Source organism: Topomyia yanbarensis, chromosome 3 (genome assembly GCF_030247195.1).
Source record: "Topomyia yanbarensis strain Yona2022 chromosome 3, ASM3024719v1, whole genome shotgun sequence".
Lineage (NCBI taxonomy): Eukaryota > Metazoa > Arthropoda > Insecta > Diptera > Culicidae > Topomyia > Topomyia yanbarensis.
The window spans coordinates 2,508,196-3,074,090 of NC_080672.1; the positions used below are offsets into that span (position 1 = coordinate 2,508,196).

The following is a 565,895-nucleotide window of genomic DNA, read 5'->3' on the forward strand; positions in this document are numbered from 1 at the left end:
GATACATTTTTTGGTGGAATTGAAGATATCACTGCATTTGGCTCACTTTTTGAAACCCCTGGGTTATAATGGGTTAATGGTGTAAGCAATGGGAAATTTGTGGCGCAATGTATGGTAAAACTATGGGGCAAATTATGGATTACTCATGGTAGAAGTTGTGGTAGTTCAGTGGGGTAAACCATGGTCTAGTGATAGGGTAATGTATGGTCTAGTAATGGTACAATGTATGGTTTAATAATAGGGCAATACACGGTATATTTAAGGACTATCTGTGGTCCTACTATAGAGGAATTTATGGTCGTTCAATGGTTTAAACAATGGTCCATTAATGGTAGTTCACATGGTCTATCGTTACAAACCACTATACTGAATCATAGTGTTTTGATGGGTTCAATGGACCATGCCCATGGTCCTCGTCCTTGGAAGCTATGGTTATTGTATGGGATATTTCATGGGTGGATCCCATTTCCAGCAGCCATGCTAGTGGGGGTAGTTTTTGGGGTATTGTAGGGGGAAAAACCCATCTTTTTTCGGACCATGTGATGGTGTTTCCGAGGGTTTTCCATTTGCTCGGGATACGTGCTCGCAAAATAATTAAGGATACATAAAATATTATTTATAGATTCGTGACTATTTTATGATTCCTAACACATAATTTACGATCTATCTTGCGTACTTGGGATATTTAAAGATATCCCTAATCATTTTCAATTTCATACAACTCTGCACATGGTTATGAAATTTTCACGTGAACTATTTCACAAAATTTGAAATATTATACATGGAATCATTTTTGTTGTGTCCAGCTCCTAGCGACTAGTAATAGATACGAGCAGCAGATATAAGAAAACTGATAGGGCCTCGAACATCATAATTTATTTGATAAGGTTCAGTGTAATGTCCGGATCGTTAAGATTTTACAAAGTTATAGAATGTTAAATTTGACGTCTTTGGAAGCAAAACTTAATTCTTCACTTCTTGCACATATTGGTGCTCATAGAACTTTTTTTAATTTTTTCATGAAAATTATTTTATAAAGTATTTTCAGTAAAAGATTTAACATTTATTTATCAAAAAAATTAATTCTACGAGGGTGCTCTTGGTTTCTTGTAGGAATAGTTGTTGGAACACTGAAATACATGATTACTAATAAACGCTTAATATTTCAAAGATCGATGAGATGATATCTCATGAATCAAAATTTCATGGTTTTGAAACAGATATCGATGCAGATTTTTTGGAAAGTAAATACAGAAGGAAAAAAATTGTTTGGACAAAATAACAAAATTTACTTATAAGAGTTACTGGTTGGGCAACGTTTCTTTATTTGTTTTGGTACTATCTTCGATACTACCGCGCGGGGATTTCTAAAGCTTGCCGATTGTTTACAGTACTGATACGTGAAAATCTGATTGTTATAAGTACACAGCGTGGTCTGAGAATAGGCAGTTTCAGGTTCCAAGATAACGAAGAAAGGAATAGGGTATTTTATCAGCATTCTCACCGCTCGAACACCGTTCAGAATACCTGAGAATAAATGCTACAAATGTTACATGATGTGGGAAACTATCAATTCTTATCATTACTATTGCTACTTGGTGCATATCGAATATGTTGAAGAAGAATTATATGGACATTATATTTGCCGTTAGACATTTTAACCATTAGCAAGCACTCCAATCCTCGAATGGAGGGTCATATTTTATGCCCCTGAAGTCCTCAACGGTCGTACAGGTATGCCGACGAGAAAACTCTTGACTATCAAGGTCGAAATGTGATCTCGGATTTTTTGTAGTAAGCGCAAAGAATTTTCGTACAAACACTCTAGGCGGAAATGGCGACACGGGAAGAGATATTATCAGCGGAACATAGGGTTTGGTGGACGAACTGCGTTGTCTCACCAGATGAGACTGGAAGACTTCACTTTCGATCGCTTACTTCCAAAGCTAATGTCCCTTTCCTACAGGGACAGACGATTCCCAGACTGAAACTTTGCGCCAAGCTCTTAGGAAACCAAAAGATTCACAATCATCCCAGAACAACCTAGGATTAGAATCCAGTCACCTACGGGACAGATTCTATTATCGTGCTGCACTGGATCAAATCGTTATCCAGCACAACTTCTTGTAAAAACATTGGCATGGACCGAGCTAAATCACGACCCTCGTAGAGCAATAGCTACCACGTGTGACGTCGCAGCTCTCTAGACAGACAATCAAAGACGAATATCGCATTGTCGTCAGGCTGACACAGCATTATTCGAAAGCTTTTCTGATCCCACTAAATTGATTAAGATTGTTTCATTTTGTTATCGCATCTATAACGACTGCAATTAACGTCCATTAACCATACTGTCCGTTTCTACAATTCATAAACTGAAAGTTGTAAATAAGCCGTTACAACAAAGCTCAGAGTGGGAGCAAGCGACTATGGATGTTCGGATCGCCCAACTGATACTACTGAAGTACGACAACACACCACCTCTTCAGTAGTATTTGGAGGCGGATTGTCGAAACGATTCGGGGTGAGACAAAAGAATCTAAGGGCTCCCCATCTATCCAGAAGACGAAGAGAGCTAGCAGCTCATCGTAGAAACAATCCCAAAGCTCGTCAGCAAGTATCTAAATAGCACTCGAAACGAACAGTTTCGACGGATGCCGGTATGTTTGGAGTTTGAAAATGCAACCTAGATTAGATTTAAAATAAACAACCGACATGTCGTAACACTTTTGTCGTTTTTTTGCAATAAACGGATATTTTACTTCAAAGTTTCAAAGTGCTATGAAAAATTCAAAAATTTAAAAAAATGTTCCAGCTGCTAGTTGGTGAATTATGTGGGCAGATACCGTGCATCCAATGTTGCGGTTGGTTCTTTGTTCTAGGTACTGACAAATTCCAAAAATTACTAAAAATAATCAAAATTCTCGAATCTATCAATATAAACAGCACACTTCATTCAAGACCTATCTTGTATGAGAGGAGGAATATCAAATCTCAAGTATTTGATGCCGTGGCCCGTGATTTACTTTAGCTATTGTCGTCTGTAAATTGAGCAATTGAATTCGACAAGGCTAAACTGCTTAATAGCATATTCAAGTAGGAAACTTCTAAAAGTTTAATATACAAACCTCGAATTAAAAACTTCAAAAAATGCATGTGCGCGATTTAATCGATTATAATGTTTGTGTACTGAATGGAATCACTCTATTTCTGCACAAGCTAGTCGAAAATTTTGTCACCTTAATGACATTAATAACGAAAATATTAAATTGAAGGCAATCGAAAAGTAGGAACTCCGAACCTATCTCGGACAGAGCTGTCAATATTAAACACTAACTCTTAACCTTTCGACATTTGTGTCATTATGTACATTTTGGAGACCCTATGCTTTACTTCTCCCAAAGGAGAAAAGTTTGGGTGGAAACCAATTTTTCTCTTAAAAAGAAGAAGAGTCGGCCAAACCCTCAACCCGACGCTAATTTAGTCCTGTCAATAAGTTAGATTTTGATGAAACGATGTCGAAGCGCGAATCCCCATAACTAATTTAGTAGACCACATGAAACACTAAATATTCACCGTTAACCTACCATGTTCCACTGAATGACAGTAATATTATGAATTTGGTCACTCCATGCAATCAACTTAATCTCGGGATATAGTAGGTGTTAGCTCTATCAATTTTTCAGTGACAAATTTTAAAATGACAGAGGTACATTCTGAGGCTAATTAATATACCGCTATCAACTACATACCAGTACCATAAACAAATTTTATTCTTCATTGACATTCGTCAACAATCTCCGTTCATTAAGGCGTTACATGAGTGTGGAACATAAAAAATAGGCTTATTTCGGTATTTTTTCTTGACGCAATTAAGAGATGACGAGAAATTTTATAAAATGGGATTTCTAATACTGCCGTTATAAGCATATTTGTCCCATGTTCTATGGGATTCCCTATATACATGGGACAATTATGCTTTGAACGGCAGAATACTAGTTATCAAATATAAAAACAAACATTTTTTTTCGTGTAATTTTATCTCAAAATGGCAACGTTGGTGCGTTTTTTGGAACGGGATAACGAAGGGAAATCAATCTATCTCGTAACTTTCGACCTAGAACTTAAAACTAAAGTGATTTTGATATAACAATAGCAAGTGATGTGCGTAGGACTTTTTCAATATTTTGATTTTATATGAAATGGCACCCTCACAAAACTGATTATTAACATCATTCAAAAAATTAAATTCTGCACATGTCGTTGGAGAAATTAATTTTGAATTGCAGAAAATCAGAACAATCAAAAATCATTTGTTTGAGTTACGTTTCCAGTCAGCTCAAAAAAGTGTTCGAGAAGAACGCGTTCAGTACGCTGGGGTATACAGAAGAAGCGTTGTGGCAAAATTGAAAATCTGTACGTTGATCTATTATTATCGCCTTCCCTTTTTGGTGTATCATTTTCAACGCGATTAAGCATTATCTTACTATCTCTGAAACATTTACCACTTTTTCCGTCAGGAAGCCACATTAGACCTCTCTTATTCTTGATTAACATCAATGACATTAATCTCACCTTGAAGTATAAACCTTTCCTACGCAAATAACTTCAAAATTTATAGCCAAAGTGACGCCCAGTTTTTGCAATAGCAGCGAGATATTTTCGCTAACTGTTCTCACTAGTTTTTGCGAACAATACTTGCATAAATAAAAAGAAATTGCTGTTTATATGCATGTAACACATATAAAAATCCAAAACCAATCCCGAAGAGATTTTCCCTACTTCCGAGTCTTCTCGTATAAAATAAACCTAGACCCAAATGACAGGAAGGAAGCTAAAAATACCTACTTCAAAACGATATTCATGCTTATGCACACAACCCAAAAAAAGTTTGTTATTCCCGTCTCAATTTACAGCTGTTTAACCAATAAGTATTATAGTAATGATTGTTATGCTTGTACACATATTTATGTTTATTAACTGCATACTGTGAGTGACGACTGCCGGTGGTTTCTCCTCTCCTGCCTGCTGGCCGGTTCTGTTATGCTTTCTTCGCTTCTTCCATTCCAAATTTGTTGCCGCAAACATTCCTTTGCATCGCGCATTCGTAGATCCTCTCCGCCGCAAAACATCGACTATGACTACATACCTACTCACACAGTACTGGCACGCGCTCGTCTGAAATAGCCTTGTCGTGCAAATGTGGATTGAAAAAAAAACAGGCCGGACGATTAAGATTATCAGTTGATTACAATGTTTGATGATTAATAACCTGTATTTGCGTCGTTTTTTAATTAATTGAAAAATTGATCTGTATTTGCTGTACAAAATGGACTTGAATTTTCCCGTAAAAAAATCAAAATATTTTCACAACGTTGCTCGTCCAGGGCGGCGATAAGAGTAAGCGCAAATGCGTTCATTCCATTCATTTCTCAGCTTCCCCGCACCCTTCTTCGTCAGCAGTATTGCACCGGAGGATTACACCCCTCCGAATTGTCTCCAGCCACACCGGGGTACACGGCGAAAGCTACCTGAGATCATCCTTTCCTCGGTCGGTCGGTCGGTCGGAGATTTGGTCCGCGGGATCTTCTTATACGAACTGCTGCTGGTGAAACAAGGTAAATTGAACCGGGGCGACCTTTGTGAGTGTTGAAAAGAACAAGCCAGGAAGTGAAGAGAGAGAGAGAGAGGGAGAAAAAAAAGAAGGTACAACGCACGAAGCAACTAGTGGTAGGTGCCGACCTACCGACCGACCGGCCATAAATGGAAGCGAGTACAAATATGCGCTCTACTACAGTGCACGGTGATCATGGTGCGGCCCGTGAAGCGATACCTCCTAACGATCGCTCGGCAGACTGGTCGCATGGTGGTCGATTTGTTGTGATTTGAATTTTTCCTTTGCTCAAACCGGAAACGGTATAATCGGTGCCGTACGTCTCCCCCTTTCGTCTGGCGGGTGCTGGTGGTGGAGTGGTACGGGCATACGAACACGACTCACAAATGCCTATACTCGCTCGGTACTTTGGCCCAGATGATAAGTTTCCCCAGCCGTGGATGGGTGAAAGACCTTTTTGCACTTTGGGTTAGATGAATTCCCGGTTTGATTGTACTAGAGGTTTTCATATATCTCTTAATAAATCTGTTCGACATACGTCATATTTACTTCGGACTTCGTTACATATAAAAATAAAGGACTATGCTTTAAAACATTTTACGAGGGTGACTACATAAGTAAGAAGTTTTTAGATGCTGTATTGATTCGAATGATGCACAAAATTTACTGAAAATGTCGTATTTGTATACTTTCATTAATCTTATTGAATGATTTCATTCGCATACGCTAATACATACCACAAATTTTATAATGAGCTAGAAAAGTGGCCCCTTTAATGATTTTCAGGGTTAAGCTTCCGTTTTTATATATACAATACAATACAAAATGTATCGTAAATAATTTATCCGCCTACTTTTCTACCAAATCATACAAAAACAGAAATTTTATTCAAAACGAATGTTAGTCAAATTATAATTATTCAAGAATTTCCGAATTTTTTTACCAAACACTTTTCATCTACTTCCGGACAAGCGTTTCATCATATTCTTGGCCCAATTTTTTCAACTCCAGCATATTCCCTTTGCTGTATGAAAATGCCAATAACGTTCGATTATCCGAAATTGAGGGCAATTTGGTGGGTTGATATATTTCTCAGTGAAATCTATAACCTTTTCCATAAGCTAAGCGGGCTGACTCTAAAAGCAACCAAAATACTGAATAACTGTTACGATTCTCCTGTAAAGTCAGCAACGTCTTTTGCAGCACTCATATGGCTAGATTTTCGCATTTATAGTTCCAATAGTGTAAAAAATTCAGTATTCAAACGGTAGGAACACATTGCTTGCCATACAAGCACTTTTTGACCAGAGTGGTTCACTTGAATGGACCTGTTTGCAGGTTATATCTTCTCCTACGACGGCAATATAATATTGTGGACTTATCAGGGTTTCACATAGATCTCGCCATCCACAAAAATACATGCATTCAGTCGCAGAAAAATGCTGTTCTGATTATCTGCTCTTATAGGTCTCCGTGATGATTTGTTCCTTGGTATGTAGGAGCATTCCAGTTTTATTTATCAAATCGACATATTCTTCCCGATTAGAGATACAACTCTGGTTCATTTCTGAGTTGGAAGATCCGATTATTCTGCCTCTTCCGGACAGTTTATGCAAAGAACATCCCCATACTTGTTTGAAATGGAATTATAAATGAGGAATTCCAAAATGGTTCGTCAAGTTTTGCACAGTTATGTCTTTTTCACTTTCCCAAGCGTTCAAAACCACGCACAGCATGCTAAGATGAGGATATTTATTTGACATCTCAGAGCCCCCCTCCCTTTCATATAGGGTCAAATGTCAAAGTAAAATCAGATGTTAACTTTCACATCATTTGGACAATTTTAGACCCCCGCCCACTTCTCTTGAAATTTTTTCATTGGTACTAAAGGAAAATATATATTAAATGTTATAACTTTTTTAGCATTTTTTAGTATTCGAAAAATGTAATTCTACACCTTTTTTTCACGAATCATTCTTAGCATTTCAATAAAAATATTTTCGTTACTCGAAAAATAAAGGTAGTTGGTCATTTGGAATATTTTGTATAAAAAATCTCGTATTCCTTATAGCTATTCCCAAGTAACATTTAAAGTTTTATGGCATGCTACAAGAGCATTCTAAGTTTTAAGAAGCACTGTAAGAGTGCCTTAAAACCACAATCGTTACATGGGTTCTGCACTATGCTGTAAATCATACATGTATTGCAATTTTTCTAATGTGAAGCCTCAGAAATCGAACGGAACTTTTGCAGCCTTTGTCAGATTACGAGAAGTTGGGTTCTAGAGCATATCGTCATTTAATGCAGATAAGTCGCTTTTTATAAAAATTCTATCGATCTAATACAACCGGCCCCCGAATGGTATACCTCCTGACCGAAAATAAGCCATTTAACATCATCGATCTAACTACACTCGCCTGTGTACAATGAAATATTTTGTTTACGTACCCGTTCGGGAAGTAGAGATTGACGGTGTAGTTTCCGACAGGAGACTTAATGGCGAATTATGTGGTTGGTTCCTTCAAAAACCAGTCAGTAAAAATTCTAGTTTGGACAATACAGCTATTCATTAGAAATACTATAGAGGGATACGCTACCGGCCGCTCTCTATGCTTTCTTGTTCACTAAAGAGAGAGAGAGAGAGAGAGAGAGAGAGAGAGAGAGAGACTGACAATCCCATTGAACGAACATCTTCCAATGTACCTGTAAATTTTCGAAAGAGGAAAATCGTTTCCTCTTTTAAGCTTCTTCGTACAGGCCTGAGAGTGTCCCTTTGCAAAGTAATAGATATTGAAGTTGTTGCTCCAAATCAAAGGTAAAGACTTATCCACATTGTTTCCATATACATCGCACCTAACTGGTTCTAGAAGACTTCAACTCCCATGGTATGATATGGGGTTGTCTTCACGATGATAACCGATCTATCTTATTGCGTGATATTTGCGACAAATTTCAATCTTGAATACGGTGGAAATGACACGAACTCCTAATCCACCAGCGCGCCCAAGGGCGTGTGATTTATTATTACACTCGACTACAATCAGTGTGCCCATTAGACTGCCCAGAAAAATAATGAATTTTTGAAAACTCAACCGCGCCCACCCCTGAGTCGATTCCTAGTCCCACCAGGAGTACTTGCTCCAAATTTGAAACGAATCGGACAAGTCTAGCTACCGGACCAATGTGCATGGAATTTTTTGACAATTTAAATGGATAAAACCCGCTAGCTCGTATTTTCGCCGCTAGGTGGCACTGTATGCATCGTATGATCACTGTAAGTGAAAATAAGGAAGATAATTTTATTGTCTACGACTTTGTCGGAGACTGCTTTGTTGAAAGAAGTTATCAAACTTTTAGCAAAGTGTTGTCTGCGTCAGTTTTACATGGGGCCTAGTAGTACATGGTTGTGTATCAGTGGGTGTACCCCATTAGGCATAAATACGTTAGGCATACGGACGTTTGGCATACGTACGTTAGGAATAATGGACATTTGGCATAATGGACGTTAGGCATAAAGTACGTTAGGCATAATGGACATTAGGCATAATGGACGATAGGCATAATAGACGTTAGGTATAAATTATCATATTGAAGTATCCTTTAAGGAAATACCTTTTTGGTGGTGACAGCCTCTGGTGGGAAGAGCAAAAATGTTTGAAATTTGAATCTGATAAAACTCGATCAACATTTTATTCTATTGTATATACCTTAAGAAATCTTCACTCAAATAAAAGATGCATAACGAATGCACATCGAATGAACGAATGAACAAACTGCACATCTCTAAAATATGCTAATTATTGTTTAAAATCAGTCTATTTTGTATTAAGGTATGAATAAAGCATTCAACCCCTTCATGCCCATGTTGTTTATACAACGTTTTTAAACTGCTAAAAATTGTCCAAGAAGAAAATATAGAAACTTGAAGAACAGCTCATGAAAGAAAGAATGATGCATTTTATTATTGACTCAACGAATATACGAATATTACTGGTTATATATTGATTATCTCCCATATTCTTAAGCACAATGATTGCACAGTGGTCGGAAACGCCAAAAACGTGAACTTAATTCACTAGAGGCCAAACCATCGAATATATTCACAGGGTGTCTTTGGAGGAATTGTTCATATGAATATTCCCCACAATCAGAAAACAATTGAAATTAGGCATGGCTTACTATGATCGAACTAAAAAAATTAACTTTTTATACTGACAAGATAGAAAATTGGTGTCTTCGACAAAGTTTTAGGAATGCTCATAGTCAAGAATTTTGTTGAAAAACTTGAGCTTGTAGGAGTAAAGGTTATCGATTTATAAGGCGTTTTCTATGGCAACCCCCTCAAATCTAGTTTTCTTAATATAACTTTTTTCATTGTGGCTTTTCGTGCAAACTATGTTCTAGACAAATGTGCAGGTAACAAAACTACATAATATTGTCGAAGACTGTATGTAAAAATACTCATTTGTTTCAAAGTTATTGAAGATTTTTACATTTTTTTACACCAACTTCAACTACGTATAAGAAAGAAAGATGCAAACCAAAATTCACGAACAGGCACTTTTTTAACTTTCTGAACTATGCACAACAATGCTAAGAAGGTTTGGTGCGTGGCACTTTAGAACCCTATGAATAGGGTAAGCTTACTTTATCATGTTTTTTACCTTTTTCCATACAAAAATCAGCAAAAAAATTTTTTTTGATTTTTTTTGCCCCCCATTTTTGAAATTCTTGGTTCAATGTTCAATTACAAGTATTATTTTCACTTATACCTGAATATTTCAGATTCTATAAATATGGGAGCAAAAATGTAAAGTTTTTAATATTATTGGAGATTCCAAGCTAATATATACTCAAATAAACATGTCATAATGAATTTAACGCTTACAAAAGAATGCCATACCATTATTTATTAAATTTTACGAAAAAAAGCGAAAAATTTTTTTTTTTGCTGATTTTTGTATGGAAAAAGTCAAAAAACATAATAAAGAAAGCTTACCCTATTCATAGGGTTCTAAAGTGCCACGCACCAAACCTTCTTAGCTTTATTGTGCATAGTTCAGAAAGTTAAAAAAGTGCCTGTTCGTGAATTTTGGTTTGCACCTTTCTTTCTTATACGTAGTTAAAGTTGGTGTAAAAAAATGTAAAAATCTTCAATAACTTTGAAACAAATGAGTATTTTTACATATATTCTTCGACAATATTATGTAGTTTTGTTACCTACACATTTGTCTAGAACATAGTTTGCACGAAAAGCCACAATGAAAAAAGTTATATTAAGAAAACTAGATTTGAGGGGGTTGCCATAGAAAACGCCTTATAAATCGATAACCTTTACTCCTACAAGCTCAAGTTTTTCAACAAAATTCTTCACTATGAGCATTCCTAAAACTTTGTCGAAGACACCAACTTTCTATCTTGTCAGTATAAAAAGTTAATTTTTTTAGTTCGATCATAGTAAGCCATGCCTAATTTCAATTATTTTCAGATTGTGGGGAATATTCATACGAACAATTCCTCCAAAGACACCCTGTGAATATATTCGATGGTTTGGCCTCTAGTGAATTAAGTTCACGTTTTTGGCGTTTCCGACCACTGTGGATTGTAGTCTCGAAGCTATCACAAATAGAACTACGGAAGCTCTTTGATGTGTGAGAGAGAAAGTTTATTCCTGTACTGTGATGAGTTTCCGAAACGAAAAAGGTATCGTCACAAACGTAGAATCCGTAGCCTAATGTTGATCCTGTACATAACACTGCCGGTTTCCATTGGATCCAAAACTTAATGTTTGTTCATTATTTTGCTTTTTTTTAATATTTGGATGCAAGTGTATTGGCAATACATCTAAAAGGTTGTATAAAACTGTAGGGATATTTTCTTCATCTCGTCTACAGAAAAAATAGAAAAAACTCAACACTTGCAAGGGTTAAATATCTCGCATGGTATTTTTCATTTTGGGGTCTCTCGCTAAAGTTATGGTATAGCAAGCGTCATTTTTTCTTAACCTGAAAAACAAGCGAAATCTCTAACGAAAGCGTTGCGATTATTTTTATATTTTTGTGAATTATGCCAATCATCCATTATGCCTAACGTATATTATGCCCAACGTCAATCATGCCTATCGTACTTATGCCTAACGTACTTATGCCTAACGTATTTATGCCAAACGTCGCGCACCCGTGTATCAGTACTCGATTCGCACGAACTAAATTTTTTTATGAATTAACAGTTAGATTTAGCTCACGTCCACCGGTGGAAGCGTACAAGGTTTTGGTTGGCTTGTTTTTCGACACTGCGATTAAGGGTCAGACGCAACGAGTACCCGGTGCGATCATCCGTGGACGGTACAGTGCTCAGAATTGTACGCGAAAAGGTCCTATAAGGACTTTTTGGACGTTGGATCGCCCGATTTTTTTCAATATATGCGACATTATAGACGCAAATGTGAAACTTGGTGAAAACTGAAAAAACGCAATTATTGGCACCGGTTTGACGACGAATTAACGCGGAAAACATTGCTTCGTCCAGTGGCTAGGCCCCACTTTGTGTATTCGATTCTACCTTTGATCGGAATACACGGAACCAAGAATCCTTTTTTGGCGACAGCAGCTTTCCATGTATATCCAATTTTCAAACAATAGACGTTTCGCGACGAAATGATAATACTGTATACAAATTTGGTGATTGTTCTTTTTAATACACAAATTATCTGACAGCAAAGATGCTCGTGCTATGCATTGTGGTGCGCATATCAGCGTTCGGCAGATGATGACAACTATGCATCGCTTCTATGCTAATTATTATGAGAGTAGTGGCGATCATTAAAAAGCCGTGCTGAAAACATTCTGTCAGCAAAACTGCACGATGGAGGGGGGGGGGAGCATCCCTGTATTTTCTGAGGAAACCTATGAGTTCCTGAGTGTTTCGAGTGGTTAGAGTTTTTTCGTATTGTTCCAATCAGGGTAATGAGAACGCGGTCACTTAGACGTTAGAAAGTGATATTTATGGAAAATCACGTAGCTTCAATGAGTTTTTCACTATTTCTTGACAGAGGACGCTCGAAAATTGGCAAATTTCGTGGAACAGTAGAAGGTATCAAAAAACTTTGGTTCAAAGGAACGGATGACTTCATTCGTGTGACATCTCGGGTCATGTCCACTCATTATACATTTAATGCGCATCTCTGGTGTATTGGGGTCGTGGAGAGTGGTCGCTACACATGTGGTTGCGATTATCGCGACATCAAACATGTTGTCTGGTCGTGCGCTTAGTTCTCTTGCGCCTGATCTCCATTCAACGGATCCCTTCTGTCTCGTTCCTATCCGAGATATTCTGGCTATCCTCGATCTCATAGTTTTAAACACGATAAATATCCAAATGTAGTTATATCTAATCTCTTTTGGTGTGCCAAAAATTTGCAAGTATAATTTCTTCCTTAGCACTGCCATTGTTATCCACCCCCATTTCACTTTGACTTTTGCGTTCCTTATAAAAAACCTAACAGTGTTTCTACTTGTGTCAATTGTTAGTCAAATAAAAAAAAATGTTAAAAATTACAAATTGTAAATCTAGTCTTTAAAAGTATTTCTAACGGCATGCTTTAGTCTGCATTCCTTGTTTTAAAATGTAGATGTGTTAAAATGCATTCCGCTTTGTGTTAATATAAAAACTACTTCAAATTTCAAACAAATCCTAACTATTACTCCATATTTTTAAATAATTTAAACCGCAATATAAAAAAATTGTATCTGAATAAAAAAATTAAATCGTTGTAGATCGAGAGTTTCAGGCGCATGCATGATTAACCTCAGGTTTTGGTTTGTTTCCAACTTTCGAGTGGGTAATCACCCCCACGGTTATTATCTGGGGGGATAGTACTACTTATACTAGCCGAGCGATCCACCGGTCCTGTCCTTACCCCACCTTGTACCATGATTTGTATTTTCATCATTTACCTGATGGGAAGAATTGGGGAAGTGGTAAGGTTATGGATAAGGAAAATAACGACACAGAGAATATAGACAATATTCTTCAACCCCGGAGGGATTTAGAATTTTTTTAAGCAGTGAGCGGATACATCAATACCCCAGAGGGAATATTAAGAAAATAGAACGATAATACGGATATTATCACTCAAATACGGCTAAAACTATAGCTCTTTATAACACTGGGTTAGGAACAATAGCATATTCTTCACTTTCAGCTCCCTGTATATAGGTTCATCTATGTATGGAGAACTAAAAATCCGGATAAGTAATTACATTACTACAGGGCAGTTGCATATCAAATGATATGATGTTCCGTAAACGGATTCACAAAGATCATGTGAATAATACTCAGCATGCTGATTAGTAGCCATGTGATAATTGAGTTTGCAATGTCCAGTCAGGGCCGTGACTAAAAAACTGCAGTTGTGCTTGGAAAAATGCAACAAACTCATTGACATTTTCGGACTCACATCCGTCAGAAAAGTCTTTGATTGAACGCAAGTTTGCAAGCTACGCCAATGGTTGGCTGGTTCGGATGCAGCCCAAGAGCGAATCTTGTGCTTTATCCAACTTACCGACAGTGGCAGAACTGGTGCTGGACCAACAAAGTCAGTCGAAGCGCCTGCTCTAGCCAATTCGTCCGCCCACTTCCATTCACGAACTAAGTGCATTTAGGGCAGCCTGACTGTCAGAGCAAAAAAAAAGATTATTTAACCGAAAATTCCCTGTTGATGTATCGATTGAACGCCACACCACCACGCTAATGAGATTGGTTTAATCTCATTTCACGACAATAGAGACCAACACCGGCTCGGCCCTCTAACAAAGAATTGTCAGTATAACAAACTACGTATTCTTCAAGATGTCGCTCCATCCAGCCAGACAGCCATTCTTCGCTAGGAGGAATTCTCACATTGAAAGTTTAAGTGTTACATATATACTCATGCCAAGTAATAATTTGGGGCCAAAATCTTGTGTTGCTAGGTGCATGATATATTCGGTTACTGTTCCAGAGCCCTGTAATCTTACGACGGCTTCTTGTTTCAGAAACACATTTACTTTCCTTGATGCCTTGTTGGCTACAACGTCATCTCGCCAATACCGAGCGAATTGTAGAGCTCCATCTTATGCTTATGCTTATGCTTATGCTTATGCTTATGCTTATGCTTATACTTATGCTTATGCTTATGCTTATGCTTATGCTTATGCTTATGCTTGTGCTTATGCTTATGCTTATGCTTATGCTTATGCTTATGCTTATGCTTATGCTTATGATTATGCTTATGCTTATGCTTATGCTTATGCTTATGCTTATGCTTATGCTTATGCTTATGCTTATGCTTATGCTTATGCTTATGCTTATGCTTATGCTTATGCTTATGCTTATGCTTATGCTTATGCTTATGCTTATGATTATGCTTATGCTTATGCTTATGCTTATGCTTATGCTTATGCTTATGCTTATGCTTATGCTTATGCTTATGCTTATGCTTATGCTTATGCTTATGCTTATGCTTATGCTTATGCTTATGCTTATGCTTATGCTTATGCTTATGCTTATGCTTATGCTTATGCTTATGCTTATGCTTATGCTTATGCTTATGCTTATGCTTGGGCGGCGTCCTTCCAGTTCTCTCGCACGTTCAGGGATCTCGGGTCCTCTTTCACTGCGTATATCCAACGTGTTCGTGGCCTCCCACAAAGTCGGTGTAATTTTTCCTGCAGAATATTATTTTTGTAATTCTTTCTTCCGACATTCGTACCAGATGATCATTGCAGTCTGCCGTATTTTATCTGTTTAATAATATCAACAGAATTGTATACCTTGTGCAACTCTTGATTCATGCGCCTGCGCCACACTCATTTCGCATATCCCACCGAGTATTGTCCGTAGCACTTTACGCTCGAAGACTCGGAATGTTCTCCTATCTGATTCCCTCAACGTCCACGCTCCGTGGCCATGAAGAGCGACAGGGAGGATCAGTGTCTTGCATAGGGCGAAGTTTGTTAACGTTTGCAGGTTGCGAGACCTATGCTGACTACGTAGACCGTAAAAAGCCCTGTTGGCAGCTGTGATACGTCACACAAACACTATCTCGGAGCTAACACCACTAGATCTGCACCATGCACTTTGTTAGGCTTGAGTTGACGCTTATCCTCGCTGTCTCCCTCTTAAATGGCACTAGGGCCTCTTCCACTGCTCTGCGATCGATTCCAATTACATCAATATCGCCCGCAAAATCATGGAGCATATGCGACCTACAGAAGCCTGCTGCTAGCAAAAAACGGTCGGTCAGCTGCTGATGATACGAAGTCGAAAAACAAAAGTGTGTGTGTGTGTGTGTGTGATTTTGATATACAGCAAACATAATAGAAAGAGCCTGTATAATTCCATTGGACATGACAATTGTCAACCTGTCGAATGAACTGTGAAGAAACCTCAAACCTATGCTATTTGCTCCAGAGTTATTAGATTAAAAGAATTCTATTAAGGAGAAAATTGTTTAAAAACCATATTTACGCGTGAAGAGTCCCAAACTAATAACTAAATTAGTGACGGAATTGGCCTTTCGACTTCGTCTCATCAGAATCCGACACTACCTTAGTGACAAGACTAAGCTAGCATAGTGCATATTTTATTGGCTTGCTAAGCCAAATCAAGTTTCGATTTTATTAATTCATAATAAAAAGCCTAATAGTGCTTCTCTTTGTTTCAATTGTTAATCACACAATAATCCTTGTTTAAAAATTACAAATTGAACATCTAGTCTTTAAAGTTGTACAAAGCTGCTTTTCTTGTGGGACATCACGCAGAACGAGGGGTTTTACTCAAGAACACAAATTGTGTCTCCGTTTTTTGGAGCTAGATTAGTCTTCTCACTAAGTTAGTGTCGGATTCGATGACGAGACGAAATCAAAATGCAAATTCCATCACTAATTTAACCTCCAACCGTAATCTATTTCTGCATTGGTACAATCAAAAAGTAAATGCATATTGTAGTATACCATCGTATCGATAAAATATTGTATTCGAATGGACCAATTACGCTATTGAGTCGATTGTGGCACTCTGTGTACAAACCAAACCATTTTCCCAAAACTCGCGATCAACCAGGAAACATCTTTCTCCCAAACGCCACGTGGCACCGAAAAGCCACATCATAATCAATTACCCGTTCCCGAATATGTAAACTATGTGAAGAATGCGACCCGTCGTCGAAAAACCAATAAAAATCGGGATCTCTCACCATGGCACATTTTTCGGTGTCAAAACGTCGAAAACCCCATAACGATCCACCCCACTCACACGGGTCACAAACCGTAATCCGGCCGGCCACGTTCAAACAGGTCCAGACCCCGACAGCCGCAGACAGTAAAAACTCCCGACAGATGATAAATAGCATAGAATAAAGCGTATAGATCGTCGAGACCTCCATCAGCTCCGTATGAGGCGAAGCAACAACGCGCAGTCGGTGTGGCAGTTAGCGAAGCGGCGGAGGGCTAAGCGGATCTTCTCTTTTGTACTCCAACGCGGCCCGCGTCAGCCAAAGCAAAATAATCGATCTATCCTCATTCTGATGGTCGTACGCGGTGAGCTGCTGCGCGCCCGCAAGAAACCGGGAACCAAAACGAGGTCTTTAGCCAGACAGCAGGGTCGGCATCCGTAGTGTTATTGTTGCTTTCACACAAACTTATTTATTGAAATAAATCTTCGAATAGTTGAAAAACTGATTCGAATTTTGCAACAATTGGCATTGGATGGGATTTGCAAAAAAAATAATTCAATCAAGTAGTTCATCTCTGGCCGTACTACCGATGCACCGAATCCCGTGAAAAACTAGCGAGTAATGTGAGGTGAAATGCTGCGGCTATTCCCATTGTACGCTTATTAGAACTAACAGGTACCAACTCATTTGACGACGATTTTTACTATCCCTTGGTTTGTCTGGCGGCGCGCTGATTGTGCTCTTGAGCCGAGCCGGGGATATTCGATCATCTTTCCTGATCTCTTGAGTGTGTCCGTGTCGGGTTTGGGTCATCCCATTCATGGCCTCCGTGTGCCGCCGTGGGTTAGCTCCGCGATCGTGATGGAAGCTGAGATATATGCCTGTTCAGCGCGATCGATCTCTTCCTCGTATGTATGTATGTATATATGTACATGAGTGAATGCTCACGTCTTCTTCCTGATCTTCCCGCCGTCGCATTCTGGTGGCCCGAAGACCTAGGAACCAACGCGCGGGAAGGTTGGTCCGAGATTGATTTCACAGTTCGTGGTCGGCTGAAGAAATTAGATGTACCGTTTTATGTTTGTTCCATAACCTTGATGGGATTAGAATGTGTTAAGTCGAAACGCGTTTTCGTCTAGCTGTTCCAAGCTTTTTTTTATTTCTTTTCTTGCTGGAAAGTCTCCCACTTTGCTGCTGGGCTGCTTTACGGACGGTCACTCATCTTCCGTCCATGTGGCTTGTGCTGATGATGATAATAATAATGATGACGATGTTGATGTTGGGAAATGGTTGCGCGAGTTGAATGATTTGAAAGTGCGTAAGAAAGAGGCACCTATTAGGCATTTCTGTTGGGGAGTCCATCTCACTTGCCTGATCTTGGACAGTAACTGAATACGAATGTTTGCACGATCGACTCCCGATGCGGACGTGCAGGGGCGATGTAGGACAATTGTGTGAGCGGAAGATGTCAGATGGTCGGCCGCGATGGAAATCAAGTTGTTTTGATGCTGGGTTTTTAAAACGCCGACTATCTGGGACAATGGCCCTTCGCGAGCAGAGAAATTGATTTTGATAAAATCGCCGCTACAACCCGAGAATTAATGATTGCTACCGTTAGTTTGTTTATTTGGCTAACTTGATCGTGGCGTAGAGATGTTAAACTGAGATCAAATCATATTTGTTTTTTATCCACAGCTGTTTGGTTTATGGCTTAAACATGATAACAACTTTTAAGAGTTCTACTTTAGTCTATTTCAGGTGTATTGATATTGAGCCATTTTGACATTTCAATTTGGGGAAAATCAAATCGTTTACACACGGACAATTTAGCCGAAAACAAACTAATTACAGGCTTCATGGGAGAGTGGATAAATATAAATAAATAAATAAATAAATGTTCATAAAAGTACCAGAAATGTTCATAAAAGTACCAGAAAAAAATGTGACTCACCCAATAAATTTGAATTCAACACAATAACAAATTTTCAATGACTTTCAAAAAACGTTCTTCCATAAATTGAAGCCTGCATTAATTGCAATCGATTTATGTATGAATACGTATATTTTATTGCTTTGATCTCATAGTTATAGACTGAATAAATCTTTTCTACGCTTGCTTACCGCGCGCTTCCATTCATTATCGTTTGACAATTCGACCAAATCTGCAACAGGCATGTTGGTACCTGCAGGGTCGAGGATACGCAATTTGTGTACGCCATCAATCCGTTGTTAAAAAACCGTGCCCGGCGACGTTCGGCGAGGAATAACTTAGTTATAATTAACGGGTCATTTTTATTCTCATTTAAAGCGCATTTTGCACTAGAGTAGTAAAAAACGTTTTTTGTATGATAATCCCCTTAACTGTGTTTCTCCCTCCCCGAGGTTTAGGGGTTTGACGGTATTGCAAACATCATCAAGCATCAATTGCTTTAAGATGGGTATTGCATTACGCCTCGATAGTGGTGCATCGAGGAGACCGAGAGGGCTTATGCGCCTTTTTTATGTTATATGTTTTTTCATACTCTGCACCTGCGCATACCAATGCTAAACCACTGGTCTATGCGCGGTGTCGTGGCCGACTGGCGGATCGACGTAGATTGACTTTTGCTGTGTGCCATGTTTGCAAATATTGTTCTATTGGTGGTATTCGTGGACGGGGCTCACGGAGGGAGTCATTGTGTGTCCATTTATCGGTCGACTTCGTCATCGTGCATATACCAATTAAATTAATTTAAAAATTAAATTAATTTAATAAAATAGAATAAATAGAAACCTATTAGTTGTCGCTTTGTAATAATCGTAATTTTTCGTACTAGTGTACAACTGTTATGTGCTAGTCGTATGTCTATCTATGTATGTATTCGTCTGAGTATTTGTGACAGTTGGGTCAGGGAATGGATGCAGAACTGACGTATATGATAGAATAGTGGCTGATACTTCTGGTGATCAATCTGAGCATTTGGTTCTATTCATTCGGAAAAGTTGGGTTGGATAAATTAGGGTAAAATAAATTTACCGACGCACGTGAGTCATCCATTCCCGGCCAGCATAGCATGATGAAAGTATAACAGCATGCAATTGTCGTTAATGATAAATATACAACATTTGCTGCATTTAGACGAGTTTTATTGCATGTTACATGTGTTTTTCTATTCTTTTTAATTTGTCTGTTTCTTTTATACATCTATTAGTTTGATTTTCCATTATTTATGTATACCAAAATAGTATTGTTCAATTTATACACTTCTAATCAAGCTCTTTGCATCTGTTTTTCTTTATTCGGCATGTTTTGATTCCTTTTATAAGTATATCTCTACTATACGCTATCTATACTCATATAGGTACAAACGCTCGTGCCCTTCGCGATAACACAAACCTGGCCACAAACGCGACCATGCAATTGCAATAATCCACATATACTTACGCCCGCGATTTCGCCTACATGAAAACACCCCGGTAGTTAAGTAAACGTGGCATCTTTAAACTTCCAAACGCGGTCTCAAACATTAACCCACCACTCGCGCGATCAGGAAACGGTCATGTCCGAAAGTTTTACCAGTCTGGACTAATGCCTTCAGTTGAACCAATCAAAAAAGTGACGCTCATATTCACTAAACAACACGTTCCATGGTGACATGACCTGGAACTCAAGTTTCTCCATAGGGAAACGGACTACCATCTGTACCATACACTAAAATTTAAGCATCAGATTCACGGTCCGCGCACGATCAAACAAGAATCCACGCTACATCATTATAAAATCAAAATTATACACGCAAAGTCACATATACATGACAAACACGTTAATATACAAATGCTTGAGCCCTTCGCGACCATCCCCGGCACCTACACCCGCGATCTCCTAAACTTGATAACATCCCGGTGATAAAGTGAATGTCTCAGCTCCTATAAATTTTCAAACGCAGTCTCAAGCGTGAACCTAAAAACTCCCGCACTCGCACGATCATGAATCGGTCACTTCCGGATGTTTCTATCCTTGATATCAGCAGACTAGGTCCTTGCCTTCAATTTGATCAATTAAAAAAAGAAAGCTCTCATATCCACTGGACACCACGTTACATGATGACATGACCGAGGATTCTAGTGATATGGGATAACTTACTCCCTGTCAGAATGTGAATTGTACACCAAAAACTAACTATCAGAATGAAGGTCCGCGTGACCATCCAAGAACGCACGCGTATATAGGAAATGCCACGGTTACAAAATTCAGTCTTGTACACGCGAAGTCACATGAACGCGAGCACACGTCACAAACACGTTAACGTACGAACGCTTAAGCCCTTCGCGATTAACAACGCACACCTACGTTCGCGATCGCGCAAACCTAATAACATCCCGGTAGTAAGGAAAACGTTTTAGTACTCACGAAGTTTCAAACGCTGTCTCAAACACGAACCTACAAACGTCCGTTTTCGCGCGCTCATGAATCGGTCACGTCCGGAAACCATTACTCTCTGTCCTAATAACTTAGGTTCATACATTCAGTAGGACCAATAAAAAAATAAAGCACATATCCACTAGACAACACGTTCCATGGCGACATCACCGGGTACTCTAGTGATATGGAAGATCTCTCACTATTTTAGCATCGTAGCAGTATACCAACAAATAAAGTATTAGACTCACGGTCCGCGCGCGATTATCCAAGAACACACGCGAATATGCGAAAGGCACACGGTTATAAAATAGAATTTATACACACGAAGTTACATATACGTTGGCACACGCGACATACAAACGCACACGCGATCGAACACGTTAACGTACAAATGCTCGAGCTCTTCGCGATCCCTACGCCCGCACATACCTGAACCGTACAATGAATATCACATTCAGAATCGTGGCCCGCTACAATTGGCCCAAAGCAGTGTTTTGGTGGGCGACATTGCCTGTCTCGTCTGCAAATTGAAGTATGTGATTCTGACGGGGAGCCCTTCCGAGAACCTAGCTCTACAGCTCCAGTAGGACAATTCTCGAAAAAAAGATAATCCCCTTAACTGTGTTTCTTTCACTAATATTCCAACCGAAACAACAGGCACAAGTTGCTTGAAAAGATTGCAATCTTCACAACTTCTTAGTTTGTGGCAAAATCATGATAATAACTCTTACACGTTTTACTATTGTCTTATCCAATTGCGTTCGTGGTGAGCCGTTCCGACGTATTAATTTGCGAAAAATAACAAATCGTTTTCATGAATTTCAAAGAAAACCTATCATTCCCGGGGTAAAGAGGAAAGCGGTAGTCTAGAATATAGAAATTTTCAATTTACGATGCTTTATCTCGGCAGGTTTTGTTAGGATTTGCCAACGAAGATGATGAAGTGCAAAGCCTATGGACCTGCGTTGGACGGCTTGGATTCTGTTAACGCCGTTTTGGTAGTGCAGATTCCAATCAAAAGAGTAACATTCTAGTGTTGAGCGAACCAACACGCAATAGAGTGATTTTAAACAGTATACGTCCATAAAGTTTTTCGCTATTCGGAAGATGAACCCAAGCTGTCTTGATGTCTTATCCACGATGTACGAAGTATGTGGTTTTAATGTTAGTGCCAAATCCACGATGACTCCGAGATCCTTGACGTGAGAGTGTCTTGGAATGCTCGAGTGGAAGAAATTGTAGTTAAACTGAGTGGGATGGCGTTTCCGCGTGAATGTAACGATTGAGCATTTAGTCGAGTTTAAAGCGGTTCTGTTTTGATCACACCCCGTGCTAAATCATCGGTTTTATCCCTGTTTGTCGAAAAAAAAAATCATGTCGTCGGCGAAAGAAAGGCGGAGCTTGTGATGTCATATTGATGTTATTAAAGTAGGGGAGGAATATTACTGGACCGAGATGGTTTCCTTGTGGGAAGCCGGATGTAGCGAAGAATAATGCAAATAGACAGTCTTTAATGCTGATTTGGAGTTGCCTTCCATCGAGGATAAGAACAAAAGCAGCGCAGGAGTTCTCTACGAATACCGAGTTTGTCCATCTTCGCTATTGCGATATAATGGTTGGTTTTGTCAAAGACCGCCGATAGATCCATGTACATAGTATCAGTTTACAATCCGTCAGCGAATCCATCGAGTATATATGTAGTGAACGAGAGCAGGTTGGTCGTTGTCGATCTTTTATGCATAAAACCGTGTTGGTCGTCAGCAATGTAGTGTTTACAGTAAAAGAAAATAGGGTCTAAAACAACGAGCTAGAATAGTTTTGATACAGCACTTAAACATGAGATTCCCCGATAATTGTTAATGTTTGACGATTTGTTTCCTTTTTTATGAACTGGAAACATGTGCGCTGCTTTCCACCAGGAAGGGAATGTTCCAGTAGTGAGTGATAGCACGAAGACTCGCAGAAGCGGTTCAAAAAGCCCTCTGATGCACTTTTTAACTAAAGTCGAGGGAACGCCATCTGGGCCCGGGAAACTAAACGCTTTCAGCTTGGAATTTTCTGAAACAATAGCAGAATTATCGACGCAAATTCGGTTAATGGTTCGTCCTAGAGAAGGAGTTTGAAGGATTTCCAAACTTTGTAACCAACTTCATGCAATTAGTCTTGGCAAAAATTCACAGAATCCGCGTAAAATATTTTTTTTTGATATGGACGCTGTAAGAATGTAAGCAAAAATGCTTCTACGTAATTTTGGTTCATTTGAGAAAGACAAAAAACGTTCTCCAATTTTTTAATATATTATAGATACAAGTACGACCTTTCAAAAGCAATCAAAATTACCAATTTTCGTTTTCCCCCTTTTGAGCAATCGACATTTGAAAAAGGGTATTTTTCAGTGAAAATTATGTATAACTTTTGAACCAGACAGGATAAAATTTTTCTTCTTTCAGTAAAAGTTGCCCCTAATCATGCTTTAAAAGTGCACAGAAAAGTACTTTTGTGAGCAAAATCACACTAAAAAACTGTACGGAGAAAACTGTTCTTGAGAGACACCCTAAGCTATGACATGGAACTCACTATAAAATGAAAACTGTTTGAGCTACAAGGTTAAAATCTTCAACATAGCTGCTCAGAATTGATTGTTCTAAAATATTGTAGAAGAAAGTATCATTCTTTCTCAACTAAAATTTGAAATAATTTCTACAACTTTGACGTTTTAAGGACCACCCTACAACCGTTTCAGCCAAAAGATGCTGTTTGTCACGCACAATAAATGTTTCTCAGACATCAAATCTCGAAATCCAAAGATGAAGGCGTAATCAATTGTTTCCCGCTAATTTCGCTTTCTGGACCATTGTGTATTGTATTGTATATTTGTTGGAGCTTTAACCTGGATGATCATTCGTTCTCGATTCAAGCCAACATCTCCCTTTGTTAAAATTAAAACAACCCAATGCAAGAGCATGGGAGGAATGGACCTAGAAGTGGCTGAGCCCACCTGTACATCAACATAGGGATGCCACCCCCTGGTCAGGAATATTCGACTACGCGCGAAATTTAAATTTTGAAAATTGTTTCTCGCATCAATTATATAAGCAATTTCATATTAATTTTAATGGCTTTAAAATAATTTATTTAAGGAAAAAAGCGAAACAAATGAAAAATTTCAATAAAATTGTCTTTAGTTCACTTCAATCCATTTTCGGGTCCATTAATTTTTCTTGTATCGGCTTCAAATTTTACAGATGTTTTTGTTAATTTTAAAGGAAACTTTTTCAGCCCGGTGCTCGGTGATATGGCTATCTTGAATTTTTTTCCAACAAATCGCGGCCAGGCTAATAATTATGTTCAATTTCCCTTCAGTAACGCCCGCAAAAAGATGTGAACTTCACTTACGGTTTCCTCCATGTCACTACCAAATGGATTTTCGTGTACGTGAACTAGTTCTCAACTCTATGAACATTATTCAAAAAAGACAAAGGAAGTCTCGTGCTTTTATTCACAGATTTAGGATTTTCGATCATGAATTGGTTTTCGTAGATGTGAATTAGCTCACAAAATCAAAACAGTCTAAACAATTTCTCGTGAACTAATTCACGAATCTCCGAATTTCATTTACTAATCTTTTCATTCCTCGTTGATTAACTCATGATTCTTAATATGTATGTCACAATTCAATATCCGTGCTAGTGAAACAGTTCACAAAATCATGGAATATTATTCATGTTTTCGTGAATTGGTTCATGAATCCTAGAATAATAACTAAAATGGCATAACGAATCCACGTGAAATGCCTCGTGCATGTATACTTGCGAATTGTGCTATTAACGCATGTTTTATATCCGATATCAGAACTCGTGATATAGGTGCTACCAAAATTAAGATAAACAAGAAATACGTCTATTGTCCGGCATATTTGCCGCATAAAGAACCAGCACCTTCGGATGATTTCAAAAGGGTTGTATCATAATGCAGTTGAAATGGCAGTGATGCAAATACTCACCACATAATATTTATGTAGTATACACTGTTTAGACTTAATGTAGGAAATCGCCTAGCATTTGCACGATCTGACAAACAAGAGGTGTTAGTTGTAGCTCTGACGATATTACACATGAGTTGGCAAACTGGCTCGTACCCAACGAGCTCGAACCGTCGTTATCTGACATTGTCTTTGATCATTTACCCGTCTCGCTAGATATCGTCATATATCGTAATCCAAAATCCACGAACTGAGACCTCTACGAAGAGGGCGTGGCGACTAGGTTCCTTTCAGCCGTTTTGAGTAATGCGATCGTCTAGAGGAATACCAGGGTGGAATGCCTCCAAGTTTTTTACAGGTAGTTCTGATTCTTAGACATTTGCTCTTAGAATTGTGACAACCGAATCGATCAAATGGGTGACTGAAAGTTTTGCTCCGTATAAGTCTTCGGGCAATGTGGAATCCTTCCAATTTTACTTCGGAGGATATGAACACTTCAAGCATATTTTGAAAAAGGTTCTTACTTGTAGTTTTGCAACAGGTCACATTCCATTAGCGTGACGGGAAAGAATTATAAAATTCATTCTCAAAGCTGACCACGCTACTTACGAGGAGACAAACAGCTTTTGACCTGCTTCCTACTCAAATCATAGGAACATTCAATCGACAAATACATTCGGGATGTTAGCTTGGGTGAGCATCTACTGCGTGCAATGCGACATGCATATCAGCGGTAAAGTCTACTACCACTCTGTTACACAATGTTGTCTATAACATTGAAAAAGCTGTTTTGTAAAAGTAATCAAGCTTAGAAGTTTTTCTGGATATTCAAGGCGCTTTTGATAACGTGTCTTTCGAATACATTTTGGAAGCAGCATAAGGTCAAGGAGTACCTCCATATATCACGAACTGGGTACATGCATTAGAGTCTAAGGCCTTGTAGTCCTTTCCTGTATCAGGAAGTCGTCTATAGTTCACTCGGTCCATGGCTGTTTGTCGCCAGCCTCGCAAGGCACGAAAACTCCTCAGGTCTCTTTCAAGTTCGTCGATCTACCTTGCTCATGAGTCATGATACACCTCTCCTCCTTGTATCTGCCGGATGAGCTGATGTCCCGGGAAGCAAAAACAGAAGCTCCTGACGAGAAAGCGAAAACGAACTCTTGTCTTATGGCTAGGGAGCCAAACGCCTGGCATCATGCAATATTAATTTCACAGGGACATCACCCAGAATAAGTCAGTTGCTTAGACGTTCAAATATGTCGTGTGAACTGTTTGGATTTTTTTGTGTCTAGCTAGTGCTCATTTTGGCACTGGTTTAGATACATCGTCTAACTAGACACTCAGTTGGTGCTAGTTACTGACGAGATGAATTCGAAACACAATAAAACATCAAACTTAATTTCTGGGTGTGTTATTTTCTGTATAAAAGTTGTAGGTTGTTTTGTATTTCACCAACATCACCGCACCTTGGGCTGGTTTCAGCACAAGAACTAAAATTTAAAACAAAAAAAAATCTGAACCACTATAAAGAAACAAGAAGCAGCAACCCGTGCAGAGGGGCGGCTTCCGCGGCACCACCACCATCTGTATAAATAAAATCAAATCAATCTTTAACGAGTCAAACAAAGAGCCACCCAAGGTTTCCAGCGATTTTTTTTCCGATCGCCAAGTTTGTCTACGTGGCCGGCTTCCCCTTTTTACTAAACTCCGAAGGACCGCCAAAAACCCACCGCTTCTGGAGGCTGCTGATCGTTTTATTGTCTCCTGCGCATCTCGCTTCTGCTCCCGTATTTTTTTTTGCTCACTTACTTTTTATTTTCGAAACAAATTACGTTAGCATATTTAAGCCCAGCAGTCTCTTATCGTTAACGGGTTGATGTTCGATTTTCGAGTTCTGCCTTTTACACGCTTCCCGATATCGGTAGACCGCGATCTTGTGTGCCCCTTTACTGGCGGTCACTGATGTTCTGTTGTTCGCAATTTTGGCGGTTCGCACGCCACAGAAGAATGACGCAGCCTCCAACCAACTGGCCACCGTACCAACCACCAGAAAGCACTGTTTCTTCGGGATGGTAATAAAATGACAAAATAGTGAGAGGCGATTCTGCGGTGCACAGCAACAATCCCCACAGCTTAGTATAGAAACAAACAATCAGAAAAAAAGCGCGCCTTCTGTTATGCCCACCACGGTTTGAGGAGCCGAGTTAAGGAGATGAGAAAAGATCGACATTCAAATTTAGCTGTTGCCGAGGTACAATTTCCTAATTCAAACACCGCACGCGGCTAACTAGCAGAGGGTAGGTAAGAGTGGGCCGTCTGTGGTTGGGAAAGGATGGGGTGGCTGGAAAGCCGAGCCGTTACCTTGGTCTGGTAGCCTGAAGCAATGTGGTGCGGTGCTTTTTGTTTTTATTGTTTTTTTTTGGTTCAGTGTATGAACATTCTCTTTTTTTGAAGGTAGTTTTTTTTTATATTCTGCGTGTGAATGATGTCCCAATATTTTCGAAAATCAATCAGATCATGATTAAAATTTTATGTTTGAAGTCACTTGAGTCGAGCATATTTGAAGACAACAAATATTTTAATATTAATATTAATCTTTTTTTTATCGAGAAACTGAACCCACATTTACCATGTTATCAATGTCGAATGGTAAAAAAATGTTCAACCGAAGGCAAACAAAATCCTCTTTTCAATGTTGAGATACATAAGTGGCTGTAGTTATTTTTTCTTTGCTGGATGTCTGAAACGCGTCATGCGAGGCAAGAAGAACAGAAACGAGAAGTGGTCTCACAAATTAAGAAGACAAAATCCAAAAGGATGGAACGTTTGAAAGTGCACCGACAGAATGATGAGGATTCGTATAGAATGAGAACATCCGGCCTACCAAAAATAAGGAACCGCAACAAGCTGTTTTGCTGTACCAAATTCTGAGAAACGACAGTTAGTCTTCTGTTGGGTTATGATCAAAACATTCCACGTGAGTAGAAGATGTTGAAGGAAAATGTCAATTTCTAACGGATATTTTCTAGTTCACGAAGGCCATCGACCTAGTACATCACCATCTCCCGGAAGAAAAATCGGAGCATACACAAATCGCCTAAGCATCTCAATGCTCACGAGCGTATGTAGGTTTTATAATTTAAATTAATTTACAGTTTCTTCAACTTTGGCTCGTCTGTTTTCTCCACACCACAAAGTTTGCCTTTGTGTCTATTACGACCTACCTGCCTCCGCCACCGCCGCCGTGCCATCTTCGCCATTAAAATCTTTAACCATTTCAAAATTCCACCGCATCAACGCTTCTCTTCCCTTTCCATTTATCCATTACACTCGTTTTCGCCAAATCTTATTTGATTCACACTTTTCCCCCTCTGTTTCTGTTTCATCGTCTAACCGCCTGCCTGGCTAAAATTAGGTTCATACCTCTATCTTCCCAAAGTCCGGCCGCGCGAGTTTGTTTTTGTTTCCACCGTTTTTTTTCCTCAGTCCGGTGTCTACCTCTTATTCATTTGCAACTTTGGACCCTTCACCAAGCGGCATATCGAGGGGCTCAAAATGACCTCTGCCTGAGAGCGTGGCCGTCCGCCTCGAGGTGGTTTCATTTAGATTATGCCACAAAATAAACACAGTAAAAGCTACCGACGACGCGCACGTAATCGATTGTTTCAACGAAAAAGAAATTGCTTCCAAGTGATCGATTCGTTGGTCATGTTTCATCACTTAATGATTGAACTTCAAACTGAACTCCAGGATCATCTCACTGATTACGTAAATCATCACGGCTCAACAATCGGCCTGTGAGCTGATGACTTAATTTTGACTTCCCTGAAGAAGCATTAAAGCTAATCCCCTTGCCTTGATGATCGATCAAATCGGCGTTTCTGATGACAACCTGCCAACCCAAACCCAATCTAACTCTATTAGGAACCCCGATTATGGTACATGGTAATCCGTCAGCTCCGACAACGCTAGAACGCTAGATCGTCATGTCACGCGTGGTGTGGTGCTGAAAGCTGAAAATATCAGTTTAGCGGTTGTTGCCGAAGAAGCGGGCAAACGTGTCATCAGTCTGCACCGTTTAACTTGCTGTTGTGTTGATTAGGGCACAGTGAAGCTGATGCTCGTAAAATATATACCGAACCGAAAAACTGTGATGCTGAGGTTTACGGTTGTGTGACAAGGGAACGTGCCCTCAACGATGGTCGGCGTGGTGGTGATGAGCTTGAAGGCCTTTCGGTTGGTGTTCTGGTCTTCCAGCTGCACCAGAGGTAGTCAGACGGGAAACCAAAATAATTTCGCCTGAAGAAACAAAAATATTATAATATTCTTTCATCAGTGTTACATGATCATTACCTCGAGAACATATTATGTTAAGCATTGTAACGATTGTTGGCCTTGAAAATGTTCTCAGAATTCCCACGGTTTTCAGCACAAATTTTAAAAATGTACAATGTTTGAACAGGTTGATTATCTATTTAACGAAAAAATGCTCAACGATAAATTTCTTAAATAAATTATTTATGGAATTTGCGTTTCGACTTCATTTCATCAGAATCCGACATTCACTTAGTGACAGGACCAAGCTAGCGACAGTTTGACACTAGCTCCAAAAATGGAGACATGAATTGTGTTTTTGAGCAAACCCTTAGTCAAGCGTGATGTCCCAAAAAAGGAGAAAAAGGAGTTCATTTTAAGCCGATCAGCACTACTAAAATCTTAACATTTGGTTCGGTTTAGCAAGCCAATATTTCACCCTAAGAAGAATACTAAATTTATGCCGGATTCTAATAAGACAAAGTCGAAACGCAAATTCCATAACTAATTTATAATAGTTATTGGTTTTGTACCCTTGAACACGAGCTGTACAATGAGATGACAAGTCCGTTGATTTCCTGTTTAGATTCGAGCGTGTAGCTGGATTAAGTAATCCTAAAGCCAGTGAAAAATATAGCATCCTCGAAAGCGACAGTAAAGGAGCTCCAGAGCGTAAGAAATTGGATAAATTCGGCGTTCTGCACATCTTTTAAATCATTCCTTGTTATTAATCGATATTTTATGTAAGCATTATTCATATTGTTTTGGAATGTGTCGTTGGATATACGGTAGAGCTAACACCTTCCATCTTCACAGCTTAAAATGTTTACGTCTATGGACGTAATATTTTATATATAAATAGATACAGGCACTAAAAATTGATTCATTAAAACAAAAGCCAAAGTTTTGGTTGTACCTGTACGGGGTAATGTCACAGGTACCAGATGATACGGTAACATAAATGGTCAAGTCAAGACTGGACACCAACAACGTCGAAGTACACAAGCTGGTTCCTAAAGGACGAGATGTGCACACTTTAACATTTGTTTCCTTCAAAGTTGGATTGCCTGTTGATAGAAAAGACAAAGCGATGACTGCTTCCACATGGCCCGTTGGTATCCGATTCTGCAAGTTCGAAGATAACACGATCAATGGGTTTTGGAATCCCACCCCTCCTCAACCGATAGCAGAAACACCGAAGGCAGCAAAGTAAAGCCTGCTCCGCCACATGCTGCCAGTGTCCAAATAAGCCAAGCTCCAAACCGACACTTCATCGACACAACTTTGCCTCGCCTGCCCACTCAAGCCGTCAATTCCAATCCTAAGTTGGCCGCCAATTCTAAGTCGGACGGTTTCTTGTCCGTCTACTATCAAAATGTTCGAGGAATTAAAACAAAAACTCAGGACTTCTTGCTGGCGCTTTCCTCTTGCGATTATGATGTTATTGTTCTCACAGAAACCTGGCTGCGTGCTGACATACATAACTCGGAACTCTCAATGAACTACACAATCTATCGTTGCGATCGCAACTCTTCCTTTAGTCAACTACGTCGCGGAGGTGGCGTTCTTATTGCGCTAAAAAATAATCTCACCGGCACTGTAATAAAAATGCCTGGTTTTGAATGCTTGGAACAAGTTATTGTGCGCATTTCACTATCAAAAAGCGCTCTATATATTTGTTGTATATATCTGCGGCCGAACAACAGTCCAGACCTGTACAATGCCCACTCCTCTGCAGTTCAACAAATTCTGGATAAAGCTAGTAGCTCAGACAATGTACTTATTGTAGGTGATTACAACCTTCCCCATCTCAGATGGACATTCGACGATGATCTCAAATGTTACCTGCCTGAAAATGCCACAACCGAACAAGAGATAGCTATCACGGAAACGATAGTCGCTGGGGGATTGTGTCAAATAAACTCGCTCACTAACGCAAATGGACGGACGCTCGATCTGGCATTCGTGCACTACGACGATTTAGTCGAACTTCTCGAGCCTCCGACCTCTATACTCAAAGTGGACGCTCACCATAAACCCTTCGTGCTGAGGTTTAACATGCAAGTTGAAACAGAACACGCTTTTGCCGAATCCGTCGACGGTCTCAATTTTGACTTCAATCGCTGCAATTTTGAAGAAGTGTCTGCGGCCTTCGATGCTTTTGACTGGTTCGATCTGTTAAGTGGAAACGATCTGGATCATGCTGTCGCGGTGTTCTACGCAACTCTATACGAGATACTACGCCGCATAGTTCCTAAGAAACATGTCAACAGAAAGACGGACTACTAGTATCCGTGGTGGAATTCCGAGCTTCGTCGTCTACGCAACGTTCTCTGAAAACATCGCAAGCGTCACTTCCGTCATAAGACCGACGAAAACAAAGCTGTTCTTTGCCGAACCGAACTTAAATACGAAACAGCCCGGAATAGTGCATTCGGCGAGTATATAAGTCACGTCCAAAGCAACCTCCCGAACAACCCCTCGACGTTCTGGAAGTTTGTGAACAACAGAAAACGCGCTGGTGGCATTCCCGTAAATGTTTATCTTGGAGATGCCAGTGCGCAATCCACAGCCGAATCCGTAGACCTTTTCGCAGAACATTTTCGTGGGGTATTCACCAACCCAGCTATCTCTCCGTCACAAGAGTATATAGACACATTACCATCATACAATATCAGTCTCCCTAGCTTGAATATGACTGAAGCAGACGTGTTGAAAGCTCTATCCAGTGTGGATCCATCGAAAGGACCAGGCCCGGATTGTTTGCCTCCGATATTCATAAAAGGATGTGCACGATCATTGTCATTGCCGGTCAGCATTATTTTTAACCGCTCAATCACTGAAAGCGTCTTCCCGAGTGCATGGAAACAAGCGGCTATATTTCTAATTCACAAGGCTGGAGACATTCATAATGTTGAAAATTACAGAGGAATCTCACTTTTGAACTGTTTTGTTAAAGTCCTTGAAAAATTTGTTTACAATGAGATGTATGCTGCTGCTTCTCACATCATCGACGAATGTCAGCATGGATTTGTGAAGCAACGTTCTACAACTTCAAATTTGATGATCTTGGTCCCCTCTGTCGAGAAGCGTCAACAAACCGATGCAATATATTTCGACTTCTCGAAAGCAGTCTAGCTTGCTCGACATGCCAACCGGAGTCCCTCAAGGAAGTCACCTATGGCCGCTAATTTTTATTTTATTTATAAATGACATTTGTGTTCGTATCAAATCTGGAAAACTATTCTTCGCCGACGATTTGAAGATTTTTCGTTCCATTGCTTCTGGACTTGACTCTGCTGCACTTCAAGATGATGTACTTAATATTGAACAATGGTGCCTGTTGAATGGTATGCAGATAAACGTTGACAAATGTAAAATGATAAGTTTCAGGCGATCATCCTCTCTATCTCATTATGAGTACTTGCTCCAAGGCCGCGTCATCGAAAGAGTGGACTCCATTCGTGACTTGGGAGTGCTTTTTGATAGCAAGCTTCGCTTCTCGGATCATATCACCGCAACGACGGCGAAGGCATTCGCAATACTTGGTTTCCTGAAGCGAAATACCGCTGGCTTTAACGATTTCTACCCGCTAAAATCTCTATATTGCGGATTGGTGCGAAGCATTTTCGAGTATGCTGTGCAAGTGTGGGCTCCACATGACAACGTCCAAATAAACCGATTAGAACGCGTACAAAGATGTTTCGTGCGATACGCTCTAAGAAATTTTCTGTGGAACGACCCTGCCCATCTACCACCTTACAACGATAGATGCATGCTGCTTGATTTACCGACGTTAGAATTCCGCCGCAAATTCTTGCAAAGAATGTTTATATTTGATATGTTGTGTAATAACATTGACTGCCCAGATATTCTTGCACGGATTAATGTGTTTGTACCTCCTCGCGCTCTAAGGAATCGTCCTCTTTGTTGATTCCTAGACATCGTACTGTTTACGGTCAAAACAATCCTGTGCATAGATGTTGCTACAAATTCAACGAAACTTCACATCTGTTCGACTTTAATGTCGCCAAATCTAGTTATAAGTTAGCTATTACAAATTTTAAATTAATTTAGATAGTATGTTCTATTTTTTAATAATCTGTACGGTATCTACCGAAGATCGAACAAATAAATAAAATAAAAATTAAATTAAATGCTCTCCTGGTCGGATCGTATGCACACGTGTATCAGTGAAGATGTTAACATCACACGTCCTTATTAAACATTTTGGAGCGAAGACTATAGCAGTCTTAACGAAAGCTTATTTAACAGGAAGCTGAAAACATTCATTCAGCTCAAACGCATCCAAATTTCTATCCCTAACATATGGTTTCTCATATGAGTGATTACAATTGCGTTTCGATGCTGAATCAAACACAACTAAACAGGGGGTGAATATAGCGTAGTTGGTAAATCGATTGGCTTGTACGCTCGCTTCCCAATCCCGCAATTATTCCATGGAGATTTTTCGATCCGAAAACAGAGGCGAATGATTTTAAGGTTAAAACCTCTAAAATCTAAATAAAAAAAACAATATTGAACGGATAGTAAGACACAATGGCTTTTCAGAACGTCGTCTCCACAATCAATGCACAGATAGTGATGCATCTAGTTTTTTTTAATTGAATGAAAATTGTATTTAAATTTGAGGATAAACTTAACTTCATCTTCGTTGATGGTCTAGCTATTATAATAAAAACCTGTTTTAATCCACCTAGAGGTGCAATTGTGCCTTTCTCATTTCTCCAAACTATGATTTAATAGTTTGTTCGTACAATATAACATTATGGAAATGTATTTCATTCTTATTACACTTAGTAAGTATATATAAGAGCACGTTTTTGTATTCATCGCGGTATCGGTTTGAATCGGAGTTTTCTATGTGATCGCACTCCACAACCCGTAACTCCGGCGCCGGAAGTCGGATGGAGATGGAATTTAATATCAGTTTCCGGGGACGCAACACCTTTCATTTGAGACTAAGTTGATCAAATCGGTCTAGCCATTTTCAAGAAACCAATATAACCGTTATTCTGACTTTGGATGCTTCCGGATCCGTCGATGGTGGCCAGTGTGGCCAAAGAGACTTTGAATGACTGTTGGGGACCTAGATCTACAAATTCAACAGTTGTGTTTACATTTTGGAAAAAAATTCACCTTTTTACATTCATCGCAGAATTCGTTAGAATCGGGATTTGCTGCGTGATCGTACGTATCACCCTGTAATTCAGGAACCAGATCTCGGATCCACACATAATTCAACAGCAGCTGATGGACCTTTCATTTAAAATTAAGTTTGTCAAAATCGGTTCAGAAAATTCCGAGCAACCGATGTGGACTAATCAACAAATTTTGTTTTGTAACCATACTCTTCAACTCGTAATCCGGAACAAGAAATCGGTTTAAAATGAAATTCAATAGCAACCTATGGGAATATTATACCTTTCATTTGAATCTTAGTTTATAAAAATCGGTTCAGCCATCTCCGAGTAACCGATGTGGACATTTTGTTAACAAATCCGCACATACACACACATACATACATACATACGTACATACATACATACATACATACATACATACATACATACATACATACATACACACATACATACACACAGATATTTTGCGATTTCGGCGAACTGAGTCGAATGTTATGAGACTCGGCCCTCCGGGCCTCGGTTAGGAAGTCGGTTTTTGGAGCAATTGCATAACTTTTCTATATAAGAAAGGCAAAAGAATAATATTTAATTAGCTTAATAAGCATGAGTTCAATGTTATCTTCATGTGATTATAATTTGGAAAGGTTGGTGGAATGGGTTTGAACGTGTAGGGAATGGGGGGTTAGTAGAGTGGGTGTGGAGGATGCGTCAGAAATCCTTCATCTTATTTCGGTATACGGGGTGGATGAAGGAAATGCGGGCGTGAGGGTGGTCCAAGAGGAGGGGAGTGATGAAGGAGGGAGGTGTAAGGGCAAGGCGGGGGAGGGGGGGGAGGTGCGGCGACGCAATACTCAACTGCATATTTCGCCTTCCATTTGAGACTTGGTTTGAGAAAATCGGTTCAGTCATCACCGATGAACCGATGTGACTTTAATTGTGGAATATGCCCGGAATTCCGGACTTCCGGAATCGTCGATAGTGGACAATGTATTCAAAGAATGTTTGATTGGCAATCAGTGATCTAGATCTGCGATTAGAAGTAATTTGGTGACCATTTCAATAGTTTTTAGCCTTTGAGTTATTACGATTGTACCGATTTATATGGGAAATTCCAGTGTATCCTTACTAACACCCCTGTAACTCCGGAAGCAAGAGTCAGAACCGAATGAAATTCAGCAGCAGTCAATGGCATTAATGTATCTTTCATTTGAAATCAAGTTTGTAAAAATCGGTAGAGAATTCGTTGTGGAATGGGTGTGACATTAGCTTAGGAACTTGGCGGGTTTCCCGGGGGCGTCATGAACCGTCATAGGTGGCCAATGTGGTCAAAACTGCTTGGATTGATCATTAGTGATCCAGACCCGCAAACTAGAGTAATGTTACATCAATTTTAATATGTTTTACATCATTTGAACATCATGGTGGTACCAGTTTATATGGGAATTTGCTGTGTGACCGCACTCTTCAACCCGTAACTCCGGAACCGGAAGTCTGATCAACCAAAAATTCAATAGCAGCTTATGGGAGCGTTATACCTTTCAGATGAAACTAAGTTTGCGAAAATCGGTTCAGCCATCTCTGAGAAAATTGTGTGAGTTTAAATGACACACACACATACACACACATACATACACACACACAGACATTTGTCGATCTCGACGAACTGAATCGAATGGTGTATGACACTCGGCCTTCCGGGCCTCGGTTAAAAAGTCGATTTTTACAGTGATTGCATAGCCTTTCTTTATATGAGAAAGGCAAAAAGATCATCAGATAGTTTGTCTATCCAAATATTTGCTATTGAAGCACATGCGTCTTTTTGAAAAATGGATGGATGGAAACTCTAGTTTATTTGGGTAAATTTTGAGTTTCTAATCAATGATATTCCAATGTTATTTCCCTAACAAGACATTAATTTTCCCATTAGGAATATGGTGAAAAAACCACTTTGTGCATAAGGACACAAAGCTTACTTTGAAATTGTTTTTAACGATTTGCTTTCCGCTCTTCAGCACATGACAGCCGTCGTGACCGCCATGCAGACGTTAAGTCCAACAAAGCAAACATTACTTATGATCGCATAAAACGACTGGTAACGGTTGTGTCCTTATGCATGAAGTGGTTTTTTCACCATATTCCTTAGGGAAAACTACACTTGCACTGGCTTGCTAAGTTAATACAAAGTTTGGATTCCATTAAAAGCTCTCAGAATCGAAACTTCTATTCTAACGTTGTTCATATCAATTGAATCGCAGCAATGTGGGTGTCAAAATTTGGAATTGCCTTAGAGAACTACATCACATCGTTATGCGACCGTTGGATGACTTATCCCCGGAACGGTGATTCCGGAATAGGTTCCCAGTGCAGGAGCCTTTGTTCCGATTACCAGTACTGAAACATGTGTCCCGAAATTCGGATTACTTTATTCATAAATTTAGGAACATTATTCAGAGTCCGACTATACGACGTGAACTGATTCATGAATTATTGCATCTTGAACATGACCTGATTTTCGTGGCTGCAAATTAGTCATATTTTCTCGTGAACTTTTTCACGAAACTCAATATTTTATACATGAAACCCTTCAATCATCATGAACTAGTTCATGATTCCTAATACATTCATCACGATTCAATATCCGTGCTTGACTCACCATTTGCGCTCGTTCACTAAATCGTAAAATATTATTCAGGTATTCGTGAATTGGTTCATGTTTCCTAATAGGGGAGCGCGGGGCCAGTTGGCGGTTGGGGTAAGTTGGCGTAATCCTTTTTTCTCTGTTTCTATGTGAAACCCGTTATCCAATGTGGTTTTGTTGCAAAACGATTTGTTTGGTGGAAGTTATGGGTGATATTGTGTTTTCGAGCATACCAAGTAAGTCTAAATTTTAAATGCTTTGCGGTGATTCTCAATCTATTTCCCGAATGATTATATTTTTCGATAGCGCGTGAAGAAAGCTTTCAGCATCCGTAAAGATATTTTATCTATCCACAAACAAAAGTTATTTTTTAAATAATTTTTAATAAAATTTACGGTTGGGGAAAGTTAGCGTTGCTGCACGCGGGGCAACTTGGCGGTGCTATTTACAGTGCAAAAAAGTCATCAAAAAATTTTATTTCTCAAATTCACTCCAAAGTAAGAAAATATTTTTCTAGTGGACCTCGCCAATGTAGGAGACAGAGTCAAAATGCCGGGGTATTGAAACTGAAATATAATAGCAAATGTCGGTTAATATACAGTTTTCTCGATAAGACATTCAGCACGTTTCAAAAGGACCCTTGATGTAATTGAATCTCCATTTGATTGCTTAGTTTTTGGCGTACACTCACATACCGCCAACTTACCCCGGGGCCGGGGTAAGTTGGCGGGTTATCCGCGTCACATATTTTTGTCTCTATAAATGGTGACAATGAATCAAACACTTTAAAAAAATCATAGATGTTTCTAACAGTCTGCTCTTTCTTGCCGCGTGTTCTATTTTGCAAGATTTACCTTACATCAAAGCGATAAAAATTGTAAACTGAAAACACCGCCAACTAGCCCCGGTCTCCCCTATATTAGTAGCAACTCATCATTCGTGCCCATGAATTCCTAGTATAATCGTTACGGCTTATCATTCGGGCTCGTGAAAAAGTTCACAAAATCGGAAAGTATTATTCATGTATACGTGAACTGAGTCATCATTCCTAGCGAATTAGTCAAGACTGACTATTCGTATTAGTTCACAAAATCATAAAATATTATTTATTATGAATGGTTCATGATTTCTAGTATATTAGTCATTACTCTTCATTCATGCTCGTGGAATAGGTCACAAAATCGTGAAATCTTATTTATATGAAAAGGTTCAAGATTTTGTAGAATAATAGACACGTCTGATTATGCGTGCCCATGGAAAATAATTCAGAATCATAAAATATTTTTCATGTATTCGTTAACTGGTTCATGACTTCTAGTACATGATTCACTATCAGTTTTGAGTGCATGTTATATTTAGAAGATATCTCTAATCATTTTCTATATTCCATGTAACTCTGCACATACTCTGTTGCGTTTCGGCTTCGCCTCATCAGAAACCGACACTAACTTATTGTCGGAATAGATTAGTGCCGGCTTGACGCAAATCCCTTAAAACTAGTCAAGTCGGCGCTAATCTATTCCGACAATAAGTTAGTGTCGGTTTCTGATGAGGCGAAGCCGAAACGCAACAGAGTATGAAATAAGGATTTGTGCCCTCCTGTACAAAGACTGGTTTTTACCAACAAATTTTCACCCTAGTGAGAAATTTTGGTTTTTACCAAATTTTCCTCCTTAGGATGAAATATAGCATAGAACTCTGCACATGGTAAAGAAATTTTCACTTAAACTATTTCACAAATTAGGGTGTTTTCATGAAATATCACACAGTTATGTCCAGCTTCTGGCGACTAATAATAATATATGCGAGTGGCAGATATAAGAATACTATTAGGAACTTGAACGTCGTCATTTGATAAGGCTCAATGTGATGTCCGGACAGAAAACGAAAACTTAGTTGAGCACCAAAAATACATTTTACAACCACAAATCGCGAATTAGTCACATTTTTATGATCCAGTTCATATTATCACGTCACGAGAAAAAAATCCGTTAGTAATTCAACATGAACATCAGTCGCATTACTCCACGTGTCAAATTCGAAAGTGAGCTCAAGAATAACATAACACGAAGACTGCATAAAATTTACGGAAATTGTGACTAAAATCCTAAAATCATAAACATTCATCGTGCTACTCTGCCAGAAAAAATCGATAGTAAACTCATGAATTAAATATCACGGTAGCATGATGAGCAATTACGAAAATCGTTGCAAAGCTCCTAAAATCATGAACATCTTTTAAATGTCGCTTCTTTTCGTTGATATAGTTTATACACACCAGTGTATTCCCAAATTGTGAACAAGAATCGTGAAAAAACTACACATATCCAGGGAACAACCACAGTAACCTAACCAAACATTGGAATGTGACGTTTTTGTATATTTTTGGTTTTTTGAAAACACAAATAGTATCATGAACATGAGATTTATTATCCATAATTTCAAGAACTTGGTCACGATTTTCGTTAAACTTTTAGTTCACGAAATCGTGATTTTTTATTCATGAATTTATGAACGGATTTTTTTTTTCGTATATATTCATTCAACTTCCACATATTAATGCCACAATTGAACAATATTTTCTAAAATTTGTATTGCAAAATATTGAAAATTGAGCGAATGACAGCGAATCTCCGGAGGAGCCTCGCCGAAAACTTGTACTGCGGTGTGCATCATAACTCATAATCTACTGCACCAATTGATTTGAAATTTTACACAATACTTCTTTTGATCACGTCTTTTATCTTTTTTCTCGATTTTTTAATTTTTCGCAGTACTTTGAAGCCAAAAACCCGATTTTCGCAGAAAACAAATCGGGTAACATAGTATTGTAATAATAATAATAATAAAAATAATAATTTCGTAAGCGCTGCTGAAATAACCTTAGCCATGGTATGAAGAAGTGTGTGAAATTTGAAAAACGATTGGTCCAGAAGATTTTGAGTTATGATATATACTAGAGTGACAAGAAAAAAATGAATTTAGTTGTACAATTCACCGCAAAGAGGGCGTCAACACAAAATTCTCAACGAAGAAAGATAGAAATTAGTTTTTTTTTTTTTTTTTATTCATTTCGTTTATTTGATAGGCACAAAGGCGTTAGCTTGGCGGTGCCGAATTCTTTTGTTTTTACATTTTGAATATCTTAAAACTAGGAGGTTACAATGTTGAAATATTTTTTTTATAAAAGAGAAAAAATTTACAGCTATCTTAAGACTAGAAAAAAAAAAATTCTATATATAAGAGAGGGGGCAAAAGATTTTTTTTTATGAAAAATTTTAAAACAAGGAATTCAATAGAAATTACAACTATCTTAAAACTAGGAATACGGAATACTAATTTGATTTTTTATCGGTTACTTATGCTTGGTCATTTCCAAAATCGGTGTAGAAGTAGTTGTATCAAGGACAGGGGAGAGAAGGCGTAGATGGTGACCGGCAGAGAAGAGCAAAACTTGCAACTTTCGGGCAAACGGGAGATCAGCGAAACAAATTTGCGCCTCAGTCTAGTAGGTCGGATTGGCGGATGGTATTCTTCGGACCCGCGGGGAATCCTTCAAAGGGAATCCTTCGGACCTCGAGTCGCTCTCGTTTCAGATTCCGTAGTGATAAGGGCGACGGCGGTTACATAGTGGCAGTCTGAAGCTTATCGGTTCCACACGGCAAGAGGAAACTTCTAAAAACGAGAAATAAAAAGAGAGGGGCTAAATTGGGATATTTATCGTTTTTATGAAAGTATAAATAAGGGACATATAGGGGAAATCACGATTTGCCAGCATATCTCGGACTGGGACATTGGGTGGTCTACCTCGGGCCCGAAGGGAATCCTTTAACTGAGACCTGGCGTCCAAATACCCGGCGCATACCCAGACAACGTGCTCGATGTCATGATAGCCCTCGTCACAAGCGCACAGACTACTCTCCGCAAGCCCAATACGCCGCAAATGTGCATCTAAGGTGTAGTGGTTGGACATAAGTCGGGACATTACACGAATAAAATCCCGACCCACATCCATCCCCCTGAACCAAGGCTTCGTTGATACCTTTGGGATAATCGAATGTAGCCATCGTCCAAGTTCCCCATTGCTCCACGCGGTTTGCCAACTGTTGAGCGTCCTCTGATGACAAATACTAAAAAATTCGTTGAAGCAGATTGGTCTTTCGTATATGTCACCATTTAATGCGCCCACCTTTGCTAATGAGTCGGCCTTTTCATTGCCCGGGATAGAGCAATGAGAGGGGACCCAAACAAAGGTAATTTGATAAGATTTTTCAGATAACGTACACAAGGACTCCCGTATCTTCCCCAGGAAATATGGGAATTGCTTTTTGGGCTTCATCGCACGAAGAGCCTCGATGGAGCTGAGGCTGTCCGAAATGATGAAATAGTGATCTGTGGGCAGAGTGTCGATGATCCCAAGGGTGTACTGAATTGCAGCTAACTCTGCGACGTAAACTGAAGCGGGATCATTGAGCTTGAATGAAGCGGTGATAGTATTGTTGAAGATACCGAAGCCAGTGGACCCATCGAGATTTGATCCGTCAGTGTAGAACATTTTGTCGCAGTCGACTTCTCGGAATTTATTATAAAATATATTGGGGATCACTTGAGGGCGTATATGGTCCGGGATTCCACGAATCTCTTCCTTCATGGATGTGTCGAAGAATACAGTAGAATCAGAAGTATCTAGGAAACGAACACGGTTGGGAGTATACGTAGAAGGATTAATGCTCTGTGCCATGTAGTCGAAGTACAAGGACATAAATCGGGTTTGAGAATTAAGCTCGACGAGCCTCTCGAAGTTTTCAATCACCAACGGGTTCAGAATGTCGCATCGGATGAGCAATCGATATGAGAGTTCTCAAAGTCGATTTTTTAGCGGAAGAACGCCCGCCAGCACTTCGAGACTCATCGTATGGGTCGAATGCATGCAACCCAAGGCAATGCGCAAGCAACGATACTGGATTCTCTCCAGTTTGATGAAGTGTATGTTCGCAGCGGAGCGGAAACAGAAACACCCGTACTCCATCACCGACAATATCGTTGTTTTGTACAACCTGATCAGGTCTCCTGGGTGAGCACCCCACCATGTTCCAGTTATTGTTCGGAGAAAATTGATCCTTTGTTGGCATTTCTGTTTCAGATACCTAATGTGACATCCCCAGGTACCTTTAGAGTCGAACCAGACCCCGAGATATTTAAATGTGAAAACCTGGTTGATCGTTGCACCCATTAATAGAAGCTGGAGTTGCGCCGGCTCACGCTTCCTAGAAAAAACAACCAACTCAGTTTTCTCCGTGGAGAACTCAATACCCAGCTGAAGAGCCCAAGCAGACAAATTGTCCAAGGTATTTTGTAATGGTCCTTGCAAGTCAGCAGCTTTGGGCCCTGTAACAGAGACCACCCCGTCGTCTGCAAGTTGCCTTAGCGTGCATGAATTGGCAAGACAATCGTCAATGTCATTCACGTAAAAATTGTAGAGCAGGGGACTTAGACATGAGCCCTGGGGAAGACCCATGTAGCTAAATCGCGATGTTGTTAAATCGCCATGCGAAAAGTGCATGTGCTTTTCAGACAACAGGTTTAGCAAAAAGTTATTTAAAATTGGTGAAAGACCATGCTGGTGCAGCTTCTCTGACAGAATGTTGATAGAAACTGAGTCAAAAGCCCCCTTAATATCCAAGAAGACGGATGCCATCTGCTCTTTGTTAGCATAGGCCATTTGGATTTCTGTAGAAAGCAACGCAAGGCAATCGTTCGTCCCTTTGCCTTTGCGGAAGCCAAATTGTGTATCTGACAGTAAGCCATTTGCTTCAACCCAATTGTCGAGGCGAAACAAGATCATTTTCTCGAACAACTTCCGAATACAGGACAGCATTGCAATCGGCCGATACGAGTTGTGGTCGGAGGCTGGTTTTCCTGGTTTTTGAATGGCGATGACCTTCACTTGCCTCCAGTCATGAGGGACAATGTTACCCTCAAGAAACTTGTTAAATAAGTTCAGCAAGCGCCTTTTTGCAGTGTCAGGCAGATTCTTCAGCAAGTTGAATTTGATTCTGTCTAACCCTGGGGCGTTATTGTTGCATGATAAGAGAGCAAGTGAAAACTCCACCATCGAAAACGGTGTTTCGTTCGCGGTATCGGGAGGAGACGCGGCGCGGCACGTTTTCTGTACCGGGACAGAGTCCGGGCAGATCTTCTTGGCGAAAGCGAATATCCAACGGTTTGAATATTCCACGTTCTCGTTGGTACTATTACGGTTACGCATATGTCGAGCCGTACCCCAAAGAGTGCTCATCGCTGTTTCTCTCGTTAACCCGTCGACGAACCGGCGCCAATAGCTGCGTTTTTTGGCTTTCATTAGACTCTTCATTCGCCTTTCTAACGACGCGTACTGTTGATAGCTAGCGGGTAACCCGTCTTCCCGGAAGGCCTTATATGCAGTGGACTTCTCCGCGTACAGCTCTGAGCACTCTTTATCCCACCACAGGGTGGGAGACCGTCCATGGGTATTCGCGCTGGGTACTGGTTTAGTCTGAGCTTGATTCGCACTGTCGAGAATCAAGCCAGCCAAAAACCTGTACTCTTCCTCCGGAGGAAGTTCTTGAGTGGATTCGATTTTAACGGATATCGCGGTCGCGTAACTCTTCCAATCAATGTTCCGTGTGAGGTCATACGAGACATCATTGTTTCCGATGGTTTTGAACCGTCTTATCATTGTTTCCGATGGTTTTGAACCGTTAGCAATTGAAATCACGATAGGCAAATGATCGCTACCGTGGGGATCAGGGATCACCTTCCACATGCAATCTAACTGTAGCGATGTCGAGCAAAGCGATAAATCCAACGCGCTTGCGCGTGCTGGAGGTGTAGGAATCCGCGTCATTTCTCCCGTGTTTAAGATGGTCATGTTGAAATTGTCGCAAAGATCTAGGATTAATGTTGATCTATTATCATCATGAAGACAACCCCATACCGTACCGTGCGAGTTAAAGTCTCCCAGAACTAGCCGCGGTGCCGGTAAGGATTCCGTGATATTACAAAGCGTTCGGTGCCCTACCGAGGCTCTAGGAGGAATGTAGATGGAAGCAATGCAAAGGTCTTTACCTTTGATTAAAACTTGACAAGCGACAATTTCAATGCCTGGTGTTGAAGGGAGGTTAATTCGGTTGAAAGAATAGCACTTTTTGATCCCCAAAAGTACTCCTCCATAGGGGTTTTCTCGATCCAGACGAATTATATTAAAGTCGTGGAAGTTGAGATTTATATCGGAAGTTAACCAAGTTTCACATAATGCGAAAGCATCACATTTTAAACTATTTAGTAAAAAATTAAAGGAATCGATTTTCGGGAGGATACTTCTGCTGTTCCACTGTAGAACAGTGATCGAATCGGTGACCTCGTTCGATGACTTAGCCATCGAAGGATACGATCGCTGCAAGGAGGGGCCATTTAGTAGTCAACTGTTTCAAAAATGTTTGCACCATAGGGAGAAAATGTATCAGAATGCTTTTAAGAGGATCAGTAACATTGAAAGCTGTGAAAATTAAGTCCACTATGTCAGAAAATTTCATTAGTCCGTTACTGGACTGAGTATCTGTTTGAAAAACGGGGACACTTGGGGTTTTTGGTGTCCCTGGAAGTGGTGGGTACTCCTTGTTAGAATTAATATTTCCAAGTCCTGGAGCAAATTGCTTCGGCTTTTGTGCATCACTTCCGTTGGATTTATTGGTTGTAGATGGCGCACTCTGAGTGGACGACACCTTGGCACCCTTACGAGGCAATGTAGGGGAGGCTAGATTTCTCCTCTTCCTGGATTCCCCTGGGTTAACCAATGATGTTCCCTCTTGTGGGTCGTCAGATTCTTGCTCAACGCCAGCCAAAAGAGCAAAGGAATTTTCGGAAGGGACAGATGGCGAAGCATTCTTTAGCATTTCTGCATAAGAGTGCCTCGAGCGATCCTTAAGGGAGCGCTTAATTTTATCCCCGCGCTGCTTGTACGCCGGGCATGACTTAAGAGCATGCGGAGGGCCCCCGCAGTAAATACACTTCTCAGTTTCTCCACCGCAAGCGTCATCCTCATGCTCTCCCTCGCATTTGCCGCACCGTTTTTTATTGCCACAATAAGTGGCTGTGTGGCCCAGTTGCTTGCAATTGCTGCAGTTCATTACCCGCGGTACAAACAGGCGAACGGGTAAGCGAACCCTATCCAGGAGGACATAGTTGGGAAGAGCAGACCCGGAGAAAGTCACCCGAATCGAGTCTGACGGAGAATAAGTTGTCTTATCATTTTCTGTTTTTGCGGAATACAATTGCTTGCATTCCAGAATCTTCACCTTTTGAAGTGAAGGGTCCTTAAAGCAGCCAACCCCGTACTTCAACAGGTCTTCGCACTTTAGACCCGGTTCGGCGACTATTCCATCGATCTCCACTGCCCTACAAGGCACATACACTCTGAATTGTTTCGTAAAACGCTCGCTGCGAGCAATCTGGTTTGCCTGATCGAGGTCATTTACTATAACGCGTATCTTATTAGCTCGAACACGTGTTATCTGAGCTACGGCCGGGTAGTTAGCAGTCAGCTCCCGTGATATTTCTAGAATATTGGGCGATTTCGTGTTGGGCCGGAAATACACCACCCAGGGTCCATTTGAACTGGCTGGGTATGTTTTAATACGGGGAGGACTGGGGGAATCAGGGGAGGGAGTAATATCGGGTTTATCCGGTAAATCCATGGGAATATCATTCCCATCCAATGTTCCTTCGCCCTCGGCCATTAAGGCACGAGGATAGCACGTGGTGTAAACGAGAGATGAAACTTGTATTCAGGGGAAAGGGAAATGAAAGAAAGAGAAATAATACTTAGCTTATATAGCGGCGTGTCCGGCTATTCTGGTATTCACTTCACCAGCCTGGGCACCGGCGAACAAAGACTGCCTCAAACAATGGTTGACCTTCACTGACAATATATATTCTTGTTCACTTTATGCACAGCACCAGAAAACGAACTGCTTCGATCGAGAGCTCGGAGAGTTATGATAGAAATTAGTTGTCTTCTACAAAGTTGTATAACAAGCCTTTCCCAGTAATTCTTGTGAACATGTCCATATTCTAAGTCTCTTCTCTTAAAAGTTGGTGTTGGTGTCCTCTATACGGTGAAATCTGGAACTAAAATTTTGTATTCAAAAATGACTCATATCATGTACTAAAAATTTTCCAAATATACTTTTCAACCAAATTCCACCACTATCTCGCGAAAAAATTAAGATTGTGCCCCATGCAAAACTGATTCAGACATTACTTCATTAAAAGTTTTATGGCTTTTCCTGAGGAAATTGGATTGATTTACAGTCTTCGACAAAGTTGTAGGCAGTTAAATTACACTAGTTTACAAGAAAAATGAAGCTTCAAGAAAAAGTATTTTTAGTCTAATTTTGGGTCGCTGAACACAAAAACAATATTCATTTTTTTGTTCAAAGAAGCGATTTTGTGATTTTCTCAAAAAACTCGTTTTTGAACACTTTTTGTAGTTTTTAGTTAATATTTCGTGTCAAATTCATTCAACTAATTTAGTCAATATGCAGGTTGAAAGGTGCTGAGATGTGCTTTCCAAAAACATATAATATGTGTCGATCATATGTAAAATTTTTGTGCTGCTAGCAACCAAAGTTTAAAAAAGTGCATTTTTGACCATTTTTAAATGATTTTTTTTTTACTGAAGAACAAATTTTGTTTTCGAACTTTTTAGAATCTAAGATGACAAATAATATGTTTACGTTAATTTTAAGCCTAATATCACTAAAATCGGATGGAAAATGTTGATGCTATGGCACATTGAGCGAAATGGAAATTTTATGATTTTAGCGGACCCTGCCCTGGTGCGGCGGTTTAGAGGGTGTAGCACTGGTCTCATAAGCCAGTCGTCAAATATTCGAGTCCCTATCGGGAAGGAGTCTTAGTGGGATCGTAGCACTAGCCACGTAATATTCTGTGAACTGAGAATCTGCTATGAAGCCTGTTGAAGCAGAAAGCTAAAGTTCCTTTAATTTGTAAAATATGTACTCACCACAGACAAAACAAAACTTTTCCAATGATATTTCCACATTTTAAAAAAAGCACTCAGTTGTACAATGAAATATCCAAAACCATTCAAATGCCGCAGGATGGATGAATGCAAGCTCGAGAAGACAGTACCCAACACAAACAATAACTATCAAGTATAGAGGATCATTTCAGCCGAAAGTATGGTTGTGCGAAAAATAAAAAGTTACAATTTTCACTCAGTGCTTCATACCACCATACCTTCATATCTACATTTTTCATCCGAGTTTTATGACCATTGGATTAAAATTTATGCAAAAAGATTATTTATCTCATTAGATTCTAAAAGAATTTTCTTCTGTTCTTGATTTATTATAAAAAAATTACTAGAAATATACATTTTTTTAAAAAAAGGTCGAACATTAGACTTTTTTTTACTTTTGTCGATTGTAATCATAATGAATGTACATTTCTCGACAAACATACGATTACGGCTTACGAGCCAACTGTCAAGATTCTCTTTGAAAGGTAATTCCGGACAAACCGTTACTGGCTAAACGCAGTTCATAGCAGTTAATGCAAGAGAAAACTGTTTTCTTTTGTTTACTATAAACATCTGTGATTGGCGGGTAACAGTTTGTCTGAAATTTCCTTTCAAAGAGAATTTTGACAGTTGGCTTTCAAGCCGTAATCATATGTTTGTCGAGATTTGATCTACGCATATTATACATTTTCAGAAAGGGCACATCAATACCTTTCGAACTGTTTCGAAAAAAGGTGTTTTGAAAGAGAAAGAGAGTATTACTTTCGTATTCAGCGACCCAAAATTAAAGTAGAAAACACTTTTTCTCGTAGCTTTATTTTTCTTGTAAACTAGTGTAATCTTATTTAACCTTTACAGTACCAAGCTAAAATTTTTCTGAAAATTTTGTTTAAATTTTGCTCTCATTTCGTCAATTTTTGACCGAATTGGATGGAACCGGCTTTAAAAGATCTAAAATTTAGTCCAGTTTCTATATACCGAGTAGTGTTCAAATCCGTGGACCGGTTCCGGAATTAATCCGAATTCCCTTGGGGTATATCCGGCATCCCAGTGGGGTGACGGACGAGTTTTGAAGAAACATCCCATAAATTTAAGTAATTGTATTTTGAAATGTGCTACATATGACTATTTCCCATTGATCCTTCACAATAGACATGAATTGGACCAATCTTGGCCACCGGAGAACTGTTCCGGAAGAACCTAAGAAAATGTATATATTTTTCTATCATTCCAGCGATTTGGGTTCATAGCTTTATACGAAATGCGAAGTTCCTCCAATCATACGGTTCTACAGCTCCCTCAAGGCCATTCCGGCACCGGTTCCGTACGGATGGACATTTGACGCCATTTTGAAAACCAAGATGGCAGCTTCCGGTTACCACAAAATAGTGAAAACCACCATCAATATGGGTGTTATTTGAAAGAGAACGGCCAGCAAAAGCCGGAAATTGATAATGACGCCATTTTGAAAAGCAAAATGGCGATTTCCGGTTACCACAAAACAGTGAAAAGCATCATCAATATGGGTGTCATTCGAAAGGGAGTGGTCAATAGAAGACAGAAATTGATTTTTGACGCATTTTCAAAACCAAGATGGCGGTTTCCGGTTATCACAGTGCAGTGCAAACCGCCACCAATAATGGCGTCATTGTAAAGCGCTAGCGATCAGCAAAAGCCGGAAATTGGTTTTTGACGCCAATTCGAAAACCAAAATGGCGGGTTCATGTTCCAAAGAAACAGTGAAAACCTTCATCAATTTGAATTTGAAAGGGGTGTGTCAGCAGGAGACGGAAATTGATGATTGACGCCATTTTGAAAACCAAGATGGCGGCTGCCGGTTTCCAAAAAGCAGTGAAAACTACCATCAATATAGGTGTTATTTGAAAGGGATTGGTGAGAAGAAGTACGAAATTGATTGTTTATGCAGTTTTGAAAACCAAGTTTGCGGTTTCCTGTTACTGCAAAACAGCGAAAACTATCATCAGTATAGGTATCAGAAAGGGGTAGTCATAAAGTGATTTTTGACGCCATTTTCGAAAACCAATATGGTGGCTTCCGGTTACTACAAACAACAGTGAAAACCATAAGTATGGGTGTCATTTGAAAGGGGTGGTCAGTAGATGTAGTGGTGGCGGTGGTACTACCACCTTTGTAACAGGAACACTCTCCATAGCACTGAGCAATCTTTACACGACAAGCATGACGTGTTCAAGCATTACTCTCTGACCATACTCAGCATGCTACTGTACGAAGGGCCAAAAAGGATTTGCGTGGTCGGAAAGAGACTTCGCTTACATGTACTACGGAAGCTTTTGCTTCTAATAACAAGACCATATAAGCCAATTACAATGTAAGGCATTGTTATAAAAAGTAGCCTCAATAGGTGGGGAGAAAATCCTGCGCAATGTTCACGAAATGTTAGCAACAAGAATCTGGCTAATCCACTCTTCCTGCCCAAATCGTTTCAATCAGGTGGCTTGATGCTCCCTCTCAATTCCTATGTATTCTATGTAAGGGTCATTCCACGCGCAGTGATAAAGGCACGTGCAATCGACCTTCACGGATTTGAATCAAATTTGGAGGAATTGCTCATCTAGGGCCAATATATAAAAACCCAAATTTTTGTGTCTATTCAATCACCGCTCGGGCAATGGGAGCAACCCCCCCCCCCCCCCCCCGTTTTGGCAAATTGTCAAAACCCTTGATTTCCTTTTGAACATATTTCCGGTTCTATTTACTCTAGAACCAAACCGTAAGATGGGTTTTGAAGAAAATTGGTCAAGGAGTTTAGAAAATATATTAGTTATTGGCGGCAGTGCTGCCAACTATCCGATTTTTTCAGCCAAATAGCAAATCAGCGATATTTTGAAGCAAAAAAAACGCTATTTCCCATATAAAATCGCAGGTGCACAACAATAAAAAAAACTAACTTGAGTATTCTAAGTTCACACATAATTTATCGTGAAGAAGACGAGAAATTATGAAAAATTACGTTTTTGGTTGCTTTTTAGCAGATCAGGGTCAATTTTTATGACTGTTTGAAGATTTTCTCAATTTTGGCCAATAAAAATGGATTTTTATATGAGAAAATTCGAGTTCTTCCCTTCAAAACAGTGCATCTCAGGATGCGCTCAAATTATATTGAGATTATAAGTGCTTTTTATGTAAAAATATCTACAGAACACGATGGCATTAGAATCTTCAAAATTAAAATGTTTGTAATAAGAAAAAAAAACTTTTAATATTTAAGACCAAAAGAGATATGTGAAAAACAGAGAAATTTTCATTCGGTGCCTAATAACATCTCCAGTTTTTGTTGGATTTTCGTGATCTTAGGCTTTAAATTCACTTGAAAAATTTGCCTGTCATATAAGATTTTAAAAGATTTTTTTGCTGATTTATTTTTTATGAAAAATCAACTAAAAATTAGTAATTTAACCAAACACTACTTTTTTTGACTTTGGTTGCTCTTAACCCTAAATTGTTGATATTTTATCCTAATATGTTATACATTTTTGGAATGAGCACATAAATACCTTTCGAAAGGTGAGTCGTGTGTGTTAATCGGAAGATTTGTTCCTGAGATATTGACCAAAAACTGCGAAAAGTGCTCAAAAACACCTTTTTTTTAAAAATCACGGTTCTTTGAAAAAGAAAATGGATATGATTTTCGTGCTCAGCGACCCAAAATTGATTTAAACACCTTTTTTATTAACTTCATACAATTAACCCAAAATTTGTAGTGTACTAGTGTCATCATTCTTATTTTCACATACAGTGATAATTTGATGCAAACAGTGCCACCTAGCGGTGAAAATGCAAATTTCTTCATGTAAATTGACGAAAATCCCACATAAACTTCGAGCACGTTGCGTTGGTCCGGAAACTAGACTTGTTCAATTTGGCTCAAATGTGAAGGTGACACTCCTGGTGGGACTAGGAATCGACTCAGTGGTGGCCCGATGGGGATCATTTTTTGTCACTTTACACACAAAACAATTGTAATAAATGAAGTGAGAAAATCGTGATATAATTGTAGTTGAGTGACACGAAAAATGGAGTCAAGCGTTCCGATTTTTATCCTACGATTTAAGCTAATACGTTGTACAAAGAAGGCAAATTCTGTCCTATCCAACGCCTTCCGTTGAATATGGTGCCAATAGAAAAATGAAAAGTAGCTCAACACCCTCTCCTTAGGTTATGGTATGAATGTTTGCAACAATTAATTCCAGTATATATAACTCGACAGTCTTAATATAGTTTAGAATTGTACTTCATAAAGATCGGATAGGTTTTTTTTAAATTCGATGTTAAAGCCGTTAAACTTTCTTTAACCCAAAAATTATTTTCTGCCCCTCTCTTAGCGTTTATTGCCCAAATAGATCTCCCTTGTTTATTGATAAGCAAGGGTCCACAACAACAAAAAGAAGCAAAACTTATTGTCAATACAAACTATACGTACTGCAGTCCAGCTTCTTTAAAAAACGGATATAATTTCTCATACACACCAAAAACCCTCCCAGCAGTCATTTATCCGTAATAAATTTGTTTTGATCGTTGCTAATGTAAACCCGTGAATTTGTTTCGCCTGATCGCTCCCCGGCCACTTTAAGTCTTTCACTGGCAGGCCAAACAACACGTTTGGGAGGTGACCGCAAAGCAGATCAACGAATTCAAACATTCCCGTGGCGCGACGATGGCTGATGTATTCCTTTCTTGCCGTTCCTTTCCCCGACCTTGGTTGTCCAAATTCTAACCCGTGACTTCTTCGGTGTGTTGATTATGATGCTCTTCTCTCCTACGAGATGATGTTTTACTTTTGTTCGTTTTCTTCCCCCCCCCCCCCCCCCCCTCATAGCCGAAAAAATGATCGATCCTCGTGGGTTTGACCGAACGAGATGGCAGTGACCATTTTTGAAGAGTGACCACATTCATTCCACCGGTTGTTTTTGGAGGTTGTCCAGCTCACGCGAGTAAACTCAGTAAGAGGCCTCCGATGTCTTCCTGCGTCAAAACGAGATTTGCCATATCGCGAGGAGTGCGACATTTAAATTGTTCACTGGAAGGTTAGCCGCCTGATGCCAGCTCCCGCAGTAGATGCTGTAGATGCTTGCCTCTCCATAAGTAGCGATGTTCTTCAACCAGTTTTTAAGGCCCACATGTGCTGCTCGCGGATGCTTTTTTTTTCTTTCGGGCAAAGAAATATTAATAATTAATCTATTAGGCTCAGCGAGGATGATGTCACCCGTCATACATTACCGGACGCACTTTGGCACCTGTCTTTGGGTGCTGAAAAGAGGTTTTATTTTCGTTTTTTTAGATTTATGGAATTTAAATGACAGCTAGTGTGTATTGATGAAATGGTGTGAAATAGATAAATTTAGCCCCGGTGTAGGTCAAACTACTCTTCGTTTGGTATTTCGTTGAATGTCAGCTCGTTAGGTCAAAAGCGGGGTCAAACTGCTAATCGTTTCTGAGGAAAAGATCCGTCAAACCAAACGATCGAGAGATTTTAACGAACGCAACTTCCGATCAGTTTGACTTCGTTTGACCCCGATTTGTCAATTGAACACTGTCTCCCTTGGGTGTATTGGCAGTGACTCATGGCGTATGAACTTTCTTCCCAAAAATAGACCCGTGACCCCTCACGAACTGGTTGTTCTCTTGAGGCATCCGCTTCTTGCCAGATAATCAGAAATATCTCCATATTTGTATAATTTTAGAACAATTCCAGTTTACCCATCCCAGCGAATGCTCCTTCCCGGTTCAACTGCCGGCATCGGATTCCGACCATGAACAGTCTGGAGCACAGACAGTAGCATCAGCAGGAAGAAAGCAAGGGAAAAAAATTGGTCGAGGGTGGAAGTGCATCTGCGCCGAGTCGAGTTGGTGGAATGTTGGGTGCAAGATGAAAATGACTATTTGTTTCGAGTGACAGCGGAAGATTTTCCCCCTCCTCGACTGTTTACACTGATGCACTTTCTTCGAGGTTTTGTCCTCTTAATTAATTTTTGTTACTCAGCGCGCTGGTGTAACTATACGAGCTGACAGCAGACTGTGTTTTCCTTCCTTGTCTCCAACCCCTCCGAAACCGTGGCATCGACTGTGGCAAAGACGAACAAGAATTTGTCTCAATTTTGGATCTATTTATTTTTAGCCGACCGACGACATTTGGAAAACTGAACAACGCCTATGGGTCTGCGGTTGGTTCTATCAGGACAGCTGATCAAATATTGGGAAAATATGTGGATAGTTGAAACGAGAAGATGTACCTACTTGCACACGAACCGTTTCGAAGTGCTTCGATCACAAAATATTTAATGTGGGTATATGAAAACTGTTTTCTGTTCAATTGGAAACTTTAGATATGGCAACTCGTAGAAATACGAGAAAGCTTAGAAAGGATCGGGATTTAATCCAGTAGGGACAGTTGGTCAAATGCTGACTAGGACAGGAAAAAATCTGGTGTTCCCCTGTTCCTCATTTTCAAAGCTGGTTGTCACGAATTATTCTTCAGGTTGTGAGCGGCTTCAATCAGCGTCCTATTCGGAGTATGCGGCTATCGAAAAATTTAAATTCAATTTTTCCACCAAAATACAACAGTGTTTTTACGTTAAACTGATTGGAATTCCGTATTTGGAACCTCAGGGACTTTCCATTTGCTTTTTCGAACGCTCCAGATGATGAAGCCCTCAAGTAATGCCGAACGAGAATTTTGGGCAGTGGATTCAACTATGGCCATCTCGAGTATCATTTCTACTACAAAGAAAGCCCACAACACGACGTGAAATGCATCAACAATAATTCAAAATTTTTAGTTTTCAGCTGGATAAATCTATTCTCTCCTATTACACCAACCTAAGAAGTATTCATCAATTACAGTAAAACCGAACACAAAGTCATCGACATTTTCTGTATAGTCGCGAATGGCTATTCAATAATGACAGCAGCCAGTACCTCAAAATCAACAGCCATTACTGTCAGAGAAAAAGCTAGCGATAACACCCGATACGCAATCACGACCTGCAAGGACAAAAAGATTTCTATGCCGTTATTTGTTTTGGTATTTTCAATATATGATTGGAAGTAGAATATGTTGGTTCGGTTGGCACGCTCCCCCATTTTAGGTTTTATGGCAGACTACAAGTGCAATCTAAGTTTTAAGAGCGACTTTAAGAGTACCATAAAACCTAAATTGTTACTTGTTATTCGAAGATTTGACCCTTGTGATATTGCCTCACCACTTTCATGATGGGAAGGAAAAAGAAGGTGAAATAAAAAAGCCAGGGAAACGTAAAATGAAATAATACAATCACAACACAAAACAATAAACAGTCTTAATTCTTCATTTTCGAAGCGATAACGAACCCTACTGTTAAAGCCTATAGTTCAATACCAAACTGGGTTAGAAACTAAAGCATATCCTTAAGTTTCAGCACAACCAGAACCAAAAATCCAGATACACAATTGCATTACTGCAGGACAGTTACATATCAAATCGTATGAAGTTCTGTAATCGGATTCACAAAGATCACACGAGTAACACTCACCACGCTGAATTGTAGCCATGTGGCAATTGTGTTTGAAATGTCCAGTCAATGTTCTGACTACAATACTGCAACTGTGCTAAGAAAAAGCAACGAATTCTTTGGTATTTTCGGACTCCCAAAAAAAATTCTGGTTAAAAGCAAATGTACAAGCTCGCCAATGGTTGGCATGGTCGGATGCAACCCAAGAGCGAATCTTGCACTTAATCTAGATCTTCCGTTGACTTCTACAGAGCAAAACTTTGAAACGCCCATGTGATCGATTCGGTTGTCATAGCTCTACAAGCAAATTCTCAAAATTCGAAACTGCTTGAAAAGAATTCGGGGGCAGTCGTCGGTGATAGCTCCGTAAGGCTGGAAAGTGTGTGGCGAAAAGACAATTGAGTACCACTTCTTCGTCAGACGAGCATCCACATAACTTTTTGAGTCGAGGAATTTCGGTATTTCGCCAATGGAAGCATTTTGGAATCGGAATTTTCTTGAAGCACACAAAACTCTATGAGAGCTACTAGGATTGAGTTTGTTTTATCAAGGACCGCATCCAACACGTTTGGAGCTTCAATCGTTTGAAAGACCTGTAGAATCTAGCCTTTGCAGAAGTCCCAGTTCCTAGATTTGGGATTACGATATGTGACTACGTCTAGGAAAACGTTCAAATAACAACAAAAAAGAAGTATTTATGATCTAATAATCACGGTTCCAACCTGTTCAGACAAGCCAGTTTGCCAACTCATGCGCAATACTGTCAGAGCATAGAGTTATATCTAACGCCTCTTTCCTGCTAAACCGTTCAAATGTTGAACGATTTCCTCTTTCGAGCATATCTGGATTCGTACTGCTTAAATTTTCCCTAAATTCAGCGCCTCTTAACGTAATATCCGAGCTGCCCCAAATTATGTGGTGAGCATTTGCATCACTGCCGCTTTTGGGGCTAGCTTCAATCCGGCGCTAGCATAATCCAATCACTAAGTCAGTGTCGGATTCTGATGAGACGAAGTCGAAACGCAAATTTCATAACTAATTTAGTTTATAAATTCGTAAGTGCTTAAATATTGATCATCGGAGCATTGCTGTTTCTGTATATGCGAGATTGCGGGCGTAGCAAAGTGGGACGGAATAAAAAAAAAGCCGGACATTGATATTTGCGACGAAACTATTGGTTATGGCACTTTGATGTCTTCGGAAAGGTTTCTTTATTTTTTAAGAAGTTTAATATAATGTTGGAAAATTTTGATTTAAGGGGATATACACGCAGATAAAAAAATAACTTTGCAAGTTGTTGCCAAAATTGATAGTCATGTATGGAAAGTTTGTAGACAAAATGTTCGGCTTTTTTGATTCCGTCCCACTGTGCGTAGGTACGTAGAGATGCTCGCAATAACATGATCACATGCGTGACTAGAGTTGTATTATCGCCAAGAAACGAGCGTTTGTATGTTACCAGCTTACTAGCCTGTACCATTTCCCATACACCATTTGATAGGTGTGGTTAGCTCGAACCAAACACTATTTTCCCGAGTGGGTACAAAGATTCGAAGTGATTTCTACCCATGGTGACGAAAGTTCAGACATGGCGTGTGTAAGTGAACATGAAAATTCCCGGATAATATCTTGTGGCTATTCGGAAACACCCTTCGTTAACAGGCTGTATGGCCGACGGCTTAGCGAAAATGTGTTCGTTGATTGCTGATACTTCAAATGTTGCCCAGCTAACTACCAATTACTCCATTCTTTTAAATTTCGATGCATTAATTTTCCATTCCCATCGATAAAACCTTTCACAGGTACTGAAGCCTGCATGATAGTGTTCGCTAACGGCAAGGTATCTCCAACGACCAACATCCTCTCAGGCTCAATGGAGGTCGATTTGGATATATCTGCGGTAGTACAAATAATGCCGATAAGTCCACTTTCGATACAAATTATATCCATCTAATACAACTGGCACCAGGAATGTCTTCTTCCGGATCAAATATAAACCATTTAACATCATCGATGTAAGCGGAATCTAACTAAACACTCGGCCATGTACGAAGAAGCCTTATCTATGTACCCGCCTGGGAAGTAGAGATTGATGGTGTAGTCTTCTACGGGGGCCCTAATTGCGAAGTATAAGGTTAGATTCTTTAAAAACCCTTTGCTTTAGTCAGTGAACATTCTGGTTTGCAAATAATTGCGCCCATATCGAGCCTTTCGCAGGGTCTGCTCTTCTACACTTTGTTTTTTTTTTTGAACGGGGCTCGTCTACCTATTTATCTTTTTGTGCCGCGAGGCATGAACTGCCTTCGTCGCAAACCATTGGGCCTACAGCTGCCTATTGTAGAAACAAGGCACGGTGTGGAAAATGCGGAGAGAACTATTTAAAGCTTTCCTACTGTGGAGACTCCGCACGACCTCTCAAAATAAGTGGTTCCTGGTCTCGGGAATCCTAGAAAAGTGCAGGAATTTTCACATAGGACATCAAAAACGCCAAGTTTCCCTACATTTCAGTTCCTACATTTTTTCCCAGGTTTTACATCATTGCATTGTGTAAAACCTGGTTAACTTCCAATGTAGATCTTTCACAATTTTAACATTATTCGCCAGGGCCAGGAAAACACTTTTGGGGATCAAAATGTGCTGTTCTTTCAATCGGATTAACCTTTGCTCGGTACCAGGTATTGAAGTTGTCGCTTGTCAAGTCCAAATCAAAGGCAAAGACTTATTGGTATTGTTTCCAAATACATCGCACCTCAGCTGGTTTAAGAAGACTTCAATTATCACGGTATGCCATGGGATTGTCTTCACGATGATAACCGATCTATCTAACTGGGTGATATTTGCGACAACTTCAGTATGAATACGGTGGAAATGACATAAATTCCTACTGCACCTGCAGGGCCAAACGCTTTAGATTTATTATTGTACTCGACCTCGCTACAATTAGTGAGCCCATTGATTGAAAGAGCTACGCGTCCACTATATCCGAAACAATCAAATTAAAACAAGAAATTCTTGCGGTGGAAGCGTGGACTGGTTTGATTCTATACGCTGCGATTAAATGTCAGACGAAACGAGTACCCAGTTCGAGCAACAGTGGACGGTCTCCCACTCGGTGGTGAGCAGAGAGCGTTCAGAATTGTACGCGAAAAGGTCTTATAAGGACTTTTTGAATGTCGAATCGCCCGAATTATTCCGAATATACGCGACGTTAGAAACACAAAGTGACTTGACGAAAGCTGAAAAACGCGGTTATTGGCACCGGTTCGTTGACGGATTAACGGGAGAAAAAATGTTTCAACTGGTGGCTAGGCCCTACGTTGTGTACTCGATTCAACCTTTGATTGAAATACACGCAACCAATAATCTTTCGGTGACAACAGCATTCCATGTAGATACACATTCAAATCGACGTTTCACGATGAAATGATAATGCTGTATATAAACGAAATGATTATTTTTTAATCGCACATTTTTATCTGACAGCATACATGCTCGCGCTAAGCATTGCAGTATATTACCATAACGTTCATCAGAAGATGACAGCTATGCATAGCTTCTATTCTATTTATTATGACAGTAGTGGAGTGGCTTGGGCGACCACTTCGTTACAGTTTCTGAGGAAAATATGCGAGTTCCTGAGTGCTTTATCTGAAAAATCATGCCAGATTACCGGATACAAATATTAGTTTGAGTTCCTTCGCACTGCTCTATTGCGGGTAATGAGAAGGCGGACACTTAGGCATTAGAATGTCATTTTTATGAAATATAGCGTAATTTCAACGAGTTTTTCAATATTTTTTAGAAAATTGTCAAATTTCATGGAACCATGGAAGCTTAGAGATCCCAAAGGTATCAACAAACCTTGGTTAAAGAGGATTGATGAGGGTCGTGACTTTCTTCGAGTGATATCTCGGGTCATGTCCAATAATTATACGTTGAATGCGCATCTCCGAGATATTGGGGTCGTGGAGAGAAGTTTTCACGGCATTAAATATGTTATCTGGTCGTGCGCCTAGTGTTGTAGCGTCAGATCTATGCTAACCAACCTCATTCCACTGCAAGATGCGCTGGATATCCTCGATCTCCCCTATATATCTCTCATATACATATTTTTAACCACCATAGATATCCAAATTTAGTTATCTCTTCTGTCTACCTGGCAATCAGGTCCCAAAAGAGCTCCCAGCGGATCCAAGGAGGTCAGTCGGCGGTCCGGTTCATGATGTCCTAACAGTGATCTTCCGTTTGCCAAAATGCTGGAAGTTAAAATTTCTTCTTCTCCCTGCCATTGTTGTCCGCCCTCTTTTCACTTCCCCTGACACGGTCTTTGCTACTCTGATGTTGAAACCAATCTCTCGTGTGTATGTCTTTTGCCTTCTTTATAAAAGTGTTTCTCTTTGTTTCAATTTTAAATCAAATAATATTTCTTTATGAAAAATTGCGAATTATATATTTAGTCATTTAGCATATTTCTAACAGCATCCTCTATTCTGAATAAAATGGCGTTAATATTTTTTTTGTGAATCGATTAGTATTCCTCGTTTTAAAAAATAAAAAATAATTTCAAATTTCAATGGATTCCTCATTATTATCCCTCATTTTGAAGAAATTGAAATTGTAAAGCACAGAAATTTGTAGCTGAATTAAAATATAAAATTATTGTATATCGAGAGTTCGGACGCATTCATTTTGTGCGCGAGACTTTCGAGTGGGTAATTCTCCCCTCGGTTATTTTCGAGTGGGTAGTACTACCCATACTACCCGCGTATTCTTCCGGCCCTGCATATTACTACGCTAATAGCGATCCTTTTTATGTATTATATGACTTAGTCTGCACTAATGTACGATAATCGTAAGGGAGGCAACACAATAGTTGTGATAAATTTTGTATAATGTGCATACACACGGTGTACCATTACACGATTGTGATAAAAATTCTATGCTTATACGATTTTTGTTGGTCATCCTTATACGACACCTGGTTAACTGGGTTAAAATCTTACGGACTAATCTTTTATCTTCTGCTGGCAGGAGCCAACCTTAGGTAGTGCTACTACGAATCGCTCATGTCTACCAACATGTCTCACGGCGGCAAAGACAGACTTGTACAGTTCAGGAAATAAATAATGGACTCCTGGTTTAGTCCACTTTCACGTCAATAATCAAGCTATAATATTTTAATACTCATGAAAAATGTTAAACATACCAATCAACAATATAGTGCATGTACTACTCCAAGGTATATGAAAGTACTCAATACAATGAGAACAATTATTATAATTGATTGATGATTTAATGGACTAAACAAACCAATGAAAATGACAATAATACGTTTGTTCTGAATTGACTGTCGCAAATTGATAACTGGTTTTCGATTCTTCTCGCGAAATGTCCATTCTCAATCCTTATACATGATTTAACAGTCATCATTTCACTCAGACAAGACCATGCGTATTACCTACGCACACAAAATGTCCAGTGGATTAGTTCCCTAGTTGATCAAATAAACACTAAAAAACAAAGAAATTAGTTTGCTCAATTCAAAGAAATGTCCGCTGAATTGGTATCACCCGGCGGATACGTGTTCCCTTACAATGCCATCAAATCAAACAACATTTAATATTACATACGACCAAATATGCGCAAATCTTAATATAATCAAATAAAGACAACTTATCTATTTTCAATAAAATAAGATTGGAAAAAAATAGATAACAGGGTGTTCATTTTGAAAGATAGCGCTGTTGATGAATCACCCAATAAAATTGTAAAAATTATCTAAAATATTCTACACAGCTAGTTTCTGTCTATAGCGATTATTTAGGTAGTAAATAGTCGGTTTGTTTGATATACGTATTGTTTTCCAATGATGGAATAACTGATACTTCAATCCATTTTGCATCGCGGCGTACACAACAGCTAATGTCGTGATGTACATATTTAAAAGTTGCTATAAATTTCCAATTTCCAAATTTTCCCAATCCTGCCAATCTTTGATATTTGTGCAAACTAGCTTATACTTACGCTAAACACTAAATTTTGGACTAAATTGAATCAAAATAATATTGCATTTTTTACTTGAAAATGATTGGCGCAAATTTATCTCCAGTTAAAAAATAAGCATGGATTAATCATGTAGCAACTGATGAAAATTTGAGAGGAAATGGTATGCATTGTATGCAACAGTTAGAAAGAGCATAGTATACGTAGTATTCCATAGCCTGCTATGATAATTGATTTTGTAGATTGAAATTGTGATTACAGAATTTATTTAAGTATTGAATGAAGTGACTTACTTTACTTGTGTCTCTACCTTAGCTATAAAGAATGTAAATCGAACAAAAATTTGATGGAAAATGCGGCACTTCCCACGTCACGCTTTGAAAAAAATCCGAAAATCCCGAATCTAACTGTCTCCAGAGCACTAAGAAGGTTCAATTGACACTAGAAAATCATGTCAAAATTTTCATCCAAATACCTTATTTGGCAAGCATTCTGTAGTTGTGGAAACCGGAATAAACAGGTACCATCAATGGTCAAATTTACCTAACTGAATTCCATCAGTGCGTCATTTGCCATTTTTGGAGTAGCAAAATGAAAAACCTCTGTGTTGGCCGGATTTAGTTTCAATGCACTATTCATAAAGCTTGATGTCGATACACTTTCACCCACAGGACATAACGACACAACACCTAATTTACAAAAGAAAGATTTTGTGTTACAAATTCAACTCGTCAGTAATTTTCTGTTATTTTAACAACTGAGGACACCAGCTTTATAACACAGCTTACTATGAAAATTGCATTATAGTCTAGTCTAGTCTACAGATATACAGTCCATACATGTCCTGGAAAATTGCAGACGTTCGCCTACAATTTTTCTTGTCAATGTTAATGTTTGTGGTAAATGTGATATGTGACACAATCATTAAAGCGGCCAGGCCAACTGTACAGCGTACAAAGTAAAGATGATTCAAAATTATACGGAAATTAAATTATTCATTTAATGAAGAATTTAATCAACGAACTATTTCAAACTTCGAATAAGGAAGAAACGCGGACAACCGTACCGATCGTTTCAATTTGATGGGGATTTGATAAATCAATGGGAGTGACTTGGCTAAGAGCTTACTATGAAAGTTGCATTTTTTTATAAACTTGTTATTGCATTCTGATCGGCACAAAAAGGGATGCCTTGGCATTACAATCCCTTTGTGGAATTTTCGTTTTTTTCAACAGACTCTGCAGCCATTTTGTAACCTTCAGAAACATTTCGTGGCTAGTAGTACGATCCTACTGACTTCGAGAATCCTTTCTGGTTGGTGCTCGAACATGTGACGACTGGTTTATGAGATCAGCACGCGAACCCCCTCAGAACTGCCGCACCAAGAGCACTGCAACAGTTAATAACTCAATCCAAACAGCCCCACAACGTATTAGAGCGTCTTTCCGAGACATCACTGTTTGTGACTTTTTGGATTCCGTGTCAAAGTGGTAAAAATTTGGTGTTAGTCTAACTGGTTCCAAGTTGGTGCTAGTGACTGATGTGATGAATTTCAAACAGGAAAGGGTTTATTTAAATACTTAGGAAGTGGATAAAAAATGAGATCCGGATTTGACTGTACATGTTTCTACGGCTGGCGTCTGAAGAATCGTACCTAGTAGCATCAAGCAGGTAAAAATTGTCAATTACATTCATAAAACTGTCAACTAATTTAGTTGTTATTACTTGAACACATGAGGTTTGATAATAAATTCAACGCAAATGGAATAATTTCGTGCTCAACCTTTACCACACTAGAAAATAAGACGAACGGCTAAATCGATTCGAAGTAACAGAAAGCTATACACGAGACAAATTAGTCTAGGAGCCGAATGCTTGCAGTGACTGCACGTTATAATAAAACAGCGTATATGTTGAGTAGCCGAGATAAGACTTCATCGGAGTTAGAGGCGTAGGTGTGATTACTAATTTTGTGTCTATGTGATGTATGAACGGCACCAATTTGAATCTATATATCGGGTGCCTGGCAACAATGAGGCTCGAGCTTAATTAGTAAGAAACCATCAGATGGCGTGATTCCTAAACGGTTATTCCGGCCTGGGCGGTTGCGAGGCCGTGAGGATCCATAAGCTCAACCTCCATCAATATGATTTAACCCTGGTCATAATATCGGTCATTTCGACCGAATTTTAGAAAGTTATTGGAAATCAGAGTAGAGTTTTAGGAAGCAGGATCTTTTTACTTCCGAGCGGAAATTCTGCTCCTTTCTAGATATTTTAGAATAATTTGCAGAATCTGCTCCTGGTACACTTAAGGCTTGATGAACAAACTTTAAAATATGCTTTAATTTCAAGACGACTATGCTTCCTGATGACTAATTACCGGGTTCCTCAACGATTCAGGCCTTGACTTTCTGTCAAATAGTATTCCAAGAATCTTTTGTATATTCCGAGGTCCACAAACAGAGACCGCGTTTGTTTAGAATACCATTATTTTGTCATTTCCCATCGTTCATTACAATCAGCCAGTGCGCACCAAATACCCAAACAACATACATTACGTAGGAGCATCAAGGCAATACAATCGGCCCTCTTGGAAGTTCTTGAGTCATTAACTCAAACCGTTCCAAAATTCTCATAGATGCAAAATAGTACGCTTGTTCTCAGAAACTTTGTAACATTTCCATTTTCGACATGCAAAACAAAGTTTAAATTTCTAATTGAAACCAAATACAATTCATCATCCGTGCGGTTGAGCAATGCACAGTCAGGTAACATGTCGAACGACGCATTTCCTCGGAAAATTTTCCTCGAAATTGTTTAATTAAATTACTAATCCACAAAATTGATCCGCTTTCCGCCCATTATTGGTTCCAAGCACAAAAGAATCAAGTCCACTTGAGGTAGCAACGGATCATAGCCGTGAAACGAGGCAGCAAAATCTTAGAATTCCAAACACTGAAACAAACCCAGTACCACGAAGCGATCTGAAGAACAAATAACACCAATAGCAGCAGCATCACAATCATCAACATCATTCGCATCATCACCGTCATCACCATCACCATCAGCGTCTCCGTCTCCGGTTGTGTCGCCATTACCGTGCGATCGGTCGTCCAACATCGGAGCGATAAATAATAAGACGAAACAGCACCAGAAGAACAGAATCTGGCGAGAAACAGTAAAAAAATGTAAAAATCGCGTTCACACCGATATTGATTCAGAGGCTGACACGGAGCTCTTGGTAAGATTTTTTTTTCTTCTGCCATTCTTCTCAGCGCTTTGAATAATCTAAAATCACAAGAAGACAATAAAAAGAGATTTAACGCGAGAAAACAGAACAAGTTGTGCTCGATGGACCTGGCTTGGTTGGTGAGTTGCGGGAATACCCAGGATGGGATATGGGATGGGGGAGGGGAAGGGCAGGCAAGAACGAGACCAACAAAATATTGCGGATGATCCAAAACTCCAAAAGTGTCGACGGAGTGCGCCTGAATATGTGTACAATCGCCAAAAAGGGTGGATGGAGAGGAGCACCAAACAAGCGGAAAAACAAGAATTGAGAACACGAAGAAAAGAAAAACTCACTGTACGAACTCAAATATAGCAAAATAAGCAGCAGTGAGAGAAAGAGTCATTTCAAGTAAAGGGGGTGGTAAATGGGTGGAGAGGAGTCAGTGGAAAAAATATAAACAGTGTAAAACAGGGCTTTTCTCCCACCCAACGCTACCAAATCGACCTGCCAACTTCACCTCCTCCCGGACGCTTTACTTTTCCCCCACGCCACACCACCCCATCGTCCGGACCATGCCTCGGGAACACCGAAAAGGCAGCGAGACGAACAAACGACGACGATGACGACTTCGTCCAAAGGAGCCACTTTATACTGATTTTCTTATATTTTGATTATTTTTATCCATATTCATCTCGGTACTCTTGACTCTTCTTGGTCTTATTCCGGTGTGTTTGACGGCCTGGTTGGTCTCTCTATCTGCTCTGGTTCATTCTCACGGTTACCAACACAGCTGGAACGAAAACCAAGAGTTACCAACACCACCCAAAACTGTGCACATCACATAGTAGGTACAGCGAAACAGAAACACTAGCAGAAACTTGGAAAGAAAAATGAACTAAAAAACAATCGATCGTCGTAGCAGTAGCATTCAGAGGGCTTGCGGGCAAAAAGACAAGGCAAGAATACGAGCGAGAGAGAGAGTTCCTCCAGAAGGCAAGTAGCACCAAAGCGAACCGAAACCGACCATCAACAAGAGCGCACCACACCGATATGAGACACAAACAGTTAGCCCGTAACCGTGCTGTTAAAGCTAAGTGGAGAATAAACACGACTCTAGTGTGGGGGCAGCCCCCGCCTGGTCCACGCCGGTCACCTAGCAGGGTCGACGGTGAGGGCTTTATGCGCAATGTTAGACTTTCAGAATTAGATACTCAGGACTGTAAAGTTATCAATTCTTAATTAGTCATACTGAATGTAACTGTTCGTAGGTTTCTGAATGTTAATCAATTTGTTCGGACAACTTTAGATTCTATTTACTAGATCTGTGTTTAACTCTGCAGTCTAATTAACCTTAGGAAATTATTTACTGAAACGTAATCTTCATCATGAAAAAGAATTCCAGAATTTGCTTGTTATAACAATAATTTATAATAAAACGCCATCAGAAACTGTAATCAAAATAAACTGGCTCAAATGGCTTGCAAATTTTTGCAACTAATGTCGTTTTTCAGTGAGAAAAACTGTGGCAGTAGATTGCACTGGTTTTGCACTTTCTAGCAGAAGTGGGAATGAAACACGTCTAGTAGCATGCTCTTCTGCTAGAAAATGCAACACCACCACCCCGGGTTTTTTCAATGAAAAAGCCCATAAGATAGTCACATTCATGCACTTGGAAATGCTCTTATGGAGACGCCATGTAGTTCATAAATATTTGTACAAATATGGAACAATTCAACTTTGTAGAAACTCGACAAAAATAATTCAAAAGTAAAAACTGTATTTTGAAATTAGTCACGAAAAATGTTCCATATTTCAATAGAGAGAAAAAATAGACACCTAACGATTCAGCGAAGTATGTGGGAACGATTTTTTTCTACAATTTTGCCAAAGACCCCGATCCTGAATATGAACATGAGTAGATTTCAGATCACACTACTCGATTGCATAGAGAATCAACAAATGGGGCCTGGGAGTAGCTATCTATCCACAATGTAAACGTTTCGAGAGTTCTATACTTTGAAATGTCAATAGCGGCGCCGGCCACTTCCATACAGCCATCGTGGAAGGGAAGGAATGTTAGTGTAACAAACATTGTTATGAAGACCGTGTATACCTATGCATCTCCACGTTTGTCACGGGAAGGAGTTTGTAGGATGAGGTAAAGAGTTACACAAGTTTGGATTCACCTTGATGAGTGGTACGTTATATGCAACTCATGTTATCATGTGTTTATTGCTTTCAAAAATTTATGATAAATTTAGTGTCTGGACTAAGTTTGTGCCGGATTGACGCTAGCTCCAAAAAAACACTTTGGAGTTTTTGAGCAAATCCCTAGCCCTGCGCGATGTCTCGCAAGAAGATGAAGCGTCGGATTCTGTTGTTGTTCGGCCAATAAACAAAACCTGTGATATTTTAGATATTGTCTAACTAGCGCCAATTCGACATTTTGACATTTTGACATTTTGACATTTTGACATTTTGACATTTTGACATTTTGACATTTTGACATTTTGACATTTTGACATTTTGACATTTTGACATTTTGACATTTTGACATTTTGACATTTTGACATTTTGACATTTTGACATTTTGACATTTTGACATTTTGACATTTTGACATTTTGACATTTTGACATTTTGACATTTTGACATTTTGACATTTTGACATTTTGACATTTTGACATTTTGACATTTTGACATTTTGACATTTTGACATTTTGACATTTTGACATTTTGACATTTTGACATTTTGACATTTTGACATTTTGACATTTTGACATTTTGACATTTTGACATTTTGACATTTTGACATTTTGACATTTTGACATTTTGACATTTTGACATTTTGACATTTTGACATTTTGACATTTTGACATTTTGACATTTTGACATTTTGACATTTTGACATTTTGACATTTTGACATTTTGACATTTTGACATTTTGACGTCAATATTCAAGCTACAATATTTTATACTCATGAAGAAATATGGTAAACGTGATAGTAATATAGTGCATTTACTACTCCAAAGCATATGCAAGTACTCAATTCAATAAGAACAACATAATTTATTGTTTATTTAATGGACTAAAAGCGAACTGATGAATATGACAATTAAACTTTTGTGCTGACATGACTGCCGAAAATTGGAATTGGTTTTGAAGTCCTCTTGCGAATAGTCAATTCTTAACCCTCATACATAATTCAAAAGTCTCAATTCACTCAGACAGGATCATGCATATTACCCACGCACATTAAAGACCGAGTGGATTAGTTTCCTAATTGGTCAAATAAACACTAAACAAACAAAGAAACTAGTTTGCTCAGACTAAAGAAATGTCAGTTCGATTGGCATCAACCAACGGATATGTGTTCCCTTACAATCCCACATACTACAAAATATGTGCAATTCAGAATACAACGAAATAAAGACTGCTTACTTATTTGTATTAAAATAAGATCGGAAAAACTTAGTTGCAGGTGGTTCATTTTCAAAGATAGCACTGCTGATGAGACACTTTGTAAACATTTGTGATAATCATGGTTTATTGAAATTCAAATATAAATAATTGGGGCAAACGATATTTCTTGTTCAACTACATACAAGGTCAATAATCGAGGTATACTTGGACAAAAATGACAATAAGGATTGAAGAGAAACAGAGAAAGAGTGGCTAACGCTTAAATGGTCGGTGCTACCAGGCATCCGTTCACTACAAGCATGTGCGTCGGTCGCTACTCATATGATCTATAGTCAATATTATATAACCATGTCATCACTACAATCAAATACCGATCGAGGGTAAAAAATCGTATCTCGGTCGAAAGCTTGTTCGGAAATAGGTAAATGATCAGTCTCAAATAAATTGTGAATCACATCAGATGCGTCAATTTATACACCATTCGTTTATATTCAATAGTGCAATAAATTACGGAAAGTTTCTGCCAAATCTATAAGTGATATCGAGCCGATTTGAGGTATTGCACCGAAAACCCAGAAGTGTTCGTTTCTCAGATCCGGGCCAAGGTTGAGTGGTGAACAAGGATATTTTTTTGGAAAAGAAACGCCTGAGTTTTGATATGTTAGAAGAAAATTTTCGTCTTCTAAGTTAGTAAAAAATGAAAAAGTTATATTAAAAAATTGGATTTTGATTAATTTGACTTTTCACTAAGGGTCATAATATGTTTCAACTACTTTTACGGTGGGCAATATAAATAATATAGTTTCATTCCCACGATCAATTTATAAACTCTAAAAGACATTTCTATCTTTTAAATAGTGGGTAGGGTTGCTCTTAATTCATTAAAATCTGAAAATTAACTTTTTAATGGTTCGAGATAGTTTCGTAGTGTTTCAGAAAATTGAATCAAATCAATTATTAAAAAACTTTGTCGAAGACACTGGAGCTCTATGTCGTACACTGCTTATTTTACAAAAACATTACCAAAAAAATTAGGGTGTTTCTAAAAAAATTGTTTTATTTATGTAACTTTTTCGGTTTTGATTTTTCGTTTAAATTACTTTAGAAATACTTTCAGAAATTTTAACGTAGAACGGTTTGTTTCAATATACTGAACCTCTAACTTTTTTCGTTAGAAAGTAATATATATTTTTACTAAAATCAAACTATTTCCGAGTATTTGCATGTATTTACCATTTTTGGTGATGAATACTATAAAGAATGATAGTTTATATGACAGCAACGGCGTTTAATATTAACTGCCCTAAACGAAAATAATGATATGATAAAACATACAGTTATATTTTTTATATAAAACTTCTCATAACTTTTAAAAAGAAAATAGTACAGTAGCTGATACATATGAACAGATTATGCGCCCTAAAATAATCTTCAAGTTGTTCAAAGGTTACATTAGTGTAAAATAAAAACTACAAATGTTATATAAATAAAACCGTGTTTTAAGCATCACCTAAATGTTTACACTTGGATTTCTCATACAATGGAAATTACGCAAGATAGAGCTTGGGTGTCTTCAACAAATTTGTCTAAAATATGTTGTTCTACAACTTCATTGCAGACAGCCAAGCTCTATCTCGCACCGTTAAAAATTTCAATTTTAGAATTATAAAATTGATAAAATTAGAACCACCCTAACTGCTATTCAAAAGAAAAGAAGGGCTTTATGAAATACAACAACTTTGCTAAACATATTATAAGGCTAAAGTATTCAATTTTATCAAAAAGAAGTTATAAATGATTGGTCATGTTTTTGCAAAAAATTACAGAAAAGGCATCCTGAAAATTCTACTAACATAAAAACACGATTTCCAACATTGTTTACCTTTTTTTTTAAATTTTACCATAACTTTGTACGGAGAGGTGCCACTGTTTAGCAGTCCAAAATAATGTACCGATATTTTAATGATTTTGGATGTGACATTCCTTCTTGCAAATTTGTACACACATGTTATCGAAAGTAAAAAACCGATGGGATGTCTAGTCTAGTATAGACTACACATACACAGCCAATACATGTAGAGATCCTGGAAAATTGCAGACGTTCGCCCACAATTTTTCATGTCATTATTAATGTTTGTGGCACATATTGAATATGACACAAGCATTAAAGCGACCAGGCCAACTATGCAGCGTACAAAATAAAGATTCTAAATTAAATTAAACGGCAATCAAATTATTCATTTAATGAATAATTTAATCAACGGATTATTTTGAATCTTGAATAAGGAAGAAACGTGGACAACCGTACACAACCGTTTCAATTTGATGGGCGTTTGATAAATCGTTGGGAGTGACTTTGCTAAGAGGGTTAATGTCACTCCTTTGGTTCCTGGGATGGGACAACGGTATTAAGACCTGTCCTGGCCTATGAGCCTAGGTTATTGCGCCTTTATTCGCTCTCTCTAAAATAAAGAAAGTAAGGTACAAGAAAATGATAGCCGAGACCTCGGGAGCCGTCGATGATGGAGCATGTGTGCCACTATGGACCTATCTGTGAATATCTTTCGTGGCATGTTGCTTTCAAAACAAAATAAGTACATACAAGAACAAGATAAATTGGGTTAATCTCACCAAAGGGTATTCCACTGGTACCGTTGACCGCTTCGTCGTAGACCGAAAAAGCAACTCATTTTGCAATGCATTCGAGGACAGTGGAATTTGAACCAATTTATGTATCCATCTTGATGTTGGTATCCGAAATGCGTTAAAAGAAATTCTGTGTAAGCCTTTCCGAGCCCCTGGGAACTCCTTGCTCGCCAATTCTCATTGCCCGATTTTCGCCACGTCTCCGAAAGTGTGCCAGAGTAGCTGGGCTTGATGCACTATACTTCATTTTCCATACTTTATTGATACAATGTCACGCTCCAAGACGGAATTCGACGAAAAACTTAATCACAAAAATTTGACGGCAGTCACTTCTTTTTGTGTCCCGCACGCATGGCTAATACGATTCCGAAAGTAAAAAACCGATGGGATGTGTATCAAAATGACCACGTTGATATTGAAAAAGAAATCTTTAACTGTACAGCAAAATCAGTATTTAATTGAATGAAAGAAATTGAAGCTTAAACCAAATAAAAGTTTCGATGGTGAATTATAGCTCCTTTTGAATATGAAATAAAAATTCACTGACCTCAAAATTTCTTCTTACACTGCAAAGAAAATGAACAATAAATCTCAGTATCATTTTAGCTTATTAGGAAAAGTGTCAACCCATTTTTTCTAAACTATTTGATTATTCTGAAAAGAGATTCGCAGAGTAGGATTCAAATTGAGTCTTTCTTTATTTCTCTTGGCAGCAAATACTCGCCCGCACTCACTCTTACCGATGGTAATCTTCGGATAATGATGCGGTGTGAGCTTTTTATACGGTCTAACGACGTTCCTTGCCATCTCCGGCTCTAAACCCACGTTTACTTTATTTGGTGTGCAATACCCACCAGGAGCTTCGAACTGGAAATAATGTTACTCATTTTATCTACGGCTATCCAATACGATACAAAGAGTGTAATACCATCGTTTGAACCAAAAATGGTTGTTAAATTTATGGCTGTGCCCGGTACCTCCAAATAAACAGCCAGCACAACTGGTAAAACAGCTAATTTAACAGTCCGTAATTGTGACCCGTAAGTGGAAGAAGCAAGGAAAAACACACAAATACCATACAAGCATTATTACTATAACGGCAACGAGTGGGAAGTGAATGATCTCAAACATACACTCGACGAGGAAGCACATGTTTCTCCGAGGCGAAAGTCTGATATGCTGAACATTCGTTTTTCATTTACGATTACTAACTCTACTACTTAGGACCTAGGCGTCATTAAAATTTGAGGAATCTTCTATGGAATGCCACAGTTAATAATTTGCACCGTTAGAACTTAACAATTTATCGATGGATTCTATTCTTTTATGCATCAACCAATTCTGAAATATCCGACTTGAATATTGTTAACAATAGTTCATGTACTATAGCAGTACACATCGGTGATATTTAGACTTTGGCGGATTATTATTAATTACTTTAGCTGTCCCTTGTTCAAGATTTAACGATGATGATGATTTGCCTAGTTGGATCGCCAAAACAACAAATATAGGAGTAGAACATATGACTGAAAACTACGAGATCATTAGGGTAGCCTTGATTCTTCGGACGTGATTTGGTCAAAAGGTTTACTGCAGTGCACAGTACTGGTTAGCGTATCTGTGCGTGAGTAGGTTTACAACAGGACACTGAAATAAAATCTGATTGCCGAAAATGAAAATTACATGAAAGTGGATCATCCCGTGTCTAAAATATTACCTCACTAAACAATGTTTTCTGCACGTTTAGTGAGGTAAAACTTGCTTACAAGTTGATGATTTGGCAAAGCATCTGTAGTTGTGAAAGAAAAACTAACTTTCATCACTGGAGCGACTATGAATGCCCAACTTTTCAAGAAGTAGTGGTTCCAGACGCACATTTTGCAACTCATTTAAACACATAGAGGGTCCGTGAAGTTTTGGATTAACTTAACTTTTGGCGATACTTCTGTGCAAGAAATAAAGGGAAATATTCATTCGAAAGCATGCCAAACTTTGAAGAAAAATCTGATTTTATGCGGCCAAATCCTGTTCCTGCAGAGTTCGACATTTAGTTTTTTCGTACATGATCTGGAATTCCTAACTCCGACTTGACCACCGAAATGATCATGTATATGGAGTGAACAGTTGTTTTTGACCCAAGTTCTGCCATCCATTATGATAAAAGTCGATTTTCAGAGTAACTACGTAAAGTTTCCGCACACGAGTTTGTGCGATGCCAAATCGTTTTTTTCTCTTCTGCCCCTTGTAAACTTGAGTCGATCGTGTTGACAAAACCGACGGGCATATATTTCAATGTTTTTCTTTGTCGCTGTTTCAGAATAGATTCCACTAAGGGAGCTTTTGAAAATATTTCATCAATTTTAAGGTACTACTTGGTCGGTTATCTCAAGTCATGAAAACTATTCAGATTACATATTTCATTTTAAAGTTTGTGTCAATAAATTAAATACATGATTTGGCAAGCGATCTGCTCATATGGCAAACAGAGTGCGCCGTTCGTGACTGTCGAGACTGTAAACGGGGAGATCTACCTCAAGGAGTGTCTACAGAAGCATCTACTTCTTCTGTTGAAGCAACACGAGCACCCCACGATCTTCTGGCCGGATCTAGCTTCGTGCCACTATTCAAATGTTGTCCTGGAGTGGTACGAAGGTCATTTTCGTTACGTTGCGTTGCGTTGCGTTGCGTAAGCACGGTATACTTCGTAGATTGCAGACTGATGACTCTCATTTCCAGCCAGACTACTTGAGGAGCATTGTTTGGGAATAACAATTGATCCAGTCCAAGCGAGAATTTCGCCTGAGAACCACCATTGCGGGCCACGACCATCTTTACCGTAGCTTGGGATATGAGAAAGGAAGTGTTGATGTGGTACTTACTTAACGGAAGGCCCCGACTGAGTGACACTCCCATAAGTACCACGGATTGGGTAGTGGGTGGGTTGATAGTCAGGATTCGCCTCAAGCAAGCGATGCGACTGAGAATTTATTTTCGTTTCGTTAAGAAGTTTGAATAGTTTATTGACTAGGATACGTAAATGTTCGCGATGCGAAGGTGTTTAACCTCTGGATAACCGTTTATCGAGAGCTTGTTTCATCGAAAACAACTTGAATTCCAGACAGCCGGCTGTCGGGAGTGTTGTCGACAATATAAAATGGACCATAAATTATTGATTTAATTTAATTGATTTATTGGTCTAAAAGTGAGCCAATGAATATGACAATAAAACGTATGTTCTTCGTGCTGGTATGACTGCTGCGAATTGATAGATGGCTTCTGATTCTTCTCGAGAAATTATCAATTCCCACTTTTTCACTCAGACAATACCATGCGTATTCCTCACGCACATTAAATGTCTAGAGGATTAGTTCCCTATTTGGTCAAATAAACACTAAACAAACAAATAAATTAGTTTGCTCAGTCCAAAGAGATGTCACCTAGATTGGCATCAACCGGCAGATACGCGTTCCCTTGCAATGCCATCAAATCAAAGAACATTAAAAATTACATACGACACACTATGTGCAATTCTGAATATAATGAATAATAATAATATAATTATTTGCAATAAAATAAGATGGAAAAATTAGTTGAATAACCAAGGTAGTTCATTTTCAAAGATAGCACTGTTGATTAATCACCTTACAAAATAGGTGATAAGGTGATAGGGACGCGGACGAAAATAGCTGACCACTGCCCTGGAGTGGTACGAAGGTCACTTTTGTTCCCAAAGACATAAACCCCCTCCTCTCTCCTCCCACCGCACCGGAACTAAGGTCCACCGGAAAATACTCAGCAATTAAGAAGCAGGCACTACAGAAGCATCCCAAGGAAGTCAAATCTGAGGAAGATATGAAGAAAAAGTGAGTTTTCGTACAGAAGAATCTGCAGCCAGATGTTGTACAAAACCTAATGAATGGAGTGTAAGGGTCGAGCGTACGGTTATAGTATTGAAGATGAATGAAATAAGTATGCCAAAAACTTACTAATGGATTATATTTTATTGTGTGAAAATTTAAAAAGGATCGACCCGCTAGGAAATTTTCTACAGCGTTTTTTCCTTGATTTTTGTCCACGCGTAGTAAAAATAAATTGACACAAAGCTCAATCAAGCTAATCCATTGAACCGTATCAGATTTACGAATACAAAGCCTACCCACATGGAATCACTACAAGACCGCTGAAATATTCACCTGAAGAGTGAAATTTTAATATTTTCTTTAAAAAAACTGTTAGGTGCAAATAGACTAGTAATGTTGGGTACCAACCGATTCCAGTTATGTGAAAAATATTCAAATATCGTTTTAATTTTTTTCTCTGATTTGAATGCAAATTGCCTGAAAATTCCTGGTTTTTCGGGTCAAAATTAATATCCTGAATTTGACTGGTTTTACAGTTTTTATTTCATAAATTGATATTCTGGGAATGGGTTCACAAACACTACAATTCCCCTTGTTCGATAAAATTGGCGGAAGCCAAAAAGAACTTGAAACAGTTTGTTCAACTTCAACGGAAGCGTTCTAACTATATCTACTAAAAATCTACAGATAAATCAAACGATAAACAACCACGCTGCTCCTTATTTTCGAACGAACAAATGGATACATATCCAACCCGAGTCTGATGTCGTTCGCTGCAAACTGCACCGAAACCGTTCATCCCGTTTCCGATAAGAACGGTAACCACCAAACAACTTGCGGTGGAGTTTATTACGAAAGGCAAAGCCAGAGCAAACAAGAGCGAGCGAGCAAGCAAGCAAGCATGCATGCATACTAAAACTGCTCGTTTCTCATAGCATCATAGCAGTCCGTGGCCCGAGAGCCGGGTGGATCTTGGGGGAGTTTGTGAGTGAATTTCGAGTCAAGCGCCTTGGACTGTGGTGTGTGGAATGGAATTGGGTGGCGATTTGACGGGTGAACGGTTGGCGGTGGTATTAAGCGGGGGAAGGGAATGTAAGAAAATCGAACGACTCGGTCCCGAATGGCAGAGAAAACCGACCCGAGACGTTTGGGCTTGTACGCGGAGTGAGTGAGCGAGTGAGTGAGTATATACCACACACCGGGGCAAGTATGTATCAGAAATTGAATAATCTGAAGGGCATACACTTAGCACACGGTTTGTCGCTGTCGACACACAGAAGAGCCAACAGTGCGCCGGCGGTGGTCGGCGGGTTGCGCGGCGGCGGCGGCGGAAAGAAGTGGTGGTGGCCTGGTCTGGCTGGCTGGCTGACTGGCTGGCTCTGCTGACTGGCAATAGCATGGCATATAGAAGAGGAGAGCCACTGCCTTGACGGCAGAGGAGTAAAGACATAGGCAGAGAGGTCACCACGCAGAAGGGTGGGTGAACTGAACCGAGGATGGATGGTCGAAGAGGGTGCGCTGGACACGAGAGGCTAGCAGCACGATGGGTGCACAAGACGACGGACGGGGCGGGCGACATGGTGGCAGCAGCAACAGCAGCAGTCGAACCGAATCGAGAAATCAAATAATGAAAAAGAAAGGAAATCGGTAGCTGTTGGTGAAATGTTCCGTGAAATAAATGATATTAATATTTAATATCTTATAATACCCTTCTTGGAATGATTCATTGAACTGTTTTGAGGTTTTTATATCATTCACGGGAAACCTGAAATAAGTGTTCATTTTACGAGGTTATATTATATTAGTTATATTATTCGATACATTTTAAAAATGATGTTGAAGGAATCGCCTTGTATTCAGGAGACTACGAAGAACCATGCGTCTCCAGAAATTGTCCATTTTGTATTGAGATTATATTTTACATAAATATCTTGATATCCTGCATACATAGAGGTATCATGTCTTCAACAAGGTTTTTCTAATCATATTTTACTTTACTGAAGACACTAAGTCTCTAAATATTGTTTTTCGAAGAGTTGATTCTCCATAATGGCTCCTAAAGGGGTGAATTATTTTTTTCAAGAAAGGTACAGCATTCTGTTATAAAACATCTTAAAAGGTCATACTTAGTTGCGTTTCGGCTTCGCCTCATCAGAAACCGACACTAACTTATTGTCGGAATATTTTCACCCTAGTGAGAAATTTTGGTTTTTACCAAATTTTCCCCACATAGGGTGAAATATAGCATAATCCTAAAAGGTGCTGAACCACCAAAATGGACGGTTTCGAAATTGTATGAATTTTTTAGCAAAAACCGTGTTTGAGCATATATTACAGTATTCTTGACTTTAAGAGAGCATAACTTAATTCTTGTGAATTTAGCGGAAATTTTAACTTTTAACGAGCTTTTTTTAATCTTATAATATTTTTCGGAAATTTGTAGTTTGAAACAGTCTTTGTTGCTTTGCTTAAATTATATTGTGAGACCCTTCGATTTGCTTAAATAATATTTCAAGTGTTTCTAATTTTACCAATATCTAAAATTTAACTTTTCAACAGTTCTAGATCGAGCTCGACTGTCTTCAATAAAGTTGTAGAACACCACAATTCAGACAATTTGACTGAATACATGCAAGCTCTATTCCTCATACTTTCCATTGCACGAGAAATCCATAAGTGAGCTTTTGGGTATTCCATAAAAAACGGTTTTATTCGAATAACTGATGTAGTCTTTACTTTACACTATAGTAACCCTCAGGCAACTCAAAAAAAAAATTGGGGCGCATAACTTCCATTACACCAACTACTAAACTATTTTCCTTTCAAAATTATGAGAACTTATTGGTAAAAAAATTTCTCAAATATTATAAATCATCAAAAACGGCAACGACGATATTTTTATATCTTCTAATATTTATTAAAAAATAGGCAATTTTTGAAAAATGTGCTAATAACTTTCTAACAAAAGAATCTAGAGGTTTGGTATTCTGAGACAAACTATTCTTCATCAAAATATCTGAAAATTTTTCTAAAGCCATCCAAAAACACACAAAACAAAAAATCAAAACTACGAAAGTTATAAAAATAAAATTATTTTTTTAAGAAACCCCCTCAATTGTCTTGGCAAATTTCTTGTATTACGAAAAGTACGAGATATGAGCTCCAGCGTCTTCGACAAATTTTTTTATACGATTTTCTTCAATTTTCCGTCCGCTAAACTTTATTTCGAACAGTCTGCTTCCGTCCAGAAAAGATATCACTCATGAATATTGCATCTGTGCCATAGAAGTTCAAATACCGTTATTCCCGTTTCTGTGCTATAGAAGTCAAGTACCACAATTCTCTTTTCGACAGTAAGGATTGTTTTAATTGAGACAACGTTCAGTGATGGTGAGAAGAGATTTTTGCGGCGTATTTGCATTTTCCCGTATTAAGTTTGCGTGGGTCCAAAGTTAGACCACCTATACGAGACGTGGAGCGCGTGCTGAAAGAAAATGTGTTTGAAGCAAACTGCTGTTATGTATATTCGGTTTCACCATGTACGTGTCGTTGTACTTATAGAATTCAAAAGTCATCTCTTCTTAGTAGAGACGGTCGGGTTCGGGTTTTTGGACCCGAAACCCGGACCCGACCCGAACCCGACGGGTTTCGGGTCGGGTTCGGGTACTATAAATTTAAACTTCTCGGGTTCGGGTCGGGTTGTCAAATTTGAATTTCTCGGGTTCGGGTCGGGTCCAGATTTTTAAATTTTCGGATCGGGTTCGGGTTATTCGAATTTGAAATATTTGGATTCGGGTCGGGTACGGGTTTTGATCAGATCACATTTCTTGACAATGTTTATGTCTATACACAACACCCTGTCTCTTTTTCTAGTAACTAATTGTCATATTTTCTGATGCTCAAATATTATATGTTTGATTAATGTACAAAATTTCTTCTCTTTAGATTCGTAAACTGCGCGACTTATTTTATTTTTTAAGCGTGCACTCATGAGAAAGCATTCAACAATAAGTGTTTCGCATCCAATATCTATTTGCGATTTATTTTTCATGATAATCATCAATAAACCAAGTCAAAGGAAATTTGTCAGAAAATATTGGTTCAACTTTCCACTACGGGATATAAATTTCGACATACTTTGAATGCCGTTGCAGCCCGGGGACAAACCAGTAACGAGAATGACGTCGTATAAACTGTCGAATACGAAGTGCCAATTGGGTCATAAAGCTGTTTTTGGTTTGTTCCGATGCATTTGACGTTAATGATACGTACTCGATTTTTTTCACATAGGCAAAATTACAAACCCATTGAACTACCATGATCCCCTATCCTTTTGCTAGAATGACTGTTAAAAGTTCTAACCCGTGTCGCTAAATCCACTGTCAAGGAAGACCGAAAGTGTCATACGAGGACATTTTTGTAAAAAAAAATATTCAGAAGTTTTACGGGTTTAGCATACATAATGCTATATTTAGTAAATCGGTTTATGTAATAAAAGGAGAAATTTATTATTCATTTAATGACCCAATTGCCAAGGCTTATTTAATATATGCAATAAATTATACAAAACTACTCTTGCAGGAATAGTTTTCGATAACAAATTAGAAATTTTGGTTAAGTACGACGGGCAAGGTTGTTTGAAACTGTCATCAATAAGCGTTTTGTTTCCCCATGAGTTAGCCGCCGTTTTTCCTACTTTCCGGTTAAGATATCGACGATTTATAAATTTCTTAGAACATTACAAATTCGAAGTTGGTTTATAGTTTTGCCATAGACAGATATAACTATCGTGTAAGGTGCTACTTCAAGTTCAAGTGATTCTATAATTATTAGATGAGCCTAGGATCCAACTCGAGTGCTTAAAATTTAAAATATTTGGGTTCATTGATTGATTCTTCGTATTAATAAGATGGGTTCGGATCCGATTTCTTCAAATTATAAATTTTCTGGTTCGGGTCGGGCTCGGGTTTTTCGAATTTTGAAATTCTCGGATTCGGGTCGGGTTCGGGTTTTTCGAATTTTGAAATTCTCGGGTTCAGGTCGGGTTCGGTTTTTTAAAATTTTAGAATTTCGGGCTCGGGCCGGGTTCGGGTTTTTTAATTTTCAAGCTCTCGGGTACGGGTCGGATTCGGGTTCAAAAAAATTAAAAGCCGACCATCTCTATCTCTTAGCTAACGACATGTTGAGTGTGACAATGGAATCGAGGTACGACCAGGCCCGTAGCGTGCGGTAGGCCGGGTTGGCCCCCGCCAAGAACGCGAGCCTTAGGGCGGGTGTTGGAATCTTGATCTACTTTGTAAAATAAGTGAAACAAGTGGAATAATATAAATTAAGTCAGAATAAGGGTGTCATTTTCAGGTAAACACTAAATCCACACATGAAAAACTAGAATCGGCAACCACACCGTCAAACTCAACTTCGTGGGCGGGCATGTAGGTATAAAATATTTGTCTCCAGTAATGTCAATTGCTTTCTTTACACAGGTTATCTCCAATCTGAGAATATCTGTGCGAACGTTCAAGATACTTAGCGGAAGATCTTTGATCCCAAAGTAAATCAGATATGGTCCGATGGAGTTTAATGTGTATGATTTTGAACGATAAGTCAGATTCATCGATGACGAACCTTGTTCGCCATCCGAGAAGATGCGAATTGTTTTTCCCTGTAAATCGTCTGCTTAGTAAATTGATCTAAACTTACCGTTTCCGGAAAAATACCATCGCCTTCAAACACCGCAATAATGATATTACAGCTTAATTTGCAGTGAACTTTTATATAACAATTCACAACACTTTAGTGGACTGTTGGTGATCTATATTGATGGCTTTACCCGAAATTGGCTGGAAAATTTCGGTTTCTTGCATCCTTTTTAAAATTATCGTTATTTTCTTTTTCGAAATTGAATAAAAATCGATTAAACTTCGACCAATGTGTTAATTCTGCTTAATGAGGTTCGTCCTCTGCGCACTTTATGTGAAGAAATAACAATCCTGGGAGTCCTAGGATTTTTTCGACTGATTTTTCGCGAAATGGCGCACTTATGAGTGAAAAATATTCTATATTTCATGCAGACCATGTAGGTCAGATGAAAAATAAATAAATAAATAAATAAATAAATAAATAAATAAATAAATAAATAAATAAATAAATAAATAAATAAATAAATAAATAAATAAATAAATAAATAAATAAATAAATAAATAAATAAATAAATAAATGAATAAATAAATAAATAAATAAATGAATAAATAAAAACGATGTTAATCTCATAAAAACCGACACAAAATTGTCGATTAAAAATTTAACCAATAAAAAATTAAAAGCCTACGTACGTCGCTTGAGAAACCAATTTCGAACATACTGTGAACATTTCAAAACGATCAAAAGTCATTTGTTTGAGTTACGTTTCCGGTTAGTTAAAAAAATATGCTTTCGGAAAAAACGCGGACAGACCTGTCCCTCCCCGCGACGCCAAAGAGGTTACTCCACAACCAGATATCGGTTCATCAACACATGAATCAGGGCCAACGGTTCTACTTCTCAACGAACGCGGCTGTGATTGAACCCAGACCTAGGGGCAGATCACTCTAGGAATGTATAACAAATTTGCATCAAATTAGAAAAAAAAATGCATTCAATTTCCATTTTTGCATCAACTTTGCACTCCCTCGCAGAGAAGATTGTTTAACAATCGTCCAACGGTGATCCACTTTGTTCGATATTTTGTTGAATGTAGGGCTGGTTTGCATTACGAATTTCTATTTTGATGGAAAGAAATGCATTTAATTTCGTTGATTTTTAAAAATGCATCGCAAGTGATCTGCCCCTAGACCCAGACTCGCTGGGCTGAGTGGCGGTCATGCTTACCACTCAACGACAGGCGCCGCCTTTGATCAAAATTTGGTCAAGCAAGAATTATTTATCAAAAAAATATTTTTCGCGAGTTCCATTAGCATAAAATACAGAATAGTATTCAGCTAAGCTTTCGGTTGAGCGTTTTTTACTACTGCCATCAAATTTTGTCCATACACCCCGTCCACTTTGTTCGCCACAGCCAGTTTAATTAAACAGTTTTGGTCTTCTCCATGTCCTTTTTTCCGGAATGGCAGGATTCAAAATCCGGCCAAAATATCAAAGCTGTTCAAAACCACAGGTACAGAAATGCTGCCAAACCAGATGTTTCTATGTGAACCTCAATAGCTTCATATGCGTGAAAATATCGGTCACTATTCTCATCCAGTTGGCATTACGCTGGTAACAATTAGTTTGGCCACTTCTAACGATTTCGCTAAATCGGCGTGCAAGTAGTTCGGATTCAGGCGATATGCGAGCAAAATTTCGCTGTGTTAGCATCTGTCGGCACGCAGCAAATGTTCCACAGATTTTTGGAACATCGTCCAAAGAAATGCATCAAATCGACCAAATTTTGATGGCGAAACCTACGAAATTTTTAGTTGCTTTGAAAGGAACCAATTTATCGATAATTCATGCAGGTGTCGGAATTGCATGGATGATTTCGGATAGTTTCGGATTCAAATTCGTTGAAAAACAACATTAAAATCCGATAGAGGGACAATTTAAAGAGAGAAAAACAAAATATAAGGAACAAACCAGGGAAAATTACTAAATGGGTCATTCCATGCGAAGTGATCAAGGCACGTGTAATCGACCTCCACGGATTTGAACAAAATTTAGAGGAATTGTTCATCTAGGGCCAATATATAAAAACCTGTTTTAATCCACCTAGAGGTGCAATTGTGCCATTCTCATTTCTCCAAACTATGATTTAATAGCTGGTTCGTACAATATAACATTATGGAAATGTCTTTCATTCTTATTACACTTGGTAAGTATATATAAGAGCACCTTTTTGCATTCATCGCGGTATCGGTTTGAATCGGAGTTTTCTATGTGATCGCGCTCCACAACCCGTAACTCCGGAACCGGAAGTCGGATAGAGATGGAATTTAATATCAGTTTCCGGGGACGCATCACCTTTCATTTGAGACTAAGTTGATCAAATCGGTCTAGCCATTTTCGAGAAACCAATATAACCGTTATTCTGAATTTGGATACTTCAGGATCCATCGATGGTGGCCAGTGTGGCCAAACAGACTTTGAATGACTGTTGGGGACCTAGATCTACAAATTCAACAGTTGTGTTTACATTTTGGAAAAAATTTCACCTTTTTACATTCATCGCAGAATTCGTTAGAATCGGGATTTGCTGCGTGATCATCGTATCACCCTGTATTTCAGGAACCAAAACTCGGATCCACACAAAATTCAACAGCAGCTGATGCACCTTTCATTTAAACTTAAGTTTGTCAAAATCGGTTCAGAAAATTCCGAGAAACCGATGTGGACAAATCAACATTTTTTTTTGTAACCATACTCTTCAACTCGTAATCCGGAACAAGATGTCGGTTGAAAATGAAATTCAATAGCAACCTCTGGGAATATTTTACCTTTCATTTGAATCTTAGTTTGTAAAAATCGGTTCAGCCATCTCCGAGAAACCGATGTGTTCATTTTGTTAACAAATCCGCACATTGTTAACAAATCCGCACGCACATACATACATACATACATACACACATACATACACACAGATATTTTGCGATCTCGGCGAACTGAGTCGAATGTTATATGAGAATCGGCCCTTCGGGACTCGGTTAGAAAGTCGGTTTTTGGAGCAATTGCATAACCTTTCTATATAAGAAAGGCAAAAGAATAATATTTAATTAGCTTAATAAGCATGAGTTCAATGTTATCTTCATGTTATTATAATTTGGAAAGGTTGGTGGAATGGGTTTGAACTTGTAGGGAATGGGGGGTTAGTAGAGTGGAAGTGGAGGATGCGCCAGAAATCCTTCATCTTATTTCGGTATACGGGGTGGATGAAGGAAATGCGGGCGTGAGGGTGGTCCAAGGGGAGGGGAGTGATGAAGGAGGGAGGTGTAAGGGCAAGGCGGGGAGGGGAGGGGCGGCGACGCAATACTCAACTGCATATTTTGCCTTCCATTTGAGACTTGGTTTGAGAAAATCGGTTCAGTCATCACCGATGAACCGATGGGACTTTAATTGTGGAATATGCCCGGAATTCCGGACTTCCGGAATCGTCGATAGTGGACAATATATTCAAAGAATGTTTGATTGGCAATCAGTGATCTAGATCTGCGATTAGAAGTAATTTGATGATCATTTCAATAGTTTTTAGCCTCTGAGGTATTACGATTGTACGGATTTATATGGGAAATTGCAGTGTATCCTTACTAACACCCCTGTAACTCCGGAAGCAAGAGTCAGAACCGAATGAAATTCAGCAGCAGTCAATGACATTACTGTATCTTTAATTTGAAATCAAGTTTGTAAAAATCGGTAGAGAATTCGTTGTGGAATGGGTGTGATATTAGCTTAGGAACTTGGCGGGTTCCCCGGGGGCGTCATGAACCGTCATAGGTGGCCAATGTGGTCAAAGCTGCTTTGATTGATCATTAGTGATCCAGACCCGCAAACTAGAGTAATATTACATCCATTTTAATATGTTTTACATCATTTGAACATCATGGTGGTACCAGTTTATATGGGAATTTTCTGTGTGACCGCACTCTTCAACCCGTAACTCCGGAACCGGAAGTCGGATCAACTAAAAATTCAATAGCAGCTTATGGGAGCATTATACCTTTCAGATGAAACTAAGTTTGCGAAAATCGGTTCAGCCATCTCTGAGAAAATTGTGTGAGTTTAAATGACACACACATACACACACACACACACATACACACACACATACATACACACACAGACATTTGCCGATCTCGACGAACCGAATCGAATGGTGTATGACACTCGGCCCTCCGGGCCTCGGTTAAAAAGTCGATTTTTACAGTGATTGCATAGCCTTTCTTTATATGAGAAAGGCAAAACCCAAATTTTTGTAACAATTGAACCACCCCTCGGGTCATGGGAGCACCCCCCGTTTTGGCAAATTGCCAAAACCCTTGATTTTCTTTTGATCATATCTCAAGTTCTATTCACTCTAGAATCAAACCACAAGATGACTTTTGAAGAAAATTAGTCTATAAAAAATATTATTTTTTGCCGACAGTGTTGCCAACTATGCAATTTTTTCAATAAATGGATCTTTATATGAGAAAATCGTAGTTTTTCTCTTCAAAGCGGTACAGGTATACCTCGATTTAACATACTCACGATTTAACATACCCTCGATTTAACATATTTCGATTTAACGTAATTTTTACCTCGATTTAACATACATGCAAAAAAATTTTAATGTCAATGTTACTAAAACGAAATGTTAAGAATCAATATCAATTTTATTCTATGATCCTCTTCCAATGCTTAAAGAAACATAATTTATTTTCGTTTTTTCGCTAGATTATGTTTAAGATTCTGAGATACAAAAACATTCTTATTTTGATACCGCACAGCAAAATCAATACACGAATTTGTGGTTCGAGTTATTTCCTGGTAATGGTTTTATGTGTAAGTTAAAAATAGATAACTGGAAAGATATGGTTGATGGAAGGTATAGTCCAAACAGAAGAAGCACACAAAAGCAATGTTAGTCCGACACTGATTGTGATTATATTATTCATATATTACTACGTATTCTGTATATCTGGATATATTACTCTTAACAACTGCAACGGGTAGAGAATGGTCGTTAGTAGAGATTGGGATTCGAATAAACTGTACTGGCATTTGCGTACGATTTAATATGATCGAGAACTCTGGATGCTTGGCCCCCAGGAGTACCATAATAAATGTTCACGTTTAAATAGAAATCTAGGATATAGATCCAATAAATAATAAGCTAATAAAATATGTAAAAAAGAGATAGATCCAAAAAAATGAAAAGATTTCCGTCTTTGTCGTCTGTTACAACGTGGGAGCAGGAAACCAGTGGATCAATTCTTGCCTTTAGACATCACATGCTACGCGGATATTTTGGAGATCGATAATAGTGACATCAACATTCCAGTGAATTCCACCTCCTCGTCGTACATAAAGATTAAACAATTTTTATAAAAAAATATTGTTGTATTGTAATTAAAATGTCATATTCATTCTGTTGAGTTCGACTTTTAAACTGAGGTATTGTATCTGTCGTGCACAAAATGATTTAATCCAACTTTTTCTTAGGGAGAACTATAGCGCTACAATGGCTCGATTTGGTTGTTTTTTTCTGCAAGTAGAACACCTGTGCTTACAAAACTTCGTGACTAGTCGTTTGCTCGTGAACTCAAGTAGTGATTTCTTTTTGAATTCTGCGATTATCTGACGGACAAGTTGGTCTACCAAGATAAAGATGCGACAAAATAGAAACACAAATTTTCTTACTTACTAAAATTAGGCATTGTGCTCTTCATGTACACAATGGTTAATCCAAATTTCTTGACTATTCTTATAAGTTATCCTGAATTCTGAGAAAATGTTGCGACGAAATTTATGAAATGAATATCTGTTAGAATTGGCGAATACTTGGCAAGGTTAAGATAAATATGTTGTTTATGTTCAGAAGAACAATCTAATTGTTTAATTGTAAATATGTGGTTTCTATGTCACTGTTAGGTGGATACAATCAGTAATATCCTCGTAAATATTTCGTGTGATGAATAAAAAAAGAATTCTATTCGAAAACAAATATTTCTTTCGTGTTTCGATTTTACATAAAATTCGATTTAACGTACATGATTGAATCGGAAAATGTATGTTAAATCGAGGTATACCTGTATATCTCAGGATGCGCTCATATTATATTGAGATGAAAAGTGTTTTTTATGTTAAAATGTCTGAGGAACACGATGGCATTAGAATTTTAAAAATTAAAATATATGTATTGAGAGAAACATTAACTTTAAATATTTAGCTGAAAAAATCGCATAGTTGGCAGCACTGCCGCCAAAAATTAATATTTTTTCTAGACTCCTTGAACAATTTTCTTCAAAAGCCATCTTGCGGTTTGATTCTAGAGTAAATATAACCGGAGATATGATCAAAAGAAAATCAAGGGTGTTGGCAATTTGTCAAAACGGGGGGTGCTCCCATGGCCCAAGGGGTGGTTCAATTGACACAAAAATTTGGGTTTTTATATATCGGTCCTAAATGAACAATTCCTCTAAATTTGGTTCAAATCCGTGGAGGTCGATTTCAAGTTTGCATTTTTTTTATCACTTCGCGTGGAATGACCCAAATAGATCAAAATGAAACATAACGAGAAAGCTGATGATATCTAAAATAATGAAAAATTCAAAGATGCAAATAGTCAAAAACCTACCAATAACGAAAATAGAGAAAAAATAACTCAAAAAATGAAACGCAACAGAAAATCTACAAAATAATATATTGGAAAGGAAAATTTAAAAGTATGTAAACAATGTGAAGAAATAGAAAGGAAAACAAACAAATTAAGCGAAGGAAATAAAACGGGCAATTCGAAAAAAATTAGATAAACGAATAAACGGCAAAATGAAAAATAAAATATCGTAAGAATGAAATATCGGAAAAGGAAGAAAAATGAACCTCTTAAAATAACTATTTTTCATTTGTCACTTCATACATTGATTTATCGTAAATAGTTTGTTTGCAGCACTTTTAGAACTTTGCATGGCGAAGATTTTTGCTGAAGTAACAAAGTTATTATCTCGTCTATTTGAAAAGTTATGAACGATTTTTGTTGAAAAATACACCATTTTCAAAAATTAATTATTTATTTTACAGAAATAATGCTCCCGCAGTTTTTTCACCAAAAACTAAAAAAGTTTTGATCTTTCAAATGAAATTAAAAGATTGAAAATCCATTTGCAATGTTGGAAGATATATAGCTTTGAAAAAAACCATATTTGTTTTGAAAATCGCCTGTAACTAGGCAAACAAAAGAGATAGAAACTTAATTGTTTCGGGAAACATGTGTATTTACAAAAGTTCTAAAAACTTCTAGAACAAAGTATTAGCGAGAAATTAACACATAAAAAGATATTAATAGAAAACCAATTTTTAAAGAGTCACCCCACCTTAAATATTGCAAAAAGCATAGCACATGGACCATTAGAGATAGCCACATAGTTTCTTAAGAAAAGTTGCTTCAATTTTATTGATTTATAACTTTGTAGAACACTATGTAGCTGAATTTTACATATCTAAGAAGTTGATACTTTGAACACCCTAACCACAAGGACCACCCTAATTTAACTAATATAAAAAAATTGGCAAGAAAGTACTAACAAAGTTTACCGAAGATACTATATATCTAAAACCAACGGTTTTGGCGCAAACAGTTTTGTCTTCCTAAATACAGCTTTGGGGCCATAGTGCAGTGTTCTCTAATTTTTTGTGGAACCACACAAAAGTTAAATCATAGAAAATATGTAAAATGAAAATGGATAAAATGGGTAAAAATAAAAATGGTAGACGAAATGGGAAAAATTAGGAATATTACAACAAAAAAACTAAAAGAAATTTTTAAAAAGAAATAAGATAAATAATAAAATAAAATAAGTGAAAGCAAATTAAAAAACACAAAAAGATCAAAATAAAATTCTGGGAAAAAGAGAAAATTAACAAAATCCAAAATTGTTTAAATGGGTAAAAAAGTTAAATTCTAAAGGTAATGAAATATATCAATAAAGAAAAAATAGAGAAAAATTCACAACACCACAAAAATTAAAACAAAAAATGTTTTTTAAGAAAAAAAGAGGAAGCTAAAAATGAAAACTATGGAGAAAGAGTGGATAGAGAAACTACCAAAATAGATTGATTGGAAAATAAAAAAACAAGAAGATAATATAGAATAAAAGATTAATGGAATAAATTTAATGAAATCAATTGAGCAAACGAATGCAAAAGAAACCAATCAAACGATAGATAGAATGACAACACGAAAAGATTAAACAAATTGAAAAATTGGACCAATTTTAAGAAGGCAAAAATGAAAAAAATGCTACTTCATATAATTGCATACTGGCATTCTAAATGCGAATCTGAGGATGACAAGTTCCGCAAAAAAAAAACAAATGATGCTATCACAATGTTGCATTGTACATTATTTTACAATTTTGATGTAAAATCATTTAGAAAAAAAAAACTTTTCGCGCTGATTCTTTTTAATTTTATCCTAAAAAAAACCTCAAAGCAAATTAGTATGTTTCGGAAAGATCCATAACCTGGCATTATCTAAAACCAACTAAAATAAACCTAAGAGATTAAAATTCATTATAAGGAAATGGCGTCAAAGCTATTTAATTAAATATAGAGGTAAAAAGTGTCATCGGCTAAGTCACTCTACATTAACTTTTATATAAGGTCACAGAATTTAAATCTTGATAAGGCATCGAAATCGGGTAGCACCTTAACTTTTCTTAAGAGAGGACAATGTACAACCAAAATAAAATATGTGATATTGGAACGGATAATACAAAGATCAAAATTACGTCTTTGCACACTGATGATCTTTCATTTCGAAAACTTGTAAGCTTTGTAAAATTTGCATTTCCCCCGTTTTTAAATTTTCTCTGCAATCGCCTGCCTACTTAGTTTAAAATTGAAACCAACAAACCAACCCGCTTTCAAAAACCATCCATAATAAATCCGCACGGGGCGAACAGAAAAAAACGATTCCAAAAAGGCAAGAAAAGGAGCGACGGGACTCCGTGTGTAATAAAATCAAATAAATATACATAAAAGCAAATTCATAGCATAAAGATGTTTCTTGGTTACACTCTCATTTCAATTGCTCGCGCACACGAGAATCCGCACCCGGCAGCGCCACTGAAACACCACTTCTCGGAACACTCACACATATAGCCAAAAACCCGTGCTCGCGTGTGGACTCACTCGTCTGTGTCTAGTCTGGGGCGATGAGCAGCGACACCGATATGACGATTGAGCATAAATATAACAATAATAATAATAATAATAATAACAGCGAATAAGGAGATAAGGAGTTTTCCCTGTCACTTTGGTCACACTCCCTCCGCGAGTGGCCCGAAGTGATGGTGTGAAGGTGCAACGAAAGAGAAAAAGAGAGAATGAGTTATCACCCAAGAGCGCGCACACTCAGACCTCCTATTATATTTTGTGGGCTAATTGTGTGTGCGTTAAATGATCATGATTGCTCTACGGTAGTAAATATTTTCCGAATACGACCTCGCACCGCTCACCTTGCGAGTGCCCCGTAAAAACCGCGTCACGTACGCCGTTCGAACACTCAAATCGAGTGTTTGGCCAATATAGGGGGAACTCGCACGCGAGCCTGTTTGCCATTGTCATCTCGATCGGTTTATGGATTTGTTTTTGTTTTTTCATCGTTTCAACATCTGCTCTCCGTCACATTCCTATTTTCGTTTTCGCTCTCCTTGTTTGCTTGCTTGCTTGCTTGCGTACACCAATTTTCCCGAACAGGCCAGTGGGCGCTCACTCTCGTGACTTGCTCTGTGTGTGATCGCACGGCGTATGTAGAGTAGTTAACAAATTACAAATATTTCAAATTGAATTCTCAAATCAAACTCGCTCATCGTTTTCCGTTCCTCCTCCTCCTCACACGTCTTGCCCGTGGCACACTCATTTCCGTTCGATCGCACGTAGTTGGTACATTGATGTCACAAACCGAACGAGTAGCCAGATCCAGAACCGGGAGCGTGAGGAGTCCAGCAGTACCGCACAAAAGAGTGAGTGGGAAAATCGTGAGCGTTTTGGAGAATGAATGAATTTGTTCGACCTCGACTCTGCCTCGGGTAGGTAGGTAGGTATAATGATGTTGAAGGCATGCTTATGCTTGTTGTTGGCAGCAGCAGAAGCAAACAAGCGAAACGCTCTGCCACCAAGCGATACATTGCCGCCCCTGCTTGCTAGCAGCGAGTGACCTGCGATATTATTCCACTCACGCATGTATTTCACGCTATCTCGTTCTCGGTTTTCAAGTGGAGGTTCTTTTTTCGATATCGGGCCTTCTTTGCGCTTTGCGCTTATAGAGGACGATGGGTAAATGGTGACAGCGATCTCCCTACCAGGGCAGCACTGACTCGTTTGGTTTGGGTGTTTGGTGTGGATACAGATTTTTCCGCCTATTTAAATGATGTTGAGACCGGGATATTTAAACATTGAATGACGGACACAAGGAGATTTTGTGAAATAGTTCCCGTGAAAATTTCATGACCATGTTGCATAAAATTGAAAATGATTAGGATATCTTCTAAACATCACAAGCACGCAAGATAGATCCTAGGTTAAATACTAGGAATCATGAACTAGTTCACGAACTCATGAATATTTCTTGATTTTGCGAAATATATTACGTGCACGAATAGTCACTCGTGAATAATTTTTGATGATTTCGTGAACTTTTTTACGAGTACGAATGGTATGTCGTGACTATTATACTAGAGATCATGAACCAGTTCGCGAATGCATGAAAAATATTTAATGATTTCGCAAACTATTTCACGAGCACGAATGGTAAGTCGTGACTTTCAGTTAAAAAAATAATAAATAATATTCTATGATTTCGTGAACTATTTCCGAACACGAATGGTAAATGGTAATTAGTATAGTAGGGATCATGAATCAGTGCACGAATTACATATTTGATGATTTTGTGAACTACTTCTCGAGCACGGATATTGGATCGTAACTAATATATTAAGAATCATGAATTAGTTTACGAGGATGGTATGGATTCATGAATAAAAATCCAAGTTTCGTTAAATAGTTCACGAGAAAGTATAGACTCTTTTGATTTTATGATCTAATGTTCCTAAATCTATGAATAACATCATAAGTCAACCTTTGGTTTTATGAATAATGTTCTTAAAGTTGTGTACTAGTTCACGTACACAAAAACCGATTTGGTAATAGTATGTCTTAAGGGGCAAAAAGTACCTAATGTTTAATATTTTTGTTTGAAGCAGTAAATTGACTTAGACATGTGCGCTTTTCTACAAAATGTTTATTAAGGTTTCATCTAAAAAATAAAAATTTTCGAGTGCAAGGTGTCAAAAATGGCGTCCAAAACGGCAGCTTTCTCGGAACAACATTTTTCGAATCTGCGGGCATTCTCGTTTTTGAATCATTCAACCAATCAACTTTTGCCCGCCTAAAAGAAGACAACATTCTTGCTGTAACCTACAAAATCGCAATATTTTGATCATTTTCAGCCGGCCAAAGTGGAAAAATTATGCGAAAAAATGATACTTTATTTTCAAGTGGCCGACATTTTGTTTCTATATCGAATTTTTCATGTTATTTTGGTTGGGGCGCCTCTACGGAATGTAATCTTCAAGATCGTTTTGGTTTGCTGCTTGTAGACGACGAATTGCGACCTGTATCGGGCCGATGATGAGGTCGGTTTTCAAAACACCTTTTGCTAAAACCGCCATTTTGGACGCCATTTTTGACACCTTACACTCGAAGCTTTTTGTTTTAACCTTAATAAACATTTTGCAGAATAGCGCACATGTCTGTCATTTTACTTCTTCAAAAATAAACTATCAAACATTTGGTACTTTTTGCACAATTATGTAAGAGGACCCCCTTAAATTCACAAAACAAAAACTGAAGCGAAATTAAATATAATTTTAAAAGCCATAATTTTTGTTCGTGGTCTTGTTTTCGTAACATAAAAACATATTCACGGCATCTAATTCACGATTTTGGAAACAATTTTTTCCGTGTTGTAACAATGGTTTAAGGAGATATACTGATTCTTTAAGTGTACGATCGTCCATCAAGGATATTCACAACCATGATTGAGTAGTATAATGTTATGCGTTTATAAAATTATGGCGTACAGTGATGTGATGGGAAGTTTGTGTTTTTTGAAGTTTTTGATGTCTTAATAATTGAAAATTAATGTATTGTTACCTAAACATTTTTTTTTTGATTTATGAGCATTATTGTCATTAAGATTAAGGTTTGAATCTGAAAATTTTGATATAATCATTGTCTGATCGCTGATCCTACATTTCTTTACCAATTTTGTATTTAAGCAGCTTTCCAACACAAGCTGAGCTAAGTCGATTGCGTTTCTTACTGCGAATCCACCACCAGCCGAAAGAATTCGAATTACAATTTGTGAGAGTTCTGATTGCGGTGCAGTTTTTTTTGTGCATATTACTCATTTTTACTTTTCACCGAATTAAGTAGGTATTTAGTAAATTTTGAGTGAAAAATTATCTAATTTCGATAAAAGTGAATCAACTTCTAAAATGAGTCACAAGCAGGGTAAAAGTGGCTTGGGCATCACATGATTATTCTGATTTTTATTAGGGTAACTATTGCTCGATGTATTATATAAAACGAGCTGAAATTTTTAGCTGCGGACTAAATAAGTGACTGAAAATAAATGTCGTAAGAACAGAACATGCATCATAAAACCCGTTTTGAATATATTAAAATGTAAAAATCGGAAAGAAGCTCTTCCATGTAACAGTCGATTAAAAAAAACCTTCGGTATAAAAGCCGTAATAAATATATTGGGTTTTTACAAAGGAATCTTCTTCAGCCGGCTTTCAATCTTGAATCTAACATTACACGGTTTTAGCTGCGAGCCAATTATGCTGGAGGTTCCTTGCCGAATTTTTCGGGTGAAAAATTTCTAAGCGATTCTCATGCTGAAGGATCTCTGTCCGCTTTTTATGCTTGATGTTTATATTCGATTTTCACATTTAAAGATATTTGAAGTGGGTTTTACAAAGCATGTTCTATCCTTGCGGCTTTAATTTTTGGTCGCTCAAATCTAAATGCAAGATTCTTAAAAAACGCTGAACAAACATTCTAAAGTCGATCAAACGAAAAAAAAACAGTTTTCGGCCGGGTTAAAATGATTTTGGAAAAAACCCGATTAAAACTCAAAAATAGAAACCCAGGCAGATGGATTTGTTCCCAGCGGTACATAATAAAATAGCGGCATAATAGAAATTCTGTTATATATCAGGCTCGTTTGTATCAAAAACGTCCATATTTATCGCTGTAAGGTGTAGTAATGAGATTTTTTACTTCTATTTCAGTTATTGGGGTGATTTTATATTACGTGGATGCATCTTTGCCCATAACCGGAAACTCTAGTGATATGGGAGAACTCACTCTCTTCTAGGATCTGAACCATACATTGCAAATTAAGTATCGAATTCAGGATCCGCGCGCGAGCATTCAAGAATACACGCAAATATGCGACTAGCCACACGGTTATAAAACCGAATTTATATACGAGAAGTTACATACACGCTAGCACACGCGACAAACACATCCTCATACAAACGCTTGAGCATACGTACGCAGAGTTAAAAATATTCAAATTCATTGAATGAAAATTGATCATATTCAGCAGCATTCATTTTCAATATTCAGCGACGCAGCTGAAAACGTCAAACGAACAAACCGCCCATTCATCTATGCAGATTTTCATTCGTTTCCGATTATTACACGAAGCGACCGTGCAGTAACGAATCAAACGCATCAAAGTAGGCCCTGGCACAATGTAAGCGATGATGATTGTTGTTTCAGTTGCTTTACCGGCATTTGAAAACATTTTCCTAGATAATTAGTGAATGAATATATTGTACGATATTCAACTGAATGATTAACATGGATATTTGAATGAATATTTTTTCTATTCACCGCGAGTCGCATCAGGTTCATTTTCAGTCGTCAAAAAACAGATTCGATTATTTTCGATTATTTTTTAACTCTGTACGTACGCTTACGATCTTGCAAACAGGATAAAACTCCGGTGACTAAATGAATGTTCTAGCACTTAAAAATTTACATACGCGGTCTCAAGACTGAGCCTACATACGCTTGTGTTCGCGCGATCATGAATTGGTTACGTCCGGAAATTCTTCCTCTCGGCCCTAGCCGCATAGGTCCATGCTCTCAGCTGGACTAATCAGAACAAATGACGCTCATATCTACTAGACAATACGTTCCATGGCGACATGACCGGGAGCTCTAGTGATAGAGATGATAGTGATAGAGAACTCTCTATTTTCTAGCATCTGAACCATACACTGAAAATTACGGATTATATTCACGGTCCGTGCGATCATCCAAGAATACACGCGAATATGCAAATAGACACCCGGTTTTAAAATCAAATTTAAGCATGCGAAGTGACACGCTAGCACACGCGACATACAAACGTTTACGCGACAAACAAAAGCCCACGCAATCGAACACAATAACATCCAAACGCCCGAGTCCTTCTCGATGATACAAAAAATATAAACATACAATCGCGATCATCCACGCACAACTACATCCAAGATTTCGTAAACACAAAAACGCCCCCAATGATTTAGTGACCCGTACAGCACTTCCAATCCGATTAACGCGGTCTCAAGCGCACACAAATAAACGCTTATTCCAACGCGATCGTAAAGTCCATACGCCTGCACAACTGAACCGTACAGTCGATATCACAATCAGAATCATGGCCTTTTGGACTGAATTATTTCCAAACATGGGAGTCATATTAACCTTCAAAGGTGCAAATCTTTTTTTTATTTTTTAAAATTTTGTTACAATTGTCTTATAGTTTCAATACATTACTCTGATAATTTTGAAATGTTTTTCGCAATGTTGTTTTAAAACAGCGTTATGCATTTAAGGGTTAACTATATTTTACACTATACGTGTAGTAACTAATAATTACAATATGTAAAGAAATATATTATTTATGTATAATATAACTGGTAACAGTGTAACTAGTGTCTGCCGGAATCAAATTTTATAGTAAGACCCTAAGACAAGACATGACAATTAGGGCATTGCAAAAAAATTTTTTTTTTGAATTCTCAAAGGCCCCCCCTCTCATATTGTGACAAATGTCAAAGCAAGCTCAGATGCCAAATTTCGCATCATTTGGACAATTTTAGACCCCCGCCCACTTCGCTTGAAATTTTTGAAATTGGTAATATGGGAAAATATGGAGGAAAAATATATTAAATGCTATAACTTTTGAAGTAGCAATCAGAAAATTAAAATTTATACCTCTTTTTAAAGTAAATAACCTTAGTATTTGAAGGAAGACATTCCTGTTTCTAGACGAATAGGGAAAAGTGGGGTACTGGGTCATTTTGGCCTAAAAATTCCCTATTTTTAATAATTTTTCTGCTCCGTGATGCAAATCATACATATTTTGGAGTTTTTCTAATGTAAAAAAATCTCAGAAATCGAACGGAACCTTTTTGACCTTTGTCTGAATACGGGAAGTTGGGGTTATAGGGCCTTTTGTCATTAATATTAAATTTTATCATTTTCTCGTGCATATATCTTTATTATTCTTCAATCAATTCTCATAAAATATACCTTGTTAAACGTGAAAAATCCTTAGGAATACAATAAAAATTGATTCGTTATCGGTAAAATTCAGAAACATCAAATTATCTTATATATATAGTCTCGATTTCACATTTTTATCATAAAATTGCACATATTAACTCCATTTAACAACAAAATTATTATTAAATTTACTACTTTTAGTGTAAAATGCGCTTGAGGATCGCATGAGGAAAGTTTCCATCCTGGAAAAATAGGGGAAGTTGAGGTATTAGGACATTTAACGAAAAAAATGTGATTTGTAAAGTTAATGTTCAAAAATTTGATGTTTCTGAATTTTGCCGCTAACGAATTTATTTTCGTTGTATTCATAAGAATTTTTCGCGTTCAACAAGCTACATTTCATGAAAATTGATTGAAGAATAATAGAGATATATGCACGAGAAAATTATAAAATTTAATATTAAAGACAAAAGGTCCTATAACCCCAACTTCCCGTATTCGGACAAGGGTCAAAAAGGTTCCGTTCGATTTCTGAGATTTGCTCACATTAGAAAAACTCCAAAATATGTATGATTTGCATCACAAAGCAGAAAAATTATGAAAAATAGGAGATTTTAGGGTCAAATGGCCCAGTACCCCACTTTCCCCTATTTTTCTAGAAAGAGGAATATCTCCCTTCAAAGACTTAGGTCATTTCCTTTAAAAAGAGGTATAAATTGTAATTTTCTGGTAGCTACTTCAAAAATTATAGCATTTAGTATATTTTTCGTCTTTATTTTCCCATAGTACCAATTTCATAAATTTCAAGCGAAGTGGGCGGGGGTCTAAAATTGTCCAAATGATCTGAAATTTGGCATCTAAGCTTACTTTGACATTTGTCACAATATGGGAGGGGGGGCCTTAGAGAATTAAAAAAAAAAAGTTTTTTTGCAATGCCCTAATGACAATAGAGGGGATCGTTTTTGTTCCAATTTTACGTCAGAATGTTCCAGCTCCTGATTGGTTGATTCTGCCTTTTTCACCGTACACAATGTTACTGCAGGGATAGCGAAATGATGTTTGGCAGTGTTGCTATATTTATAAGAAAATAATGTAATTACTTTTGACAAATGATATTATTATCGTCAAAAGAGTAAAAATGAATAAAATATGCAGAAACAACCTTAGTAACATTGCAAGCCTCTTTCTCTTTCGATTATTACGACGTCACTACAAAACTTGGCACTAAATTTTCAGTACATATCGAAAGCCCGTATTTAGGAATACAGAACTGATAGCTCCCAAATAGTTTGTTTTAGCTTTATGGTGTCTTTGGCAAATTTGTTAGTTTTTTTGGCGATTTCAAATGAATAGAGTTAGGGTGGTCCTTGTGGTTAAGGTGTTCAAAGTATCGACTGTTTAGATTTAGATTAGATTTGGGATAGGGTGGCTCTTGAAAAAATGTTCAATAATTTTCAGAAAGAAGAGATAACAGCCCCAGTAGCGAAATCAAGGTAATTTTTCATAATATGTCTGAAGAAGACGCATGGTAATGTTTGATTACCCAGGGTTCGCAATATAATTTATAAATGTCTCTTAGCATTGTAAACAATTGAAAAAATGTGTATTCTGCAAAAAATTCCCTGAACCAATTTTTTTTAAATGAATTTTCAGATATAGTGCACTTTATATTCGTAAATGTTGAATTTTCAAACCACCTCACACTGGTCGGAAACACCAAAAACGTGAACTTAATTCACTAGAGGCCAAACCATCGAATATATTCACAGCGTATCTTTAGAGGAATTGTTCGTATTAATATTCCCCACAATCTAATAAAAAATTAAATTAGGCATGGCTTACTATGATCGAACTAAAAAAAATTATACTAATGAGGTAAAAAGTTGCTGTTTTCAGCAAAGTTTTAGATATGCTCGTAGGGAAGAATTTTGTTGAAGAACTTGAGCTTGTAGGACCAAAGGTTATCGATTTATAAGGGGTTTTCTATGGCATCCCCCATAAATCTAGTTTTTTTTTTTCAATATAACATTTTTCGTTGTGACTTTTCGTGCAAATGTGTAGGTATCAAAACTACTTAATAATGTCGAAGACTGTTTGTAAAAATATTCATTCATTTTAAATTTATTAAAGATTTTTACATTTTTTTGCAGCGACTTCAACTACATATAAGAAAGAAAGGTGCAAACCAAAATGCACGAACAGGCAGTTTTTTCACCGTCTAAACTATGCACAATAAAGATTAGAAGGTTTGGTGCGTGGCACTCTAGAACCGTATGAATCTTACTGTTTCATGTTTTTGACACTTTTTATACAAATATAGGCAAAAAATGTTTAGGTTCTTTGCGAAAATTTTAGTAATTTTTCGCGCCAAAATTTCGAGGTAAAACATAAAAAATTAGCACCAAATATGAATTCAGCGACGAAAAATTACCCCAATGTGAAGTTTTCATCAAATTCGGACCCCTTTTGAGGTTTTGTCCGACTTTTGTATGGAAGGTGATCACTGTGCGACAACTGAATTTGATAAAAACATGAATAAAATGGAATTTTCTTATTTTTTTTTTCATCTCATGATTAAAAATCCTTGAAACATTTTTGAAATCGTAAATTGAAAATCCAAACTTCAACAATAGGGTTCCATTTTTGGCACGGTTCCGGTTTTGGCAACTGAAAAAAAAAATTGTTGCCAAAAACGGAATCCTACTGTACTAGATTGGAATGATTCCTGAACCGAAAGAATTTAGATTAAAATTTGATCTCTGGGCATCAATTAACTTACGCAATTACACATGTTCCGCTGGATGCATACGACTTGCACTTCTCAATGTTATGCGATTATTTGAGCAATTTCTCCAATCAAAAGATGCGATTATCAAAAAGTTTTAGCAACGACAAATATTTGGTACGATACTATTTGTTATTATATTTGGGAAACATATAAATCTGATTTGGTATTTTTCATAGTGAGCACAGTTTTTACTAAATTTCGCAAACTACACAGTGCTCGCTTCCTAATAATTATTACATTTTAGTGTTATAAGAAAGGTCTTATCACAATGCTAGGTGGATTTAATGCGTTTTGCCTTTCTCATATAAAGAAAGGCTATGCAATCACTGTAAAAATCGACTTTTTAACCGAGGCCCGGAGGGCCGAGTGTCATACACCATTCGATTCAGTTCGTCGAGATCGGCAAATGTCTGTGTGTGTGTATGTATGTGTGTGTGTATGTGTGTGTGTGTGTATGTGTGTGTGTCATTTAAACTCACACAATTTTCTCAGAGATGGCTGAACCGATTTTCGCAAACTTAGTTGCATCTGAAAGGTATAACGCTCCCATAAGCTGCTATTGAATTTTTAGTTGATCCGACTTCCGGTTCCGGAGTTACGGGTTGAAGAGTGCGGTCACACAGCAAATTCCCATATAAACTGGTACCACCATGATGTTCAAATGATGTAAAACATATTAAAATTGATGTAACATTACTCTAGTTTGCGGGTCTGGATCACTAATGATCAATCAAAGCAGCTTTGACCACATTGGCCACCTATGACAGGTCATGACGCCCCCGGGGAACTCGCCAAGTTCCTAAGCTAATGTCACACCCATTCCCCAACGAATTCTCTACCGATTTTTACAAACTTGATTTCAAATGAAAGATACAGTAATGCCATTGACTGCTGCTGAATTTCATTCGGTTCTGACTCTTGCTTCCGGAGTTACAGGGGTGTTAGTAAGGATACACTGGAATTTCCCATATAAATCGGTACAATCGTAATACCTCAGAGGCTAAAAACTATTGAAATGGTCACCAAATAACTTCTAATCGCAGATCTAGATCACTGATTGCCAATCAAACATTCTTTGTATATATTGCCTACTATCGACGATTCCGGAAGTCCGGAATTCCGGGCATATTCCACAATTAAAGTCAAATCGGTTCTTCGGTGATGACTGAACCGATTTTCTCAAAGTCAAGTCTCAAATGGAAGACAAAATATGCAGTTGAGTATTGCGTCGCCGCCCCCTTCCCTCCCTCCGTCTTGCCCTTACACCTCCATCCTTCATCACTCCCCTCCCCTTGGACCACCCTCACGCCCGCATTTCCTGCATCCATCCCGTATACCGAAATAAGATGAAGGATTTCTGACGTATCCTCCACTCCCACTCTACTAACCCCCCATTCCCTCCAATTTCAAACCCATTCCACCATCATTTCAAAATATAATCACATGAAAATACTATTGAACTCATGCTGATTAAGCTAAATATTATTCTTTTGCCTTTCTCATATAGAAAGGTTATGCAATTGCTCCAAAAACCGACTTTCTAACCGACTCATAACATTCGACTCAGTTCGCCGAGAACGCAAAATATCTGTGTGTATGTATGTGTGTATGTATGTGTGTATGTATGTATGTATGTATGTATGTATGTATGTATGTATGTATGTATGTATGTGTGTGTGTATGTGCGGATTTGTTAACAAAATGTCCACATCGGTTTCTCGGAGATGACTGAACCGATTTTTACAAACTAAGATTCAAATGAAAGGTATAATATTCCCATAGGTTGCTATTGAATTTCATTTTCAACCGACATCTTGTTCCGGATTACGAGTTGAAGAGTATGGTTACAAAACAAAATTTGTTGATTTGTCCACATCGGTTTCTCGGAATTTTCTGAACCGATTTTGACAAACTTGATTTTAAATGAAAGGTCCATCAGCTGCTGTTGAATTTTGTGTGGATACGAGTTCTGGTTCCTGAATTACAGGGTGATACGTACGATCACGCAGCAAATCCCGATTCTAACGAATTCTGCGATGAATGTAAAAAGGTGAATTTTTTTCCAAAATGTAAACACATTTATTGAATTTGTAGATCTAGGTCACCAACAGTCATTCAAAGTCTCTTTGGCCACACTGGCCACCATCGACGGATCCGGAAGCATCCAAATTCAGAATAACGGTTATATTGGTTTCTCGAAAATGGCTAGACCGATTTGATCAACTTAGTCTCAAATGAAAGGTGTTGCGTCCCCGGAAACCGATATTAAATTCCATCTCCATCCGACTTCCGGAGTTACGGGTTGTGGAGTGCGATCACATAGAAAACGCCGATTCAAACCGATACCGCGATGAATGCAAAAAGGTGCTCTTATATATACTTACCAAGTGTAATAAGAATGAAAAACATTACCATAATGTTATATTGTACGAACCAGCTACTAAATCATAGTTTGGAGAAATGAGAAAGGCACAATTGCACCTCTAGGTGGATTAAAACAGGTTTTTTATTTAAATTCTAACCGGAACCACACGCACAAGCAACTTGATTTTTTTTGTTTTCGCAGTTCCAGTGAATTAAAAAAAGTTACTTTCGATAAAGTATTCCAGGAAAAGAAAATAGCGATGTATTTCTGCTTAGTTTGTAGCAAAAACGGCTGTTAAAATCGATTAAAAACGACAATTTTGAATTCTTTCCAAAAAAATCTGATATGAAAAGCAATATGTAGCATAAAAACCTGAAATTAACATGGACTGCTATAGATATTATGCAATTCTATGCAAAAGATAAAGAAAGAAACGCATTTTGATGACCATAATTAAAGAAAATTTATCTATATTTAATATAGATAGGCAATGTATGCATTCCTTGTGGCTTAGTATTTCTCATTAAATTTTGTGACCATCATTGTTTATCGCATTATACCAAAAACATCACTCGACACTAATAAGAACAGTAATCGCATCTCCAATTTCTTCTCCCTTTTTAGTCGCTTTATTCCTGCGAAGTATGAGTTAATTTTCGCTTCTCTCAATTTATCGCATTGCTCGCACGCTTGCTCTCCTGTCTTGCTCGACCGGCGATAAATGGAGTATTTTTCCAGAGGTTTTTCGCATTTTGTTCAGTGTTCACACGTCGCCACACAGTCAATGCCATATTTGCACTCACTCTCTCGCTCTCTCTTTCATCAATCGGTTTCATCGTTTCAAACCGGGTCACTCACTTAGCCGAACAGGGAACGAAGCGAACCGAACCGTCTGCTGCTGTTGCTATTATTCCCTCCGGTGGTGAGTGCTTTCAGATATTGTATGTGTCGTTCGCTGTGACCGAGGAAAATATCAGACGGCCTGTTTAGTCTATCGTTTACCTCTCGACTTGACGCGCGACCTCTGAGAGAAGTCCTATAGGCAGTGTGTGTGTGTGGTGTGGAAACCTCAGATGGCTGCTGAGAAACATCCTGTGGACAGCCGTGATCCGTTTGTGTAAGGAGTGTGTTAGTTTTTAGGTGAACCCTTCAAGGCAAAAACCACAGAAAGCAAGCGCAACAGGACGACGGGCGCGAAACAGTGGGAAGTGGAATAAAGAGAAAGCCGATAAAAGGAAGCAGGAAACTCGAAACTCGGGGAAGTCTCCTCCGGGTTGGACAAAAATTGCATCTGTCAGGATCGGTTCAGAAACAACTGTCCTGCAGGCTGACGGTTTTTGGCTGGTGTTCTGTGTGTGTTTTGAAACGGTGCAATCCTGCGAGTGGAAAAAAAGGAAAATACACAACAAACGGAAAATAAACGGCTGCAAAGAAAGGGAAGGATAGTGGAAGAAGTGCGGGAAAAAATGTGCAGCATGTTGTAATGTTTCGGGGGTTAGAAATTGATGAAAATAATAAAAGGTATCGTGTATTAATAGGGGATGATTAAGTGTGGCGGTTGAACCTGGATGGCAGTTGTTGAAGACACTGTCCGGCCAGCAAAGTGGTGAATGATCTTGCAAACGGATTAATTGTGCGATACTAGCAGAAAACTCTGCGACATTGATTGAAGGTACAAGGGAAAAAAACCGAAATCTGTTATGCGCTATCAGTGATTTGACACATTTTGGTGCGAGTGAAATAATTATCTGCGTGATACAACGAAGAAATCAAAGCAACACACGAAAAAAATAAAACGTACGCATGTGAAGTGTCAACTAATAACATATTCAAAGGAAAATAGATACAACATAAGCGAAAGAGATAAGCGGAAAGAGTGTGTGTTTATGTATTACTTGTGAGGCAAAAAAAAGAAAGGCAAATAACAGGAAAAAAATGCAATCATCGAAACAGCAGCGAAGAGTGTCGTGAAAGGTGTGTGTAAGTACAAGAAATAATAATAACACAGTGGACAGTGAAAACGTAGCGGCAAAAGTTCAACAACAAAAGTAAAGGAGGCAAAAGAAAACAAACTTTCAGAATACTGATTCTGGAATGAAAAGGCTTTTAAAACAAAAGTGACCGTTTGATTTGATGGAGTTTCAACAGATTCAAAAGTGTAGAGAAACGAAAATATACCAGTGATCATTTACTAAACAGGAGGAAGTGTCACTGCGAGCCGCCGTGTGAAACGTGAAACCAAAACTCGTGCCTGAGTGAGAATCATCGTTGAAAACGAGAACGAGACGAGTGTCATAATTCCAGCTGTTGTTTACCTGCAAGCCACCCCTCTCCCCGCTAGTAGAACACGAACAAAAAAGGACTAGAAGCGGCCAACCAGAGGCTATCTTGATATCCCGATTATTGAAGAAAATTGTTACGATTTGGATTACCTGTCGACGACTGAAGCTAGCTGCAGATCAGTTGAATGGATTACCAACGAAGCGGACACTAATTTCTAAACAGGTAGGTCATGAGGGGAACCTGTTACGCAACTGTCCAGATCGACTAGAAACGGTGTTGGTAGGCAGGCGGGCAGGCAGGTGAACTGTAGTTGTAGTCCAGCACGCGACTCGCTGCTTGGCAGCTGATAGAGGCAAGCTGTTGATCGAAGATATGAAGTAGAAAGAATAAATATAAGCGAGAATGAGAGCAGGGCGAGGGAGAAATTACGGAGAGTCGCCCGAAAGGTGTGCACGTACGTACCATCGTACCGCCGTTGGGACACCTGTTCCATTCGGAGATGACGTCTGGCTTTCCAGCTCGTACCGCATCGCGAGCTCTGCGGACAGAGCTACAAGGATCGAATTACCCTGCCTGTCGGTATTAATCAGCAATCCTCTTAAGGGATATGTTTTGAAATTAACCGGTTGCTGTAGTGACGCCAGTAGTCGAAAGGATTGATCGATCGATCGGTTTTGGTTTTGCTCAAACATGATTGGGTCAGCGAACCACGTTCAGTTGCTTTGTTTTTGGCGGGATCCACACATTATGAACACGAGTTACAGATCAACATGGCCTACTTAAAAGTTGATTTGCAATCGTCAGATGCGGTAGGATATAACTCAATGTAACTGAACAAATGAAAAACCTCTTTCTCAGAGCCTACTGATGTCATTTACATCAATTCACGAGCTGATTCGAAATTTATTCAAACATAGGGAAAAAAGCTGTTACGTCCTATTTTCGACTCGAATCAAAGCAAAAAAATTGTGTTAAAATCGCCACAACTCACAACGCCTTGCGAATGCGTATTGTATATACAACGTAAGATCAATCCCCAATTGAATCGATTATCCTCCCAATCCATGATGGGGACAGCATTCAATCCATCACATAATAGCTGGCCCGTCCAAATATTTGCCTGCCCAACAATTTCACCTCGTCACATTTTCCCACGCAACCCATACCCGAACGCGTAAGTCACTCTCGAATTACCACCTCCTCCTCCTCCTCCGCCTTCTCTCTGACGTGGGGCTCGGATCTCGCCGGCCTCGGTCAGTTTGTTATTATTTACCACCATCAACGCCAACGTCGTCGTCATCACCATCATCGGGCGTCCAACCGAGCCGAAATGTTGTAGTTGGCCAGTTCGGTTAACTACAGACACTCTACAAGCTCGTGATCTAATGGGCTTTGGCTAGACACTGCAATTTATACCACATTTTCCCCACCACTTCAACGACGCGATGCTGACCAATTACATCGTCACATTTTTAGTATTTTCGGCCATGCCTAATTAACTCCCATCGATCGACCCTCTCTTGTGCGTCAGTAATATCCACGGCGCTGGTATGTAACTAGATAGTTTTATCATCGGGTGTTTTGCTGATGTGGCAGCAAATCGAAGATCACAGAAAATAACTTATTTATGAAATCGTTTGCCCTAAGTAGATGAAAGCGACCGTTCAATTCGCAACAAACTCAAACTCTTCGGTCGCTCCTCATTACCTCCCTATTCGAATAGGGGAATTTTAACTCCCAGTCCTCCGGATGCTCACAGTCGTGTACACAGAGTCACACTCATCGGCAAGCTGTAAGCTGTAGGCAACCACAGTTGTTGTTGGCCCCGCTGAAAACCGCACTCCGGTACCACCACCACCACCACCATCACCAACAGCAGCAGCCTCATCACCCAGCCAAGCGCCTCGAATGATTTATGAATGTTCGTAGCCCTGCAGGCCCCACCACCCCCATTCTTTCACCGGCACACGGGGGTATGATATGGTATGGTTCTGTATCGGCTGCAATCTGTGCTCGAGCAAGGCGCGAGCGCAATCATCTGTACCTTTTGTATGTGCGATGAAGAAAAAGTGTATGGAAAATGTGCGCCTCGCCAGTTTGCCTATGCAGTTTGTCAGCCTAGCGCAGGCAAGTGCAGTCAGTCAGTCAGCCGGTGGTGGTTGAGTTTGACGATTTCTTTCTTTGGTCAACCATTCGTGATCTTATTGCATATCGATTCGATTTTGCAATTATAACGAGGGCTGGTTTTACATACATACACTGTCTTCTCCGGTGCATGGAAATCGGAAAAAAATGCTGTCATGGAACAAAGTAGGCACAGGTTTACCTCGTGTTCTTTGGGTTCTGATGGCATGAAGTTGGGACAACTTGGGGACTCAAACCCATTTAAATTTTGAGGAAAAAAATTCAAAAATAATTTTTATATCTCTGTCGGAACTGGAATTTAGTAAAAATATTCAGAGCCAAAACTTCTCTTTATATAAGTATTGTTTTGCTACAAATTAAACTTGATGGATTAACACGTTCTTACAATACTAAGACGTAGTGTGATCAAATTTGGTCATTTGGGCACAGGTTCTATTGGACAACTTAACAAATTACAACACATTTCACTTGACAGAGCTCGGTCCCTCGAGAGTCGGTTTATGGTTACCACTGATGGAATCTCACCAAACTCAAAAATCCGTTCATAAGTTCATGAGCGATTTACGAAAATCGTGACTTCATGAATTAGACATTTTGTATTCATGAAACTATTTGTGTTCTATTCTATTCTAACCCTTACACAGCCAGTATTGAAAAGCATCCTGGAAAACACTACAGTTAGTCTGTATTGTTTTTCTTGTCAATATTAATATTTGAAGCATATTTTCATATGTCGCAAATATTAAAACGGCCAGGCCTATTGTGCAGAGTTGGGTTTGAAGATGTTTCAAAATTAGACGGCAATTGAATTATTCATTTAGTGAATAATTTAATTAACGAATTGTTTTGAATCATAAAGGAGGAAGAAACGAGGACAACCGTACCGACCGTTTCAGTTTAAAGGGAATATAATAAATCGTTGGGAGTGACTTGGCTAAGAAGGTTAATGTCACTCCTTTGGTCCTTTGGGATGGGACAAAGGTATTTACACCTTGTCCTGGCTAATGAGCCTAGGTTAAAGCGCCCTTACTCGCTCTCAAACTTACTGTGCCGTGTCAGATAATAATATTAACAATAACTACATAATTCTAAAGAATTAGGAAGTAAGTGCACACATTATTATCTTTTAACTAGAGAAAGGCGATCTACGTACCCTAATCCATGACACAGTTCGTTTAATACCCTGATGCACCCTCCCTACCCAAATATTGAAATAAATAAATATTATGGATTAATTGCATATAACGAACCTTATGGATATACTTCAGATAGTAAAAATAAAAAGCAATCCAATAAAATAAAATCACTACCACTACAGAAAAATTACATAATCATTTGAAAGTATAAACAATATAATCAGAATGCTCTCACCGGTAATCGCAGATACATGACACTGCATTGTGGCCCTGTCGGCGTAGGTTGTGGATTGATGTTTCGTTTTATTCACGAAACTATTTGTGTTTCTAAAAAACTAATTCGCGCCAAAAATACACATCGCGTTACACTTGGATGTTTGGTTGGTTGATTGGCTCCCTGGACATGTTTAGTTTTTGGTATGGATCTCATTCATAACTTCGGGATACACTGGTTTTTATAAACTATATCAACTAAAAGAGCCCAAACTTAAACGATCTTCATGATTTCAGCAGCTTAGTCGTGATTTTCGTATTTTTTATCATGTTATCGTGATATTTTGTTCATGAATTTACTATCGAATGTTTCTAGCAGAGAATCATGATTTATGTTCATAATTTCAGGATCTTAGTCACGGTTTTCGTAATCTACTATCGAATTTGACACGTGGAGTAATGTGACCCATTTTCATTTCATTCATACATTTTCATTTCTCTTCGCTTTATTGTCTTATCTTCTTAATATCCCAAGCACGCTAGATGGATCGAGAATCATGTACTGGGACCCACGAAACAGTTTACGGATCCATGAATAATATTTTACGATTTCGTAAAATTTTTCGCGAGCACGAAATGGCCAGTCGTGACTTTATACTGGGAATCGTGGTTTTACTACATCATATACACAGATATTAAACCGTGACTGATATGTTAGAAATCATGAATCATTTCACGAGGATTGTAAGGATTCATGAATAATATACTGAGTTTCGTGAAATTGTTGAGCGACCTGGCTGCTACTCCGTTATCGATCTGGGCTAGCTGAAGTTGCACAGGGAATCAGTAGATAATTATTCTTTGGAGTAATGAAACATCTTTCAATGTGCAACTTCTGGTAGTCCTGTTTATTGATCAATACGGGAGTAGGATTATTGTGTATAGAAGTTGGATTCTACTTCTTCGTTACCGACGCCAGAGAGGTGACTCCACTATCTGGACTAAATATCGATCCATCAGCTCATGGACCGGGGACCAACGACTTTACTTCCCTTCCGAAGGAAGACGTGACCACAGATTTTTTCACCTCAGGAAAATCTCAACGACCTCGGTTGGGATTGAACCCAGACCAACTGGAATGAGTGGCGATCACGCTTATCACTCAACCACCGGCGCCATCTATACTGAGTTTCGTGAAATTGTTCACGAGAAAATGTCAAATTGATTTTGTGAACTATATCACAACCACGAAAACCAGTTCATGATCAAGATGTATTAAGCTCACGTCGTATAGTCGGACTTTGAATAATGTTTTAGGAATAAAATCACGAATCAATCTTTGGTCTATGAATAACGTTCATAAAGTTGTGAACTAGTTCACTAAACAAAAAATTGATCAAATATCTTGACTAATAAAAGCGTTATGCAGGTGTGATTGTTCCAGAATTCATGGCACGTTTTTCTGAACAATTTGTTTCTTTTGTTAAGATTATGACGAATTTCGGTATAGCAATCTGACAGGATCCTGTTCTAAATTCTGGCTTAGGACTGTGGGGGAAAGTTGCTCATGTTTCTAATATAATCGCATTCAGGAATTCGATATGTCGTAGCCCTTCTCAGAATGTCGATGGAATCCTATTATTTTGACGTTGCCCTACACCATCAGAATCGAGATAAAGATGCCATCAGAATTATTATCAGGATTCCATTGACATCATGGATAAACTTCAACATTATGAGAAGAGTTCACACATCATTGAGCATTATCAAAGATTGCGTAAGCATTTTGAATAAGATTCCGCCAAAACTCTGAGCTGGATTTTCATCAGAATATTTGGCAAGATTTCATTAGAAATATGCGCAAGTTTCCTCAGAATCCGGAATAAATCATAATCATCAACAGAATTACACCTTCAGCGAGCTTCCATCAGAAGATAAGCTTAGAAGCATGCAAATGTGACGTATGCCGCCAATGTGGTCCAATTTCGTTTTTCCATATTTATAAGTTATCTACAAAAATGCACTTCTTTAAGTGTAAACGATTTAAGAAAAATTAAAAAAAAAACCTTTTAAACTCAAAAAACGGCGTCGAGATGATAAAACTTTGTAGTTTCTTTGATGCCAAGAATAATTTCCCAATATCACAAACAACCAAGCCAGTAGATCTACGCATTACAAATTTGTATCGGTGACTACACCGTCGATTTCAACTTTGTGAGCGGGCATGTAAACGTGGGTCATAAAAGGCTTGTCGCCATTAACGTAATTTGCTTGCTTTAGACCGAATATCACAGTTTTGAGTATGATTGCAGACGATGCATCTATGGTGAGAGTTAGAGATCCTTATGTTGCTGGTGTTTGCTTGTTTTGAGCTAACGAACTTTGATGAAAAAATCAGTACACCATACAGCCTGTGTGTTTGATCGTAGTGAACGAATGTTTTATCAGAGATAGTCAGTTCAGCATGGATGGACTGGAATCGATGTAAAAGTGTCCTGATTATGTTGGATTATCCAATCGCATATAGGTCAAATATATAACAATAGATTCGGATTTCAGAATCTTTGTTCAGTGAATTACCCGAAAAATCTTGTTGTGGTGCGTGATGTGGAAGAACCTGTAATCTTATATTGGAGTTTCCTCAAGTTCAGTGCACATCAAACTCGAACGAATTTAAAAAGTATTTGATACAATACTCGTGAATCAGCACAGCATTCTCGAGAATCAAACAAAAATTATGCACAACATGGCAACTATTCAGAAAAAAACGTATAGCTATTTTCGACGGAAATTTCCCAGGATCTTCTCGTACTGAATGTGCTGAAATGTTGGCAAAGCCAACCAGTTCAGCAGATGAGCTTAACAAATTGGAGGATTTGAAATATTCAACAGTTTTACTGCAACATATATCCGATGTATCCTGCATCGGTGAAACTAACGGCAAAGCAAACGTTTTCTACAAGTTTATCGATTTTTGATGACACGCGAGATCCTAACTATATATTCGTGAACCGGGAATTGACTGGTTGAAGATGGTAACAAACTAAATAACGCGATTACGATATTGAAAGTTCTAAGATCAACAGTAAGGTTACCTTAAAATGTTTAAGGCAGTTTGTACTCTTTTCTTGAAACTAGTTCTATTGGTGGAAAATGATTTCATTGAGATTCAGTGCGAAAATTTTCTCAAACGTGTAATGAAAAACAGCAAGTAAAGACTCGGAGTCAAGATTCTGTCCCAACACAAGAATGGACCGATGAACCTGAAAGCTCTTTTACTATAATCCCGTTACTGTATACGTTTCACATATCATCCACAAATGGTGTCAAAACGAAACAACATTTCCAGGTTTTTGTTTTCCGCAGTATATTACGATGATCAGTGGTTTATCAATCTGTATTCATGGATATCGAAAAAAATGGTCTCGAGAACTTCCAAACATTGGTAAACCTTCAATATTTAAACTGATCGAAATGCTTAGAGGTGCATCCATTTAACATCTTCAACACATATTTCAAATCCATAATAGCAGTATTGAACACCTTCAATTTGCTGGATTGAAACTTCTTTTGGAGTCTTGAGTAGTTGAAATGTTGTTGTTTTTGAAACTAGTATTTCCTGTTCTAAACTTTACTCTGATAACTTGACTGGATCATGATATGCTGACCGACATCAGCAAGGTCCGGTAACGGCTTGCGCGTTGTGGTTGGTAATCTTAAGCAAGCGAACGGTCGATAGTCGCTTTATGTAGCACAGTGTCTATGTCCCAGTCCGTAACGTGGAGATAGATGGTGTAGTTACCGAGACGGGTTTCATTTGCGAAAATATGCTGAGGGATTGACCGGTGCAAAATCCCTTGCTTCACTCACTGCAAGCAATCACTTTTTGCCGTGGTGAAAGATTGGCAAAAAAGATTCTACTATGTCAGGCTCGATTCGAGTAACCTTCGCTGGGTCAGCTGTACAGAACCACGTCGTTCAGGAAAAGGAGAAATATTTCCTCTCCTGGACTATCATGATATGGCCTAAAGGTGCCCCACTTCTGTGATCGGGCCAACTATTTTAGATAAAGCGATGGAAAATTATACTTTAAACCCGAAGCAAGTTTCTCCTGGACTTCGAAATTTAAATACCCACAAGGAGTTGCACCTCCAGTGACATCAAAAACCCATGTTCCCGTGTTACAAAAGGAGCAGTTCAGTACCGGTTTAATGATTTTTTTTTATGATATCGTAGACTTGATTTTTACAGCTTTCGACGCTACTGATCCTCTTGGATGTATTCTGAAAACTTTTCTCCCTATAATGAGAACATTGTTGAAGCAACTGACTGCTGAATGAGCTCTCCGTGCAGCGAGGGCACGCGCCTGATCACTATTCTACAGAGGAATCGAACATCGATTCTTTCAATCTTTCAATAAATAATTTGAAATGTGACGCAATTACTTTATGCGAAACGTGGTTCAGAAACTGATCTTAATTTATTTATTTATTTATTTTCGTCAAACAAGAGTAGACCGTTTTGTTACAACGATAAAATATAGTATACACTTAAAATATAAAATACTGATAACTAAACTAAACACTATCTGGTTTACATTGCACTTCTTTTGGATGTTCTTTATTAGCGAATAGAATCGAAATGTTTTTTTTTAAATTGCCACGATTTAAATGTTATTTGCTTGGATCTACTATTCTACCTTTGGGGATCAACCTCCCCCCGACACTTGTTCATGTCAAAAATCCAAATCGAATAGAAATACTGTTGCATTGTTGTATCTACATACCTTCTAAAGGCTTGGTTGGATACCGAACTATTCATGCCGCAGCCAGTTTTAGCAGACCTCAATTCCCACAGTTCAGTATGAGGTTGTCTTCGCCTTGATAATAGATCTACATTAATCCTAGATCTTTGCGTCAACTTGATTATAACCAGTATAACACTGGTGATCACTTATCAGTCCTGAATTTCGTACATGATGGAACTGTATAAAGTGGCAATATTTCCACAGCCAATGTGTTGAACCGATGTATATTCCTACTTTAGTGCTGAGTCTCTCTTATCTCGACTAATAAACAGTAAAACAGACAAACGATCACCAGAACAACAATGAAAGTAACAATATCTTATCTATCTCATCAAATTGGGGCGATTATTATTAGTGCATATTGGAAGCTCTTACATGTAAATGCTTTTTAAGAGACAGACTTGCGGAAGACGCTATTTTCAGGTAAACGGGAAACCGTTTAAATTTTATTTGGCTCCAATAAACTGACCATCAAATCGTCAAATTCTTTGGAAACATTGTATGTAAAGTTTCTCGCGTTTTTCTGTCAGTATTACAATCATAATACTTGGATAAAGTTCTGTCATAAATTCTACTATACTAATCGTTCAGGATTCTGATGAAATTCTGCGCAGAATTTTGACGATCGTTTTCAGGATTTGCATGGAATTCAGCTGTTTTGGCGTTGTCCTACTCCATAGGAACCAAAAGTGCAAAAGTGACATGAACATTCGTTCAAATTTCTGTTTGCCATATTTTTAAGAGCAACACAAAAATCCACTTCTTTCAATGAAGGTGATTTTAAATAAAAATAAACAATGGCCTTTCAAAACGCAAAAAAGCAATGTGATGTAAGCGCCATTTTTAGCAAAGTTCAGTTCCGGTTCTATATGGTTTGATACTCATTTTAGCTAGATTTAAATGTAGCACCATTTCCTCTTTACTAGCTCCAGCCCATTTATTTTTCTGTTGTCGTCCCTTTTGCCTTTGCCAAAGCCAAATTATGTATCTGACAGTAAGCCAATTGTCGAGGCGGAATAGGATATTTTTTTCGAACAACTTCTGGATGCAGCACAACATTACAATCGACCGATACGAGTTGTGGTCGGAGGTTGGTTCTCTCGTTTCATATTGGTGGTGACTTTCACTTGCCTTCAATCATGGGAAGAATGTTACCGTCAACTTTGTTTAGTTAAGAATTCTGCGCGCCTCGATTGATGCAAAGGTTTGACTTGAAAGATTTTCCTCTTGGGCGATTTTCAGCAATTTGATGAGATTCTGTTTAAATTCTGGTGCAAGCTAGCTTAGGATTCAGAATAAATGCTGGTTATGTTTCTAATGAATCCTACTCAGGAATTTGATAAAGTTGTGACAAGAATTCTGTAGGAAAATTCGTTCAAGTTGTTCAGAATGTTTTTATCATCTTTTTCTGAATTGTGATGGAATCCTGATATTTGACCTTGTTCTACTCCCCAGAATCCAGTTAAAGATGTCATCCATGCGTTGCATTTATCAGTCATATTTTGACATGAAAAATTCTTACCACTCACACAACTCCAATGAAGAACAGGATCGATTGGACTAACTGCCTTACTGGCGATCGTAATATTCATTATTAAACAAGTTTACTCTACTTTGTTTTCCGTGTTATTGCTAATTAGGGGGATGCCAACAGAATTATTAACAATTTTTCGCTGGGCAACTTCACTATTCCGAGAAGGGTTCACAGAATGTTGAGGGGGTATTATAAATATCATGAGCAATGCAAAAAATATATACGAAACTCAAGGAATTATCAAAAATTCCTGGAAGTCCAACACCTTTCGGGGAATACATGATCTGAACTGTTCCCTTCAAGAATTCATAACGCAATTCAGACAAATGGAATGAATTACGAAGGACACACGAAGAAAATACTTCTCACGCATTTCAAATGTTATTTTTGTGTTGAGAATGCGGATGGATCGACCCATTCACTCCTACCTGACCGTTCAAAACACGAAGCGGAGTACCATTACTCAAGGAACTCTTCGTTCATATCAAGAACAAATTAACACGTGCCAGTTCAGCAAACAGACAGCACATTACGGATAATTCTGTTCGGAAACCGCTGAGGAAAGCTCATTTATGGAAATAAATTCCAACACACACCACCACCAATAGGCGTCAAATTTATGGCTGCTGTTTAGACAATAATGACAACTTCAAAAGCTGCATCAAGTTCCTCCAATTCAGCCAGTTAATATTGTCAGTGATGAAGCTATTTCCAAGAACGACGAGTTCACACTTATGATCCATAAGGGCAACCAACAAGCAAAAATATCTGATCGCGAATATCAAGGCAGAAATCACGATGATGACAGAGCACTTTTTGATAAATTTGTAATTATACATTTCATAAAGTCACTCAAAATAGTTGAAAAAATTCTACTTTCTTTTATTTCACCATTCACCACTTTATTGTTACTGGTACCGCTATCAGGCATGCTTCACTTTAGTTGAATGTTCAGGTTGCTTGTTCAGCTTATCCCCCACAGCGAGAATGGCTGGTGCTGTTGGATTCTCGAATGTTAACACCATTCCTATCCAAGATATTCAATTGTTTAACTCAAATGTAGATACTCAAATAGAAGTTATTATCTTAGAATCTGTTAGCAGCTAACTAACGCATATTTGCTTGCAGAAACTAGGCCGAAACTTTTACACGGTGCTTAAAATGATTGCTTCACTCGACATTGCTGGTTTGCGTTCCGTAAGTCCCAATTCTCTCGAAACGGCAGAACGGAATCGCTGTTTCTGTTCTAATTTTTGCTAAATTGACGTTCACTAAAATATTTAAGAGTTGCGGTAAAAAATGTAAATTGGGGCTATGGTGGTGGATTGCACACATTTTCCAAATTGTTACGGCTCTAGCAATGATCATGGAACACGAAATTTGATTCCTTTAAAAATGTTTTCGATGGTATTTTCGTCATATATACCGAAAAAGGCAGAACCCCGAGGGTACTATCGGAAACAGAATCCCGAATAGGATCCCATAAGACTTAGATGAATTTCTGATCCCTGAAAATAATCCCATCAAAATCGTAGAAATACAGATAGGATTTCATCGGAGTTCTAAGAAGAATTACACTAGAATCCCGAAAAAGATTCAAACAGATTTCGTAGAACTAGTATATCAGAATCCTAAACAGAATGTCCTCAAAATCATAAGAAGGATGCCATCAAAAATCTATGAGGGTATCAGAAACCGACTGCACAGTGAACATTCTGGGTGAGAAATATAAATTGTTCTTATTAGGGAGTAACTTTTCAATAGTGGTTCAAAATGCATCTACATTTGCACGATCTGGAAGGGAAGAGTTGTTAGTTGTAACTCTCTGCTCTGACAGTATTACGCATGAATTGCATGGCTCGTGCCGAACGAGTTCGAATCGTCATTATTTTATCCTTTTAAACGTCTCACTAGCTATTGTCACATACTGTATACATTGTATTACCGTGCTTGCTTCTCGTGATATCGCTCGGTACCAGACACTTGCTTCAGGCGTTCATATTTGTGTAACTGTTTGAATTTAATGTCCAACTGGTGCGAAGTTTGTGCTAGTTACTGATGCGATTAATTTGAAACACAAAAATACAACTTTACATCTATGCCCTTTTTGCACAAATTGGTTTATTCCTTTAGAGATAAATTTAATTTTCTTTGAAGCGAATTAAATGCATTAGAATGATGAAACAATACTTTTACCAGGTAAGGTAGATCAAGTTAATTTCAAGAAAATTTTAGCAACGCTATTTCGATGCAAACATGTTATGTTGACAAAAACATCAGATTGTCGCCGGTAAACTGTTTACCACTCTTAATATATTTCAAACAGCTTTCTAGGCTTTTTTGCTTTCCAAACGAAACACACGTGAGACCATTCAAAACAAATACCTCAACGGGTCGTTGGAATCGTCAGATGTTCGTTCGGGTTGGAATGAACAATAAAAGATAATAGTGGGTCTTGTTGTTGATCCTCACCCTGTCGTCATAGAAAAATGTTACCGCACTGTTCATTTGACTGTCAAAAATGTTTGTAGTATTTCCTCGGACAAATCCGGATGCAATTATCAATTCCGAATATTGCACCCCATTAAAATTCCGCCAAACCTTTTGGACGAAAGCCGCCCAACCACAGGTCGGTAATTCGACAAACAAATTACCTCACCTCGCTCTCTCTCTCGTCATCGACTGACTGACTGACTGATGATGCGACTGTGACCGACACTCGTAGCTCCACGTAAATCAAGATTAGATCGTTTACACGATATGTTCGAGCCAAAATAAGCTCGACCGCCATTAACCCCGTGCACGGCGCATCTAAGCAAAACAATGGAATCATTCAACTTCTCCCCGATCCCGGTGTCTCGTACCGCTCCATCCATCACCCTAGGCGCCGAAAGGAAGGGACAAATTTTCATCCATTCTCATCACTCAGCCGGTCGATTTTCGTATTGTTGTTTTATTTTTCGCTCATTTCACCTCTCGTCACGATCAAAGAGCCCCCTCGGCCCCCTTTCGCGGAACGCGAAAAAACACTCTGACTGGCGATCAGATGGGCGGTTGATCAAACACTGTACCGAATCCCGGCAGGTCATCGGTGGCATTCAACGTTCTCCCGGCACTTGACGAGCGGAAGAAAAATGTTTTAATTCAGTCGAAAATTATCCCCTTTCGCCCTCGCACCGCACGACCGCCGACAAGGCAAAACCGGCGGGATGAACGGGTATCTTGATCATCTCTGGGTGCTAGTAATAACCGTAATAATTTGACGTTTCGGTCACTTACCACCCTCGGGCCCTCTCCGGTCAGCGGGCAGATGATCGCAGGCAAAAGGAAAGGGTCTTAAAACAAATGACGATCATCGTTTGGTGCGACGAAATGTATGAAAGAGAGAGGGAGAAAGAAAAAGAACAGTTTGTGGAAGGTGGAAAAACACGGAGCCGAAAGAAGATTACATTCCTTACGGTTTGGTTGGATGACACGCCAACGTGGACACCGACTACCGCCGCCAGCTGGCTGGTTTGTGCAACCCAAACGTGGAACAAGTGTGAGAATTCCTGACCTCGGCGCGGCGGTAAACGCGGCGCGGTTGATGATGAGGGAACGTGAAGGAAGTTGTAAAGATCTAGGTGGCTCGAGTTGGGTACTTAATAGCGATAAGCTGAGTAGGCAACAGTCTATTCTTTCTGCTTGCTTCGATCGGGAACGTTGGACTGAGGAGGTGGGGGGTTAGAATAAACGTAGTGGTTGGGTAAAAGTAAATAAAAACTAAACTGTGAATGGGGATCACCGCACAGTGGCACGACTTAGAACAAAAGGTGGACTAAAGTCCAAACTTTTCCATATCGGTTCATATAGGACGGTTTTATGTACTTTTGGTACGCTGAATTCGTTTTCGATAATAAAACATTTCAAAAATGAACATTTACTATTCATTAGGGTGTCTCAAAAATATTTTTTTTTCTGAATCGTTCTTAAAATTTGTGTATATTAATTTTCGTGTGCTAAATCGTTTTTGATATTAACATTTAAAAAAAAAAATCATTATGCATTAGGGTGGTTCAAAAATAATTATTTTGTTGCGAAGGTTCAAATTTTTTTTAAAGACATTTTTGTGCACTGCATTCCTATGTTGGTTATAGAAAATAGAAATTAACTTTACTGCTTATTAAAGTGGCTCAAAAGTAAATATTTTGTCTTTTATAAAGATTTCTTTCAATTGTAATTTTGAAATTTATTTTCCGTATTGAAACGAATTAATTGACATCTCATTATGGGGCTTTAGAAATGATTATATTATTTTTAAGGATCAAATAAGATGTGATTGTCTAATTTTGGAACGTTTAATTCATTAGTGGGTTACTTGGTATGAAAACTACATTTTTTTCATTTTCAAAACAAACATTTTGAGCGTCTTAGTGGAATATTGATTTACATTCACTAATCAACAAGATGGTTAACGATTTTGTTTTCGCAGGTGTGTTTTAAGTTGCTTAGATTGCTTATTTCATACCTTAAATTAAAATAAATCCAAAATACTTTTTTCGCGTATATGGTTCATTTAAAAATGGTCTTATTTTATTTGGATAATATCGCATACCCTTAAGCTATATCAGTGCTATGCAAACTCGGAAAAAATAGTCTCACCAAATGACTAGAACTCAACTGTGTTCACTCAATTTGACAGTTATGGCGTAAGTTAGCAAAAATAGTTCATGAAACATTTTATGACACATTTCAGATGGTTGAAAATATTTACTGAATTTTAAACATTCTTAATTCCTTTACCACTTAAAAACCATACTTCCCACTCGGCTCCTTACTCTTGATCACTAGTAAAATCCTTGTAGATCATGCTCTAAATGCTATTTGAAAGTTGTGCATAAATTAGTGTCATTATTCTAGTCATAAAGTGAATATTCAAATTAAATATCAGTATTAACCATGCGTCTCCATTCACAGTTTTTTCAAATTTTGACTGCTTATCGCAAGTTTTCGCAAAACTAGAATAGGCTCATTTGAAAGAGAAAATGAAAAGCTTTCGAATGAGTATAGTGTGATCGCGGGCATTCACGGGCGTCGTTGTTGTTATCGCTTTAGTAGTTCGAATTCAATAAAAATGCATGACAAACAGTTATCTAAACACTAGCTAAACCAACTAGTGACTTATTTTTGGCGATTTTACGTTGTAATTTTATCACACGGATAATTTTGGTGAAGTAATGCAATTCATAAAATCAACCGTTTCTTTGAAAAACGAGAATAACCGTATATAGTTTCTATAGTCAAATAATGCAAAAAACACTTGAGTGATGCCCTTCAAAAAGCTGTCAAAAATTCATTTTGCATTCAAATCACCTAAAATTTCGTAAAAATGTCTCTGATGGCTCAGCTGATACGAGAAAAATACTAGTGAGAATATCGCATAACCTTCATATATGGACTTAAGTCCGGGCTCGTCCCACTGTGCACCGACCGGAAAGGTCAAGGTAGGCTATGGCGGAACGTTAGGTCTTGTGAGAAGTAAAGAGATTTGAGCGGGGCTAAAGATAAATCGGAAGCGTCCATGCTTTGGAGAAGTATTTTTACTTTTTGGTTCTAAATACACGCTTAAAAAATTCTCCTCGAAAAAGTCCCATATAATATTAGATGTAATATTAAACATCGCCTATGATAATTACTCTGTAAAAACCGACTAGTTTTGTCTGGATTTCAGGTGGCAGAAAAATCCAGCGCTAGCTTAGTCCTTTCATTAAGTTAGTGTTGGATACTGATGAAACGAAGTCGAAACGAAAATTCCATAACTAATTTGGATAGGTCATTGGTTAATTAGAATCTTCAAGCCTACAAATCAAGTAGTATCTAACATGCTATTTAATAATGTCGATCAGTTTAATTTCAGTTCTATCATTTTATTTCTTCACTTTTTAAATGATTTTTACATTTTGTACTTATTTTAATAATGCCGACAGCTCGTCTGTTGAAGCTTTAGTTGAAAAATACAAGAAACTGCTCTAATCAGCGACTAACAGTTCATTTGCTCTCCTACGATCGTTAAATGCGCAAACAACACTTGTAAGCACCCTCCCTTTTTTTGCTTGCCCGACGCGCGGAGCCGCGTGTGGTCGTCGATCATTAGATCGCTCTGCTTGCGGAAAATTGCATCTGTTTCACGTGGCAGCCCTTAACGACACCCTCTTGCGGTCCCGGGTGTGCCCGAGCAGAAGCGCAAGCAAGTGACCGTACGAACGAACGAGCGAGCGAATTGTAGGTATGTAGGTACTTGTAAGCTTAATTGGCTGACCGTTGCTATTGCTGCTGCTGCTGCGGCGGCGGCCCGCGAATGATGATCGCACATTCTCTCAGCTCTCTCTCCGTTCATCGAGCGCAGCCGCTTGGCGCAACTGCTGCTAGCCTACTGATGTCTCGGAATATCGCCTACCGCGTCGTCGCTGTCGCCGTCGCCGAGGCATAAATTGGATGACATTGCGCAAATTGGCGCGTGTGACGTTTCGCTTGCTGTTAAACGGAACGAATGCGGAACTAAAGGTGGGGATTTATTTTTTTTCTAATCTCAATGCACCGGTATATATTTTTTTTCTGTCGAAGGTAGTTTTAATAACTTTTACTAAAATGTAATCGATAAACATTTAAGTAAATTTATTTGAGTGAATTTCATTCCTGTTGTTTTCTTAGTACCAACCGACAAGCTGAGCATCGCAATGAAACGTGGCTGACATTATTTATTTATTTATTTACTTATTCATTTATTTATTTATTTATTTATTTATTTATGTATTTATTTATTTACTTATTCGTTTATTCATTTATTTTCGTGATTAAAAAGGGCATGGGATATTAGCATTTAACCCATCCTAAAAAAATCGAAAACGGGCAAGTTTTTGGCATATCACAAAACACATTTTTGTACTGAAAAAGAAATTTTCTTAAAAATAACGCGAATCAGTTACACTTGTATGATCTAGTTCATATTGTCACGTTACTCCGAGTAAAAAAAACTTGATAGTAATTACAAAATAGCATATAATGAAAAGCGAAGAGAAATCACGAATATTATGATAAAACTGCTGATAACATGAACATATAAATTACGAAAATCGTAAGCTCCTAAAATCATGAACATCGTTTAACTATCGGTTCTTTTAGTTGATATACTTTATACAAGCCAAGGTATACTCAAATTATGAACAAGAATTATAACAAAAACTAAACATTCCCAGAGCACACTCAAACAAAAAATTTGCATGCAACGTCATATATATTTTTGGCGCGAGTTAGTTTTTTGAAAACACAAATTGCTTCATGAATACGAGGTTTATTATTCATAGTTTCAGGAACTTGGATACGACTTGCGTAAATCATTCAGTTCACGAACTCGTAATTTTTTCATGAATTTATAAACGGATTTTTTCGTTTGGAGATGGTCGGCATTAAATTTTTTTTGAACCCGATATTATAACCCGAACCAGAAATTGTTAATATGGAGAACCCATCAAAACAAATTACTGGGAAGTGGAATCAGCATTCGTATTTACCATCATTGAACGTTGATTTATTATGTTCTGAGAAACACATAAATTTTCGAGGGTATATCGGTTGTGTGGAAACGGAATGCTGAATGATCAACCTCATACGTCACACTTACACCAAATTCCTTTATCTTTTATCGAAACCTTTTATGCGAGAGCAATTTTATTAAATTTAGCACATTAATTGTTCAACCTCTGCTTTTGAACGTGCCCATTTAGAGCTGTAAGCTGTTCTTATCTCTTATTTTATTTAACAGTTTTCACGACACCACCCGCGTTAAATTGTACGGCCAAACTGGCGAGTAACCGATTCCATTGACCGTAAAAAGTGAAATACATCCTGACATCCTGGCTTTCTGTTCGCGACATTATTAAAAAAAAATATGAACATTAAAGGCATATTGGGAAATATTGAAAAGAGGAACTACATTAAGGCTTACAGAGTCCCATAAAGAAAAACAGAAGACTACTTGAAAATACGACACCAATGCACAGTGGTCGGAAACGCCAAAAACGTGAACTTAATTCACTAAAGGCCAAACCATCGAATATATATGCACAGGGTGTCTTTGGAGGAATTGTTCGTAGGAATATTCCCCACAATCTGGTAACAATTGAAATTAGGCATGGCTTACTACGATCGAACTAAAAAATTAACTTTTTATCCTGACGAGGTAGAAAGTTGATGTTTTCGACAAAGTTTTAGAAATGCTCATAGTGAAGAATTTTGTTGAAGAACTTGAGCTTGTAGGACTAAAGGTTATCGATTTATAAGGCGTTTTCTATGGCAACCCACTTAAATCTAGTTTTTTTTAATATAACTTTTTTCATTGTGACTTTTCGTGCAAACTATGTTCTAGACAAATATGTAGGTATCAAAACTACCTAATATTGCCGAAGACTGCATGTAAAAATACTCATTCGATTAAAAGTTATTGAAGACTTTTACATTTTTTTACACCAACTTCAACTACGTATAAGAAAGAAAGGTGCAAACCAAAATGCACGAACAGGCACTTTTTTCACTATCTAAACTATGCACAATAAAGGTAAGAAGGTTTGGTGCGTGGCACTCTAGAACCCTATGAATAGGGTACGTTTACTTTATCATGTTTTTTTTACCTTTTCCATACAAAAATCAGCTCAGCAGACTTGTCAGAGAGCAGAAACAATGTGTTTCAATGAACGATGAGACCTATGTTAAATTGAATACCAGTTCGATTAAAAGAATTTGATGTGGCAAGCGATCTGTTCGTGTGGCACCGAAAGTGAATTGTTCTTCACAATGGTCATAAAAGTAAAGATTTTACGAACGAAAGCACCCGAAAACTACTTTTAACATGATGTATACAAGATCTGTTATTTTGATAATATGAGTAAATCTAAATAGTGTTTTCTCGTAGTATAGGCACTGTTATTTTCTATGGCTCACTTATTTGACTGTGTAGCCGGAGACAACGATGCTGTATTGTTTGTGCAGTGGATAAGCAACAAAGTGATCGGTGGAATCGATTGCTTACTTTGCTGATTGCTTTTCGCACAGTGCCAGATGAGAAGATAGACCGACTTACACGGTTTTTTACTGGCTTTGGATATTCTTCCCGGAGGCAGGGTTACTGCACAGTACTGCCTCAAATAGTGAATTGTAGCATATGAGTTAGAGACAACGGCATTAATAACAGTAGACAGAGAGCGCATGGGTCATTGCAAATACCTCAAGGTTCCATTGAATATTAAAAGAAAACTACATAGCATGATATGACCCTTTACCACCTGTCGTCAATTGTCAATTTTCGTCGTAAAATTCAAAACTCGCTCCTCTCTAATGCTACATTATTTACGAATGGACCTCTAGGCGAAGGCAAACAACTGAAATTTTGTCAATTTCTTGAATATACGAATATTTCAGAATATACGAAACGAAATCTTAGTGCCCCCTTAAAGACCAGGGTTGTTAATCGATAATTAATCGTCATCGTCGATAACGTTAACCACCCGTCAACGTCATCGGAAACTCCGTTAACGATAATTTATCGTCGGATTCATCGTCATCGTCGATAATTCATCGGTGATTATCGCGATACATTTTGCGTTACTTTCCCGTTTATTAGAGTTGAAGTTGATGCGGTCAACTTTCAATTGTTTTGAAATAAATAACTATTGGAAGACATGTTGTTGGCAGTTGAAAATCAATAGTTTTGGACATTTTCTATGCACAGGGGGGTCCGACGATGAGTCAAAATGGAATTTTTTGTCAACTTTTCGGGAGAGTTTTATATTGAAGGGAAAGTTATTGGCAGTTGACAATCAATAGTATTGGACATTTTCAATACACAGGGGGTTCGACGATGTGTCAAAATGGATTTTTTCAACTTTTAGGGAAAGTTTATTATATTGAAGAAGTGAAAATCAATAGTTTTAGGCATTTTCAATGTACCGTCAAAATACAAATTTTTCAACTTTTCGCGAACTTTTTATATTGAATGGCAGGTTGCTGGCAGTTGAAAATCGATAGTTTTGGACATTTTCAATTCACAGGAGGATCCACCAGTGCACTGTGTTTCCAAAGTGGCAAAAAGGTGAAATAAATTCTTTGAACCACGAAAAACATTTTTTAGCTATAGTGTCTTCAGCAAAGTTTATTTATATTTTTTTTTTCATTTAAAAAGTATTAGTTGGGTGATTAATCCCTCTAAAGCTGAGCAGCAAGTTTTTGTTTGGTCATTTATGAAAATAAAAAAAAAACTTTCTTTGGCAAAGTTGTTGAGAATATCTTAAGTATTAACTTCGCTGAAGAGACTATGTGTCTATCTGTCGATTTTAAATTACATTTGTGGAGATTTCTTTTATATACCCCTGAAAATTGCTTTTTTAAAAATACTTTTCCTGGTAATTTTGTAGAATGTTCCAAGATTTTGTTCAGCATAAGAAAATACAGAATTGTAATAATCTAAGTTTATTTGTATATCTTACAACGTAGAAGTTATCGAATGTTGTGTCCAAAAAGCAAAACAAACACTATCAAAATCGTTTGGTGGGCTCCAACCTACGTTCGAGTCAAATTCGAGTAAATTCCTTCTTTAGCATATTTTTCTTATCTTAGAGATGCAAAATATACAAAAATAATAATACTGTACTGTAAGACCTCCTTAAGGGAAATTTTTACTAAATGATCAGAACGGGTTATGAGGCTTTGTCGAGGGACTAAAAAAGAATATTTTAACCGCTCCGATTTATTAAAAAGAAAGAAAAAATATGTTAGTCCAGGTGTTTGCGTTTCGACTTCGTCTCTTCAGAACCAGAAAAAATATGTGCCGATTTTGCCAATGTCATCGTTTTATCAGCCTAAAATTCGACAAGGGGCTGATAAAAACGGGTCTTCACTGTATTCAAAAAACCGACTAAAACTCCATTATGAGGCCGTTCATAAATTACACTACATATTTAAGGGTAAAAGAAGGAACAATGAAGCATCTTGTTACATAGTGTAGAGAAGAAACGGAGGAGGGGGCTAAAAGCTTCCTAACTAGAAAATGTAATCAAACATTGGAAATGTGTATGTATATTCTCTGTTTTTGAATCCGGAATCTTCTAGTTTAAATTAAAATTATAATAAAATCTGTTAATCACCACACCACTAAAATGTGTAGTGTAATTTGTAAATGGCCTAATAATAGTGGTTTAGAAGTTTTTTTCAATACACTACAATTTTGCGTGCTATAAATTACTAATTACACAATAGCTCAAAATTTGTTTTCTTCATGGTCAAAACAATTTTGATCACCTTTTTGCCGCTTGGAAACACTGTGCACCTGGGACTCTTCTGTGCACAAACTTACTCGAAAAGTTGAAAAATTCAATTTTGACACATCGTCGGACCCTTCTGCGTATTGAAATGTCTAAAATTATTGATTTCCAATTGCCAACAACTTTCCCTTCAATATAATACACTTTCCCGAAAAGTTTAAATTATTTCATTTTGACGCATCGTTGGACCCCCCTGTGCATAGAAAATGTCCAAAACTATTGATTTTCAACTACCAACTACATGTCCTTCAATAGGTATTTATTTCTAAACAATTGAAAGTTAACCGGATCAACTTCAACTCCAATAAATGGGAAAGTAACGCAAAATGTATCGCGATAACCGATGAACCGACGATGACGATGAAAACGACGATACAATTATCGACGATGACGATGAAGGCGACGATACATTATCGTTAACGGAGTTTCCGATGACGATACATTATCGTTAACGAGTAACGCCGATATATTATCGTGAAAAATGTATCGTATTAACAACCCTGTTAAAGACCCTAAGCACTTTATTTGATGCATATACAAAGTTAAAACTAACACTAAATCAATTAACTAGTCGAAGTATAAAATAGAATGAAATCTCATTAGAATGTGGATGAGCCGCTTTACCTCTCGCTCTTCCCTATATAAGTGAACCAAAATTACTCAAAGGCAAAGCAACTTCTACCTCTAACAATATTTCGACGTGTTTATGAATATTAATGCTGATCTCAATTTTAAATCTCAAAGAGAAATTCAATGCACAAAAAGAACTTGAAACTGCGTTATTTGAACCGTTTTCACAACTTTAATGCAATCTTTGTTCAAAATCGAATAATTGTACAATATAGAAAGTGAAGCAAAACGAACTCGAAAAAGGAAAATGAAGAATTATTTATCGAATTACCCGGATGTTTTGCTATGTAAAGAACCATTTCGGGTTGATTTTTTTTAAATTTTTTTTCAAGGTCATAAAAGTTATTTTAAAAAAGTCCTACTAAGCTACGTAAATATCACTGTTGTACGAGTTTGGTTCGTTGAACATTTGCCAGTGAAGCATCACTTTATTTAGTTCAATTTGTGCGGTTGGTATTAGAATTATCGTTTTTTTATAGTACGGGCACGTGGTAATCCGACTTTGATACATCCGCTACGTGGTCTGAGCAGTGATAGTAGTTTGAAATCATTAGAACAGACAAGAATGGATTGGTCGGGTCTATCGCATAGCCATCACAGGAGCTTAATTGAAACCACTTTATTGTGACATGCAATGTTGTAGATTACGTTCTAGTGGATGATGATGGTGCTTGATCGGGTAGTCATATCTCGATTTTGTCATCGTCCCCAGGGATATAGATCGTCATACATTCATCGTCAAATTCACCGACGCGAACAGGATACACATAGTAAGGCTTTCTTCACCATACTTTTAAAAACGTTCTCAATACTAAATTGCTTGTATAATGATACAAAATTAAAGGAATTATAAGCCGGGAGTAGTAAATAGTATGAACACAGTGACTCTTGTCATCGGCAGTTGGAAGCAAGAAATTAATTTATTGAATTTTAATGGATATCCAGCTTTTATAACATAAAAGATCTTCTGTGGATGTTTATAATTGGGGCTGTCGAGCCATGAAACAGTTTTCATTATTTTTCCATGCTTAAAACTAATGTTAATTTAAAAGAATGTATAATAGAATGTGGATAAGCCGCTCTTCCCTATATAAGTGAACCAAACTTACCCTAAGGCAAAGCAACTTCTACCTCTAACAATATTTCGACGTGTTTATGAATATTAATGCTGATCTCAATTTTAAATCTCAAAGAGAAATTCAATGCACAAAAAGAACTTGAAACTATGTTATTTGAACCGTTTTCACAACTTTAATGCAATCTTTGTGCAAAACCGAATAATTGTTTAATATAGAAAGTGAAGCAAAACGAACTAAAAAGAGTAAAATAAAATTTTTATCGAACTACCCGGATGTTTTGCTATGTAAAGAACTACTTCGGGTTGATTTTTTTTCAATTTTTTTTCAAAGTCATAAAAGTTATTTTTAAAAAGTCCTACTAAGCTACGTAAATATCACTGTTGTACATAAGATCGAAATTGGTTCGTTGAACATTTTCCAGTCAAGCATCACTTTATTTAGTTCAATTTGTGCAGTTGGTATTAGAATTATCGTTTTTTTTATAGTACGGGCACGTGGTAATCTGACTTTGATACATCCGCTACGTGGTCTGAGCAGCGATAATAGTTTGAAATCATTAGAACAGACAAGAATGGATTGGTCGGGTCTATCGCATAGCCATCACAAGAGCTTAATTGAAACCACTTTATTATGCCACAGCTAGATCGGGTAGTCATACCTCAATTTTGTCATCGTACATCTTCCCAGGGATATTGCTCGTCATACATTCATCGTTAAATTCACCGACGCAAACAGAATACACATAGCAAAACTTTCTTCACCATAATTTTAAAAACCTTCTCAATACTAAATTGCTTGTATAATAGTACAAGATTAAAGTAATTATAAGCCAGAAGTAGAAAATAGTATGAACACAGTGACTCTTGCCATCTGTAGCTGGAAGCAAGAAAATAACTTACTGGATTTTTAATGGATATCCAGCTCTGTTATAAAAGATCTTCTGTGGATGTTTATAATTGGGGCTGTCGAGCCATGAAATGGTTTAAATTATTTTTCTTAGCCTAAAACTAATGGCTAATTGCTTTATAGTTGTGAGATTGCTAGGAAACACAATCAAGGATTGATCAATTGCAATATTTCAAATCGTCGCTACTCGACGGATTGTTCACTACTCTACATAGGTAGACGTCAACCTGAGATTTAGAGAAGATTTTTATTGGTACCATGCCAACAAAGTGATAATCCACGCAATAAAATAAAATTATCCATGAACTGAAATAGGCGTAAATAAAACTCAAGATTGTTTTTAACAAATTTCAGCCGGAAACCGTCCAACCGTTTACCATTCAGAAGATCATAACTAATTCAGAATCACAATATATTGGTTCAAATGGCACGTTTCCCGTATGTCTATGCTTTACCGTGGCTTTTCATTATTTCCCTGATCGGAAAGAAAGGAGAAAAAGGAGAGAGAAAGTTGAATTAAAAGGGTGGGAAAAGTTACAGCACAAAAACAGTGGCAGATACATAAGTTAAACTCACAAGTAGTTCAAATCGCTTGCGAGAAAGCCTAAAACTCTTTATCGCACTGAATTAGAAATTTTTAGTATAGTTTAGTTAAGTTATCATGTATAAAAAAGCCGCGCTTCTATACCAATCAGTTGTTTCAAAAGTATACATAAGTTGTGTTTCTCTTTCGTATCCAGTTTGCCAAATCATGCGTAATACTGTCAGAGCAGAAAGTTGCACCTAACACCTTTTCCCACACAGATTGCGCAAATATTGAGCGATTGATTTACTGCATTAAATATGTACGCATTCGTGATAGTATTTAATGAATTTTTGACAATTTTTTTTATTTCACCGTATGCGTTAGTTGAACTGTTCCGTGAGTATATATTTACTGTTTGTAAATATCAAAAATTTAAAATATAATTAGATTGTATTTGAGGGATGCGCAGTGTACGTAGTTTTTCACTGTGCGCAGTGATCCATTTTATCGACGGACGATCATTTTCTACATTGGTAGTTAAAAAATTAGATAACCATTTCCTTCTTTATAGTGAATGTACATTAGACCGGCACCAAAAATGATTATTTTTTCGGAAGACCGCTCAATCGAAAGGGTATTGGTATCATAAGTCGGATATTCAAATATGAGCTTGGACGCAAGCCAGTTCATTAAATCTTGTACTTTCAGAGGTATTGGTTATATTTTGCCCTAAATAATACTTTTTAAGAACACTACAGAATTTAAAAGAAATGATTTGTCTTCTAACGACTATTTACGTTAGAAATTAAATAAAAAACTGATTTTTAAAGAGTGCCCCTCAACTTATCACGGCATTTTAAGAATTATCCTAGCCATCGGCATGGATCTTGATTTAGGGGATCCTGTTTTCAGTCGTTTCTTACGATATTGGAGGAGGAACCCAGTGGATGGAATCTTTCCTTGTGGAATATCTGATGCAATAGATACAGATATCAGAGTAGGCATAATTTTCGTTCCTACCGAGTAGGCGGCCGTTTCAATACAAGTTGTAAGCTTAATCTTAACAATACAGTCTACCTTCTCATCTCTCACAGACGATAATTTAAAATTCGAACTGCTATAGCAGTACAACAAACAATCACATAGTTTGCATAGTGCACGAATTTTTTCGGCAGAGTTGGTCAGCTTAATCATAACCATTTTTTTTTAAATATTTTTATTAACAAGTAGAATTTATTTTTTTCATTCTCACCCACGTCACTCGAACCGCTTTCACGACCAATTGAATTCCACCTTCAACCAATCACCAATCGCTGCTTATCAAACGCGCTCGTTCGAGGGAAAATTCTATCTCGAGAAAAAAAAACCCAACTCGCGCATTCCATCCCAATGACAAATCAGCTGTCCACCAAAACTTGAAAACCGACCCCGGGGAGCCGCTATCGCGCAACCTGTTCGTTCGTTCGCCGTTGCCTCACGTCAGTGTAATTGATTACCACGTGCCGGCAAGTGCTGTGTTATCACTAACCAAACAGTATTGCGCATTTCACCTTCCGTGGATGGTACCGCGAGACCCCTCATTCGGGAACGGGTTGCCTACCTTAGCCCACCTGAGCGCAAAGTAGAGGAGTCGGGTCCGATTTTTAGCTTTTTATTTTCGACCTAGAGACGACGACGTGTCCAAACTTTGCATCATTCGGTTTTGTTTACTAAAGCTCAAAGTCGTTATCGGCGGTGTGGCTTTCTGTGGAAAACCTCACATTCTGTGAGTGAGTTTTTAAGTGCATTGCTGGGGGTAGGGAACGTATGGTACAAGAGGAGGTAACTTCAATCGGTGTGGAAGGTGACGAGTCGTAGAAGAAGGGGAAAAACAAAGACTCGAATGACTTTACAAGGTTCTGTGGCAAATGTATGATGTTTACGTTGGCTAATTAAGCATACCCTTCGAACAGAGGGCGAGGGGGAGTGAGAGCTTCTGAACACCGGAGAGTACATCCGGGCTTTCGGGTGCCGCAGCAGGAACTACCGATAAGCAGCTTCTCTTTTGTTTTTCATCTTCGGGAGGCTGGTAAAACACTACCCACAAATGAGCACATGTTGCTTGGGTGTAAATTCTATTCTTTTGTTTATGGGAGGTTTTCCCTCCCGCCTGAAGTTCTGGAATGGTTACATTGATCGATCTTTGTGGTCCAATTAGTATTATTCAAATGTTTCAATATGACTGTCCAGTGTGACAAATTCCGATCATCCTTCCTGTAATGGAATATTTTGCCTCCAAGCTTCTGACCAGAAAAAAAAACATAAAAAATCCCGCTAGTCGTATATAGCCAGTGACCACTTTTACCACATCAATCTATCCGTGAAACTTCCCAGAGTTCATTTCTCCCTAGGTTTTGACCCATCAGCCCCGCATGGTACCAGATGACAGTTTGTTTTTATGTTTCGCTACACGTCCGACCTCTTCGTTCGCTACATTCATATTCACATCTAACTGTCCTCATCTCCCTACTCGGCCCGGAATATTGTAGGTACAATATATCGACAGCTCCACATCTCAGGGTGGCTCTAGCGGACCATATTCCACTCTGTATAGCCTGGTGCGTGTTTGAATCTTGCCACTCTGCCCGTCACTCTGCTGGGAGTCTAAACCAATACTCATCGGATTTATGTGTTCCATTCCTTCTATGGAGGATGTTTATTCCCATCAATATGCCCTATCGTGTATGCATGCGCGTGTATGCGAGATTCTGTTTGGCCCTCGATCTGCACGGTGCCCCTTCTACTTCACTGCCAGCAGCAGCATTGAGCATCGCAGTTGGCTGTCATTCCAGCAGCAGCATAGCGAGTAGGTAGGTAGGTATAGCATCTTGCTCATGCTCTCTGTGTCTCTATCTCCGTTCGTTCGACCCTGCCTGCTTCGATTCTGTTGTTTATGTTGATGCGAAACCATACATCACCATAGCCAGAATCAGAGTCATTGTCGTTTTCGTCATCGACTGCTCTGCTCGACCGACCGGGCGGGGATGGGAGAGTTTTTCGGGAAGTTCAATCCGCTGAGGGTTGTCGGCTGGTGGCAGGATGTGCGACGGCTGGAAGGGTGTAGCATGGAATGATTTTTTTTCCGTTTTCATACGTCGTCGTCGTCGTCGTCGTTAGGAGGAGGATGAGGTATGGGATAAAAATATGTTGGACCTACGAACGAGGGCATGACGGAGAGAGAGAGGGGTCACGCGGGATGGAGTAAGTACATATTAAGGGCAGAATGGTTGATTATGAGCTGCGCGGACGGTTCGCTTGTTTTGATATGTTTTTGTGAATATTTTGGAGTTTTTGTTTAAGAATTGTTCATTCATGTTTGAATTTAGTTTCACCCTTAGAAACCAGTCGTGGACTACTTTGTTAAACCAACAAATGAATCATAATAAAATTAATTTTTTTTTGGAATTTGCGTTTCGACTTCGTCTCATCAGAATCCGACACTAACTTAGTGACTGGAGTAAGCTAGCGCCGGATTGACGCTAGCTCCAAAAAACGAAAACACTATTCAGCTTAGTCCTGAACTCAAAAATATACGAAAACTTTTTTCGGTGAACGAAAATGAAATCGTACGACTAACGAAATATTCGCGCTTTACACAAACTTTTAGTGCAATAACGAAACATAAAAGTTCATGATCGTTTATACGTTGAATGATACAACACAAGTTTGAGTCACCGGCATTAAAACCTCTGTACAATGGTGGACATCGTTAAGATAAAGTTGGAAAATAAATGGTCCAAGAAGACTTCCCTGTGCCACGCCGGAAGTAGCAGAAAAAAAAAACGAAAACGTTGAATCACTTTTTTCATTTTATTTTATATTATTTTCCTTTATTTATTTAGACCGATTAGGTAACACTAAAAATGATTCCAGATCAGAACTCGAACAAAGAACGGCTTATTTATAAGACCTGTATCGCAATGGCGTCGCAACTGATTGAGGAAATGCAAATAACACATTAACAGAATGGTTAGATCTCACTGTTAGTTGCATTAAAATAGTTTTGCGAAAAATTCCTGTATCTCGTGGCAGCCTGAAGTTATACGAAATCTGCCATCTACTATTAACAAAAATTGGACGACTTGGTATAGTTTCTAATTATGTAGATGGGTTGCAGTCGTATCTAAAATCCCACCTCTCTATCTGTGAAATTGGGAATCAATGAATCCTACTACTTCGTCAATACGTTCGGTGCACCACAAGGTAGCCACTTCGGCGTGCTGCTTTTTTCCATGTCCGGTGAAATGCGGTGGAGAACGTGGAAGACCTGGAAATGCTACTCGATTCAAAAATATCTCTTAGAGACAATTACTCCAGTGTCGTTTCAAAGGCCAACGGGAACCTTGGGTTAGAGTTGCCAACGAATTTCGTGATCCGCATTGCTTGAGGACACTTAATTATTCACTCGTATGGTCTATTCTTGAAACAACGGCTGTACTTTGGAGTTCCCACACTAAAATCTGTAGAATAGCAGCATCTGCTGCAAATTCGACATTTGCAGCAGATGGTGCTATTTTGCTGCTACAGATTAAATTAAAGCTGCTACAAACAAATTTTCCTTGGAGATTGTCAGATTAACTTCATAGTTCACATCCTTGAAATAGAGAGTGAATATGACTGGACAGCGATGACTTCCTTGCGTAATACCAGATGTAGCGGAGAATAATTTGGAGTAGACATCACCTATGTTCACAGTGAGTTGATGGCCAACGAGACAGGATTGGGACCATCGGAAAAGTGATCCGCCAAAACAAAATATTGTCAATTTAGCGAGGGCGATAGTGTGATTGATTCTTTCAGTGTTGCAGATTAGTCAGTATATATAGCATCAGTTTGTTGACTCGCGTCAGACCTTTCAGAAACAAAATAGGTTATGGATAGAAAATTCGTCGTAGTTGACAAATGAAAATTAATTTAAATAAATTTTAAAGAAATAAATAGATCAATATCTCTTCAGTTAAGGCTCAAGTCCTCGTTCCTTACAGTTTAAGAAAACTTTCTCTATCACGACTAACTCGAAGAGTTTAGAAACGGCGCAGAGGATAGAAATGCCTCGGTAATTATCGATGTTCTTCTTATCACCTTTCTGTGGACTGGAATATACGTACTGAAAATCGTAACTTAGAGAAAATCGCGATTGTCAATGACATTTTAAAAACACCATCTGGCCCCGCAGATGACACTACTTTAAGTTTGGATACTGCTGATGTAATATCAGAGTGCTCCACGCGAGCTTCATGGATTGTCTATCTGCTGTGAGGGCAGAGAATCACCGATGAATATATTTGAAATCTTACAAGCGAACAATTAGCAAACTTAGCTTGTATATATTTCCCACATTGACCATTCAAAACATTACAAATTACAAATTACAAATTACAAATTACAAATTACAAATTACAAATTACAAATTACAAATTACAAATTACAAATTACAAATTACAAATTACAAATTACAAATTACAAATTACAAATTACAAATTACAAATTACAAATTACAAATTACAAATTACAAATTACAAATTACAAATTACAAATTACAAATTACAAATTACAAATTACAAATTACAAATTACAAATTACAAATTACAAATTACAAATTACAAATTACAAATTACAAATTACAAATTACAAATTACAAATTACAAATTACAAATTACAAATTACAAATTACAAATTACAAATTACAAATTACAAATTACAAATTACAAATTACAAATTACAAATTACAAATTACAAATTACAAATTACAAATTACAAATTACAAATTACAAATTACAAATTACAAATTACAAATTACAAATTACAAATTACAAATTACAAATTACAAATTACAAATTACAAATTACAAATTACAAATTACAAATTACAAATTACAAATTACAAATTACAAATTACAAATTACAAATTACAAATTACAAATTACAAATTACAAATTACAAATTACAAATTACAAATTACAAATTACAAATTACAAATTACAAATTACAAATTACAAATTACAAATTACAAATTACAAATTACAAATTACAAATTACAAATTACAAATTACAAATTACAAATTACAAATTACAAATTACAAATTACAAATTACAAATTACAAATTACAAATTACAAATTACAAATTACAAATTACAAATTACAAATTACAAATTACAAATTACAAATTACAAATTACAAATTACAAATTACAAATTACAAATTACAAATTACAAATTACAAATTACAAATTACAAATTACAAATTACAAATTACAAATTACAAATTACAAATTACAAATTACAAATTACAAATTACAAATTACAAATTACAAATTACAAATTACAAATTACAAATTACAAATTACAAATTACAAATTACAAATTACAAATTACAAATTACAAATTACAAATTACAAATTACAAATTACAAATTACAAATTACAAATTACAAATTACAAATTACAAATTACAAATTACAAATTACAAATTACAAATTACAAATTACAAATTACAAATTACAAATTACAAATTACAAATTACAAATTACAAATTACAAATTACAAATTACAAATTACAAATTACAAATTGCAAATTACAAACTACAAACTACAAACTACAAACTACAAACTACAAACTACAAACTACAAATTACAAATTACAAATTACAAATTACAAATTACAAATTACAAATTACAAATTACAAATTACAAATTACAAATTACAAATTACAAATTACAAATTACAAATTACAAATTACAAATTACAAATTACAAATTACAAATTACAAATTACAAATTACAAATTACAAATTACAAATTACAAATTACAAATTACAAATTACAAATTACAAATTACAAATTACAAATTACAAATTACAAATTACAAATTACAAATTACAAATTACAAATTACAAATTACAAATTACAAATTACAAATTACAAATTACAAATTACAAATTACAAATTACAAATTACAAATTACAAATTACAAATTACAAATTACAAATTACAAATTACAAATTACAAATTACAAATTACAAATTACAAATTACAAATTACAAATTACAAATTACAAATTACAAATTACAAATTACAAATTACAAATTACAAATTACAAATTACAAATTACAAATTACAAATTACAAATTACAAATTACAAATTACAAATTACAAATTACAAATTACAAATTACAAATTACAAATTACAAATTACAAATTACAAATTACAAATTACAAATTACAAATTACAAATTACAAATTACAAATTACAAATTACAAATTACAAATTACAAATTACAAATTACAAATTACAAATTACAAATTACAAATTACAAATTACAAATTACAAATTACAAATTACAAATTACAAATTACAAATTACAAATTACAAATTACAAATTACAAATTACAAATTACAAATTACAAATTACAAATTACAAATTACAAATTACAAATTACAAATTACAAATTACAAATTACAAATTACAAATTACAAATTACAAATTACAAATTACAAATTACAAATTACAAATTACAAATTACAAATTACAAATTACAAATTACAAATTACAAATTACAAATTACAAATTACAAATTACAAATTACAAATTACAAATTACAAATTACAAATTACAAATTACAAATTACAAATTACAAATTACAAATTACAAATTACAAATTACAAATTACAAATTACAAATTACAAATTACAAATTACAAATTACAAATTACAAATTACAAATTACAAATTACAAATTACAAATTACAAATTACAAATTACAAATTACAAATTACAAATTACAAATTACAAATTACAAATTACAAATTACAAATTACAAATTACAAATTACAAATTACAAATTACAAATTACAAATTACAAATTACAAATTACAAATTACAAATTACAAATTACAAATTACAAATTACAAATTACAAATTACAAATTACAAATTACAAATTACAAATTACAAATTACAAATTACAAATTACAAATTACAAATTACAAATTACAAATTACAAATTACAAATTACAAATTACAAATTACAAATTACAAATTACAAATTACAAATTACAAATTACAAATTACAAATTACAAATTACAAATTACAAATTACAAATTACAAATTACAAATTACAAATTACAAATTACAAATTACAAATTACAAATTACAAATTACAAATTACAAATTACAAATTACAAATTACAAATTACAAATTACAAATTACAAATTACAAATTACAAATTACAAATTACAAATTACAAATTACAAATTACAAATTACAAATTACAAATTACAAATTACAAATTACAAATTACAAATTACAAATTACAAATTACAAATTACAAATTACAAATTACAAATTACAAATTACAAATTACAAATTACAAATTACAAATTACAAATTACAAATTACAAATTACAAATTACAAATTACAAATTACAAATTACAAATTACAAATTACAAATTACAAATTACAAATTACAAATTACAAATTACAAATTACAAATTACAAATTACAAATTACAAATTACAAATTACAAATTACAAATTACAAATTACAAATTACAAATTACAAATTACAAATTACAAATTACAAATTACAAAAATCTGAAATCTGAAATCTGAAATCTGAAATCTGAAATCTGAAATCTGAAATCTGAAATCTGAAATCTGAAATCTGAAATCTGAAATCTGAAATCTGAAATCTGAAATCTGAAATTTTAAATTTAAAATTTGAAACTTCGAACTTTGAATTTCGAACCTCGAACTACGAATTACGAACTAATAACTACTAACTACGAACATCGAACTTCGCAATTGGAAACTGGAAATTAGAAATTGCAAATGGGAATTTAAAATTTGAAAGTGGAAATTAGAAATATGAAATTTAAAATGTGAAAGTTGATATTTGAAATTGAAATTTGAAATTTGAAAGTTAAAAGTTGAAAGGTGAAATTTGAAATTTAAAAATTGAAAATTGAAGATTGAAAGTCAAAGTTTTAAATTAGAAATTGAAAATATGATTTTTTTGCTAAATATTAGTTGGATTTTACTGAATAGTATGTTTGGAATTATTTGCATACATGATATACGTCATCTTTTGACTAGAAAATTTTAGTTCCCTATTTCACCGCATAGAGGGCGCCAACACTATTTTTTAAAGAAAGAAAGATAGAATACGGACATGTTCACAAGAATTACTGGAAAAGGCTTGTTCTGTAACTTTGTAGAAGACACCCAATTTCTGTCTCTTTCCATTGAGCAGTTGGTGTTGGAGCACTCCATGTGGTGAAATGTAGAACTAAAATTTTCTAGTTAAAAATGACTCATAGAATGGTCTCAAATTCTGCAAAACTGACTAAGACATCACTTCCTTGAAAGTTTAATAACTTCTTCCTAGGAATTTTGAATAATTTTCACTCATCGACGAAGTTATAAACAATAAAATTATCTTTCTTATTTTCAGTGACAGTGATAAACTGATGCATACAGTGCTATCTATCGGTGAAAATTCAAGTTATACTACGTGCACACTACGAGTTAAAACGTGTTTTAACGCTGTCTTGATGACATTTTTCTTGTTGCTAATTATTATAACATGTTTTAACTCTGTAGTGTGAAGATAGTATTAGTGTGCTTTCTCTATGTAAATTGTCGAAAAATCCCATGCAAACTTCAGGTACGATTTGGCTCAACTGGTGTCGGCTGAGGGCTGGCTCAACGAACTATGACTTTTCACTTAAAAGAAATTCTAACTGAATCATCTGCTCATCTTAATTCCGATCTTGTGTCTTACCCTCTAACCCAATTCGAGTGCGGAATTCGTTGGCTTGAATCGACAGTCTGTGGTCGGATGACATCCTTGCATTGACCTTTCACTATACGTTCAAGTTAAATAATTTTGGATTTTTGTGTTTCAAACTCATCTCATCAGTAACTAGCACAAACTTGCGGCAGTTAGACGATTAATCCAACCACAACTTATGTGAATGCAATAGCAACTAGTTGGCCCACCCCGAGTGATGTCTCGGGAAGCAAACACAGAAGCTCTGGTACACTGATGAACAAATTGGATCAATGCAATTTGCATACATGCAAGTTGATTGTTGTGTTGAATTTTTTGTCACTTTAATCGCTTTTTATTACTACGTTTAACGTAAAGCTGTAAATTTTTGACGTTTGAGAACGGTTTTTTTGTAGTATTTCACTTCCCCGACTAAGTGCCAAGAATACAAAAGCACCAGCTACTCTCACTGTGGAGGTCGAACGAGCATTGCACAGTGGCACGACTTAGAACAAAACGTGGACTAAAGTCCAAACTTTGCCGTATCGGTTCAAATAGGACGATTTTATGTAATTTTGGTACGCTGAATTCGTTTTTGATATTAAAACATTTAAAAAATAAACGTTTACTAATCATTAGGGCGTCTCAAAACTTTTTTTTCGAAATCGTTCTTAAAATTTGTGTAAATTAATTTTCGTGTGCTAAATCGTTTTTGATATTAACACATGCAAAAAAAATTCATTATACGTTAGGGTGGCTCAAAAATTATTTTGTTGTGAAGGTTCAAAAATTTGTTTTTCACGCTTGATCGGATCGGTATTGATTCACAAACAATAATCAGTACAGAATAATTCACATCGACAACCATTTAAAACACCTTCAATAGCCGATAATAGCTCAACCTACCCTAAAACACACACACACACACAACCGCGTAGTCATCGCACTCCATCTGACCCCGTATGAGCCATGGTACAAATATAACACATTTTGATGTACACACTTTTCTCACACTGACACGATCTCTGAGAACTGTTCCGCTGCTGTTACAAAACCGGCTGAGTTGGACCTGGATATGTGTACAACGAAACGCGCATATTTAGGACACCAGAAACAGCAGCAGCAGCAGCACCCGTGCTGTGTGTGGCGTGGAAAGTATCGAAAATGTGGGAAATGATTCTGTTTTTTTTTTTCTTTCGCTGCTGCCGCCGCCTTTTATATGCTCTCACTCCCTATAGTCCTCCCCATCCTATGCCCTCTCGTTCGCGCGGCCTTCGTCAGGCAGGGTATGTATTGCTTTCCGCCAAACTCAACTATTAGTCGGGTTGACGTCGAAGGTTCTCATTTTTTTTTCTTCTAGCCTAGACGCTGGTGTAAATAGGTCCGCTTCGTGTGTGGAAAGTCCCCTGGGAAATCTACGCTGAAATATTTTGGACACTTTTTTTGTTTGCTATTCTTATTCATACGCTGGCAAGCGACACTGGAATCGTTCCTTATGAGTGGGTGTCGTTGGATCGGTTTCGGAAAAAAATGATCATGATATCGATCGCTACGTTAGCTCTTCTAACTGTAGCAAAACAAGATCACTTCATGCCACTGGCACATCGAAAAATTTGAGAAAATCTTTCCCTCATCCCTCTCGAAATCCATTCGCCCTTTTCTCAAGGGACCTGTGGGAACAATACATTTCTCTAGCTCTCACAGCATCCTTCGCAGGATCTCGTTAAAGAAAAATGTGAACACTTCGCTACTACTGTTTCACAAACTCCCGCACTTTGGAGTGCACATCAGAAAGGTCGTAATCCGATTTTTTTCCTTCTTCTTGTTTTCTATTTATGTAGCCCTCATGTTGTCCCTTCATCAGCGTACCGTGACTTATTCTGTCATTGCCTTTCTGATATTGCTGTATCATATAATATATGTACGTTAAATGTTGTGCCGACATAAATTCCAAGAAAAAGTTCAATACAATCATTTGTTCTTTCTTCTCTTTCCGTTCATTTCCAGGTACGTGTGGCAAATCCGCCCTAGAAGAAGAGCCGTCGAAGGTAAACCAGAACGCACAGGGGCATAAATAATAAGTAAGTCATCGCATATCATTTACCTAATTGAAGCTGCTCTCTGCTGTTTGCTGCTGATGTCGCTTCGTTCCTCCCGAATGACGCGAACTAGCTCTCCCGGCAGGCTAATCTCAGATGGTTGCAATTGGCATGGCTGTGTGACGGTGAGGTGAACAACGGTACATACCGTTCGATTCTGTCATCCATAGGCGGCCATGGGTGGGGCCGTTTTAGCTAGGTTGTGAGAAGATCTTGCAAGCGAACGAATGGTCCAAGCAGGCGTTGAAACAATACGTACAACAGTATAGTACAGAAATTGTCACCAGATGGTGTTCCCCGAGTAAACACTATCGATCCTTTGATTTTCTTATTTACAACGAAATATTTCGTACTTTTACAACAAAATGCTTTTCATTTAGTGAATTGTTGTTCGAATTATCTTCGATCAATCCACGAAAAATTAAATTCTTACAACCTATTGTAGCAAACAAAACCTTATTATTGCAATGACATTACGCCTTGTTCAATGTTCAATCTTTACCGATTGAACATAATCGGCTAAACACTGTATGAAAGACCAAAAATTAGAAATGGTACGGCATGGCATTTCGCTTACTTGGGAGTAATGACACAGCTCCTTTTCATGGGCAGCTCTCTTTCTCCATGAAATGCTAGTAACAGGAAGTTGGCATTTCCACTCTCCCTGTTCAAATCGTTTCAGTCGATGGTCCCTTCCAATTGCTGAACTTTATTTGTTAATATACTTAATGCGATATGAAATAAACATTATCGTAATTGGAATGTTGATGATGATGACAGTATCCCCTAAAATGCATCTTCAATAGTGATCGAGAATCATATGATTCAGTCGCAGTAGTATAAAGTGAATTAGAGCACACCTTTTGTCCAAGAAATAGTTATGTTTCTTGTGGATTCCGAAAACAAAGAATGAAAAGGCGTCCCATGAAATGTCAAATTACATTTCACGAGATTTTCAAAATGCCGATGAAGATCACAATTTCACAGTGATGGAATTGATTCTTTTTGTCTGAAAAGAGAACCGTGTTCCTATCACCAGTCCAAGAAATATACTTTTTTGTTATTAAATTGAAGCTAGTGCCGTTCGGTCAGGTTAGTCTTTTTCAGTCTCTTGCGCCATTTCCAGTTTTCACTGCTTGATAACATTTGTTAAGTTTTCACTGCTTGATAACATAGGTGGCTCCGGTCCGCTGGGTAAGGACCCCCTGATATATCTTATTCACGATTTAGAAAACAAAATTTCGTATTTTACGAACTCCTTCCCTTGCCCGATTCACATTGATAAAATAAAATTCGTAAATAGAACGAAAATAAACACACAATACACGAGTTCATTCGTCGTTTTCGGCAACGAAGTATTTTCGTGAATTGTAAATAGTTGGTTTCGTTTACTTCACGAACTGAAAATATGGCGACTTGATAAACGTAAATTTACATGGCAGTCTGAGAGCAAGTGTGGGGTTTAATTTTGTTCAGAGCAAAAGTGGGTTCAAATATTCTGTTAGAAGGGTATATTTATCACGACCTCAGGTAAAAGTGGGTCACAATTAATTATTGCAAATGACCTGCGTTAAGCCAAAGCGAACTGAGCGCCATAATTTTTTCCTGGTATTTTTGATGAAAAAAATAATTTTTCGATTATTTACCATAATCATAGGAAGTTTAAGGGTACATATTTGCTATCGATTACTATTTGAGTTTTCAGAAATAAATTGATGTAGGTGTTTATAGTGCTACATTAGCTGCGATAGCGATTTTTAGGAAGGTACTTCCAAATGGCGCTTGGTCCTCTTTGGCTTAACACAGGCCAAATATGGTTCGATAAAATTTTTAGGGCAAGAACGGTATATAATATTAACCCATTTTTGCGCTCAGAAAACAACACATAGGTTTATAACTGACTTAGGAATATTTCTTATTCGGACCTGTGGACGATGAAATTTCAGTAAATTTTTCAACGCCTTAGAAATCGTGAGATATTGGCTCAGTACAGATGTCAGAAATCGTTTATTAACACCACAGTGAAAGCCAAGATGGTGACTTCCGGTTATCACGAAACAGTGAAAACCATCATCAAGAGGAGTAGTCAGTGAATATCGGAAATCGATGATCAACGAAATTTTGAAATCCCAGACGGCGACTTCTCACTACCAGAAAACAAAAAGAAGCAGCATCAATATGGGAGTCATCGACGATGGTTTTCACTGGTTTGTGGTAACCGGTAGCCGCCAACTTGGATTTGAAAGTGGCGTTCATCATCTATTTCTGGTGTCTACCGACTAACCCCTTTCAAGTGATGCTTATATTAGTGATGGTTCTCTCTAGTTTTTTGTAACAGGAGGTCGCATTGGATTGGATATTAGATTTCAGAATGGCGTTAATCATCAATTACCGTTATCTACAGACCAGCCCCTTTCAAATGGCCCTTATATTGATAATGGTTTTCCCTGATATGCGATAATAAATCCTGAAACCTTTCTTAGGATAAAAATGGAATATTTCTCTTCTCTATTCCATTTCTGATCTTACTGTGGTACTTAAACCGGTTTTGCTCTTAATAAAACGTATACCGTTTTTACTCGCAGCCCACTCTTGCTCTTAACTTCTAAAATAGTAAGTGTATGTTGCTCGAAAGTTACCATCTATGACGAATCTATTTTTAGTGAGTGAACCAAATTGTTTCGTTCTATTACTAAATATTTGTATATAGTAGGAACATTTTATTATTCGCACGATTACATTTTCATTCATCGAAGTTTTCATATTTTTACATTTAGGATCGATGTTTGGTAGCATCGATTTTTGTTAATTGAAAATATCCATCGGGCTAAAACGATTTTATTTCGACGTGCACTGCACTGAGAAACAAAAATATGCAGAGGTGTAACACCCATCCGGTTGTGGTTCAAAAAACTGCTTATTGCGACTCTCATACCCTAATCAATGTCCTTGTTGATTCTTCGTAAAAAAGATCATTCATATTACGATAGGTGTTCGTCAATATTAGAAAAACTTTCGTATAATTCATCGAACAATTCGTAATAAGCCTACAAAAGTCGTTTAGTTAATTTCACGAGAAACTCATAATAAAAATAAAAGTGACTACGAATGATTCATCATATTAACGCATCATGTCGAGGCTTTTACCCCTTAATGAGAACCGAAATTTCGTATATTATAAGTATCTTATAACTAAATACGCTATATAATACAATCTTAAAACTTATTTTTCCTGACCGCGCTAGCTCAGTCTAATATGGTTACTACAATTGTTCAATCTATGTTGACTAGACTGCCCAGAAAAATGATGAATTTTTGAAAACTCAATCGGTCCACCCCTGAGTCGATTCCTAGCCCCACCAGGAGTATTTGCACCAAATTTGAAGCAAATCGGACAAGTCTTACTACCGGACCAACGTGCCTGAAGTTTGTATGGGAATTTTCAACAATTTACATAGAGAAAACCCACCAGCTCGCATTTTCGCCGCTAGGTGGCACTGTATGCATCGTATTATCACTGTAAGTGAAAATAAGAGAGATGATTTAATTGTCTACAACTTTGTGGGAGACTGCTAGTAAATTCGGCTTTGTTTAAAGAAGTTATTAAACTTTTAATGAAGTGATGTCTGAGTCAGTTTTGCATGGGGCCTAGCAGTGCATGGTTGTGTATCAGTACTCGAGTCCCGCGAACTATAAATTTTTGTGAAATAATGGTTAGATTTAGCTGAATAGTATGTTTACAAGAATTGTAGCAAATAATTCTAGCTATGTTTTGGTAAGAAAATTTTAGTTTCACCTGTGACCGCATAGAAGGCGCCACATCTAACTTTTCATAGAAGAGAGATAGAGTATCAAGATGTTCGGATGAAATACTGAAAAATGCCTACTCTATAACTTTGTAGAAGACACCAAATTTCTATCTCTCTCCGTTGAAAAGTTAGTGTTGGCGCCCTCTATGCGGTAACATGAGGAACTAAAATTTTCTAACCAAAGCATGACTCGTATTATTTATTATAATTCTTGTAAACATACCATTGAGCTAAACCTAACGATTATTTCGCAAAAATGTTTAGTTCGTGTGAATCGAGTACTGATACACAACCATGCACTGCTAGGCCCCATGCAAAACTGACTCAGACATCACTTCATTAAAAGTTTAATAACTTCTTTAAACAAAGCCGAATTTACTAGCAGTCTCCCACAAAGTTGTAGACAATTAAATTATCTTTCTTATTTTCACTAACAGTGATAATACGATGCATACAGTGCCACCTAGCGGCGAAAATGCGAGCTGGTGGGTTTTCTCTATGTAAATTGTTGAAAATTCCCATACAAATTTCAGGCACGTTGGTCCAGTAGTTAGACTTGTCCGATTTGCTTCAAATTTGGTGCAAGTACTCCTGGTGGGACTAGGAATCGAATCAGATAGGGGTAATTTTTTTCCTGTCACTCTAATGTTGACGCCTGAAGTATGCAAAAAACCGCGATCCCTATTCCTACTGTGTAAATCGTATATGTATACACTCAAGTTTTTTTTACGCGGTTTTTTTTTGCGCGGTATTTTTTACGCGGTTTTCATTTACGCGGATTTTGAAATTTACGCGGTTTTCATTTACGCGGATTTTGAAATTTACGCGGTTTTCATTTACGCGGCTCGTATCCCCCGCGTAAAAAAAACCTGAGTGTATCAAAATAAAACGCGATTCTATTTCTTTATTTCTTTTATTCTATAGCCTCGTGGCGGGTTAACTCTGATTATTGTCAGTCTACTTATCTGTTTGTAAGATGGAACATTTGTTGAAGGTGAAAATGGCACTTTGTCTTATTTTCACGTTTATCTGGTTCTATCATATAAGGAATTTAGCGATCGTTTGAAAGTAAGTTCAGGAATTTGATTTCCAAGATATTTCTGTGAATCTTTTGGCTTTTTGTTGGCTTCTGCCTTTTTCGATGACGATATTCGCTGCTATTCATGTATCTGTTAAATCCAAAATGAAGAGCTAGAAATTCTGTTATACATAAAAATGTAACAGAATGGAAATTTAAGACACTAAAAAGCTTTTCTGGTTCAATCCCATCGGTACTGCTAAATACTTGCTCAAATAATCTTCTGGTTCTGTTATTAATTATGTTCAATAGCTTTCTGTATTCCGAATGTTTCCCAGGTGTTTTATAAAATTATAAATCTTCCAGTATCGAAAAAAAAAACAAATACCGAATGTCAAGCAGGCTCGAATTTACCGACTCGTTCCTGAATTGGGTGAAGATTACAAACAGTATGACTACTCAATATTCTGTCAGCTCTAGAGTTCCTCATGGTAGTCACCTTGAACCGTTTATATTTCTAATTTACCTAAATGGCATGAACGATTAGCTAAATTATGTGAATCTTTTGTATGAAGACGACTCCAAATTATTTCATCACAGCAATGAAACCAAAGACACTGCATTTTGGCAGTCACAGTTGTTTAGATTTGCAAATTGGCGCAAAGTTAAAAAAATAAGTATGCAAAATTAAATGATGAGTATAAATTGTATTAATAAATGTTGGAATGTATCATATGGATGTTTGTAATCGTTTGGTACAAAACATGAGAAGGTTATATGCCTTCTGGAATTGAACTATTGATTAACGAAAACCAATCAGAATGTTACTTTTAAGAGTTTTCAATTAAAAATTTTGTTATCCGTTATTTATGCAAGTTGCGCATGCTTCCAAATTTAACACAAGATTGCTGTAATTATTTTTGACCGAACAGTGCAACAAACAGCAATATACAGTTCAGTACAATGGAATTTATTAACGTTAAACTTCTTAGGCTGCCTTGCTGACTAACGTTTTGAAATAGGGCACAGGGTGCTACGATAGAAAATTGATCAAACAAGAATGTGTGTAAATCGGTCAATTTTTTTTGAAGATTGAATAGTGTTTCTTTTTTAATTTCAATCCAAACAGAAGATAGCAAAAATATTGACTCAAGCTTCCTTTTCAAAGAATTTGAATGTCTAAACTTTTCGTTTGACTTCTTCGCTTGATCACTTTCCGGTATAACATCTAGTCGCTCCAAAGCAACGACCTGCACCACTAACAAAAAAGCAAATACTGAAGGCTTCGGATACACAATAACGAGCTGTAAAAAGAGGAAATAGACAAAAGCATGCTGACTGAATTACTCCTTAATTGCAATAGACAACGTAGTTAATGCTTCGCAGCCAAGAAAAATGACTTAAACACGCAGTAGCAAACTGCGTCAATAAATCACGATACACAGGCACTAAATTTAGTGTTTTTACTTATAATTAGATATTGTAAAAAATTTAAATTTTCGTATTTTTTAATGCTGCACACGTCGTCGCGTGTCCCGATTACTTGTTTATTACCAGTAAATAAAATTTGTTATGACACTTTATACGATCAATGATATTTGCGAGATTCTGATCCATGATTCATTGCTATGCCATCTTATATTATATTTAGACACACTGTCCCAATGATTTTGCCGATTCACAATATATTCCAACCTAGTCCTAGTGCAACTGATGCTGCATCGGATCGGAACTTGCTTTGCATTTGATGAGCCATCCCCGCCGTTAGCACAGACTAGTTCAATGACATTCCATTGAGTGCAACCGGCGCGCGGTGATCGGAGAGCTGGAGCACAGTTGACAAACAAGATCGCGCTGATCACGCACAATTCAACTGGAACTCCCACGCTTCTGCCTGCATTCTGGTCCCGACTCGAGCAGGACCCAATTGGTTTCGATGTGACTTTGTGTGTGTGTATGAATCTTTCCGCCGTGCCCATCTCAAAATGTGTAAAGACTTGTGCCTTGCGAGAGCTGCCGAGAATATATATTTCTTTATCTGTGCACCGTGTCTGGCGGACGACAACTGAAGGGGGCCGTTCGGTCGCTCGCGTACATTGGGCATACCGTAAATGGATGTCGCAGTTTTTTATTATTCTTCTTGAATGGGACTTTGCTCATCCAGCGCGCGCGAAGTACGCAGAGTGAATAATAGCAGATAACCTTGATTTGGCGGGAGCAAGTTCTGTCTCCAAGTATGTTGAACCGTGGTTGGCAGCACGGCGACGATCTCCCCGGAATGAGACAAGCAATTCAAAAAAGAATCGCTTGAAAAGAAGTTGTTCAACTTTGCATGTGATCCAGCGGGAAGATCCAGGCCAGGTCATAGCATTCCCTCCGATTTCGCATGACCCGGATAAGAAGCTCTCGAGACTAGCCAAAGCCGATGGTTGTCACATCATGGATCTTGTCCCACTTTAATTGCTTATGCTTGCCCCTACGAGTAGCTTCAACCGTAAATAAATCCGCGATCTTTGTTAAAATTTGAAAGTCATTGTTTTCTTTCGCTGCAACTCCGCCGCCGACATTTCTCTCCATCATCTTAGGCAAATTTTATGTTTTATTACGTCTCATTTCATCCTATTTCTTTCACTTTGCGCATAGTTCGTTTGCTTCTCGCTCCGCATCACTCTTCGGCCAGTTCCCTTCATTTCTCTTGGCTAACAAACGCCCAGTTTCGGAGCATCGATGCCGTTTTTTCCACGTCTCTAGTTGAAAAATATTTTTACTTTCAAAAAGCTTTACTTTCCCATCGACACTGCCCTTCTATCTTTCGCTCGCTCGCTCCAAGAAACTGCCTATCTCAGACGTCAGTGTGCAAAAAATTTCCTTCGCGCTCGCTTTGGGTCCGTTTGATCGCGATTTGGACCCCAGACTTACCCGCACCACCACCCCCCATTCCATCCATTACTGCGTTCAATATAGCCAACCGTCCGTTTTCTTTCACCAAACTCGGTCTATGCCGCCGTCGAATGGGACTTGCTAGGCACGAAACAACATGTAAAAAGCGCCCTGGATTTAGGCCCCCAAGTATATGAAACAATCACTCAACAACGGTCGTCATCGTTTGATCGGCACAGCAGGCGCTGGATACACACAGTGGATACAGGGTACGCCCATCGATGATCGGCTCGGAAATCTGCTCGAGTTTCTTCTGGGGCAAACCAGCCAAAACACCATCCGGTCGGGGGTAATTTTCTGATCTTTCATGATCTTAAGCGACAGCCTGAAGTGTTCTCATCCCACCACCACGTTCTATTCGGCGTGAAGCATGAAAATTATGCTCAGCTGTAATAACGATGGTGATGGTGGTATAACAGCAATGCTTCAATCCCAAACAATTTTTGTTTTTGTTTTTTTTTTCATCCACAGACTAGCAAATCTAGTACTGCGGTACGAATCGATCGTAAAAGAATTGAAACCTGTTGACATTTAGCTCTAACGGTCGCTTGCTTGGATGGTATGTTGTGCAAGAGATCGCGATTTTTCATGGCTGTGTGCTGTGTTTTTTTTTCTGCACTTTTTTTTTCTCTCTAACGCTCACTCTGACTGTCGCCGTCGTCAACGTTGCCATTTTTTTTTTTGCGGTCGAGTACCTACCCAGCTCGCCTACTATTGCACAGTTATGCTAGTAAATAAACAAAACAACAAAACCAGGGGTGGAACAGCTGATGATGGAGGCATTCGTCAAGGTAGCGCACGCAGTCGTTCGCGCTAGTACTTTATTTAGTGGATGCCTACTGTTTAGCCTTCACATCCGCTCGAGCGGAAAGGTCTGCTTTTCGATGGTGCACACGGTGGCAGACGAAACTCAATCAGGTCACGACAATTGTGCAAAATTCCGAACTTTCAAATGCTTTGACTGATCCAACTTGAAAAAAATATCGTGGAACGACATCTTATCAAATGGTCGTGAGACCCGGCTTATGAACGAACAGGCAGACCCCGAAATTGACCACCCAGTGAGAGTGCCAAGAGTATAGGATCACGCACTAACCATCTTGTCCGTGCACCTATCCCGTATGGGCAGCAAATGATTACTTTGGCTGTGCGATAATCGATTTTGATGATAGTTATTAAAATAATTAAAGTTTAATTACTCCTCCGTCTGTGTGGGGAGTCTCGTGCGCGAAATAACACACTGCTCCCGGTTTAGCTTTTAGTGCCGCTGGATAATCACCGAGAGAGTGTCCGAGTGTTTATGTAAACCTCGTGTGTGCTTGCGTCGGTGTGAATGTGACATGTTAGCTTACTGCCATCAGAAATGGTTGTTTTTCTCCGTTTGATCTACGAGATGAGTGCAGTGATGGGGATCAGATTGTAATTCATGCTTTATTTTGCAAGGAAAATGTGTTTTCAGGTTCGCGTTAAAATTCGAAAACCGTCGGTTTTGACATTACAGAAACAAACCGTGAACAGAAGTCACGTGTTTGGTGATTGTGGTCAACTTTGCTCCTATCTAAAACAAGAATTTTAAAGGCCATGGGAAATCGAAGGGAATCCCGCCAGATCGCACGCAAATTTCATTTCAGTGGTTCTTTTTTTTCATGCAAAAGAAATGTATAGGATTCGTTCAAACTTTGAAAACTTTTTTCCGAGGCCCGGATGGCCGAGTCTCATATGCCAATCGACTCCGCTTGACAAATTGGGACAATGTCTGTATGTGTGTGTGCCTGTATGTATGCACACTAATGTAATTCGCAGCAATGACTGACTGAACTGATCTTGACGAACCTAGTTTCAAATGACGCCATTGTTTTCGTTTAAGGATATGTTGTTTACTTTCTGAAATATCAATGATTTTATCAAAACACAACATGTTTTAGTATTCAGTTTTCAAACTAAAGAAATAACTTGCATATTATTAGAAAGTTTATAAAAATACTTTTCTATCAAGCTATAGTTTGTCAAAATCCGTTTGCAGACGGCGGAGATATTAAACATTTTATATTTTCAAATTTCACCAAATTTCAATAACGAAAAATAAGACCGTTACATTGCTTTATTGAAGTTTTAGGAGTAATACTAAACCGATTTTAACTATAAAGTGTGAAAATATATCTACGTGATTGAAGGGATTCGATTCCGATAATATTTTTTCTCAAAAATTAATATGTTCACCTCAAAGTGAATTTTTTCCAGATTTGATGTATTTACCTCTTGGATTAAGCAGCATTGCGTTTAGCTGTGAAGTAGATGTTTGATGGCATATTACTACACAGATCACAAAATAATCCACCTAGATTTCTCATATAATTCATATTCATATTTTACTCGTGGAGCACCGAGAGTGACTGTATTTTTGAATCCCAAAATTCTAGTGAAAATTTGGCTTCTGTTGCCAGATTTAGGTTTTACTAGCCTTACTAATCTTTGTATTCGTGGCAACTGTCACTAATCCTCTTTATCTTGCTATTGCTCCATCCATTTCTAAACTGTGGGATAAGATCTTCTGCTAATTTGAAATATTTTTAATGTCATAACTGGTTTTATGTGTGCGATGTTATTATGTAGGTTTGAGAGAACAAAACTATTTTTTCTCTGCTGTTACCCTATAAATAGTGTTTTGTATTTTAGTGTAGAGCAGCCACTCGCGGACACAAATTTAATATTACATCCTACTTGGCAAAAAGAATATTTGTTGTCCTGAGAAAATTTGCTAAATGTATGTATTATGAGAAAACTATAACTATTTGCAAATGGTTAAACCCTTAAGATGAAGGAATATCCCGTCGAAACGTTGCACTATGGGGAGGCAGCTTACCAAAAAAGTGAAAACTATATCAAATCCATTTTAATTCAATTATATACAGAGCGTTTGTATACACTTTAATTTAGGAAATCCTTTGCTATCTCAGTAAAATATTTGACTTAACTAGTTAATGGATGTTTGAAGATGAAAATTTTTGAAAATGTACATTCCACGTGCGTTTTTAAATTTTTCGTATCTCTATTGAATCTTGAATAAAACATCTACTCAAATATGTCATGAAAAAACTAAAAAAAAACTTTTTTTGTGATTACTTTATTGAACATGCATATTCATTGTATTGGTGTTGTATGGAAAATAACGAATCAAAGTCCAGATACATCCACGAATTAGATCCGGGAAAGTCTTTCAAAGACCCTCTGCACTCTCTATGGAGGATGCAAGTGCATTGTTTCTTCTAACTTATAGCGAAGGTTTTCGTTGTCCGTATCATCTCTATACTGAGAGCACTTCAATTGATGCTTCAATGGCTGTCACAATTAGTAGACAGGCGGTGGATAACTCAGTACACGTTTCGTTTGAGTTCTCCGTATTGTACAAGTAAATTTGCGAGGATTACAATCAGAGTTTATGCATCGGACAGATAGTTGACACTGATTTGTATTAAAAATCCCAAGGTACATGATCAATGTGACTAAAAATATTTATTTGCAAAAAATTAAGCCTTCTAATTTCAAGCATGTCCATACATCAAAAGCAGAGTGACACTTTCAATGGCCCCTTGCTTTTCAACTGATAGTTTGATCCTTTTCTTTTTCATAGTATTGGTTTGTATTGGACCACTGTTGCCATTATTTTTCAAGAAAATCAGTTCAACAAAAAATGTGTGGCAAAATCTGTCACTTGACAGCAGGAATGCACAAGAACGGTGCTGCTCCGTGTCCTGTTGCTGTCCACTAACTCATAATGTGTCAGAGCTAAATTCATTGAGCTAGTGCTTGCGCTGCTTTCCGATGAGCTAGAGTTAGCAAGTAGCACGAGCACCGATGAGCGAGAGCTCTCGCTAGCACGGTGATAGCTAGCACGCTGCATGGAGCTATAGCTCAGCTATAGCAAAGCAGAATAAAAAAAACAACGCGTTAGTGTGAGTAGTGATGCCTGCATCGTTTTTTCAGCAACCTGTCGCACATTCACCAACGCATATTTCTTGCTTTGTCCTATTCTTTCGTTCCATAGCTTACACTACTGCACCGTTCTAGCTCATCGGACAAGCTTACCGTGCCAGCTTATTGAGTTAACTCGATTCGTAAGCTATAAGGATGACTGGAAAGAGACGGTACGGCTTTTGTGCTATCGACATAGTCTAGACACTTCACACTATTTAATTACATGCAAATGAATGCTTTGAATTATCCACCTGTCTCATTCACGGAACGCATTCTCTCTGTTGCTCTCTGTTTGGGTGGCTTGAAGGCACATGTGACCTTATCTCACTTTACTATTTCCAATTGCTCGTTGAAATGCAGACAATTTTATTCTGTGAAAATTCTTTTTTTCAGTAATCTGTGACCAAAAAGAATCCTTGAATTCCAAAATAAATTGATCGTTTCAGGTACCTGATAAATACTTAAGGTAGATAATTTAGAAATACCAAATAAGCTTGAACGACGCACGGAAACGAAAAGGTGAAAACAAATGGAAACCCTAGAAAATTCATTGTATATTAATTTACAATTTTGCAATAGATTGGATTTTCACAAATATTTCGGAACTTTCCGAAACAATAGTTCTTAAATTCGTACACTCCGTTTCATTCATTTGCTTTATTCATTTTTTTTGTTCTATCTCATTCCATTTCATGTTTTTTTATTCTGTTCTTCATTTCGTGGTTTTTATTTGTCTTATTAAGTGTGTGCTCTTCAATTATTTATTCATTCAGCATGCTTTTTTCATTTTGTTAATTTGAGTTCATTTTATCTATTTAATTCGTTTCACTCTTTGGATTTACTCTGATCATTTTTTTTCTTTTCATGCATTTTATTCATATCATTAATTTAACTTATTCTATACCCTGTTTTCATTTTATGCATTTTATTCGTTTTTTCCAATTCATACATTTTATTCAGTTCCTTCATTTTAATGTCTTTAATCTTCCGGAAGTCGCGATAGTGCACTGAGTGCACGCTGCTCTGAAAATCTAGGGAAATCGTCTTAGCGCACCAGCGGCTGTCCGTTCGGTCCTTTGCGGTGTGACTTCCGGAGGGTTAATATTTTTTCCAGTGTTTTATTTTATTCATTTTATCCAAATTATAAATTCCTTTTTTCTTTGAATCTATAACTTTTTGACATAATTTAATTTTTCATTTGAATCCTTTAATTCATTTTGTTCTGGTTATTTTCTTTTTTATTCAGAACAAACGCCATATGTGGAGTAAAATTACATGATTTACGAAATTCAATGTCATGTAAAATTTATATCAACGTAGACGTAAATTTACACGATTTTTTCTAGGTGTGTATACATCACTTTTTTATTCATTTCATTTATTTGATTCATTGTATTCATTCGGTTCATCGGATTAATTTTATACTTTTTATTAATGTTTTCATTTTATTCATTTCATGTTCAGTCATTCTTTTTTATTTATTTCATTTAATTTGTTTGTTTCAGTAAATTTAATTTATTCTATTAGTTTTATAACCATTTTCAAATATTTGATTTTTTATTTAATGAGCTAATCTAGTTTGATCTATTTATTTTATTAAGTTTATTTATATTGATCATTCCACTCATTTTATGAATTTGATAACTTTTTTCGTTTGTTTGTTCGTGGTTTTATTCGTACTGAACTCGAAACTGTGCTCATCCCATCTTTAGTTGAGTGCCCACTTCGCATGAGTTCTGCAAATTAATGACAGTGATAAACGTAAGAAATGTCTCATCTCGATGATAGGGGGATTAAATCAGTTTTTACGAACTTAATTCGAAATAACATATAGATACATATAGTGATTGGTGATGGTTATAGAAAATTTTGCTCAATCTAAAGTTGCTATTGTGGCCTTCAAAATGCCGTCATCTACTGGTCAAGCCCGTTCCGAAAACACCCATATTGTTATGGTTTTTTCGAGAATACTGTTCAACCAATGAATTTTAATAAGAATGTGAAGTGACCTTTCAATTTATGAACCCCCGGTGTGGTTCGTAAATGGAGGTTCCAGTGTATAACTGTCGGGGTCACGTATAATGGGGCAATACAAATAAGAGAGAAGTTGAAAAAATGTCGAGCTTGTGCAGGGCCTAGAAATTCTTCATGGAATGCGTTTTTCATAGCCTATCCGCCAGGATTAGACCGAGAACCAACTCTACTTCAATCTGGTTAGATGTTCTTTTTGGTACAGTTCCTCGGTCTTGCTGGCCATTAACACATAAACCATTGCAATAGCATTTGCATGACCGAGGCCAACACTTTGCTGCCTGGAAAGTCCAGGCACAACAGAGGGTAAAATCTAGAGCTTCATTCTTTCTAGCAAAACTAAACTCCTCAAACTTAACCTTACCACCAGAACCCAGAGGTTTCGGTGAAATATGACTGTACTGGGAAATACTTTTATCCAAAAGCTACTACTAGAACTAAACCTCAGAGTGGGACACCCCACATTTGACAGTAATTAAATCCCCTACAATGATCAGGAGGAAGTTGGGAATCATTTTTGACTTTTAATTACTCAGACATTTACGTATTTGCTGAAAGATTCCCGCTCAGAAACCTTCAAATTATACTCAGTCGGACTAAGAAGCGACTCGGAATAGTTTTCCATTTCTACTCCGGAGTTTACGAAAAATGATCAATGCTCAAATTTGAATTATGTTAATTCTGAAAATATCGCACTATATAGTAGTCTTAAAATACTCAGATTTCATTAAAACTAGAATGCATCAATGATATTATCATCTAAAGGAAGCCATATTTTACATCAATTTATCCCGCAATCCACGCAATAAAGTCAATGATCAATTACCTACCATATCCATATCCATATTATTAGTTGATAAACCGTGCTCCACCTAGTAAGAACAACTGAAAATCACTCAAAATTTTGCCAAAGAAAACAAGCAATTCTTTCCCATATATCATAAGAAACGGTGCCAAAATGAACGATCTTACCGCGTTACCTGAGCGTCAGAATCCGTTGACAAACTACACGACTCGAGACAAGACCGAAAACTGTCCGGAAACTACCGCCACCGGGGCGATCTTTTTCTTTTGTGTTCGGGTTGGCTCGAAATCAAGAGTGAATTACTGCGACTATAAATTAGCCCAAATTTGGTCGGTGAGTCGGTGAGCTTGTCTCGCTTTTTGGTCGAGCCAAACAGCCGTCCACAGACGATCAGTGCATTTGGGTGGGTGGATAAGCGCACCCACGCAAGTCTCGTTTGTCCCGACGGCGGTGGCGGCGGCGGTCGGCACTAGCCAGGGCTGACTATGTGTGATACAGAATGTCTCAATTGGTTGAGTGGAAGGGTTTAACATGGTAATCCGGTGCTCACAATTCCGATAAGTGCATTGAGGTTATTAATAATAAAAACATTAATATTGATTTCAAGGAAGACCCTCGACCGATGGCCGGTGGTCTCCTCCTCCACCACTCAACCCTAGATCGCTCGCAGCATGACCGACCAGTCGCCCCACACCGATCGAAGCAGGCTAGTGAAGAAAAAAAAATAGCACATGCTTTACGGTAGTGGTGTTACGGTTTTCCCTCTGGTGCTGCGCAGCACCTAAACAGCCAGAAGGCCGCTGAACTCCGGATGGGTTGAATTCAATCGCGGGCTTCCGAAGGCTAAGTACGTGCGAAAGAGTAGGTTGAAAGCAGCTCTCGAGCATCACGGTTGGATCATTAATCATTACGGTTTTTCGATGGACACTGGAGGCACGGTAGGTGCTCGGTCCGCTGCAGCTTTGTACGAGGAAATGAAAACGGAATTGCAAGCGTTTACGTAAGACGTAATCGAATCAGTTTGTGCGATTAGTTAAATAAACTCTGCTTGATGTTAGGTTTCACCGGAATGGTTCACCAAATAGTTACTCAGGTTTTGATTTAGTAGTTGAAGAAAAAATCATTCCTAATGAGGTTAGAAATTCCAAAGGGTTTATTATCTTCCCGACATTCCACGCCACTTACGGGGACAAAAAACAGTGCACTGTACTATCGCAAGAATTCAACCCGGATAAGATACGATTCGTCGGAGCTGTGCAAAAAAAAAAACAAAACAAGGGTAGGACTGCTGCTGCCGCAGCACAAGAAACAGAAGTACATACTATACCAATCGAACAACAAGTTTGCCGGGATAAACATCCATAAACGCACATACTCCCAACCGCGAACTGGTGCTCCGCCATCCTTTCCGACCAACCAACCAACCAGAGGAGTGAATGTCCACGTCTTGTAGGCACGAAGGGTTCAATTATACGCAAATAGAGATAGGTTTCTTACTGCACTCCGAGCTAAACTAGTTAAATCTCGGACCTGATGTCCCCCGTCGTGCCGCCACATCCATCCACATCGGGTGTTGGCGCTGACGGTTTGCGAACTCCGACGACGATCATCCACGATCGGTCGGCTTTGCGCAACGACCAACGCAACGCAACCAGAGATATGGTTTTCAGAGCCGGCTGTCTGGTGGGGTGCTGATCAATTCCATCTGCAGGCTCACGCATATGCACGACGATATGGCGGGTTTTATTTTTATTGCTGTTGCTTGCGTACAGAAGTAGGGACCCCTAGGAATGGGACAGAGGTAACAGTGGGCTAAGCGTGGAATGGTTGTGCGTTGAAGGTTCTGTTAACTTTTGAGAGTCCTGAAACTTATAGCGATTTTGTTTTCAAAGTCGGTTGGAGTTTTTCTGAAGTTCATATAAATACCCTGAGTTTCCTAAATATTTGATGTGAATTACTTCCTTCTAAGATTCGGATTTTGAGTGTTTTGACTCCAGGTTCAACACAGAGGTTTCGGAAAATTCGATATTAATCTCGCTGATAAATTTACTTGGAAACTGATTATCTGGCAAGGAATTGTCAGCTACGAACTAAAAACCAAGTTTTGCATCACCAACCACACGATAGACTCGAATAGTTCCTGGAGACATGATTACTAGCTTTCATTAGGGCTCACAAAGGTCTAGTGAGGTTCTGGCCGGATTTTGCTGATTTGCCATCACACTTGGTGATGCTCCACAGATGGTTCAATGTTGGAAGGATAGACGCTGAGTTTAACCAGCTCAGTGTGGGAGGAATGATGGCGGGAATTCCAAAGAAAGTCCTCAAACTCATTTTCCTCGAGAGTTGTGCTACTGGAGCTGTAGAGCTAAGGTCTCAGAATCACTCACTACAACTGCAGAATGTGACCCACTTCACATATCAGATATGTGCGAGCGTATGGGCTTCATGATCGTATGTATTATCGCAAAGGGATTGAGCGTTTTTACGAAAACGTGTTCGATCGCATGGCGTTTGCATGTCGCGTGTATAAATTCGATTTTATAGCCGTGTGTCCATTCGCATGTGTTCTTGGATGATCGTGCGCAAACCGTGAATCTGATACTAAGTTTTCGTTGTACGGCTCAGATGCTAGGAGAGAGTGAGTTCCATATCCCTAGAGTTCCCGGTCTTGTCACGATGGAACATATTGTCTAGTGAATATGAGCGTCATTTTTTATTGGTCGAACTGAGGGTATGAGTCTTGACTGGACGTGACCGATTAATGATCGCGCGAGCGGAGAGTAAAGCTTGTTACCACGTTTGTAAATTTATATGTGCTAAATCGTTCAACAAATTACCGGGGTGTTTTAATGTTGGGAAGATTGGGAGCGTAAGTATGTTTGGATGATTGCAATTGCATGTTCGAGTTTGGGACCAGCTTTATGTTATCGCGAAGGCCACGAGCATTTGTACGTTTGGAGTGAGAGAGATTGTATGTGTACATGAGAAAATATGCAATTGATGAGGTTCAGTATGAATCTAATTTAAGGATATATAAGGAAAAACAGGATTCTGAACAAAGAAAAAAATGCAAGGAGAAAAAATAACAACGTATAAACATTTTCATTCCAAGGACCCCCTTTTGAATAGTGATCCCCATGATGTACCCCAATCTGAAAATCGTGTACTATTATTATCCTGTCAGAAAAAATGACTTTCGATTGGATGAAAACCATAATTTTACAATCAGGAACCTGTTCCTGAGCTCTCTCAGTAAGCATCTCAATTCGGAAACAACATATAAAGACAAATATTCAACGGGAGTGTTGGATAACATAATTCACCCTCTACAATCGTTTAATTTACCCCTGGAGGTGAATTCATCCCCCGGTGAAAATCACTGGTATAAACAGACTAATGAAGTGGAAGAAATGAAACATGCAATGGAACTACTTGAACTCGTCTAAAGGCCAGTAACTTATATTTATTTGCTATTAATCACAATAGCATTCTGTTACGATCTTGTCATACCATGTTGACCGGGTATGGATTATTCACGTACATCGGTAAATTAATTGGACCAATAAATGCTAGGAAAGAAAAAGGTGCATGCAAGGCAATAACCCACTATTCTATCATATATGCCAGTTCTGCATCCATTCCCTGACCCAGCTATTACAAATACTCAGACGAACACGAACACAAATAGACATACTACTAGCACAAAGCAACTGTACACTTGTAGTAAAAACTACTATTATTACTACACCAGCACTAATAGGCTCCTGCTTTCACATTTCTTTAATGGTTGATCGTTAGTTAAGGCTGGTGCAAAGTATGGAAAACACAATACATAAAAAGGCCCGTAAGCTCCCTCGATCTCCTCGAAGCACCACTATCGAAACCATCCTAAAGCAATTGTCTATCAGAGGATCAATAAAACTGATGTACGAAATATGCTTGACGATGTTTGCAATACCCGCCAATCAATCAACTTAGGGAAGGGATGATAGTCAGGCATTTTCACATAAAATTTCGATTTAATCCACCTTGCAGTGGAAGGAGACAATTCTTATACATATATGATTGTTTACTGATTCCTTAGTTAACAGCACGTAAGCAAAGTACGCAGCACCCTAGAGAGGGAAGACAGTTTTGAGTTCTACACAAATGAAACCTCGAATGTTAAATAATTAACATCATGCAAAATCAATCAAATAAATGAAATTGAACGAATGACAAATTAATAAAATTAATGAAATGAACAAAATGAATAAAGAATAAAACGTACCCATCGATTTCTACCTTGGATTACCTCGTTCTCTACCTGCTACCATGAATTTTGTCTTGTCAGAGTTTCCTAAGTAAATTTCCTCGCATTTTATTCATATGATTTCAAGACAGATAGATCATTCAAAACTGTCTTGAAAGGGTTACCTCTAGATCAAAGCTGGAACGAAATATCCAACGAATTGAAAAAAAATACTTGGCTTTTCTTCTTCACAAGAATGAAGAAAAAAGTTAAGTGAACTGGAATTATCCAGGAGCTTTATTTAATTCATTTTAACCGTAATGAGGTTAAGAAAAATCACGTTTTACGTTCCATGTACGAGTAAAGTGGGAACATTAAAGACGACATTGGGGACAAATTTCAAGATCTGACCCAGTGCGGTAGATGCCAAGGCTTTGGACACGGTACAAAAAATGTCATTTGGATTCCAAATGCATAATCTGTGGTGGTAATTCGCACACAAAAGACGTTTGTCCGGTGAAAGAAACCACAACAAGTTTCAAATGCGCTAATTGTAGCGAAAACCATAAATAGAATTTCTGGGCATGTCCTATTCGAAAAAGATCTATATTCTCGTCCAAAGAAACAAAGACAGCAAATAAAATAAGGAACAGCTCAAGAAAACAAGTTTAAACGTTTCACACAACGCTCCCTCTGCTCCAACCACTTTAGGTAGCATTACGGAAGAAAATTTGTTTTTTGCAGCAATCAATGTTTCAATTGATGACTGCAATGCTAAATTCTACCTCCATGTTTGAATCTTTTCGAACTGGGTGGGAATTTGCTAACAAAATTGTAATGAATTTAATGTTTAGTAATGAATTCAAATAATTAGTTAAATTTATTAAAATGGAATGTTCGTTCATTAAAACCGTGTGACGACGAAATTTTCAACTTCTTGAGGGTACATAATGTGCATGTAACTGTTGTGATAGAAACTCATTTTAAAACCTATTATTAATTTGAGGAGTAACTCTAATTTTGTTATTCATCGATTTGATTAAACTTGTTGGATTCGGCGGAGGAAACTTAATAGCGCAGAATTAAACATCGCGTCTTACCGTCTCTTGACACAAGGGTGCTTGAGATTTTGGGTATCGAAGTTAAAATCGATCTTGGAATCGTTTTATTGCTGCAGCGTATTTGCCTTTTCAATGCATTGGCGAGCAAACTAAGGAAAGGAGACTTACAAAAATTTACAAGAAATCGGTCGACATAATGCACAGTGGTCCAGAATGCAAATTTAGCACGAATTTTAAGATTTTACTAAAACCAAACAAGTCTTTGGAGAAGTTTTCGTAGTTTGGGAGCCCCTTCTTTTTTATAAAACAACAGGGTGGTTCTGGTTTTACCAAGATCAAAAAATTTACTTTTTAATCATTCTAGCTAGAGCCAAGCGACCTTCAGCTAAGTTGTAGAGCGACAAATTTTGGAAAAGTTTACTGATGACGTATAAGTTCTATCTGTCATACTTTTTATTTTACAGCAAATTTAAAGTCGGTTAGGGTGTTTCTTAGCGTTTCTTATAAAAACAGTTTTATTCAAATAACGTTTTCGGTATTGATTTAAAACTGAAGTAGTCTTCAGACAACTTAAAGATTGTTTTAAGGCGAATAATTTGTTTCATTGCACCACCTATCTAACTATTTTCGTTGAAGTTATAAGCACTTTTTCGTCAAAAATGGGGTTTTCTTTTGGAATAACAATATTACTCATTGGGGCAATCTAAAGATAGTTCTTTTTAAACTATAAATAAGGTCATGATTAGAGTTATAATTGAGCAAAAAATGGCGAACACGATGTTTTAAAATTTCATGAAATTGATTTAAAAAATCTATTTTTTATATATTAAGTGCTTATATTTTCTGAATACTAGAAGCTAGAGTTTTGAAGTATAAGAAGAACTCTGAAACTCTGAAAAACATCTGAAGGATAGGTTGGAAAAAAATGAAAACTGAAAAAGTTATATTAAAAATTTGGTTTTTCATGAATTGACTCTTTGTAATATGTTTAATTTGCTTTCACGGTGGACAACATTAAAAATATACTTTCGTTTTTATGATAAAATATTGCGCTTTACAATAATTTTCTATTATTGTAAATAGTGGGTAGGGTGGTTCTGATTTTTTTTAAATCATCAAATTAACTTTTTAATGGTTCGAGATAGAGTTTTGGTGTCTTCCAGAAAATTGAAGAAAAAAAAAACTTTAAAAAACTTTGTCGAAGATACTGAAACTCTATGTCATGTACTTTTCATTTTACAAGAAATTTACTAAAAAAATGGTGTTTCTTAAAAAATGGTTTTCTTTGTATAACTTTTGCAGTTTTGATTTTTCATTAAGATCACGTTAGAAATACTTTCAGATATTTTGAAGGAGAACAATTTGTCTTAATATACCGAACCTCTAGCTTAACTCGTTCGAAAGTTATAGATACTTTTTACTAAAAATAAACTTTTTTTTGAGTAAATATTGCAAGATATAAAAAAAATATCGTATTTGCTATTTTTTAGTGATTTATACTACAAAGCATGCTATTTCATATGACAGCAACGGTATTTAATGTTAAGTGCCCTAATCGAAGATAATGCTATTATATACTACTACATATATAATATCTCATAACTTTCAAACGAAAAAAGTTTAGTAGTTGGTGTTTTTAAGCAAATTATGTGCTCTAAAATAACCTTCAATTTGTCCACAGGATACTTTAGTGTAAAATAAAACCCTCCCCAAGGTTTAGGGGTTTGACGGTATTGCAAACATTATTAAGCATCAATTGCTTTCAGATGGGTATTGCATTACGCCTCGATAGTGGTGCATCGAGGAGACCGAGAGGGCTTATGCGCCTTTTTTATGTTATATGTCTTTTCATACTCTGCACCTGCGCATACCAACGCTAAACCACTGGTCTATGCGCGGTGGCGTGGCCGACTGGCGGATCGACATAGATTGACTTTTGCTGTGTGCCATGTTTGCAAATATTGTTCTATTGGTGGTATTCGTGGACGGGGCTCACGGAGGGAGTCATTGTGTGTCCATTTATCGGTCGACCTCGTCATCGTGCATATACTAATTAAATTAATTTAATAAAGTAGAAACCTATTAGTTGTAGCTTTGTGATAATCGTAGTTTTCGTACTAGTGTACAACTGTTATGTGCTAGTCGTATGTGTATCTATGTATGTATTCGTTGGGTCAGGGAATGGATGCAGAACTGACGTATATGATAGAATAGTGGCTAATACTTCTTTAGATCAATCTGAGCATTTGGTTCTATTCATTGGGGAAAGTCGGGCTGGATAAATTAGGGTAAAATAAATTTACCGACGCACGTGAGTCATCCATTCCCGGCCAGCATAGCATGATGAAAGTCTAACAGCATGCAATTGTCGTTAATGATAAATATACCACATTTGCTGCATTTAGACGAGTTAGATTGCATGTTACATGTGTTTTTCTATTCTACTTCATTGGTCTGTTTGTTTTGTGCATCTATTAGTTTGCTTTTCCATTATTTATGTATACTAAAATAGTATTGTTCAATTTATACACTTCTAGTCAAGCTCTTTGCATCTTTTTTTCTTTATTCGGCATGTTATGATTTCTTTTATTAGTATATCTCTACTATACGCTATCTATACTCATATAGGTACAAACGCTCGTGGCCTTCGCGATAACACAAAACTGGCCACAGACGCGACCATGCAATTGCAATGGTCCACATATACTTGCGCCCGCGATTTCGCCTACATGAAAACACCCCGGTGGTTAAGTAAACGTGGCATCTTTAAACTTCCAAACGCGGTCTCAAACATTAACCCACCACTCGCGCGATCATGAAACGGTCACGTCTGAAAGTTTTACCAGTGTGGACTAATGTCTTCAGTTGAACCAATTAAAAAAGTGACGCTCATGTTCACTAAACAACACGTTCCATGGTGACATGATCTGGAACTCAAGTTTCCCCATAGGGAAACGGACTACCATCTGTACCATACACTAAAAATTAAGCATCAGATTCACGGTCCGCGCGCGATCAAACAAGAATACACGCTACATCATTATAAAATCAAAATTATACACGCGAAGTCACACACACGTGACAATCACGTTAATATACAAATGATTGAACCCTTCGCGACTATCCCCGGCACCTACACCCGCGATCTCGTGAACATGATAACATCTTGGTGATAAAGTGAATGTCTCAGCTCCTATAAATTTTCAAACGCGGTCTCAAGCATGAACCTAAAAACTCCCGCACTCGCACGTTCATGAATCGGTCACTTCCGGATGTTTCTATCCTTGATATCAGCAGACCAGGTGCATGCCTTCAGTTGGATCAATTAAAAAAAAAAGAAAGCTCTCATATCCACTGGACACCACGTTACATGGCAACATGACCGAGGACTCTAGTGATATGGGGTAACTTACTCCCTTTCAGAATATGAATTGTACACCATAAACTAACTATCAGAATGAAGGTCCACGTGACCATCCAAGAACGCACGCGTATATAGGAAATGCCACACGGTTACAAAATCCAGTCTTGTACACGCGAAGTCACATGAACGCGAGCACACGTGACAAACACGTTAGCATACGAACGCTTAAGCCCGTCGCGATTAACAACGCACACCTACGTTCGCGATCGCGCAATCTTAGTAACATCCCGGTAATAAGGAGATCGTTTTAGCACTCACGATGTTTCAAACGCTGTCTCAAACACGAACCTACAAACGCCCGTTTTCGCGCGCTCATGAATCTGTCACGTCCTGAAACCATTACTCTCTGTCCTAAAAACCTAGGTCCATACATTCAGTGGGACCAATCAAAAAATAAAGCAAATATCCACTAGACAACGCGTTCCATGGCGACGTAACCGGGCACTCTAGTGATATGGAGGATCTCTCACTCTTTTAGCATCTTAGCAGTACACCAAAAAATAAAGTATTAGATTCACGGTCCGCGCGCGATTATCCAAGACCACACGCGAATATGCGAAAGGCACACGGTTATAGAATCGAATTCATACATGCGAAGTTACATACACGTTAGCACACGCGACATACAAACGCACACGCGATCGAACACGTTAACGTACAAATGCTCGAGCTCTTCGCGATGATACACGCGATCGCGAATTCCTACGCCCGCACATACCTGAACCGTACAATGAATATCACATTCAGAATCACGGCCCGCTACAATTGGCCTAATGCAGTGTTTTAGTGGGCGACATTGCCTGTCTCGTCTGCAAATTGTAGTATGTGATTCTGACGGGGAGCCCTTCCGAGAACCTAGCTCTACAGCTCCAGTAGGACAACTCTCGAAAAAAAGGATACTTTAGTGTAAAATAAAAGCTGCACATATTACAGAAATAAAACATTTTTAAGGAACACCCTAAAGCTTACATTTGGATTTCTCCTGCAATGGAAAGTATAAAAGCTAGAGCTTGTATGTCTTCAGCAAAATTGTCTCAAATGTGTTGCTCTACAACTTCATCAAAGACAGTCAAGCTCTATCTCCGAATCGTTAAAAAGTTCAATTTTTTATATTGCTAAAATTAGAACCACCCTAGCATCTGTTTAAACAAAAACAGGGTCTTGCAAGGTACAACAACTTTGCCAAACATGTTGTAAGGCTAAGTCATTTAATTTTTACAGAAATTCCTGCTAAATTTACATTCGTGACCACTGTGTAATGTTCAAAGCAATTCCAATTCACACTCTTAAAAAATAAAAACCTTTCAGTAAACTTTCTAAGGTTCTTATGAAACATCAGAAACCAATTACTGCTTTGAAGGAAGGTGATCACATACTTCTTAAAAACGTGGAAAAAGCTGAAAAACTTAGTCAGCAGTTTTTGAGCGTCCATAATTTTAATCTCTTCTCGTTTCCTTCATAGGAAGTGTTAAAAGAATTTCCATTTTATATTTCGAAGATCACTTTATGCTTTTACTCATTATGTAAAATTGTTAAAATAAAATCTAATGTTGAATAAACTGTATAGGTTCGATCTGCTAGAATAATTATACAAGATACAACTTTTTTGAACAGAAAGTACGATTGACAAAAAACAACCAGATCACTGCCAGAGCGACCAACTTCCACCATAATTACAGTTAATCGCATTCGCATATTCATTTAACCTTACAATCGCATCAATTCAATAATTTGACATCGTTTCATTCGATTCAGCCCGTTGAATCACAGCTCGAACTCGGTCCCGTTCAGCGTACACACTTGCAAGGAGTCATACTCGCGCACGCCGTAATTGGTCCGTAAATAAAAATAAAGGTTATCTACATCAAGTTACCTGTGTGTTTCGCGACCCTGCCCTCACCCGATCCCATGCTTCATTCAACAATTCCGCTCACATGCATGGCAAAATTTAGTCCAGCGCGCGTCTTTAACTTTGCTATTTAGCTATTTTTTGTATAATTTTCTCTGTCTCTCTCTCTATCGCTCATTTGCGACTTGCGGATTTTGCTTCTTCTTCTTCTTCTAGCTGTTTTGTTTTGTTTTCGTTACTATTATTCCTCGCAATCGCAATGCTGTTCATACAGAACCGACCGAGCAGAGCCGCAGCCGTATTTCGCTTCTTCACGCGCATTTCACACGTTTAAGAGCTGCGGCTAACGTCAAATCGGTCGGATACCTCTACACACATGCTCTCGGCTCTTGGTTTTGTACGGTGTGGTGTTGGCGGCGGTGGCGATGGATTGGATTGGTGGTTCGTAACTGTTAGAGCCCTCGTACCATCCATCCTCACGTTCACCGCGATCGAGATAGGCTTCACCATCAGGTATGTATTAGCATAACTGGGAGGGGGCGGCAACCAACCCAACCCCCATCGGATCGGACGAAACGAGGAGGGCTGGCTGGCTGCTGCTGCCGCTTCGGTCTTAATAAATTGCGATAAAATTATTGGAAATCGTCGTAAATTCTTCCGATCAACCAGCATTGGGTCCGTCCCGTCCGCTGCTGCTGCTGGGATGCTGGGAGGGTTTTTCAGCTCGTGTTCTGCGGCTGCAATTGAGCTCCCGTTAGTAATCGCGTTCAGTTTGTACAGTTGGTTGCCTGCCTAGCACCTACCAGTAAGCACACTACACACTTTGGAACTGGACGAACCATTAATTTGATGAAGGTGCCAAGCGGGCGGATGGGCGGACGGACGGGGGGTAGACGTCGAATTTGCCTTTGCTGTTGTTATTATTTTATTTTATTTTGTTTTATTTTATCTTGCCGAGCTGCTCGATTTTTCTTCGCTATTTAGCTTTCGGTGCCATACCTGGCCTGCCTGTCTGCCTGCCCAGCGATGGAAAGCCTCGATGTAGTTTTACTACACCGCCATCGTAAGGTTGGCACACACGAACACGAACGGCGAGTGTCAACACGGCTTGTGGGTCGTCGACAGCAGCAGAGCGGCAGAGCGAGCGGACCATTGGTGAAGTGTTTATGTCTGCACGTCGTCATCGTTCATATGCAGCAGTCAGTACTTCACTTACGGCGCGGTAGTCCGGCAATAGTCGTCGTCGTCGTCGTCGTCGCCATCGACTGTGGCTGGCTGTGGCCTTTATCGCCTTCGAGCGCAAGGTTTTTCGCTTCGCCTTTTTTATTGTTTTTGTTTTCCATCGTTTCTGATGTGATATTTAAGTAGGGAACGAACGTGTGTAACGTAAGAACTCACTTGCCCCGCGGAGAGCTCCCTTTCTCATTATAGTAGTACGGGTTGGTTAGTAAATAGATGGATTTTTTTTTCAGCTAAAAGCTGCCACGGAACACTTTTTACTGCCTTTTGCCCCCCTTCTTCCTCTATCGAGTGCAGCCGATTCGTCACGATACAAATTAGAAAACAAGCTACATGCTGGTGACGAGTACGATTTGATTTGTTGATCGCTGATAACGACTGTAAACCTTAGGCAGTTATAGCGTTTAGAGTAACATTATTCAGGTAGTGATTTTAAATCACTTTGACTTTAGATTGCCGATTGGTTTACGACGTAAAATCCCTTCGATATACTGGCAATTGTGTTCTGAGTTCTTCGAATTTGGTTCAAATATCCATTGTTGAGTCAAAATTAAAATAGCTTTGGTAAATATAGTGATTTTGATAAAAATTAGCAAAAAGATTTTAGATCGGACGGTTTATTCTTGAAACGATTTTTTTTTAAATAGGTATAATAATAGGTAAAGCTGATAGGTAATTAAGAAAAATACTTTCAAAATAATCTCCAGTTTGTTATTTTAGTATTGATTCAATCCGGCGAATATCAAACTAAAATGAGAATGTAAATAATTATATTCCATTGAAATTTATTCCACGACAACCTAATGAACCAAATTTTGTATTTACAATATTTGTTATTTTGGTCTAAACATTCAATGGATATTCTCCTTCTTTTTAACATGAGCTGTTCTTTCTATACATTTCTTTTATATTTATCGACAGGAAAATTGAGTAATATTTACCTTATCCTTCATAGAGCTCGATTAGGTCTTCTGTTTTCAGAAAGAAAGCAAGAGAAAAGTATTGATCGATGACATGTATTCATGGTTTATACCACAATGTCTTAAAGAAATGTTTATCCATCGTAATCGTAATTTACGTAAGATATTCTTCATTTTTCGAGATGATGGACTTCTTAAATTTAACCGCAAAAAAGACGAAAAAATTTACAAAGGTATGTAATTTATGTGATTTGATAGACTTCTCGATCGAAAAAGTGAATCGAGAGAAATTTAAAGAAGCTTGAACTATTCCACATTATGTTTGTTTCCACAATGCTACAAAATACGATTCATTTTTGGTTTTTGGAGTAATTGTCCGTATCTTTATTTGAGAAGTTTGGTAATATACAACGGAATAACAGACTTACGTCATTCATATTTCGATCTTTTATTCCAAAAGGTCTTAGGTTTTAAATAATTTGTATCTTGAACATCAGGAATCAGGAATCAGTAGCGTCTGGCTCAAATGGCACGTTCCCCATGTTGATCGGAGATTTGTGCCTTGCCAAGAATCGTCTTTTCATCATTTTCCTGATGGGAAGGATTGGGGAAGTGGTAAGGTTAGGGGTAAGGAAAACAACGACACAGAACAATTAAAACAGAGCATTCTGCACCCCCGGAGTGATGCTGAACGATCTGCAGGTGCTACAACAGCAGGAATAAAACTTCCAACCCCCGGAGGGATTTAGAACCTCTACTCAAACAGTGAGCGGATATATCAACACCCCCTAGGGGATATTGAGATAACAGAACGACAACACCCCCGAAGAGATATTGTCATTCAAATACGGCTAAGAAACTATAGCTCTTTACCACACTGGGTTAGGAACAAAAGCATATACTTAAATTTCAGCTCTCTGTAGGTTCATCTATGTATGGAGAACCAAAAATCCGGATGCGCAATTTCATTAATACAGGGCAATTGCATATCAAATGATATGATGTTCCGTAATCGGATTCACAAAGATCACATGAATAATACTCAGCGCGCTGAATAGTAGCCATGTGATAATTGAGTTTGCAATGTCCAGTCAGTGCCCTGACCAGAATACTGCAGTTGTGCTTGGAAAAATGCAACAAATTTCTTGACATTTTCGGACTCACATCCGGCAGAAAAGCCTTTGTTTGAACGCAAGTTTGCAAGCTACGCCAATGGTTGGCATGTTCGAATGCAGCCCAAGAGCGAATCTTGTGCTTTATCCAACTTATTGACAGTGCTAGAACTGGTTCTGGACCAACGAAATCAGTCGCAGCGCCAGCTCTAGCCAATTCGTCCGCCCATTCCTTTCCAGTAATACCAGAATGACCGGGTACCCATAGAAGGTAGATAGCATTTGAAATGCTAAGTTCTTCGATTTGAGTTCGACATGCGATTACTAATTTCGATCTCGAATCTGCCGAACTAAGTGCTTTCAGGGCAGCCTGACTGTCAGAGCAAAAATAGATTCTTTTACCGCAAATTTCCTGTTGAAGTGCGGATTGTACGCCACACAGAATCGCAAAGATTTCTGCTTGGAATACGGTACAGTATCTACCAAGCGAATGAGATTGGTTTAATCTCATCTCATGACAATAGACACCAGCACCGGCTCGGCCCTCCAACAACGAACCGTCAGTATAACAAACTACGTATCCTTCAAGTTGTCGCTCCATCCAGCCAGACAGCCATTCCTCGCGAAGAGGAATTCTCACATTGAAAGTTTTAAAAGGAAAACTACATGTGAGTGTAAGGTCACTGAGAGCAAGTGTACATTCATCCCAAGTAACCATTTGGGACCACAGTCTTGTGTGGCTAGTTACACGATCTATTGGATTACTGTTCCAGAGCCCAGTAACCTTAAGACGGTATGCACAAGAAAGTGCTTCTTGTTTCAGAAACACATGTAGTGGTTTTATGTTCAAGAGTGCCTCGAGAGCAGCAGTAGGTGTTATCGAGAACGCACCAGTCATCGCCATCAAGACCATCCTCTGAAGATGGTTTAACTTTGATTGGATTGTCATGACTTCTCCCTTCTGCCACCAAACAAGGCACCCGTATGCGAGTGTTGGTCTAACAATTGTTGTGTAGATCCACTGAATGTACTTGGGTTTGAGTCCCCAAGATTTGCCGAAAGCCCGTCTACATTGGCCAAAGGCCATGCAAGTTTTCTTGATCCTGAAATCGATGTGAGCTGTCCAATTAAGTTTTGAGTCGAGAATTACCCCAACGTACTTAACTTGATCTTCGACAATAATTTCAGAGTCAAAAAAACTGCAATGGACGAGCTCCGGTTGTAATCCTTCGTTGCGTGAAAAGCACGATTGAGGTTTTATTTGGATTAACTTATAGTCCAACATGAAGACCCCACCGCTCAACAACACATAAGGCTTGTTGCATCAAATCAAAAAGTGTGTTAATGCAAATACCGGTGATCATTATATGATAATCATCGGCGAAACCATACGTCGGAAACCCAAGCTCATTTAGTTTTCTCAACAAGCTATCGGCGACAAGGTTCCATAGAAGTGGTGACAGCACACCACCTTGAGGACATCCGCAGACACTCAGTTTCCTCAGCTCTACTGGTCTTAACGATGAGCACAGATGTCGGTTGCTAAGCATTGCGTGTATCCAGTTCGTGATATATGAAGGTACTCCATGATCTCGTGCTGCTTCCAAAATGGATTCGAAAGACACGTTGTCAAAAGCACCCTCAATATCGAGAAAAACTCCTAAACTTGATTGCTTTTGTGAAAAAGCTTTTTCAATGTTGTAGACAACGTCTGTTTTTGACACCAGTTTAATTTACGTGGTGGTGTCACAAATCACAGCTAACGTTTCATTCTAGTTAGAAGAGTGCGCGTTGTGCCTCCACAAAGAGATTCTTGTCCTTGTCCTTGTAACATTATTTAGTTGACAGAATCCTGAGAATCATGCCTTCATAATCCCAAGCTAGTGTCAGAAACCGACCGATCAAAGTAGGTATAATGACATATTATGTGTCAATAAGGCCTGCAGCAACCGACGAGAAAAAAGGACCAAAAAGTTTCATATTTGGCAACACTGCCATTAAAAACTACTATTTTTTAGATTCCTTGAACAAATCCTTCAACAATCATAATATGAAGAATGTAATTCAAAAAAGAATAGGGGAACCCGGGGCTATTTGGATCTACTTAAGCAAATCGCCCTTTTAGGTAGATATATGTTAAAAAAATTGCCGGTCAAAGGTCCTAATTGTTAATTTGAAACCTCAGCTACATTTTGGTACCATAAAAGGTTCATTTGCACCACTAAATGGCAGCGCTAGGCGATGATTTGGAAATCTCTACATTTTTCCATGCTTTCACTATGTAAGAGTAATTCGAACCTCCGAACGGGGCAATTCAGACCGTCATTTTTCTTCTTTTTTTACAATGGAATTATCTTTACCTATGAAATATCTATAAGACACTTTTTAAGAAGCAAAAAATAAATAAATTGCTTTACCAAAACTTAATCTGGTAAATCACAGCTGTCGATTGGCGGCCCACGTATTTTCTTTGCTGTGGCGTGTGCAATGGTTTGCGCAGCCGCAAGCCACTGAACGGTGGTTGACGGAATAGGGGGTCCGAATAGCCCCGTACACTCATTTCGCACAAAAGTGGTGAGCGTCTCAAAAATATCTGTGTTTTCACCCAAACAAAAATCATTCCATAAAATATGTGCCTTAAGGTTTCCAAAACACTTACCATTTATTTTTTCACTTTTATTTGTTGATTTAATTACAGTTTTTCCATTATAGTGCTTTTTGTTTTGAGAATGTCAAAACAACGAAACGCGTTGTATCTCCTTTCTACAAGGAACAAAGAATCAAATTCAGCTCTCAAAATAATCTTTCAGAATACCGGTTCCCCTAATATGTAAGATAGTCAGAAAGTTTTGCTATTTTCTGATCGAGGTGTTCCGAATTACACCCACTGTCTTAATAGCCCCGGGTCCCCCTATAACAATCGATTTCATAAAATAAGCTGAATGAATAATATAAATCACATAAATAAGATAAATAACTTGAATCACATATATAAGATAAATAACTTATTACATCGATTGACGAAATTAATAAATAAATAAATAAATACATAAATAAATGAACAAATAAAATAAATAGAATAAAAAAAATGTGAAAAAATAAATAAAATGAATTAAAATAAGTAAATAAGGGGCGGGCATAGCGCAGCTGGTTAATCGATTTCCTTGCACACAACTCACCTGGGCTCGATTCCCTGCCCCGCACATAGGGTTATTGATTTTCCAAATAGATTTCTCTAACCCGAAAAAGAGGCGAAGGACCCTAAGGTCAAATAAAATAAATAACATGAATAAATTAAAAAAATGAATTAAGTCAGTAAAATTTATAGAAAGCGAAACAATTATTAAAATATAATAAATTAAATTATTCATATAATAAATAAATAAAATTATTCATATAGTAAAATCCATAACTTGAAGATGTAAACAATCAAAACGAACAAATAAAAGGGATAAATTGAGTAAAATGAATGGAATCAGTAAAATGATTAAAATGAATAATATTATGAAGCCACTAAATCTAACAAAAATTGTTAAATTAAGTAAAAGAATCAATTGAACAAAATACAACATATGGTCAGTGTTAAGTCAGACCGGACTAAGTGATAATATATTGATTTCGATAAAAACGAGTTTAAAGTGTGAATCGCAGTATTTCTTACATTATAATTGGAAATTATTTTTTGCCATAATTCTTGTTTATTGTTACATATTTCAAATTTGGCAAAAGCCGGATGTAGCTAAAGAAATTCTTTATCCAGTGCTATCATTATCTAATTTTTCGATGTTTTGCGACTTAGTCCGGTCTGTCTTAACACCGATCATATGTATCAAAAAATGAAATGAGTAATTAAATGATTAAAAGCATAAAATTTATAAGCTAATCCAAAGTTATTAATGAATATTATGAATTGAATGAAATATAAAAATAAACTGAATATGTAATAAAATGATTGATACCAATGAAACCAATATTGTAAAAAAGGACAAAATGCATGAAATAGATAAAATAAAGCAAATGGATAAAATTTCAAAAATTAATATAGTGAATACAATTGAGTAAATGTAGTAAATGAATAAAATGAGCAAAGGTAATACATAATGATAATAAATTGTTGCAGATTCAAACTAATAAAATTAAGTAAATGAAAAGAATGAAAAATGTAGTCCAATTCAAAAAAGAATAGAGGCAAATAACGCGAAGCCTTTAAAAAAACAAAATAAATGAAATAGTTGAAATCGATGAAATGAAAAATATAAGTAAAACAAAGAAATCGAAGAAACATTTTAAAATGCGGTGAGAATCCGATCGTATCAGCCCCCGATTTTGTCAGCCTTATATAGAAATCTGTTTGATGGGTTTTAGCAGACGAACCAAGCCAAATTCTGAAGCCTTAAGAAAAAATTGATACTAAATAATCAGAAAGGGTTATGAGGCAACGTCTAGCGACCAAAGCAGAAAATTTTAACAGAAATAAAAAAATAATGTTGCTGTTTTGACAGCTTAAAATGCACAAAGGTGGACTTATAAAAATGGGTCCTCACAATATTTTGAATTAATAAAACGAATAAATAAATAAAATGAATAAAAAGAATAAAATGAAAAAAGCAAACGAATGAATAAATTGAATGAATATTTAAAATTAATGAATTGAATACATTAAATAAAGTGGATAGAATACAAAATTAATGAGATGAATCAAATCAATATGGTCTAATTTTAGTAAAATGAATAAAATTATTTGAATGCATAAAATGCATAAAATGAATCAACTGAATTTAAAAGATTAAAATTAATGAAATTGACAAAATGAATGATTTATAAAATGAGCAAAACTAAAACTGAACGAATTGACTGAATAAAATGTTCTAAAATATGTTAAACTAATTGTGAACTTATTTATTGTGAAATTTGTTACACATACAATCGTCGTGAGATAGACAATAGACACGTGATTATCCACCTAACAGTGACGGTATAGCTTTCCCATATAGTTATAGTTTCTCATTGCGTAAGTTTCACAGGACAAAATCAAACTGTTCAATTAAAATTCACATCCAAGGTTTTTTTTTGTATAGATAGTTGAAAGGTAAATTCCTGCCAAACGTTGGCAATTTGACATTTGTACTTGTTCTATTGTGAACACAAATTCGAATCGACGTTCACTGCAAATAACCCAATTTAGTGAGACCAATGAACCCTACACTATCAACCCCCCCCACGAAAAGCTTCATTTCAACCATGGAAAACTCCGTCACTGCCTTCGTTTTCCAGCACATAATAATCCATCATTTCGCACAGTCCGCGCTCTGGTCTCGGGCGCCCGGGTTGAGCGAACCACTTTTACATCCAATTCCTGCAGGGAGTAGTACACCGCGCATAGCCATGACTTCATTTGTGTGATTTGAAAAGCGAACCCAATCCCCTTTCCCGCCGCCCTCCCCTCTTTGACCCAGCGCAAATTGCACGGGGTAAAAGACAGAGAGTCTCACGACACGACTCATATCATACACCGTTTTGTAGCACTTTTCTGCTAGTGGAAGGCATAAGATACACGCTAAAAAATGTGATTCAATTTAATTTTTTTTAAATAAAATGTAATTCATGAATCAGAATTATTAACACATATTTTGGAGCAAAATTACTGGTTTTTGAATATGTCAATTTCAAGAAACCAAAATACACTTTTTTTTTCAAGTGTGTTTAGTTTCTCCCTTAGCGCCTTCGTCTCGCTTCGCGTGATCGCAGAGCGGAGAAGAGCACCAGCAGCAGTCAACGCAAGGAAAGCTTCCTGCTGTTGCTCTCGCATCAACATCATTCAAGCGCAATCGAAACTGACAGCTAGGCGATCAAAGAGTTCCCATTTCCAACGAAGTAGGCCTTGACGTCAACTGTTTGCTGGATGGATTTGCTTTAGATGAACTGGTCCTGCTCTACTAATGGTAATTGAAGTAACGATTAATAACGAGTTCGTTTTGTTTGACTACTGAAATCTGCTGTTTTGCTTCTGCCGGATTGGATAACTTTTCAGATGAAAATATTTTTTTTCTCTCTCTCTCTCTCTCTCTCTGTGCTGGCAATGAAGACGGAGACAACAAAGCCAAGTGAACACCAACAAAGGTACGGCATTAAAGCGGCGGCGCTCGCAAACACAAAAATCCTAGCAGCTCAACCGCGAAAAGTCGTTAAGTGTAGTTTCATTATTTTAATAAATTCGTCTCATGCTCCACAGACCCCCGGCGATATCCACACATTACAGAGAGCCGTCGCGACGGGGATCCCTGCCAAGTGCAAGGTGTGCGCGGGTGGGTGGGGTTTGTTGCAAACTTCTTATACTTGTGGTCCCAAGTAGATGCGCTTTTGTGGTAGGTACGATGTGGTGCAAGCAGACAAACACTAGAAGGAGAGGAGGGGCGGGGGGATGTTGTGTGAATGCAATCGCCTTGGCCAGTGACTATTTGACTGACGAATGGTGCCGCAAGACAGACTGCAGTCAACGATCGATCGATCGGTTGATCAAGAGCCATGCCTTCGGTTGGTATGCCTAGCAGATTGAAATTTGTATGTTTGAGGAAACAGCTTGCAAGCTTTGAGACTTACATAAAAAATGAGCTCTGCATCAGCAATAGCAGTGGCACCATCGGCAGGCAGCAGCCGCAGCAGCATCAACGTTAGCTACAGGGAGTGCGATAGAAAAGGAGAACGTTTCCAACGTGATTCAAGTGAAGATTGGTTTCCTTTGAGACAGATCTGTGGTGGGTGGTGTCTGGTGGTGAATGCAGCAGAAGCGAGTAGTGATCAGCTGGTGTGTGCCAATCGATATCTCGGGCTAGATGGGAAATACTTTGCAATGGCAAATATATATACAAACACTAACCATCTCTCGGTCCTCGTTAGGAGAAGGAGGAAAAACCTAGCACTCGTGACGCGGAAAAGATAGGAATGTTGTTGAAAGTTGAAATTAAATCAATTTCCAGTTGGAATTATGTCCAATTACGGGTTCGGTTTACACTGTTTTCCTTCAACCACCGCGTTTGATTCCTTTTGAAAGTGATCATTTCAAACTGCACACAGGACACGGGTAGGTTCGATTAGACCCGCTCATAATGCAAAGATCTGCTTCGTTCCACTGTGGTCAACATAATGTGAGGCAATCAAAATTTAACCAGCATTGGTTAGATGAAGCGGTGCCAACACAGGCTCTGGCAGCCGAAATATCGGGCACATAAATTATCGAAGGGTATGTGATTACTGGTTGTGATTAAAACTGTGCAAGATACAAGGTCTAGGCTCCATTTCCAAATCCCGTACATAGGATGTGATTATTCTAATCTAGAAAAGAACACATTTCTATAATCAGACTAAAAAGTTCGTGTCTTTCAATAGGCGTCAATGAAATAGCATAAACATACAAAACAGCCATCAATATTTAAGACTAGTGTATAGCAACCAGTGCCGCAAGGATCTCCTGTTGGTCGTTTTATATTTTTCACTTACATTAACGACCTGTCCAGTGCACTGAAATACCACGCAATTCAAATTTATTTTTTATCGACAATGCAACTAAGTGGATCGATCAATTTGAAATTGAAAAATTAATTCAATGCCTTCCGAGTAACTGATCGAAACCAGTAAATTTACACAGAGTGCGTTTATAACACCCGGAATTTCAATTAACAACGTAAATTTCTCCGAAAAATTTCATCACTGGCATTGACATCATCCTCTCCGTTCGTTCAATGCGATAGGCCACCAACCGAGAGAGAGCCCCTTATACTTACCCGTTCACGGCTAATTGATCGATACTTTATCAACTGTAAAAGGACCGCCACCGACCAGTCCGTCGCGTACCATAACTCATGTTTTTGGCTGCAATTAAAAATTATCACCCGTTACGTCGTGCTCCCGATTTGCCCCGAACTGAAACTGTGTGTGTGTGCACCCACGCGGCCTTCTCAGTGCCAGCAGCAGCAACAGGGGCGGGCACCACGGTGGGCGACGTATTGATTGCCGCTATAAAATTTATTGACTTTAGGTCGTGAAGTATGCTTCAAAATTCGTACGCTGTTAAATGTATAGGGATAGGGGGTGTGGGGTAGGGAACGGTAATCTGTACCACATTATATAACGATATTCATTATCATTCAGTGCTCCCTCTCCGAAATTCCCCCATTACCGTTTTGTTATCAATTTAACTCATTTAATGCCCACTGCCTGTTGTCACTTTATTCTCAACACCTTTTTTTCCCCGATCTACTCGCATTGACTGAGTGTCGTTGCTTTTTGCGTCCCATTCGGGGCACATCCATTCAGCCAGGGTTGAAAATAAATGAATATAATTAATTTGATGATACGACATCAAATACGTGTATTTAACGTTTTATAAAACTCAACCGTATCCACGCACACTTGATCAGAGCCACACGGATCCCCCGGAATTTTGAAACTAGTCAGTCATTGTCATTAGGCACACCACGTTCACGAGTCATCGGGAGTGTCGCCTCCCAGTGCACAGGCAGGAGGTGTCCAATTAAATCCTCTGAGTGGTCACCCCAAACAACAACACGGAGGAGCAAAAAGTACAACTACGCCGGAACGTTTTGTTTGATCATTTACTCACGTTAATTCTGTGCGTCTCTGGGGAGAGAATTCACTGCGGGAAAGCGAAGGACAAAGCACCCACCTTTTGCTGGGATATCAGCGACATGACTGTGTGGACGAACGGACACACGCGATAATACGGAATAATGAACAGTTGCGGTTGATCAAGGCGTCACCCGTCCGCCTGCCCGACCGCCCACCAACCGGTGTGTCGGAGAGTAGTAGTGTGTCCTTGCGACGTTCGAGGTGAGTGCTAATTTGCACTACCTGGGAAAAGATCGAGGACTAAAGGCGTGCATCGTAAAATCGCGGGGTGGCTGTGCGAGGGTTTCGAACCATTTTGTGTGTTTGTGGGGAACTGAGAAGGAAACAAACAAATAACAAAAGTTAAAGGTTCTTCTGAGCAGTTCAGTCGTTGTTTAGTGGTTGGTGGCTCATCTATGATAGTTGCGCATTGATTGATAGTTGACATAAACTAAAACTATTCAATACTCAAAACACACCTTAATTCTAGGCGTACTTCTTCGTGGAAAATAATCGAAAGATTGAGTATAATATTGGTAAAAATACGATATTCGTATTATAACTAAGCGTTGATTGCCGACGGGAAAACGATTTGAAGTTTTCTGTCATTCTGAAATAGGTTATTGGAAAACCGGTAGAGCTAACACCTACCATATCCTAATGCTAAGGTGGTTGAATAGGGTGACCAGATCATACGAATATTTCCTTTTCATCATACCGTCGTCGGCACAGTGACTCGTTATGTGCATTTCTTTTGATTTCCTTCTGTGGTCTCAAATATTTATGTAAATTTTAATGGAGATTGATTGCTCCTCGGCGAATAATGTTTAATGTTTGTATGAAAATTGGTATAGGGAAACCGTCCAAAAATCTTTAAAATCGTGGTGGACCATCTTTGATTTCCATTAAACTTCACGCGTATCACCGGCATGGACGGATAAACGCTTTAAAAGGACGTAGGAGTTTTTGAATGCACAGTTTTTGAAAGATATTGATCTATTACCGTATCTTAAACAGCAAAACTATCCAAGAAAGAGTTACCGGAAATAAATACTTCTGTACAAATAAAAAATAAACACTGATGAATAAGAAAGAGTACAACGTCAATGTTCTGTTACCGAAAACAGCTTGGCGACTTTTTCATGGTAGAAATAAAGACAGCTTCTCTCAGATTTGAACAAGATATCCCTAAAACAGTAGTGAAATTTTATAGATTCGCTTCGTTAAAATAAGCCAAGATGATCTTATGCCACATATTATTTTCAAGTATTAAAGGCCAAAATACAGATTATAAACAGAAAATAAAGGAATACCTATCAATACAGCTATAGGCATTTTTTCGAAATTCCATGTTATTTGCTCCTTAGCAACTTTTTTTGGAACTTGAAAAAAGAATTTGATTAACTTTGTTTGCTTTCTACCACTTACCTGGCAGGTTTCCAATAGATAAACGGTTGTGTGCAATTTCGACCGAAATATGTAGTATAAAACCTACCCCAACTGCAGTTCTTACAAAAAGACACAATATACAGCGTAAATGAAAGGATGTGCTCTGTTGGTTGCATGGAATAAAAAATGGTACGTTTGATGATGAAAAAAGTGGGTCAAAAACCTGTTTTTAATTTTCCCGAAATTCAATGCAACATATTTTGGGTGCATCACCTGTTGGATTGCAGTAAGCATCGACATTATCATCATCATCGTGACCAAACAATCCGGGTATTCCGAATCCTGCCCGAAACTATTTTCGATTTCCTAGTTGCTCGATTTTGGGCTGCCTGTTTCCAGTCTTCTGCTGGTCTCTCATCCGGCATTCGCACTACATGTCCAGCCTGCTGTAGTCTGTCCTATTTTATCAGCTTTCCGATGGCAGCATGTTTGATTACTTGGTACAGCTCAGCTGGTACAGTGGTTCACGCGTCTGCGCCATTCTCCTTTTTCTACTGTGCTGCCTGTAGCGGATATATAGATGTAATCAAGGAAAAGTAAAACTATCAAAAAAGAGCACGTACAAATTACTGTATTATTATAATAACGAAACGAACAAAAATTATAAAAAGACTACCGCTGTACATGACTCTTGAAGTTGACTCTGTCTTTGATGAGTGAAGGCAACTGTTCAGTCGATAAACAACCCTGAGAAGCAGGGTGGGATACCAAATGTGAAAACGGTACTTTTCGTGGTATGACGGTTGCCATAGATGTGAGTGCTAAATGAGAGTGTGCGAATGGAATGACCGTGAGAGAAACTCTAGGAGAGAGAGCATGGGTATAACGAGAAGAACGGAAAAACGACTCACCTGTAAAAGTAGGCTTTGGAAATATTTTCGTTCTTTCGGAAAATAATTCATTTGCGAACGGACGTGTTTAAAATTCGTTTAAGGGGAAACAGACGTTCCGAGAAAAATGGTGTCGAAAAGGAAGTCGTAAAACATGCCCTCAGAGCGGTACGACACCGCCGAGTATTGAATTCAGAATTCTTCTCTAAAACGCACCGAGCATCATGAGCGTATCAGAGAGTATGGACAAGTTTTGTACGCATCTGTAAGCTACGAAACTTTAGCTGACTAGGTAAACCGTAAAATGTCCCATTCGTAATAGCAACACGCACTTTTACCTCGCAGCTCACATCGTTATCACTTGTCACTTCTGTTCCAAGCTATATGAAATCGTTAACATTCTTGTTCTGCATCCCATCAATTTTGACTTTGCAAGCATTAACGATGGACGCAAATACACGGAAAAAATTAGTTCCAAATTCGTAAATAAATTGTAATAATAATAAATTATGCAACAAACACGTTTTCATATTACGAAAACAAGACCGTGTACATGTGTTTTATTTTTTTATAAATTCTCTCTGAAATTTACTATTTCGTATGCCTATGGAAGATAAATACGTGTTGGTAAGCTTGGTGTGCACAGTCCGTTTACTACAACACAGCTCAATGCGTTAGCTTAACTGAGCAGTAGATATGTTCTACATCTATCAAAGGTCGACAAAAAAGGTTGAATAAAGTAATAAAGTGAATGGACAGAAACGGAGTGGTGGTGTGCTGATTGCTGTTAAATCAAACATATTGTTGATAATCTAGTTGCAATACCAAAATTTTGTATTACTTTAAAGGCCATCGTAAAATCATTCCTCAGAAAATTTGCCGTGCTATTCATGACAGTATATCGCATTGTAGCTGATTTCTTACTTTGAGAAAACTTACCTTCTGCTTTAGAGTTTGTAATCAATGACTTCTCTGTATCAACTACCGAGCTAATTCTAAGCGCAACGCGTGCTCCGTACCAATCCAAAGCATGTAACGCACGGCTTGTATCCTTCTCAATCGCGCATGTTGACTGCTCTTGTTCTTTGTTTGCAGATGAAATCATCTGTCCGCTCCGCTAGACAGAATTATTAAGAAAGCTGTAGATCACTTACGGTACCACACGAACCTGTTCCGTAATGACCGTTCTGGGATCAAATTATCAGATAGTCCCATTACGATTACTGGCAATCTTCTACAAATAATATTCCGTTGGTTGGACACACCTCCGAGGATTCGGTTTACATTGAGCAAGACCATTTCATTCGATTTCTTTTAGCATGTTTTAAAAACTAGACGAACAGGTTTAAAAAGTGGACCTCTACGAATATTTAACCCTCAAAAAGGAAAGAGGGGCTCAGAGGCCCAGCTAGTTGCAGTTCCGTATCCGTATCCGTTCACCCTGTCGATACCAAACGGAAAAGCACAAACAATGCTTTCAGCGTGAACTTTATCAAAAATTAAACACAAATTGATTGAGCTACTGCAATCAATCAAAGTGTTGGTCTGTGAGATGAAATGTGCGAAATATATCTTCAGCTTTCTGCATTGATGTTTTTGACAAGCATGAGATCAATGTATGTACCTCCAAGAGTAGTAGCTTTTGAAGGATCACAAAAAAGAGGCATGAAATGAACTGATTTCATATTTTCCTGCTTTGGAATGTTCACGTTAAAATTTCGCGAACCAACTATTCGCAACTTTTAACTCGATGACTAATAGCTGTCCTTTGATAACTTGCAAACTCTAGAATGGGGGCACGTGGATTCGGCGACGGTTTGGAACAGCAACATTCGACTGATTTCATAATTCACTCTGTTCAAGATTTGCGACTCGATGCGTGAAATTAGTAGAAACTAATCACAAACGTGTTTCGACTGGATGCTTTAAAATCGTTTTTTCGTTGTGTATATCACTTTCCAACCATTGGAAATAAAAATTATGGCCTCTGCTGTTTTCCTTCTCAGTACTGTACAGTACCTTGTATTTTTCTGTCTGATAATAAGGTTTTACATCTGCATAATTTGAAAATTTGATCATTTGATGTAAAACTCAGACTCAATGGCCAAAGGGAACGCAAATAGCTTACAGTTTTTCGTGTATTTAAAAGTAAATTTAGGTGAATTGGAACACTCCTTTAACTTGCAACTTATAATATATCAAGTTACAAGATTTTTTGCTGTATCGAAAAGTTTTCGCCGCCGTCAATTTGCTTCTTGCTTGAAACTGAAAATTTTAAAGTCCGACAGAATTAATTTGTGTTGCAAGTGCAAATATATTTGGAGAAATACTAAGAAAACGTGGCATAAAATGCGGCAGCCGCACCGCTAAAGGAAAAAAATGGTCTCGAAGTGTTGGAGTGTTGGAGTGATGTTATTGTCCAGTTGGTTAGGAGTATTTTGGATCCCATAGTTGTGGCCGATGAGTCCATTCTAGTTATAATTAATATTTTATATCAATCTTAGCGTTTGTCCTTCAAGTATTATTGTTCATTTGTTTCATTGAAGATTTCTTCTGACTAAATCAGTCAAGATGCAGTGTGGCATTGTACGACCTGCAACCAAGATTTGATCCAATGGATTCTAAATACATTACAAATTGAAACGGTCGGTATGGTTGTCCTCGTTTCTTCCCTATTTAAGATGGTTCGTTGGTTAAATTCTCCCATGAATGAATAATTTGAATGCCGTGTAATTTTGAATCATCTTCTACATAAATTTGTACGCTACACAGTTGGCCTGGTCGCTTTAATCGTTGTGTCACGTACCCTATGTTCCACACAGGTTAATATGATAGGCGAATGTCTTTTTCCAGGATCCCTACATGTATTGGCTGTGTATGTGTAGACTAGACTAGACTAGAAGCTATTCTATTCTATTTCAAACAGCAGATGAGTTTTTAAGGGTTATCAACCCGCTGAATATTTTCAACGATCCTAGTCGAGTTTAACGAATCTTCTTTTGCGCTTCTGATAAAGCAACAAATTTCAATTCTAAAAAACCGTGAAAATATTCAGTTAATTTCTATGAATTCAGACAAGGAAAATTATGCAGTTTAAATATCAGCAGCACAAGCAGGGTTAGCTCCTCCCTTATAAGACAGGGATACGAAAAACGTATTCTACAAAGCATTCAAGATACTGGGTGGTTAGAAAGATAGAATCAGAATGAATGGCTTCAGGTTGTTTTCTATGACTCTCTCTTGGGAGAGGAGGTCTGTTTTGCACGAACTCATTGGTTTCGGACCACCTGTAGCACAAGATAAAAGTGCTCAATTATTTCTATTTTATCTGAACATTTTAACTTTTCAGTATTTTCAAAATAACGTATTATCCCATACGGAATTATAGCGTAGTTGTCTAAAAACCGAAACAAAGTTTTTGTATCGAATTTGAACCTATGCTTGTACGTTTATGTTATTGAATTTTTCTTGTAGAAACTTCTCAGTATTTTCCAGTCTTCCCAACTACTCATGCGTCCGCAAATGCGACAGAGAGATCGCAGCAAATAGTTTTGTGCTGCATGTTTTTTCCAAGAGCAGGAGAGGTATCACAAAAGATGAGAATTTTTTTGAGCGCGACCATATAGCAAGCGCATAGAAATTTAATGTACGTACAGTTATATTTTTCGCATCGCATTGGACCTAGAGCGCGGTTCGAGCGAATTTGCCTCATGAGACAGCGCATGAGACGGTACATCGCGATGCGCTCGTGCTTGTCTCCTAAGATTTGTACCAGTGTGCTGCGATGATTTGTTTCTATGCACTCATGGCAGAATACACATTTCTTTTGCTAGGCGTATTTTAGGGGCCGTACACCAATTATTTAAGGTTGAACAGAGAATGGGCAAAACCGAAAACGAAAAAAGCAGTTTTCTTCCATACCGTGTGTTAGATCTTCATAAAAATCAATCAGCAGTATACTGCAACAACATTCTACATAAGCTGATTGATTTTTATGAAGATCTTACACAAGGTGTGGAAAAAACTGCTTTTTTTGTTTTCGATTTCTGCCCATTTTCTGTCCAACCTTAAAGGAACATTCTTACAAAACATTATCTTTGTGGAACGCGGGGGGAGTGACCTTTCTTACATGACATTATATATCTAGTATATAAAATACAATTGTGTAAACAATTAACAACAATTGTATTGTCTGAAATGTACCACAAAGATGTAGCTAGAAAAAAAGCAAATTTCATGGTGAATTATTGTTAAGCAAGAACAGTTAAATTTAAGAACGTCAGAACTTATATTTAAGCATTTCGCAGCGTAGTGTCCTGTTTAGAGGCTCGAGTCACAGTACGTCCTACATGTAGTGAAATGTAGGAACCCTTCGTGATGTCATGAAGCAATGTATTGTCATTTTTATCCGAGTTATTTGTGCCCCCACCTTGCCCGATCAGACAATCGGTCCACTGGTTCCTAGCCATCAATGGATTCACTTTTTCCAACTTTTTTCGGTGTTTATTTCCATTCCAATTTCGTAAATTAGAATAAAAATTAAAACTTTAAGGACATGTTCGGTCCGTCGGTTGTCTTCTAGATTGAATATTTTCAGTTTGTAAATAAAGAATCGAATTGAAGTTCAATTACTTCGGGGGTCCTAATGAAACGTGCTTAATGCATGTTTGACCCTCAAAAAGGCAAGATGTTTCAATGAACTTGTAATTTGAAATACAAGTTCATTGAAACCCCTTGAAATGATCGCGCGTTTTTCAGGCTTACGCAGGCACTTCGCCTCCTTGTCTGCAGACGCCGCTCTCCCACCTGCGTTCCTACGCATCAAGCAAAGGGCTGAGAGTAGCCTCGTCCACTTCGAACCCAATTCAGGGCAAGTGTACAACCGGCCTTTCACCGGAAGTGAACTGCGTGCGGCATTGGAATCGGTACAAGGTAAGTCTGCCGGACTGGACGATGTTGGCTATCCCCTACTGCAACATTCCCCGCCGGTAGCCAAGCGGGCGATATTAGACAGCATTAACCGCATTTGGAATGGTGAACCGATGCCCGCCTCATGGAAGGAAGCTCTAGTAATTCCTGTCCCAAAGCGATGCCAGGGGACCAGAACGTCGGATGACTTCCGCCCAATCAGCCTGCTCCCCTGCCTTGCTAAGACGATGCAGCGAATGGTTAACAGACTGCTGATGGACCTACTGGAGGAGCGTAAACTCCTGTATCAACGACAGTTTGCGTTCCGACGTGGAGCAAGAACAGCTGCCAATCTCGCCAGCTTTGGAGAGGTGGTGCGTCAATCCGTAACTGATGGCCTGTACGCCGATATCGCCTTACTCGAAGGCAAAGGCTTATAATATCGTGTGGCGTCACGGAGTACTGCCAACTGGAGAATCACTGGAAACATAGGCCACTTCTTAAGCGACTACCTATCTAACCGCACTTTTCGGGTGGGAATCGGAGGTGCCCAATCCGACACCTTTCCGGAGGACAACGGGGTTCCCCAGGGATCAGTCCTCGCCGTCATACTGTTCCTGGTATCCATGAACTCCTTATTCGCCAACCTACCGGCGGGGATCTACGTGTTCGTGTACGCAGATGACATCGTGCTGGTCGCGACGGGAAGGACACCCAGGCACTCATCCACAGCAAGATATTTTACGGTGTGGAGCTGACGTCCTGTAATATGGCAGGCTTTATCAACATTTTAAGCCCTCTATATCACGGGCCAATCCGCGCTGCTTCTGGCTTGCTCCCCACCACGCCTGCTGAAGCGGCCTGCGTGGAGGCCGGGACCCTACCCCTTCGTTGGGCAGCTGCACTCACCATCGCCAGAAGAGTACTGGGATTTTTGGAGCGGTCAGCCGGAGATGACTTTCTGTAACGGACGGTCAGCGAGATTAATCGCGAATATACAGACGCCGACCTGCCACCAATCGCCCGTCTACACCGAGTTCGTGACCGGGCCTGGCACGACCGCGGACTCAATCTTGACACAAGCTTGTCAATACAGCTGAGGGCCGGCGCTGACAGTAGTGAGGCCAGGGCCAAATATAACCGACTGATGGCTACAAAGTATAAAAATCACGTGCGGATATTCACCGATGGTTCCAAGAGCGGTGATGAGGTTGGAATAGGAGTGAGCGGAATAGGGGAAGGACTCTTCTTTCGCCTACCGCCATGCTCGGTGTTTTCTGCCGAAGCGTCGGCCATCGCGCTTGCCTTGGTACAGAAACCGGAAGATAGACCCGTCGTTGTACTGTCTGACTCTCTGGCGGTCATATCCGCCCTCGAGTCGAGGAAATCCCGCCACCCCTTCATCCAGGCCATCGAGGCCGAGTATGGCCCACTCACCACAATTTGTTGGGTCCCTGATCACTGCAGCATCGACGGTAATGAAAAGGCTAATCGTCTGGCGGCCAGGAGAAGACACACTAGCCGACGTCTCACTCGACTCGTCCCGACCGCAGATATTTTGGGCCAGCTGAAGTCAGGGATTAACGAAGCCTTCGTACGCCACTAGCGTGGCAGCACCGGACACCTTCAGCGAATCAAAGGCTCACCCGACCGCTGGACAGACCGGACTGATAGGAGGGAACAACGAGTACTGTCGCGGCTCAGATTAGGGCATACGAAGGTCTCTCATGCTCACGCCGTATCGCGTGTTCCCCCACCAACATGCGTTGCATGTGGTACCCGAACCACTGTGGAACACTTTCTAGTGAACTGTCCAGAGTTAGCCGACCTACCGCTCTCCATTAGAGAGATCCTTGCAAACGACACCGCCCGAGAAGAAATGTTACTGGCCTTTCTGAAGGACGCGGGATTACTCGACCAGCTGTAAAGGTCTCACTTGTGCTACGAACCATGAACAATATTAACATTATAATGTTATGTTATTATCGAAATTTCAAAGGCGAATGATCATTGGGTTGAAGCCTTTCAATAAATAAATAAATAAAATAATTTTTTTCACAAAATTGTTCGCCAGTTTGTAGAAAATCATTATTTGAAAAAATGCAACAGAATATAAAAAGTTTTGTTCCAATACCGTCAACCTTACCTTACCAGGGACTCAGAAAAATATTTTACGAACCCGTAGTCTGGATGTGAACGTTGAACATTACTCTTTTTAGCATAGAAGTTTTTTTTAGATTTCCGTAGTATGCCCATCCCTAGCAAGTAAATTTTCATCATCTTTGGATTAACATGATATTTTTTCCAAGGTCACAAGAGAACTTGCTGACCGATCCACTGTTTCAAACTTCAGAGATTTTTAAAGAAATGAAAAAAATGTCACCTTCAGATTTTTCCGTATTTTGCGCATAAAAATTGACCATCAATTTACAACGATTTTCTTTTGACAACTCCACTTTCCGAACTAAACGAGGTTCGTGTACCGATGAATGAAAATCCAAAACAAACCGGGTGCCATGTAAGCGAAACGACGTGTGGTTTTCTAGCATCGCCAGAAAATTAACCAGGTGCCAACCCGAACATTGTGCAGATATTGAAATTTTCAAATTGAAAACACGTTATGGAAATTAATTTGTTAAACCACACCAGTACAAAGCTGGTGTTCATCTCCATTTCACATCCAAATCGCATGAGACGAGCGCGCCGCGCTACAGATGCAATGGGAATACATGAAACTCCCGCTTGGCCTAATGCGATGAGAACGTGAAAAATGCGCACATCAGATTATTTTGCGAGGGTGCATATGCGGTGCGTATTCTCATGAGAAAAGAAAAAGCACATAGCATGCGTTGGGCCATTCTTGTGAGCATGAGAGTAAAAAAATCGCGCGCAAAAAATTATAGCGCGCGTGCATCATGTCTGGTATTTTCACAAAAGCAGTATTCACATGAAAGAGAAAAAATTTGTTTACCCAAATTTTCCTTCCCCAAGGAGAAATATTGCGTAGTGCATTCCTGAAAGCGTTTTATTTGGGATTATACGTGTGAAAGTTATGTAATGGCTAAGATGCATCAGACAGTTGGTGTCTCTCAAATACAACATGAAAACACATGGCTCGATGTGACGTCCTTGACGAAGCGATATTTTTGGGCAGAGAAAATATAAAAGCTTCTTGGTAGTTTGAACAGTAAACATTATGTAACTGAATCGAGCTCATAACTCTCCGAGCTCTCGATCGAAGCAGTTCGTTTTCTGGTGCTGTGCATAAAGTGAACAAGAATAAATTGTCAGTGAAGGTCAACCATTGTTCGAGGCAGTCTTTGTTCGCCGGTGCCCAGGCTGGTGAAGTGAATACCAGAATAGCCGGAATCGCCGCTATATAAGCTAAGTATTTTTTTTCTTTCATTTCCCTTTCCCCGATCGGTCTCTACTTCTGCCCTTTCCCCTGAATATAAGTTTCATCTCTCGTTTACACCACGTGTTATCCTCGTGCCTAAATGGCCGAGGGCGAAGTAACATTAGATGGGAATGATATTCCCATGGATATACCGGATAAACCCGAAATTACTCCCTCCCCTGATTCCCCCAGTCCTCCCCGTATTAAAACATACCCAGCCAGTTCGACTGGACCCTGGGTGGTGTATTTCCGGCCCAACACGAAATCGCCCAATATTCTAGAAATCTCACGGGAGCTGACTGCCAACTACCCGTCCGTGGCTCAGATAACACGTGTTCGAGCTAATAAGATACGCGTTTTAGTAAATGACCTCGACCAGGCAAACCAGATTGCTCGCAGCGAGCGTTTTACGAAGCAATTCAAAGTGTATGTGCCTTGTAGAGTTGTGGAGATCGATGGGGTCGTCGCCGAACCGGGTCTAAAGTGCGAAGACCTGTTGAAGTACGGGGTTGGCTGCTTTAAGGACCCTTCACTTCAAAAGGTGAAAAGTCTGGAATGCAAGCAATTGTATTCCGCAAAAACTGAAGATGATAAGACAACTTATTCTCCGTCAGACTCGATTCGGGTGACTTTCTCCGGATCTGCTCTTCCCAACTATGTCCTCCTGGATAAGGTTCGCCTACCTGTTCGCCTATTTGTACCGCGGGTAATGAACTGCAGCAATTGCAAGCAACTGGGCCACACAGCCACTTATTGTGGCAATAAAAAACGGTGCGGCAAATGCGAGGGAGAGCATGAGGATGACGCTTGCGGTGGAGAAACTGAGAAGTGTATTTACTGCGGGGGCCCTCCGCATGCTCTTAAGTCATGCCCGGCGTACAAGCAGCGCGGGGATAAAATTAAGCGCTCCCTTAAGGATCGCTCGAGGCACTCTTATGCAGAAATGCTAAAGAATGCTTCGCCATCTGTCCCTTCCGAAAATTCCTTTGCTCTTTTGGCTGGCGTTGAGCAAGAATCTGACGACCCACAAGAGGGAACATCATTGGTTAACCCAGGGGAATCCAGGAAGAGGAGAAATCCAGCCTCCCCTACATTGCCTCGTAAGGGTGCCAAGGTGTCGTCCACTCAGAGTGCGCCATCTACAACCAATAAATCCAACGGAAGTGATGCACAAAAGCCGAAGCAATTTGCTCCAGGACTTGGAAATATTAATTCTAACAAGGAGTACCCACCACTTCCAGGGACACCAAAAACCCCAAGTGTCCCCTTTTTTCAAACAGATACTCAGTCCAGTAGCGGACTAATGAAATTTTCTGACATAGTGGACTTAATTTTCACAGCTTTCAATGTTACTGATCCTCTTAAAAGCCTTCTGATACGTTTTCTCCCTATAGTGCAAACATTTTTGAAGCAGTTGACTACTAAATGGCCCCTCCTTGCAGCGATCGTATCCTTCGATGGCTAAGTCATCGAACGAGGTCACCGATTCGATCACTGTTCTACAGTGGAACAGCAGAAGTATCCTCCCGAAAATCGATTCCTTTAAATTTTTACTAAATAGCTTAAAATGTGATGCTTTCGCATTATGTGAAACTTGGTTAACTTCCGAAATAAATCTCAACTTCCACGACTTTAATATAATTCGTCTGGATCGAGAAAACCCCTATGGAGGAGTACTTTTGGGGATCAAAAAGTGCTATTCTTTCAACCGAATTAACCTCCCTTCGACACCAGGCATTGAAATTGTCGCTTGTCAAGTTTTAATCAAAGGTAAAGACCTCTGCATTGCTTCCATCTACATTCCTCCTAGAGCCTCGGTAGGGCACCGAACGCTTTGTAATATCACGGAATCCTTACCGGCACCGCGGCTAGTTCTGGGAGACTTTAACTCGCACGGTACGGTATGGGGCTGTCTTCATGATGATAATAGATCAACATTAATCCAAGATCTTTGCGATAATTTCAACATGACCATCTTAAACACGGGAGAAATGACGCGGATTCCTACACCACCAGCACGCGCAAGCGCGTTGGATTTATCGCTTTGCTCGACATCGCTACAGTTAGATTGCATGTGGAAGGTGATCCCTGATCCCCACGGTAGCGATCATTTGCCTATCGTGATTTCAATTGCTAACGGTTCAAGACCATCGGAAACAATCAATGTATCGTATGACCTCACACGGAACATTGATTGGAAGAGTTACGCGACCGCGATATCCGTTAAAATCGAATCCACTCAAGAACTTCCTCCGGAGGAAGAGTACAGGTTTTTGGCTGGCTTGATTCTCGACAGTGCGAATCAAGCTCAGACTAAACCAGTACCCAGCGCGAATACCCATGGACGGTCTCCCACCCTGTGGTGGGATAAAGAGTGCTCAGAGCTGTACACGGAAAAGTCCACTGCATATAAGGCCTTCCGGGAAGACGGGTTACCCGCTAGCTATCTACAGTACGCGTCGTTAGAAAGGCGAATGAAGAGTCTAATGAAAGCCAAAAAACGTAGTTATTGGCGCCGGTTCGTCGACGGGTTAACGAGAGAAACAGCGATGAGCACTCTTTGGGGTACGGCTCGACGTATGCGTAACCGTAATAGTACCAACGAGAACGTGGAATATTCAAACCGTTGGATATTTGCTTTCGCCAAGAAGATCTGTCCGGACTCTGTCCCGGTACAGAAAACGTACCGCGCCGCGTCTCCTCACGATACCGCGAACGAAACACCGTTTTCGATGGTGGAGTTTTCACTTGCTCTCTTGTCATGCAACAATAACGCCCCAGGGTTAGACAGAATCAAATTCAACTTGCTGAAGAATCTACCTGACACTGCAAAAAGGCGCTTGTTGAATTTATTTAACAAGTTTCTTGAGGGTAACATTGTCCCTCATGAATGGAGGCAAGTGAAGGTCATCGCCATCCAAAAACCAGGAAAACCAGCCTCCGACCACAACTCGTATCGGCCGATTGCAATGCTGTCCTGTATTCGGAAGTTGTTTGAGAAAATGATCTTGTTTCGCCTCGACAATTGGGTTGAAGCAAATGGCTTACTGTCAGATACACAATTTGGCTTCCGCAAAGGCAAAGGGACGAACGATTGCCTTGCGTTGCTTTCTACAGAAATCCAAATGGCCTATGCTAACAAAGAGCAGATGGCATCAGTCTTCTTGGATATTAAGGGGGCTTTTGACTCAGTTTCTATCAACATTCTGTCAGAGAAGCTGCACCAGCATGGTCTTTCGCCAATTTTAAATAACTTTTTGCTAAACCTGTTGTCTGAAAAGCACATGCACTTTTCGCATGGCGATTTAACAACATCGCGATTTAGCTACATGGGTCTTCCCCAGGGCTCATGTCTAAGTCCCCTGCTCTACAATTTCTACGTGAATGACATTGACGATTGTCTTGCCAATTCATGCACGCTAAGGCAACTTGCAGACGACGGGGTGGTCTCTGTTACAGGGCCCAAAGCTGCCGACTTGCAAGGACCATTACAAAATACCTTGGACAATTTGTCTGCTTGGGCTCTTCAGCTGGGTATTGAGTTCTCCACGGAGAAAACTGAGTTGGTTGTTTTTTCTAGGAAGCGTGAGCCGGCGCAACTCCAGCTTTTGTTAATGGGTGCAACGATCAACCAGGTTTTCACATTTAAATATCTCGGGGTCTGGTTCGACTCTAAAGGTACCTGGGGATGTCACATTAGGTATCTGAAACAGAAATGCCAACAAAGGATCAATTTTCTCCGAACAATAACTGGAACATGGTGGGGTGCTCACCCAGGAGACCTGATCAGGTTATACCAAACAACGATATTGTCGGTGATGGAGTACGGGTGTTTCTGTTTCCGCTCCGCTGCGAACATACACTTCATCAAACTGGAGAGAATCCAGTATCGTTGCTTGCGCATTGCCTTGGGTTGCATGCACTCGACCCATACGATGAGTCTCGAAGTGCTGGCGGGCGTTCTTCCGCTAAAAAATCGATTTTGGGAACTTTCATATCGATTGCTCATCCGATGCGACATTCTGAACCCGTTGGTGATTGAAAACTTCGAGAGGCTCGTCGAGCTTAATTCTCAAACCCGATTTATGGCCTTGTACTTCGACTACATGGCACAGAGCATTAATCCTTCTTCATATACTCCCAGCCGTGTTCGTTTCCTAGATACTTCTGATTCTACTGTATTCTTCGACACATCCATGAAGGAAGAGATTCGTGGAATCCCGGACCATATACGCCCGCAAGTGATCCCCAATATATTTTATAATAAATTCCGAGAAGTCGACTGTGACAAAATGTTCTACACTGACGGATCAAATCTCGATGGGTCCACTGGCTTCGGTATCTTCAACAATACTATCACCGCTTCATTCAAGCTCAATGATCCCGCTTCAGTTTACGTCGCAGAGTTAGCTGCAATTCAGTACACCCTTGGGATCATCGACACTCTGCCCACAGATCACTATTTCATCGTTTCGGACAGCCTCAGCTCCATCGAGGCTCTTCGTGCGATGAAGCCCAAAAAGCAATTCCCATATTTCCTGGGGAAGATACGGGAGTCCTTGTGTACGTTATCTGAAAAATCTTATCAAATTACCTTTGTTTGGGTCCCCTCTCATTGCTCTATCCCGGGCAATGAAAAGGCCGACTCATTAGCAAAGGTGGGCGCATTAAATGGTGACATATACGAAAGACCAATCTGCTTCAACGAATTTTTTAGTATTTGTCGTCAGAGGACACTCAACAGTTGGCAAACCTCGTGGAGCAATGGTGAACTTGGACGATGGCTACATTCCATTATCCCAAAGGTATCAACGAAGCCTTGGTTCAGGGGGATGGATGTGGGTCGGGATTTTATTCGTGTAATGTCCCGACTTATGTCCAACCACTACACCTTGGATGCGCATCTGCGGCGTATTGGGCTTGCGGAGAGTAGTCTGTGCGCTTGTGACGAGGGCTATCACGACATCGAGCACGTTGTCTGGGTATGCGCCGGGTACTTGGACGCCAGGTCTCAGTTAAAGGATTCCCTTCGGTCCCGAGGTAGACCACCCAATGTCCCAGTCCGAGATATACTGGCAAATCGTGATTTCCCCTATATGTCCCTTATTTATACTTTCATAAAAACGACAAATATCCTAATTTAGCCCCTCTCTTTTTATTTCTCGTTTTAGAAGCTTTCTCTTGCCTTGTGGGACCGATCAGCTCCAGACTGCAACTATGTAACCGCCGTCGCACTTAGCACTACGGAAACTGAAGCGAGAGCGACTCAAGGTCCGATGACTTTTGAAGGATTCCCCGCGGGTCCGAAGAATACCATCCGCCAATCCGACCTACTAGACTGAGGCGGTAATCTTTCGCTGATCTCCCGTTTGAGCGAAAGTTGCAAGTTTTGCTCTTCTCTCCCGGTCACCATCTACGCTTTCTCTCCCCTGTCCATGATACAACTGCTTCTACACACCCCCTCTGAATATCTTGACCAAGCATAAGTCTCCGCTAAAAAAGTTTAAATTTGTATTCTGTATTCCTAGTTTTAAGATAGTTGTAATTTTACCTCTTTGTTAAAACTATTGTCCCCCATCTTGTAAATAGAATTGTATCCCTAGTCTTAAAACACCTGCGAATTTTCTCATAAATATTTGTTCCCCCTTTTGTGTACCAAACTATATTGTTAGTTTTAAGATAACTGTAAATATTTCCTAAAAATTATTACTATTGAATACCCTGTTTTAAAATTTTTTCATAAAAAAAATCTTTCGCCCCCTCTCTTGTATATAGAATCTTATTTCTAGTCTTAAGATAGCTGTAAAATTTTTCTTTTTTAAACAAATATTTCAACATTGTAACCTCCTAGTTTTAAAATATACAAAATGTAAAAACAAAAGAATTTGGCACCGCCAAGCTAACGCATTTGTGCCTATCAAATAAACGAAATGAATAAAAAAACTGAATCGAGCTGAAAACAACGCTATATTTTTTTTATATTGCAGTGCAAACTCAAACCTGCGATAACGTTTTCGAAAAGTTTTTAAAGTTCTATGGATTCATTGCAGCACTTTATTGTGTACTGTACTTAAAAATGGAAACAATTAACAAAGGAATCTGCCCTTGTACTAAACATGAATAACTTAAAAAACCTAACCTCAATTATCAAGGGAAGAATATTACCGGTACGACCTCCAAGTGACCCAATTTCGTGCATCTCGTACATATTATTTCGATCCACTGTTCACACACACGCAGCCAGTCCTACTCCCTAATTGCTACCAACTGCTCTTCACGTTTGGACACATTGATGTCGCCTTCCCGGTTCGAAAAAAAACACTCCGTGCTCGCCCAATCCACTGCAGCCGAACCGACAAAACTATTTCCTTTTCCAGTGCTATTCACCGCTACGAAATCTACCCGATTCCCGTCTTTCCTTTCACCTAACCCGACGTTCCGTGTAGCTAGCTAGCTAGGTAGGTAGGTAGGTAGTGAAAATATTTAAATTTCTTCCTTTCACGCGGAACCCCGCAACCCGAGGTGACGGCGTACAGGCGTACAACCAACAAGAAAAAGAAATCAATGACCTGACTTTTGAAACCATGAATCGATCATAAGGCCGGAGAACCCCACCAACCAACCAACTAACCGACCGACCAAAAGGCATCGCGTCGTACACACTCATTGCATAGGCAGATGTAGGCATCGGGGCAGAAGTAGCTGCGATGCGATGCGATGCGATGGAGACTCCCCAAGGGAAAAGCCGAGAAACCGAAACAAAACAAAAATGTGAAATGAAGAAAAATAGTAATAGTATAATAAAAGAACAGCGCAACGGGCCGAAGTTTGCTGCGTTTTGGTGAGGGGTGAGGGTAGACTTGGAGGTTAGGTCGCTGGGAAGAAGGGTTTTCTGGCTCATGCTGTAAATATGGAGCCTCTTTTCGCGCGCGCTATACAACGGTGCACTGCTGAAGAGTCGTCGGCTCTTGGGTCTTCCCCAAGTCAGTCTCTCGGCTGCCTGTGGGTCGATGTCGCGTACAAAAGTATTTATAAATTGAATATTACACTTCGTTTTTTTTGCCCTCTGTGTTTGCTTCTTCGTTTCCGATGGAAGTAGCAGTTTGGTGGGGGGTTCGGCCGGAAGAGGGGCTGTTTGAAGAGCACTCCCCCCCCTTCGGTTGGGAGTGTGTAAGGGGTGAAGTGCTTGTCCCCTTCCCGGCCCAAGCTGGACTGTCTGTGGATTTGAACTCGTGTGAGCCCGATTACTTCAACTTCTAGCCTCATATTGCTAATGCGCCGTTGTAGGGAAACTACGGCACACAGTGTGAGTGTGTAATAAAACACTCGCCACGAAAACTATGCTTCACTCGGTGCTCGGCGCTCGACGGTGGACTGCTGTTGGCCAGTTCCTGATCTTGTTGTAGTAAATAATGATGGTTTGCGCATAGTTGTCTGCTTTATCGAAAGTTCATCTTTTACTCTTGTGCGAATCATTGAATGCGATGGCAATGAATCAGGGTTGAAATTTACGACACAAATCTTTTGCGACAAATTGACAAAATGGTAATCAATTATTTGTTCTCTCTGTTTGCAGGTACGAACCACCATCTAGATAATAGCTACCAACTGTACACCACAGCCGACAAGTAAGTCTAAAATCGAAACTGCTAAAAGCGTTAAATCATCACTTCCCTTCAATAAAAATCACAACTAATAATTCTTTTCTCCCTCCTGCCACCTGGAACCAGCCAGTTTAACCAACACAAACTAGCGCTGCAAATCCTTGCGAAAAAAAAGCCAGTCCTAATAATTGTCGTAAATTTCCCTCCATTAGCTACCATAATTTGAACCTACTTTTTAACCCGTATCGAAAATATAAACTGAAAACAAAATTAATAATAAAAAATGGCAATGCTGGCAAAACGGAAAACGCAACTCAAATCTACCGAAAGGGGGAGAGCTCAAATCAAAATTACGTTCGTCATTCTCGGTTCGAGTTAGCGGGCTGTATCGCATAGGGTTCCGAAGTTACTAGGGAAATGCTCATGTGACACACACGAGCCATCGTAGTCGGCGTCGTCGTCGTCGTCATCGTCGTCGTTGCGCACTTATACAAACAACAGTCGATCCCTATCGATAATAACGTTAAAATCGGACGGGTGAGCAAATAGCATGCCATGCCCGTACGGAGAAGTTGTAATTGAAACGTTGTTCTAACGGGTGAAAATGATGGTGATTTTCTGTTACAACAGTATAGATGTAATTGTGTAACGATTATCGGGGAAATTAGATTGGACGAGGTTTGCTGAACAGATTGCCGTTTTAGCTTCTGTGTAGCTTTGGTATTATTTCGAAAAGACAAACAGGCATTCATTTAGACACCATATTTTTTACAAATTAAAAATGTTCATTTTGCTAAGGTGAATGAATTAAATTTAATTAAAATTAGGGAAGCAATTTATCATATCACTAAACTCTGGGAGACAGTGACTTTTAACTAGAATAATATTTGAACATCTGAATAGCATAGCATCTGGACAGGGGTTAGAGGTTGGACAAGACTAACGAGGAAATAAAAAGGTTCAAACTTGTATATTGATGGTTTTCAAAAAATTATAGATCGACAACATGTAAGAGAGGTTGTGGTTTGCCAAAATGTCACGAACTGGAATGTTGGGTGATTTTCCTCGAGCCCGTAAGGAATCTTCTAAAAGGAACCTAGCACCACGATATTCCGCACACGACCAAACAACGTGCTCGATGTCTTGATAACCCTTGCCACAAACGCAAAGTTAACTCTCAATAAGAATCCCGAGAATAAAATCCCGACTTACATCCAATCCATTGAACCACTGAACCAGGAATAATGGAATGTAGCCAACACCCAAGATCTACATTATTCCATGTGATTTGCCCGCTGTTGAGTTTTCTGACAAGACATGCTAACATCTTCGATACGTCATCCATCAGTGAAGAACATTTTCTCGCAGTCAATGTGTTTGTATTTATTTGCAAAAATTCGTGGGATTCCCGCGAACGTAGCTGATCCGAGATTGCACGAGTCTCTTCTTGCATGGACGTGTCGACGAACATAGTGAAATCAGAAGAATCTTGGAAATTGACACATACGTAGAAGGATTAATATCTCGCTTCATGTGATAGAAGTACACCATCAAAAATATGGTTTGCGATCGAAACTCGACTATCCTTACAAAGTTTTCAATAACCAACGGATTCATAATCTCACCTCAGATAAGCAGACGAGAAGAGAGATCCCAGGAACGGGCTTTTGACGAAAGTCGTTGTTTGATACAACATTATTATTAGTTATCCTATTGTGTCCTCTCCAAATGCCTTTAGAGCCGAACCAGACCCCGAGGTACTTAAACAGGGTGTCGACTCATTTCTGAAAATGAAATTCCCTGATTTTCCAGGTTTTTCCAGACCTTCTTAAAAAATTTCCAGAGTGCTCAAACAAATCAAATTAAATTCACATCTTTCAATGTCTATCGTTTGACCTTACACCCTTTTTGCATTTTAGTTAGTTTTAAACCTTTTGTATCTTCCATTTCAATCAAACCACTTTTGGTCTTTTAAATGCCATGTAATTCAAATATTTCCAAATCTAAACAAGTTTCATCCTCTAAAATTTTAAATAAAATTATGTTTGCTAGAGGCCTGATTGTGACAAATCATGGATCAATGCATTGCATTGGAGCTTATGGAAATCACAGACCAACAGACATAACACTCGAAAACAATGCTTCGCCTAATATAACGGTATTTTAAATATAGTTTTGGTTGGGGCTGTGATCGTATTCGCGATAAGGCCGCCTCTGGCATATGCACAAGTAAGCTGAGGATAGACCACTAGTGAAAAATTGTTACCAGGCCCGAGGGATGACCGACAAGCAAATGAGTGTATGGGACCGTGCATAAAAGGAGGAGCTAGTGTTCTGGAAAAAATAGCGGATTGACATTTTAGGGATGAATTTTCTCATAGTGTTATGTATTTTAGTTTTAATCTCAAAATACATAATTCGTTGACATGTTAAATGCGCTTTCAAAAATGGGTCGAATGAAATGCGTATTAGAAATAATTTGTGCGGTCCAAACGGAAATCAAAAGATATCTCATTGGAATAGTTCTAAAAAGTTTGGCTAATCGGCAAGCTCTGTTCACACTGTTTCCAAAACTTCTAATACTCGATTGCGATCAGCTACATAAAAAAGAAATGCAAAATACAATCTTAAGAAACGACCAAATGGATTCGATAGTGAGACAAACATTCTGTTCGTACACTAATAAAATAATAATAAAATAAAAACGTCAAATGTGTTTGTGCATAATTCGAAGCATCATCAAGGAACGAAGCCATTGAAGGTATTGATTACTTCGAATTATAGTGGTAGGCAGAATATGAGGGCTAAACACTTCTTCGAAAATTGTAACGTGGATATTTTACCATTTTTTCCTGTGTGACAATGGATTACAAAACTTGGACGTAGAAGACTTCAACAAAGCTTCATGGCATTTAACGAAATGAAGTATTGAAGTAATTCTGAACGATAGAGAAGTCTAAGTTTCTCAAGAAATAATTGGTTAAGCAGGTTTTCTGCAACAGTGGGTGAACCAATAAAAACTTCATACCAACAGGAAGGTATCCCAGAATATGTACTAAGAAGATTGTTTACAGAAACGGTTTAACCATTTCTGTGCAGTAATAATCCGTTTTTTATGTTCTGGTTAGATTTGGATTCTTCTTTTGAAGCTTCCGGAAGTCATGCTAGTGCACTGAGTGCACGCTGCTCTGAAAATCTAGCGAAATCGTCTGAGCGCACCAGCGGCTGCTCGTTCAGTGGGCCATTTCCGCGACTTCCGGAGGGTAAATAATGATTGCGTTGTTGATACAAAATCATCCAGCACTTTTTCACAACTTTAAAATAGGGGCATAATTCAAGAAAATGTCGAATAATCAGAAGAAAAAACAGACAGGTCTGCGAACAAATTATAGAAACCGGTTTTTGATAAGTTTACTTGTGATTTGAGATAAACAGTTTTTTAGTCTCTCATTTGCATGCCATTTCCCACCAATTCGTCATTTCAGATATTAAGTACCCTCTAAAATGCCGTTGAGATCGTATTCGTACCATGTTCTATGAGATTCCCTCTATACATAAGACAATTATGCGTTGAACGGCAGTGAAAAGGTCAGTTGGAAATTCCATCTTGGAATAAAATACAAACAAATAAATAAATAAAGCGATTTTTAATGCAATCTGGCAATAGCAGCACGTTGTGAGATGAGTGAAGCTTCGCAGCAAAAGGGAGGCAAACTTCGGTTAAATACACTATTTGTTGATTTTAAATATTGTCGTATCCGCCCGTCTGTTAGCGGAAGGCGATATTGAAACTGGAGCTTGCGAAAGTCATCCTCATACAGTTCTATTATATACGGAAACCCATATCGAAAACGTTGAATTTTTAAGCGGCGTTGAGTGTTTAACCGTTAGGTAACGACATAGTACGCGAGTACCTTTCCAGATTTCATTTAAAATTACAATTTGCTTTCCATAACTAGAACCTGAAACTTGGTGACATCATAGTACATCACTAGGCATAAATTTTAGTGAGATAAAATTGAAGATGTAGTAAATGGGTCTGAGGGGAACTTTTTGGTCGTTTCTACCGCATAGCAGACTGACAGGGTAATGGTCATTACTATTATAATTTTAAACGTATTCAAATATTTGTAGATGTTTTGGAATCAGGAAGTCATCTACTTTTTTAAACCTGCTATAAGGAATCGTATGAGATCTTGTTTCCGGACAACCGGTCCTGGAGGTGTGTCCCAGCTTTGAAATACTATTTGTAAATTTCAAAGAATCCTAGCAATATGGATGTCAAAATTCTTGGGTTTGCCACAGAGATTGTTAACAATCGTCATCTATCTGATAATTTAACCCCGAAGCGGTCTTTACAACTTTATTTAGTTGCTTAATAATTCTGTCAGATATGAAAGCTGTGCGTTACCTAATGCCGCTATGGACTAGCACTTAACGCGAGTGGAATTGAGTTGCGCTTAGAATTAACTCGATGGCTAGTACTTGAAAGAACTTGAATAAAACAAGTTTACACCGTTGAGAATTAGTTGATTACAAACCCCAAAATTGGTCATATAAGCAAAAAATAAGCTGCCGCAAAACAAGAGATCAGCTACAGTGCGATATACTGTTATACGGTCATGAAGACTTAGTTTAAGAATCGGCATTTTTTTAAAGAATTTATTACTTTATTAGTTTGGAAATGCAACTAGATTATCAACAATATGTTCGATTAAATAGGCATAATTACTCTACCACTCTGTATCTCTAACATTATTGACCCATCTTTTTCGTCTACAATTTGTAAACATAAAAAATACCCACGGTTCCGCCAAGCTAATGCATTGAGCCGTGTCAAAGTAAACGACCTGTGCACACCAAGCGTACTTATATGTTTTTACCTTACAGAGTCAGAAGAATCACAACAAGGCCGTCGATAAATCAATTTGGCATCCGTATTAAATATTATATATAAGTCAGTCCACGTCAGATGTACAACCAATTTTTTTTGCGATCTTTAGCTGAAAACTGTTGGCACTAAGTTTTGTTTTTAATGAATACGATTCTTTTTTTCAATTTATGAGTTTGTAAAATTTTGAATTTTATTGAATTGAACATTTTTCAATCACTGATAACTCAGAAACTATTCAATTTGTATGTATGTATGTTGGTAGCCACCATCCTAGCTCGAGTCTTGCTCTGCAGCGGCTCCACTTAACAGTACGCTCAAAATTCGTTACAATTCTGCATTCAGCATACCACTGTATGAAAGGCCAAAAGGGGGGTAGCGGACCAGTAGGCAATTACACCTACTCAGTATCCACTGGAATCAAAGAATCTTCTACTCAGAAACTATTCAATTTGTAAAAAAAATATTAAATATTAAAAGTTGCCTTTTTGCTTGAGCTCATCGAAATTGCATTGCAATGCATATTTGTTTTTGCTATGTAACTTATGTATTCTGCAAATACTGGAAGCAATTTTTTTTAAGTTGAACCAAAAGCATTTTATTATCTTTTGAAATCATTTAGATTAGGTAAAAAATTCGGAATGGATCTCCCATTACATCACGAGATAATACAATTATAACAGGTCACTGGTCGTTTAGTGTAAAATTGGATTGTCTTCAGTTTATAACTGTAATATCTAGCATAGTATTTTGATATCCACTCCAGATTTTTTCACAAAAAAAAGATTAAACATGATTCTTGATATTTAATCAATTTGTTTATAATAATTATAATAATTGCAGATTTCATAAGTTATATAACAAAAATATTTTTTTTGTTTTTTTCGGTAAGCTCATGCAAAAACAACTTTTTGTAAATAATATTTTTTCCATGCATCAAATACTTTTCGAGTTATCAGTGATTCAAGAGTGTTCGTTTTTATAAACTTCAAAAGTTAAAAATCTAATAACTTGAAAAAAGTATCATATTCAGCCAAAACAAAAAAATACGTGTCAATTATTTTTAGCTAAAGAATGCAAGAAAAAAATTTGGAATGAGTTCAAATTTTGGTTGTAAATCTGACGGGGGATAACCCATATAACCATGGTTGTGAGAAGTTGTAATTATGAGATGGATCGAATATAGTTATTCTCCCTTGTATAAAATGTGTTGAAGGGAATAAGTGCGTTCAACCGAATATTTGAGCCAATATTTTCCAGTCGCATTTATAAAAAATTATTAACACCAGGTCGAAATTTCCCTGATTTGAATACAAATTCCCTGAAAATTCCAGGTTTTTCCAAGTCAACTAGAATTCCCTGAAATTCCCTGATTTTCCAGGTTTTTTCCAGGAATCGCCACCCTGTTAAATGTCAAAACTCGGGCGATCATTCCAACCGTAAGCGCAGAAACTGAAGTTGAGCTAGATAACTCTTCCTGAAAAAAAAACCAAAAAGAAGATGGAGAAATCGATACCCGGCCTTACAGCTCAAACGGACAAATTGTCAAAAGTATCTTGAAACGGTCTTTGCAAATCTATAGCACTGAGACCCTGTCACAGAAACCAAAAAAAAAAAAATACAAAAATGTACAAAAGAGGATCAAACATTGTCCTTGTGGAACACCCATATAGCTTAATTGAGAAGTTGTCAAATATCAATTAGAGAAGTTTTTATTTTTTTTTCTAACAACAAATTGTACAAATAGTTGTTCTGGATTATTGAAAGGCCGTGTTGATGAAGTGTATCCGAGAAAAACTCAATTGATACAGAATCGAAAGCCCCCTTAATTCTAAGAATACAAATGCTATTTACTTTTTACTTTTTACGAACATATGCTAGTTGAATTTCTGATGAAAGTTCGCAAGACAATCGTTCGTTCTTTTACCTTTTTTGAGTCGTTCGTCTCAACCGATTTGTCGAAGCGTCGTAAGTTTAATCAATCAATCTCCGGCTACAGGAAAACATTGCAATCGACCGATACGCATTGTGGTCGGAGGCAACAGACGTCTGTTTTTCAAGGTCACCCAGATTCTACAATTTTATCCTATCGTCTGACACAGGAGCAGTTATCCTTGCCACTGAGAATTTCATCATCGAAAAAGGTGAGTCAATTTCGTAGATTACCACCGGTACGTCGCGCACAATTTTTTGTATAGGGACAGAGTACACGGGCGTACCTTCCCTGCAAAGTCAAAAAACCCATCGCGTCAATAATGCTTCGTTTTTGTTTGTTTCGTTTTGATTGCGATTTGATTCTTTCAGCAGTGGTCCATTGAGAGCTCATCGATGGTTCTCGCGATAAACCATCGACAAACCGATGCCAATAACTGCGATTTCAAATTTCCAAATCCTGGAGACACGTGCTGCGGTTTCGTACCAGCATTATTCGATTTTGTTGCAGACTTCACTGCTGGAGAATATTTTTGGTTTCTTACTAAAGGGTGTTCAATAAAAAAAAATTCCAACGATTTCATTATTTTTTGATTATGTTTATTCTTCAAAAAACGTCAATGAATATTGGAGAAGGGGCCCTGACGGCACTGATGTCCATCTTCCGGATCCTGGTGGTCAACAGCTTCGTATCCATGGCCCGCCATTTTTTTTTTGTACACTAGGGCACTGAGGGAGCTGACAAAACCCTCAATGGGACGGCACTGGGGCAAGTTAGTCGGGTTCCTTTCTTTCGGAACGTATGGTATCTTTTTCTTCCCGAGATTCTCCAGCGTCTTCTTGGCGTAATGGGAAGACGTCTTGTCCGGCCAGAAGGCGTACTTCCCATCCGTATGATGCTCGTTTAAGAACGGCAGAAGAATTTTCTCGAGAAACTACTCCTGGTACACTTGTTGATTGATGGCCAGACCGCTCGGCTTGAACCACGGCTTTGAAATCTCTCTGTCCGATATAGCAATGTTCAGCATAACTTTTTTTCTTCAAATTTATGCTTAAACTTATATTTTTTTTTCTTCGGGGAGTGTAGCTGACTTGTCGCTGGAATAGTAGCTGTCATTTCCTGGAATGTGGGTCTTCGAGAGCGGAAAGTAACTTTCGTCGTCCAGCACGAACGACTTCCCGCGGTAGTTCTTGGTTCATCCACTGGCACTGTGATTTCACGATCGCTATCTGCTTGTCCGTGTACTCCGGAGGACCGAGTCTGATGTCCTCCATCTTGAGGGTTCGGTGATTCAAGGTATGGGATCAGCGATATTTTCGGCCGGCGATACGCAAACTCTATTCCGTCTTTGTTGTCGAAACAGCTTTTTCAACGCTTCCTTCTTCTTCTTCGTCATTATTTTCACCGGATGGCCGCTACCGGCCTTCCGCTCCACCCTCAGGGATGCCAGAATCCGGTAAACTGTACCCACAGGCATGTTTTCGTCTCGAAAGTGGTCTACCGTAAACTTTTCTCCACGTTGACCATGCGTTTCGTAAAACCGTACAGCACGCTCGCGGAGACGCCATCTTCGATTGAACTGACAGCACTCGAGCGAAGAGAAACGTGCCACCCATTTCTAGGGAGTCCAGAGAGCAATTTTCTTGGAGAGAAAAAAAAAATTACCCTCTTTACTTTAATTACAGAAAAATATTGAAATCATTCTCATCAGGTCCTTCGTAAGATTCTTCAGAATCTGCATCACTAGAAGACAAAAGATCCAGCACTCTTCTAAGCATTTCTGCATAAGACACGGGACATGTGAAGAGATCATGTGGAGTCTGGCCACAATAGAGACACTTTTCAGTATCTCTCGTGATACTCTCCGTACCTACTACAACTATTTCTCTCATCACTCGCTTACTGGAACACTGAATTGTTTTTATTTTAAATTCTTTATCTCACGCGCATTTGTGCGATAGCTGAGCTTAGCTATTGGTCTTATCTGAACTCAATATACAGATATTTAAAAAAATAGTTGATGTTCGTTGAATCTTATTCACACGATTTTTCATTTCGTGTGAATATCTTCTTCCTCGGCAGAAATCCATTCGCTAGGTCGTTAACTGTTTTCTGTCGTACGGCCGTACTGTTTTCATATTCACGGCGAGCTTAATTCAAGCGCTGTCACTCTGAATGATGTGTTTTAGATTGTTATGCGTGTCTTAATGTGTCAGTGCGATTTCAGTACTGAATGTCTTAGATGGTGGAACTGAATATAGGCGATCTAAGATCTATCTTCAGTTTCAGTAAATGTTCATAAGAATGGCGGTCAGACAGGAAGGAATAGGTCGACTCGCATTCTCACAACAAGAACACTGTTAGGAATACCTACGATAAAGGTCTCCACTCTTCAGACAGAAAGGATTCCATTTCGCCTTGCCTTTTGCTTATTGCTTTTGGTTCTCGAAGAGTACGCCCCACTATGTCATGTAGTCATGTAATTCAAACGCTGTCACTCTGAATGTTGTATTTTAGATTGTTCTGCATGTCCTAATGTGTAAAACGATTTCAGTGCGGAATGTCGTAGATGGTGGAACTGAATATAGGCGACTTCCGTTCCGCTGGTTTCGAGAATAGTATTAAAAATTCACAGCCGCGATATTGGGTATATAAATTATATTCTAGGTATGGAGAGTGACTGATTACTGAGTGCAGGTCAAAGGAGTTTTAATTTTTCAATTTCCTCGGCCACATTGTTAACCTAAGCAGCGTAAAATTTTAATAGATCAAAACAATCAGTTAGTAATTTATAATCGTAATTATCAGAACGACCGAGTTTCATCACTTTCAGCCCGTTAACACGTCTTTTCTGCAGTAAAACTAGCAACTAGTAGAATATGTTCAAATATAGTCCAATGCAGTCTCAAGATTCCTGTTTTATTCGCAAAATTTGGTTTATATGCGGTCACTCAAGATTAAGTTCAGTAATGTTTGGTGTTCATGTAGAATTGTATCATGACCCTTATTCGCAGATAACTACACTATTATTAATAAAACTTAAAGGGTTAACAATATTTTAGTTTGTAATTTCTATCTTTTCTACAATTCCATCCAGAATTTCAAGATTTCAATTTCGTATGCAACCATTATTTTTTCCTAAAGGAAAACAATTGGATGCATCAATTTGCGCTTAACGGCACAAAACATAACTTAGAGAAGTTGGATTTGAATGTTTCGTATTCCACTCGTCAGTAACTGACACCAACTTGCTGCCAGTTAGACGATATAACCAAACTATCCAGAGCTGCTGTTTTTGACTAACCGCGACATCACTCGGTACCAGCCAGCTGCTTCAAAAGGTTTTCACATTTGTGTGAACTCGTGTTAGGTTGGATATATCATCTAACTGGCAGCAAGTTGGTGTCAGTTACTGAGGAGTAGAACACGAAACATTCAAGTCTAATTCGTGCCACTAGAACGTTACCACCCTACAACTAGGTCCAGAAAAAAATCCACACCGATGTAGGTGATTAAAACATCATTCCATCAGCTCCATTCCAAATATTACACTGCCTGCAACCACATTCTATTTTGGCCGAAATCCGCATCTGTCAACTTTTGCCCACTATCACGCAATCTTCTCCCATCCCGGTCGACCGCCATTCCCCCGTACTCTCGACGCATTAAAAGGGGACAAGGATGTATAATCAAAAATATTGTATTTCGTATTCCACTCAGTTTGCCACCGCCATCTAGTGGGATCTTTCAGAGGGTAAATATTGTCCGCTTTTAGACCGATACCGTCTGATACTTCCTCTGCCACGTCATGTCTCTCAACCCCAGGCAATCCAAGCAACCCGCGCCGAACCTATCGGGTAATCCAAGCACCCATCTTTTCCACCCACAACGCAAGCAAACCCGCGCCAAGGACGAGAACGGAAGAAGGATGGAAGGGTTCGGTACTTTTTGTCGTCCTCGATTTCAGTTTCCAGTCTCCATCGTCGATGATGATAAAATTTTATGCAATCAAAACCAAAAAAAAAAAGAAAGAAAGAAACCAACGATGGAAAATTGCGAGGGATTTCTCTCCGTCGACGAGCGATATACTGCGGGTGGTGGTTGGCAAAAGTTTATTATATGGAACACAGTGTACCGATTTTTTGTCGTTGCTTCTTCTTCGCTGGCTTTCAGTTTTTCGGTTGAGTGGGTGGTAAATAGGCGCGAGATGGGACAAGGGAGAGAGAGAACCCGTGGCGAATTTTCAGTTCAATTTGATGGGTGTAACGACGGGCAGAGGAACCGAACAGAAAAGAAACAATCATCGCACAACAGAACCCAAAAAAAAGGAGAACTGCTGAAATATGGCGAGAGACCCGAATGGGATTAGGGAGCCACCGGGCGTAGAAAAGGTTCAAATGATAAACGTGTTATGATGTGCTTCCGTTGTTAAGGGGTTTCAAACTTTCATAAAATGTTTACTCTAGAGATCGCCAACTGATGTCTGAATTTTTGATACTTTCGGTGTAGATTTTTAGATTAATTTAAAATCATTTCGGTGGTCATTTGAAAATGTATTCGATGCTGTAAACAAGAGTCACATCGCAACAGTCAGAATGAAAAAATCTCCCGCTGAGATGTGATTCACCATCATTAGGGACGGGGGAAAATGAATTTCTCATTTGATTATAGCAACGTTTACAATTTCGGTTGGTTGCCACTCATGTCTACTGCTGTGCAAAATTACAGTAATAAATAAGGGGTGACCGATAATGTTGCAATTCTCATCATGAATACACTACTACTATCGATGTATCATATTTTATAATGTGTTTTTGAACATTTTTCTCGAACTTGAAAGAAAATTTGATTTATTTTTACAATTTGATAATGCTTGTATATTTCATACAAGACAACTCCGCTATAACATCATTTTAATTCCCGTCACATTCTGCTACTGGGCCAGAGCGATAAGCTTCCATGTGTTTGAACATAAACTCGAGTGTAATAAATCTCGAGGCATAACGATTCTCAATACTGCGTATAACGTTCTCTCCTAGTCACCGACACAAACGATTCAGAATGTTTTACCGTTTCCTTATTGGGCTTTTTCCGATTTAAAAACAAAACCAAACTTTTTGAGAATTTCAAAGGACCTGACGGAACGCTTCTCGGCTGTGGTCGATGTTGCAAAGCAACTCAGAGCAGTGATAGCGAGTTCACAAACAAGTAAACGATATTGCTTGCTGACCTATCGTGTCTACATCCCCGCACGCGAAGTCGAGATCGACGGTGTAGTCACCGATTAGTCTTTGACATGCGAAGATCCGCTAAAATGCCTCTTTTAGGAATTTCTTATTCCAAACGGTGAAAATTTGCAAAAAGTTACCATACCAGTAGTTATCATACCAACAATTAGATACTTGTCGGGTGGCGTTCACTGAATCCGCTTCGCCGAGCTTGCCCGCGGGTCATGAACTGACCCGCTGTGAAAAGTGAGGTTACAATCCATGATAGCTCTACCAGTGAAAATGATGAAAAGTGTGCAAAGAATATATGTGATATCTCGGCATGGCCCACATATAAACTAAAACGACCCAAGCGATCTTTCAGAAATATGCTAAATTTTTTGGTTTTGTGCTTTGGAAGCCTTTAAATCTTTCAACTAAAAATAACATCTAAGCGTACATTAACTTTGCTTTCGTATGAATACATTTCGAAATGCTATAGTACTAATAATATTCTGTCATTATTAACTGATTCAAAATATGATTTTTGGGAAAGTCATAGGGTGTCGGGCATACCCGCAGTTACCCTATTACAAACTGCTTAATGCGTTAGTTTAACGGAACCGTCGTTCTTTTTTATCATTACAAAATATGAAAAATATAACATTCGAATAGTAGTAGAGTGTATGTCCGTATGCTATTGTGCGGTGAGACCCTCTTTCGTAGCGGGGAAACATTTGTTAACTAGATCTTGGGAGTTATTCACGTCGATCCTCAGTGTTTTTTTCGCCAAAAACGTGCGAAAAATTATTCACGCGAAAACGGTAAAGTGTAGAGCAATGATGTCTTCTGAGATGTTTTGTGATGATGCGAGATCTTCATTTTGATGATATAGTTATATTGATTAATCTCACTTGAAGTGAGATATTTGCTAAAATTTTTTCAAAGTATGAAAAACAAGATGAAGTGTTCAGAAATGTTAAAAAAGTCCTTTTTTCGAACATCTTTACTGAAGACCAAAAATCTCTATTTATAATACACTCAAGTTTTTTTACGCGGTTTTTTTTGCGCGGTTTTTTACGCGGATTTTGAAATTTACGCGGTTTTCATTTACGCGGTTTTTGAAATTTACGCGGTTTTCATTTACGCGGATTTTGAAATTTACGCGGTATTTATCAATGAGGTTCCCTTTATCGCGGATTCTTAAATTTAAGTGGTCGTCATTTACGCGGATTTTGAAATTTACGCGGTTTTCATTTACGCGGATTTTGAAATTTACGCGGTTTTCATTTACGCAGTCTGTATCCCCCGCGTATAAAAAAACCTGAGTGTACACTCAAAGTTATTGACCGTTGTTTATGAATGACACTTTAAAAACTTTTTTTCAACATAACTTCTTAAATATCGTAGAAAAAGCTTCAGCATGTTCCAGAAAGTTGTTCATATTATCAAAATACATATCTTTCTAGAAAAGATCATTGGTCTATGTCTTGCGACATAGGGCTTATTGTGCAATTTTTAGTAAAATTAGCGAATATTTTAGAAGTAATAACTTTTGAACAGGCAAAACCGGGCAACCAGCTCTAGTTGCAACTAGAAATGCTACATCCACACCATGAAACTCGCAGAGTTCACTTGTCTCTCGTTGCCTCCAGTTATAGATGATTTGAAAAAAACTATTGTTTTTCAAAAAATGATCCATATTTTTAAAATTACTCGAGATAAGAAGAATTAGTCGTTAAAAATGGTGTATTTTGACGATTTCAATAATTCCGTAGAATATAGAAAACCCGTAGGAATGATAATTGAAAAGATATTTAAAAACAAAAATCAAAAATCATCCTTGGATAACGCTATAACTTTTTAAGCATTTAAAGAAGAGACTTCGTGTATTCAGCTGTTCGGTGGTCAACGCAATCTCCACAACTTTTCCAAATGCGTTAACTCATTTCTTTTACAAACCTTGCTATTTTAGATGAATATTCCGATAACACTATTGACCATAACTTAGTCGTTTCCACGTTAACAACCAATCACCGTTTAACTACACGAGATAAGCCATTGTTGCAATGTAGAAAATTGTCCATTTTGAAGGAACCTTTTTACGGAACATATCGAACTTGTCAGAATGATATTTATAAGTTACAATAATGAATTTGCTTTAAAGGGATCATCTACAAACAACCAGCAATAATGTTGAAGATATTAAAGATGAAGACCTCGTGTCTTTAGCAAAGTTTGCGTACTCTACAACTTTGCCGAAGGCAGAATTTTTTTATACGCACCTTTAAGAAAGTTGGTTAACATATCTTATTTTATCATTAAAATAACAACATCATATAAAAGGGCGTGTGTTGTCCACAAATTCCTCCAAATACGTCATTAACCCGAATTTAACGATTTAGGTATAATTAATAGGTCACACAATTTCTCCCTCTCCTAGGTTGACGGGTTTGACGGTATTGCAAACATCTTCGAGCATATTTGAGCAGACACCTGCTTTAAGATGGTTATAGTATTACGCTTCGATAGTGGTGCATCGAGGAGACCGAGAGGGCTTATGGGCCTTTTTTATGTTTTTTGTTATTTCATACTCATCATACTAGGGATCGTCCGGAAGTCTCTATCCTCGGTACCAACAATCTAGGTCCTTGTTAATTAATAAAAAAATATAATAAAATTGAAAAATAACTCCCATATCCACTAAACAAAACGTTCCATGGCGACATGATCGGAAACGCTAGTGATATGGGGTAACTCTCTCCCTGTCAGAATGTGATCCGTACACCGAAAGCTAAAGATCAAAATGACGGTCCGTGAATATATGAATGGCCGCAGGGTTTCAAAATCGAATTTATACACTAGAAGTCACATACAGGGGAGCACACGCGACAAACACGTCAACATACGAACGCTTAAGCCCTTCGCGATCATCTACGCACACCTATGTCCGCGATCGCGTAAACTTGTTAACACTCCGGCAATTGTGTGAACGTTTTAGTACTTATGAAGTTACAAATGCGGTCGCAAACGCGAACCCGCAAACACGCGCGATCATGAATCGGTCACGTCCGGAAATCTTTAGCCTTCATTCTAGCAATATAGGTCCATACATTCAGTTGGACCAATCAAAAAAAAAAAAAAAATAAAGCTCATATCCACTAGACCACGCGTTCTACGGCGACATGAATGGGAATTCTAATGATATGTAAGAACCCACTTTCTTCGGGAATCTGAACCGTGCACAAAAAATTAAGTATCAGATTCACGGTCCGCGCGCGATCATTCTAGAATACACGCGAATATGCGAAAGGCACACGGTTACGAAATAGAATTTATACACGCGAAGTACATACACGTTAGCACACGCGACATACAAAAGCACACGCGATCGAGCACGTTAACGTACAAATGTTCGAGCCCTTAGCGATGATACACGCGATCGCGAGTCCCTACGCCCGCACATACCTGAACCGTGCAATGAAAATCACATTCAGTATCACGGCCCGCTACAATTGGCCTAATGCAGTGTTTTAGTGGGCGCCATTGTCTGTCTCGTCTGCAAATTGTAGTATGTGATTCTGGCGGGGAGCCCTTCCGAGAACCTAGCTCTACAGCTCCAGTACGACAACTCTCGAAAAAAAAAAAATTAATAGGTCACACAATTTCTTTTAATTTTCTCCATTTTAGCGTTCGCCTGAAGCTTGCAGACTGTTTCAATCGCAATTCAGAACTATTTCCCTTAATATTAAAAATATTAATTCTAAATTATTTCACACTATAATTCCCTAGACTTAATTTTTAACATGTAAAACAAAGGGGTTGGTGTCGGCAAGCTCAAATGTGCCTGGTAAAATAAACAAACTGACTAAAAAGTGTGATCCCGTCGTCTTTGTTATTAGCTACCCTGATAATGGTGCTGGCTGTTGATTTGGAGGTAACGAACGCAGCTTTTGTAAGATGTCGTGTTGTTTGAAAAGTAGCTTCCTATTACACACCATTTGACATATCTAGGAAGTAGTTTCTCCATGTATCCTCCGTGAAATATTTCTCTTTTACGGCATGAATTTTTTATAGCTATATCACATGTACACCATGCAATATCGTCTAGTCGAATCTCGATTTTACCATTGTCCATAAAACTACGAAAATCTCAATATTTTAAAGACTTTTGTGGCGGTCTGAATTTGAAATGTGAAAGATAATGAATAAAAAACAGAGTATTTTTCATTGTGATTATAGATGCCACGCGTCTCTTTTTCGAGTTAGAAAAATTTCTAACCCTATGTGCAGTGTTAGGAATCGAGCCCAGGTAAGCTGCGTACAACTTCATCGATTTACCAACTATGCTATGCCCGCCCCAAAGAATGAAATATTTAAATTTGTTTTTGCTTATATTTCAAAAATCCGGGCTCATTTTTTTTATTTTTTCAGCCACTCTACTGTTGATTTAGTATAGGTTTTTACAGTTGGTGGTCTTGATTGTTTGTTGGATTTTGGATTTTCACTGGATTTTCTACTAATTTTTGTCATATTACAGAACTAGCACAAAGTGGTCTGTTCGTCATATATAAACAGCGTAGATTGAGACTAGAGTCCATTAATTTCGTATTGTTGGGTCAATTTCCTATCAAAATTCATAGGAAAATACTTTTCGATGGTTCAAACTCAACGGATTACACATGTCCGTATTTCGACATAAAGGTTGTAAAGATTTTATCGGCGGTGGTCAGCTATTTTCGTCCGCGTCCCTTATCACCAATTTTTATACAGTGACTCATCAGCAGTGCTATCTTTGAAAATGAACCACCTTGGTTATGCAACTATTTTTTCCGATCTTTTTTTTTAAATGCAAATAATTAAGCAATCTTCATTTTGTTATCTTCTGAATTGCACATATTTTGTCGTATGTAATTTTAAATTTACTTTCATTTGATGGAATTGTAAGGGAACACGTATCCGCCGGTTGATGCTAATCGAGCTGACATTTCATTAGACTGAGCAAATTAATTTATTTGTTTGTTTAGTGTTTATTTGACCAACTAGGAAACGAATCCACTGGGTCTTTAATGCGTGTGGGAAATACGCATGGTCTTGTCTGAGTGAATGACTTTTGAATTATGTATGAAGGTGGAGAATTGACAATTCGTAAGATCAATTCAAATCCAATTACCAATTTACGGCAATCATTTCAGCACGATGAACAAATGTTTTATGGTCATATTCAATGCTTTACTTTTAGTCCATTAACTCATCAGTCAATTATACTGAGCTAAGAATATGTACGTACTATTTGGAAACGGGGGGTGTTTGATTCGTGCATAATGTTAATATCGTTTAGGAACGCAGCATTTATATTTTTGTCAGTTTCGCGTCTTCATTGCAATATCGGAACGTTTACTCGAACGAGGTGGAAAATTTCAAGCTACGGAATCTCAACATGCTTGTGATTATACCAATAAGGACCATTTATAAATTCTGCCACGCTATTAGGAGGAAGAGATATGACTAATTGTGACATAAATGGAAGGGGAGCACGTCATGTGCTTTGACGCAATCGGCCGTTTTAGTTAGTTAGTATTGGGTAATCTTTGCGTGACATAATTTATGAATGGTCCACAATACCACTTTTAAACTCATTGTTTACGGTCTATTTTAAATTATCAACAACACTCGCGACAGCCGGCTGTCCGGAGTTAAAGTTGTTTTCGATGAAACAATCTCGATAAACGATTAGCCAGAATATATACGCGAACGGAGGGTCTTAGTGGAATGTACGTAATATTTCAAAGGTTTTCTTCCATTTAGTTCCACTATGTTTGAAACATAGTGGAGTTGAATGGAGGAAGGCCTTTGAAAGATTAACAAACTATTCAAACATGCATGAAAATATATTCTCAGTTGCATCGCTTGCTTGAAGCGAATCCTGGCTAACAACCCACCCACTACCCAATCCGTGGTACTTATGGGAGTGTCACTGAGTCGGGGCCTTCCGTTAAGTAAGTACCACATCAACACTTCCTTTCTCATCCCAAGTTACGGTAAAGATGGTCGTGGCCCGCAATGGTGGCTCTCAGGCGAAAATCTCGCTCGGACTGGATCAATTGCTATTCCCAAACAATGCTCCTCAAGTAGTCTCAAGTAAAAATGCCAAAATCCATCGCTTATTTTTTTATATGTCCTGTAGCACCATCTACATAGATTATATAGTATAAGCGTCTTTGGTGTACGTGTTCAAAATATCAAAACAACCAACTTTATCCAAGAAAGCTTTTTGATAGGACGCCCCCATCAAAAGATCGAACTGATATAGATATGTTTCTACTTATCTAGAACAAAACCAAAGTTGTCCAAAATAATACTCATTTTCGTCCAAGATACTTTGCTGAAGATACTAATCCTTTTAGGATACATTCCCAGGGCGCTAAAAGTTTTGATCGTCAAAAGTAGCATCCTGCCCCACGTTGTGGGGATGGATCCTGCAGTCGCCCCTTGATTTTATCATCATCCATATAAAAGGGGGCTTTTGATTTAAATTTGTTCTTTACTCAAAGACGCATTGCATTTTGTTAGGAATATTTAAGCTTTCCGCCATTGCTAAGCTGTTGAACGGTATCAGTACAGCGTTACGCAGGTGATGGATCTGGATGAAGGTAACTTGGCATCGTCAATAAATGTTCCATGTTCGCGAACACAAGGCCAGATCAATCTCTATTGAAAATACGCAAGAGTTGTATTGTGTTGAAATGTGTTCTCTCGTTGCTAGTGAATTTATTTCCTCATGAAACAAACGATCGCTATCGCACAAATAAATGTACCGACTTTGACTTTAGATGATTGGTTGTTTTTCGACTATTTTTCTTCCTTGTAGCACGAGCTGGGACAGAGCTGAACAGTAGATCTCAGTTATTGGCAAACAATTTGAAATTGACCGATTCTAAGGTCATGTTAAATAATTAACATGGTATCTAAAATGCGGTAGAAATACGCACTGTTATGTATGAGTGAGTAGAGACCTGTTGATTCGTACTTGAAATGTACAATATAAAATAACTCTTAACAATAAGGACGCGCAACATTGCCCAACAGCCTAATCCCAATTCTTATCGATATTCTCCCCTCGAAAGGATGGCTCCAATTCTGTGTCATGCTGGCAAACGTACGCACAGTGAAGGCAGCTGTTTCCACAGGTTTTATGTAGTTTTATTTTATCCGTTGGCGTCAACAGGACACTCGGCCCAACCTCTACCAGTTGACCATCATTGGAGCGAGGAAAAAAAGTTTTATTTGATAAACATTCCGGAAAGGGGAGGGTGGAATTTTACGACCAGTTTTAGGGGGTTGTTACTAACGAACTGTGGAATCTGACCTGAATGACCTGGTAACCACGAGAGAACCACCCTAGCAACGTGCCCACCAGTGGGCACCAAGTTTTGCTACTTACATTTTTATGAGTTTCGGCGAATGAAACACAGAAAATGACTTAATCTGTTGAGGCTATGACGTTGCATCCTAGTTGGCGAAGGACCTTCCTACGGTCTGTTCATTCCATCTAATAGAGGCCTGGGAAAGTCGTGACTTGAATATTGTTTGCTTCGCTCCGAGATGTATGTACCCGGTCGATTTCCATCTATTTGTCTTCCCGTTCCAAAATGTTCAAATTTACTGCTTGAATCGGAACAAGGCCTGAATAGTTATTGCCGTTAATTTTTGACTTTAGTTTGTATCAAGTGTAGTACTGCTTCATGCTGAACCCCAATTTGATAAAAGATTCACAGTTCACTAAAGATTGCTACGAATACAATCATCACATCTCACAAAATCGTAACCTACAATCTGGTTCAGTAGAGATATAAATATTCCCACTCACCTATATTTACCGACCCTCCACTCAGCCTTCGTACAACACATAATGGGCTCAATATTGAAAGCAACCGTAAAAATAGACACATTCCCAGAGTACATAGTAGGCGAATTTTCCCATCGCCTGGCGAAACCTCCGAAACGGAAAAGGTCAAAAAAGCCAAACCAAGCAGGCAAGAATATTAATAAAAATAAGACACGTACAGACCCCCACGCGCTCTTCCAAAGATTTCCCTTGAACCACCGAGCCAGGGAAAGCAGCGAAGAAATATTATAAAACATTCGCACACGCACAAAAAACGCCCCATCTCCCTCTTCCTCTTGGTACATGCGGAAGCACCAGAGTACCGCTGAAAGCGAAACGAAAGATCACCACAGCAGAAAAAAAGCGTTACCAAAAGTTGCTCTCCATTAAATCCTTCCTCGTTGCAAATCCCGCCCACCCTGTGTCCTCCTCATGGGAAAGTATCCCGTTCCGATCGACAAAACAAAAAAAAATAACGCTCAACGTTCGGCATGGCTGTCTGTGGGGTGGTTTTTGGGTGACGCAAAAACTTCTCGCTTCCAACGTAAGCGCCATTCTTCCCGTCCCGAGAAAATGGAAAAGCGTGACATACTGTGTCACGAACTAGAAGACTTCAGTTTTCAGTCCCCACCATGCAAGTAAAGACGGTAAAACAGGATTGACTGGGTGTGGGGGTCGGGTGGCGAATGGCGCGTTGGAAGAATAAATAAGGAAAATAAAATGAAAAAAAAAAGATTTGCCTTCCTGATAGTACCACTCTGGCTGCTGGCTGCTGCTATCGTTCGGGCACAAGTTGATGATACGAGAAAGGTTCTCCTTGCCGAAAGGAAGAAACTGCAGGGTTGTAGTGAAGTATACCGAATGATTTGTATTTGTGGTTTCGGTAACCATTAGTAGGCTGAGAAATGTTAGTCGATGGTGGCAATATTTTATTCGTCATATTAATCTGATGTAATTTGTCGTCATTTCCCCTGTCCTTTTGTTTCGGATTCAAGGCTCAAACCCTGTTCCAACTTCAAAAAGGTGAGCTCTTCCATTTTCCGCTTAGAATGGTTGGCTGTCGTTGATTTTCTCGGAAGCACCTTCATCGACTTCACTTTGCCGGTATAAAGAATAACCACTCCACTTTCATCTTTCAGCCCCCTTTTATCCACCCGCAAGAATCTTATCGTTCCGCAGGGCCACAAACAAAGCCTCGATGCCTGCTACTTTGCTCATCATTTTCCTCACGTTTCAAATACGCAACCAGCAATCTCGCCCTGAGAACACGCAAGTGCTGAAATCCGGAACCCGAACCAAGTGGGAGTTTGAGTCCCGAAACAAACAGAAAGCAAACGGATAAAAAACTTTTCACCTCTTCTTCATTCTTCCTACTGAAATATTAATTTTAATTTATCTGATAGCTGCTACTCCACACTCAACTCCGAACCGGGCGGGGGGGGGGGGAGGTTGAAATGGAGACTTCTGCTCAAAAGTCGCAAACGATAGCGGAATGTTGCATCCCAGCTCGTAGATCCGGAAGCACAGCCATACGGTTTCGTTCCGGACCGAAGTCGCTTGCCATTCCGCCTAGTCCATAGCTGAACAAAGAAAACAGACAGTCTCAAGGACCAAGATGATAATGAGAAAAATGTGGCAAAATGTTGCAGGGAAAAAGAAGCCCGAAGCCAGGAGAGAGAGAGCCTTTCTTCCGAGGGAAAAGATTTGCTCGATGGAAAGTTTTAAATTAGGGTTCGGATTTCTCAATCACGTGGTTATTAAGTTTGCCGCTGTTTTGGGCTGTCCGGGTCTCCCGTGTCGGTTCCCGGCTCTGACGGGGGAGTGAAGAAGCTCGGTGAAAAGTTTGGGGGGTATGTTAGAAGAAGAAAAAAAGCCATCGGAGTTGGGGAGTAATTAATTCCGTTGGCGCAGGAGAATAATTTAATGGCGGTTATAATTAGGTTTGGCCTAGCCAGAGGAACGGTGTTTTTATTCGATGCTTTCATGGGGATGGTGATAGTAGCGCGGGAGCTGGATTGAATTTTACGCAATAGCTTTTAACATCTGTATATTAATGTTTGGCAGGTGTTTGCGGTTCTCACAAATTTTCGCACTTTTTGAAGTCGAAGAATAGTTAAAAATGTAACAAATAATTCTCACGAGTTTGAATCAAACTATTCCCCAAATTATCAGCCGGAAGGCGAAACCAATACCATCGATAAATCCTTTTGTGGTCTACTTACAGACCAAAAATAAAGCATTCGTTATCATCACGATGTCTACATACCTGCACGGGCAGTTGAAATCAATGGAGTACTCACCCAAATGGAGCTAACGTGCAAAGATTTGTAGAAGTCTAGGTTTGGTATTGTCAAAAACTCTGTGATAGGGCTGGTATAACGTCGTTGGTGAATTGCGTGTCTTGTACGCAGGGATGCCAGGTATATTTTTGATAATTTAAAAAGTGTATTTCTTCAACTACCAGGATTCGGAATCGGTTGTTGATTTTGAGCTAGAATTCTGTCAAAAATTCCGAAAATAATTGCCTTCAAAAGGTAAAAAATGTCCAACATTTCAAATGGCATCAAAATGAAGACATGCCTTCACATCTGGCGTCGCTGCTTGTACACAGATACGATCGGTGGCATAATGCACTAAGTTGTGCTAGCTTCTCAACCATGACTTGGATGTAACGTCCGGCTGCTAGTAAACAATATGTTCAATCATACTTGTATGAACCAATATTGTATTGTTTATTAGGGCTTTTACCTCGTTGGGTCATTCGCCCTAGCTATATGAACCTGTATGGCAAACTAGTTTTCCGTTCTATGTTTATAACTGACTTTAGAATACCTATGCATCTGGCAAATGTCATAGCTATAGTCTCTAGCAGGCCCGTGCGCAAGGGTAGGGTTTTGGTGGTTCAAACCCCTCCCATGAGGGTGTTGCATATTTTTTTGAAATATATATATTTCCTGTTTAGGAAAAAATATACTGCAAGCCGTTTTAACACGTAAAATGTCACTCTAGAATCAAGCTGTTTAGGAAACAAAGGACTTGTGAGGGAGGCTGGAAAGGGATGTACGTCAAGTTGATCGGTTCACGTTTTGACAAGTTTCAATATTAGCAACAATTATGAGTAGACCAGTTACACTACAAGGGTCGGTCAGAGGACCAGCTACGGGAGCTAAGGAGGAACACAGGAAAACAGAGAAAAGAGGGACATCGTTGTCTGGAGACATTTTACCGTCAATAATTTCTCCATCGGAATGGCTGGTAGCTAAATAGTTCGCGAAAATGGGCATCTGTATAGGGAGAAATACCGCCTCCGAAAAGTCTCAGCACCAGCTAGCAGATAAATAGGAACGAATAGTACCAAGAATAATAAAAAAACGCTGCGTTATGAAGAGATGTAAAGCATTATGGTCGACACCTCTGGATCGGTTCGTATCTCAACAGGTGACGATATTTGCAGCATACCTTAGCAGGTCAGTGTCGTGAATCGGCGCTTCCACCGAAGCTGGTTTATCCAGGTGTCGCTGTTGGACGGCTGTGTCCTGACCCGGCTCCACTGCTATCTAGCTCGATGCCATCCGTCGACCATCCATGCTCGCTCACTCGAAAGTCCAGCTGCCCGTCAGGATAGGGGTATCATTTCCAGGTACACATTATTGTTTGAAACTCGAACTGAAAAAGACAGCGAAAAGGCGCATAACTGAGACTCTACCAAAGGCGTAAGAACACTGCCTATTAGCCCAGAATAAACAACAAACAAGACAAAGACTTTAAATTTCGACAAAAATAGCTAAAAATATTGCAAGCATTTTCCGTGCGTTTTCTCAGTTTCATAGGAACAAGGGGAACTTGGTCAGTAAAGCAGGCCACCTTTTTAAAGCTGTAGCAAAGATCGTAGAGTAAGCTAGATCAGTTATCATCGAAAAGATAACCTCATGCCGTACCATGAAAATTGATGCCGGGAGAGGTTCCGTAATATCACAAAGTTGCTGGTTCCCAACCTAGGTCTAACCAAGCCTGCACTAAGTTGAATCTCTGGTTAAAATGTCACATCGTTTTTGGTGTTCGTGGAAGCGTTGGAAACTTTTTGTTTCTTCTAAATTGACCAGGTGCTGTTTGCTTCGTATTTGTGGCAGAGCATTTTCTTGCTGGTATATTTAGCAGACTTTCAAAAGAGAAAAAAATATTTTTACGAAGACTCATTACCTCAACCGACCATGCAGACGATCCTTGTCGAAGAAGACGCAAAGCAGTCTCGTCAAAAGGTCACCTTACACTAGTTTGAAGGTCCGGTACGATTGTCACTCAAAATCTTCGCTCACTAGAACAAGGGGTCATGGAAACAGACAATCTCGTCTTTCAGCAGATCCACATGTCACGTCTTTCAGCAGATCCACACATTCCAAGTTTGAATCGATAACTACACTGTTGATCTCAACTTTGTGAGCGGGTATGTAAACGCGTTAGTTCTTCTTGAAAGTTTTGTCGCCATTAACGTCATTTGTTTGCTTTTGACAAAATATCACAATCCTGGATTATCTAGTAAAACTTTCGAGATATCTGGCGCAGCTGAATATTTCTACGTCTTGCTGAATATTAGAATACATCGCGGACTACCTATGATCTGAAAGAACATCGGATACGGTCGAACCCAGTTTATTATCTTTGATTTTAAATGGAAGCTCGGATCTATGGCGACGCATCTTGTTCGACATGCATTTTAAATTCATTTGGGTCTATTGAGGAGTACACTTAATATAGGATAGAGTGCCAATATTTAAGTTCTTCCTGAAATTTCAAATCGGACACACCTCAAAAGCATTGGTACCTCAAAAAAGCCCCCATGCAAAATTTGAGCGCGATCAAAAAATAATGTCATGAAACGACGATATCTGATGTAATGTTGAAAAAATGTTTTGTGGTATAAGGCCTTTTTTCGAATTGAAATGGGACAATGAAAATGTTTCTGTATGCCAAATGTTTTAGAAATTAATGAAATGTCGAAATCTGGTGTCAATTCGGAATGAAACAAGTTTTTTGATTTTTATTTGAAAATCACAGTTTAAAAATCAAAGGTACATTGGCTGGAATTTACATGACATGAACGGCAGTCAAGCATTAGTTAAGTAGGGAGTAGGTACACAAATTATTATTTTAATGTCGAACTGAAAAAGAAAGCCAAAGTAAACATCAAAGGGATGCAAAACTGAGACTTCGCCAAGGGCGCCAGAAGACCACGCTACGGCTTTGACAAGAGGTTTAGGTTTAGTCGTGAAGCCTAACTTCTAAAAGCCAATAGGACACTACCACGAGCCAGCAGACAACACTATCTGTTGAAGAGTCCTTCTCGATAACGCACATTTACCCAATCTATTGAGCTGAGTTGATTGGTACACAAGACTCGGCCCTCCCGGTCTCGGAAAAAAACTTCAAAGTTTGAGGTTTTCGATACTTTTATTTTATAAGAAACGTTAAAAAAATGAAAACCCTCCCCTTGGGAATTTTTTGCGCACGGGCAGAGACCAGTACAGTTCATTTTATATTGTACTTAAAACATGAAATATACAGGTTAGTTTGAAAACGTTAATGATGAATCGTCTAAATGAACGATTTCACTATCGAGGTACGACTGCACGATCTGCTACTATCGTATAAGTGAAAAGATTACTAGATTTTCGAAATTGAGTTTTTTTGAATTCCTTAGGTTCATATTGTCGTTATTTTCAAAATATTCTTCTCGCCGTGCTGCGTTTGTGTTTAAGTAAAAAAACGTTTGAAATTACAAAAGATCATTTATTTCTCTCGAGCACAAATTTTTCAAAAAAAAGGACAATCATCTGATAACAAAGCTTATCCAAATAAAACGGAGTCCACTTTATTCGTCGAGAAAAATTATCAGAGAATTTGAAATAGATTATTTTTCGGTCAAACCCGAGAGAATAGACATTCAGGATAAATCTACAGTCAAGAGAAAACCTCATTGGACTACGCCAAACAAGTTTCAAGCCGGAAGATAGTACTGACTCTGGAAGCCCGACTTACGCGCTGCCTACAGATGGTCGATAGGCGTGGGAGATGTGAATTGGTGCTTGGCCATCGTCCTGACATGCTCTATTTTTCCTTCTCGACTCGTGTAACCCTGGCTGTGTCACAGACACACAAAGAAGCGGTTTAGAGAAGGCATAGATAATCGAATAAAGAATGTAAATATATTCGATTATCTCGCTCGCGCCGTCATTCAGATGCCAAGCGATCAACATATTACATATAAACGCTCATGTCTTTCACCATAAAATAAACCTGGTCATGGCTATATGAAAAAAATAAAATTTTGCTCCGAGTAATTTTTTGGGTCCCATTTAGCGCCCAGAACAACTCTGCCAATTTTTAGCTCGATCGGTGAAACTATATTTTTGCGCCCACAGTTTAAAGTTTACATGGGATTTCGTATGGGGAAAGCATCTATTTCAAAATAATTCTTCCAAGAGTCGCTCGTTACCTCCTAAAAATAAGTAGATGTCTGATTTTAATAGGAAATTTATCAAGAAAACAAAGTTTCGAAGATTATGAAACGATCTAATGCTTGTGGAAAAAGTTATTAAGCAAAAACCGACTGATGCTCTGAAGATTGACGAAAATTTCACTTTTCATAGCATCACTGCTGCAGACGGTCGAGTTGGCGCAAAAATATAGTTTCAGGGATCGAGCAAAGAATTTGCACAGTTGTTCTTGAACCAAAATGTGACCTAAAAAGTTGCTCGGTGCTGAAATCCAATTTTTGTCCCACCCTAGTGAACATCTTATTATCCAGTAGATCTATAGACACGGTCTCAAGCAGTTTCTATTATATGCACTACGCAAGTTAAGATGGACAGCATGCCCTCTTCCATCTTATGAAGCACGTTGTATGTTGATAGATATTCAAACATTGAAACCCTACCCTATTATAGTTCCTTTTAATAAATATGCCCTGAAGAAGGTCCACCCCGAGGGTCGAAACGTTGGCGAATATAGTAATATGATCAACGCAATTTGTAACTTTAACTGCACTGCTGAAACTCACCAAAAAACAGGCTATCATCAGTCGAAAACACCTCATTTTATAAATTACTTATAATGTTACAAAAATCGACACAAAATTGTTTATTGAAAAACTACAAAATTTAAAAAAATATTTTACGTACGTCACTAAAGAGAGCTATTTTGAGTTTTTTGTGAAAATTTCGAAACGTTGAAAAATGATTTGTTTGAGTTAGAATTCCAGTAAGCTCATAAAAGCTTAGAAAAAATGCCGTTAAAGTTTTCAGGTCGCCCAGGGTCTCCTAAGAGACGTTGCTGCGAAATTGAAATTTTCGATAAGTTTCTAGTCTAAATTCAGACGTTTATTCTACTGAACAAACAAGCACAAACATGTCTACCGGTACAAAATAAATTCTTCAAATGACAAACTAATCTCACTTGCAACTATTTTCGATGTTTTGAAGGATTATCGTGCTCGCAAACAGCTGGAAAAGAAAAAGAAAAGTAAGGTTCCGAAAGAAAGAAAAATGGGCTGACAAGTGCCAAAAACAATGTTCAACAAACAATACGCAAATCTGCACGAATATTTCGATCTCTACTATCCACTGCATTTTGAGGGAAAACGACGTATTTTTTCATAAAAGTAAGCAAGCTCCGAAATATACGGAGAAACAACCTAAAAAATACCAATTTGCTGCCATACACTTCACCGTAAACACATTGCGAACGAAATTATGACTATTACACTGACAATATTAAAACAACACTGGACGTTGTAGAATCCGTCGACACATCCATATTCGAACCGAAGGTGTATCTCATTCGTAAAGAATGCATAGTTGAGGCGGATTTTTTAAGCTGCCACTTTGCGACGGTTTGGCTAAATAAACAAAAATAACATTTGTACTGAAAAGGACCCTCCAAAAGTGCCGCAAAAAGAGAAAAAATCTGAAGAAAAAAAAGTGAAATTCGAAGTGAAAATTCAAACACACAAATAATAGTTTTCGGACATTTTCCTTCGGTAATCTGCACATTGGCAGAAAATTTGAAGTTTAGTTAGTAAACGATTAAAGTTTCGCGGGTGTTTTTTCAGTGGTGTGTGATTAAAGTATATTTGAAAAAGTGTTCTGAAAATGAGAAGATGAAAAATAAAAGCGTTTCGAAAAGAAACCCCAAGTAAAGAGGGGCTTTCACGATAAAACAAACCTAGTCACAAAAGCGAATATCGCGATCATCCGAGATTTTGCAAACACAAAAACGCCCCGATGATTAGGTGGACATCTTATTATCCAGAAGACGCTACCATCAATCCAAGCAGCTAAGGTCCATACTATCAGCTGGACATTCAAAAATTAAAAAAACGACGCTCGTGTACAATAGTTAACACGTTCTAGGTCGATGTGACCGGGGACTCTAGTGATATAGATGAACTCCCTCTTCATGCATCTGAACCGTATACTGAAAATGGGAGCAGTCTCACGGTCCTCTATTTTCCTTTCTCGACTCGTGTTACCCTGGCTGTGTCACAGTCACACAAAGAAGCGGTTTAGCTAAGGCATAGATAATCGAATGAAGAGTGGAAATATACTCGATTATCTCATTCGCGCCGTCATGCAAATATTACATAGAAACGCTCGTGTCTTTCACCATTAAACAAACCTGGTCACAAAAGTGAACATGCAATCGCAATCATGCGAGATTTCGCAAACACAAAATCAACCCGATGATGGAGTGAACATCTTAACACTTATAAGTCTATAAAGGCGGTCTCAAGAGCGTGCATGCAAGCGCCCGTTTTCGCGCGATCATGAATCGGCCACGTCCGGAAGTCGCTACCGTCGATCCTAGCAGCAAGTCCATGTCATCAGTTGGACATACACAAAGTTAAAATAAATGACGCTCGTGTACACTAGACAACACTTTTTTTAGTTCGATATGTCCGGGGACTCTAGTGATATGAAAGAATTCACTCCTCTTGCGTCTGAACAGTAAAATGAAAATTTAAAAATAAAAATGTGCGTCGAATTCATGGTCCATGCGATCATTCAAGTATACACATCCGAATATTCGAATGGTCGCACGGTAATACAGTAGAAATTCTACACACAAACAAACGCTTACGCGATCGAACACGTTAAAATACAGACGCTCGAATCTTTCGCGATGATACACGTAATTGCACTCCTACTGCACTATTAAGTTTAAATTGCGCAGTTGTTCGCAAACTAAATAAATCCTTCAAATGGCAAGCTAATGACGCTTGCAACTATTTTTAATGTTTCAAAGCATTGTCGTGATGGCAAACAGCTGGAATATAAAAAGAAATGCGATCGCCCACCAAAGTGAGGTGCCGAAACCAAGAAAAATGTACTATCGAGTATCAAAAACAGTGTCGGATATTCAATACGCAAATTTGCACGGAAATTTCAATCTAGATTATCCACGACATTTTGAGGAAAAACTACGTATTTATTCATAACAGTAAGTGGGCACCAAAATATCCCAATTTGCTGCCGTACACTTCACCGTAAACACATTGCGAACGAAACGATGGCTATTAAAGACTATGTTGAAGCAACACTGGATGATGTAGAATTCGACGACACATCCATATTCGAACCGAAGTTGTTGATGTGGCTAGCCCTTTCTGAGAAGGATGTTTCAGTGCCTCTGATCCTTCCAAACAAAGCTGAATACAGATTGATACAGATAATAACATCAGTGAATGTTTGCCGAAATTAAAGCAAATCATCGAAAAGTACTGCGCTCTTGAAAAATGCATAGGTAGGCCGGATGTTTCAAGCTGCCATTATGCGAAAAAGGGGTTGGCTAAAAAAAAACAAAAATTTGTACTGGAAAGAACAACCTTCCTGAAGTGTCACAAATAGCAAAAAAAATCTGACCGAAAACACGAAAAAAACCATGTTTTTGAAAAAAAACTCAACCCTTTTGTCCAGTTCTGAAATTTGGTAAATCCGTGTGTCAAACGATAGACAAGGGGATACAAAATAAAATTCTTTTCGATTTTTTTTTTTGTTTCAGATGAATTGTACGGCCGGAATTAAGTAGGAAATTTTCAAAAGCTCAATATATGGACTTCAGATAAAGAAGCGTACGTTTTCAATCGATCAAAACTTTTAGAAGTTTTTCATTTTCTGGTCGGAAAAATTGCATTAAATTTCAAATAGTGAGAAATCCGAACATATCTCGATAGGAGCTGTCGATACGCAGCACCAACTAAAATCTAAAATTTTCCTAAGTCACGTCATTATCTACCTTTCGGCGACAGTTCAAAGACGATTTCGTCTAAATTTCATAGAGAGGTGCAGTCAGTATACGATGTAGCTTTCAGAGAGCTAAGTTGTAATTTAATTCCACTGAATGTTGACCATGTGTGTGTTAACTTATCAAATCTCACTTACCGACAGCGATATTATGAAAACATGTCTTCTGTATGTGAGCTAGTCACCCGATGCAAACAACTCAATCTCGGGATATGGAAGGTGTTAGCTCTACCAATTTTCCAATGATCCATTCCAAGGCCATTTTCTAGTCAATAGAATCAGTTTTATCACAGTATCATTATTAAACAAAGATGAAATCAGTAACAAGGGATTTCTGAAAGCAGCTCTGAACAATCACTCATAGTACTGAACCGTCAAGGCGGTGGCGGATTAGGCATTCAAGTTAAGATGGCGTTGCATACGATAAGCAGGATGTATCGGCGTATTTTTGGTTGATCGAATCACTCGCTTGCTTGGCAAAAGTGATTATAAAATCACTACACAAAATTACGCTATTCTCACTTTAATTTCAGCAATTAGCATCGCCCTTAGTAAGCGACTTGGTCAGCTGAAAAACTGATACGTCCGAGCGAATCGATAGTGCTAACACTCCATGTCTTGAGCTCGAAGTGTAATTCCGCTGAATATTTGCCGGTACCAATGTTCGCTGCTATCGGTTCGAATGCGACAAAACTGCTGCCGCTGGACCGTACAGAGAAACCGTTTTGAGCAGACTTCATTGTTTGCTATTCCGTTTCGTACCTATAGCAGATTCCATTTGTAGAGTCCGAAGAATACACTTTCTCCTGTTGCTAAGTCAGTTCATTTTTTACCATCAAAAACCGTTTCTGTAGGTAAAATATAAGATTCTACAGAATGTATCCAAATGAATATTTCCATTGTCAAAAATAATATAAATTTACCATGTTTGGGAATTTGCATATAGGGCAAAAAAATTCGACGAAGCGACACTCTGGTGCAGCTTTTCTCACACAGGATAACATATCACAATGTTATCTCGCCAAACTCCAAACATTACCGAAAAAATATCTCGTAACGCAAGCTACACCCATATTTGACTCGTTACGAACAAGGCGTCGGCAATTCAATTATTGGTTTGAGTTACTCATGTTTCGATTTTACCAGAGGTGCTTAGCAAAATTCAACTGCAGACGCCTTGTTAACAACGAATCGAATATGGATGTGGCTTACAGGACAATTTTATTGACACTACATAAGGTGTTGTAAACCGTCGTTCTTCGTGTGGATCAAATTAGATATTTAAAACTTTTACTTAATCAAATTTCGCGACCAATGTAATCATGTAGAGAACTTCGGGACCAGTGCTATGAATTTACTGATGCTTCTTAGGCGGGCTTCAGCGTACTATTATGTTCATGATTATTTGCGGGAAATTAGTTATTTGTAAGCTATTAAGATTTCAGATCGAAATATGATTGACTCTCTTCCTATCTCTCTCTCTCTCTCTCTCTCTCTCTCTCTCTCTCTCTCTCTCTCTCTCTCTCTCTCTCTCTCTCTCTCTCTCTCTCTCTCTTTCTCTCTCTTTCTCTCTCTCTCTCTCTCTCTTTCTCTCTCTCTCTCTCTCTCTCTCTCTCTCTCTCTCTTTCTTAAAACAAATTAGAGTTTATTGAGTTCTAGGTAGGATAAGGTAAATATTCTAAAAATGTTCACATAAATAAAAGAAATGTGTAGAAAGAACAACTCATGATAAAAATAAGGAAAATATCCACAGAATGTATGGATCAATAACTACAAACTTTGTAAAAACGAGAATAAATGAATGAACAGTATTCAGTTTAGCACAGAACAAATCACTGTTAACGAAGGGCCAAAATAGGGCGGACCCGTAAATAGAGGCATTTACGCGCATTCTGCAGGGAAACAGAGCATCTCCTTCCAGTAATAACATCCGGCCTCCTAATAAAGATTCCTCTGAATCTACGAAACTATTTAAAACCTTAATTTAAAAGACTGATATTGAACAATTTATTCAGAACAAACCGCGGGGAGCTGTCCAAAGCTACAATCCTCGATTGTCTTCACAGCAGGACTGCCTTCTACCGCTCCCAAGCGCCAAACGTCCTTAATTTTCTTCGCCAGCCAGAATACTCCGTTCCCACAGTTTTCTCTCGCAGAGGAAATGAGCCAACGAGGCGAAACGGAAAAATTGAGGGTTTCTTTTTCCACAAAGTGATATCCTTTTTTCCTCCTCTGTATGTTAAGCTCACTCTTTCGGATCTCAGCTTCTTTTTTGCGCAGTTTGTGTCTGCCTTCAGTACCATAGTCCCACTGCACGAGAGGCAGTAGGAAAAGGTAGAAAATTTTCCGATTAGGATTCAACTAAGAGCAATCCCAGACCGGGTTGGACCGAGGGGGGGGGGGGGGCGAGATAGAGAAAAGGTCAATTTTGCCCGATCCACCGATATCCGAGCGAGTCCTGCAGTAGACGTGTGTGCTGGGGGATAAAATCAATAAACACATAAAGCGGGCAACAATAGATCTCGTCTTTCCGGCTTTGCCCACCGGTTTTTTTTTGGATCATGGGTTTGGGTATGATTCCAAGAAGGGCATCGGGATGTGGGTAAGAAAGAAAAGCGCAAATCTGACTGAAACCTACTGAGTGGAGAAATTTTTTTTCTGCCCCATCAGTAGAAACCTGCCGGCACAGTGATATTTTCCCATTTGCCTTCTTATGTATTGCTGTTTTTTCCCCCGGTAAGATCCGTTCTCTTCTCCGGATCACACTTGCTGCTGCTGCTGCTGCTGTTGATATATGAATGTGAAAGCGGCAGCGGAAACTTTTCCCATTTTATTTGCCCCATTCCTCCGGTCAAATTCCATCCTCTTTTGCGTACATTGTTCGACACACACAGTTATGGTTTGATTATATCACCATTCGTCCTGTTCTGTCCTGCCCGGTACTCGAAGAAAGGATCAATCCCCCCGCCAGCTAGCACTAGCAAGCTAAAACGAACAAGTCAGATTCTACGTATCATCTTTCATCATCCGACACACTCTCACTTTCCAAAGTCTAGGAAGGGGGATGTTTTACCCATGTCATCGAACAGTTCCTGCTAGGCCGGGGAAAATAAATTTTGGTCCATTATTATGATTATTTAATGCGCTACTGTTTTTATACGAGCGGCCTGGTACTGGGAGGGTTCAAAAAGAATGGGAGGATAATTGGTTTTTTGGAATTGCAAATCTCAAAATATTGGAAATTTTGGTAACTATTCAAAAAACGAAATAGCAGAACGGTAACGTCTTCAATATGCTTCAATACCCACCCATACCAAGCTGAACTAATCGGTCGTGTATCGGTGACTATATCAAAGACGACAGAACCGTAGGAAAGTTGCCGGAAAAGACAAACACAGTTGGGGGACACCAGAGCAACATGTTCTGCCAAGTGACACCGAACGACCAACCGACCGAGAACCGACCCGAGACAAGCGCTACAAATAGTCTCTGGTTGGGCGTACGGTGCTTGGGCATGGGCTGGGCCATAAGGCATAAGCAATACATAACAACACTTACTGCCATCCCGGCTCCAAAGGGGGTGAACGACGTGAACCAAGGAAGGATAATAAATTTTCCCTTACTTCCTGTTGTATTATTCAAAATGTTTCAGTTTCTGTTCACATCTTTGGCTTACTTGGAGAGCGGGGCTTTGATTGTTGCTGTAACCGAACCAATACACGAACAAGATTTTTGCTCAATTTTACAAACAAGGAACTCAAATTAAGTATCCTTTCCTTTGACATGTCATTCGATAGAACTGAACCCTTACAATTAATTCTCCCTCTCGCTGAACAACAACCCCCGACAACACTTGGCACCTTTGCCACCACTTAGTGGCCTTCCGTCACCGACCGTGCAGCCAGCCAGCCAACCGTCCTACCCACTCGTTTCGTCACATTACAATTCCCCGTGGGCACTCCCTGCCACCCTTACAATAAACTATTCCGATGCACATTCCTAGTATATAATGCCATTTTTCCACGTTTTTCCAGGCCTTTCATTCTCCGTTACTCACTTTACATATTTACCGAAGCGATAACTGAATCCGCATCTGACCTTTTTTTTCTGCTGCCACTGCCTTTCTCAACCCCCCACCCAACCTGCCCTCGCCGTCTCCTCGGTTTAATTCTTGCTCAATTCTACAAGCAAAAGTTTTCCATCCTTGCTTAACTTGTTCGCTCGTTCAGCGTGGTTCTTCCTTTTTTTTCGAAGCGAGCTTGCTATTAGTATAGCTAGTAGCTATACCTTTCTGTACACCCGAACATCGAGGGGTCCCATGATTGTATCGTAAGGTTAACATATTAAATCGGTAAATCTATTTCAAATTCCCGATTTTCTAACTTGATCGCCACTCTACAACCGGTTTCGGCCGATACCATCCAGTAGCCCCTCGGCGAAAAACTTTCTTCACTATTATTTCCGCCACTAGCATGATCCTGAATGTCGCCTTCCTTCCTTCCTTCCTATGCCAGTATTACGGATGCTCACACCAGCAATCAGTTCGCCGGTGCTGCTGAGCGCACAACTTTCTTCCGAGCAATTTTTACTTAAACTTCCAGCTTCTTAACCTTTTGCCAACCACCACCACCTTGGCGGTGCGCTAAGGTTGGTGGTGGAACAACCTATTTGAATTCAACCCACAGCACAGCATCCTCCCCCCAGGAGACGCGGCAAGATCACGCCCGTCACACGTTTTGGGACTGGGTTAGGACGAAGAGGTCGCCTCATGAATATGTATGGAAAAATGTATTTTTATCACATATTTTCACATTTTTCTATCCGCTTGTTAAGCGTTTCGGTTTGGGCTTCAGCTTCAAGCAGCCATTGGGAACAGCTTTGGTTGCGATTTGCCATTTTTTTTTGGTGGCAGTATGACGTTGTCATAGATTTTGAATGGGGTGGTTTTTCAGAGAAAAATCCTGTAATCGTCACGTAACAGAGTGAGTTTTGACAAATATCTACAGAAAGTACAGAACTGATACACCGTTTCGATGAGGAATCATAGCATCCATAAAGGATGGTCCTTAACACAAGCCACCAGGTAGCTCCATTTCTTTCAATCAAAGGAGTCCATGCTGCGAAACTCTTCTGTACTATTAACCACCAAGTTGACCTTTTCTAGCCCCATTTTCCAATCCAATTTCATTTCCAGCGCTTTTCATTCCGTTCATATAAAATTCTCCGCCAGCTTTTTGTTTACTCAAACACGACAAGAAACATGAACTGAACATACAACCACCTAGTATAACTTTCTCATTCCTACCACCAACAGAGATACAAGTCTCCATTCTTTTTCCTCATCCTTGTCGCCAGAAGTGGATGTCCCCTCTCATCCACCCTTTACCGGCGGGTGGCGTGGCGATCCTGAAAGAAGACGGGAATACCACCGACCCAGCAGACATGGGGCCGGACGGTTCGGTTCAATGCAGTCCAAGAGCCTGACCATGTGCACCAGTAGTTTCTGTGTCATCGCTTCTCTCGCCGAGCCCTGCTCAGAATTGTTATTATACATATTGCCATTGTTTCTATTATTGTTGGCTCTGTTACGGATTCTCCATTTCAAATCACCCGCAATAGAATTGGGGGAAGGTCCTCTGCTTTATCCTGTGGCTGAAATGAATACACAGAACGGTATACTGATGTTACATCTAGAGTAATTTTCATCTCCCGTAGTTTCCAATCGTATCGCTGGAGTAGTTGTTGAAAGTTTTGCAGTGACTCCTAAAAACCGTCCAAAACTAACTCAATTTCTAGCTCGAGCAGTAATTTTAACATAACCTCGAATTATCACATTGACTGGCAAGTACAATTATTACTATCCGAAAACGGTTTTGAAGAAACTTGAATCTTTTAAACCTACACCTAACAGTAGGCTATGAAATGTTTAATCACAAAGGAAACTCTCACATTAGCTACAATTTAGGCAGGAATACCTAGGCGTTCTGAAAATAAGAGTAATTTTCCTCGCCGAACTACTTCTCTTTAAACGCATTGAAAACTCTGTCTGCCCACAAGCTGCCGCCAGCCTGCTTCGGAAAGAATAAGCTTAGTTCACCTGAAACGCGACGACACGGTACGAGGAGCGGCGGGACACTCAAACATACCGACCAGTTCAATGTTTATGTACGAGTGGGTGCAGAAGAAAATCAAAAGAAGCACTTTCTTTCTTGTGTGTCTTATCCTTTTACGATTCGGTTTTTGGCTTCTTTGCTTGTCAGCTTGAGGCTACAGTAGCATAAAGGTTACGGGGACAATGAACGACGGTTGAAGCATCGGGCGGATGGTAGAGGGCATTGTACCGTGGGACGACATGTCAATCAAATTTATTGGGTATCCGAAAAAGATCATTGTTAATTCCATCTTATATAAATAATGTATAAATATGACAAACTATGCAACAATGTGGAATGTTTTTGTGGGTTAGATGATAATATAAAAACTTGTGCCTACTATCCCACAACCTTATAGAGATTGTCTTTTCTGATACCCCATTTTTCAAAAAAAGCAATTACACAAATAAAATTCAAAATATTTTGAACAAGCATGTTGAACGTTGATGCTCGGTGTTATTGCTTAGAGTCATTTTATATCATAAAATTTTTCATTTCAAATACAAATCAGTCTACTTTCTACCTTCGTCCGAGTCAGATCTACAATCGAGCCAAACCAAGCCTGCCGATCTAGTGTGCATTGTCTCGAGAAGAAAGAAAACATTATATATACGCGAACGGAGGTCTTAGTGGAATGTACGTAATGTTTCAAAGATTTTCTTCCATTTAATTCCACTATGTTTCACTATGTGGAATTAAATGGAAGAAAATCTTTGAAACATTAAGAAAACATTGCCAGCATGAGTGAAGTTGACATGAAAGCTCTGCTCCGATCACACGCTGCGGTCGTTGACTTTTAATTTTGATAAATTTGACCTTCTAAAGGTGAAAATGAAACTTGGGCTTTAGAATGTCGCCTATCTTCAGTATTATCATCTCTGCAATGCAGTATTGATCATTCAATACCTTAGCCCAAGCCGAATGTTTTGTTCTGCAGAACAACTTAAAGCACGTGATTAAAAATGAAAACGTTGGATTTAAGATTCTCGTGTATATAGAAAATGACTATGTAGAAATAGAGCTACATGACTTATCACCCTTTCTGAAAATGCATGTCGCAATACGGAAAGATAGAATCCGTAACACCTGATACTTGGAGAAATTTCTTCCCAATTGTTCGTAATGGTGTTCTAGTGATAAGGATGTAAGTCGAAAGACCCATTCTCTCCTACTTTACTATAAAACTTAAAACTCGCGGAACTACTATGTTAGGTACCCGTTGGAGGCAAACTCCCACGTACAGGTACTGTAATCACACAGCTCACCATGGGCAACCTTGCCCGGAAGATGCAGAGGTGAATACATCTCAACCGTTTGCCAACTCATCTACGGCAAATCAACCCAAAACGTATATTTTTTATACCAATAGCTAATTCACAAACGGTTGCCAAATTTATGGCAGCTATCCGGGCCATAATGACAACCGCAAAAACAGCATTCAGCACCCTTAAATCTACTGAAAGTAACATCTGCGAGGGAGTTAATAACACACGAGTTTACACTTGTCACCCGTAAGTACAAAATAACGTGTGATCGCGGGCATCAAAATAACGCGAGAAAATTAAATTAATCCCATGACGGAGTAGGCGAGCAAACAAACGTTTCCCCGCGAAAGTAGCGTGCACGAAGTCCAACGTATGCTCAAAGATCCACGGCTTCGTTCAGCAACTGCTATGAGTCGTGTCAAGTAAACGAATTGAAAAAAAATCCAATACGAACCTGCCCACTCACACATAAGAGTGCGTATTCCGACCGCATATTCGATACCGTGTTATTTATGACATTAGTTAGTCATAGTCATATTCAGAACATAAAAAATGACATTTTGTGTGCTTAAAATGTGCTTTAGGATCTTGAAAAAAATTGTCAAAATGTGTATTAGTGTTACAAATATATAAATATAAATGTTCAATTTTTCAATGCTGCCAAAACCCTCCCCTGGGTTGATGGGTCTGACAGTATCGCAACATCATCAAGCATATCTATGGATCAGTTTTAAAAAACAGGAAATGATTGCTTTGAGACGGTTATTGCAGTACGCCTCGTTAGTGGTGCATCGGGCAGACCGAGAGGGCATATGGGCTGTTTTGTTTTGTGTTTTTCCATTCTCTGCACCTGTCGAAACTAACGATGAACCACTAGCCTGTGCATGCTGGTGTGGCAGGGTCGACGTAGATTGACTTGCTGTGGGCCATGTTTGCAAAAATTGTTCCACAGCTTAATACACTGAAGTTTTTTTTATGCGGGGGATACGTACCGCATAAAAAAAAATCCGCATAAAAAAAACCGCATAACTTTGAAAATCCGCATAAAAAAACCGCATAACTTTGAAAATCCGCATAAAAAAAACCGCATAACTTTGAAAATCCGCATAAAACAAAACCGCATAACTTTGAAAATCCGCATAAAAAACTGCATGATTTTGAAAATCCGCATAAAAAACACATAAGGTGTGAAATATTCATTATTAAGAGCCATAGTACTCAAGGAAGAGCAAGGATTTGAAGTAAGAAAGTTTAGAGAAAAGCGTGGAGTAGGGTATCATGAGCAAGCTTAGAGTTTCATGGCTACTTAACTCTTTTTCTTCTGCAACGCAGGAGTCAGGATCTTTTGGCATTAAATGCGAATCACCTGAGTCTGCGACATGTCCAGACAAGCGCAAAGTCACTTAATGACTTATGCTATCGGAACCGTGACTCTCTGGAATCGCAAGACTGACCTCGGCACCTAACCGACCAGCATCGAGATAACGATTTCGAGAGAAATTTCAACGTCGGGAAATTTCTCCGTCGGAGTAGACTAGGCCCACCGCCGGGGACTAGTTCGAATAGATCGGGAAGTAGCTCCGGCAGATGCTCATCGGGACGCCTGTCACCTGGAAGTTACCTTCCACCCAGAATCGTAGGACCGACCTCGGCATCTGCCCGGGTTGTATCGGTTTCGGAAGATCTTCCACTGCCGGGGAACTCTTCGTCGGAGTAGGAAAGATCCACCGCCGGGGACTATTCCGAGTAGTCCGTAGTGAATCGCCGGCTTGAATCATCGGGGCACCAGTGAACTGGACGCAATCCTACACCGGGAATCGCTGGACTGACCTCGGCATTTTGCCGGACTGCATCTAAGGAAGAATAACGCGTCCGTCAACGGTAGCGTGAGACATTCTTTCGTCGGGGAACTCTCCACCGTCAGGGACTACGCCGAGTAGCACCGAACACGACAAACCACCAGGTTCGTCGGGGCACCAGTGAACCGGAAGCCACCCCCCAACCGGAATCACCGGATCGGCCACGGCATCCAACTGGTCAACGTAGAGAGGAGGGCATGTAGGATATAATGCCGTGCAGGACTGATATGGCGGTTATTAGACAAGCGAAATCTAGCACGACCAGCTAGACCTGGAATCAAGTGACGTGCATTAGCACGCCTCCCCCCGAAGTAGTCATGTTAAATGGAATTCGGGGGATCAGGCAAATGTCGGACTTTTTGGTGGAGTTTAGAGGAATAGGGTTCAGAGTTATCTTCTCTGTTCAGAGTCCCTGACTCTGGCACACGATGGACGAAATCGGTAGTATGGTCTAACTACTGAACGTGTGCCGGGTCGGCGTAAAAGTTTTATCACCAAGTAAAAAAAAATACACGCTCAGAGACTTTTTTCCGATCTCGCCGAATTGAGTCGAATGATATAAGAGATTCGGCTCTGTGGGCCTCCGACCGATTGCATAAGTTTTATTATGAGAAAGGTAAAAATGTATTCAGTCATTTTCTGTTTTTATTTTCACTGCATCAAGAATGCTTCTCATATCCTTAACCCAAAGACTAGTAATTTATAACCTAAAATAAAAATATGAACATTTTATGTCTTTTGTTTAAGCATGTGCATTCATGAGGATCTATCTTTCGATAAAAGTCGCTTCAGGTGATGCCCTAGAAATTAAAAGGAAACTGCATAAAAAGAATCGCATAACTTTGAAAATTCGCATAAAAAACTGCATAATTTTGAAAATCCGCATAAAAAAGTCGCATAAAAAAAATCCGCATAAAAAAACCGCATAAAAAAGACTTCAGTGTATCGGTGTTGGTGGAAACGACTCACAGTGGAGGTCACTGTGTGTCGATTTATCAGTCGACTTCGTTATCGCGTACAGGCTCATTAATTAAAGAAATGGAAAAGCAGAAGTCTATTAGTAGTCGTTTTGTAATAATTATAGGTTTTAGTACTAGCGTGCAATGGTTATGTGCTAGTCGTATATCTATATAGCGTATAGCAGACGCGACAAACACGTTAACATACTAACGCTTGAGCTTCTCGTCCCTAGCAGCATAGGTTCATTTCTTCAGTTGAACCAATCAAAAAAATGACGCTCATGTCCATTAAACAACGCGTTTCATGGCGACATGATTGGGAACCCTAGTGATATGGGGAATCTCACTGTTTTCTAGCATTCGGCACGTCAACATACAAACGCTTAAGACCTTTGCGATCATCCACGCACACCAAAACCCGTGGTTTCGCAAACATGAAAACACAAAGTTTTAACACTAATAAACTTATAACAGCGGTCTCAAGTGGGAACCTACAAACGCCCATGTTCACGCAATAATGCATCGGTCAAGTCCGGAAATATCTACCTTCAGTCTTAGCATACTAGGTGCATGCTTTCAGTTGAACCACAAAAATTCATTAGGTAACACGTTCCATGGCAACTTTGTCACTCTCTTCTAGCATCTGAACCGTACACCGTACACGAAAATTAAGCATTAGATTCACGGTACGCGCGCGATCATCCGAGAACACACCCGAATATGTGAATGGTCACACGGTTATAAATCGAATACATACACGTTAGCACAGGCGACATACAAATGCCCAAGCGATCGAACACGTTAACGTACAAATGCTCGAGCCTTCGCGATAATACACGCGATCGTGAAGTTCCTACACCCGCACATAGCTGAGCCGTACAATGAATATCACATTCAGAATCACGTTCCGCTGTAATTGGCCTTAAGCAGTGTTTTAGTGAGTAACATTTCCCGTCTCGCTTGCATTTGTAGCGAGTGTTTCTGACGGGGAGCCCTTCCGAAACCCTGGCTCTACAGCTCCTGTGGGACAACTCGCAAAAAAATCAATGCCTCCGAAACACCTTTTATGTGAGCCCTGAATGCACCGAAAAATTTATGTGCCGAAACCACTTGTGTGAGCTGGCGGAAAATTTTTACATTATATTAAAATTACTTTCTCCAACGACGTACGTAGGATTTTATTCTCTTCCGTCAATAATTTTTATTCAATGAGCAATTTTGTTTCGATTTCAAAAACATTTTCATGTTTTTCTGTTCAAAAGTGTGCCAAGTCGTGAAAAATCAATATAGCAAACAAAAACTCAACGTACTTCTAAAGAATCTAAATGACTTTAGTTTTTGGTTCTAGGCCAAAGGTCACGTGAGATAGATTTCCGATCGCGGACACTTTCAAAAAAAAAACTCGCCAGCGGGAAAATACTGCACAGCCGCCATCTTGTGATTGAATCAATAGAAAACATTACTTTCTGTATCTCACATTTTCTATCATATATCGCATTCTACAGGAACTCGATTTATCCCTTCATTACTTTAAGAAAAATTTCCGCGATATGCCTGTTTGTCGCGCACTAAATAATCGAAATTGGTTATTCACCAAGAATTTTATTGATTTTCTTAAAACTGGTCAAAACTGTCAACCTTGGCAAAAAATCAAAACATAATTGTCACGACAAACCAGTGTGAACAATAAAGCATCGGTTGTTTTGTGAAAAACACACTTCGGTACAATAAAAAGACCGTTTATTTGTCCGATTAGTGCTCGCGAAGTGAAACATATATTGCCGGTACAACGTTACCTTCATCTAATTCCACCACCTACGTCATTCCGTATTGATAGCGTTGCTTTGTTATGCTTAACAACATGCCGCTGACAAGTATAATGTTAGAGTCGAAATCCTCGACTACATGATCTATCGCCGTATACTTACGATAAGTTCATTATAACCTTCATGTAAAAATAGATTCATGTGGATGACCAATCCAATTCAACAATACGAAGTCTCACTCTACGCTGCGTAGTATGACGAAAGCTTGTGAAAAATTCTGTGCAAATCCCAAGACAGAAACGAATACAGAGACAGTTAAAACTGCTCACAGTATTTCTGACCACCACTGTGCTGCACGTACTACCTTAAACGTCACATTTACAATGATACCAGTAAAACGTCACGTGCTCAGATCTCAGCTAGTCAAATGCGATTCGACAGAAAAATTGAAAGGTGCTCTAGCGCCAACAACATCCAATCAAGATCGTCCAATTATGAAAATCTGTATAACTTCTGCAGTAAAGAGGTTCTCAAAATAAAAAATTTTTCGTCTGGTAATGCCCCAACCGGATTTTGGAAATATAAGCAAGAACACCTTTAAATATTTTTTTCTTTTTCTTTCATTGAAAATTCCGACCGAACCAAGTGGCACAACTCACTGGAAAATATTGAGTTATTGACGGTTTTTCCCAAAGAATTCCCGCAATGTTTTTTTTCTCAAAAAAAGTTACTAAGAGACTGCATAAAATTATTCCAGTACACAATAGCTAGATCGATCTCTTTCATATAGAAAAATCGATAATGTCAATCATCGATCCTAAGAGATCGAATGAAAAAATATGCGAAAATTTTGTTTCGTGGACGAAAAAGAAATCGTACGATTAACGAAATATTCGTGCTCTATACAAACAGTTATTAAAATAACGAAACATTTCGCTTCAATCACAAAAAATAGTTTCGTTTTCAATGATAAATTTCGGGCAACTACACATTTAAAAAACATTTTTTTTTATTCGTGAAATGAACATTACTATGGCCTTTCAACACTCAGGTTTTCCCTTATAATTTATTTGACACGACTTAATGCGTTAGCACAACTGAGCCGTGGATCTTTCATGTTTTTACAAGAAGTAAAAATAGAAAAACTAAGTTGCTACATGTACATCGGGTATTGTTGACACAGGTTGCTACTACGTGTTGAGTTCTTTTTTCTTGGCGGTTATGCATTAGTTGAGTTACCCTCTGTAACTGGGGGCCAGTCCGTCTGCCTTCTCTCATGTTGTTATTCACGTCCATGTCGTCATCAGTACTGCTTTCATGCTGTTCATTGCCGAAAGTTCTAGTTTGTTTCTTGTTCCTATGGGTCGCTGTTGTAAATCCGTCTTCATCGGCATTTGTTTCTTTATTGGTGGTGTTGGTTGATGGTTTGGAGGTATTTGATGCAATCGTTGTTTCTTCATTTTAGGTTAAATCAATTGGTTTACTGGTACTTGGCACGATCATTATTGATTTATTGTTTGTTGCCACCCGATCCGCAGTCGTTAGTTTAATAACCGGTTGGGCTCTACACCGCCGCTGATCCAAAATGCGCCTGCGCACATGTCTAACTTAGATCAAGCGTGATGTCCCGAAAGAACAGTGTGTAGAGCATGGTTAAATGATTTAAAAGCCCCTGACGCTATGTGATGTGACAAACTTACTCGAACCTAACGTACTAGCAATGGAAGTTCATTACAGTGTCATTCGTGTCAGACGCTGCCAATAATCACATGTCGGGATCTTTAAGTGAAAAAATGGTTTATCGTGAGATTTAAAGAGAATCAAAAAAACTTATTGTATTGCTTTAAAGTTACTGTAAAATCGTGAAAACTCTCGATCCTTCAAGTTCGAAAATCTATATTAGCCCTCAAAAAGACAAAGAATCTCAGAGGCCCGACTAGTTGCAGTTCTTTAGCTTCAATAGACTTTTAATTTGAAATACAAATGACCAAGCGTTTTCGGGCTTTCGATTCTCTCACTGATAAAACGAAAAAAAAGGCTTTTGATTTCATTGGGTCTTATGAGTGCTTCTTCTTGAAGTCACAATTTTAGCTGTTTTTTTTTTAGGGATAAATGCCCGAAACATGATCCAAATATACAAACTTATGTTTTTAATTATTTTGTGGTAAAGCGATTCTTTCTAAATAGACAGTCATGTGTGCAAATAACGGGTGCTTAGCAAAAATTAAAAAAAAATCAACGACTTCAGTATGTTTTATTAAAAACATAATGTTTATTCTTTAAAAAACGTCAATGGGGGTGGGCGTAGCGTAGTTGGTAAATCGATTGCCTTGTACGCAGCGCACCTGGGTTCGAGTCCCGACCCCGCACATAGGGGTAGAAAAAAAAACCCTCTCGCAGGTTGATGGGATTGACGGTATTGTAAACATCATCAAGCCACAATATATTCAATAGAGTTATCTAAATATAAGGACCTTCGCTCTTTTTAGTTTTTATTTGCACCAAGTTCTACTACTAGAGGTTAATTAGTTCTCATGTTAATAATCCACCAAACATTATGACTACTGAGGATTTGATTTATATAAGAAGCCCGCTTCAAGATGTTGATTACAATACGCCTCGATAGTGGTGTGTCGAGGAGGCCGGGAGGGCTGATATGAGCCTTTTGTTTGTTCTATACCTTTCCTCTATTCACCAGCTCATAACCAACAATCAACCAGTAACAAATAGATAATTGAGAAAGGATGTGCTATGTGTGGTGATTGGCTATTCAAGTATTAGTAGTGTTTGAAGTACTAATGTATGTCTCTTGTGATGATCATAATTTCAGCTGTATCTTGTACCTATCTAATCTATTACGTCTCTCATATATTGTCTTTTATTTCTTCTTTTCGAGTAGTATACTGCCATTCTACACCCGCCTTCAGCTGAATCAACAACGATGGTGATAGTGAACGTCTTAACACTCACACATTCTCAAACGCGGTCTCAGCGGGAACCTACAAAAATCCCATTGTGCACGCGATTACGAATCGGTCACGTCCGAAAGTCTATCCTTGATCCTAGAAGCCTAGGTCCATGCCTTCAGCTGGACCAATTAAGAAAATACGCCCATACCTATTAGACAACACGTCTCATGGCAACATGACCGGGAACCCTATCGATATAAACGATCCCACTCTCTGCCAGAATTCAAACCGCGCACTGAAAATTTAATATCAGACTCACGGTTCGCGCAACCATTCAAGAACACACGTTACAAAATCACGTCAGCGCACAAACGTTAGAGCCCCTCGCGATTTTCCAAGCAACCTACGAACTCGCAAACATGATTACACCCCGGTGATAAGGTGAAAATCTCAGCACTCATAAACTTACCAACACGATCTCAAGTGTCAACCTACAAACTCCCGCGCTCGCGCCATCATGAATCGGGATCGTCCGGAAGTATCTATCCTCGGTACAAACAATCTAGGTCCTTGTTAACTATTAAAAAAATAATAAAATTGAAAAATAACTACCATATCCACTAGACAAAACGTTCCATGGCGACATGACCGGAAACTCTAGTGATATGGGGTAACTCTCTCCCTGTCAGAATGTGATCCGTACACCGAAAACTAAAGATCAGAATGACGGTCCGCGAATATATAAATCGCCGCAGGGTTTCAAAATCGAATTTATACACGCGAAGTCACACGCGAGCACACGGGACAAACACGTCAACATACGAACGCTTAAGCCCTTCGCGATCATCTACGCACACCTATGCCTGCGATCGCGTAAACTTGATAACACTGCGGCAATTGTGTGAACGTTTTAGTACTTACGAAGTTACAAACGCGATCTCAAACGCCAACCCGCAAATGCGCGATCATGAATCGGTCACGTCCGGAAATCTTTAACCTTTATTCTAGCAATTTAGGTCCATACATTCAGTTGGACCAATCAAAAAAAAATAAAGCTCATATCCACTAGACCACGCGTTCTACGACATGATTGGGATCTCTAATGATATGGAAGAACCCACTTCCTTCTGGAATCTGAACCGTACACAAAAATTAAGTATCAGATTCACGGTCCGCGCGCGATCATTCTAGAACACACGCGAATATGCAAAGGCACACGGTTATGAAATAGAATTTATGCACGCGAAGTTACACGTTAGCACACGCGACATACAAACGCACACGCGATCGAGCACATTAACGTACAAATATTCGAGCCCTTCGCGATGATACACGCGATTCCGAGTCCCTACGCCCGCACATGCCTGAACCGTACAAAGAATATCACATTCAGAATCACGGCCCGCTACAATTGGCCTATTGCAGTGTTTTATTGGGCGACATTGCCTGTCTCGTCTGCAAATTGTAGTATGTGATTCTGACGGGGAGCCCTTCCGAGAACCTAGCTCTACAGCTCCAGTAGGACAACCCTCGAAAAAAAAAAAAAAAAATGTTTATTCTTTAAAAAACGTCAATGAATATTGGAGAACGGGCTCTGGTCGGCGGTACGACGCAACTTAGTCGCGATGCTTTCACAAAAGCGTTTCGTAAAACCGTACAACACGCTCGCGGAGTGCTTGCTGTTTCAACGCCATCTTCGATTGAACGGCCAGCACCCGAGCGAAAAGAAATATGCCACCCATTTCAATGCAGTCCAGAGAGCAATTCTATTGGAAAGAAAAATTACGCTCTTTACTTTAATTAGAGAAAGGTATTGAAATCATTATCATTTTTTATTGAACACCCGTTAGAATTGAAATTAGACGGAATTCAGACATGGCTCGTTCAAATCTGCTGTCTTGCACATTAGCAGACGGTTACGGAAACCAACTAATACTTCCTTTCCCGTTTCCGTTATTCTTTCTCAAACCGCTTACCGTTGAATATTTTACAATTCAAAATTCTATGTTATCATACAATTGGGGTTCATTTTAATGCGAGAATGTGAACTGATTCTTTCTAGTTCACAGTAGCGGTCAACTTATTAATACACCAAAGAGTTGAAACAACAAACCAGTGAAATTTTCATCAATATGAACCGATCAACGCTCACGGAGTTGATCCTTCCAACCTAAAACTGGTTAACCTTTCACAAAGTCGGGAGATCCTTTACCACCAACGGATAAACGCCTTCTCTAGAGCTTACCCCGATAGCAAATTTTCGCCTACCCCCGCCACGTTGTTGTGCAGTCTACCATCTAGCGATACAACTGCTTTACAATTTTGACATCCAGAACGAACCAAAGGCATCTAGCACAACTCGTTGTGAAGTTTCCCAAACTACTCTAACCAGCCTCACGGCTGCTGCTGCTGCTGCTGCTACTGCAAAAGCAAAACAGCAGCAACATTGCCAACCAAGGATCACACAATTTTCAAATATAAAACCATGTTTATATAGTAGAGCTTTACATAGCAAAACCAAACGAACTTTTGCCTTCCTTCCGTCCCTCTGCCTATGTGCGCACGTCGGAGCAACACTGCTGTGCAGTCTGCCTCCGTGGCATACATACTTCTACAAACGGCAGAGCGCTCTACCATCCCGTCCCATCCCTGGAGCGCGGATTCCTGGCTTCTGGGATGAAGCAGGTTGAATGGCAACGGCTACCAGTCAAAGCTAGTTTGAACTCGCATCTTCCTCTTGGTTAACTTTCAACTTTCTCGAGAGTCTCGACCTGGTTAGAGTTTTGGCGGAGGTGTGGGGAAGGGTTGGGAAAATGAGATTTTTCGCTAGGGTGGTTCGTGGATAACTAAACACCCTACGAAGGAAAATCTTTCCTGGGTCATGTTTGGTATTATACATTATGATCGTTGGCCGAGAAAATATCATACAACCACCCTAAGCAATTTATGTACGCTTGCAAACCGCACAAGGTGTAGGTGCTGAAGGATTTTCCGAACATCATCCTCATCCTTCGTTCACTCCATCAGAGAATTGGGATTAAAAGAGGTTCCGACATTTATAGCATTCGATAAAGTTGATGAAGATGAAACTTGTTCCTGCCTTCTCCGGGCATCCTTCCCCGTTTTGCCTTCCAGGTAGGATACGATATAGGCACGATACAATGGCTGTTGTTGTTGTTGTTTTTGCTGTCCACCTTTCAACCACCCACCGTTTTCCCCCCACACTCCTAAGGCTATGTTTTGAGATTTCTAGGAAAATTTACAATATGATTGCTGCCTACCTACCTTCGGGGCACCGAGTTCTGACAGTTTCGGAAGACACCGAAAGGCCAACCGGATAAGTGCCATCTCGCATCCAGAACAGATTTTCCTGTGCGATATCGGAAAATCTTCGGCAGAGAGAGAGGGAGGGTGTCTGATGGTACCAGAAACTGGGTGAAGTGTTTAAATTAAATTCCATGGAGGCGCATTGTGCTTTTCCGAATGGATCCATATTCCGACTAGAGCTCCTTCTACCGCGTTTCCCTGTCGAGTAAAGTTAGTTAGTTGGAGGGTGGGGGTAGGAGAAATTTTCACAGATTATATCATGTTAAACGATGGGGAGGGCGGAAGAAGCAGACACTAGCAAAGTTGATCGTTTGGTGAGAAGCTTGGAGCCTTTCGGAAGGCTCCACTCGGTTGCTATTTAAATGTTAATGTTGTTTAGGAGAAGCTGTGTGACATTTAGATTTTTGCCGGTGGTAATTCCACTGAAAATCCGGCAGATGTTTGTGACAATTGGGGTGGGACGAAGAATATATTCTGTTTGTTTTCCTCTTCGTTATGCGTTAGAGACCCAGCATATGTTTGAACGTTTCAGTAGCACTTTTAACTTTTGAGTTATGTGCTTTTTCACAGATAGTTTTGAATAGAAGTTTTCAGGCGCATATCACCTACTTCTCCCCGATCCTTGATGTAATTAAAGCTTACTTTAGCATACGCCCAGCTAGCTCCAAACCAAGCCCCGAAAGTAGCAAGTCCAACAAGCGAAACTTACTCAACAAAAAGGAACGAAAATGCCAAGAAAGCAAAGCCATCAACATTTTCCCCATCATAGTCCTAAAACGAGAAAAGTTTGTACATCTTCCTACCTTTCATCGGTCCCGTGCCTTTTCCCAGGATGAAAGATGGAAAACTTTTGCTTACTTCCCCCCTCCACCCTCTCTCTTTCTCTACCTCACCCACTTTATTCGCCATCCAACACTGCCAAATGCCACGACAATCCGATTGCAGCAAAACGGTAGCGCAAAACAACCGATGGAAGAAGTTTCTTCGTTTTCACCCGCCCTGACAACCTTCCCCACACACCACACCTCTCTAGGAATTGGGACGTTCTCAGGCTTCCATCAGGTGTGCCACGATTTCTGCCTTCCACTGTTGCTTCCTACCGATCAAGACGAGTTTTTAAGCCGAAACCAGACTACCGTCTTCTACCATCCAACGTGCACACACCGGCAAGGCAGGCAGGCAGGCAGGTCGGTCGAGCAGAGAATAGATGAGTAGATGAGAGGAAAAGTAGCAATTTTCCTACGAATTTGCTTTCGCTAGCTGTAAGCAGTGAAAGAAGCACGGCCACAATTCTGGGAAAGCTATTTTCTGTCCGCCGGGTGAATTGGGCGAATTTGCTTCCAGGTGAAATGGATGTGCTGCCAAGTTAGGCGATACTCAGCTGGAAAATGTTTTGGGGCGGGGCAAACAGTGCCGAGGTGTGATATTGTTCCGTTTTGTTGAGTTGGTAAAGTGAGGAAGTGTACAGTGATATATGGTGTTAGAGTATTCTGTCTAATGGTTGTTCATTGTGTCAGGTGGATATTTCCATAACTATTCTTAATTTGCAGTAAAATAAGATATATTTCCATCTTTTCAATGAATCAAATTTTAACGTGAATTAAAATTGATGTACCCTAAAGTAAAAGATCGATCCAAACTCCAATAATTGAGATAACCATACTTCTTTGATCTTATGCTAATGAATTGATCTTGTTTTTGTAAGTCAAAAGGTACCAGCCTTATACTGTGACAGACAGTCGTTTCAAAATTATATTATTTTATGTATTTATGCTCCATATTTTCCAATAGTGCCAATGCACACTGAGTCACAGATTGGATCTAGCAAGACAAAATTAATAGCTCGTTGAGCTTACGTTCTAGTTTTCCTTCTTTATTTCATGAGCTGTCCTTTTCAATTTTCAAAACACTGTGATTGCAGTATTTGCCCGGCTTGCTCACAGCAAGAAAGAAGTGATAGCCATATCAGAAAAATATCCAGCCAATGATTAGCCAAACGCCATTAGGTACTAATGTCCCACACTAAAAATTTCAGTGTGTCGATATAGAAGATCATGTTCCACAACAAAGATAAACTCAAGTTGCGTCGTATCTATGACACATGACAAACATATGAAACCAATTTTACAGCTGCCAAATAACAATGTTTTATAGTTCAGTAAATAGTGAAAGAATAATTTGTCGGAAGTGGCGGCCCCTCGGAAGCAAACCAACAGTATTAGTCTAAGTTAAAAAAGTGCACGCTTCATTAAAAACTAATAACTTTTTTAAATATTCTACCAGGCGTTTCTATACTACCAGGCGTTCGGTTCTTCAACCAAAAGATAAGAGTTCGTCTTCGCTTTCTTGTCAGCAAACCAGAGCTATATTTGCTTCCCGGGACATCACTCGGGACATGTGGCTTTAGGTGTTCACATATGCCGTGTGAACTGTTTGGAATTTTTTGTGTCTAACTAGTGCTAATTTGGGTACTAGTTTTATATACATCGTCTAACTAGACACCCAGATGGTGCTAGTTACTGACGAGATGAATTCGAAACACAAAAAAGCAAAACTTAATTCTTTTAAATACTGTTTTCAGTTCCAACCGCTCCATTCATCACTCTCTTTGGTCCATTCAGCCTTGTGTCCTTCGGCCTTAGAGCCATTCGTCCAAATGACTTTTCAACGTTATGACCATTATGACCGCTTCGACCGAATGTCTTTCGGCCTAACGGTATTCGGTCAAAGCACATTCGGCCTAATGACCCAGCACCCACACCAGTCAAAATAATGGATAACGGAACCTTGACCCTAATATTGAAATTTCGAGCGAGGATCTAACCTGAAATTTTCCTATTCTGGCAGTGGCGGATCCAAGAGGAGGGTCTTGGGGGTCCGGACCACCTCCGAAACTGAGAATTTTAAAATTAGTTTCCATTTTAATTTGTTTTAAACTCAAAATCATTTCAGACCAGATTCGACCACCAAAACTGATTTTTATTAAATAAGGTCATTACTTATTACGAATTGTACAGTGAATATTTCAAAATCGAACTATCTGACCCCCTCCGAAATTTTTTTTCTGGATCCGCTCCTGTAATTCTGGTATCGGTCTGCTATATTTTACCGACGGGAAAGGCTTTTTAAAAAAAAAAATGAGTGGGTGAATTCACAGTTATTCCACAATCCCCAACCCCTTTTCTGAATGTGCCACCTTTATTCGATTGTTCATTCAATAATAACTCGACGAGACACTCATCCCGATCATAATCGGCGACGGGAAACATTTCTTCCTTATACGGGTGAGCTTATGCAACTTTTACGCTTCGATTCATGGCAAAACCTTTTTTTTCTGTCTCCGAGAGGCTCTTTCGTGTTATTCACGTTTTTTCTCGGCTGCATCTGGTTCAATATGCCGTACGCTGTTCTGGCGTGTAGCCACTGCAAGCGTTCGGCTCTTAACCTTGGGTTTTGTCGGAATTTCAGGTCGAACCAGACGTAACGATAATGACGTACCTTTGTGGTTATTTTATTTTTTTTTCTCCACATTCTCCTTTTGCGGATGGTCCCATCATGCTTGCCTCACGATATATGATTGATAATTGCGAGGCTAAGTTATAGGATGGTTACATGTGGCAAAATCATTGTTTTGAGCAATATAAAATACCCATATCCCCTTACTTTTTTTGAAAGCATATTAATTTATCTAGTCTTTTTAAAAAAAAATATTGTGATTATTTTGTTGATACAATGAAAGACGATTTTTCGTTTTTTTTGTTCAAATACCAAATCCTTTTTCAACAAAATGATTTGATTTTGTTGAAAAAGGATGGGTCAAGGATAATTTTATATGCCTTAAGACCGTTTTCAAATTTTTCATGCGCAAAAAACGTATACAAATTCATATTTTTTTGCATCTTCGAAAAGCCAAAAGGAAGCGAAGAAGGGGTTTTCTTATGCAAATTGTTATGCAAGATTGAAGTGTTGTACTATGCAAAAAACTCAATCCATTTTGTTTTTCCGTTTTTGGAAAAATAAACCCAGGTAATTATAAGCATTGCACAATATTGGCTATAAATTCGCACATATATTGCATAAAAAACGGATTTAAGCATTTACAATTCAACCAAGTTCCATATTAGCATTGTAAATGCATAAAGGTACTTCTTCCCGAAATATAGGCTCCTTATACATATATAAAACTGATATAACGCATACATGCTTCAAGGATCCTTAAATTATGTATATTTAAATATGCAATTAGTGGTACTATAGAGCTAATACGATGACAACACAATGCCAATATAATGCTGTAAAATATTGAATTATTGTTTTACTTAAAACTGTTCTTTATCAAACAATTAAGAAGGTATGGTGTATACACACTAGACCGGCAACAATTTTAATTATTTTCGGAACACTGTTTAATCAAACGGTAATTGGCTTCACATACCACTTGTCAAATATGAGCTTTTTTCGATAACTCTAGTCCCTCTCGAGATTTTTCAAGCGTGTATGTGAAAATATATGAAACATAGGCAATAGAAACATTAAATTCAGTACAAAATGCCAGGATCATCTTGTGCATTTCAAAATCAGCAGATATATATCTTAAGGTGTAGGCATCAACATTGCTGAAGACTGACAATCGATCCGATTTTGCAGTAAAAAGATATTCTCATTTAAGATTATATGTTGCCTCTCTTCAAAGTTAAATAACTTTTTAGGGAAACCTCCAATCAGTATGCGATCTTCAACAAAGCTGTTCGTTATAAAATAAGCTACGTGACCGTAAGTTTTGACGTATGTAGAGTTGCTGTGATTTTTTTTGTTTTAATTTTATATTTCCGAATTTCCATATATATTATTATAAAAACTTTAAACCTCTTATGAGTGAATTAGAGCTATCGGAAAAAGCTCATATTTTGCATATGATTACCATTACCAATTACTATTCGAATCAGCAGTGTTCCGAAAAAAAGTGAATATATCGCACGTATCCAATTGTTACGTGAATATATTCGTGCGGGGATTATCATACATGAAGGCGATCTCACAGTGTACGTGTAAGACCAGGCATTCTTGAAATGAGTCGTTGGATGTGTGATAGAGCTATCACCTTTCATCTCCTGGGCTAAAAACGGTTTGCATCTTTAGATAAAACCAATTTGTCATTGAAAATCTGTAACCAATTTTCACATAAAAGCACTGCCGGTCAGTGGGAGGTGGATTGTGCGCATACAAAACAAAACAATCAAATTTCGATTTTGATTATTTGTATGCCAAATTCTATATACCATTCGGAAGGTGTTACAAATAGCTAACTTTCCACCACAGAACATATATAGATTCAAACTGAAACGTTTTGGACATTTGTTTGTCATGAACTGGGATTCAGTCAATACGGCTGTTGACAAGAAATACGTCTATTGTTCGGCACATTGTCCGCATGATGAGCCTTCTCATGTTTTAATATGGTTGTGACAGACTAAGGCAGAAATGGGCTTCTGCTCATTATCAGCAGTGACTTAAAAGTCCATCACATAATATAAGGCTGATCAAATATCAATTCAAAGAGCTCTGAATTCATGACATACTTAAACAGTATGGATCTGCTTAAGATTAATGCAGAAAATCACCCAATATTTTCACGATCTGATAATGCAGAGGTGTTAGATGTGACTCTCTGCTGTGACAATACACCAACTTTTATCATTTAAACATTTCCTTAGATATCCTCACATATCGTAATCCAAAATCTACGAACGGGGACCTCTACGAAGAGGGCTTGGCGACTAGGTTTCATATGTACCTTTCAACGATTAAATCGCCAAGTGACCTGGATGAGATCGTGAATAAAACTTACTCGTAGTAGCAGCATACCAAGAGGCTTGTACGCTTGAAGTTATGCTAGACTCAAAAAACTATGTAGACGACAAGCAGTTGTAGGAAAAACATTATGTTTCTTATTTTCCCATGCAGTGATAATCGGATCCGTATACTGCCACCTACCTGTGAAAATAAGAGCCATTAGATTTTCACTATTTAAATTATCGAACAAGCCGATACAACCTTCAAGCATATTTTTTCCGGCAGCTAAACTCGCTAGATTTGGTTCAAAATTGAGGCAACGTTTTGTTCTGGACTTGTCTATACCAGTAGAAAATTGTGTCCTAGATGGCTGTTTTCAACAAAAACTTTCACGTTGGTTACAAGACTGAACTGTATAGGGAAATATTACGTTCCTATCTATACTGAAGTTGAAGAACGTTAGCAAGCCATCAGTTGTAATAATAGCGGACCGAATTACCTTCAGGCGTTATCAGCTGATGCAGAAAAGGCACGCAATAGTAGACACAATTATTTATTATACAAAAAATAGTTGTTTTTTTCACGCAAGAGGGCACAATATCTAATTTAAAATTAGTTTTCAGCGTTTCGGATTCTCCTCATCAGTTACTAGCACCATCTTGGCGCAAATTAGATGTTGAATTTAAGCTATTCTATTCTATTCTAACCCTTACACAGCCAGTATTGAAAAGCATCCTGGAAAACACTTCAGTTTTTCTGTAGTGTCTTTCTTGTCAACATTAATATTTGAAGCATATTATAATATATCGCAAATATTAAAACGGCCAGGCCTACTGTGCAGAGTTGGGTTTGAAGATGTTTCAATATTATACGGCAATTGAATTATTCATTTAATGAACAATTCAACCAATGAATCGTTTTGAAACTTGAATGAGGAAGAAACGAGGACAACCGTACCGACCGTTTCAGTTTAGAGGGGGTTAGAATAAAACGTTGGGAGTAACTATGCTAAGAAGGTTAATGTCACTCCTTTGGTCCTTTGCGATGGGACAAAGGTATTTACACCTTGCCCTGACTCATTGAGCCTAGGTTATAGCGCCTTTACTCGCTCTCCTCAAAACTAATGCTGACTTCGGTCTAATGCTGATTTCATCCCTGGATTCGAGTCGCCCGAGACTCGCTCTAATATTTATTAAAGCCATATAAAACGACAGTTCAGAGCGAACCTAGAGCGACTGAATCCAAAAATGAAATAAGCATGAGCATGCACGCGGTGTGTGATAAGTGTTTTATTTTTTACATAACCCCATTATTTTCCCTGCAATGGTATTCTGGAAATTGGTTGATACTGAACTCTTGCACTACGAGTGTCAACATTCTGGGGATTTCCTCAGTAGATTGATCCTTGTCCTTATGGGCGAATCTGAAGATTTGATTGCGACATGGTCGTTCCGGAGCACGTTTGTATGAAGCGGTTTTAATATAAATAACGATCTCCTAAGAAAGGCTCATGAATTTTTCAACGCATTTTTCTGAGTTTCCATAGATATTCCGTGATCTATTTACGTATTCTAACAGTACTGGCCTCACGTATAACACAAGAAAGAAGACATGTAACAATACTCGCCTATGACAAAAGTATTTTTCCTTTTTCGATTTTTTATATCCCAGCTTCTTTACAAACTTTACAAATTTTCACTTTTATCAATTAACAAAGACCGTTTTGAAGGCCAAAAATTAAACAGGAAAGCACTAAAATTTGCGTAGGACGTCGATATTTTCATTAGAAATTTCGGTAGCACGATTATTTCGTAGAAATATGACGGATGATAAACAGAAGGTTTACTACGATACTTTCAAAACTTCTAGAGCCAAATGAATCCTTAGCCATCAAAGCGCAACAATCCCACTCAATGCTCCGCCTTCATGCCACCGCATAAAATGAATCTAGTCGTTGACAGTAGAGATGAATTTGAAGAAACCTACACTACGTGGAATTGTGTAAGCCCAGTATGCTTTGTAGATTACAAACATGACATCAATTCCCGTATAAACTACTAGAGGAGCAACGTATGAAAAAAAAACTTCAACAAATCATACAACCGTGAAACAAATAAAATGAAACTGAAGATGCTAGATTCACACGCTAGGTTTTCCATTTACAATTACAACCTATAAAGGTTTGTGTGGCGTTCGGCTTTCCGAAACAAGCTAACATACAATATAAATATAAGTTAAAAAAAAATCTAATGAATTAGGACAACTTTAACAAGAATAAAAGGAAAGGTCTCACCCGATGGCCGTCCGATTAACCTTTTATGAATTACTTCAATCCTGAAAAATTCGTCAAATTCACAATCGTAGAAGATCTCCCGGTTAAATTAGAGAAGCATTCGTTTCTTTTTCAAACCGCAGAATTGATGAATTTCGAGTTCCAAAATCATGGTCATCCTAACATGATGTATGCGGTCGAATGACATCAATCCGGAATGTGCTTCGATTCCTGTGTTGCTTCAGTTGATAAATGCTAGCTAATATCGTGAATTGTGCATGTACGAGTGCTCAGAGTTGTCTTCTGGGGCTGTAATATATGCATTTTGTTGTACTTCTGGATTCACCGACACCAACAACGGAATCCGAACTTGCCCAATTCCAGGCGTTGAACTTTGTACTGTTTGATTCTCTTGTTGAACCATTTTTATCTACTTTACAGTTTACACTCAATAACGTGAGCAAATAACAGCTTTTAGATGTTGAATTTAAACTAGCGCCAAAACGCCTGGCACTACGCAAAAAAATGTCAAACCAAAAAACTGTTTCGGATTCCGCATTATCATGAGCAAACCAGAGCTTCTCTGCTTGTTTGTCACTCGGAACATGCTAGTTGCTTAGTTCATGCAAGACGTATGACTTGGATTTAGGATGGAGCGTTTAATTTTGGTGCTAGTTCAGATTTAACATCTAATTGGCACCAAAATGCTGCTAGTTTTAAAAAACGCGCAGAAACATCCAGCGAAGAAGCAGACGACAAAAACGACGCATCCACAAATGCAAAAAGCAAACAAAAAAATTGAAATCACGAAAAATTGCAGATGGGGAAATGCTATTATCATTCTGCTAGAACATTTTCTGATTGAAAAGGGGGAGGACACGAGCCCCTCCCTGGAGCCACCAGTGAGATTGGTGGATGGGCAAGGGTTTAACACAAGTTATTCGGTTGAATCATGTAGTTGTTTAAGCATAGTTGAGCATAATAACGAAATAATGTTTCACTTTGGTTGACTTTTAGGCACTATTTAAAAATATTGCTCAGTATGTCTGTTGTTATTTTTAGTGACCGTGCCAGCTCATGACACAAACACGGAGACAAAAACCCGGATCACATTCGCTGACGAATCCTTCAATAACAGTGATTAGTATAGGATCGTATTAATTTCCCAATTCCAGATGGCCTGCAATCCCTCCAGAGTAATCATCCGCTTTCGTCACGTACAAGGCAACAGTCACATTTTCACCAGTCGCCAAACGGAGAGTACATAAAAGAGCGCTCCTTATTTCGCATCCTCATGGTTTATATAGTTATAAATGTACATGCTGATAAAATCAGTAACCCAAAACCAGTCCACCTTCTTCTTCATCGTATCCTGGCTAGATGACGAGGTCGCTATCCATCGTCGCTATATTACTCTTCACGCTCCTTTGTGTCCTTTCTATATTCCAAACAACGAAAAAAAAAAATACAACGCCACGAAAGATCGCACATTGCTACACTGCTCTAGCGAACGAAACCGATTTCAGCTGCTTTATTTTCTTGTTGCGCTGCTGCTGCTACTGCTGCTATTGCTGTTGCTGTCGTCTCGACATATTTTCTAGACTACGGTCTTATGTACATACGTACAAAAGTTACACAGCGTTCAGGCCATGCCACAGCTCGTAAAGCACTGAGCCACTTGGTAGTGTGTATATTTCCGTACATAAGCAAAAAGCACCAGACATCATCGTCATCGTCGTCTTGTTTTGGGGCCAACCGGTCCAACCCACCCACCACCCACTTTTTTGCTTGCGGACGAGGAGTGCTTTACGATCCACATGCCGCCGTGTGGCACTCACTCTCACCCCAGCTGTGCCACTCACTTGTGCGACGATCATGGTACTCCCCATGGTTGCTGTGATGGTTTTTTTTTTTCAGAGTACATAAGGCGCACGAGGAATGCGAACACGACGGAGAACAAACAAACCGAGAAAATGATGGAAAGGAAAAAAAGCTACACGCTCCACTCGGTATATAACACAGAGCCTAGGCACCACGATCTGTGTGAACATGTGGAAAAAGCTTCCTTTTATAGCTATTGTGTCCTTTCCCGTTGTACAGTTTCGTGCCAGTGGGAATAAGCACTGTGAGTCCCGAATGCAATGATTGTGGTCAAAATGCATTCCGAAACATTTATCAGTGTCATACTGCTGTTTGCGGTGATCTGCAAAAATATTATCACTTCCAGCAACAGTTCTACGAATACCAGCAAAAACGATAACAGTCACCGTCGTCGCAATGGCCATTCTTCAGCACCGGGTGTTCAAGGATGCAGGTGGCTGAGGCAGGCAGGTCACCACCGACAAACTCTGTCGGTATTCTATATGTACATACATTTAGTCCTTTTTGCCTGAACCACCTCCTAACCACCCGAAACTCGGAAAACCGATGGAAAGCTAACCCACTTCATTTCACTTGGTGTTCCCCCTTCATCGTCCCATTCATCCCCGGAAATGGCACCTTTGCCGACGAACGAACCTCGAGAAAAGCCGTACTACACACAGAGCAGCACAGAAGCGAGCAGCTTGGCAAAAGAAAATCACTTTATGTAGATTTGTTTGACGCTCGATTTTGGTGTACATAAAACAGGAGCCGCTCGCTGGAATGACAACGGGGAGGATGTGGTTGTGCTTTACTGCTTTTTACTGAAAACTTTTACCGCGAGGCGAATATTTCACATGAGCAGAACACAGTTCCACAGCGGCCGGGTGTGTGTGTGTGTGTGTGTTGGCTGGCATAATTTCAGGAGGCTGCTGCTTGTTCTCTTGTCGGGCGAGAACACGTATTGAATGAATGTGAAGAAGAGCAGATGGAACGAGTGATGACGGTAACCGGCACAAGTGTTCTGTTCGGTGGATATCTTCCGGATCAGGGATGTGTACCTATCAGGTTATGGTTAAGTGAGGGGAATGTTTTCGTAATGATTATGAAATGATGTTATTTTGGTATCGTTTATCGGGTTGGAACTTGTGCTTAGACAAATCGAAGATTGGTTGACATCCCTAGTAGCAAAATCAGTTTTAAAGTACTCTTGAAGGAGTTTTCATACATCGTTCCATGATTCTACGAATCTACGAGAAAACAGTTTACCCATTCCCTGCGTGTGATGCCATACGACATCACCACACATGATGTGCGTTATTTTATCGTATCAGAGGGCATGAACATATTCGAAGTAGATTTTGTATTTAATAAACAAAGCATAGATTAAGCTCTTATCAATTGGCCGAATGCCATTTAACCGAATGCCGTTTGACCGACTGTCATTTGGCCGGAAGATATTTGGATGGAAGGGCCGTTAAACCGACGGCTGTTAGGACGAATGATCCATTTGATCGAGTGTCATTCGGCTGAAAAGGTCATTTGGCCGAATGCCGTTTGGCCGAGTGCCGTTTGGCCAAATACCATTTGATCGAAATCCAGTTGGCGACTGCTAGATAATCAAAGGCAATTTAATCGAATGTTACAATTTTATTGATGTTGTTCCTTTTATTGAACTCACGCATTGTATTGTGTCATTGAATGTCGGATTGAAGAAAATACAATAATTTCTGTTCGAATAGCTGATATTAGAACTATCGACAATGTGTTGTTTCTTAGTGGCTGTATTATAATACAAAAATCCTTGACAATCTAGGTATGTGTCATTGTGTATAGGACTGAAACGATCCAATTGATACAGAGAATCATTCCTTGTTAGCGAACAGATTTTAGAAGAGCGATTTATGACAAAATTCAATGAAAAATGTAAAAAATGTAGTATACTATGTCCATCAATATTCTCGTACTCAATCAATGCTAATCCGAAAATGAATCTTCGTTAAATACTGAAATGTTTTCTACATTTTATTGGATACATCGATAAGAAAATTCTTCAAATTATGGAGATTCGGTTCGATGCCAATTCATCACTAAATAAATGAATTGCTAAATCGAAAAGTGCTTTTTGACTATTAATTTATTTACTATTCAATGATTTTGCATAACTGACATAACTGGTGATCAATTTCCGTCGACGAAAATTATTTGCTGCATTTAGTCCTTCATTTCTGTTTTTGGTATAAGTCCATGTCATTGTCATCACATTTAATTACAAATTCTCTCATATACGTACAAACGTACAAACGCTCGTTGCCTATGCGATAACACAAACCTGGTCACAACCGCGAGCATGGAATTGCAATTATCCACACATTCTTACGTCCACTATCTCACCAACATTAAAACACCCCGGTAATTAAGTAAACGTTACAGTACTATAAATTTACAAACGCGGTCTCAGGAGTAAACATACAAACGCCCCTGTTCGCGCGAAAATCAATCGGTTACGTCCGGAAGTCCCTTTTTCCGGCCCTAATAGCATAGGTCAAATGCATTCAGGTGGACCAAACAAAAAAATTACGCTCACATCCACTAAACAACACATTCCATGGTGACGAAAAAATTCGAATTTATACACGCGAAGTCACATACACGCGCAAACAATCAGATTCACGGCCCACGCGCGATCATCTAAGAACACACGCGGATATGCAAAAGCACACACGGTCATAAATTAGAATTTATACACGCGAAGTTACATACACGTTAGCATGATCGAGCGCGTTCACGTACAAACGCTCGAACCATTCGCCATGATACACGCGATCGCGAACTCCCTACGCCTATACATATCTAAACCGTGTAATGAATATCACATTCAGAATGACGGCCCGCTACAATTGGCCTTAAACAGTGTTTTAGTGGCTGACATTTCTCATCTCGTCTGAATTTGTTAGTGAGTGATTCTGGCGGTGAGTCCTGTCCTAGCTCTACAGCTCCAGTGGGACAACTCTCAAAGAAAAATCCGCTAGTTTGCAAGATATAACCATCAGAATTTTCAATTCAATGGAACCATTTGAGGAATTCCACGGGGAAGTGGCCGACCATAAAAATCCACCATCTCCAATTTTAACAAAAATTTGCAGCTATGTTTGGTTTATGAGTCTCCATGATTTCCACAGGTTATTAGACCATTTTGACTCAAGAGCTTTTCTATATTGTCCCCCATCTTGTAAATAGAATTGTATCCCTAGTTTTAAAACATCTGTGAAATTTTTCATAAATATTTGTTCCCCCTTTTGTGTACCAAACTATATTGTTAGTTTTAAGATAACTGTAAATATTTCCTAAAAAACTATTACTATTGAATTCCTTGTTTTAAAAATTTTCATAAAAAAAAATCTTTTGCCCCCTCTCTTATATATAGATTTTTTTTTTCTAGTCTTAAGATAGCTGTAAAAATTTTTCTCTTTTATAAAAAAAATATTTCAGCATTGTAACCTCCTAGTTTTAAGATATTCAAAATGCAAAAACAAAATAATTCGGCACCGCCAAGCTAACGCATTTGTGCCTATCAAATAAACGAAATGAAAAAAAAAGAGCTTTTCTATTCTATTCTATTCTAACCCTTGCACAGCCAGTATTGAAAAGCATCCTGGAAAACACTACAGTTATTCTATAGTGTTTTTCTTGTCAATATTAATATTTCAAGCATATTTTCATATGTCGCAAATATTAAACCGGCCAGGCCTACTGTGCAGAGTTTGGTTTAAAGATGTTTCAAAATTAAACGGCAATCAAATTATTCAATTAATGAATAATTTGAATGACGAATCGTTTTGAAACTTAAAAGAGGAAGAAACGAGGACAACCGTACCAACCGTTTCCGTTTAAAGGGGATATGATAAATCGTTGGGAGTGACTTTGCTAAGAAGGTTAATGTCACTCCTTAATATCTTGAAAACGACAACATTTTCGAAGATTTTTGTAAAGAGCATTTTGATTCGAAATGACATTGGGAATCACATTCTATAAAAATATATATCTTTGTCTGTAAAATAGTACAGAATTGAAAAACATGTACAAAGTTATTGTTAGAAAAACTTTTTTATCGATAACTTCTCCAACATGAAATTAGACTTAAAATGTTTCTTTTTTATTTAGGTTTTCGCTGGCAAAAAAAAAATTAAAAAAATGTTTTTTTTTAATTTCAATTTTCAATATAAATTATAAATTTTTTGAAAATCGGTACATTTTTTTTCAGTGTATATTTTTTTTAAAAGATTAATGAATGCCCTGCAACGCATTCTCGAATAGTTTTGCTGTACAAATTATGGTTCTTGAACAATATTTTTTTGAAAGTAGTGCACGCAAAAACACATACGCCCTTTTAAAAAGTTGCCCTTGAGACAAAATGATTTGATTATCTCTTGAATATACTTAATTTCCCACATAGGCGCAACGTAAAAAGTTTCATCAAAATCGAAGATGGTTGGTCACAATTTTTTACAAAAATGGACGGCTCTTCGTGGAATTCCTCATTTCAGCTTTCTATTTTTAGTCCGTTTCGCACTTAATCACATTTATACATTTTTCAATTATTCGCCTATGAACAGACAAACAGCAAATCGTAGCTGTTGCTAATTAAATCATCGTAACTGCTCAAATTAGATGTTTTTAAATAATTCTGTTTTCATTTTAAGAAATTTTGATATGCTGAATTAAATTTTGACAAAAGAAATGCTCTTACAGTGCAGGAATTGACAACCTTCTCTGCATTACTGGCGCTATTATAGAGCACGAATTCCGAACTGTTGAAATAAAAAACCTGTTATCAGCACTAGTTGTTCTATTAGACAGCTTCAATTTGCTGTAATTTTCCGCAATGATTTTGGGACGATTTCCTATGCTATTCTGCACTCGCTATGAATAATGATTTACGAAATTCCGTTTTTGAAAATATTAATCTCTTAATTAATTAATTTTGAGGTGATCACCATAAAGCAATTTTTCTGATATGATGTGTTAATGAAAAAACGAAAGATCAGTAGTCTTAAGTGACTGCCTTGAGTTAAACATATAAACATTTCAAGTAAGTTTAAGGAGTATCTAAACTGCATGCAGGTTCAGGATAACCTTCACTGAATTTCTGAATCTTTTTAGAACTTTCTGAATTTAGAATAAGAATGAGGAAATTTTGTTTGTTGTTTAAATTCGGCCATTTATGATTTTTCGGATAACATCGACTCCAGCTTCAAAGTTGAGGTTCTTTCGATATATAAGCTGAAATGTTCTTTGTTGCATGTCAAACTGCACTTAATAGAACTATAACTATATTTAAAGGCAGTCGAACCGTATTGAATTTTTCTGTTTCGAAATTCATCTCTTCAGTAACTAGCAGCAATATGGAACCAAGTTAGACGATGTATCTAAACTAGTACCCAAATTAGCACAAGTTAGATATTAAATTCGATTAGTCAAACGGCATATATGCCTCCTAAAGCAACTGATTTGTCCCGAGTGAGTGGTGCTAGTTAGGGGAGACAGGGTAACGGTGTATCAGCAAGAACTTCGAAGCATTCGCAATAAAATCATAACGCATGAACAGAATCGTCTCATTCCCTCATATTTCATGATTTCTAATCACATATTTTGGAAGACTTATGACAACTTTATCTCTTTTAATAGATATTTTTTGTTTTATAATAGCCAGAATAAATTTGCAATGAAAAACATTATTCCATTTTTATGTCTATAAATATATATATCGAATAAATGTTTAGTCTGTATAGCAAATTAGGTAACTTGTCATGGATCTGAGTTATTTCACAATTCTTAAATATACCCATTGGGTAACTGTGAAACGATGACGTATGGGGAACAGTGATTTTTTTTTGTTTCTGTTTTTCTATCTTGAAATGTAAATGGGTTCCGTAAAAATGTGTCAATTTGGCCAAGTTTTGTAGAAATTATCTTTTCTTTCGGAATTGTAGCTTATATGCAAATATGGTGATCCGATGTTATGCAATGATATAGTAATTTCTTTCGTGAACAAACGATTTTCGCCTCAATATAACATTAATTAGAATCGTTAGTACCTTTGTTCGTAATTTATTCAATCTGATCTTCCCGAATGAAACGTATCGAATGAAATTATTGAGCATCGTAAAAAGTGGCCAACGAATTCTAGGAAGGATTACCCACTATTTTTTCATATACGCCAGTTCGGCTTCCATTTCCTGACCCAACTGTCACAAATAGACGATCACATACACAGATAGACATACGACAGCACATAGAAATTTTACACTAGTACTAAAAACTACAATTATCACTACACAAAGGCTAATAGAGCAGATACGGAAATGAATCGTAGGGTCAAGAACGTTCTAAACATGACGCTTATAAAAACCAAAATAAGGTCTGTATTATAAAGTCTTGGTAACGATGAATATTAATGAAATGAAATCAATATGCTATCAATTCATTATTTAATATCCCGGAATTATCTGAATCGATTGATGGTCGAACTATGAAAACCCATCAAAAATTGTTAAAGGATTCGTCGGCGAATGTGATCCGGAATTTTGTCTCCTTGTTTGTGTCATGAGCTGATACGGTCACTAACTATAACAACAGCCATACTTAACAATATTTTTACATAGTTCCCCAAAAGTCAACCAAAGCGAAACATTTCGCCATTGCTAAAACAACTACCGAATTCAACCAACAAACTTATATTAAACCCTTGCCCATCCACCATTCCAACCCCATTCATAAATCTTCTAGCGGTGACCGGCAGCAAAACCGATCCCGACAGTCCGGTTATCCCCGATGACTATCGCAGAGCACAATTTAAAACAATACGACTTCAGAACAATTTTCCACAAACAGACAAATATAGAATCTGCCATTCGGATTGTCGCAACGGTAAAGGAAGAAAAAATAAAAAAACACGCCAAAGAAAACGAATAAGGAAAAACTGTCTCGCAAAACAATTATACTGATATTTATACCAGGAGAAAGCACGAGTAAAAGGTACAGCGAGGAATGAGATTCTAGTCCCAATTCCATCTTTCCATTCGGCAAACTTTCAGACCACACACACATACACATCGCTTGTCAAATCGGTGCACGGTGGTGGCCCTGCAAGCATGAACGATAGACTCTGCCAGCTTCTCCGGAAAACATTCGGTAGCAGCATTGTGTCCTTCTGCCGTTTTCCCGAACCGCACACCTAGCACCACTTTTTCCACACGCTCACCCCCCCCCCCCCCCCCCCTCCATCGATGGTAATCGGAAATAATGGATGGTGAAAAATTCTCGAAAAATGTACTTCAACTTTACCACACCACACCGGAGTAAAGTTCGAAGCGAAGCGATGGGGGTTTTCCGGTAGAGGCAAAAACTTTCTCCTGACTCTGTTTGTGTTTTATTTTTTTTCCTAGTTTGCTACTACCAGTTAGTTTCTGATAGAATGGAAGTTTCGTTTTCCTTGTTCTACAACAGGTGGATTCGGAGGAAATTGAGCGGAGGGGATTTTGGGTAGTATGAAACCCATTTCAGGTTTGGTGTGAATCCACTCCCCTCCGCTTTAAATAAAAATCAAATTTAATATAGACTACCAGCTCGTTTTGCAATATTAAGCAACGCATTTTTTCGATCAATTAAAATAGTTATGCAATTTTGCGTTTCGACCCGAAGTCCTACGTGATGTTCCGCAAGAAATGGTTTTTAGGTTCATTTTAAGCTTATAAGAACTAATTAAATCGAAACATTTGCTTTGGTGATCACTTTCTTAATAAACCGCAAATTTAATTCTGTTACAAAAAAAACCCTTAACCACATTCCCCGCAACCATCAGTACAGCTTCAAACAATAAATTTCGAATCAAACTTTTTCCTCGAACTACTGATTACCAGTAACATTTTAAATGGACTCTTTCTCTCCGGTTGAAGAAGGTGGCAACATCCAACATCGCTTTTTCACATTCCGTTGTCGTCCTCATGACGCCTGTTCTGCACCCAAACGACCTGCTTTCCCCAACCTCCCCCTCCAATTTCTCCCCCTCCCGGTCGACCATTCCGGAATATCAGCTTCAGAGTTACACACATATTTTATAGTCCTTTCTTCTTCTACGAATCCCAAATCTCTCGCCCTCCCCCATGCCCCTTCGACCCGGATCGCTCAAACGATCCTGCTCTTCCGCAATTTTCCTGAAGGCTTCGCTTTTTCCATTTTCAAGGAAAAAAAATAGCAAACAAGGAGACAGTACGACCATGCTTGCTTGCTTGCTTGCTTGAAGCAGGCAGAAAAAGTGCCTGATAGCATAGCACACTGGGATCAGGATTATGGTCCTCGCTTCTGCCTTTGCTTGCTTGCCGGTTACCGACTACCGAGAAGGTTAGGGTGGTACCAACAGCAGCAGCAACAACAACATAAAAAAACGAGTCCAGTTCAAGCAAATTGAGTGCTTCCACTGCCGCCGCCACTGTCGCCGGAAGGATAAACTCTGCTCCGTTTGGTTTATGTTTTCCGAGAATGATTTCATGTGTGGGTTGATTTTTCCCAGTAATACCAACCCATTCAATGGGAGACGACCGTATTCACCGATGGAAGCGCATGGTGTGCTGCAATGGGTTAGCTTTGGCACGGCACAGGCATAACGTTGGTGACGTTTCCGTGGAAAGGGAAAAAGGTTTTTTTTTTGCTCCGAAATATTGTCGTCTCTGTTGGAAGAGTTGGTTCTCGGATGCCTTGCCAACTGCTAGGCTGCTCTGGATGGGCGAAAGGATACCGAGAAGGTAGCAGTAGATACATATAAAATAATGAATAATATAAAAACGTGAAACGAAGATAACACGTTTCAAGTTTTCAAGTGGCTTTGAGGCTGGGTTGCCTTGTGTTTGCCTGAGTGAGATGCTCTCAAACTGAATCCAAAGACGAGCGCAGGCAATCTGACTACATAATTCAGCCGGTGAAACTTTGGAATACAAGATGGAGTTTAATCTGTGCTTCGTTTGCTAGCATGTCTATTCGGGTGGTCTTAAATTTCACATCTGGAACTTCATCTTTTTAAAATTTTGAACAACTTTTAAAAATTAAGCTAATGTTTTGCTTTTCTTGTTTTTCAGGTGCGTATACATAGGCTACGAAGTAACCGTAAGTTTTAACCTTAATTCGATACATCTGTTTTATATCCAAACAAACTTTCTTAACGAATTTAAAAAAGTCATCACACTATAAACAAAACTCCAAGCTGAACATACTGCACCAAAAGCGCTTTTTCCTAAGAGGATTCATACAATCGTGGGAGCCTATTTCCAAACTCTACTTCTTCCTTCCTCATACCAGTCGTCCAACCGACAGGTTCTCGGAACTACATAGCCAAAGCCATTGCAGCAAATCTGCCACCAACTCGGAAAATTCGAAACACCCCTCCCCCCGCCGATTCCAACGGCTCTGCTGCTAGAGCGAAAATAATAAAATGCCCCCGAGTAAAACAGCAACAGTGAAAAATGTGTGTATATGTACAGAATCAGAACGACCGAACCAGCCAAAAACAACGCACAACAAATGCAAGCCTAAGCTCGGTTCGAATGTACCTAGCTATCCGCGTGCTCTCACACCAGGGTGGTGCCCGAGGGCTTTTTTCACATTAACACCGGATATTCACGGAGAAATAATTAAAGTAAAGTAACAGTGGATTGTTTCGATTATTTGGAATATTATTGCAGTCTGGCCTTTTTCTTGCAAACTTAGAGAACTTAGATTTAAATGTTTCGTGATCCACTCGTCAGTAACTGACACCAGCTTACTGCAAGTGGATTTTATTATTAATCATAGCAGCCCTGTTTGGATAGCTGCATCTGTCATACGCAAGCGGTGGGTGGCAAGTCTAATTTACACTTGTATAACGATGGAGCTATTCAAACAGGGCTGCTATGATTAATAATAAAATCCACTTGTTTTGAAGTCATGCTGCTTCTTTAGTTAATAACTTTTCTCAGCAAATTTTCACAAACTTACAATGTTCCACGAATACGTTCAGTAGAAGAATATCTTTAGAATTATGTAGTGTTCTCATGAATTGATTGATGAGGTGATTTTTTAAGAATTTATTTTCTATGTTCACCGACTTTTCATACTAGTTTCCATATAAACTTTGAAATTTTTGGAGGGTCCGTAGACACAACCGATCGGTACCAAAATTTTAACATTTACTAAGAGCCATAAAAGGAATCAGTAGAGCCTGGTGGAGCTAATAGTCAAAAATTCAACCAGTCTAGTGTGCACGCTTAATGCAACTGGGTGGTACCGAGTGATGTCTCTGTTAGCCAGGCGCCAATTCGGTGTTAGTATGGATATATATTAGACCGACACAAAAATTGACTTTTTTTTCGGAACACCACTGAATCGAATGGTTAATGGTTCCAGTAGTCCCATTTCAATTATAAACTTGTTCGGATGCTTCTGGATTACTCACAAGTTTGTATGTAAAAATATATGAAATGTCGGTAATGGAAACAATAAATTCAGTAAAAATGCCAGCATCATCTTATGTTTCCTAAAATGCTCCGATGTACGGATCATAATTTCAGTAGACTGAAAACTGATTCGACTTTGTGGTAGAAAAATATTCTGATATAATGTTACATATTGCCTCTCTTTCTCGCACATGCTTAGAATAGGACATTTTCAAAAATTCCTCTTCGAAATCGATCTTCGAAATTAAATAACTTCGTCCTGTAACCTCCAATCGTTATGCAACTTTCAACAAAGTTGTTCGTTATCAAACATGCTACACTACCTGAAGTTTTGAGGTATGCAGAATAACTGTTTTTATTGAATTTTAATTTTTTATTTCCGATTTTCCATATATTTCACCAAAGAAACTTCTAAACTCTTGTGAATGAGCTAGAGTTATAGAAAAAAAGCTCATATTTGGCATATGGTTTGTAGGGCTAGTTACCACTTGATTTAGCAGTGTTCCGAAAAAAGTTCAAAATAGCTGCCGTCTAACTGGCAGCAAGCTGATGTCAGTTACTGATGAGTAGAACACAAAATATTCAAATTCAACTTAGCTATGTCAGGCATTTCATTTATAACTATTTTGAGTAAATGAGTCCGAATAATTAGCCACTTCGACAATAAACATTCATATGTTCATAATAAAAGGTATCAGCACTCACACATCTTCTCTGGATAAATAAATCGTCCAGATAATGAGAGAATGTCTTTACCGTGGTATCCTTTTTGTGCTCATTGTCTACTCCTTTGTCGGTTTTATTCGTAATGAAATGTGTACAAAGTGTTTGGTTCATGGTGAAGAACCTCTCGAGGGGTGATAGAGGATCATATTAGAGGGAAAAATGTTCTACTCATACCATCAATTCATAACCGTTACAGAGTTATTGAATATTTTTCTTTAAATAACTTGTGTGTCGTATACAAGCATTCAATTCATTAATATAACTTTTTAAATATCATCCTATTCCTTAAAAAAGGTTTAAATTATCAAAATGGACAACTTTCTACACTACAATATTGGCTGATCTCGTATATTTTCAAAGTAATTGGACAATTTTTGAAAATATAGTGTTTCATACAGTTTACGCTGAAACGGCTGAATTTACGTCAAAAGGATTTTCAGGATGCTTATCCAAAATATCAAAGCCCATCATTTGCTACTATGACGTAACTGATTATCCTCCTAAAAGTTAAATTTTTTCTTTGTACATATTATCTAATGTCTTTGAAAAAGTTGATGAGACTGCTTTCGCGGATATCTTTGCTAAACACATTAAGTATGTTCTTTAAACGCTCTTTTTGCTCGTTATATTTGGATAACCCGCATTTTTTTCGATATCTTTTCAATTATTATTCTCACGAGTTTCATATATTCTAAGAAGTGTGGACGATTGGAAGAATCGTCCAAAACCCCAATCGTCCCCAATTAACGCATATTTTTTCCTATCTCAAGTAATTTCGAACATATTGAACATTTTTCGAAAAACAATAGTTTTTTTTTCAAATCATCTATAACTCTACTGGAGACATTGAGAGGCATGTGAAAGCCATTGAGTTTTATAGGGCTTATGTAGTAGCCCTTCTACATAATTGGAACTAGAGTTGGTCGGTGTAAAGTCAGACCGGACTAAGTGACAAAATATTGTTTTCGAGAAAAACGAGTTTAAAGTTTGAATCGCAGCATCCTTTACATTATGATTGGAAATTATTTTTTGCCATAATTCTTGTTTATTGTTACTTATTTCAAATCTGGCAAGAGTCGAATGTTGCTGACGAAATTCTTTATCCAATGCTATAGTTATATCATTTTTTGATGTTTTGCGACTTAATCCGGTCTGACTTAACACTAGGGCATTGCAAAAAAATTTTTTTTTTTGAATTCTCAAAGCCTCCCCTCCTCTCATATTGTGACAAATGTCAAAGTAAGCTCAGATGCCAAATTTCACATCATTTGGACAATTCTAGACCCCCGCCCACTTCGCTTGAAATTTTTGAAATTGATACTGTGGGAAAATCTGGAGGAAAAATATATTAAATGCTATAACTTTTGAAATAGCAATCAGAAAATTAAAATTTATACCTCTTTTTAAAGGAAATAACCTTAGTATTGGGTATTGGGTCATATTGGTCCCAAAATCCCCTATTTTTTGAATTTTTCTGCTCCGTGGTGCAAACCATACATATTTTGCAGTTTTTCTAATGTAAAAAAAATCTCAGAAATCGTACGGAACCTTTTAGACTTTTGTCCGAATACGAGAAGTTGGGGTTATAGGGCCTTTTGTCATTTATGTTAAATTTTATCATTTTCTCGTGCATCCTTCATTCAATTTTAATAAATTGTACCTTGTTAAACGTTGAAAATTCTTAGAAATACAACAAAAATAGATTCGTTTGCGTTAAAATTCAAAAACATGAAATTTTTCGACATTAACTCTAACATTTTTTTTCATTAAATGTCCTAATACCTCAACTTCACCTATTTTTCCAGGTATGAAACTTTTCTCATGTAATTCCTAAGCGCATTTTTCACTATAAATAGTAAATTAAATAAAAATTTTGTTGTTAAGTGGAGTTAATGTGTGCGATTTTATGATAAAAATGTGAATTCGAGACTATATGTCAGATAATTTGATGTTTCTGAATTTTCCGGTAACGAATCTGTTTTTATTTTGTTTCTTAGGATTTTCCACGTTGAACAAAGTACAGTTCATGAAAATTGAATGAGCAATAATAGAGATATATGCACGAGAAAATGATAAAATTTAATATAAATGACAAAAGGCCCTATAACCCCAACTTCTCGTATTCGAACAAAGGTCTAAAAGGTTCCGTACGATTTCTGAGATTTTTTTACATTAGAAAAACTGCAAAATATGTATGGTTTGCACCACGGAGCAGAAAAATTCAAAAAATAGGGGATTTTGGGACCAATATGACCCAATACCCCACAATCCCGTATTTTTCTAGGAACAGGAATATCTTCATTCCAATACTAAGGTTATTTCCTTTAAAAAGAGGTATAAATTTTAATTTTCTGATTGCTATTTCAAAAGTTATAGCATTTAATATATTTTTCCTCCACTTTTTCCCATAGTACAAAAATTTCAAGCGAAGTGGGCGGGGGTCTAGAATTGTCCAAATGATGTGAAATTTGGCATCTGAGCTTACTTTGACATTTGTCACAATATGAGAATTCAAAAAAAAATTTTTTGCAATGCCCTACTTAACCCTTAAATGCGCAATGTTGTTTTAAAACAACATTGCGAAAACCATCTCAAAATTATCATAGTAACGTATTAAAACTGTTAGACAATTTTCAGAAAATTTGAAAAAAATTGCTTTGCGCCTTTAAGGGTTAACACCGACCAGTTGGCTGCCCGTTTTGCCCGTTCAAAAGTGATTACTTTTGAAACTTTCGCTAATTTTATCAAAAAACTTCTAATTTTATTCCAACAACTTCTAAGTGGCAAGAAATAGACCAACGTTCTCTTCTGGAAAGATGCGTATCTTGCCAAGATGAATGACTTTTTGGGACATTCTGAAGCTTTATCTACGATATTTGCGAAATTGTGTTAGAAAGTCTCAGTAAAAAAGTTGTTAAAAAAGATTCCTTAGAATCATTCACAAGTAACGGTCAATAATATAAATATGAACAAAATTTATCAATACTTAATTAAAGAATATATAACAGTAATGAAAAATGTTTGGAATATGACAACTGGTAATGGAATAAGAAATGGAATCACTTAAAACGGAAAATGTCTCAAAACAGAAGAAATGATATAGAACAAGGAATGAATAAATAGATAAATAAAAAGTTCATAGAATAGAAATCGAACAAATGAAACAATTTAGAATTGAAATAATAGAAATGGAATTATATGGAAGCAATGAAACTGAATAGATTGAAGAAAAAACGAAAACAATAACAAGTGGAAATAGTCCAAAAACAGACAAAAGTGAAATCATAGAAAATATAGAATAAAATCAAAATGCTAAGCAAAATGGGAATATTACAATAAGAAAAAAACTAGAGAAAATTTAAAAAAATGAATGGGCTAAATGAATGAATAAAGTAATATAAAATGAAAATGGAAAATATTTCAAATTTGATGAATTGGAAAAGAAAACAAAATGAACATAACGGAAAAAGGTTCAATTGCAAAAATCAACAAAATAAAAAACAAAATTCAAAATTGTTTAAATGGATAAAACTAGAAAATACTAGAGGTAATGGAGTATAGCAATAAAGAAAAATTAGGCCATCCGAAAAACACACAAAAGCAAAGCATAACATAAAACAGCGAAATAGCAAACAAACAAAAATCACGATCCAAAAAAATAATCTTGTTTTATGGAAGTTGGAAAATATGAAAATAATAGACGAAAAAATAATAGTAAATAAAAGTTTATGAAATGAAATAAAATTAATGAAATCAATTAAACAAACGGAAGAAAAAGAAACAAATAAAACAATTGATAAAATAGAAAATCGAAATAAAAATAAAAATATGTAACATATTGAAAAAATGAGAGAAAAATAAAAAAACAAACTTGGTCAAAATAGAAAAATGAAAATATGAAGCAAAAAATAAAAGAGAAAAATGGAAAATTAGAATAAAATGGAGAACACAAAAATCGAAAAAGGAACATTAAGAATGCAGGGAATTAAAATTTGAAACAATAGAAAAAGAGAAAAAAATGAATGGATTATTTGAAAATATAGAATTTGTCGGACGACATGTAAAAAAATGAAAAAAATATTCAAATTGACACACAAAGATAGCTGAAGACGAAAAAACGGGTTTGGAACATTATCCAAAAGAAACACGAAAAATGCCTAATTTGACCAATTGAGCACTCCAAAAGAAGGATTCTAAGTTTTCTTCTTCTTGCTAATAAATACTTATGTGATTCATTCAGCAATTACGACGAATTAATAAATTTAAAATAGAAGTCAAATAATCACAGAAAAAATAACAAATCGCAAACTACATAATGACATACGAACGCCCACGCGATAAACAGAACGCGCCCAAACATACATAAACATACATACAAACGCTTCAGTGTTTCGCGATAAACGCTATGAATCGTAATCATGAATCACGAAATCATGAATTGTACTAGTCCAGAAGCTCCCACTCTAAAATATAGATATTATATACACTAGATAACAAGTTTTAAGGCGCCATAGCTTGGGTCTCCAGTATGAAAGAAGAGCTCACATTCTCAGAGCGACGATCCGTGCGAACATTCAGAAGCCCATGCGAATATGTAAGATCAGGATTATACCAACGAATTTATATGCGCGAAGTTACATACACGCTACACACACACGCATGTTAACATACAAATACAAATACATGATCTCGCTCTTGTGATTAGATGAATTGTCCTACGAAATTATAAACGCGATATCAAATTTCCACACAACAATGAATCCGTGTCCCAGAAGACCCCTAGCGTCGATGGTAACATCCTAGGTCCATTATTTCAGTAATTTATATTTAAAAAAATCGCTCATATACACTAGACAACAAGTTGCAGGGCACCACAATAGGAAACTCTAGTGATATGGGGAAACCCACTCTAGTATCTGAACTATACACTGAAAATTAAGTATCAGATTCAGGATCCGCGCGATCCAAGAACACACGCGAAAATACGGTTATAAAATCTTATTTATACCCGCTGACACACGCTACACACGTAACGTAAACATACAAACGCTCGATCTCTTCGCGATTATACAAAAAGACGAACATGGCATCGCGATCATCCACGCACAAGTACGTTTAAGATTGCGAAATAACCAAAACGCCTCAATGATTTAGTGAATGCTACAGCAGCTATTAAGTGATCAATGCGGGCTAAAGTGCGTACATATAAACGCTCATCCTACACGATTGTGAAGTCCCTAAGCACGCACATCTGAGCCACACAACAAATAACACAATCAAAATCACGACCCGCTGCCATTAATTGGCTCCAATCAATGTTTTAGTGAGTGACATTTTCTGTCTCGTCTGCAATTGTAGTGAGGGATTCTGACAGGGAGCTCTTCCAAGAACCAATAAAATAAGAATATTTTATTCGTAAAAACGATAAAAGATTTGTTTCTGAATAGTTGTAATTTTATAATAACTCATCATCGTACGTTACATTCGAATTTATCTTGATCGTATTCAATTGTAATATGTTGTGAAATTGGACCGAGCTAGACGATCTCTGCCGATTATATTTCACTCTTTTCATTCCCATATGAAAGAAGCCAACTGCAATAAATTATTTTCCCAATGAACCCTGTTATATCTTTAGTTCACGATTTTGTGTACAAACCAAAATCCAATAAACCTCGATTGCTCCTTGACAGCATCACAACGCAATCAAAAACCTAACGGAAAAGTTTCCTCCACTTTCTTCGAGTGCTAAAACCCGGTAGGCCCATTACAGCCTCAGCTAAAGTAAGGCACACATCAACGCTGTGAGTGATTTGTGGCGTTCAACGTTAGCTTCTACTGACCGTTCATTCGTGCATAGACGGAGTAGGGTGAGCCCGAGAAATTCGCTTCCAGCGCTGAAGGCTTCTATTTTTAAGGACGTCAGCGTCAATTTATGTGCTATTTGCTTCGGGTTGCAAAAGCTTCCGTACGACCTATTCGCCATAGGGAACGATTTGCGTGGTCGCATAAATGTCAAACATTTATAGAACCTTTTTTTTCAATTTCCCCCCTCTTCCCATCAAGATTGCTGCTGCATTTGCTTTCCAATGGTGAGGAAAGAGAAGCTTTCGCTATGGCTTAGAAGGGAAGGTTTTTTTTGTAGCGAATGCTACTCATAGCATAGAATGGTTGTTTAAGTCCTGGGAGAGCCGTGCGTTGATAAATTGAGGCTGTCGTCTCAATCGCGGACCTTCCCCTTGTTTGTTCAACGAATTTGATTGATCACATTACTGGATTTCACTTATTGAGCAGCGAGAAGCTTGAGTGATGAACCCAATGAGAAGTATTGAAATCATAATGTAAGCATGTTTATGAACGGAAATGGTTTAATTCATTTTTAGTGGAAATTTATTGTTTTTTATTAACGATTGAAATAAACCATGATTACCAAATTAGTAACGGAATTTGCGTTTCGGCTTCGTCTTATCAGAATCCGACTCTAACTTAGTGACAGGACTAAGCTAGCAGGATTAACGCTATTCTATTCTATTCTATTCTAACCCTTACACAGCCAGTATTGAAAAGCATCCTGGAAAACACTGCGGATATTCTTTAGTGTTTTTCTTGTCAACATTAATATTTGAAGCATATTACAATATGTCGCAAATATTAAAACGGCCAGGCCTACTGTGCAGAGTTGGGTTTGAAGATGTTTCAATATTATACGGCAATTGAATTATTCATTTAATGACCAATTCAACCAACGAATCGTTTTGAAACTTGAATGAGGAAGAAACGAGGACAACCGTACCGCCCGTTTCAGTTTATAGGGGGTTATGATAAACCGTTGGGAGTGACTTTGCTAAGAAGGTTAATGTCACTCATTTGGTCCTTCGGGATGGGACAGAGGTATTTACTTTAGGCCTAGGTTAAAGCACCTTTACTCGCTCTAAGCTAGCAGGATTAACGCTAGCTCCAAAAAACGAAAATAGTACTGTATGATGTCCCGCAAGAACAGTTTACGAAAAATTTTCACCACTAAGGGGTAATAAAGCATAAACATTACAAAACTTTCGAATGACAGAAAAAGAACCTTCAAAGTAATCCAATATGTATCGATTTCAAATTCTTTGAAAGTAACCATGAACCAATTTCTTAAATAATCACACACTCTTTCTTGTGTGCCTAGAGACTTCGTAACTTATCCCCCTACAGATCTGATCAGACTCTCGCCTGTAAAACCTCAAATTTACTTAATCGAAAACCCCTAAACATATATAAACCACGTCGTCACACATCCCGTTTGGCAAGGATTCAATTTTGCCGGGCAAATCATCGACGACAAATTCTCAGCAGCAGAAGGACAAGTGTGCTGAAAGAAGAAGGGTGACATTGACTGGATGGATGGATGGCTGGTTGGATGGATGGCGTCGAAAAAGTCGATGTCGTCGTTGTCATCTTCGGTCGGTCCCACTCCCATTCCCCAGTTTTATGGGAAAGAAGGGAAGGACGGACGACGGTCGGCTTCCGAAAAAGGGTGTACGAAGTTGTGAATTTTCTCGAGGCGCAATAACCCTATTTTGCTGCTGATGGAATGGACCTCGGTCGGAGGGAAGAATGACGATGATAACTGACTTTCCTATGGGAGTGAAGTTTTACAGAGATTTTCATGTTGAAACAAATTTGTCTTCGTTTGAGTTTAGCCGGGGAATTTGGACCGTTGTTGCAGTCTGGTAAGTGGTTTTTGTCTGTTTTATGTACAGAGTTGGGTATAGAACTTATTGTCAATTGGATCGAAAACAATTTACGACTACATAGTGTGGTTGATGTAAGATGCACTAAAGCAATTATCACATTTGCAATGTTAAAAAGTTTTAAATGAATATGATAACGTCTGATATGATTAACGAAGCATTCGACAATTTTACGGATCGTCTGAAATTATTCGTTACATCACAAATACATGAATTATCAATCTAAATTTTTATGCTCCTTACAACGAGATTACCATGAGTCACTTGTCGGACCACACATGTTTACCAATCAATAGTCTGTTTTAGGCACCTTCAGAATTGCCAAAATTCAACAAATTGGTTGTTTTTTGTTGCATTTCATCCAGGTGGTTTATTCTTTGTATTTTCCCTATTTAGTCCAATTCTCCATTTTTCTATTTTTCCACTATTCTCAAAAATTTCCTTTTTCTGTTTTTACGAATTTTTTTTCATTTTGTAGTTATTCCTGTTTTCCATGAAATTTTAGTTTTCGTTTTACCGCTCACCCGTTTCTCATTATTTTAACCATTTGTTCATTTTTTGTTCATCATTATCATGTAGTGTAATTTCTTCAAATTTTTAATATATTTTCAAATTTTATCTTTTCCATGGTCTTATGTTTCCATTTTTTGTTGCTTCCCCGTTTCGGATTTGTATTCTTCTGTTTCTGATATTGGTAGATCTTTGACTATGTGCATATTATTAATCTTTTTCCATTATTTAAAGTATCATTTTCAACTTTCTCGTTTAGTTCCATTTCATCCATTTATTTTCTTTTACCCGCTTGATCCTTATTTCTTTTTTTGTTTTTCCTGTCTTTAAATTCCTGATTTTGTTTTTCAATTTATTACATGCCCATTTTGCTACTATTGTCACAATTCGAACAAAGTTTTTAATATCTTTCATAATATTGTACCAAATATTTAAATGAAGGGCACGGAAACATCGCATAAATTAAACCGAAGAAAATGAACTACACTAAAAATGAGTTTCGAACAAGTCCATGCAATACTGACAGCTGGATAAATATGAATTGTTGATAATTGATGGCTCCTTTTAAAGCCAATAAAATATTTCGAAGAGATATTTAAAGGGTCGAACGATTAAAATGTAGTCCACTTAAACTGTTTGATTCTGATATTTACTCTTTTGTTATAAAAGTGTCGTACAAGCAAGAGTAGCAATGCCAGATCGCAGTAGGCATATTTTTTAGCGTTGGAATAGTGAGAATGCGGTTGAAAAGCTCCACCCCTTCCTTTGTTACCCTGAAAGTTGGATCTGTATTTTCACAGACTACAATGTGTATTTATGATGGTCAATCTCTCACGTGTCAGTACTATGATCAATCGACACACTACGGAAACCCTTCCATGGGAGTACCCAAGACAAAAACAATGATCACAACAAAAACAAATACAGAAACTTCAGCACAAACTATTGTCCTAACAGTAACACCTGCTAAACCACCATCAAAAGCTAACTCCGTGACCCCATCATACATCACATTGGCAAACATAAAAGACTGAAAGGTGATTTCACAACCGTGATCAACAATTCGAAGAAATAAGTTGATGAAAGCATAGACAAAAGTGACAACCAAGGAAGCGGACCGGATGACCCTTTGATGTTATCAGCTGATGCTGAAAATGCTTCCCCGCCTAGGAAAAAAGTCTCCACACGTACTGGTAAATTACCTACGAAGAATGCGGTGGAGGAACATTAAATATGTTTGTGTTATTGTTTATTTGTTGGAAATAGACTAAAGACGCGGCTTCGAGCCGTGCAACCGGATGGAAAAAGTAATTGATATGTTACTGTGAAAATTCGAAAAAAAATCTGGTTTGGCAGGCTTTCTGTCCCTGTGATTTGAAAAGCGAAAAAAAATTTTTATTGCAACCGAGACCGGCAACTAGTAAATTTAACTGAAAGAGTGCATGAAAAAAACATTTATATCTTCAAATCTTCAGAAATACAGATTAATAAAGTCTTTCGAGAAAGGGTTACACATATTATTTAGTCAAATGTGTAATTTTCTCGTGTAAAATGGGAATTTTCACTCAATTATCGGTCAAAAATCAGTTTTTGGGAGCATTCTCCATAAATTGTCATACGGCACCATCTGCAAAGGTTATAGAGTATACACATACCTTGGGATTATATATCAAAAATTGAAAGACAAACAACTTCGCCGATGAAAGTTTTTTGATAGCATGTCTCTATCGAAAGATAGAAATCATCTAGATAAATTTTAACTTATCTAGATCAACATCAAATTTTGTCAAAATAATACACACTTCTACCCAAGAAATTTTTGCTAGGACCCAAACCTCCAGAATAAATACCCAGCGCGCTAGAAATTTTTATCGACGAAAGTTGTGTCCTGTCCCACTGTCGCCATTCACCCAGTGAGTCTGGGCACAACTCTAACCTAGGTTATTGAAATTTTCCGAGCTGAAAAATCTATATCTCGTCTTCCTTCGTAAGACAAGTAGAGCCGTTGGTTCTACACGAAAAAATGGTTCCCAAAACCGTGAATAAAGTTGCATGAATTCTGGAACAATCACGTTTTTATGTTACGAAAACAGAACCTTTTTGTATTTGTTTTGTAATTGTGGTCATTTTCTTTAGGCACAAATCCCCGACTATGTACGGGGAACGTGCCATTTGAGCCAATATATTCTGATTCTTGAAACAAAATTGACCATAGCTAAAGAATAATTGATGAAATGTGTAAATTCAGCGTTATTGTACATTTGTACTACTCACATATCAGCGATCTTAACCAGGAACGATAACCAGTTTTTGTAAGTTCCTGTAATATATTAATGTAATTGTTTAACGTCCAATTTGTCTGTTCAATTATTCCATAATATAGTCCCCCTCGAAGAAGGCGCAAACATCGCGTCGAAACGTTGGGATTTAAAAACACAAAAATTGTTTTAATCCACTGAAGACAGAAAATGCGTTGAAAATTCTAGATTATGCATCAAACCAAAGGTTAACTCATTAACATACAATCGCTCGAATCCTTCGCGATCATCCTCGCACACCCAGGCTTGCGAACTTTTATGTCCAATTCGCTCGGTCCTAGCAGCCTAGGTACAGGCCGTCAGTTGGTCTAATCTAATATAAAATAGTTTACCAATTTTCATTCAATTTCGACCTCCTAAATTTTCAAAAGCTTCCAAGCGGTTCCAAAAATTTTCAAAAGCGACGCAGAAAAACAAAAATTTTCGGCCTATTTCGAGCAAAGCCATCAATATGGAGCACTATCAGAACTGTAAAGCTTTGTGAAATTTTAATTATAGGTAAGCTGCAGTCTAGCCTGTAATACAATTTAAAGATAGGGGTTTGGAGGTGATGGACGAAGCATTTTGTTTTTCTGGAGATTTTGTGAAATCAGTTAACGCTAGGTATTTGAAAGCGACGTACGGAGGATTATTCCAGAAAACTGTACGTATAGATCACTTTACTGAACAGACAATTTGTTAGAGAATTCAACCCGCCTATGTCATACAACAATGCGAATAATTTATGTGAATATTCTTTCCTTCTTTAACCGTTACAATTATTTTCGGCGGTTGGAAACTTTCCAAAAGATTCGACCAAAGTTCGATCGATCATATTTGATTGTCACTCACTTCATGCAAACTCCAACCACAAAAAGTTAAAGTTAAAGAACTGTCTTTAAATCAGTTAATGCTAGGTTTGAGTAAAAAGGTGATTATCGAACTTTATAACCGGATACACTTCAAAGTATTAGCACCTCGAAAAACGTTTCTATGTAAAATTTAAGCTCAATCGGACATGGTAGAACAATGGAACCTGTGAATACTTCGAAAACTCAAATATCATATCAACTCAAAAAATTTCCTTGCCCCAGAGGGATACATTTTTTTTAAATAACACCAAATCTCCACGGTTCTTTTTTTCTGAATGAGCTCAAATTTTGCTAGGTGACATTTTTCGAGGAGGTAAATCTTCTGAGGTATGGCTGGTTTGATAATTCAGGATGACCATACATATTGGCACTTTATCGCCTATCAAGACCTGTATACTGAGTCGACAATTTTTAGGAGTTGTGATCTGATTGGTGACAGCTATCTCGAAAATCCGCCCAGATATGTAAAGAATTGTAATATGCTGTCTATACCATGCAAATGGCGTTACTGGCGATAAGCCTTCTATGAAGGACTACAGTGTCTACATGCCCGCTCAATACATTGAGATCGATGGTGTAGTCACCAACTCAAATTTTTGCGTATATCTACTACTTTCACCAGTTAGTCAAAATTTTGAATGGTAATCGCACTGGATGGGACTCTCAACTCGTCTCGGTTGACCTTTGCCGGGACAGCTTTACGTTTGATTACGTTTTCTTTAACAAGAATTATTTGCATGTTCGGCTGTTTATTATCTATTACCATGCCCCGCGTACTAAGAGCGCCCATGGAATCTGAAAGGACTCCTTAGAGTTTTAGTTGTACACCCCTTTGGTGTTTACCATGAATTTCTTTTCCAGTTGGACTTTTTAACCAATAATTTAGTGTGAACTCGGAAATGGCATAACTTATCCTCACTTATTTTATAAAACATATCAAGATTTCAGTACCCTCCTAAGGTTGGAACCCTTGCCGGGGGCCAACCGCAAACTACGAGCCTACCTATAGTTCGGTCTAATTCCATAACATTTTACAACTGTATACGAGTGATTCAAATTCGAAAGCAACCGCAGAACATCCAATCATAACTAATTATCGAATTTTTGTATATTAATGTCATTAATGATGATTTATCAAAAAATTACAACCATCAAATGATCCCTTTGCGTACTTTTAACTAACACATTCCATATCTAACTCAAACATATCGCGCGCAATCAGAACCCACGAATGCACGGAGTATCAATCAATAAACAAGTAGCCTTTATCTATATCGATTCCCCCGATTACAGTCAATAAAATAACCAACACATAACAAACAGTAAGCAAACAGAAGGGGAAAATTTTCTAAAAAGGAACATCAGTCGGAAACTAGTTCTCCGCTCACTGAATTACTGCCGAAAACGGAACAAAGAGAGTCGCTCGCTCGAGTGAGTCAGAGTGAGGATATCCTTTATGAAGATGGGAAATAATCACTTGACTTTCCCGCTGGCACTTTTTGGCAAGTGAGCGGAAGATCTAATCTGCTTACCATTTACGATTGGTACAGTCCTGTGTGCATCAATTCCAACCAAGCTGAGCGAAAGATGCCTCGGGCTAATTCATTTCAAGTACATATTGAATCTTAATTAGAATTATTGTTATTTGCAGTTGCTTCCAATACAATCAAAACTCTGCTAGACCATGATAGAAAAGCATCGATTTCAAAACCACCAACTAGTTTTCAGCAAACTAATTAATCGCCTCATAATAACAGAAAACTCCCATCTCTTTGCTGCTTCCCCTACTCGAATAACATCAATCACGCCGCACTCCCGACCGAAATTCCTAAAAAAAATAAATTCCCCGTTGCACCCGCGGTGAGCGCAAAAATTGTCGAACCCCAACCGAAAGCAGCGAAGGTAGGCAGGCAGCCACGGATGAAGCGAAACGGTTTGAAAGCGCTAAATTAAGTTGAAAACAAGCAAATCAATATGCACACATGTTCGACAAAACCGAGCAACATTGGCGAAATATCACATACCCTACTAGTGGAGATGATGGGGGGACGGAACAGCCGAAGGGAAAAAATCAGCATATGTAACTAAACACGCGCGCTCAATTCGCCGACAGTGGGCAGCAGCAGCAACACACAGAGAGCGACACTGTGAACGAGTGGCACCACATGTAACGAAGCATCCCGTTTGTTGAAAATTCAACCAACAAAGTCCGGATTTGGCACCCTCCTCGCCCGAAACACCAACTCAGTCAGCTCCCGTGGAAAAGCCACTCAATGGGATAGAAAAGAAAAAAAAACAAAACAAAGCGGAAAGAAAAATGCTCTGGTCAGTAAAATACCGCCGCGGGAACAAGCGCTCGCTTTCGCGCACGGAGAGCGCCTGCAGGACGTTAGAGCCACTGCTGATGGTTGGGTGGGGAGGGGGGCGGGAGAATGCGAGAGTGATTTTGTTGCTTCCTGACGGTCGCGTTACTGAGAGCGTATTAGCCCTAAATAAATCAAATTTATTCATAAACCAACAACACCCGACGCTAACTGGGTTGGCCTGCCTGACTGCCTGCTTGCCAAGGGTACTTCCCATCCCGGATTGAATGGTGGAAGCTAAGCTACTTTCCTCCGAAGCAGCGAAGGAGGAAGGAGGTGTGACAATGTTGCCAGTTTTGTTCTTTATGAAATTTGATGTTTTATCACAGATTGTGATTTTCTCTTCGTATTGATCTAACTTTCATTCAAGCACGGGTTTGTTTCTCATTTTCAAGGTTCTCGAATTCGAGAAGTTCCAAATCGGACCAGACAACTCATGAGATTTTTTGCTTATTAAAAAAAAATCGTTCATTTAATGTTCGTAGTTTAAGCAAATTTGCATTACGATCTGCAGCTACGAATTGCTTGCCAAACAAATTATTCCACAAAATATGTTTGTTAATCCTCATACAGCTCTCTTGAATCCAAGACAAGAAAATTGAATTCTTCTACCAAACAAAGTTTACTAGCTAACTAGAGTCTGACGAAGGAAATGTGTCGATCTCAAATCAAATCATTTTTAACGGCTTTGTTGCTTATCCAGTGCACAACTAGTACAGTAGCGTAGAAAATTATTGAGTGCCTGGATTATAAAAACGGTGAAAAAAGTTTTCGTCAAGGTTTCCAGTTAGCTGAACCACTGTGCAAAATTTTCTGGATGATATCAATGGATAAGCTCGGATAGAGTGAGGATGAGCTAACTGTAACGGTCGATATATTGGGATGACAACCAATGGGAGAGCGTAGAGGAAAGTTACTGATAGCCTCAGAGATCTACTGATGGCTGGTTAAGATTTCATCGGAAAACCTCTACTAAAGGTCTTACAAAATCGATTGCAAATATTAGATATTTGAACGTCATCGTTTTTTTTGCGAACGCAAAAGCATAAAATTATTAAAAACATTCCATCGAGCCGTAGCCAAATAAAACTGGCCGTGAACTTCCACAAATCAATAAGTAAACGTCCCTCTATCTTCGTTAGTGCCTTGTAATAAAATATACGAACAGCTCTTTTAGTTACCAGATACTGTTTTACCGTTCGATTTTGTTGCTTTCTGGCAGACGGATTCTCCGGATGATTGGTGCTATTTTGTTGCACAAGAACGATAGTGTGTCGTTCATGGAAACGTTTAAGGATTGTGCGAGTTTCAACCAATTTCGTGAAATAAAAAAAAAATCGATTCCCAGCCCCGCACATACGGTCGGAGATTTTTCTAGCCCGACAAAAGAGGCAAATGACCCGATGGTTAAAACCTCTATAATAAAAATATTTATCAAAAATGGTTCTTTGTTGCATTTTGTGTTTCAGAATGAATTGTTCCAGTAAGTTCTTTGCTATAGGTTTCGACAAAAATTTAATCTAACTAGTTCACGCAGATGTATAAAGCGAACTGAGCTATTCATCGAAAAACCATTCATACTTATCCAGTTTACATTTTCGTCATACGAAAGAACCATATTTAATGCCTTTCTTTGGTGAAGTTGGATTAAAATTGCTTTTAAAGTGAAACATCAAAAATACTCGAATCTATAAATATAAGCGGTGCAACTCATTCAAGACCCTTTGGGTATAACAAACGAAATAGAAAACCTGTAGTATTTTGTGCCGATACTCATAATTTGCTTTCACGACTGTCGGTAGTAAATTGAACAAATCTTTTCTGCACGCGTCTACATCCGAAGGTTGCATGATGAGAACTCCAAATAGTGCGAATCCTTGAAGTTCTAACTAAACGTGTTCTTTTGAACTTTGGCCCGCTGATGTTGTAGCCGTAATAACTGATAACATTTGGCAATACCGACTATGTGCCAGATTCGTTGACACCAGGCAACGAATATACCCAAGAAGGATGCAGTCATTGATTCAAATTGTCTGCCTAAACCTATTGGCATCCAACACCAAGCAGTAAAGCGGCGGCATTAAAGAGCAGCACAGCAATCGATTCGATCCCTTTTTGCATGAATTTGGCTTTTTTGGGCAATGTTTCTAAAAATCTACGTAATCCATAATATTGCTTGAAACAAAAAAAACCTTGTTTTTTACCAGCAGCTGCAAATTCCTTGCCAAATCAGGAATTTATGAGTGAACGCAATGTTAAATTGCTGGAAGCATCCCAAACTTTTACCCGGAAAACTTCCCAAAATCGCCTTTTCTACGCAAAACAATCTTCGTACACTGCTACTGTTTTGGCGTCCGGTTTTGTTGCTTTCTGATACGACAAGAATGATGATCACCTTCTTGCAGGTAGATTTTCCCAGTGGTACTCTGACTGGTACCGTATTCTATGGCGATATCTCCTACCCGAACGTCCGGAGTTTGCACAAATTGATTTAATTATCTGCTAGAACAGCTGCTAATCGTAGTTGCTATTTCAATTCACAAGAACGATAGTATGTTGCTCACGGAAACGCCGAAGGATTTCAACCAATTTCGTGATTTTTGGAATGGAGTAATTCAGTTTTCTTTTTCAAGCCTCCACATGCATTTTAAACGGTGCATATCGTAACGAAATGTGTCAGTACTAAAAAAGGAGTATATTATAAAGAACCTGGTGTTTGAGTCTTTACTCTTTTTCCAGTTGATTAAACTGATTTTTACAATTTTAAATTTATTTTGAGGAAAGGGAATTGATACTTTTTTGGTAGTATCCGACAAGGAAACAGATAGAAATGATGAGTGAATGGAAGCAATTACGTGAAAAAAATCCGCCCAGACGCAGAATTCGAACATGCAACCCTAGGGACTCCGGCCCAATGCACAAACACTTGTGCTATTTCTGGGCTATGACGATGTCTCAGGAAAAACACATGATTATTGCATTAGGGATAGTGAACGTACCACTGCCTTTAGAGAGATATCACACACCCCCCGCTGCCATCCAACACATGGAAACTGTCGGTTTCTGGTCCTTTGCCCAGTTAACAGAGGTATGACGTAAGCAAACAATTAATTCATTTTGTTGAATTTTGGCGTAGCGTCAATACATTATTTAAGGCTTTTTTGGTGACATCCAAATTGATTCTGTACACGTCATTATCGTCATCGTGGTTGAACAATCGGGATACTCCGATTCATGTATTTTAGATTTCCAGATTACTCGATGTTGGGTCACCAGTCTTCTTGAACATCCATTGCATACGTATCGTCCTCGATTGCACAGTCAGTGGTGCGTGTCCCGAAGTCGATCTCTTCCAGGTTTTCTGCTGAGCATAACTTTCACTTTTCTAACATTCGCGCTTTTATTATGCGACTTCTTCAATCTTCATTATCTACTGTGCCGCAGACTATCAAACGCAGAATCCTTCTCTCAAGCACGTAGAGCACTCGATAGTCTGCTTTCTTTAACGCCTATGCCATACAGAGAAACAGGGGATGTCAGCGATTTGCGGCTAACATCGTTATCACAACTCACTAGTATTCCAAGATCTAAGAATTCGTCGACAACCTCGTGCCGTACTCCATCAATTTCCACCAGTTCCAGTTCTCGCCTCCCTTTTAAAAGGCTCTTCCACTGCTATGCGATCAACGCCACTGATTTCGATTTCATCTGTGAAGCATGTGGTTTCGTTCCTTTGCACAGATCTTCGTATCGCACCTTAGAGCACAATGTTGAACAATAGACTAGAGAGTGCATCGCCCCACTTCAATCCATATAACGTCACAAATGAGTTGGATATCTCTCCAGCTATTTTGACGCTTGGTTTTGACCAACCCTGCGTCTTACGAATAAGCTTACCCGGTTTTGTTGGAAAACCATGTTCGAGTATTATTTGCCACAGTTCGTTTCGTTTGACTGAATTGTACGCAGTCTTAAAATGGTTAATCCGCAAGTTGTATTACCGGAGTTCATCCCGAACTTGTCGCAGGATAAACATTTGGTACGTCTTTAATCGTCCTTCTAGAAACACACTTTTGTATTTGCCGACAAAAAAAACTCAGCTGGCGGGTGGCATTGAGGGTCACTGTGTCTCAATTGTCACTACATTCGAGTTTGTGGTCCTTCTTGAAGATAGGGCATGTAAGGCCATCCAACCAATTCGAAGACACCAAGATTATCCAAATCACACAGTACATTGCTTAGTACACCAGGCCACTCTTGAATTTTAGCAGATCGACCTAGATTCCGTCCTTCCCAATAGCCTTACCATTTTCATCTATCGAAAAAAATGGATTTGTTAAAATTATAACAATTAATATCCACATGAATTCTTGACTTTTCGAAACGATTTTTTAGTTTTTAAATTATAATATTTTAGCAATTGTCCCAAGACAGTACCGATAAACTGATCATGGCAAGAAATACTCTTCTCTTGTGTGTGTGTGTGTGTGTGTGTGTGTGTGTGTGTTAACCATCCTAACTCCCACTAGCTGGTGGTGATTTACAGAAAAAAGTTGTTTGCATGTATTTTAACATATGCATGCAAATAACTTGGTTCAAGGATTTAGGTAGGTGTTAGCTCAATTGACTTTCCGATGACCCATTTCGTGTACAGAGCCAGACATGTTCCGAGGTCATCGTTCCATCAACCAGCCCCGCCTTACTGTAATGTTTGTATCAAATGGATTATAACATTACAATAAGACTTTCGATTCCTTACATGAGGTAAGAAATCGACGCGTATTTAGTGTATTTATTTGATTTTTGTATATATAAATTGGAATGTCTGTAGAAAAATATACCAGTTTTTCTATTTCCTTCCTCATCTCCTACTTACGCGAGTGACTGATACTTGCTTATCCATTTTTCGTCCCATTCCAAACCTTCTCCAGATATCCTCAAAATCTCCAGCTTCTTTCTCACGCATCAAACAGCCCGAGCAATCCTTTCTCTTTCTCACGTTTGCAAGTACAGCGCAATTTATCAACAACAGTATGCATGCAGCAGATACAGAAGACTCCACTGGCCACGCACGTGGTCCTGACCCGAAAAAGGCTTGGAAAATGTCGGAAGAAAAAGAAAAACTGACCTGCAGGTTTCCGAATGTGGAACTAATAAATTGGTGCGACACCTGTCGGGCGATAGCTACGGGTAACGCGCTGATAATTTGGAATCGCCACTTTTTTCATCAAGTGACGTCGTAAAATTTTCACTTTTTGGGAAAGATTTATCACTGGGAAAAAACACTTTTTTTGTGAGTTTTTGATCTCCACTATTATTATTTACGTTGTTAAAACACTTTTTTCTTTCCCGCATCGGGAATAGACGGCCCGTATTGCGGGGGGAGCACTTTTGACACTAATGCTGTGTGGCTTTGAATCACTTTACGCCGGGATGAAACTCCAAAAAAATCACTGAATTCCACTTCCGATTTACGAAAACTGTTCACCGAGTCGTTCTTTGTATTTAAAAACACTTTTGTTTGATAATCCGTACCGAAAAACTACGATTTTGGACCGACTAGCGAGGAGCTCCAAAACAGTCGACCGATCGCGGCTAAGGTACACACTCAATTCAGAAATACTCTTCTCTTGTAAGGTAAAAAGCCTGCTACTTATATTATCGCTTTTACATATCTTTTTTTTGTTAACGGAATATCTTATAAGGCACTAGTTTTCAACCTTTTTCATTCCATTTACCCCTTATCGAATATTCTCATCATCGTGTCCAACCCAATGTAATGAATCTGTAAACCGCGTAATTTTATAATGTTTACATACTAGAACGCAATAAAGTATAGTGCATATTGCATTGGTCTGCTAAGCCAAATCGAGTTACCAGCGAACAGGCAATCCACATGCTTCACGTTCGACTAGCGAGCGACGAATGTGGCACTAAACTACATGCGGGACTTATATAACTTCCCAAAATTCAACTAGAACGCTTAGGTGCCTCATATTTATGGCCGCTTAAATTAAAAAAAAAATCCAGTGTGCTTTGTTGCCTTATTGTACCGTCTGAACAGGGCATCCGCATGCTTCTCGTTCGACTAGTGAGCGACGAATGAGCTACTAAAATACATGCGGGATTTATATAACTTGCCAACATTTAACCAGGACGCTTAGGTGCTCCATATTCGCAGCTCTGTCAAATATAGACTAGATAATTTCGGTTTTTCTACATCGCTTTCGAAATTTTTTTTAAAAATCAGTTTTTATGTTGTTTATAGAAATCATACATACTTGGAAATTTAATACAAAATTAGTGAACTATTCTCTAATCGATTATTGCAGTCATGGTGTAATTTCTTTCAGCACAATGAAAGCTACTAACATTCGAAACCTTACACTCACGTTTTATTCGATATTTTGAAATGGGGACCGTTTAGTGAAGTGATAGTCGTAGTCATGATAAAGCTGTTAAAATATTCACACCAATACCTGTAGCATTTTTTTTTATCAAATCACGTTTATTCAGAACATCAGTTTACAATTATTCGTGGTTTTAAAAACATATTATGGGCAGATACAATCTATATAAAAATCAAGCGCAGCCACTGTCAACGTGCTATTAGCATCTAAGATAAAATTTACAAATTTTATAAACATTTTAGTGCTTTTCCCCTATCTTCTGCTCTTGTGTTTCTTAGTTCAGGAATTAGAAAACTATGGAAATTTACTCGTCTATGCAAAATTATTTCTAACTTCACATTGAGATTATCCCACAAATGCTTTACTCTATAGCACAAACTAAACTTATGTTCAAGGTCTTCAGCAGTATTAGGACAATTAGGACAAAAAGGGCTGCTTTGACGGTTCTGTCGGTACAATAATTCGCCGTGAGGTATCTTTATATTCACCAATTGATAAAGAGTGGATTTTTCCATCGATGTTAGTTCTCTACAATTAATATTTTTCCAGACTCTATTCCATTGTATGGTTGGGTTTTCTGTTACAATTTTGGGGGTTTTTAGCTGGCATCTGTATAAATCAAAAATAATTGCTGCTGTCGGATTCGTGGTTGTACTTTCAGGAAGATAAGGAAGCTCTTTAGCGATTACTTTGAGACACGGATGTAGTGCTGGTATTCCACGAATGTACGGTGGGCTAATCATTTGGTCGTTGAATGAAGCTGCAAATGGTGTGTGCTCTCTTTCGATAATAAACCTGTTTATAAGAAGTGACTTACACTTTAATATCGGCAAGTGCAGATTCAAACCACCTTTGCTTACAGGAAGCGCTAACTGTTCCATTGCTACTCTTGTTGGGGTTCTTTCCCAGATAAACGATCCCATTTGACTCGTAATACGGGCAGCAATTGCATTAGGAATACTTAGAATAGATGCCAGGTACCACAATTTGGATGTGATCATGGTATTCAACAAGACTACTTTTTGGCGAATCGACAGAATTCGCGGTTTGAACATCCACATTAAATAGGACATTTTCCTAACGATATCGTTCCAGTTTGTATCTATTGTTCGCTTGAGGGAGTTGTAAAAAGAGACTCCTAATATCCTTACTGAATCACTAATTGTGAGCCATGTTACTAGTTGCTGTGTATTGGGATCAAATCTACCTACATTAATTGCTGTTGTTTTGGTCATGTTGAGAACAGCTCCCGCGCATCTCTCAAACTCAGAAAATGCTTGTCTAATTGCTGCTAGCTTGTTTTCATCAACGATGATTACGGAGATGTCATCTGCATAGGCTACTACTAACTCTAGCGGGTTGTTGCAAATCGCAGTGAGTTTGTCAAGCAGAGGGTGCAGATATATTACGAAAAGGTGCATACTGAGTGGATCACCTTGGCGAATAGATCGTTCGATTGGAAATTCTGGTGATAGATTTCCATTGATCAGTAATCTAGAACGAGATAAACGCATGATTTTTTCTAGTAGTATCACCATATTATTGTTGAAGCACATGGTCCTCATGATTTCGAAGAGGAAGCTTTGGTTGACCCTATCAAAAGCGTGGTCCAAGTCAAAGGATATGAGCTTTCCCCGCTTTCGTTTACAGTTTATCTCTGCAATTCTGTCTTTGATAGCGTGCACTGCCTCAAAAATGGTTCGTCTAGAGTTAGAGCATTTCTGACTATCGTTTAATATATGGTTCTCTTCGATAATTTTTCCCATGCGTGTTTTCAGAATTCGCGACAAAAGCTTATAATCATAATTTAGAAGTGTAATAGGTCTATAGCCTTTTATTGTTTTGTCATTGTTATTCTTTTTAGTCAGAACAACAACTCCGTCTAGAAACTTTGGCGGGAAATTGCCTTGTAGAGTCTCATTTAGAATTAGGTTGATTTGCCTATGTATTATATCAAAGGTTTTCAAATAAAACTCTTTCGGTAAGCCATCACTGCCGGGAGACTTCCTCGAAGCACTAGCTTTAATGGCATTATAAATCTCTTCGGTACATATTTCCTCCATTGCCCTATGATTGGTTTCGCTGTCCGATGCAATCGTGCGGTTACAAGAAAAATTTGTATTACATGCCGCGTTTTCAGCGCTGTACATCTTTTGAAAATATTCAAAAATATGGTTTTGAATATTTTCTTGATCAATCAAGGGCTGCCCTTCATTGATAATCGAATGAATCATGGTTTTCTGTCTCCTACTAGTTCGATCTCCCAATTGAAACGTGGATAGTTTTTCCCCACCAAGCATTTTGTCGTTTAAGCGTTCGTATGATTTTGAGAATTGACTCTGGAGCAAAAGCATTTTGCCTTTAATTTTATTCATTTTAGATATCATAGAAGGGTTTTGATAAAGGTTATCATAAGCGGCTCGTAAATGGCTGTAGAGTATTTCATTTTCGGCATGAAAGGATCGGAAAGTTTCATTCGTTTTCCACCTGAAGAATTTTCGAATTTTGGGTTTCGCGCATTCTATCCACAATTCTGTCCAGCTATTATAGCTTCGTTTTTCGTGCAACCATCGATTGCATTTCTGTTCAAATTCTGCTATATTCTCGTCTGTTAGTACATGCGCGCGAATAGACCAGTACCCATTTCCATGTGGCCTGCCTTGATTTGGCAAACAACTCCTAATAATATATGCTTTGTGATCACTGAAGGACGTTACGAAGAAGTTGGTGTTCCGGAGGTTCTGAACCATCGATTCAGATAGATAGATACGATCAAGACGAGACGAACAAGTAGGGCGAACGTAGCTGTGCTCAACCCGATTACCCCTGTGTACTTCCCACGAATCTTTCAGCTTTAAATTATCTACCAAATACTTAAGTGCTGAGCTGTAATTACTTGAACCTGTCGCATCTTTTGCGGAGATAACACAGTTGAAATCTCCTCCTATAATTAATTTTTCCTTACAACCTTGCAAATAGAATGGAACTGAGTGCCTAAACAAATATTCCCTGGCTAAAGAGTTTTGATTTCCTGATGGGGCGTATATGTTACATATGGTCACCGAATGACCTATTGCTACAGAAATAATTCGGGAATCTAAACTACGTTGAACATTCGAGTAAGATATATGTGCCTTAAGGGCAATCGCTGTACCCCTTCTATCACTATCCACGTTGGTGATTACGTTGAAGCCCGGAATTGACAAATTTGCATTTTCTACCTCTTGTAATAGAATAATATCCAAATCAGTAAGTCTAACAAACGTACGGAGAGCCTGCACTTTGTTTGCATTAGAGATAGCGTTTATGTTGATACTAGCGATGTTGTAACTATTGGCAAGATTATTCATTGTAACTGATTTGAGACTTTAATTTTGAGTTTTCAATTTTTTTTGGCGTCTATTGCGTTTTACTGCAGTAAAAGTTAGATCACTAGAACCATCAGAAGTGTAAATTTCTTCATTCTCCGAAATTTCCATGGTCGTCTTATGAGGTTTAATGGTATTCACAACTTGTGGAGGTTTAAATTTACTTACACTGGCGGAGTCATTTATATCGACACACATCTCGAATTTTAACAGCGAGGACTCATTTTCGCTCGGTTGGGCTATAGTTGGATCTTGCATGGTTCCATCTTCGTCTGCTTCCATATCCTCGGATCTCGTGGCGACTAGTGTAGTAGTAGTGGTGCTATCGCGGAATGTACCAGATGATGCGATGGTAGATGATGATGCTTCGTTGGGATTCGTTATAGCGCTTACTCCAGATGATTGCGCTAGCTCGGCGGCTTGATTAGATAGGGATTCCTGATCTTGGGTAGTGCGTTGCAGCACGCCTTCAGCTGCTTTGCGATTAAGCTCGTTCAAATTTGTTCCGACGAAATCAGGTATAAAGGTATCGTTTTTTGTTCGTTGGTTTAGTGCACCAGCGTAGCTAATTGCCTTATCCCGGACTGCATTCAGTCTGGCATTGAGATCGGTTTTTTGACCCATCAGCTTCTTATTTTCAACGCATGAGATACCAGTGTGTGCCAAATTTGTACAATGGCGGCAGGTTTGTGGTTGATTTCTATAGGTGATAAGTGTTTGCTCACCCTGTATAGTCACAAAGGATTTTATGTGTCGGCGCAAAAACATTTTCGCCACACGAACACCCGTTGAAATTCCTTTGAAGGCGAAGGCATCGCCCCATGTCAGCTCTTTAATACTGATAACATCGCCGTACTGTCGCAAAAAAGCTATAATTTCTTCGTTGTTTATGTTCTCCGATAAGTCGTGTATTTTCACTTCTACACCTCCGTCCTCCATTATCAAACGTACTTTGACCTTGGTTTTATTGATTTCGATCTCATGTTTCTCGTTGTGTGCAGCCACTGTATCTTGCGCCATTTTGAGCTCGGCACACTTCACATATGCGCAGTTTTGTGCATGATTCATTTGTAGTCTTTTCACTTGTTCTAGTTTTAAACCCAAAGTGTTGTGCACAAACTTATGCAAATCTTCAAATGATGGTCTTTTTGGGAAGTTGGATAGGTCCACTTTAAAGGTGTTTTCTCTGGATCTCACTTGGGCCATTGCTGTTAATTTGAGTTTGCTAACGCAAAACACAAAGAAAAAAAATGTACTGTCGTCAGTAAATCTGACGCGATAACAGTGAACTACACGATCGTGTAGCTGGAAAAGAAACGTGTTTCACTATATCACTGACCACTTCGCTTTATACGACCTCTCGCATCAAACGCTCGATGCCGACTTAGCATAAGATGGGTAATTTTATTCAAGCGATCGCCAGGAACACTGCACGCAACAGCAGTATTCTTCATAGACGGCTATCCGGAGTTAAACTTGCTAATGTTGCAAATTGTATTAGTACAATAAATGATGAATCTTCCTAATTTTCGGCAGCCGGTTGCCTTCAACCAATTTCAATTTCAAGATTACTAAAACGAAATGTTATTCGTTCATCTGCCACTGATGCTTCACGAACCGGTGATCGATCATTCAATGTTGTAACAATATCTTATTAAGAAAACACAGACTGCGACACCCAAAATATAAGCATCAAATTTTACCATTCCAATCATCATCGAGAAATCAAACTGGCAACCCTCGCAGAAATTAGAGGGAGCCGGAAAACAACCGTGAGAGCTTCCTACCGCGGCGACGGTAGCACGGGGAAACGTCGGCTATGTAATCAAAAGCAACAGTAACACCACACCAAGAGAATGACGTTTTATTCCTTTGCCACCATCGCCGACTACGACCACAACCAGCCGGATGGTCGTATTTCAAATCTACACACATTCATTCTTCACTCTCATTTACGCATCCTGAACGAGTTTCACTCACCAATACACGTTGAATCGCTCCGGTCTCAGCTGGTCTGACGAACAATTTGCCGAGGGGAAACCGTGAGTACGGGAAAATCTCACCCAAAACGGGGTCGGTCGCTCAATTTTCCCCTACGGCATACACACAAAAGGATTACTCATCGAGAAGTGCACTAGTGTTTAAACGGTTTTTAGCTTTTCCGCTCCGATGAGAAACGTTCTTTAACCTACTGATGGGCGCCAGATTCGATCTAAACAAGCTACTGCGATGTCCCTTTGCCAACTGTATATATTTTATGTACTTGAGAAAATCACCCATACACGGAAACGGGGGGAGGGCCGAACTTTGACGAGTGCTCACACCGACTGTGGCTCCGGGTGCGAGTAAGGGTTGGGGATTCATACGCTTCGGAGACAGTGGAAATATGTTTGCCTTGCGTTTTCCGCACCCCTTCCGGTTTTTTCCCGGTGGCCTTTTCTCTGTTTTTATTCGTCTTACCACCCCGTTCGTTCACGTCGTCACATCGCCGCCGCCGCCACGCCGCTTCGAATGATCAGAATTCATACTTCCTATTTTTTCCTGTTCTGTTGTGTGGCGTGTGCTATTTCACGTAACGTTTTAAAACCATACAATTGAAAGCGGTAGCAAAGAGAGTGCCAACCGGTCAGTTCATTGGTTTTAGCTTGAAGAGGACGCAGCAGGGACACGGTTCGGTGAAAGGTAACTTTTGGTGGTATAAACAAGCAGTAGGCGAGCATGGGACGAACAACCGATTAGATTGCTGGATTGCGTCATCTACTCGTAGGAAATTTATGCACGGTAAAGTGTGACTAGTACACACCAGAGCGTGTTGATAAAGTTGTTAATGTGACACTTTTGTTCACAATATTTGATAATCTTTGAACGAGTTGTAATAATGTCTTTTTTAAGGAATAATATAATTTTATTCGATTTATATTCAACCACCATTTCCTTGACACCGTTTAGCACATGGTCGCTCGGTATTCGTTGTCGATGACTAGCAGCAAGAGATCCCAATTTATTATCCCACACTACTCGTATCCATAAACACAGGACCGAGACTTGGCTGTGGTGAAGTTGTTATATTTATCTACCACGCTGATTGTCACCCTTCGTCATCTTCACCGTGGTCGTCCCTGAACCGTTTTGGATACGGTCGTCGTCATTGTTGGTGAAAGAGGGTGTCCTGCCTAGGTCCCTGCGTCGGTGGATGATGATTGGGTGGAAATGAAACTACGACACGCATTAGATCAACACCCTTCCACTCGTTCGTTCGTTCGTTGGTCCACCAACGTCGCTCACAGCACTGTTTGCATTCGTCCAAAGCCAGAGCAAGAGGAAAAAGGATATAATCAAAGATAATATGAAATCATACCCCGGATAATAGGAAAATGACAATAGGAGTCAGCGAGCCGGGCTAACATCGGTGAGTGGGGGAAGGGAAATGATGGAATACGAACGACAAACAGAATGTCCTTTTCCGTGCCAATCCAGCTCGGGTGCCAGTCTGAGCTTGGTTGGGAAGATGGAAATGAAATTGAAATAATAAAAACGACAACTTTTCCTTTTTTTTCTCTCCCGAACTGCGATGGGGGAGCAAGTTCTTCGCTTGATTGTCAGCTCGATTTTCAAATTGCGTAATGGGGTCGCAAGTTTGTACCCGAGAGCTTGATGACAAGAAGTGGTGGTTATTGTTGTGAAATTGAAACGATGATTTATTTAGATTTGAAAATAAAAACGACAATCGTTACCAGAAAGCCCAAGCCACTATTGTCATTTGATAGCTGGAGGGTAATTTTATGTCCAATCATCAGCCTTGTCGAAGGCGGCAAGGGGTGGCATCAATTACCATCCCATTTTTTTCGGCTCGGGAATAAAAACTTGTTGCTGTCGAGCTGTTAATTTTAATTTCAGTCTGTTCAATTTTCATCATTTATGCGATTAAATAACGAAAATTGAGCGCAGTTTTTATACCTACCCCTTTTTTTACCAGCGCACACGTATGTCAAATGACGTCGTGATAAAAATTGGTAAAATAAAAATTTAATCAGTGTGAGTCAGATTTTTCTTCATAAATAATTCATTGGCCCAAACAAGAGCAACACAGAGCAGAACAAGCGAGTACAGTGTCGGAGCGAATAATTGGTCGTTTCAGATTAATAAACAATTTAATTGAACCACCCGTCATCAACAACATTACATTATTACAGTGTCCCGTTGCGTGTGTGGGGTACAGGTGTGGGAGGAGACTGTATCTACCGGAGAATGGCAGCAGTAGCCGTGTGGTTACAACAAAGAGTACAAAGTGAAAAATAATTTTATATCAACGTCCCTCCCTCCCCCGCTTCCCAGTAACAGACTGGACCCATCCGGGCGAATCAGATTTATAATGAATTTTCAAATTAATCAAAATACAAATTTTCCAGCTATTCACCCCCCAGCCAGCATTATAACCTTACCAATTTCGAATGGCAAAAGGTGAGCTGACACTTGATGTTGAAAATGAGTTGAATTATTTTCCATGTGACCTTCTTCCGGTTGCCAGTTAAACCTGCCACCCCTTCCCTCGCCGATCCCGTGTTCGAGTTCATTGCTATTGTACTGTTTTGGTTTGTTGCGTATGGGAAAGGCTGTGTAATCACTTCAGAACTCGATTTATTTCTAATCATTGTTGAATTATTGAAAATATTTTTAATTATCGTCAGAACAGAATTTGCCTCCGAAAAAATCTAATTTCATTAAAGAATGTTCTACGAAATCATCGGCGTTAGCTTCTTTATACATCCAGAAATTAATTAAGTTCACACCAAAAAAATCTGAATTTTATCGTTGACGTAATTGCAAACATGCCACAATTCAACAACTAGTAATTCACGAAATGACGAAACATTACCTTGTTCCGTTTAATTTTACATGCTACATGTACTTTACATGCGCAATGACATAAAATTACACTTCCTACCATTCAGAACAAACGCTGTATGTGGAGTAATTTTGCATGATTTACGAAATTAAACGTCATGTAAAATTAAAATCAAACGTGAAACTAAGTCATTTTTGATGCTCGTATATGTCATGGTCAGGAGACGTAAATTTACACTATTTTTTCTAGGTGTGTTCATGGGGAAAAATCAACATAGATTCGAATTCTTTTTTACCTTGTTTACTCGGACACTCCGACGGATCGGAATTAATCTCAGAATCCCGAAATAATGACTCGAGAACTCATCAATTAATGACTACTTTCAACTAAACATAAAATCATGGAAAGGACTTATCTGATTGCTGGAACGACACCACGGCTTTTAATGTTTTTAGTGTATCCAGCGCCATTATACTGTTTATTTCTCACTAATTCACAACACTCGAAAATGTCAAAACTTTTTCTATCCATGGATCACAAAAAAATCTAAACGAATTGCACTTCCTTGAAAGCACTATGAACTTTGAAGAACGCTGACAGCTATAATTTTTTCACCTCATTTGTCGATGGTTGCTACGATCGGGTTTCACCAATGCACAGACCTTTTACAAAAAGACATTGTATCTGTTAGACGTTCGGTTCCCATAGATTGGCGTAACAATTTTGAACTTTTTTTCGACACAAAGCATATTCAAATGGTAATTGGCTACCAAATATGAGCTTTTTCCGATAGCTCTAGTTCACCCACAAGAGTCTTCAAATTTATATAGTCATTTACAAAGAAAACTGGTTGCAAAAATTCGAAATTCAATGACAAATCTCACGGTAATTCTGTATACCTAAAAAAATAATGCCGTGTGGCTTATTTTATTACGAACAACTTTGTTGAAGGTTTCATATTAATTAGAAGCTACTGGACAAACCTATTTAACATTGAAGATCAGATGATTTTTTGAAAATAGGCTATTCTGAGCATGCGCGTAAAAGAAAGGCAACGTATAACTTAATATTAAAATATCTTTTTGTAACTGAATATAATCAACTTGCAGTCTTCGGCAATGTTGATCCTTATATATTAAACTATATATTTGATATATTATTTCAAAACGTTAAGTCAAGTCAGAAAAGGACCGAACCCGTATGCCTTCGAATAAAAAGCAAAAGTTCTTCATTCAAACACTCTGAAACGCAGATTTGTGTGTTTATCACGCCAGGTATGATGATCATATCGCTTCTGAGACCTCAACCCCATATTGCTTGCCAAATAAGAAACTTCTTCACGAGCCATGACTTTTTTTTTGTTTAAATTGTGCAGCAATATTGGCTCGTTGGAATAAGGTATAATATTATAGTCCCGGCATTTGTATAAAATACGCTTTAGGTCATTCGTATGGACACTATGTTCCATCGTTCATTATCAAACATTCGGATTGGTTACTATTGCGATTTTGTAGGCGTTGCTCAATTACTTTACACATTCACTCTTCTTCGCGCTTTGCAGGACTTAAAGGAAACTCTTTTTTTTCCTACATGTCGGACTGTCGGACAATTAAGAGTGTCTAATAGATTTGGATAAATGAAGATAAGTTGGTCGGTGTTAAGTCAGACTGGACTAAGTCGCAAAACATCAAAAAATGAGATAATGATGTCACTGAAAGAAATTTCGTCAGCTACATTCGACTTTTGCCAGATTTGGAATATGTAACAATAAACAAGAATTATGACAAAAATTAATTTTTAATTATAATGTAAAGGATGCTACGATTCAAACTTTAAACTCGTTTTTCTCGAAATCAATATTTTGTCACTTAGTCCGGTCTGACTTAACACCGTGCATAAAATTTCCCATAAGAATCTCAGATTTGACTGCACATGAACTCTCCCTACATATTGATGACTTCTTTCAAATAAACTTTGATCCTATCAACATTTACCCATTTCAAATAAACTTTGAAATGGGTAAATGTTGATAGCTCAATCTCAAGGTAACACGGAGAACAAGATTTTCTTTTTTTCTAAAAGAAGTTCACTTTATTATTTAGAACAAAGGGCGAAACAGTTATAGTTCCGTTCATTATGCTGATTGGATTGACGATATGGCAAACATCAATATTACATGTATCAGTTTGAATAAGCTTTGTGCATCTATTATCATTAATTAATACTCGTTTTCTTGTAAATTTCTATTTAAAGCGTCAACTGTTTCTTTGTTGGTAATAGCACACGGAAATATGCAAACGAAATACAATACGAATGCCCAGGCGACTAAAAGAATACGCACTATCACATACAAATGCTCGAGCCTTTCGCGACAAATCCAGTCGCAAACGTGATCATTCGCCCTTACCTACGCCCACGATCTCGCAATCATACAAATACCCTAGCGATTAAGAGGACCTTCTCATCAGTGGCTCATAAAACAGATGTTTTTTAGGATTGTTTGAACATAAACACAGCAGAAGAATCAAATTATGTTTACATATATTTGAACGTATGTTTACCCAACAATAAAAAAGTTATTTTTTGTCAAAATAAATAAAAATTCGAGCGCAATTCAGCCCGTAATTTTTACATCAAGCAAAAATGGTAAACTTCTTTATTCCAAAGGCTTTTGTGCACAGAATAGATCACTATGGCGATTGTAAGTTGACATTTTAGGTATTTTAGACTTTTTCGGCAGTAAATGCGTTAATAACATTGTGAAATTAAATCTTTTAACCCATTATTGCCCAACTTATTTTTTACGCGCATCACAAATTGTGTTTTCCGATCGAAGAAAAATGATGTGGTCATTCCAGTAAAATTATTTTTGTACTCAAAGCAGCTGAAATGATAAGGAACAACCAGTGAAAATTTAAGATAGATCGGTTAATCGGTTCCTGAGATATCGTGATCGCCGCGGATGAACTTTTCAACAAAATACAACTCCGAGATAATCGAGTTTTACTATCGGTGCAGCGAGTCAACGGTCGAGCGTATCAAACACTACGCACCGCCTACGAGTGGTCAATGGGTAGCGGTCTATGAATAGCTGTAACTCAAGTTGTAGCATTCCGATCTTAATGAAACTTTGAGAAAATTTTCCTCAGCGTATGTAGTTTCAGAATATCTAATTTGCAAAAATTCAATTTTTTTCATTCTAACAAAAATGTGTAACCCCTTAAGGGAAAATCGATTAAAAACAAAACATAAACACCGATTTAACAACTCTAACTTCTCTAAACATATTCTGCAAGAGTATATGAACAATATTAACTCGTTGATAATGCCTGTTCTGCGTTATTAATTGAGTAATAGGAGTTATTCTTAGCACCTACTATATATAGTAGGTTGGGCAATAATGGGTTAATACATTTTTAGTTCAGTCTGTGCACATTAAAATGTTCCAAAAAATAATGTTTTATTAGTATACATACATAGCTTTCATAGTTTTTTTGTAATCGTGTGCGGAGTTGTGAAATACATAATTTTCATAAAATGGGAAATTAAAATTTTTAGAAGAAAAAAATCAAATTTAAAAAAATCTACAGGCATGGGCTGTTAATCAGCTGTACGTTGAAAATTTGAAAAAAATATTCTAAGATAATAATTCTAACGATTGAAGCGCTCTAGTGGTACACCTAAGTGAGATGGGTTTATTTTCTTCCTTCATTTGAACCAGTCGCACGGGTACGCAAACTAATTTGTATACGCAAAGTTACATATAAGCGACACACATGCACACGTAATTAAACCTGTTAACATACAAACGCTCCAGTTCTGCGCGATAATACAGCCCTAGCCACAAATCCGAACATGCTATTGCAATCATCGACGCAAAACTACGCTCACGATATGGCAAACATAAAAACGCCCTTGTGATCAAGTGAACGTTTTAACACCTACAATTTATAAACGTGGTCTCAAGTGCGATTATACAAACGCCTGTATTAACATGATCATGAATCGGTCACGCCCGAAATTCCCTTCTATTAGTTTTAACACTAAGTACACTAAAATCGTGATCTAGTTCTTGAAATACAATCGTTCGACTCCTTCGCGATCATCCTCGCACTGCTAGGCTCGCGATGTCACAAAACATGAAAACGCCCCGGTGATTAAGTGCACCTTTTACCACTTATAAACATAGAAACGCGGTCTCCAGCGTGAGCTTACAAATGCCGTCATCATCATCATCATCAGTCACAACACCCTACTTTCGGTCCTAGCAGCCTAGGTACAGGCCTTCAGTTGGCCCAATATAATCCAAAATGAAAAAAATAACTGTAATATACACTATACAACACGTTTCATGCCGGCATGTCCGGGACCTCTAGTATTATGAGAGTAATCACTCTCTTCTAGCGTTTTACTGAAAATTAAGTATAAGATTCACGGTTCGCGCGATCTTGTAAAACCACACGCAATTATGCGAATGGCGACACGGTTAAAAATCGAATTTATTCATGCTAGCACATGCTGCATGCAAAGCCTCTTGAGATCAAACACAACATACAAACTTTCGAGCCCTTCGCGATCATCCATGTCCCGATGATTTACTGAACGCTATTCCACTTACAATCCGATCAAAGCGGTCTCAAGTGCAAACAAACAAATAAATATAAATACATAACAATTAAATAAAAGTTTAACAACTTCTCCAACGGAAGTTGGATTGATTTGCAGTCTTCGACAAAGTTGTAGGCAATAAAACAAGAAACTTCGAACACATTGATCCGGTAGCTAGATTTGTCCGATTAGTGATTAGTGAACTACTTCACGTGGAATAGTTTTCCAAACGTCCACTGGTTACCAATTAAGGCACAATATTTCCAAAACATGGGCATAAATCTCTAATTTGTATATTGCCAAAACGCTTGCAGTTTGAGACAGCGATTCTTGTATTAATGTCAGTGATTTTTAACGAGTTGGTTTTGGGTGTAGACTGCCAAGAAAAAAAATGGAATTTCGACCAACCGTTGAGTTGATTCTTATTTCTATTAGGAGTGTCTGATCAATTTTGCCCCAGATCGATTAGGTCTAGCTACCAGATCAAGGTCCTTTATTAATTTGGTTGTATGTACACTAACATACTTAAGCTTGGATAATTAAATTGGTTAAATTTAAGGATAGATAAAAACTTTATTTTGATCATATTACTCGTCAAGTAGAAATCGACAACCACTATTGCAAGTACGCCGATATCCGGAAACAGAGCTATGGTGACCGTATGCAGTTGTTTTTTTCTGAAAGCTAGTCCCAGAAGATAGTTACGACTCATCGTATTCTGAAAAAGTTGGACTTCTGATAAGCTCCTCCTTGCATAAGATAAATTTGAGATACTCGACATGAGAGTGCCTCGGAATGCTCAAATCGAATGAGTGGCAGTTGAATCGTATGACGTTTTCGCACGAAACGGGCATTTGCTCGAGGTTAAAACCATTCTGTTTAGATCACATTATGTATTGAAGCTGCCCAGTTCACTCAGAAGAAATTCAGCATTTAGACTCGCATTTGAGTTACTTAAATTTGATTAATTTAATTATTTTAGGCATCCTACATATTTTATCCAAATTAGCCCTTTCTATGAAAAGTTTTATTTCTGAAAAAAATTGATTTCTATTAGTGAAAACTTCTCAAATCATCGTCAGAGCTGAATTTGTGATTTTGCCTCTGAAAGATTCCAATCTCATCCAAGAATTTTCTCCGAAATTATACATCCAGAAATTAACTAAATTTATGGGGGGGGGGGGGGGGGAATCAAAAACGATTCGGATTAATTTTTACCTCGAGCTGTATGTTTACTCGGACACTTGGAGAGACCGAAATTAATCTTAGAAATAAACGACTCGAGAATTCATCGATTAATGATTACTATCAACTAAATCAAAATGATTGCTGGTCCATGCTGTCGTCCGAGTTTAATGTTTCTTGTGTATCCGGCGCCATAATGATGTATTTTTCTCACTAATTCACAACACTCTAAAAATATCGAATCTTTTTCTATCCAAGTATCACATATTTAAAAAAATATAAATTAGCTACACTTTAAGGAACCGTGACAGCTATCATTTGTTTACCTTCTTTGTCGATCATTGCTACGATCGGATTTCACCATTATATCTGTTACACGTTCGGTTCCAATAGATTGCCGGCAATCTGAACACTGATAAAAATTCACACTATAAATCCATAAGAAATTTAACATCATTTTCATGAGTACTTGCATGTTGAAAAGCAAATCAAATTATTTCCTTTCGAATTTCACATAAAAATCTATTAAAACGCTGTTAATGTGGTGTTTCGAATTATACTCAATACGACCTTTTTCACCATTGAATGTTGGTTGTTATGCTCAGAGTTATATTTAAATTCATTGAATGAAAATTGATCATATTCAGCCGCATTCATTTTCAATATTCAGTGACGCAGCTGAAAACGTCAAACGAACAAACCGCCCATTCATCCATGCAGATTTTCACTGGGCTCCGATTATTACACGAAGCGACCGCGCAGCAACGAATCAAACGCATCAAAGTAGGTCCTGGCACAATGTAAGCGATGATGAGTGTTGTTTCATATGTTTTATCGGCATTTGAAAACATTTTCCTAGATAATTAGTTTAATGAATATATTGTACGATATTCAACTGAACGAATAAGATGGATAGTTGAATGAATATTTTTTCTATTCACCGCGAGTCGCAACAGGTTCATTTTCAGCCGTCAAAAAGAGCTTCGATTGTTTTTAGCTCTGGCTATGCTGTTGAGTCGCATTGTATGAACATACCACATTCAGATGAAAAATATATAGTGCATATCCATATGTAAAACAATTGATTTCACCGATTCTTTTGCCCATCAAATGTATAGGCAAAACTAATCGATGTTCACGTCTAATTCATTTGGAAACCTTATTCGATGGTATTTCTTATGATGTTTTTGTGATTTTCACACAATATTCACAAGAATTCCACTTGAAAGTTACATTGTGCACACTCTATTCGAAATTGAAATAGAAAACGTATCCTTTTCATGTGTTTTACAATTGAATCAATTCAAGTGATTTCCACATGATGTTAACGTGTCTAGTTTTCCATTGTACCGTAAACCGGAGTGACATTGATCACTTTTCGAAGTAATCATTACATATTTTTAGACGCAACACATTTTTTAGTAAACCATGTACTGATGTATGGAGAACAAGATAGAATGGTTTTACCTAAAATTGCCCGTTTACAGCTATTTTTTCAAAAATGATTTCAAGTTGAAGTCCGTTTTCGGTGACTTTGATAACCTGCATGTTCACCCACATTAAGTTATTGATGTCAATGCTTTAGCTTGTCAATGCTTCAAATGTTTGTTTAAACTAATTCTGGAAAGATACTCATTGTTAAATAGATGTTAATTAGTATTATACAAAGTATTTCAATGTACTGTAAAATTCGAACAACCGAAATTCGTATAATGTTTGTCCAACTAGAATAAAAGATTCTGAAAACCTTTAAAACTGCTAAATTTGCTTTGTTTCAGTGTTTTATCGATGTACAATAAGTTTAATCCATTTTAACACGTTGCAATATTGAACAACAACAAAAATGTTGCGAATTTTAGCATAAAATAATTTGAAATAATTGCCAACTAGTTTCACAAAAAATGTATTAAAAATAAACAAACTCTTAAAACTAAATTTAGCATATCCCAATCTAAAGGAAAATAAAAACTCGCTTGTAATTTATTACTCTTGCTCAAATCGGAGATTTATTTGTTTTCAAAAAATAGACACTTTACGAAGCTTCGTAAAAAACGGGTAAAGTCAAATTTCGATTTTTTGTAGTTTTTGTACCCAAAAACCGAAAAGTATACTCAAAAAGTATAACAAATCAGTATTTTATAAGTTTAGAGTAAATATCAATTCAAATTAAAATGATTCGGTAGACTATTCCGGTTTAATAAGCGATCTACGAAAAAAGTTTCGAGTGATCAAAGTCACCCCGATGATCAATGTCACCCCGGTTTACGGTATATCCAGATAATAATTACTTTCATTCATGTTAAAAAGTAAAAGTGTTTTCGTGTTAAAAAGTAAAACAAATGATGTTTTTTGAATTTCACAATTTGTTTCAAACTAAATTTAAACAAATTTCGTATAGTATGAACTTTCCACATAACATTCGCGTGAAAAATATATAGTGCTTTTCTCTATGTAAAACTATTGATCTCACCATAAAACCTGACATTTTTAAACAAAGTGACATTTTAGTCAAGAGGAGTTCCACGAAGATCCGTCCGAAAATCGCAAAAATCGTGACCGACCATCTTATATTTCGATGAAGCTTTACAGGGTTTACCGGCATGGAAGACTACACATTTTTCACAGTCAATAAGATTATTTTGACTCAAGCGCAATTTTTTCAAAAGGGCGTAGACGTTTCTAAGTGCATGAATTCCAACATTTTTGTTTGTTCGGTTACTCTGTTTTATTCATCAAAACTACCTATGAACGACTTACAAGGAATGAATACCTCACTACGAAAAATATGTACACTAAAAAAATGTTGTGTAATTTTTTTACAAAAAAAACAAAACAAAATATTATATTAAAAATTTAAATTGTAAAAAAACATTTTTTTTAAATGTTTTTTGTCGACGAAAGTCTAAAGAGAAAAGAAATATTTTGAATGTGATTGCATGATGGAGTTTTTCCAACAATAACTTTATAAATTAATGTTTTTAAATATCGTATTAATTGACATATAAAACTGTAACCTTATTACATAATACAATTCTAAGTATTATTTTTAATCAAAATAGATTTAACAAAAATCTTTCAAAATGCGAAAGTTTTCGAGATATTTGGAATTTGCTCCAACAAAAACAATTAATTCGTGTAATTATGACCTTTTGAAAAGTTATTCGCGTCATCCCATCACTAAATGTCAACAATCTGTTTTCCGTTAGACGTAAAAACAACTTTTTCAGTGTATTTGAACTATGGAGTCAATAACTTAGAACTTTTGACATCTTTTTATAATTCATACTATTTGCAGTCAAAAATACAATTTTTTGAAAATGATTCTAAACGCTACTTTAAATCAAAATGCTCATAACAAAAAAATTCTGAAATGTAATAGTTCTCGAGATATTTTAAATTTTGTTTTAACAATACAATTATTTTTTTGTTATGACATTTTCATAAATTACTCGCGTTTCTCCGTCAACAACAATAGGTTTTTCAAAAGGCCTTACATTTCCTGTAACTTTCTTATTGACATCATGGCGATATATGAAACCATTCGAAAGCTACATGAAAACAATCAAAATATGGTTCAACTATATAGTTTAATCATCAGACCCTATGGTTGAATAATATTTTAATTGTTGTTGCTGCAGACGCTTTTGAGTATATGAAGTATTCTTAGTTGAGATTTAGTAAAACAAGTTATTTAAAAAGTTGAATTTTTATGGTAATTTCAAAATGTTTAATAACTTGATTCAGACGCTTCAGAGTATCGTATATTTTTTTCACATTGAGCGTTCACTTTACCGTGCGATTCACAAACTGGAACAATGTCTATATACAGTTGAGGTGAAGTCGGGAGAATGGTCGAACTACTTATTAACATCGCTTTATTTTCCGTAGGGATGAACAGCTGGTTTTGTTGAATTTAAATATTTTTTTTAAACCATTATTTATTTTTCTTGCTACACATTGCATACTATATATTTTATTTGTACATAAATAGATCTAAATTGGAGATGGGCAAAACAGTTAGCTTCGAAGAACCATTCCCAACTGAATAGTTCTGTAAAAAGATCTGTACACTTAAACCGTTCTTCCGTCCATCTAGTTAGTGGTTCTCAAAACATTCGAATCTGAGTGAGGTATCAAATAGATCAAAGAATCAAATTGTACTAGTATTCATCCGCTTAATCAGAAGTGTGTCCTTCCAGTCTATTCTGGAAGCGACATGCGTTCATGGGGTATCTACATGTATCTCGAATTGGATACACGCAATGCTTAGTAACCGCATTCTTTGCTCATCACTAAGACATGCAGAGGTACGGAAGTTGAAGTTTGGCCGGTTGTCCTAAAGGTGGCGATCTATCACCTTTGTTATGGAACCTGGTTGCCGATGGCTTGTTGAAGAAACTCAATGAGCTTGGATTTCCAACCTACGGGTTTGTGACGATTACCAAATACCAATTACTGGACTTTGCATCGAAACAATCTTTGACTTATTGCAATATGCATTAAGGGCTGTTGAACGGTGGTGTCGACAAGTTAAATTATCAGCTAACCCAAACAAAACTTCAATGGTTCTTTTCACGAAAAAGCGAATAACAACCGGGGTTCGTCCCACGCAGTTCTTTGATTCTGAGCTACAGTGTGCGGATAAAGTCGAATACGTTGGAGTTATATTGGATTCCAAACTGAATTGGTCAGCTTACATTGCGTTCAGAGTCAAGAAAGCATGCATGGTCTTTGGGTAGTGCAGACGAACTTTTGGAAAGACCTGGGGTCTCAAACCTAAATACATCTATGTAAACAATAATGTTATGTAGATGCAGAGGGAATAAGTGATGCCGGTTCAGTCAAAGCTAAACCATCTGCAAAGAATGGCGTTGACTGGTGCTTTCACCACAACTCCGACTGCTGCCCTTGAAGCTCTTCTAAATTTCAAACCATTACACATAAACCTCAAACAAGAAGTACTGCCATGTGCATACAGACTGCAGGTTACTGGGATTTGGAACAGTAACCATGTTGATCTTGTTACCAGTCATACACGATTGTGGTCACCAATGGTTACATGGGGTGAAGATATTCTTGCTCCCAGCGATATTACACTCACATGTAGTTTTCCTTACAGGACATTCCATGTGAAGATTCCCTGTCGAGAGAAGTGGTTGTCTGGCTATATGGAGAGACAACAACAAACGCAAGTGGTTTGTTACACTGACGGTTCTTTAATGTAGAGACGTGCTGGTGATGGTGTCTACTGTCGTGAAATGAGACTTGAACAATCTCACTCAATGGGTAGTACTGTACTGTAGTCCAAGCAGAAATCTTCGCGATTGTGTGCTGGGTACAATCGGCCCTTCAATAGATCTTGTCCAGCAAAGTTATGAACTTCTGATCAGGCTGCAAACAAGGCCCTTAGCTTAGACAAACCACGGCCTCAAGCTAGTGATTGAAGAACTAAGCATTATCAACACTATCTACCTTGTCTGGGTGCCCGAACATTCCGGTATTACTGTAAATGAATGGTCTGACGAATTGGCAAGGACAGAGGCAGCGATTGACTTCGTTGGTCCTGAGCCCGCCCTACCAATTTCGACAAGTTGAATAAGAGAAAATATACGGTCCTGGGCTTCGTCCGCCCAACAAAGGCGTTTCTAGAATAACCGTGCCCAGTGAATTCGAAAAATCCCCTACATTTTTCGAAACTCCACCGCGACATGCTGACCAGGGCTTTAACCGGCCACTGCAAACTCAATTATCACATGGCAACTACTCAGCGCGCTGAGTCTTTTTCATGTGATCTTTGTGAATCCGACTACGGAACCTCATATCATCTGATATGCAACTGTCCAGCGGTAGCGCAATTGCGATTTCGAGTTTTCGGCCGTCCTTATATAGACGAAACCATATTTGGACGACTGAAACTCAGAGACATACTAAACTTTCTTATCCAATGTGGTAAAGAGCTTTAGGCACACTCGCAGGCCCTAAAACTAAAACATACTTTGTGTTTCAATCGAACGACTGGTAAGACGTGATTTCGGGTCCGAGCAGAAGTTGTTTATACCGACCGATATGACACAGTGAAGCCAAAACTTGTCTTGCCTCAGCAGGGCGATGCGAAAGCAGCATCCTTAATAACTTAATAATCTATTCCGATAAAAAGTTAGTGTCGGTTGCTGATGAGAGAAGTCGAAACGCATTCATGACTTTATTAAGTTAGGATTTTTGGCCTTAACATACAAAGCCTGGTTTCACCAAAAATGTTTGCCTTTGTGAGAAATTTTAGTGGTACATCCTTAGTGGAGAAAAATTAAGATAAAAACTATTTTTCCTCTACCAAGGATTTCTTTTTCGTTGAAATCCACTACGTGCAAATCATACAAAGTTTCTTTGAATGCGCGCCATTCGATTACTTTGAACGGCTTTCTATGATGCCCAATCTTGCACAGCTAGTGCGCAGTACATAAATTTTATTGCGTAGAAATCCTCATTTCAAAAAGAAATCCTCATTTCAAAAAGCCCAATGTTGCAAAAGTTTTAGCCGCTGTCGCAGTGATGTGATCGACAGAGCTAAGTTTTCTGTCCAATAGCACTCCCAGGTCACGGATGGAATCTACCCTTTCGATACAACAGGCTCGAAGGTTTATTCACAGCGCCTAAGAGTTGTCAAGCGCCCATAACTTAGTACCTTATATTTATCGACGTTGATCTGCATTCTATTCAGCGAGCACCACTCTTCATTATTGACTATATCCTCTTCGAGTATAGCCGAATCGAATCCCGAAGCAACTGAACGAAAGATTTTCGGATCATTGGCATAGACCAGTTTCCCACACTTGATACGGGTTCAAAAATCATTAATGAATAAGATAAAGATAAGTGGCTCTAGGTGACTTCCTTGAGGGACACCGGTTAGCATTTCAAATATGCTTGAGCGTGTGGTGCGAAGTCTAATAAAAGCGGATCGTATAGAAAGGTAAGATTGAAGCCACTTGGTTACCCAAGGAAAAAATCCGAGTCACTGCTGTTTCACAACAGCAATGGGCACAACATTGCTGTTATGAAACTGCTATACTTGTCATAGGCTTCAGCGAAAACGAAATATATTTTCATCAAGTTCAAAGTGACCTACATCAATTCTGTTGGAGGATGCAGCGTACATCGTATTATAAACAAACTTTACCAGAACTTTGGCCAGACAATTCAGAGTCGAGATCCTGTTGCAGTTTTCAATTTTCTGAGGGCTTTTTCCATATATTTGCGAAAATATTTTCCGTGATTGAACACTTGAAAATAATGCTTACTGGTACAAAAATCACGCGGGCACAATGTATTGTGAACAGAAGAGGCAAACAATCCGCACCCGTCCCTTTCAATGGATCAACACTGGACAAAAGTCTCAAAACATTGGCATCGTTTATGTTAGGTCGGGGGAGGCTAATGTTTTTAATTTGGCAATGTTTCATGGTAGTCTTACGATGGGTAGATAGGAGGACTGGTAAATACATCTCGGAAGTGATCTGCCAAAAGATCCACCGACTTGGCCGCGGACTGTGAACATTTGTCCCGAAGGTAGACACTTTCTGGAATACATTCAGAACGTCTTCTGTTATTTATAAACTTCCAGAGCGTCGAGTGATCATTCCGCAGGCTGTATTGGACTTAGTTAAGATAGTCATCGAATGCATTGTTCCAGGCTGTTTCATGTTGCAGTTCAATTTGTCAAAGAATAGCTTTCATAGATTGTGAAGTACGTCGCGTAGGTTACCAATGATTGAAAATGGATGAGACGGTGTGGATCCATCCACGTCAAAAGCAGTACGAAAGGCTATTCGAAAGCTTGAAATACTAAAGTCATTTACAATAATGGAATTCAGGTCGTATTTCCAAAGATGGAAGTGATAGGCTATACGAAGCAACCCATTGCATGACCAGGATGATCTTGATAGAAAAAGAAATGTCTTCGATTGGTTGGATGGACTCATGCCCTACTCATGAAGAGCCATAAACTCGAGTGTTACGATCTAAGCATAACGATCCTCAATATCGCCTAAAATTACTCTGCTCTGTGAAATGTTAGACGGTGCATATCAGATGTTTACCATGCTACAAATTTTGGATGAATTTTGGAAATATACCTAGTGGATTCACCATCCGTTTGAGGATTTTAAGGAGGCGTACGATTCAGTGAAACCAACCGATCTGGACAGCTAACGCTTCATTGTGTCTTTCCAAGAAAACTGTTTACGTCATGCGGCTCTGTCAGCTGTTAAACTGTTGCGGCAGAATAAGCGAAGACATTTTACGTTAGATCGATTAAAGCCCGACGATGCGCTTTCTAATTTGCTGTCCGATATAGTGCTCGAAGGAGCGATATAAATATTTGGTGTGCAAAGGAACGGAACTAGCATCAAGATATCTCACATGCTTCTGGGGTTCGTGGACAGTATAATAGGAGTCGAGCGTGCTGAGGCTTCAAATAGTTCTGGCGGCTTTTGAAAAAAAAAAACTTTCATTCTCATGTATCAAGATGAATGTAAAATTTCACAATAATTAAAACTGTGTTGATACTGGTATTTCCATCTTAGTTGGAAACAAATAACCAAACATAAATCCCTTTATTCGTGCACTAGCTATTATATTAGGTTTTTGAGAAATTGTAGTCATCCCAAAGGAAGTAAAAATGCGACAGCAATCGCGCTTTACAATCTATATTTAAGATAACGGACAATGGCGCCTCCAAAACTCTTTTTGGCTACTTCCAAGTAAACCAGTTCGACAGGGCTTTGCTGCGCAAAAATATTCAAAGTTAGATTAGAAAGGAAAATTCTGAATCACATATCAAATGATCCACGGGAGTCCATCTGGAAGGAACATTCCACTAAGTCATTCAAAATAGTCAACAATAAAAGAACTCCTAAAATCTTCGGATTCATCGGCTCTCACAAAGGATCTTGAAAGACACAGCAATGTACTTTCCAGTTGATCCTTCTCTTTCTGTTAGTTGTCGAGAAAAGCAGCGCTCGTTTGACTTTCCTCCACAGCGAGAGCGGCTGCTTTTAAATTCTTTGCAGAAAGCCGGGTTGTGAAACTCGATTTCTAACTAAATCAACAAAACAGCTCACAAGCGCGAATAATTTTCAGCTATGTTTGGCAAGCACAGATTGGTGATGAGCAATATGCTTCACCAAATCATGTGTTTTGCTAACCTGGCGGGTTACATTAGGAATAAAACAGCACGATTGACCCTCTCCAACGTAACTTAGGTAATAAAAAAGACGATGACAGTGTTCCAAAATGTTTTAAAGCATTCGCTATGATTCAATAAAATCTCCTGGTCAAAGTCTCACCAATGCACAGTGGTCCAGGAAGCGAAATTAGCGGGAAACAATTAATTGCGCTTTCATCTTTAGATTTAGAGATTTGGTGTCTTAGAAACATTTATTGTGTGTGACAAACTGCATCTTTTGGCTGAAACGGTCTTAGGGTGGTCCTTAAAGTGTCAAAGTTGTAGAAATTATTTCAAATTTTAGTTGAGATAGAGTGATACTTTCTTCTACAATATTCTAGAACAATCAATTCTGAGCAACTTTGTTGAAGATTCTAACTTTGTATCTCAAACAGTTTTCATTTTATAGTGAGTTCCATGTCATTACTTAGGGTGTCTCTCAAAAAAACAGTTTTCTCCGTACAGTTTTTTAGTGTGATTTTTCTCACAAAAGTACTCTTCTGTGTTCTTTTAGAGCATAATTAGGGGCAACTTTTACTGAAGAAAGAAAATTTTTATCTTGTCTGGTTCAAAAGTTATACATAATTTTCACTGAAAAATACGCCCTTTTCAAATGTCGATATCTTAAAAGGGGGCAAACGAAAATTGATAATTTTGATTGCATTTGAAAGGTTGTACTTGTGCTTTTAATATATTAAAAAATTGTCACAACCCCAAAAACATGTGGTATGATGAAGACATTTTCACCTATTTTTTTCTGCATCTTGGAGTGAGATTTTTGGGTTTTCTTGAACGTATCTCTTGTATTGATGATACTTTCTCAATGAACACATTATACACATGCAATCACAGGTCCAGATGTTAGCTGTGCGTACTAGCGAAAATCGGAATATCCTATCCACAGCTACAACCTCCTTGCCAGATCATTAGTTTTGCGCCAAACTATTTCACGAAAATAAATTTATAATTTTTAGGAACATCTCCTGGACCTTTGACTACGTAAACCTTATATCCAAGATGCTGTTTGAATTCTTTTGACATCGTTTTTTTCTTTGCCCATAAGAAAGCATCCGTTGAATGGAGCCTTCGAACCCATTTGTTGACCGTAATGTTTTTGTTTATGATTGTGCGTTAAGCTTTTGACTTGAGAGTTACGACGCAAATAAAATTAATCGATAATGTTGTTAGAATTGCTGTCAGTTCAATTGAAGATGGCATCGAAATAGCAAGCACTTCGCGAGCATGTTGTACGGTTTTATGCATCGCATGGTCATCGTGGAAAAAGATTTACGGTAGACCACTTTCGAGACGAAAACGTGCCCATGAGTACAGTTTGCCGGATCCTGGCATCCCTGAGTGTGGAGCGGATGGCCGTCCAGCGAAGATAATGACGAAGACGAAAAAGGAAGCGTTGAAAAAGCTGTTCGACAACTTTCACTGTTCACTGCTCCCATACCTTGATTCACCGAACCATCAAGATGAAGTACATCATCTGTCAGAAGAAGACTCGGTCCCTCGAGTACACGGACGAGCAGATAGCGATCGTGAAATCGCAGTGCCGGTGAATGACGAAGAACTACCGCATAGTAGTCGTTCGTGCTGGACGACGAAAGTTACTTTCCCACATTTACAGAAAATGACAGCTACTATTCCAGCGACAAGTCGGCCACACCCTCCGAAGTTAAATATAAGTTTAAACATAAATATGAAAAAAAGTTATGTTATCCATCGCCATATTGGACAAAGAGATTTGAAAGCCCTGGTTCAAGCCGAGCGCTTTGGCCATCAATCAACAAGTGTACCAGGAGGAGTGTCTTGAGAAAATTCTTCTGCCGTTCTTAAAGGAGCATCATGCGGATGGGAAGTACGTCTTCTGACCGAACAAGGCATCTTCTCATTAGCCAAGAAGACGCTGAAGTATCTTGAGCAGAAAAAGATACTGTACGTGCCGAAAGAAAGGAACCCGACCAACTTACCCCAGTGCCGTCCCATTGAGGATTTTTTCGGCTCCCTGGTATACGAAAATAATTGGCCAAGTATACGAAGCAGTTGACCACCAGGATCTGGAATTGTAGCCGGGAGATGGACGTCAGTGCCGTCCAGCGCTCTTGTGAGAGCATCGCGTCTAAGTTGCGTCACACGGCTGACCAGGGCCCTTTCTCGAATATGCATTGTAGTTTTTTGAAGAATAAACATTATGTTATTAATAAAAAATAATGAATCCGTTGAAAAATTTTGTTTTGTTTTATGTCACCCGAAAGTACATGCGATACTGTCAGCCAACCAATGGTCAACGCAGATTCAGTTCCGCTAGCGTCACTCGTCTAACGATCAGCAGCCCAAACCCTGAGAACAAAACGAGTTTCTCCAACACCACTCTTGCAATAATTGTTCAACATGAAGTAAACGTTAACTTAACTTCGCTCTCATGGACAAAATTCAAAGAAGAGAAACTACTGCTAGCATCCGTTTCTCTGGAGTCTGACCGTTAGATTGTGACTTTATACAAAAATTGTAAGTTTTTTTTTTTTAATTTTTAGGTTTAGGTTGAAAAATTTGAAATTACCTTTAATATGATACCAATATCATGAAAATCGATCAAGTGAACGATCTCTCGCAATCCGGGAGCTGAAACTGAAAAAAATATTTCGACTCTGCTCGTTAATATCTCCTAAAGAACAAATATTTAACCATATAACCACATTGTAGTAACGAATGAAACAAATGTGTTTTAATGTGGATCCTATTATTATAACTGATATAGTGCGTAAGACACATTGTTGAAAGTTACTCACCTGTTAAAGCTGCATCTGATGCGGTTTTTAATGTAATTGTTCTGATTGATATATGGTTAAACGACAAAATAAACTATCCATAGTTGCTTCGTCCTATGTATACGATTTATCGCAACGATCGTGATACCATTATTTCCGGTAAAACAAGGGGTGGTGGTGTGCTTATCACTGTTTCTAATTAGCTATCGTATGAAGTAGAATCGTCTTGGTCAAGACGATAATATCATAGCAGTTGCCTGTAGCCGTGAGCAAATAACTGCGTTGATGAATTTAACCCACCAATGTTCTTGTAGACGCTGTATAAGGACGGATAATTCTCACGAACAGAGCCGGAACGATTATCGATTGTTGGTTCGACTGTGGCGGAGGATTCGAGGCATCCCAAATCAGCAGCATTGCGTCCTGTAATATGTCGATCGTAGTCGGCAAGAAAGGGGTTCTGTAGCAGGTTGACATTTGATCGCAAGATGCCGGAGCAAATTTTAAATTACAGGGAACAGAAAATACAGCAGCGCTAGAAGTGTTTGGAGTGTTTGGAGCTATCCATATTCATTCGAGTTGTACGCAACATTTGTAATGTGCTTATCAAAAACTGCTGTGTGTTTGAGTGTCATCTTTCATTTGTTTATTGTTTTGTAGGTTGAATTTTTTCGTTTCCATGCAGTAAAAACGAAATAAAAATTAAGGTTTTGAACACAGCTAATCGGAAAGAGTGTAACTATGTGAAAACTGACGAAGTGCTTTGAAATTGAAAAGTCCATCATAATCCATTTTTTTCTTCTTTGGAGTCTTTAAAAAGGCTGCTAAAGTAATTGGAAATATGCAGAACCGTAAAGATACTTGTCAGGAAGTTGAAGAAAAATTCGCGAAAGGAATAATAGTAATTTGAACTAGTCTTCACAATGTTCATGTTAAATTTCGTACAATGAAGGTTCAAACATTTTTGATACAATTTGAAAGACTAGCCATTTGTAGCGTACTGAAAAACTCCTTCACCCATTCCGTACACAGTACCGAGACGACTGATGATAGCTAGTTACAATAACTCGACTGTGGCGGGGGGATCAAAAGATTCCGTAATGCCAACTGCATTGCGTTCCAGTATGCGCTCACCAACGACAATCCTTCACAATTGCAGTATTCTTTGCTGTATGAGATTTTTTGCCAATATATGTGTAGATAATATTCGTATCTCAATAATTGAGTTTCTTAAAGAATCAGTAATCTGCCTACAACTTTGTCGAAGACAGCCAGTCGATGTAAAATCATCCAAAAATGCTATTAAATATCTCAGCAAGTTGTGTCTGACTTAGCTTTGCACAGGATCTAACAGCGCACGCTCGTAGTTTAGAAATAAAGTGTGATTTATTTAGAAGATTTTTAATAATATTAATTTCTAGAGTAAAAATTTGTTAAAGATGAAAAGTCTTCTTCAAAGTTGTATAATGGGCGTTTTGCAGCCAAACTACGGCGCATCTTATTTTTTCAAATTCTTTCGAACATATTTAAAACAAATAAGTGAATGAAAATTAGGAGATCAAATCACTATACGCTATTAGGTTCCATGCCAAATTTACTGAGACACTACTAGATTATTATCTTCTCCGAAAGATTTTAAATCGATTAGCAGTCTTCAACAAAGTTTTATGCAGTGCAATCATCTTTCAGAATCTAGCCATGTTCGAAATGTATGTTGATACGGTAGCTACACTTGATCGATTTTGCAAAGATTGGCATCTTTTATGATATTGAATATTGACGGTTCTGAAAGACTCGAAAAAAAATGATTAAAATCAAAAGTAAACCCAATACTATCAAATATCACGCAGGTTTAGATGGTATTTAAAATTCTGTATGAAGAAAATATTAGGAATTTGTGTATCTTAATTCCTTCTAATCTAAATTATGTTTACACTGGATCACTTTTTAAATAATATCTTATTTATACACCGATATCAGTGAAAGGCACGCTTGACCCTTTCGGGTGGATGAAAATAGGATTTTTATTTATTGAAATTATCGAAACGCACGAATGAACGGGAACATGTTTCGAATCGTTCCCTGTCTGTCTCGACAATATGTGTAGCTTTTCCAACGGACGGAAGCCGAGGGAGTGGCACGAAACCAAAGTTGCATGTTTTCATAAATAACATTATTAAACATTAAATTACATTGCAACTGTGGTAAGAGCTCCTCCGCGCACTGTTCCACTACTGGCACTGCTAGCTCAATCGAACAGCGACTGGCTGGCTTGCAGTGCGAATAGTTCCGAACATGGAATTGAACTTATTTGCTTTATGATTTGTGTAGTATGATATCTCAACTTTTTCAATTGAAATGATAGCTTTTGTTTGGTGTGACAAGTTTATCGAATGTGTTCTTTTTTAATGCTATTTGGTTAGTTAAGGGATCAAACAGGTTACACGAATGAATACTGATACACTAAGGTTTTTTTTACACGGGGGATACGTACCGTGTAAAAAAAAACCGTGCAAAAAAAAACCGCGTTAATTGCGAAATCCGTGTAAAAAAAACCGTGTTAATTCAGAAAACCGTGCAAAAAAAAACCGCGTTAATTATGAAAATCGTGCAAAAAAAACCGCGTTAATTGCGAAATCCGTGTAAAAAAAACCGTGTTAATTCAGAAAACCGTGCAAAAAAAACCGCGTTAATTATGAAAATCGTGCAAAAAAAACCGCGTTACATTCAATGCAAAAGACTTAGACGATTTTAGGAAAAGGGATGATTTCGGAGTTTGATCAAAAATGTTCTAAGTCCTTTTGAAGGCAAAAGACTTAGACGATTTTTGAACAGGTTTTTTTTTGCATGGATTATGCAAGTAGCACGGTTTTTGCTTTTTCCAATTCCTTAGGTTTTTGGAAAAGTGGAAACGTCGGATCTTGAGGTTTCCTTTTGTCCCGCACTTTAACAATATGGTTGTTTTCGGTACAGTGTTAACGAGTAGGCACCAAATATCGATGCCTGAGGCCATTTGGAATACCAAGATGACGACTTCCGGTCTAACAGAATTTTCAATAACCCAATCAGTATGCATATTTTCCGAGCGGGCCTAATGAGCGCATGATAGAGATCAATGTCTGAGGCCATTTTGAAATACAACATTGAGACTATCGGCTTAGCGATATTCTGTATAACTCACAACATGGAGTGTTTTGGAACTGGATTGACAAATATGCAGTTGCCAGAGGTCTGACGTCATTGTAACACCCAAGATGGTTCTGATTATTTAGTATAAATATCCAGCGTAAAACAAAAAGATACATTTATTTTTGTATATTTTGCATTTATAAGATAAGAAAAATGTGCTCATGAATGGATTTATTCGAATTTGAGTTGGTTCGTCTGCTAGAGCTCATCGAGCGAATCTTCATGCGAGACTCAAAGTCGAATCAAAAAGCTGACATAATCAGGGGGAAATAATAAAATCAGGTCTTCGCTGTATTATTAAGGGGGGCGTCTGGTGTAAAGTGCTCAAACCGAAAGTTATTTTGTTTTACGATTTTGAAGGCAAGGAAACAATGCATCTTTTATGTAATGTTAAGCTTTAAATTTGTACGTTTATTCTGTACGAAAAAAATATTTGCACGGCCTTATTCTGCGCGGCGTGTGACGTGAGACGACGAAACTCACCTCACTTTACGTGACTTTTCTCACCCGATTCTGAGAGTCGACTCGGGTGAGGTGAGATTCCTCATTGCGGTTAAATGGGAGTCTCACGTCACCCGAAGTGACTCTTCAGAATTGGGTGAAGTCACGTAGAGTGAGGTGAGATTAGTCGTCTCACGTCACACGCCGCGCAGAATAGGGTCGGCAGCCACGCAGAGCCACACATACGAGCGTTCCAAGAGTAGACGTCCAACCATTTCCACGTCGAGGAGCGCCGCGGCTAACACGATGACTCTTGATAAAATTGTTTGACACAGGAAATTAAGTAAAATTTGTAAAGCTTAGACTTGTAGTTACTCGATGAACCCAAAAAAAAAAGTTCGAGTTTAGGAAAATGGCTTCATGTAAACCGAAAAATCTCATATTTTTCTGTAAAATTCGTGCACTTTTCTTCAAAATAATAGAGAGAACAATTTTTTTCATTCTGTTCTCTGTGGTTCACCGACAGGCTACACATATTGTGCATTTTCATAAAAAAATCAAGTCAATTCTTTGATTAGTTTTTGAGTTATCGTGTTCACCAATTTGAAAAACGCGGTTTCGAAAAAATGCTATTAAAGGATACTCCATATCAAATTGCATCACGGAAAAAATGACGTGGAAAACAATCCATTTGGTATTTTCTCTTAAAAATTTGGGTGGAAGTAGTTTAAAGTGTATTGTTCACACTGTAATTTTATCGCTGTCAGTCTTAAGAAAATTGTTGCCGATAGATTGAAATCTGCGTGTGTCACAGCAAATACGCGCGAGGAATGCATGGCTGTTTTTAAACAAAAGTTCAGCGTGGATTGCGGGAGACTATTCTAGAGGCTCAATACTAACAATTAAGCGGATAAAAAAGAAGTCGATTTTTTTGCCCACTACACCAGACGCCCCCTTAAGATGAATGAGATGTACACTCATTCCACTGAACCGGAAGTCGCCTTCTTGGTTTTTAAAATGGCCATAAACATCGATATCTGACGTCCACTCATCAATCCCGTTCCAAAAATATCCATATTGATGGGGTTTCAGAGACTTCCACTGGACCGGAAATCGCCATCTTGGTTTTCAAAATGGCCTTAAACATCGATATCTGACGTCCACTCATCAATCCCGTTCCAAAAATACCCATATTTATGGGTTTCAGAGAATTCCACTGAACCGGAAGTCGCCATCTTGGTTTTCAAAATGGCCTTAAACATCGATATCTGACGTCCACTCATCAATCCCGTTCCAAAAATAGCCATATTGATGGGGTTTCAGAGAATTCCACTGAACCGGAAGTCGCCATCTTGGTTTTCAAAATGGCCTTAAACATCGATATCTGACGTCCCGTTCCAAAAATAGCCATATTGATGGGGTTTCAGAGAATTCCACTGAACCGGAAGTCGCCATCTTGGTTTTCTAAATGGCCTCAGACATGAACATTTGGCACCTACTCGTTAATGCTGTTCCAAAAGCAATCACTTCCACTTTTCCAAAAATCTTCGAAATTCTTTGCATTCAAAATGGAAAAGCAGAAACCGTGTAAATTTCAAAATCCGTGCAAAAAAACTTGGTCAAAAACCGTCTAAGTCTTTTGCCTTCATAAGGATTTTTGCTAAAACCGTGTTAATTGCGAAATCCGCGCAAAAAAAAAATTGATCAAAAATCGTCTAAGTTTTTTGCCTCCAACATTTTTGCGAAACCCGTGCAAAAAAAATTGTTGAGAAATCGTCTAAGTCTTTTGCCTTTAAAAGGACTTAGAATATTTTTGCGAAAAACCGTGTTAATTGCGAAAACCGTGCAAAAAAAACCGTGCTAATTGCGAAAACCGTGTAAAAAAAGCCGTGTAAAAAAAACCGTGCAAAAAAAACCGTGTAAAAAAAAACCTTAGTGTATTTGGATGACTGTCGAAAAGTTCAAAATAAACCGATAGATCAACTTGAAATGAGATATCGTTGTTTAGAGATAAATTTTATGAAAGGCTGACACACACCTTCGAATAATGATAAACTCTAAATATTGTAGAATAAATTCCAAAACAACATTAAAACTTTTACTATTTCGACCTTACAATAGAATAATCACGGCGTGAATAATTCCCAAGTTTTTAACGGCAACGCGTCAAAATGAGGTCATATGTAAAAATATCAGAACATTAAATGTAAAGCCATGGCAAACTTTGATACAGTTTCATGTGTCAAAAATAACCCCCCATTAGTTGGAATTTTCGGAAGCCCACTAGGAACCAAACGAAAAAAAAACATTACATCAGCCCGACTGCAAAGTGGTTATTGATATGAAAAATTAAATCAACTTCAACCAATGGTCCCGTGAAATGCATATACCACAGACAGAAGGCCCAACACACAAAAAAGTCCGGCCTGTTCATGAAATTAATTCAGATTAAAACTGCCCTGCATTGTTGCGTTCGTTCACACAAACAGACACATACACACACACACACACAGATTGGCACGCAGAAGACCGAGCATATGGATCGAATGAATGGGGCGAGTTGGGCCAGTGACTTAATAATTATTATCGAATTTGATTATTTTACGTGCTTCCCACCCGATGACCGCCGCACCGCTCGCGCTCCCCAGTCGGTAGCCGGCAGTTCTGGTTGGCAGTCAAGCCACTTCGGTTTTCGAGCGAGCCTCCACAGTCAGTGGTAATCATTTCGTTCAATTTCACATTGCACCATTGTTGGTTGGATGGGGATCGGATTGTTGTAGTCTGTATCGATTCGTATGTGCGCGACTACATACACGAGTTAAGCAGTTGGTTTCCGCCGAATTATTTCATTATTTATTTCAAGACCACATGAATAATGTACAGATTTTATAAACAGGCGAGTGATTTTATTTTAAAGTGGAAGTTCAGATCGGAGGCATGTTTAATGCTTTGATATTTGCGAATGATCAAAGTTCTTGCCGAAAAATGTTAGCAGCGTTGGCGGTTTCACGTAGCAATGAACCTCCCACTTTGCAAACATTTAATGCCCATCGTTATCTCCTAGCCTTCCCTTTTTCTGTGGAATGACCTTTATGTGTTTCGACGCCTTGCATCGTCCTCCCACTGACAACAACCGTCGTTGAAAGAGCAAACAGCTACACACAAACAGGATCCATTTCCACCCACGCACGGTCTCCACACTTTATCAATTCTCAGAAAAAAATATAATCCCTACCATCTCCAAATCTTCGAATGGCAAAGGACTCAATCTGCTTATCAGTGACGTCAGACGCCTCGAGTGGGAACAAAGAAAACCCATTTTCATCCCCTGAACACGACCAACATGCTGATGACGACGGCTGACGCAATAAGCCCGCTTTCCAATCATCACCAATTCCAGGAATAGACTGTGGAATCATGTACTATATGTCATTTCAGCTTGAAACTGTTGCCAAGTGTGCCAAACACCCACCCGTTCCTGCATCCACCCACCCACCTTTCAATTCACGGCTGAAAATAAGCAATCCCGGGACTAATAAAGGATTTCTTGTTTCTCTCTCTCTCTCTCTCTCTCTCTCTTCCGCTATCCCGAACAGGCATGGAAAAGCTATGAGTGCCCAGGGGGGCTCCCCAGGGGTCCCATTATTGGGTGATCGTGGATCTCCGCTTCCAGGAGTTTTTTCTGCTTTACAACGAGTGTTTGTAGGTAAGTATGCAGTGTATTCATAACGCATCAGGCGCCTGTAGGAGCTAACACGGTGTTTCCGTCGTCATTTCAGAATCCATCCAAACAGCCAACTAGATCAATTTTTGCTAAATGAGACAGCCTACCAACGAGTGAAACGTTAGGATCCCTATCTAGCCAGCTTCGGAAGATACAGCAAAAGTGGAAGAGCTCCTTAAAACGTTTACTTACTCGAGATATGGTCGCTGCAGCCGGGGGACAGCAAGGCGGGATGGACGTCGGATATAACCCTCAGGTATGATTGGGCATGGGTGGGATGTTACTTATTATCAGACAGTATCGTTGCTTAATCCGATAATTGTGTTAAATAGGGAATAGATGAGTTTTTCTACATAAAATTTCAAATTGAAGAATTCGATTCTGGGCAATATTTTAGATTTCTCGAAATTTTTGCATCCTGTCGTACTATTTACCCACCATATTTGACTGATGTGGTCAGGGCCGTACACGGAAAAAAATCCGTTCATAAATTTGTGATCAAAAAATCACGATAACGTAAACTGAAAGATTTACAAAAATCGTGACTGACGTTCCTGAAATTGTGAATAATAAACCTCGGTTTTCATGAAACTATTTGTGTTTCCAAGAAACTAGTTCGCCTCGAATATATACATGGCGTTACATTCGAATATTTAGTTGGGTTACTGTTGTTGTTCTCTGGAGATATTTTTGTTATGATTCTTGTTCATAATTTGGGAATACACAGCCGTCAGTCACAGGATGTTCATGATTTCAGGAGTTTATTCGCGATTTTTGTGATTACTCATCATGTTACCGTGCTATTTTATTCGTGAGTTTACTGTCAGGCTGGCGGGATTTATATTCATGATTTAAGGATCTTAGTCGCGAACTTCGTAATTTCTATTCACCTTTTCGTCATATTTTGATTATAAGTAGTTCAAGTTAATGATCTCAGTCGCGATTTTTGATATTTTTATCACGAGTAATGAGATTTATGTTCATGATTTTCGTAATTTCATTCACGTTGTCACAAACTGATACTTTAGTCACGAGTAGAGATTTATGTTTATTAATGTTCTTGATTTTAAGATCTTAGTCACGATTTTTGACATTTTTGTGACTAGTTGTATGTTCATGTTACTGATTTCAGGATCTTAGTCACGATTTTCGTAATTTTTTGAAAGCGTTATCGCGATATTATATTTTAGAGCTCACTTTCGAATTTGACACGTGGAGTAATGTGACTAATGTTCGTGATATCAGCAGTTTTGCCACGAACACGATTTGTGGTGCTCAACGCAGTTTTCGTTTTCTGTCAAAGCATCACACTGAACCTTTTCATATGGATAACGATGTTCGGGGTTCTAATAGTTTTCCTATCCCTACTGCTCGTACCTTTTACTGATCGCTAACAGCTAAACATTTAATGAAAAAGTGCATGGGACAAAAATGATTCCACAAGTCATATCCTCAAATTTTGTGAAAGAGTTCACGTGAAAATTTCATTACCAAGTTTCATGAAATATTACATGAAACAAAATGAAATGAAATAGATCGTAAATTATGTACTAGGACACTTGAGCTAATTCACGAATCCTTGAATAATGGTTCATGAATTTGTAAACTCTGACGAGCACGAATGGTCAGACGTGACTATTGTACTAGGAATCATGAACCAGCTCACAAATACACGAATGTTTAATGATTTCGTGAACTATTTCACGATTACAAATCGTAAGTAGTGACTATTATATTTAGGTATCATGAACCGAATGAATGAAAAATATTTCATGATTTTGCGAACTATTTCACGAACACGGATATTGGATCGTGAATAACATATTAGGCATCACGAACCAGTTGACGAATACATGAGTAATATTTGATGATTTTGTGAACTACTTCAGGAGCATGAATGGCAAGCTGAATTAGTTCACGAAGATTGAATAAATTCTTGAATAAAATTCCAAGCTTTTCGTGAAATAGTTCACGAAAAAAGGTGTGAACTACATGGCGAAAAGCGTGTCTGAAATTCACAAAATAAAAACAAATATTTTCATTAAAAAAACGTCATGCGAGGCAGTACCGTCTTTCCGCATGGGCACACTGGGCCAGAGCCAGGGGCCCCGTGATTTTGGGGGCCCCGCACTGAGGATGGATATAAATCCATACTAACGTCTGTCTTCGAAAAAAGGTACACTTGAATATTTGTAACTCTTCAGTGCGTAGCTAAAATGTCAGAAATTTGAATTTGTGGTTTACATTTTAAAGTCTATACTGGCATTGCTTTATTAATATCTCAATGCATCATATCAATGAATCGGTAGCAAAGCAGCCCGGAATCGCACATTGATTCGTATTCCATGTGGTCAAACCATCAAAAAGCATCACACAACCAAGCAGAATTATCCTACTAGCGACAGGAAATGCATCAGGTCAGGATAACATTGAACCAATTCAACAGTTGCACAAACATTTAAGTTTAAATTTGTTTAATTATTTAACAAAAAAAACCTGCTTCGACAAAAAATTCGTACACACCGGGATATTGCTAAGAACCGTTATTTCTATTCTTACAGCGCGGATAGAACATGAATGAACCTCAAGACGATATGCGCGCTTAAAATCAACATTATATGGATTGATTTCAAAGGTCACAAGACTCGGCGAAGTGGGAAGTTGAATGGAAAAGGATATGTGGCTTTTTCGGAAGTTGGATGTCGACTCTGACCATTTTCATCACAGCGGGAATGTTGTATTGCTCACAATCAAGAAGTTCTAAACGGGACAATGTTAATACGTACTATTTTAACACTCGTAGTTTCAAAACTAAAAACTAGTTATCTTAACATTCAAATTTATTGTCTGCAATTTTGGACATAACATCGCGATCAAGATGGCTGTCATACGCTAATAAGAAGAATTCGAAACGTTAAATTCAATTTATCATGCACGGCCAAATGGTGTACTTGACTATTATTTATTGGCAAATGCATTTCCAATTTTAGTTAGTTCAGTTTGAAGCAAGACACATCGTTTCTTATAGATTGGGCACTCTTTAGCTTTAGATCTAGAAGAGAGGACTACGAAAAAATAACAAAAAAATGAACAACAAATACTTCTTTATTTTGTCAGCATTGTAAGAATTAGAATGTGTGGTGCTTTACTTTACTTAATCTCCTAAAATATCAACGTTCGCCCATATACGACGTTTGACAGCTATAGTCTCGATGTTAAAATGTTCAGATTGAAAATATGAAAACCGTACTATTACCCTATGAATAGGAGATTTCGCGCTTTGTTTACGAACGCCACCTATACGCATCACGAAATACAAAGGTTTTTTAGCGGTCAAGCCAACGTTCAAATGCTGGGTGCGAACTCGTCATAGTTCCGCATTCCCCTTGACTAAAGCACTCTTCATTCTCAAACAACTTCATGCAACTATGAAGGTCAGATTAGCGCATGTTAATTGTCAGGTTTCTGCTATATTATGCAACTGCTATTAAGAGAAGCGTTACACAATATTTCTTTATTTATAACCTACAAATGTCCTTTTATCTTTCCAATGGCTTTTACAATATGTCTCGTTTTAGAATTTTTTGATTGCAACACAATTCTTCTCTGCCATATTCCGCTTTATCATTTTAACCCTTTCATGCCCAACTTTTTCAAGTTCCTGTAGGGTTTCAAAACTATTTTTCCTTGAAAACGATGAGCTCAAGCAACAAGCAAGCCTTTTTCATAAAGTTAGGTGTTTTCCTCGCAGTGCTAGAAGCTGCTCAATTTTTACCTTCCAATGCTCAATAGGGGAGAGTGAGGAAACTTGATCCTTGGGGATATTTGATTCCCTGGCCATATCTCCTAATCTATACGTATAAAGTTATCACAATATAGAAATAAAATGAAGCATTTGGTCGTTTATGATCTTTAAAAAACAGATCTAATGTATTACATTTGGATTGGAAAAGGTATATAATAATTTAGAAAATATGTGTTTAAATCTATCTCGAAGATCTTTCCACTAATTTTTTGAACGGTTATATGAGATCGTCGAACTAATTATTTATAAATATTTTCAAGTACGATTACTTTCTAAGAGCTTTTGCCTAGAAAAACACGTTTTTTGAATAAAAAGTTTCACAGCACATACGAAAAAACTAAATATTTTTCACCTCATGCAACTGGTATCTTTGATCCCTGTAACACTGGGTATTCTTGATCCATATCATTAGTTCTCTCAAACACTTTCAAAATGTATAGAAATAGAAAAACATCATTTTCATAACGTACCCGGCACTATTAATTGATCAAAAATGTTCGTTCTGTGAACAAATGATGGTATAAGTTATTGAAGGTTGAAAAAGCCAGATAAGCAGCACTGATTTACCGCAAATAATTGTCTTGACTTTCTACTGCGATTAAAGTTTGTCGTACATCTAAAAAGCTAGTCTTATTAATTAATTTGTCAGGATAGGTGGTTAGCTGAACTTTCGTGTCTATTAGGGTGGGACAAAAATTAGATTCCAGCTCCGAGCAACTTTTTAGGTACCATTTGGGTCCTAGAACAACTGTGAAAGTTCTTAGCTCGATCGGTGAAACTATATTTTTGCGCCCACTGTTCAAAGTTTACATGGAATTTTGTATGGGAAAATTGACTTTTACAAAATAATTCCTCCGGGTGTCGCCCATTGCCTCCTAAAAATAAATCGTTATGTGACTTTTATAGGAAAATTAACAAAGAAACAAAGTCTCGAAAACCACAAAACGATCTGACGCTTGAGAAAAAAATTATTAAGCAGAAACCGATTGATGCTCTGACGATTGATAAAATATTCATTTTTTCTAGCACCACTGCTGTTGGTTGTCCAACTATACGCAATTTTGTTTTAATCTTCTCTTAATGTGTCTAAATCTTTTATGTACACTATTTGGCCACTTCACAATGTTTTGAGTGATAAATTGAGGCTTCTTTTGTACATAATAAGAGAAAGTTAAAAAATTGTATATAATTAGACCGTCAGAAGCAGTGATGTCATGAAAAGTGAAATTTTCATGACTCTTCAGGGCATCAATCAGTTTTTGCTTAATAACTTTTTTCACAAGCATCAGATCGTTTTGCAGTCTTCTAGACTTTGTTTTCTTGGCAAATTTCCAATAAAAATCAGATATCTATTTATTTTTAGGAGGTAACGGGCGACTCTTGGAAGAAATAATTTGCAAAAGACAATTTTCCCATACGAAATCCCATGTAAACTTTAAACCGTGGGCGCAAAAATATTGTTTCACCGATCGAGCTAAAAATTTGCAGAGTTGTTCTGGGAGTTAAATAGAACGCAGAAAGTTACTCGGAGCCAAATTTTATTTTTTTCATATAACCATGTCCCACTCTAGTGTCTATAGGTCATAGTGTGCTTTGTTTCTTTACCCCTAGTAGGCGGGGGATCAAGTTACCACACGTTTTTACAAAAATCTCGTTTTGCATGATTTTTAAAACTGTTCATATTACTGACAGGACATAGTACTCGGATTTACACATTATTCATGCCTCTTACAATTTGAATTGACTACAAGATGGCGAATTTTACAATTAAAATTTTAATTTCATTGAAAAGTTATGAGAAACTAAAGTGGGATCAAGCGTACCCACTCTCCCCTACAATTCTCTTAAAATATTTACAATAATCCAATTTCATGGAAAACGTAGCCAAAGACAGTCTAAATTGATAGGTTTTATCAGTTTTTAATACTGATTGCAACATAACGAAGACATATGAAAAATTCATTTTCAGTCGTTACCGTAAACTGTCTCTGGCAGCACTGCTTCATCGGAATCCAATCAGGCTAATTGCAATAACTTCAGTTCTAGAGCTGATCCTTGCAACTGTTAATACTCAAATGAAAGGCAATAGTCACATTCATGAGCCTTGCTTGTTTTTGTGAGAAAATCTTGCCTCAATCAAAAGTTATAGCTGTTTAAAAACGTTATTGTCCACAAACAACATAGGCATAAATGGGTTAAACGCTATTAACTTTAGCTTAGGGTGTCCGGGATTTTCTTTTGGAAATTCTGTGCATGATTTGCTAATAAATTTTCAGACATCTCAGACCATTATGCGAGTATAATGCCACCTGGCGGTAGAATCTATAACTATGTATTATTTTGATGGTTTGTTGGCACACTTGGCTCAAATTTGAATGTCTGGCTTCAAAAACCATGCTAATATACATCTATTTACACCTGTTCAGTGATGGGGGGGGGCTTAATTCAATAGTGCCCAGGGGCCCCGAACGGTCGTAGGACGGCCCTGATGCGAGGGTTACTGAAGGGAAATTAAACATACTTATAAAAAAATTGTTCATGGTCCTGTATTCGTAACGTAAAAACGTGATTGTTCCATAATTCACGGTACTTTATTTACGATTTTGAGAACCATTTTTTTTTTCGTGTATGCACGAACTCACTGAACGAGGATCCTTCTGATAACGAAACTGGTTCTCAGTATTAATCAATTTTTTTAGTCCCGAAATAAATTCTCATAAGATTATAATTTTAAGATTATTTCAATTCATAACGGTCAAAGTCAGGACCGTAGCCAAGAATTTACTTTAGATGAGACTGAGAAATGTAATATGTAATTTGAATAGGTTTAGTGACTTGAGAAAACCTACCAATTAGTCAATGAAAACTGAATGGTGCTTTGGAAAATTCTCTTAGTGGTAACAATTTCGAAACAACGACAAACAAAAAAAAATTCTAGACTCATGTTTAAAAGGCGCAGGAGGCATCAAACTGTATTGTCACAAAAACTCGTGTCCGGAAGCCTTAAACGTAATTACTCTCCAAATCCAGTACCGTCGAGTTCCATCATCATCAAAATCGACTTTCGTTTACTCAATACACAGGAACATTTCAACGATCAAGTCCGAGCTAGGAATTACTGAAGTAAAGAACAAAATATCGAATTTTTGTCAAAAATATCTGATCTTGCAAGTGATTTGTAACGAGTACGTACTCTCCAAATCACTTCTGTAGCAGTAAATGGTGGATTATATGAGTGACCGAAAATAAAAGTCACAAAGACAGAGCACGCTTCGCAAAACCTGTTTCAGATATATTAGAATATAAAAATCGGAAATTAGCTTCAACCGTAAAAATCGAACAGAGGTCCTTCAGTATAAGAATCGTTTAAAAAGATCTCACTCGTAAAACTCGGCTAGGATGAACTTTCAGTATGAAAACTGGTTAAAAATAATTAATAACGATAGAGCATTCGTATATCAAGATCAAGATATCAAGATTAAAAGCCGGCTAAACAACTACTTTATAAGAATCGGATATATTTTTCCCGGTTTTAATTCTCCAGGGTTTTTCTATTCGACTCTTACTAAGGAAAATCTCAGTCCGACTATTATTCTTTGAATTTATGTCCGATTTTTATCTTCTAATATTTTTGAAGCGGGTTTTACGAAGCGTGTTCTGCTCTTGCAACTTTTATTTCCGGTCACTCATATAAAATAGAGTGAAATCTGGCACCCTGCAACAATGGTCGTAGCATGTTGGAATGTTACGAGATCAACAACGAGAATTTTCTACCTAGATAGAATTAGTATTCGCCAATTTGAATATTCAAAACTATTATCAATATAGCACTTGGTAAGCATCCCAAAACTATTGAATTGTGCAGAAGAGAAATTTCTGGTTTGTATTTAAAACCACGCAACATTTCGGTGAAATCTCTTAGTTGCTTTACATTGGCGTCTCTGATCGAGTAATGGTGATTCATACGTGAGATTTTTAAATGTTTTTGCAAACGGTTTTTTCTGTGAAACTCTCATTTTTGAATTTTACCACATAAAAACGGTTATTTCGTCATATTTTTAGATTATTATCTGCAATCATTTCTTCTGTGGGTTTGACGGTGAACTTCAGTCTACAATTTTTATGCTTATAGATTTATAATGGCGGACTCTTAGACTTTGGTGGTCCCTAGAATCTTGTAGCAAAAAACGCCCACACGATAAAAAGAACGCCTACAATGATATACAAACGCTCCAAGCTTTCGCAATAATACAAACTCGATCACTCAGGTATTCCTACGCCCACGATCTCGCCATCATATAAACGTCCCGTTGATTATGTCAACGTCGTAGCACTTACGAATTTATAAGCGCGGTCGCATGTGTCAACATACAAACGCCCGTTCTCGCGCGGTTATAATCGTCCTCGTCCGGGAACTCACACTTTTACAAAATTAAACATCAGAATGACGACACGTGAGAACATTAAAAAGCCCACGCAAATATACAAACGGCTTCTCGATAATATAAACGAAATTAAACACTCGAATTATACACATTCGCGACATCAAAACACCCACATGATCAAACTCGCTAATATAGAAACGCAAGCGATCAGTTTTAATTCATAACGTTGAAACTATAACCTAGAAACGGATACTTACATTAACAAAAATCTGACTAGCATCCGCCATTTTCTTAGCTTAACCTGATAACAGTAGGCTTGATATCAGTAGGACGTAAAATTATGAAACCTTCGGCTAAGTGCCAATAAATAAACAATTTTGTGAAAGCCATCAAAACACTAAAAAAAATGTTTCAAACGCCATCTGTGCGAAAAAGTTGAATAGTATGTAGACCTTGAGCTCTAAAGAAAGACTACGATGTGTGTAGCGAACTGTATCAATGGTTTCTAATTCAATAGGGCGTAAGCGCTCAGCTTTGTCTTGCTTGATTGCATCTATGATTCAATATGCCATGTGGTAGCTAGGGAAGATACTGGAAGGGTTTTGATATGCATAGTTGATTGTCCAGAATACGAATCGATTTCCAACAAAACCATCAGCGATTTTGGCAGTAGAAATTGAGCATCTTAGTTTCCCGAGCATCTACCTTCGAGATTTCCTGAAAGCGTTTGATGATTGGTTACATAAAATTATTTCGAAAAAGATAATAAATATCGTTGATCACCACCATTTAAATATCCGGTAAGATGACCGTAATTATTCTCGAGAACTGAATACAATAGCTGATGCCGCAAGATTGAAACAAAATGTTTCGGAACACATACCAGTTCAGCAAAAATAGCGACTCCAAGAAGTTCTGCAAGTGTTTAAAAACTCTTATCAAACATGGAGATGAAAAAATCTAAAGGTTATTTTTAATGGGTTCGAATGAGGTGTATTCTGACTCAATGGTCCTGCGCAAAAAAAAATCCGTTTGGGGATTCTTGCATAGTACCAGGCGTTTGGGTCTCATTCCAAAAGACAATTTCGGTTGAATTTTTCTCATCAGCAAACATGAACTTCTGCGTTTACTACCGAGACACCACTCGGTACCGGCCCTGTTTAGTGCTTACGCAAGGCTAACTGTCGCTTTTAGACTTATCTTACTAGAATTTAGTTGGCATTAGTTACTGACGAGGAGAATCCTAAACACTAAAACAGCAAACGTTTAAACTCAATAAGTTTAGCATCGAGAACGTTGAAGAGATCCACGAAGCGATTCCCTCACCTACCGAGCGGCCAGTGAAGGAAAACGAGATACTCTAAAATCGATTTTGTGCTTTCGTGTCTATCGGTATGCTAAAACTTAAAGTAATTGTCACGGACCTTCAAAACTGTTATTCTTGAAATGGAAGCAGGTCACTGAGAATGGAAAAGTTTTTGTTGACTTAAAATGGGCGTTTGAAACAATTAATCGCCGTAAATTGATTTGTGTATCAGAGAGGTACGGAGTAAGAGTAAATGCTCTTGAGTGGTTTCGCAGTTACAGTCCTCGGACATCGAAATCAATCACGGTGGTCCACAGGGTAGCATACTAGGACCACTTTTGTTCATCCTATACATCACCGACATGAAAAAAATATTGGAGAATGCGGAGTCGACGAAACAGTTTTGTTTATCATCGGCGGTAGTTTCGATGAGTGCATCAGCCTAATAAACCTTGAACTGACAAAGCTTAGTGAGTTGAAGTGAAAAATCTCAAAATGAACATTTTAACGGCAAATATATGATTGTAACTGCGCAGGAGATGAATGAAAGTACATACTGCCATTGTTGAAATAGATGGTTGAAGGAGTTGCAACTTTTAAATATCTTGGATTCACATTGGACAAAAAACTGAGTTTTAATAATGAGCACATGAACTATATAATCCGGAAAGCTGTTGGAAAGTTTAGCATTCTTTATTAGATCAATAGGTTTCTCGCATGTGACTCGTAGTTAACAGTTCATATTCATATATTCTGTATATTCGGTATGAACCTAGAAAAACCAGCAATCTGACATTGCTTAGCGCTAAGACGCAAAACATTTTAATTCATTAAGACTACAATTTGTTCAACGCCTTACCATAATACGCCAAGTGAACCAGTAACCTAAGAGATTTTTTTATTCGTTTATTTAACACGGCTCATAGCGGTAGCTTAACGGAGCCGTGGGTCCTTGACATGTATTCAATATGTAAAAATATAAAAACATATTAATGATTATCCGTTGGCTCTCGTGCACGCAATTTTCTATTGCGCGCAGGGACCTTCTTTCGCGGTTGGGAAACGTTTGTCTGCTCGCGGAGTCATTTGATTCTCCGTGTCTTTCACATCAAGGTCAGCGTCGTTAAAGCTGTCTTGGTACCAGTGATCAGATGTTCCTCCCTGCTTATTGCACTTACAGGTGACCAGTGTAAAACTGTCGTCATTGATATTAACTTCATCGTCGACGTTGCTTTCAGTTGATGTTGGAGGGGTGGTGTCTTGTGCGATTGTCATTATGGCTTGAATAGCTGACACAAATTCGGCAACCGTTTGTGGTTCAGGTATTAGTATAGAAAACTCTGTTTCGGGTGACTTAGCCGTAGATGAGTTGGTAGTTGGTAGAGATGTGCGCAAGGTTGTCTATGGTGAGTTGTCCGATTACAGTCCTTGCACGTAGGAGTTTGTCCCTCGTGGGTATATACCCTAGTTTGATTATTGGTAGTGCCGTGAGTTTTATGTTTATAGTCAGGTAAGACGAAATTGGTCTTTCGAACCAAATCCACACCATAAGAACGCCGTTAGGAATACGCGGGAAGAAGTTTCTCCAAGCATCAGGTGTAACGAATTAGACTTTTGAAATAAGCTCAGGAGGGATACGCAGTGATAGATCATGTCGCCATACCTCTATACAGTCATTTTCAATATACACGGGAATCTTAATTCCAGCGTTGTCACTTTCAACTACGTGTTTCAAGTTGTGCTGCAAAACGAATCGTTCGGCTTGGACTAACGTGTTGAATAACATCAATACTGCATTGCGGAGTTAATGATACACACCAAAAAATAATGAAATTTAAACGACATGTAAATCAATACGAATGTAAACATACAGCGATTGAATCCAAAATTTGATTGAAAATTACGTTCAAATCAATTGGAGCATCAAACAGCATACAATTTTTCACTTTCACTCGTGTAATATTACATGTCATTCATCTTACAACAATATTCGAGTAAAAATGCATTGAAGTACATTCGTTTTCCGTTTGAAGAAGCTGTAATTTTCAATCCACGTATAAAATTATAATAAAATTCGTTGAAGAAAGCACGACAAGTCGTGTGTATTTGTGGTGGAACTTAGTTTTACATTTATATTAATGCTCCAAATATGTGCATGAAAATAAACTTAAAATTACAAAATATTTTTATCTGTGTACTGAAGGTATATGGCCTGCCTACGCATAAGACCCATTTTCATCTTCAGAAAGTATTCCATTCATAAAAACTCGGTCGTATTGAACAAAATTTAAAGCAACGGCTGGTTCAGAGCGCAGCTTTTTCATAAACTTTACTCATGATGGCAACAATAAATACAATTAAAAATGTTCACAAAAGGAGGCAACAGAATGCACATAACAATAAATAATTATTCAATGTGGTGTTTGTCATGTTAAATTCCAAAGTTGGTGTCTATAAAAAAACTGATAAATTATTCGTATCGCTTCATACCGTATATATCAGGATAGTGTCTCGATAGTGCAAACACTTGATAGTACATACACCAACAAGCAAAAAAAGTTTAATTTTTAATATTCAAACTAATTAGACAAATTCGTGGGGGGCCTTAAAAGATTCAAACAAATTTCTGAAAATTTTGCTAAAGTTCTATGCAACTCGGAACAATTTTTGGAACAAAAGGATTTCAAACTGCACGGCAAAAATTTCTCTTGAGTCAAAATAATCTTATTGACTGTGGAAAATATTTAGTCTTCCATGCCGGTGAAACCTGTTAAGTTTCATCGGAATCTAAGATGGTCGGTCACGATTTTAAGACTTTCGGACGGATCTTCGTGGAATTCTTCAGCTGCGTTCTCCAGCGCAACTTCAACTTTTTTGTACCAACATTTCAGAGAGGTCATATCCGGGAAAAGTGCGGATTCACCCAACCTTGTACATCTACTTTAACGCTGGCATAATTTTGCAGACTTTCTCAGCCTGGAGAAATTTTCGTGAAATTACTGAAATGTTTTGAAATTATATAATATAATATATCTAAAATACTACATAAAAATATAAGAGACTAATTGAATTAAAAGTTTCATAGAACAAAGATTTGAGTGGCATTTATTTCGCACTGTACCGTAAATCCTAACGGAACGATTAGTGAACTGTTTGCTCACGAATAGTTATGACAACCAGATTTGCATTTCTTTGATACTCATCAAACAAATTGATAAAACAAATATCACAATGATCTATTCATTATTAAAAACTTCACTTACTTGCAGTCGGGTAGAACAGCATTATATAGTATAATTTCCTGTCGTTTTAGTACAATTTTCCTGAGCACTTTATCTGGGATGTACACATCACTTGCTATTTTCAAAGTTTTTTACAAACTGCAATTCAAACTGCCGACATAATTCACTGCGAACGAATGGAAAAGAAAACACATAATATCTTTGTACAGACTGCTGCCCGAAAACATCTTATAGTTAAAAAATAGCAAAATAGAGACAAAACGCGGTTTAACTCATAGCGTAAACGTATTCATAATCACTTTATTGTAAATTCACTTTCTATGTTAAAAATTACCCGTTGTTCATGTTGAAAACGAAAAAATTAACAATTTTCCTCCTTCAACGAATCACTGGACGCATCCGCAAACAAATTCGACTTTGACTGCGAAAATCACAACCTACTTTGATGCTTTTTTTCTTGCATCGCCTCAAATTGTAGCTGCGTTCCAGTATTTGGAGAAATGTGCAGCACTCCGAAGCAAACTGGAAGAAAGTTGTTCTTGTTTTTATTTTTTCGTTTTTTTGTCTCCGAAACGTAATCGGATTAATCAGGGTTTTTTTTGTCCCGAGGAGTGACACTCAACGGACCACACGTAGCTGACTAATATTGAACGCTCAGCTGTTAATTTTTTTCCAATTTTTTGCGAGTGAAACTGTATATTAGATCTAATGATTCTGGGAACAAAGTTTTACTTGGTCTTCACTTTGCACCCTACCGAAAATTCTAACGGAACGATTAGCGAGCTGGTCTGCTTCCGAAACGTTACGAGACGACCTGATTTCCATTTTTTAACGTTCGTCAAACAAATTGGTAAAACAATTATCACTCTATTAGTCGTTGTTAAAAGTTTCACTTACTTGCAGTCCAATAGTACGGCAATATATAATACTATTTCATGTCGTTTGAGTACCACCTCTGGGCCCTTCAACTGGAAGCACACATAATTCACCATGAACGAATGGAAAAAAAACACGTGCTTGGTACAGACCGCGGGCTTGGAACATCTTATATTCATTAACTAGCACCAAGAAACAGATCAAACGCGGTTTAACTCATGGTGTGAACGTATTTATAATCACTTTATTGTAAATTAACTTTCTGTGTTAAAAATTGCCAATTTTCTATGCTGAAAGCGAAAAAAATTACAATTTTCCTCCTCGAACATTGAAACTGGACGCATCCGCAAACAAATTCGACTTTGAGTGTGAAAATCACAACCTGCTTTGATGCTTTTTTTCCTGCATCGCCTCAAATTGTAGGTGCGTTCCAGTATCTGGAGAAACTGGCAGTACTTTTGAATCAAACTGGATGAAAGCTGTTCCTGTATTCACTTCTTGCTCTTTTTGGTCACCATTGGCAAACCGGATTTAATCAGTAGGGTGTTTTTGCTCCGAAAAGTGACCCTCGATGGATCACATGTACCCGACCAATCAAATTCAATTTCTTCTTAGACTAAAAGTGTGTCCTCAATTCTGAATATTTAGTATAAATCCAAACAATTTCCAATATTCTGATTAGCGAATTCTTTCCTTTCCAGATGAACAACATGGCGATGCACTCGCAGTCATCATGGAACCAGATGAACGGCATGAACGGAATGAACCAGATGAGCGCAATGAACCAAATGGGCGGTGGTGGAGGCGGAGGCATGGGTGTTGGTGGAGCGGGAGGCGGTGGTATGAACCAGATGAACGCTGGCATGAGCCCAATGGGGCAGATGGGAACGGGCGGTGGTGGTGGTAGTGGCGGCGTTGTAGGAGGCGGTGGAGCAGGTGGGAACATGGGCGGTATGGGAGGAATGCAAATGAACCAAATGAGCTCGATGAATGGAATGGGTAGCTACGGAAGGCACCACCAGCAGATGAATCCGATGGCGCAGATGATGAACATGGGAATGGGCATGGGAGGCCAGATGGGTCCCGGAGCCGGCATGAATGGAATGAATCAGATGAACAGTATGAATCCTCTTAGTCAAATGAATCAGATGTCACCGATGTCGAAGATGCAAGGAATGGCAAATGGATATCCACCACATCCGAGACGGATGGCTCCCTACCCGAACCCGCAGATGCAGATGGCTCAGAAACGGTCAATGTACGGCATGAGTCAACAGGCGATACCCGGAGCAGGATCTCAGTTTCCCCCTCACCAACCGGCTGGAGTTCCTCTGCCAATGCAAGCAAACACCGGTTACGGAAGGCACGCTCCAATGCCTATGAACTATCGGGGCGGTCCTCCGATGATGCAACAGCGACAAAACACTCCTCCGTATGGCACCAACACCGGTCACAGTCAACAGTATTACAATTCGGGCTACCAGACCATGCAGGGCTACCAGCCGGACATTCGAATGAACTACCAGCATAGTCCTGTGCCCGGCAATCCAACACCTCCACTCACACCCGCCTCTTCCATGACACCGTACATCAGTCCTAATCCGGACCTTAAGCCAAACCTACCACACAGTAAGTCAAGTCAAGCTGTCCTCTTTTCGAACCTCTTGCACTAACCTTTACTTTCACTTTACCAGAAGACGAAGAGCTTCGGCTCACCTTCCCCGTCCGGGACGGTATCCTTTTGCCGCCGTTCCGATTGGAACACAACCTCGCCGTTAGTAATCATGTATTCCAGCTGAAGTCGACCGTATACAATACGCTTATGTGCCGGCCCGATCTGGAACTGCAGCTAAAATGTTTCCACCACGAGGATCGACAAATGAATACCAACTGGCCGGCCAGTGTACAGGTTTCCGCCAATTCTACTCCACTGGAGATCGATCGAGGAGACAACAAGAATACCCATCGACCGCTCTACCTGAAACAGGTGTGCCAACCGGGTCGAAATACTATTCAAATTACCGTTAGCACGTGTTGCTGTGTAAGTGTTATAGGCGTCAAACTAATGGACCAATGTCACTAATTGATCGTTCTTTTTTGCAGTCCCATCTCTTCGTACTCCAACTGGTGCACAGGCCATCGGTCAACCACGTACTACACACGCTGCTGAAGCGTAATCTTCTGTCGGCCGAACAAGCGGTGGCAAAGATCAAACGTAACTTCGCCATTGGTCATACAACGAACCCCCATCAACCGCTAGGCGGAAACGGACCAGGCTCTGACAAGGATTCACTTGAACCCGCATCCTCTACTAAAGTAAGTCTAAATGATCTTGTTTGGGTACTGGCCAGTGGACTAATCGAAATTGTTTAGGTCTCCCTTAAATGTACCATCACCTCGAAGCGAATAGCACTCCCTGCGCGTGGCCATGACTGCAAGCACATCCAGTGCTTCGACGTAGAGGCATATCTAGCACTCAACTGTGAACGCGGCAACTGGAGGTGTCCTGTGTGCAAGTAAGTTTCTTGGGCGATCGAAAACTCCGCGGGAAGATTTTTAACTCGTTTCTTAATTTTTCAGTAAACCTGCTCTGACCGAGGGTCTCGAAATCGATCAGTACATGTGGGCGATCCTGAACACACTGAACTCTTCCAATACTCCGAACGGGATGGAAACGGAAGAGGTCGTCATCGATTCACAGGCCAACTGGCGAGCGATCAAACCTGCTAATAATACTCCGGGTAGTAACACTCCCGGTGCCGATGGAAACGGGCGAGGTAGTTCCACACCCGTCCTGGTGGGCATTAAACCGGATCCGGACGGTGACAGTAAGCAGTTCAGTAAGGTTATGTCACCCGGATCGACTTCGCTGCCTACGTGGGATAACATGAACGCGATGAGTCCCTATATGAGTCCGGATATGAGCTCGATTGCGAGTGGAAGCATGATGGGATCAAAGTGAGTTGTTAATTCACTTGTTCGTTAGAATTAGGTTAATAGTTTGTATTTTTTCAGTAACTATAATCAACGGACACAGTTCGATTCATTTGGCAACCCAATCAAGCAGGAGCAGTTCGGAAATTCTATTAAGCAGGAACCAAACAGTAGTTCGCAGGGTGTAGTGAGCGGCAATGGTTCCGGTATTGCCGGGGATTTCAGTAACAATCCACTGGCGCATTTAAGCGATTCCGTCAATTCGCTTGATCCACTTAATGCGATGGAGAAATCGTTGATTGATCAGGTAGGTGGATCGGGAGTGGGCCATTTGGCATCAGGTCATTTGGCATAACGGACGTTCAGCATAACGGACATTTAGCATAATTTTGAGAAGTGATCATCCTACTGGTCATTTGGCATAACATATTTGACAGGTTATTTGGCATAACGGACATTTGGCATAATTATTTTGAACTTCTGGAAAACGGTCATTTGGCATAACGGACATTTCACAAAATTTAGCCAGATGATCTCACAGAAGGCCATGTGGCATAACAGACATTTAGCATTATTTTCAGAAGTGATCATCCCGCTGATCATTTGACATAACGGACATCTGGAAGATTATTTGGCATAACGTACATGTGGCATATTCCCAGATTTTTTACGCGGGAGATACGAACCGCGTAATTCGAAAATCCGCGTAAAAACCCTCAGCAAAAGACTTGGAATATTTTTGGAAGCTGCTTTTTTGGGCGGATTTCGCAAAAATATTCTAAGTCCTTTTAAATGAAAAGAACTTAGAAGAATTTTGGTAGTTTTTTTGCACGGATTTCACAATTAACACGGCTTTTGCAAAAAATACTGCAAAAGATATAGAAGATTTTTGGAGAGATGGAAGACGGGTCTGGAAGACTCCTTATGGCCCGCACCTCAACAATATGAGTATTGTCGGAATGGTCTTGACGAGTAGGTGCCAGAAATTTATGTTTGACACCATTTTGAAAAACAAGATGGCGACTTCCGGTTTAGCGAAATTCTCTAGAACCCAATGAATATGGGTATTTTTGGAAGTTGAAGTTGTAGTACAAATAGTTTAAATTAATCAGTTGAATTTACTTCAATTTTAGCAATGTGTTTAATTTGAATCAATTCAAACCCCCAACTCACACCCCATCCTTCTCTTTCTTCTCTCACTTCCAATCTCACCGCGCTCTTTTTGGACGAACAGATAAAATATTTTGCATTTCACTGATTTATGATGATGATTTTAGACCTTATATTCGAGCAAGTTTTGGATGATCGCCCAGATTTTTCATGCGGAAATTTCGGTAAACCGGAAGTTGCCATCTAGCATTTCAAAATGACGTCAAACATCGACCTTTGTCTGCTACTCGTCAAGACTATTCCAAACATACTCATGCTGATTGAGTTGTAGAGAAATTCTTTTAGCCGAAAGTCGCCATCTTGGATTTTAAAATGGCGTCAAAAATAAATTTCTGGTATCTACTCGCCAAGACCATTCCGAAAATGCCCATATTGCATGGTTTATAACGAAATTCGCTAAACCGGAAGTCGCCATCTTGGATTTCAAAATGACGTCAAAAATCAATTTCTGGCATCTACTTGTCGAGACCTGTCCGAAAATACCCAACTTGTTGAGGTGCGTCTTCAAGACCTGTCTCTACCATCGTTCCGAAAATCTTCTTTTGCAAAAGTTTTTTGCATTCACAAGGAATATTTTTGCGAAATCCGTGGAAAAAAGCAGTTTCCAAAAATATATAAAAAGTCTTTTGCTGAAGGTATTTTACGCGGATTTTCCAATTAATGCAGGTTTTTTACCTAGTAACCTCGTAAAAAAACTGCGCAGAAAAACACGTAAAAACCTGAGTGTGATTAATTTTAACTTCTGCATACAGACATTTGATAGGTTAGGTTAGGACATTTGGCGTAACGAACAGTTGAAAAAAAATTCCAAATGGTCTCACTGAAAGTTATGTGCAGTCTTCCCATTTAAACATCGTACACAATGTTCGCTCTGGTTCTGTGCTCATATTAAACCCACAATTCAACACGCTATTTCGTACCTAAACACATGCACATGTTCGTTTGCACAACCGAACCTCATGTACGTACACGGTGTGCGTACACACAGGTTCGTGGCACCAGTTTTCTCTTTCTCAGTCTCATCATCACTAGCGTTGATTCTTTTTGCCTTGTGCAAATCGTTCTCGTGTACGCACCCGGTGTACGTACACGGATGTTTGAACTAGAGTTTGCACCTCGTTCGCTGCGGTTCGATGTTCCAGGTGAACTTGAACATCGAGACGAAGCATGTTTGAGGTTGAACGCGTGCACGAAATTTCGTGCGCAGGTACAAACTTGTTTTTTTTTCTAACCAGAAGAAGCGAATGACCTTAAGGTTAAAACTTCTAGAAGTGATTATCCCGCTCGTCATTTGACATAACGGTAATTTGGCGTAACGGACATTTAACGTAACGACGGATATTTGACAAAATTTCTCCAAATGATCCCACTGAAGACCATTTGGCAAAACAGACGAATGTGTGGTTTACCAGCGAATGACCCATAAGGTTAAAGTTGCACTAAGCAATAATGTATTTTTTTCCATAACCTGATATTGATTATTCCTCGAGTGAATACATTTTACAACTGGTTTTGCCTTCTTCTAAATATGAGTAATTGTTTTGAGTTTCATTTTTGAAATTATTGTGTTTGTTCATTTTTGCAATCATGGATTGTTTGTCTCTGACTCACGTATAATGCAGATTTTACTGGTTTTTGTTGATGCAGCGCACTAGAACTGCGATCCACCAGATGTATGTTTCGTTTGGGTTATCATTATTATGGTCGCCAGTGACTTTTAGCTTTCCATACAGCGTTTCAATAATTAAAATTATCCTTATTACCCTTCTTTGTATCATGAGCCGTTCATTCAAATTATACCGTTCTATCCAGACGATAGTTTCTTGATATTGCCAAAATTTTCAAACGATTTAATAAATTAATTTACATATATTGAATCATCGGTTGTTACACTGATTTAGCACTTGAGGCGAAGTCAGTGTGATGCGGCTTTGACGCATAACCGATACCAAGCAGCCAAGCGGCACTGATGATCCCACGAGGGAGGTTGCCACCGACCCGTCATCGGAAACGGCGGCCCCTCGTAAGCAAACCTGTGATACACTCGTTTGCCTGGATTACTTAAAGATAGAAGCTGCGCATTAGTTTAAGTCCGACGGAGCGATAGCGCTGTCGGACAGCACGCAACCGCAAGCGATGTAGCGTTATCATTTTAGGTGTAAAATATATATATAATTTTGTAAAGATAAATAAACGATTTAAACGATTTAATTCAAATTTAACGACCTTTAGCAGTAGCACGGCTCAAAATTATGCCGAATGACCTTACCTTTCGCACGGCCTAAACTTATGTTTGTTTGCCTATAGATAAAAAATAGCAAATGACCTCTAGTGTGATCAATTCTCAAAATTATGCCAAATGTCCATTATGCCAATTTTGTCCATTAGGCCAAATGTCCATTATGCCAAATGTCCTTTATGCCGAATGTCCTCTATGCCAAATGTCTTCTATGCCAAATGTCCTCTATGACAAATGTCCTCTATGCCAAATGTCATCTATGCCAAATGTCCTCAATGCCAAATGTCCTCAATGCCAAATGTCCTCAATGCCAAATGTCCTCAATGCCAAATGTCCTCAATGCCAAATGTCCTCAATGCCAAATGTCCTCAATGCCAAATGTCCTCAATGCCAAATGTCCTCAATGCCAAATGTCCTCAATGCCAAATGTCCTCAATGCCAAATGTCCTCAATGCCAAATGTCCTCAATGCCAAATGTCCTCAATGCCAAATGTCCTCAATGCCAAATGTCCTCAATGCCAAATGTCCTCAATGCCAAATGTCCTCAATGCCAAATGTCTTCTATGCCAAATGTCCTCTATGACAAATGTCCTCAATGCCAAATGTCCTCAATGCCAAATGTCCTCTATGCCAAATGTCCTCTATGCCAAATGTCCTTCATGCCAAATGTCCTCAATGCCAAATGTCCTCAATGCCAAATGTCCTCAATGCCAAATGTCCTCAATGCCAAATGTCCTCAATGCCAAATGTCCTCAATGCCAAATGTCCTCAATGCCAAATGTCCTCAATGCCAAATGTCCTCAATGCCAAATGTCCTCAATGCCAAATGTCCTCAATGCCAAATGTCCTCAATGCCAAATGTCCTCAATGCCAAATGTCCTCAATGCCAAATGTCCTCAATGCCAAATGTCCTCAATGCCAAATGTCCTTAATGCCAAATGTCCTCAATGCCAAATGTCCTCAATGCCAAATGTCCTCAATGCCAAATGTCCTCTATGCCAAATGTCCATTATGCCAAATGTCCATTATGCCAAATAACCGTTATGCCAAACGTCCGTTATGCTAAATGACCCAGCCCCAGGTGGATCATAGACATTTAATTGATAAATGTGTGAATTAATGTTTCGGTTTTTTTTTCCTATTTTAGATGCCCCACACACCTCACACTCCTCACACGCCTGGCGGTGGCAATTCTTCCGGACACCCGATGACCCCTGGTGGACCACCGAGCGTACCGCCGGCGAATGACATCAACTCGAGTCAATCGGGCGGCAATGGAAGTGGCAGCAACAACAGTAGCAGTAGTAGTGGTGGTGGTGGTGGTAACAACGGCAGTAACAATAGTTCCAATAACAATAGTAGTAATTCTGGCAACACGGCCGGCAACAACAACAACCAAAACAACAATAGCCATAGTAACCCGGGGGCAAACAGTTTGATGCATTCGCCCCAACACCAGCAAGCCATGGGAATGGGTAACAACCCGGCGGCAAACATCATGAACTCACCCCAGAGTCTGATGAACTCGCCTCAAAACATGATGAATTCGCCACAAAGCATGATGAACTCGGCAAACAATCTCCAGCAGAATCTAATGAACACGATGAACTCGATGATGCAGAGCCAGCAGCAGGCAGGGCTGGTCGGTTTGACAGATGTCGATCTGCCAGCGGATCTTAACTTCGATCCTGCTGCAGTTATTGAAGGCGAAGGTGGTAACGATTTGAATGTAAGTACTCTATTGACACGATTTCGGTTAAATCCTTAATTAACAAACCAATTTCTCCGCCAGCTTCTTCCGGACAACGTGGTCGACCCGATGGAACTGCTATCGTATCTGGATCCACCGCCAGATCTGAACACGCCACCTTCGAGCGGTTCCAGCAACAATGCCAACAGTGACGACATTCTGGCCGCACTGTTCGACTAGAGACGCGCGTTCCGGCCCGGGCCACCCGAGCGACACAGAATAATATAATGCAAGCTGAAATGTGATGGGTTTTTGTTTTTGTTTTCATCCAACTTTCAAAAAAAAAGCAGTCAAAATTGTTTGTACAGAAAGAGACATTGTTTTCCTAAATGTGTAGAAGAAACGTTTGAGTTCGGTATGACAAAGCAAGAGGAAGTGACAGACGAAGAAATCTATCGAAGCTAAAAATGTATGAAATGTGATTTCGAATGTGGCGCTAATCTAATGTAATGCAAAAAGGTTACAAAATGAACCATGATTATGGACCTAGAACGTGATAGCCAAAAACGGTTTTTGGATCCCTCTACTTATTTTCGACACGGGGAAGAAAATGAATGCGCACGGCATTATTCTTTTTTAATTCAATATTTATTTTCCATGAAATAGTTTTTAGTCTTTTGTAAAAAGAAAATTATTTATTTTGTACAAAAAACACCGAAGATGGAAAATTTTTAGTATATTATTTCACCTTTTATTTCGGGACAACATGGATCGACTCTGTTTTATAGAGACAAAAATGATCTTAAATGAATGATTTAAGATATACAACAAAGTAAGAGAATTGTTTAAGTGAAATGTTAAAAGTAAAGATATTAAATTTTAATCAAAAATGTACAAAAGAATTAAGGAACTATTATACATAAATTTAATATATTACAAATACAGCTAACTAAATTTAAACTAAGTCACACGCGCATATATACACATTGAAAACAAGCTGACATTTAACTGATAAAATGAAAAGAAATCCAACAAGTACACGCTAAAAGTGGAAAATCGGTTATAATTTTCGCTCTCTCTTGAATGTTTGTAGAGTTATAAAATTAATCAATCTGTATTTTGAAGAAAACATGATACAATCTGGATGAAAATTGACATAAATAATAAACAGAAAAGCAAAGACCTATTAATTGATTGGAAAGAGAGGAAGAAATACTAGCAAATAAACGGCTTCAACTTAGTGACCTTTGATTTTACTGTATAAACAGATTAAACAAGACAACAACAACAACAAAAACATCAACCATTGATTGATCAATTAAGATGGCGCCAGCTCTTGAGGCCAGTATTTTTTGAACTCGAAACCAAGGCAACATCATTCTAGCACGCATTTGTTCCTTTTGTCCATGAGACCGCATCGCAGACCAACGCAGACCACCCCATCTCTCATGAAGAAGCCGAGGCCACACAAACACAAACAAAAAGTTTGTCTCATTGTTCCTCGAATTCCTAGCCAATCCCGATTGCATTAGTTTTTTTTGTATTCTTTCTCGCTCTCCTTGTTAGTGATGTTACGCAAAATGAATCCTCGAAATCATGGGAAACATTATCTGGTTCCCCTCGCGAAAGTAAAGTTCCACGCATAAACGGATAGTAAGTTATTTAATTTTTTCCAACCACTAAACACAACAACACCCAACGCATACTAGATCGATCAATGTGCGTTCGAATACTGTTCTTTTTTTCTTTTCAAAACATTTCTGTTTCCAAGCAACGGACAACAGTCATACCACTTTTATTTATGGTTTCAAACTCTTAGATCCTAACTAAAAAAAATCCAAATTAACAAAGTGATAGTTATTTATATTTAAATGTAAAAAAATCGTAAGGATTAACTAAATCAAGACATGTTTTAAACAACAAACGGACAGAAATGAACCAGCAAATAACGCATAATGTAAACAAATCAAAATTCCTAAAAAGGAAGCATACAATTGAAAAAAAAAAAACAAGAAAATCAGTATTTTGCAATGCGAATTAATATGAGAAACAGCATATTTTAAAACACACACTCTCTCCCATGAAATGGATTTTTAAACCAGCATTGTCCACCCGTCAAAGAAACATACTTTTCTACCATCATTTGAGTAAAGTTGAACTTTGAATCCAACGAAGAGCATGAAACATCAGCAGCAACAAAAAAAAGTATGAAAATTTCAGTAAAAGTAGAACGATCGGTGGATGCTTTCTATACGTTGTTCTTTTTATGTATCTAGGAGGGATCTTTCTCCTCGCTAATTTAAACTTTCCCCCAAAAAATACTATCAAAACTATCTCCCCTATCGTCAGGTGGTTCTAACATTTCTTTTGTTTGTTTATTTATGAAAAGCGCAAGGTTAGTTCACTAAGTTCACCTGTATAATTTTGTAAATAGTCTACCGAGAAGAGAAAGCTAAACAATGAGATAAATGGCAAGAAAAAAGTAATTGAAAATAATAACTTTAAATTAATTATATTTAAGAAAAAAATACCTATGAAAAAAGGAAGCAAACAAATTTTGAAAATAATAAAAAGCAAAATGGTTTAAAAAATAATAACACATCCGGGTCGTGTTTCACTTGCACCGAAAGCAACAGATCACAGTCACCTTTTGACGGCAGCCATCGAAACACGCCGCGAAAAACCCACCCAAAAAAAGCCCGATTCTGCATTCTGCAAGCTAGGCGACAAAACCGTTCTCGCTTTTCATTGTTTATTAACTTAATGCTGGTCGCTCAAGTCCGTTTTGTTTTTGCAGGAAGCGCACAAAACCCAAAACACTGACCGACCGATGACTGACTAACTAACCGGGTTGGGGTAAAGTACTTTCATTTGTGCACGGTCAACGATTCGAGGTTTGTCTTTGGTCAGTGGAAGAAAAAAAAAACGGCTAGATTCGAAATTTCGCCCAATCAGTTCTATGTCGGTCGCGAAACGGAACGGAACAAAGTTCAAACGAAAATAGTAGGCCGTGGTAAAGCAGAGTGAGTGAAGAAGTTTGAAGGAATAGTGTTTGGTGGAACATAGATCTAAGGATAAAAAACGAGAATAGTACAAAACATTGGTGAAAAATTCCAATTTAAAAGTGAAAGTGAAATCGTCGTATGTTGTAAAAAGTGCTGAATAGATTTGTGATAAATTGGGCTTTAAAAAGTGTGGGGGCTCTCCGAATTTTCTCTACTATGGAAGCTGAAAAAAATGAAGGTGAGCGGTTTGCAATGAGAATGTGCTATCATAACTAAAAGCGTTTTCCTTTTTACTTGGTGCTACACTGGTGTAGTGCAATGTTAAAATGGAATTGTTTATTTTATTCAGTTCTAACAACCAAGCCACATGCATTTTTATAATATTGAGCTAAGTAGGCCATGATTGGATTGCTTAGACGCATTATCCGTGGTGCATCAATGAACAAATGTGAATGGCGATAGGATACATTAACTGCCTACGATTGGAAATCAGTCCCATAAAAGTAGGAAATCCCATAGGAATTCGAACAAATATGCGATCATTGGTAGTTTATCTAGTCACTAGTGAATTTTTTTAACAATTTTTGGAATTACCGATGTTGTACGTTTCCGAGGCGTACATTAAAAATACCAAATGAATTTTCTTACATAACTTCAACATTTCACTGCAAATGCAATTTGTAGTGAAATGTTGAAGTAATGTAAGAAAATTCATTTGGTATTTTTAATGAATGCCTCTGAAACGACATTTTATTTAAAACATAACACTCGTGGGAACTCGGATAGACTAAATATTTTATCACGACTTGAAAGTAATATTCTAGTTATTTATTTCACTATTTAAAGTGTTCACTTTTCGCTCAATGCTTCTTTTTGAGTGGACAATAGCTGAATTTGGTTTGCAATAGCGATGGATACACTCGGTCAAAACCGCTATAATTCAAAAATCCGCGTTAGAAAATCTTTTTTGTCGATTTGATAGAAGGATTTTCACCGTCACCTCAGTGACGAAGAGGTATTCCGAGAGCTTTTTTGGTTGAGGTGACTCAATTAAGAATATTCCCCACAACTTGATAAAAATTAAAATTAGGCATGGCTTACTACGATCAAATTAAAAAAATTAACTTTTTATGCTGGCGAGGTCGAAAGTTGGTGTCTTCGACAAAGTTTTAGAAATGCTCGTAATAAAGAATTTTGTTAAACTAGTTGAACTTGTAGGATTTAATGTTATCGATTTGTAAAGCGTTTTCAATTGCAACACCCTCAAATTTAGTTTTTTTGATATAACTTTTTCCACTGTGACTTTTCGTGCAAACCGTGCTCCAGACAAATGTGGAGGCATTAAAACCACATAATTTTGTTGAAGACTAAGTAAAAAAAGCCATATAAAAAACATTAAAAAATGAGCTTAAAACCTTTATTATGCGTAGTCCGGACATTGAAAATAATGCCTGCTCGTCCATCTTGGTTTGCACCTTTCTTTCTTATACGCAGTTGAACTTGGTGTAAAAAAATTTAAAATTCTTCAATAACTCCAAAACGAATGAGTATTTTTACAAGAGGTGTGCGCCGCGCAGCCGATTTCAGGTGAAATTTTTATATGCTGTGTTCCACAATATTTTTACATGCAGTCTTCAACAATATTATGTGGTTTTAATACCTCAACAATTGTCTGGAACATCGTTTGCACGAAAAGTCACAGCGAAAAAAGCTATATTAAATAGCTAAATTTAAGGGGTTTGCCTTAGAAAATGCTTTATAAATCGATAACATTAAGTCCTACAAGATCAAGTTGTTCAATAAATTTCTTCATTATGAGCATTCCTAAAATTTTGTCGAAGACACCAACTTTCTACCTCGTCAGTATAAAAAGTTAATTTTTCTAGTTCAATCATAGTAAGCCATGCCTCAATTTAATTTTTATCAGATTGTGGGGAATATTCATACGAACAATTCCTCCAAAGATACCCTATGAATATATTCAATGGTTTGGCCTCTATTGACGTTTTTGGCATTTCCGACCACTGTGCGTTGCCTGCTGGCTCGTGGTGGATTCGGATTAGTTTGTAGTAGTTGTTAAGCCATCCGACTAAACTTAAACCTCTTGTATCTCGTAATCCTGTGTTTTTTCTTATTTTGTTTTGTGTTAATCGTAATGTTTTTGTCCATATCTACTTTTCCTTACTTGCTGTCAAACCTTCGCGATATATCTCACCAGCTCAGGTCTGCTACAAATATCGTACCCTGTTGAGACATGAAACGATCTGGGGGTGTCGACCATAAGAATTTACATCTGTTTACAACCACCTTTGCCGGGTTTCTTATCCTTCTTTGTGCTAGTCGTTCTTATTTATCTGCTAGCTGGTGCTGAGAACTTCTTTGCGGCAGTATTTCACCCTATACCGATACCGATTTTTGCGATCCATTTCGCTGCCACTCTAACGGAATAATAATCTTCTGGAAAATTTCTCAACTTTATCCCGATTTTCTCCAACTTCGTGTTTTTTCCTCCTTAGCTGCCGTTGCTAGCCCGCTGACCGACATTTATTGTCTACTCACTACTTTTGCCAATATTGAAGCTTGTCGAAACGTTAACCGATCCTTCAGAGAAGCCGTCCAACTTGACATATATCCCTTTCCAGCCACCCTCGCAAAGTTTCGTCTTTACTTTCTAGTTTTTTGTTTTTTTTTTGTTCAAGTGTTCCGATTTTTAGTCTGTTTTCTACCTTTTTTCACATTTTTATGTACAAATTTTCCATTTTCCACTTTAGAGGAATTCCACGAAGATCCGTCCGAAAATCTCTAAAATCGTAATCGACCATTTTAGATTCCAATAAAATTTTACAGGTTTCACCGACATGGAAGACTAAACGTTTTCCACAGTCAATAAGATTATTATAACTCAAGAGCAATTTTTTAAAAGGGTGTACGTGCATTAATTTAAAAAAATTTCGTCGATTTGCTATATTTTATACAGCAAAACTATCTGAGAACGAGTTACATGAAATCAATACTTCTTCACTACAAAAATGTATACTGAAAAAAAAATTGTGTCATTTTCAACAAAAATAAAAATTTATGTTAAAAATTTAAGCTGCAAAAACCTATTTTTTAAATTTTTAATATTCTGCCAACAAAAACCTAAAGAGAAAGGAAAAATTTTGAATGTGATTGTATGATGGAGAACATATCGGTAAAAAAGTTTTTCTAACAATAACATTTTTTTTAAAATTTCGTACTAATTGATATACAAATCTGTAATTTTATTACAGAATATAATTCGAAGTATCATTTTAAATCAAAATTCATTAAACAAAAATCTTACAAAATGCGATGGTTTTCGAGATATTTGAATTTTGCTTCAACAAAAACAGTTAATTCGAGTAATTATGCCCTTTTCAAAAGTAACTCGCGTTACACCATCATAAAATGTCGACAATATAATGTTAATCGTTTTAAAGACGTAAAAGAAACATTTTCAGTGTATTTGAATCATGGAGAAGCTTTCAATAAAAAGTTTTTCTAACAACTTTTGACATATTTTTCTAATTCATACCATTTGCAGTCAAAAATACAATTTTATTTTGGAATATAATTCTAAACGCCATTTTAAATTAAAATGTTCATAACAAAAATTTTCTGAAATGTAGTAGTTCTCGAGATGTTTTAAGTTTTGTTTTAACAACACAATAATTTTGTTTTATTACGACCTTTTCACAAGTTATTCGTATTTCTCCATCATCAACAATGGATTTTTCAAAATGCCAGTAACGTTTCCTGTAACTTTCCCATGGACATCAAGGCGATGTTGTAAACCATTTGAAAGCTACATTAAAACAACCAAAATATGATTCAACTACATAGATTAACCACCAGACCTCATGGTTTCAGATTTTTGTTGATAAGATAAAAAAAAATAAAAAATCTATTTTTTGTGCAATTTTTTGTTTTTGTGAATAATAACACAATATTTTTTTCAGTGTATATTCTTTCGTGAAGAAGTATTGATTTCCTGTAACTCGTTCTCAGATAGTTTGGCTGTATAAAATAGAGTAATCCGACGAAATTTTTTTTGAAATTAATGCACGTACAAACGTCTACGACCTTTTCAAAAATTGCCCTTGTATCAAAATATTTCAATTGTCAGAAAAAATCATCGAGATTCATAAACCGAACACAACTGCAAAGTTTCGTTCGAATCGACGATGGTCATATTTTGCGGTCGGCCGGTTTCGCATGAAATCCCTCTTCACCTTTCTTACATATTGTTTATGGTTACCATATTTTTTTTATTTTTTTTTCATTTCCGCCTTTTTTGTCATAAGTTGAAATTTTCCTGCCCTTTCACAATGTTCATTTGGCTGTCCCAATACATTATCCTATTATTTAGCATTTTTTGCATTGTTTCGATTAGAGTAATTTGCCTTCTTTTTGAGATAGATAAATTTCTTAAGAAAAATCTCTGATCCTATGTGCAGAGTTGGAATTTAACCCATGCAGCATACATGCATAAGCAATCGATCTATAAACTACGTTATGCCCAACCCTAACCATTTTTATTATTCTCGATTCATTGAAGTTTTTATTTATATTCATTAGTTCCATATCTATCTTTGTTTACTTTTTTAGTGTTTTTTCCTTAATTTTTTATTGCTCTGTCTATTTTTCGAATGCTTGTCATTTTTTGATTGTTCATTATTATTCTGTTGTTAAATGTTTGCAATTAGCTTTTCAAGTTTCATGTTGTTTTTTCTGTTTTTGCGATCTTGTTATGTTTATCGCTATTATTCATTTCCTATTAATCACGTTTTCATCTATTGCTATTATTTATTAATCCATTTTTAAAATTTTCAATTATTCCATTGTTTCAATCTGTCCGATTTTCGATTGTTCTAAGTTTAGATAAGGCTTAGGTTTTTGATATTGCTATACTTTTGACTGATTTATTTAAATTTTTCAATTTAACCAATAATTTTAATGTTTTTAACTATCTACTTTCCACAATTTGATTATGCTTAAAGAAGCAATAGTAGATTGAATTTGTTATGATTGATGGAGCATAATGGGCACACACACATTTTGGTGCATCCGCTTCTTTATATCTTTCAAGTATCACTAAGTACTAAATACACGTTATTGAAGTTAAGCTGAAACATCACCTGTCCCAAGTAGCTTCCCTGCGTTATTTCTGACATAAATGTGGGTGGCTGGCAATCTTCGAAGACAACCGAGAGAACAAATTCTCGATCTGTGAGCTAAGCTCGAAACACTTGCACAAACTAGCGTGCCAGTACCTAGAAATCCGCAAACATGTTTCCAGTCCTTAGAAAGGAAAATAAGTGAAAAATCATCATAATCATCGTAGAACAACTTCATTGAACTTGAATTTAGGATTATGGAACCAATTCAGACTCAAAGCAAACAGTATCTAAACGCCGATCAACATGACTTCATGTCTGGGCATTGAACAGTGACTAACTTTCCGTATTTAATATCCTACAGAACAGGGATTATGGAACTAATATTATTTACACCAACATATACGCCGCTGTTGATAGAGTGAACCACGATCTCACAATCGCTAAAATGGAGAAATTTGGAATCAACGTTAGTTTCTGCCGGCGTTTCGATCCCAGCTCACAGATCAAGAATTGTCTCTTTCGGTTGTCATTGTAGATTGCCAGCAACCAACACTTACTTCTACGTCAGAAATAGCCACCGTGTATTTAGTCTTGAAGGGAATCCGATCCTGGGATTTTAGTCGCTTGATATGGTCACCTCAGAGTTATTGAGGGTAGTAGTCGCCAAAATAAACACTTGGAGAATTTCGTTTGCATACAATCAGGGCCGTTGCGTGGTCTTCAGGCGCCCTTGGCGGAGTCTCAGTTTTGCGCCCCTTACGACATTTGTCAGCGCTAGCAGCAGTGTCGGGGAATATGCCGCGGTGAATATAAAGTTATGTATCTGTAAGGATGTGATACTCCTTTCATAAATCCAACAATTTCAATATTCCGGGACGCAAAATTTTATGCATTATTCGTATTATATTTTGCTGTTTTGTGTTTGCATAACACAATAGACGAAATATGCATTCGATAAAAGAACCAAATATTTCTACAGACGATCTAGAAACTTTCTTTAGCATTTGCGTTAACCACGGTATCTCTACAAACCATCCCAATTATTGAAACTACCTGCAGAAATCACGAAAGAAATCTAAATTTTACTGAATTAAAACATATATAGTCCATTGATTTGCGAACTAGTTGAACAAGTATAATTTACAATTACCACCCACTCCAAGTAGAAGTTTTTACATAACGTAATTCTTTTGAAGTTACAATAAGTCCTTAGTTAGTTGATCTCGGCGGTATATAATTATGTACTAAAAGTAGTAAATGTGGTTTCTTCGACCAAAAAGATGTCCAGAACACAAATGCCGAATACTGTCGAAAAATTGGATCCTCCATCGAAATTGTAATTTAACCTAATTTGGGTGGCCCGTTTCAGAAATGTTGACTCCATTGTTTATCCGAGATGAAAACCGTAGTTGGAAGTTTCCTACGAAAAATGTGACAATTTCAAAAACTACCATACCATACCTCAATCAATACCAACTACATTTTGTACATGCATTGGACGCATTGGATAGTAGTAACACATATGATTTTCATGAACTCTTAGTCAGTCGAACTAACGCTATACGCATAGCTCATACTAGATCAAAAATCTCATCGACCTACTAAGATTTGCCGTTTAAGTTTTCCATGTTTATTCATACACGCATTACCAAACACATTGGTATTGGAATGCCCCGATAATCAATTTTTATTCCAAATTATGATATAAGGAGATGAGCCTATTTTCGCCAGGTTTCTATTATCACCCTACCCATTTGAAGCCGTTGGTTAGAGCAGTGTCTGCCATCTTTGTTCAACGCATTGAGGGGCACCCGATTCGAGTTTTCGTTGCGCTCAAACACGAGAATTTCATTATTTTCAACGCATTTGTGTTATTATATTGGTTCTTAACGAAGAAGCAAAGCTGTTGATGTCAATTTTTACGCATTCCATTAATTCTATGTCGAGAAATTAATGAATTAGTGAGGCACCCTGCTTGGTATGGTGAAATTAGGCACTTTACCCTATGTTTGCCAAATTACACATGCCAAAACTCATCAACAGTTTAAAATCTCACCTAAATTCTATACCCAGTATGACACAAACACTGTAAACAAATCAGAATCAAATTTCACAAGCAAAGCCTCCATTGATCGAAAGAAACTTCCTTGGAGTGCATTGCTCTACCCTGCATAGAAGTGCAGTGCCGCATTGCGTAATGGCAGGTAACGAAAAACCCCGTTGCTTGGCACGAGAGCGCAAAAGCAAGTCAGCATTTCTGCGTTTGGGTGTTTGTAAACTGATGAGCCCGCGTAGTTACCTGCATCAGGAAGCGCATGCAGTGTTTTGGGCTCGACTGTCTTACGTACCGTTCTCTGTTCTAGCTGTGGAAGCCCCGCACGACGAGTGTTTTGTTTTGCGCAGACCGCAGCTATTTGAGTGTTATTCGCCACTAATTCGTGTCACCTTAGGCTCTAGTTTCAATATTTGCACTTTAACGTGCCCGGAAGCAGGTCAAGGGAAAACTTGCGTCCGGATTGTTGTCTTTGTTGGATAAAAAAAATTTGGATGCAATCTTGATAATTTGGAATGAAGAGCATTCTCATCTAGTAGAACATGTTCAAAAATGAAAATGTGTTAAAATTTTATTTTGAGATATGTCATATAACTAAATTAGTTATGGAATTTGAATTTCAACTTCATCTCATAAGAATCCGACTCAAACTTAGTGAGAGGACTAAGCTAGCGCCGGGTTCCCGACCTGTCCTGTCAGTAAGTTAGTGTCGAATTGTGATGCGACGAACTCGAAACGCTAATTCCATAAGTAACATGAAGTCGCTTTATAATAACTATAAATGTTTCATGGGTATAACGTGTGTAACGCATTCTGCCACCAATAAAACAAAGTGATCTATTTTGAACTTCCAAAAATCGATACATTATCCTTGCAGCCATAGATAGCTGCTCAAATTCGAATATGTTCCGCGTTTTGTATGGCATTTTTGAAGTAAATTCTTATTATGTAGTATTTCTTGGAGTTATTGGTTAAAGATTTGGTATGCTGCTGTACCAGGGCTCTTAGATGTATCTGACGATTCACCGAAATTTTTCCTCCAGTCGCCCATTCCGGCACAGACGCTGTTTCGAGCCGCTCCGTACATAGAGAGCAGACGCTCTTCGCTCTTCTCATTCCCTGTCAGTATACGAAGCCAGCTTGATTGGATCTTGGTCGGTACTTATGGGATAGAGGAATCATATTCAAACACACTTTAGAAATTTATCTAGGACTCAGATGTGAATTCTGTTCTTTAACATTGTTGATTGAGAAACAGGTGGGACATAGTTTCGAGAATCTTTACAAAATATTAAAAATTGTACAATATTAAATAGTTTTCCAGCTTTCTCGTTATGCGGCCCCTCTGGTACAAAACAGTCGCTTGAGGTCCACTTTTCCCACAACTTCTGTCCCACCAAGTATAGTTCCTGTAATGCTACGACCGCGAAGCGTCGACTGTGCAGCCAGTAGTCCAGTATTCGTTCGACCGCGGAAAGCCAAGTGACTAACAGTTTAATTGTCCAAATTTTCAAACCGTATTTTCTTTTTGATTTAAAGTGATGTGATGAATGAAAATCAAAATCTGCGCTCTGATTTTTCATTTATCATCATTCGAAGAAGTCAATTTCTTTTTTATTTCGCCAAAATCACTTTATTGCTGGTTGGGACAACTTACGTGGAGTTCCGTATTAGGGGGATTTTCTTCCTTCCGTAGCAGGTCGATCATCTGGTCCTGCACCAAGTGTTCTAAAATCACACACTGCACTACTAAAGTCCCCTTTTCTTCGGCTGAGTATACTGCCTAGTCTTCTTCGTACTGCACTTGGGGTTGCTTTGCCTTTTTTCGCCTCTACTAGGCCACACGTTTGCCGACAACACGGCGGCACACAACTCTAGGCGCGCGATCGATTGGCAGGTGGCTAACGGTGCGACCTTGGATTTTGACGTAAGCAGCTGAACACGAATCCCTGCAACGGATCCAGACCGGACATAGCAGTATGCACCATATGCCTCCTCTAAGGCATCGGAGAAAAAGTGGAGCTGGCTGGTTTCGGACACGAATCGGAGAATGTGGATTTTGGAGATTGTATCTAGCGTACCTTGGAACTCCTTCCATTCACCTTCGAAGATCTGCGCAATGTAGAACCTTCCTTTTGATCAGGACGGGCGCTTTTAACGGTATCTGGGCCTGGAATCGGGTCGTATCGGACTTCGGCTCCCACACATACCCATAAGATTGTTTGATCTGGAGATCATTTAGTGGCAGTAGAGCGAGATCTTCCTGCAGAACTTCCGCGAGAGATTCGGAAGAATCGTCAGCTCCTGATAAATAGATCATCGCGGTTGGGACGCCAGAAAATGCGTTGAAACGGTCGGTCCTCGGGACTCTGTCGGCTACGATGGCGATCGGGCGTGTGCGGAACCGAATGACGATCGACAGTAGGTCCTTCTGGACGACAGGTCCAACGAACTGCTTATCGTTGACGGAAAATCCTGAGGACGTTTTACACGACGCATCGAAAACAACTCGGACCCTTGTGGTTGTGCTGGATTCCTTGAACACTCTGGTTTCGCCTCTGGTTTGACTAGCGGATCTCGGGTGAGTGGCAATCTAACGAGATAACGACCGGACGTAAAGTTCTTCACAGTGTTTTTCTTCTACGACATAAACAGAACACGGCTCAACAGCTTCTAGCTCCCAGAACTTCTGTAATGCTTGTTTTAAGCTTCGATTGACAGTGCTCAGATGGCAGACACGGTAGTCCCTCTCCCAAGGAACTCTTGCTGGCAGGATGCAGCGCATAGTACGCCTCACCACCGACAACCACATCAATGTCGGATGGGATGTGGAATCTGGTGTCTGCTAACGACAACTGGAGAAGATTCCTCGCGAAAATGTCAATCGGAACGGTTGGACAGTTCACTGTCGGTGTCTTGAGGATCAGGTTGTGGAGTACGGTGTCGACTTCGACTTGATTATAGGAGTCAACTGGCACTTGATCAGCTTGGTGGATTCACCTATACCATCTACTGCTATAACCACCTTGGTGCGACGAAGGTTTAGGGAATTCGCAAGTTTCTTGATAATGAAGTTTCACAGGAACCGGAATCAAGGAGTGTGGGGATCTTCTTGCCATTCTAATCTACGACGAGGAGGGAGTTAGCTTCCAGTAAAACTGTACTGTGCTCAGCCTGAACCGACAGGCTTACTTGGCTGTTCGGCTTCATCGAAGTGGAAGAGACAGCGAAGGTGGACGTCGAGGAATGACTTTCCGCGATAACAGGAGTCGATACATCTTCGGCGTTACTGACTCATGCAGCAGGGAGTAGTGTTTTTCGTGGCAGTAACGGCAAGCGAGCTTAGAGGTACAGTTCCTGGTTTGATGTCCAGTACGGAAGCAATTCCAGCATAAGCGCCATTTCTGCCAACACTGCTCTTCTCAGTGTAACTGGTGCTGAACAGTACTGTCATTCGACTGAAACGTCATCCGTATACGTTGACGTGGCGCTAAAAATAAACCAAATTCAATTAATTACAGTGAAATCATTGTCAGTATAGTTAAAACGGTTATACACATTTAGGGTTGCCACCTCTGGAGAGGCTTGACCCGGAGATTTTCACTGACTTGGGGGTGGTGAATTTTGAGTGGGACGAGACAGAAATTGGAATCAAAGCGATTGCTCAGCATTTTAGAGCGCTTTAATCGCTTTTTATAGCTACGTTAAAGTAAAGCTGTAAATTTTTAACGTTTGAGAACAGTTTTATCGGTTTAATCTGGTGTAGTATTTCACTTCCCCGCCTAAGTGTCAAGAATACAAAAGCACCAGCTACTCTCACTGTGGAGGATAAGTCGCACGACAATCGCTCTCCTCCACAACTAACAGAAAAAGGAGGCAGGGCTGTAGCATCACATGGGAAGCACTATGTGGTGTCGGTTATTCATTACCAGAGGTCGCAACAAAAGGGCAAAACAGGGGGCAACCCCCTACCCAACACACAAGGGTCGTCGCAGGAGTAGCAACAACACCGGAAAAACTCGTTTGATGTTGACCTAGTCAGTTGGATTAGAAGAAATCTGCCATACCTTGGTGCAACTGGTGATAAGCACCACTAACAGTGAAGTGATTAGGTAAAATTTGCAGCAAAATAACTTTTTTACATCATTTTAAGCGACTTAGTAGAATGCAACATTTCAATTGCAGCCTATAGTGAAATATTACTTGCCTTAAATTGTAGTAAATTTTATTTGTTGTTCATTTTCATTGTTTTGTGAAACAAATCAGCAATATTTATTTATTTCAAGTCGTCAATCAGATGTAGACCGGTTTCCTACAATAATTATTTGGTGAACTCATCTTCGTCACCTTGAAACGAAGGGTTAGTTGGGATCTTGGGAAAAGTAATTTTGAACCAGAGTAACAGTTAACTATGACTTTTTAAACCCGGAGAAATTTATCTAAAACCGGAGTCTCCGGGTCAAACCCGGAAGGGTGATAACCCTATACACATTGAATCCTAAAATTATACCTAAGCAAATCAAAGTAAGGTATGGTTAAGCCCAAAACTAAATTTCAAACATGCTTCTAACCTCGAACTATATCACAGTCATTGTAAACTGGTTAAAAACCGATTAATGTAAGTTTACCTATTGAAAATGGTATCGCTATCAATAACAATAAAAATTTCAGCTTTAAGCTGTCACACAACAAAATATCGAGTTTGTGAACAGCTAAAAATGACCGGCTAAGAGCCTCCTATGTTCCCGGAAGAAAACTTCAAGATTAATCGACACATTCTCAATGGAGTCGAACACGGATCTGATGGGTAACTCTGCGGATGCTGAAACCCCGGACAAGAACCAATCTTCCAGTTGCGTTTGCTGCCAACGTCCGGAGTCAAGTGACGATTGTGTTCAGTGCGAGCAATGCAATGGATGGTGACATATGTCATGTGCGGAAGTAACTGCATCGGTTGCCGATGCAGCGCCTACTGTTTGCCGCTGAGTGTTTGCTTCAGAACAACCGAATCCAGTGCTAAAGCAGTATGTTTGTCATTGAAAATGAAGCTGTTGGAAGAACAGCAAGCGATGGACTTAGACGTGCGTGGACTGAAGGAGGCGGCCGTTAACTTAAGCAAAAGCCTACGCTTGAACGCAGCGGACAGAGGTGATCGTGTGCTGGGCATGCTCTGTCAGACTTCAGAGGACGAGTTGCTAAGAAAATTCTAAGAAGAGATACAACGGTATCTATATTGGTATTGCTGAGCGCGCTTCTCGATCACAGGAAGATTCTCCTTCAGGATGTGTGGCGTGCTAGATTACCGTGGAACGAGCAGGTAACAGAAGAGATATTCGATCGTTGGGCCGGATCTGTTCTCTAATATCTGAGACCTGCGGAGCCCATGGTACTATTCCAAGGAAGCGAACGTGCAGTCGTATGATCAGCTTTAATTGCACGTTTTTGTCGATGCAAGTGATCGACACGGAGCTCGTTAGTCGCGGCCAAACGAGGGTATCTCTCGATTCCTAGCATGGAACTACAAGCAGCAGTTCTGGGCAGCCGTTTGATTTCATACGATCAGGAAAATCACAGCATAATTGTGAAGGTGCAACAATGTGGGGTGAGAATACGTACCCTGAAGCAACCAAAACCTTCAAAGTTACCTGAAATGGAACTGAAACCTAGCTTTCTGATCCAGGGACCAACTATCCCGGAGGTTGTGGTAGATTGTTTTTAGATTCTCGAAGTGACGACGACTGCTAGGTTTAGTTGCATAGGTACACCGTTTCGTGGGCAATTGTAGGCATAGATGTCGAGGTGAGACGCCGGAATTGCTCCATCTTAGTCAAGAGGAACTGAAGAAGGCGAAGAACACTCTTGAGTGGATGGCGCAATGGCAGGAGTACCCGGATGAGATGATTACAGTTTCGAGAGGACTAGCAGAGTTATCTAAATTAAGCAGCCTGTAAGCGGATTGATTGGATTGGAGCTACGCCGCATTCATCGTTCGATGTAAGGTTCCCTAGGGTGACCATATGAGGCGAGTGAAAAAAACAGGACAGTCGAAAGGGGACTCCGTTACCTATTAATCGACTGTGCCTTCTCCACAGGTTTTCAACAGTCCCAAGTAGCCATGCCCATGCGCGAAGCCATGTAAATCACTTAGTCCGCTTTCACTCGGTTTATCGTTTTCGTCCATGCTGTCCTCTTGATGTTGTGTGGGTTTTCACGATCACCTGGTTTGAATTGTTTGTGGGACCAACGGGTCACGATCGTGTATCCGTATTTTTGTCATTTAGTTTATTGTCGGGGGTGCTGGCAGTTGATTGGTAAGTAGCATCACAATGATCGGACACGCTGTGTGTAGATTCTGTTGTTCCAGCATTCGTTGGTGGCTGAGTTGCAACTCCGGTTGTTGGTGATTTAGTTAATGTTGTTGGGTTTCCACGCAGTTGATGTTGTTTCATTAGAGGCTTTCGCACATAGCTTGGCACGTAGGGATCTGTCCTTCATATGTGTACAGCGTGATTTGAGATTTGCTTACACCTTCTAATTCGTATTGAATGTTCAGGTATGAAAGAATAGGTTACGTAACTCGCATTCTCACGATACGAAAAAAGATTCTCCAGGTTTCAAACTTTCACCGTTACGTACTTCGACATCAATAGTGAATTTATTGGTTGTACGCGGGAATAGATCGTGCAGACGCACACCAGTCTTATCATCGTCACTCTAAACGGGTATCTTGATTCTAATATTGTCATGTGCAACAACGTGTTGCATGGTGTTTCCCATAGCCAAACTATTCGCCATGGCCAAAGTTTTAAATGCTATCAGTACCGCATTACGAGTATGCGCCTTTTTAAATTGTTCCACTTCGCGAACACAAGGGCGGATTGGACAAACGACCACTGTATTGTATCGAAGATTGTTCAAATTTTGATGCTGAGTTTCAATCATTTTTAAATAAACGATCCATTCCGCATCAATGAAAGTAACGGTGCCTTATTTTCCACACTGGCTTGGGACAACCATTATTTTTCGATTGCTTAGCTGGCGCGGTACATATAGACAGCAGACTGTATTGTAACCCGTCAGGGTAACAATTTAGCACTGGGTGGAAATATACCTTTTTTTACGTATACACTCCGTAGAGTGTATTGTTTACGTAAAATTATGCTCACCACTGTTCCATATGATCGTTCGCTTTTTACGTTAAATTTTGTTTATATTTTTGTTTGTGAACGATTTTGTTAGATCAGATAGGTGTAGTAATTTTTGTTAAATATTTGTATATTAATAACATAGGGTTTAGTCAGGTAACCGCTCTCCTCTCGCTGGGAAAAGTGTGCGGACTATGCTGTACCATAGCGATGACAGCTATGCGGGATGTGCGTTTTTTTGGTGTTGGTGATAGTCGAGTGCGGAAGGCAGCGATCGAGTTTTTGACCAGCGGAAAGTGACGGACCACAGCCAGGAACAGACGTTCCAAATTTATTCCTTTTTTCGGGACAGTTTCCCGCCACCGTAACAAAAGTTCAGTGCGCGCGTGTGACGGTAAGTGAAATCCGTCAGTGTATCGGTGTGTGGTCCGGGCATACAAAAAGTCCTGGTGTAGGGTCGCCGAGACGGGAAGCTAATCGCTAAGGAGCTACTCGCTTCCCCGGCTAAATAAAAAGGACCCAAGTGACACCAGTGCCGTTCTCACTGTGGAGGATCAGTCGAACGAGCCAAGCTCTCCTCCACAGTTAATTGCCAAGGAGAACGAAGCAGGGCGGACAAAGGTTCCCCCTGGGAAGTTTACTGCGGTAACTTCCGGGATCGTTTACGGCGAGTAGACGATCCGGCGATTCGTCGCCAACGTCGCTAGGGAGGTTCCAACAAAGGAGCCAAGCTCACCTCCCTAGCTAAACGCCAAGGACCGCTGCCGGAGCAGCCAACGACCAAAGGAGAACGCGGCCGTTGTTGTCCCGGCCGGTCGGAGGAAACCGCCCGCCTTTCCGCCCGCAGCAGTGAGCTACCAGCAGCAGCAGTGAAGTGGAGAGTTTGAGGACAATAAAGTCGGTAAATTTAGTAATTTATTTTGTTTGTTTACTTTTGTTTTTTTGTTGTTACGAAAATCCGAAATTCTGTAGAGGCACCTAGGCCGCCCTGAAAAGAAGGGTACGCCGGGCAAATAAGAACCCGAGTAGTGGGCAAACCCCAACTTACAGTATGTAGAAACGTTCGTTTGATTCACTGCACTGTTAACAAGCAACGCGATTATAGCTTCCGATACGATTGATATGGAAAAGTAGACTGATTAGGAACTGGTATTGATCCTGAAGGGGTTCCATAATTACCAGCTCGAGAGAGCGCTTAATAAGGTTATTCCACGACAGTTATTGTTGTTTTGCCATTTTCCTTTTTTATGAAATGGATTTCCAGTAAAACGAAAAACTACCACTTGCAAGAGAACTCTAGAAGAAGCAGAATCGTCAAAACTTCAATGTATCTTCTTAGAGGTAGATACTAAAGGAAATTTTTAGGATCCCGGAATCATTGTTTCATCGACATTGATAGCGGCCAGAGTTTGGTTCACAACAGGAATGGGTTCGATTTGTTCGATTGCCAAGTGTTGTTGCAAACAGACTACAGCTCATTCATATGGTACGTACATACGAACGCCTCTTTCTCTTTTCAATTTCCATGTAAAACTAAGTTGGAAAAACAAATAACGAGGTACTATCGAGAGATTAAAAAAGGCATCGGATGGTACAATTGAGAGATTCGAGTGTAATAAGTTTTGTTTGTCGTACTCTGGAACAGAGTGAATTAAGCGAAAACTCAATAATTAGAAATATGACGGGTGTTCAATAAAAAATGAGAATGATTTCAATACCTTTCTGTAATTAAAGAAAAGAGCGTAAAATCTTTTCTCTCCAAGTGAATTGCTCTCTGGACTCCCTATAAATGGGTGACATGTTTCTTTTCGCTCGGGTACTGTCAGTTCAATCGAAGATGGCGTCGAAACAGCAAGTACTCCGCGAGCGTGTTGTGCGGTTTTACGAAACACTTGGCCATCGTGGAAAAAAGTTTACGGTAGATCACTTTCGAGACGAAAACGTGCCCGTGAGTACAATTTACCAGATCCTGGCATCCCTGGTAGCGGCCGCCGGCGAAGATAATGACGAAGAAGAAGGAAGCGTTGAAAAAGTTGTTCGACAAAAAGAACGAATCGAGTTTGCGTGATGCCGGCCTTGATTCACCGAGCCCTCAAGATGGAGGACATCATCGGTCTGAAGAAGACTCGGTTCCCCGATGACACGGACGAGCAGATAGCGATCGTGAAATCGCAGTGCCGGTGGATGACGCCAAGAAGACGCTGAGCAGAAAAAGATACCGTACGTGCCGAAAGAAAGAAACCCGACTAACTTGCCCCAGTGCCGTCCCATTGGGGTTTTTTTCGGCTCCCTCAGTGCTTTAGTATATAAAAATAATTGGCGAGTCAAGGATACGAAGCAGTTTACCACCAGGATCCGGAATTGTATCCGGAAGAAAGATGTCAGTGCCGTACAGTGCTCTTGTGAGAGCTTCGCGACTATGTTGCGTCGTACAGTTCTCCAATATTCATTGACGTTTTTTTGAAGAATAAACATTATGTTTTTAATAAAAAAAAATCTGAATTCGTTGAAGAATCTTTTTTTTGTTTTTCTACTATACATGACTGAAAAAACTCTCATTTTTATTGAACACCTGTTATTAGGCTTACAGGAGAAAAACCAGGACAAATCAAGCTTTTGCCTCGACATCCCAGGACACCAGGACAGTCAGTGAAAATCCAGGACATGTCCTGGGAAACCAGGACGTATGGGCACTAGACTGGTTCATTTTTTGACTTTTAGCTCACCTTTTCTGATTCCTTTTATGGTCCTTAGCAATTGTGCAAATTTTGGTACCGATTGGTTGTGTCTACGGACCCTCCAAAAATTTCAAAGCTTATATGGAAGTTTGTATGGAAAATCGGTTAACATTGAAAATAAATTCTTAAAAAATCACCTCATCACTCAATTATTCAGAACACTATATATTTCTAAATGTATTCTTCTACTGAACACATTCGGGGAACATTGCAAGTTTATGAAAATTCGTTGAGAAAAGTTATTAACAAAAGAAGCAGTATGACTTCAAAACAAGAGGATTTTATTAGTAACCATAGCAACCCTGTTTGAATAGCTATATCGTTATACCAGTGTAAAATAGACTTGCTACCCACCGCTCGCGTATGGCAGATACAGCTATTCAAACAGGGTTGCTATGATTAATAATAAAATCCACTTGTTTTGAAGTCATGCTGCATTTTTAGTTAATAACTTTTTTCAGCGAATTTTCATAAACTTTTATTGTTCCACGAATGTGTTCAGTAGAAGATTACCTTTAGAAATATATAGTGTTATGATTAATTGATTTATAAGGTGATTTTTTAAGAATTTATTTTCAATGTTAACCGATTTTCCATACAAACTTCCATATAAACTTTGAAATTTTTGGAGGGCCCGTAGACACAACCGATCGATACCAAAATTTGCACAATTACTAAGGACCATAAAAGGAATCAGTAGAGCCTGGTGGAGCTAAAAGTCAAAAATTGAACCAGTCTAATGGGCACCCTAGGTTCCCGGAGATTCTCCCAAGAAAACATGGAAATTTCGAAACTTCGCTCTACTGCATCTTCCAACTAAAGGAGAGTTGTGAAGCAAGTTGCTGCCGTTTGTCAGTGATGCAATTGAAGAACCCAACTTCAAAGGCAACTTCAAAGGTTATTTATGTTTTCGAACCGTTGCTGGTAACAGTGGGAAGGAGCTCAGTTAAACGCTGGATCTGCCTGTTCACCTGTCTAATCACCCGTGCCGTGCATGTGGAAGTTGCGCACAGTCTTTCCACACCGTCCTGCATCAAATGCATCCGTCACTTCGTCTGAGCGCCTGTGGAGATCTACTCCGACAATGATACCAACTTCCAAGGTGCCGAACGACTGATGCGGAAAGAACCTCAAGAACGTACATAGAGAATTAACAGTGACCAAAAGGGTCGCCAGCTGCAACCTCACATGGGAGGCGCGTTGAAAATGATTGTGCGATCGGTAAAGTCAGTAATGCAAGCAGCCTACAACAACGATCGGAAACTAAACGACTAAGGGTTGGTGACACTAAGCGTAGAAGCCGAGGGTATAGTGAACAGCCGGCCACTTACCGTACCTAGATGCTGCTGGAGTTGAAGCCCTGACTCCACCAAATCATTTCCTGTTGGGAAATTCTACATGTGTCCGTCAGTCTTCCATACCCTCCAGTGATCGTATATCTGTCGTCAAAAACTCCTGGAACCAAATACAACATCAACTGGACATCTTTTGGAAGCGCTGAATACGGGAATATCTTCCGATGCTGACTAAGCGAATGAAATGGTTCGGAGAAGTGAAACCAGTGGCTGTCGGAAATTTGGTCCTCATAGCAGACGAAGTCCGTAAGAATGACTGCACGCACGGAAAAATCAAAGAAGTCGTGACTACGGAATATGGACGAATTCGACAAGCGATAGTTCAGACTACGAGGGGGATACTGCGTACCGAAGCAAGCCGTGTTACAGGTTGAGTTGAATGAAAAAACTAGGACCCATGGGGAGAATGTTCTCGGAACAAGCGCTTTTAAGAAACCAGCTCACGGCGCTGGCGGACGAGCACCTCGGAAAATGCAGGGCATTGGAAGAAAAACTGCTTCTCTGGACAAGCGAGGCACGAGGGAGTTCGGTTCAACGGTAACTGACTTGTATACCACCTTGAACGGATTCGGGGTTGGAATCGGACCGGCCACCTTACCTGTAACCGGTTACTGGGACCAATATTGCAATTTGACAACGATACCTCGATACAGTCAGTACTGTGCGTATGAGCCCCTGTACATAATTCGTCGTCGCGTGTGACAAATTTATGATTACAATATTGAAGTTGTGCCGAACGACTGCTGCGGAAAGAACCTCAAGAACGTACACGGAAAAAAATTGTTCCAAAAATCGTGAATAAAGTGCCATGAATTCTGGAACAACCACGTTTTTACGTTACGAAAACAGGACAATGAACAAAAATCATGGCTTTTATAATTATGTTCAATTTCCCTTCAGTAACGCCCGCGTTACGCTTTCATTGGTGGAAATATTTGTTTATGTTTTGTGAATTTAAGTCATGTTATCCGCCATGTCATTACCAAATCAATTTACTGTACGTGAACTAGTCCACAACTTTAAGAACATTACTTATGAAACCAAAGGTTGACTTATGATGTTATTCATAGATTTAGGAAAATTAGTTCACAAAATCAAAACTATCTAGAGACTTTCTCGTGAACTATTTCACGAAATTCACAATTTTATTCATGAATCCATACAATCCTCATGAAGTAATTCATGATTCTTAATATATTAGTCACGATCCAATATCCGTGCTAGAGAAGTAAAATCATCAAATATTATTCATGTATTCATGAACTGGTTCATGATTCCTAGTAAAATAACCACGATTTACCATTCGTGGTAGTGAAATAGTTCACGAAATCATAAAATATTATTCATGAATTCGTAAGCTCGTTCATGATTACATTTCACAATTATTTCACAACATCGTGAAATATTATTCATGGGTTCGTGAACTAATTCATGATTCCTAGTACTTGACCGAGGATCTATCTTGCGTGTTTGTGATATTTAGAAGATATCCCTAATCATTTTCAATTTCATTCAACAAAAACCTAGAGTATTATTCGTAGAATCATTTTTGTTCCATGCATTATTCCATGAAATATCATATATGTGATATATGTTTAGCTCCTAACAACCAGCAAGAGGCACGAGCAGTAGGACCTAGAACATCGTTCATTCATTCGACAAGGTTCAGTGTGCTGTCTCGAAAGAAAAAGAAAACTGCACTGAGTACAAAAAATCAATATAGAGCCACAAATCGTGTTCGTGATATAGTTCATGGAACAAGATCTCTCTTATTAGTCACACAATTAAGTTCCTGTTTATATTGTCGCGATACTCCAAGTACAAAAATCGATAATAATAAAAAAAAAATAACAGATCGCGATAAGAAGAAGAAAAATTATGAATATCATAATAAAACTGCTGATGTAATGAACATCCGTCACATAATTTCACGTGTCAAATACAAATGTGAGCTCTAGAATAAAATATCATGACAACGTGGAAAATAAATTACGAAAATCGTGACTAAGATCCTACAATCAAGAACATAAATCATTATACTCGTGACTACAATATCAAGATAACGTGAATAAAAATTACAAAAATCGTGACTAAGATCCTGTAATCATGAATATAAAACACATTACTCGTGATTAAAATACCAAAAATTGTGACTAAGATCCTGAATTCATGAACATAAACCACTCTACTAGTGACTAAAATATCACGATAACGTGAATGGAAACAGAAATAGATCCTGATATCATGAGCATGAATCACTATACTCATGATCAAAATACTACGAAATAGTAATCGAAAATCGTGACTAAGATCCTGCAATCATGAACATAAATCACGCTACTCTGACAGAAAAATCCGATTGTAAATAATATAATAATAATAAAATAAATTAATATAATAATAATAATATAATAATATAATAATATAATAAAATAGCATAACTCTAGTGATCGTATACCTGTCGTAAAGAACTCCTGGATCCATATACAACATCAGCTGGACAACTTGTGAAAGCGCTGGATACGGGAATGTCTTCCGATGCTGACTAAGTGAATGAAGTGGTTCGGAGAACGATACCTCGATACAGGCAGTACTGTGCGTACGAACTTCCGGCAATAGTCCGTCTTCGCAAGTGTCAAATTTATGATTACTTTATTGGAGTTGTGAAATTCTCCCCGAAAAACCGATAAGTGCAGTGAGAGATCGATACTAGTTTACGAGCGAAGAAAGGGACAGTGCAGTGCGGAGACAACGGTTTTGCCGTGAAACAAGATGCGTTTGGTAGTGGAAGCAGTGGGTTTTCACCTCATTACCAACGATCATCCTGGCCGTCTCTGAAGGATAAGTGATCTATTCCTCACAGCGATAGTGGCTAGTGCTTTTGGATTATTTATGGTTAGACAGGGAAGCGAAATACTACACCCTACCACACCAATAAAATCATTTACGAAACAACCAAGATTTTCAGCTAAAGGTGAATGGTACAGAACAGTGGTGAGCTTTGCTAGAACATTGTATACTACGAGGGACGTGAACAAAATGTGATAATTTTCTACCCATTGGTAATTTAAATCACTAACGGGATACAGAAGAGTCTAAAGAGAGCATATTTGTGTTCTTTAAAACTATTGGATAATAGAAAGCGACGAATGCTATGTAGCAATCGCTTTGAATTGAAAAATTCTCAATTGTCAGCAAATACTCATGATTTTCTTGAAGTCAGTAAAATCTCTGGTCCAAGGTTGCGCCAGAGGTAATAGGGTTGCCACCTCTGACGCAATCTTGGACCAGAGGTACGATTTACTACGATTACTGAAAATTACTAATAGAATATTTTCCAATATTTCTTTTCCTTTTTCAGATGATACCCAAAAACGCATACAGAAACGACTCGTACTTCAACGAACAATTCTTCTTGGCATGATACTCATAACCGTTTTTGGTTTAATGTTTGTGTTCACCATTCTCATAGGACAGCTAACAGGTAAAACCTCTTTTCCGAAGAATTTACTTACCATTCAGAATAATTAAATTATATCCTCTAGCTCCCGATCCTGTCCCACTCACCGGCAACGCATTCCAGATCACTTATCATAGGGCATTTCACTCAACGTTTGACGATTTTCCGAATGCCATTCTGGACACAGTCAAGCATCTAATCTCCAACACAATGAACACAGTCGGTTTGCACAGCAATCACAAATCCCGACGAAAACGAGACTTGGAGCGCGAGAATCGACTGGAGCTGCTGAACGATAACCAGTTGGATAAAGACGAAAAATCCGTTGAAGAAGATGATAGCCAACCGAAGTTCGTACAGGGATTCGAAGGTTTTCTCCAACGACTGGCACAAAGTAATCGACCCTTAAAAATTGTATACTCTTCCAATGGAAAAGATTTTAACAGCAACAATGATATTATTCGGGCGATGCGCCGACGAAGGAAACGAAGTGTCGAAGATGAAACATTACTACGAGAGAAACGCTACGCAATGGAGTACAAATCTCTGGAGACTGAATATTCTCGATGCAAAAAGGAAGCTCCCAACGAGAAGGAATGCGAAAAAATTTGGGAGAAACTGAAAAAGCTTTCCGCAGAAATCAACAAGAATTTCATAGAGATGACAAATTTAATACACGATTTTAAAGATAAAAGGAAACCTAATTTAGAGGATGATTTGAACGATAGTTTTCCGAGGAAAATTGATAAGAAAAAGCTAGATAAGTTTTTTGATTCCGATGAAAGTGAAGAAAGAAAAACGAAGAAAAAGGATAAACCGGAATCTAGTGCTTCCAACACGACGACCACACCAAAAATAACAACTGAAACTACATCGACAACAATAAAAATGACAACAACAAAACACCTCAAACCGAAAGAAACCACAGTCAATCCACTTCTTCACGATAAACACGGAAAAGTATCGGAATTTGAACACAACAAAATTGACGATGATGCTTGGAGCACCAAACCAATTGATCATTCAACCACTCCAATGACTCACACGATGGCGAAAAGCACGACTTCCGCTTCACAGATACTAAATAGAGCCGCCAATCACACCGAACACAATACCACGGCCATCCCGTACGACCCAGACCACCATCGCCCCATCGTCGATGAGTGTGTTAATAGTATAGACGATTTGTTGGACAATTACGTTCTCGGCTCAGGTGAACGAAAAAACCATCGAAACTGTACAAAACCTTCAACGACCGAAACACCAAAGGAACACGTAACTTCCACACCGGAAACAACGGTCGACGATCTGCACACCCATTTCGGAAGACCGACTCATCCAATCCACGAAGACTTGAGTGGTCGTTCGGCTGAGACGCAAGACATTCACGACTTCATTATGAATCGTGCGAAAAATCGCTTCCACCACAACCACGACTACGTAGATCGTTACCCAACGACCGTGGAGTCCCTGGATGCGCGAACTACTAAACAGATTGCACCGGTAGCGGCTAGTGGTCCCTTTCTGAATCTCTGCGATCAAATGCGACACCAGAACCATCAGCAAGCCCCCATTAAAACTACCGTTAGCAACCACAATAATTTCCAGGCCCAACAATTTGGAGGTATCGGACAGACTGGCTTCCCGGTTTCCGGAGAAACGTCCCACGTAAAATTCACCTCTGCCTACGGAGGATACGTACCTAATCATTTCTGTTTTTATCAAGTACCGCAGCCGTACGGATTTGCCCGGCCGATGTACGGACATCATCAACCAGGAGGTAAGTTCCAAATAAATTTATTGCGGAGCAATTAAAAATAAATCTTGTTGGCCCTCCCAAAGGACAATCATATTCCGTTCCACTTCATCTGTTGAACGACCCAAACATCGCATCGCTAATTGCACCGCGAACTGATCAGGAAGGTTCGTGACATTGTCACGGATTCGTATAATAACTCACTAAGATAATTTTCTATTTCGTTCTAGGTTTCATTAACATTCCCGCGCAACTTCAAAATCTACCGGGACGTCGAGATGCCGGTGAAGGTTCGGAACCCCAGAACGTTCAATTGATCTGCAGTATCGTAGGACAAGGATCGGTTCCCCGAACGGTTAATACCGTCACGGATCACGGCATGACAGATCATAGCTTCACGGAACATAGCGTCACGGAATCTATAACTCACACCACCCCAGTATCAATCACCACCGTATTGGGAACCAGTGGTCAAATTCCCGCCAACGACACGGAAGACCTTGACTTCCAACAGGGTCGAACTGCTGTTCGGGGACACCATTGCAGTCGCGGTTGGATGCATTGTGCCAATGGACATCAATGCGTACGGAACCAGGATTGGTGCAATGGGAAAATGGACTGTCTGGACGGAAGTGACGAAACCCATTGTCCGTGTGTAACCCGATTGAATCCGAAACGAGTCTGTGATGGTTATGTGGATTGTCCTCTCGGAGAGGACGAAATGGGTTGTTTCGGGTGTGACAAGTTTTCATTTTCTTGTTTCAATAGTGCATCTGAGTACGAAAGTGCACACAAATCGGGAGCTACGTGTTATTCGATAATCGAAAAATGTGATGGTTTTGATAATTGTTTCAACCGAAAAGACGAACAGGACTGTACAATGTTGGTTAAGGATTTGGGAAAGATTAAGGCATTTTCGGTGGGACATACTTCCGGGATTTTGCATCGCAACTATAAAGGTAAATGGTATCCGGTTTGTAATAATCCTACTGCAATGGCTAGGGATGCGTGCGAAGCTGAAGTCGGTGCCCTTGATCAGGAACCAACGATTACTCAAATGCAGGGACATCTTCCCGGGCCGTTCATTCAATCGAGCGCCAAAAGCGTACACGTCTTCCAGCCACAGTTCACGGATGGCTGTAAGGATTCGTTCAACTTTGTCAAATGTCCTCCGCCGAAGAGTGGGACATCGAAACTTAGCGAGTTCCCGAGTGTACGCATCAAGATCCCGTCGAAACAGAACGCTACCAGTGAATCGGTGGGGAGTGTACGGATTGTCGGTGGATCCGACGCTGAACCAGCTGCGTTTCCCTTTATTGTGGCAATCTTCAGGGATGGAAGGTTTCACTGTGGTGGAAGTATCTTCACCGAACATTGGGTAAGTTGAATGGCGATGTCGAAATGGATTATTTTGTTCTATGTTATTTAAGAGCTATGCTATGTTTCACAAATATGAGCGCTAGATGCTACAATGATTGATTATAGCGCACTCAGTCAGATACGGCGAGCAGAAACATGAAAAAAACTGATTGGTCTTTATTTAAATAACAATTAGCAAACGTCATACACAAATCGAAAAATTCTCGTTACAGTAACGAAGCCTTTCGTATCTCATTGAAAAAAATTATAATAATGATCTCGAACCCTAAGCTTAGCCGTTCAGAACTGAGCACCAAAATGTTAATATTAATATTAAATATTAATCTATAAAAGAACGTACGCCGATATAGTACCCAAGCCTGATTCGAATGGGACACGCAGGGATGTGATCTGAGTTTGTAAACAGCGTTGTTCAATTATATGAGATTTGCATTCACAATCAGTTAAGAAGAGATATGTTTCGTCATCTGGACTCTCACAATACGAATTCTAAGAGCAACATGCAAATAGGTTTCTTTAAATAATGGATTCTACTCTTCCGCATTTCGATGTGATACTGTTAAGGAATTCCGAGTTAGTGAAAACCGACGTACCTCGAGATTAATATCATCCATGTATACGGGAATTTTGGCTCAAACGTTATATTTGAAATTATGTCGCATGACATTCTTTATAATGATTATTTCAGCATCGGCTGAACTTCTGTATGTTATCAGTACGCCCATAATGTAGCTCCGTTTACATCTTTCATAACTGTTCCACCTAGCACACGTTTGGTCTGATGCGAGTTTGTTAAAAGTAAGTGATTATGGTGCAGTGGATAAGTAACAAAGGTGTATGAATTGATTACTTGCTTTATTGATAGCTATAGCAGCAGAACAATAATAAAAGTATACCTTTGAACATTTTATTTCACTCTAGCGTTTTATAATTTTTGTGACAAAAATATTCTAGTACCAGTATTTTACCGGTACTGAAGGCTTCAGTACCGCAGAACTGGTTCTTGCCAAAAAGGGTCGATACTATGAGCCCTAGTTACAACTCTTTCGGTATCGAATTGTTGACGCAGCAGTTCTGTAAACTGCGCAGGCCTTCTTCAACGATATTCAACCTTTCTGTATACTTCAAATGTAAGATACTTCAAAGTTTATTAAATTGAATAGCAATAACGTAGAATCACAAAACAAATATCTAAACGTTATACCTATAGACAATTATTGTCCGAGTATAGTTGCAGGTAATCAATTTTATTGCCACTCAGAGATGCCAGGTAACTTTTTGAAAAATCTGTGCTCAGCTTAGAAAAAAATCTGCGCACCGCAATTTTTAGCAGTTTCGTTCGGCTTGTAAAGCAGATGTGGCCAAAAATGTTTTTTTTTGCAGAACTAAAATTCATTAGGTGGCCTGCCTTAGTAGGAAAAATAGCAGCCTTTTGCGGTGTTTCTGGAAAGGAAAGCAATAATCCAGTATAAAGAAGTTTTTGCTATATGTTCATTAGGGTGACAATTATTTATATGAAATAAATCTCAACCAATACCACCACTAGGGCATCACAATTTTTTTTTTTTTGGAATTCTCTTTCATACTGTGACAAATGTCAAAGTTAGATCAGATACCAAATTTCCAGAGCTTTCACCATTCATTCAAATTCAATCCGAACGAACCACAATACAGTTCAGTAAAACGCTTGCCTTCACCCCAACCGAATGAATTGCCGCTATGGTGTATGTGTATGTACGAAAGTAAATACCGAAGCAACAACACGAGGAAACAGGAACGAATATATCCACACACGCTTGCATAAGCACGTATCATTATAATGATGAACAGTTGTGAGTTTCATTGAGAGAGATGATATCAGTATTCTCTTCTCTCTTGAATAGTGGTCCCTCTTTCTTCTTCTTCTTCTTCTTCTCTGGAACTGTCAGTGACAGTTCTTTTAAAGGGCAGAGTGACATCGACTATAATGCCCTGTGGTTTTTAGCGAGAGTTGTGCTATGGATTCACCGCTAGTACAAGGCTCCCTCGTTTCCCTTCACAGCAGCCATAGCCCCAACGGCGAGGCCAGTCAAGCCTCTACAGGATTAAGGTGCTAAATATCCATATTAATATTTTTAAGAAATTTGCATACTTCCAACAGGGTATCAATATTTTTGTCATTGAACAAATCAGTTAAACTACGAAATCGGCAATCGAACGAGTATTTCGATCTAGTCGTTCCAAACCTTACGCAATGCAACACAATATGCTCTCCTGTTTCGGGTTCGTTACAGATTTCACACATTTCATCATCAACTAATTTCATTTTAGCTTTCCAAAATTTTGACCAATCGTGTCCTGTGATAAGTCTATTCAGCAGCCTTACATTTTGATTACTCAAATTTTTATTAAAGTACCATGCCTCTTTATTTACTGTTTGTTGAAATTTATAAAAAGTTTTTCCTTTTTCAGATGAATAATCTCGGTACCACAGATTCGTATTTTCAATTGATTTGATCTTGAATAACCCGAAAGCGTCTGAAAGTAATATGCTATTGGACATGGTTATGGACCCGTTGATTGCTGATTTGGCAAGACTATCAGCTATTTCATTCCCTGCAATATTCGTATGGCTAGGAATCCATTGCAATGCTACATTCCATTTGGCTGCTTTCAAGAGTATGTGGTTTACAAGTTGTGGTGTTTTTCCAGATTGTTGTCCGGAATCGATAATCAAGCATGAGGATTTCGAGTCTGTATAGACTACTGCTAAATTTATTTGTTCTTCATCTATTATAGTAAGTGCCTTATCTATGGCTAAAAGTTCTGCCGTTGTGATGCATGTTTCTGTTTCCAATTTATAAGAATATCTTCTATTATTATAAGCATTGTATATTCCAATTCCACAGATTTTATCGATTTTAGAAGCATCTGTAAAAATTCTTGGTCTGTTGTTATATTTTCCGTGGAAAAGAGATAGGGTGGCTTGTTTCAGTATGACGGGATTGGTATTATTTTTTGAGGACATAACTGTGTTTAATTGTGAACAAATATTGATTTTGGGTAGTGTACTGTTGACGGTTGTAAGTGGCGATATAGATTTGAAAATTTGTTGTTCTTTAATAAAGAGTGATTCTAGATACGTTAATTTTTCGCTATCTGTTTCGTCTTTTAAAGATAATAACTGTCTTGCAACTATATTTTGGTAATTGAATGATCGGGCTATTTCTTTATATGTAACTAATTCGTGTCTATTGTTTAAATTTTCACAAGCGGCAGCGGCAATCAGGGAATTTAAGGGAGTAGTTTTGGTGCAACCGGTAATCATACGCAAGCATTGGTAATCATACGCATCATCGCCAACCAGTAGATTTGCTTTGACCCAAGAGTTGAAAAACACGATAATTTTGTTACGTCCTAGGTATTTCAGCTCAGTGTCGCGTTTCTGTATTTTTCCATTTTTCGCAGAATTGATCCAACCGAGAATTTGTTGATCCGTTTTGTATTGTCGTCCATTTCAATGTACACTCGGAACGGTGCAGCATCCTCAGCTACATACATATAGGATTCACGTGGTTGATCATCCGCCATTTTATTGGCGTCATTTTTATTCGAGACCTTTCCTTTGTCCGGGGTCAGAACGCGGTCCCCACCCGACGCCATGTTTTTTTTGTACCAAGAACTCTTTCTCTCGGCTTTTCTGTTCAATTCCCGTAAATTAAATTTGTATGCTCAATTCGCGCTTATTCTGCTCCGCAAGATAATTTTTATCCCGTAACAATTCGTTTAAATCACGACCCGAACTAAACGAGAATAAAACCGTACGCACTCGGATATCGTTCCGCTCACGACGGCGTTAACCACTCGAATGGTCCCACTTTGCTTGGTTGGTTATTTGGTGGAATTGGTTCAAGAACATACAAGCTGTTGAATCATTCAGATTCATTGTGTAATGCTGAATCTGAATATAAAATTTTTCTGGCCATATTAGCGGTTTTCAGCGTCTTTCGCTACGTCAGTTAAGAACATATGGCTTGTGGAGCGGACATTAGGCAACAGGTACCGCTTATTTGATTCTGCTGAGGTTTGAGGGGAAAAAATTTGAACTTGTGTTCACGATGCTTTATAAATTTAGGGAAATCGTGGATATTCAAAGATCGATATGCATTTTATCAGTTTTTTGGATGTTGGTTCCTCAGATGATTCAGCCCAACACATATAGGTTCAATTTTTTCTTACATTCCCAACAAACAGTTCGTGGTTTTTTAAAAGTTGCTTTATTCAGCTCTAGCTGAACATTAGAGGTGTACGTGTAATCATATATCGTTTATTCCACCCTTAAACATCCGTGATTTGGAGAATTTATTCTGCTTGTCTGAATAAGATACATTAAAGAATAATTCTTCAGTATGTATACAGCCTGAAGAAAGCCACAGTTCAGCTTCATCAATAAACCTTTTTGTTGTCGCTATTCAGCTGAGAAAATTATCATAGAAAAATTATTATGGATCCGAACCAGCAACCTGTTCAATACTAAGCACTTACCGTACTGTCTGCACCAATCTTGCATACATCGAATGCTTAAGATTTCTCCGATATACCGAAAAGTCTAGGCTGCTGAATAGAGTCTGTACAAAGACTACACTAGCCTTTTATAGATTTGAGTGAATCTAGTTGGCTTGGGTTCGAATCCCAACCTACGATAATTTTTTTATGCGATAATTTTTAGAACGTTCGGAAATTTTAAAATAGACAATTTACTAATTTCAAAAACTACTGATTGTAGACGTTTTTGTATCCAAGATGAGGACTTACGGATGTCATAAAACTTTTAGACAAGTAAAAATGAGTGTCATATGTAAATGGTGGTAACTGAATGATGGATTGAAGCCATTTATAATTCTAAGGTAGCAATCTCCTTGATTTATTTGCCATACCATTTGGCAAATGGTCCATGGAAACAATTCTGGTGTCAAAAATTGACAGCATCGTTCGAACAAAAATTTTCTCTTGTGTTCAATAGGTAAACAGACCATTTTGAATTAAAAGGTAAATTTACGTAAACAAGGGCGCGTATGATTTGGCAAGCTTTTACATTGAAAAACTGTAAATCGTTGGTTTCACATGCTGAAAACTCAGTAGATATAAAACAACAAAATAAATTTGCTGTTGTTATTGCTTCTAAACCATAATATATGAAAACATCTCGATTGGAATATACCGAAACACTTTGGAAATATACTGTTTTCTCGCTTGAAAGATTTACGAGTACAGTTGTCGCCAATGTAATAATCATATGTTATTCCAGGGATTTTATAGTCCACAGATAGGCACTTACTTCGAAATAGGAATGGGCGATATAGCAATGAATTTTTCAAAATCGATGTTGTTAACTTAAAAAAATTGATCTGGTAAAATCGATTTTTGTTTCAAAATTGTCATTGAATCGAGATTTTTTTGTTTCTTACAATCGATCTTTTTGTCTCGAAAAATCGAAAATTTGATGAGCAAGATTTATGACTCCTGATTAAATTAGATACCTACTAACGGAGTGTTTAAAATGCACGGCATATTGTGGAATATTTAATAATCAGAAAATTGCTTCGAGCTTCGTTCAAAGTTAAGCAGGAATAGTAAAATTACACATGCCTTTCAATCCTTGGGAAGAAATTAGTATCCCGCTTTAATGCTTTAGTGATCTGGACAGATTAGTTCGACGCAATTATTCCGAGCTTGGCGAATAAAGTTTTATTCGGAATATCCTCCAAATTAATCTTGACAGTTGACTGCTTTTATTCTAAGTTACCCGAGATTTTTTTTCGACCAGGCAACCAAAAATGTTTTGAAATTTTGTTAAATGGGAAAAATCACGGTATATTTTTTCCTATTCCATCAACGTTACTATCCTATGCCTATCATTCAAAATTTGTCAACTGATTAATAAAAACTTGACATAATTTAACAAATTGCATTCATTGACATTTAAATCAAACCTGATTTACGAAATTCATAGTCATTTGAAATTAAAATTAAATCTAAAACATTTTTAATGCTCGTACACGTAAATTTTTACGATTTTTTCTAGTTCTGTGTAATACTAAAAAGCCCCCCTGAGTTGAACTTGAACAACGACTGGCTTATGAATATTTTAAAATATATTGTATTCCATAAGACAAATTGTTTTTGGTTTAATAATTGAATGTCTTCCAAAACTCGTTGAAATATAATATGCAAAAGTATTATGCGTATTAATGATTTTTTCAGAATTGATAATTTACTTTTTCAAAAGTTACAAAAGTTTTTCTGTGATCGTTTTTTTTCTGGTCAAGTCTCCCCACCGCGGGGGCCTTGACCAAGGCGCGGGGAGCTTGACCAAGCGAATTTTGAAATATCAGAACAAAAAACAATGGCATATAACATGCTGTTATCTTTTCTTCCCATATTGTTGAGGTTCTTAGTACTAGTTAAAAATATAAAACGATTGTATTTCAAAAAAGCATTAGTGTATCTATCTGTGGTGTCCTTGAATAATTGAATGATTGATCCAAAAAAAAACACCATTTTCACCTAAAAAATTATTAACAAATCCATAACATTAATATGAAAATTTTGACGAAAAAATACAATCGTTCAAGGACACGGCAGTTAAATTACGAACTGTAACCCGCCAGGGTAACAATTTTGCACTGGGTGGAAATATACCCTTTTTTTGCGTATACACTCCGTAGAGTGTATTGTTTACGTAAAATTATGCTCACCGCTGTTCGGTACCGTTCACATTTAGTTGTAAATTTTTGTTCATTTTCGCGTTTGTGAACGGTTTTATTCGTACAGATAGGTTAGATAATTTTTGTTTTATGTTTGTGAATAAGTCACATAGGGCTTAGGTAGGCTACCGCTCTCCTCTTGCAAAAATTCGTGTGTACTGGTTATGCTGCTCATCGTTGACAGCTGTGCGACAAGGCGGTTGGCGGTTTGTGATAGTCGAGTGCGAGAGGCCATCGTGTTAAAGATGGACAGAAAGTGACGGACCACGGCAACGAAAAGACGTCCAGAAAATTGTTGATTTATTTCGGGACAGTTTCTCGCCACCGTAACCAACGTTCAGTGCGCGTGTGCGACGGTCGATTTCCGTCGAAAGTGCCGGCCCGTGGTCCGGGTGCTCGTTTGTATAGTGGTGCTGGATCGCCGTCGGGGGAAGCTAATCACCAAGGAGCTTTCGCTTCCCCGGCTAACCGTTAAGGATCCGACGCACCCGCCCCTCTCGCTGCAGAGGATAAGTCGAACGAGCCTTGCTCTCCTCTGCAGCTAACAGTCAACGAGAGGGAAGCAGGTAGGACAACGGCTCCACCTGGGAAGAACACTGCGGTGTCTTCTGGGATTCCTTGCGGGGAGCAAGTGAATCCGGTGATTAGTCACCAACGTCGCTAGGGAGGTTCCAACAAAGGAGCCAAGCTCACCTCCCTAGCTAATTGTCAAGGACCGCTGCCGGAGCAGCCAACGACCAAAGGAGAACGCGGCCGTTGTTGTCCCGGCCGGTCGGAGGAAACCGCCCGCCTTTCCGCCAGCAGTAGCAGATCACCAGCAGCAGCAGCAGTTGAGAGAGTAGCGGAGAATAAAAGTCGGTAAATTTAATAATTTATTTTGTTTGTTTACTTTTTTCCTTGTGAAACGAAAATCCGAAATTCTGTAGAAGCACCTAGGCCGCCCTGAAAAGAAGGGTTCGCCGGGCAAACAAGAACCCGAGTAGTGGGCAAACCCCTACTTACAGAACAAGCAAAAATAATGTTTTCAAATCGGTTGCAAACTCTTTCGGCACTCGTAGTCATCGCAAATATCGTGACAATCGCGTTTAAAGTTTCAAGTATAAGCCACACTCCGTAAGGGATCAAGATGAAAAACGAAATGGAGAAGATGAAAAATTAGCTGATGGGATCGAAACAAATATAAAAATATAAAAGAAAATTAAGTACCAAATGGAACACGTTATTAATAATTGTTGAATTTCGTGCTTATAAAAGTCTCCCCATGTTCCCTTAACCCTATTTGTATTTTCACAATTCGACAGATTCAATAGGTTGAAGACAAAACTAAAAAATATTGCGTATGAAAAGCGCACAGAACATGTACCTATCACGAATAAAAATAATAAAAGACAACAAACACATTCTCGTTATGAGCGCTGTTCGACGGGGCAGCTGGGCGGCATCATTTTTCGTACCTACATTCGCACCCAGCAAGCAAAAAGAATTTGGGTGCCTATGTACAGCTTGCTATGGAGAACGAATGATGCACAGCGGTTGATATCTCTTCGAATGGGGGAGAGAGAGAATGAGCAACGGGTACTATTACGCTATGCTCATATACCTACACTATAGAACAGCAATGATTCACCAGCCTCGGTGGTGGTGAACCAAAGCCGTCAACTCCGCAGCTCGGTGGTGAATGGTTCAATGGGTGGTATGTTCGTGAAGCGAAGAACGAATGAAGAGTGTTCGTTCTTTTTGAGCTGATCCGTTTTCCAAGCTCTGCAAATTCACATCATTTAGACCATTTTAGACCCCCGCCCACATCGCTTGAAGTTTTTGAAATTGGTACTATGGGAGAATATAAAGGAAACATATATTAAATGCTATAACTTTTGAAGTAGCACTCAGAAAACTACAATGCATACTTTTTTAAGGAAATAACCTTAGTATTTGAATGGAGACAATTCTGTTTCTCGTAAAATACGGGAAAGTGGAGTACTGGGTCATTTTATCCCCAAATTTTCTCTATTTTTAATAGTTTTTTCTGCTCATTCATATTTGCAGTTTTTCTGATGATAAAAAAGAAAACTCAGAAATCGATCGGAACCTTTACGACCTTTGTCCAAATACGAGGAGTTAGACTTATAGGGCCTTTTATCGTTAATATTAAATTTGATCGTTTTCTCGTGCAAATATCTCTATTATTGACTGCGCCGGTGGTTGAGGGGCATGTGTGACCGTTATTCCAGTTGGCCTGGGTTCAATTCCAGAAGAGGTCGTTGGGATTTTTCTGAGGTGAATAAATCTGTGATCACGTCTTCCTTCGGAAGGCAAGAGATGCCAGGTCCGTTCTCACTTTCAGCGTAGTTCGTGAGCCTGTTGAGGTTGACCCTTTCCAGAAGTTTACCAAGAGTAGGCATATAGGCCGATACTATGTTGGATCTCCTGCTGGTTTCCCTGGTTTTGGCAGCAGCACCAGCTTCTGGATCTTCCATCTGTTCGGGAAGTGTAGCATTCGTCCAGGCATTTATGTAGAACTAGTCTGAACATGTCTGAAAACGCCAGGATCTTCAGTGTCACGTTGGGGATACCGTCCGGAGCGGGGGCTTTCTTCGCCTTCAGCACTTTTCCCGTCGTAGGAGACTCGATTTACACCAGCGTTTCCACCGTCTACATCAACGTCCGGTGTAGGCGGTTATGCGGTTGGGTCGTGCTTCGGAGAAAGACCCTTCCCAATGATTTTCAGTTTGTCAGCGCACCTATAGACTGGCATCGGTGAACCTTTGAGAATGGCCCTAGGGCTTAGCGTCTGCTTTTCAACACAGCTGTTACAAGGACTTACTAACCACTATCTCGCGTTTAAAAGCGGTTCTAGCCGCCCGGATTGCCGCCTTACACTCTTCTTTGCCTGCCTCAGATCTTACTCACTGAACACGTCTTCTGGTTTTCAGACAGGCAGTCCGGTTGCTGAGCCTTTCGTTCCACCAATACGTCCGACGCCGGCAGTTCCTCGGCATTGTTACGTCACACACCCTCGTTAATGTTTCCGACAGCTCATCGGCATTCGCCATTGGAGCGGGGCTGTCAGCACGAAGTGCTTTCACAGATAGGTCCTTGTCGAAGTCCTTTATTTTCCACTTCTGCTCGCCATTCCTTACTCCGCGCGTTGCAATGCAATTCCGCCGACCAATGGTGTAGTGGATCGCCTGGTTGTCATTCACTAACTCGCCAATTCATGTTATCCATCAGCGACGCGCTGCAGAATGTTAGGTCGATGATGGATTCCCGGCCGTCTTTACGGAATGTGCTAGCGGAACCTTCGTTGCACAGCCTTACATCCAGCTTCGCCAGGGCTTCCAACAGGCTGGAACCTCTTGCGTTGATCAGCCTGCTACCCCACTCCAGGGCCCAAGCGTTAAAATCTCCTCTTATAACCATCGGAGTTCGTCCGACTAACGAGTCGGTTAGTGCGTCCAGTATCCGATTGTTCCGTTCTGATGTGCCCCGTGGGCAGCTACATGCGAATACGCCGTTGATCCTGGCGATCACAACAGTTGCTGTGCAATGCCACAATGATTGAGATCAAGCTGCGTTATCTCCACCATCATTGGCCTGTCTTCGCCTTTTTGTACTCTGGGCATAAGAAGCCTCCTGTCGTGGGGTTTATTCCGCGCTCGTTTTTGCAGAGCAAGCACTTCGGTTGCTTTGTGCAGTCTCTAGCAATGTATCCCTTCTCCCCCACATTTGCACAGATCAGATCTGTCCGAGCCTCTACAGTTTCTTGCCTGATGGCCGAAACCCAGACACCTGAAACACCTCTGCGTTTGTTTTAGCGATCAATCACAACGAGCACCAGCCATCCAATTTTGATCTTACCGATCGACAAATGCTGGTTAGCTGCGGCTGGCGGTAAGCGTATCGCTTCTGTTTGTGTTTCTGCACTCGACCACTGCTTTCCTGAACTAAAGTTCTCACGTTCGCTTCTCCTCCGACCGCTTCTGCCACGAGTTCCCGATAGGCTGAGCTCTTGATCAATGGACCTTTCTTCAGCTCGACCAGTGCCTTTCTGGTTGCGCCTGGCTCTTACCACGTTTTCCTCCAGCTTCTTCAGCTTGGGATCCTATCTGACCCTTTTGAGGATTGCAGCGTACGTCATGCTGTCGTTTGCATTAACAACTAGAGCGTCTCATCTATACCTCTCCTGGCGCGGCCGAAGGTCTTATTTCTTCTTTTTTCTTCTTTTCTTTCTGTTTTTCCTTCTCTCTTCTACGGTTTCAACAGTTTGCCATTCATTCTGCAATTGTCGGCTGTTTCGCTGTCTTTCGCCGACCGTCTTCAGCGTCTTTTCGGCGTTTTCAGCTCCCTATAGTAACGCCATCTATTCGCATTCAGCTGATACTAATCACTACATCCCTGATTTGTCCGTGCACATTGCCCTGTCTTTCGATTTCTTCGAGCCTCAGCTTCGTCACTTTAGGCAACCCAGACTGCTGGTCTTCTTGGGAAATGCTTGGTTTCGACGTGCGAACCTGAAACCCTAGCTTTCCTTGGCGTTCTATTGGTTTGTCGCTGCTCGTGCTCGGTATGGCCTCCCTGGGCTGCTCTCGCTGCTGCTGCTGTTGCAGTTGCATTTGTTGTTGCACTTGGTCGTTTTACTGGGTCGCTAGCCTCGCTAGCCTACCTTTAGCGCACGACTTTATCACACTTGCGCCGGTAATTCTATTCAAGTGTTATGGGAACGAAATGACTGAAATATCTGAAGCTAATGCCAGGGAAAACACTCTCAGGTTTGTCAGTCTCTTGGAGTGATGTCGACAGCTTACTAATAGATAGTTGCCAACAGCCATCCGTACTGAACAAGTGTTCAACACGAACTGAAAAAGAATATTCAATACCTTTTATAAGCCATAGGCACAGTTTATTTGAAATTACTTTCGAAATTACTCGAATCTGTAAATATTAGCGGTATAACTCATTTCAAATTTAAAATTGTATAATAGATGCAATAAAAAACGTCATTTCCCAGAATTTTCTTTAGTATTGTCGTTTGCGTTTAAATCTAGAGTTTGAAGTTATTTCAGTAGCACACGAATGTTCTTTTCACCGCATATTTTAATTGTGCTGAATGCTGATAAAAAATATTACAATAGAATACTTATAAGAGTTTCATGTATAAACGCCACTTCGAAATGTCGAAAAGAGAGTGTAAGATTTTGACCGTTTACGATTTTTGGTGTATCGAAATTAATTAATTAATTTTTGCACTCTATGAATAGAAAAATATTTTACAATTTTGTACTAAATTTCAAAGTACAGGTTTTTTGAATTGATAACGACAAATTTGACTTTTCACAAAAGAAACAAGTTAAAATTCATAATTTATCTGAGGTGAAGCCATCAATAAGAAACAAACTTCGTAAATTTGTAATAATGGTGATATTTATTGGTACCACCGTTTATATCTGGCCGTTCGAATGCGACAAGGTACTTTACATCGAGACGATTTTACTGAGAAAACAACCTTATTAGGGAAAGTTGTTTAATAAGCTTTTGTAATATTGTGTAGAAAAAAAAGCTGAAAATTTCTGTATTTTCTCAATCCGCAACATATAAGCCCTTAAGTATACCAATTAATATAGGAAGCCCTTTTAACATAAACTATCGCACGAATAGGAATAGATTCACCAAAATATTGGAAGAAGTCGATAAAATAACCCCTTGAAAACTACCAAAAAATTGGTGTAGTTCGATGCAATTGTAATAAAATATCCTCAGAAAATGGGATGTACCTTTCTTTCCTTCTTTATAACAAACTGAAGCTGTTAAAATATTCTCCCCTTCCCTTGATTTAGTCTGATAGCTAATTCTGATTATATAATATAAATTTCTCTTAAAGGGGCCTTCTAGCGCAAATTAAAAAAAAATGATTTTTTTATTTTTTTGCATATTTGCATTTTTGAGGAAAGAAAAATATGTTCAAGAAAGGGTTTACTCAAATTCAGCCTTGTTCGTCTGCTAAAACCCATCAAACATATTGTCATATGAGACTCACAAAATCGAGGGCTAATCAAATGGGGTCATCACTGTATTGTAATAAATAGGCAGCATTCGAAGAAGTTTCGTGTGGACGAGTGTAGAACGACTTTGTTTCTACTTACTTAGGGTCAGCGGCGTAGCTAGAAATTCGGTTTGGTGAAAATCGAACATAATCTCCAAATGGCATAATTCCGAAACCGTCGCATTTGAAGTTTTGAAATTATGGAGCATTAATTTTTCAATAAATAATAACAGAGTTTGTTCCTTTAGCGAATATGTTGAGAGTATCATTTAAAACAACTTTTTTGCCGGAATAAATACTACGTGTAGGGAGTATATCGAGTTTTAAAATGATATTTACGAAATGTTCTTTAATCTATTTTTTATCTTAAACAACTTTTTATTGCGAACTTCACAAACTCAAGCTTTAGATAAAATGTAAAATTTATTGTTTATAAATAATAGAGGATCATAAACAGTAAAATCATAATAATTTATTTAAAGGTACAAATAGCCTAAAATATGTTGATACCCTGAACACACGGAGCCTTCATGTCTTCAACAAAGTGGTTTGTAATAGCACTCCCTAAAATGTTGCTGAAGACATTAGGTCTCGAACTAGAATTGTTTGAAGAGTAAATTCTCCATAAATACTTCTTAGAGGATATAACGCCAAAGTTATTTTATCAGATGATGTGCTGTTTAACGGTTGTAAAATTCATCGAAAATACTAAACCTCCTGAATTGGCGGTTGCAAAATGATGTAATCTTGACCTTAAATTACTGTTTGCGAACATTTATTTTACCTATTCATATAATTGGTAACACAATAAAAATTAAAAGCTCATCAAAAGTTATCAACCTCTGCTAGAGTCGAACGGAAAACGCCATTTTTCATAAGTTTCACTCTACTTTCGGAAACTGTTATCCTCGTTATTAATCATATTACGTTTTCGTCTCAACTATACGCATTCCCAAAATAAAGACATGTTTAGCAAATGTTGAATGCTGTGCAATTTTTCGGTGAGCAGTTCTATGTTTCATGTTTCTGTGTTTCCAACTTCGCTTCCTATTAAAAAAAGACCCTAATCCATATTACGGTACATCCATTCAAAAGTTTAGCTCAATATGATAGGAAATCTGAGGATTATGATTGATTTCAGAACTCTGGAACGAGTGTCTATTGGAATGTTTTCAGGCAGGTATTTGATATTGATGTGATTAAACAACTGTTAGATCAAGACCAATAGATCAGTTACAGGTCAGGATCCCATTCCCACAACTTTTCAAAAGTCCTCATGGTGTTTAAAACGACGGGTTATTAATGTACTTATTTGATAATTATTATTGTAATATTGAATGAAATCAGTCAGCATCAGTGAATTATTCTCATCAATCCAATTATTTTTTTTTGGATGGGTGGCAAGGGGTTGGGTTGAATCCTGAAGTCTTCTCTTGGCTACGCCGTTGCTTGGAGTGATTTATATCGCTTTTTATTTTCCAAGATATGTTTCAGATAGATCCGATGTTTGTAACTTAGAAACTTTGCAGTCATCAGGTTCGCGCAAATGAAAATTTTTGCATCGATAAGTGATCAAGTTCCATGTAGACAACTTTGAATTGTTTGGTGGTTATTTCTAGCGATTGTAGATAGAAAAAGGAAATGCGAAATTCGTTTTAACGAAATAATACTTGGCTCATTTAAATGGATTATTACTATATTGAACAATATATAGGCGACAAAGGGTAATCCACAAACAACGAGCTATAACTTTTAAAATATTCATAATAAATATTTGATGTCTTCAGTAAAGTTATTCGCAAAAGTAATAGCTATAAATTTGCTGAAGACATCATTTCAATACAATCACTTCCAAGAAAATTTTTGAAATATCTCACTCTTAGGTGGATTAATTAGCAAAAAAATAATACCAAAAGAAAGGCCATATTACATCCTTCAAATACTCCAAAGATACTATTGACCTAAACTTAGCCGCTTTGGCGTTAAAAATAAATTGCCTGTTTTTGGTCATATTTTGTGGCTATGGGAAATGAATTGAAAATTACTGTTTCTTTAAACGGAAAACCAATGCACTTCAATAGTTTAGAACACATCGGTAAAATTGTTTTGTGGCGTATAACCTTATTTAATTAATTCTTGATCAGGCGTCTGCATTTCACGTTTAGTATACTCATGTTTCATTCGTACCAGAGATACTAAGAACTGTAGATGCCTTGTTAGTACCGAATCGAATATGGGTGTGGCTTACGCAACAACCAATTTTATCGACATAGTACAAGGTCCTCTAAACCGACGCTCTTGTTTTAGACCAAATGTTTATTTATCGGAATCACTATATGATTCACTGCGAGTCGTTTGAATGCAGCGGAGCTTCTAATTCAGGAATGTAAATACATAAAAAATGATATACCGTGTGGACCATACTTAGGCTCCAACCAGACTGGATTACTTGCTATTACGAAGTATTCAATATTTTCTGCTGTAACGGGCTCACGGACTTGTACACCAATCCATTCCAATATGAGCAAAATTCTCTGTCTTCAGTGGCAGTATCTATATTACATTTCTTGACTATAGACAATGCCATCATTAAAATAATTATAATCTTCCGCTGCTTTTTTTTTACTTCCAGATCATCACGGCAGCCCACTGCTGTGACCATCACCACACGCACTACTACGAACTTCGCGCAGGAATGCTAAGGAAGGACAGTTTCGCTCCTCAGGTGCAGATCGTCGTGGCAACAAACACTATCGTTCACCATGGTTACAGTGCGGAAAAGATGGCAAACGATATAGCCTTGATGCGTACGAACAGACCCTTCCACTATAACCGGTGGGTTCGACCGATTTCCCTACCCGACAGACACCGGACGAGCAACGATCGCGACTGGGTGTGGGGACCGAAAGCGGGAACTCTTTGCACTGTGATCGGCTGGGGTGCAATGTGGGAGCATGGAAAAGCTTGTAATAGATAATAAAGACGTCGGAAGGATATTTTTTTCTCATTCCTTTTTCCATTTCAGCTGATCATCTGAAGTACGTCACCGTGCCAGTTTTGCCAACCTGTAAGCACAAAAATGATCGTGACGGCTTGTATATCTGTGCTGGTTTATCGGAGGGTGGTCAGGATGCCTGTCAGGGTGATTCGGGAGGGCCTTTTGTCTGCCAAAGTGTTTCCAATCCACATGAATCTTATCTCGCGGGAGTGGTTAGTCACGGAGAAGGATGTGCGAGGCAGAATGAACCTGGTGTTTACACCAGAGTTGCGCTCTATCTGGACTGGATACGAAACAAAATACGAGAACGTTCCTCGGACGTGACGACATCGGTGGCATGTCCAGGTTTCCACTGTCCGTGGGGAACGGCGGTTTGTTTACCTCTGGAAAAGAGATGCGATGGTGTGGTGGATTGCCTGGGAGGTGAAGATGAAGCCAACTGCCCCATGGATAATCTTTTTGGAAGTTTTATGAATAAAACAGGAAATGTTAAGCCTTCTAGTACAACCACGACTGTTAGACCGCATTCAATGCATTCGAAACCGAGTAGCTCTACAACATTAAAACCGCCGATTCGACGGGAAAATGAAATACCACCTGGAGCACATAATACGTCGGGTCTTATAGTTTCGCCCATCGAAAGTCCATCAATAATTGTACAACCAACCACGGTCACGGCAGAATATAATTTTTCTTCGACGGTAACCTTTGAACCAAATCATATAACGACAGATTCCGCGACGCATGCGACAACAACACAAAACGAAAAAACAAGCACCACGTCAAAGAAAACAGACGTTTCCATGACGACAGTCGGGTCGACTTCAACTACAACGGAAACAACTTCCACAACACATAGTACTAGCATTCCGACACACAGTACAACCGAACAGATTCGAGAGAACAAAACGTTGCCACATTTGCATCTTGAGACTCCATCAAATTACCGTCTGCAGAACGAATCTAATGAACATCAATCAAACAGCACATTATCCCTCGTAAAAATTGACAGTGTTGGAAACTCGACTCATCATGACGGGAACGCAACAATCCATTCTAACTCTTCAGCCCACCATGACGATATGGAACCCGGTGCGTCCGATGTCATACTTTCCCACGAACCTGCCAACGAGCATCCCTTCTTCCGGCAGCTCGTCGATCTGCACGATGAAAAGTACAAACGATTGAACAGGTTCCACCTGTCAGCGCACAATTTGCACACTTCGTTGATGAACATATCGCAAGTTCAACCGTTGAACGATACACATCGGTATAAGCGGTTCGCTTGTAATAGGTAGGTTTTGAAATTGTTTAATTAATCAAAATGACCGAGCGAAACTATTGCAGAATTCGTCAGACGATCAACATCGCCCATCGGTGCGATCGAGTGATCGACTGCGAGGATGGTTCGGATGAGATTGGTTGCACCTGCCGGGACTATTTGCAGGACAAGTACGACTTTTTGATCTGTGATGGGAAGACGGACTGTTGGGATCTTACAGATGAGAAGGATTGCTGTAAGTAGATTTTTTAAAAGTGTTGCTTGCAACTGAAACAGATAATGCACACTCGGTCTCAGTTTTGCGCCTCTTTTTTTTTGTTTATTTCCGTCGGGCTCTGTCCGCACTGTATGCCAATCACCGACACCAGAGAGGTGACTCCACCATCTGGACCCTATATATCGGCCCATCAAGACATGGACCGGGACCAACGGGTTTACCTCCCTTCCGAAAGAAGACGCGACTATTGACGGCGGCGGTGGTTGAGGTTCAATCCCAGCCGAGGTCGTTGAAATTTTTCTAAGGTGAAAAAAAATCTGTAGTCACGTAATGGAAGGTAAGTAAAGCCGTTGGTCTCCCGGTCCATGAGGTGATGGATTGATATCTAGTCCAGATAGTGAAGTCACTCCTCTGGTCGTTGACTATGAAGAAGTAGAGTGCGCACTAGTATATACATAACGGTCTTTAGCAAAAACAAGTATCGGACTAACATTCCTTCCCTTTCCTTCCGCGATCTACGTTCGGGCCTACTGATTGGCCGGTATTGATAAATAAACACTTTATGATTACACCAGGAGTTGCACAATGAAAGATGTTATATCTACAGATTCCCTGTGCAACTTCAGCTAGTCCAGATCGATAACGGAGTGGTAGCCAGGTGTGGTCGCACAAGCTCAAGCGAAGGAAGACGTGACTACAGAAAAATCTCATCGACCTCGGCTGGAATTGAACCCAGGCTCACTGGGGTGAGTAGCGGTCACGCTTACCACTCAACCACAGGCTCCGTCTATGTTCGGTGAATTGTTGATTTTATTCCATCTCAACCAGATTCTCATTGACAACTGAAAGCAAATGTAACAATACACTCTAAAGAGAAACTGGGAAAAATTTGGTTCATTTCGGTCAAATGTGAAAGAAAGTTACGCAAGTTAAAAAGTGTTGCAATAATTATCGATTCACCCTTCGCGAAGTATATTAATAGATTTGAATTACCAATCCAAGTGCCGTCACGCCGTTCCTGTTATGTCCCAGACATTATCTACCCATCTTTTTGCACATACAAGTGAAACAAATATGTTTTTATGATTTGTTGCTCAACAACAACATTTTTTGCTTTGCTATCCTCTAACTTGTTTTTTAATCAATTGTGTGTTCCGTTATTTATGTTCCTTCCTTCGTATTATTTACGTTTACAATTTGCGCCGAACTCGAAGCCCGTACATAAATAAAGTCTTATGATAAAATCCACCTGTTGGTAAAAAGGATGTCGAACAAGATGCGTCATCAAAGATTTCAACTTCCAGTTTAAAATCATACAATAAATCAGAAATATTCAGCCATGACAGATATCTCGAAAGATCGCCCTGCCTAAGCAACTGATGTTACTGGCGGTGGACCTCTTACGAAGGGCTACCGCGTATACATACCCGACTACAAAGTTGAGATCGACGGTGTGTTCACCCATACAATCTCGCTGTTTAAAGGACCTCCGAGAGCGTATATTTTAAATGGCAATCGCACAGGACGGAGCAAAATAGAATGTCCCTTTGATGGAACTGTTATGCCTAATTATGTCTTGTTTGTCACTACCTGTTCCACTATGTGTGCCACGCATCTTGCATCGAAATAAACACAATCGAGTGGACCATTGTAGTAATAAGCTCCCGATGTGTCAAGTGCGCAGAAAACGATTAGAATGACTCTTGCATTGGGAATGCTGAAAAGTGTGCTTATTGTGGGAAGAATTCACTTGATCTGTACCCGTGCCCCGCGTACGAACAGCAATGTTTACTAATTTTGCTTCGTCAAAACATCAAGTTGAATACTCGCATTGAAGAACATCATGTACAGTAATGTACCCATATTGCTTTGAGACTCCTGAGTTGTTTCTAAACGCGAAGATCTGAGTACCATTTTGCCAGACAAATAAGATGACAGTCAGCAGACATCTATTCGGTTGAAGTTCACCTTTTAAACTGGAATCTTTTGCATTTCACTGATTTAGCCAAATTCTTCGTTCCACGATAAGCGGATTCCGTAAATTTTAAGGGAATTTGGGCATCCCTTGACGCCGTTGCAGCTTTCATATTGGGGTCGGTATTTTCTGGAAAACCACGAAAAACGAACTAAGAGAACAACTAGCACAAGTCCAAATACAAGTTTCTTAATCGTTGGCCAGTTGATGGAAATCCAATATCATACTGTGGGCTTTGAAGGGTTGGCGCCTCAGGCTCAATCTTAGTTGAAATACTTATAGTTATCATCACACAAAGAAGCCACTTAGGACAATTGATGTTCGGTTTATTCGTCAAAGATATATGCCATCATGGCAAAAAAGCTAAACGCTGAACTGAGCGACGAGTCCGTCTGCGAGAAGGCTACAAATGTCACTGAGCCAGTAAGCAACCTAGCAGCCCGGACCGCTTAGCTGTACGGCCAGGTGCTGATGAAACTCGAGGGACAATGAATCTTATGCAAAAGCCAATCTAAAACGAATTTTAGCACTCCAATTTTACAGAACTACTGCTCGCGATTTCTAGATGGTTTTGGCGAAAAAATTCTAAAAAAATATGATTTGGCATGGGAACTGTACCGATGGCAAGAAAATCAGCATCACCAGTCCCATGATGGCCCAGTTACATGATGGCCAGATTTTGGCAGCTGCTAAAACAGCAAGAGCTTGCTTCGATGGTCGACAATGGGGTCCAGTTCACCACAAGAGAGCTGAGTTCAGAAAATTTTCCCCTGTTCCGTCCAATAGCTTTCCCAGCCCGTGACTGAAAAAGGCATGCGCCGGCTGATGGGCACGATGAGTTAATTGTTTCAGTTTTGCAGTTGATTCGGCCGATAGATCAAATGTGCTGGGTGGCAGCGGCGGTTGTGTGTGATCTCGTTCTAGAGGCAGTGGTACGATCACTGTCACCAATGCGATAATCATGTGTTCTTCCTGGGTCGTCATCGTAGCCCAGGGATAGCATAAAGGTGCGTGCATTGGGTCGGAGTCCCAAGGGTTGCAGGTTCGAGTCCTGCCTCTGGGGGGAATTTTTTTCACGATTGCTTTCCTTTAACTCACTATTTCGATCTATTTTTCCCGTTGGCTACCACAAAAAAGTCTGTTTCAATTGCTTTTATGAAAGCAAATGTTATCTTTATTTTATTTTTACTAAGTTTTTCGAAAGTCTGGGTTCTGGCGATTTGTACTAACTTGGAATCGTTCCAAAATATCACTTCGAGAATGCGATATCGAATTATAATATAACGATATAACGCCCTTGGATTCTTTTATGGGGCTACGTTAAGGGGTCGTCTGCTTTAGGAAGAAAAAAACAAACTGTTTCTCGCGATTATTGTTTTTGGAAGGGAAAGACAAGCCCTAGCTTGGTTATTCGGCGAAACAACTCATTACTGTAGGACCTAATTGGCTGGTTGCTGGTTGAAAACAATGAAACCACAAACATTTATAAGCTACTTTTAGTGAAAATTGGCACCCAGCGGTATACCCGTTAAGAATGCTAGATCCACCGCCGGGACTAATTGACTCACTAAACGGACATTGGTGCCGTGCGAAAAATCCCACCATCGCTCACGGAAACGGCCAATATTCACTGAAACGGGAATCGGTATCGGGAGAAATTCCGCCGCCGTGGAACTCTCAGTCGAAATAACGTGAACAAAACTGGAATCTAAATAGCTCACGGAAATCGGAGCCAAAAAGCTTATTGAATCATGGCTCAAGCACGAGGAGGATTGAGTCGATGAAATATATGGCGAGAATGAGGGAAAGTATGAGAAATGTTGGGAGCTAAATTGATGGATCAGGCAAGGCTCCGAGTTAATTGTGGAAAACTCGTGAGCAAAAAAAACATATTAATGAACATAAATAGCTTAATATCAATCATTACGACATAGCACAGCAACTCTTGTGGTAGTCGAAAACAGAAACGTGCTACGTTGCAATTATTGTAGAGCCGTATCGTGTTCCTCCCGATAACGGTAACAGGGTGGTGGATAGTGCAGGGATGGCGGAAATCCAAGCGACGGTTTTTTTTTCACTGTCTAAGAGGTGGTGGATTACATACACGAAGGCTTCGTGTTCGCCAAGATCAACGGTGTATTCGTATGGGCCCATCCATAAATTACGTAGCACAAAAATTGCCCAAAATTAACTCCCCCCTCCCTCCATGTAATAAATTGTTACAAATTTCACTATCCCCCTTCTATTTGCCTGCTGGATATTCTTGGTAAACTTCTGGAAAGGGTCATCCTCAATAGGCTGGCATACTTCGCTGAAAGTGAGTACGGGCTATCACAGAGGCAGTGTGTATTCCAAAAATGGATTAGATCGAGATGAAGAACGCGTTCAACAGCGCCAGATGAGTAGCTAGCCCTGTAGTGCTGCACAGTTGCATCTGGTTCACCGCGAGACGGAAGTAGTGATGGTCAGGAAGGAAATCAGTGAACTAGCAGCCAGTGCTGAGCTCCCTCACGGTACTGATGGCAAACCAGCTAGACAAAAGAGAATGAAACGATTAGCAGTTAAAGCAGTAAGCGATGCTTTTTTGAGTTACGGTTCTCATTCCAATGAATTGACAACAGTCAGACGGTTCTCTTCTGAATCTCTCACTCATTGGAATCATTATTGAGAGGAAGGGAAATTGACCGTGGTTTTATTAACAATATAAATACGGTTATGACGGTCATCTTATTACAAACAACGAGCTAGAATTAACAAACAGGCGGTTTCACATAAAAAAGCTATGCATAAAAGAAACTGAAAGGTGGAGAAAAAATCAACAAAGCACCGCATGCTGCCTGAATACAGTACACTGATAATATTTAGTTTACCATACCAATCCAAAACAAATGGTACTCAATCTGTCTATCATTTCAATGCGTTCTCTCTCGCACGGCTTCTGTGAGAGATAGTTAACTGAAACACTATCCGAGGAAAATGGAAATGAAATAACGGTCATTTTTGTGGTGATACGGTCACTTCATATTTTCCGTCACAATTCAAAGACCATCGTGAGATTGCACAGCACTGCTAGCAGCAATAGCTAGGAATTTAAAGTTGTAAATGCATGAGCACAACCTTCCTCCTAAGTAGTCACATCCAGTGATCCCGAGTCATAAAAAGAAGAGGTAGTCCAAGTAAAGCACTCAGGAATACTTAGGCGCAATTTTTAGTAGGTCAACCATCTGCCAACCCCACTCCCTGAGTGATAAGATCAGGATGCGAAGGTCACCCGATGAGAGTCTGAGTTGACATATGTCCTCCTCCCGTCAGCTGCGACTGATGCCGAATGCAAACATTTGCACTGCAGTGTCTTCATTGGCTGATGCATAATAGGGTCTTTAAACAGCCAACCCCAAACTCGAAACGAAGACGACCCCACAGTTTTCAATTCGATTAACTGGTATATATACTTTTTCGTAAAGGGCCCGTTGCCAGCAATATATTTTGCCTACTTCAAACTAATTCAAACCATCACCTGAAGCTTATCAGGGCGAATTTTCGACATTACGGCCGATTATCGTTTCGTCGGAACCCAAGAAATCTACCATAGGTTTAAAAACTTTTTGTCTTTGGCTCGGAGGCGATTGCGATTTGACGCTCTTGGACATTTTATAAGGCTACTTTGGGTATCTCGTCTATGCTGAAAAACCACAATCAACTGATGTGGTAGAGGCCCTAATTTAACGCGTTACATTTAAATTTCTCCAGTAGATCTCGAAAAGGGACCGCCCGAATGAGACTTGTTAAACGTAATGGCGACGGACATTTGCCTAAAAATATTTTCTTGCTTTAAATTGTTTGACAACCAAAACAAACTGTTGCCAACGATTGTTTGTGTGATTTGTTTAAAAAATATTAACAAAACATCCTTTAGGTGGAGAATCTCTGACAATACATAACAATGTGCGGACATATTTGATGAAGATATTCTTTTAAGGACATTATACAAGCAGGCCACAACATAGCTCCTACGCCACACACTCCGAAGGATGCAAAATGCTTACCTTTTCTGCGGCTGTAATTTTTCTGCCTACATTCTCATTTCTTTTTCGACGGTGCCGTCGTTCGCTATTGCAGGACGCCAAGCGCTGTACGACAGTCTGTAAGCAAAGCAGTAACATGACAAAGAAATACTGCCCCCAGTACAGCCAGCAGACGCGAGCGGTACAGCTTCTCTTTCCTTATTTTACACCTTTTAATATTTTTAATCTATTCAATATTTTCAATAACAAACGACGACAATAAATGCGGTTCGTTTACGCTACGACCGGCATCAACGCTTTCGTGTGCGGGCCTCTCCCTTTGACTACGCAGAGAAAAGTGTACAAAGCGAGAGAACAAACTTTACTACGCCACACTCTCACCGAGCAGTCGGAGTACAGCAGCAAAACAAAAATGTATTCTGCTGCTCTACGGGAAAATGTACTCGATTTGGCTACCGTTCTGGCAAGAGCTGTAGTGATGCGTCGCTGTAGCGGGCTGTACGGCTTGTGCAAATGTAAATATACCGAAAAAAATGGAGTTTAGCAGTACCTTTGGCATCCCTGCACACTCCTTTTTCCCCTGCCTAACCATATATCTAACATGGGCAAATATAAAAATACGTTTTTCAACACACTAACCTTGCTGGTGTGCCACGAAACTGCTACTTAAGGAAGCTAGAACATTTTCCTATACAATCAATCCGAGTTTTTGACGGAATGCCATCTGTAGCTCCTATTTTGTGCGAAAATAAAACAAACACTCTTGTTTTTCTTCTTCTCGTTTTCATTGCACTTTTTCAAATGCACTTTATTCACACACCACTGCAAAAACACTCGCAAAACTTTAATCGTTTACTTTACTTCAAATTTTCTGCCAATGTGCAGACCGAAGGAAAATGTTCGGAAACTCTTATTTGTGCGTTTGAATTTTCACTTCAGATTTCAGTTTTTCTCAATGTAAACAAGCGAGTCGGTGCCTAGCAACGTGGCTTCCACATATCTTCACCTTAAAGCTTACCTATCGATTAAAACCTACGTTTCCAACAGTGCTTCTGGACACAAACACTGAACATGTCGAAAATTGACAACCAAACGATCTTTGTCGAAAATTATCATGGCTGTCTGCGATATAGTTTCTATATTCACACGTTGAAAAGAATCCCAAACGAGTTGCTGAGGGTAGGTACCAAAAAATCGGTAATAACCTGTATTAAATTTCGTTGGGGATATTTGAACGTCGATCTAAAATCTGTATTTAGAATATTTTAATTATTTTAGTTTTTAAAGGTACACTGTAATAGATCGGTATATAGTGTTGAGATGTGGTGTGCTAAAATTCTATCCGGCCATGTTTCTATGGACACTCCATAAGAACCCTTGGTCCAAAAAAATACTCCATCTCTAACGCAATGTTATAATCCATGTGACTTATTTATTAGAACCTGACGCTTCGTCAGGGACGAAGAATACTGGTTTGGTCTTCATAAAGTTTGTAGAATATTGAAATCTCAGTTTGGTTAAAATATTTGGCTATCTTTCGCATCAGATCTAATAAAAAATAATTAGTAGTTATTGGTAATCATTCACCTACGGTCATTTTCAAATAGAAAAGATTCTAGATCCTAATCCACGACCAGTCCTTAAGACTGATACAGAAGGCTCCGTCAACGACACAGCGTCAGGTCAATTTTAAAACCATTCAAAATGGCTTGGACAACTCTCTTAAACGGACTTTAAGCCAGGCTTCGACGGTTCGTCAGAGGCGGAGCATTCTGTTTGCATCTTTATTCAAATTGCGTATTTCATTTCAGTTAAATGCGACCCCGGAAAGTATCCCTGCAGAATGAGCAGAAAATGTATCAGTGAAAAGCAACTTTGTGACGATCACCCGGATTGTCCGCTACACGAAGATGAACTGGACTGTCGTAAGTTGCATTTTTTTTACAAAACCTCTATCGTATAATAATTTTATTTTTAATCACACAGTTGCTCTTACCGATGGTCACAAGATTTACTTTGACGCGAATAACCTATCTCTGTACAAGTACGATGGTCTGGTTACAAAAAATGTTAACGGCACTTGGAAAGTTGTATGCGGTGTGGAAACGAACAACCAATCTGCAATGTCGGTTGGAAAAATATGCTCATTTTTGGGATTTGCGTAAGTAAAGGTATTCAGTATTCCAGACAGTCACTATAACGGAAAAACCCATTTCAGAGGGTACCAAAACTACTCGCATCACTTGCTGGACGTCAACGGCAACAAATCCACGACTCTTTCCGGACCAGTCGCAAAACTTGTTACCTCCCACCGGAACATTTCATCCGAACCAAAATGTATGGCCCTCCACATAACCTGCGTCCCATACATCAACGCAACCGAGCATGAAATTAGTCACTTCGAGAACCAACACAAAGAGATCCCGGTACAAGTCAACATCCGACCGATCAACCCAATCGAGAAACCTCATCTGCTGGGTCACATAACCTTCCACGAAAATGCTCACATTGAGTTTATTGAAAATTTTGGAGACGATTACGACTGGCCCTGGAACGTGGACATTTATCTCGAGGGGGAATACCTTTGCAGTGCGATAATCGTCGATGTTCATTGGATCATTGTGGAAAGCTCGTACATGCGGTTGATCAATCTGAAGCACGATCATCTCTCGATAGTTGCGGGTGGAGCGAAGGCGTACCTGAAGATCACTGGACCGTACGAGCAGGTGGTGAGGGTGGATTGTTACCATTTCATTCCGGATGCTCGAGTTGTTATGCTGCATCTGGAGAAGAAGCTGAGTTTCACGCGTCACGTCCTACCGACCTTCATTCCCGAGAAGTACTATTGTCAGAACTAGTCAAACAAAACTTTTACTATTTCTCAATTTCAGGGAAAGCAATATAACAGACAATCAATGTCTCGCGGTAGCGCAGGACAAGCTAGGAAGAACTCGGACGCTGCGAGTCCATCTCAACATGACCAACTGTCCAGAGAAAAATATCTGCTACCAACGTGATCCGGAGCATGACCATTACCACGCGGAACACTGCTATACGGAAGCTGCGATTCGTTCGGGAGTTGTCGTTTGTAAAACTAAATTTTCCGGCTGGTATCCGGTTGGTTTCTATCAGCACAAGCGAGGACTCTGTGGGTTCAACGAAGTAGTTCGAATGATTTCGCTGAAAGAGTACTACAATGACATTCAGCATGTGCTGGGTCATCACAAGTGTGACTACGACTTTCCGTCACCTCCTTGCGCGGGGAAACGGTGTCGCTACGGAAAGTGCGTCGATCACTCGCTGGTATGCGATTGGAAACTGGACTGCAACGATGGTTCCGATGAACGTGAGGATTGGTGTGCTGCGAAGAACGAGACGTCGTCTACCTGTTCGCCTACGCACTTCCGCTGTCAGAATGGACGCTGCGTAGATAAGAGCAAATTCTGCGATGGACGAAACGATTGCGGCGATCTGTCGGATGAACCACACGAGTGTTCCTGCTACACCTATATCAAGTAGGTTTTATTTTCTAAGGGGGGTGTGATAATGTTCTTTACCGATTTTTTTAGAGTTACTGAACCAGCTAAAATATGCGACGGTATTCGCAATTGCTGGGACAAATCGGACGAAAATCCACGGCTCTGTAAATGTAGAGAGGACAGTTTCCGATGCGGTGATAGTAGTATCTGCATACCGCACGATTTTGTCTGCGATGGTGATGTCGACTGTCCGGAACAGGAAGATGAACGATTCTGCTACGCGTTACAGCAAAATCACGAAGAAACGTGAGTTTTCAAACAAAAAGACTAAAATCAAGTAGATTGAATAACACGATATTCATTTCAGCAACTACGGAGAAGTGATGCAGCAAACCTTCGGCGTGTGGCATTCGAAATGCTTCCCAAAAAATGTAAAGTACGATGACCTAGCGATCAAGGAGATTTGCCGAAGCATTGGATATCGCAAAATACCGAAGGTGTACGGACGGAAGATGCTTCAGGAGTCTCGCCTGCGGACGGCAAACAACACAGGGAACCCGGTCGATCGGCTACGCAAGACGGCGACCAAGGCCGTAGTGTTGAACAAGTTCTCGAAGGTGGTGATCAACGACAAACAGTCATTCTTCATGAAACCCAGCCGGCCAATGTTCCGGCTGGTAAACTGGGACGAAGAGGATGAACGGGCTTGCGATCGGTTAGAAATTAACTGTGGAAACTGAGTGCGGGTAGGACGAGGTGGACAAATAAAAACAGTGATAATTGAGGTGTGGAATTAATAGATGATCGATGACAATCCGTTGGTTTGTTATTTCTCCAGTTTCTGTTTGGTGTCCCTACGCTAGGATTTCGATTAACAGTATTGAAACAGTACAGGAAAAACTCAGGGGCTTCGCTCTTAGTACCGCTGACACTAGCCTATCGTATTCAAACAGAAAGTGTTCCAGCAGAAAAACAATTGTATGCAATGACTTCGTGATAATTTAATTTTGTAAATCTTAAGGAATTGTTTATTTAGTAAATTGGCGAATATATTTAACCGAAGTGCGATAAAATATTCGAGAGCTGAAAACGATAAGACCATTTGGAAGAACAGAATCCCTAACGAACTTCTAAAAGTTGGGCGTAACCGGCTGTACGAAGCAATCCACTGCGTTACCGAGATGCTCTGGGTGGAAGAAGAAATTACGTCGGACTGATTGAATGACTTCATTTGCCTAGTCTACGCGTAGTACCATAAAATGGAGTGTAATGACTATCGAGACATAACTCAAAACCGCCTGGACGAACGAAGACCGAAATTCGCGGAACGAGATAAAATCTTGCACGGACGGAGCGGAGTAAAAAAAACGTGCTACCTCGTGGATAGATTAATTCAACTGGTTTATTACTCATATAATTCAATCACTCACACTAGTCCAAATCACAGTGCTGATTGTTAGAGGTGGCTAGGCGAAATCAGGGCTAACACGCTCGTCGCCCGGCGTGAGTTTAGACGATGGGTTGTGTAGAGGGTTGTTCGTCGTTTACGTTCGTACACCGCCCATCAGGCCTCTCCCGTGTTCTGTTTAGCAGACTGTGCCTGGTAGCTGAATTTTTTGTCAGCGAATACCAAAGTAGGTTTCTAGAAAAACAATCAACGCCGGACCAGACCCTGCGACACATCCTGAATAAGCTTTGGGAATACAACTTGCGGACTCATAATCTGTTTGTGAATTTCATATCAGTGTACGTTTCAGTGAAACAAAACGAACTGGGGTTATCTACTTGATTTGTAGTCAAAGCTGATTATACAATTATACGCTTAATGAGTATAAATCAAGCATCAAAATAGTCGAAGAAATATCTCATTCTGTGACGTTAGATGAGTTGAAGACGGCTATTGCACTTTCTAACTCATTCACCACCAAAGAATAGAAGAAGAGATAAGTTGATCACGGATGTGAAGAAACAAAACCATTTCCACGAGATCTCACCTTCTTGGCTTCGCGTATGTATGCAGAATGAAAGGGTGAGAACGGATCTAGACGTGCAAACACAATCGTAATCATAAATAGTGGATCCAAGATCGGTCCTAATGCGACTTTCATCTGATTAGTAGCGATAGTCACGAGTCAATAGATACACTGAAAAATACGCCGTGTTTACATTTATAAATCCAATTTCAAGTTCCGTAAATGATAACAAGCCCATGATTTAGGTTATCAATACCTTTGATAGATGTTTTCATCGCTCGTCTACGCATTTTATACTAACAATCTGATATGAAGGAAAGGAAATACTTTCCTTGATCTATAACATTTGGCGTTAACATAATTATTTGTCCATAGGTGATAAATTCGGTGGCTTCCAACCCAATAAAAATAAATTCAATTGAAATATCGAAATCTATCTAAATACTGTTGCAATAAATAGTGAACCGATCAATCACGCTGAAAAAATTAAAATTTTCTACTCAACGCTACCACGCCCTAGTGTTTGGAGTTCAAATTACCTTTTTTATAAAACATAGGTTACTCTCGGTAGCCGGCTGCCCAAAGTTTTGAACAACTCAAAAACCAAACGACATATTCTCTTTTTCGTTTGACAAATAACAAACTAACTCATGGAATCACTTGCTTGGAGTGAATTTTAGACCTAATGCCTTTCAAATCTCGAACTCCGCGACCATCGGTAGAGTCTGATGAATCGGTATCCTTCTGTTAAGTAGGTGAAGCATCAACACTTTCCGTCTATTCTATCCTGTGTCCTTCCCCGTGAACAATGAAGATGGGGCAGCCGACAGTGAAGACTGTCATTCTGTTGAGATTGTAATACAGCTCACAGTGGCTACCACTTCCTACTTACCATTTTCAAAGCAACTTTTATTGAATAATCAACAGTGAAACATGACTAAGTGTGCAATTCGCTCAAATATTAACGCGACTCTGAGGGAAAAATATAGCATACTGACAGGATTCCCCTCTGAATTTCGGCAGCGTAGATATGTCTGATAAAACTTCTGGGGTCGTTCGGCAGGAATGCACCAATCGTTTTTCGTCAGTCTACCTTCTCATCTCGTACAAAGCTACAGAAACGAGGGGCAAGCACAAAATTAGTTTCATTTGTAAGGGAAGTGTAAACTTGGGAAAGACATTCAGAAGGGGACTTAGTTCCAATATCGAAACAGAAGAGAGAAAGCAGACAATGATAACCCGGGTTTCACTTGCAATTTTATGAGAAACGGAAGATCAACTAGCCTTTACAGCATGAGCCAGATCGACGAGTGGGTTTCTTGGGACTAACTTTAAGGGCTCCCACTTCAAACTCTGCTTAAGCATAGCTCTGTGATGCGGGTCTTCTCCGCGAAGGCAGTGTAGGGGACTTCTAAAAACTAGAAACAAAAATAGAGGGGCTGAATTAAAATATTTATCGTTTTAAAAGAAGAATTAAACCTTGAACCCGAAGGGAATTATTTAACAGTGCAAGAGGTGAAATTGCAATTAAACGGTGAAATAAATGAATGTTGAAGAAAAGACCTACGTACAGCTACACCACGCGAGAAACTGTGTATTAATAGTGTTTATAATGTTAAGAAATTTAGTACCACGATGTCAAATACAACAATATCATAACCAAGATCTCCTTATATACGAAAGATGATAAAATGGATGTTCATATACACGATTTAACACCACGCACTAAGCCAGAATATATCAATCGAATTATGTCGGAATACGGAGAAGTATTTTTTGTAAGAATGTGGGTGACCTTATTTGACTATGGAATGCAAATCACCCAGGAAATTCGAAAGCTATAATTAATGCACACTGATCAATTCTGCAACCAGACGGCCGACTACGGAAAAACAAACGAAGAAAATTTATCTAATACAATGAACATTGACAATCAGCCACCGACACCTAGTGCTAAACCACAGACATCCGCTCAATCAATACTGGCTGCGCCTAGTGCTTCGAAACCTACAACCAGCACATATGCTACTAATCAATGATCAATGATGTTGCGGATGTCATTCCACAAGTATGCATAATGCCCCATTTTGATTACAATACACGGAAGATTTAACAAATGTTAGTAAAAACAAAGAGCTTTATTTAATATTTGGTTGGCGAATTGATTTTTTGCAGAAATTTGAAGAAATACGCAATTTTATCAAAAAACGTTGAAGCATCCACAATTTCAATAAATTCGATGTCTAACTATTGTTTAGTTACGATGTAATGTGTGGTTTAGGCGATTTAAAAATTGTACAGTGTTTGTTTTGTATAATTTTGTTTTCGTCGTGGTTCGAATTTTTTTTCGCACGTGACTGCTTCAAACAGATTTTTTTTGTCTACAGGAATTAGGTAAATGTTTTATGATAAGGTATTTCGGGGCTACCGTAAGTCTACTCGCATTTACTGGAAAAGTATTGAAATGATTATGGCTCAATATCACATCACATCACATGTGATTTATTCAAACAGAATTTATTTTACTTAGGCTATTTTAGGATAATAATGCTGATAAGTCCACTTTTCGATACAAATTATATCCATCTAATACAACCGGCACCAGGAATGTATTCTTCCGGAGAAAATATAAGTCATTTAGCATCATCGATATATGCGGGATCTAACTAAACACATGGCCATGTACGAAGAAGTCTTGTCTACGTACCCGCCTGTGAAGTACAGATTGATGGTGTAGTCTCCTACGGGGGCCCTAATTGCGAAGTATGGGGTTGGATTCTTTAAGAACCCTTTGCTTTAGTCAGTGAAAATTGTGGTTTGCAAGTAATTGCGTTCGGTAGAAATCAAGGAATGTAAGAAAACCTCATATCGAGCCTTTCGCTGGGTCTACTCTTTCTGTTCGTCTTTTTGTGCCGCGAGACATGAACTTCCCTCGTCGCAACCCATTGGGTCTACAGCTACCTATTGTAGAAACAAGGCACGATGTGGAAAATGCGGACAGAACTATGAAGTTTTCCTACTGTGGAGAGACTCCGCGTGGTCTCTCAACATATTTCACTTATAATTATTTGGGGAAAAATTGAAGCACTCTTTCAAAGAACGCTCCGAGAAGAATTGCTAAATAGACATACGCTACCGGCCATGATTAATTTATACGCTTCCTCGATCACTAAAGAGCGAGAGTCTAACCATCCCATTGTGGGAACATTTTCTTGTGTGCGATATACATTTTCGAAGGAGGAAAATCGATGTCTCTCCTTAGATTCCTCGTAAAAGCCTGAGACTGACGTTTTGAAGGCAAAGACTTATTGATATTGTTAAGATATACACCGCACCTCAGCTGGTTTTCGAAGACTTCAATTCTGGGATTATCTTCACGATTATAACCGATCTATCTAACTGCGTGATATTTGTAACAATTTTAATATGACACAAATTCCTACTCCACCTGCATGACCAAACGCATTAGATTTACTATTGTACTCGACCTCGCTACAATTAGTGAGCCCATTGACTGAAAAAGCTAGACGTCCTCTATATCCGAAACAATCGAATTAAAACAAGAAATTCTTTCGGTGGAAGCATACAAGGTTTGGACTGGTTTGATTCTATACACTGCGATTACATGTCAGACGAAACGAGTACCCGGCGCGAGCAACAGTGGACTCAGTGGGGACCAGAGAGTGTTCAGAATTGTACGCGAAACTGTCTTGCAAAGACTTTTTGAAAGTCGAATCGCCTGAATTTTTCCGAATATACGTGACGTTAGAAACACAAATGAAAAACTTGACGAAAGCTGAAAAACCGCGGTTATTGGCACCGGTTCGTCGACGGATTAACGAGAGCATAAATGTTTCAACTGGTGGCTATTTAGGCCCTACGTTGTGTATTCGATTCAACCTTTAATCGAAATACACGCAACCAATAATCTTTCGGTGATAACAGCATTCCGTGTAGATTCACATTCAAATCGACCTTTCACGATCATTTGAATGTGGATCCAGAATAGAATAGAACAGAGACGCTGCCAGTGGGAGAAATAAACGTAGAATAAGTTTATATTCGATTCGATCGAGCGACGGCAAGACGCGCTTGGGTGAATAAGTAAGAAAATTCAAATTCAATTGTAAACTTCTTAATATTATAATTATTTTTATTTTGTTTTTGTATTGTAAAGTTCTGAGGATGGCTGAAATTAAATAAGGAAGTAAGCTGAAACGTAGACGGTAAACTGTTGTTTTGATTAAGTATCACCGAAAAATATCAACTGAAAAACGCCATAAAAACAAAAATAACCGGATAAAATCCCTGTGAGCTAATTATGCGAAAAAGGCTGGAGTTACGCCCTTCTAAAAACTGTGAAAAATTCATACAAATAGTTTAATTAAGTTTAAGCGTATTTGTAAAATTACCAAAACTTGAAAAGACCAAATAACACTCTTCAGGGCTACACCATGGCGCTTGGCTTTTAACATTGTTATACCCATGCATCTGGTCGAGAGACAGAACAAATATTGAAAGTGAAAGTTGAGCTTAGGCTTTCAGTCACCTTGATTCAGTTTTATCCTGCAAGGAATGCAATATTGATATTGTTTAGTTGCATGGACGAAAAGTTTTACCAAGTGTATCCTAGTTCGTGTATCATGACAAATATTTAGCAATAAAAAAAAGGTAGCACCGCTTGGTTTGAGGCTTAAAGAAATTTCTATCCAGGATCTCGCAACAATGTTAGTGTGATGAGAATGTTACAGATCAGGTCAATCCCTTGCTAAAGTACAATCAAAATTAGTACATAGTTTTAGTTCGGTCGAACTGCTAAAGGGTTGCCCAACTAGCAATGACTGTGCCTAGTACCTCAAAACCAACAACCATCACCAGTTAAAAGAATATCGAAGACGAATATAGAATCGCAACTCAGCAAATCACAATATGAGTTCAAAGTTTCAAGTTAGTAAATTCAAATGTTCTCCTTGATATTTTTAAAAATCCTTGCTTTGATCATACATTAATTTAATGAGTCACATGAAAAGAAATATACTACAATTACATTTTTGTTGCTCTTTCGTAAATACCAGAATTGTTCGTCCAACCTCCATCCATCTAGTTGTTTCATCAGGTAACAATGCTGGCACCAACGCTTGCAATTTACACGCACCGAGATGTCAATTACACCGAAGCCTACATGCATATTTATAAATGACTGATTTAAGGACTTTAAACAGCCAACAATTGAATTTACTATATTATCCCTGGTGGGAGTATATTCCGATTGAGCTCTATAAATCTTCTTATCCCAGTGATACCATTTTGAAAGCGTTCGTTACTAATGATGCCAGAGATTTAACATTTTTAATAAGTCATTATTTGAGAGCAAAAATGTAAATATATTTTAACACAGTTTCTGTTAACACAGTAAAAGTAATCATTCACATTAGAAATAACTAGTTAAGGGCAAGGACAGGAAGAATCGCATCGTTTTATGCTCACTCAAGGCTCACGCGCACTCACCCACCTCCGATGCTTTATTCTGTCTTTCTTGTTTATGAGTGTCATCTGTTGAGCTCCCGATCGGCTAAAGCCAAGCGAATATGGTAACTCACATGTTCGTATTTTTTCTCTCTTACGCTCACCTTGGATCGCTGCGATTTAGGTTCTTTCCGATACATGTTCGGAATTGTATCCGAACAATGATGAGCGGATCCGTTCGGCAATGCGATTCTTCCTCAAAAATTTGGATCGCGATCTATGTTCGTCTAAATCGAAAATCAATTCAATTCCCACCGCATGCGACCGGAGCGGTGCTTGCGATTGTTTGCATTGACGCTGGCGCGGTGTTTTGTATCGATGAAGTGGTGTAGTGTCAGTCGAGTGCATGTGCGTGTTTGTAATTTGCTAAGCGAGCAGATTGTCCTTTTGTATATCGTTGATATTCCACATAGGTATAAATGAATAGCGGACTTTACGCGTTCAATATTTTTGATGCACAATGATGCGTCAATCCAACTTTGTTATACCACAATGAATTATTGAACGCTTAAGAGCCGCTAATCCTTAACAGACTTTGGAGTTTTTGTTTTCAAGACAGTTTGATGTTTTGAATAATTTGTAGTATAATAGTACAGTAAGTTGACTTTGTGGCCAAGCCGGGGTGCGTGGAATCGGTTTCTTTCACTAGGCTGTTCACAGTGATGTCATGTGGATCTAATTCGGAATGATGAGCGGTCAAGAATGGATCTGAAACGTGATGTTTCGGGTACGACGATTTATCCATCTGTTCTAAATATTGTTTTCCCGATGTTTTGATTGCTTGTCCTTTTTGTGGTGCTTTTTGTTTTTCCTGCTGTCAATCATCATATATACTAGTGAAGAATGTTTGATATTGTTTGTGTTCCATATTAACGGTCCTTACACGTTCAGTTGTTTTGTCAATACTGGAGCGTATTGACAAGGTTATTCAACGTGTAATGGAATGGAGGAAGTATTGACGATATGTGTTTTTTTATGTTTCTTGGAGGCTGTTCAATGATAGTACAGTAAGATTCCGTTTTTGGCACGTTCCGATTTTTGCATGTTCCCTTTTCGGTACACTCAGATTTTGGCAACAAATGGGTTCCGTTTTTGGCAACATTATTGTGGAACATAATAGGTCTTTTAAAAATTTGCAATAGATATTTTTTGTATCAATTGATATCACATTTTACTTTATTTCCAAACATGGGAGTCATATTAACTCTCAAAGGCGTAAAAAATTCTTTTTTTTTTTTTAATTTTGTGAAAGTTGTTTCATAGTTTCAATACATTACTGTGATAATTTTGAGATGTTTTGCGTAATATTGTTTTAAAACAGCGTTATGTATTTAAGGGTTAACTATATTTTATGCTATACGTGTTATATTTATTGATTACAATGCATAGAAATGTATTATTTATGTATAATATAACTGATAAGACCCAGAGTCTGTGCACTTTAGGAGTCAAATACAGAGCAATGCGCTACACTGGATAATAAGACTATTTCTGGAGAAAATTTTCAAAATAACCTTTTGTTTGGACAGTTGAAAGTAATTTTTACAACAAAAATGGTTTTCTTGAAACCTTAATATCTTCAGGCTTTACAATTCGATTTTCAATCTATCTAACTCGGTCACTAAAAATATGACGACAGTAACGCACCGGGTGAAGATATCCCAATTAGCTTCGATAACGTTTGATTTTTACACAAGTTGAACGCTAAAGATGGACGTCTGTTCTCTGTGGTATGTGCTTCTCTTTCAGTAATAAGCTACTACTCAATGTTTACTTTCCGAAGCACAATAGAATTCCCCTAGAACCTTTGCAAAAGTCCAGTTGCTTGGAAAAGATAGCCGAAGACTGTCCAAATTGATAGTATTTATAAGTTCTTCAGTTCTACGCAGTTCTGTGTCGTAAGTGCCCCAGTTATCGCAATGAACACCATTCTCAGCAGATAGCTAAGCGTTTACAGGATTGTCGTCACTGCTTCCATCTGACACCACACAAGAACATTATTAAACGTACAATTTTTTGTATAAACTCTAAGATGTAATTCGGTTTGAGACTCCAAGTTTTCCTAACAGCTTTTCTGTGCTGTCTGAAGACTTTTCACATTTTTTTTTGGGTCTGACCCTAATGAGAACAGTTTAGTTTAAATTCTAATATAATGCGCACAATACTCACAATCATAGAATTGCGACCTGGATTAAAATTCGCAACTTCGTAAAATTAACCATGTAACATGTTTCAAATTTGAATCTTAGGAAAGTATTCTTATACCGTGAGATTTAACCAATGTTCTCTGAAAGTATTATATAACATGGGGTCTACTATTAATATTAGATTCAAACTCAGCCGATCTTGTCCGATTCATAAATTCCAATGGATTTGAAAATACTGTGATTTTAAACAATTTGAGGCGGATCGAAATGTTGTTGGCCAGTTATTATGATTGGAAAAATATATGGCTGCACACGTTTTCCATCCCCGGTTTTTGAATGATGTCTATAAACAAATTCATTCACACCGATCACTCGAAACCTTTCATGCTAAACTTTTTTTTATTTGTTTGTATCAAGAAACACTAAAAACCTCTGATTATCAAAAGTGATGCTTCTATCAGAGTGCTATGGCCTGCCAAATTGTTCAATAGCCCATAGCACAGGAAAAAAAAGACAAAGATAGTCTACGTTTATGTGTTTTTATCAGTTTTCAATAATAATGCAATATAACGAAAATATCTACAAATTTTATTTTCACTGCTAACTGAAAATGTCCCTAGCAGCACTGCTCCAGCGGAATCCTTTCAGACTAATATCAATAACTGCAGTGCTATAGATAATACAACTGTAAGCGCATAAATGAATGGTTATAGTCCTAGTTACTAGCCTTATATATTTTTGTGAACATATCTTGCCTGAAGCAAACACCAATAGTTACTTCGCCAGAACGGTGATTCTTGTTACTAAATTTCACGCAATCCACATTCCAATTATAAGTTCCAAGAAACTTAATAAACTTAACAGCATTTCAGTGAAAATTTCGTTTGGTAAACTGTTTTTAAAATTTCGATGTATCTATTATATTGTATTATATTGTTATTAGTTGATACATATGATTCCCATTCTATCTGTTTATTCACACCTAATTTCATGCACACAAAAAGGTATGAACTTTATGCGCCGGACTCGTATGCCCTAGCACGAATGCGTTTTTGTTTGATCTCGAAACTGAGTCAGGTTTCAACCGAAACTGTTATCACTTAATTTGTTTAGACATCAATTTGAGTTATAATATGGGCCAGCTTCGCCTCAAACCAAAACCACCTAAACGTGGATAATCATATGATTGAAGTAAAAGATATCATTTCAGTTAAAAACAAGAAAATTGAAAATTGATGCATATCACCGAAAGTAGTGAGCTATATTCGCGCAATGATACGCTTTAAAACGCACAACTTTCGAGATTAATTATTGGCATAGAAAAGAAGACAAATGTAAGTTTCCTCTCGAATGTAGCGCATGGAAGGAGCCGAACGCGCCTGAACATTGAAAATTAAACTAAATCCAAACAAATCTAAACCAATGTACATTACCACACATCTTGTCTACATCGCAAGTACGGCATTTGTACATACAATAATATAGTTCAACTCGAGCGATAACATGTATAGCGCATGATAAAATTAACACGCAGCAAGGAAATGACTGCGAGTTGAACCTACACAGCAGAAATTGCCACTCCGTGCGGTGTCCAGGCGGACACCGACTCCTACTGATATTTTCAGGCCAGCCATATATTTCAATCGTTCAGTTTCAGGATTGCGCACGAAGATTTGGATCATTTTTCCGAACGAACATGTTCGCTGCCGAATATGTTCGATGGCACTCATTACGTCACTGCATCGGCAATGTGGAACGCGTTAAAAAAATTTGCGATTTTCGATTCTCTCTCTCTCTTTGTAATCGCATACGGTGTGATACGGAACGAGTTGTGTGGGTCTGTATCTTTTTAACGAGAGCGTAAACCCCCGACGATGTATAAGGAAACAAATTCATGTACGCTCATGGCGGTGAGCGAGTTTTCCGCACCTTGGTTAAGGGGTTAGATACCTTTTTGTGCGTAAAATGTCTAGAAAGTTTGAATTTACGTAAAAACATAAAGCAATGATTTCACTACCTCAAACTTATATTATTTTGGTAGTAGATTTTTCATTGAAAGAAACAAGCATAAGTTTCAAAAATGTATTGATAATTGAAGGAGTTTTGGCTTTTTCCCCTATACCCTTGTTTATTTAAGAGGTTTGCAGTGTTCACGATTGAAGACCAATACATCAACCAAAATCCCAAAACTCAAAAAAATCCATTAGAATATGGGTATTCCTCGTACGTTAACGATTAGTTGAATGAAAAATTATTTTTTTCCTGCATTCGGGTCTTTCCTAAAAATCGCTGTTTTAAGCTCTAAAAATTGTATTAAAAAATATCACCCACAAAACAAAAATGTATGCATAAAAATGGAATCCTAAAGGTAAGAGAAAAATTAATTAAACGATTCATTGAAAAAAAAATTGAAGGAAATCGGTAACCGTGATCACGGAAAAACCATTTTTGGAAAATGGTTTTGCGCTTGATAGGCGAATTTTTTCATGGATCTCTATAAAAATTTAGGAAAATATTCCTAAAGAGTTGTACTTTCAGATAAAGTAATAAAAAAATCATTTTTTCGAAAAATAAAATGGTATGTAACCCCTTAATAGATCTATTCAAAACTGATTGAATTACTTGATAAGAATGCTGTTTGAAAATCAGGGTACTCTTCACGTATGTCTAAAAAAAACTTCTGACTATTGCCAACCAAATTCATTTGCCTTCCAACTACCTACAGTATAAACGATAGAGGTGCTCTCTGTACTGTAGATGGTAATCATTGGGCTTTGTCGAGCTGCTTGTAGAACTCCAGTGTGTTTTCGATGGTATCCGTACAACTTGCTAGATACTTTTTCCAATCGTCACAGTTTGGACCTGAAATAGTACAGACACATAAAATTCCTGATTTTTCCCCCAAATTTCACTTTGCTAACCTTTGTTCCAATGCTTCGCCGGACAGCCCTGTAAATGCAAAATTTTTAAACACTCACATCAATTCAAATTTCAAAAAAAAACAAAAAACCCTTACCGCAAATCCCTTCGCCATAACGCAAATACTCATCAGCATCGGTTTCATGGAACACTTTCCCGCCTCGGGCAGTTCCATTTTGTTCGTCTTGAAGAAATCCATCATTTTGCTGTAGTCCTTCTCAATACTCACCAGACAGTTGTCCAGGGCGATCTGCTTTATCGACGGTAGCCATTCTGCATTATCCTTCAGATGGGTTGTTAAGTACGTCTCAATAACAGCTCGATCCAGAGAATTATCTGCTTTCAGAGCGTTGCTTTTCTTGAAAAAGCATTCCAAGGATTTCTGTTAGTAAAAAGTAATTATCACATATTTTTTTCACTTGACCAGTCACTAGATACTAAATCTTACGCAGTGTTTGGTCGTGTCTGTGTCAGTTGAATTCTTTTGCTCATTCCAGCATTGATTCATTATTTTTGCGTCCAGTAACATTGGGAAGGAACAACATGTCTACAAATCAGAAAAATCATCATTTGGAACATAAATAATTTAAAAACGACAATCATACACTATTCCCAAGTAAACCGTCCAGCGTCGGTAACTTCGAACAGACAGGGTTTGGTTGAGCGGTTGTAAACTGAAAAGACAAACACAAATTAATATTGGTTGACATCGGTGCAAAGCATTTGCAATTACCCCCGCCAAAAATAAAACCTGTAGAGTTAACACGGAAAGTGTAAATTTGTCCATAATTCTGATGCTTCAACTGAACGACTGATGCAGTCAGCTTGGAACAGACATGGTTATAAACAGCTTAGCGGTGGTAAAAACTAACATCAACTAATTAACGGCAATGGTGGAGTTAGTCAGAAAATTGTAATATCGATATTTTCCTTAGTAATGATGGCTACATAGGGAAAGAGCAAAAACGATAAGCTCGGGAGTCGATTGCACAAACACCATTTGAGTCACAGCTTCACACACAATTAATTCTGATGATTGACTCGTTGGTTTCTATTGTCCATGATTTTGAAGGTCAACATATTTAAAATCGGAACACAATGATTCATTCATACAATTTAGGTGTTAGAGAGACTGACATTTATTCAACTATACTGCGCGCTCGAATTCCGTTTCCTATAATGTTCAGGTACTGATACATGTTCCCATACCAATCATATTACAGCTCTTCGGGATATCAAAGTTCCAGAACTACATTAAAAGCTGTATTTAAACCCCAGATATGCTGCGTCACATGAATAAGAAATTATTTTTATAAAGACTACGGATAATTTGTTTTCACAAAAATATCATTAATTCGTATAAAAAAGTGGAAACAGATTCATTTTTTTATAAGAGAAGCTTATCTTTTTGGGAATTACTGGCTATTGCAAAGAAACGCTTGAGAAAAGGACATCATCGTTTTTTGTACGCACGAAGAGCTTTAATGTGAGTACGTTTTAGATTCCGAAGCATAGCGTTAGTCTATGGAGGCTTCCTAGGAGGTTGGCATTTAGGGAACGGATATTTCAACACAGTCAATCAGTAGTCGGTTGTAAAGGTCAACGGCAGCATATGCATCCACATGATCATGTAGTACACTCCAGTTGATCAGCTGCAGGAAGCGGCGCAATGTAGCTAGATTAGTTTTGCGAAAATTACGACGATCCATAACTAAAGCTTCTACATATTGCAGGATGCTACTGGGATAAATTGTTATTTTTAATGCGGGATGATAGTTACCCTCAGGCAGAGCGATTCATGAAGACGAGGTCAAGGAAACGAGGTGGTTGGAGTTCGTGCTTACTTGATTTAGTCCGTGGAAAGCCATCCCGTCCAGCCACGACCGCGAATGCTGTTGCTATCGCATCGATATGCACAATAAACAGTGTAACCATCCCCAAAGAGCTGCATCGATGAAATTCGAGCATCAAGCCAAGTTTCTGTTAGAACGTAAATATCGTAGTCGCCGTCAGTTACAACCAAGTACACGTCCTTGATTTTCGTTCTTAGCCCTCTGACATTTTGATAGTACAACCGCAAACCGTCAATGCCAATCAGGTGTACCGCCATATTGTCCGAACTTAATGTACTCGATGGCAAGCTAGACACCGAAAGGACTTAAGGAACCGGATCGTCGGTTAAAGCAAAATACTGAGAAAGGAGTTCGAAAGACCCCCCTCACGACCTCCTAACGCAGGACCGAGACGAGTCAGCTGGTCTGTAGTAGCACGACTACGTCGGATCGCTCGGTGAATCACCGCGCGAAAAATGTTATTTAAAATCGCCGAAAGACCATGCGTGGGTAGCGAACGATAACAGAAACTGAATCACAAGCACCCATTGTATTGAAGAACGCTGATGCCACCTGCTCTTTGCTAACATAGACTATTTCAATTTCTGTTCGGCTATTGGAGACAATCGTTCGTTTTTTTGCGGAAGTTAACCATTTGCTTCGATCCAATTATCGAAGCGGAATAGAAACACTTTCTCGAGCAACGTCCGGATACAGGACACCGTTGCAATCGGCCGATACGAGTTGCGATCGGAGGATGTTTTCCTATCTAGAGAGACACTGTTACTCGCAAGGAACTAAATAAATTTACGCAAATTCTTCAACAAGTTCAATTTGATTATGTCTAACGCCGATGCATCATTGTTGCATGAACAAAGTGCGAATAAGAAATACACTATCGAAATCGGGACAGTAGGAGGATCCAACGCGGTAGGTCTTCTGTGTCGGTACAGAGCCGCTGACTTTTTTTTTACGAAATCGAATTTTCAGCATATATTTCAATATACCACGTTTTCATTGGTATGGATGCTCATGCGTCGAGTGCTCATCGATGTTTCGCTCGTTAACTTGTGAAAGAACCAGTACCTGTTGTGGCTCACTGTAGAAAGAAGAGCTATTAAAAGACTTTTATCCTTCAAGTACTCGTGCCGTTGTATTTAACACAACACCTTCAAGAAACTCTAGCCAAAGTCTCCAGTACACGATATCCGAAATCAGGAGCCACTTACTTTAGTATTATAACAGCCCTTTCTTGAGTTATTATTTTTTGTGATCCAACACTATCGGGTTTGTATGAGGATGCTTAGGAAAGGAAATGAGTAGCCCCATTTAAGCATTTCTGCAAAAGAGAGCTTGAAGCTATTCTTGAGGGAACGCATCAGCTTTACAGCCAATTTTTACGCGGAACGTGTCAAAAGATAATGCGAAGTCTCTCTTCTTCAGTAGGAACGTCTTTCAGCATTCCTAATGCAAGAATCATCCTCATGATTCTCTCCGTATTTTCTAAACCGTACCTTACAGCTACAACAATGGGTAGTTGTATGGCCCAATTGTTTGCAACGATGATTGGTCATGACCTGCGGTACGAAATTACGATGTGATAGATGAACCTGGTCCAAACAGACAAAGTTTGTAAGAGAAAACCTGGCGAAAGTTACTCGAAACAAAGGTGATGAAGAATAAATGATTTTCTTATTGCAATTTTCTTTAGACTGATATGAACACTGAAGAAGACTACAATAAATAGTTGAAATACTAGTATCTGATTGATGGTGAAAAGCAATTGTTTTGTCATTATTATTAATGTAGTGGAATTAAACGGAAGACATCTTAAGAAGATTAATTGTGACATTCCACGAAGTCGCTCAAAATGTTTTGAATTTTGTAAAATTGTAATTCAACTTGTTTTTTTCTATCTTTGATAGTACTCCTAACGAACTAACTTTCGCTTTTTCAAATAAAATTTGCAGAAAACCCTCTGAAAAAGCACGAACTTAGCTCATTTTCTCTCCACAACTTTGTATGGTATGAATAACGTACATCAACTTAGATTAGCTCTTACATATATGTATGGTGCATACATACATGTCCAAGAAGAAAATTTGTGCTCTTTAAGAACAGCTCATGAAAGAAAGAATGATGCATTTTATTATTTATTCAACGAATGAATATAAGAATGCTTCAATATTGATTATCTCCTATATTATCAAGTTCAATGATTATATTCTTGAGGACATCAAAATAGAACTATGGAAATTGTCTGATACGAGAGAGAGAAAGAGAGTTTTGTGTACTTCGAAACGAAAAAGATATCGCCACAAACGTAAAATCTGTAGCCTAAGGATGATGCTGTACATAACAATGCAAGTTTCCATAAGCTCCAAAACTTAATGTTTGTTCATTATTTGGCGTTTTTAAATATTTAGATGCAACTTTATTGGTTATAGATATAATAGGCTTGAAATGTACTTGTACCAAACTGTTGACTTAAATCAAGGGATTCTTTTTTCATCTCGTCCGCGGAAAAATAGAAAAAAAAACCTTACAGTTGCAAGGGATAAATATGTTGCATGGCGTTTTTCATTTTGGAGTCTGTCGTTAAACTCGAAAAAAACAAATGTAGGAATAATATTTCTATAATAACGAAAGCCTTGCGATTATTTTTGTGTTTTTGTGAATTATGCCAACCGTCCATTATGCCTATCGTATATTACGCCAATCGTCCATTATGCCTAACGTCCATTATGCCTAATGTACTTCTGCCTAACGTATGTATGCCTAACGTACTTATACTTACCGTATTAATGCCAAACGACGCGCACCCATCAATTTAGTAGAGTTCAAACTATATTTTTCTCGATGAACTTGTCTTTTTTGATTTATGGTTAATGTACTTCATTAAAACTTTGTAATGAAGAAATATGGTACAAGAATATATTTAAAAATAAGCAAGTTTCAACATTCTCTCGGTCGGTTCAAAACGCAATTCTTAATGTGTTTCATATGAAACAGCAAATAGAACGGCACCAGTGTCAAAGGGATGTGATCGTTTCCATTCCAATTCCACTTTGAAACTCCTATATAAAATCCCACGCTGCTGAATACGCCCTAAGGAATTTGATTGGTATAAAAAACTAAGGCTTGCAAACCTAAAAATAAAAACTATTCTTGGTCACTGCTCTAACATAACTCAATCTTCTCACCCACCAAAATCTCCAACTAACCTTCGTCCTTAAGTCAGCACAAACCCAGTTGAATCCGTCCGTGCTTCAGAAATATCTACAGAAGCATGTTGTCGGATGCCTCAGTGATAACAACGAATCGCATACATACGAAATATGAAGCATGTGTGCCAATAAGTTTATTACCCTAGGTACCTAAAAATCGCCAAAATCATTTTGACATGAGAATTACAACACACAAGTATAAAAATAAATTTATTTTTCCCAATGCTAACTAACAAGCAGCACATACGCGTCGCACCCTGCAGTGTGCTGAATTCAATTCACACCCACCCTACCAACACATTTTGCAAATCATCGAGTGTACACGTTTCGAACCATACCATAGTATTTCAATACTCGATCGTTTCAAATCGCGCGCATGATAAGCTTTGCACACAACAAAGAAACGAGTGCTAATTCGAACACTGTTAACTGTGTTTAACCGCTTATTGTACCGTCCGAACGTTATCGTCACATCTAGCAAGGAATTTTGAGCTGCGGACTCAAAACACCGTGACATTCTGACAGCATTGCCGAAAACAATTCTTCGAAATTCTGTCAATTAAAACAATTCTTAAACGTTGAATGAAAATTTTCTTTGTAGTATTTGAAAAATGGCAATAAATGACAATAGTTTTCATTATTCTACGATAACGGAAGAACACTTCTGCCTTCAGACATGATGTTTAAAAAAAGAACAATAAAAATTGCAGATAACACACAAATCATCAATTACATCAAGTGTAGTTAAACAGTAATTGTCGGTCGCGTGTTCGAATGCCACGAAATGTGACTTCCAAAAAAGAAGGAGTTCCATTTAAAAAAACTCGGTCGTAATGAATAAAATTCAAAACCAATGACAGCGGCGTTGAATCGGAGTAGAGCTTTTACGTCAAGTTTACTCATAATGACAAGAATAATCCGATGTTTCCTTTGTTCTCGAGTCAATGCACACTAGATCCGAGAGGCCTGTTGTTCACTTGGCTCGATTGTAGGTCTGACTGCGGCAGAGGTAGAAAGTACACTCAAATTACACAATAACAGTTTTTGTTATTATGCCAAACGAGTAACGTTATGGTTATAGCTTCTGGCACCACACAGAGTTAAACCGTGTACGAATTTTACGGTACAAGTATGGTGCCACAGAATCGTGGTTTTGGATTGAGTTCAATACCGCAGAGTGCGACGTGTGTGTGCTGCTTGCGAGTTTACGTTTGAAAAAAATAATATTGCATGGTTTCTCGTAGGTGAAATAGCGCTGTCCAGGTGTCTCTTTGCTACAACTCAAACGTCGTCACAAAGTTCGAATCTGAACGGTGTGGAAAATATAGAAAATCCAAAACGGGTATGCTTTCTAGTGGCTTCATCCATGATTTTTACATTTTTTGTGTATTTTCGCTACGTGGGATAAGCAATGTACCCAACTGTTTTTCCCACATTTAGACCTTCTTTACCGACAAAATGTGGTTAGTTATTCGAGTGTGTATTCTCTAGAATCGCTTTAATGTAAGAAATTATCGCCTTCATCATGTATATTGTCGACAAAATTGTTGGGTGCGTATATGCGGATTTTGTTCAGTTAGTGCGAATTTTTGGAGGTATATTAATATGTAACTGAATAGCACCTTGAATGAACCATCACAAAGGCTGACTAGGAAAATATTTGCTTCGACCCAATTGTCGAAGCGATACAGAATCATTTTCTCGAGCAACTTTCGGAAGCACTGCAATCGGCCGATACGAGTTGTGATCGGAGGCCAGTTTTTTTAGTTTTGGAATGACGATCATTCGAACTTGCTTGCTACGTTAGGAGACAACGTTACTAGCAAGGAACTTGTCTAATAAATCGATGTAGAATGCGGCACATTCTTAAACAAGTTGAATTTGATTCAGTCTAGCGTCGGTACATTATTGTTGCATGATAAAAGGGTAAATGAGAGCTCCACCATTGAGAACGGTGGTTCGTTCCCAGTACCGTAGGAGAACGTAAGGTGTTGTGTCGACACAGAGTCGGAGCAGACTTTTTTTTAGCAAATTGAATATTCAGCATATCAATACACCACGCTTTTGTTGGTATGGATTCGATTGCTCATCGATGTTTCGCTAGTTAACTCGTTCTGAGAATAGCCTCGATGCGGAGAGCAGTTCTGCGATATCACAAACCCATCGAATGACTAATCGAGGATCCAGAAGAAATCTGGCTGGAAGCAATGGAAAGAGTGCTTGTGGAAGTTGAGAATCATGTCGAAAGTTACCAAGTTTCATATAATACAAATTCATCGCATAGCAAATCGATGTTCGGGAAGATACACTATCAAACTATTATCAAATGACCTCGTTCGATGAAAATACCATCGAACAATAAGATCACTACGAGGAGGAGCCATTTTGAAGTCAACTGTTTAAATAGTGTTCTCACTGCAGTTTTCTTTCTACTAAAACACTTGTAACCTTCCAGCACGAAACGAAGGTGATGAAGAATAAGTTATTTTCTTATGCTTCGCGATTTTTGCTGGACGCAATTTAAAATTTTCACAAGCTGGAGCAAAGGGGTCTCGTTCTCCATACATCATCTGATTTTCGAGAATAAATCCATATTCCATATTGGCGCGAGCAACAGTGGACGATCTCCCACTCCATGGGGACCAGAGGGTGTTCAGAATTGTACGCGAAACTGTCTTGCAAAGACTTTTTGAAAGTCGAATCGCCCGAATTATTCCGAATATACGTGACGTTAGAAACACAAATGAAAAACTTGACGAAAGCTGAAAAACCGCGGTTATTGGCACCAGTTCGTCGACGGATTAACGAGAGCATAAATGTTTCAACTGGTGGCTATTTAGGCCCTACGTTGTGTATTCGATTCTACCTTTGATTGAAATACACGCAACCAATAATCTTTCGGTGACAACAGCATTCCGTGTAGATTCACATTCAAATCGACCTTTCACGATCATTTGAATGTGGATCCAGAATAGAATAGAAGGGAGACGTCGCCAGTGGGAGAAACAAACGTAGAATAAGTTTATATTCGATTTCCCCCCAGCGACGGCAAGACGCGCTTGGGTGAATAAGTAAGAAAATTTAAATTCAATTGTAAACTTTTTAATATTGTAATTATTTTTATTTTGTTTTTGTATTGCAAAGCTCTGAGGATGGCTGAAATTAAATAAGGAAGTAAGCTGAAACGTAAACGGTAAACTGTGGTTTTGATTAATTATCACTGAAAAATATCAACTAAAAACACCATAAAAACAACTGTTTCTTCGAAAAACTAAAATAACCGGATAAAATCCCTGTGAGCTAATTATGCGAAAAAGGCTGGAGTTACGCCCTTCTAAAAACTGTGAAAAATTTATCCAAATAGTTTAAATTAAGTTTAAGCGTATTTGTAAAATTACCAAAACTTGAAAAGACCAAAGAACACTCTTCAGGGCTACACCATGGCGCTTGGCTTTTAACATTTTTATATCCATTCATCTGGTCGAGAGGCGGAACAAATATTGAAGGTGAAAGTGGAGCTTCGGCTTTCAGTCACCTTGATTCAGTTTTATCCTACAAGAAATGCAATATTGATATTGTTTAGCTGTATGAACGAAAAGCTTTACCAAGAGTATCCTAGTTCATGTATCATGACAAATATTTTGCAATAAAAAAAAATAGCACCGCTTGGTTTGAGGCTTAAAGAAATTTCTATCCAGGATCTCGCAACAATGTTAGTGTGATGAGAATGATACAGATCAGGTCAATCCCTTGCTAAAGTACAATCAAAATTAGTACATAGTTTTCAACATCTTCGGTCGAACTACTAAAGGGTTGCCCAACTAGCAATGACTGTGCCTAGTACCTCAAAACCAACAACCATCACCAGTTAAAAGAATATCGAAGACGAATATAGAATCGCAACTCAGCAAATCACAATATGAGTTCAAAGTTTCAAGTTAGTAAATTCAAATGTTCTCCTTGATATTTTTAAAAATCCTTGCTTTGATCATACATTACATTTTTGTTGCTCTTTCGTAAATACCAGAATTGTTCGTCCAACCTCCATCCATCTAGTTGTTTCTTCAGGTAACAATGCTGGCACCAACGCTTGCAATTTACACGCACCGAGATGTCAATTACACCGAAGCCTACATGCATATTTAGAAATGACTGATTTAAGGACTTTAAACAGCCAACAATTGAATTTACTATATTATCCCTGGTGGGAGTATATTCCAATTGAGCTCTATAAATCTTGTTATCCCAGTGATACCTTTTTGAAAGCGTTCGTTACTAAAAATGCCAGAGATTTAACATTTTTTAATAAGTCATATTTTAAGAGCAAGAATGTAAATATATTCATTTCAACACAGTTTCTGTTAACACAGTAAAAGTAATCATTCACATTAGAAATAACTAGTTAAGGGGTTAGATACCTTTTTGTGCGTAAAATGTCTAGAAAGTTTGAATTTACGTAAAAGCATAAAGCAATGATTTCACTACCTCAATCTTATATTATTTTGGTAGTAGATTTTTCAGTGAAAGAAACAAGCATAAGTTTTAAAAATATATTGATAATTGGAGGAGTTTTGGTTTTTTCCCCTATACCCTTGTTTATTTAAGAGGTTTGCAGTGTTAACGATTGAAGACCAATACATCAACCGAAATCCCAAAACTCAAAAAAATCCATTAGAATATGGGTATTCCTCGTACGTTAACGATTAGTTGAATGAAAAATTAATTTTTTCCTGCATTCGGGTCTTTCCTAAAAATCGCTGTTTTAAGCTCTAAAAATTGTATTAAAAAATATCACCCACAAAACAAAAATGTATGTATAAAAATGGAATCCTAAAGGTAAGAGAAAAATTAATTAAACGATTCATTGAAAAAAAAAATTGAAGGAAATCGGTAACCGTGATCACGGAAAAACTATTTTTGGAAAATCGACATTTCGAGAATATCGAGTTTAAAATTTCAGTGGTGATCTTGCGTGGCTTAATTTTTGTCGGTTGTCACGGTAAAGATAGATACGTCTACCTTTATCAGGACACATGTTAGTGAACTCGGGTGATTCGTAGTTATTCTGCCTAAGCTCGACCCTCATTAACAGAAGACAAAGATTAAGCCCGTACGATATTAAGCCTGTTCTAATGACCCTGCCACTTTTAGTTTTCCGATCTGTTTACTTCATATCCTTGCTCTCACTTGAGTACTATGGCTCTAAGTTTCATAACTTTCCCTACCCAGTAATCTCTAGCTAATTGAATGTCGTTAAAATGTAAAAAAAAGAAAATGTGACTAACATAGTCGAAATAAAAAAGGGAAAAAGTGGTTTGGTGGCAGTAGTTTGGTAGGCGAATTTTTTCTTGGATCTCTATAAAAATTTAGGAAAATATTCTTAAGGAGTTGTACTTTCAGATAAAGTAATAAAAAAATCAATTTTTCGAAAAATAAAATGGTATGCAACCCCTTAATAGATCTATTCAAAACTGATTGAATTACTTGATATGAATGTTGTTTGAAAATCAGGGTGCTCTTCACGTATGTCTAAAAAACTTCTGATTATGCCAACCAAATTCATTTGCTTTCCAACTACCTACAGTATAAACGATAAAGGTGCTCTCTGTACTGTAGATGGTAATCATTGGGCTTTGTCGAGCTGCTTGTAGAACTCCAGTGTGTTTTCGATGGTATCCGTACAACTTGCTAGATACTTTTTCCAATCGTCACAGTTTGGACCTGAAATAGTACAGACACATAAAATTCCTGATTTTTTCCCCAAATTTCACTTTGCTAACTACCTTTGTTCCAATGCTTCGCCGGACAGCCCTGTAAATGCAAAATTTTTAAACACTCACATCAATTCAAATTTCAAAAAAAAACAAAAATCCCTTACCGCAAATCCCTTCGCCATGACACAAATACTCATCAGCATCGGTTTCATGGAACACTTTCCCGGCTCGGGTAGTTCCATTTTGTTCGTCTTGAAGAAATCCATCATTTTGCTGTAGTCCTTCTCAATACTCACCAGACAGTTGTCCAGCGCGATCTGCTTTATCGACGGTAGCCATTCTGCATTATCCTTCAGATGGGTTGTTAAGTACGTCTCAATTACAGCTCGATCCAGAGAATTATCTGCTTTCAGAGCGTTGCTTTTCTTGAAAAAGCATTCCAAGGATTTCTGTTAGTAAAAAGTAATTATCAAATATTTTTTCACTCGACCAGTAACTAGATACTAAATCTTACGCAGTGTTTGGTCGTGTCTGTGTCAGTTGAATTCTTTTGCTCATTCCAGCATTGATTCATTATTTTTGCGTCCAGTAACATTGGGAAGGAACAACATGTCTACAAATCAGAGAAATCATAATTTGGAACACAAAAAATTTAAAAGCGGCAATATACACTATTTCCAAGTAAACCATCCAACGTCGGTATTTTCGAACAGACAGGGTTTGGTTGAGCGGTTGTAAACTGAAAAGATAAACGCAAATTAATATTGGTTGACAGCGGTGCAAAGCATTTGCAATTACCCCCGCCAAAAATAAAATCTGTAGAGTTAACACCGAAAGTGTAAATTTGTCCATAATTCTAATGCTTCAACTGAACGACTGATGCAGTTAGCTTGGAACAGACATGGTTATAAACAGTTTAGCAGTGGTAAAAACTAACATCAACTAATTAACGGCGATGGTGGAGTTAGTCAGAGAATTGTATTATCGATATTTTTATTTGAAATGATAGCTAAATAGGTAGGGAAAGAGCAAAAACGATAAGCTCGGGAATCGATTGCACAAACACCATTTGAGTCACAGCTTCACACACAATTAATTCTGATGATTGACTCGTTGGTTTCTATTGTCCATGATTTTGAAGGTCAACATATTTAAAATCGGAACACAATGATTCATTCATACAATTTAGGTGTTAGAGAGACTGGCATTTATTCAACTATACTGCGCGCTCGAATTCCGTTTCCTATAATGTTCAGGTACTGATACATGTTCCCATACCAATCATATTACAGCTCTTCGGGATATCAAAGTTCCAGAACTACATTAAATGTTGTATTTAAACCCCAGATATGCTGCGTCACATGAAAAAGAAATTATTTTTATAAAGACTACGGATAATTTGTTTTCACAAAACTATCATTAATTCGTATAAAAAAGCGGAAACAGATTCATTTTTTTATAAGAGAAGCTTATCTTTTTGGGAAAGACATTTACAAGGGGCTTGGTTCCAACATCGGAGTACCAACAGTAGAAGGAGCAGCGGATACGGGGCGGATAAAGATGACAGAGGAAAGAAGCATTTAGCAAAAAGAAAATCAACGGCATTAATGACAGCCACGTACTGCCAATGACATCATACACCACCTCGAACCCGCAGGGATTATTCAAAAGAGTCAGAACTTCAGGTCGTTCTCACTTCCGATTCGGTTAATGCGTGCACAATGGTGATGATGAAAACGTTTACGTTGTAGTGCACTGGTATGGGTTGCCACTACCGAGAACGAGAAATAAAAGTAAGTTCTATCAAATTTGGATATTTATCGTTTTAAAAAAAGATAGATGGGGAGATCCCGAACCGGAACATTGGTTGATCTACCACGGGCCCGAAGAGGATCCAATAACTTGGACCTGGCATCACAATATTTGACGAACGTTCAGACAATATGCTCGATGTCGTGATAGCTATCACCATCAGTGCAAAAGTCCAATACGCATTAGATATGCATTCAATGTGTAGTAGTTGAAGATGAGCAGTACGTATAGCATTCTTAAAAGAAACGAAATAATCAACACTGACCCTCTTGCCAACCAATACACATAATTTTTAAATGATCGCATTAAATCACTCATAATCTTATTAGCGCGGAACGAAGATCTGGCATTCCAGAGTTAGACTATCAAAATACTGGAATAGTGAAAATTATTCACCTAGTCTCATACCCCTCGCTAATGTTGTTTACGGTATACGTGCTGTGTTGATTCCACTGCCACTGCACGGTGGATGTCAAATACGGTTGTCACTTAGTTCTGGAGCAAACGACGATTTAGTTTTCCGAGTTGCAGAGAGAACCGATTGTTCTGAAATTGAGAATACATCCATATCCACAGCATCAGCGGGAACAACACGAACCGCATTTTGGAGCTCAATAGCAGATGGCACTTCAGTCGTGAAAACACTCGGGAAGTAACTGACAAATAGTGAGCATTTTGCAGCAGTCGTCGCTATTTCGTCATTGTAAAGCATGGAAAATGAATGAATGAAAAAAATGAATTTGGATGAATGAACTTGGATAAAAGGCCAGCTTCTTTTCTTTCCGTGTTAACGAAAGGCCAGAAACCTTTCAGATTTCTTCGCAAGTTTTGTTTAATACGATTCACATATCCTTTGTACAGATGTTTATTGTAACTGCGATAATCATTACTGGCTATTGCAAAGAAACGCTTGAGAAAAGGACATCGTCGTTTTTGTACGTACGAAGAGCTTTAATATGAGTACGTTTTAGATTCCGAAGCATAGCGTTAGACCATGGAGGCTTCCTAGGAGGTTGGCATTTAGGGAACGGATATTTCAACACAGTCAATCAGTAGTCGGTTGTAAAGGTCAACGGCAGCATATGCATCGACATGATCATGTAGTACACTCCAGTTGATCAGCTGCAGGAAGCGGCGCAATGTAGCTAGATTAATTTTGCGAAAATTACGACGATCCACAACTAAAGCTTCTACATATTGCAAGGTGCTACTGGTAGAAATTGTTATTTTTAATGCGGGATGATAGTTACTCGAAGGAACAATCACACTAGAAGCTTCACTCATAAAACACTCAGGCAGAGCAATCCTATTCACGAAGACGAGGTCAAGGAAACGAGGTGGTTGAAGTTCGTGCTTACTTGATTTAGTCCGCGGAAAGTCATCCCGTCCAGCCACGACCGTGAATGCTGTTGCTATCGCATCGATATGCACAATAAACAGTGTAAGCATCCCCAAAGAGCTGCATCGATGAAATTCGAGCATCAAGCCAAGTTTCTGTTAGAACGTAAATATCGTAGTCGCCGTCAGCTACAACCAAGTACACGTCCTTGATTTTCGTCCTTAGCCCTCTGACATTTTGATAGTACAACCGCAAACCGTCAATGCCAATCAGGGGTACCGCCATATTGTCCGAACTTAATGTACTCGATGGCAAGCTAGACACCGAAAGGACTTCAGGAACCGGATCGTCGGTTAAAGCAAAATACTGAGAAAGGAGTTCGAAAGACCCCCCTCACGACCTCCTAACGCAGGACCGAGACGAGTCAGCTGGTCTGTAGTAGCACGACTACGTCGGATCGCTCGGTGAATCACCACGCGAAAAATGTTATTTAAAATCGCCGAAAGACCATGCGTGGGTAGCGAACGATAACAGAAACTGAATCACAAGCACCCATTGTATTGAAGAACGCTGATGCCACCTGCTTTTTTCTAGCATAGACTATTTCTATTTCTGTTCAAGGCTATGCGAGACAATCGTTCGTTTTTTTTTGCGGAAGTTAACCATTTGCTTCGATCCAATTATCGAAGCGGAATAGAAACACTTTCTCGAGCAACGTCCGGATACAGGACACCGTTGCAATCGGCCGATACGAGTTGCGATCGGAGGATGTTTTCCTGTCTTGAGAGACACTGTTACTCGCAAGGAACTAAATAAATTTACGCAAATTCTTCAACAAGTTCAATTTGATTATGTCTAACGCCGATGCATCATTGTTGCATGAACAAAGTGCGAATAAGAAATACACTATCGAAATCGGGACAGTAGGAGGATCCAACGCGGTAGGTCTTCTGAGTCGGTACAGAGCCGCCGACTGTTTTTACGAAATCGAATTTTCAGCATATATTTCAATATACCACGTTTTCATTGGCATGGATGCTCATGCGTCGAGTGCTCATCGATGTTTCGCTCGTTTACTTGTGAAAGAACCAGTACCTGTTTTGGCTCACTGTAGAAAGAAGAGCTATTAAAAGACGTTTATCCTTCAAGTACTCGTGCCGTTGTATTTAATACAACACCTTCAAGAAACTCTAGCCAAAGTCTCCAGTACACGATATCCGAAATCAGGAGCCACTTACTTTAGTATTATAACAGCCCTTTCTCGAGTTATTATTTTTTGTGATCCAACGCTATCGGGTTTGTATGAGGATGCTTAGGAAAGGAAATGAATAGCCCCATTTAAGCATTTCTGCAAAAGAGGGCTTGAAGCTATTCTTGAGGGAACGCATCAGCTTTACAGCCAATTTTTACGCGGAACGTGTCAAAAGGTAATGCGAAGTCTCTCTTCTTCGGTAGGAACGTCTTTCAGCATTCCTAATGCAAGAATCATCCTCATGATTCTCTCCGCATTTTCTAAACCGTACCTTACAGCTACAACAATGGGTAGTTGTATGGCCCAATTGTTTGCAACGATGATTGGTCATGACCTGCGGTACGAAATTACGATGTGATAGATGAACCTGGTCCAAACAGACAAAGTTTGTAAGAGAAAACCTGGCGAAAGTTACTCGAAACAAAGGTGATGAAGAATAAGTGATTTTCTTATGCTTCGCGATTTTTACTGGACGCAATTTATAATTTCCACAAGCTGGAGCCAAGGGTTCTCGTTTTCCATACATCAGCTGATTTTCAAGAATAACTCCCATGTCAGAGACTACGCCACCAATTTAAACATCACGGGCGGGTAAGTAGACAAGATTCTTTTTCATATAAAGCTAACAGTGGGCAACCTTGTGCTATCATGTGATCTAAAACTATTCCAATATCCTTTTTTTTTTTTTTAATTTTTGACTTAAGTGTTCTGTAACGTTGAACGGAAAAGCTAATTTAGTGCCCTATTAGAGAGTAAAGATACTCTGCTGCTGCAATATATCCTTCCACTTGAAAAGCGATCTACTTGAATCCAACTAACAAAAAGGAAAACTAATAGGACTAGATAGATTCAAACTTTACATTAAGGCTGGGATGGTTGATGAAACAATGACTTCGGAACACGATTTGTCCTCTACACGAAATGGGTCATCGAAATTCAATCGAGCTTACACCTTCCAAAATCCTTGAACCAAGTAAATTCATTTTTCCGTAAACCGCTGCCAGCCAGTTGGCGTGGTTAACAGAACACAAACAGATACAGTGTGTTCGGTAAATGCGCTTTATTTGATTGTATCAAATTAGTTTGGAATTCAGTCGCTGGGACTTATTAAAGCTAGATAGAAAGATAATGTATTTCACAAAATTGTAGGTTATCTTATTATAAATCTCTCTTCTTAAAAAAAAACAAACTTTATAGGTCCTATGCATTTTGATATATGGAGTATTTTTTGAAAATGTAACGTTTACTAATATTTTACCCAAAGTTTGCTTATTTCTATCTAATCGTCATCTAGCAAATTTCTTCACTAGAGCCTGAGAATCAAATTCGAGTCATATGAGAACAGCTTTGATCTAAAATTGTAGAGGAAAGAACATTTTTCTAACCCATAAAGTCATAGAAAGATAAAGAAATTCGAATATTTTTTACTCCACCTTTTTCCAGCATAGACTTCATCAGGATCAACATTTTAGGGTTTCTTAGCAACTATAATGCATATTTGGTCGACAAAACTTGACTCAACTCTTTGGCGACACTCAAATAAAAGTCTATAAATATAGTAGAACTCAAACTATATTTTTCTCGATGAGCGTGTCCTTTTTGTTTTTTTTTTTGTCAATATACTTCATTGAATTTATGTAGTGATATTTTTCTTCTGCAGAATGATACATATATTGAAAAATAAGCAAATTTAAATATTGAATTTGAAGATTGTTTTCAAAAAATACACCTACTTTATTAGTCGTATTATTTACTACAATTTACTATAAAATCGAGAAAAGAACCACTCCTGAACGTGTCCTTCGGTCATTAATCGACTCGAAATTATTTTCTCTCGGTCGATCGAATCTGGATGTAGTATGTTGAAAAATCTTTGTTCAAAACGCAGTTCTTAATGTGTTTCATATGAAACAACAAACAGAACGGCACCAATTTCAAAGGTCGAAACAAAACTGTTTAAACTAATAAATCAAAACACTGCTGGAGATGTGATCGTTTCCATTCCAATTGTACTTTGAAACTCCTATATAAAATCCCACGCTGCTGAATATGCCCCAAGGAATGTGATTAGTATAAAAAACTAAGGCTTGCAAACCTAAAAATAAAAACTATTCTTGGTCATTGCTCTAACATAATTCAATCTCCTCACCCACCAAAATCTCCAACTAACCTCCGCCTTTAAGTCAGCACAGTTGAGTCCGCCCGTGCTTAGATTACTTAGTGATAACAACGCAACCATACGATATACATACGAAATATGCAGCATGTCTGTCAATAGGTTTATTACCCTAGGTACCTACAAATCGCCAAAATCATTTTGACGTGAGAATTACTACACACAAACATAAAAATAAATTTATTTTTTTCAACGCTAACTAACAAGCAGCACATACGCGTCGCACCTTGCAGTGTGCTGAATTCAATCCACACCCACCCTACCAACCCATTTTGCAAATCATCGAGTGTACACGATTCGAACCATACCATAGCATTTCAATACTCGTTCGTTTGGAATCGCGCGCGATAAGCTTTGCACACAACAAAGAAACTGCGTTAACGGTGTTTAACCGTTTATTGTATCGTTCGGATGTTATAGTCATGATGTAGCTCGTTTAGCAGGCGAGCGACGAATGATTCAAACGGACACGCGACACTTCTATTCATAACTTCTCTCAGGTGCCACATCCCCCAAATTGACCGCTCTGGCTAACCAACGAGCGATCTACGTTTGACGGGCAACTGCAATCATGCTGCAACTGCTACGGCGACAAAAAGTAAACTGATTTCTTCTGGGCCTGGACCTTATACGTGTCTCGAAGTTCACTTGACGACAAAGCAGCCGTGCTAACAACGCTAGCTTCCGTTGGTCGAATAGTACGGACCAATCATAGTGTAGACAATTGCTGCTTTCACATAATCCGTTATTTGAACTAATTGTACGAAATTGGATAAAATTTTGAAACGGGCCGCTATATTAAATCTTAAAGGAATTCTACTTCAAAAATTGATCCTCCATGTAGAAAACCCTTGTCTGCATGCTCTCTGACAGTTTTATCTGGCTACAGTACACGGTGCCCAGCAAACTCAATATTGTTTTTGGCGATAAATTTACCCAGAAACTGATCATCTAGCAATACTGTTTGATTGATTTAAAAACATCTAGCAAGGAATTTTGATCTGCGAACTAAAAACCACGCTTTTATCTTCAAAAAATGATGGACAGTGGTACCGTGATATTCTGACAGCATTGCCGAACACAATTCTTCGAAATTTTGTCTATTAAAACAATTCTTAAAATAAATTAATTTGTAGTATTTGAAAAATGGTCATAAATGACTATAGTTTTCGTTATTCTACGATAACGGAAGATCACTTCTGCGTTCAGACATGATGTTTAAAAAAAGAACAATGAAAATAGCAGATAACCACACAAATCATCAATTACATTGAGCGTAGTTAAACAGTAATTGTCGGTCGCGTGTTCGAATGCCACGAAATGTGACTTCCAAAAAACCTGACTCATCACCGATTGTCACCTCTACTTTTTGTGTGTGCCAAACTAAATCCCATTTAAAAATGGACCAATTCCAAACGCAATGTCATATCTTCTACTTCTTGTCAATCATACAAATTCACGGTCACTGATTCCGAACCGAGTTTAAAAGCAATGACAGTGGACCTGATTCCACAGATCCAACCGAGCAGTTGATCCAGTAAGGCCTATAACATGTCAACCATGAAGAATTGTTTGATTTTTCTGACTGTGATCAGTTTCATTGCTTTGGTACAACACTAAACATAATTTTATTCCAATTGCCATTATATCGAAAATGTGTTTTTTTCACAGAGCATCGCACAAGACCAGTGCCATCCGCCACCAAATCAGAAGAATCCTAAAGAATGCTGCAATGTTCCGACCGTCATGCCATCTAGAGATCAATTCATAACTTGCATACAGAAATTCCCACCGCCACCTCCACCTGCTCCTGGATCTCCACCACCGGCTCCAGGAACACCGCCTCCCGGTGCAAATGTAAGCTAAACGGTAAACAGTCACAATTCCAACAATTGACAAATATTCTTTATTTTTTACAGTGCATCGCCGAATGCGTCCTGGCCCAGCTCGGCATGGTCTCCAACGGAGCTATCAGCAAAGATGCTGCCACCGCTACGCTAGTTGCCGCCCTCGGATCCTCAGCTGAGTGGCAAGCACTTGCCAAGACCACTGTGGATGCCTGCTATTCGAAAGTTTCCTCGCTGCTAACGCAGAAGGATAGTAGCGGGTGTAATGCCGGTGCTGAACCCTTTATGGAATGTCTCCCGACAACCATGTTTAAGGTGACCTGGAAAGATTATGAGGTCTTGGTTAGGCGAAGGCGACTATAACGCGACATGTTTTCTTTTCTTTCAGAATTGTCCTACCTCGTCCTGGGCTGCCATTGCCGAGTGTGAACAACAAAAGGCTCACTTGGCAAAGGGATGTCCAATTATGAGCTTAATGGGACCACCGCACTTGATGTAATATTGGGCCGTCTGAATTAATAAATAAATATGTAATGTTCCATGCACATGAAACTGCTTGGTTGTCTATTGTTAGAAATTTCTGGTTTTTGTTGGATGATCGTTCTACACGAATATTTTATCCATGCCAAGACGAAAAGAAACGACGGTTCGACAAAAGTACACACCATCCAGACCCACGATTCACCCAACTGACCAGCTTCAGTGATTTATATTCGATACACCAATAAATTATATCTAATAGCTCACCGAACTGCTCCTGAACCAATTAAATAAAGGTTAGGGAACACTTCTTCGAGATTTCTTCAAAAAGCTTGACGTAAGGTTTATTTGTTTCAACATGGAATCTTTAGTAAACTAAAGGAAAAACATCAAATTCGAAAACAAAACAATTTTCAAGTTATTCAAGATATTTCTATATACAGCTGATATAACGCATACACTCCTTAAGGATATGAAAAGCATGTATGCTTTACATACAATTTTGGTACTATTTTAGAGCAAATATAAAGCCAATATAATGCTGATTGATATCATCATGATTGCTGTGAAATTATTCGTTATGCCTCTCCTCTTGAATATTATATTCGACATATTTTGTTGCATTCGAACATATCCAATAACCTAGGTACCAAAGGCAGCACACATGCCGTAAATAATGAGGTAAGGTGCCGCTTTTCGAGACTCACTGAAGATCGTTTGCGTAAAACATTGTTTCTAGGTGAAAACCAAATTCCGCTTACCCAACTTTTTCTAGGGCATGTAGAGTTTCAAAACAATTTTCCCTTGAAAACGGTTGGCTCAAGAAACACGAAAAGCCTTTTTCCATAAAGATAGGTGCTTCCCTCGCAGTGCTAGAAGCTGCTCAATTTTTACCTTCCAATGCTCAATACGATTCTCCTAGAATATTCATAATAGTCCCATTGCGTGTAAAACGTAGCCAAAGACAGTCTAAATTGATAAGTTTTATCAGTTTTCGATAATATTGCAACATAACGAAGATATATGAAAAATTCATTTTCCGTCGTTAACATAAAATGTCCCTGGCAGCACTGCTCCACCGGAATCCAATCAGACTAATTGCAATGACTAAGATTCTAAAGGCAATCCTTGTAACTGTTAATACTCAGATGAAAAACAATAGTCACATTTATTAGCCTTACTTGTTTTTGTGAGCAATTTTTGCCTCACTCAATAGTTGTAACTGATTAAAAACGTTGTTGTCCACAAACAACATGGGCATGAAGGGGTTAAAATATTCATCTCATATCATAAAGAAGAATTAACGTCCTATTTGACTATTTTGCTACCTATTTCTTTTTCATTCTGTTAAACAAAAGTTTAACATGAGAAAGTTTTGCAAAATTATTGCAGAAAATGACAGCCAATTGAAGCTGTCTAATCACATAAAAGGCGAACACGAAATTATTGCGACACCGAAAATGTCATGCCAATTTTCTTATAATGTTTAAAATCAAACCAAAATTTTAGGGTAGTTTTAAACATATATTTACTTCAAAAATCAAAAGAAAAGTTAATCGATGGAGCCTTGAGTGTAAAATTGAACGCATTTTCGCTTGATGCCCTCCATCAAAGTTTGTACAGTGTCATCCGGTACCAGTTTCTCAGTTTTTTTCCATTTTCTTAACATGTCCTTCTCGTCTTTGACTGTCTTCTTGCTCTTCCGAAGTTCCCGCTTCGTCATTGCCCAGTACTGATCCACCGGGCGCAGCTCCGGACAGTTTGGCGGATTCATGTCCTTTGGAACAAAATGGACAGAATTGGCCTCATACCACTCCAGAACACGTTTAGAATAGTGGCATGATGCCAAATCTGGCCAAAATAGCGGAGCTTCGTCATACTGCTGCAAGAACGGCAAAAACCGCTTCTCGAGGCACTCAGATTTGTAGATCTCGCCATTTACTGTGCCCTTTGTCACGAAAGGCTCACTCCTCAGTCCGCAAGAGCAGATGGCCTGCCAAATGAGATATTTGGAGGCGAACTTCGACATTTTCTTCTTCTTAAATTTGTCGTCCACATAGAACTTGCTCTTGCCGGTGAAAAACTCCAACCCCGGAATTTGCTTAAAATCGGCTTTTATATACGTTTCGTCGTCCATCACACAGCAGCCATATTTTGTCAGCATCTTCTCGTAGAGCTTCCGTGCCCGAGTTTTAGCCGTCGATTGTTGCCGCTCATCACGGTTCGGGAAGTTCTGTACCTTGTATGTATGTAGTCCAGCTCATTTCTTTGCATTCTGGACGTAGCTATGCGACATGCCGATCTTTTTAGCCAAATCACGGCTTGAGACGTTGGGATTTGCTTTAATCATCCGCTTCACCTTTCCCTCCGTCTTTTTGTTCTCCGGTTCCGGTTTTCTCCCAGCTCCTTTGCCGTGGTCCAACGTCATCCGTTCCTGGAACCGCTTCAACACTCTGGAGACGGTTGAATGGTGAATGTTCAACATTTTTCCCAACTGCCGGTGCGACAGGTCAGGAAATTCGAGGTGTTTGGAAAGAATTTGTTCTCTCGACTCGTGTTGGTTCACCTCCATTTTCGTTGAATCGAAAAACACGATTACGAGTTTGACAGCATGTAAACAATACACATCAATGAGAAAGTGTGCAAAATTTGGTTGATTGTTACCCAATGGTAAAAAAGTTATGCCCTGTTGAATGTGTCGCAATAATTTCGTGTTCGCCCTTTACGCGGCCGTCCACCGGAACGGGAGGATACCGGCTTCGACACAGGTGGCATTGACTGTAGTGCTCGGCAGTAGGTTAGGAGCTAACCAAGTCGTTCCGTTGTATAGGGGAGCAAGGATTCTTATTAGTTCTTCCAATTTGGAGCTGGTTATTTCAATACCGTAGAAGATTTTGCTGTTAATGTGCGCACTACCGACGTTCAGGGCAGTTCTGCTGATCCAGGTCGGATGCCGGGCACTAATGCACAGTGGCTCAAAACAGCGTTTAGAGATACTTAATTCCTTGGAGTGTTCATATTAGCGATTTTACATATGCTACAATGTTTGTGCGTGTGAAAAGCGCCATCTTTTGGCAACATTGTTGTTTTAACAAATTGATCATAGGAGGCTATAAAAAATTAAACTTTTGAACCGAAAGAGATAGCGCTTGGCCGTCTTGGACAAAGTTGTAGAGGAGAGTATTTTTATAAATTTTGCAGAAGACATGTTGTCTCTGTCACACACAGTTATTGAGTTACAAGATATTTTCTATGTTGAAGTCCCACAATTCTTATTTTTACTTATAACTTTTTTGTTTCTGATTTTTCGCATAAACAATACTCGAAGGTATTTTTTATCATTACAAAAAACTAAACTTTTTCGAAGAAACAAGATAGCTGTGAATGCTGTGTAAAGACTTATGACTGATTTTGATTATATTTTAACCTGTTTGCGAACCCGTGTAACTTTCTTATCTGCAAAAACTGTAATTATACTATCAATTATTAAAATAGGACTGGGTTTCACCTACAAAACGAAGGTAAAACCGTTTGTCCATAATCATCCGTTCAGAAGTTATTCCCTGTTGAAAGCTGTATGTCTGGACCTCTTGAAGTCGCGCGTGTGGCTCACTGATCGAGTAGGCGCTGGTGTTCAAAGACGCTTTCGCTTGTTTTTCTGAGTGGCGCGCACTCTATGTACTAGCGCGTCATAATAGAAAATATCATAATAGAAAATATCTTATAACTCAATAACTGTGAGCGACAGAGACAACATGTCTTCTGCAAATTTTAATAAAGCACTCTCCTCTACAACTTTGTCCAAGACAGCCAAGCGCTATCTCTTTCGGTTAAAAAGTTAAATTTTTTATAGCCTACTATGATCAATTTTTTAAAACAACAATGTTGCCAAAAGATGGCGCTTTTCACACACACACACACACAAATATTATAGAATATGTAAAATCGCTAATATGAACAGTTTTGACTCCAATGAATTAAGTACCCCAAAACGCTGTTTTGAGCCACTGTGTAATGGTTCCAATAAGGCGCTTCCTGCTTTTACAGCCTCGTTTGACTGTCCGGAAGTGCGCTACGAAGGTGAGATAACGGTCCAGCGTGATACCTATGATTTTCAGTTCTCGGCGGAAAGGGTAGATCGTCGCTGTTGTGCTATCTTATGACAAACGGCGTTTTCAGAATTTTGGAATTCTACGTGGTTACTTAGATATAGCGAGAAATGTGATGATAAACTGTGAGTTTTTTGCTTCAAATCACTGTATCTAGGGATTAGCTCAAGTTATATTGAAGTTTGAGATGTTTTTATATGTGAAAATGTCTGAAGAACACAATGGCATAAACATTTTCAAAGGAAAATTACACGAGTTGTGAGAAAAACACAGTTTTAGTTTTAAACTGGAAATAAAGCATATTTGGCAACACTGTAATCAAAAACAAATTTTTTTTTCTAGATTCCCTGACTCATTTCCTTCAAAATGCATTTCACCGATTGTTTATAGACCATATGAACGCAAAGATATGAACAAAAGTTAATAATTGATGATTTTTTTCTATGGAAAATTTTCCATGCACGATTATGACACGTCATACAAATTTTGTCATCAATACACGCCTATGACACGTGTGAGTGCAACTTTTGTTTACATTCATAGTAAAAACTCGCAACATAGTCAACCGATCTTCGTAATATTTGAGAGATTAATGCAGAATAGATAGAAGCATCAATTGTCTTCTTTGGATTGTTTATACCATTTATAAGTTTCAAAATATTCAATCTCAAACTTTAAAAATCGTTTTTCTCGAAATGTGCTAAATGGCGCTTGTCATAAGATAGCACAACAGCAACGAGATGTGTCTCTGAGTCTGACTGGTCTATTAGTGGCTATGGGAATTGCAACAGTGAGATAATGAGCATTTGGCTGCGGCTATGTCGAACTCCACTGCTTCAGCCCATCTTCCGACAGCGTTTGCTGCGACTTGGAGCATTATCCTCACTGGACCGGTTGATTCTCCCACCATGACGATTATGATGTCGTTGGCATAGACGAAAATGTAAATTCTCCCCAGCATGGATGCAAAGAGCGAGTTCATGTTGACGAGGACTAATGTGACGGCAAGGACAGATCCCTGTGGAATACCGTTTTCAACCGCATACGTTCTGGACTGCAAACTGCCGACTTCCACTCAGACGACACGATAGTTGAGGTGGTTCTTGATGTAGTTCCCAAGGTTTCAGGTGACTCCTCAGTTTGCTAGGTGCCGGAGCACCCCCTCGCAGTAGTCTGTGTTGTAGGTCTTGACGATGACCAGCATAGCTATGTCGGCATTCAGATCGTCCGCCAGGGCCTGCCGGACGATTTCTAGGAAGACCCCAAGATGTGCTCTGGTCCCTCCCCTTGCCAAAGACAAACTGGCGCTGTTCAAGATGAAAGGTTTCTTCGAGGTAGGTCATAGGCTGTTTGTGACCATCCGCTCCATAGTTTTCCCTACGCGGGGTACCAAGCTAATCTGCCGAAAGTCTTTCGCCGTACGGAAAGTGTCACCCTTCTTTGGTATGCGGACTACAAGGGCTGTTTTCCAAGAGAATGGAATGGAATAGCGTCTGGCAGAGCGTGCTGTATGATAGGGCAGCCGACGCATCTAGTCCGGAGGATTTCCCGTAAGCGGTAGCAAGTGCAAGCTCTGTTGATGTCTTGTCCCGAGTTCGGTGGAAAAAGGTAACAGCGCTCATGCAAGTCTTCTGCGGCATGTTAAGAAGATTGGAGGCCCCTGCCTGTATCTGAGGATAGCGAGCTGAAGTGTTTGCCGAGTTCTTCGGCAATTTCTAGGGGCTCGACTGTTGTGGTTCCGTTGACTACAAGGGAGATGCTGACTTTCCTCCTTTTACCGCTGAGAGCGTTCACTCTCCTCCAAAGCTCGGCGGTGGAAACATCGGAAGATATCCCTTGGAAAAACGCGTTCCAACTCTTGATCTTCGGAGCCTACCCACTCAATTCGGCTCGGTGTATACAGCAAATTTATAAATTGATGTCTCAGAAAAGTGAGATTAGTTTGCTGATTTTCGGTGAAATATTTTCCGGGTCTCAGCACTCAAACGTCACTTTTACTGAGATCTCAGCAAAAACAATTGTTTGCTGAATCTCTGCTGTTGAGATTTCAGCAAAAGATACAAAAAAGCTGAAATCTCAACAGCAGAGATTCAGTGAGAAATGCTACGCTCGGCGGCCTGGATGAGTTTAGCCATTAGTTGGCCAGGGTTGTGTTCACGGTCTGGTGCGTGGGAGTTCGAGACTACTTCCTCGTAGGCGACCCAGTTCACCCGGTCGTATAACCAGCGCCGACGGCGAGTAGTGGTGCTCGTGTGTTATTTGAATTGGAATGTGGTCACAATTTCCGGAGTCTGCGAGAACGGACCAACCACACACAGGCCCCAGTGTGATCCGCGGGATAGAAAGAAATATCCAGGACTACGGAGTATTACTACGCGAATATAGATGAATCTTCCGATGTTAAGTATAATAACTCTACATTCTTCTATGGCTTTGACAATATGGTTGGTCGCTTCTGCCAGATCCCAACAGCAGATGATGGGCGTTGAAGTCCCCCATTATCAAGAAGGGGTATCTATTGGTTCCTGCATGTTCTTCAGTTTTGAACTGATGTTGCGCACTCTGGCGGGAATGTAGACGGAGGGCACCGTATCGAGTTGTACCGGTGTCGATAAGATGTCGGTCCGGACTCCGAGGCCAATGGTCTGACAAATGTTATCTTCGCTTCTAGCCACTAACAAGTACCGGTTGAGACCCAGCAACGGTCCGGGATTAATTCCGTCCTGAGTGTGAGTTTCTTGGAGAGCCAACCATATTGGTTGAGTTGAGGTGCGCAAATCAAGTATTCGATTCGAATCTTCCTCGTTTGGGGTTCGCCACTTCACAAGTCACCGACGAACGACACTATGATGGAGGCACAAGTTTTTCACTTAGTTTGAATTTTCAACTTGGAGGAGGCGTGAGGAGTTCACCAATTTGAAATTCAACTCTTCGATGGAGGTGCGAGTAGTTTACCTTACTTACGATTCTGCGGTCCTGAAATCTGCTATAATTTTTAGTATTTCGGATTTTCCTCGTCAGTAACTAACACTAACTTAATGCTAGTTAGACATGTCCAAACCGACACCAAATTGGTGCTAGTTGCGTCTTGTGTGAACGCTAAACAACTGGCTTATACCGAGTGATGTCTCCAGTTCGTCCTGTCCCAATTCGCTGAGCAGAATGATTGTATATACTACTCGGTCTACCGGGCCTCGAAAAAAGGTTAAGGTCAAGATATGTAAAAGTATGCCACTTCTATTGCAAAACTAAAGAAATTTCCCATGTAAAAATATTAAGGTACCAGGTAAATAAGTTTGAAATCTTAAGATATCTTTAAATAAGTTTCCTAAACTCATTCATTAAAACCAAAAATAACCCTAATTATTCTATAAAACTGATATAAAACTGTCTTAAATCCCTAATCATACACATCAAGTTCATACCAAATGAGATTCTAAAGACATTGTTTACATCGGTTTCGGTTTATGAGGATCTGAAGGTCAAGCGAATCACTGAATAGGACGCATAATTCTATCAAAACAAATTAGTTTAACTATCCTTGAACAATATTATTTTTAAACCAATCATATCAGCATGTCACATTTAATTCATGCTCTTTTTTCTAACTGATCTCGTTGTCATCGAGTTTGTCAGACCGAAACCATTTACGAATGATTCAGCAACTTCGAAAACCTAACATTAATAAAAGTATCACTCGGTACAGGAAGCAGCGGTATTTCGTTATAGCTACTCTTTAATTTTGGTCGCCTTAATAGTTTTGGTTGCCGTATGAATTTCTACCTCGATCTTTATTTTAGTCGTTTTTAATTGGGCAGATGGATAGCACTGAAGTAGAAGCAGAAGCCGGAATGAATCAGACTTCAGCTCGAAATTACAAAACCAGAACAATTCGCTGCTCCGAAGCTTTTTACTTGACTGATACAAATCTTAATATTTCAGGCCAAAGGGCAACCTCCTCCGGATAGTAAATCTTGCTTCGAAGGTGCCACACGCAAGGCACCTGATTGTTGTCCTCTTCCTCCGTTGATAGAGAAGAACATTGTAGACGACTGCAGAGAGAAGTACATCGATCTGAAGATAGTACCAGGAGCCAAGCGAAGGGAAGGATCAGTAAATGTGACCAGACACTCGTTTTCTTATGTGGATTTTGCTCGATATTTACCCAAATGTTAACTACTTTCAAATCATACGATTTTGTGAGCAGTTTCCATCTCAAGCAAATCCGTTTTGAAAAATTATTCCCCCCAGCCTACTGATTGAATTACCTTTTCAGTGCATTGCGCAGTGTGTTTTTCACGACATCAAAGCTTTCAATGCAAGCAGTAATACCCTGGACAAGGAGGCTGTGGAAAAAGTGATTCTACAAACTGCTGGCAGCAACGAGGACATCGGGTCAATGTTGAGCAAAATCATCAGCGATTGTCATGGGCGGGTGACAAAGAATCCCGTATTTTTAATACAACCAATTTCGACAGTTCCCGGGAGAGCCGGTTGCAGTTTTCTACCGCAGGCACTGATAAACTGTATCAAAACCGAACTGTTTACGGTGAGTGTAGTCGGTACAATTTAAAAATTGAGTAACGTTGGTACTTCTGTATTTACAGAATTGTCCGTCCAGTCTTTGGTTCGGGGGACCAGAGTGTGATAAGTTGAAACAGAAGCTTTCTGTGGGGTGTTCGTTCTCTTCCATAGTTGGATGAGAACGGGAGGGGGAATTTAAATTTGAAATATTTGAAAACGTGACAAATTGTATTAAATGTTATTTTAAAAAAAAATCGAATTCTCTAATTGATCGTAGTAGCAAGAACGAATGACTCTGATCAAATACGGTTTTTTCGTAAAAGACCGAGTATTTGCAACGTGAACCACTTATGAAGGAGTTTAGATTAACGAAAGTTGTCTATATCCAATTCCAACATATCAGGCTTACAGTAATGATAACGATAAAATTGACTTAGGCAAAAGGATTCGCTTTACATATCGACCTAGAATGCGTGGTTGTGTGCGGCTGTGTATAAATTAAGGACTCTATACGGATGATGAAAAAATCGAGGTATGACTACATGATCTGGAACCGCGTGCTTGCTATAGCAATGCAATGCCGTTGAGTTATTTCCAAAAAAAAAACATTTTTTCTACATTTGTGAAAGAAATGTTTAAAAACACTCATGGGTTTTTCAGAAGCTTGCAGCATTAATTCTTATAAACAAACAAATTTTACGCCGAAAAATCGATGAAAAAAAAGTTATGTAGTTAGTCAAAAATAACAAAAAACCTAGGTGTTATGGTCGCAGCTGCAAATCCCTTGCTAGAAGAGGAGTTATCAAGATAATAAATCACTGAAAATGAGATGGAAGTTGCAGGAAATATCTGTTTGATAAACCTACTACTCTAGAAGCTGCACTAAACCATTTTCACGCATGCCTTGTCTTTCATAATCAATCATCCACGGAACTTTACTTGTATTTCCCTATTTAATCTTCAAGCACGTCGATAATTTTGTCATATCTGGTGTGGATACCTTCTTCCTTGCAACGCAACTGCCGTTTGTACCTGTTAGGAGCTGGAGGTTTGCTTCTTGCACATGATTTGAATCCATCCCCGCGTCATATAAATTAGATTTATCAGCTTTTGTTGGAATGCCAATCTCTAGCATTACCGGCTACAGTTTGTTTTGTCTCAGTGAACCGTACGCTGCCTTAAAATCAACAAACAGATGATAAATACGCGAGCACATTCTGCAATTTACTCACTAATTAATCAAATATTTGTAGCAGAGTAAACACACTTTTTTAATTGCTGACAAAGAATTCTATCTACGAATTCTATATTCTATGAACATCGCTTCTGAAAGTAGTAATTTTGCAAGTTTCATGTTCGCTGTTCCCTGTTCCCCATTCCCTGTTTCCTGTTTCCTGTTTCCTGTTTCCTGTTTCCTGTTTCCTGTTTCCTGTTCCCTGTTCCCTGTTCCCTGTTCCCTGTTCCCTGTTCCCTGTTCCTTGTTCCCTGTTCCCTGGTCCCTGTTCCCTGTTCCCTGATCCCTGTTCCCTGTTTCCATCATACGAGACGAGCAGTATGAATCACGTTCAACTCCTTAGCCAAGGCAGAAAGCTTCGAAGCGGAGAACAACATGCAACACGACGTCGAATATGAAAACACCAAAACCAAGATTCCCGTGTAAATGGACCAAGATCTGACGGAAATTCGACTACATGCTTTGAGACCACGTACTAGCAATTAAAAATATAATTAAAATATTCATGTCGAAGTTTGGAGAAGAGGAATCCGTCAGAAAAGACACTTGGAGAAACTTTTGTCCTGGCAATCTGAACGGTGTTCAGCTGGTGCGAATAAGGCTGACCCAACCTATACCATCTTACTTGCCTTTCGAGGGCAGATCATATCCAGGTGTTGACTACATCCAAAGATCCCTATGTACATACCCAGGACAGACGACCAGCACTAAACAGCCTTCAACCACAGCTGATGCACCACAGACAGCAGGTCGAAAAATGAATGCCAAACAAACAATATTCCACGGCATCCCCAGGCAATAGTTAATATATCTAGAGAAGAAATAAAAAAGAAAGAAGACAGATATACCAAAGTCACTCGAAACACACAAAAATTACCAAACAACTAACAGCGAAAATCAAAGCTCCAGCGATGACGACATGGACGCAAACGCGAGCGAGGGAGATGACAGACGGAATGACCATCAAGAAATAAAATTAAAACAAGAAGCGGAAAGCAGTGCGCCCAGCAGCAATAATATATAATTATTTTTGACGAATTGAACTTAATTATTACCTGAATAGTATATTATATCCGAAAAAGGCGTATGGGGATAAAACCTCAATAAATAAACAAACAATTACTTTTATAATTCTGTTATCGTTCAGTAATCGTAGCTGAGTTCAACTTTTTTGTTTTACTATTTTTCGTGGTAAATGGCTTTAGCACCCGCCACAATCGCATTAGAAAAGTATGAACTGAAAGACAACAGCACTACGAAATTTCGGTTCCTTGAACACAGTCCCACAGTCGCCGATTTCTAATCTAAAAAAATGGGTATCCGTTTTATTAGAACTTGTTAAATCTTCACTCATTGAACATAATCAGCTAGACATTGTCTGAATAGCCAAAAAACAGAGAGGTGTCCTCGGGATATTTCGTTTACCCATGAGTAGCCGCTTCGCTCATCAAAGTGTTTAAAATTCTTCTTCCAACGACTAGATCTCATTAGTCAATCGCAAAGAAAGCCGTCGTAGCGTAGAGCCGAACTTCCAATAAGTGTGATAAACAGCCCGCACTTTGTCTACGAAATGTTGGAACAACAGGAAGTTGGCATTTCCACTCTGCTTATCCAAATCGTTTCAATCGAGTGCCATACATTATTATGCTTGTTAATGGTAAATGTTCAAAATAGTACAAGCTCAGGTGAACCTGAATGATAGTAATACCTAAAATGTATCCTCTGTAGTGAGCTGCAGCTTTGCTTTGCAAAAAGAGCGCTCTGCACACGGCGTTTCACCACCAGAAAATTTTTATTCTAATTTCCAGTTGTGTTATGTTGTGTTTTGGATTTACATCATACTTGAAACACCAAGTACATATTGGAAAAGCTTAGTGTACATCGAGGCTACTGGACAGCATTTCATTTAATATGATTCCTACTCATAATCCAGTTTTTTTTTCAGTTTTCTATCCTCCTTCCCATCTTTTACTTTTAATCAGTTTAACGCGTATCCATGTATTCTGTAATTTCTGTTTAGTGAAAGAAGTTAACCTAGAAAATTACTACATGCTATATTTCTTCCTAAATAGAAAAATTTAGGGAAAAAAAACAATTTATCACCATTTTTTTAAATGAGAAAATTGGGCAATACCATATTTGGGCGTAAAAGACACAAATCCAATAACTAAATTAGTTATGGAATTTGCGTTTCGACTTCATCGCTTCAGAATACGACACTAATTTAGCGCCAGGACGAAGCTAGCTCCGAAAACGGAGACACAATTCTTGTTCCCGAGCAAACCTATAGTTAAGCGCGATGTCCCGCAAGAAATAGTATTTGTCAAAACTACTACAGAATTCGTCCGCCATATTGTCAACAAACTAAATTTTCAAATCCAAAAACCACACATATTGACCTAGCCGCAGAGCCTACTACGATGGTAATATACTAATGCAGAATTGATTGTAAATGGTCAAAAAAACGAAGTGTATAGAACGAATGAAAATTTTATTTGAACTTGATTCTTGAAATACTTCGACACGTACCATCTTCACTATCTCATTCTAACCCATCAGAGCCACAAACGAACATCCCGAGATTGATTTCTGCTTCAGCTGTTTACAGTCGGTACTATCGGTCCAAACCGCGGCAGGACATCTCTGAAACGAAGCCAAATAACACCATTGTTCAAACCTAGTCAACACATCCGCAAAAAAAACATCAAACCTGAAACAGTGTCGATTTGAAACAGTTGAAAAATCCTTCCGGCATAAAACTACAAGCCGCCCGGCCCGGCGTCGACGAAACCGGCGTCGCTTTGAATGCTGGATTAGTGCTGACAATGTTAACACATTCGTCCACGGTGCTGTTAATCAGTGGACCAAAGTTACGATCCGATCCGATATTGGACGTGGACAATGCTCTTTTGAGGGCCGTTTTATCTATGGTATTGTTCTTGAAGGTGTTCAGCGTTGTCATCAGACACTGGGCGATGCACTGTCAGGGAACAATGTTGATATAGTACGGTATTAGTTTGAAAAGCATCAAAATAATCAAAATCATTCACTTACGCATCCTTCCGTCTTTTTGACACCGGGAGCAGGAGCAATCGTTGGATTTTCGGTAGCACAGCGATTCATAATACTCTGATCCACGAACGATGGAAACTGGCAGCAATCCTTGATCGTTTTGGAGTTTCCATGCATACATGATGCGCTGTCAGCCTGCGGTTGGCATATTGCCTAAAATTGGAAAAAATCCGTCTCAGATAATTGCACGAAAATTTTCGAAAAATTACACACAGATTTTAGTAGAACAGTAGCGACAACAGCAAACGTGATAATTTTTGACATTTTCGCAGCACTTTGGTGTTTACTTTATCGAAACAAACTGGTAATGAAAATATCTGCCTTGATTTGTCTGATTATATAGTTACTAGAATTTCAATTGAATTACTCTTCTTTGTTAAATACTACGCGGCAATGACATTGAACTACAATCAAACAATTATTGTAGTATTTTTTATCTCTTAAGTGTCAGTGCCACGTATATGGCACCCCTATCCGTTTGTATTGAACTGACATAAGTCAACATCTCAGCGGGCACACAAATTATGGGCCCCACTGACAGTTCAAATTGTTCGACTTGTTTTGCTCGAAGCTCGATTTTCACTAGACAGATACCGTACGGCATGACTCAATTTTTAGACATTTGTTAAACAGCGAAAATATTGGATAGTTAACTGAAGAAATGTGTTGTTTTGGGCATGTCGGTGAATAACAAAAACTTTACACCATGGTGCACCAACAAATTAAACGAACTCGACTATAACAAAATTGTGTCGAATGAAATTGATTCTGTTTATTGTGGATCGACCCTAACGCGACGTTTTAGATGTTGGCATAGAAATCATGGCGGCGTAGCAGATACCTGGTCAGTGCTTTAAAAGTTACTCATGCAAAACTGCTGAAAAAGGTAACTTGTTTGACAAACAATCTGGTTGGTGTACTACACACATGATGAACAATCTACGCAATGATTCGCCTACTACGACATTTTAGCAGAGTTTTTGAGTCGACTCAAATTCGTTACAATAAAGGGTAGAACAGTGAAAAATTGGTAGAACATTATGTATGTGCACGCTGATTATACTATTAAATTGCTAACGATATTCCGTAAATCGGGGCGACTTTGTTCACTTTTTGATTTAATTATGAATGTACTTTCGATCATCCGTATACTTTGTTTTATTGCAATTAATGATTCTGACGCTTTGGTTGATTCTTTCCTAATTTTTTCTCATTTTTTAAATAAAAATGATTCAGTGAATATTTTAGGCAAGCACAGCAATCCTGAAAATATACTTTTAGGAAAGCTTAAAGTCAGCGAATAATGAATAAAAATAAGTACTTATTAGTTTGAATTGGATGAAAATTGTGAAAGTGATTCAGTATTTTTTAAAATGTGGAATTTTTGAGTTTCATTAGATCTCAATCCCAATTTTTACATTTCTTATAAAAGAAATGTATAGAATTCGCTCAAACTTTCAAGATTTCTTCCGAGGCCCGGAGGGCCGATTCTTATATACCAATCGACTCAGCTCGACGATTTGGGACAATGTCTGTGTGTGTCTGTGTGTGTATGTAACGGACAAATTCGTGTTTCTCAGCAATGGCTGAACCGATCTTAGCCAAACCAATTTTAAATGAAAGACCTATCAAACAGTAAGAACGCCTTTAATTTGTTTTTGATTCTGATGTTTAGTTTCCAAGATATGAATGTTTTGAATGTGCAAAAATGCCGTATTTCGCGGTTTTTTTTAAATTATTTGCCGAAATTGAAAACAAAGATTAACAATTTATATATTTTTAGGCAGCTTATACGAATACCTTTCGAACAAGCTGTAGATTGTTGAAATCAGACAATTATCAAAAGAGATATTTAACATTAAATGCGGACGAAAGATTTTTATCATTTCTCATTGCCAGAAATATGACCAAAAACATGTAATCTATTATTAACACCAAAACGGCTTATTTTAGGTCAATAGTATGCCCTTTCTTTTGGTATTGTGCTTTAGCTGATTAATCCCCCTATGAGTGAGATATTTTCACAAATTTTCTTGGAAGTGATTATATCGAAATGATGCCTTCAGCAAATTTGTAGCTCTTACTTTTGCGAATAACTTTACTGAAGACTTCAAATATCTATTTTGAATACTTTATAAGTTATGGCTTGTTGTTTGTGGATTACTCTTTGTCGCCTATTTATTGTTCAATATAGTAATAATCCATTGAAATAAGCCAAACATTATTTCGATAAAACGAATTTTGTATTTCATTTTTCTATTCACAACCGCTAGAAATAATCACCGAACACTTCCAAGTTGTCTGGAAGGAACTTGATAACTTATCAGTGCAAAAATGTTCATTTGTACGAACCTTCTGACTGCAATTTTTCTAACTTATAACCATCGGATCGATCTGAAACATATCGGAAAATGAAAAGCGACATAAATAACTCCGAGCAACGGCGTAGAAAAGAGAAGGTTTTGGGGTTTAACACCATGCAAGAGATGGCTGGATCGATTTGCACAAAGTTAGTCTCAAATGAAAGGTACAACCTTCCCATCGGCTGCTATTGATTTTTTTATTGATTGGACTTCCGGTTCCGGAGTTACGAGTTGAAGAGTGCAATCACACAGAAAATTCCCATATAAACTGAAATGAAAAATTTTCAAAATCAAATTTGTATTTTTGATGCCAAATGACTTTAAAATGAAACATTGAGATGTTTGACAAAAATTGACTTCTTTGGACTTTGGTACATTTTTGTCTTTCTCATATAGAAAGGTTATGCAATCACTCTAAAAATCGTCAATCATACCGGCCCGGAGGGAGTATGCAGTGAGGGGTTGCTACTTTAAAATTAAAACTAGTTTAAAATTTCTTAACAAGTTGAAAATTTTCGGCAGGACCTGGACCTCCCGGATCTTTCTCCATGATCCGCCGCTGGTTTCAAGCGATGTTTCAGTATCACATAGTATCTCAAGATCGTGGCTGTCGAGCCATTGTATGTATGTGCAAATCGTACTGAACATGTAATATTCATTTCCACCATTGTATTGAACATAACCAGCCATGGAATCGTAGTCTGGACAAATGAGACAAGCACAATTGCACCACTAGGTGGATTAAAACAGGTTTTTATTTTGGGAATGCGTCGAATTGAGACGAAGACGTAATATGGTTAATAACGAGGATAACACTTTCCGAATGTAGAGAGAAATTTATGAAAAATGACGATTTCCATTCGACTCTAGCAGGTTCTGATCGATTTTGATGAGCATTTGATTTTTGTTGTATGACCAATTATATGTATAGGTCATATGTTTAAAAACAGTAATTTAAGGTCAAGATAGCATCATTTTGAAACCGCTAATTTCGGAGGGTTAGTATCATCGATGAGTTTTACAAACGTTAAACAGCGCATCATTTGATAAAATAATTTTGACGGTATATCGTCCAAGAAGTATGGTGTATTTTCTCAGGTTAATATTCATGACTACAATAAAGTATCAACAAATTCGCTAAAGATACGAACTCTGTTACTATTTTCTGAAAAATTAATTCTGCATAATTTTAAAACTTCAAAAATTACGGTTTCGAAATTATGCCGTTTGGACAGTATGATCGATTTTCACCAAACCGAATTTCTGGCTACGCCGCTGACTTCAAGTAAGTAGAAACAAAGTCGTTCTACACTCGTTCACAAGAAACTTCTTCGAATGCTGAATATCTATTATAATACATTGAAACGCCGATTTTATCAGCCAAATATGAACATATTTTTTCCTAATAAGTTTGTGGAAATTATAAACTATTTGAATTTTTTTAATAGTTTTATTTTTTATTTTTTTTTACATTTTAACGACATTCAATTAGCATTAGATTACTGGGTAGGGAAAGTTATGAAACTTAGAGCCATAGTACTCAAGTGAGAGCAAGGATGTGAAGTAAACAGATCGGAAAACTAGAAGTGGCAGGGTCATTGGAACAGGCTTAATATCGTACGGGCTTAATCTTTGTCTTATGTTAATGAGGGTCGAGCTTAGTTTATTTTTTATTTAACCGTGATTTTTTATTAAATAGTGACCATCGCTTCAAAACGTAGTCTATTTTTCATGGCTTGCGGTGAGCACGATCTCTCGAATTGCTGAAGTTTCGCCCTCCACGCTCCATGCAAACAAACAGGGCGATTCTTTCTTTGCTAGCAGTTTCACTGAAATGCTTTTGAGTTTATTAAGTTTCTTGGAACTAATAATTGGAACGTGGATTGCATGAAATTTAGTAACAAGGATCACTGTTCTGGCGGAGTAACTATTGGTGTTTGTTTCAGGCTAGATTCGTTCACAAAAATAGATAAGGCTAGTAACTAGGACTATATCCATTCATTTAAGCACTTACAGTTGTATAATCTATAGCACTGCAGTTATTCATATTAGTCTCAAAGGATTCCGCTGGAGCAGTGCTGCCAGGGACATTTTCAGTTAGCAGTGAAAATGAAATTTGTAGATATTTTCGATATATTGCATTATTATTGAAAACTGATAAAAACACATAAATTTAGACTATCTTTGTCTATCTTTCCTGTGCTATGGGCTATTGAACAATTGGGCAGCCCGTAGCACTGTGATAGAAGCATCAATCTTGATAATCAGAGGTTTTAGTGTTTCTTGATACAAATAAATAAAAAAAAGTTAAGCTTGAAAGGGTTTCGAGTAATCGGCGTGAATGAATTTGTTTATAGGGATCATTCAGAAACCGGGGATGGAAAACGTGTGCAACTTTCATAGCCATATATTTTTCCAATCATAATAACTGGCCAACAACATTTCGATCAGCTTCAAATTGTTAAAAATCACAGTATTTTCAAATCGATTGGAATTTCTGAATCGGACAAGATCTGTTGAGTTTGAATCAAATATTAATAGTGGACCCCATGTTATATAATACTTTCACAGAAACTTGGTTAAATCTCACGGTATAAAGATACTTTCTTAAGATTCAAATTTAAAAAAATGTTACATGGTTAATTTTACGAAGATGCGAATTTTAATCCAGGCCGCAATTTTATGATTTGAGTACTGTGTGAATTATATTAGAAATTAAACTAAACTGTTCTCATTAAGTTCAGACTCAAAAAAAATGTGAAAAGCCTGCAGGCTGCACAGAAAAGCTGTTAGGAAAACTTGGAGTCTCAAATCAAAATACATCTTTGAGTTTATATAAAAAATTGTATGTTTAATAATGTTCTTGTGTGGTGTCAGAGGGAAAAAGTGATAACAATCCTGTAAAAGCTTAGCTATCTGCTGAGAATGGTGTTCATTGCGATAACTGGGGCACTTACGACACAGAACTACGTAAAACTGAAGAACTTATTAATACTATCAATTTGGACAGTCTTCGGCTATCTTTTGCAATCAACTTGATTTTTGTAAAGATTCTAGGGGAATTCTATTGTGCTTCGGAGAGTAAACATTGAGTAGTAGCTTATTATTGAAAAAGAAGCACATACCACAGAGAACAGACGTCCATCTTTAGCATTCAACATGTGTAAAAATCTCTAACGTTTTCGAAGCTAATTGGGATATCTCTACCAGGTGCGTTACTATCGTCATGTTTTTAGTGGCCGTGTTCGATAGATTGAAAATCGAATTGTAATGCCTGAAGATATTTAGGTTTGAAGAAATTCATATTTGTTTAAAAATCAAATCACTGTCCAAACAAAAGGTTCTTTTGAAAATTTTCTCCAGAAATAGTCTTATTATCCAGTGTAGCGCATTCCTCTGTATTTGACTCCTAAAGTGCACAGACTCTGGGTCTTACTATAAAATTGATTCCGTCAGACACTAGTTACACTATTACCAGTTATATTATACATAAATAATACATTTCTATGCATATTGTAATCAATAAATATAACACGTATAGCATAAAATATAATTAACCCTTAAATGCATAACGGTGTTTTAAAATAATATAACGCAAAACATCTCAAAATTTTCACAGTAATGTATTGAAGCTATGAGACAATTTTCACAAAATTTGAAAAACAAAATTATTTGCGCCTTTGAGGGTTAATATGACTCCCATGTTTGGAAATAAAGTAAAATGTGATATCAATTGATACAAAAAAATATCTATTGCACATTTTTAAAGGCCTATTTTGTACAACAATAATGTTGCTAAAAATGGAACCCATTTGTTGCCAAAATCTGAGTGTACCGGAAAGGGAGCATGCAAAAATCGGAACGTGCCAAAAACGTAATCTTACTGTACTATCATTGAACAGCCTCCAAGAAACATAAAAAACACATATCGTCAATACCCGAGCAAAATCCAACATCAAAATTACAGCAAATAGACAACATATTTAGATATCAAGCATCAAATTGAAATCTTATTTTGATATCAGTTTAACCTTTTTCAGATATGACATCATATTTTGATCTCATTTTGATGTGCTTACATTTTTAGAAAAAAAAATGTTTGTTTCTATTTCTTTGACAAACATCAATTTTTTTGTTTTAATGTTTCGGATTCTCCTCGTCAGTAACTAGCACCAACTAGATGGTGCTAGTTACTGACGAGGAGAATCCGAAACACTAAAACAAAAAAAACCATACTTTATGTAAGGCATGTGCCCTCATGCACTGTTACTGGCTGGCATATGGCCAGTCTTGGAAAAGCCCCTAGTCCCTGGTCAAGCCACGGGGAACGTCTGGGGTGGACTCTCACGGTCTCTTCTCTGGCTCGCTCGATCGTGAAAGCACGAAGACTTTCAGGGTCGGCTCCGGGGATCAAGAGTTCGGATAGTAGTGATTGAAAGGCTATTTCTCACTTTAATATTATGTATTACTCACAATTAGTGTGTGCGTGTGTGTGTGGGGTGTGTGTATCGGGATGCACTCGTCTGCACGTGGTCGGCCGACCTGCTGCTGCTGCTACTGGTGGGTATTGGCTGAATGTGCGCTGTACTGCTCGTTGATGCTGTAGGTGACTGCTTTTGCGGTGATAACTTCGGAGGGTCTCCCGCCCTTGACTGCATACGACTCCGAAAGCGGGAAAAAGGGCCGCGAGTGCGGTTATACGGTGATCCAATCAGCGAGTAGGGATCGATTCTTGGTCCTTCTGGGAGATATTGTGTTGCCGCGGGTTTACTCCAAAGGCGTAGCTTGGAAAGGGCTCTAGCCCGTCGCAGCACCGAACTTGAATGCGTGCGACCTCGAAAGCTGGAGCGCCCACGGGTACGGTTATGTTTAATTAGTCGGTCAAAGCCCGACGCTTTGTTTTCCGTAGTCCGGAATCAGTCGGAAATTTAATGGGTCCTAGCGTGGTTTTGGAGAAGCTTGGGGTTAGGTCACAATATTTCTCGCTTGTTGCAGCTAAATTTTTATCTTCATTTACCTGACTGCTATGGTTGAAGCACGTCCAATATACTTCGGCTTGAACTACCGGCTATTTATTTTTCACTTTTAAAATCAAACTTGCTAATATCGATTTTTTAGCGATCGTTCACGTTGGTTGTCTAGATGATAAGACCTTGGCTTTAATAATTTACCCAGCTTCTCCCCACGGATGTTCTCTAGAATGTTTTCAGGTGCATAGTGCAGCAATTTTCGTGCAGTGCATTTGTGGTGTGTATAATGTCTGTTTTAGTACAATTATTTGAACTGCTCGTTATACATATTACTACGGAGTTTTTAATTTTAGTTTATTTTATCCCTAATTTTAATTATTTCTAGTTCTCTGACAATTTTTAACCTATTAGACTATAATCGATTTTACAATTAACAACAATATAATATTATAGATAATATCAATAATAATTAACTAATAAACCCATGCCCAACCTAACACGTATATACATGAAAATCAGAATGAACGCTAGTATGACTGCTTTTTTGATTTTCGCTTCTCCTATAAGGGCTTCATAGGGTGTACGATTCGAAACGGTAACAGCACAAAGAAATTGGTCTTGTCCAAAATTTTTCCCACTTGGGAATTTTGCAAACATCAAATTGATTACTTATTTTGTTATCAATGAAATATTTCACCATCTCAATGAGTTTTCAAATTGCTTTCACTGATAGCATGAATAGTTTTCTGTTTGATGTCATAGTGCAATTTTTCTGCTTTCGATTTTGATCTTTCAACCGTTAAAACGACCAAAATGATAACCTGAGCAATCATTCTGTACTACATCACAACATTAAGTTTAGTTCTCAATTTGCTATCAGACTCTGCTCGGGACTTCCTCCATTCCATTACACGTTCAATAACCCTGTCAATACGCTCCAGTATTGACAAAACAACTTAACGTGTAAGGACCGCTAATATGGAACACAAACAAGATGCTGAATCAAACATTCTTCACTAGTATATATGATGATAGACAGCAGAAAAAAAATGAAAAGCACCACAAAGAGGATAAACAATCAAAACATCGGGAAAACAATATTTAGAACAGTTGGATAAATCGTGGTACCCGGAACATCACGTTCCAGATCCATTTTCGTACACTTTTTATTACGAACTAATTTAATTTACGAACCCCCGATTTGGTTCGTAAAAGGAGGTTGCAGTGTACTGTCATCCAAGTATACAAACCTTTTTGTACAGGCCCAGAGTAAAAGCTCCGTCGCATTCAAATAGCTAGCTAAAATGATGGTATAGACATATATCGAAACATGAATTCGCATAAAAAACTGCATGTTCGAAGAACGCATAGCACATAGCACATTGCAGAAATAGCAAAAGATTTTAGGGAATCTGATAAAGATTTTAGGTTTCACTTCAAGTCTACCCAAGTAACAATTTAGGTTTTACAGCACACTCCAAGTGCATTCTAAGTTTTAAGAGGGGCTCCAAGAGTGCCATGAAACCTCAATTGTTACTAGGGTAAGGTGATGTAACATGCTTTTTCTGAAAAAAACACGACCTATCCGATAACATGACCTGGTTATCCATTCGCGACTGTTTTGGGTTTTTACTCGTCTACTATGGTCACCCCACGCAAGAGAAACTCACAATACATTCCGTAATCGAAAAAATATACTATAAACATAATACAATACTGTGTCGATTAGTTTAGGTATCATGTTAATGTTGTGTCTGATTAAAATTTCAAATTCATTGACTGCTATCATTTTGCAATTTTCAGTTTGTTCTAATGACTTTTAAATTATTGTCACTTCACTATATATAGAATTCGTATTGTTACTACAAAGCCAAACTCAAAAAAGACATCACTTCTACGAGTGTACGCTGAACAGAACCTCCAAAATAAAATGCAACTAACTGCTGCCTCAGTTTTTCTCCTAATCACCGTTCTGCAACTCACCTCCGCTGCCGATGATAAAGTTCCACCCAACTGTTTGGGCAAAACTTTCAACGTGGACCCTTTCTACTGCTGCAAAACACCAAAACTACTGGACGAAGCGGTCGTAAAGCAGTGTATGCAGTTGTACCCTCCACCCAAGGATAGTCAGACCGACATCAAGCCGGATGTAAGCACCGATTGTATTGTCTAACTAACGAAACAATTTAGTTACAGAATGTATCTCATCTTTTTTTTAAAGTGCATATCGGAGTGCATGATGAACCGCACGGGAATTTTCAACCGGAAGAAGAGCATCAATGATGAGAAGGCAATGAACACGTTCACCGATAAACTGGACGAAAATTCGCTTTGGGTCAGCGTTGTCGAGGATTCCGTTAAGGATTGCCTTGCCCAAGCTGATGCTCGGAAGTCGGATTTCGACAAGGATATGAAAGAACTTCAGAAGCGATTTGGTAGTGAAAAGATATGCTCCCCGGCAGCCGGGTTTATCGTGGAGTGTGTCCATGCGGCTGTTTACAGGGTAAGTTGTTAAAAGCTGAGATTCTGTAAAAGGATTGATTTGAATTGATTTTTTTAGAACTGTCCGGCAAAAATCTTCAAAAGCAGTGACAGCGAGTGTAATGCCATCAAGACACATCTAAGCCAGTGTCCATTCTTCACGATTTTCCCGAATAAACCTACGAAGACAAACTGATCTGCACGGTTTGAAGTTTAATAATAATGGTGGTGGGATTCTACATAGAATAATTTTGAACTTCGGATAAATTTATTTGAACCCAGGCAACTCAACAATAAGTCATAGAATTATTTTATTTGTCTATATTGGTTGTTTCCTATTTTCGACGCTGTAAATAGAAAGCAGGATGCCACAAAATACAAATTCTTCTGTAACTGAAGCACAGAATGTTCAGTTTTAAATTTAATCGATCATCAAATTCCATATTAGTTTTAGAAACTATCAACAGTGACCTTATAGTATACTACTACCAGTAAGTATCGGTATAAAATTCAAATCTATTAAGAAGGTAATTGCCCTTTTCAGCATTCATTCCGTAAGCTCGCACTGGATATCTCATTCCATTCCATCCACTTTGCCACCTCGCGGGACATTTCCGGTTTCAACTTGCTACAGCTGAACTCGCCACCATTGCCGTTGCCGTTGCTCACCAGTCCCCCGTCGGCGCCATTCTCCCCCTTTTCAATGCATGTCGTCGAGCTGTTGGCAGTCGCACTCGGTTTCAGCAATGTCGCCATTACTTCCTCCACAGAGCACTGAAGGACTCGCTGGCGACACAGGGCTATGCAGTGAATGAACCCATCCGAAGCGCTGATGAACCGATGTTCCATAAAAATCGATTGATCGTCCCAGTAAACAATCTGCAAAAAAAAAATTGAAGGGAATAGTTAGACGAAAGGAACAACTTAATTAACACGTTGGAGCTGTCTCACCCTCGAACGGATACTGAAGCGGGCAAATGGACGTATGAATCTTCTGTAGCGAATGGTTGTCGCACCCTGCACAACCGAACCACCCTTGCTGACAATGGTCCGGTATAGTCGTGTCCGCTCGTAGAAGTCAACCCGGGCGAAATCCACTTCCCGCAGGTAGCGGGCGTTGTTCATATGGTACAGCAGAGTGTCGATGTCGTTTGTGAGGCAAAGTCCTGAAATAAATGAGGTTTATCAGTACATCTTATTTTTAAATGATAGTCGAAAAATTTCAACCCCATATATAGTATGGAGTGGGAACGGGGGGAAATTTCTAGTGGGAACTTATAGGGTTTTTGTTTTAAGGTGTAGCGCAAAAGAGAAGTAGGTTGATTACACCCAAGTTTGAATGAGCACTGGTGTAGTGCTATGTCAAAAACAAAAATGCCATAAGTTACAAGCAATTGAATGGCTGGAGTCCAAAGGGGGTAACCTCACATTGTGTCTTATGGAAATTCAAGTTTTCTCGTTCGCTTTCCGAGGTTTTAAAAAAAGTAGTCTATCGAGAAATGTTGTGGCTCACATCCCTGTCAAAAAAAAATGCGGACGAGCATGGTCAGCCGATTTAAAAAGTTTGACGTTTGACTCGACTCGCCTGTGCTAATTGCCCCTAGGAACAAATGCAATTTGCGAATGCGATTTAAAGGCAATTTCAATACTTAGACAAATTTTCTGGCGGCTGAAATGGACTTGGTTGTTTTTTGCGTTTTTCAAACATGGCGGTTCATGTTTGGATTAAGTTTTTTAAACAATTGGCGTGTTCTCGCTTGTATTTTGTTTGTCTAGTGCACTTAATTTAGCCAACAAATGTTGAAAATTGTGGAATCGTGTGCAAGCATAGTGGAACAAGATCTTTGACCTAAAGTCTAAATAAAAGTCTGATTGTGGTAAGTTTTGTGTGCAATACGAATTTCACCATCGATTCTTCCTATAGTTTGGTGGTGATTACCTAGTGTACTGATAAATTTATGTGAGTAGATATTGAATCCGAAAATAATTATTATTTTTAATTTTCATATCAGGCAATTAAGGGCGATTAACTAGCGTGTTCCCTGGGCGATTTGGGGGCGATTTAAGGGCGTGTAGAGCGGCAAAAAAATGACGGCGGCAAATCGCCCAAATGTTGCATTTAAAATAGCCCCCTAATTGCCAGCAAATTGCTGGCAAATTGTAGGGCAATTTGCGCATCCGAGTTGGCAAATAGCCCCCCGCTAGCCAGCAACTTGCCCTTTTTGACTGGGATATCACTGAACTCGATATAATACTGTTTTAGTTGGATTGCATTACGTTGACGTTTCGGCTTAAACAGTCGTTCCTGAAGGTGACTACCGCTCACATACTTGTTGTGTATGGCCATTTTCCATAAAATATATATTTCTTGCGCGAATCTATATTGTTGAGTGTATTTTTTCGAAAATTTCAGTAAAGTCGTCATGTCTCTACGTTTAAAATTGACCGAGAAATGTTATTGGAAACGTTTCTGTATAGCATCTAGCGGTTAATTAGCGGTTGCATCATATCATCAAGCATAATCGGAATTCAGTTGAAAATGTGACCAACACAGTTGAAATAAAAAAGGAAAAAACATACGAAGATCGTTGTCGATTATTAGGACTACACACTTTAGACGATCGTAGACCCGCGTCGTAAACTACATTCGTGTCTAAGCCTCTTATGGCTGAATATCATGTTCCCGATCTTCTGTCACAAATTAACCTCTAAGCACCAACCCGTGTCCTTTGATCTTGAAAACTGCAGCACTCTAAAATGTACAACACTAACTACGCTGCCAACAACCGATATTAGAAATGACCCGTCGCTTCAACGATTATAACGACATCTTCGACTTCGTCATTAGTTCCGGGCATGCCACTTTAGGTCATTTCTTTTTAGTATAGTTCATTAAGACTCAATTATTTAATTACAAATACAAATACAAGAGAATGTCAAAATTCGCTCCAAATCTTCTGATTAAGCAGGCGATTTGCAGATGCGCAGTTCAACTCCTATTCAACTCAAATTTATAATAATTTTCAATTTAAATGATGATACATTAAAGACTGTTTTCAGACAAGTAATTATTCAAAGTATTCAGATTTTTCACAGATCCTATTCTTTTATGAAATTGATACTTTTTATATCATTAAACAGACATTTTTCTAGGCAATTCCTCCTAGACCCTTGAAACTATGACAAAAGACAGACCAGTAATTTTGTTTGTTGACATGTAAAGGGTGTACAAAAAATATACTGATTTCTCTACAAAGCATAAATAATAACTATAGCTGTATTTACCTAGATTAAGCAAATACTATATTTGAGCACACGAAGCTTACAGGTTTCATTTCGGAATTCATGGCTTTTTGGATAATACAAAAGAGATGTTTCAATGAATTAATTTACTAAACTAGCCGGAATTTTATCTACTATAGGACTGTTCACTAATCGAAAGGAAATCCCCTGATTACTGTTATCTTGCAATTTACGTAAATTTTGTTAAATGTAACCAGAGCTTAAAAAATTGACATCCCTGCGTGAACTTGAAAGAGAACCGAAATTCAATTCCTGCCCGTCCGGATGAATGAAATGTTTGGTTCGTTTCCCACGTCATTCATTATCCCGACATAGCGCATTCGGGTTCGCATATGTTCGGTTTCAGAAGCAAACTGAATTTTGTTTCTATGCTAGCTCTGAGAGGGATTATTGAGCGAAAATGCACTAGACATAGATTACGCAGCTCACTAATGCTTGAACTGTCCACATAATGACAAATGAATGCTTTGGTTGGTGAAGGAATTATATTTCGATTCTGCATGAAATTTCAGTCAGTTGGAAAGTTGAATGACCGAGGCGTTGGATCTGGATGTCAGTTTCCACTAGAATTACTCGAAACTATAAATATTGGTGAGCTAAATAATTTTAGCATCACACTTACTTCCGACAAATCAAAGAAAACACATCGCACTTGCTTCTCCTGTGGCGAAGAGACTTTCTTTCAGATTTCTATGTTTTTAAATTATTGTAATTTATCCAATTTCTGTGAATCTTTTGCCAAACTTTTTGTCAGCGGCAGTTTTTGTGATGCGAAGATGCTTGCAGTTAGACTTTCTCAGTCAATTCAAACAATCTGCTCAGTAATTGGTTCGTTTTTAAGTAGCACAAGTTTTTTTACAATCATCATCAAGATTAAAGAAGATGCATGACTTCTTGAAGACAGCTGTAATGCTTTTTGATTACAGGTTTGTTTTACCAAAATTTAGGAAACAATTTCAATCAACGTTGTTCCTCCTGCCGTTGAATGTTGTGCGGATAACGAAGACGTAATGTGTTTTCGAAAATGCCGTTTTTTCATACCCGAATTGAGAGTACCAGAGCGAAATCCCGAAAGCACTCGTTCTGAGTGCATATAGAAAAAATAGAAGAGTCGCTCTTGAGACTTCTTAGATTAGCTGATTCTTTTTTCCTCCTCCGTGATTTCTGATTATCTCTCATTGTAGTCCAAAACGAATAAAAACTGATCGTGAGACTGCTATATACTGAAGACATAAAATCGAAATTAGTGTACTATTAGATTCAACCAGTCACAACATTTTAGTCGCAACAGTGCTGCGAACTCGCATGAACGGAACGAATTCCTTGCATGAAAGTGAAATTAAGTGCCAATGAAAATGATGAAGCGTTAAAATGACGCGAAAGTAAAAACTGTCGCCTCAGCTATATCGTTCTCAGTAAATTGAAATATTTTTTTGCCTAGTACGCTTGACTGTGACTGTGATTTATACTAAGAGTACAGAGTGCACAGACCTAATACAGTAATTCAAATTGAGTACATTTCAAAAACCTGTCATTTAAATTTAAAATAGAGTTGCCAATATCGAGTATTAAATCTGAGTTTTGTTAAACGGGACAATCACTTGCGATGATGCGTTCACTTTTGGTGAGTTTTAGTACTCAGTCGTCCATTAAACTTCTTCTACTATTTTTTAAATAATTCATAAGTAAACTCGGTTCACTGCTTTAGCCAATCGAAACAGTGGTTCTGTTATCTAGTTATATCTATTTCCAACTATAAAAGTAATAAAATGAGTTTTACTGGTTGTCCAACAGATCTCACGCAAGCTCTTGACCATTGCACGTAGATACCTGTTTACGACGCAGGGAAATATGTTTTCTTCACCAACCGCGTATAGGGTGTCGTTCATATCTATCTCGCTATTGAACACTTCCGTGTCATAATCGTGGCTGCTGCTATTATGTTCGCATACATGCTTGATTGTTGTATTTATGATTGTGAATTTCCTCAATGATTTGCTGGCTGTAGATTTTGAGATATCGACGCAGCTTTTGCCGCTGTCAATATTACCTGAACATGTGCCACATATTTGGTAATTGTTTGTGTTCAGCGGTAAATAAATCGTAATGTGACGTTTTTTCACAGAACTGGAACGTACTAGTTTGCCTTTGATATGTGCAAAGAATACTATGTGCAATTGTACTATCGCATTATGTTTTGTACTGCATTTCTCCCATATGTGATATGTATCTGCAAGTAAGCGGTATCTGATATTGTAACCGAACATTGATTCTCTCACCGTCCATTTATATGAAGATCTTAATTACAGCATTGTCACACACAACCATTAAAATTTAATGGCCTTAAATCATTCGAAATTAATGATCCAATTTGTAGAACGCTATGAGCGCATAATACCTGAGGTGGTAGAACTCAATAAAAGTGGCTATCGTAAGTATAGCCTCCATTTTCACCTTCAGAAAATGGTCCTCATCACAAATACTCGGTCTCATGCGAATCGCCACTAATCACAGTATTGGGCCGGTGCACCACTTCTTGCTTCTGCGACTCACTCATCTCGACAGATTACTAGGACATAGTATAGTAGAAGTTTCCTTTGTTTTTCAGACAAGGAACACAATATAAAACTAACTTTATTTGTCGTTTGCTTCACACCGGCTGGGACAGAAGCATAAAACACACTGAATTTCGTGACCATTGAGTTTGGTTGTTGGAAACAACAATCTTCTAACTTAATCTCAAACCAAACGAGCTACAAGCTAAAGTCGCTGATAATAATGTTTTTGAAATTTATTTTCAAAACATTTGGGGGTCATTGTTATTATCTTCTTCACCGATGTTGCTTACATTGGTTTTGGGGTACTGGATGCTGCTTTAGCAGTTGTCAATATGAACTGAACAGCTGCCACAAATTCGGCAACCGTTTATTGCTCATGTATTGGCATTGAAAACTATTTTAGCATTGAAAATGCTTTACTCCACTATATGGGGCTGGGATTAGGTGTAAAACGAAAATCTAAATTCGATCCGCGTCACGAAAATGTGGCATAATTTTAAACGACTGTAGCGCTGTTAATTGTTGATGGATTTGCTTGTTGATGGATTTGCGTCATTTATATAGCAATCGATTCAGAGAAGTCCAACTTAAAAATTGATTGCAACTTTGAATTGGTATTTCAACCGTACACTATTGAAAAATCCGTATTATTGTATATCCATTGGAAAAATATAAGAAAACAGACAAAGTTTTCACTTTCGTTTTGTTAATTGTTGATGGTTTTTCATGATTCGAACACCAATCGATTCAGAAAATTGAGAGCATAAAAATGTTATCAAATTTATCTGTGTATTTTATTAGCACACTATTGAAAAATAAAAAAATCCGCAAAAAAATAGGGAAAACATATACAATTTTCAAAAAAATTGCCCCACACTTTCCCTAACACAGACCTCATCTCGACACTCATAAACGACTTACACATTTCATCGCCATACCTTCTCTGCTGATAGAACGAGGTGGGTTATCGCTACTGCTGCTGGTAGGATATCTGTTATATCTTTCATATGATACGAACCACGGAAGGGGAGCGTTTATGAGTGCTGGAAGCATTTTGCTCGCAGTTCCCAGCGACGATGGCGGAACAAAAGCGAGATGCCGAATTGCTGGTTTAAGCACTGCGTTTAGTCGTGCAGGCAAGGCTCAAATCGTTTCATAGGATTCTCGTCCTGTATCACAAGACAGTTATTAGCGTCCTTATTAGGAATAATACAATAATGGAAAAAGAATTGATGAAGAAAATTCCTTTTATTAACACATATCAAGTTTGTGCTTGTTAATTCTGTACCTTTAACAGTAAATCATAATATAAGCAAATATTCTTAAAATTAATAATGTACAAACTAGAAGGCTTTTGCAAAATGAATGAATGTGGCAACCCTGCCACTAAGCGAAAGCCACACTAAAAAGAATGATGAAAATATTTTTATTTGACGTACAAAAGGGTGGTTTTCCATCTGCACCAAAAAGTTGATAAAACAGATCACCTTGTTTCACAAAGTGCCTATTTGACATGAGCTGCGAAAGAAGAATGTTCGTTAGAGTGGCTCGCGGTTGTATGGGGAAACTCCAAAATGATTTAAACTAGCACTTTTTGAGTCCCTTTTGTGGTCCCAAATGCCTGTGCAAAATTTGGTAGCGGTTGATTGCTACCCGGGTTTGCGCATTGCGTTCAAAGATTGTATGGGGAAATCAATTATTTTGCATTTACGTTAATAAAGATCGCTATTTTACTAAATATGACAACCCAGGTTTATAAAACTATAGCTCAAACCTTGGTTACCAACTTTGTCAAAGAGGGTAACTAGCTACGAGTTTTCAAAAAATAGTTATAACCATTTTAAAACTTATGGTTCAATTCAAATGCAGAAATTTATTATTTTTTCTAACACTGCCAGTGCACCACCGACATCGACATTTAAAACTTAAATAAATGAGAATATATTAATTGCAGAGACTTGGTATTTTTGAATGAAATATTCAGAATGAATTGCTGAATAACACAGACGTAGTCAGAAAATGAAAGAAGAGGGCGAGGGGGCTTATATACTCCCCGGTTTCCTTTTTTAGATTGATTTGTATCGGACAAAAAATCATAACGTCCTGGTAAATATGAACTACTGAACTTTCTTAACATTTTGATAGACCCAAATATGAATCATACTACAATTGTTGCTGTGGGAAGCAACATTTACAACACTTAGGATTTACACCTAAAGATTAATATGTTGCTTTTGCTGGAGGCTAAAGCTAACTCAGTTCTCGAAATCGTCTTGGTTTCTAGCTAGAAGTATTTCTAACCCTCTGCTGCCCAACCCCGTCTTTTGGCGTTCACAAACTAATTGGCCACTGCAAACTCAATTATCACATGGCAACTATTCAGTGCGCTGAGCCTTTTTCGTGTGATCTTTGTGAATTCGACTACGGAACCGTATATTATCTGATATGCAACTGTCCAGTGGTAGCGCAATTGCGATTTCGAGTTTTTGGCCGTCCTTATATATACGAAACCATGTTTGGACAACTTAAACTCAGAGACATACTAAAGTTTCTTATCCAATGCGGTATAGAGCTTTAGACTTACGCCCAGGCGAGGTTAACTTACCTGCTGATTGTTTTAGTGCTATTATTTTTCCCACCCTTCCAATTCTACTTCCTCCCTCCCCCTCCTTCTTTTTTCCACTCAGTAAATGATGAAAAAACACGGCAAGACACAAATCCACGACTACATACGGGAAACGTGCCATTTGAGTCAATATATTCTGATTCCTGATTCCTGAGCTAAAAAATTGCATAGATTCCTTTTTCTACGTAATACGTAATAAGTATTTTATGTAAGACTCTTCCCTACTATAGAACCACCCTAGTTCTCCATACAAAATTTTGGTTTGAAGACCCGTTCCAATTTTTCTCAAAAATTACTTCACCAGTGGTTTCCTGGAAGCAACACCTTTTTGTAGATAAACTAATGTATGGTGTACTTTAAGTAGCGTCGAAGTGGACCAGATCTCAAACCAGGCTGGTAAGGACTGAGAAGATTAAACCAAGGGATATCAACATGAACTTGGATTTTCAGAATTCCAATTTTCGAATTAATAAATTTAAAAGGAACGTTATTGGAGTGCAAATGGACAGTGAAATAACCTGAATAAAGCTTAAAATAGTAATCCATACCGAGGGCATTGAAAGGTATCGAAAAGATAATAATAGAGACTTCTAGCTCATTGCACGGAGTATATAGAAAACCAATAAAATTTTCTGGTGGTATCGATGGAGGTTTATGATCTCATCACTAGTATTACAGAACTTTGCACAGGTTTTTAAACCACCAGTAGCGTTTAGGTTTTTGAGTTTCGTCAAAAGTTCTTTGAGTTTGTTGTTGAGTCCACTTTCATACAGCGGAACAAAAGGACTGTTAAAAATATCAAGAGCGAAAGCAGAATAAAGTAAAAACCAATTTATATTATTAAAGGTGTCTTGCATTGCCAGCAAAATTTATTCGATTATTTTATATATTAGGACAGTTGTTACTGTTGCGAGATACATTCAGAGGTGCAACAATAATGATAGAGGCCAGGGGCTGACTTGGTAAAACAGAGAACAAAGTATATGTCATTGATTATCAATCCCCAAGGGCCTAGGCAATGAGAATTCAAAAGAAAATGTATTTTGTAATCTTAGATTAATTTTTTAAATTTTACTTACGTCACATTTAAAAAAATCAAAGGACATTAAAAGCTTTCCAGCAATTACCAAGTTTCTTCATTATCTTGCTACCAACCTTACACATAAACATATTCACCCTGACCCTGCCATTCCCCTATACACATGATCATGAAAAGTTCACCGTTCGCGTCACGGTCACATCTATTTATAATTGAATCAGAAACGTTTATCAGAACAGACGTTAACTGCAACTTGTACACTCACCCCCAACGGTAGCCGTATCCAGAATATGTAACCGCTTCTTGACATACCGGGCCGCAATCACACAAAGGCACATCCTCAGGAAATAGTGCAGCTCAAACAGCACATAGAGGGCCACAATCACTCCCAGCACAATTCCCAGCACGGTGCACAACATCACGGCAGTAGGCTGCTGCTGCTGCTGCTTACTTTCTTCAGGCGGGGCAAAAAATTAGCATGAGAAATCGATTTTTCCGCACCTATTCGCCACTTGACCTGTTCGATTAGGCGATAGAAGCTTTCACCACCGCCGTTGTACGCTAGTACGATCGATTCAGGATCGGAAGGGAAACTATTGCCTAAAATGTAGCCTGCCACATCACTTCACTAAGATTTGATCATTTTTATTTGCTGCAGTCGTTGGCCAGGGTCCAGCCCGCAGTATCACACATCAGCTGATTGGAAAGGGCTGATTTTCCGCATAATCACTCTAGTTTCGTCCTTGGTTTTGTTTGGCTTCCGAGAACATTGGCCTACTGCGATTAGGTGATGGCCGTACGGTAAAATTGCGGAAGTTCAACACCTGTCACATTGTTAGATTCTTTCACTAAACATTTGTTGAATAAAATTAACTGATCCTGCTTCGTAAGAGTACTGCAAATTTATCAATAATGCAAATCTTCGAAACAACTGTCACTGTCACGGTTTGCCCACTGCAGAACAGAATATTTAGGATTTGTTTTGATACCCATTTCGCATGCGCTAAATATCTTTTGACAAGTGTTGCACTCTTTTTAGGCTGGCTCTGGCACGTGGAGCAATTGCATAGATATTGCAGGATAATCCCTTGTACGCGAATGGGGTGCATTTTTATGGTTTCCTGAAATTAGTTTTTATTACTGCCATACAAATCATTTGTAACTGAGTTGTGGGTACGAAATATTGCATGAAAGGACTATTGATTTTTTCATTGGCGTGTAGATGCCTTCAGGCAAAAAGATACAGCACAGGGATTCAGGATACAGTAGATACGCATTTGTTAATTTAATGTAATATATTTTTTCCAATGGGTGAATGATCTTTTGGTTAAAGCACAAATAAAAATGGATTACTCTATAGGCTTATCGTATTAGCATTTTATAAAATAAGACGCATTATGAACAGAAAATTTAACAAAACAAGTACAAGAGGTAGAATGATACTCTGCGTTGTAATCGCATACTGTATTTCGTAGTGAGCACTACGCCGACAGAATTGACACTTGGCGATTTAAAATTCATAGTTAAAAAGCGTTGTTTGAGGATGACATTAAGCTGTCGCATGATATTAGTATTCCCAGTCTTCCAATGAAGCTACCTGGGCTAGTTACTATTCCAATTTACATCTGAATTAGTCTAAAACATTTTTTCGTCTCTGACAGCTTCCCAGCAATCTATCAGACGCCACATACACCCGTCACATGTCTGCATCCAAGTTTTACTAGTCTACATGTTCATTGTTGTTGTGAATAATTCCACTCTATTCATTCATATCAATTACGTACAATAAATCACTACCATTAAATTATACGCTAAGTGGAGTTGATCGCCACAATGCCTCCACTCATAATACAGTAATGACGACACCTAATTAGTATTCAGTCTCGTTTCATGAATTTTGTGCAATGTCATCGGCGAATGACACAGGTTACAATTTGGGGAATAAGTTGCGTCTGTTGAATTCCCGCTACCTTTTGAACGCTCTCGTTCACGCATGTGTAACCGCGATCGTCTACGATCGCCATCAGGTGCAATCACGCATATGATATGATGCGACAGAGAACCTCTCCAACAATTTTTCGATGTTGACAGGCAATATTCATCATAATATACTAGGATAGTGTTTTATACATTTAACTACCACTCGGAACCTTACAAACGATTTTCTGATTATGCAGATCACTGTACAATGCAACTGAGTCACAAAAGCAGAACATGCGATGCCATGCTGGAGCTCTATTGTGACGAATCTTTAAATGGGCTACAATTTCCTCCAGCTTTCATTATAGATTTAAGCTTTGCATACTGCTACCACACAAGTGAATGGGGATAACAGCAATTAGAGGAAAAGCGAGTTATATATGACTTCGATCGAGGCGGAATTATTTAGTTTGGTTTTTTTCCCCGGGTACGTCAGTGCAAAATCAACCATGAAGCTAGTGATCACAATCGTTATATCGGCAGTGGTGCTGATGCAGGCGCTTGTTTTTGGGGAAAATCCTTGTGCAAACGGACCACCAGTGGCTAAGGTATGAAATTTTTTTGGTGTAGCGTCGAATCAGTTCAGATCATAGATTGTCGAAATCGGTGATCGATGAGGCAGGCATTGTAGATAGTTTGAAAAAGTCATGCAGATTGAAGGACGTTAAAATGTGGGCGTCACCCACGTGATCTTAATCATTCCAATAATTTTTTGCGTGAACTTAATGTGAGGGTAACGGTGGAATAACAGGAAGTATGAAATAAACGAAATAAAATCATAATGCATTAACAGAATCGTATTTGAGAACTGATTATAACACATAAAATACTTAGAAAATTATTTTCCTTATCCTTCATCTCACTTGAGACTTTAAAATTGGTCGACGCAACCTGGTGAATTCTATTTCTCTTTAGAAGTGTTTGCGTAAAATAAATACTATGCTATATTTCACCCTAAGGAGAAAAAATGGGTAAACACCAAAATTTCTCACGAAGGGCACAAATCCTTACTAGTTACATGGGTGCGTTTCGACTTCGTCTCATCAGAAACCGACGACCTACTATAAAGACCTATAGTCTTTATCCCCAAGAATAAAACAACTATGCGACAACAGGGCAAAATTCAAAAAACTTTTTTTTTGCATATTTCGGATCTTTAAGATAAGAAAAATATACTCAAGAAAGAATTTACTCGAATTCAACATGATTCGTCTGCTAGAGCTCATCAAACTAGCTGACAAAATTGGGGAAAAAAATTGATAAAATCAGGGGTAGACAAAATCGGGGGCTGATAAAATCGGATCTTCACTGTATTCGATTTTATCTTTAATCGAATACAGTGAAGACCCGATTTTATCAGCCCCTGATTTTGTCTACCCCTGATTTTATCAATTTTTTTCCCCAATTTTGTCAGCTAGTTTGATGAGCTCTAGCAGACGAATCATGTTGAATTCGAGTACATTCTTTCTTGAGCATATTTTTCTTATCTTAAAGATCCGAAATATGCAAAAAAAAGTTTTTTTTTAAATTTTGCCCTGTTAGACCCCTTTAAGAGAAATTTAAACTAAATAATTAGAAATGGTTATGAGGCTATATCTAGGGACTAAATAAGAATATTTTAAGAGATTCGGTTTCTTAAAAAGAAAGAGAAATATATGTTCCGATTTTATCAATATCCTTGTTTTATCAGCCTAAAATTTACTAAGGGGCACATAAAAACGGGTCTTCACTGTAGCGTGTTTTTAAATAAAATTGATGAAATATTTTTTATCACATTCATTAAGTATGTTTTCAAAATCATCATCAAACAGTTGTTTATACTTCTACGCAAATCATGCGTTTGCAGCAGCATTCCGATCGACTGATGCTTCCATTGCGGTAAGCTCTTCGCGATTCAAGTATGTATCAAGAAACCTTCTCCCGAATAATCTTCAACGTAGAATCCGTGTACTTTAACTTCACTATCACTTCCATAAGCTGTAAATAGCTCTTATGCATTCAATAGAAATCATATTCGTTATGTTTAAGAACTTTTTATTAATTATTACGACTATCATTGAAACCAATGATACCACGAATCAGATGGTATTTATTATTTTCGAATTTCTGACGATACACTGGTCGTTAAGTATAATTTCTATTCAAAAATGTATTTTTTCGCGAACATTTTTTTCGAGCGGTGATTCAAGGAATCGTTAGATTACCGTCATACTTGTTTTGCACAAGGATTAAAGCAATATCACAGTATCTCGATTCTCCGTAGGCGGAAGCTGAATCGCTAATCAATCAGCAGCTTATCTCGCTGCGGACTATGTACGTGAGGCTGGAGGAATCGTGAGTTGGCTTTAATTTAATCCAGCTAGCTTACGAATATCGATTATATAGTAAAGTCAATGATTTTTTTTTGCTCATCTGAAATAAAAAATCAGGATATTTAATAGAATTATGCAAAATTCCCAAGTGTGAAAAATTTTGGACAAGACCAATTTCTTTGTGCATGAGCATATTTAATAGACATAATCGTCATGAAAAAATCATTTAAGATAAAACCAACGACATTCACACGCGATTTTCGTTCAAGCTATTCTCAAGGTATTATATCTCATTGCCAACTATCCCAGTATTCACACCTTATTAAAAGGAGCACATTGGGAACGGTGCATATGAAAAGCAACTGCGTTCGAAAACTTTGGGTCTAGTGAGCTTCAAAAATTTGTGCATAGTTGAAAACTGTGCAGCTCGATTGGTTTCTCTTCTGTGCTATCATACAGTTGATGAGTTTGACAAAGACTGTATGTTTGTATATTGACGTTGTAGTTGACTTTATTGATGTAGATAGTGCAGGGAATTAAAATTAATAAAATAATACAATATCGTTTGCATTTGATTTGATCTAGGTTCATTTTTCATTGAAGTTTAATTATTGTATCTAAGTAATACTTCGGTTTAAATGTTATGTGTCCACCCAAAAAGACCTTTAACAGGCCAACGAGGGTACCCGGGTACCCACAAATTGAAATGCTCATAACTATGGCTTCCTTTAACCGATTTGGACACTTAGATGTTTTGGATTCAGGAACTCGTCCACTATTTGATTTGGTAAAATTGAACTGGATGAATAGATCTGGTTCTTGTTAATCCGGATTTTCCGGAGTAATGTTCCAGTACTAGGGTATGATTTGTAAATTTTAATAATGTCCTAGCAATATGAGTATCAGAACTCTTCAAATTGTCTCGGAAGTCTGTTATTTATTGTTGGCAATTTGAAAAATGGAAATGGAATGGAATGGCCACTCACGGCCCCACGGGAACCTGCTCCGGAATGTCCGTTCTGGGGTCAAATCACCAAATGGTTCCAAAACCACGAGATACAGTCTACTGATGCAATTCCAAGAATTTTGATACCCATGTTGCCGGTATTTCATTGAAATTCACAAATAGTATCCCAGCACTGAGACATGTTTCCGGAAATCCGGATTCCCAGGAATAGAATGAAGTTATCCGATTCATTTTTACCAAGTCTAAAAGTGGATGAGTTCCTGAATCCACAACACCTAAAAGTATCAGAATCGGTTGGAAATTACCTTAGTTATTGGCATTTCAGTTTTGTGGGTACCCGGGTACCCACGTCGGTCTTTTACGTAGTAAAAAAATGCAGGAGCCCCTCCTCACTCCCGCTTACTATACCAACAATATTATTAATTAAAAAGCTTAGTGAAGTTCTAAGATGTCACAAAGTTTCAAATTCCAGCTATGGATAAAACATGGCAATATCATTAGTTGAAACCTAAAAAGGTACCCGGGTACCGCGTCGGACACAACGGTTAAATTATTGATTCCATGATTTTAGCCTCAAACAGTAAAATAGAACGATTTTAATCAAACAAATGATATTGATTCCTTCGAAACCTCTGGAAAACGAAATGTTGAACGCCATGAAATTATTTAAATATAAAAAATATCGTTTCATTTGTATGTATGAACACCCAAATATTATATTAAAACTAAAACGTTTCTTTTATCGCCGAAAACGGTAATCAACCCTTATTTCCAAGTTCAGAACAGTTAAAACACTGACGTTACGTGTTTTGAATACTATCTGGAGTAATTCTAGTAATCTAAAACGCTATCAGAAATAAGTTTTAACCCGTGTTGGCCGAAGCGAAAGATAGAAAATAAACCGATCCCATTCAGTCATTTTTAATTGAATCGACTTATGTCTAATTATTTTTAGACTCTTATGAGTTTCTAATTTGAAACACAAATTCAAATTACCAGAAATGTCTACATGGCCGACGTTATTCCGGTGGGTCAATGGGTCAGATCGGGTAAAAATAGTGAAAACATTCTTTTAGCCAACATTTACCAAATGAAACGTTATTAATTTTGCAACAATTAATGAAACTTGTGTAGCCTGATTCAATTATGGCCACATGGCTATCTAACTACTTTTTTCGGAAACAACCTTCTACAATGGCCTTTAAAGTGCTTTTGGCAGCATTGGTTCTCTTCAGGTAAGTTCCCGATACTCTCGGGTACGCATATGAGTATATGGGCATCAAACTTCATGATTTTCATAGATAAATTCAAAAATAGTCATTCGAACCGATTTCGGAAACATCTAGGGTGATGAGCCTATTTTCACCATGCTAAGCAAGGTGCCGCACTAATTCGGTAATTTCTTGCCTTACAATCAATGGAATGCGTAAAAATTTACATCAACCGCTTTGCTTCGTTATTAAGAACCAATATAATAACACAAATGCGTTGAAAACAGTAAAATTCTCGTGTTTGAGCACAATGAAAACTCGAATCGAGTGCCCCTATTGTTGCGCTACCATTTGACTCAATGCGTTAAACAAAGATGGCAGACACTGCTCTAACCAACGGCTTCAAATGGGTAGGGTGATAATAGAAACATGGCGCAAATAGGCTCATCACCCTATTCTTTTGGGCTCAGTTTTGGATATCCCCGGAACCCCGTATAAATAAAGATCTTATTCTAACCATTAATATAATCCTATCAAATGGTCGGTGTTAAGTCAGAGCGAACTAAGTGACATTGTATTGATTTCGAGAAAAATAAGTTTAAAATTTGAAGCGCAGTGTACTATACATTTGTGCCATAATACTGCCTTATGGCAATATTTTCCAAATTTGGTAAAAGTTGAATGTAGCAGAAAAAATTCTTTACCCAATCTATCGTTATCTCACTTTTTGAGATTTTGTGACCGCTCTGACTTAACACCGACTAAATGTTAAACTGATAAATTAAGCGGTTTACAGATCAATTTGTCTGATTTAATTCATGCAATGGTTCTACGACAACCGGAATCATTCCTTTTTTCTAGAATGCATCGTGAAATTTTTTTTTATTCAGGCACAAATACGTTAACTTGGCGATGCCAAATTCCTTTTTTGTTTACACTTTGAATCTCTTAAAACTAAGAAGTTACAGTATACAAACATATTTTTAATATTGAGAGGAATATTTTTTTACAACTACCTCAAAACTATAAATACGATTCGATATACGAGATAAGGAAAATAGTTTTTTTACGAAAAATTTCACAGCTATCTTAAGACTAATAATGCAGAATAATATACAAGCAATTTTGTCACAATCGACTTCTCGGAATTTATTATAAAAGATATTGGGGATCACTTGCGGGCGCATATGATCTGGGATTCCACAAATCTCTTCCTTCGTGGATGTGTCGAAGACTACTATAGTATCAGAAGTATCTAGGAAACGGACACGGTTGAGAGATCAAAGTTTTTAATCACCAACGGGTCCAAGATGTCGCCTGGGATGAGCAATCGATATCAGAGTTCCCAAAATCGATTTTTTAGCGGGAAAACACCCGCCAGTATTTCGAGATTCATCGTATGGGTCGAGTGCATGCAACCCAAGGCAATGCGCAAGCAACGATATTCTCTCCAGTTTGATTAAGTGTAAGCTCGCAGCAGATCGGGGACAGAAACACCCGTACTTCATCACCGACAATATCGTTGTTTGGTATAACCTGATCAGGTCTCCTGGGTGGGCACCCCACCATGTTCCAGTCCATATAAAATTGATCCTTTGTTGGCATTTCTGTTTTAGATACCTAATGTGACATCCCTAGGTACCCTCAGAGTCGAACCAGACCCCGAGATATTTAATTGTGAAGACCTGGTTGATCGTTACACCCATCAATAGAAGCTGGAGTTGCGCCGGCTCACGCTTCCTAGAAAAGACAACTAGCTCAGTTTTCTCCGTGGAGAACTCGATACCCAGCTGAAAAGCCCAAGTAGACAAATTGTCCAAAGTATCTTTCAATAGTCTTTGAAAATAGGCTGCATTGGACCCTGAAACAGAGACGACCCTGTGCCTTACCGCGCATGAATTTGCAAGACAATAGTCAACATCATTCACGTAAAAATTGTAGAGCAGGTGACATAGACATGAGCCCTGGGGAAGACCCATGTAGCTAAATCGCGATGTTGTTAAATCGCCATGCGAAAAGTGCATGTGCTTTTCAGACAACAGGTTTAGCAAAAAGTTATTTAGAGTCGGTGAAAGACCATGCTGGTGCAGCTTCTCTGACAGAATGTTGATAGAAACTGAGTCAAAAGCCCCCTTAATATCCATGACGACTGATGCCATCTGCTCTTTGTTACCATAGGCCAATTGAATTTCGGTTGAGAGCAACGCAAGACAATCGTTCGTTCCTTTGCCTTTGCGGAAGCCAAATTGTGTATCTGACAGTAAGCCAATTGCTTCGATCCATTTGAGACGAAACAAGATCATTTTCTCGAACAACTTCCGAATACAGGACAGCATTGCAATCGGTCGATACGACTTGTGGTCGGAGGTTAGTTTTCCTGGTTTTTGGATGGCGATGACCTTCACTTGTCTCCAGTCATGAGGGATAATGTTACCCGCAAGAAACTTGTTAAATAAGTTCAACAAGCGCCTTTTGCAGTGTCAAGCAGATTCTTCAGCAAGTTGAATTTGATTCTGTCTAACCCTGGGGTGTTATTGTTGCATGATAATAGAGCAAGTGAGAACTCTATCATCGAAAACAGTGTTTCATTCGCGGTATCGTGAGGAGACGCGGCGCGGTACCGGGACAGAGTCCGGACAGATCTTCTTGGCGAAAGCGAATATCCAGTGGTTTGAATATTCTACATTCTCGTTGGTACTGTTTCGGTTACGCATACGTCGAGCCGTACCCCCAAAGAGTGCTCATCGCTGTTTCTCTCGTTAACCCGTCGACGAACCGGCGCCAATAACCAATGTTGCAAATATTCTTCGCCGAGCTAGTTCATTCGTTCATCATCGATGCGATATTCGTCGTGTCATTCACCCATGCCTCGAATAACGCTGCGCCGTTCGTCACACGGAAGCACAGACTCAGCGAAAATGAATAATACAAACAATCAAAAAATCCGAATCTGATGTCTGCCGTTCGCTGCTTGTTCGCATCGTTGTTTGTTGAATTTAGCCATTCATGCAATGTTCATCTTCACGCATCGTTCGGATCGGCACACGAATGGCTTAGGTGATAATCGCCACTAGCCATTCTTCGCTAAGGATTCTTCGTTCTTCATTTCTCCTGCATTGCGACCAAGAAAAACAAATTTCTTGTTCATTGATGGAAGGGTCAGAGCTTCATGACTGACTGGTGCAGAAATGCTTGCTATGTTCGGAATACGATGACTTTTGCTATAAACAACAATTAGTAGTACATAATGATTATTTGCTGATGTTTTTTATCATATTTGAAACGGGAAGCTGCGTAAGCAAAGCAAAACAAATCAATTACATTTGTAAATCTGCGGATGTCTCGCGGGCGTAAACCGAATCAACACAATTATGAATCTACATACTAGACTATTGGTACTTCAAATAACTTTTTTTCTAATGATGAATTAACACTGGGTGATAGTTTCCTTGAATCTACGTTTAATGACAACAAATAGCAACCTTAAGACGATATACTCTTATATAATATAATTTCTATATCTATAGAAGTATAATCAAGCCACAAGTTTTTGACAAATCGATGCATTCCGATTTCAACCAAACTTAGCAAATATTAAACTTTTTGCCAAAACTGAACCGGTTAGTCTTATATCCTAGTATCAATTGAGGTTTCATCGTACTTTTATAGCCACTCATAACATTTAAATTGCACTTGTAGGGTGCTATAGAACTTCAGTTGTTGCTTGTAAACATAAAATTTTGTACCATTCTTTAGCTTAAATAGCAGCTAATATGGTTTTAATTTCAGCAAAATCTAGCATGTTTTCAATAAAGTTGTACAACAAAGCATTACAGAAAAAATGCTGAATATGTATATCTCACTTGACATGACATCAAGAAATAAAATTTGGATATATTCTATTAAGAGGCTACACCACTGTAGAGCACGCCAAACATGTCATGAAAATCGACACAAAATTAATTTAAAAAGCTAAGCAATAAAAAAATCCTACGTACGTCGCTGGAGAAATCAATTTTGAATATACTGTGAAAATTTCCAAGCATTCAAAAATCATTTGTTCGAGTTACATTTGCGGCCGGCTCAAAAAAGTGGCTTCGAGAAAAACGCGGTTAAAGTTTTCAGTACACACGAGATATACATAAGAGGCATTGCGGTAGAATTGAAAATCTGAATATTTATGTATTGTTTTCGTCTTCCATGTTTTGGGATATGATTTTGAACATTCTAAAGCCATTTTTGACTAATAAATTGAAAATCGACTTTTTTTTATTCTACAGTGCTGTGACACTTTAAAACCGTTTTAAGATAAATTTAGTAATTATTATTTAACATAAATGTAATCTCTGGACGTATTAAAAATATTTTAGAGCGCATGAGATGTTTAAGGACACCAACCGCTAAACTATTTTCATTTGAAAGTTATAAGAACTTCGTCATCTTCGAATAAAGTGCCTGACTGTTTTTTTTTCATAAAGAATATACGACTTTTTAGAAAAAAATGGCCTGAAAATGCCAAAACAATTTTTTTAAATGTTGCAATATTCATTCAAAATCCTATATAAAAAGTGTTCATAATTTTTTCACGGAACAAACTAGAGTCTAGGGAATCAATATGTCAAGACATATCAATCCTCTAGGCCAGATTTTTAAAGGCAAAAGTTTTGTTCGAAAACTTCAAAATTTCTTTTGTGGAGAAGCGCCTAAATAATATGAGAAATGGACGTTAAAAATATCAATATTTTCCAATATCGCTCAAGTGTTGACATACTATGAAGTTGAACGGAAATAAGCTTTGCTTGCCATAATCTACTGCTACTGGAATATTAAACAGAAATATTTTTAATGAAAAAGTGTTCATAACAGTTTCATAAATAAATTCAAAATGTCTAGCGTGAAAATGCGTTCCGCGAAATGCTTCTTTTTGAATCGATTAATTTTGATCAGAAATGTGTTGATTATCTTGAAGCTTGAGTTACTAAATTTGATCAAGTTGTTTATTTTAAGTGGGCGAATCTTAAATGTAAGATTGATTGGAACTTGGTACTTCTAGCATATTTCGAAAATGTACGTAAATTTAATTGCTCCGACGATAGAGTAGGGGAACATGGGGAGACTTGACTAAGTGTAAGATTCTACATTTGGCTATAACGTATTCTATTTGGTTTTTAATTTTTTTAAAATATTTTTATGCTTGTTTCGATCCCTTAAGGTAATTATAAATGTTTGAAATGAAAAATCCTTTCATCATAGAAAATATTCTGCTCGGGGCCGCCGTACACTAATTACGTAATGCTTTTTTAGAACTATTCAACCTCCCTCCAGATAAGAGTTCGTATGATTTTGGTGAACTCCCTCTCCCCTTATTGAATTATTAAAAGAGAACTCAGGACAAAATTTAACTACACACCAAAAAATTGACGTAATTGTAAACATGACACAATTTAACAAACTGTAATTCACGAAATGACTAAACATTAAACATCACCGTGTTCCATTTAATTTTACATGAAACATATTTTCCATGCGCAATGACATAAAATTACACTTACTGTCATTCAGAACAAACGCCTTATGTGGAGTAAAATTACATGATTTACGAAATTCAATGTCTTGTAAAATTAAAATCAAACGTAAAACTAAGTCATTTTTGATGCTCGTATATGTCAGGATCAGGAGACGTAAATTTATACGATTTTTTCTAAGTGTGTGTATAATCATCTGCAGAAATTTCATTTGTATCCTAATCTCGCCCAGTAGTAATTTCAGAATAAATTTTGGGAGATATTCAGAAACTCCAATTTGTTCCACATAATTTGCTTCGCTAATTTCCACTTCCTTTGAATCTATTTCTTTGTGGTGTAGAACTCAAAAGAATTTATAACCTCTTCTGGTGTGAATTTGTTCGGAGTTTCAACTATAACGCTTATCGTACGCATAGTTCCGACATGGCTATCTTCGAATTTTCTTGAAGTAAAATACAGTTCACACTCTGGAACTATACGGCCAACAAGTTCTTTGACAATCACATGACAGAAAATTTTTCATATACCTTGCGGGTTTGAAGCGAAAGTTTGAAAAGAAGGATGTTGGCCTAACAACACGAAGGGTCTCAACACTTCTTAACTTGTAAAGCAGATTGTGACTCCAGTTCCCGATCAGAACAATGTACCACAAAGAGTCAAGAAATTTCTGTAACTGCTCCAAAACCATCGACAATTAAGCCGCCCCTTACGTTGGCAACAATAAATTCCATAACTAATTTAACAATCATATTCTGTCGCTGCAAAACACTTCAATTTGGGGTCTGCGTTTCCATGACCATGATGTACAGTATGAGCTCATTTTGTTTGATATATAAAATGTTCATGGCACAAATAAGAAATAGTTTCTTTTCTTATGAGAAGAATGTTTTTCTTATCGATTTCATTTTTCATGCATGTTTTATGATATTACTTAAGAAAGGACAAACCTTCCCTCCCCCAGGTGAGAATTGGTAAGATATTTTGAAACACCCACTCCCCCCATATGTGCTTACGTATTTAGTGTATGACCCCTAATTAATAAATTTGCGTTAAATGATGTATTTTTTATCAAACTGTGGTACCTACTGTTAATGTTAACCACGTCACAAAAAATCTCACCTTACACATCAATCTATCTTTATAGCACTAGTTAACAAAGTTAGCAGTCATGGTTGAATTCGTGAGATGTGCACATGCAATGTAATCATTATAGCTAATCCCTAGAAGGGAATGCATTAAAAATCGAAATTCAACCATTTTATATTTTTTGTTGGTATCTAAGGATCTCGACAATATGGAGTAAAATAATTACAGCACGTTTTTTATGCCAAGTCTTTCCCGATGGGGGAACAAGAAGTAATATTTGTATTACACCCACAACACACTGTTCATTCTACAGCTAATTTATTTGTAAACAACCGTGCTGATTAAGCGATTTCGTCGTGATACTAGCAAAACATGCGCAATAGGTTAAATTATTGTGATATAACACCATGTGCAGATTAAAATCAAAACTTCATCAGAATTTTGTTTTGCTTATTCCGAGTTTTATCACCAAACATGGGTTCAATCTCCTTTGAATACTTGACACACAAGGCTTCTATTAAGATTGTACTATATTTAACAAATATTGCCTTGATTCGGCTGTTAATTTAACCCATAGTTTTGTACTGAAGAGCCAGTAGCGCATTGGCTTGTTCCGAACAGTACAACGCATCAGAATAAAAATATATTTCTTCGCGAGCCATCATTCTGCGAAGATAAAATTGAAGTCATCTTCGCCAATAGTTGTAAGCGATCATCGCTATGGTGAGGAATGGTTTGCTGATTCGTTTATTCGTCATTCACTTCATAGCTTCCTCGTGCAGTTCATTCGGTCGTTCGATGAGTAGCAAGGCAAGAACGTATGGATAAGGCATTCGGATAAACACGGATTGGCGGTCGGCTTCATTCGTGGATGAATATCAACAGCAAGTTGAATATAACAGCGAGGAACGATGTGGGACGAATGCAGGTGATTCATATTCACCGTGCTTCGTCGCGATGAAGATTCTGAAGCAACATTGCCAATAACTGCGTTTGTTTGGCTTTCATTAAACTCTTCATTCGCCTTTCTAACGACGTGTACTGTTGATAGCTAGCAGGTAACCCGTCTTCCCGGAAGGCCTTATATGCAGTGGACTTCACCGCGTACAGCTCTGAGCACTCTTTGTCCCACCACAGGGTGGGAGACCGTCCATGGGTATTCGTGCTGGGTACTGGAATAGTCTGAGCTTGATTCGCACTGTCGAGCCAAAAACCTGTACTCTTCCTCCGGAGGAGGCTCTTGAGTGGATTCGATTTTAACGGATATCGCGGTCGCGTAACTCTTCCAATCAATGTACCGTGTGAGGTCATACGAGACATTGATTGTTTCCGATGGTCTTGAACCGTTAGCAATTGAAATTACGATAGGCAAATGATCGCTACCGTGGGGATCAGGGATCACCTTCCACATGCAGTCAAACTGTAGCGATGTCGAGCAAAGCGATAAATCCAACGCGCTTGCGCGTGCTGGTGGAGTAGGAATCCTTGTAATTTCTCCCGTGTTTAAGATGGTCATGTTGAAATTGTCGCAAAGATTAATATTGATCAATCATCATCATGAAGACAGCCCCATACCGTACCGTGCGAGTTAAAGTCTTCTAGAACTAGCCGCGGTGCCGATAAGGATTCCGTGATATTACAAAGCGTTCGATGCCCTACCGAGGCTCTAGGAGGAATGTAGATGGAAGCAATGCAAAGGTCTTTGCCTTTGATTAGAACTTGACAAGCGACAATTTCAATACCTGGTGTCGAAGGGAGGTTAATTCGATTGAAAGAATAGCACTTTTTAATCCTCAAAAGTACTCCTCCATATGGGTTTTCTCGATCTTGACGAATTATATTAAAGTCGTGGAAGTTGATATTTATATCGGAAGTTACTCAAGTTTCACATAATGCGAAAGCATCACATTTTAAACTATTTAGTAAAAATTTAAAGGAATCGAATTTTGGGAGGATACTTCTGCTGTTCCACTGTAGAACAGTGATCGAATCGGTGACCTCGTTCAATGACTTAGCCATCGAAGGATGCGATCGCTGCAAGGAGGGGCCATTTAGTAGTCAACTACTTGAAAAATGTTTGCACTATAGAGAGAAAACGAATCAGAAGGCTCTTAAAAGGATATGTTACATTGAATTCTGCAAAAATTAAGTCCACGATGTCAGAAAATTTCATTAGTCCGTTACTGGACTGAGTGTCTGTTTGAATAAAGGAGACAATTGGGATTTCTGGTGTCCCTGGAAGTGGTGGGTACTCCTTGTTAAAATTAAAATTTCCAAGTCCTGGAGAAACTTGCTTCGGCTTTAGGGCAGCACTTCCGTTGAATGTATTAGATGTTGTTGGCGCACTCTCAGAGTAGGACATCTTGGGACCCTTACGAGGTAGTCTAGGGGAGGCAAGAGGATCATCAGATTCTTGCTCAACGTTAGCCAAATCAGCAAAGGGATTTTCGGACAGGAGAAATGGCGAAGCATTCTTTAGCATTTCTGCAGAAGAACGCCTCGAATGTTTCTTAAGGGAGCGCTTAATTTGATCTCCGTGCTGCTTGTACGCAGGGCATGATTTAAGAGCATGGGAAGGACCCCCACAGCGAATATACTTTTCAGTTTCTTTGTCGCAAGAGTCATCCCCATGCTCTCCCTCGCACTTGCTGCATCGTTTTTTATTTCCACAATAGGTGCCTGTGTCACTCAACTGTTTGCAATTGCTGCAGCTCATGACCCGCGGTACAAACAGACGAACAGGTAGAAGAACTGTGTCAGGGAGGATGTAGTTGGGAAGAGAAAACCCGGCGAATGTCACCCGAAGCGAGTCTGATAGAGAGTAGGTAGTCTTACCTCCCTTGGTGTTTGCGGTATACAATTGTTTGCATTCCAAGATCTTAATCTGTTGGAGTGAGGGGTTCTTAAAGCAGCCAACCCCGTGCTCCAACAGTTCTTCGCACTTCAGGCCAGTTCTGACACAACCCCATCGATTTCTACGGCCATACAAGGCACGCACGCTTTAAATTCCCGCAGCGCTCACAGCGAGCAATCTTGTTTGCCTGACCGAGATCATTCACTAAAACTCGTATCTTGTTTGCCCGAACACGTGTGATCTGAGTTACCGCCGGGAACTGAGTAGTCCAGTCCAGAGGAAGTTTCAATATATTAACCGCTTTCTTCCCGGTCAGAAAGTACACAACCCATGGCCCAGAGGAATCTAGTGGGAACTGTTTTATACGAGGGGCAATGCGCATGTTAGTGGTATCAGGGACTTCCATGATAACATCAAATGGAATTTTGCCCTCGACCATTTAAGCACGAGGGCAGAGCGTTGTATAAACGGGGATGTTTCTTATTATTTGATTGCAAGGTAGAGTAAAAGGAGGGAAAAGGAAAGAAAGCAAACGAGGGAAAAGAACAAACAAAACTTATCTGCAAGAACGTCGATTGTTCCGCACTAGAGAAAACAATGTACTGGATTTGTGACCGGAACCAGCAGAACGGCGGCCAAAGAACGAACAAAGGCTAAACTTCACTGACTAAGATTTACACACCGAACACCACTGTGAAGTATAACGATCTGCGCCGTTCAAAGGCTTAGAAATAACTGATGAAGTAAGTCTCACTTGATCAAAATTACCCGGTGGTCAAAAATACCTCGGTACAAAGGACGCCAAACAAAGCAACCGCGCTTACATCCAACGATTTTTGCACGAGACGAGCGTACAATAACGAATCATACGAATCAAAGTAGACCCTGACGCAATGAAAGCGATATTCATTAATGTTTCATATGTTTTTCAACATTTGAAAACATTTACATAGTTATTTACTGAAATGAATACATTTTCGATATTCGCATGGTCGTTATAGGCAAGGGATTTGTGAAGTCTCTTTTGCCGGCGTCGGTGGTAAAACATGATGCTGAGTTATGTTCTATCATTGACTATGCGGTAGATGTGGATGCAACTCCTACTTAACAGAAGGCAAAGGATTCTTCACATTTCCTTTCGATCATGTCCACATGAGCCTGCCTAGTCCTAGTTTTCCGTTCTAAGTTTATAACTGATTCACTCTAGAATACCTGTCCGTCTTTCAATTTCATTGCTTTCATTTCTCTTAGTCTTAAATTTGCCGAAAATAGCCAACAAAATCGATACAGATATTCAATTGAATGAGTCACACAGACTGTTAATTGAATATTTGTTCCATTCTGTACCATTCGCATCAGTTTCATTCTTAGCAGTCAAAAAATCTTCGATTTTTTTACAAATATGGCGTCAACTCATCAGACAAATACTCTTTGACTGATTTCTTCTATTTGTTCTCCAGAACCCAGCCGAATGCTGCGACACCCCAATGCTTATGGATAAGGAAATCATGATGGACTGCTACAAAAAGTACGGCGAACAAACTAAACGACAGATGAAGATGGAAGGAATTCCTCGGGGTTGCGTAAGTATAGACACATTCCATGTTCGAATAAATTCAAATCTAACCATTAACAAATTACAGTGCATTGCCGAGTGCGGACTGAACGCAACCGGACTCTACTCGAACGGTATGATCCACCGGGAGGACATGACCAAAATGTTCATGGACTCGGTCAAGGATATGCCCCAGTGGCAGCCGCTGGTTCGGGACACCCTGGACGAATGCTTCAAGATGGCCGAATCGATGATGGATCAAATCGAGGCCGGTGCCAAGCTGGAGCCCAGTTTCGAGGGGGAACAAATCTGCCATCCCATCTCCGGGACGATTCTACGCTGCATGGGAATGAACATGTTCGCGAAATGTCCAGCCGGAATATTCAAGGAAGGTGACGAATGCAACCAGCTGCGGGAGTATTCCAAGATGTGTCCAATCATGTAATTCGGAAGCTAGATCCGATGATCTCGTTTGTTAGTCTTGTAGCGGAAACTCTAAGGGGATGTGTTCCTTTCGATTTTGCCAATACATAATTTCTTTGTTGTTGCATCATTTGATTGTTTGATTTCATAAATAAGCGTTAATTTACATTCCTCTGATTAAAGAGAAGAACAAGTGGTAACTTATGCTATACAATCATATTTTCAATATAGGGAAGAAGCCAAAGGATGGTTAATTCATAATTTTATCGTGCTCGATCGCTTCACTTCCGAGAACATGCATTATGCTAGTGCAATTATTCAATAAAATAAGAGTTGTTAACCAACAACCACAATGGAAAGAGCATTTAATTGACTCATCCAGTAAAGTCTGGAACCAGAAGGAAGAAAAACAGGAAGCTAATTGAACTAACCCATCAAAAAGATAACACGCTGAAGTCGCATTACGCTTCCCGCCCTGACAAATCGTAAATCATACTCACGTTTACGTTACTCAAGGAATTCTGCAGAAACTATGTACCCCACATGTCATCGAACGCAGTTCCACACGGCGGATTCGTTCGGGTTGCCTCTTATCAGAACACCTGGCGGGTGTTGTCGCAACAAGCAATCCCACAAACAAGGCCGGCGTTACGGATTGGAACAGGTGTTCGACTGGACCTGAATACTGAACATATCAATGGGCGCGATGATTACTACTTTAGATAAGGCTTAAGAGGCCAATTGAGTTGATTTGTGGTTTCGTACCTCCGGAATCAAAGACGTACGAGGAGGTGGAGATGGGGGGAATGAAAGTTTTCGACCGAATTTTATGTAATTTGAACAGAACTACTTTTTCATATAATTATAAAATTAACACAATATCTAACTTTAGTAAAGATAAATTTCCCCCGAAAAAAATAATCAACCCAATTGAGACAATGTGAAAAATTCAGTCAAAATAAAAGAAAATGGTTAAAAATTACGACGAAAATTATTGGAAATAAAAACAAACTCATTGCTCGGTATGACCCTTTTTATCGCGAGCTACCGGCAATGTGCCTTATAGATATGATTCTCATCGCTGTCCCGGTTTTTTTTTAAATTGTACTAATCTTCACGAATGCAGTCATGCAATAAGACGCGCGACCATCTGCGATTCGGTCAGTGTTGGCATAGAGCTTGAACCCGTTAGACGTACCGAACGGAACTGACAAATTTTGTTAATAGTCGGTTTTAAGACATAAGTGATTCGTAAGTGAGTTTAACAATGATAAAACTCGGAAGCGTTTCTGTTCGTTCTATTTCATTAGTGATCTTAAGTTTATCGTACGTTCTAAGTGATACCTGTCCAGTTTATTTGACCCTATCGTCACTCTCGAGACACATAGAGAACGCTTCAGTGGTCATAAACTGGGGTCCCGATTGTGAAAGTCCACCCGATTGGATAGGACTCTACACGGAAAACCCAGCGATATCCAATGATCCTCCCACAGTTAAAGTGATCGTCAATGGACAAACGTCCGGAGAAGTCATCACTGAACAAAAATTTGGAAAACAACGTTTACCGGGAGGGTGGAATTTCGAAGAAGTCCTCAGACACATCCCGAAACGTCGGGCCAAACCATTATGCTTCGGTTTCTATCTAGTAAGCTACGACAAAAACAACGAACTGCAAACATTTGAATGTCTGAAAATTCAACCAAACTGGATGTTCACCGAAGGCAACATCGGAAACGTATCGCTGAAGGATCTTTTCCTCCCGGGAACCCACTGTTCAGCCTGTTATCAGACTAAAGCCAATGTGAATAACGTCTTCCTCAAACGAGCTGGCTACCGGCAGGATCTAGACATATGGACTCAACTAGTCTTCGGAATCCGATATCTGGACTTTTCAATCGGTTATCATCCGTCTCATAATGGAACCCGAAATTTCTGGATTATGAACGAAAGCTACCGAGTGGGATCGATCATTCCCATTCTACAGGACATACGCCGCTTCGTCATCCTATCGGAGGAATCAGTTTTCCTAGATTTCCGACGTTTCCCGCTTGGCTTCCATAACCATCCCGAGCAGCATGCCGAATTCCTCCAAATTTTAGATCAAGAACTGGGTGACCTCATCTACCGTCGGCCCAACTTTGGCAACGAAGAGAAGGACGAAAGGCAATCCCATCATCTGACGATGGCACAGATGCGCCAGGAGGGAAAGTATATTCTTGTCACGTACAGTCACGCGGCCAGTCTGAATGGTAAGTACAAGTTAGCGGCGGCGGCGGCGGCGGTCGCAAACTGCAGCTTTCAATCTTCAAACTAATCAAGATCGCCGTTATTATCTAATTTATGACCCCGGCGCGCGAGAGTGTGGTTTTATTATGTTAACTGATCTGTTCCTTGTACAGTATGAGAGCCGGAATTGTCGTCACCGAAATTTGCCTCCCGTAGTGCAATTTGATACCTACATACCATCAAGGCAATACATAACCTCCAACTTGGCCTGCTTTGGCTGAATTGCACCTTCTTCAAAGACATCAAATTTCGATTAGATTTACGATAGATACTCAAAAATAGAATTCTTTTGATTCATTTACTGCTGCTGGATTTGTTCTTGCAGTAATTTAACATTTGGTTAAAATAAGTTATTATCTTAAAATTCAAATAAATATATCAAAAATCTGAAAAATTCACTACTTACAAAACGTAGAGGTTTCAGATCGGTTCCGACAGCATGAAGTTCAAAGTAACTTTACGCTCGTCCGGACATGCCGCACACTAGACTGGTTCAATTTTTGACTTTTGGCTACACCAAGCTCTACTGATTCCTTTTATGGCCCTTAGTAATTATGCAAATTTTGGTACCGATCGGTTGTGTCTACGGACCCTCCAAAAATTTCAAAGTTCATATGGAAGTTTGTATGGAAAATCGGTTAACATTTAAAATAAATTCTTAAAAAATCACCTTATCACTCAATTAATCAGAACACTACATATTTCTAAAGGTATTCTTCTACTGAACACATTCGTGGAACATTAAAAGTTTATGAAAATTCGCTGAGAAAAGTTATTAACTAAAGACGCAGCATGACTTCAAAACAAGTGGATTTTATTATTAATCATAGCAACCCTGATTGAATAGCTGTATCTGCCATACGCGAGCGATGGGTGGCAAGTCTAGTTTACACTGGTATAATGATGTAGCTATTCAAACAGGGTTGCTATGGTTACTAATAAAATCCACTTGTTTTGAAGTCATACTGCTTCTTTAGTTAATAACTTTTCTCAACGAATTTTCATGAACTTGCAATGTTCCCCGAATGTGTTCAGTAGAAGAATACCTTTAGAAATATATAGTGTTCTGATTAATTGAATGATAAGGTGATTTTTTAAGAATTTATTTTCAATGTTAACCGATTTTCCATACAAACTTCCATATGAACTTTGAAATTTTTGGAGGGTCCGTAGACACAATCAATCGGTACCAAAATTTGCACAATTGCTAAGGGCCATGCAAGGAATCAGTAGAGCCTGGTGGAGCTAAAAGTCAAAAATTGAACCAGTCTACCGCACACTCAGGTGATTCGCAACAAAGGGTTAAGGTGCCGGGAAACTCTAAGCTTGCTCATATGACCCTATTCCACGCTTTTCTAAACTTTCTTCCTTCAACTCCTTGCTGCAACTGCGATTTCTAGATACGTCATTGAGTTGACATCTTGGATAATCCAGTCGAAATACCGAAATTCTACTTCAGCTATCCGCTGTGGACAGTGTCTATTTTGAAAACGGGCGCTCTTGGATTCTCTCCTTCCCTGTCACCGTACGACCAAATATAACATCGGAGTTAGCGAGGAGATATGACAGAATTTCATTTTTCCAATCCGAGAATTTTTAAATTGAACATCCGGAAATCGGGAATTTAAAATTTGGAAAACAAGAATTTTTGGAATTATGACATCCCAAACCGGCCCAAACCAGAATATATACAATTGAAAGCCCCGACCGGAATCCGAGGTATATTATATAATGAATCACGATCCAAACTCTCGATGATTCTGAATTTAAGGAGACCTCTGGTGTAGTGGGCAAAAAAATCGATTTCTTTTTTTATCCGCTTAATTGATTGTGTTGAACCTCTAGAATAGTTTCCCGCGATCTCGGTGGCAACCAGAGTTAAAAATAATCGAAGCTCTTTGTTGACGGCCTGAACCTGATGCGACTCGCGGTGAATAGAAAAAATATTCATTCAAATATCCACGTTATTCATTCAGTTGAATATCGTACAATATATTCATTTAGCTATTTATCTAGGAAAATGTTTTCAAACGCCGGTAAAGCATTATGAAACAACAATCATCATCGCTTACATTGTGCCATGGCCTACTTTGATGTGTTTGATTCGTTGCTGCACGGGCGCTTCGTGTAATAATCGGAGACGAATGAAAATCTGCATGGATGAATGGGCGGTTTGTTCGTTTGACGTTTTCAGCTGCGTCACTGAATATTGAGAATGAATGCGGCTGAATATGATAAATTTTCATTCAATGAATTTGAATATTTTTAACTCTGGTGGCAACGCTGAACTTCTGCTGTTTTAAACAGCCATGCATTTCTCGCGCGTATTTGCAAAAAACTGACAGCGATAAAAATACAGTGTAAACAATACAGTCTAAACTACTTCTACCCTAGATAAAATACCCAATGGGTTATTTTCTACAGCGTTTTCTTCGTGATGGAATTTAATGTGGGACACCCTTTAATAGCGTTTTTGTCGAAACCGCGTTTATCAAATTGGCGAACACGATAACTCAAAAACTAATCAACGATTTGACTTGATAGCCTGTCGATTAACCACAGAACACTGAATAAAAAATCTCCCTATTCTTTTGAAGAAAAATGAGAATTTTACAGTAAAATATGAGATTTTTCGGTTTTGATGAAGCCATCTTCCAAAACTCAAATTTTGTTCGATTTTTGTTGGTTCATTGAGTATCCACAATTCAAAGCTTTACAAATCTTATTGACACAGGAGTGTCAGACAATTTCTTCAAGAGTTATCGTGTTCGCCGCGGCGCACAGAGGAGTAACTAGAACAAATTCCTGGCCAATAACCAAAATATTTTTTTTTCGATTTTCTATTTCGTTATATTTTTTCTACATATTTAAAAGCCTACAGTATAACGTGGCAAAATTAGGTACACCGAAATGCTGTAGTGCCAAATACTATGTTTGCCAAAATGTATCTCCATGAAAACATGCACAGGCGTCCCTTTTCTTCTCCCTTTTCAACTGATCAACTGTTTGTGCAGCTGAAAAACAAATGTATTTACAATGATCAACTCGAAATTACTAGTATTCGAAAGGATAAAGAAAATTGACCTCTGCACTGGTAGGTGAATAGATGCCAAATTATTCAAAAAACTAGTTATTGTCTATTTTTAGTTCATTTAAGGCATTATAACAGTAATAGTAGCAGTAAATAATTTTGGCGAGGATTCGACCCAAGTTACTCCTTTGTGCGGCGCTCCTCGACGTGGAAATGGTTGGACGTCTACTCTTGGAACGCTCGTAAGTGTTGCTCAACGTGACTGAAAACATTTTTTTTTCGTGCACAATGAATGTATAAATAAATCTTCAAGCATATTTGAGCAAACAACTGCTTTAAGATGGTTATTGCGTTACGCCTCGATAGTAGTGCATCGAGGAGACCGAGAGGGCTTATGTGCCTTTTTAATGTTTTGTGTTATTTCATACTCTGCACCAGCCCAAACTAACAGTCAGCTAAGAGCCTGTGCACACTGGCGTGGCCGATTGGCGGGTCGCCGGTGACTTTTTCTGTGGGCTGTGTTTGCAGACATTGTTCAACAGCTTAACGGCTGTCTTTTTGAGCACGGCTCGCAGTGGGAGTCAATGTGTGTCGATTTATCGGTCGACCTCGTCAACGTGCACAGGAGCATTAAAAAAATAACAGTTGAACCCTATTAGTTGTGTTGTGTTGTAATAATTGTAGTTTTTAGTACTAGTGTAAAATTTTTATGTGCTAGTCGTATGTCTATCTGTGTATGTGTTCGTCTGAGTATTTGTGACATATGGGTCAGGGAATGGATGCAGAACTGGCTTATATGATAGAATAGTGGGTAATCCTTCTTGGGACCACTTTTTACCGGTGTTCAATTCGTGCATTCGAATCGATTCATTCGGATTGGATAAATGAAGGTACGATTAATTTACCGACGCACGTCAATCATCCATTCCCGGTCAGCATAGCATGAGAAACTTCTAACGGAATGCAATTGTTGTTAATGATAAATATATAACATTTTCTGGCATTTAGAAGATACCAAGTAGTTTTATTGCATGTTACATGTGTGTTGTTCAATTAATACTCAATAACAATACTAACTCTTCTCCGTGGGCTTGGCGGTGGACTCCAGACTGCAAAATTTTATGCTTAGGGATTTGTAGCTTAGAGACCTTGGATTCTGTTGGTCCCTAGAATCTAATAGCAACACGGCGCGTGATTCATTTAGTGAATAGAAGCGAAGGAATACCCTGACGACTGGAAGATTGAATTATTTTTGCTATCTATTCAACTAGATCCAGACCGATGCAGTATCCTATAGTTGATGGTTCACATATAATCTAAATAAAATATCATTCAATTTGCACAATGCATTAAAACTTAAGACAATTAGCCAAAGTACTCGAACCATACCAATTTAAACCCAAATCTAAAGTAAACATCATTCAATTGCACAAAGTATTGAATTTAAAATTTAAGTGAACTATCCAAAGTATTGGGATCATATCAAGTCAAATGTTCAAGATGTGCCTAGTAATTTTGAAGAACCATGAATGTAGTAAAAGTAATGAAGTAGAAGAAAAGAACTCCCGTTCTTTTTTTCTACTTCATTTGTCTGTTTTTGTTTTTCTTCTATTAGTTTGCTTTTCCACTACTCAGGTAAACCAAAAAAATCAGTCAATTTATACGCTTCTACTTAATGTCTTCATTTTTTTTCTTTTAATTCGGCATGTTCTTTTTCCTTTTATCACTATATCTTAATTTAGATTCATTATAACACTCACTAACACAATCAATTGCATATTCTCTCATATACACTTATAATATCTCATTCAAAACGTACAAACGCCGCTAGCCTGCGCGATAACACAAACCGGGTCACAAATGCGAACGTGCAATTGTAATCATCCACACATACTCGCTATCTCGCCAATAACCCACCGCTCGCGCGATCATGAGTCGGTCGCGTTAGTATGTCCCTGCCTTCGTTCTTAACAGCCTAGATTCATGTCTTCAGTTGGAACAATAAAAAAATGAGGCTTATATTCATTAGACAACACATTCCATGAAAACGTGACAGGGAACTCTAGTGTTATGGGAGAATTATCTTCTAGTACCTGAACCGTACACTAAAAACTAAGCAAAAAACTCACGGTCAGCGCGATCATTCAAGAACACACGCGAATATGCATATGGCCACAAAATAAAGTGGCATACGCGACAAACACGTGAACATACAAGCGCTTGAGCCTTTCGCGATTTTCCACGCACATCTACGGTCGCGGTCTCACAAAATTGATAAATTGGCATCACATAATCACAAAATACATTAGCTAGCAAACCTTATGGAGAAACATATTGTATTTATTTATGAACAGCTAACAGTAGTACTGTTCAATGCACTTTTTCATCACATTCTGCAGCGCAATTATTCGTCAAGTTTACATCAATCCATTAACCCTACCCCAACCCACACCCTGTTCCTCTCCCATGGCGTTTTGGTGGTCCGCATAGACTATTCTGCCATTACCCCTCCTATCATCGGCCTTGGCGCTCTCATTGCCCCACCAAACGCTGCAAAATGAAATGAAAATGAAAATTAAACAATGAATGTATAATTAAATCTTAACATTACACAAAAGATCCATTATTTCTTGGCCTTCAAACTCGAACAACAAAATAACTTTCGGTTTGAGCACTTAACACCAGACGCTCCCCTTAAAAACTTAATCCTCTAACTTCTAGAAACCATTTCACAATTTATCCATAATTTTTTCAGAAATATTCGTAAATAAAATTGAAATGTGAACTCCATTCGCTGTGCGTCCATTTTATAAAAGCCTATGTCAAAGTGAAAAATTGGTGAGTGGCATGTGGCTCAACATAAATTTCTTCATTTCTTCTATTGATCTTCAATTTCAAAAAACAACTTCCGCAAGATATTGCGAAGTGGACTGAATCAAATTAGCTTACAATTGTCTCCTCTTTTGATAGTCTTTCATTATGACATCCTCGCTTTGATTTACTGTAGCCTGGTTTCACGGATTCAAGCACCGACAGCGGCCTAAGAATCCTGTTCAAAATGAAATAAGTAACCGAGTGCCATAAACAAGATATTTATAAAATATGTCGGTTGTCACGGTAAAGATGGACTTGTCCCTCTATACCAGAACACATGCTAGTGAACTCGGGTGATTCGTAGTTATGCCGCCTAAACACGACCCTCATTAGCAGAAGACAAAAGTTAAGCCCGTATGATATTAAACCTGTTCCAATCACATTTTACTTTCGAGTTCTGCGCGAATAAAACTTCGAATAAACTGAATAAATTATGCAAAATCAAGAAAACAAATTAAATTTTAAAATCAATGAAGTAAAAAAAATATAAAAAGTTATATATACGCGAACGGAGGTCTTAGTGGAATGTACGTAATGTTTCAAAGATTTTCTTCCATTTAATTCCACTATGTTTTTATAGTTAGATGCACTTGCACTTCACTATTTAACAGATACCGGTATTTCGATTACTACTTGTAATCTTCTTCAGTGTTTGTATCAGTCTATAGGAAATTACGGGATTGTAAAGTCGTTTTATCTAGGGAAGCGGGTAGGCTGTGGTCAGTGGGTACCTAGGTGCATGAAGCTGACCGTTTTTTTGCATGTAGGTAAAATTTCGAAGAGCCATGAATATCCGTTACCTTGGTCTCGATTTAATAAGAAAGGAGACGAATGTTTGAAAATTTCCAGGCTTTCAGCTACGTCTAATTTCCAAGGATTAGAGACTTGACGCTGAATTTTAATATCTTCTATAGTTATGTTTTTCTGAAAAAGCGTGTTCCGCTATCTTGGATTTGAAGTGGAATGGTAAATCTTTAGCAGATTCTCTAGAAGCTCTAGCAACATCCATAAAAATATCAATTTTACACATGAAGAAGAGAAAGATAACAATTTGCCCTTCTTGGATGTGCTTGTAAAAAGAGAGGGGGGTCCTTGACTTTCGAAATATATAGGAAACCTACAAATACTGAGAGAATTATACCAAATACTTCAAACCATTCACATCAGCATAAAATGGCCGCTTTTCACCACATGGTCCATAGAATGCGTACTCTACCATTAGGGGAAGAAGCAAAAACTAAAGAAACTGAATCAGGTAAGCTCAACGGGTATCCAGAGCAAACCATCCAATCAATAATTAATAAAAAATCTAGAATACTTCATAAGCAAAACCTCACAACCTTAACTCCAACAACTGAAAATTTGAAAAGGATAGCAGTAGATTTCAATCAGAATACAGCTTATCCACTTAGGAAAAAATTAAAAAAGTTTGGTGTTGAAAAAATAAAAAGTTAGCTAATTCAAAAAATGTGTAGAATAATTAAAACCAAATTAATAAAAAGAATAAATCAAATTAGTTCAACTCGTTAAATAGAAAATTAGACAATATTTAAAAACGTTATGAAATTAATAGAAAAAAAAAACAAATTTTCAAACTAAAAAAAAAATAAATGAATAAAAATAATTAAAATAAAAAGGACATAGAGAAGCACCCTTTCGTACAGGCCCTTGAAGCCTACCGCGATCAACTCTTGTCCATCTGCTGGGTTCCAGACCACAGCAGAATAAAAGGGAATGTTGACGCAAATCGATTGGCCTCCCTCGGTAGGCGGACATGCGCCCAACTCTCGGCTGAAACACCAACAACCGACATCATTCGAAAATTCAACGCAAGCATCCAAACCAAATTTCACCAACCCGACGTATGGATCGACCACAACAACCAGATAGAGCAGAAGATCCTCTTCCGGCTTCGCTTCGGCCACACCAGATTGACCCACGCGCATATGATAGCCAACAACCAGATTCCACGCGCCTGACCGACGATCACATACTGTGCAACTGTGAGGAACTCGAAAATCTACGACAACAATACAACATGCCGCGATCGATCAGAGACATCCTATCGAACGACCCTGCCCAGGAGCAAGCATTGCTATCCTTCATCAAGGATGCCGAACCACGCGACGGCATTTAACGACGCGGCAAACCAGACGAAAACCGAACGAGGCCTTCCGCCAAACTCCGCCGAGTTGTGGGGGGATTTCCCGTAGCCCATCCAATAACCAACCATGCGCAAATATCACGATAGCATCTGACGGAACTCCGGAGAACACCTAGAAACAAGAAACAACATAATCTCATTACAAATTTAAACCTTTTATCAGCGAATGACCAGCCGTCGTTAAAGCTGCAATAAACAACTAACTAGCTAAATAAAATAAATGAAATGAATAAAATAAATAAAATATATAAAACGAATAAAATGAAAAATAAAAAAACGAATAAAATGAAAATTATAAATAAAAAGTTAAATGAAAAGATAAAATAAATAATATGGATAACATTAACACTATCAATAAAATTAATTGAATGAATAAAGTAAAAAAATGAAAAGAAATTTTTTTTAAAAAAACAGAATGTAAGAAGTAAACGATTAAAATGAAAATTGAAAGGTATTAAACTAGTTTTACAATTAATAGAATAAATTAATTATGTCAATAATAATTTAGAGAAATTATTAAAGTGTTTCAGTCATCCACTTTAATAATTTCTCTAGTAATAGTAAGATTATTGAAATGAAGAAAATGAATAAAATGTATGAACTGAAAAAAGAATAAAATGCATACAATAAAAACAGTGAACAAAACAAATTAAATGAAATATATGATCAAAATGAATCCAAAGAATGAGACGAACAAAATAGATACAATGTACCCAAATGAAGAAAATAAAAAAAAAAATGCTGAATATAAGAAATGATTTCAATGAAATGATCATATATTCAAAATCACCCAAATATTCAAAATGAATAAAATAAATGAATAAACTGAAAAATGAATATATTGAATGAAATTAAAAAAATAATATTTAAACAAAATAAATTCTATGCTATATTTCACCCTAAGGCGGAAAATTTGGTAAAAACCAAAATTTCTCACTAGGGTGAAAATTTGTTGGTAAAACCAGTCTTTGCACGAGGGCACAAATCCTTATTTCATACTCAGTTGTGTTTTGGCTTCGCCTCATCAGAAACCGACACTAATTTATTTTCGGGATGGATTAACGCCGGCTGGAACAAACAAATTTTTACCCTAGTGAGAAATTTTAGTTTTTACCAAATTTTCCTCCTTAGGGTGAAATATAGCATAGTGCTTTCGCATAGGCCTAGTAAGCCAAGACAAGTTTCGGCTTCACTGTGTTTCATCGGCATAAACAGAACTTCTGCTCGAACGTTTGATCAGTCGTTCGATTGAAACACAAAGTGTGTTTTAGTTTTAAGGGATTTGCGTCAAGCCGGCGCTAATCTATTCCGACAATAAGTTAGTGTCGGTTTCTGATGAGGCGAAGCCGAAACGCAACTGAGTATAAAATAAATGAATAAAACGAATTATGCTAATTTGAAAAACCATTATTTCAAATTATAGAATTGTTTGTAAAAAATTAAGTATACAATGCACTTCCTAGTGTTTTCATTCTTTTTTGTTTTCACCTTTTCATGTTCGTTCTTCTTTTCTTGACGGCGTTCAAGCTTATCTGTGGTGTTTCTACTTTATTGATAGGGTCTAACTGGTTATTCGGAAATCGGAATAGTAAATGATGGTTAGTGCTGCGACACTAATTTCATGTATTATACGATATTTTGATACCTTCCAGCCATATGATAAATAAGAAAACTGGTAATTTTTGCACCGTGACCAGTATAAAATAAATTTTACAAAAGAAATCGAATTTTCACTAGAATTTTGGGATTCAAAATTAAAGATCCTCCCGATGATGCCACGAGTATAATAGGATATAAATTATGGGAAATTTACTGTCTCGCTACTAGGTGGATTACTTGGTGATCTGTCTTCATATACCATCGAAGTTCTACCTCACGGCTGAACTCAATGCTTCATCCAAGGGGTAAACATATCAACTATGAAAAAAATTACTTTGAAGTGAACTTATACATTATTTTGTTTTGAAGTGAATTTACATATTAATTTTGAAAAAATAGTTCATTTCTTATTGAGTAAAGCCACAAAATATCTTCGGAATCTTGTGGATGTGTTTTCATGCACCTATATTCGAAATCGGTTTAGTTTTACCCCTAAAACACCAGTAAGGTATTGAAAATGGGTAAGTGAAGAATAAAAATATAAAATGTTTAATATCTCCGCCGTTCGTGAACGTTCATATCGGTTTAAATCGAAGTTTTCTATATGACCGCTCGCCACATCCCATAACTCCGGAACCGAAAGTCGGATCGGAATGAAATTTGATAGCCACGTAAATGCAATACCTTTCATTTGAGACTAAGATTGGTCAAATCGGTCTAGCAATCTCCGAAAAACCGATGTGACTATTATCCTGAATTTGTATACTTCCGCCGCGACTTCCGGAACCGATGAATGTGGACAAAGAGGCTTTGGATGGTTGTTAGTGACTTAGTACTGCAAATCCAAGCAGTTGTGGACACATTTTGGAAAAATGTCTACCTTTTTACATTCATCGTAGAATTCGTTAAAATCGGGATTCGCTGCGTGATCGTACTCATCACCCTGTAACTTCGAACCTGGAAGTCGGATCCATTGGAAATTCAATAGCAGCCGGTGGGAACGTTGTACCTTTCATTTGAGATTAAGTTTGTGGAAATCGGTTCTACCATCACTGAGAAAAGTCAGTGGAATTTTTGGTCACATACACACAGGAGACATTTGCCGTACTTGACGAACTAAATCAAATTGTATATAGCAATCGGCCCTCGGTTACAAAGTCAATTTTCAGAGCATTTGCTAACCTTTCTATCAAGAAAGGCTAAAAGGTGCAAAAAGCAGTTTCGTCAAATTTTTTTCGAGATTGCATCATAACTCGACGTTTCATGCATTTTAAATATATTTGGCACCAAAAATACGAATTCGAATTCCGAAATTTTCTGTGGTCCCCTCATCGAAAAAAATGGCTCCAGCTTATATGGTAATTTCATATATTCCCGGACCCACATAACCGATCCGTGCGAAATTTTGTGAAAATCGGCCAAACCAACCCCGACAAACTGATGTGAGTTTAGTAATTTGGAAAGATGGTCATTTTTCCCAGAACTTCCGGAACCTTATATTGTGGTCAATGTGGCCAACAAGACATCGAAAAAGGTGACAGCGGGCGCAGGGTTGATGGGAGGTGCAACCAACCGAATTTTACACCTTCCATTTGATACTCGGTTAGTAAAAATCTTTTCACCGAATAACCGGTGTGACTTTAATTCAGGTATAAACCTGAATCGAGACATCTGTAATTGCCGATAGTGGACAATAACTCTTTGATTGGCCATCAGTGAACGAGATCTGCAAATCGAAGTACTTTGATGTCAATTTCAGCAGATTTTTTACCCCTGGTGTATTACGATTCTAACGGTTTATATGGGAAATCACTGTGTAACCGTATCAACCAACCTTTAACTCCGCAACCAAAAGTCAGATTTGAAGAAAATTGAACATCAAATCAAGTTTGTAAAAATCGGTGGAAAAGTCGTTGAACAGTAGATGATCCATTAACTTAGGAATTTGTCTAGTTCTCCGGGGTCATCAAGAACCACCATAGGCGGCCAATGTTTTCAAAGCTACTTCGATACGTCATTAGTGGTCTAGACCTGCAAATCGAAGTAATATTGCATATACATATTGCATCATTTGGACATCATGGTGGTACCAGTTTAAATGGGTATTTACTGAGTAACCGCACTCTTCAACCCATAACTCCGGAACCGAAAGTTCGATCAATAAAAATAAATCAGCTCAATAGCAGCCGATGGGACGACTGCACCTTTCGTTTGAGACTAAGTTCATTCAAATCTGTTCATCTATCTTTGAGATACAGAGGTGGCATTATATGCCACATACACACAGACATTTTCCGATCTCGTCGTACTGAGTCGAATGATACATGAGACACGGGCCTCGGTTAACCTTTACAGTACCAAGTTAAAAATTTTCTGAAAATTTTGTTTAAATTTTGCTCTCATTTCGTCAAATTTTGACCGAATTGGATGGAACCGGCTGTAAAAGATCTGGAATTTAGTCCAGTTTCCATATACCGAGTAGCGTTCAAATCCGTGGACCGGTTCCGGAATTAATCCGAATTCCCTTGGGGTGTACCCGGCATCCCAGTGGGGTGACGGACGAGTTTTGAAGAAACATCCCATAAATTTAAGTAATTGTATTTTGAAATGTGCTACATATGACTATTTCCCATTGATCCTTCACAATAGACATGAATTGGACCAATCTTGGCCACTGGAGAACTGTTCCGGGAGAACCTAAGAAAATGTATACATTTTTCTATCATTCTAGCGATTTGGGTTCACAGCTTTATACGAAATGCGAAGTTCTTCCAATCATACGGTTCTACAGCTCCCTGAAGGCCATTCTGGCACCGGTTCCGTACGGATGGACATTTGACGCCATTTTGAAAACCAAAATGGCGGCTTTCGGTTACCACAAAACAGTGAAAACCACCATCAATATGGGTGTTATTTGAAAGAGAACGGTCAGCAAAAGCCGGAAATTGATAATTGACACCATTTTGAAAAGCAAAATGGCGATTTCCGGTTACCACAAAACAGTGAAAAGCATCATCAATATGGGTGTCATTCGAAAGGGAGTGGTCAATAGAAGACAGAAATTGATTTTTGGCGCCATTTTCAATACCAAGATGGCGGTTTCCGGTTATCACAGTGCAGTGCAAACCACCACCAATAATGGCGTCATTGTAAAGCGCTAGCAATCAACAAAAGCCGGAAATTGCTTTTTGACGCCAATTCGAAAACCAAAATGGCGGGTTCATGTTCCTAAGAAACAGTGAAAACCGTCATCAATATGGGTGTCATTTGAAAGGGGTGTGTCAGCAGGAGACGGAAATTGATGATTGACGCCATTTTGAAACCCAAGATGGCAGCTGCCGGTTTCCAAAAAACAGTGAAAACTTCCATCAATATAGGTGTCATTTGAAAGGGATTGGTGAGAAGAAGTACGAAATTGATTATTTATGCAGTTTTGAAAACCAAGTTTGCGGTTTCCTGTTACTGCAAAACGGCGAAAACTATCATCAGTATAGGTATCAGAAAGGGGTAGTCATAAAGTGATTTTTGACGCCATTTTCGAAAACCAATATGGTGGCTTCCGGTTACTACAAACAACAGTGAAAACCATACTAAGTATGGGTGTCATTTGAAAGGGGGTGGTCAGTAGATGTAGTGGTGGCGGTGGTACTACCACCTTTGTAGCAGGAACACTCTTCATAGCACTGAGCAATCTTTACACGACAAGCATGACGTGTTCAAGCATTACTCTCTGACCATACTCAGCATGCTACTGTACGAAGGGCCAAAAAGGAATTGCGTGGTCGGAAAGTGACTTCGCTTACATGTACTACGGAAGCTTGCTGCCAATAACAAGACCATATAAGCCAATTACAATGCATTGTTATAAAAAGTAGCCTCAATAGGTGGGGAGAAAATCCTGCGCCATGTTCACGAAATGTTAGCAACAAGAATCTGGCTACTCCACTCTTCCTGTTCAAATCGTTTTAATCAGATGGCTTGATGGTCCCTCTCAATTCCCATGTATTCTATGTAAGGGTCATTCCACGCGCAGTGATCAAGGCACGTGTAATCGACCTTCACGGATTTGAATCAAATTTGGAGGAATTGTTCATCTAGGGCCAATATATAAAAACCCAAATTTTTGTGTCTATTCAATCACCGCTCGGGCCATGGGAGGCCCCCCCCGTTTTGGCAAATTGTCAAAATCCTTGATTTCCTTTTGAACATATTTCCGCTTCTGTTTACTCTAGAACCAAACCGTAAGATGGGTTTTGAAGAAAATTGTTCAAGGAGTTTAGAAAAAATATTAGTTATTGGCGGCAGTGCTGCCAACTATCCGATTTTTTCAGCAAAATGGCAAATCAGCGATATTTTGAAGCAAAAAAACGCTATTTCCCATATAAAATCGCAGGCGCACAACAATAAAAAACCAACTTGAGGATTCTGAGTTCACACATAATTTATTGTGAAGTAGACGAGAAATTATGAAAAACTACGTTTTTGGTTTCTTTTTAGCAGATCAGGGTCAATTTTCCGTTGCCGTCGTTCCCCCAGCACATTATTCGGCAGCGGCTCACGAGTCAAAACTTCTTGATATCATCCACTGCTTTAATTGAGGCCAGCAATCACTCCGTAAACGATGAAGGCATCGAAGAAGCCCCACACACATGCACGTATACCACTATGAAGCCGACACCGACACCAACCACGAACGCGTGAATCAACAAATACATCTCCAATGCAACGCACGATCACGATCCGCAGTATTGAACGAGGAAAATACACATGTCCAAATCGAAAATTATCATTATAATAATATTGCCGATTGACAGTCCATGTGAACATCGGCTAGAATCAACTAATCTTGTTGAGATCTGCGTTCAACATATTGACAACAATATGATTTAATTCGGTTATTCTCGCATCGTAATGACTACGAAACGGGAGCAAGTTTTAAAAGTTTCGCTTAACTATATTGCAAATCAGTCTAAATCTGTACCTTTTGAGTCACGAAGAAACTTAGTTGTCTGTCACAACAGCACATACTTATTGTTGGTGTGAAATAGTTGTTGAAATAAAAATTGCTACTTGGGTGACCGTTCATTTCTAAATAAAACCCATACCGATGATGATTTTGACTATTTTGTGGTACCACCATCTTGCTTTCCAACATGGCGTCAATCAATATCCGTATCTGCCGACCATCCACTCGCAAATGATTTCCATATTGCTGACAGTCTTCACTGTTTTGTGGAAACCGGAAGCCGCCATCTTGGTTTTCAAAATGGCGTCAATCATCAATTCCTGTCTTCTACTGATCACCCCGTTTCAAATGCCACCCATACTGACTATGGTTTTCATTGTTTCCTTGGAACAGGAAGCCACCATCTTGGTTTTCAAAATGGCGTAAACAACCAATTTTCGTCTTTTGCTGACCACCCGCTTTACAATGACACCATTATTGACGGTGGTTTTCACTGCTTTGTGGAAACCGGAAGCCGCTATCTTTGCTTAGAAAATGGCGAAAAAATCAATTTCTGTCTTCTATTGACCCCCCCTTTTGAATGACACCCATATTGACAATACTTTTGACTGTTGTGGTAACCGGAAACCGCCATCTTGGTTTTGAAAATGGCGTCAATTATAAATTTCCTCTTTCAAATAAAACCCATATTGATGGTTGTTTTTACTGTTTTGTGGTAACCGGAAGCCGCCATCTCGGTTTTCAAGTGATCATTTCTTTTCTAATGACACCCATATTGATGACGTTTTTCACTGTTTCTTTGGAACAGGAACCCGCCATTTTGGTTTTCGAATTGGCGTCAAAAACCATTTTTCGGCTTTTGCTGATCGCTAGCGCTTTACAATGACGCCATTATTGGTGGCGATTAGCACTGCTCTGTGATAACCGAAAACCGCCATCTTGGTTTTGAAAATGGCGTCAAAAATCAATTTCTGTCTTCTATTGACCACTCCCTTTCGAATGACACCCATATTGATGATGCTTTTCACTGTTTTGTGGTAACCGGAAATCGCCATTTTGCTTTTCAAAATGGCGTCATTTATCAATTTCCGGCTTTTGCTGACCGTTCGCATTCAAATAACACCCATATTGATGGTGGTTTTCACTGTTTTGTGGTAACCGAAAGCCGCCATCTTGGTTTTCAAAATGGCGTCAAATGTCCATCCGTACGGAACCGGTGCCAGAATGGCCTTCAGGGAGCTGTAGAACCGTATGATTGGAAGAACTTCGCATTTCGTATAAAGCTATGAACCCAAATCGCTGGAATGATAGAAAAATGTATACATTTTCTTAGGTTCTCCCGGAACAGTTCTCCAGTGGCCAAGATTGGTCCAATTCATGTCTATTGTGAAGGATCAATGGGAAATAGTCATATGTAGCACATTTCAAAATACAATTACTTAAATTTATGGGATGTTTCTTCAAAACTCGTCCGTCACCCCACTGGGATGCCGGATACACTCCAAGGGAATTCGGATTAATTCCGAAACCGGTCCACGGATTTGAACGCTACTCGGTATATGGAAACTGGACTAAATTCCAGATCTTTTAAAGCCGGTTCCATCCAATTCGGTCAAAAATTGACGAAATGAGAGCAAAATTTAAACAAAATTTTCAGAAAAATTTTAACTTGGTACTGTAAAGGTTAACAACAGCCTTTTTTTCTTTTTTGCTCAGTTAATCTACCCCAAGTTACATGTTTTCCGTAAGCCGGAAATATGTTTTTTCTGTTCTTTCGACTGAGAAACACACTTTTTGCGGTGAAATAAAAATTTGGGCAGTAAAGGGTTCTATCTTCCATCTAATGGAACATCGGCACTATGATTTCGTTCGTTCGCAAAAAGTTATCGTCATGCATCGCCCTGACTCTTCTTTCCTATCGTCAAAAATAAATTCTTATTCTCCTTCTCGTTAATTACGCAATAAAAATCTGTCCAAAACAGCTCATCATCGTACAGATTATGTTAAATTCGGCCAACTAAGCCAGATGATGGCTGTTTATAACGAGAAATTGTGAAATTATTGACCAAAACATGATCCGAGCACATTTGAAACAATATTAAATCTCTTTGCGATATTTTAGTGTAAAAATCAAAATATTCGTGTAATGTATTCTACGATTAATTGACGAATAAATAAATTGATAAAAAGAATAAAAATTACGGTTGCCCTTGCTCTTCTGACAATGCACACAAGATACACGCAATTGTTTTTGTCGTTTACTTTGCGCTGGCTCGCGCAGAAGCAGAAAGCATTTGAGGCAGTTGAACATCGTATGAAATCTGTTTTTTACTCATTTAGGAAAACAATAAACACTAAGCTTTATAATTGACATATATTGTTCTGAATAGTTGATGCATTATTGCTTGCTTGAGGACAGCACAATCTTCAACGTCCAGGCAAGTTTAAGCTGGAGCCGATCAATCTCATTTTTGGGCGGAAATTCCACCTGAATACCCTTATCTGTTGGTTTCCACTGAAAAAAAAAAATATTGTCACACATCGAACGTTAAACCGAATTTACCCGAATATTGCTTACCCTTAAACTGGTGTTAAACCCTAGCATTGAAATCTGCACAACATTTGCATACATTTCACCGAAGGCTCCCAATTGCACATTATTAGATTTATAAGGGTAGTTCAGCACCATAGCGTAGACGTTGCTAAAACCTACTTCACTCTCGTAAGCTGATGAACTCTTCGTAGTATACCAAACATCCGATGTCAGTGTGTCGTTCTGATACACCCACGGTTTAGACTTGTAAATTGCTTCCCCATTAGTTTTAAGCCACCTAAAAAGTATACTTATCGATGCAACAGTAGATTAAAACCAATCACTTCACCTTACCTGCCCATATCAGTCAAACGCTCGGCAAATATCGGATCAATCGTCCCGTACTTGGTAGGACCCACATTGATAAGAATATTACCCCCGCAACTCACAGTACTAGCAATCTCAGCAATCAATTCCGAAGAGCTCATAAAATCTTCCAACTTCGCATTCTGACGGTGGCCCCAGCTCATCTTATCGATTGTCATGGCATTCTCCCATTTGTGCGTCTGAAGAACCCCTATCGAATGCATTCAGTGTCAATCAAATGCAAAAAATAGAAATTATTAGATAACACTCGTACCCGGATTGTAACGATCGGAGCAAGTGTAAAAGTCTCCATGCAAACACAGCGTCCCAATTCCCCAGCGATCGTTCGTCACCACGGTATCCCTGACGGGTGATTCGTTGTACAGCCAGGTGAAGAATTCCTTTGCCTTCCAATAGCCATCCGGTGCCTCCCAATCGCCGTCACTCCAAAGAACCTCCGGTTTGTACGAATTGATCAGTTCCTTCAACTCTGGCCATACCTTGCTGTCAACGTAGTCATGCTTGAGAAAAGCGTGCAACTTATCGTCGTGATAGAGCCGATTGAACCATTCAAATAATGAGTAGTAAACGCCAAAGGTGAGATTTGAGTTCTTTCGAATAGCAGTCGAAAGTTCGCCGATAATATCCCGGTGTGGTCCTACGTCCACTGAATTCCAACTGTAGGTGTACTTTGAAGGCCAAAGAGTGTACCCCTCATGATGTTTACTGGTTAACACTACGTACCGAGCTCCGGATTGGGCAAACAGTTCAGCCCATTCGGTGGCGTTGAATAATTCCGCAGTGAAATCCCGTGCAAAATCTTGATAGGTGAAGTCCGGCTTGTAGTTATTGGCCATATAGTTTACGTAGGCGTCGTACTTATAACCTAAAGAAAATCGTTTTACTTTAATTGAAATACAGGATGAGTTTTGTCACCTTTCCAATTGATCCAAAACCACTCGGATCCATAGCTAGGCACCGCGTAGACTCCCCAATGAATGAAAATACCAATTTTCGCATCGTCATACCACTTCGGAAGAGGTCGCGAATCCAAACTAGCCCATGTCGGTTCATATTTGTCTACTTTCTTCTCCTTCGTTAAGCGATTATTACGCCTCACAGAACTACCGATAGTCAACTGAATCCATATCACTAGAAAAAATAACAAATGTCTCAAACGCACCGCCATTTCTGCGTTGATTGAGCGCTGGACAATGACTGATAACTGAACTGGATGACACCGAGGATGGAACTGTACTGAAGATTGATTCTGTGTGCAGTCGCGCTTGAGATTGATCTGTTGAAGGCAATTCTGGAAGATTACTGGGGTGGATCTCTCATTCAATGCGAAATGCATGCTGAAGAGGAACTCTTGAACTGGATTGTCTAATTTTCAACGTATTGTATTGACATTAAATTAAAAGAATTTCAAAGTAATAATTTTAAAAAATTGATGACTAAAAAGTGTAATTATTGCAATCTATTATTGTTGTATAAACAAGAAGTTACGGAATGAGTATTTTTTCAACACGAGTTTTACAGATTTATCATGCTATATAAATACGACGAGAACAAAAAGAATCGAGCTTTGCAATTTTTTTGGAATTACAAAAAATATTCTATCATTAGTAACTATGTGCATTAACCAATCAGAATATTCCAGATTCCTGAAGGTTATCCATGCCTACAACCAAAACTTTTTGATCCAAGTAGGCTTTGAAATGACTGTTTTAATTTTTCTAGCTTCCACCAGAATATGTCCATACTAGGAAACCTCAGGAATTATTCCGGATGAGTGATTTCAAATTAGTTTCGTCTAATGACATTATTATTTTGCATAAAAGTACATTCCAATACAATTATGCTTTTTCAATCATATCATTCCAAAACAGGTATTCCTAATTCAATAGAGATACGAAAATTTTAAAAAGCGCTCGTGGGATGCCTCTCTTTAAAATTTTCCTCTTCAAACATCCATATTACCCAATTGGAGATACCCAAGAATATCCTTAATTATAGTAGGAAAGACTGAGGAGACTTGATCCCTGGGGAGTCTTGATCCCATCATCGTAACGCAAAGTCGGATTAGAAAACATTAATCGAATATACTAGAAAGTTGCGCAGTTTTATCTAAATATACAAAAAAATTGAAAATGTTCAACAAAATTTTAACCGATATAAAAAGAAGAACAGAACATACGAAAATTTATTTTCTAAATTTTCGAACTTTCATAGAATTGATAAAATGGAAAACTACAATCGGGCGCTCCAATTATAGCACTAGCATCTGAGCCAATGCCTTGAGCAAAGATAACAGATGCTGTTTTAACCTAAGGCTTCAAATGGGTAGGGTGATAATAGAAACAGGGCAAAAATAGACTCATTACATTCAACCAATTTCATAGCCCAAAAAATGAGACGAATTTTATTATTTTTATATTTATTAAGGTTTTAACCACTAAGAAGATGCTGAAACAAATTATTACGATACAATCATACACGTCATGTTTGGTCATGCCATATCACACGACATGCGGAGAAAAAGCAGAAAGAGGTAATACGTGTTCGTTCTGTGATCAGACTGCACATTACGTGCATAGGAACTGTTAATCACAACTTATCTACGGCCATCCAATACGACACACAGTCAGTATTACAATCATCTGGACCAAAAACTGTTCATAGAGTTGTGATTGCAGTTCAGGCAATAATCACAACTGCAAAAGCTGCACCCAGTATCTTCAAATCGACAGACAATACTACTTGCGAAGAAACTGATACCGAAGATGGCGGATTCACACTTCTGACCCGTAAGTTGAAAACATAAGGAAGAATATCTGATCACGACCACCATGCCAGCATTAACGATGTTGAAATCGGCACCGAGAGTGAAGTGAATGACCCCAAGATAGAGTAGGCAAAGAAGTACAAGTTTTTTCGGAGGCAAAAGAATAGTTTACACGATTAGAACTTTGCAATTTGTCAATGGAATTTACTTGTTAAGTGCCAACCAATTCAGAAACGTCTGTCTTGAATATTGTTAACAATTTTAGTTTATGTACTATACTCAAGCAACGTATTGTGTTGCGAAAAAATGTTTACAACTAATAATATAACCAACTCGCGTGTAATAATCCAACTACGGTGAACATACTCTCAACTGTTTCATCACCAAAAAAGTCTCAAGGCGAAGTCTACTTGCAATAAGTCATGGGAACGTAGAACGTACGCTGTATTTTGCAAATCTATTCTGCAACCTAGTTTCAAATCGAGTTCAATTATGTTTGGAAAATGTTTGGTGTTGGAATAATACGATGTTATTTTGGCAAGAAAATATTGAACATTTAACCCATTCATGCCCATGTTGTTTGTGGACAACAACGTTTTTAAACAGCTATAACTTTTGATTGAGGCAAGACTTCCTCACAAAAACAAGTAAGGCTAATAAATGTGACTATTGGCTTTCATTTAAGTATTAACAGTTGCAAGGATCAGCTCTAGAACTGAAGTTATTGCAATTAGTTTGATTGAATTCCGATGGAGCAGTGCTGCCAGGGACAGTTTACGTTGATAACGGAAAATGAATTTTTCATATAACTTCGTTATGATGCAATATTAGTGAAAATTGATAAAACTTATCAATTTAGACTATTTTTGGCTACGTTTTCCAAGCAATTGGACTATTGTGAATATTCTAGGAGGATTGTAGTGAGCATTGGAAGGTAAAAATTGAGCAGCTTCTAGCACTGCAAGAGAAGCGCCTACCTTTATGAAAAACCTATTTTAATCCACCTAGCGGTGCAATTGTGCCTTTCTCAATCATGAATCACGAGAATGTGTGCGTTTTTGTTGCTTTCATCGGAGTATCGGTTTGAATCACAATTTGCTATGTGATCGCACGCCACAACCTGTAACTCCGGAACCGGAAGTCGGATCGGGATGAAATTAAATAGTCATTTACGGGGACGCAATACCTTTCATTTGAGGCCAAGTTTAGTCGAATCGGTCTAGCCATCTCCGAGAAACCGATGTGACTGTTATTCTGAATTTAGATACTTCCGCCGGGGCTTCCGGAACCGATGATGGTGGCCAATGTGGCCAAATAGACTTTGAATGGATGTTAGTGACCTAATACTACAAATCGAAGCAGTTGTGGTCATATTTTGGAAAAATTTTCACCTTTATACATTCATTGCAGAATTTATTAAAATCGACATTTTCTGCGTGTTCGTACTCATGACCCTGTAATTCCGGAACCGGAAGTCGGATCCATTAGAAATTCAATAGCAGGCTATGGGAACGTTGCACCTTTCATTTGAGACTAAGTTTGTCAAAATCGGTTCAGCCATCTCTGAGAAAAATGAGTGACATTTTGGTCACATACACACACATACGCACATACACACATATATACATACACACACAGACATTTGCCGAACTCGACGAACTGAATCGAATGGTATATGTCACTCGGCCCTCCGGGCCTCCGTTAAAAAGTCGGTTTTCAGAGCAATTGCAATACCTTTCTATTGAGAAAGGCAAAAAGTTTTTTTCCAGTTTCTTGATCCCACCGTTTTCAAGACAAAATAGTTTTGAAACCCTACGTGCACTAAAAAAAAGTTGGGCATGAAAGGGTTAAAAGCAAGTATATGAGTCATTCCACGCGAAGTGATCAAGGCACGTGTAATCGACCTCCATTGATTTGAACCAAATTTGGAGGAATTGTTTATTTAGGGCCAATACATAGAAACCCGAATTTTTGTGTCAATTTAACCACCCCTCGGGTCATTGGAGCACCCCCCGTTTCAGCAATTTGCCAAAAGCCTTGGTTTCCTTTTGATCATATCTCCGGGTCTTTTTACTCTAGAATCAAACCGCAAGATGGCTTTTGAAGAAAATTGTTCAAGGAGTCTAGAAAAATATTAATTTTTGGTGTCAGTGCTGCCAACTAGGCAATTTTTTCAGCTAGGGGGTGCTCCCATGACCCAAGGGGAGGTTCAATTGACACAAAAATTTGTGTTTTTATATATTGGTCCTAAATGAACAATTCCTCTAAATTTGGTTCAAATCCGTGGAGGTCGATTTCAAGTTTGCATCTTTTTTGATCACTTCGCGTGGAATGAAGATTAATCTCTTCTATACTTAAATTTCACCATCGCATCTAGATTGATTATATTTTATAAAATCAGAAATAAATTAAAACTAAATAAATAGATGAAGCACACCAATCAAATGATGCAATTTTCGATTGCACCTAACAAAATGCAATTCGAATATAACACAACAATTTATGAAAGCATCATGGCTGCCTTCTCGTTGTGGCTGATTCGTTGGCAGAAGAAAAACAACCAATAAAAATACATCGGCGTCTGGTGTCTGGTGTAGAGGGCAAAAATAATCGACTAAATATAGATTTCAATCTATCGGCTACAATTTTCGATAAACTGATACCGATAACAATACAGTGTGAACAATACGCTCTAAGCTACTTCTACCCAAATTTTCAAGAGAATATACTCACTGGGTCATTTTCTACAGCGTTTTTTCCGTTATGCAATTTGATGTGGGACACCCTTTAATAGCATTTTTCTCGAAACAGCATTTTCAATTTTTTTTCAAATTGGCGAACACGATATCTCAAAAACTAATCAATGAATTAACTTGATTTTTTACGAGGATGTCCAATATGTGTAGCCTGTCGATGAACCACAGAAAACTGAATAGAAAAAATTTCTCCCTATTATTTTGAATAAAGATGAGCGAATTTTACAGTAAAATTTGAGATTTTTCGGTTTTTTTGAAGCCATTTTCCGAAACTCGATTTTTTTTCTACTGTTTGTGGTTCATCGACTATCTACAAGTCTAAGCTTTACAAAACTTATCGATTTTCTCATATCAGATAATTATATCAAGAGTTATCGTGTTCGCCGCGGCGCTCCTCAACTTGAAAATGGTTGGACGTCTGCTCTTGGAACGCTCGTATATGTGGCTCTGTGTGACCGAAAATATTTTTTCCCGTACAAAATGAATGAATAAAGCAATCCTAATATTACACAAAAGATCTATTGTTGCCTTTCCTTCAAAAACGTAAAACAAAATATATTTCTTTTTGAGCACTTTACATCAGACGCTCCCCTAAAGTATCGGCAAGTATTTCAGAAGTTTGCAAGTATTTTGTTCTTTATATGATACTTATTGCAAACAACTACTGACAGCTGAGAAATTCCACGAAGATCCGTCCGAAAATCTCTAAAATCGTGACCGACCATCTTAGATTCCGATGAAACTTTACAGGCTTCACTGGCATGCTAGACTAACCATTTTCCACAGCCAATAAGATTATTTTGACTCAAGAGCAATTTTTCAAAAGGGCGTAAACGTTTCTACGTGCATTAATTTCAGTTTTTTTATTCGATTGCTCTATTTTATACAGCAAAACTATCTGAGAATGAGTTAAAGGGAATAAATACTTCTTCACGAAAAAATATACGCTGAATAAAATATAACTTGTCACAAATACAAAAATTTATGTTTAAAATTTAAATTGCAAAAAAACCTATTTTTTTAATTTTTTATATTTTGTCAACGAAAACCTAAGGAGAAAAGAAACATTTTGAATGTGATTGCAGGATGGAGAACTTATCGTTAAAAAAGTTTTTCTAACAATAACTTTATACATATTTTGCCCTTCTCATATAGAAAGCTTATGCAATCACTCGGAACATGACCAACATAATCCCGACTTTTTTTGGGTTATGCGATGAGGGATCGCCCCCCCCCCCCTTCTCCAAACATTACACAACACCCTTCCCTAAACACCCCCCCTCAAGTCCCCCCCCCCCCATCAAAGCTCTACAACAGATGTCCCTCAAACAACCACCTCATTCACCCTCTTCAGACCCACCCCTCTCTCATCCCAGTCACCTTCAACCAGCAGGCATACCAAGATAGGCTGGGGGGTGGTTCAGTTGTGGGTTATTCATCCCCTTCAGACACACACCCCCCTCATGATAAAATAAGTTAGCCGAAAGACGACATTGAGTTAATGCTGATTAAGCTAATTAAATATTAAATATTTTTGTTTCCAGCTGGGGCGGATCCAGAATAAAATTTCCTATTGGGTTTGAAATTTCGATTTTGAAATGAACACATTACATAATACGCAATAACCGCATTTATTAAAAACCAATGAAAATTTTGGTTTGAAATGATTTTGAGGTTGAAACTACTTTAAAATTGAAACTAATTTAAAAAAATTTTAACAAGTTGAAAATTTTCAGCGGGGCTCTGATCCCCGGACCCTCCTCCTGGGTCCGCCTCTGGTTTCAAGTGTTTCTGCGTCGACACATAGCATCTCAAGTTCGTGGCTGTCGTGGCTCCATTGTATGTATGTGAATATTCAATATACATTTTCACCATCATATTGAGCATGACCAGCCATGAATTCATAGTTTAGGCAAATGAGAAAGGCACAATTGCACGACTAGGTGGATTAAAGCAGGTTTTTAAATTTCATACTAATTGACACGCAAAACTATAATTTTATTACAGAATATAATTCTAAGTCTCATTTTAAATCAAAATGCATTTAATAAAAATCTTCCAAAATGCGAATTAATTCGCGTAATTATGCCCTTTTTAAATGTTATTCGCGTTACCCCATCATAAAATGTCATAATTATTTATGTTCGTTCCTTCGCGTTTTTCATGGTCATTGCCAAGTAATTCACTATTATAATCTTCGCCAGGTTACCTGTTGTCTCGGCCCAACCGGAGGTTTAAACCACCATAAATATTGGTGCAATAATAATGCAACTTGGGACACGAGAAACGATGAGTAAATTCGGCTATCATGAGGCATTTCTATTGGTAGACCTTCGCCCAATCTCAACATAGTGCTCCCTTGAGCACTTTATAGGTTGGTGCATTAATACGTTCAATACCAACTTTTTTGCTTTATTTTTTTCGGTGAAAAAAATCAATAAACCGAATACACAATGTTGGTGATTGTTCCCGATAAAATTAAGATGGTAGCAATTATGCATTCTGTTTTGCAGTTAGTGGCCATACGGAAAGTGCGCGTTCGAATCGGTCTATATAGTGAGGAAAGAGGTCTGTTAGTTTGTCCTTGATGTTAGACAACGCTCAAGCCACGGAACTCCGTGATCTTGTTTACGTTGGAAGTCCATACCCCCGAAAGTAGTATTTTGGAGCGTAGGCGGATGGATGATTCTGGCTTTCTGGATACTGGTGAGATCGTGCTATCTGTGTATACAAACTTTGCGTTTCAACCAAATTCCAGATCGCTCGCATTGATTTTTATTTAACAGTCCGTTTTCAGGTCAGCAAATTATTTGAAAGTAGGCGACATCCAAGTTTTGAGTATTGTATGTTTGCGTTGTATCCTGATCAATTGAATTCCTGGGCGAGTAAAGGCGCTTTAACCTAGGCCTATTAGCCATGACAAGGTGTAAATACCTCTGCTCCATCCCAAAGGCCCAAAGGAGTTACATTAACCATCTTAGCAAAGTCACTCCCAACGATTTATTATATCCCCTCAAACTGAAACGGTCGGTACGGTCGTCCTCGTTGCTTCCTCCTTTAAGATTCAAAACAATTCATTAATTAAATTATTCATTAAATGAACGATTTAATTCCCGTTTAAGTTTGAAACATCTTCAAATCAAACTCTGCACAGTAGGCCTGGTCGCTTTAATATTTGCGACATATGAAAATATGCTTCAAATATTAATGTTGACAAGAAAAACGCTACAGAATAACTTCATCGTTTTCCAGGATGCTTTTCAATACTGGTTGTGTAAGGGTTAGAGTAGAATAGAATAGAATAGAAATATCATACAGTTTGGTCCACTTGCTAGCGGTATGAGCAGCAGACATAGTAAAACTATGAGACATCGAACATTGTTGTTCGTTTTATAAGGAACAGTGTGATGTCTGGACAGAAAACTAAAATTGTGCTGAGCACCAAAAATACATTATAGAGCCAGAAATAGTTTACAAAACAAGATTCTGCGAATCAGTCACACTTTCATGATCCAGTTCATATTGTCACGCAACTCCGTGTTAAAAATCCTATAGTAACCTAAAAAGGCGGAGAGAAATTACGAATATCGTGATAAAACTGATACCCATGAACATGAGTCACATCAATCCACGTATCAAATCCGAAAGTAAGCTTAAGAATAAAGTATCACGACAGCGTGCATAAAAATTACGAAAATCGTGACTAAAATCCTGAAATCATGAACATAAATCACTCTACTCGAGACAAAGCTATCAAAAATCGTGATTGGGATCCTTAAAACTTGAACATGAATCATGATAACGTGAATAGTAATTACGAAAATCGCGACAAAATCCTGAAATCATGAACATGAATCACGCTACTCTACCAGAAAAATCCGATAGTAAACTCAGACTAAAATATCACGGTAATGTGATGAGAAACTACGAAAATCACGATTAAGCTCCTGGAATAATTCACATCGTTTAACTGTCGACTATTTTAGTTGATATTTATACAAACCACGGTATCCTCAAATGAACATGCCACTAAAATTTTCAGTTTCACATTGTATACCTAATCGTCGTAAATTATCACTCTAGAAATTGTATTCTGATCAAAGTTTGAAATCTGTTATACTATGCAATACGAACCCATCCAACTTGAATGCAACCTTGCAAACAACTAAATTGAATTCATTCAAGTATAGATGTCTCCACAATGCTACTTTTAGTGATGCTTAATACCTCTTTCTCTTTCAGAATCCGATCTGATATGGGCACCGTGGAAGAAACATTCCAGCTCGTTTTTGAAACACACCGAACTCGGCGAGTTCATGAAAAATTTATTCTCTCAAAAACATCCGGATGCCCCGAAAGATATCAGCTGGAGCTTCTACGGTGTTCAAGGATTACAAAGTAGCTACGTATGTCCAAACCAAATTATATGATTGCATCGAAACATGATACTAACCATTATCTCTTTGTAGAGTCCCGACGAGAGCTATATGCTGCCAAAGGAACGCGCAAATTTAATCAACCCAAAGCTGATGACAATGCTCGGAGGGCCATGGAGCCTGCGAGCCAACGCCGTTCTCTTGGACTATTTTACCAACACTAATCTGATTGACATGGCCGTTCACACAAATCGTTACAAAACACTCAAGAGCTTAGGCGACGAGGCTGTCGTGTTGGATATTCAGTAGTTAAATGCGACTTTTTGTTTTAAATTATCTTTCAATATCTTAATTCCTGTTTAGTCGAATAATGGAAGTATTACGATGATCATCATTATAAATTAAGCAACTATATAATATTAATGCGGGAATAAAACTCGGAATACATTTTGTTCTAAGCTTCAAATAAGGAATACATTTATAAATTAGAAAGTATACAGCAATTGGCATTCTTGAACTGCGACAATCTAATATATTTAAGTCATATATGTTCATTACAACAACTATATATCAGACGTCACTGTAACTAGATACAACTACCCGTTCTCCGCTGATTGAACAACCAGAACAACCCAACCGCAGTATTTTCCCACAATTTTATTTTTATCCGGCTTCTTCCCATCGATCATGAATATTTCTACATCCACAACCCAGGTAGTAGGCACTGCAAAAACCTCTTACTAATCACAACACACCGTTCGTCTCCACCGGCGCCATGTTGGGAGTGGAGTACCCTTTCACTCGGGTGGTGGCAGCAAGCCATAACAATTCATTATCCATTCATCCGGGTGCCATTTAATGAGCGATCCATACCTACCTACCTACATGAGTCTCGTCGCCCGGTTGGGTTGAACTACGGGAGAGCCCGTCACATCGCCGATATGATGTGTGCTCGCTGTGCAACAAATATAATCGTTTAAGCTGGGATAACCATCCACTGCTTAAGGGTAGGAGGCAAATAAATTGGATTTACCGTTAGATGATTTTTTCCCACTCTAAAGGCCTGCAGCAGGAAAAGTTGTTGGTATTCACTATTTAAGGCTTGCTGCATGCAGCCTTTCGATTGTGGTTATTAATGCATCTGACAGCGATATATCATACATTCATTCATTTATTCGTCCCAACCGACGACTGCATGCTGGGGATTCGTGGTAAGGAGACAGTTCCAATCTCGGCGATGGTATTAGCGAACGGTGATTGTTTGATGTTATGTAAGATCATAAATCAGTGGAGTTTGTTGGTGAATGGCGCTCCGAAGCTGGTTGAACTGCAGATGTTGATGCTGAGCGATCGTGCCTCGCTTAGGGACCCCGTGAATCACGACTAAAATCGGTACAGTTTGGGAAGATTTAAACTTAATACATATCTCGAATATTCCAGGATGTAAACAAGGGTCCTTTCTGGACCTTATTTGCACAATTTGCTTTAATAAAAACAAAGCAACTATATTATTATACAAATCAGGAAGAGAAAAACTCCCTGACTGATCAGTCGCACCTACAACCCTACCCACAGCTTACAATGCGCCTCTGCTGTCGTAGCTCTGGCTCCAGTGTACACGTTCAAACATTACCCTCTAGTACCGTACAGCAGTGGCTTTCGTCGCTTGTATGTGCTAGCAAACAATCGCCATTCAACGATCGACAATGCAACTTCATGAGTCGGCGTCTGTCGCCAGCACTCGATATAAATAGGTGTAGGTACGTATGATAAAGCCATAAACGAATGGAGAACCACATTCCAACCGAGGCCGTCTAGGTTGTACACTTACCTTTATACCGGCTTACAGTCAGCATTAGTCAGGCTTAGAACACGCTCTGAAACGAAATACAAGATAGGGGGTTCTCAGCAGTTTCTAGTTAGTAGAAACTCTAAAGCAGAGGTAGGTCTGATGAAAGGGGTTACACTATACTAAAATACTGCAGCTGAAAATGATTTCGGAGCTGTAATGCGTAAATACAGTCATTGATAATATGCCAATTAGACACGTTTTTGTATTTTCCATTTGAGGTCGTCATACAAGACCATACTGAAAGTATCAAGGGGCGCCAGTTCCGGAAGACAGAATATATACAGTTGAAAAACACGGAGACTTGCTCAACTTCACCCACTTGGAAATGATTATGACGAACTACAAACACATGCAGAATTTACAGATGTTGAACAAACTAATTACTTTTCTGAGTAAAGCTTTGATTTGATACAATTTGCATCTCATTATTTTTGAGCAAATCGAAATTCGTTCGAAAATCGAGAAATTTGCGTTTCGATTTAGTCTCATTAGTATCTGATACTATCTTAGCGCCAAAGAGAGGCCAAAATAAATAAAGAAAAATGTAGGTACAGAAGTGCTGTTTGTTGATGAGAAACATTGAAATGAAAAAAGGTAGCTCGGGCTAGTGAATCAATGCATAGAACGCCATGATTTAATCCAATTTTCTGCCAGGGGCGGGCATAATGTAGTTGGTAAATCGAGCATTCATTGCTAAAATATTACAGAAGTTTCAGATTGTTGGTTGATGATTTAGAGTTTTTAAATGAATATTCCGTCTGAAACAGACAAGTTGATTTTTGTTCAATGAAATAAAATAAATAAAATCAAATATTATTCAAATTATGCTATAGCGCGTGGAAATTTTGTTTCACAACAGGGAACCATTCGTTTGCTAGCCTACTTCATCTTGGGGGAACATTCACTTCTCTATTTTCATCCTTTACGTCAGTATCATCATCGATAGATTTCTTATTCTGCATTGTTTCCTGCACTTACAGGTCACAAGTGCAATCCCGACCGTCATTTGTATTAGCTTCCTCGCTGGTGGGGCTGCTTATTTGGGGGTGCTGGACGCAGACTTGTTGTTGTCATTATGACCTGACAAGCTGCCACAACTTTGACAACCATTTCTATATCAGATGATGACATTCAATGCTGGCTTTTGGATTTGTGTACAACCGGTTTTGATGCATTCTCCTCAGTATCTTCCGCACAAGGTATGCCGCCTTAATACAACATGAGCATAAACTAATCTGGCCTCTATAGATGATTAGCCTGGTTTAGGTAATTTTTGTTACGCGTGTGTTGAATGGTATTGTCAGGTAGAGAGGAATGCGTTTTTTGACACCCCTCTTTACTACATAAACGCTGTTGGGAATTCCCGAGAAGAAGTTTCTCCAAGTATCAGGTGTAACATGGTTCGGGTCCGTACACAAATGCTTTTTCAGCTATTTTCGACTCCTTTCTACCCCCTCGTAGCATTTTGTCACAAAATTCTAACCTCCCCCTTGTAAATAACGTAGCACTTCTAAAAAAAACCACCCCCCCCCCCCCTACAACGCGGTCGGGAAGGAAAAAAATAAACATTTTTACAATTCCTTTGCATACATGCCCATACAAAATTTTAGACGGATTTTATCAACATTTTTATTTTAACAGCAAATTGCGTACAAAATAAGCCCATTTCATGACAAATATAATGTTCATAGTTTTTTTTTAATTTTACATGTCATGAAGCATCAAGAGAAGTTCTTTCAGTTCACAATCCTGCAGCTGACAATGATTCCAAGAAGTATACGATTGACTAAATTACCAAATTTAGTTTTGTTGATCCCGAAAGCGAAGAGAAAATTTAATTCAATTAACAAACTAAGTGTACTAGTTAGAAAAATTAGCTAAGTAATGTAGCAAGTTAAATCCGCATTAAAAATCTCTTCGTTTTTTGCTAGCAATTGCCAAAATCAAAAAACTTACCGCATGAAAAACCGCGTGAAAAGTAATTTGTGTGAATTATCATTTATTTTTCTTAGGAATGGAGAAATCTTAAATTGTTTTCTCTAATCAATGGGTTTTGAAGCCCGCTAAAAAATTAAACTTAATTGACCCTACCGTCCCCCTCGTCACACTTCATCACAAATTTGGTATGCCCCCCCCAGCCGCCAAAAATGCAACGTCATTTATGCATGGCCCCTTGTTATTCCTATTATTTCGTTTATTTGACACGGTTCATAGCGGTAGCTTTACGGAGCCGTGGATCTTTGATTTGTTTACAATTTAAAAAGATTCAAATTAAAACAAATATTGTTGGTTATTCGTGGGATCTCGTTCACGCAACTATTTATTGAGCGCGGATACCATCTTTCGCGGCGGGGAAACATTTTTCTGCTCGCCTACTGCGTCGTGGGGGTCACTTAATTCTCCCTTGTCTTTCACGTCAAGGTCGTCATTTTGTTATTGACTTCTTAACCGATGTTGCTTACAGTTGATTTTGGAGTGCTGGATGCTACTTTTGCGTTTGTGATTTTAGCCTGACCAGCTGCCACAAATATGGTAACCGTTTGTGATTCAGGTAATAATATTGAAAACTCTGTTTCGGGTTGGTTTTCCGTAGATGCGTTGGTAATCGGTTGAGAAGTATTCTCGTCTGCATCTTCCGCGCGAGGTGTGCTGACCAATTACACGTACTTCGACGTACGAGTTTGCCATTCACGTGTACCGTGAGTTTTGAGTTTTATTGTCAAGTAGGAGGGAACAGGTATTTCGACCCACAACTTTACCACAAGAAAACCGTTACTAATTGGGAAGGAATTTCCCTAAATATCTGGGGTAATAGATTCAACTTTTCCATATTGCGACATGCATTTTTCAGTTAACTCAGGAGGGGTACGCTGTGGTAGGTCATGTAGCCTTATCTCTATATAGTCATTTTCTTTATGCATGGGAATCTTAGCCTTGTCACTTTCTACTAAGTGTATACAATACTGCATTGCGAATATAATGATACTGCAGATAGATGACCTCTGTAAGCCTAAGCTCCATATTCACCTTCAAAATGTATTCCACTTCACGAAAACTCGGTCGTATTGTACAAAATTTAAAGTCAACGAGGGTCAGAGACGAGCCTTTTCGCCCACTTTTCTTAAGATGGTAAGAATAAATTTGTCCTCAACACTATATAAACTAGATCGAGAAGATATTCACTTGGCTCGATTGTGGATCTGACTCAGGTAGACATAGAAAGTAGACTGTGAATCCCGTATATCCATCCAAGAAATCGTGGTAGGGAATTACTCTTGTTTGCAGAAAATATATTTTTATAACAAACAAGATGTACAACATACTGTTTCAAATAAAAATTGAATTAACAGTATTTTTCTTGAAACTGCTTCTTCAACTGATTGAGGATCCCAGGATGATCTAATAAATGGTGCTGGTATGCTGTTCTGAATTCCTAAAATCAATAAAATTTGGTTGTCCCCATTATTTCATAAATATTTGTTGGATGTAGCCAGAAAAATATAGGATTACATAACATTTTTCTGCATGCTGGCTCGTTGTGGATTTCGATTGGTGTGTAGTAGTTGTTAAGCCAACCGACAAAACCTAAACATCTTGTATCTTGCAAACCTTATCCATCCGGGGCAACCGTTAAGTACTGCTTTGTGTTCTTACTTTTTTGTTTTGTGTTAATCGGCATGTTTTTATCCATAGCTACTTTTCCTTAGTTGCTGTCCAACATTCGCGATACATCTGACATGCTCAGGTCTGCTGCAAATATCGTTACCCGTTGAGACATGAACCGATCCGGAGGAGTCGACCAAAAGGATTTACATCTGTTTACAGCCCCCTTCACCGGGCTTCTTATCCTTCTTGGTGCTAGTCGTTCCTATTTATCTGCTAGCTGGTGCTGAGAACTTCTCGGCGGCGGTATTTCACCCGGCGATACCCATTTTCGCGATCCATTTCGCTGTCACTCCAACGGAATAATCATCGGTAGTAAAATTTCTCTAGACAACGACAACCCGATTTTCTCCAACTTCGTGTTTTTTCCTCCTTAGCTGCCGTTGCTAGCCCGCTGACCGACATCTGCTGTCTGCTCACTACTGTTGCTAATATCGAAGCTTGTCGAAACGTAAACCGATCCTTCAGAGAAGCCGTCCAACTTGACATAAATCCCTTTCCAGCCAGCCTCGCAAAGTTTCGTCCTTGGTTTCTTCATTGACTTGTTTCTAGAGTGACCGAACTCAAATGACATTTTATTTGTCAAAACGGTTTGCAGTATATTTTTTTCCTGAACAGGAAGTTAATGAAATTTTAAAAGTAATTCAAAACCTTCATGAGGGGGGAGGGGGGTTTGAACCCCCCCCCCCCTTGCACACTGGCCTGATTGCCACCATTGCATACTTATAAATTTCGAGAAGTTTGATGTCCTAATCTATAGTGTTTGAATTAATTCAATTTTGTTAGATGACTGCGCTCACCAACCCGATTTTACGGTATTTAACCCATTCATACACATGTTGTTTGTGGACAACGTTTTCAAACAGCTATAACTTTTGATTGAGGCAAGAATTGCTCACAAAAATAAGTAAGGCTAATAAATGGGACTATTGCCTTTCATTTGAATACTAACAGTTACAATGATCAGCTCTAGTACTGAAGTTATTACAATTAGTCTGATGGGATTCCGATGGAGCAGTGCTGCCAGGGACAGTTTACGTTGACGACGGAAAAAGATTTTTTCATATATCTTCGTTATGTTGCAATATTATTCAAAACTGATAATACTTATCAATTTAGACTATCTTTGGCTACGTTCCACGCAATTGGACTATTGTAAATATTCTAAGAGAATTTTATTGAGCATTGGAAGGAAAAAATGGAGCAGCTTCTAGCACTGCAGGGGAATCACCTACATCTATGAAAAATGGATTTTCGTGTTTCTTGACCTCACCGTTTTCAAGCAAAAATAGTTTTGAAACCGTACATGCACTAGAAAAAAGTTGGGCATGAAAGGGTTAAACTCCGATATAAAAAGAAATAAGGGGACCTTCTTCTGGATTCGGCGGAAAATCAAAGCAATGTTTGAGATTTTTTTGTGGAAAAATGAAAAGACATACGAACTTCTGCTCAGAGTTCCACGAAATAATGACTATCACTTTTCTTCAAAATGTACGTAAAACTTCGGTCACAAATCAAAACGATCGTCTTTAAATTCCGAGAAGTCGACTGACGGATCAAATGTCGATGGGTCCACTGGCTTCGGTATCTTCAGTAATACTATCACCGCTTCATTCAAGCTCAATGATCCTGCTTCAGTTTACGTCGCAGAGTTAGCTGCAATTCAGTACACCCTTGGGATCATCGACACTCTGCCCACAGATCACTACTTCATTGTTTCGGACAGCCTCAGCTCTATCGAGGCTCTTCGTGCGGTGAAGCCCAAAAAGCAATTCCCGCATTTTCTGGGGAAGATACAGGAATCCTTGTGTACGTTATCTGAAAAATCTTATCAGATTACCTTTGTTTGGGTCCCCTCTCATTGCTCTATCCCGGGCTATGAAAAGGCCGACTCATTAGCAAAGGTGGACGCATTAAATGGTGACATATACGAAAGACCAATCTGCTTCAACGAATTTTTTAGTATTTGTCGTCAGAGGACGCTCAACAGTTAGCAAACCTCGTGGAGCAATGGGGAACTTGGACGATGGCTACATTCGATTATCCCAAATGGATCAACGAAGCCTTGGTTCAGGGGGATGGATATGGGTCGGGATTTTATTCGTGTAATGTCCCGACTTATGTCCAATCACTACACCATGGATGCGCATTTGCGGCGTATTGGGCTTGCGGAAAGTAGTCTGTGCGCTTGTGACGAGAGCTATCACGACATCGAGCACGTTGTCTGGGTATGCCCCGGGTATTGTGACGCCAGGTCTCAGTTAAAGGATTCCCTTCGGGCCCGAGGTAGACCACCCAATGTACCAGTTCGAGATATGCTGGCAACTCGTGATTTCCCCTATATGTCCCTTATTTATACTTTCATAAAAACGATAAATATCCCAATTTAGCCCCTCTCTTTTTATTTCTCGATTTTAGAGTTTCCTCCTGCCTTGTGGAACCGATCAGCTCAAGAGTGCCACTATGTAACCGCCGTGCGTCGCCCTTACCACTACGCCATAGAAGGAAACTGAAGCGAGAGCGACTCGAGGTCCGATGACTTTTGAAGGATTCCCCGCGGGTCCGTTGAATACCATCCGCCAATCCGGTACTCGACGACTTACTAGACTGAGGCGCAAATTTGTTTCGCTGATCCCCCCCCCCCCTTTTGAGCGAAAGTTGCAAGTTTTGCTCTTCTTTCCCTGTCACCATATGCCTTCTCTCCCCTGTCCTTGATACAACTGCTGCTACACTGATGCGGAAATAAGCCACCCTCTGAATATCTTGACCAAGCATAAGTTTTCGTTAAAAAAATCAAATTAGTATTCTGTATTCCTAGTTTTAAGATAGCTATAATTTTTACTCTTTATTGAAACTCTTGTCCTCCATCTTGTAAATAGAATTGTATCCCTAGTTTTAAGATATCTGTGAAATTTCTCATAAATATTTGTTCCCCCTTTTGTGTACTAAACTATATTGTTAGTTTTAAGATAACTGTAAAATATTTCGTAAAATACTATTACTCCCCCTCTTGTATATCAAACTGAATCCCTTGTTTTAAAATTTTTCATAACAAAATCTTTTGGCCCTCTCTTGTATATTGAATCTTATTTCTAGTCTTAAGATAGCTGTTATCTTTCTTTTCTTTTGTAAAAAAAAATATTTCAACATTGTAACCTCCTAGTTTTAAGATATCCAAAATGTAAAAACAAAAGAATTTGGCACCGCCAAGCTAACGCATTTGTTCCTATCAAATAAACGAAATGAATAAAAAAAAACGATCGTCTTTTTCAGTTGAGAGAACATGAGTACCAACAACAGTGACGAGGGAGAGTGAGAAAAAAATTGACAGCACGCAGACAGCATATTCAAGGGAGAAAACGATGCAAATAGGTCTCTTTCCGTTTTGTTTACCTCGCGCTATTTTGCCTACCTCGCAAATTCAACAAGCTTACTAAATAATCACCTTATATGATTCAATCACCAGCCAGTGTTTATTGACTCTTCGTACTTGCCTTAAACTCGAATTTCAGTAATCATTCATATATTGATAGGCGAACTTGGTAGTAATGCATGTTGCTTTTTGGCCTGGTTTACTGTAAAAATATTTATCAACAGATAGAGCGTATTTTTAACTAACTGAACACATCAGCATGACCAAAAAGCTAACAATATATTTATTTTGATTTGCTTGCATTTTAACCCTGCCTACTGCGATTGGAAATAGCTTAGGTTTTCTATCTTCTCTATGCTCTAGACTGCAATAAACAAAAGCTAGTTTTATGTTATTAGGGAATCCCATAAAATACAGAACGAATAATATATTATTAAATAGTAAATTACACAAACAATTACGCGGCGTGGGCGTATTCTGTTATCAAACATCAAATGGTTTTATGAATGAACATGTGCATGTATCTATCACAACTCTTATCAAAACGGCGACGGAAATTGAAATACAATTTTTCTCAAACAATTTTCGGTTAGCAACCAAACCATTTTTCAATAGGTAATGTATTTGAACAGTAAAATTAAATTCAAGACTTCTCGACAAACTTATTACGGCTTAAAAGCCAACTGTCAAAATTCTCTTTGAAAGGAAATTCCAGACAAACTGTTACTGGTCGAACACGGTTCACAGCAGTTAATAAAAGTGAAAACTTTTCTCTTATGTTTACTACCAACATCTGTGATTGGCGAGTAACGATTTGGCCGGAATTTCCTTTCAATGAGAACTTTGACAGTTGGCTTTTAAGCCTTAATCATATGTTTGTCGAGACTTGCATCGTGCTGAATTTAAATCTTGTCTTGTCAGGCTTAATGACAATAATTTTCGAAACTGACTCTCATCGATAAGTTTCAGTCAAAATGAGTGAGCAAAAGAACAAAAAGACAGAAATTTTTTTCGCAAGGGCACTCATGTAGTATGATGATTGACACCACATGTTGCTGTCTCAGTGTGAGAACTTACACAGAAAGAGAGTCGAATATGAGTGCTTGCGATAGTGTAAGAAGGTTTACTTTTTACAATTACCGAATGCAACACTGCAGTTCTGCTTTTGATCTTTTATTCGTTATTTTCGTTAATCAGAAAATGATTTTTTTTCGAAAATCCAAAATGGCGGCTTCAAAATGACACTATGCATTCCTTTCCCTAAGGAGAAATATTGGGTAAACACCAGAATTTCTCTCAAAGGCGAAAGGGCACAAATCCTAACTTAACAAAGTCATGGGTCAATTTTCGCCCTAGGCAGAAATTTTAGATTTTCGAAGAAAATAATCATTTTCTAATTATCGATAAATAACGAATAAAAATTCAAAAGCAGAAGTTCTTCGTTTTTCCACAAAAAAAATCTCAAATATTGCTTGATTTTCCGTCGAATCCAGGGGAAGTTCTCTTTACACAGCATTTTTTGGGAATATTACAGGATTTTAGCTTTAGTTTACAAAATCAATTCAGCCACCTCCGGGAATAGGTTATTACCATTTTGAAACATTGAATCAGGAACAGATTCCGATTAGTAAACCAAGAAGTGGTTTTTGGTTCCAGTAGTTCTCTAGTTGTGAAAATTAAAAATGCACATGCACATCCGTGGAGGAAAATTTAGTGTATCGTACAATCTCTATAAATCTACTGTAGGACATTCACGTTAGTTCATCTTGCAAACCGTGTTTACTGGTTTAGGGTCATAATCGCCAAGATTTGTTGTACAGACAATTCTTTCAAATCACAAGATATGAAATTATAAATCAAGTACATTTAAATACCATCGGCAAGTGGATTATCCTTCCTTTCGAACTGCCACATGAAACCTTCCTTTGGCATATGTATGCTTCATGCTGCGTTTTGCTCTTTATCCGAACCATTTTTCTTCGCGTCCCAATTGATCTTTTATTGCTCGCCATAAATCTTCCTGGCTTCAAATGTCTCACCTATTGGCAAGCCAGGCCCGGCCAGGCCAAGCCAGGAGGCTATCGTTAATTTGGCTTAGAATCTACTCTCCACACCAGTATGCTGTGTAGCCGATGCAAAATCGCGCACACCTTCTAGGATAATTGCATGTTGGGTGCTATGGCAAAAGCCACTCACGATCTCACCGCCGCATTGGGTCGCATGTAATAATTCCACTTTACTGCAGCGCCAGCGAGCAAACGTAATTGAACTGCCGCGCCGACTCGATCGAATGGGGTGGGAGAAACCGTGAGAAACAGTTATTTGAACTAAGAATTTTTCAACTACTCCCAGCTTCAATACTGTTCTATCTGCTGAGATGTCAAGGGGTGCAGGGAGTCATTACCTTAGCCCTGCGGGGGTAATTTGAATATTTGTGTTTCTAGACCGGATGCTGGCAGCAGCTTGTTTGCTCAATATGAAATATCGTTGAATTTGAGCGTTTTATGTCGATTAGTGCAATCGTTCTCTACAATCAATCTTTGCTAGTTGCTATAGCTTTTTTGTTGTTGTAAAGCAATACAAGGAAATTGAAACAGCTCACATTCCTGATAGTTTCATCGCGAGGAATTTTTCTTTATTTCTTCATCTCGCAAAACAATAATTATCTCCGCGAGAGGCATTGATTACAACGCCCGCCGCCAGTCGCAGACTCCGAGGAGTGCACGTAACTCGCAAGACCCGGAGACTTTGGATCGATGGATGGATGACTCATGGCCGGTGCATGCTGTCGCAGTCGCCGCACAAAGTCAAGCGGATTTATTCACTTATTAGTAGAAAAGCGGCAATAGTACATCGATAGTGGTAGCATGCACTTATCTATACCCGCGGGTAGTAAGTACCTGTACACGTTGGTCGTGATTGCTGCCGGTGCAAACAGCATTCTTGGCATAGTTTTTACTATTAGACCACGACTCCTCAACCCAGCAACGAACGACACTTGGATAATGATACGTCGTCGGTGTTGGTCCAAAAATTGCAATATACCATGCGACGAACAGTCGGGTAGAATGGAATTTTTTTTTTCTGAGACCGCATTCATCGGAAGGACGTTTGGAGGTTGATGATGTTTACACTTCGAATGGATAGGTAATTAGCGCTACGTTTTTGCTACGACGGTCTATAATAAAAGTGAGGGCATATTGTTATTGATTGTGAATGATAGGGCAGGGCAGATAAGCATTTCCTCAAAACAACTTCATCCACCTGGTGTTTGTTGATTTTCGAGACTCGTGCAGTGTGGTTAATTTAAGTTTAAGAAAATTTGGATGCCAGTTATCATTAGAACGAAATCATCTGCAACCATGAAAGAGAATTACGTTTTCGATTCACAGAGAAAAGCATTTTCCGGATCCATTCGTTCCTATAATCTTCACAATTGAGTGTGTCCATTGCAAAGAACGATAGGCTTTTGATGCCACATGAGCAGATCGCTTGCCACACCAACATCAGTAATCATATTCTTTTGAGGTGATCAATCTAATACCTCTTCCCCTAGCACAGTATTGGGAAACTAACGACCAGGAAGTGAACTGATAAGGGAGCTTGGATAGCTTTGATAAGGTTGACGGATTTTTTCACCCCTTAGACATACGACCTGCATCAGTCTATCTTCCCATCTTGTCCTGTACACAAGCTAAAAATCGCACTGCTGTACACTGGTCGCAAACCCAAAAAGACAGTCAAAAGTATTTACTAGCTCTAGTTGACGTTTTCGTGCGTAGGTGTCTTCAGCAAAGTTTCTTGAAACGTAATAGCGCATTAAATCAATTTTTGCCCTTACTTTTTAAGAGTGATACTTTATACACTGAAAATAAAAATTCTTAAATCTTATGAAAATGATCGTGCCATGCACGAGTTCATTCGTCGTTTTCTGCAACGAAGCATTGCATTGTAAATAGTAGGTATTGAAAAAATGACCGCTTGATGAACGAAAGTCCGTAAATTTTACATTTTTTGAATTTAGTATGCTTTTAGAATTAAATGAATTAAAAATTTGTTATTTTTAGCATTTTCGTAAATTTACTTATTAAAGTAAATAATAAACATCAACATTATTACCATCGAAATAATGCATCTCAGAAAATTCAACAATTCTTTCTTTGACTCCGTTCAATTATCGGTTTTAATTTTGAAGCAAAATCAGTTTTTTCACCTCGCTTCATATGCAAAAATAATGACTTCGAACCCATTACATTGGTGGTGGGGTCATGCTGCGTTAACTATTGAATTTGCAGCGAAATGAAAAGCGATAGGGTTAAAGTGTCAAACAACAAGTTATAGAGAATGTTAAGGGACATCAAATGAACAATAGTAACGATAAATTTAGTTGAATAATAATTAGAATAATTACAAAACTCTCCAAAAATGCTAATTTTGAGATTTTTACTAGTAAAAAGTTATTCAGTACACTTAACTAAAGGACATTTGCACATACATCGAAAGGAAATTTTCTCAGCTCAGCAGCAGCATAGATTTTAGATTAGAGTATTTTAATCACTTGCAAGTCGATTACAGGAAAAGTATAGTAATGAAATTACAAATAAACGAGCAGAGATAGGAATATGATATTGAAGAACAAATTATGAATCGTCCTAAAACCCAACTTTTGGATAATAGATATTGCTATAATAATAATTCATTATTTTGAGTAAATTAACAAAATCTCATCAAAAACGCCATCTTTTAACCACTTTACAACTTAAAGGTAATTAAAACTAATTAACTGAAAGATATGAGAATACCATTCAATAGAAAATTTTCTCACCTTTCCAAGGATTTAAAATACGAAGTATACTTTTCAAGTTAGGGGTATTTTAAGATTAATAAGTTTTTTATACAAAAAGTTCAATAACTCTGTAACAGTTGAGATATGATAGTATGTGCCGGTTGATGCCAATCGAGCTGACATTTCTTTAGACTGAACAAACTAATGTATTTGTTTGATTAGTGTTTATTTGACCAACTAGGAAACGAATCCACTGGATCTTTAATGCGTGTGGGAAATACGCATGGTCTTGTCTGAGTGAATGACTTTTGAACTATGTATGAGGATAGAGAATTAACAATTCGCAAGACCAATTCCAATCCAATTACCAATTTGCGGCAATCATTTCAGCACGAGGAACCTATTTTTTGGGTCATATTTAATGCTTTACTTTTAGCCCATTAACTCATCAGTCGATTATACTGAGCTAAGAATAAGTACGTAGTATTCGGAAACGGGAGGTGTTTGATTCGTGCATGATGTTAATATCGTTTAGGAACGCAGCATTTATATTTTTTTTTCTTTTTCGCGTCTTCATTGTAGTATCAGAACGTTTACTCGAACGAGGTGGAAAATTTCAAGTTACGTTCTGCCACCCTGTTAGGAGGAAGAGATATGACGAATTGTGACATAAATGGGAGGGTGCTCCGTCATGTGCTTTGACGCAATCGGTCGTTTTACGCACGATTGCGCCATGTATATAGGAAATTCCATAGAACACGAACACTTTTGCGAGTAGCGGAATAAAAGTGCTACTACAAAATGAAGGAAAAACTAAAAGAATTTGATTCGTATTAGACCAAGGGGCAAAATAATGTGGTAATATGACAGATAGTTAATTAGTATTGGGTAATCTTTGCGTGACATAATTTTTGAATGTTACACCATACCACTTTTAAACTCATTGTTTACGGTCCATTTTACATTGTCGACAACACTCCCGACAGCCGGCTGTACGGAGGTCAAGTTGATTTCGATGAAACAATCTCGATAAACGATTAGGCAGAGTTTAAACGCCTAGAAGATTTACGTATCCTACAGTCGATAAACTATTCAAACATGCACGAAAATATATTCAATCCTGACTAACAACCCACCCACTACCCAATCCATGGTACTTATGGAAGTGTCACTGAGTCGGGGCCTTCCGTTAAGTAAGTAAAACATCAACACTTCCTTTCTCATCCCAAGTTACGGTAATGACGGTCGTGGCTCTCAGGCGAAACACTCGCTTGGACTGGATCAATTGTTATTCCCAAACAATGCTCCTCAAGTAGTCTGGCTGGAAATGAGAGTCATCAGTGTGCAATCTACGAAGTATACCGTGCTTACGCAACGCAACGCAACCAGGCTCTAAAAGTGTAATTGTGCAAATTTTGGTACCGATCGGTTGCGTCTACGGACCCTCCAAAAATTTCAAAGTTTATATGGAAATTAGTATGGAAAATCGGTTAAAATTGAAAATACATTCTTAAAAAATCACCTCATCAATCAATTCATGAGAACATTGTACATTTCTAAAGGTATTCTTCTACTGAACACATTCGTGGAACATTGTAAGTTTGTGAAAATTCGCTGAGAAAAGTTATTAACTAAAGAAGCAGCATGAAGCATGACTTCAAAACAAGTGGATTTTATTATTAATCATAGCAAGCCTGTTGGAATAGCTCCATCGTTATACAAGTGTAAACCAGGCTTACCACTCACCGCTCCCGTATGGCAGATTAATATAAACTTTTAATTTCGGGTTAATTGTAAGCGTAGGAACACAATACTGAACATAACAGATAGCTTAAACTGAAAATCTTGAAAACTTTAGCGATTTAAAAACCTTTTGTGGTAGAGCTGCTATTTTAACGAACAGCTTTATATCGACTTTCTTCCGAAATGACAGCCATGCTCTGCGAACAATAAGCCAATTATTCCAAATAGTGGCACGTTTTACTCTTCGTACTATACGTCACTTACAAAAACATAGAATATTATTGAAGAGTAGAACGTATGGGAGCATTGTACATCAAACTCGAAAAAATATTAGAGCTGCCATTTTTTCAAACAGCGCTGTATATTAAACATTGCACTTGAAATAACTTTATTTTTTGAACTGGAGAATCTATTTATGATTAATTCACTAGAAAAGCACTCGTTAAACGTGAGTATAGATTTAGTGTTATAATAGGAAATACGGTGGTACACATTATATGTTGTTGCCCATACACTACCACAATCAAAACAATCTCTTTACATCCAGCACATAGGGAAGAATCAGCAGTGCGGCCAAACCAAAATATAAACTTGAAAATATATTGTAATGAAATTTCTGGTATTAATAATCAATTATTTGTGTGATATGTGCGTTCGTAAATATTTTGTAAGCAGTGCTGAATTTGGTCTCACACAATCATAAGCGGTCGAAGTAGGCGATGGCAAACCGCAACAAGTTTAAAAATGTTACAGACCCCGCCCCATACAGACGCTAGTACTACGAGATAATGTCCAAAATATTAAAAAAAAATATGTTATTGCCTATAGTTTTCGACTACATTGTTTTTCAAACCATCCCGATCAGAATGAAATAACAAGATTATAACAGAACACAATTTTTGTAACATATTGTGTTATAAATTTGGTCTCGTTAGTAGTTAAAATAACAGAAATTTATAACAAGTAACAAGGTGAGATAAATTTATGAAATATATCTGTTATGTGTTTCTGATCGGGATACTATTTATTTATTTATTTAATCTTATTTTTCATCTGACCTGTGTTGGTCTACATGAAATGTTTCTAGAATGGGAAAAGCCCATTTCAGGATATACCTCAGAAGCAATCCTCAAATGGGCGTAAAAACCCATCATCTTTTCAAATTTTTCACAGTTGATTACAATGATTTTACACTACAATTAAACTTAATCACATAGTACACAGTATTGCAAGAACAAAAATTACAAATATTACAAAAATGGAATCTTAAAATCTAAGTCAACCTTCTTAGTCTATTTTTGAAAACATAACAAGATACAGAAAAGTCAAAATGGTCATAAACACTCTCAGCGTACTCTGTGCGCTGAAATTCCAGTCTTAAGAAGTTAAGCGATCTGAGATTTCTAGGGGGCACATAGATATTTATTTGTGAGAGAATATCTGGAGCATCTATTTGACCAGTTAATATCTTCCCAACAAATACTGCTCTAAATGTGTTCCGCCTTTTCGCTAGGGTTTCCATATCGAGCAGACGACAGCGATCGATGTACGGTGGTAGCTCTGCTGGGTTACGCCATGGGAGAGTTCTAAGAGCAAAACGGAGGAATCTTGCCTGCACTCGGTTGATCCAAATGCTCGTATAAGGACACCAAACGGGTGCTGAAGCTTCCAGGATAGATCGAACTAGTGAGAATAGAGTGCCCGTAAACAATATGGATCAGTGAATTCTTTGGCGATTCTTATAATGAAGCCGAGGTTTCTATTTGCCTGTGCTATAACATGAGAGTAATGATTTCTGAATGTCAGTTGTGAGTCCAGGAGTACTCCGAGGTCTCTGATAACTGTCATTCTCTCTAGCGATTCCCCTGAGATGGTGTAGCTCCAGAGTATTGGATTTTTTCTGCGAGTAAAAGATATTATGGAACATTTGGCCACGCTGAGAGCCAGCAAGTTGCGACTACACCAATTACAAAAAGCATCTAAGTGTCGCTGAAGTGCCACGCAATCTTCTATTGACCGCACAATGGGAAATAGTTTGAGATCATCAGCGTATATAAATTTACACCCTGGAGGTATAACATAGCAAACGTCATTGAAGAACAACGAAAAAAGCAACGGTCCTAGATTGCTCCCTTGAGGCACTCCCGACAAGTTAATGAAGCTGTATGACTCGCTATTTCCTAATTTTACAGATAGAGAACGATTTACGAGATATGATTTAAGCCACCCTGTGAAATTTGACGAAGCGCCCAGCCGCTTTATCTTTGCCAGTAGAAGAGAGTGATCTACACGATCGAATGCAGCCTTGAGATCCGTGTATACAGTATCGACCTGAGATCCAACTTCAATATTTTTAATACAGAGCGAAGTGAATTGGGCTAGATTAGTAGTTGTCGATCTGCCTGAAAAAAAGCCATGTTGATCTTTCGATATGTATGCTTTGGTCTCCCGAAACAGCACGTTTCCTACTAATATCTCAAATAACTTTGATCCAGCGCAGAGTGAGGTTATGCCACGATAGTTCGCAACATTTTGCTTATCACCTTTTTTAAAAACGGGAAACATAACTGATTTTTTCCAACACACGGAAAACGCCGATTGCAACAGTGATTGATTGAAAATTAGCCTTAAAGGCGCACACAATGCGCTTGCGCATCTTTTCAGTATAATGGAAGGAATACCATCTGGTCCTGCTGATGTTGAAGACTTTAGCTTTCTTATGGCATATAAAGAAATAAGAAAATAAGAATAAATAGAAATATAAAGAATGACTTTCCGTATATAAGTTTATTAATTGATAATTTAATTTTTATAACTAGTCATTTGAAAGAGGTGCTTTTTAACATATTTTTTTTACTTTGAATTACATTATTCCACAATTTTCTAGACTGAGCTGGAGCTTGAGAGCTTGTGCGACCACCCCTGGCTGCTACTCCGCTATCGATCTGGGCTGGCTGAAGTAGCAACTTTTTGAGAAAACTAATTTTTAAAATCATAATTTTTGCTCATATTTTACCTTAAAAGTGTCGAAAACTAGAAAAAATCTTTTTTAATAGACGTCAAACATCAGTTCTGATAGAACTGTAATGTTGTGAGTGATAAATTTAACGAAAATAAAGCAGATGTTACGCAAAAACGTGAATTTCAGAAGAATTTTATAATAATCGCTATAACTTTGTTACTTGAAGATATAAAGCTTAACTGTCTTCAACAAACTAACGTATTTACGAACGTTCTAAAACTTTGCAGAAGACACCAAACCTCTATGATACGAAATAAAGAAGCTAACATCGCAGCGCCACCTATGCGGTGAAAATCTAACCTAATTTACATCTTCAAAGTAAGGCGCAGATGAAACCAAGATACTTTGCTGAACATAGCAACTAAAAAAATGCACTCCCAAAGCGCTACAGGTTTTGTCTTACTAATTTTCGTTCCCATCCCACTGTGCAGTGATAGGAAGCTAGGCTGGGCCAAAACAGGACGGAACAATTATGTTTCAGCAAAAAAGACAACAAGGGACGAATCATAAATTACGTAACACTTTAAAGGGAGGGGGAGTGCATCGAAACGTGACATGTTTTGAAACAAAACCATAAATACTGTAGTCTACCAATATACCAACCGATGTCTCTTATTACCAGCAGATATCTGTCTAAATTTCGTCAGCCGTCAAAAATTTCAAATTGGTGCTGTCGGAATTCTACTAAAATATTGCCGCACTGGTCCACCTTTATTTCATTTTGTTTTATGATAAAATCCTTCGAACATCTCTTGCCTGTGAAATTTTTCCATCTTGCTGGAAACCCGCGAACATGTTTCAAGCTCATAAAAAGAAGTAAACAATACATCAATAACTATCATGGAATAACTTCATTGAGCGCTGTCTCGAGCTGGTGATAATAGAACCATTTCAGCGACTAAGGTGCGTATCTAACATCATACTTGACAGGGACTAATATTATTTATACTAACATATTTGCCGCTTTCGATAGAGTGAACCACGATATAACAATCGCTAAAATGGCAAAATTTGGAATCAATGGTCGTTTTGAAGTTGTTTCTATCCTAGCCCACAGATCGAGAGGTGATGGTTGTCATTGGAGATTACCAGGCATCTACATTTACCTTTACGTCAGGAATAGCCCAGGGAAGTAACTTGGTGCCGGTGATGTTTCTACCTTACTTTAATTACGTGTATTTAGTCGCCGGCCATTTGCAGATTATTTTTAAAACATTTCGTCTCATCCACTCAATTGAAGATTGCAGATTTTTCCAACAACAGCTTTAAATTTTGGCTTATTGTGGTGTAGCAAGAACCGCGATTATGTTAATCTCGGTGTTCAAACTCTCACGAAAGAATTTCTAACAGATCCCTGAGAAGAGTTTCGCCAGGTATGTTTGAGCGAGGGATAATGGGAGGAGGGACTGTCCTTTCGACTGTCCCGGGTTTTTACTCGCCTGATATGGTCACCCTAACATTACGTAACACGTCTTTACCGAAAAAATGGAAAGTGGTAAAGAAATTTGTTACATCGGAGAGTAAATTTTAGACAATTTTTGCATTACGTAATTTATGAAGTTTTTTAATTTAAGCGATCTTGCTTCGTTGACATAAATATTTTGATTAACAGCGTCAGTTGTTTTGTGCAAATCGCCTGCCAAACCAGATTTTTTTTCGGAAAGTTTGACAACTTTATCTGCTTAAACGGATCTTTCATTACGACGCAATCTAACTTGGTCAGCAATGCTGTGTACAACTTACTCGTTCTTGCCTTATCCGTGGTGTTTTGCACGCCATCTCGATTGGGTGTCACTGTAACCTTGAACGTTGACAGCTCGGCTCGTTTGGTAGCTCTTTACACTGCTGTATGTGAGATCCCAAATATGTCACAGACCTCTCTAATAGAAAGGTTAGGAGGCTCCCTAAAAAGTGTCACAGGTGTATATATGGCGTCCAAAGGGAGTAACCAACAATTCGTTCGTCCTTGAGCACCGCAACTGAATTGCGGCAAGTTTCTGCAACCACATATGTATTAGATAGTTGATGAGGAACCTCAACATGTTTATCTAGAAAGAAATATGGGCTGGAGAAAGGTAATGTAAAAAAAATTAAATTTGGTTATATTTTTATGATTTATGATTTCATGATTTAAAAAAAAATCCTGTGCGACTTTATATCTAAACCCTTGGAAAACTAGCGAGAAATCTCGAGTTTCCAGAAGACAGAAGACACAACGTATGGTGCCTCTCTGGGGGTGGGCGCAGCGTAGTTGGTAAATCGATTGCCTTGTACGCAGCGCACCTGGGTTCGAGTCCCGACCCCGCACATAGGGTTAGAAATTTTTCAGAAGAGATTTTTCTAACCCGAAGAATAACCTCTATAATCGAAATAAATAAAAAATAATAAGTAGGGTGCCTCACTTTTGGACGCCACCTAGTACATACTGGGGTTACTTCCATGGTCAACTTCGATTGCTAATAGCCAAAAAACTAAAATTAATTTTCAAATTTTTCAACTAGGAGTTTACGTGGAACTATTAGAACTATTGAAAAATGTGAAAATGTCAATTTCGAAAAACTGTGGGTTTCCCTTTTTTGGCATTCAAGTGTCGGACTATCATTCCTTCCCTTTCATAATAGAACAGCTTGCGGTGTAACGTTATTAACAATTTCAATAAGTATTAAAACTGTGAAACATGCTCAGTGTGAATGATTTGTTTCTCTCGCAAACATAATTTTGTTAGTTCATTAAGCATTGTCACTTCACTCAGTCAATCACAAAGTGCAACAACGGGCAGTGCAAACTCTTACCTGATTCGATTAGAAGGATATAATGATGCCTACTGCCAAACTCTGTATTTATAGATATCGAGTTGATCTGCTTCTGAATCGGTTAATAAACCGATGAAATCTATATAAAACCCAGATTCAGTGATAATAGGGATGAACCTCCAGCTAGTTTGTTCAATCATGCTTATTCTTAATTCTCCACAGAACAAACATAACACAAAATCTATCGAAATATACTAATAGAATAGAAATGGTGGACATGAATAAACCCTTCCAATGCACCCACATCAACAGTTGTACGTAGCTGCAGCTAATCGAACTCAAATCACAGTCTGACTGTTTTGGCGACATGTCGCCAGATACTTCAACATGCTCAAATATGGTAAACGATCGCGGCTCTCGAATAGGCTAGCCAATGCTATTTAGTTTAGTCTTGAATTACGAACAATCTACGACAGCTCCAATCCATAATTCTCCGCGACTGCACTGGGTATGGAAAAAGTGTGTCAACTAAGTATCGTTTTCAGCTAATAGTGATTACCGTGATGCTACCGTACTCCGTACAATGGGTAATATTTTGAGCACTATAAAATTCTCTGAAATGTTCATACTTTAACTTTAAGTAATCATCCGTTTGTATAAAATGTCTCCCTAATTTAAAACTAAATTAAAACATAAAACAACAGAGCTATTCAGTTAGTATCTAACTAATTACCTTGCACTTATCTAAGGCGATTGCATTACTATAGCTCCCATAAAGGCATAATCGTCCCATATGCATTTTTGTCAAAAATGAGTAGTTCATTGGATTAAGTTGTGAATATTTATCACGAAAATACCAAAACAAGGTTGTCCCTTCCATGAGGCTCAATGAAAAAGTTAATCTTTAGCTGCGTTGCTGTTTTTCATTATGGGACACATACGTTTTTGTTAGGCAGTATAGTAAAATGAGGCACATGATGGAATTTTGTTTACAAGACTACTGTCGCCGTGCCGGTCAATCGCTTGCTTACTCAGCCACGGAGTGCGCGCGAGTTCTTGGGAGATTTCTAGCGGGCACCCGCCGACTAAGCGCCCACTTTGCACTTCTCCTGCCCTAATACGGTGTGTCGCGCCGCCAAATGGCCTCCGTCATTATGTGTATTAGAGTTTAAACGATGGAAATCACCAGCCAATATCGACTGGAAATATATAAAAGTTGTTTGCTTTTCCCATCGATACTGGTTACAGCTGCAGGGCTACAAATGCCATTGATGACGGTACGGGGCGTAGGGCGCCGATTTGAAAGTGAAAATCTGTGTGCGCATTTTATACTGGCGTCCGAACGCCTGGCGCACGGAGCAAGGTTCGCGAAAGTTACTTTGTGAGTTGAAGAAGACATCATCACATCCGTCACCAGTACCATGCAGTCCAGACAAGATGCACTATAACCGCGACGATGACGCCGGCTGGCGCTCTTGCCTCATTGCAGAAAAATGTTAGGTACTTTGCATTTAACGGCTCCACCAAGTCGTGCAATTGTGGGTGACACATTTGTTTGGTCTTTCAAACCACATCGGAGAATGGCGTTAACCAGCTTGAGTTATGTTTCCTCTTTTGTTTTATTTATTTGAATTCTAGCCCCTATAAGTGATAATTGTTGCTCAGCAATTTGATCTTTGGAACAAGTGATATTTACTCCATGAGTCGACAACAATTCCTATGTTGCAGGAGAAACGCATGTATCTCCTCGAAAGTACTAATGTCACCTGTTGCCATTGAAATGGATTGCATTTTATTTATACGTAGGTAAGCTTTTACATTTGACGATGTTGTGTAAATCAATTGATATTGAGTTACGGTCATTTGTCATGGAATTTTAAAATTGTTGCTAATAGTACCCTTCGAGGTATCCGGAACTGCTATTGTATGACCGATAACATTATTTATATAGTCACATATAATCTCATCGTGAGTGTTGCCCTCTTCCTCCAAAGCTTGTGACTGTCATTGAACAATGTGAATATCTTTAAGTACCATCCATGTTAGACACACAACCCAATGAATTTGTATTCTTGTACAGACAGGGTTTAAATTATTTAGGTATTGACATGTAAATTGGAACAGTGATGAAAGAATAAAATTCTTGCATCAAAAGAATTAGCTAGTAAGAACTAGTTTTACTATTACTCGGATTATAATTCCAACCTGCCCGACCGACCCTTACTGACAGGGCGGCCTAGGTGCGTCTACGAAGAATTTCTGATTCTGATACACATTAAGGAAAAGGACTATATACGTGTGTAGTCACGTTTTTTTTTTTGCATCATGAACAAAAGTTTTGCTTCAATGTTGTTTTTTCGCCACTAAACGATTGGGATCCCGATTGAAAGCCTCGAATACCTGTACCATTTCAACGATTTGCTACAACAATTTGAAAGTGATGCAATTTGATTCCGTACACCCTTTAGAAATCATTGCCAGTAAACGTGACTGTGTGCCAGCCACCCTTTGCTGGTCGAAAGACATCTAAGATAAATCTACGGTTTTACAAACGATTGTTGGAGGACAGCAGTGAAGAAATTTTCATTTTGAACGGAGCGCAACGACTGCTGTGATTGTCACAACTTTTCAGCGGGTGCGACATGCAGACGGCATGGCCAATAGACTGGTTCAATTTTTGACTTTTAGCTCCACCAGGCTCTACTGATTCCTTTTATGGTCCTTAGTAATTGTGCAAATTTTGGTACCGATTGGTTGTGTCTACGGACCCTCCAAAAATTTCAAAGTTTATATGGAAGTTTGTATGGAAAATCGGTTAACATTGAAAATAAATTCTTAAAAAATCACCTCATCATTCAATTATAACACTATATATTTCTAAAGGTATTCTTCTACTGAACACATTCGGGGAACATTGCAAGTTTATGAAAATTCGTTGAGAAAAGTTATTAACAAATGAAGCAGTATGACTTCAAAACAAGTGGATTTTATTAGTATCCATAGCAACCCTGTTTGAATAGCTACATCGTTATACCAGTGTAAACTAGACTTGCCACCCACCGCTCGCGTATCCCTCTAAGAACGGTTGGTTTCAAAATCGTCCAATGAAGGTCGTTCGTTGGACCAATTTGGACAACGTCCAAAAAACCGTTCAACGAACGTCCATCATTGGACCCGTGTTGAACGATTTTGAAACAATTTTTTGGACGTCTCAGTGGGATGGCAGATACAGCTATTCAAACAGGGTTGCTATGGATACTAATAACATCCACTGGGATTGTTTTCAACCAGGAAACTTCATTAATGTTCGTGAGACCGGTCGCAAAGAACTCAATGGGCTCATCAATGTCAGAAACTATTGAACCTCCCTCTACTCTTCTTGAACTTCACTTGTCTTCGTTAAGTGCGTTACTTTCTTCATTACAAACCTCATCAGTGATTCCCCATAAACGCGTAATCTCTAAACATCCATGCAAAAATTTCCCATATTGAAATTTTTTTGGAATAGACAAAATTTTGGGCATGAGGACACAACACCTAACTTAAGGAGTTACACCACTGTGGAGCAGGCATTTTTTTAATTCAATAAAGAGGTGAATCGAAAACTGTTTAAATGGGATTTATAAAATAAGTATTGAATCACACAAAATATTTTTTTCGAGCAATTTCATCACAAGATGGCGGCTGTGCAGCATTTTCCTCCATGTGCGTTTTTTTGAAAGGGGTCCACGGCCGGAAAAAAGTGTTTTCGAGAAAAACGCGGTTACAGTTTTTAGTACACAAGGGATAGACGTAAAAGCAGGGATGCCAACGGTACCGGTAACCTACATTTTTTTCGGTATATTTACATTTGCACAAGCCGTACAGCCCGCTACAGCGACGCATCACTACAGCTCTTGCCAGAACGGTAGCCAAACCGAGTACATTTTTCCGTACAGCAGTACTATACATTTTTGTTTTGCTGCTGTACACCGACTGCTCGGTGAGAGTCTGGCGTAGTAAAGTTTGTTCTCTCGCTTTGTACACTTTTCTCTGCATAGTCAAAGGGAGAGGCCCGCACACGAAAGCATTGATGCTGGTCGTGGCGTAAACGAACCGCATTCATTGTCGTCGTTTGTGATTAAAAATATTGAAAAGATTAAAAATATTAAAAAGTGTGAAATGATGAAAGAGAAACTATACCGCTCACGTCTGGTGGCTGTACTGGGGGCAGTATTTTTTGTCATGTTACTGCTTTGCTTACAGACTGCCGTACAGCGCTGGGCGTCCTGCACTAGCGAACGACAGGAGCGTCGTATGAGAAATGAGAATGTAGGCAGAAAAAATACAGCCGCAGAAAAGGTAGGCATTTTGCATCCTTGCGTAAGAGGCGTTGTGGCAGAATAGAAAATTTGAACATTTATGTATTATTTTCGTCTTGCACGTTTTGGGGTATCATTTTTAACATCCTAAAGCACATTTTAGGCCAATAAATAGAAAATCGTTTTTTTTTATTCTACAATGGTGTAACCCCTTGAACATCCAGTTCCCTGTTCCAAACCCTGTCAAGCCTAGTGTCAAAGCTTATCCAGATGAATTGGGTGGATCATTTGTGGTCCACTTCCGGTCTATAGAACAGTCCTTGAACATTATTCAAATTGCGAGGAATCTGACAAATAGCTATTCTACCGTAACCAAAATAACGTAGTTGACTCGCGTTATATTGTCTAACCTGAAAAAACAAAGGCACTTGCTCGAGATGAGCACTTCACGCCAGAATACCTCGTATATGTACCTTTACGAGACTTGGAAATTGACAGTGTGGTCACTGCATCCAGTGTGAACGCAGATGATTTGTCGAAGCATACAGTTGGCCATTTCAAGGATTCCGCGCTTCAACCGGTAAAAAAGCGATTGTGTTCGGTATTTCAACGGAATTTAACTTCCAACTCATGTGCGTATCGACAAAATTCGTTTATTCGTTCGCCATTTGCTATCAAGAATTATGAACTGCCTTAAATGCAACCGGTTTGCCCAGCAAACCATGAATCGTATATCAATGTAGAAAAAAATTCGTACAAGTGTCTACAAAGAGTCAAAATCGATGTGACAGTCAATTTTAATCTGTAGAAATTGATTTGTATTGGCATATTACTAGAAACATGATTTAAATGCGACCGTCGATTCAAAATAGCATTAACCGTTAAGCACTGACAACCTATTTTCATATAGCTACAAACATTTAAATTATCAAAAATCGTATTTTTGAGAGAATATCCTTTCCCGATCCTTTTCAAACTTTCATAGTAAAATATAACCCATTAGTAAATTTCTGGCATACTCATTTCAATCAACTTCAATACCATAACCGTAATCTCGCACCTTAAGCTTAACTCCACTCATTAGGTTCTATACAACATGTGACTGCAGCTTCTTCTGTACGGAAACCCACTTTTTCTTCATATCTTCCTCAGACTTGACCTTGGGATGCTTCCGTAGTGGCTGTTTCGTGGTTGTCTAGTATACGACAGTGGCCCCGTTGGTTTCATACCACTCTAGGACAACATTTGAATAATGGCACGAGGTTTGATCCAGCCAAAAGATCGACACAAAAGCGGACACTTCTGTAGACACTCCTTGAGGTAGATCTCCCCGCCTACAATCCCGGTAGTCACGAACGGCGCACTCCGTTTGCCAAATGAGAAGATCGCTTGCCAAATAATGTATTTCTCCTACGGAACATTGAACTGCCGGAAGTCCGCCTTGACGCAAGTCTCGTCATCTATGATGAAACAATGAGGCTTCGTCAACATCTCGGTGTGCAGTTTCCGGGCCCGTGACTTTCCCACCGTATTTTTCCGTTCGTCACCATTTTAAGCCTTTTGCACTTTGTACGAATGCAGTTTCTCCCTGTTCTTGGCTCTCTGAACGGAACCCAGCCAGCCTTTTGATGGTATATCCAAGTTGCAACTAAATAATGCGTGTTTATATCGCACTAAAAAAGTGGCACAAAATCGGCATATGCGTATCAAATTGGAGGCGATATACGTACATAGTTATTGAAATTGACGATTTCTGACAACAATACAGACGTTAAGCGCGATAATTTCTAGTATGAAAGCTATTCTACAGATTGTATTTACGATTGGATATACGAAACAATCTCAGATTATATATGACAAGCATAACTAATATACGATTCCGGAACACTATATACGACTCGTCTGTAAAGAAGATCAAATTATAAAAACAGTAATTGGGCCCATAAGTCATCTCCAGCATAACAAAATGCGTAAACAAGCGGGGTCTGGAGGATAGAATGCTGATTGGGAACCCGTTGCCAAACCCATCCTATAAAGAACTTCATATTAAGATTAACTTAACTCGAACTTGCGACGTTTTGATTGTAGAACAGAACTTACTACGCAGAACTAGTACAAGCGTGACAATATATCGTAAAGGGGGGTTGTTTGTAGCGTAGTTGGTAAATCGATTGCCTTGTACGCAGCGCACCTGGGATCGAATCCCAACCCCGCACATAGGGTTAGAAATTTTTCATAAGAGATTTTTCTAACCCGAAGAGGCGAATGATCTTAAGGTTGAAACCTCTATAATCGAAACAAAAAAAAATATTTCGTAAGAGAAACACTATTCCGATAAACATTCGCCATATATGCAGCAATATCAGTTCAAAGATATGAGAAAAGTCGTGAGTAAACTTGTCGCGAAATCGGTTTTCTTATATGTTGTGATATACTAAGTCGTATCTTACTCCTTGAAGTCATTGTGATGTACATATATCGAAGTCGTACATATGTTTATGTTGCTTATTGACTATTCCCACACATAGGATCAAATGTGAGCAAAAATACGAATTTTAATCATTTAAATATTTATAACTATATGACTATAGCTTGTCAGTGCTCTACAACCAGCTCCGATCGAACATGATTCAGAACATCAATGTGATTCTGAATCAAATATTCATAAAAAAATAAAATTTTTTTAGATTGCGTCAAAACGGTTGACTTTAGCAATATGGTGTCTTTGAAAATGTTTCTTGGAGTAGAACTCCCCTTCTTTCTGTCTTATCGGATTGATGATTAATCCTCCTAAAAGTGAGTTACGAAATTTATTTTCTTCAATAATTCGGATAGACAAATATTTACTTCAGCAAAATAGTAGAGAAACTCGTTACAAACATTTTACCCGAAGACTTCAACTCTCTATCTTTTGAGGTTTTTGAGATATGGGACATTATTTGTTAAAGGCCCCTTAAAAACAGTTTTTTCCTCATAATTTTTCTTCTAGATTTTTTTCCATTATATGGACTCAAGTATTTCCATAGAGGGCCGCCTTGGGGAGATCTGATTTACCCAGTATTTGTTGTGCTTTTCTTGCACTTTAATTTGTTTACAAAGTGGTTTGCCCGTTTAAAAGTTATCGGCATTGGAAAAAGAGCTATTTTCAATAAAAAAATGTGAATATCTCCACACATACTAGCGATAGAAAGTTTCCGTCTTCGGCAAAGTAATGCAGTGTAATAGTCCAAACAATGTTTTAGAACATTTATATAATGGAAAAAATCTAGAAGAAAACTTATGAGGAAAAAACTGTTTTAAGGAGCCTTTTACAAATAATGTCCCATATCTCAAAAACCTTAAAAGATAGAGAGTTGAAGTCTTCGGGTAAAATGTTTGTAACGAGTTTCTCTACTACTTTGCTGAAGTAAGTATTTGTCTATCCGAATTATTGAAGAAAATAAATTTCGCAACTCACTTTTAGGAGGATTAATCATCAATCCGATAAGACAAAAAGAAGGGGAGTTCTACTCCAAGAAACTTTCTCAAAGACACCATATTGCTAAAGTCAACCGTTTTGACGCAATCTAAAAAAACCCCTTTTTACATTTCTTATAAAAGAAATGTATAGAATTCGCTCAAACTTTCAGGATTTTTTCCGAGGCCCGGAGGGCCGAGTCTTATATACCAATCGACTCAGCTCGACGATTTGGGACAATGTCTGTGTGTGCGTGTGTGTGTGTGTCTGTGTGTGTGTGTGTATGTAACGGACAAATTCTCATTCGTGTTTCTCAGCAATGGCTGAACCGATCTTATCCAAACCAATTTTAAATGAAAAAACTAAAAAACAGTATGAACGCTATTAATTTGTTTTTGATTCTGATGTTTAGTTTCCAAGATATGAATGTTTGAATGCGTAAAAATGGCGTTTTTTGCAGTTTTTTTGAATTATCTGCCGAAACTGACATGACAGAATAACAATTTATATGTTTTTAGACAGCTTTAACGAATACCTTTCGAACAAGCTATAGATTGTTGAAATCGGACTATTATCAAAAGAGATATTTAACATTAAATACGGACGAAAGATTTTTATCATTTCCCATTGCCAGAAATATGACCAAAAACATGTAATCTATTATTAACGCCAAAACGGCTTATTTTAGGTCAATAGTATCTTCGGAGAATTTAATGGAGGTAATATGCCCTTTCTTTTGGTATTGTGCTGTTGCTGATTAATCCCCCTATGAGTGAGATATTTTCACAAATTTTCTTGGAAGTGATTATATCGAAATGATGCCTTCAGCAAATTTGTAGCTCTTACTTTTGCGAATAACTTTACTGAAGACTTCAAATATCTATTTTGAATACTTTAAAAGTTATGGCTTGTTGTTTGTTGCTTACTCTTTGTTGGCTATTTATTGTTCAATATAGTAATATTCCATTGAAATAAGCCAAACATTATTTCGATAAAACGAATTTTGTATTTCATTTTTCTATCTACAACCGCTAGAAATAATCACCGAACACTTCCAAGTTGTCTGGAAGGAACTTGATAACTTATCAGTGTAAAAATGTTCATTTGTGCGAACCTTCTGACTGCAATTTTTCTAACTTATAACCATCGGATCGATCTGAAACATATCGAAAAAAGAAAAGCGAAATAAATAACCCCAAGCAACGGCATAGCCAAGAGAAGGTTTTGGAGTTTAACACCATACAACCCCCCCCCCCCCACCACACCCAAAAAAAATATTGGATTGAAGTTGAAAATTTATTGATGCAGACTGATTTAATTCAATAATACAATAACAATTATCTGATCCGTAGATTGATAACCTGTTGTTGTAAACATCATGAGGACTTTTGATAAATTGTCGGAATGGGGTCCTGATATGTAACTGATCTATTGGTCTTGATTTCACAGTTGTCTAATAGCATCAATATCAAATTCCTGCCTGAAAACATTCCAATAGAAAATTCCAGAGTTCTGTAATCAATAATAATCCTCAGATTTCTTTTCAAATTGAGCTCGCTTTTGTAGAGATGTACTGTAATAAGGGTCTTTATTTAATAGAAAGCGAAGTTAAAATTTATTTAATGTCTATGAAACATAGAACTGCTCACCAAAACATTGCATAACTTTCAACATTTGCTAAAAATGTTCTTGCCTTTCTCATTCACTCTAAAATTCGTCAATCTAATCCCGACCCGGAGGGCCGAGTGTCATATGCCAATCGACTCAGTTCGTCGAGATCGGAAAATGTCTGTGTGTATGTATATGTCTGTATGCGTGTATGTGTATATGTGGAAAAAAAATTTGACCTCTGTTTCTCAGAGATGGCCAGACCGATTTGCACAAAGTTAGTCTCAAATGAAAGGTACAACCTTCCCATCGGCTGCTATTGAATTTTCTATTGATTGGACTTCCGGTTCCGGAGTTACGAGTTGAAGAGTGCAATCACACAGCAAATTCCCATATAAACTGAAATGAAAATTTTTCAAAATCAAATTTGTATTTTGGATGCCAAATGACTTTAAAATGCATGAAACATTAAAATGCATGACAAAAATTGACTTCTTTGGACTTTGGTACATTTTTGCCTTTCTCATATAGAAAGGTTATGCAATCACTCTAAAAATCGTCAATCATACCGGCCCGGAGAGAATATGCAGTGAGGGGTTGCTACTTTAAAATTAAAACTAGTTTAAAATTTGTTAACAAGTTGAAAATTTTCGGCAGGACCCGGATCTCCCGGATCTTTCTCCATAATCCGCCGCTGGTTTCAAGCGATGTTTCAGTATCACATAGTATCTCAAGATCGTGGCTGTCGATCCGTTGTATGTATGTGCAAATCGTACTGAACATGTAATATTCATTTCCACCATTGTATTGAACATAACCAGCCAAGGAATCGTAGTCTGGACAAATGAGAAAAGCACAATTGCACCACTAGGTGGATTAAAACAGGTTTTTATTTTGGGAATGCGTCGAGTTGAGACGAAAACGTAATATGATTAATAACGAGGATAACACTTTCCGAATGTAGAGAGAAATTTATGAAAAATGACGATTTCCATTCGACTCTAGCAGGTCCTGATCGATTTTGATGGGCATTTGATTTTTGTTGTATGACCAATTATATGTATAGGTCAAATGTTCAAAAACAGTAACTTAAGGTCAAGATAGCATCATTTTGAAACCGCCAATTTCGGAGGTTTAGTATCTTCAATGAGTTTTACAAACGTTAAACAGCGCATCATTTGATAAAATAATTTTGACGGTATATCGTCCAAGAAGTATTTATGGTGAATTTTCTCGGGTTAATATTCATGACAAGTCTCAACAAATTCGCTAAAGACACGAACTCTGTTACTATTTTCTGAAAAATTAATTCTGCATAATTTTATAACTTCAAAAATTACGGTTTCGGAATTATGCCGTTTGGACAGTAAGATCGATTTTCACCAAACCCCCACCAAACCGAATTTCTGGCTACGCAGCTGACTTCCAGTAAGTAAAAACAAAGTCGTTCTACACTCGTTCACAAGAAACGTCTTCGAATGCTGAATATCTATTATAATACATTAAAACTCCGATTTTATCAGCCTAATATGAACATCTGTTTGATGGGCTCTAGCAGACGAACAAGACAGAATTCGAGTAAATCCTTTCTTGAGCACGTTTTCCTTATCATGGAGATGGAAATATGTAAAGTAAAAAGTTCATCATAATCAGAAATAGTTTTCAGACTACATCAAGGGACGGGAAGAATATTTTAACAGCTTCAGTTTATTATAGAGAAAAAAATTGCCCGATTTAGTCAATGTCCCCATTTTGTCAGCCTAAAATACAACATGAGACTGGTAAAAATGGGTCTTTATTGCATGTATTATTCACTGTGTTTCACATTAATAGGTATATTTCACTTTTGGGGATTTTTTATTGCATCGAACTACAACAATTTTTAGGTAGTTTTCAAGGGGTTCTTCCAAAATTTGGCGAACCTATTCCAATTCGTATACCAATTAATCGGTATACTTAAGGGGTTATATGTTGCAGATAGAGAAAATACTGAAATTTTCAGCTTTTTCCTACACAAAGCAATTTTTCCTAATAAGTTTGTGAAAATTATAAACTATTTGAAATTTTTAAATAGTTTTATTTTTTATTTAACCGTGATTTTTTAATAAATAGTGACCATCGCTTCACCACGTAGTCTATTTTTCATGGCTTACGGTGAGCACGATCTCTCGAATTGCTGAACTGAAAATTATGGAATAGAAATTAATTTTTAGTATTCTTTACAGATTTAACTCGCCGCGCAGATAGCTCTGAATTAGACCCGCTGGTGCCCTAAGACGAATTCGCTAGATTTTCAGAGCACTATGCACCCAGTGCATTAACGCAAGTGACGGAAGGTTATCGAAAAGTTTCGTGAAAATGAAAATTTCAGTAATGATGATGATTTTCCCAAACGGTTCGAGAGGTTTTTATTTGTTCTTTGGCATTAGGATTAGCGATAATAATTCAAATCAAGGATACTACTGGGAAGTCACCTTTAGAAAAAGTCGATGTCGAAGTAAAATTTGGAACTATGCACGCATGCACTTCAGAGATAGCGTGATATCAGGAGCTGCGATTTCATTAAATTTTCTTAGTTCTCAGTCGCGTTGAAAATTTGAGTAAAGTATAAACTTCAAATCGATTCAAAAAAAATTCGATTTTTTTGGCTCAGTACAATATATAAATTCAGTTTTCCCACCACAATTTAGATATTTAGATATTTTATGGGCCATTTTTTCGCTTTCCCATTGATTTGGTTTGAGATTTCTAGCACTGATGTTGTCCTATGCTGATTTGAGCGATTCTCTGAGTCCTGCCACTATCCCATGTAATATGTGTTATCAAAAACATCGCGAAGCATCACGTTCTAAATGTTCTCAAACGATATAATATCCGAAGAGAGTGATAAGAGTTATAAGAAATGTCTCATCACACTGTTAGGTGGATTAAAAGCGTTTTTGCTCTTTGGGACCACTGTGAACTGTGCACTGTAGAACAGTAAAAATAGGCATATTACGAGATTTTTTCATGACACAATAAAGAGGTGAATCGAGATCTTGTAAAATGGGATTTGGGGCCAAGCATAAATGACGTAGCATGTTAGGGGGGGTAGGATGGGTATACCAAATTTGGGACGAAGTGTGACGAGGGGGAGGATAGGGTCATAAGTTGTGCGAAAATGTTGATAAAAGCCATTTTGTAACCACATGTATTTAAATGAATTGTAAAACATATTTATTTTTTCCATCCTCCGGCCGCGTCGGGTGGGAAGGGGTGGGTTAGGATATGCTACGTTATTTACAAGGGGGAGGTTAGAATTTTGTGAAGGGGGAGTGAGGGGTCGAAAATAGCCGAAAAAGCTACATCATTTATGTACGGCCCCTTTACAATACTAGTTGTGAAGCACAAACAATAATTTGCTCAAATAATTTTGTGACAAGATGGCTGTGCGGCATTTTTTTGGAATGGGTCCTTAAAACTGAAGTTTTTTCGATGCACTATAACAATGAAGTGAAAAAAGCACTGAATGAACAATAACGACCACAACGGAAACAGAAACAACAACATTAGCAGCAGTAACAACAACAGCAACAACAACAATAATCACAGAATAAGCAATTACAACAGCAACAACAACTACAACAGAAATAACAACAGCCACAACGAAAACAAAAATAGTAGTTACAGCAACAACAACAGAAACAGCAATTGCAATAGAAACAACAATGGTCTTAACAACAATCACCGTAACAATCAACATCATTGTTCGTCTTGCTCCTGTGAACGTTCGTGTTTTCGCCAATTTTAACGCACTTCTCAGAGGCAGACCAGGACAAGCCTGACGCAGCTGGTAACAGTACAATAGTTTTAGACAATATTTTTACGAATAACGAATCACAGCCAACTTCTTCGAAAGCCACTGAAATTTTGGTTTACTGTCAAAATTTTAATAGAATGAGGAGCGCCGTGAAGATGAACGAAATCCATAAGAATATATTAGGCTCCTCATTTCGATAATTATAGATACCGTAACAAGTTGGAATGAGGATGTAAAAAGTGAAGAGGTTTTTGGTAGTGACTATAATGTTTTTAGAGATGATCGTGATTTACGACTAACCCAAAGAATGTCAGGCGGAGGAGTTCTCATCGCAGTTTCATCTATATTTAATTCCGATCTTATTGTCTCACCAAAATTCAAAGAATTTGAACATGTATGGGTTAAAGCACATATCACTGATGAAATCCACATTTTTGTCTCAGTGTACTTTCCACCGCATCTAGCTTGCAAATCAACATATGAGATTTTCTTTCAAGCAGCTGAAGAAATAATCTCTAATTTTCCTACAGAATTTAAAGTTCATATTTATGGTGATTTTAATCAGCGCAACCTAGATTTTATTCCTGACTCGGAAAATGAGAGCATTCTACTTCCTGTCGTTGATGAAAACGAAACATTACAATATATGTTTGAGAAAATTGCATTGCTAGGACTCAATCAAATAAACCATATAAAAAATCAACACAATCGTTATTTAGATCTCCTATTAACAAACATTAATGAAGATTTCTGTGTTGATGAATCTCTTTCTCCCTTATGGAAAAATGAAACGTTTCACACAGAAATAGAATTCTCTATTTTTGTGCACAAGAATCATAATTCCATTGATTGTGACTTCGAGGACGTCTTCGATTATAGAAAAGCAAATCATGAAAATATTAAATATAAATTAAGCAGTGCTAATTGGCAGTCCCTTTTAAAGGATCAAGAGAACATTGAATGCACAGTGGAGATCTTTTATAATATTCTATGGAAAATAATACAGGAGGAAGTTCCACTCACGAAAAAACGACGAAATCATGCATCCAAAAATCCAGTTTGGTTCAACAAGGAAATTATTAATTTGAAAAATCGGAAGCAAAAAGCTCACAAAATTTACAGAAAACACAATAATCAGGATAATTTGGAAAAATACCTCAGCATTCGTGACCAACTAACTTTGGCTATTTCTTCGGCACTAACTGTATATAATGCAAAAACTGAAAATGAGATCAAGTCATGCCCAAAAAACTTTTTTAATTACATCAAAACTAAGTTGAATTCATGCAACTTCCCATCAAAAATGTCTTTAGATGGGAAAGAGGGTGAAACTTCAAAAGATATTTGTAATCTCTTCGCAACATTTTTTCAAGAAACTTATTCTAACTATTCAGACAATGATCGTGACTTTGAATATTTTTCTTATTTTCCTGATTATTCAAGGGATGCTGGTGTCAGTCACATTAATGCTCAAGATATCTTGTCGGGTCTCAATGATCTAGATGCCACTAAAGGCTCAGGACCTGATGGAATTCCACCTCCTTTCATAAAGAATTTAGCAACTGAGCTTACGTCTCCTTTATTCTGGCTGTTCAATAAGTCACTAGAATCTGGTATTTTCCCAAAAGATTGGAAATAATCTTTTTAATACCTATTTATAAATCAGGTAAAAAATCTGATATTCGCAATTATCGTGGAATTGTCATTCTGTCTGCTTTCCCAAATTTTTCGAATCCATCATTAATAAAACCATTTTCAATCAAGTCAAACATAAAATAACAAATTCACAATTGTTCAACTAGTACAAACCTTTTAGAATTTGTTGATTACTCGTTAAATGCCATGGATAAAGGAAATCATATAGAAGCTCTTTACACTGACATCAGCAAAGCTTTCGATAAGCTGGACATTCCCATGTTAATATTCAACCTTGAAAAATTGGGAATCGAGATGAGACTCCTCAATTGGATTAAGTCGTATTTAACAGATCGTCAGCAAATAGTAAAATTGTATGAGACGAAATCTGATATAATTAAAGTTACTTCGGGGGTTCCTCAAGGTTCACACTTAGGACCTCTTCTTTTCATTTTATATGTCAACGACATATCTCTTATTTAAAAAAAACATTAAAATTCTCATATAGGCGGATGATATGAAGCCATTTTTAGAAATTAGAAATAATAATGACTATAATGTTTTTCACAATGAAACACAAATCTTTTTTACATGGTGTTGTAAATGTTTACTGTAATTAAATGTTAAAAAATGTAATCTCATGACTGCAGAAAACAAATGACGGCTTCCGTGTCAATTACATTAGGTAATCAAACCGTTCAGAAATGAGATAAAATAAAAGATTTAGGAGTTATCTTAGATAAAAAATTAAAATTTGTGGAACATTACAACACAATTGTTCATAGAGCTAGTAATATGCTTAATTTTATAAAACGCTTCGGATATCACTTTCAAGATCCTTACACAATTAAAACTCTTTACGTAGCATATGTTCGGTCTATTTTAGAGTATTGAATATTGACCTTACCATGCCCCGAACAAATTTCAAACAGTTTTTCAACTCTTTGCGGCATCATAGTACATAGGAATAGTATACAGGATAGTATATAAGCAATTAATATTTGTATAATGTAGTCTACAATTGATTGACGAAAAAATAAATAAATAAATAAATAAATAAAAATGTAGACACGAAAGTTCAGTTAACCACCTGTCTTGACAAATTAACTAATGTTACTACCTTTTTAGATGCACGACATACTTTAACCACAGTGGAACGTCAAGACAAGTATTTACGGTAAATCAGTGCTGTTTAACTGGCTTTTCCAACTTTCAATAACTTATATCATGATTTGTTCACGGAAAAAACATTTTAGATCAATTAATAGAGCCCGGTACTTTATGCAAATGATACTTTTCTATTTTTATACATTTCGAAAGTGTTTGAACTAATGATAGGGATCAAGAATACCCATTGTCACAGGGATCAAAGATACCTGTTGTACAAGGTGAACAAAATTAAAATTTATTTGTATGTTTTGTGAAATTTATTATTCAAAAAACGTGTTTTTCTAGACGAAAGCCCTTAGAAAGTAATCGTAAATTAAAATATTCATAAATAATTAGTTCGACTATCTCATACAACCGCTCAAAAAGTTTGTAAAAAGATCTTCGAGATGGATTTAAACACATATTTTCTAAAGTATATCACAACTTTTCCAAACCAAATGTAATACATCAGATTTGTTTTTCATCATAACATCATAAACGAGCAAATACTTCATTTTCTTTTTATATTGCGATAACTTTACTCGTATAGATTATGAGATATGGCCAGGGAATCAAATATCTCCAAGGATCAAGTGTCCTCACTCTCCCCTAAAGGTCAACAACGATTTTTTGGTGTGCCATATTCAAGACTCTAAAGTATATTTTAGACGAATAAAAAAAATTCTATTTTTTTTTAATTCTACGGTGGTATAACCCCGTAAGCTAATTAAATATTATACTTTTTTGTTTAACGTCTGCCAGCGTCGACTTTCGGTCGTCAAATGGTGGGATAACAAAATTCTCACAAGTTTCCTATCTCATGCCTCCACGCGAGTCTAAGTCTATTGATGACATTTGGTCCTTTGGCGACGACTGGGTGCTATCAGCCATCTGCCGATAGTAGCAGAATGAGAGGGTGCGAACAGATCTAGTCGAGAAAACATTGCCGTAAAAATGAATAGGTGATCGGAAATTAGCCCCAATACGACTGATCTGACTGGTATCGATGAACACGGGTCAATACGTATTGAAAATTCGCCGCGTCTGTTTTTATGAACCTAATTTAAAGCTCCGTTATTGCTAACAAGCCCGTGCATCAGGTTAACAATCCTTTATATTTCCCTTCAGTGTTCGTTATTATCGCTCGTATACTTGTATTCCACAAACAATCCGATATGGAAAATAAGAAATACTTTCCATGATTTATAACATCTCGCGCTACCTTTGCCTGTATAATGTGTTATCACTTGGTAGTTTTCAAGCCAATAAATATATCGTAGGGAACATAGGATATTCTCGGTAGCCGGCTGCCCAGAGTTTGAAAAGAACCAAAAACTAAACAAGATCTTTTCTTTTTCGAGTCATCGTGCACTCGAAGACTAACTAAACAACTACCTAATAAAATATACTTTATAGGTCGCATCGCTTGCTTGGAGCGAATCCTAGACCTGATACCCAAACTACCAACTCCGCGACACCTATGGAAGAGTCTGACGAATCGTCGTCCTTCCGTTAAGTAGGTGGAGCATCAACACTTCCTGTCTACCTTATCCTTTATCCTTCCCCGTGGACGATGAAGATTGGGGCGGCCGGCAATGATGGCTATCATGCTGTTGAGGTTTTAATGTTGGTCGTATCGGTATGAATTCCTACTTACCATTACCTAAGCAACTCTTATTAGATAATCAGCAGTCAAACATGATGAAGTCAGTGTGCAATTCGCCAAAATCATCGTCACAGCGCAACGCAACGTATGCCAGCGTCGACTTTCCTCATAGTCGTGGGATATATGTTGAGTGAAATAAGAATGTAATAGTAATTTTCAACATGGAAGAAAACCAACTAATGAATCATATTTTGGATGAATGAGAAAGGCAGAATTGAACCACAAGTAATACTATCTAAGAAATCTTCAAATATAATTAAAAATTTCAAAATAAATTGAGCTCTCGTTTGTCTATGAAACTATTTCTACAAGAGAGAAGTCTGCGTGTTCGCACACCGCACCACAATCCACCAAAATCATGGCTATACCCTAACTTGACTGACTCAGCAGATCTACCGGAAATAGATTTTACGACTGCAACTAAGTCGTGAGGCAGTGATAAACAAAACTTCCGTGCAAACATTATGAATGGTATAGCTAGCGCCAGTTTTACAGTTTATTTGAAATTTGTCATCATTTCGTTCAGGTATCTGTTTACGCCATTGATAGCACGTTTTGTATATTTTGGTTGTTTTTCATATTGTATACTGTTATCGCTGCTTGTTTACTTGTCCGCATGTCTTATCGCCTAATTGTTCCTTGGAATTCAGCAATGCTATCTTTGAGAATTTAACAACAACGGATTATCTCACATTATTATTGTGAATTTGAACTGTAGTTTTTACTTTAATTTTAATGCTATAATTCGATAATAGTTCGGAGGATTGGGATAACCATATAGTTCTTAATTAGTAGTATTAGCTATCATTCAATCTTTAATTTTATAATCGATATATTACCGAGAATACCCAAGAACTATTGAAAAAGGAAAGTACTTTTTCGAATGATAAAACGTATCTCAGTAAAAATGCTCAATCGTTTTGAAAAACACATACAATCTTCAACGATAATATATAATTTTACTAACTCCTTTTGTCTTGAGCATTTTTGGCATGTACAACCAAAAAAGCTGCTATAAAAAGACACGCAAGAAAAATTTTCAAAATGAGCTATAAAATAGTAGTCAATGGACCATAAAATAGTAGAAGCGAGTCCTCACTACAAACCTGGCATAAACCCAGCACCATTGAGAGATCGAAATTGGGTAGCAAGACACCCGACGTTTCAACAACGTAAATAAGATTGTTCAGAATAAGAAGTTATAGTAAATGTGTTTGATGAATCATGTACGGTATTCCTTTATTTTTAAATAATTAACATTCTAAACAATTACACAAAGTACGACGCATCATTATGCAAATTTTAGCGCATTAGGTTCCGTTGAAACCCGCATAGGTTCCCTAACAGCAAACATATCGGCAGAAAAATAACGCGGGGGCGTATAGTACGAGAGTATATCTAACCAGCACGGAGATGATGGACTATTGCTGTTCTGGATTTTTTCCCCCACACTACTGTGTCGTTAACCGCTTCCAAGCGAATATATATTACAAATTCATCGCGGGATTTCGCTCAGAAATGGACCAGAATTGCGAACTGCGTACAAGATAACTTACGTCAGCTGACCGACCGACCGTGTTCTCGCCTCTCTGCCCATTTTGATCGTTTGATCTACTGCGCAAAAGTTGCATATAAGGAAGGTTGCCCGATCAAAACATGGCACAACAGTAGCGGCTATCGATTACCTATACGTATCGTCTTGCACAAAACATCTGTGCTTAATTCCAGTTCAGCCAAAGATTTGCGTACAGTTTAAAATTAGAATCACGTGTTTCCCAATGTGCTCGGTTGCAACAAATCACACAACATGGATAATGGAACAATTTCAGTGCCCCCTAGAGGGATTTCCCTTTGCGGCGGGCGCGGTCTGTTTTTAGTCATCACGCATTAGTCGGATGCCATTGTTCGTTTAGCTTACAAATTGTTTACTAATAACTGACATACCCACCTACCGATACCGAATGTCTTTGAGGGGAAAATTCCGATCGATTGTTTCAGCCGGGGTAAAGAATTTCCGTCCCGGAAAACGACGTGAGAAGATTCTAAAATTAGGTGCCTTTGGGTTAAGGTTTGGTCTACTGTACTGACCGATCTGGGCAATTTGTGTGAAGCGGGTTGTAGTTTAGTTTAAAGTTAATAATCTAATTAGATTAGTTTGAGTTATCTGAAATTTGTGTTTTCTTTTTTTGAAAAAGTCAAAATTATAAAATTCCTATCCTTTTCCAAGTCTAAGAGACGAATGCTTGCAGCGGCTACTTATTAGAACACAATACGATAAGCTCCATCGTCAAGAATAAAAATGGAAAACTAAGCCATTTGGTAGGTATAGCACATCAGAAACGATCATTCGTAACCAACAATATAACAACGAAATCTTTGATACATAAAATTTGCTTTAAAACTCATATGAACAATTTATTTTTATTTAGTATCGTCACGATATCTGATACTCAGGGCTGTAGAGAGAAATTACGGGCCCGGGAGGTCCAGCTTAAGAACCCCCTCCATCATTGTAGATTTTTCGAACACAGAAACGGTTAAGCCCGAAATTTATGGAAACGATAGTTCTCTGATTTTAAGTATGGCGCATATAAACTTTTGTGACGGGACTGTAGTAGAATACACTGTAAATTCAAATTGCTTTTATTTCAATTTTTTTGTTTATTTTCCGTCGGTCTCTGTCCGCACTACTTCCCTTGGGAAGGAAGTCGTGACACAGTGTTTTCACCTCAAAAAATCTCACCGATCCCGGCTGGGAATGAACCCAGACCCACTGGGTTAAGTGACAGTGACGCATTTTTTCATAAACTCAATCAGTATAAAATACAGAAAAATATTAAATTAAGCCTTCGGTTAAGCGTCTTTTAACTACTGCCAATAAATTCTATACAGCCATCTCGTCCACTTTGTTCGCCACAGCCAGTTTACTTGAACAGTTATGGATCTTCTTCAGGCTCCGCTTTATGATGGACTAACAGTCCTCGATTGCCCTAATATGTAGGGAGAGTTGTTGGATTCAAACTCCAACCAAAATAGCATAGGACGATCGTGTTGCTTCACGAAAGGTGCCCAACGTTTTTTCATGCACTATTTTACGTCAATTTCCTGGTTGAAGTTCTCGGTTGCAATGAAAATAACATTTTTTTTTCAAACCACAGGTACAGAAAGCCTGCCGAATCCGATATTTCTGTGTGAACCTCGATAGCTTCAAATGCTTGAAAATATCGGCCAATTTTCCCTTTCTGCTGGCATTATGCTGGTGGCAGTGCATGCGAGTAGTTTGGATTCAGATGATACGTAAGCAAAATTTCGCTGTGTTGCTCCTCTTGTTTGGATGGCACTTTTATAACTGAAGACCAAATGTCAAAATCAAAAAAGAGGCATATTTCTGCACGCAGACAAATTGGGGTTTTTCGGATTTTTTTGAATATCGTGGAAAGAAATGCGTCAATTCGACCATATTTTGATCGTAAAACCCTTTAAATATCTCGACGAAATTTTGAAAAGAGCCTACACACTTAAAAATATTTACATCTCGCAAGATGCACATAAAAGGAGCGTCGCCATTCACTTGAATTTACATTCAAGAACATGTAAAAATGCGCTTTGTTCACAATTCTCCATCTCCATTGAACCGAGTTCTACATTAAAAGAGACACAATATTTTATTTCACATTACAAAACATGTGAAATCCCATTATTAGACAGCAAAATACGTTGCAATTCTGTTTACGTTAAATGTAACTTTCATTTTTTCTATGTGTGTATTTACCAATAATTCCTATTTATCCAGGTGTGAGTATTGCACGGATTTGTTCGCATTTTTGTCTAATTTCACCTAGAATTCATTAAAGAAAAAACACATTCGGACAAGTCGGTGCGCTACAACATTGCCAGACTCTGGAAATACAGCATCTCATTTGCTCCACAGTTTAGTTGATTTTCTTCGGTTTCGGGGAAAACTGATTTTTGCGATTTATATATTTGGAACAGTATTATTCAAAACTCACAATTACAACTTTATGTAAATTGAAGTCGCAAAATAGAAACGCAATAAATTTAAAAAGAAAACAAAAAGAACATTCAATGGAAGTAGAATATAAAGAGATAGAGTAAGGAACAAACGAAATATAAATAACGAGTAGATAAAATGAAACAAAACAAGAAAGCTGAAAATTAACATATAAAATAATGGAAATAGATTAATAACATGCAAATAATCAAAAACCTATCAATATCCACAATAAAAAAACCAAAGCGGAAAAACAACACAAAATGAACAATATTAAGACAATGCAAAAGTTGAAAATATAAAGTTTGTAATTTTTTTTGAATGAATGCAAACGTAAAACAGATTAAGTAAATGAAACAATCAAATTAGACGAAGGAAATGAAAAAGGAAATTAAATTGAAAATATAGAAAAATGTTGCAAAATGGCGAAAATAATGAAAAAAGGGTAAACGACAAAATGAAAAATAAAATGTCATGAATATGGAAAACAGGAAAAACGACAAAAGGACGAAAAAATAAATAAAGTTTTTATCAGCCCCTTGGTGATTTTTCGGCTGATAAAATGAGGACATTGATAAAATCGGGACATATTTTTTCTTTCTTTTTAAGAAAATGAAGCACTTAAAATATTCTTCTTTAGTCCCTAGATATAGCCTCATAACCTTTCCTGATTATTTAGCTTAAACTTCCCTTATGGGGGTCTGACAGTGCAAAATTTAAAAAAAAAATAATTTTTTTTTGCATATTTCGCAACTCTAAGAAAAATAAGCTCAAGAAAGGATTTACTCGAATTCAACTTGGCTCGTCTGCTAGAGCCCATTAAACTACCAACTATCAATTTTCATATGAAGCTGATAAAATCGCGTCAAAAAGCTGATAAAATCAGGTCTTCACTGTATAACAAACAAATAAAAACGAAACTACAAAAAAGTAAACAAATATTAAAATGGATCCACTGAGTTAGAGGTTGAAATAGCAATTAGACAAAATGCTTAAAATATAAAAATTTGTAACAAAATAAAAAATAGAGAGAATGAAAACAGGAAAACAAGGAAAATGTTGAAAATATTTCAAAGAACGACCATGGGATAAATACATTTTTTAACTTCGAAAAATTAGAAAAATTGACAAATTATTTTTTTAAGTGAGCTAATTTAGAATTGGATTAGTGCCATGGAATAACAGAAGTAGAAATAAATGGAAACAATTGGACGGAATAGATTGGAGGAAAAAAAACATAGAAAACAGGAACAATTGAAAAGTGTCCAAAAGCGGACAAAAGTGAAATCATAGAAAACATGAAAAATCAAAATGGTTTAAATAGGTGGAAATGAAAATGCTAGACGAAATGGGAAAAGTAGGAATATGTAGGAATATTACAATAAAGAAAAGAGAAAACTAAAAAATTATTGAATCAAATAAGATAAAAAAAATCCTATAGAGTAAAACTTAAAAATAGATTAAATGGAAACAGGAAACATGCACAAAATGCAAAAGGATCCAAGTAAAATAATGGGAAAAATGTTCAAATGATAAAATGAAAAAAACATACAAAAGAAAAGCCTAAATTTCAAAACTGATAGATGGAGAACAAAAAAATTTACAACGAAATAAAAAAGTAAAACGAAAAAAGTAGAAAAAGTGATTATGTTTTAGAAAATGAGAGATCTAATAATGAAAAATATGCAAATAATGCGGATGGAAAAAATACTAAAATAGGTTTATTGAAAAATATGAAAAAATACAAAAAATATTGTAAGGATTCAAATTTTGTGAAATAAATTCAATAAATTTAATTGAACAAACGAACGAAAAAACAAATAAAACGATGGAGAAAACATAAAAAGATGAAATGAATGGGACAAACATAAAAAATTGGACGAATTTGAAAAAAACAGCAAGAATTATAAAAATATAGAAAGAAAAATATGAAGCAAAATATATAAAACAAAATGTAAAACAAGAATAATGGAAAAATGGAAAGACTAAAAATCCTGGATCAAATGGAAAAAGAAACAACAAAAAATGCAGAGAATTAAAATATCAAACAATAGAACGCGAGTAAAAAGTGAAATCAATAGAAACTCTAGATTATATAGAATATGAAATTTCTCCGGCGAAATGCCAAAAAATGGGAAAAATTAGTTAAATTGAGAAAGTTAGTTAAAGATGAAAAATACTTTCGGATTCTCGTATTTAACACATTTTTTAAGCGAACATGAGAAATTAATATGAATCGTTTTCTTTGTGGATTTGATGTTCATTCATAAATTGTTATTGAAATTTTATTTGTCAGAATCATCATTTCGTGCCCAGGGGGAAACACATCGCCCCCCCCCCCCTTCTCCCTTCTCTGTGACCCTGCTGATACTGTTCGAGGAGATGTTCGTTGCAACTTTAAATTCTTTTGCGCTAATAAATTTGCTAATAAAAACTCCAGATCTGGTTAGATGTTTGCAGCTGCGGACATAAAATCCAGTGTTTTATGCGATAAACAAGACTAAAATATGCAAACAGAATATTAAAACAACAGCTTATTTATGAAATTTGAAATACTTTACATTTTTTCAAACGACAACCTTATCCCAAAATAATGATTTCATTTGTCAGTATTTTAACTAACCGTTACGGAGGGCAATCTGAGTCTAGCAGATGTAGTAAAAATCTCAGTACGAAACGTTTTCTTGTTCTGCAGTTAACAATGTTCATCGAAATAGAAGGCAGAGTCTGAGCATAAGATATAGTACCTTTTATTTGAATGAATTATTCAAACTATCGGGATAATCATAGGTAGAACCTCGACTGAATTACCTCCACATGTCACAATATAGTAAATCAATAGTATCTATAAATGAGACTTCGCCCATGAAAATGACATCCTTCAATTCAACGATACTATTCACATTAATCGATTAATTAATTTAGCTAATTAATCGTGTGTCAGTAAGTCTTAACTACAGTAGATAGTGAAAACTCTTTGTTGACGAGAACCATTACCGCAGTAATTGCCCCCACTGTTTAGCAACCAATAATAGAAGATAGAATTGTTTTTTTCAGATCGCCGGCAGCGATTTCAATCAAACGGAATCTCAAGAATCTGGGTCAGTTCGTTAAGATGACATCGAGCGGCCGTTGTTATAGTTCTTTATTGGTGAACACTGAACAGCATTAGAGTGCCTTGAATCACGATTTGTCGGGTGTAGTACAATGAGTAACCCATTGAATCGTGATTCGCCAAGGAACATTTGACACGGCAACGGATATATGTAGCACGAGGCTAAGCACGATAAGCTTTACAAAATTAGCAGAACAATTTTCTGACTAAAACAATTGCAGAAGACTTCTAATTTCAATTGTGTGAAACCGAGTGCAAAACACGTTCGAGAGCTGCTAAATTAATCCGTTGGTCATTATGCGTGAACTGCCGTTCTGTAAACGTTCCGTGTAGACAGAGAATTCCATAGAACATGCGACAATTAGGCGTAGAACGTCATTGGATCTCATCGGACAGCTGTTCTTCACTATTGGACTGATATGTCTTCATAGACAGCGCAGCACAGTTAAATTACAGTTCAGCCTAAGCAGGCGGTGGCAAGAAGCCACTAAATTATGTTTTATTTGAATCACTCAATTCCAAGCGTTGATGTTTGCTGGACGAAAATAGACGATCAGCTCTGTTGCTGTCTGTCTGGGTTTCCTGATGGGCATGTTCGTAGGACTACAAAAGAAAAACAACCCATTCTGGCACTTGAAAATAAACTCTTCGCTGCCCTTGGCTGACGCTCCACTGGCACTGTTTATGCCGCAGTGTTTATGTTCGATTGATCCGACTACGCGTCGTGACGTGATGACAAAGTTCAGTGTCGTTTCCCACACGGAAAGTCGTTCGTTCATAGTAGTGGAACAAAACGAAATTAGAAAACCTAATGAGCAATGAACTTCAATATACCATCAGTAACGACATCCGGGGTTCAAACTGAGTCATGGGTTGGGTGCAAGAAAAAGACGTGGTTGCCATTGCCAACAGACAGTCGAACTTTCGTTTAACTGTGCCTGCAGTAGGCCAACTTGATTGTTTCGATCTTTCACGATGTTAGATAAACTATATTGACAATATAACTTGATATTTTGTTTAGTGAAATTAACGAATTTGTTTATCTATATCAACCCTTCATATAGAATAAACCAAGAATCATTTTTTATTTTTGAACTACAATGATGTTATTCAATTCAACAAACTAATTTATGAATATTGTGTATGTTTTCCAGAGTGTATCGGAATAATATTATTCACAGGACCAAAATAAAAGAACTAGAAATGGAATCGTTTATCCAGGGAATCCAGGTACAACAAAACCTATCACTAGATTAGTTATGAAATTTGCGTTTCGACTTCGTCTCATCAGAATCCAACACTAACTTAGTGACAGGACTAAGCTAGCGCCGGATTGACGCCATCAGCCTTAAAAAACGAAAACACGATTTGTGTTTCTGAACTCCTTTGTTTGTGGACACCACAGATATGCTCAGAAACACAAAACGTGATTTCGTTTTTGAAGCTAGCGTCAACCCGGTACTGGCTTGTCACTAAGTTAGTGTCAGATTCTGATGAGACAAAGTCGAAACGCAATTTCCATAACTAATGTAGTACACAAATGTTTTCTAAACAAGGAAATGGAGGTACTGATCTTAGTTAAATGAACCAATGCCAAGTATTTTTTTTCAAGGATTTTGCAAAGAGTATTTTGGCTTTATTAGGAGGGGTACCGCACTATTGCGTTAATTACTTGACCTTCAATTGGCGGAATGCCTATAAATTGGCTTATGTGTTTCACCAAGGAGATGGTTATGGGTCGGTTATTGTTGAGAGTGGTTGATACATAAGCCTTAGTGGGGGGGGGGGCGAATATATATTATTTGGCCTATGTATTTTTTCCACCAGGGAGGTGGCTATGATGGGTTGGTTCGGAATCTATCGGGGAAGGATGTTTTCTTAAGTCCTAACTCTCTATCTTTCTTAGTAGATATAAATGTCAAAAACTTTGTTGCATTTAGGTTTGTCCGATCACTAATGGAACAGCAATAATATTCTTGAAGGCAATGAAGTATTGATGAGTTCCATGTATTCGTTGCGTATTGAATACCACGATTAATATCCGATCGAAGATTGGCTTCTGTAATCAATCGCAATGTAAATAATAACTATTTATCTACCTTTATGCTGCTGGTGGCACAGAAAAGACATTTCGCAATAATTTATTATGTGCATCTATTCTCGAAAGAAACGAAATTGAACTTGCGAGTACTTCGGAACGATTCATTCTACTCTAAAATAGCCACTAAATTTTGTGCTTGCGGAAAACGCTACATATATAATTTATAATTTATAATTTTTCATGCAAAAATATCAACAAGCGACTCGTGGTCGAAGCTTTTTGTAGAACATCTCCGCCATTTTATGATTAGAAAACCCGCCTTATCGAAAGATAATCTCGAAAACTCAACTTAGGATTTTTACATTTCCTGTATAAACGTTAAAGTTTTTTTTGTATATGTCATTAAACTTTACTTTAAAATTACTGTACTGTTACAGTAAAAAGTATAGTTTTGTTGCTGTACTGTTGTACCTGCCTTTAATTAGCAAGGGACTGGAAGGTGTAGTATATTTTTCAATATTAAGAGCCATAGTACTCGAGAAAGAGAGAGCAAGGAGTTGAAGGAAGAAAGTTTAGAAAAGCGTGGAATAGGGTCATATGAGCAAGCTTAGAGTTTCCCGGCGACTTAACCCTTTGTCTGCTACCGCAGGAGTCAGGATGTTTTGGCATTAGAAATGCGAATCACCTGAGTCAGCGGCATGTCCGAACGAGCGTAAAGTAACTTTGTACTTCATGCTGTCGGAACCGAGAGTTGCTGTACATGTTTACACGAGTTTGCACCAAAGAATGCCAACATATTTTTATTTATGCCCCCCCACGTTGACCACATTGGACAACTTCGGCGAAGCCGGAAGCTTTGAGAAAGCGGTTATGTTCCTGAGTTGAATTCACATCTGCTTCTCAGAAATGTCTGACTCGATTTTCACAAAATCAGTCTCAAATGAAAGCTAGAATATTCCTATTGAATGCTATTAAATTTCCCTTGAATCGGAATTCTGGTTCCCGTCTTACGAGTTGAAGTATGCGACCACACGCGAAATTTCCTTATAAACCGGTAATTAATATATGTATAAATAATGCAAAAATACTTAAAATGAGTTACAAATTGCAAAAACAAGTCTCAAATGGAAGGTATAATATGCAGTTTGGTGTAGTATCGCCCCCGACTTGCCCTAGCCCCCCAACTTTCATCAACTTCTCCCCCCCCCCCCCTTGGTAACCCTCGATACCGCATTAGAGCATTGCACTCATTTTTGAAATTTGGAAGGGTCCTATTGTGAAAAATATCAAAGGAAACTCAGATGCCAAATTTCATATCATTTAGACAATTTTAGACCTCCGCCCACTTTGCTTGAAGTTTTTGACATTGGTTTCATGGGAAAATACAGTGTGTCTCACATTTATACGTTCACCATAATTTCTCAGAATAACTTTTTTTCTATTCAAACAAACTGCACCAATTTTTTAGCGATTGTTTTGAAGCTTAATCAACGATGTTTCTCGAAATTTAGAATCCCTGGTGCGTTTTGTTCATTTGTTATGGTAGTTCAAGTGAAAAAAGTGATGTCCCATATTTATAAGTTCACCTTACTTTTTTGCCTTTCTCATATAGAAAGGTTATGCAATCAATCTGAACATCGTCAACCTAACCCCGGTCTATCCCCCCATCACACACCATCCTTCCCTAAACCCACCTTCCCTCATCAATTACCCAACACCTCCCCCCCCCCACCCCGAAGAAAATATCTTAATTCCTCCAAAATAAACTTCCCTGTTAGGTCTGTAAAACCAGTGAAAATTTTGTTTGAAATGATTTTGAATTTAAAAACTACTTTAAAATTGAAACTAAATTAAAATTTGTTAACAAGTTGAAACTTTGTATATGTAATGGACATTTCCACCATTATATTGAACATAACCAGTCATTAAATCGTACACGAAAAAAAACCAGTCATAATGACCAAGTTCTTGAAATTATGAATAATAAACCCCGAATTCATGAAACTATTTGTATTTTCAAAAAACTAGTTCGCTCCGAATATATACATGGCGTTACATTAGAATGTTTGGTTAGGGTACTGTTGCTTTTCCCAGGACATGTTTAGTTTTTGTTATGATTCTAGTTCATGATTTGGGAATATACAGCCGACAGTCAAAGGCTGTTCACGATTTCATGAGCCAATTTGCGATTCTTGTGATTTTTCATCACGTTATTGTGCTATCTTATTCACGAGTTTACCATCGCATTTTTCTGTCAGTCTAGCTGGATTTAAATTCATGATTTCAGGATCTTAGTCGCGATTTTTGTAGCTTCTATTTTAGTTATGAGTAGAGTGATTCATGTTCATGATTTCAGGATCTAAGTCACGATTTTTGCAACTGTTATCGTAATATTTTAGTCATAAATAGAGTAATTCATGTCCCTGCGCTTGGGTGATGAGCCTAATGGGCGCGTACTCTTGCTTGGTCGATAAGAGTGGGAGATCCGAGCGAGTGCTGGTTCATTGACCTCTGAATCTCATGACTAATAATCATTCGATCGAGTGTTTTGGCGGGCGGCTGATATGGATGTTTCTACTTTCAAATGGGGGAACATGGTGGTTCGGTTGTTCGGGGACTCATTTGATCTTGAGCATAGTGATCGAGTCATTCGATTCGGATCGATGGACTGTCATCTATAAGAGATGATCAGACTGAAGGTGGGTGTTTTTATCTCTTAAATCGCTCTGTCGCTCTGGCTCGTGAAGATGGCGAGTAACACTCGTTTATAACGAATCGGATTCGCTGTTTTCAGAAACAGAGATGACAATCTCTTATGGATGGAACCTTCTCTTAAACATACTGTTCAGCCACTAGTTAATGATCAACTAGATAAACTTTATAAACTGAAACACGTAGTTTTTGAAGAAATCCAATCCACGTGAACCACATCACCAAACACCTAAAAGTAGTTTAGATGCATGTAATATCTATTTCTGTGTTATCTATTATCTTATCTAATCTATTATCTATTAATATCTATTTCTTTATCCCTTTCGCAGGAGGATTGACGGTATTGTAAACATCATCAAGCCACAATAGACTCAAGAGAATTATCTAAATATAAGGACCCTTCGCTCTTTTTGGTTTTTATTTGCACCAAGTGCTACTACTAGAGGTTAATTAGTTCTTATGTTAATAATCCACCAATCATTATGACGCAAGATTTGATTTATATAAGAAGCCCGCTTCAAGATGTTGATTACAATACGCCTCGATAGTGGTGTATCGAGGAGGCCGGGAGGGCTGATAGGAGCCTTTTTTCTGTTCTTTACCTTTCTTCTATTCACCCGGTCATAAACAACAATCAACCAGTAACAAATAGATAATTGAGAAAGGATGTGCTATGTGTGGTGGTTAGCTATTCAAGTATTAGTAGTGTTTGAAGTACTAATGTATGTCTTTCATGTAATGATCATAACTTTAGCTGTATCTTGTACCTTTCTAATTTATTACGTCTCTCATATATTGTCTTTTGTCTCTTCTTTTCGAATCCTATACTGCCATTCTACTCCCGCCTTCAGCTGGGTCAGCAAAGATGGTGATAGTGAACGTCTTAACACTCACACATTCTCAAACACGGTCTCAAGCGGGAAGAAACAAAAATGCCCTCGCGCGCGCGATTACGAATCGGTCACGTCCGGAGGTCTACCCATGATCCCAGAAGCCTGGGTCCATGCCTTCAGCTGGACCAATTCGGCAAATACGCTCATACCTATTGGGCGGCACGTCTCATGGCGACATGACCGGGAACCTTATCGATATAAGGGATCCCACTCTCTGCCAGAATTCTGGCCGCACACCGAAAATTTAATATCAGATTTACGGTTCGCGCGACCATTCAAGAACACACAACACACGCAAATATGTTACAAAATCATGTCAGCGTACAAACGTTAGAACCCCTCGCGATTTTCCAAGCAACCTACGCCCACCAACTCGCAAGCATGATTATGCCCCGGTGATAAGGTTAACGTCTCAGCGCTCATAAACTTACCAACGCGATCTCAAGCGTTAATCTACAAACTCCCGCGTTCGCGCCATCATGAATCGGGATCGTCCGGAAGTCTTTATCCTCGGTACCAACAGTCTAGGTCCATGTTAATTTAAAAATAAATAAATAAAATTGAAAAATTAAAAAAAATCGCTCCCATATCCACTAAACAAAACGTTCCATGGCAACATGACCGGGAACTCTAGTGATATGGGATAACTCACTCCCTGTCAGAATGTGATCCGTACACCGAACTAAATATCAGAATGACGGTCCGCGAATATATCAATGGCCGCAGGGTTTCAAAATCGAATTTATACACGCGAAGTCACATACACGCGAGCACACGCGACAAGCACGTCAACATACGAACGCTTATGCCCTTCGCGATCATCTACGCACACCTATGCCCGCGAGCGCGCAAACTTGATAACACTCCGGTAATTATGTGAACGTTTTAGTACTTACGAAGTTACGAACGCGAACCCGCAAACGCGCGCGATCATGAATCGGTCACGTCCGAAAATCTTTAGCCTTCATTCTAGTAATTTAGGTCCATACATTCAGACCAATCAAAAAAATAAAGCTCATATCCACTAGACCACACGCTCCACGGAGACATCGCCGGGAACTCGTGATATGGAAGATCTCACTTTCATTTAGCATCTGAGCCGTTTACCAAATATAAAGTATTAGATTCACGGTCCGCGCACGATTATCCAAAGAACACACGCGAATATGTGAAATGCACACGGTTATAAAATAGATTTTATACACGCGAAGTTACATACACGTTAGCACACGCGACATACAAACGCACACGCGATCGAACACGTTAACGTACAAATGCTCAAACCCTTCGCGATGATACATGCGATCGCGAGTGCCTACGTCCGCACATACCTGAACCGTACAATGAATATCACATTCAGAATCACGGCCCGCTACAATTGGCCTAATGCAGTGTTTTAATGGGCGACATTGCCTGTCTCATCTGTAAATTGTAGTATGTGATTCTGACGGAGAGCCCTTCCGAGAACCTAGCTCTACAGCTCCAGTAGGACAATTCTCGAAAAAAAATATAGAGTAATTCATGTGCATAATTTCAGGATCTTAGTCATGCTTTCCGTAATTTCTGTTCATGTTATCGTAATGTTTTATTTTAAAACTTACTTCTAGATTTGACACGAAGAGTAATATGACTAATGTTCATGATTTCAGCAGTTTTTCCATGGTTTTCGTTGATTCTCTTCGCCTAATTGTGATCTATTACTTTTTTGTTACTATCGGTTTTTTTTATTCGGAATAACGTGGCAATATGAACTGGATCATAAAAATGTGACTGATTCGCGATATCTTGATCTGTGAATTATATCACGCACACTATTTGGGATTCTCATCGCAGTTTTCGTTTTCTATCCAGACATCACTATGAACCTTATCAAACGAATATCGATGTCCGAGGTCCTAAAAGTTTTTTTTCATATCTAATGCCTGTGTCTATTACTATTGTCACTAGCAGCTGGGCATTTCATAAAACAGTGCATGGAATAAAAATGATTCCACGAATAATTCTCCAAATTTTGTGAAAGAGTTCCCGGGAAAATATCATTATCATGTTGCATGAAATTGTAAATGATTAGCGATATCTTCTAAATATCACTAGCACGCATAATAGATCGTAAATCATGTACTACGCATCATGAACCAATTCACGAATACATGACTAATATTTTAAGATTTCGTGAACTATTCCACAAAAATGAACGTGAGTTGTGACTTAGATGAATTATATTTTATGATTTCGTGAATTATTTCACGAGCACGGATATTGGATTGTACCTAATATATTAGAGATCATGAATTAGTTCACGAGAATTGAATGAATTCATGAATAAAATTTTGAATTTCGTGTAATAGTTCACGATAACATATCCAGAATATTTTGATTTTGTGATCTAAGGCGTCTTTTTTTAACAACTTTATGCAAAAAAATTCAGCATCTCTGAAACTTCAGGATATGAAAGAATGGGCTTTTCCCTTTCATTTGAAACCAAAATCAAAATAATCCGTCGGGGGGTCTAGAGCAACTTTTTTTTTTGAAGTTTTTTTTTCGTGAAAACATAGGATTTACAATGGAACTAGTTCATATTTCTGCCCCTAGATGGTGTTTTAGACATTCGAACAACACTAAAAGTGAGAATCTGATAGATTATTTAATTGTCTACAACTTTGTTACCAACTAAAAACCGATTTGAAATTATCCCGAAAAGTAGTTTAATATTTTAACGAATTCTAAGTCTAAGTTAGTTTCACAGAAGACCTAGTGGTTTGTTAATTCACAAGCACTTTTTTTATTTGCCAAATAGTTGTGTTTAGTTCAATAATGAATTCAGCGGAATTTGAGAGCTTGGAAAGTCATCTTTTAGCTGAAAATTATAATTCCCTGATACAGGGCACCATTCATATTTTTGGGATGAGAAGTTTTAGATAAGTGTTGGCCAAACTAGTATGATATTAATATTCTTTTTCATGATGGTGATTCCTCCCGCAGAAACAGCCTTTTCAATTATGTATGCCATCTTTTTCATTTTTTCGATTGTTCTCAGGGATGACTGATAACTATTCTTACATGAATCTCCTACTCTGTTAGCATCTTCGTATAAAATTGACTTGTCCTGAACTTCAACCTTTATATTTGAACAAACTCAATGAAACTTTTAACGCACCATTGCAATATTTCGCGGATTTCATTGCAACGCTTGGCTCAAAACGCTGATTATCCGTTTTCAAAATTAACTCAATGTGACAAACAGTGAACAAAAAACTTTGAGTTTTTGGATCAAGATAATTTTTTTTTTTTTTTTTGGGATTTATTCTAGGACTTTTATGTATATAAGGTTATTGTTGTACTCAAATCATATTTTGTTTTCAAAAGTAATACATATCGCATAATCTAGGATCAATTTAGTAACGATATCTCACATAATTGATAGGAAATGGCCGTAAAATCCAACTGCCACAATATGCTTTGCGGAGAAAATTTGAATAAATCATTTCACACTAGCCACTAATTTGGACAGTTACTGCTGTGGTTTGCGTTGAACTAGAAACGGTGTGTCCCAACATTTCGTCTTGAACGGAATTATAATAGCTGACTTAAGCGATCATAACCTAAATTATACGATGTATGGTCCTTTCTAAAACACCAGCGTAACAAAACATAAATGTAAGCAAACCCTTGTAAGCAAGCAATACCTTCCGATGAATGGTAGTCCCTTTGAATCTATCGGGAAAGATTACAAACCAAAAGCACAAATAGTTTTCTGACTCTGTCAAACATCCTAATTTTCAGAAGTTCAATTAGAATTGTCAACGTAATGAATGCCGTCTAATATTTTTATGCCACTAAACCCAATTATTTTTTTTTGTAATATAATAAGTGCGAGAAAACATATTTCCAAACCACTAGGCCTCGTGTGAAACTATCTTAGATATAACTTTGTTAAAATCTTAAACAACTTTTCCGGATGATTTCAGATCAATTTTTAGTGGTCAACAAACTTGTAGACAATTAAATTTTCTATACAATGCTCACTTTTAGTGTTGTTTGAATATATAAAGCACCATCTAGGGACAGAAATATGAACTATCTCCAGTAGTAAAACTTATATTGTTACGAAAAAAACTTCAAAAAAAAAGTTGCTCTGGACCCCCCGACGGATTATTTTGATCTTAGTTTCAAATGAAAGGGGAAAGCCCATTCTTTCATATTCCGAAGTTTCAGAGATGCTGAATTTTTTTGCATAAAATTGTTCTAATAAATACACCGTGAGGCTCTATGAAAATCATCATGGGTCAACCTTTGGTTTTATGAATAATATTCAAAAAGTTGTGAACTAGTTTGCGTACTGAAAATCGCATTAGAAATGACTTGTTGGAAACCATGTCTGAAGTACACAAAACAAAAACGAATAGTTTCACTAAAATAAGCGTTATGCGGGCGTTACTGAAGGGAAATTGAACATAAATCTAAAACATATGATTTTTGTTCATGGTCCTGTTTTTTAAAACATATGATTTTTGTTCATGGTACTGTTTTCAGGATTCCAGGATTCATGGCACTTTATTCACGATTTTGGGAACAATTTTCTCCGTGTAGATTGGATAAATGGGAAAGGCACAATTGGCCTAGGTGGATTAAAACAGATTTTTATCTTTCGTTTTTTCAGAGATATTAGTTTTTTTTCTAATTTTTCCTAACCCTTGCAAGTGATTGACATACATAAGATAAGCGGACTACGCCCTTTGCAAATGTTAAGCAGCAGTATACAACTTTAAACGTTAACAACTTTTCAACGGTTGATTAGATTGTCTTGCAGTCTTCGATAAACTTGTTCAGAATTTCTTCAAAAGCTAATCTCCTTCCTAGCTCCGTGTTTCGATGTTGACAGAGACCTCTAGCGGCCAATTGGTGAACTGTGCGTGCTTCTCCAAAAAATTTCCCATTGAAACTTTATGCTCTTTGGCGGTGGGTTGGGGTTAACCAATTTCGCCCAAATTTTGACAGTCTCATTTTTTCATCATTTAGAACGACGCGAGATTTGTTTTTTCATATAAATTATTGTCACCCTAATTTCATTTCATTTTCATTTTGCAGCGTTTGGTGGGGCAATGAGAGCGCAAGTCAGTCCAAGGCTGATGATAGGAGGCGTAATGGCAGAATAGTCTATGCGGACCACCAAAACGTCATGGAAGAGGAACAGGGGGGTGGATTGGGGTAGGGTTAATGGATTGATGTATACTTCACGAATAATTGCGCTGCAGAATGTGATGAAAAGGTGCATTGAACAGTACTACTGTTGGCTGTTCAGAAATAAATACAATATGTTTCTCCATAAGGTTTGATAGCTAATGTATTTTGTGATTATGTGATGCCAATTTATAAGTGTTAAAAAGTTCATTTTATCCCGTGGTTTTATCAAGTTTGTGAGACCGCAACCGTAGATGTGCGAGATCGCGAAAAGCTCAAGCGCTTGTGATTTCGCGTGTATAAATTCGATTTTGTAACTGTGTGGCCATATGCATATTCGCGTGTGTTCTTGAATGATCGCGCGGACCGTGAGTTTGTTGCTTAGTTTTTAGTGTACCGTTCAGGTACTAGAAGATAATTCCCCCATAACACTAGAGTTTCCTGTCACGTTTGCATGGAATGTTTTGTCTAATGAATGTGAGCCTCATTTTTTATTGGTCCAACTGAAGACATGAATCTAGGCTGTTAAGAACGAGGGCAGGGACATACTAACGCGACCGACTCATGATCGCGCGAGCGGTGGGTTGTTGGCGAGATCGTGAGTATGTGTGGAATTGCATGATCACGTTTGTGACCCGGTTTGTGTTATCGCGAAGGCTAGCGGCGTTTGTACGTTTTGAATGAGATATTATAAGTGTATATGAGAGAATATGCAATTGATTGTGTTAGTGAGTGTTATAATGAATCTAAATTAAGATATAGTGATAAAGGAAAAAGAACATGCCGAATTAAAAGAAAAAAAATGAAGACATTAAGTAGAAGCGTATAAATTGACTGATTTTTTTGGTTTACATGAGTAGTGGAAAAGCAAACTAATAGAAGAAAAACAAAAACAGACAAATGAATTAGAAGAAAAGAACGGGAGGGACGTATTCTAAGTTGCTTATATTTGGGAATATAGCCACTTTATTTGACGGTTTGGTTTGCGTGGATGATGGTTCTTCAAAATTACTAGGCACATTTTGAATATTTGACATGATATGATCCCAATACTTTGGATAGTTCACTTAAATTTTAAATTCAATACATTGTGCAATTGAATGATGTTTACTTTAGATTTGGGTTTAAATTGGTATGATCCGAGTACTTTGCCTAATTGCCTTAAGTTTTAATGCATTGTGAAAATTGAATGATATTTAATTTAGATTATATGTAATGAACCATCAACTATAGGATACTGCATCGGTCTGGATCTAGTTGAACAGATAGCAAAAATAATTCAATCTTCCAGTCGTCAGGGTATCCTTTCGCTTCTATCCACTGAATCACGCACCGTGTTGCTATTAGATTTTAGGGACCAACAGAATCTAAGGTCTCCAAGCTACGAATCCCTAAGCATAAAAATTTGCGATTGAGTATTAATTGAACAACACACATGTAACATGCAATAAAACTACTTGGAATCGTCTAAATGCCAGAAAATGATATATATTTACCATTAACAACAATTACATTCCGTTAGAAGTTTCTCATGCTATGCTGACCGGGAATGGATGATTGACGTGCGTCGGTAAATTAATCGTACCTTCATTTATCCAATCCGAATGAATCGTATCGAATGCACGAATTGAACACCGGTAAAAAGTGATCCCAAGAAGGATTACCCACTATTCTATCATATAAGTCAGTTCTGCATCCATTCCCTGACCCATATGTCACAAATACTCAGACGAACACATACAAAGATAGACATACGGGGTCGACCGATAAATCGACACACAATGACTCCCACTGCGAGCCGTGCTCAAAAAGACAGCCGCTAAGCTGTTGAACAATGTCTGCAAACACAGCCCACAGAAAAAGTCAATCCACGGCGACCCGCCAATCGGCTACGCCAGTGTGCACAGGCTCTTCTCTTAGCTGACTGTTAGTTTGGGTTGGTGCAGAGTATGAAATAAAACAAAACATAAAAAAAGGCCCACAAGCCCTCTCGGTCTCCTCGATGCACCGCTATCGAGGCGTAATGCAATAACCATATTAAAGCAGTTGTCTGCTCAAATATGCCTGAAGATGTTTGCAGTACCGTCAAACCCGTCAACCTAGGAGAGGGATAAATTATTGTCACCCTAATTGGTCGTATAAGTATGTTTTACACGACCATTTACCCTGAAAAGCTAATAACGTAAACGTGCTGGCTTCAAAAAAGTGGTTCAATATCCTTTTATCTTGGATTTAAGGCCTATAAACCCATAATCGAAACAAGAACAAAATACCTACATTGTTTTTTCTAGGTCGCACTAGAGATAACGCATTTGTGTAGAACAGACAAACAACATTTTTCCAGGACAAGCCGTAGGATTAAAAGATAACAGGTCATCTGTAATGAGGACTGCCCAACAACATTTATTTTGTACGGTCACTGTGCTCATTCGAAGGGCAATCGGTTCCGGTTGACCCTTCGAAGGACGAAGAGCGTTTGAACCCACTTCTATAACCATTTTTCGACGAATCTCTTATATGGTTGCTAGTAGCATTAAAATGCCCACTACATTTCCATCTACTACTTTGAGATGAATGTTTTGGTTTGGTCAGGGATGCCATGACGTGAGAAATGCAAAGGCTACGCAGTAAACCCGAAGTGACTCATCCACCCATGCAAATTATCTTATTGTTTAAACAATTTGAATAACGAACAAGATTTTAACTTGCGCCAGCTTACTGCCGCCGTTGATTATGTCATCAAGGGTAAAGTGAGAAAACGCAGTAACGTGATGACATCTAGCGTGTATCGTTTCAAATGTGGAACAAATAGCGTAGCCGTTCTCATCGACTTCTTTGAACTTAAAACAGAAACGTAATTCGTGTTATTAAACGCATTCTGTTGTTGAATAGTAAACAGCTAAAATTGCCAGCGCACGATCAAACAAATGGAAACTCTAACACATTCGTGCGCACGAGGCACACTCATGACGGTCACAAAGCTACTGACATGTCTATTTGTCTATGATTGCGTGCATTCTGAGTTGTGTTTATAAACAACAGATGTTGATCTACCTGACATAGTTAACGTT

The 565,895-nt window shown here is 38.4% G+C and overlaps 11 protein-coding genes across 17 annotated transcripts; 7 read left to right on the forward strand and 4 right to left on the reverse strand.

The window, feature by feature from the left end:
• The first annotated feature begins 101,544 nt into the window (after positions 1-101,544).
• Positions 101,545-341,674, forward strand: LOC131693121 (zinc finger MIZ domain-containing protein 2). Of its 5 annotated transcripts, XM_058980684.1 has the most exons (14): positions 101,545-103,066; positions 138,987-139,060; positions 194,281-194,332; positions 261,822-261,849; positions 317,319-317,428; positions 317,502-317,702; positions 331,762-332,689; positions 332,755-333,101; positions 333,164-333,376; positions 333,434-333,576; positions 333,641-334,018; positions 334,076-334,301; positions 338,551-339,132; positions 339,196-341,674. In XM_058980684.1, the coding sequence occupies exons 6-14, from the start codon at positions 317,646-317,648 to the stop codon at positions 339,331-339,333; spliced, it is 3,012 nt and encodes a 1,003-aa protein (XP_058836667.1). In that variant the 5' UTR covers positions 101,545-103,066; positions 138,987-139,060; positions 194,281-194,332; positions 261,822-261,849; positions 317,319-317,428; positions 317,502-317,645; the 3' UTR covers positions 339,334-341,674. The 5 variants fall into 5 exon arrangements, with proteins under 5 accessions (XP_058836667.1, XP_058836668.1, XP_058836669.1 ...); XM_058980685.1 differs by lacking the exon at positions 261,822-261,849; XM_058980686.1 differs by lacking the exon at positions 138,987-139,060.
• A 22,303-nt stretch (positions 341,675-363,977) lies between these two features.
• On the forward strand, positions 363,978-394,628 carry LOC131693067 (serine protease nudel). Its single transcript, XM_058980561.1, has 13 exons — positions 363,978-364,014; positions 364,076-365,770; positions 365,833-365,913; positions 365,977-367,124; positions 382,545-382,878; positions 382,938-384,204; positions 384,258-384,427; positions 392,221-392,334; positions 392,396-392,570; positions 392,628-393,248; positions 393,301-393,924; positions 393,979-394,194; positions 394,256-394,628. Exons 1-13 carry the CDS (start codon positions 363,978-363,980, stop codon positions 394,626-394,628), a joined length of 6,855 nt encoding a protein of 2,284 aa, XP_058836544.1.
• An 11,400-nt stretch (positions 394,629-406,028) lies between these two features.
• Positions 406,029-418,109, reverse strand: LOC131692922 (general odorant-binding protein 68-like). 3 transcript variants are annotated; one of them, XM_058980333.1, is made up of 6 exons: positions 418,025-418,090; positions 407,059-407,127; positions 406,902-407,000; positions 406,551-406,835; positions 406,456-406,483; positions 406,029-406,396 (listed from the first exon to the last, which is right to left on the reverse strand). In XM_058980333.1, exons 1-6 carry the CDS (start codon positions 418,076-418,078, stop codon positions 406,299-406,301), a joined length of 633 nt encoding a protein of 210 aa, XP_058836316.1. In that variant the 5' UTR covers positions 418,079-418,090; the 3' UTR covers positions 406,029-406,298. The 3 variants fall into 3 exon arrangements, with proteins under 3 accessions (XP_058836316.1, XP_058836314.1, XP_058836313.1); XM_058980331.1 differs by lacking the exon at positions 418,025-418,090 and adding an exon at positions 407,187-407,249 and having other exon boundaries at positions 406,031-406,396; XM_058980330.1 differs by lacking the exons at positions 406,029-406,396; positions 406,456-406,483; positions 406,551-406,835; positions 406,902-407,000; positions 407,059-407,127 and adding exons at positions 416,006-417,233; positions 417,296-417,323; positions 417,391-417,675; positions 417,741-417,839; positions 417,897-417,965 and having other exon boundaries at positions 418,025-418,109.
• Positions 418,110-425,320: 7,211 nt separating this feature from the next.
• On the forward strand, positions 425,321-426,505 carry LOC131692845 (general odorant-binding protein 67). Its single transcript, XM_058980165.1, has 4 exons — positions 425,321-425,413; positions 425,477-425,662; positions 425,725-425,967; positions 426,041-426,505. The coding sequence occupies exons 1-4, from the start codon at positions 425,357-425,359 to the stop codon at positions 426,149-426,151; spliced, it is 597 nt and encodes a 198-aa protein (XP_058836148.1). The 5' UTR covers positions 425,321-425,356; the 3' UTR covers positions 426,152-426,505.
• A 4,929-nt stretch (positions 426,506-431,434) lies between these two features.
• On the forward strand, positions 431,435-434,986 carry LOC131693069 (general odorant-binding protein 67-like). The gene is made up of 4 exons (XM_058980565.1): positions 431,435-431,575; positions 434,184-434,354; positions 434,518-434,790; positions 434,849-434,986. The coding sequence occupies exons 1-4, from the start codon at positions 431,435-431,437 to the stop codon at positions 434,942-434,944; spliced, it is 681 nt and encodes a 226-aa protein (XP_058836548.1). The 3' UTR covers positions 434,945-434,986.
• Positions 434,987-438,494: 3,508 nt separating this feature from the next.
• On the reverse strand, positions 438,495-439,470 carry LOC131693199 (general odorant-binding protein 67-like). The gene is made up of 4 exons (XM_058980832.1): positions 439,285-439,470; positions 439,054-439,224; positions 438,710-438,979; positions 438,495-438,642 (listed from the first exon to the last, which is right to left on the reverse strand). Exons 1-4 carry the CDS (start codon positions 439,333-439,335, stop codon positions 438,547-438,549), a joined length of 588 nt encoding a protein of 195 aa, XP_058836815.1. The 5' UTR covers positions 439,336-439,470; the 3' UTR covers positions 438,495-438,546.
• Positions 439,471-448,296: 8,826 nt separating this feature from the next.
• On the forward strand, positions 448,297-449,103 carry LOC131690642 (uncharacterized). The gene is made up of 3 exons (XM_058976562.1): positions 448,297-448,553; positions 448,626-448,907; positions 448,965-449,103. The coding sequence occupies exons 1-3, from the start codon at positions 448,335-448,337 to the stop codon at positions 449,079-449,081; spliced, it is 618 nt and encodes a 205-aa protein (XP_058832545.1). The 5' UTR covers positions 448,297-448,334; the 3' UTR covers positions 449,082-449,103.
• Positions 449,104-449,172: 69 nt separating this feature from the next.
• On the reverse strand, positions 449,173-459,378 carry LOC131690641 (protein THEM6). The gene is made up of 3 exons (XM_058976561.1): positions 458,677-459,378; positions 449,837-450,051; positions 449,173-449,764 (listed from the first exon to the last, which is right to left on the reverse strand). Exons 1-3 carry the CDS (start codon positions 458,828-458,830, stop codon positions 449,426-449,428), a joined length of 708 nt encoding a protein of 235 aa, XP_058832544.1. The 5' UTR covers positions 458,831-459,378; the 3' UTR covers positions 449,173-449,425.
• Positions 459,379-460,710: 1,332 nt separating this feature from the next.
• LOC131690153 (general odorant-binding protein 67-like) lies at positions 460,711-476,454 on the forward strand. The gene is made up of 3 exons (XM_058975701.1): positions 460,711-460,939; positions 475,807-475,929; positions 475,990-476,454. Exons 1-3 carry the CDS (start codon positions 460,772-460,774, stop codon positions 476,344-476,346), a joined length of 648 nt encoding a protein of 215 aa, XP_058831684.1. The 5' UTR covers positions 460,711-460,771; the 3' UTR covers positions 476,347-476,454.
• Positions 476,455-477,481: 1,027 nt separating this feature from the next.
• LOC131689204 (uncharacterized) lies at positions 477,482-506,558 on the forward strand. The gene is made up of 3 exons (XM_058974133.1): positions 477,482-478,573; positions 505,930-506,093; positions 506,157-506,558. The coding sequence occupies exons 1-3, from the start codon at positions 477,592-477,594 to the stop codon at positions 506,370-506,372; spliced, it is 1,362 nt and encodes a 453-aa protein (XP_058830116.1). The 5' UTR covers positions 477,482-477,591; the 3' UTR covers positions 506,373-506,558.
• LOC131689203 (putative alpha-L-fucosidase) lies at positions 495,600-497,406 on the reverse strand. Its single transcript, XM_058974132.1, has 5 exons — positions 497,080-497,406; positions 496,418-497,029; positions 496,132-496,354; positions 495,823-496,075; positions 495,600-495,759 (listed from the first exon to the last, which is right to left on the reverse strand). The coding sequence occupies exons 1-5, from the start codon at positions 497,330-497,332 to the stop codon at positions 495,643-495,645; spliced, it is 1,458 nt and encodes a 485-aa protein (XP_058830115.1). The 5' UTR covers positions 497,333-497,406; the 3' UTR covers positions 495,600-495,642.
• Positions 506,559-565,895: the final 59,337 nt, after the last annotated feature.

What these genes read in the sequence shown, in the direction of transcription:
- LOC131693121 (XM_058980684.1), top strand. Translation starts at nt 317,646, where the DNA reads ATGGTCGCTGCAGCCGGGGGACAGCAAGGCGGGATGGACGTCGGATAT. An exon ending in GGAAGCATGATGGGATCAAA is followed by an intron (nt 334,019 to 334,075) that starts GTGAGTTGTTAA and finishes GTATTTTTTCAG; the next exon opens with TAACTATAATCAACGGACAC. An exon ending in AAGGTGGTAACGATTTGAAT is followed by an intron (nt 339,133 to 339,195) that starts GTAAGTACTCTA and finishes TTTCTCCGCCAG; the next exon opens with CTTCTTCCGGACAACGTGGT.
- LOC131693067 (XM_058980561.1), top strand. Translation starts at nt 363,978, where the DNA reads ATGTTTGTGTTCACCATTCTCATAGGACAGCTAACAG. An exon ending in ACCGCGAACTGATCAGGAAG is followed by an intron (nt 365,914 to 365,976) that starts GTTCGTGACATT and finishes ATTTCGTTCTAG; the next exon opens with GTTTCATTAACATTCCCGCG. An exon ending in TACAGATGAGAAGGATTGCT is followed by an intron (nt 384,428 to 392,220) that starts GTAAGTAGATTT and finishes ATTTCATTTCAG; the next exon opens with TTAAATGCGACCCCGGAAAG.
- LOC131692922 (XM_058980333.1), bottom strand. Translation starts at nt 418,078, where the DNA reads ATGGACAAATTTACACTTTCGGTGTTAACTCTACAGATTTTATTTTTG. An exon ending in AGATTTTATTTTTGGCGGGG is followed by an intron (nt 407,128 to 418,024) that starts GTAATTGCAAAT and finishes TTGTCTTTTCAG; the next exon opens with TTTACAACCGCTCAACCAAA. An exon ending in CAGACACGACCAAACACTGC is followed by an intron (nt 406,836 to 406,901) that starts GTAAGATTTAGT and finishes TTTTACTAACAG; the next exon opens with AAATCCTTGGAATGCTTTTT.
- LOC131692845 (XM_058980165.1), top strand. Translation starts at nt 425,357, where the DNA reads ATGTCAACCATGAAGAATTGTTTGATTTTTCTGACTGTGATCAGTTTC. An exon ending in CACCGCCTCCCGGTGCAAAT is followed by an intron (nt 425,663 to 425,724) that starts GTAAGCTAAACG and finishes TATTTTTTACAG; the next exon opens with TGCATCGCCGAATGCGTCCT. An exon ending in TCCCGACAACCATGTTTAAG is followed by an intron (nt 425,968 to 426,040) that starts GTGACCTGGAAA and finishes CTTTTCTTTCAG; the next exon opens with AATTGTCCTACCTCGTCCTG.
- LOC131693069 (XM_058980565.1), top strand. Translation starts at nt 431,435, where the DNA reads ATGACCAGCATAGCTATGTCGGCATTCAGATCGTCCGCCAGGGCCTGC. An exon ending in CCAAGCGAAGGGAAGGATCA is followed by an intron (nt 434,355 to 434,517) that starts GTAAATGTGACC and finishes TTACCTTTTCAG; the next exon opens with TGCATTGCGCAGTGTGTTTT. An exon ending in TCAAAACCGAACTGTTTACG is followed by an intron (nt 434,791 to 434,848) that starts GTGAGTGTAGTC and finishes CTGTATTTACAG; the next exon opens with AATTGTCCGTCCAGTCTTTG.
- LOC131693199 (XM_058980832.1), bottom strand. Translation starts at nt 439,335, where the DNA reads ATGTCAAAAATTATCACGTTTGCTGTTGTCGCTACTGTTCTACTAAAA. An exon ending in TCAAAAAGACGGAAGGATGC is followed by an intron (nt 438,980 to 439,053) that starts GTAAGTGAATGA and finishes GTTCCCTGACAG; the next exon opens with TGCATCGCCCAGTGTCTGAT. An exon ending in TCAAATCGACACTGTTTCAG is followed by an intron (nt 438,643 to 438,709) that starts GTTTGATGTTTT and finishes GCTTCGTTTCAG; the next exon opens with AGATGTCCTGCCGCGGTTTG.
- LOC131690642 (XM_058976562.1), top strand. Translation starts at nt 448,335, where the DNA reads ATGCAACTAACTGCTGCCTCAGTTTTTCTCCTAATCACCGTTCTGCAA. An exon ending in AGACCGACATCAAGCCGGAT is followed by an intron (nt 448,554 to 448,625) that starts GTAAGCACCGAT and finishes TTTTTTTTAAAG; the next exon opens with TGCATATCGGAGTGCATGAT. An exon ending in TCCATGCGGCTGTTTACAGG is followed by an intron (nt 448,908 to 448,964) that starts GTAAGTTGTTAA and finishes TGATTTTTTTAG; the next exon opens with AACTGTCCGGCAAAAATCTT.
- LOC131690641 (XM_058976561.1), bottom strand. Translation starts at nt 458,830, where the DNA reads ATGTTGTGCACCGTGCTGGGAATTGTGCTGGGAGTGATTGTGGCCCTC. An exon ending in GGATACGGCTACCGTTGGGG is followed by an intron (nt 450,052 to 458,676) that starts GTGAGTGTACAA and finishes CATTTATTTCAG; the next exon opens with GACTTTGCCTCACAAACGAC. An exon ending in GCTTCAGTATCCGTTCGAGG is followed by an intron (nt 449,765 to 449,836) that starts GTGAGACAGCTC and finishes TTTTTTTTGCAG; the next exon opens with ATTGTTTACTGGGACGATCA.
- LOC131690153 (XM_058975701.1), top strand. Translation starts at nt 460,772, where the DNA reads ATGACTTCGATCGAGGCGGAATTATTTAGTTTGGTTTTTTTCCCCGGG. An exon ending in ACGGACCACCAGTGGCTAAG is followed by an intron (nt 460,940 to 475,806) that starts GTATGAAATTTT and finishes TTTGTTCTCCAG; the next exon opens with AACCCAGCCGAATGCTGCGA. An exon ending in AAGGAATTCCTCGGGGTTGC is followed by an intron (nt 475,930 to 475,989) that starts GTAAGTATAGAC and finishes AACAAATTACAG; the next exon opens with TGCATTGCCGAGTGCGGACT.
- LOC131689204 (XM_058974133.1), top strand. Translation starts at nt 477,592, where the DNA reads ATGATAAAACTCGGAAGCGTTTCTGTTCGTTCTATTTCATTAGTGATC. An exon ending in TCACGCGGCCAGTCTGAATG is followed by an intron (nt 478,574 to 505,929) that starts GTAAGTACAAGT and finishes TTTCTCTTTCAG; the next exon opens with AATCCGATCTGATATGGGCA. An exon ending in AAGGATTACAAAGTAGCTAC is followed by an intron (nt 506,094 to 506,156) that starts GTATGTCCAAAC and finishes ATCTCTTTGTAG; the next exon opens with AGTCCCGACGAGAGCTATAT.
- LOC131689203 (XM_058974132.1), bottom strand. Translation starts at nt 497,332, where the DNA reads ATGGCGGTGCGTTTGAGACATTTGTTATTTTTTCTAGTGATATGGATT. An exon ending in GTTTTGGATCAATTGGAAAG is followed by an intron (nt 497,030 to 497,079) that starts GTGACAAAACTC and finishes GATTTTCTTTAG; the next exon opens with GTTATAAGTACGACGCCTAC. An exon ending in CGTTTGACTGATATGGGCAG is followed by an intron (nt 496,076 to 496,131) that starts GTAAGGTGAAGT and finishes TATACTTTTTAG; the next exon opens with GTGGCTTAAAACTAATGGGG.